This window comes from Papio anubis, chromosome 2 (assembly GCF_008728515.1).
Source record: "Papio anubis isolate 15944 chromosome 2, Panubis1.0, whole genome shotgun sequence".
Classification (NCBI taxonomy): Eukaryota; Metazoa; Chordata; class Mammalia; order Primates; family Cercopithecidae; genus Papio; species Papio anubis.
In genome coordinates, this window is record NC_044977.1 from 170,126,074 (window position 1) to 170,702,789 (window position 576,716).

The 576,716-nt window shown below is 39.0% G+C and overlaps 2 protein-coding genes, 1 long non-coding RNA gene and 1 pseudogene across 18 annotated transcripts; 2 read left to right on the forward strand and 2 right to left on the reverse strand.

The window, feature by feature from the left end:
* Positions 1-103,573: 103,573 nt before the first annotated feature.
* LOC103882414 lies at positions 103,574-106,218 on the reverse strand. Its single transcript, XM_009201803.2, has one exon. The coding sequence runs from the start codon at positions 105,285-105,287 to the stop codon at positions 104,835-104,837; it is 453 nt and encodes a 150-aa protein (XP_009200067.1). The 5' UTR covers positions 105,288-106,218; the 3' UTR covers positions 103,574-104,834.
* On the reverse strand, positions 103,574-469,182 carry THRB (thyroid hormone receptor beta). 14 transcript variants are annotated; one of them, XM_017955954.3, is made up of 12 exons: positions 468,163-468,328; positions 310,264-310,335; positions 295,472-295,609; positions 293,066-293,194; positions 208,483-208,546; positions 176,561-176,821; positions 137,670-137,770; positions 131,967-132,114; positions 128,782-128,987; positions 118,603-118,749; positions 112,801-113,059; positions 103,574-108,482 (listed from the first exon to the last, which is right to left on the reverse strand). In XM_017955954.3, the coding sequence occupies exons 5-12, from the start codon at positions 208,502-208,504 to the stop codon at positions 108,241-108,243; spliced, it is 1,386 nt and encodes a 461-aa protein (XP_017811443.1). In that variant the 5' UTR covers positions 208,505-208,546; positions 293,066-293,194; positions 295,472-295,609; positions 310,264-310,335; positions 468,163-468,328; the 3' UTR covers positions 103,574-108,240. The 14 variants fall into 14 exon arrangements, with proteins under 14 accessions (XP_017811443.1, XP_017811445.1, XP_017811447.1 ...); XM_017955956.3 differs by lacking the exons at positions 295,472-295,609; positions 468,163-468,328 and adding an exon at positions 468,609-468,724; XM_017955958.2 differs by lacking the exon at positions 295,472-295,609 and having other exon boundaries at positions 468,271-468,505.
* On the forward strand, positions 113,057-176,623 carry LOC116273842. 3 transcript variants are annotated; one of them, XR_004182310.1, is made up of 8 exons: positions 113,057-117,078; positions 118,953-119,077; positions 159,961-160,083; positions 164,124-164,186; positions 169,180-169,263; positions 170,655-170,781; positions 174,658-174,762; positions 176,063-176,623. It is a non-coding gene; the product is annotated as an uncharacterized LOC116273842 (long non-coding RNA). The 3 variants fall into 3 exon arrangements; XR_004182309.1 differs by lacking the exon at positions 113,057-117,078 and adding an exon at positions 163,230-163,423 and having other exon boundaries at positions 118,744-119,077; XR_004182308.1 differs by lacking the exon at positions 113,057-117,078 and having other exon boundaries at positions 118,744-119,077; positions 176,063-176,622.
* A 61,929-nt stretch (positions 469,183-531,111) lies between the features above and the next one.
* On the forward strand, positions 531,112-532,898 carry LOC110742480 (annotated as a pseudogene).
* Positions 532,899-576,716: the final 43,818 nt, after the last annotated feature.

Genomic DNA, 576,716 nt, shown 5'->3' on the forward strand with positions numbered 1-576,716 from the left:
CTCCTGCCTCAGCCTCCTGTGTAGCTGGGATTACAGGCATGCGCCACCACACCCAGCTAATATTTGTATTTTTTGTGGAGACGAGGTTTCACCACGTTACTCAGGCTGGTCTGGAACTCCTGGTCTTAAGCGATCAGCTCGCCTCGACCTCCCAAAGTGCTAGGATTACAGGTGTGAGAGCCACCAGGCCTGATAGGCATTGTTTTTAATTGGCATTTCTCTGATTACTGCTGAGGTTGTGTCCCAATATGTTCACTGGGCATTTGTGTTTTGTCTTTGAAATTCCTATTTGTGTTTGTTGCCCTATTTTTGTCTTTGAAATTCCTATTTGTGTTTGTTTGATTCTTTTTTTTTTTTGAGACAGAGTCTCGCTCTGTCTCCCAGGCTGGAGTGCAGTGGTGTGATGTCGGCTCACTGCAACCTCTGCCTCTCGGGTTCAAGGGATTCTCCTGCCTCAGCCTCTGCGGTAACTGGGACTACAGGTCCACACCACCATGCCTGGCTAATTTTTGTATTTTTAGCAGAGACAGGGTTTCACCATGTTGGCGAAGCTGGTCTCGAACTCCTGAGCTCAAGTGATCCACCTGCCTCGGCCTCCCAAAGTGCTGGGATTACTGGTGTGAGCCCCTGCGCCTGGCCTTTTATTGATTCCTAGATATTCTTTATATATTCTGGATATCAATCCGCTGTCAGTAATATTAAATATCTGCTTTGTGCATTATCTTGTCATCCTTTTTTTCCATTAACATCTTAGTGTTTCGGATGGCAGTTTCCTGTTGCTGTAGTTTCGTTATAAATCTGATTCCTTCCTAACTTCCAGGAATTCTTTAAGATTTCTGTTAACGATGCTGTTGATTTTTGCCAAGATCGTTATAAATTTTATTATTTAAAAATACATTTTTTTCTGTCACTTTAAAGGTATTTGGGGTATGACAGAGAATAGCATTTGTGTTCACTTCGCCATCTTTATCCAGTTTTTAATATCTTTATTTAAATTAACAAGTAAAAATTATATATATTTATCAGGCACAACATGTTTGGAATATGTATATATTGTGGAATGGCTAAACCAAGCTAAACCAAGCTAATTAACATGTACATTACCTCACATATGTATCATTTTTTTTTGTGATGAGAACACTTCAAATCGATTCTTTTTGTGATAGTCAAGAATAGAATACATTGTTATTAACTATAGTCACTATGTTGTACAAGGGATCTGTTGAATTTATTTCTCCTGCCTATCTAAAATTTCTTACCCTTGGACCAACATCCTCCCAACCCCCCACAAACCCCACTGTTCTCCTCTCTACTTCTATGAATTCACCTTTTTCAGATTCCACATGTGAGTGAGATCATATGGTGTTTGTCTTTCTGTGTCTGTCTTATTTCACTTGTCCTCCAGGACATCCATGTTTTTGCAAAAACAGTCCCTCCAGGACTAATGTCCTCCAGGTTCATCCATGTTTTAGCAAATGACAGGATTTTCTTCTTTTTGAAAGGCTGCATAGTATTCCATTGTGCATACTATTTACATTATCTTTCTTCATTTGTCTGCTAATGGATAGTTAGTTGATTTCCCATCTTGCCTATTGCGAATAGTGCTATAATGAACAGGGGAATGTGATATTCCTTAAATATACTGATTTCATTTCCTTTGGGTATATACTCAGAATTAAGATTGCTGGATCATGTGGTAATTATTTTTAAAAATAATTTTTTCTCTTCCTTCCATAGAACATTTCTGTCTCTCTTTTTCCTCAGCATCCTTTTTCCAAGCATCTAGCTAATCATCTTTAACCTGAAGTATTTACTATTGTGGAAGTCCTATCTGATTTTGAGGTTACTGTCAGAGGTGAGGAATACATACTCCAGGAAGTTTTAAGCTGCCATGTGGGGAAACATCTTGTTGCTCCCTCAGGAATTTCCAATGTGCTTCACTTAAAAAAAATTACCATCAGACTTGCCTTCACACGTCAGTGAAGGGGTTTTGTAGTTAACTGAATTTCCTGGTATACTCCATGTTCAACCCAAACTGTTTTCATGCCAAAGTTTGCTGTTGAAAAGTCTTGCTGATATCCATCAGTTCATTTTCTTACCTTAGTGGGGCAAACTCATGAAAATATTTAAATCATAAAAAATACCCAAGGAGGGCTGGGTGTGGTGGCTCATGCCTGTAATTCCAGCACTTTGGGAGGCTGATGTGGGTGGATCCCTTGAGGTCAGGAGTTCAAGACCAGCCTGACCAACATGGTGAAACCTCGTCTCTACTAAAAATACAAAAATTAGCCAGATGTGGTGGCACACTCCTGTAGTCCCGGCTACTCGGGAGGCTGAGACGGGAGAATCACTTGAATCCAGGAGGAGGAGGTTGCAGTAAGCCAAGATTGCACTCCAGCCTGGGTGACAGAGTGAGACTGTGTCTCAAAAAGCAAAACAAAACAAAATCTGCAAGGGGTTTTGCAGCTTCCATAACCTCTCACCTGTCATTTCCGCTTTTTTTTTTTTTTTTTTTTTTTTTGAGGATCTAGGTTTGTCACCCATGCTGGATTGCAGTGGCATGATCTCAGCTCACTGCACCGTCGACCTCCTGGGCTCAAGTGATCCTTCCACCTTAGCCTCCCCAGTAGCTGGGACTACAAGCACGGGCCACCATGCTTGGCTAACTTTTGTATTTTTTGTAGAGACAAGGTTTCGCCATGTTGCCCAGGCTGGTCTGAAACTTGGGCTCAAGTGATCCACCTGCCTCGGCCTCCCAAAGTGCTGGGATTACACACACGAGCCACTGTGCCTGGTCCACTTCTGCATTTTTCTGCGACCCCCATCACAGAGATAGGCCTTCTTTCCATGCTCTGGGGGTGCCCCATGTATTAGCCGCAACATGCATTGTGACATACTGTGATGTGTTTATATTTGTTTTCCCCACTAGACCAACAGAACTCCGAGATATATCCCATTCATCTCTCATTCCCAGTGATTGGGGCAGAGTATGAGCCAAGTAAACAATGAATGAATTGATGAAAAACAATCAAGAATAATATTTCTTAAGTTGTTCAGATAATAACATCAGAAGTGTCAAAGAGTGGACAAACATTCACTGTCCTGGGTGAGTTCATCCTGGTTTGCCTGGGACTTTCCCGGTTTTGGCACTCAGTATCCCATGTCATGGGGAATCCCTGGGAGATTTATGACGGAAAGAAGTTCATGTGTTTGGGGACAGGGTCTCACTCTGCCACCCAGGATGAAGTGCAGAGGTGCGATCTCAGCTCACTGCAGCCTCGGCTTCCCAGGCTCAAGCGATCCTCCCACCTTCAGCCTCTCCAGCAGCTGGGACTACAGGCTCCCGCCACCATGCCCAGCTAGTTTTTGTATTTTTTTCTAGAGACAGCATTTTGCCATGTTGCCCAGGCTGGTCTAGATCTCCTGACCTTAAATGATCTGCCTGCCTCAGCCTCCCAAAGTGCTGGAATTACAGGTGTGAGCCACCGCACCCAGCATGACTGAGAGAGATTTCTCCATTGGCTCCTGGCCTTCATTAGTTGAAGCTTGCCTGGGGCTTGGTAACTCTCCCATGTGAGTGCTTGAAGAACCTCGGGGGTCTGGAGTGTTGGAAGAGTCCCCCAGCACATACTTGAGGTGAGGTACTATCAGTGTCCCCAGAAAACTGGGACACTGAGTCTCCCTAGCTCTTAAGTTGTATAATTTCTGAAAGCTTAGCCTGGAGACAAAGATATGATGCAGGTAGTTTATTTTGGAGGTTCTGCCAAATTGCAAAGATGAGGAGTCAGGGAGAGCAAGGGGAGAAGGAAAAGGCTACATTAATGAGGTCAACATTGAGAGCAACTGGGGCTTAATCCTGCCTGGAACATTCCAGCCAGAATACCTCTCAGAATGGTCTATCAGAAGACGGATTGGGAGAAGTATTTATTCATCTGCTTCTGGCCCCCATTCGTTGAGGTTTCCCTGGGGGTTGGTAACTCTCCCTCTCAGCCCTTAATGAAACCTGTGGGCTCTAGAGTACTGGAGAAGTCCCAGCTGTGCTTGAGGGGAAGCACTGTCAGTGGGGGGTGCATTGAAGTCCATGACGATTTGAGGTGAAATGGGGAGCTGAGAGATGTGAGTTGGGGTGTTAGAGGTGTCTACATGTGCTAGCCTTAGGATTTGTCCTGAGCCTGGCTGTTTGGAATTCCATCTCTACTATCTGCTCTTGTATGTGTATGTGTGTGTGATACACCCTGAGATTTCCTCTAAAAGTGGAGCACAGAAAAACAGTCAGCTGACGTGCTCATTGCAGCCTGTCAGCTTCCTATTAGTCGAAGGGTGAAGGGTCTTCACCTTGAGGCTTCTCCTGGGCAGATGAATTGCTTTCTCTCCTCTTGTTTGCAGGGTAGGAGTAAATTTCTATAAGTATATTGAGAACCAAAGAATAAATCTTTGTCCAGAGAAGGCAAACTAAGTAATTGTGAAAGATGAAATACACGACGTTCAAGTGCAATGGAGAGTGTCATTAATTAATTTGAGATTGAACCTGAAGGAATCATTTGAATACAACTGTGTGCCAACTCAGCTGTTAATTAATCTGAGGCTGGGCTTTCTTTAAAAGGGAAGGTGTTGATTTTTCAAGCCAGACTAGAAAAAGAACAGTTCATAATTGGATTGAATTGATGCTACTTGTAGGCTTTGTCAGATTGAATCAGGCCAGTGGTGCCTTTTTTTTTTCTTAATAAAGAGCTCCCCCTTTATTCTATTTATTATTAAAAGTTATTTTATTACCAAAATTAAAAAAGTGAAATAGGACACAAAGGCTTAAAATTTAAAAACCTGGCTGGGCGTGGTGGTCCATGCCTGTAATCCAAGCACTTTGGGATGCCAAGGCAGGGGCATCTCTTGAGCCCAGAAGTTCGAGCCTGGGTAACACAGGGAGACCCCATCTACAAAAAAAAAAAAAAAAAAAAAGTATAAAAAAAATTTAGCCAGGTGTGGTGGTCATGCCTATAATCTCAGCTACTGGAATTAGCTGAGGCAGGAGGATTGCCTGAGCCCACGAGTTGGAGGTTGCAGTGAGCCGTGATCACACCACTGTACTCCAGCCTGGGTAACAGAGGGAGACCCTCTCTCAAAAAAAAAAAAAACACAAAATAAAATAAAAAAAATAGTTTCCTACCCTACCCAAACCTTTAGTCTGGTTTCTGGGAGGGACCCACTTTCTATCCATGTAGCAGTTGCACCTGGAATTCCTTACGTGATTTGTTTATTTTAGACTGTTAAAAATTGATTTATTGACTTCCACTTGCAGTAGATGAGCATTTAGCTCTTTTACAGTGCTCCCACCCCACGCTGTCATTCAGCTGCTTTGCTCTTCTTGGTCTCCTGATACAGTCTAGTCAGTGTTTCTGGTTAGAGTAATATTCAGTGTTTATGTGATTATGCCTATGTAAATATTGTTTCCATGTGCATATTGCTTACCACTAACCAAGTGCTGCAGTAAGATTACAATTCCTTTTTTTTTGTGGGGGGGACGGAGTCTCACTCTGTCGCCCAGGCTGGAGTGCAGTGGTGAGATCTTGGCTCACCGCAACCTCTGCCTCCCAGGTTCAAGTGATTCTCCTGCCTCAGCCTCCCAAGTAGCTAGGGTTACAGCCATGCACCACCGTGCCCAGATAATTTTTGTATTTTTTAGTAGAGATGGGGTTTCACCATATTGGCCAGGCTGGTCTTGAATTCCTGACCTCAGGTAATCCACCTGCCTCAGCCTCCCAAAGTGTTGGAATTACAGGCGTGAGCCACTGTGCCTGGCCTCATATTATTTTTTCCCAAGTTGTTAATTGCATTAATATTTGCTTAGTTTTCTTTGTACCTATTGCTCATTTATCACATATAACTCACTAGTCTCACTCCCCTACTTCCCAGTCTCATTCCCCCACCTCCCAGAGCTCTCTCCTGGAGTCTTCCACCTTTCTGCTCAGATATGGACTCTGTACTCTCTGGGCCTGCTGTCCTCCGCCTGCCACCATGCCCGGCTAATTTTTGTATTTTTAGTAGAGACGGGGGTTTCACCATCTTGGCCAGGCTGGTCTTGAACTCCTGACCTTGTGATCTGCCTGCCTTGGCCTCCCAAAGTGCTGGGATTACAGGCGTGAGCCACTGTGCCCAGCTGGCTTCTTTTCATCCTAGAAGTTTTCCCTCTGATCTACTCTGTTGGGTCTCCTATTTCTTAAATCCTGTGCCTTCCCCTGCTTTGGCTATTTTTTTTCCATTTCTCTCTGAAGCTTTTATAATCTCTTTATTCCTGCTCTTCTGAAGTCCTGCAATGATTGTGGGGGTGTCTTTTGAAATTTACTGTGCTTGGTTCTAAATGGTCATTTTCTATCCAAAGATTCACTTGCTCCATTTCTGTAAGTGTTCTTATTTTTTATTTCTTCCTCCCAGTGTTTTTCAGTCTTCATTTCTAGAACTCCAATTATTTGGATAGTGAACCTTGTCAACTGAGCCTGTCATTCTTTCTCTTTTCTTTCTATTTCACTCATTTTATTTCCTTTCTATTTATAATTGGGGCAATCTCTTTGATTTCCTTTTCTAACCTTCCTAGTGATTTTTAATTGTGACTACCAGTTTTAGTTTCCAAGAGCTCTTGCTATTTCTCATTCTTCGTTGCGTTTTTAAAAAAATGGCAGCCTGCCTTTCATTCGTGGATGGGACAGTGTCTCTTGTGACTATGTCTATGATTTTAAGTTGTATCTTTTTAATAAGTTGCTTTTTTTGATGTCCTGTACAGCTCAGTTTCTTCCTATTCTGTTTGTTTGCTTTGCTCTCTGTATTGTATGTTCAAGGCTGTCTTTATTATTTTATTTTATTATTATTTTTTTGAGACTGAGTTTCACCCTTGTCATTCAGACTGGAGTGCAATGGCGCGATCTTGGCTCACTGCAACTTCTGTCTCCAGGGTTCAAGCGATTCTCCTGCCTTGGCATCCTGAGTAGCTGGGATTATAGGCACCCGCCATCATGCCCCGCTAATTTTTGTATTATTAGTAGAGATGGGGTTTCATCACGTTGGCCAGGCTGATCTCGAACTCCTGACCTCAGGTGATCTGCCCGCTTTAGCCTCACAAAGTGATGGGATTACAGGCATGAACCACTGCGCCTGGACTATTTTATTTTTTTTTGAGTCAGAGTCTGGCTCTGTCACCCAGGCTGGAGTGCAGTGGTGTGATCTCGGCTCATTGCAACCCCTGCCTCCTGGGCTCAAATGATTCTCCTGCTTCAGCCTCCTGAGTAGCTGGGACTACAGGCATGCATCCACCACACCCAGCTAATTTTTTGATTTTTAGTAGAGACAGGGTTTCACCATATTGGTCAGGCTGGTCTTGAACTCCTGATGCCAAGTGATCCATCCCCCTTGGCCTCCCAAAGTGCTGGGATTACAGGTGCGAGCCACTGTGCCGTGCCCAAGGCTGTCTTTAAATGTCAGGTAATCATGAGCCAGGGATCTGTCAGAGGGAAGACTCAGGCTCTGAGAAAATACTTGGGAACTCTGTGAGCGATGGTGGGGCTTGCTCATTGGTGGCCATCATTTCAGAATGATCTGGTAGGAAACTGACTTTTTCACTGGGAGATTCCAAGATTTTAGCACCTGGCCATCTTTTCTCTGGGCTTGCCCAGTTTCTCTTGACAAGGATCTTTCTATTCCACTTGGAGGTTCTCCAGCTTGGCTGTGGGATTTCTGGGAGATTGGCTGGGAAATGAAGTTAGAAGGGATTGTTATCATTCAGGAGGCTGACTTTCTCTCAATCCACTGCTTTCAATCCAGGACCTCACACCCAACTCTCCACTATACCTGAATTTCCAGAGTCTGGAGCTTCCCTTGTATATTTTCCCAGAGGTTAGAACATTCTTTCCCTGCAGGGGTCAGGGAGGGTATGAACCTGAGATCTAACTGTCCCTGATGTAGACTTTCAGTCAATACTCTCGTTTTTCAGTATGTGCTGTACACGGTGATGTGCCTCCCAAATTCCCCTTCAAGGAAGGACCTGCTGCTCCAGTTTCTGTTGGCAGACAGCCTTCAGCTGTCATTCCTTCATGGACTGTCTCAGATCAAGGTTGTGTCCTTTCCTGGTGGTCCACATCTAGTTCCTGATGGAGGAAGGGATATAAAGGCCTGGCCATGTTCTCTCTACCTGGCATAATTCAGATGCACCATTTGGCTCCAGAGCTCACCATGGGTTTAACTGAGGCTGCTGGACCTACATCAGAGGCTTGGGTTCCCTTCTGCCTGATCCCTTCCTCTCTCGCTTTCATAGGTGTGGATTCCAAGGGTGCTCTCTAAAGTACATGCTGTCCACTGAACTCCATCCAGACTCTGCTCCTCAGGGAGATAAACCCCATGACAACAGTCCAGGCTTAGTTTCCTGTATAACTTCCTATTTCTGTAGCCAAGGCAATCCCCACAGGGTCTGACAGCTGGAAGCACTTCCAGCAATTGGCCAAAAAGTCCTTCCTTGAAGGGGGATCTGGAAGACACATCACTGTGTCCATGTGGCTGGACATCTCTCCACCCAGATGAAATGCATTGGGCTGGGGCAACTTAACTAAGGGTACTCATTCTCAGGGGTGGAGGAGGAAGTAGACTATTATAGGAGAAGTGGGATAGGCTTTGGACTTCACTGGATTTGAGTAATCTTCAATGGGCCACTTGAAAACTGTGACTTTAGACAAGTTACTTCACCTTTCTGGATTTCATGTTCTTTTTTCTTTCTTTTTCTTTTTTAAAGAGATGCAGTTTTGCTAAAGAGCCGTGGCTATTCACAGGCCCATTATAGTGTACCATAAGTGAGAACTCCTGGCCTTGAGTGATCCTCCCACCTCAGGCTCCTGGGTAGCTGGGGCAACAGGTGTGCACCACAATGCCTGCCTCTGGATTTCATTTCACTATTTATAAAATATAAAAAATAATGCCCATCTCTTAGAGCTGTTGTGAGGGTTATGTCAATAATTTATGAAAAGTTCCCAGAGTAGCAGCTGGTACATAATGGTGCTCACCCAGATACTCTGTCTTCCAGAATCTTCCTGAATAAAGCATAAGGAGTAAGAGGATGTTGACATGTCTGGTTCAAACTAGGTATCATCATATGAAAAATGTTCATGGGCCAAACTATAGGACCGTTTCTGGCAGTGTGTCACAGAGCTCTACCCTTGTTCCTAAAATATTTTTCCTTATTTATTTTCTTAAAAAGTTTATTTTAATGACACAAGCACTGCAAAACTATATTCTCATTGTAATGTATTCAAGTAGATAATTCTGAAGTTGCTCTTGATCATCTCCCCAGAGTCATTACTGTTACCAGTTTAGTGTGTCTCTTTTAAGGCTCTTTTAAAATACATTTGCGTAATATATGGACAGAGAGGAAGCTTCAGTTTTGTTTTTACAAATATGGTAGTACACTTTATTCTCTTAAAATCGCTTTATTCTCTTAACTCAAATTTGTATATTTATGTATTTAACTATTTCCCCTATTGGTTCCATTACAGGAGGCAATAGGGAAATTTCTAGTGTTTTCTCTATCACAAACAGTGCTTTGATAATTACCTTTTCTCCTGCTGTCACAGGATCCTTTGGGTGTTGCTTCACCAGCCGGAAACCTCTGTGGCTGGCGGTGCCTCTGCTTGAGTTTTGCTCGCACCTGCTGGTCTTGTTCCACTCACTTGGCCCTGTAGACTGCTTGGCGATACCATCCTGGATCCCACGCCTGCCAAGGGTGAGCCAGGCGTGGAGCAGCGTGGGGTGTGTGAGCAAGTGAGCGCAGGGTCCTGCTACTGAGCACAGTTAGGCATGCCAGCTGCTGCGGTGGGGCAGGCAGCTGCAGGCGCTGGCACAGGCGCTGGCTTTGTGCGAAGCTGTGGCTGAAGCAGAGGTACCGCAAGCGGCTTTTGCTGCCAGCACCAGTGTCTGGACAAGTGGAACATTGTGGCGCCTGAAAGCTCAGAGATGCCAGGAATCACAGAGCCCCCAAAGAGGGTGTTATAGCATGTCACAGCCCTGGCACCGGGAGCCCTGAGGTCTGTCTGGGCTCCCAGAAGGGCTGCAGTTCTTCTCTCCTCGTTGCCCACAGCATGGTGAGCGGGGTTGGGTGGGGATGTTTGGTGGGGGCATGTTTCAGCCTGTTTGTGTTACAGCTTTTTCAGTCCCGCCGCTTCACTCTGGCTCCCGGGATGGCCCGGCCTCACCACTGCCTCCTGTTGCGTGGGGTGGTTGCCCGGTGCCAGCAGAGAGCCGGAGGGCTATAGTGTTACAGCACTGCATCGGGGAATCTCGAGGTCTGGGCCCTCGGAAGAGTTACCACTCTTCAGTCCTGCAGTCTGAGAGCTCAGAGAGCCAGCCAGGCACGTGCTATGGCTCCTTTCCCTCCTTCTGTTTGGCGGGTCCCGAGTTCTTGTTTTGCGTCCAGAAGAATGAGGTTATGCAGACAACTGGAGGGTGAGCAAGGCAGAGAAGTGCTTATTGGGTGACCAAACAGCTCTCAGCAGAGAGAGGAGACCGGAAGTGGGTAGCTCCTAACTGCAGGCAGGTAGTCCCAAGGAGTATCTGAGTCAGCCTGAGTCCAGGGATTTTATGGGTTGAGAATGGAAGAAGTGTGTGCTGATTGGTCCATGGGAGGGTTGTGAAAAGTACCACTTGATTGGCCAAAAGGCATCATGGAAGTTCTCATTCCAGGTGGCGGACTTCACTTGGAACTGGTCCCCAAACTTCAGGCTTTCCCTGGCTTGAAGGTGGGGTTTCACTGGGGACCCATCCCTTCCCGCCTAGGAACCTGTCTGCCTTCTGTTGCCATCAACACACCATCCACAGCTCCCAGGTTGTCCCCATCAACGGGTACCAGCAGGCCTGGGCCAGCTGCCCTCAGCCTCCTGGCCTCCCTCCCGTGCTTGTAAGCACCCGAAGTTTCAGCCTCAGAAGCAGTTTCCATAGGGGGCTGAGGCAGTGGGGGGCTGGTGTGTCAGCATTGCCCCAAGCCCGTGCACACCTGGTTGGGTTGTGACAGCACCCAGGCTTGGCTATGGGGACATGTCCACAACTTTGCTCAGCTGTGGAGTGGGCGCTAGGAGCGGGGAGACGCCAGGGAGTGGGAGTAGCCACTTCTGAGCCTGTGGGGATATGGGGCTTCCCGGCCCCAGAGAGCACAGGGATGCCGGGTCCAGAGCCACAGTTGGGCAGCTGCAACTGCTTCTGGGAGTGCGGGCTCTCACCCTGCCAACTTCGTAGGGCAGAGGGCTCCCACTGGGATCACTTGATCCTGGCCCCCACTGGCTCTACAGCGCGCACAGGCCCAGCCGCGCCTCCCCTGCTGCAGCTGGTGTTCTCGCAGTGGCCACTCCAGATGGGCCGCTGCCACCATCACTGCCTTTTTGTGGATGTGTCAGTGCTTCTCTAGTAGAGATAATTAATGGAAATCCTGGATCAAAAGCTAAACACATCTCAAATTTCTATACATTTTGCAAATTGCCCTTCCCAAAAGTCTATAATCTCACTAGAGTGATGAGAGTTCTTGCCCATCCTTGCCAACATTTGCTATCATAAAACTTTATACATTTTGCTAATCAAATGAGCCTCAACTGGTTTCTCATTGTTATTGAATTTCCATTTTACTGGCCACTAGTGAAATTGAATGCATTTTCTTATGTTTATTGTTAATTCGTTTTTCTACTTCTTCGAATTTTTCATTTGTCATTTTGTATTGGATCCATCCTATTTATTTATTTATCTATTTATTTGGGATGGAGTCTCACTCTGCCACCAGGCTGGGGTGCAGTGGCACCATTTTGGCTCACTGCAACCTCCGACTCCCTGGTTCAAGTGATTCTCCTGCCTCAACCTTCTGAGTAGCTGGGACTACATGTGCGCGCCACCACGCCCAGCTAATTTTTGTATTTTTAGTAGAGACGGAGTTTCACCATGCTGGCCAGGGTGGTCTCGATCTCCTGACCTCATGATCCGCCGGCCTCGGCCTCCCAAAGTGCTGGGATTACAGGCATGAGCCACCGTGCCTGGCCGGATTCATTTTATTTATCTGTAGAAGTACTTAATATATTCTGGATATTAATCTTTTGTTATAAACATTACAAACAGATTCCATAATCTGTCTCTTTTTAAACTCAATTATGGTGTTTTTGTTGTATAGAAATTTTAAATTCTGATGTTGTCAAATTTATTAATATTTTACTGTCCAGATTTTGTTTTATTATTTTTTTAGAGGCAGGGTCTTGTTATGTTGCCCAGTCTGGTCTCAAACTCCTGGGGCTCAAGCAAGCCTCCTGCCTCAGCTTCCCAAATGCTGGGGTTATAGGTGCAAGTCACCACATCCAGCCCAGATTTTATAATTTATCTAAAAAATCTCATTTTAAAGGGACTTAAAGTGGGATGGTGGCAATGGAATTGGAATCTACTAAGAAATGTGTAACAACTCACCTTCTGAAAAAAGAAAATAAAAAGGACTTAGGGCTTATAAACATATTCTAGATTTTCTTCTAACTTTTTCACGTTTTGTTTTAAACTTTCAATATTTAATGCACCTGGAATTTATTTTTGTGAATGGTAGGAAATCTAATTATTTTCTTCCAAATCGATAGTCAATTGTCAAAATCACTGATTTCATTCTTCATCTTTTTTCCAATGATTCAACATACCGCATTAAAAAGTTTATATACTAAATCCTTATTACACATATGGGTATGCTTAGAATTTTTATCTTTTTGTATCATTTATGTATTTGTTTGTTTCTGCTGTAATGCCACATTGTTTTAATTACTAAAAGCAAAATGTTCTATTCTTGGGCATTTTCATATTCAGATAAATGTTAGAATCAGTCTGTCCTATTCTATGAAAATCTTTGGGGATTTTAATTGGGATTTTTTTGAATTTGTAAATTGATTTAGGGTGGTATGTTGAGGACTGCTTTTATGCAGTAAGCACACTACATTTTTCCTAAGTTTCTTAATATAGGTATTATATATTTCTTGATGATTTATAATGATTAAGTAGTTATTGTTGTTATTGTAAATGAGGTACTTATTTTTTTCCCCAATTGGTTATTATTGGTTTATGGTAGAGCTGTGGGTTTATATATATTGATCTTATATTTAGTTACCTCATTGCAACTTTTTGTCAGTTGATTTTCTTGTTTTTCTTGTAACACAACTAACTATATAACCTATAAAGCTTTTCTCTTTTTTCTTTCTTATTGCATTGGCTACCATTGCTCCAATCATAAAAGTATATTCTTTTAATGGTTTTAATATTGGTATCATGCTAACCTCATAATATTATTAAAACACTTTTTACTTTTATCTGTGATCTGGGCTTGTTTATATAACATAGGAAGTATAACATCGAAGGCTTGGCAAAACTCACATGTAAAATCAAATGGACCTGATGCAATTTCAGGGGGAAGACTTTTGATTACTTTGGTATTTCTTTTGTGGTTAGCATTCTATTTAGGTTTAAAAGAGGGTTTCACGTCTTTATGTGAATAGATACTTTGGTATCTATTCACATAGATGTGAATAGATGTGAAACCCTCTTTGAAACCTACCATTTTTTGTTGTTGTGTGAATTTTTAATTGTGCTACTCTATGACCTGTATGATTTTTTCTTTTTGGAGTTTTGAGGTCTTGGCAGCGTGATACATAGTTTCTGTAATTGTGCCATGTATGTGTGAACACAAACTGGCTGCAAAATTATCTGTTTATATCTTTAGTTCAGGTATGATGTTTATGTTATTATGTTTTATCTACTTTATTTATAGATTTCTGAGTGAGGCATATAAAAGACTTTTGTTGAATTGATTATGGTTTCTTTGTCCCCTTTTTTGCTAATGTCTTGGTACTTCAGTTCTCCTGGTGGTTACCTTTACATGAAAAATAATTTATTTAATTTAAATTTTTTAGGAGATGTGGCCCAGATGGTCCAGAACTAACTTTAGAGCCAGGCTCCCTGACTCTATGTACTCTGAACGACTACAATGGGACTAATTTAATTTCACAAACTTTTAGTGAACACCTGTTTTGTGCTAAGCACTGAGCCAGTCACCGTTAATTTGGAAGATGAGTGAGATAGGTCTTACCCTCATGAGACTCATAGTCTAGTGGAGAGACTGCCAAGTAAATGAATCATAACACCACGGGATAAGTGGTAATAGAGGCACATACAGAGTGACGGGAGGGGACAGAGGGTAGTGTGTGTGGAGTCTGTCACATGACGATTTCGATGAATCACACCTTCCAGTCTTGTGTATTTCCCTCCCTTTGGATCTGGACTAGGCCTGTCCTCATTTCTTGCCAACAGAATGTGGAAGAAATATTTTGTGACTTTTCTTCTGTATTGTTAATTCCTTCGCTCTTTTGAATTCTGAAAAGAAGTTCTTGGGAATTTCTTGGCTTAGTAATTGCTCCCCAGCTGTATCCACTGTGCTATTTGTTTATTTTCATTCTCCCCTCCACGGTCTCTAATTGGTATTTTTCTTTCTTTTCTTTCTTTCTTTTTTTTTTTTTTTGAGACTGGGTCTCACTCTGTTGCCCAGGCTGGAGTGCAGTGGTGCATTCGTGGCTCACCGCAGCCTTGAACTCCCAGGCTCAAGCAATCCTCCCACCTCAGGCTCCCAAGTAGCTGGGACTACCGGCGTACACCATCATGCCTGGCTAATTTTTTGATGTTCTGTTGAGCTGGAATCTCACTATATGGCTCAGGCTTATCTCAAACTCCTGAGCTCAAGCTATCCTCCCACCTCAGCCTCCCAAAATGCTGGGATTACAACTGTGAGGCACCATGTCCGGCTGTTTCTTTTCTCTCTCTCTTCCTTCCTTCCTTCCTTCCTTCCTTCCTTCCTTCCTTCCTTCCTTCCTTCCTTCCTTCCTTCACTTCCTTCCTTCCTTCCTTCCTTCCTTCTTTCTTTCTTTTCTTTCTCTTCTTTCTCCCTTTCTCCCTTTATTCCTTTCTCTCTCCCTTTCTTTCTCTCCCTTTCTTTCTTTCTTTTCTTTTTCTTTCTTTCTTTCTCTTTCTTTCTTTCTTTCTTTCTTTCTTTCTTTCTTTCTTTCTTTCTTTCTTTCTTTCTTTCTTTCTTTCTGTCTTCTCTCTCTCTCTGTCTCTCTCTCTCTTTCTCTCTCTTTCTTTCTTTTCTTCAGACAGAGTCTCTCTCTGTTGCCCAGGCTGGAGTGTAGTGGTGTGATCTTGGCTCACTGCAATCTCCGCCTCCTGCGTTCAAGCAATTCTCTGCCTCAGCCTCCCGAATAGCTGGGATTACGGGTGCCCACCACCATGCCTGGCTAATTTTTGTATTTTTAGTAGAGATGGAGTTTCACCATCTTGGTGAGGCTGATCTTGAACTCTTGACCTCTTGATCCACCTGCCTCTGCCTCCCAAAGTACTGGGATTACAGACGTGAGCCACCACACCCAGCCTGGTTCTTTTCTCAGTGCTTCTTTTAATGTTTCTCTGTGTTTGTTCCATTAACTTTGTTTCCTTGGGTGTTTGTTCTGTTTGTTGAGTTTAGTATTTTTGTTTCCTGATGTTAGATTTCTGCAAATATTGGAATGTGACTGCTTCAGCACTGATCTGTATATCTGAAATTTCCTATTAGCCCATCTGTGAATGCTGCATTTGTTTATGTCATGATGTGTCTACTGGGGAGAGGTAAGATGTGATGCATGGGATGCTAGTACCACCCAGTTATCTGATGGTGAGGTCCTATGCTACTTCTGGGTCTCTTCAGCTGCCTCAGGTACTGTGTGGTCCATTTCACCCAAGCATCCACCCCTCTGCATCCCTCTATTTGGCTCAGGTGGTGTGGGGTGAACCACCTGTTTGCCCTTACCTGCTCTCCTCACAGGCATTTCATCCGTTGCTTCAGCCCCACCCCATTTCACTCTGCTTACTGGGTTTTTTTTGTTTTGTTTTGTTTTGTTTTTCTGCCACCTCTAAGCTTTGACCTCTCCTGGGGCCACTACCATCTTTACAGAAGCCCCTTTCCCATGCATAAATTGTTGGGTCTTCCTCCTTTGATCGGATTGCATTTGCTTTCTATCTTTGTTCCTGAGATGCTCACCTTTAGGAAAAATGACTTGGAATAAAAATATAACCTGGAATTGAAAGCTGGCGTGACAGGTAGGAAATAATTGTTCATTTCAGTCCAGAATTCAGACCTGTTAAGATCATTTTGAAATTTGAGTGCAATAGAAATAAACGTAGGGCCTGGAATTTAGTTTTAAAAGAACAATTATACCGGCATAAAATGGAGAAAACCCAGTTTGGTAGCAATTCATAAAAAAGATCTTGAGCATTTGGTTTATTACAGGCTTTAAAGAGTGTGATACAAGCCTGTTGATGATTACTAAAAAAGGCAATTCAATCTTATGTTCCATTGTTAAAGGTGAAACATCTTTTTTATATGTTTAATAACATCTATTTGTACGTCTTTTACTAAGACATGTTTGGTGATATCCTTTCCTTTTACTTTACTGGAATGTTGACGTTAATCTTTTTCATGTTGATTTATAAGAGCTTTATATGTAGGGCCCCTTTGATGTCACATATGTTGTATATGTTTTCCTGCTTGGTGATGTGAAATTTTGTTTACAGTAACTTTTGCCTTTTAGATGCTTAATGCTTTGACTTGTAGTCAAATCTGTAAATACATTGTGTCATATTTTAAAAAGATTTCTTCCCTCCAGGATTATAAAATAGGCTTCTATATTTTCTTCTAGTATTTTTTATAGTTTTGTGTTTAAATCTTTTATCCACCTGAAATATATTTTTACATATGTGTAAGATTCTCTCTTTATTGTTTTCTAGATGTATAACAAACTAGTGTTATTAGGATTTTTGTGCCTATGTATTATTATTATTATTATTATTTTTTAGAGATGGAGTCTTGCTATGTTGCCTAGGTTGGTCTCAAACTCCTGGCCTCAAGCTATCCTCCTGCCTTGGTCTCCCAAAGTGCTGGGATTACAGGCATGAGCCACTGTGCTGGCCTGTGCCTGTATTCATAATTGAGGTTCTTCTGTACCTTCCATTTGTATGCTACCTTTGTCAGGTATAGAAAGTATTATGCTTGCCTTGAAAAATGAATGGGGAGGATTTTTATGGAAAAACAGAAAGGAAAATATGCTGACATGATGTAAACCTCTCATCCCTCTCTTCTGCTTAAAATCCATCTGTGATATCCCCCTGCCCTCAGGATAAGCCAGAATTTTCTGGCTGGGTTTCAAGGCCCTTTCTTTTCTGGCCCCCTTTTCTCTGCAGCCTCATCTCTCTCTGTACCTTGCCTTGCCTCCTACCTTCCACTGGCGTAATAAGCATTGTGAGGGGCAGGATTTTTGTGGCGTTTTGTTCTCTGCTGTACCTCCAGCACCTAGAACCATAACGCACCTGGCACATTGTAGGTACTGGTAAATATTTGTTGTAGAAATAGCCTGCAATTCTTGGAAAAAAGCACCACTTTCTCCTCCAGACTTCCACATGAGCTCTTCTCTGTCTCTAGTACCTTCTCCCCGACTCTGTGCTTGGAAAAGCCTATTTGTCTTTTAGGATTCAATGTAGACATCGCTCACTCTGAGGAAACCCTCTCCAACCTTGGTTAGGTACCTGTAGAATATCACTATTGTGGTGCTAATCACATATTTTATTTATTTATTTTTTATTATCATACTTTAAGTTCTGAGATACATGTGCAGAATGTGCAGGTTTGTTACATAGGTATACATGTGCCATGGTGGTTTGATGTACCCATCAACCCGTCATCTACATTAGGTATTTCTGCTAATGCTGTCCCTCCCCTGGCCTCCCACCTCCCGACAGGCCCTGGTGTGCGATGTTCCCCACCCTGTGTCCATGTGTTCTCATTGCTCATCTCCCACTTATTAGTGAGAACGTGCGGCGTTTGGTTTTCTGTTCCTGTGTTAGTTTGCAGAGGATGATGGTTTCCAGCTTCATCCATGTCCCTGCAAAGGACATGAACTCATTGTTTTTTATGGCTGCATAGTATTCCATGGTGTATATGTGTTACATTTTCTTTATCCAGTCTATCATCAGTGGGCATTTGGGTTGGTTCCAAGTCTTTGCTATTATAAATAGTACTGCAGTAAACATATGTGCGCATAATCATGTATTTTAATAGGTTGTTTACTTGTGTCACAGGAAGCTAAGAGGGTCTTTCTGTGTAAAACTATCAAGAGCCAATGTGGGTTGAAAGTAATGCTGAGTCTCTCACTGTCTCCTTACACTAGGAAGGCTGCTAACAATTGGGCCTAATAGCCACTCCAGGGCTTACTGAGGGATAGCTTGCTTGGAAATGCTACTACCAAGAACTGTTTCAAGTTTTAAATAAAGTCTGGGGAGGACCGAAGGGGTTTATTTTTAGAATCACAGGTTGTCTGCCTGGTGGGGAGGGCTGTGGCTTTTCTTATCCTTCCCCGTGGTTGCTCTCCTTTCTCTCCAAGCCAAGTGAAGCTACAACTCCATAGACTATAATTCAAGGATTTGAAGCATCTGCAAGAATGGGGGGCTGGATCCCACTTCTCAGATGAAATATTGCGAAGACAATGGATTAGGATTTGTTATTGAGCCCTGGGCTTACCAGAGCAGGGCAAACAACTGGCAAGAGATGACTGTGTGAGCTCAAAGCAGCTTGCGGATACCCAAGGAGACAGGATTGCTTTCCAGGCAAAGGGACTTCGGCAAGAAGCTGCTGTGGAGACCCTGCCAAGGCAAGAGCTAAGAGGGCATCTGAAAGAGGTTGAGCTGGGGTGGGATCTTCCATGTCAGCAACGCTGCAGTGTAGAAAGCCCCCCAGGGCCTCTTAGAAGATGTACTCACTGTGTTCCATGAGGGGTCAAGCATCAGTTATATGAGATACATTTCTTTCTTCATCCTCTCCGCCCCAGCACACAAAAGGGAGAGAAAGAAGGTGCTCCAGAAGCAGACCATACCACCCTCTACTCTGCCACTCCTAGGTCCAGCCTGACCTGGGAGAAGAGAGAACATTTATATCTGAATTTAAAAATGGAATTTTAGACTGAGCGTAGTGGCTCACGCCTGTAATCCCAGCACTTTGGGAGGCTGAGGTGGGTGGATCACCTGAGGTCAGGAGTTCAAGACCAGCCTGGCCAACATGGTGAAACCCCGTCTTTACTAATAATACAAAAATTAGCTGGACGTGGTGGCGCACGCCTATAATTCCAGCTGCTCCGGAGGATGAGGCAGGAGAATCACTTGAACCTGGGAGGCTGAGGTTGCAGTGAGCCGAGATCCTGCCATTGCACTCCAGCCTGGGCAACAAGAGCGAAACTCCATCTCGGGAAAAAAAAAAAAAAAGGAATTTTAATAGCTGAAAATGACCAGAAAGCTACAGGATCTGCCCGAGATGTTGTTATGAGAAGAAGCAATGTAAGATAGGGTTATCAGAGAGTGTTTGGATAAAAATGAAACCATTTCATCTTTGTATGCTATGTGGCTCACACTATTCAATAAACTGGTTATACTTGTTCTAACACTTGTCTTTATCTTGCTTTGGATTGCAAACTCCTTGAGGGCAAGACTTTGTAGCTCCAGCTAGTACATAGTAGGTGTTCAATAAACATTTGTTGAATGAATGGGTAAATAAGTAAACAAATGCATGAATATAGCAACATGACCAAGAGAAGTGAGTTATCCCATATAGTGAATTATTTTAGATAATGATATACTAAGACTTATTACATTATTGAGAGATGAATTGGTTTAGATCTAATCAAGAGAGAGAAAGCATACAACAAATTGAAAAAGGAAAGTTTAATATAAAGGATTATTAAATATAACAGGGGATTATGTAACAAGTGACTGCTAATAAGAAGTAACTAGATCTCTAAGTTATAAAAGAAGAGCAGATGTGGCTGGGGGTGGTGGCTCACGCCTGTAATCCCAGCACTTTGGGAGGCTGAGGTGGGTGGATTGTTTGAGCTCAGGTTCAAGACCAGCCTGGGCAACATGTTAAAACCCATCTCTACAAAAAATATAAAAATTAGCTGGGCATGATAGTATATGCCTATAGTTCCAGCTACTTGGGAGCTGAGGTGAGAGGATGAGCCCAGGTTGCAGTGAGTTGAGATTGCCCCACTGCACTGCAGCCTTGGCAATAGAGCCAGACCTTATCTCAACCACCACCACCACCACCACCACAAAAACAAAACAAAACCAAGAAAAACCCAAAAAGCATGTATAAGGAGCAGAGCAGTCATCACCCTTAGGGCTGAGATCATGTGCCCAAAGAAGAGCCTATTCCTCCCAGGGTTGAGCTCCAAACCTTGTTGGAAAGGGCGTGATCATGGCTTGCTGAATGGTAGAGAGGCTGCTATGAGGCCTCACTGGTGGAACTTGCTGGAAATCACCCTCTAGTGTGCCAGGGAAAGCTGGTCATGGGAAGGTATGTCACCAGGGGTATGATGCTACAAGACCACCTAAGTTGGATGCTGGGTGTTGCAGGTTGTCATTCATTGTGGGAACTAGGTGCTGGGCAACTGTGTGTGCTGCAAGATTTAGATGTTGGAAAAGCTGCTCCTACTGCAAAAGCCAGATGCTAGATCCTTCCAAGAGAGCATAACAGAGCAAGGAAGCTGTCAAAGAACAAAGTATCAACAAATTGAGCTTAAAGATCAAATTGGCTTTTATTACTGATTCATGAACTGGGCAGTATCCCACCTACAAAATAGAAAGGGGCTCTGCTAGGCTGAGCAAAGTGGGAGGGATTTATGGGTAGAAAAAGCTGAAAAAAGTAGAGAAAAGGAAGAAAAAGCCGACTGGTCATTTCAAAGTTATTTTCTTCACAGAGTTGAAACAAAGGAGACTTTCTTATGCCAGCTCACATTGACCGGGCCTCTTTAGACTGGATGCTGCGAATCTGTAAATTGTCTGCTTTTTTAAAAAAACAAAAACAAAAACAGATCTGCTTTTAAGTTTGATTTGATCGTGTGGCACCTAGCACAGTGACTCCATTACGGTTTGGTCTGGTCTGTCGGGCCAGTGCAGGAGTTCCTAGTGTGGGAGCTCAGTCCAAAACAATGGTTTCCTTTATTTTTATTTATTTATTTTTTTTGAGGCAAGGTGTGGCTCTATCACCCAGGTTGGAGTATAGTGATGGGAACTTGGCTCACTGCAACCTCTGCCTCCTAGGCTCAAGCCATTCTCCCACCTCAGCCTCCTGAGTAGCTGGGCACATGCCACCATGCCCAGCTAATTTTTTTGTATTTTTAGTAGAGATGGAGTTTCACCGTGTTAACCAGGATGGTCTCGATCTCCTGACCTCGTGATCCGCCCACCTTGGCCTCCCAAAGTGCTGGGATTGCAGGCATGAGCCACCGCACCTGGCTCAGTCTGGTCTTGAACTCATGAGCCCAAGTCATCTGCCCACTTTAGTCTCACAAAATGCTAGGATTACAGGCATGAGCCGTGGCGTCCAGCTATAAACTTTGTTTAACAAGGCAAACCCTTTCCTCCTGCAATCTCTCCAGTGCTCTCTGTGAATAAAACTTAGTATCCTGGCAGGGCGAGGTGGCTCAAGCCTGTAATCCCAGCACTTTGGGAGGCCGAGGCAGGCGGATCACGAAGTCAGGGTATCGAGACCATCCTGGCTAACAGGGTGAAACCCCGTCTCTACTAAAAATACAAAAAGAAATTAGCAGGACGTGGTGGCGGGTGCTTGTAGTCCCGGCTACTCAGGAGGCTGAGGCAGGAGAATGGCGTGAACCCGGGAAGCCGAGCTTGCAGTGAGCCGAGATCGCGCCACTGCACTCCAGCCTGGGCAACAGAATGAGACTCCGTCTCAAAAAAAACAAAAAACAAAAAAAACCACTTAGCATCCTAACGACAGGCAAAGGAAAAATATTTAAAGGGCCCAGATTAATTTTCACAGAGTGGAGAGTGAATTTGTATCTGAGAGATAATAAGTTGATAAAAAGTACAAGGGGAATTAAAAATATATTTATCTTTTTATCTATTGATCTATCTATTTATAATTATGCTGGCTTGCCCTCTAAAGCAGAAGCTTATGATATAAACACGACTTTTGTCGATTATTTAGGACCATGGCTAGGAATATACATTTGGGCAGTAATAAGCTCTACAGTTATATTTTAAATTTTACGTCTTTACCTTAAGATCAGACTACCAGCCATCTCTTCTCCTGTCTTGAAAATCACTTGCCATTGTCTTCCTATGAACAGAGAAAACCAAGATAGTTCACTGGGCTCTTTTAAAACTTTATAATTTGCACAGGACTTCCATTTATGTTTTCTCATTTAATCCTCAAAACAGCCCTGTGATAGAGGCAAGAAGGCAATAATTCATTTGTCCATCCATCTGTCCACCCATTCAATAAATACGTGTTGAGCGCTGTGGATGTGCCAGTTCCTATGCTGTGTGTTGAGATTGTGGAAGTAGAAGGGACCTCCAGGGACAGGGAATCTGAACGGAAACTAGAGAGACAAATATGACATGGTAAATGCTGGCTATGTTCCAGAAGCCCACAGAACAAAGAGACTAACCTTGTTCCCATCTCCAATTACAGTGGACATTTGTATTTTAGTGCTGATATCTCAGTTTTCCCCATGGGTGTTTGTAGACACTTTTCAAGTAAACTTTCAGCAGTGTTCATAGAACTTGACTTAGGCAACGTTGAGCTTGGAGGAAATTGAGCTTTATTTGTAAAGCCTTTGACTTGGTTAAAAAAGGCAGGAGACCCATCCTCATGTAACTCTCACAATCACCCTGTGAGCTGGACACTGATCCCATTTTACAGTTGGATAAAGTGAGGCTCCAGAGAGATGACATTTGCTCATGGCACGTAACTAGGACTAACTGGAAAGGCCTGGACTAGAACTTGGACTGTTTCTATAGGCTTTGAAGACCTGTTCGATGATGCCACAGAATCTCTTAGATGCTGCAGATAATTTTTTTTTTTGAGAAGGAAACTTTGAAATTTAATTTATGCGAACAAGTAACTTTGGTTTTCAGATCTTAATTTTTGGTTTCACTTTGTTCCTTTTTCTTCTTTTTAAAAACCACTATTGAGGTATGAATGACATAAAAATGTACATATTTAATGTATACAGTGTTTAAAAATTACCTGCACTTGGCTTCTCATCTGTCTACACCAAGATGGTAGAGAAGAGATTATTCCATTCTTCACATTTGATTCAGCTTTCTATTCTAATGCCTAGGATCGTACCTACTGCAGAATCTAAAGAGGTATTAGAATAGAAAGCTGTTTAGTGGACGGGCATGGTGGCTCATGTCTGTAATCTCAGCACTCTGGGAGGCTGAGGCAGGAGGATTACTTGAGCCCAAAAGTTCGAGACCAGCCTCGGCAACATAGCAAGGTCCCACCTCTTTAAAAAAGAAAAGAAAAAGAAAGGTGTTTAGCAGCCTGCCAGGCCAGGCACCACAGTCTGACAAAGAATTCAACGGACTCCTCTCAACTGAATCAAATCTACCGTGAAGTGTATGTATATGGAAATGTATAAATGCATAGAGATACCTACCGTGAGTGTAAAAAAGAATAAAAGAATAAGATATTAATTAGTTTTTGCTGGATTGTGAGAATAGGAAAAAATCTGAGAACAGAATAAACTGTTGTTAATCTGCTGAAACAAAGAATGTAATTATGCTTTCTGGATGAGGCTTTCTCCTTGGTGTCAAGTAGATACAGAATGCATTCCTTTTCAAAAAAGGTTGCTAAGGAAAGAAAGGAACCCTCCCTTTTGCCCATTGCTGACTGAATATAAAGTCTGCGGAATGGAATTTTGCCTAATCAGCCTTGCTTTCTAAGCTTTCACACAATCAGCAGTGTTGGCTTCTTCTGAGGCCTCATTTTAATCTTCATAGATTTCTGGAAACTGAAGCTTTGCCCAGACTGAGACAAGCAACTCTACCCTTTCAAACGTTAGTTTATTTCTTATTTTGGGTTGACTATTTCCAAACATAAACCACTTTCCGTACTGCTTGTCCTCATATAAGAGTTTATAATTCTCTCATAGAGGGTTTTACATGAAAAATGTCCATATGCCATAGTTTTAGAAAACAATATTTTGAGCAGTGAGATGCGAATGGGTTGTGTCCAAGTCCTGTTACAGTTGGAAAATTCGACTGTTAAAGTATAACTGTTAGAGGCAGTGTGGCAGAGTGGCTAAAAGTGTGGACTCTGTCGTCAGGCAGACTGGAGTTTGAATCTCGTTTTTGTTAATTTATTTTTATTTTTTATTAATCTTTACTAAGTGATTTATCCTCTCTGAGACTGAGTTTCGTTACCTGGAAAACGGAGGTAACTGGTGTCTCCTGTTGATTCATGTTTTAACATGAGGTAAAACTTATTTTACAAATTAAATGGCTTTGAGTACCTTTCCTCCAATTTCTGTGAAAAGCATCCGTGGTTAGACTCTGCCTTTCTGAAGCAATGCTCCATTCTTCTCCTCCCTGCTCTGCCTTGTAGGCTAACCCCTAAGGCCTTTGAAGCCAATGGGAAGCATCAGTGGGATTTACAGGGTCACAGGGAGTGCAGTCAACAGGTGTTTCCCACCCTTCTCTGGATTCTGGTAACTACTCTCTTCCCTTGCCTGTTTATGGGTTCTAAGAGTAAATGACTCCTGCTAATCCAGGCTACGCAGACTTTCTTGATTTCCATTAAACCCACGTGACTCCTTATAAATAGTGCCTTTATTAAGCCCTCCTCAGTCTCTCCATCTGAGCTGCTCTCCGTTTCCTGCTGAGAGCCTGAGAGATGCAAGGCTCTCTTCCTGAAGTTCCTTCAGTTCCTACTTGCTTACCATGGCCAGGTAATGTGCTGTTACCATTCTTGTATCGTGTCAAAACCTAAGTGCTTTAGGTTCACCACTTTAGTCAAAGCAAGAATCTACTAAAATATCAGAATATGGGGAAAAGACCCCCCTTTTTCCAATTTTCCCAACATTTTTGGGTGATCTGCTCTCGCTACGGTCTTCCCATGGGCTTCTGTTTCCAGGAGCAGTGTAGTTGGGTCATATCTCTTTTTTGTTTCTCAATTCCAGCATACAAAACAACTCCCAACCTCCCTTTCCGCCCCGCCTTCGAAGACTCAAGTGCATTTCTGCCAGAAATCAAATGAGTAAAACACCTGCCAATAGTAATGGCTTTCCCAGTTAATCTTACTGTTATTCACTGGTGCCTGTTGTGTCCCAGGTGCTGCGCTTCTGAGAAGAAACCACTGGCCTATGTTTTGTTATTGCACTGTTTTATCCATCTGAATTAAGCTGCCACAGACTGTTCTATATTTCTGGCTTGTTATTGCGAGTCAGAATGGTGTTCTAAAAAGTTGATGAACTATATTCAGAAGAAAATCAGTAGATTAGAAGACAGGATAATTAATAAAATAAAGCAACAAAAGAGAGGAAAGGAAATTGATTTCAACTGGAGTTAGTCAAAGGATAGCAAAAACTCATTTGAGCCTTGAGTATGTTCATTTTTGTTTGGTTAGGATTTTTAGTGTTGTTTTCATAGTAATTGTTTTGTTGAGTTTTGTTTTCTAGAAGTTAAAGCGCATATTGGATGATGTGTTATCAAGAAACTGAAAACCGAGTGTCGTTTAGACAGTTGATACTTATGAAGCTGATTTTTGTTGTTTTAAACTTGTCTGAAGCACATTTTTACGATTGAATAAGATAGCTGTGGGGATTGATGGAAAACATTTGAAAAGTATTTTGTCCTTAGAGCAAAGCCTTTTTATTGGTGGAGGCATTAGTATTAATGCTCCTTAATGCAAGACTGGTTTGGACCCAGTATCTTAATTTTGGCCTAAGAATTCATTATGCTAGACTCTCCAGTAGCATTTACAGTAGGATTATTGGGTTTAATGAACTTTTAACAAACTAGACAGCATCCAGAGATGAGAAAGTACCTCTTGGCCCTTTGAAAATTTCTCCAGGAATCTTGGGCAGCACTGAACTCAGCCATTCTTTACCACTCGAAACATTTCCAGCCTGTAATGATATTTTTTAGTGCTTTACTTTGAGCTCCAAAGTACAGCGGCACACATGGACTTTGAAATTAACAAACTTGGGTTCAGATGCTGGTTCTGACTTTTACTAGCTGTGTGATCCTAGGAGGTAATACTTAACTTCCCTGAGCCTTGATTTACTCATTTGCAACATGGGGATCATGGTGCCTACATTGAAAGCTTGTTTTACGAATTAGAGTCAATGGCAGTCAAGTTCCTCATATGGTGCCTGGCACATTCAATACTACATATATGGCAGATGTTGTTGTGATTATCCTTTTACTCTATTTCTCTACATTTTTTTTTTTTAATGTTTGAATGCTGTATCTCTAAAGGGAGCACATGCTGTAAGGATCAGAATCTAGGTACACATTTGGGATAGAATGAATAATTGTTGAATTAAATCAGATGACTACCTTTCATTCTAATGTAATCTCCAATATCCCATCTAATATCATCCGTTAAAAGCAGTCTGTGAACTGCTTCTTATGGACAGGTGGAGTCAGCCTGGGTGCAGGAGTCTTAGGTGTGCAGTTGTGTTTATGGATGAAGATCTGTCTGCAGGTGTCTAGGTAAGAGGAGGTAGGACAGCCATGGGAAGGACAGGGTTGTCTTCCAGGAATGAGGTTCATCCTGGTCAATCTTCTCCCACCTGCCTCTGAGTATGACTACTTTAATCCATTTTGAAATGATTTTGTATGTGGTGAGAAGCAGGAGTCTAGCTTTATTCTTCTGCATGTGGATATTCAGTTTCCCCAGCACCATTCATTGAAGAGACTATCCTTTCTTCATTGCATGTTCTTGGCATCTCTCCTGAAAATCACTTGATCATAAAGGCATGGACTTATTTCTGGGCACTTTATTCTGTTCCATTGGTCTATGTGTCTGTTTTTATGCCAGTATCATGCTGGTTTGATTACTATAGCTTTGTAATATATTTCAAAGCCAAGCAATGTGATGCTTCTGGCTTTGTTCTTTGTGCTGATAATTTCTTTGGTTATTCTGGCTCTTTTTTTTGTTCCATATGCATTTTTAGGATTGTTTTTTCCTATTTCTGTGAAAAACACCATTGGAATTTTGATAGAGATTGCATTAAGTTTTAAGATCACATTGAGTAGTATGGCCATTTTAACAATATTAATTCTTCCAATCTATTAGCATGAGATAGCTTTCTTCTTTTTTTCCATGGTGTAACATAGTTAACATGAGACATCTTTCTATTTACTTGTGTCTTCTTCAATTATTTCATAAACATTTTATAGTTTTCAGTGTATAGGTCTTTCACCTCCTTGGTTAAATTTATTCTTAAGTACAGTTGACTCTTGAACAACATGGGGGGTTGGGGTGCTGACCCTCTGTACAGTTGAAAATCCCTGTATAATATTTGAATCCCCCAATACTTAACTACTAATAGCCTACTGTTGACCAGAGGCTTTACTGATAACATAAACAGCATATATTCAGTATGTTAAATGTATCACTTACTGTATTCTTACAATAAAGGAGGCTAGAGAAAAGAAAATGTTAAGAAAATCTTAAGAAAGAGAACACATATTTAATATTCATTAAGTGGAAGTAGAGCATCAAACGTCTTCATCCTCGTCATCTTCTTGTTGAGTAGGCTGAGGAGGAGGATGAGGAGGAGGAGAGGTTAGACTTGCTGTCTCAGAGGTGGCAGAGGCAGAAGAAAATCTACATATAAGTGGACTTACATGGTTGAAATCTGTTTTGTTCAAGGATCAACTGGATCGATTTTTTTTAGTAATTATTATAAATGGGATTGTTTCATTGACTTCTTTTTTAGATAGCTTGTTGTTAGTGTATATATTATATAAAACTCCTTTTTTTTGTATGTTGATTTTGTGTTCTCCAACTTTGCTGAATTTATTAGTTCTAATAGTTTTTTAATGGAGTCTTTAATGTATTTTGTATATACTATCTCATCTGAAAACAGGGATAATTTACCTTATTTTCCTCCCAGATTGGATTCCTTTAATTTTTTCTCTTGTCTAATTTCTCTGATTAGGACTTCCAGTACTATGTTGACTAGAAATGAGAGTGGACATGCTCATCTTGTTCCTGATCTTAGAGGAAAAGCTGTCAACTTTTCACCATTGAGTATAATAGCTATGGGCTTGTCATATACGGCCTTTATTGTATTGAGATATATTTATACCTAATTTATTGAGAACTTTTGATCATTAAAAGATACTGAACTCAGTCAAATGCTTTTTCTGCATCTGTTGAGATGATCATATGGTTTTTGTTCTTTATTCTGTTAATGTGGTATATCACCTTTAGAGATTTACATATGTTGAACCCTCCTCGCACCCCTGGGGTAAATCCCACTTGATCATGGTGAATTATCCCTTTAAAATGCTGTTGAGTTCAGTTTGTTAGTATTTTGTTGAAAATTTTGCATTTATGTTCACCAAAGATATTGGCCTGTACTTTTCTTTTCTTGTGGTGTCCTTTTCTTTTGGTTTTGGTATAAGTGTAATGCTTGCCTTGTAAAATGAATTTAGAAGTATTCTCTCCTCTACAATTTTTTTTGGGAAGAGTTTGAGAAGGATTCGTATTAGTTCTACTTCAAATGTTTGGTAGAATTCAGAAGTGAAGCCATCAGGTCCTGGGATTTTTTTTTTTGATGGATTGCTTTTTATTACTGATTCAATCTCCTTACTCACTATTGGTCTGTTCAGATTTTCTAGTTCTTTATGATTCAGTCTTGGTAGGGTATACGTGTCTAGGAATTTATGCATTTCTTCTAGGTTATTCAATTTGGAGTGTAAAATTGTTCATAGTAATCTCTTATAATCAAATTTCTGCAGTATCAATTGTAGTGTTCTGATTTTGAGTCATCTCCCCTTTATTCCTAGTCTAGCTAAAGTTTTGTCAATTTTTTAATTTTTTTCAAAAAGCCAATTCTTAGCTTCACTGATCTTTTCTGTAGTTTTTCTAGTCTCAATTTCTTTTATTTCTGCTTTGATCTTTATTTTTTCCTTCCTTCTACTAACTTTGGGCTTAATTTTTTCTTCTTTTTCTGGTTCCTTGAGGTGTCATGTTAGGTTGTTTATTTGAGATTTTTCTTCTTTTTTTATGTAGGTGTTTATTACTATAAACTTCCTTCTTAGAACAGCTTTTGCTGCATCTCATAAGTTTTGGTATGTTGTGTGTCTATTTTTGTCTTAAGATATTCTAAAAACTTTTCCTTTTAATTTCTTCTTTGACCCATTGGTTATTTGAGAGCATGTTTTTTAATTTCCATGTATATGTAAATTTTCCAAAATTCCTCCTGTTATTGATTTCTAGTTCTATACCATTGTGGTTGGAAAAGATGCTTGATATGATTTCAGCCCTCATACATTTGTTTGGGCTTGTTTTGTGGCCTAGCATATGATCTAGCCTAGAGAACGCTCTACGTACACTTGAGAAGAATGTGCATTCTGCTGCTATTGGATGAAAGGTTCTGTATATACCTGTTAGGTCAATTTGGCATTAAATATAATTTAAGTTTGATGTTTCCTTATTGATTTTATCTCTGGACGACTTCTTGTCTATTGGAAAGCCAAATATTTTTAACTCTTTGGTCTCGGTATTGCTCCTCTTTAGTCTCTTTTGATCTTGAACAGTTCCTCAGTCTTTCTTTGTCTTTTATAACTTTATTGCTTTGTTTCCTATTCTTTAGTCATTGATGACCTTGTCTGCTTTCTCCAGTAAACAGGGACTAGCTTTCTATCCTTAGAATTTGTATTAATATTTTAAATGGAATATTATACAGCAAATGAATAAACTAATATATGCATTAATATGATAAATCTCAAAAACATAACATTGAGCCCCTTTAAATTAGAAAGGTAAACAAGACAGTGATATATATTTATGTAAATATAAAAAACAATGAAATAACATTGCTTAGAAATACATAGATAGTAACAGTTATGAGGAAAAGCAGAGACATAAATAATATAAAATTCTGCATGGTAGACTCTAATTAGGGAGTGGAGGGAGGGAGGAAAGCAGAGAGGAGGGGAATTGAATTAGGATGGTATACATAAAAGTATGATTGTTTTGTTTTATAAATCTGGGTTTTGGGTAAAGAGGAGTTCCTTTTATTATTAACTTTTGTCCACACCAGGCTGTAGGGGGTTGAGAAATGAACTTGGAGACAGTGATCCTAAACCACTTTTTCAAGAGAAACAAATTAGCAACTTAGGGGCCCAAGGTTAAGGGAAGATTGTCTTATAATGAAGGGGTAATGTCTTAAGGCTGAAAAAAAGCTATTGGAAACAGAACCGAAAGAAGGTAAGAGTTGAAGAGAGAAACTGAGAAAATGGAATCTGGCATGCTGGAGAAGCCAGCCTTGGAACGTAGTAGTGACATTTCTAGTGTGTGCAGGCACTGTCCTTAGTGCTATAGGGGATTCAAAGAAAACACAAACAAATCCCAAGCACAGAAATTCCTAATTTTAATGTGGTCAAATTTATCATTTTTTCTACATAATTAACAGTTTTTGCATTTTATTTAAGAAATCTTTCCATTCCAGAGTCATATATTGATCTTTCTGTATTGTACTCTGTATGTTTTATAACTTTGCCTTTATCTTTTAAGTCTTCAGTTGAGCCATAATTAACTTTTGTGCGTGGCGTGGTGATCCAGTTTCATTTTTTCCATTCAAATTTATTTCTAGCAACATTTATGAAAATAATCCATCCTTTCTCCACTGACTTGCATGGGTCTCTTTCTAGTCTCCCTTATGTTCCATTGGTCTATGATTCAACCTGTTCCAGAAAAGATAAAGGTCATATACATTTGGTATTACATTGACTTTAGCTATTATATATTTACTATTGCAAACTCATTAATTTCAGTCATTTATCTATAGATGTGGATGAAAGTTGAACCTTATTGAGTGCTTTTGTATACACTTAATACATCTATGAGACAACCATGTAGCTTTTCTTTTAGATTTTAATATGGTAAATTATATTATTTTGATTTTCTAATATTAAATCAACTACGTACCCTGGGATACATCCAATTTGGTCATTGTAAATTATCTTGCTTTCACATTGCTGGATTTGAATTATTCATATTTCATGTAGAATTTTGGCATCTATTCTAGTAACTTTTTTTTTTTTTTTTTGAGACAGGGTCTCACTCTGTTACCCAGGCTGGAGTGCAACAATGGTGGTCTCACTGCAGCCTTGACCTCTTGGGCTCAAGTGATCCTCCCACCTCAACCTCCCAAGTAACTGAGACTATAGGCATATGCTACCACGCCCCACTAAGTTTTGTATTTTTTGTAGACATGGGGTTTCACCATGTTGCTCAGCCTGGTCTTGAACTCCTGGGCTCAAGCGATCTCCCTGCCTCAGTCCCCCAAAGTGCTGGGATTACAGGCGTGCACCACCACCTCCAGCCAATTCTGATAACAGTTTTTCTATCTTTTACTGTGCTTATCAGGTTGCTGTCTCATAGTACACCAGTCTTCAAAAATGGGTTGTGAAGAATTCGCTCTTCCTCTTTGTGGAAGAGTTTGTGGAAGACTTAAATGATCTGTTTCTTGCAATATAATAGAATTTGTCAAAGAATTTTTTTGGGCCTGATCTTTTCTTCACAGAAAGTTTTGCTTAGTTTCTTTTTTAAAATACAGGTTTATAGGGAAACATCTAGAGTTTCTAGTTCTTGTTGAGTTAGTCTTGGTTAGTTTTATTTTATTTTAGAAATGTATATTTCACCTCAATTTTAATATTTATTGGCATAAAATTGTTTGTAATATCCTCTTATCTGTTAAATCTTGGAAGCATCTGTAGTTATGTATTCTGTTCCATTCCTGACATTATTTTCTGGGGCTTCCTTTTTCTCGTCTAGGCTTGACAGACATTTGTCTATTTTAGTATCTTTTCTTTTTCTTTTTTCTTTCCTTTTTTTTTTTTTTTTGAGACAGAGTCTCACTCTGTCACCCAGGGTGGAATGCAGTGGCGTGATCTCGGCTCACTGCAATGTCTGCCTCCCGGGTTCAAGCAATTCTCATGCCTCAGCCTCCTGAGTAGCTGGGATTACAGGCACGTGCCATCATGCCCAGCTAATTTTTGTATTTTTAGCAGAGACGGGGTTTCGTCATGTAGGCCAGGTTGGTTTCAAACTCCTGGCTTCAAGTGATCCACCCGCCTCAGCCTCCCGAAGTGCTGGGATTACAGGCGAGAGCCACCATGCCTAGCCTATTTTAGTATCTTTTCTAATAACTATTTTTTTAAACTTTGCTAATTCTCTTGATTTTTACTCTTTTTTCCCTTATAAGTGTCTGCTCTTGTCTTTAATATGTCATTTACTTTATTTTGGGAGTTTATTCTGCAATTCCTACATACATTCAATTTTTGTTCCCTATTCATTCATTTAACAAGTAGTTACTCATTACATTCTATGTGTCAGGTTCCAGATCTAGATGTCAAAGATACAGTAGTTAGCAGAACAAAAGAAAACAAAAAAATTTCTGTGCTTATGAAGCTTACATGTTAGCAGAGTTTTGTGTTACATGGTGACCTGTGCTACAGAGAAAAATAAAGCAAGGTAGAGGAGAGGAAGTTTGCAGGGCCTCACTGAGAATGAACTGACAAAGGTGAGGGAGAGATGGTAAGGCTATGTATGTCCTGGGACAGGGGAACAACAACAAGGTCAGTGAGGCTGGACAGGAGAAATGCGGGTAGAAGAGGTCATGAGAACCAACTTGAGCATCGTAGTTTCATAGGACCACATAGAACTGGTGTCTACTCCAAGTGAGACAGGAAGCCAGTGGAGAGTTTGGGTGGAACGTGGAGAGTAAAGAGTCTAACCCTTTCAGGTAGGTGTGTCACTCCGTAACTTTTAGCCTTGGTTTTGAAAATAAGTGTTAAAATATATAAAATTCCCTCTAAGTACACTCTAGTAGCATCTCATATATTTTCCCATGTATAGTTTAGAAGAATGTTTAAAAAGATTTAAAACTTTTTTTTTCTAGTTATCTTTCTTCCTATTGATTTCTGACTTCATGATACCTTGGTCACAAAATGAGGATTGTATGTCGCCAAATCCTTTGACATTGGAGAATAGCTTTGTGGTCCAGCCTCTGATCTATTTTCATGAATATTCCATGTGTGCTTGAAAAGAATGCTCATTTTCTGTTTATCACATTTGATGTTCCTTTTTTTTTTTTTTTTTTTTTTTGGACAGGGTCTTACTCTATCACCAAGGCTGGGGTGTGGTGGCATGATCATAGCTCACTGCAGCCTCAACCTCCCGGGCTCAAGTGAGCCTCCTACCTCAGCCTCCTGAGTAGCTGGAACTACAGGTGTGCACCACCATGCCTGGCTAATTTTTAAAAAATGTTTTTTGTAGGCCAGATGTGGTGGCTCATACCTGTAATCCCAGCAGTTTGGGAGGCTGAGGCGGGTGGATCACTTGAGGTCAGGAGTTTGAGACCAGGCTGGACAATATGGTGAAACCTCGTCTCTACTAAAAATACAAAAATTAGCTGGGCATAGTGGTGGGCACCTGTAATCCCAGCTACTTGGGTGGCTGAGGCAGGAGCATCACTCGAACCTGTGAGGTGGAGGTTGTAGTGAGCTGAGATCGCACCATTGCACTCCAGCTTGGGTAACAAGAGTGAAACTCCGTCTCAAAAAAAAAAAAAAAAAAAAAAAAAGATAAAAAAATATTTTTTGTAGATACAGAGTTTTGCTATGTTGCCCAGGCTTGTCTCGAACTCCTGGGCTCAAGGGATCCACCCACCTCAGCCTTCTAAAGTGCTAGGATTACAGGCATGAGCCACTGTGCCTGGCCTCATGTTTGATGTGCTTTACATGTCCAAGAGATCAAGCTTGTTAATGATTCTCCTCAAATCTTCTATGGTTCTTTCTTTTTTGTTTTGATCAGCTTGATTTTTAAATTACTTAGAGAGGAGTATTTTCTTTTTTTATTCTACTGATGGGTTTGTCAACTTTTCATGTTTTTCAGGCAATGTTTTGTGTTATGAGGGTATGTTGTTAGAAGCATACAGGTATAGAGTTGTTTTATCTGCTTGATAAACTGAATCTTTTGTTATGAGGTAGTTGTATTAGTCTGTTTTCATGCTGCTATAAAGACATACCCGAGACTGGGTAATTTATAAAGAAAAGAGGGCTGGATGTGGTGGCTCACACCTGTAATCCCAGCACTTTGGGAGGCTGAGGTGGGAGGATTGCTTGAGGCCAGGAGTTCAAGACCAGTCTGGCCAACATGGCGAAACCCTGTCTCTACAAAAAATACAAAAATTAGCCAGGCGTGGTAGTGTGTACCTGTAATCCCAGCTACTTGGGAGGCTGAGGCAGGAGAATCGAACCTGAGAGATGGAGATTGCAGTGAGCTGAGATTGTGCCATTGTACTCCAGCCTGGGTGACAGAGTAAGACGCTATCTAAAAAAAAATTAATTAATTAAAAAAATTATAAAGAAAAGAGGTTTAATTGGCTCACAGTTCTGTGGGCTGTACAGGCTTCTGCTTCTAGGGAGGCTCAGGAAACTTACAGTCATGGCAGAAGGTGAAGGGAAGCCAGCACATCTTTCATGGCAGGAGCAGGAGAAAGAGAGAGACGGGAGGTGCCACACATTTTTAAAGAAGCAGATGTGAGAACTCTATCATAAGAACAGCAAGGGGGAAGTCCACCCCCATGATCCAATCACCTCCCACTAGGCCCCACCTCCAACATTGGGGATTACAATTCGACATGAGAATTGGGCGGGAACACAAATCCAAACCATATCAGTAGTGATCCTCTTTAGCAATGTTTTTGGCTTTGAAGTGTATATTGTATTATGTTAGTATGGATATATACCAGCTTTCTTCTGGTAAGCTGAATATTCTCTATTTGCACCTCCAGCTCCCTCTCTACTCCTTCCCTTCTCCTGGTCAAGAGGTTGACAGCTGCGGGCAGTGTAATCTTGGCTCCTTCATCCTTTGGCTTCTGGTTGGGGTTGGCCAATGAGGACCACCAGCAGGGGCACAGAACAAGGAGACGAGGGAAGGTGGCGTATTTATTCCTCTGGGTCCCTTCCTGCAGTTCTGTGAATTAGCAGTGGCTCTGCTATAGCTTCAAGCAATTTCCTGTTTCCAGTAATTGCTCCTTTCCTGTGCTCTTTTAGGCCCAGAGATAGTAACCCAGAGGTAACAGCTTCCTACTCTTACAGGTCTCTGGATACTTCATCATTCCCTACTGGAACCCTTACCCCTACACACCTTGGTCTTCAATTATTCTTTTGGGTGTGCTTTCTGTTTTCTTCTGGGACCCTGATTCGAATTCCAATCTTTTACTTTCACTTTCCGTGTCCTTATGTTTTAGGCGTGTTTGTTTTTAATGACATATTGCTGAATGTTTGTCAAAATCCAATTTGATAATCTTTATTTTTCAGTTAAAGACTTTAGCTACCTTTTTTTATTGTGACCATATATGTGTGTGTGTGTGTGTGTGTGTGTGTGTGTGTATAAACAAAAGTGGAACAAATTATATGTGTGTATATATAAATAATATATATATTCCACTTTTCCTCATTCCATTCCACCCGCCCCTCTGTTTAGAAGTCCTATGTTTTATGTCTATTATTTTGGTGGTTACCATTTATATTTTATTTCTTTTTTTTTTTTTTTTTTTGGTTTTAAGGGGCAGAGAGTTTATTAGACAAGAAAGAAGGAAGGAAGAAGAAAATAGCTCCCCCATACAGAGACAGAGGGAGGGGGACTCAAACAAAGAGAAACCCCCTATTTCATTTTTTTAATCCTACAGAGATGGAGCATACTATTTATATTTTAACAAGTCTATTTTAAAAAGTCTAAAGTTTATAAGTATTTTGCCTTCCTTCCTAACAATACATTTATGATAGAACATTATAATTCTAAACATCGTCTCTCATGTTACTATAATATTTTTTGTATTTTGGTTTTATCCTCTCTCCCATATTATACATATTATTGTTTTATAAGTCAATGTTTGTTTATATTTCCTTATATATTTCCTAATATCTTTGTTCACTACCTTTATTGAATCTCAGATCTTGCATCAGGGCCCATTTTTCCTTACGCTTGAGTCCTTGAGAGTTTTCTTTTATTAAAGATCTATTGGTAAACTCATTCAGTTTTTTGTTCTTTTTTTTTTCTTTGAGACAGATTCTTGCTCCATCACCCAGCAGGGCAGAGTGCAGTGGCATGATCTCAGCTCATTGCAGCCTCTGCCTCCCCGGTTCAAGCAATTCTCGTGCCTCAGCCTCCTGAGTAGCTGGGACTACAGGCACGTGCCATCACACCTGGGTAATTGTTGTATTTTTGGCAGAGACAGGGTTTTGCCATGTTGCCAGACTTATCTCAAACTCCTGGTCTCATGTGATCCCCCCGCCTCAGCCTCCCAAAGTGCTAGGATTACAGGCGTGAGCCACTGCATCCAGCCCCTTCCTTGTTCTTTTTTTTAGGCAAGCAAATCTAAGATGACAGTTATTTTCTTTCTATATACAATAACAATATTGTTTCACTGTGTATTGACTTTCATTTTTGCTTTTGTCAATTCAGCTGTAATTGTAGGAAATCTTTTATTTGTAGGAAATCTTTTTTTCTTTCTTTTTATAACTTTTTCTTTGTATTGTACCTTCTGAAGCTTCATTGATTTGTTTCAGTGACAATTTCTTTCTTTCTTTCTTTTTTTGTTTTGAATCAGAGTTTCACTCTTGTTTTCCAGGCTGGAGTGCAATGGCATGATCTCGGCTCACCACAACATCCGCCTCCTGGGTTCAAGAGATTCTCCTGCCTCAGCCTCCTGAGTAGCTGGGATTATAGGCATGCACCACCATGCTCGGCTAATTTTGTATTTTTAGTAGAGATGGGGTTTCTCCATTGTGGTCAGGCTGGTCTCGAACTCCTGACCTCGGGTGATCAGCCCACCTCCGCCTCCCGAAATTTTGGGATTACAGGTGTGAGCCACTGTGCTTATCCTTCAGTGAGAATTTCTAAAAAACAACACCACCTTGATGTAAGGGTTGCTATTTTTTGACAGTTCTGGAAAATTCTCAGCCATATTTTCCTTAAGTAGTACTTCCTCCCCCTTCTATTATTTCTTCCTGGAGCTCTAACTGGACACATGGTGGACCCTCTAGACCATCCTCTAAACTTTCAAACCACTATTTTATGTTTCTGTCTCTTTGTCTCTCTGAGATGCATTCTGGTTCATATTTTCAAAGTAGTCCTGTTTTTTCCATTCTGGCTCATATTTTATTTATTTATTTATTTATTTGTTTATTTATTATACTTTAAGTTCTAGGGTACATGTACACAACGTGCAGGTTTGTCACATATGTATACACGTGCCATGTTGGTGTGCTGCACCCATTAACTTGTCATTTACATTAGGTATATCTCCTAATGTTATCCCTCCCCACTTCCCCCACCCCACAACAGGCCCCGGTGTATGATGTTCCCCTTCCTGTGTCCAAGTGTTCTCATTGTTCAATTCCTACCTATGAGTGAGCACATGCGGTGTTTGGTTTTCTGTTCTTGTGACAGTTTGCTGAGAATGATGGTTTCCAGCTGCATCCATGTCCCTACAAAGGACATGAACTCATTCTTTTTTATGGCTGCATAGTATTCCATGGTATATATGTGCCACATTTTCTTAATCCAGTCTGTCATTAACGGACATTTGGGTTAGTTCCAAGTCTTTGCTATTATGAACAGTGCCACAATAAACATACATGTGCATGTGTCTTTATAGCAGCATGATTTATAATCCTTTGGGCATATACCCAGTAATGGGATGGCTGGGTCAAATGGTATTTTTAGATCCTTGAGGAATCGCCACACTGTCTTCCACAATGGTTGAACTAGTTTACAGTCCCACCAACAGTGTAAAAGTGTTCCTATTTCTCCACATCCTCTCCAGCACCTGTTGTTTCCTGACTTTTTAATGATCACTATTCTAAGTGGTATGAGATGGTATCTCATTGTGGTTTTAATTTGCATTTCTCTGATGGCGAGTGATGATGAGCATTTTTTCATATGTCTGTTGGCTGCATAAATTCTTGTCTTGAGAATTGTCTGTTCATATCCTTTGCCCACTTTTTGATGGGGTTGTTTGTTTTTTTCTTGTAAATTTGTTTGAGTTCTTTGTAGGTTCTGGATGTTAGCCCTTTGTCAGATGAGTAGATTGCAAAAATTTTCTCCCATTCTGTAGGTTGCCCGTTCACTCTGATGGTAGTTTCTTTTGCTGCGCGGAAGCTCTTTAGTTTAATTAGATCCCATTTATCTGTTTTGGCTTTTGTTGCCATTGCTTTTTGTGTTTTAGACATGAAGTCCTTGCCCATGCCTATGTCTTGAATGGTATAGCCTAGGTTTTCTTCTAGGGTTTTTATGGTTTTAGGTCTAACATTTAAGTTTCTAGTCCATCTTGAATTAATTTTTGTATAAGGTTTAAGGAAGGGATCCAGTTTCAGCTTTCTACATATGGGTAGCCTGTTTTCCTAGCACCATTTATTAAAAAGGGAATCCTTTCCCCATTTCTTGTTTTTGTCAGGTTTGTCAAAGATCAGATGGTTGTAGATGTGTGGTGTTATTTCTGAGGCCTCTGTTCTGTTCCATTGGTCTATATCTCTGCTTTGGTACCAGTACTATGCTGTTTTGGTTACTGTAGCCTTGTAGTATAGTTTGAAGTCAGGTAGCGTGCTGCCTTCAGATTTGTTCTTTTGGCTTAGGATTGTCTTGGCAATGCGGGCTCTTTTTTGGTTCCATATGAACTTTAAAGTAGTTTTTTCCAATTCTGTGAAGAAAGTCATTGGTAGCTTAATGGGGATGGCATTGAATCTATAAATAACCTTTGGCAGTATGGCGATTTTCACGATATTGATTCTTCCTATCCGTGAGCATGGAATGTTCTTCCATTTGTTTGTGTCCTCTTTTATTTCATTGAGCAGTGGTTTGTAGTTCTCCTTGAAGAGGTCCTTCACATCCCTTGTAAGTTGGATTCCTAGATATTTTATTCTCTTTGAAGCAATTGTAAATGCAAGTTCACTTATGATTTGGCTGTTTGTCTGTTATTGGTATATAATAATGCTTGTGATTTTTATGCATTGATTTTGTATCCCGAGACTTTGCTGAAGTTGCTCATCAGCTTAAGGAGATTTTGGGCTGAGAAGATGGGATTTTCTAAATATACAATCATGTCATCTGCAAACAGGGATGATTTGACTTCCTCTTTTCCTAATTGAATACCTTTTATTTCTTTCTCCTGCGTGATTGCCCTAGCCAGAACTTCCAACACTATGTTGAATAGGAGTGGTGAGAGAGGGGATCCCTGTCTTGTGCCAGTTTTCAAAGGGAATGCTTCCAGTTTTTGCCCATTCAGTATAATATTGGCTGTGGGTTTGTCATAAATATGTTTTGAGATATGTTCCATCAAAACCAAATTTATTGAGAGTTTTTAGCATGAAGGGCTGTTGAATTTTGTCAAAGGCCTTTTCTGCATCTATTGAGATAATCATGGGGTTTTTGTCTTTGGTTCTGTTTATATGCTGGATTATGTTTATTGATTTGCATATGTTTAACCAGCCTTGCATCTCAGGGATGAAGCCCACTTGATCATGGTGGATAAGTTTTTTGATGTGCTGCTGGATTTAGTTTGCCAGTATTTTACTGAGGATTTTTGCATCGATGTTCATCAGGGATATTGGTCTAAAATTCTCTTTTTTTTGTTGTGTCTCTGCCAGGCTTTGACATCAGGATAATGTTGACCTCATAAAATGAGTCAGGGAGGATTCTCTCTCTCTCTATTGATTGGAATAGTTTCAGAAGGACTGGTACCAGTTCCTCCTTGTAAATCTGGTAGAATTCAGCTGTGAATCCATCTGGTCCTGGACTTTTTGTTGGTTGGTAGGCTATTAATTATTGCCTCAGTTTCAGAGCTTGTTATTGGTCTATTCAGGGATTCAACTTCTTCCTGGTTTAGTCTTGGGAGAGTGTATGTGTCCTGGAATTTATTCATTTCTTCTAGATTTTCTAGTTTATTTGCATGTAGAGGTGTTTATAGTATTCTCTGATGGTAGTTTGTATTTCTGTGGGGTTGGTGGTGATATCCCCTTATCATTTTTTATTGCATCTCTTTGATTCTTCTCTCTTTTTTTCTTTATTAGTCTTACTAGCTGTCTATCAATTTTGTTGGTCTTTTCAAAAAACCAGCTCCTGAATTCATTGATTTTTTTGAAGGATTTTTTGTGTCTTTCTCTCCTTCCATTCTGCTCTGATCTTAGTTATTTCTTGCCTTCTGCTAGCTTTTGAATGTGTTTGCTCTTGCTTCTCTAGTTCTTTTAATTGTGATGTTACGGTGTCAATTTTAGATCTTTCCTGTTTTCTCTTGTGGACATTTAATTTCCCTCTACACACTGCTTTAAATGTGTCCCAGAGATTCTGGTATGTTGTATCTTCGTTCTCATTGGTTTCAAAGAACATCTTTATTTCTGCCTTCATTTTGTTATGTACCCAGTAGTCATTCAGGAGCAGGTTGTTCAGTTTCCATGTAGTTGAGCAGTTCTGAGTGAGTTTCTTAATCCTGAGTTCTAGTTTGATTGCACTGTGGTCTGAGAGACAGTTTGTTATAATTTCTGTTCTTGTACATTTGCTGAAGAGTGCTTTATTTCCAACTATGTGGTCAATTTTGGAATAAGTGCGGTGTGGTGCTGAGAAGAATGTATATTCTGTTGCTTTGGGGTGGAGAGTTCTGTAGATGTCTATTAGTTCCACTTGGTGCAGAGTTGAGTTCAATTCCTGGATATCCTTGTTAATTTTCTGTCTTGTTGATCTGTCTAATGTTGACAGTGGGGTGTTAAAGTCTCCCATTATTATTGTGTGGGAGTCTAAGTCTCTTTGTAAGTCCCTAAGGACTTGCTTTATGAATCTGGGTGCTCCTGTATTTGGTGCATATATATTTAGGATAGTTTGCCCTTCTTGTTGAATTGATCCCTTTACCATTATGTAATGGCCTTCTTTGTCTCTTTTGATCTTTGTTGGTTTAAAGTCTGTTTTATCAGAGACTAGGATTGCAACCCCTGCCTTTTTTTGTTTTCCATTTGCTTGGTAGATCTTCCTCCATCCCTTTATTTTGAGCCTATGTGTGTCTCTGCACATGAGATGGGTCTCCTGAATACAGCACACTGATGGGTCTTGACTCTTTATCCAGTTTGCCAGTCTGTGTCTTTTAATTGGAGCATTTAGCCCATTTACATTTAACGTTAATATTGTTATGTGTGAACTTGATCCTGTCATTATGATGTTAGGTGGTTATTTCGCTCGTTAGTTGATGCAGTTTCTTCCTAGCATCGATGGTCTTTACATTTTGGCATGTTTTTGCAGTGGCTGGTACTGGTTGTTCCTTTCCATGTTTAGTGCTTCCTTCATGAGCTCTTATAGGGCAGGCCTGGTGGTGACAAAATCTCTAAGCATTTGCTTGTCTGTAAAGGATTTTATTTCTCCTTCACTTATGAAACTTAGCTTGGCTGGATATGAAATTCTGGGTTGAAAATTCTTTTCTTTAAGAATGTTGAATATTGGCCCCCACTCTCTTCTGGCTTGTAGGGTTTCTGCGGAGAGATCCGCTGTTAGTCTGATGGGCTTCCCTTTGTGTGTAACCCGACCTTTCTCTCTGGCTGCCCTTAACATTTTTTCCTTCATTTCAACTCTGGTGAATCTGACAATTACGTGTCTTGGAGTTGCTCTTCTCGAGGAGAATCTTTGTGGTGTTCTCTGTATTTCCTGAATTTGAATCTTGGCCTGCCTTGCTAGGTTGGGGAAATTCTCCTGGATAATATCCTGCAGAGTGTTTTCCAACTTGGTTCCATTCTCCCCGTCACTTTCAGGTACACTAATCAGATGTAGATTTGGTCTTTTCACATAGTCCCATATTTCTTCGAGGCTTTGTTTGTTTCTTTTTACTCTTTTTTCTCTAAACTTCTCTTCTCACTTCATTTCATTCATTTGATTTTCAATCAGTGATACCCTTTCTTCCAGTTGATCAAATCAGTTACTGAAGCTTGTGCATTTGTCACATAGTTCTTGTGCCACGGTTTTCAGCTCTATCAGGTCATTTAAGGACTTCTCTACATTGGTTATTCTAGTTAGCCATTCATCTAATCTTTTTTCAAGGTTTTTAGCTTCTTTGCAATGGGTTAGAACTTCCTCCTTTAGCTTAGAGAAGTTTGATCGTCTGAAGCCTTCTTCTCTCAACTTGTCAAAGTCATTCTCAATCCTGCTTTGTTCCATTGCTGGCAAGGAGCTGCATTCCTTTGGAGGGGGAGAGATGCTCTGATTTTTAGAATTTTCAGCTTTCCTGCTCTGTTTTTTCCCCATCTTTGTGGTTTTATCTACCTTTGGTCTTTGATGATGGTGACGTACAGATGGGGTTTTGGTGTGGAGGTCCTTTCTGTTTGTTAGTTTTCCTTCTAACAGTCAGGACCCTCAGCTGCAGGTCTGTTGGAGTTTGCTGGAGGTCCACTCCAGACCCTGTTTGCCTGGGTATCAGCAGCGGAGACTGCAGAGGAGTGGATATTGCTGAACAGCAAATGTTGCTGCCTGATCATTCCTCTGGAAGCTTCGTCTCAGAGGGGTACCTGGCCATGTGAGGTGTCAGTCTGCCCCTACTGGGGGATGCCTCCCGGTTAGGCTATTTGGGGGTCAGGGACCCACTTGAGCAGGCAGTCTGTCCATTCTCAGATCTCAAACTCCATGCTGGGAGAACCACTACTCTCTTCAGAGCTGTCAGACAGGGATGTTTAAATCTGCAGAGGTTTCTGCTGCCTTTTGTTTGGCTATGCCCTGTCCCCAAAGGTGGAGTCTGTAGAGGTCGGCAGGCCTCCTTAAGCTGCGGTGGGCTCCACCCAGTTCGCTGGCTCATATTTTCAAAGTTGACTTATTTCCTTAACCACATAAAATATTGTTATTTTTTAGAAGTATCATATAGTTCCAGTATTGGCAGTCTTTATGGGGATGATTATATATTCCATTGTTTTTCCTGGCTCTCATTCACAATACGGTGTTTCTCTGTGTGTTGCATTTTATAGTGTGAGCTGTTCATTTTCCTTGGAATTTTATGAGAATTTTTTGAAGCCTGGGATGATGATGTTACTCCAGTGAGGATTTGTGTTTGCTTTCTCCATTTGCCTTGGCATACTGCTAACCCAGGAGTAACTTTAAATTAACTTCTATACTTGAGGGATGTGTGTGTGTGGTGTTGTGTTTACCACATAGTTAGTATGAATTTGGACCACAAGCCTATGTGAGAGCTAGTCTGTGATAGTGAATTATAAAAACAACAAAAAAATTTCCCTTCATGCTGTGTCAAGGATGAAAGAGGCAAATTTACTTTATTACCTCTGTTTCTCATTCACCCTTATAGAGAAGGGTTTAATTAGAGTCCTCAGCTTTGGTGGTCCTAGAGTTTTCTTCTCTCACCCACATTCCTATAACCTTGAGTACCAATGCTTCCTTTCCATTTAGGGCACTGCCTCATTCAAATATTTATTGCCCTTTTATAATACTACTATAACAGCGACTTTATTTGTTTCTTGGTCTCCAATCCATTCCCCCTCACCCCCACTTTGACATTACCATCCTGGTGATCTCTCTAAAAAATAAAATAGATAATATGATCATCAAATGGACAGAAGACATTTATTATTCAAGGAACTTCACAAACTGGAGACTGGAGCTTCATTCACAGTAAAATCTCCAGCCACTTCCTCTACCCCTTATATTCTATACTTAAGCTGTCCCAGATTATTCATTATTTTTGGAGCATTTCATGCACATTAGCATCTTTTTGCCTTTGCACATGCTGTGATCCCATCTAGGAACCAGTGAACCTCACAACTGGAACTAGGATGAGGCAGGTAAGGTGTCTAGGGTGCAGAATTTAAGGAGGCACTCATGCTAAGGTTAATGCAAATTAGATATTGCTTCTGCCTAAAGAGGTGCCTAATGCAATTGTCAAAGCCAAGCTTATATGTTGCCTGTTTATCTTCTGAAAACAGGGATGTAAACGGTGTTAAATACTATATCTCATGAGTACAGGAACTATGCTTGTTTACTACTGTATCTTGATTGTCTAGAATAGTATATAGCAGATGCTCAATAAACATTTGGTGAATGAATGAATGAATGGCTGAGTGAGTAGATTCTCAGTTTCTTGATGGCAGAGAATGTCGTATTCTTCTGTTCCCTGCCTTCTTATAATTCACTTATATTAGACTCCTAAAAGATGTTTGTTGTTTGAATCAATGGAAGGAGGGCCTGCGTAGCCCTGTTTTGGCACCTGGAAGAGTCTGGGTGAATGGTAGACCTTCCCCTAGTACCTACACGTTGCTTGCTGACAGCCCCTTCCTCCTGAGGTTTTCAGGCAGGGCATAGGTGCATTTGGGCTGAGACTACCAAAGCTGCCCAGCCCTCAAATCACCTGGAAGCATCTAATAGACATGAATTCTTGAGCCCCTCTCCCAGAGAGTCTGATTCCATTTTCCTGAGACAAAATCCAGGAATCTGCATTTGTATAAATTCTCTGAGTGGTTCCAGTAATCAGTAAAGTTTGGGGACCAATACATTAGGGCACTAAGAATCTAATTTTATTTTTCTAGATATTCACACCGCTATTTTAAAGTGATTGCTGTAATGATTTCGGGATCCTGAATGTTTTTAAAAATACTTACACATCTGCAAATGTTTCTTAAATATGTCACAAGACATCCGGAAAGTATGGATTAGGAGGAGAAGACACAACCACAAATATCGTATTTGTGAGGTTCAAATCTAATCTCTGTTTCTCTTCTGTCTTCTGTAAGCTTCAAGTGCCATCCCAGAGGAAACTGCCCTAAATAGATGGACTGGAGAGTGTTGACCAGTCAAGAAAGCAGACAGGAGGAGAAAAATAGAACTTAAAATAATTCTAGTCTCTATGGAAAATAACTTCCTCATTGGAGAATGAATTCTATAAATAATTGAGATAGCTGATGGAACAAATAGCTGAAAGAAAAACATACGCACTTAGCGTGAGCCTCAAGCTGTTCCTCAATCTTTTGGTGACGTTTAGATCTGAGAAGCACATCTTAGGCATTTTGAAATAATGGATGTCATGGAGGCGTTCTGTTCACAGACATTAAAAATAATCCACTCCCTTAGAAATAAACATCTAACCTAAGCCACGAGGAATTCTCCGTGAGAGACAGAAATAGCTTCCGTAGTCCCCATTGCTCTTTAATTTCTATTTCTACCATTTCATTATTCATCATTTCTATGCAGTTCACTTTGTCTGTTTATTTAAAATGTGATTCCAGACGACAGGCAACAGTCCCAGCGTTCTCAGTCTTGCACAGCCCTTTCCGCCTTGAGAAACAGAAATTATATAACTTGTTTTCAATTGTGCAGACTGGGGAGGATTCACATGTTCAGTTTGGTGAGCTTCCAGGAAATAATTTTAAAGTGTTTATCTGAAGTTTATCCAGACTTTCTTGATCTAGAAGTTAGACAGGAAACCTAGCAGAGAATGGAAAGAAATGAGGCTCTGAAGAGAGGTCACTATGAGTGTAGACTGATTCAGCCAGGACAGCTCTGAGCTGGGATGCCCCCGAGTATTCACATGCTGGAACGGGAAAGGCCGGATTCTAGGACTTATGGGATTTAGAAACTATGTTCATATTAGTGTATGCTACCATTTACTATTGTTCATTGCTCTGGTTACTATGGCTGTGTAACGAACTACCCAACATGTCATAGTATAAACCATTTTATTTTGCTCATGATTTTGTGGGCCAGGCCTCTAGAAAGGGTTGTGCTGAGTGGTTCTTGTTGGGGTTGCAGTCAGATGTTGAGCATCTGAAGGCTTTCCTGGGCTGGATGTAAAGCTGGCTTAGTCAGGTGGCTGGCAATTTACATTACCTGTCCGCTGGGAGCTCCATGGGGTTGTTGCCTGGAGCACCTGCACACGGTTGCTCCATCATGGTTATCTTAGGTTAGTCAGTCTGCTGGCATGGGAGTTGACTCCTCCCAGAGCAAGCATCCCAAGAGACCAGGCAGCTCCGAAAGGATTTTTTTTTTTTTTTTTTTTTTTTTGCCCCAGCCTTGGAGATCACTCCTATCATACTTTACTGGTTAAAGCAGTCATAAGCCCACCCAAAGTCAATAGGAGAAGAGATATATTTCACCTCCTAATGGTAGTGGTGTGAGGGATTTATGGCCATTAAAAAAAAACAACCATTGCACTCACATAATACCAAACATTAAATAAAATGTACATGTTACTTAATCTTCACAAAACCCTATAAGTAGGTATTATTTTATTCATGTTTTATACATGAGGAAATCTAGATTCACGGAGGTTAAGTCATTTTTCCTAACTCACATAGCTGAAATTGGTTGAGATGGTAGGTGAACATACAGCTGTCTCCAAATGTCTACTCTCTCTGTTAAGCTGTACGATGTTTTAAAGAGTCAAACTTTGTCTCAAATCTTAGTCATTGCAGCTGTTCTAGGCAATTGGAAAATTCCACCCCATGTAGAATGTAGGCACATGAAATGCCAATTGGAGCCTCCTGTCAGTCCCTTCAAAATGAGGAACATTCGTTCATTGGAGGTTGTGGCAAAACTAGAATTAGAATCTCGTGTGTTATTGAGGGGGTCACAATGCTGAGGCTGAACAAATGAGAAACAGATGGTTGGAGGAGGGTCCTATAGCAAAGGTATACACTGTTCATTGGCTAGGCCAGTGTGAGCCAAATGCCCATGTAGACAGATGGAGCCACACACAGTGTTTTTGGGCCTGTGTAGCTGAGAGCAGAAGCTGTCCTCCAGGTCCCAGAGTCAGGGGGGGAGGAGAGTAGAGCAGAGCTGAATCCTCAGATGAGAGCAGTGGGCAGAAGCCAGGGGAGGGCCTCAGAGAGCTCTAGTTTAAGCACAGAGACTGGAGGGCAAAGAGGGGGGAAGTCATTCCTCTTTTCTTGCTTTACCCCTTCCTCTCTTCTCGCCACAGACATTTATGAAATGCTTCTAGAAAGGGTCGTAGGTCCTGGAGATAGAGTGGTGGACTAGCTGGATACCCCTGCCCTCTTGGAGCTTACAGTCTAGATGGGGAGGGGAGTCATTAATAATTACACACTAAGGATCTAATTACCATTATGATAGGCGGTGGCAGAGACTTCTAATTGCCCCCTCCCCATTTACCCTCTTCTTTTCAGTAACCCGGGACATCCTGGAGTAGGAGCAGGGCAGGCAGCTGGAGAGGACAGTGTAGTTCCCAGCCTCCGTTACAGCTAGGAGTGGCCATGCCAGTCAGCCCGGGCTCATAGAAGTGATGGGCACCACGTCCAGGTCCCAGCCTTACAATGTAAACTAACTCCCCTCTACTTTTTTTCTTCTCCTTTCTCACTGGCAGGCAAATGGTAACAATTTGAGCAGACACCTGACATAGAGATGTGACAAGGCCACTTTGGGTGTGGCCTTGCCAGCCTTGGCCCCACTCCACTGTTGTTATAACAGATTAGCTCTTACCCTAGATGAATACAGCAATATCCCTGTGAAAAAGTACAGTGTGCCGTCAGGACATATGACTAGGGAGGTTACCTGATCAAGGGCTGGTTAGAGTGACTAGATTCTGTCCTGTGTAACTGAGAGCAATAGAAAGAGTTGGCAATCCACTGAGTTTGTACGTAGAAAAAAAAAAGAGTTGGCAAAATAAGCAAAGCATAGATTGTAATTGTTTCTTTTACTACTTGCTTTCAAAATGTCTTTTGGCTAAAGCCCTTTTATTGCAGACAAAAAAGGACTAAATTAGAATTTCCAGATAAAATATAGGATGCCCAGTTAAATTTGAATTTCAGACAAACAACAAATTGTTTTTTTTTTCTTTCTTTCTTTCTTTCTTTTTTTTTTTTTTAGAATAAATGTTCCATGTAATACTTAGGACATAGTTACATTAAAATTTTTTCGTTGTTTATCTGAGTTCAAATTTAGCAAGGTATCCTGTATTTTTCTTTACTAAGTCTGGCAACTACAGCCAGCTAAACTCCTTCTTAAGATTTATTTATCTTTATATTGGCAATGCCTGGCATATAGTAGGAACTCCATAAAAATTAAGCCTCTGAGATAACAATGGTAAATCACTGAAGGATCATCTGAAATGTAAAAGCAATAAAGGCTGAGGGTTGTGCATTCTTTCAAAGGTTTTAATTTGCCATGATTAAAGATACTTTGAGTTTTGGTTTTTCTACAGATCATCCCAGTTCAGATAATCTTAAAAAAATTCCAATAATGCTCATATCTTCCAATATCATCTGGGGACTAAAGGATTCTACATTTATTCTACAGATAATGGATGCTTAATTGTTTTATTTTATCCTTTAAATTTGTATTTTTTGCCATGAACACTCTACCATTGGGGAGGCTTAGTTCTTTTAATGCTTCCAATTTACAAGTTGTATAGATTTTTTTAAAAATGGAAATCTTTAAAAAATATGACCCTTAATTTTCTGCTTCTTAAGTAGCATCAGACAGATTAGTAGATTTTATTTTTTATTATTTATTTTTAGAGACAGGGTCCCACTCTGTCACCCATCTGGAGCGCAGTGGTGCAGTCATTGTTCACTACAGCCTTGAACTCGTCTGCCTTTTTGCCTCGGCCTCCCAAAGTGTTGAAATTACAGGTGTGTGAGCACAGCCAAATTGGCTGACTTTAGATCAAAGTTTAGAATCTTTCTCCTTGCCTAATCTCCTGCCGTAATCTTTGGTGATTTTGATGTTCCTCCTGTTGGCTCTTCTTAGCACCTGAAGCCTCTGTTCTATGTCCCGTGTCCCTATGCCCTCCAGGGCATCAATCTCATCATCATTTGAAATGGAACCACCCCCAGGATCTAAAACTTGCAATTGTCCTCTTAACCATGGCCTATTTTCCCCTTCTGTCATGCCCTCACTTCTGCTGGTTCTTCTTTGCATTCACATTGTAACTTCTTGACTTTTGGCCCTTTCCTGTGTACTAGCTCATTACCTTTTTGCCACTGTGCCAAGTCAGCCATTCATTGGTGACACAATGCCCAGGCCTGGCTCTCTCACTTACGGCTTTGTTGGAGAAAGGCATGAGACTAGAGAGTGGTTGCACCACACAGGATTGCTTTTGATGCGTAGGGAGAATTTACTGGTGTCTAGTGGTCTTTCATTAGCACTTGATGCCATATTGAGTTATTCTCAGTGAATTTTCCAAACCTTTTCTAATTTCTGTAACCATCAATCAAAACTTTGTCCTGACCCTCCTTTCTCTACCTTCTCCCTCCAATACCTATTACTCCCCAGTATCAGCTACCACTTCTTTTTCACAGAGTCTCACTCTGTCGCCCAGGCTGGAGTGCAGTGGTGTGGTCTCGGCTCACTGCAAGCTCTGCCTCCCGGGTTCATGCCATTCTCCTGCCTCAGCCTCCCGAGTAGTCAGCTACCACTTCTAAGCAGATGACCCTTACATTTCTGTCACTGGCTTCAACCTCTCTACTAAGATGCAAACTCATTTCTACCATCTTTTTTTTTTTTTTTTTTAAATTCCTCAAGTCAGCTACTTCTCTTTACTTTACTTCCCAATTTCTATTAATGGAAGTGTTTAATGGGCAGCACTTTCATGGTATAAACCAAGAGTTATTTTTATTACTTATTGTTTCTTTTAACTTCTGAACAAGTAAGTGGTCCATCTTCTGCTGGGGGTAGAGGAGGCTGATAACTCCTCTATTCATTCTTAGATAATGGAAAGCTTGTCACGAGACATTGTCTTGATACAGAAATGAGAATGTCCAGTCTAGGACCTTAATGTATGAGTTTTCATTAAGCACTTCTTTGTCTGGTGAAGGCTAGCTGTGGGGGCAAGGGGAGCATTCCTTTAGGGGTAAGGGTATGATCAGCTTCTACTTTTCTTTCACCTCCTCCTAGACTCCCCAGCTGCTGCTCCTGAATCCACCAACGCTGAAGAGACTAAAAATAAGTAAGGAAAAGTACATTTTCACTTAATAGACATTACCATGAGATGGCTTCGTGCTTTCTGGGCTGGGCGGATGTTTACATTTGGCTCTTTTTCTTGCGGGCACTGCTGTGGGCTCTTTGCAAATCCCATTCTGGCTCCTCTATGACCCCTAGGAGGTGAATGATGCCTCTCCATCACTGGAGCTGCTGATACCCACGGATATGCTGACACCAAGGTATGAATACATTCTCCAGGCTGTTATTGCTGGGCTCCCCTGGCCTGGAAGGCCATTCTCTAGGGCAAGATCCCTTTTCTAGTATCCCCAGGCTCACATTCCTGCTGCAGGTTCCACATCTGATCCCCGGGATCCCATGTCTTTGATCTGAGGAAAGTTTAATTACTACCCAGCTATGGCTCTTTAGTCTGTAGCCAAAGAATGCTCTAGTTTTCTCAGGCAGGCTCTGAACCACATCAAAGTGTCTGAGCAATGCCCATGAAGGCCCTGTTACTGGGTTAGGGTGAAGGGAAAGTTTCTCTTATACCTTCCCTTAGATGGCTGGCTACTACTCACAGCAAGGCTTCTTCCAAATACATTCTCATAAATTTTTCTCAGATTTCAACTCTCTTGAGTCTTTTATGTCCTTGAACTGAATGAGGATCCCCAAGAGGTGTATAACTGATTCTCCAGCATTTCACTTGAAAATTTGCATTTCGTATCAGCTAAATTAATTTGTGTTTGTATTTAGCTGGTCTGTCTCTCACATCTCCGTTGGTATCTGGTATCTCTCATATCTTGGGGCCTCAGTCAAAACTTCTAATTTAACATCTGGTTTCACATGCCTTCCTCTGCCATGCTGGTTTGAAATCTGAATCATCTTTGAGTCATCCTTCCTTCTTAACTTCCACATCCAGTTAGTTAGTAAGTTCTACTGATTTTATGTCTCAAACCGTCCTTTTCTCTCTCACTGCCAGCACTCTACTTCAGACTTTCATTATCCCTTGTACATTGCCTTAGTGGCAAGGTGGTAGCATGACTAGGTGAGTAAGTGTTTGTGCTCTGGATCCAGTTTGGTTGGGTTTGAATCCAGCTATACCACGTGTGTGTGTGTGTGTGTGTGTGTGTGTGTGTGAGAGAGAGAGAGAGAGAGAGAGAGAGAGAGAGACAGAGAGAGAGAGAGAGAGAGAGAGAGACAGAGAGATGGAGTTTCGCTCTTGTTGCCCAGGTGGGAGTGCAATGGCGCAATCTCAGCTCACTGCAACCTCTGCCTCCCAGGTTCAAGTGATTCTTCTCCCGAATAGCTGGGATTACAGGCATGTGCCACCATGCCTGGCTAATTTTGTATTTTTAGTAGAGATGGGGTTTCTCCATGGTGGTCAGGCTGGTCTCAAACGCCTGACCTCAGGTGATCCGCCCACCTCGGCCTCCCAAACTGTTGGGATTACAGGTGTGAGCCACCGCACCTGGCCCACACCACTTATTAGCTTTGTAATCTTGGCTACAGTTATTGAATTTCTCTAAGCTTCAGTTTTGCCTGCAAAATGAGAATAATGATTATTTCATAGGAATGTGTAAGAGTTGCATGTGGTAATAAAAGTAGAATCCCTTGAACATCACAAAATAGTGTGGGAAATATGATCCCTATCATAATTATTTTTGAATTGTTTTCTCCATGTTTACTCTTATTTCTTCAATCCAACTCAGACACTACTATCTGTGGTGGAATGTTTGCAAAATCACCAGTGAAATTCCACTCCATGTCCCTAAGCCTTTGTAGTTCTCTCCCACACTGACTCTGTTCTTGGCTATTTAATTTGCTATGACCAATGAGACAATGGCAAATGTGCTACAAGCAGAGGCTTGAGATGGGTTTCCATGTAGGAACTTGCCTTCTTTTGCTGCTGGGACCCCTTCTGGTACCATGAGAAAAAACTTGGCTGGTCTATTGGAAGCACATAGTTCAGTGGACATTCACCACGTCTGACTGCCAGCACTAACTGCCGTACATGCCAGCTAAGCCTATCTAGACCAGTCAGCATCTGCAATCGACTGTAGCTGTATAAGCCTAGGCAAGGGCAGTAGAAGAATTGCCCAACTGAGTGTTGTCCAAATTGCCAACTCACTGAATTTAGAGTTAATAAATTAGTTTTGTTTTAAATCATTCTGCCTTTGGAGCAGTTTGTTATGCAGCAATGGCTAACTGATACACTACTGCATTAATTTTATTAAAGAACAGTTCTAATCACATTGTCCTCCTGCTCAGGTGACCATCCTCATTTGCATGGAATAGTCTTGGTTTACATCTGCTGTCCTAGATGGCAATTGAGAATGCCATCTTTGACTCTCAAAATTGCTAGTGTGGAGGGCAAAATCAATGGTCACCCTACTTCTGCTCAAAATCATTATTATTTCCTGTTGTTTTAAATAAACTCTTTGGCTTAGTGTTCAAGAACTTCCATGAGCTGGTTTAAACATACCTTTCAGAGTTCTTCTGTCCCATTCCAAGCTTCAAACAAACTGGGCTGTGGCTGAATCTCCAGAATAGAACCTTCACTTTCTGCTCCTGCATCTAGTCTCTTCCGTATGTTTCTTCCTATGTTTGTTGTTGTTTTCACCCATCTTAAACTCCTACTCCATCTTCGAAGCTCCTGGCCAAACACTGTTTCCATTACATCTGTCCATTTCCCTCAACTGGATGTTGGGCAGCTGATGGAACCTCCATCCCTAGTTCCCTCTCCCAAGCCATCTACAGTGGCGGTGACAATGAACCTCATCTTATAATACCTTAAGCAGTATCTCCTATCCTTAGGTAGTTTTCGTCACCTGAAGTAGAACAACAGCAGCCATAGACAATGTGTAATTTGCCAGATTCTTGAGGACAGGGATTGTATCTTGCCCATTTTGTAATTTCCTATAGTGCCTGGTGTAGTGCCGTGAGTCTAGGAGGTGATCCACAAGTGTTTATCGAGTTGTTTGAAGGCTTAAAGATTGAGGCAAATGCAAATTGCCATGTTCTTTATACACAGTCTTTGACTGGGTTCCTTGGAAACAGACACTGAAGTGGGTAGTTGCTTGCAGAATGATTGCTTTTGGGAGATACACCTGAAAGGAAATGAGGACGACAGGATTGGGCAGAGGGAGAAGCTGACCTGAACATGGTTGTAACTAGGGCTTCAGTCAGTCCTTTGGGAGCTCTGAAGCAGGGTTGGCCCTTCAGAGTTGTTTGCCATTGAGGCAAGGGGGTTTCCAAAGCCCACTTATTTGACAGTTCAATCATAGGGACTCCTTTTAGAGCTCTTAATTCTTCTTCCACAATATCAGACCAACAGTGACCACTGCCTATTAAGGTCAGCATGCCCAGTTTAAGGATCTCTTTCCCCTACCACCTTTTTCTGCTTCCAATCTACTGTGTGAAAAATCTAATTTCTTGTTTTCTTAAAATTTAGTCTAAAATTTTAATTTAAACTTTTTATATAAAGGCCAAATAGTAAATCTTTAAGGCTCTCCAGGCCATATAGTTTCTCTCTTGACTACCCAACTTTGCTGTTGTAGTGGAACAGCAATCATAGACAATATGGAAATAAATGAGCCACTGTCTTTCAATAAAACCTTATTTACAAAAACAGGTTGCAGGCTGGGTTTGTCTACAGGCCCTTGTTTGCTGATGCCTGGTCTAAATGAAGACTAAATTCATTCAAAGTGGAAATTTAAAGTGTTTTCTTATAAAGGGCTGTGGGTTAAATACATGGAGTTTTGGATTAAATTTCTGATTTTGCAGAGGGATTGAGGGTGTATCTTCTGTGGTTCTGTCTTTGTTTTGAATAGTGAAGATTCCTGATTAACTCACTTACCTCTAAGGAAGGAACATAATTCTCTAATGTGTTTGATATTTCATGTTTCTGCTTTTGTTTGATAAGAATGTTTCATAAAATAGTTTTTTCCCCAAACAACATTTATTTTAAACTATCTACATAGTAGCATTAGAGTATATTTGCAACCTGAATATGAGAAAAAACAATTGTAATAGTTTGTATTCAAGGTTGGCTCTCAACTTTTCTATTTTTTAATCCTTTTATGACAACTCCAATTTCTTTATTTGTAAAAATAAACTTCATAGTTGGAATAATACTTAGGGAAATACAATCAATTGATTAAATAATTCCATGTCTTAAATCAGGTTACTAAAATAAAAGTTGTACCTGCTGTAATGGGAACAAATGGTCATTTCCCAGTGGGCTTCAGTGATGTCTTGGAAGGAAGAGTGTGGAGTGTAAGCAAGCAAATGATCACAGTTGACTGTAGGTAAAGAGAATCCTCATAGAAAAGTAAATTCATGATTCTTTCCATTATGTGGAAAATAATACTAGTTAAAAAAAACAGTAGCTTATATATACTGTGTGTGTGGCCACCCTGAAAGGCCACATAAGCAGAATTTTGATATCCTTGGCATTACTTTCCAAAGTGACTTTGCATTTCACAGCTTTGAAACATTCTGAGACTTCACTTCTGCACAGCTTTGAAAAATAATTTCCAGGTCTTTTTTGAGCTGTGCATCTTATCAAGTGATTGTGTTATCCCCAACCATCTCCCTTCTTGTGTTATGTTGTGAAATTTAACATGAGTTAAAACATTTGTTAAGACGACTCTGGTGTGTCACTGGACCAAGATATTGTGGTTTACCTCTTGATATGCTACAGGAAGTGATCCATTGGGTTGTATATCTCAAAAGAGGTTACCTAGAGCAGCGATTCTGAAGCTTTTGGGTCTCAAGAACTCTTTGTAATCTTAAAAATTGTTGAGAATTCCAAATAATTTTTGTTTATGTGAGTTGTAGCTATTAATATATACCGTACTTCAAATCAACATTGAGAAAAATAGAAAATATTTCTGCATTAATGAAAAAATAACATTAATAAACCCATTATATATTAGCATATTTTTTTTTGAAAAAAAATTATAGCATGAAGGGCTGTTGAATTTTGTCGAAGGCCTTTTCTGCATCTTTTTCAAAACAAACAGAATGTAGTGAGGAAGAAGGCATTGTTTTACATTCTTGCAAATCTGTTCAATGGTTTAATAGGACACTGCTGGATTCTCACAGCTGCTTCTTGCATTCAGTTTGTTGTGATATTGCATGTTATATATTCTGGAAAACTCCACTTATATTCATGAGAGAATGAAGGTAAAAAAGGTAAGTAATGTTTTAATATTATTATGAAAATAGTTGTGACTTTATGAACCCCCTAAAAGAGTTTCAGGGAGCCTCAGGGGCCCCTGGGCTCTACTTTAAGAACCACTGGTCTGGAGGGATAGTACCAGATCCAGTGGAGCATGTCCTTTGTTACAGGGCTGCCTTCCAGGTCCTCACAAGAAGCCACGTATACTTATTTTATATACAACCTCAGCATCCCTGGTTATTTTTTTTTTCTGAGTCCCTAGTAGATTAGAAGCCAGAAGATTTGAAGTCTGACATCCCAAGTTGAGAAGTGGTCAGTGACAGTAAGGGAGAAGACACAAATACTACAGAAACAGGTACAAATCCCAAAGGCATAACATACTCCAAATAAGAAGGCAACAACAACAAAAAAATTATGTCATTTTAGAAAGACTGTGGAGAACCAATATTTCTTCCTGAATAAGCCCACATACCCCCAGCAGGTTTTCTGGCATTATGCTCTCTGGATCTGGGGCTCCCTCTCCTCCTAGTAGAAGGTGCTGGATGTGAGCACAGCTTCCCACAAGGCCTCCAGAGCTGGGCATCTGGTGATCCTGGCGTTCCTTTGCAAAGGTGGCACCTAAACTCAGACAGTGTGTCCTGATTATGAGACAGTTCTATTCTTCCTCTAAAAAAGGGAAAGTAGTATAGGTCTGAAGCTACCTCCTGTAGCACAGATGCAAGTTGTGTCCAGCTGTGCTTGGCCCACTGGGGCCTCGCCATGAGCTGTTGAGTGAACAAGAAATGTGTGCATTTCTTGCCTGTTGCCTGTGAGTTTCAGCCTGCACCTACTGATACCCTGGTGTTTACTAGAATCCTCTGCTCCAAGGAAATTCATCCAAATGGATTAAAACTTGAGTGTGTGTGTGTGTGTGTGTGTGTGTGATCTAAAGCAGCATCCCATGGGATTTTTAACTTCTGTGGGGTCCTTCGTTCTTCAAGGATTCTGGATAAATGAAGCATAAAAACATATTCTCTTGCTTCAGAGTGGAAAGTCTTAAAAGCTAATTACTTTAAAGCCATTTAAACACATTGAAAGAATATGAAGAGTTCTTTCTCCAATACCCTCCAAGTAAATTAGAAGTTAGAAAATGAGGTGAAAGCAATAAAAGGTTCTAACACTTATATTTAGTGGTTAAGAAAATTTCCTTTAGTGCTTTTGAAACATTTTCAAAGTAGAAGTGCTTTTGGCTTCTACATAGCTTTGTAAAGTACTGTGTCCCAGCGTGAAGTGGCTGTGTTTAGTAACACTGCTGAGCCCCTGCATGAAAAATTTGCCCCAACCACGTTCGCCTTGGTCAGTCAGACTGAGTTGAATGGATTTCCAACAGCTCTCTCCCTCCAGGCTGTCTTGAGTGTGGGCTGTAACTTTTGATAAATGACTCTAATCTCAGTGCTGCAGTAGCTTAAAAATAGTGTCTAATATTCCAATTCAGTAGAAAAATTAATATTTCCCTTAAAAAGTTCTTAGATTTTCTCTCAATTAAAAAGAAATGAGAAGAGTTTTGAAGGATTGGACAATATTCACCTGTGTTTGTGACAGAATTTCCTCAGCTGTTGATATATGGTGGTAGTTTTCCCTTGTAATGTCTATCATTGAACCACACACTGGAAGTTTAAATGAAACTATTTTTGTTTTTGTGGCTCTATAAACAATAAAAAGCAATATAGTGCTGCTCAGTTTAAAGAGAGCAGAGTAAAATGTCCCAGCTCCATCTTCTCTCTCCAATCACATCAAAGAAACAGACAGAATAAGAAATGGACATAAAAACTCAATTTTGTTAGAAACTAGGAGAAGCAAGTTGATTTGTCCTACAGGTAAACAAGTTAAAGTTCATTACAGGAGATCCAGAAATTGATGATAAAAATTTGATAAGAGTTTCAATGGGAAGAAACTTATCAAAGAAATAATTCAAGACAATTTCTCAGAACTGAAGGACTTATGTCTCCATATAAATTTAAAAATATTCTTTCCTGAGGCACATCATTACAAAGTTTCAGATATAGAGAGAAGATTCTAGAAGCTTTCAGATAGTAAAAAATAGGTCACACATAAAGAGTTTGGAATAAGATTTCTGATATTTCAACCAACACAAGGGAAACTAGAAGACAATAGGGAGGGAATTTTCCCTCTAAATTCTGAGGGAAGTAATATTCTAATGAGAATTCTATGCACAGAACAACCACTCAATCAAGTGTGAGAGGTGAATAATGTCATCTTCAGACATGTGGCATCCCAAGCATTTTATTTCAAATTTCAAATGTATACTTTCTTAAGAAGGCACATCAAAACAAAGGAGCAAAGCAAGACATGGGAGCCAGGAAAGGTGGGGTTCAACATAGCATATTAATAAAGGAACTCCTAGTTTTACAAATAATGAGGTCCCAAGATGATAGCTGTGCAGTAGTGTTAGAGAGGAGTCAGTCCACTTTGGAGCAGGAGGATATGGAAGACTTTAGGAGGGATGTTTCTAGAGAAAATAAAATGGAACTTATAGTTAACCATATATATTTCTGACCATGTGGAAAACAGTATTGATAGAGGCTTTATAAATTCATTGGAGAGAGTGAATTAACCATATATTGGCTGTAACTATATTGTATGGAGGGAAGGAAAGAAGTGAGGATATATAAGAGAGATTTGCAAGGCAGGAAAGTTGTGAGAGGACTAAGATATTATTAACCATAATAGGAAGTTAATAGATAATGTCTAAAATGGATGAATCCAGAGATATCAGCATAATCATATCATTTGAAATATGCTGAAATGATATATGTGACATATGCTCAACTATGCTGGAGGTAAACACCAGAAGAAAGAGCTGGAAGTGTTTATTGTATTTCTTGGAGATGCAGGATTAAAGGATGGTTAGAGTGGGACAGAGATCTCTGGCTATTTTAATTTATTTATTTATTTATTTATTTATTTATTTAAAGACGGCGTCTAGCTCTGTCACCCAGGCTGGAGTGCAGTGGCACAATCTCAGCTCACTGTAACCTCCGCCTCACAGGTTCAAGCAATTCTCATGCCTCAGCCTCCCGAGTAGCTGGGATTACAGTCATACGCCACTAAGCCCAGCCAATTTGTTTTGTATATTTAGTAGAGCTGGGGTTTTCACCATGTTGGCCAGGCTGGTCTCAAACTCCTGACCTCAGGTGATCTACCTACCTCAGCCTCCCAAAGTGCTAGGATTACAGGTGTGAGCCACTGCGCTGGCCTATTTTTATAATTTTAAAGCCCATACCTAATAACTCTGATCTCTGGGTCATCTATTGTTCTGTTTCTATTGTCTGCTTTTTTCTCTTGAACCTGTCTCTTGGCATACAAGGACTTTTTTTATTAAATGCAAGACGTTGTGTTGAAAAATAATAGCTGCTTGGGTGATATTATCTTAGTCAAAAGAAGATTTCTTTAGTTTCTGTCAGGCAGTTAAAGTAGGAGCACATTGCTTTAATTCAGTCACTGAGCTGATTTGAAATTGGATTTTAGTTTTTGGAAGGCCTGGTCTTTTTAGACTCGACCTTCCTCTTAGGATGTAATCCTTCAGCGGTCCTAATTAAATCTGGGGATGTTTATCAGAGCCCCTTGACCTTAATGGTTGTGAACTCTGATTTATATTGCCTCAGTTCGTGAGACTGCTGATAGCTTGTTTTCCACTTCCTTACAGGTTTCTCCTGGGAGAATTTCCTTAATAAATAACTTGCACCTGAATTCTTGGCTTAGCTTCTGTTTCTGGGAGAACCTGACCTAGGACAACATTGATCAATAAAGCAAAATTAGATGGGCAGACAAAAGTAAAACTTAGGGATAAACAAATCCATCTCTCAATGATACTCAGGCCAACACAGCCTACAAATTTCTGTGTTCCATCTTGAGGACTGTAAAAAAAAAACTAACCTTATTTTATTTTATTTTTAGGATTTATTTTATAGTTGCTCATTTATTTCTGCCTAAGCAGAAGTTGAAAGGAATAGAAGAAGAAATGCAGACTTAGATACGCTGTCAGATACTTTGGTTTCTTTTTGGCTCAGCCTAACTCTGGTATGAAAACGCCACAGCTAGAGCCTGCCATCTAGGTGTTTTTCTAAAGAGATTGACTCCAAAACATTTGAACTTCTTACTCCCAATTTCTCAACCTGCTGTGCACATCTGGAATTTGCTTTCACCTCCCAGGGATTTTTTCTTCCTCATTTGGACCCACGCTCATCTTCTAGTGGGCTTCCTGCAGGGTGTGGGACTGGCTGAGCATGACTTTGAAGCAATACTGGGATCTTGTAAGTTCTGGAATATTTTCTGTGTTATCTTCAGAAGCAAAAGAACGTTAGTGGCAGTTTTCCCTTGACTTCCATTTTGATCTCAGGAAAAGCAAAATAGCTTTCCTGAAGATCCTCAAATCTACATTCAATAGAAGAGAATTCACATAGAATATAAATAAGAGATTTAAAATAGATTTTTTTACAGAAAAATATAAACTGGTTTATTGTACCAAATCTTAAATTTAGATGGTGTATTAGTCTTCTCAGGCTGCCTTAACAAAGTGCCATAGCTGGGTGCCTTAAACAACAGAAATTTATTTTCTCCCACTTATGGAGCCTGGAAGTCCAAGATCAGGGTGCCAACATGGTTGTGCTCTAATGAGGGCTTTTTCCTGGCTTGCCGATAGTTGTCTTCTTTCTGTGTCCTCACATGATGGAGAGAGAACATAGAGAAACAGGAGTGGAGACTGTGCATTTGGCCCCCCCGCTTTTTTTTTTTAGATGGAGTTTCTGTCACCCAGGTTTGAGTGCAGTGGTATGATCTTGGCTCACTGTAACCTCCATTTCCCAGGTGCAAGTGATTCTCCTGCCTCAGCCTCCTGGGTAGCTGGGATTACAAGCGTCCACTGCCATACCTAGCTAATTTTTGAATTTTTAGTAGAGATAGGGTTTCACCACGTGAAGCCAGGCTGGTCTCGAACTCCTGACCTCAAGTGATCTGCCTGGCTTGGCCTCCCAAAATGCTGGGATTACAGGTGTGAGCCACCACGCTCGGCCTTGGCACACTTCTTCATGTAACGTTCTCATACCTTCAGGGCCTGCTTGAGCTTGATCACACATACATTACTTCCATTTGATGATGGAGTACTGCTGTGCACACCCAACTTTATGGTGTGGTGAGTCAGATAACACCCATTTTCTGATGGGCAGCTCAATTTACATGGTAATTTGGTGGCCCATGGATAAATGTTCAGTCTCTACTGGGGCCCAGTAGCAGGCCAAGAGCCATTTCTCAAAAGGAGAGTAGTTAACCACAGAGTGTGGCGGGGCTTTGTTTCAAAATCCAAAGGACTGGTGCTGAAATTCACCTACCGGTGCCTGCCAAAGACTCCAAATAGCACCCACATCTCCACTGACAGTTCCAGTATCATTGTACTGGGTCATATGGCCCAAGTGGTACAGCAGCTTGTACAGTAGACTGGATCTGTTGCAGAGCCTTCTCTTGTTCTGGGCTCCAATCAAAATAAGTAGCTTTTGGGGCCACTTGGTAAATGGATTAGAGTAACACACCCACTGTGAAATACCTTGCCTCCAAAATCAAAAGAGACTTACTAGGCATTTTATTTTACTTTTTGGTTATAGGAGGAGTCAGAGGCAGCAATTTGTCATTCACCTTAGGAGGAATTTATCAACATGCCCCACAACACTGAACCCAGAAAAATTTCACAAAGGTAGAGGGCCCCTGAGTTTTTGTCAGACTTATTTCTCATCCTCTCACATGCAAATGTCTTACCAATGGGTCTAGAGTAGTTGCTACTTCTTGCTCACTAGGTCAAATTAGCATAATGTCATCAATGTAATGGGGCCAGTGTAATATCTTGTGGAAGGGAAAGGTGATCAAAATCTCTGCAAACCAAATTGTGACATAGGGCTGGAGAGCTGATATACCTCTGAGATAGGACAGTGAAAGTGTATTGCCAGCCTTGCCACCTGAAACAAACTGGTACAGCAGCTGTCATTAAAGTCGCCACCTGGTTAAGCCTACAATAATCCACGGCATTCTCCAAGATCTGTGTGTCTTATGCACAGGTCACATGGGAGAGTTGAATGGGGATGTAATGGGAATCACCATGACCTCATCTTTCAAGTCCTTGATGATGGCACTAATTTCTGCAATACTAGTCTGTATTGCTTCTGATTCACTAGTTTTGTAGGTACAGGGAGTTCTAGTGGCTTCCCTTTGGCCTTTCCCACCATAAAAGCCCTCATCCACTGGTCAGGGAATCAATGAGGTGTTACTGCTAGCTGTTGAGTAAGTCTATTCTAATGATGCATTCCAGAACTGGGGAAATAACAAGATGGGTTCAGGGATCCACTGGACCCACTCTGAGACAGACTTGAGCCAAAACTTGATTTATCATCTGACCTCCATAAACTCCTACTCTGACAGGTGGACCACAGTGATGTTTTGGATTCCTTAGAACTAGAGTCAGTTCAGAGCCGCTGTCTAGTAGTCCCTAAAAGGTCTGATTATTTCCTTTCCTCCAGCACAATGTTGTCCTGGTAGAAGGCTGTATGTTCCTTTGGGGGAAGGCCGATCGAAGACCAACAGTTTAAATTTTTGGCTGTACACTGGGATCCTTTCTCAAGGAGACCTGGCCTACTCATCATTCAAGGTACTCTGGGTTTGTAAACTAGCTTAAGTCTGTAAACTGTAAATTGAGTAACTGTGACTCTCTATGATTATGATTCAGATTAGACTTTTGTTCACTTGACCTGGAACTTTTCTGCTCTATAGATCAAATAAGCATTTAATAGGCTTCCTATTTTACTTCTAAGGACACTGCAATCAACTGGTCAATGCTATAGGTCTGTGTGAGTTAGACTATCCTGATTGCTGCTCTGACTCTCTGACTCTGATGTCCATTATGGTATCCATACCCATCTTGCCTTTGGCAGTTGAGTCCTGCCATCTGGCCCCTGCTACCCTAGGACCCAACTACTCCCATTGCATTTAGGTTTTCCAATCCAGTGACTGTAGTTCTTGCATTAGGGTCTGGCCTATGGGAAGAGGAATCACAGGGCTCTTCAAGGATGCTGAAGTTCCTCTTACACATTTATTTTTCATAGTCATGGTGGATGAGTAGGTCTTAAATGACAAATCCACTCTAATATTTCAGTCTCCCTCAGCCTTTGAATCACTTCCTCTGTAGTAAACCAAGGCAGGTCCAGCATTTCCAACTTGCGCACTGTGGTCTTAGGTCCATGTTTTAGCCAGTCAACCAAACTATTAGACTCCTTAATCTCTGAGCTGCAACATTAAATGCAGAATCTCTGCATAGTGAGACCATATCAAAAAATTTGGCTTGATCCAACTTTATGTTCCTTCTACCATCATTTCACATTCTTAATATCTGTTTCCACACATATTCCTTAGATTTCTGTGTACATTAGAAAACTCCAGTTATTCTTTTGGAGTGTAGCACGCTTCCTTATGGGTTACCTTTTGTACTTTACCTATAGGGACCTACTAGGACGTGAGTCTAATTATAGGTTTAGAAGCAAAGAGAGTTGATGATGTTAGGTTCTGAGGAGACTCAGCATTGTCTTCCATGGCAACTGCCTCATGGGAGAGCACTGGAGTTTTTTAGGCAATTCAGGGTTAATCTCCTTAGATAAGGGTACAGAGGCTTATACCACAAGGGATGGGGAGATGACTCCCTTTCTGGAGTAGGGAGAAATCTTCCACTGGCAAAGAAGACTCATCAGAATTTAGGTGCTCAATGACCCCAAATTCATCAAGATCTTCCTGCATGTTCCCATTACAATTTTTCAGAAGCCCATTTCTTCCCAACCAATGCCTTCACCTTTACCATAGACACCCTGCAAGGCTGGGAGTTCAACTTTGTATTGTAATTCAGCCAGTCATAGGGTGAGGTTCTGCCTTTTAATTTTCAGCAATCTCAGCTCTGCAGCTATAGGAGATAAGGATATCTTTTAGGGCAAATGTAGAAGTTTTCCAGTCATTTATACAATGCTTGGGCTGGCAACTCAAACCCCTGAGCTCATCCTTATCTTTCTCCACCTTGTCCAGCAATAGTAGAAACAACCAGCCAATCTCATTACATTTGTTAGCTTGCCCAAAAATGTTTGAAAGTACATACACGGTTACCAAGCTCTTTGATTCTTATAAGTAGTTGACTAGGAGTATTCAATGGTGATATTTTGTGTATTTTTATTGCCAAATCACACTGTGGACTTTCAATGCTCTCTTTACTACTGGAAATAGAATCATTAGTGTCTTTAATCAGATTAGAGATCTGATTCCAAATACCTCAAAACCAATTCAGAAAACTCATTCTTAAAATTATGTTCCTCTAGGACCACTCTTGGTAGCAAAATCTGTATTAGTCAGGGTTCTCCAGAGAAACAGAACCAATAGAATATATGTGTGTGTGTGTTTGTTGATTATGAGGAATTGGCTCACATGATTATGGAGGTACAGTGCAGTTGAACAACTTGAAACTCAGTAGAATCTGTGGTGTAGTTCTAGTTCTTGAGAACCAGGAGGGCTGATAATGTAAGTTCCAGTCTAAAAGCTAGCAGGCTTGAGACCCAAGAAAGGCCAAGGTTTCCGTTCAAGTCTAAAGACAGGAAAAGTCTGATGTCTTATCTTACAGCAGTCAGGCAGCAAGAGTTCCCTCTTACCTAGTGTTTTTGTTCTACTCAGGACTACAGTTGACTGGATGAGGCCTACCCATATTACGGGGGGCAATGCCCTTTACTCAATCTACTGATTCAGATGTTATTCTCATTGAGAAACACTCTCACAGATAAATGCAGAATAGTGCTTGAGTATATGCCTGGGCACCCTGTGGCCCAGTCTAGTTGACATATAAAATTAACCAGTATCGGTGGGCTTTTACAGAATCAATGCTTTACAGTTTATATTGACTGTTTATTCATAGCTCTGAGACAACTTATTTTTGTAACAATTTTGTAGGTGAGGAAACTAGGTCCAGAGGGATTCCCAAGGAACTTGTCTGTGAATGAGCCAAGTCCAGAGCCTAAGGATTACTGACATTAAATTCAGCCTGTTCTACCACTTTATAATATAGATGTAGAGGTGGTATTTTGGATATAGTGGCTTGGAAACTGGGCTTTGAAATTATTCTGCATGGATTTGAATGTCACCTCATCTACTTATTAATCATGGGGCCTTGGGAAAGTTACTTAGATTTTTTTAAACATTTGTTTCCAAACCTTTACATTGGAATTTATCTAAAATTCGTATGGAAGATAAAGAGTAAAGATGAGGGAAGACTATCTCAAAGATGTCAGCAATAGGGAGGGATTAATTCTGCCTGATATTAAGACTACTTATGAAATTATCGCATTAAAATGATACAGTGTCAGCCTAGAGACAGCCCAATAAAAGCAGACTAAGAAAGCAGAATGCAGAGCCTAGAAACAGCCCTAGAACATGTGGGTATGTGCAGTAAGTCAAAGGTAGCATTAAAATCAGTGGAGAACACATATATGGATTAATCAATAAAGGGGGCTCAGATAATTGATCATATTGAATAAGATAAAATTAGGTAACTACCATATGTAAAGATACATTCAGATGTACTAAAACCTGAATGTAGAAAGGAAATTATTTTCCTGGAAAGGAAAATATAGAAAAAGATGATAATTGGGTAGGACAAGATTTCTTATATAAAGCAAAAAAAGGACACACACATACATACACAGAAAAAGGAAGGATTAATGTATCCATGGACATTAAAAATAAAGCAAAAACCAAACAAAACTTCTGTTCAACAAATGATACTGTGAGCAAAGACAAACTCACACTAAGATATTTGTAATGCATATAATCAACAGAAAAATGCAATCTATTAATAGAATATATATAAAAGTCACAAATTAGTAAGAAAAAGGCAAACAACTCAATAGAAAGTAGGTAAATGTTATAAACTGGCAATTTAGGGATGAGAAGCCTGAATAGTCAAAGCCCATATGAAAAATATTCAAACACATTTGTAATTGGGCTTATGAAAATTGAAACATTCATAAGAAACTATTTCACAACCATCAGATTGCCCCCAAATTGAGAAATTAGATAACACCAAGTGTTGGCAAGAATGTGGAGAAACAGTCACTTGTATACTTTGCTGATGGAAGTGTAAACAGGTATAACTCATTTGGAGAAAGAAAATAGAAATATATAACAAAGCTGAAGATGAACATACTCTATTTTCATACTCTACACCAGGGGTCAGCAAACTATGGCCTTCAGGCCAAATCTGGCCCATGACCTGTTTTTGTAAATCTGCTCTTATAAAAACCCAGCTGTGTGCATGCTTTTTCATTTACACAATGTTGATGACTATTTTCCTGCTACATGACAGAGTAATGGCAACAGAGACCATATGGCCCACAAAGCCTGAACTATTTGCTACCTGGTTCTTTATAGAAAAAGGTTTCTGATTCCTGCCCTTGATTTTAGAGAAACTCTCATATGCATACACACTGAAAAATGCACAAGGATATTCTTTGCTACTGTTTTTGATAAAAAAAGGACATATCCTTTTTTTCACCAATAGAAGAAGGGATAAATGAAATGTGTTATTTTTCTATGCAGTAGAGTACTATATAGTAATTAAAATAACTAGACATGTATGAAATGACTAGTATAGATATCAACATGGATACATTTCAACATATCGGTAAGTGGAAAAAATATACCCAGTATTACAACTACCTTGTTCTTCTCCTCCTTGGTCTCATGAAATAATTGTTTTACACAATGGTTGTCAGTGGATTAGAATCATTATTTATATGTAGATGGGGAATGATCACTATCGTGAATGTCACTATAAATGGAACAACAATATATTGGGTAACTCCTGATGTAATGCATTTATAAAATATACTTTGTCTATGAAATGTTTTTGAAAAAAAATGAAACTAAATCTAACCAAGCTTCTAGAGTTAATTACACTACAGAGGAGCAAAGGGACACATTTGGGATGTGGGGCGTTATGCAGGAATATTATGGGGATTTTGTAAATCACAGGGAAATGCTAAAGGGAAAAAAGTGTGTGTGCTTGTGTGTGTGTGTGTGCGCTTCTGTGTGTGTACGTGTGTGCTCCTTTAGGTTAAAAGAGACTCAGACCTAAACAAATGTAGTGTATTACAATGTTTATACCTTGATTCAAACAATTCAACTGTGAAAGAAATTTTTAAGACAGTTAGGGAAATTGGTTTGTAGTATGGGTTGATATCAAAGAGTTATTGATAATTTTCTTAGGTGTGATTGTGATTGTATTTATGTTCAGATTTTCAGAGAAATGCATACTGCATACAATATGTAGCAGTGAAATTATACAACGTAATTTTTTTGAAGAAGAGATTTTATTTATTATTTTTCTTCCAACTTTTATTTTAGATGCAGGGGATATATGTGCAGGTTTGACAAGGATAAATTGTGTGTCACTAGGGTTTGGTGTACAAATGATTTTATTACCCAGGTAGTGAGCATAGTACCCAATAGATAGTTTTCTATCCTCCCCCTCCTCCTACCCTCTACCCTCAAGTAAGCCCTGATGTCTGTTGTTCCCCTTTTTATGTCCCTGTGTGCTCAATGTTTAGCTCCAACTTACAAGTGAGAACATGCAGTATTTGGTTTTTTGTTCCTGCATTAATTTTCTTAGGATAATGGCCTCCAGCTGCATCTGTTTTGCTGCAAGGGACATGATTTTATTCTTTTTTATTGCTTTGTAGTATTCCATGGTGTATATGTACCACGTTTTCTTTATCCAGTCCGCCATTGACAGGCATGTAGGTTGATTCTATGTCTTTGCTATTGTGAAAAGTGCTGTGATGAACAGACAAGTGCATGTATCTTTATGATGGAATGATTTATATTCCTTTGGGCATATACCCAATAATGAGATTGCTGGGTCAAATGTATGTAATTTATTTTAAAATACTTCAGTCAAAAAAAACAAAAAACAAAACAAAACAAAAAAACAACCCATGAAAAACAAGAGCTGGTTAAGCAAATGTGGCAAAGTTTTGATAATTATTGAATTTGGGTGATGAATTTACAGAAGTTTGCTGTGTTACTCTCTCTACTTTTTTAATACTTGAAAATTTTCATAATAAAAAAGGATCTTTTCAGATTTTGACCATTTTCTCACTCCTTACACTATTACTATCCTGGTTCAAGCCATCACCTTTTTTTTTTTTTTAAGGATTTAAGTTTTATTCAGGTTTTACTTTATATTATATTTTAGTGTTGTTTGAGTTATTTACTCAAAAATGTCTGATACTATTTTTTCTTTTCTTATTGATATTTGCATATATTTTCATGAATTTTTATGTAACTTCAAAGCAACCATTTTCAAGACTTAATTTTTTTTAAGAATAGTTTTAGGTTCACAGCATAATTGAGAATAACGTACTGAGGTTTTCCATATATCTCCTTGCCCCACCACTGCACAGTCTCCCCAACTATCAACATCCCCCACTAGAGCAGGTACATTTGTTACAATTGATAAACATGTATTAATACATCAGTATCACCAAAAGTCCATAGTTTATATTAGGATTCACTCTTGATGTTGCACATTTTACGGGTTTTGACAAATGTATAATGACATGTATTCACCATTATAATATCATACAGAGTATTTTTACTGCCCAAAAAATCCTTTGTGCTTAAACAATCTCTGGCGACCACTGGTCTTCTCACTGGCTCCATAGTTTTGCCTTTTCTAGGATATCATAAATTTGGAATCACATAGTATGGAGTCTTTTCAGATTGGCTTTCTTCACTTATTAATATATATCTAAGATTTTTTAAATTATAATTTATATTCTAGGGTACATGTGCACAACCTGCAGGTTTGTTACATATGTATACATGTGCCATGTTGGTGTGCTGCACCCATTAACTCGTCATTTACATTAGGTATATCTCCTAATGCTATCCCTCCCCTCCTCCCCCAACCTCACGACAGTCCCCGGTGTATGATGTTCCCCTTCCTGTGTCCAAGTGTTCTCATTGTTCAATTCCCACTTATGAGTGAGAACATGCGGTGTTTGGTTTTCTGTGCTTGCGACAGTTTGCTTAGAATCAAGCCATCACCATCTTTCTACTGCAGTCATCTTCTAACATGTTTCCCTGCTTCCACCCTTACCTTCATAAAGGCTAATCCCAACATAGCAACCAGAGTGATTATTTTAAAATGTAAGTCAGACCATGGCACTCTGTGCAAAACCCTCTTTCAGTCTTTTTGATGTAGGCATTAAGGCTATGGACTTTCCTCTTAGCACTGCCTGTGCTGTATCCCAGAGGTTTTGATAGGTTGTGTCATTATTGTCATTCAGTTTGAAGAACTTTTTTTTTTTTTGGAGACGGAGTCTTGCTCTGTTGCCCAGGCTGGAGTACAGTGGTGCGATCTCGGCTCACTGCAGGCTCCACCTCCCAGGTTCATGCCATTCTCCTGCCTCAGCCTCCCAAGTAGCTGGGACTACAGGCGCCTGCCACCATGCCTGGCTAATTTTTTGTATTTTTAGTAGAGATGGGGTTTCACCATGTTAGCCAGTATGGTCTCAATCTCCTGACCTCATGATCCATGCACCTCTGCCTCCCAAAGTGCTAGGATTACAGGCGTGAGCCATCGTGCCCAGCCCAGTTTGAAGAATTTTTAAATTTCCATCTTCATTTTGTTTTTGACCCAATGCTCATTCAGGAGCAGGTTATTTAATTTCCATGTAATTGCATAGTTTTGAAGGTTCCTTTTGGAGTTGATTTCCAGTTTTATTCCACTGTGGTCTGAGAAAGTGCTTGATATAATTTCAATTTTCTTAAATTTACTGAGGCTCATTTTATGGCCTATCATATGGTCTATCTTGGAGAAAGTTCCCTACACTGTTGAATAGAATGTGTATTCTGCGGTTGTTGGATAAAATATTCTGTATATATCTGGTAAGTCCATTTGTTCCATGGTGTAGTTTAAATCCATTGTTTCTTTGTGAACTTTCTGTCTTGATGACCTGTCTAGTGCTGTCATTGGAGTATTGAAGTCCTCCACTATTATTGTGTTGCTGTCTATCTCATTTCTTAGGTCTATTAGTAATTGTTTTATAAATTTGGGAACTCCAGTGTTAGGTGCATATATGTTTAGGACTGTGATATTTTGCTGTTGGACAGAGCCTTTTACCATTATATAATGTCCCTCTTTGTCTCTTTTAACTGCTGTTGCTTTAAAATTTGTTTTTTTCTGATATACGAATAGCTACCCCTGCTCGCTTTTGGTGTCCGTTTGCATGAAATGACTTTTTCTACCCCTTTTAAGTTTATGTGAGTCCTTATGTGTTAGATGAGTTTCCTGACAGCAGATAGTTGGTTGGTGAGTTCTTATCCATTCTGCAGTTCTGTGTCTTTTAAGTGGAGCATTTAGGCCATTTACATTCAATGTTAGTGTTGAGATGTGTGGTATCATTGCATTCATCATGCTATTTGTTGCCTGTGTACTTTGGTTCTTTTGTTTTTTGTTTCTGCTTTTTAACTTGAATTTTGGTTTTATAGGTCCTGTATGATTTATGCTTTAAAGAGGTTCTGTTGTGATGTGTTTCCAGGACTTGTTTCCAGATTTAGAGCTCCTTTTAGCAGTTCTTGTAGCGGTGGCTTGGTAGTGGTGAATTCTCTCAGCATTTGTTTGTCTGAAAAAGGCTGTATGTTTCCTTCATATATGATGCTTAGCTTCACTGGATACACAATTCTTGGCCAATAATTGTTTTGTTTGAGGAGTTTGGAGATAGGGCCCCAATCCCTTCTAGCTTGTAGGTTTTCTGCTGAGAAATCTGCAGGAAACTGCTCCTGCAAACAGACCTTCACTTTCTCCGGGAGAGGTGTGTGTTTGGGAGAGGAGGATCCCTTTCCCACTTCTGCAGTTGGGGCACTCACAGTGTTTGGGTGTCTCCTGGGTCCTGCAGGAGCAGTGTGCTTCCTTCAGAGGGTCTGTGGACCCTCTCAGGATTGCTGGTTTGTTCTTGTAGTCAATCTGGAGCTACAATCCACAATGTGAGCCTCCACACGCTGCTCTGTCTGTCCAAGTCAGAGCGGCAGTCTAGTCCTGCCTCCCGTCTGCCATGATGATCCTGCACCACATACTATATATTTCACTTATTTATTCTTCCATTGACTGCCTTCACTCTCAATAATAAGAAGAGAGATTGTTGTCTATTTTGTTCTTTGCTTTAGACTTAGTGCCTAGAACAGAACCTGGCACCTATGAGATAGTCAATAATTAAAAAAATCTTGTTGATTGAATCTCATTTATTTCTCATCATTAATGAAAGATAGTATTGCAGAAGACAAGAAAAGGGGTCTTAACTCACAGAGTCTTCGTTTGAATTTCAGATCTGCCATTTGCTAGCTATCTATGAGGCACTGGGTGAGCCATTCATGCTCTCTCAACCTCAGTTTGTTCACCTCTGAAGTGGAGAGAACATTTATCCCTTGTGCTGTACATGATTTTGCTATTAGGATCAAAATGAAAATTACTATTCAAATGTGAAGAATTATTATTAACAGTTAATGGTAATACTTACCATTTACTGAACACATAATATGCCCCAGGCACTGTGTTGATAGTTTAATATATAAAGTATATGTATAAAATGTCATTTAACCATCACAATAACCATACGAGCTAACTTAACATTTAATTTTACCGATGAAGACACTGAGGCTCAAGGGTGTTAAAATGGCTTGTCCAAGGTCACTAACACAGTAAGCGGCAGGTCAGATATCTTACTTCAGGCCTCTCTAAATCTTCCGTGTTGTAGAGCCAGGTTTTTATGGCTTTGAAAGTCATACATTTCTTCTTTAGCTAGTATGCTGCTGCTGTTTAACTCTAATTTTACTCAAAACAATTTAAGAGTCTTAGACATTATTAAAATGACAATGCCATTTTCTTAGTGCCACAGAACTAGCTCTTGAGTATGAACATTTGAAGAAAAGAAGGGGGGCAAAGACGAAATAGTGACAAATCTTCTTTTGGATAATTCTTTTTAGACTATATTTAAATATGCCCTAATGGCAAGGACAGAAGAAAATTCAGGGCCAGAACTGCTGCTTTAAAAAGAAATATTCTCTTCTTGGAAATGCCATGATGGTCCTCAGTTTGTAAGAACCAGAGTTCAGTTTTAAGGGTGCAAGTAGATTGTGAAGTTTGGGAAGTATCAGTGTCTTAGATCTTACCGTAGCTGAACACTGTTGTTTATAGAAACCTGGTTCCCACCCCAGCTTTACCTCTGCCTATCATGTGGCTAAAGCTATTGCAGATGATCAGAAATTTGAAACAGAGACTGCCATACCCAGGGAGGTCTCACGTTTTCCTTGTCAAAATACTCTCTATTGGAGTATACATGTGGTTATCTTGTTCAATAAAGAAAACAGATCAAAATCAACCTTCTGCCAAGAGCAATCATTATGCTTCCTGCCAGGTGGGTGGGAAAGGAGAAAAAGACAGTGTCAAGAGAAGAACCATGGATGGAATGGGCCAGTGTCTGCAGACATGGGATTACAGGCCACCTTTACCCAATTCAAATTACTTTGGCAAAAGGAGGAATACATTAGAAGGTACATGTGTGCAGAAGAGGAGTGGGACTGAAGCCATGGCTCAGAAACCAGAACTAGGACCTTCAATACCATCAGGACATGCATTTCTGCATCTCTCAGATTGACTTCTTCCACGTAGCTGGAGGTGTGGCCCCTGGCAGTGTCATGCCACACTACGTCTCACAACTGCAGGACCAATGAGGAATGCATTTCTTTCCCATGGCCCAGTTTGAAAAATCCAAGGGAAAAGTCCTTATAGGCCTTGTGGAAGTAATATGTCTACCCTTGCACCAGTCGTTGTGTGCTATAATTGATAACCACACTAGTACCACATGGTTGGGTTGGGAGAGGAGCAACTTCCTAACAGAAAGGGAGAGTCATACTCAAACAAGAAAAGGATATTTGGACATCTGTACTGTGTGCTTTACAGATCATATAGTGTAGCCATGTGTATGGTTAGTTGATGCAATAACATATTACTATCTTGGGGGTTATCAGTTCCTTGCATTTATAAAGCAGTTCATGATTTCCAGAGACTTTTCTCAACTATCTCATTTAAACCTGTATCATTCTATGAATTAGGTCAGGCATCCAGATATTTGGGTTCAGGGGAGGTGTAGTGATTTGTCCAAGACCATCTGTTGAAATACTTAGTTTGGGTCATTCTTGCTACCTTTGATCTATTCACTCAGAGAAAATAAGCATCAATCCACCAATGCCATTCTAGGAATCTATGCTGAATTAATATTCACATATGTGCAGCATTGTTCCCTGTAGCAAAAAATTAGTCACCTTCAGGGTTCATCAATAGAAAAGTGGCTACATAACTTATAGTACATCCATTTGATGAAACACTATGCATATGTACTAATGTGGAAAGACTGCCAATATATTTTTAAATGAAAAAGAAAGTTGCAAAAACAATGAATAAAACATAATCTCATTTATGTAAAAGAAAAAACAAACTCTGCATATGTGAAGAAGATATATATTCAAAAGGACTGGAAGAATAGACTTTATAAGTAGAGGCCAATGTTGGGAAGGGAAGTAAAAAACAGATGGAAACTTGGAGGTCCTTTATATTTTACTCTGTGTAGTTATGTAGTGCCTGAATTTTTACAAGGATGTGTCCACATACTACTTACATAATAAAAAGCAAACAGAACAAAACCCAAAGCATCCCCCAGGGGACCCACTGGGCTGGGATGAAATTTCTCTAGGTCTCTGACTGTGTCATTTAAAACCTTGTGCATCCCTTATGGGCTGGGTCTGACCCCATTCAGTTTAGAGCAAAGTTCTTATAAAACATCCAGGGATCCATCCCTTCTAAGTATCTACTACATACATAAATATATGTGGCAAATGACATACCAAAAAAGTGTAAGTAAAGGTCTCTGTTCTCAAAGAGTATATAATTGGAAAGGCAAATACGTAAGTTAAATCTTAATAAACTCTGTGGAGTTCTTAGTACTGGAACTTTACCAGCCTTAGTTTTGCACTGTGTAAAATGTGGACTAGATGGTCTCTAAGGGGTCTTAGTTTGAGTATTTTGAAATTCTGTGATTATGTTGTAGGCTGTTCAAGAAATTTTTTTTTAGAATCACAAGGAAACATGGCTAGTATTAGACTCCAAATCACAGGGAAAAAGAGATGTTAGAAGTCAGCCAGGATGGAATTCAATGTCACTTTGGGTCACTTAGAAAATACTTCTGTAAACATAGAAGACACATACATTCTCTTTAAATATAAGACTAAGAAAGGTGACTGGATAATTACATTGCTGTATCATCCTCTGCCTAAGAGCTGCAAGTACCAGTGGAGAAAGAAAAGGAACAGAAAGCTAATCGGTGAACTCTGGAAAGCTTGCACACAACCGAGGCAAATGGTTTCTCTCCTCAAAATGGGACTCTCAATCCTTGGCTAAACAGTCAAACAAACACTCAAGAGAAACTCAAAACCAGTTGCAAGGTAAAAGGTGGAAAAGGCTTTTTGCCCACTCAACTGGGCTTAAAGCCTTTGGAGAAGAGCTTCAGGGCTTACAGATGAGACAAAGGTAACAGAGGGAGCTGTATTGGAGAGAATTAAAAGCAAAGGCGTAGAGTAAACAGGTTTCAACAAGACAGTCTTTATTGTTGAAAAGCCACTCTGAGCAAAATCCTGCTTTTTACTTCAGCGGGAAGCTCCAGGAAATGAACAGGACTAACAAATGTTAATGTTGAATACCCTCCACACACATCACCTTCCCATTCCCTTCTTTTAATCTGCAAGAAATATGTTAAAACACCAAAATAATGTCCTCCTTCCCCATTATAAAGTAGCACAAACAAGAAGAGCTATCTTTGGAAGACAGACAGGATAGCAAAGGAGATAAAATTTAAAATCAGGCAAGCCCGGTGTGTTGCCTTGAGCACATTAACTTAACCTCTCTGAGTCTCAGTTTTCCCATCTATAAAATGGAGATAAGGGTACCTACCTTACGGGGTTGTCGTAACGATTAAATAGGATGATTGACAAGTGTTTAGTACAAGACCTGAGACACTGTAAATAAACACTTAGTAAACACTAGATATTATTGTCATTATTATTATTAGTTTTATTTTAAAATCTGCTTTGGTGCAAAAATACAAGATAACTTTGCTTTAGTTATTATAGACAGTAATTTTTGATTCCTTTACTCTGTGATTCGGGGAATCTCTACATATAGCTACAAAGTCACCCAGGGAAGGACAAGTTCATGGAGGGCTCTTTCCTGCCCATTGGCCTCATTTAAGTGCAGCCATCCTTCAGGCCTTTGGTTAAGCCTCTGAGGACCCTTCGGGCCAAGGTAGGTTACCCCTTTTGCATTCTGAATTGCTTACCACAATTGTAATTAGGTGGTTATTTATGTAATTATTTGTCTATTTTATCAACTGCTTAATTTTCAAAAAGTTAAAAACGATTTTCATCCAAATGTGTAGTGAGTGCATGCCAAAGATTGATCTAACCCAGGAAACTAGAAGCATAATTAGGCTGGTTCAAAGAGCATTTGCAAGTTGTGGAAGGTATGTTGAAGCAAGTTTGCTACATTATAGACAAAAATCCTACTCCTGTTTCCTGAAATGTTCTAGAGGCAAAAAAATTATAACCTTTGGAGTTGTCTTTTGTATTTCACTAGACGAAAGTCTACAAAGTAATGTGTAACTTCACAGAGGCTCCACTTTAATCAATGGTAAATAGTGAATCAAATAAACATACATTCTGCTAGATAATGAAATAAGCACTGGAGTAGGGGCAGGGACTATTAGGTGAAGTTTTGGTATGACTTTGAAAAGACATGCAGTCCTCTTTTGATCTTATTTCCAAGACTTGAATAATTTTTCTTAATAAATGTCTACTTCCTCCTGTAGAATGTAAGCTCCACGATGCTGGGGTCTATGTGGTCTTATAGTTCCAAGCCCTGCACAGTGCCTGGCATGATTGTCTAAACCAGGGGTGTCCAATCTTTTGGCTTCCCTGTGCCACATTGATAGAAGGAGAATTATCTTTGGCCACACACAAAATACACGAACACTAATGATAGCTGATGAGATTAAAAAAAAATCGCAGAAAAAACTCATAATGTTTTAAGAAAGTTTATGAATTTGTGTTGGGCCACATTCAAAGCCGTCCTGGGCTGCAGGTTGGATAAGCTTGGAGCTTGGTAAACCAAGCCTTCTGGGTCTGGGGTAAGGTCTGTGATGTTTTTATTGCAATGTCTTGTACTCTGCGTCCTCCAGGGTGCTCCTTGTTCTCTCTTGGAGCCGGTCCCTGCTGCAGAATTTGTTCTGTAAACTTAGACCTTGTATCCTAGATTTTATTTTCAATTTTTAAAGTTCACAAGTGAATTGAGCTATCATTTAAAATTTTTGTTGGTGTCTCTAGGTTTTGTGATCAAAACCACATTTACCCCATAAAAATCAATTGAGTTACATGCTGTTCTATTTTGGAATAGTTTTGGTAATCACAAAGGAGTAAATTGTTTTTAGAAAATTTAAGAAAATACTTCAGTGACTTCATTAGTACCATTTTGAAGGGGGGGGTATAAACTTTTTATAACTGTTTCTACTTCTGTGATTAGTTTATTTGTGCATTTGTATTCTCTGTTTTGCTATGACTCATTTTAGTATTTAATACTTTAGCAGCTATCCATAGAGTATTGATAATGATACTTATTCATACATAGTTTAGAATATTATCATCCCTACTTAAAATAGTTGTTTCTTTCCATTGCTGATATCTTATTTCTCTCCCTGCATTTTATTATTTTTGATAAATTTGCCAATTCTCCCTTTTTTGTTAATTTATCTCCCCATATTTTACTATTTTTAATAAATTTGCCAATTCTCTTTTTTTTGTTAATTGGAACATGTCCCCAACTTTTTAAAAAAGCCAACTATTAATTTGATTTACCAACTCAACTTTTTTTTTTTTTCCTTCTTTTTTTTTTTCGAGACAGAGTCTCTTGCTCTGTTGCCCAGGCTGGAGTGCAGTGAAGTGATCTCGGCTCACTGCAACCTCTGGCTCCCAGGTTCTAGCGATTCTCCTGCCTCAGCTTCCTGAGTAGCTGGGACTACAGGCATGCACCTCCATGCCTGGCCAATTTTTGTATTTTTAGTGGAGACACGGTTTCACCATGTTGGGCAAGCTGGTCTTGAACTCCTGGCCTCAAGTGATCTGCCTGCCTCTGCCTCCCAAAGTGCTGGGATTATAGGCATGAGTCATTGCGCCCGGCCTCAACTCAACTTTATAAGCATTTCGTTCATTTATGTTGTTAGTTTTATTATTTTCATTTTACTATTTTCTTTTGACTTTTCACTTTAGCCTCTTAACAGATAAAGGCTTTGCTTTTATAGTGTTTTTTTTTTCTTCCTTAATTTGGAAAAATGAGTGTTCTTCTAAGTACTGCTATGGGAGTACTCCATCAATTTTAATACAGAAATATCATTTCAAAATATTCTGTAGTATAGGGATTTTTTTTTCTTTTTTCTTTTCTTTTTTGATTCATTCAAATATTTATTGAGCAGCCAAGGAGACCCAAAGGTGATTAAAACATGGTCAGAGAGGTGAGGCAAATGCGCAAGTAACAGAAAGCAAGGGGCTAGGTTCACAGAATCACAGCTGTCAAAAGAAAGTGCTTTAGGATATCAAGAGTGAGTTTGTTTCCAGCCTGGAAGGAGCATGGCTGGCATATCAGGAAAGGGGATTCAGATTAAAACAGAAGGCTTCAGTCTGGATGGCTGATGATACTCAGCATGGACTGTATTTGTCTCTTTCCTCTGTCCCCATCTTTGGACTTAATTTTGCAGTATTGTCCAGCACTGTTCAGTGTGCTTTTTCTATACTTGCTTGCATTTTAGCTTTAATGTCTTCTGTAGAACTAGGTCCTTTTTGGATTTTTAGGAGTTTTTTCCTGTTTTTTGAAGTATTCATGACCTTTTGATCTTTGTCTTGATAGTTTTGAGTCTTTTCCATTTCGGTTTGATTTTGGTGCATTTTTGGCTGGAGTGTCTTATATAGATTTCTTCACTGGAGCTTTTTCTTCAATTTTCTCATCATCAAAATTATCATCATCATCATCAGCAGCAGCAGCAAGTTTTACATTTTTCTGTGGAAACTTGCCTCTATCTCCAGGGGAGGATTACCTTCCAGACACATTAAATACCTGAGTTTCACATCCCCCTCCTCTTCGTCTTCTCACTCTGCCTCTTCCTCCACAGCTGCTAAGTGCTGCCCGCTAATATGCACTGGCCTTGATCCACACTCCAACTGTAATCCCATGGCTGATGGGATTTCAAAGCCCCCAAGGGAAACCGTTGGCTGTACTGACATTTTCAAAGTTGCCAGTGTTACTTCAGTAGGACTGCCTTCATAATTCATTGCCTCGGCTTCAACAATGTGCAATTCATCTTTTACACAGCCCCTAAACTGACCGTTCTTAAAGATAACTGGAGCTCATTTTCATCGTTATCCACCCTAAACCAGTCATCTTTGTCGGCCTTTAGTTCACAACCAAATGATGGTTCTGGAGCCACAGGGGACTTGTCTCCATGTCCATTGAATCTTCCATGGGGTGGTGACGTACACTTCCGTGAGAGAGAAGGCAGACGGAGATAAACAACTACTGCTCCAGAGAACAGCTGCGCAGGACGGAGTCACACCAGGCACAGAATTATTTTCTTGATGTAGGAAGTATTCAGGCACTTAACATTTTTTTACATGATGTGGAGATTTTATATTCTGCATGCATTGAAAAACTCTAGTTCACTGAGATATGATTTATATACAATAAAAATTTACCTCTTCTAACCAAAGAGTTTAATGTGGTTTTTACAAATGTGTAAAATTGTGTGGCAACCGGCTGGGCGTGGTGGTTCACGTCTGTAATCCCAGCACTTAGGGAGGCCGAGGTGGGCGAATCACAAGGTTGGGAGATCAACACCATCCTAGCCAACATGGTGAAACCCTGTCTCTACTAAAAAGACAAAAATTAGCCAGGCGTGGTGGTGTGCCCCTGTAATCCCAGCTACTCAGGAGACTGAGGCATGAGAATCGCTTGAACCTGGAAGGCAGAGGTTGTGAGCACAGAGATGATGCCACTGTACTCCAGCTTAGGTGACAGAGCAAGACTATCTCAAAGAAAAAAAAAAAAGACAAAAATTAGCCGGGCGTGGCAGCACACACCTGTAGTCCCAGCTACTCGGGAGGCTGAGGCAGGAGGGGTAGCAGACAGAAGTAGGGCTGCAGTGGGCCCCAGGAACCACGCCACTGCATTCCTAGTCTGGGTGACAGAGTGAGACTCCGTCTCAAAAAAAAAAAAAAAAAAATTTGTGGCAACCACCACCATCAAGATATAGAACGTTTACATCTCATGTAGAGTTCACTCACGCCCGGCGTTCGACTCTCCTACACCTGGTTCCTGGCATCACTGGTCTGATTTCTGTCCCTATAGTTTTTACCATTTATGGAATGTCATATAAATGCAATCGTACAGCATGTAGTCATTTGCATCTGGCTTCTTTTACTGAAAATCAGATTTTTTAGATCCATCCATGTGTTGCATGTATCACACAATGCTCTTTTTTTTTTTTAATTGTTGCATAGTATGCCATCGTGTGGACACACCACAGTTGCTTATCCATTCAATTAGTGAACATTTGGGTTGTTTTCAGTTTTTGGCTATTATAAATAAAGCTGACATAAATCTGATTGAAATTTTAGTTTTTAATTTTATTGTTTTAATATTGTGAAATATTAGACTTTCTGACTTCTTTTTGTCTACCTTCATAATATGGTAAATTTGTATACATCCTTATATTCTTAAAAATGAAGTATATTCTATTCTACCTTTTGCCTCTCTCCATTGTCTAACTGATTGATTCTCTTGATCAACTCTGCAATGTCTTCTATTATTTTATTATTTATTGATTATTAACTTTCTGATTATTTCATATTGAGAGGCAACTGTGGTTATGAGAATGCGCTGTGGAGTTAGACAGACTTGAGTCTCAGTCGTAGCTTCACCTATTACTAGCTGAGTTTTCTTGGCAAAGTCACTTAACTTTTTAAGGTCTTAGTTTCCTATCTGTGAAATGGGGAGAATGATAATAACAGTACCTACCACATGGAGTTGTGAGGATTAAATGAGACGATGTATGTAAAGTGCTCAGAGTGGTACCAGGCAGATGGAAAAATCTCAAAAACTGGTACATTTGGCTATTTTTATATTGGAATAGTTAGGTCTATAATTTCAATCTATTTCTTCCTGTTTTTCTTGAATTTCAGATATTCATTTAATTGTATATGTTATGTTCATCTGTTATTTGGGGCATATAATTTAGAATTGTTGAATTTTTTTTCTTTAATTTACAGTTTACTATGCTTATTTAATGATGATTTCATCTGTCAATGCTTCTTTCCCTCCCTCCCTCCCTCCCTCCCTCCCTCCCTTCCTTCCTTCCTTCCTTCCTTCCTTCCTTCCTTCCTTCCTTCCTTCCTTCCTTCCTTCCTTCCTTCCTTCTTCTTTCTTTTTTTTTTTGAGATGGAGTCTCGCTCTGTTGCCAGGCTGGGTGCAATGATGTCATCTCAGCTTACTGCAAGCTCCGCCTCCCAAGTTCATGCCAGTCTCCTGCCTCAGCCTCCCAAGTAGCTGGGACCACAGGCGCCCACCACCACACCCAACTAATGTTTTGTATTTTTAGTAGAGACGGGGTTTCACCGTGTTAGTCAGGATGGTCTCGATCTCCTGACCTCGTGATCCACCCTCCTCGGCCTCCCAAAGTGCTGGGATTACAGGCATGAGCCACTGTGCCCGGCCTTTTTTTTTTTTCAGACAGTGTCTCTTTCTGTTGCCCAGGCTGGAGTGCAGTGGCACAATCATGGCTCACTGCAGCCTCCAGCTCCTGGGCTCAAGCAAACCTCCTGCCTCAGCCCCCCAAGTAGCTGGGATTATAGGCATATACTACCACATCTGGGTAATTAATTTTTTTTTTTTGTAGAGATGGGATCTCCCTATGTTGCCCAGACTGGTCTTGAACTTCTGGGCTCAAGTGATCCTTTCACCTCAGCTTCCCAAAGTGCAGGGATCACAGGCATGAGCCACCGGTCCCGGCATCTCAATGCTTTCTACTATGATACTGATGTTAACCATTAGGTACTTTTTAGGATTATGATTATTATTTTTATGGTTGTTACCAGTATGCCTTTATAACTCTACTTTTATAATGTTCTTACAGTTTTGGGGCCTCCTAAGTCAAATGCCCACGTGGGCCACGCAGACAGTACATATGTGAGCAGTAGGCTGAGGAAAAGGTAGTCAATGAATGGCTGATGGGCCCAGTTCCCAGTGCAGCTCTGGACTCACTGCATTGCCTTGTAAAGCATCATGACTGTTGTCCACAGGCTGGCTGCATTTGCCACGACATGCCAATCTCTGCACCTGCCATAGATTTCCCCCTAATTTTTTGTCTGTAAATTAAAAAAAAAAAAAAATTGTACTTTGGTTGTGTCTGTTTTCACCAGCCAATTGTTGAGTTTATTATATCATACAGCCCACATTTTATGTGGGAATATGATTGCTTATTGTTATAATTAACCAGTTTGTACTATCTACCAACTGTCACTAAATTTAGCTTAACTGTTGTTAGTGTTTAGTTTTACTTCTACCTTATGTGTTTTCTGTAGTGTATTTTCTTTAAAATTATCAATATACCCTTTAACATTTTTAAATTGCACTAATAATATGAGAATGTGTTATGATTGTAAGAGATTCAGTACAGAAACTGTGCAGAGCCAAGAGCATGAATCATGAAAGCACCTCTCTTATTTCCTGTCCTCCACCCATTCTCACTTCCTTCCAAAGGGAAAAAAATCACTGTCAACAACCTCGAGTATATTTCTGCTTCTCTCTTCTATACATTCCAAGTACATTTATATATGTAAAACTGTATCTACATGTATAGATATCTTTAACAAATAAATGATATATTCTATGTACTGTTCTATGATACACTTTTTAAAAATGCCTAAAATTTTGTCTTATGTTGTATACAACTCATCCTCTATAGAAGATGTGCAGTATTTCACAATATAAATGTTCCAAAATTTATTTTGCTTGTATGGGAATTTACGTGGTCCCCAATTTTCTGGTATTACAAATGATGCAATAGCCAGTCTTGTGCATGCCTCTTTATATAGGAGGAACAGGTACCCGTAAGTGGAAATGTTTAGTCACGTGGCGTGCATACTTAAGCCCACTGATAAATACTGCCAGATTGCTCTTCAAGAAGGCTGAGTCCTTTGGGGTAGCCACCAACAGCATGTGAGAGTATGTATTTCTCATGCACTCCTAAAACATTAATCTTTTTGATCTTTATGATTTTGCCAATATCATATGGGTAAAAAATGGTAAACTAAATGATTTAGTTTGCCTTAGTCTTCCCCTAAATATTAGTAGTTTGATCATTTTGCATGTTTAACGGTTTTCCTGGGGCTTACATTATATAGTTTTTCTTTAAACATTTTCAAGTATAATTTACAATAGGACAGAGCGTTGATCTTAAGTGTCTACCTTAGTACATTTTTACAACTGAACACACCCCTGTAACCATCACCCAGATGAAGAAACTAAATATTAGTAGCGTCCGGCTTGTGCACCCTCCCAGCCATCATCCCTTTCAAGCATTGCTTTTTTTGTATTTTATATAAATAAAATTATATAATATGGCTTCTTTTTTTTAACATTTTCTTAACATTATGTTTGAGATATTCCTCCATGTCATTTCATGTAGTTGTAGGCAATTTCTGCTCATTGCCGTCTAGTATTCTACGTGTAAATATATCATAATTTCCTTATCTATTGTTTTTCTCTTTTGTAGAAGGGGGGGGTTTCACTATGTTGCCCAGGCTGGCCTTGAACTACTGGCCTCAAGTGATCCTCCCACCCTGGCCTCCCAAAGCACTGGGATTACAGGCATGAACCACTGCACCCAGCCATTTCCTTATCTATTCTAGTGTTGATGGACATTTATGTTGTGTCTAGGTTTTGGCTATTATGACTACTGTTGCTATGAACCACAAGGTATAGGTTTTTGGGTAAAGTAAATTTTTGTTTCTTATGGGTACTTTGGAGTGAAATTACTAGGTCATTTGTTAAGTGTGCATTTAACTTTATAAGAAACTGTCAAACTGTTTTCCAAAGTATCTTTACCATTTTTTCACTCCCTTCTTCACTGAATGGGTTCCAGTTGCACTACATCTACTCAACATCTGGTGTTGTATTTTGTCTTTTGTTCCTCTAATCAAGTGTGCAGTGGCATCTTCCTGTGATTTTAATGTGCATTTCTCTAATGTTTAATGATGTGGAACATTTTTTCATGTGCCTATTTGCCATCTGCATACTCTCTTTGGTGAAGTATTTGTTAAGTAATTTGGTCATTAAAAAATAGGGTTGTTTTATTTCTTACTATTGTTTTTAAGAGTTCTTTATGTATTCTGGATACAAATTGTCAGATATGTGATTTGCAAATATTTTTTCCAAGTCTGAAGCTTATCTCTTCCTTGCCAAATTAACATTGTTAGAAGTTTTGTTGCCCCGTAAGAGTTTTAAATTCTTACATACACAAATTTGTCAGTCTGGTTTTTTTTTATGGCTTCCGTTGTTAGTGTATTGCTTCAGGAAGGTTTCCTAAGGTTATATACGCCTACCTTTCTATTTACTACTGTGTAAAAAAACCAGTAAAACCTGCTAACACACACATTAAATTATACATTTCTCTGATTGAATATCTGTTTCTGTCTCTCAAACAATTAAAAAAACCCCTGCCATGTGCCTTTCTTTACTTTCTTTCCTCTGATGCTTTCCTCATTACTCCTCATGTGGTGAGGGATTCCGGATTGCTATTATTCTGCATCATCTTTTAGGTTCATTTTTTGTTCCTGTTTTGTTTTCCTCTAGGCATGCTGTCTATACATTTGTTGCAGAAAGGGCTCATGAATCACAGACTTTCTTAGTCTTTGAATATTGGAAAATATTTATTTTTCTCTCATTCTTGAAAGATCAATTAATAATTATAAGTTTTAAATAATTTCAAGATATTGTTTTCTTGTCTTTCTGCTCCTAATATTACTAGTGAGAAATGCAATACCATCTGATTGACATGTGTTTATTTATTTGCTTATCTATCTATATGTTTGTTTATTTTCTTTGGAAGTTTTAGGATTTTGTTTTTATCTTTGGTTTTCTGAAATGTCCCCTCAGCATTCTAGATGTTGGTCTTCTTTTTTTTTTTTTTTTTCGTCTTTCTTGATACTTCACCTGCTCTTTCAATTTGAAAACGTGTATTTTGAAAAACTTTTTCTGTTTATTTATTGGCATTATTCCTCATTCTAATTCGATCTTTTTTCCTATCTGCAACTCCTATTAGATAGATATAAATTATGTTGCTTCTGAAATTCCCAGTTGTTTAATTTTTGCATATAAAAATAAAAATAGGTTTGTTTTTATTTTGTAATTGACAAATACAAATTGTTTACATTTATGGTATACAACATGATGTTTTGATACATATATACATTGTGAAATGATTAAATCAAGCTAATTAACATTTTCATCACCTCATATACTTACTTTTTGTGGTGAGAACATTTAAAATCTACTGTCTTAGCAGTTTTTGAGTATGTAATACAGGATTAACTATAGTCACTACGTTGTGCAATAGAACTCCAGAACGTATTCCTCTTGTCTGATTAAAACTTCTAACCATTTGACCAACATCTCCCCATCCTGTCCCCACTGTCCCTACCTACTAGCCTCTGGTAATCTCCATTTTACTTTCTACCTCTGTGAGTTCAACCTTTTTAGATGGAATCTATGTTTCCTACGTTCATAAAATCTGTAGGTACGAAGGCTATAGGAGATTATCATGGATATCCTAACAAATGAGCTAGGCCAATGGAATAAATAAAAGGAAAGTTTTTTTTCTTTTTTTTTGGTAATTATTTGGCCAGTGTAGACAGCATTAAGGTAATTGTACAATCTTATGGCTTTAACATTCGTTAATTCATATAACTGCTTAAATTATTTTCTTCAGTAAATTTAATTTTTATTGAAAATGGCTCTGAAAGCCTTTTTTTGGAAGATGAAGTAGAATTGATGTGGAAGTCTAACCAGGTTCTGTTGCAAGTCTCAATGTTATATTTCTAATTTTTTACTCAGTTATACAATTTTATGAACAATTGGAATTTCTGAAAGTCTTTCCATGAATTTAGTCTCTTCTGATTCCATGATCAGCATCATCAAAATGCAGTCCCTCAGCTATTTTCCATTATTCAAATAGTAAGGAATTGATTGAGTTCAGGCACTGAATACTAGTATAGCTTAAGTGAAGAATTTACTGTGTTTACTATGTCTTGACAAATTGTCTTTAGTATTACCCTGGTCCATGTAATCCCCCTCCATGAACATGCTGAGAATCCTAGTTTCCTGGAAAGGACAATAATAATAGACAAAGTTTATTGAGTATTTATAGTATGTCCAATACAGTATTAATAACCTTATATATTATTTTCTCAATAATCTTTTTTTTTTTTTTTTTGAGACCGAGTCTCGCTGTCACCCAGGCTGGAGTGCAGTGGTGCGGTCTTGGCTCACTGCAATCTACGCCTCCTAGGTTCAAGTGATTCTCCTGTCTCAGTCTTCTGAGTAACTGGGATTACAAGTACCTGCCTGTAATCCATGCCCAGCTAACTTTTGTATTTTTAGTAGAGATGGAGTTTTGCCATGTTGGCCAGGCTGATCTCGAACTCCTGACCTTAGGTGATTCACCCGCCTCAATGGCCAGGCTGATCTTGAACTCCTGACCTCAGGTGATTCACCCACCTCAACCTCCCAAAGTGCTGGAATTACAGGAGTGAGCCCCCATGCCCGACCTCAGGATGTAGATGTTACTATTATTATTATTCCCATTTTATAGATGAGAAGAGTGAGGACCTTGCATAGGGTCTCATGTCAATTAGTAGCAATCAGGACTCAAACCCAGATAGTGTTAAACATTATATTATTCTGACAGGCATTGATAATACAACAGGAACCAAACACTCTTTGAAATGAATATATGCCCTCAACATTTGCATAAATACATGGAGCTCCATTTATAATTCCTTGGGCTGCTGCAGTTCATTCTATATAGACTTTGGAAGCCCTTTAAAGTAATGACTTTTTTTCTTTTTCTTTTTTTTTGAGAAAGGGTCTCACTCTGTTGTCCAGGCTGAAGTGCAGTGGTGCTACAACAGCTCACTGCAGCATTGACCTGCCTGGGTCAAGTGACCCTCCTGCCACAGCCTGATGGTTGCTCTGGCTGAACTTGAACTCCTGGGCTCATGGGCTCATGTGTTCTTCCTGCCTTGGCCTTCCAAAGTGTTGGGATCACAGGTGTGAGCCACCCTAATAATGACTTTATAATTTGGCTTTATCCCACACATATTCCCACTGCTCCCTGAAATGCTCCCTTACTGTTTTGCTGGGAATCTTGTTCTGATCTTCAACATATAAACGCTCTTGGCTCTAGTGAATAATCATTACAGATGATATGACAACCTGGGTGACTTTTAAGCCATATATGGATGCATTTTGAATTAGATGCTCTCTCAAGGGGATTCCTCTTCCAGAATCCACAGTCTTGACTCTGCCTTCATGCACTCGTAGCCCAGAATCCCTGCAGGGGCTGGTGTGCATTTCCCATGCCTGCTGATCCTGCATATATACTTTGTAGAAAACACTTACAATTGCTCCTTTAGCTTCTGTGACTTAAAGTAGTTTTCCATTCTGGTGCTTCCTCCTAGATGATGACGTATATTGAATTTAGCTCAGTAAAGGGCTCATTGGAAGAGTTTTTGTTGGGACTCTAATTTGTTTACTCAAGATGGAATGGAATGGAAGGCCTCTTGGCACATGTCCCACGAAGCTGACTGGCTGGCAGTAGCTGTATTGAGCAAACAGCCCATTCAGGTTCTGGAGTGGAGACTGGATCCAATTGCTTATCGGGAGCTCTGGGAAGGCATGGGGCCCAATCTATTATTGTCACCAGAAAAGAAGCACACGAACTGCTTACTTTTGACTGTTCCTTAGGAATATTCAACGCGAGACCTTTATTAATATAAAGCTTCCCTGTGTTTCCTCCTCTCTGGTCACTGAATCTGCAGATGATGAAATGACAGGATGCCGACATTCAAAAACTGATTAACTCTGGGCGGAAGTACGCTCTAGAATGAGAGACAGAGTGAGTATGCTGCTAAATAGGCATGTATTGATCACAGGTAGAAAGGGCTGCCCATGGAACAGCAAGCCAGAGCCGCCGGTAATGAGTCATGGGTCTCCTTTTCTCATCTCTTCCTCTGAAGGGCTCACATCTTGCTCACCCAGGTGATTGTGCTGGCCTCCAGCTGGGTCCCCAGCTTCCAGGCTGTCCCCCTTGGATCCATCCTCTCTGTTCAGAGTCTCTTATCTCTGTGCTGATACCTACTACCTTGTCTACTCCCCATTTTGTGTTGCTCCCCACTTCCAAGCTCTTTAGTCTTCTTCTATAAATGAGTGAGGGCTCTTTGATGCTGAGGACTAGGTAGTTGCTCTGTGAAATGTGTTGAAGAAATGAATAAATGAGTGAGAAGAGAAGGGGATGATTTTTCTGGGCAACACCCTCCATCAGTGGTTCTTGGTCTACGGCCACATCTGAGCTACCTGTGGATGTCTTCAATAATATCCCAGTCAGGACTCTACCACAGTGAGGCGAGGACAGCTGTGTGTTTGAAGCACTCCAGCTGATTCGAATGTGCACCTCTGTGTGGAACAGCTGCCGTAGATTGGTGGGTCTCAAACTTCATTGCACATTGGAATCATGTGGAAAGTGTGTTAAAAGAGTTTTTTTTGCCCCACCCCAGAGTTTCTGATTCAGTAGGCCTGGGGCAGGGCCCAGGAATTTACATTTCTGACCAGTTTCCCCGCGATTACTGATGTTGTGGGTCTGGGACCCACATTTTTAGAACCAACACCCAAGATATTTCAACAGCTGTAATGCTTTGTGTTAACAGTACTCAGTCTTTAGCTGCGTATTAAAATCATAATGGAAGCTTTCACAACATACTGTTGCCAGAGTCTCACTGTAGCTAATTATAACCAAAATATGTGGGAGGAGCCTTGGGCGTCTTTCGTTTGTGAAATTTCCCCATGTGATTCTCAAGCACAATGAGGTATAAGAAATGCTGCTCTCGATCTTTGCTACCGAAAGCATGGTCCTGTGACTGGCAGCACTGGCACTATCATTGTTTGGGAGCTTGTTAAAGATGTAGAATCTCAGGTCTTACCCTGGACGTACTGAATCTGCATTTTAACAAGACATGTAGGCAACAAAGTTTGAGAAGCACAGATCTAGAGAGCTCTGTTCATCTTCGATGCTCAAAGAATGCTTTGTTTCTTATCTTCAATATTAGAGTGCAAAGTCCCTCAGGAGAGGCTTCTTGATTAATTCATCCTCAAGTCCAGAGCACCTAACACAGTGCCTTTTTTCATACAGAAGTGCTCAATAAATAGTGTTGAATGAACAGATTTTCCTGTGAGCGTTATCTCCAAGGTACATACGCACGTTTCTTCTTCCCACCATCTGCTGTGCCTCCCGCTACCTTCCAGGTAACATAGACCTCACATTGTCATATCACTTTCATCACCTCCTGGTAGACTTTGAATCTTTTCACCCTCTGAATCTTATGTTGGAATGTGATCCCCAGAATTGGAGGGCCTAGTGGTGGCTGTTTGGGTCATGAGGGAGGATCCCTCGTGAATGGCCTGGTGCCTTCCTCATGGGAATGAGTGAGTTCTTGCTGTTAGTTTAGAATGTAAGGGAGCCTAGCACCTCCTTCCCTCTCTCTCGCTCCCCGCTCTTGCCATGTGACATGCCTGCTCCCTCCTTGCCTTCTACAATGAGTAAAAGCTTCATGAAGCCTCACTAGAAGCCAACTATGCCAGCGCCAGGCAGAAATGTGAGCCAAATAAACCTCTTTTCTTTACCAATTCCTCAGCCTCAGGTATTCATTTATAGCAATGCAAAACAATCTAACACACCCCCAAACCTAACACCATTAAAAAAAAATCTCATGGGTAGTAATCATTTCAGACTTGCTTGCTATTTCAAGAAAAAACAATCTGGACTCTTCAGGCTCCATTTTTCTAGAACATGTTGCTACCCAAAGGTTTGCTGTGTGGGCCAAGGCTTTGGTTTCATCTGCTCTCACATAATGGAAGTTAACATTCTTCTCAGAATTTCCATCACCATGGTTACTGGCACTGAGTGGCTTCCCTTAGAATCTGAAAAACATTCCTGTAATTATTTTTTTTCTGGTAATGTGTAGAAATTAAAACAAAAATTAAAGATGCCCTATCACTGGGCACTGTTCGTTTGCCTCACCATGGTAGAAATGTTTTACCTTTAGAACCATTTTAATGCTCTTGAGAAATGGTCAAGTTGAACATCTTTGGGAATGACTCAATCTCAGTAGGCTTCTAGAAGCCAAGTGTGGTTGGCAGAAGAATGCCCCTCCAAGTCCCAATTAGTCCTAATTATTCTACATCTTAATCATCCCCCTTCCCCAACATGTGAATATGTTACCTTATCTAGCAAAAGGGTCTTTGCAGATGTGATTAAGGTTAAGGACATTGAGATTGGGAGCTTATCCTAGATTATCCCAGTGGGCCCAGTGTCATCAAAGGAGTCCTTAAAAGCTGAGAATCTTTTCTGGCTATGGCAAACCGGAGAGACGGTAGTGTGAGAAGAGCTTGACCTGCCAGGAATGGGGAAAAGGGACCAGGAGCTAAGAAATGAGCACAGTCTCTAGAAGCTAGAAAAGGCAAGGAGACAGATTCTGTCCTAGGGCTTCCACAGAGGCACCAGCCCTGCTGACACTTTGATTTTAGCCTAGTGAGACCTGTGTTGGACTTTTGATCTACAGAACTGTCAGACAACAAATTTGTGTTGTTGAGCCACCAAGTTTGTGGTGATTTGTTATAGCAGAAATAGAAAACTAATGCAGAGAGCAAGGCAGCTTTTTGTTTCTACGTATGTTTGGACGTAAAGACCAGGTTACAAGCATCTGGTGAAGAGTCTGTTTTGGTACGTTCTTTTGCATCACATAGATCTTCTCAGTTATCAGAAAATGATTTTGTATTTTGGCATAAACTCTGTTTCTAAAATTTCCTTCCTTCCCCTTCCCTGATGCGAAGTAAACTTCAGAGGATCCAGTGTTGGGATGGAAGGGTAATGAATATGGCAAGTTGTGTTGGAGTTTGAGGAGTATAGATGCGGTCTCCTGCCCCCAAATATACTCTCACCCAGTGTTTGAAATTTCATTATTAGAGACCCATGGCTTGCATCTTCTTCAGTTTTCCCCTATCACAGACACTTATACCTCCAGAGAGGTATCTGCTATAAGCCCTTGTGGAGAATTCGGTTACTTTGCCACTCCCTGTGGGACAGATCTGAGACATTATATGGGAAAGGTAAAGGAAAGAACAACCTTCCTGCCATCATAATTTTTTTTGTTTTGTTTTTTGAGACAGAGTCTTGCTCTGTCACCCAGGCTGGAGTGCAGTGGTGCGATCTTGGCTCACTGCAACCTCCGCCTTCTGGGTTCAAGCGATTCTCCTGCTTCAGCCTCCTGAGTAGCCGGGACTACAGGTGCACACCACCATGCCAGGCTAATTTTTGTAGTTTTAGTAGAGATGGGGTTTCACCATATTGGTCAGGCTGGTCTCAAACTCCTGACCTCAGGTGATCCGCCCACCTCTGACTCCCAAAGTACTGGGATTACAGGCGTGAACCACTGTGCCTGGCCGCCATTATGATTTTGTCAAGAACTATTTATCTAAGATAGTTAAGGAAATTTAAATGAGATGCTAAAGGAAAATTTTGTGTGTGTGTGTGTGTGTGTTTATTTAGTGCCTATTCAGTGCCAGATATTTTATTTAGGCTACTGCATCTAGCCTTTCAACAGCTCTGTAAAATGTCAGGTGAGGGGTTTTCTTTTACCCTACTTACAAGCTAATAAATTAACCTATTAATGTTTAAAATGTATTTTCCAGCGATTATTAGTTTCTTGTTTCTGATGCTAGCCAAAGACCTGGGACTCCTAGGTCAGAGACAAAGAACTTTATTACTCACCATCACAGCAAACAGCATCAGCATCAGCTCCCTTTGCTACTAAGATTCAAAGGGCAGGCTGATACAGGTCCAGAGGTGCCCTATACCCACAGTGGGTTTGTGTCCTAGCCAAGGAACATTGAACTTGGAGAATCTACTACTTTTATAGCAAGTAGTAAGTAGTTGTGTTCTTTGTTCCAGGGCGGAGACATTACTTTGTCCCCCAAGTTGCTCACTGCAAGCACAACCCTGACAAATAGCCTGGGTCAAGAGTACACAGGGCCTTGCATTCTTGGCATACCCTACGCACTGCATATGGGCTTGAGAGATCCATGGAGAGAACTGTCTCTCCCAACACAAAATAGGTACTATTATTCCTATTTCACAAACAGGAAACAGTTGAGGTAAAAGAAAGTTAAACAGCTAATGTAAGGAAACAAGGGGTAGTGAGACCAGGATTCAAATCCATATCTATACTCTGAAGCCCATGATCTTTTTACCGTATGTTGCTGTCCACTGGGAGGGCTCTTGGAAAAATAATTACATCACATCGGTCTTTTATTATGATTCACAAGATAACAAATGCAAACTTAATATTAAAAAACTTCCAGAAGGTGCTGAGATTTCTGATGGGTATGCAAAGATATGTATTCATCTATTCATTTACATACATTACTGAAAACCATCTATGAATCTGCCTCTGTGGTAGGAATGGATGGAGAACACAGAGAGAAAGGAGTAGAAAAGTTAAGAATATGTTCATATGTGGGATCTCTCAGTGCCGCTTAACACAACAGTGTTCTAAATTTCCAAATTCAAAACTTGAGAGTCTGTAGAACTTTGACATTCAGAAAGGTTGCCTTTTTTGAACTCCTAATCACTTTAAATTGAAAGTCACTTCAATCTCTTTTCTGCAGCTTCTCTGGATCTTTGGTTTCATTGAAGTATAATCTGGGCAGCGTCAGTGGGAATTTATCACTGTATTAAGGAAGAAGATACATTTTGATTCTGGAAAACTCAATCTCTTTTTTAAAGGTGCAAATGTAAAAAGACACTTGGAATAAATGTTAATGTGATTCATTGGAAAAATTCTTTCAATCTGAACTCTCTGCTCATACAAAAGGATAAACTCACTAAGTTCTCAAACGTCTCCAAGGAAGATGGTGATAATGGAGGGTTCAATTGTGGCACTTCTGTGTTTCTGATAAAAGCTGAGAATGAAAAAAAATGTGACCCCTTTGACATTACTTAACGCATTACTTACAAAAAGCAATTATGGTTGTGGGCTTTGGAGCAGGGAAATTCTCAGCTTCCAGAAAGCCTACGGAAAATATTTAAGTGTAACCCCTTTCACTCGCCCCATTCCTGTCTCTTCTATTGATCTAATTTTGAGATTTTATATTTCTTATGGATGAACTCCTAGAGATCTTTGTCTGGAACCAGGTCTACTTTGAAAGTTGAAACACGGATTAATATGCCTGTGTATTATTCATATAAAAATGTCGGGAGGGATGTCTATCCACTCACATGTCGCCATGGCTATCCTGGGGCCATGGACTTACAGGCGGTTCTCTTGCATTCTCACCTGAAGGTGGGTTACTTCAGATGGAGCAAGAATTCTCTTCTTGTCCCTGGCTTTCCAATTTGCAGTTCACTTCACCCTGGGTTGTTGCCTCCTTTCTTTCTTGCAAACAGCACATGAGTAGTTCTTCCTTAGTGCAGGTGGGTGGGTGTTTGGTGGTGAAAGAGAAAGGGGAAGGTGGGCATGCAGAAACCATTGGGGCTGCCACGCTGGTCAGGCTGTTTTCCCTCAGGCCTCTGTGGGTGTTGGTAGGCATAGGGTTGTTGGTACCTTGGGCCTGCTGGACCTTTCTTTCTGTTCGTTCATTTCACAGTTATTTACTGAGTGAGGGTATGTGCCAGATACTTCCAGGGGATATAGCAGTAAACAAAGCAAATTTCCTCTTTCATGGAGTTTACATTCTAGCAGACAAAAGATAAAAACAACTAAAATATGAAATCTATCAGGCCATGATAAGTGATGGGAAGAATAACAGACCTGGGTAGAGCAGATGGAGAGTGAAGGAAGATGAAGGTGAAGGGAGCTATTTTTTGCAGGTGAAGAGGAAAATCCTTCCTGATAAGGTGCTATTTGAGTGGAGGCCTGATGGAAAGGGTGGAAGGGGCTCAGGGGCTGCTATTTCAGGCAGAGGGAACAGTACACATAATTCTGAAGTGTGAACGCCCTTGGGCTTTTCAAGGAACAGAAGACAGTTCAGTGTAGCCAGGGCAGAGTGAGTGAGCTGGGAGCATAGGGAAAGAGGACAGGGGGTTAGCTGTGCCCCAGGCCCTGTACAGCCTTGCAGGCCACAGCTCGAGGGCCTGAAGATCTTAGTTAGGTAAGCAGGAAGCAACAGGGGAATATTGAGCGGATAAGTGGCTTGCTAGAATGTATTTTAGAAGCATTGTTATCTTGTCTATAATTTATTTAAAATATTTTATACTGGACAGTGGGTTTTAACACTTAATGACCTTTTTTCATTAAATGTTGAAGAAATACATCACTCTGTTATTGGGTGTATTTAATAATCACATTCAGTGTTGTAGTGAAATAGAGAAGTGATGCTTTCCAGAAGAGAAAATAATCAAATAGAGATTTACAAAGCCATTTGCTCATATCTCCAGAATGGACACAAACCTTAGTCCCCATGCACAGGTGTATGAGAAATGTAAATCTTTATCTTCCCATCAATATACTCCCAGTATCAGCTCCATTATTCTTGGATTTCCTTCTTCTATCTGAGTTTCATGTAAGTCAGGGGGTTAGGATGCAACAGAACAGCGATTCTCCAAGTGTGGTTCCCAGAGCTGCAACATCAGCATCACCTGAGAACTTCTTAGAAATGCAGATTCTCACTCTCCACCCCAGGCCTGCTGAATCAGGAACTGTGTGGCTGGGGCCCAGGAATCTGTGATAACAAGCTTTCTAGATAGTTTTGATGGGAATAATTTCCTTATGGTGTCAAGTCATGGGTGAGGACAGGTAGTCTGTAATGTCGTCAGTACACAGTCCACATTGGCATCAGCTGAGACGTTGTCTTCCCCTGTTGATCCACGCAGGGTCCAGCTTTGTTCCTCGTTCCTGACTGCAAGCTCTTTCATGTCAAGTTTTCTCTTTCTCTCAGCTAATTTTTGGGCCATTCTTATGGCCCTGTGCATATGATGATTCTATTATTTCTCTATCAAATTGAGCTATGGGAAATTTTATGGTTGTTATCTAAACTCAGACTACTTTGGGCCTCAACATCATGAAATTATCCTGCCATGTCCTTGTTACTCTGAGGCTTGGAGAACTCATACATCACACGTCCATTTCTTTTATGGGGTCTTGCTGTCTTCATAGCCTCAGCCCCAGAATGGGAGTCCAAGTCCTCTTCACTCTCAAATTGCCTCATACTGAACTGAAGTTTCTTTCACTTTCCTTCTCCCCTCAGTAGTCAAGAGAATGTTTTCCTTCTCCCCAAAATAGTCAAGATAATGTTTTCTAGTCTCAGGCAAGAAAATTTGCCTTGTTCTAGAAGATTCTCACCTACAGCACAAGCTATCCATCATCGAGGTAGATAAAGACACCTGGGGAAAGATCTCAAACAATAGCTTCTCTCATTGACAAAACAATTATGCTGTTTTAATTTATAAATTGAAAAACATTATTGTAAGTGTAATATATCTCGTTTTAAAAATGTGCTTGTATATGTGCCAAATGCCTCTCAGGTGGTTGTTAGATGCCTCAAATTTGGGAAGTCCTGAACAGTATCCTCAGTTGTGATAACTGAAGCTGCCCACCTCTTTTCTCTTATTGATTACTAACCTTTCATGGACCCAGTGAGCCAGATTCTGTGGGTTTGGGTGTGAACTGTATCATTTATATATTGTCTGCTTTTCTTTTGTCCTCACCAGCTTGCAACAATTAAAGGCAGGTACTTATTATTATTTTAGGCACTGTAAACCTGAATACAAATGAATGATTGAAATTTTATTTGGTTTTGAGTTGATCTAGATGATTAAAAATATATGTAAGTTTTAAAAAATTATACTTTAAGTGCTGGGATACATGTACAGAACGTGCAGGTTTGTTACATACGCATACACATGCCACGGTGGTTTGCTGCACCCATCAACCCGTCATCTACATTAGGTATTTCTCCTAATGCTATCCCTCTCCTACCTCCCCACCCCCTGAGAGGTCCCGGTGTGTGATGTTCCCCTCCCTGTGTCCATGCGTTCTCATTGTTCAACTCCAACTTGTGAGTGAGAAGTTGCGGTGTTTGCTTTTCTGTTTCTGTCTTAGTTTGCTGAGAATGATGGTTTCCAGTTTCATCCCTGTCTCATCATCACTGGTCATTAGAGAAATGCAAATCAAAACCACAATGAGATATCATTTCACGCCAGCTAGAATGGCGATCATTAAAAAGTTAGGAGACAACAGATGCTGGAGAGGATGTGAAATAGGAATGCTTTTACACAATTGGCGGGAGTGTAAATTAGTTCAACCCTTGTGGAAGACAGTGTGGCAATTCCTCAAGGATCTAGAACCAGAAATACCATTTGACCCAGCCATCCCATTACTGGGTATAGACCCAAAGGATTATAAATCATTCTACTATAAAGACACATGCACACGTATGTTTATTGCAGCACTGTTCACAATAGCAAAAATATATGTAAGTTTAAAAAATTACTTTGGAATGAAACTGGAGATTAAAAAATTTTTAATAAACATTTTGTTAACATCTGGGAATAAGTTCTCAGAAACCCAGGGATACTTGGGTTCAAGTTAAAGATATACTGACTTTGAATCTCTGGAGTCAGTGGTTTTATTTTTGTATGCCACGGACACCATGCCTTCTGGAATCATGGCACTTCCTTCGCCTTACCACTCTTGCCCCAATATCCCTGTCTGTATCAGATGTATTTGTGCATTTTGTTTTTTCAGGGAGAAATATGGTCTTATTTTTGGAGAGAAAGAAGCTGCACTTGGATGTGGAATGAAAGGATTCCTGGAGATGATGAAACTGATTGCATTTGCAATGTTTTTATGACAAGCTGGATGTCATTAATCCTTGTAAATATGTGACTCGTAATCACTATTTTGGAGGAAGAAGTTGCACCAGCAGATTTTTAGTTTTGCTTCTAATCCACAGTAATTTAAAGTGGTCAGAATCTAATTATGCCCATCTCTGATAGACATTCAAAATAAGCCAGTTTCTTAGCTCTAAAGCTTCACGAGGCGCCCACGCAGGAGTAGCCGAGATCTTATAACAAGAACAGCAAAATACAACCCCCTTACCCTGACTATTTTGAGGCAGCACTCTGTCAACGTGCACTTTTCATTCCCCAGATACCTTTCCATGGTGAATGACCATGGCACTGAATGAAAGTGCTCTGAAATGTGGAAGAAGAATTAACTCCTTGCAGAACACGTTTTAAAAGTTCTATTTGTTTCTGATCTATGAATTGTCAGCGAAGCCTCTCAAACTGCCCACTGGCTGTGCTTTTGGGCTATATCATTAGTCAGCCAAGCTGATTAAGACTAATTTTGGTCAAAATAAATTCGTGCCTGAGCAAACAACCCATGTGCAGATTCTCAACCAGAGGCAATTAAATTGAGATTCATTTTATGATGGAGACTCAATAACTACTGTGGTTTTTGACATCATTCTAATGAACCAATGGCAAAGAAATGTCCCCAGTGTATCAGACTATCCTAGGATTTATTTTCTATATTTTTTCTCACTTTAGAGTTGCTCTTTGACTCTGGCACATCATTCTCTCTGATAATGGTTTCAAATCAGCTTGGCTGATTCATGGCTGCACAGAGAAGGTTGTCTCAGGAGCTAGTGGAATGGTTATTAAAAAAAACATGGAGAGGCAGATGGGAGACTATTTTACGGGCTCATCTGCTTTTGCAGGGAATGATTATGCATTCAAAGTAAGTGGCACCAGAAGTCAAATCTAACTGAGGTTAATCTCACAAGTTTCCTTGTAGAGAACCTAAAATACAGCAGCAGGGACAGCCTAAAAGCTGATCCCTGAGGACACAGTCATGGTCATGCTACAACCTGCAGCTGAAGCAGATCTGAGAGGTCATTTATTTGAGGCTCCAGCCTTCTTACAACCTCATTGTCATGATATTTCAGTCTTTGCTTGAACACCTTGAGTGATGGGGGAACTCATTATGTCCATTTGTAGGCAGTTAAGTGTGATATAATTCTTCCTTCTTTTGAGCTGATATTGACTTCTGAGTAGTATCCATTTATTCATTCATTAATCCTGGCTATACTCTTTGGAAGCAGCACGGAACAAATTGATTTTCTGTTCCACCTGGCAGCTAGCTTGGGTGTGAGCTAGAATGCCATTTCAAGTCTTCTACAGACGAACTATTCCCAATTCCTTGGGTCATTCCCCATATGAAATGGGTTGGGTACTGGTTCATAAGCCTCTGAACTGGGGGAAACTGGGAAGAGATAGAGATAGTTTAGTTTAAACTTGCTTAACCCACATACATGACACAAACAAATTGAACATTCAATACCAGGCCTGTAAAAATGAAATACATTTGTCAATTTGATTTCAGAGGATAAAGTAGGAGTAGTGGCAGCAAAGACTGTCTCTCAGGTTTCCCCATCCTTGTCCCAGGCAGCATAGCGTTAGGGCCAGTGTCTCTGTAGACTGGTGATGATGCAAAGGAGATTTAGTGGCTCTACTCTGGCCCTTTAAATAAAGTTGACTCACACACTCAGCACCTAGACTTGGCTTAAACATATGAGAATTCCTAGATCAGAGGTTTCCAGAAGTCTACTGGAGATTTAGGGATCCCTAAAGACAGCTTTACTTTGGGGACTTTGGTGTGGCTGAATAGCCTTTTCTCTCTTGCATATTGGAGTTTCACATTCAATATTGTTGATTGGAAAAATAGATTCTGCTGCTAGAAGACCATCTATCAACCAGGACTGTCTACTGCTTTCTATTTTTTTTTCTCTCTTTTCTTCCCATGTCATCTTCAGGCCATTTTTAATGTCATCTTCCTGGCTCCAAGCCCATAGATTGTGCTTCTCACCCAGGATTCTGTTATTCAATCATTTAATGTCCACTTTCTTGCAGTAACTGCTACAACATGGGTGACTCAGGGAAGAGATAGTAAAGAGATGGTTAAAACCTGGCATTTTTGTGGGGGAATGGCCTTAGGTGTGGGGATTTGAGATAATCATACTCTGTATTTTATGATAGCTACAATTTATTTCATTTTTTCCCCTTCATCTCTTCTATACAGGCACCCAGTGTAATGTGCCTGATGTATGTCCTTGGTTATATATGATTCTATGCAAAATGTATGGTATTCCTTTGTGTCTGCAGTTTATATAAATAGTATTGTTATAGATCTTTTTGTTTTGTTCTTTTTACAAGTTCCCATATGCAGGTCTATTTCAATGCTTTCTATGCTGCAGTGATTTCCATGGTAGGTATCCCTCCACCCAGTATTTGTCTCCTCTTGCCTCCTCTGAACTCAGCTCCCTAATATTGCAAAGTATGTGATGCTAGGATTCCTATACCTATAGGTCTCTGTAAGAGCTTGGAGTATTTTCCCAGAATGGGAATCCTGGAGCTAGGAAAAATGGGCTGAACCAACTTACACTCTCACTAGAAGAAGATGGGGTTCTTATCTTTTTACATTCCTGTTAATGCTTGATATTTTCTGTCTACCTAATCTGTGGGTATAGAGTGATGTCAGTTTTCATATTTCTGATTACTCGTGAGGTGGGGGATCTCTTCATATACTTGTTAGCCATTTGGGCCTCTCCTTCTGTGAATATTCTATTTTACTATGGCATTTTATGTAATTTTTCTTGTTGATTTGCAAAATCTACCTGCATATTCCTGATGTTAACTCTGTGACATTTCAGATATTGTAAATATCTTATCATAAAAAAAGTTCTCTTTCTAATGTATCTGAGTTTGGTTTGCTATATTTTGTTTAAAACTTGTTGTTTTCCTCTAATTGCAGTTGTGCGGGAAAGTTGGGCTTTTATTATTGCTTTCCTGTGGAAAATTCCACAAGAACCTTCAATTTACTAATTTATTCCCACATCTAAGTACAGTCTTAAGTAAACATATCTACCAGATGTCAGTGAGAGTCCTCTCTTCAGAGCTACACGAAACTGCTTTGAAAAGCTCTTATCTCAATTCTTTAAAACTTCATTAATACGAAGTAACGCCCAGAATCCTATGCATTCTGGGATAATTATATTATTAAGATCCCCTTTGTTTTGGTGCTCACCAGTTCTATATAAATACGATACCTGAATGCCTCTTTTCATTTGTTTCCACAAGAAATTCATCTGCATCATGCATTTGCCAATAAGTTGATTATCTAAAGTTGAGAGAGCTACAGCATGGTGTCACATCTTGAAACATAAGTGTTTCTGTCATCTTGTTTGCTTGCCGTCCCCACCTCCAACCTCCATTACTGTAAATTCTTTTTCAATTATGCAGAGCAATTTGGCTCTCCAAAAACTTGATGACTCAGACCCTCAAATGCTTAGCAAACTAAATGTCCTCTTGTCAGACTGACATATCTAGAATCCAGCTGGGTTATACATAGGTCCTACAAAGAGAAATTACATTTTATGTTGCAACACCAATGAGTAGTTTTGCAATGGACACAATCTAATGAGAGGTCAGGTAACCTTCCTTTATAATGTATACTTTTTTTTTTTGACATTAGAGTAGGTGAACCTTTCAGGAAGGGAAATGACAAACATTTCCAGAGCAGACTTGCTTTTTTGTTTTTTTAAGGGGCTAAGGCTTTACCCTGGTCTCAGTGCAGGTTGTAAAAAGAACATGGATCTTGGAACCCCACAATCTCTGACAATTGCCAATGGTGTCATCTTAGATAAGTTGCTTATTCACACCGAGTCCCATGTCCCTATTGTCAAATGAGAATACTAACACCTGCTTCCATATTCGTTTGGAGGATTAGAGGTAACATAAAGGGTCTAGTATGATTCCTGATATAGAGTAGGTGTTCATTACATGGTGGGCAATTATTACATGCTCCAACATGATAGTGAAGAACTCTGGGAGGCAGCACCAACACCTCGCACATCCTTTGGGGTGGTTGCTGGGACTCTTGAGTGGAAAGTAACAATGAATGGAATGTTTGTCAAAGTGCTGGGGAAAATGGAGGTGAATTTTCTGAAATGTTCAACTGGATTCTCATGAATGAAAAATCTTTGGTGATCTCACATCTTATTTTGTTATTTATTTTTCATTTGTTAAGAGACAGAGTCTCATTCTGTCACACAGGCTGGAGTGCAGTGGTATGATCACAGCTCCCTGAAGCCCTGAACTGGGTACAAAGGATTCTCTTGACTCAACCTCCTAAGTAGCTAACTACAGATGCATGCTACCATGACTGTTGAATTTTTTTCTTATAATTTTTTGTAGAGACAGGGGTCTTACTACGTTGCCCAGGCTGGTCTCAAATTCCTGGTCTCAAGCGATGTTCCCATCTCAGCCTCCCAAAGTGTTGGGGTTACATGAGCCATTGCACCTGGCAGGTTATTCATCTTTTGATGTAACTTATTACACAGAGTCTACTTGGCCTTGACTTTACGTAGTGGAAAGATATTCTAAAAGATCCCTTTAGAGCTAAAAACTCCCATTGGAGAAATCATAAAATCCTTGGAATGCAAACCCACCTGAATATCTGCAACAAATAAGACTACAGCCTCTTTCTAGGACTTAGGGTAAAACTAAGGAGTGTTTTTCGTATCTCTGTATCCATTGGGATTTGTGGGCATAAGAATTTTCTGATTTGTAAATTGAAGATATCTTACTCTATACGCATCTTCCTCATTGCTGTTGGTGTCATGTACAAGAAACTTAAAACAAAATATACAGGACATTATCAGTCTGTCCTGAAAGAAAAGGAGTGTTTATTTCAACTTCCTCTGACTTTACTCTTTATACGCATTGTTTCCAAAAATGTCTATACCAAGTGAAGTTATATATGGAAAAATAAAAAAATTTTATTGGCTTCTATAAAACTTTCAGATAGATATTTATATAGAAAAAATTGCCCTTGAAATGAAACAGCTACAAGAAAAACTAAGGTAGTGTAATTAAAAGATTAGTTTACATGTATTTAATTTTTTACTGCAAGAAAATGTAACTTAGAGGACAATTAATTTACATGACCAGTTTATATTACATTAAAAGCCCCTATACAGGCAGGTCCATGGTACAGTGAAATTTAAGTGTGATTGTCTATTCAGCTTCATGATTCTCTTTGGAACTTGACGGCCCATGTCCAGACAATTGGAAGAACTTGTTGGCTGAAGGAGCCCTTGTATCAGAAAATTGCAGAGCCTCCAAGTTCCACTTATCTCCTCAGGGCCCAGGGCAACTTGCTTCACCCCACCTGCCACCTGATCTGCCAACCAGTGTAGGTGGGGTATGCCCATCTGTGGAAGCAGAGACCAAGTTTCCCCACATGAGGATTGCTTTCTCTCCTGAAGCATGAAGCACCACGGGACCTGCTCTGTGGCCAGGTATATACAACCTAGACGTGGAGGAAGTTAGCCCTATTTTTGATAATGGGAGAGCCAGTAGATAAATTCTTTCATTTTTTTTTTTTTTTGAGATGGAGTCTTGCTCTGTGGCCCAGGCTGGAGTGTAGTGGTGTGATCTCGGCTCACTGCAACCTCCACCTCCTGGGTTCAAGCGATTCTCCTGCCACAGCCTCCTGAGTAGCTGGGATTACAGGTGCGCACCACCATGCCTGGCTGATTTGTTTTTTGTATTTTTAGTTTCACTATATTGGTCAGGCTGGTCTCAAACTCCTGACCTCGTGATCCACCTGCCTTCGCCTCCCAAAGTGCTGGGATTACAGGCGTGAGCCACTGTGCCAGATCAGCATAGTTCGTATGGCCTCTTAGAAGATGGTCTTACACAATTGAATACTCAGTTGTGTAGGGTACTAAGTGTGGCCAACTTAGCAATGCACTTTATATTTATTCTCTTTTCTTCTATGCCTCATTCACTTTTGCCTCCACTCCTTCTTCCTCGGGTGCTATAATGCCTAATAAAATTGCAGCATGAGCTTTGCTTTCTGGGGAACCTGGGCTAAGGCAATTCTCTTCTCATTTTAATATAGCCTCCAGGCAATATTGCTATACAGATATAGACTTCATTTATCATTTCATCAGTGTATGGTGTAGGTAGATTGTCTTTAAAGAGTATAACATGGCACTTTTCATCAAGTAGTCAGTGAATTCTCTTGAGATACATGCTCAAATGGTATCTGTAACATTCTGCATTTCAGTAGTTCTACTAAGTTTTGCTTTGGTTTAAACAACATTTAATGTGTCAGAATTTGTGTACACAAACCTACTTCCACTTACTTACAAAGCTACAGTGCCCTGAGTGTCTAAATATAAAACCAGAGTGAGCTGTCATTTTGAGGGTAGAGAAGCAAACCACCTTTGTCTTCTTGCTTCTCTTAATAGATTATTAGACTTTTCCAGGTTTGTGACATGACAACAGCTCCTGGCTTTGCCTGTGTAAAGGGGTTAAAAATTGTACCTAGCTGGAATATATATGTTCCAGCTCTCCACAATCAATGAATCCAGTAATTTCTCAGAGGAGGGAAATATGTTCATTAGGATACAGTTGGGAGGTACATAATGTAGAAAAGAGATAAATATATAAAGGTTATACTTAGTCATTTGAATAAAGAGTGGAAAAACTCAGAAAATAGTACTATGAACTGATCTGGCCTAGGGAAATAATGATGCTTGCCCCATCTTACCTGGACTGGTGTTTTCATGAACCAGGAAGAATGCGATCAAACACTTTTTTTTGGAAAGTGTTTATTTGGTTCATGTCCTGGCCAAATAAACACTTTGAGCTGAGCTTCCTCTGTGTGAAGGAGACGTGCTTGCTGTACTGAAATGGGATGTGGTTTCAGATTTACCTTTGGTGTGGGCATTGGTTGCTTTTACTTGCCCACAATTCTCCTCCACTTATAGCAGCAAGACTTAGAATTTTCTTTGAGGAATCATCTTGCCTCAACTCTCAGTCCATAGTTGAGATGAGGCTGACTGTTCCTCTTTCCCCTCACCCAGTTCCAGGATTCCTGAGGATAAGGTTGATTATGCATCTGTCTTCCTCACCACAGTGATTGGCTCAGGAATGGGCACATGACTCAAACTGGGCCAATGAGAATTAGGCCAGAATTTTCATTAGCATTGTTGGAGAAAAGAAATTCTCTTTTCACTATATTTGGAGCTGTAAAGCTAATCCTGGAACTATTGGAGGCCACCATAAGGTGAAAGACCTTGTGAATGTTAAGTCTACATGAGTGACAAGATACAGAAAGGAGCTTCCTGAGAATACTGAGTAAATGCACCCAGATCCAGCCATGTCTGAAGCTTTTGTCTGCAAATACCCTTGATTTCCCAGATATTAAAGTCAATAATTAGCTTTATGCTTAAGCCAGTTTGAGTTAGCTTTTTGTTACTTGTCATAGAAAGAATCTCAATTAACATGTGTTCAGGGCAACTGAGATTGACAGTTGGCAGCTGATGTTAATATAATTCCATGAGTAATATTCCTGAATAATTTGAGATGAGAAGATGAATGTTGTCCTTGAGCTGCCAAACTTTACTTCTCTCCTTCCCTCATCTTTGTGGCCCCTTCCAAAGAGGTAACCACCCCCCATCAGCATTTTATTTAGTTTCTTCTCTCCCTTCATACTTTCTTCTCAAGTAAATTTGCTTATTCTAATAGATGTCTGTTTATGAAATGAATGTCCTTACATCCTTGTTTCCCTCTTTTGGCAGCAGCTGAAGTGAGAAGTGAAGGCAACTCTTTGCCTATGTAGAAAATAATAATATTTAAAGAAAGAGACAGGAAAGTATATCTGTTATAAGCTTTTTCTTTTTTAGAATTTAAGCTTATGAGTTTATCTACGCCCACTATATTCATAATTACAGTTTTATATCTGCATACAAAAGCTATGTAAAAATCCATTTTTCCCAAATATACAAATTTTTTTTGGATAGTTTAAAACATTTTGATCACAGATTTCAACAGAGTTTTAGGCTGAAAAAAATATCACCATCTAGCAATATCACTTAACACTGTTTGCAAAACACAAATCTTCCAATGACTAAATCTTTTTCTATTCTGTAGTATTTTTCTGATTCTCAGGGCATGAAAACATTATGGGGAAAAAAAAAAAAAAGGATTTTCTATGAGGAAAGCATGGAGAACCAATTTGGCTCTATGGTCAAATGAAAAATGCCAAGTTAATAAGGGAGAACCAAAAGAAAGAAGTGGCATAATGTCACATCAGCTCATTCATGCCCTGATAATTTCTGTATCAACAAAACATATGTAAAGTGTCTTCTTTTGTCTTACATTGTGCTCCATAATTTACATGAGTATTATCTGCATCCTGAGGAGGACAGATTTATATTTGATTGTCTTGTGCATAGGGCGGGTCAGCTTTAACTGTGCAACAGAAAGCCACAAACAGCGTTTTACCTGCACAATATTGCTCTTGAAGGCGGCATTAATTAATGTGGAAACATACTATAAATGCACACTTTTCGCATTTGCAAACATTTATACAGCACAGTAAAAATTCTGTGATAAGGCCAAACCTTTTTTCCCCCAGTCTGTTTTTCTTTTTTTTTTTTTTTTTGAGTGTGTTTTTAATGCATTTTTTTTTTTTTTAAAGATTAAAGTAAAATGTCTCAATTGTAAAAAATACACACCGGGCAAATCCTTACCTGGATAATAAATATCTACATCACAGTACAATAAAATTTCTTCTCTATAAAATTTAAATATGGATTATAGTCTATCACTATCAAAAGAAACACTATGCTAATATTTCCATATTATTAAAATAACAGGAAAAATTACGAGCTTATTTTAGAACCTGATGCCATAGCCGTTGGAAAGGGCACAGAGATTCAAACGTCGATCATCACTCTCCATTTGAAGAGGAACTGTGGCTTGGGTATTCACTTAAATTCAGTTCATGAAAAAGGTTTAGCCTTACAAATGCTGGCTACATTTCAAAAACCGTAAGACTGATTTCATAATTTATGACTCATGCAGCAAAAGGTCAATATGACACGAATAGGTTAGAGTTCCATAGAATAAAAAGGGATCACCGACAATGACATGCTTCGAGGGTGCTCAGCGGTTCCTTGGAGGCTGAGTCTGTGGGGGGCTTAGTGTCGAGGAGGGGCCAGGGCTTGTACCCCTGTTCAGGGAGGAGCAACAAGAACGGCGTTGCTGGTACAGAGCGAAGGCCTGGCAGTCCACCCCAGGCCTGCACTGCACACTGAAGAGCTGTCGCCCGGGGCACAGGTGAGGGGGCTTCGCTGGGCTGAGGCATCAACACGTCAAGCGCGTCATTGAGGACCGAGGCTCTAGAAAAAGCTCTGAGGCGGCACGTGGTGTTTTGAGCAGAATCATAAAGAAGAAAACATCTTACTTTTTTCATTGTTTCTGGAAATACTGCACGTCTAAATTGAACAGCAAAGTACACTTGAGGGTCACACACGCACACGCACGCGCACACGCTCACACGCACGCACACACACCCCACACCGCTCATCCCTAAAAGGGAAGTGATTTATAAATACGAATCCCAGCATAATGGGTGTGTTCTCCTCTACTGAGACGTCTCCCTGCCGAGGGGGTGGGAGTGCAGGTGTGAAGGGTGTCTCCGTCAGGTCCACACTGGATTTGCAAGTCTGGACAATAGATGAAAAAATGTTTAGAAAAATCTAGAGCAAATTCCTCACAAATGAGTTTTATGAGATGGAGTCTTGAGATGCACTAAGTACCTCTGTCAGCTTCAGAAGGAAGGAGTTTAGTTTCAGAGTCATTATCTTTTGAGTCCTATGGCCTTTCCTTTCAACCTGAAGTGGGCTAAGGCTTGTCCTACTCCACATGAAGTATTCAGCCTTCAACAAGATTTCCAGACCAGCACTTTGCCTATTGAAGGCAATCATTTAAGGTGCCAAGGATCAAGTGTTCCTTTACTTGGGCTGGCTGGATGGCTGTTATATGCTATACCATTTGGCCAATTCTCGATCATGGTTAGTCCCCAAAGCATTCTGATTCAGCTTGAGATCAGGTTCTGAACTTATATTCAAATCTGGGTGTCCGATGTACTGAGGACCCTGTCAAACAAAATGAGGAACCCTTCCCCAGAAGGCCTGATGCTGCAGGACCCTGCCTGCTTGCCTTCCTCTCATTCCCTTTGGAAAGAAAGCTTGCCCCAGACAGCAGAGCTTCTCAGGGTTACCCTGGAGCACAGAGGTGGCTAAGTGTTTGTCTTCCAAAGCGTGGCTCCTCAAGGAGTCAAGAGAGGAAGCTGAAATATTAGCAGAGCAAGCACTTAAGGAGCCTGGCCAGAGACTGCCTAGACAAAACCAAACCCCAAAACGATCTGTCTGTAGATAAAGCAGGTAATCTGCCAATGACCTTCGTGCTTATAATTGTCAATCTTTTCACTTACTTCCTTTCTTTGGGTAACAAGTTCCATAGCAATGTTCTTGTTTCCTTTTTCCCAGAAGCCAGTACAATTGCTTTCATGCATTGAACATTTAATTCCCCGCTCCCAGATAATTTCCAATCACACTTGGAATTTTCAGTGCTGTTCCTCTTCTTTTTCCAAGGACTCTAAATGATTGACTAGTATTGTGTCAAATTATTATTTCGAGTCAATACCAAATTTATGTTCCTTAACTGTTAAGTGGGCCATACTTCTTGTCTAATAAAGTTAGGAATTTAAGTGTTTAAAAAAAAATCAAAGGAACCAGATTTTTTCCCCTTGAAATGCATACAATATTAAGGGCAGGAAGGGTTTTAGAGATCATGACTTATTCACCAGGTGAGAAAACCAAGACCTAGAATTACAAATCTACCAGCTGACAGAGCATGCCCTAGAACTCAGGCACCCAGACTTCCGGGCCAGTTATGCTCCACCAAACTTAAAGCATCTACTTGGTTTTCACAGTGACTTTCCTTCCTTTGTTTTTAGGTAAATCTCACTGATATGGCTTGTTTTCCCCAATATTTCCAGGATAAGGCAGTAAAAGGTAGGCAAAGAAATACTTTATATCTACTATGCCAGTGGAGAATGAGATACATTCAATTGCATGGGTACATTCTATGCCCATTTTCTGACACTGAAGAGATGAAGTGTCACTGTTTGTTTTCTGGGCACAAGCTATTCTAGCATGGGCCATTGGGAAGGCAGGTTGGGCAGGAAAGGTAAGTGTGCACATGGTCTGCAGGTGTTTTCTATTGAGTATCTGTCAGGGTGTGCTATAAGAGGGACAGGAGGGTCAGTAGCAGGGCCAGTCTCTGTTTAGAGATAGTCAAGCTATGCAGTGCCTCAGAGTCAGAGGGAAAAAGGGGACTAGGAGACATTTGTCGATGAGGGAAGGAGCTTGAGGATCTGACCAGAAGGAAGCATCCTCCAGCCATCAGGACATGAAGGGGCCCTCAGAACACTGCATTTCCTTCCACTCAGAATGTAGCTGCACTAATCTCTCCTCAGAATTTCTCTGGAAGAAGACTGAAATTTCAGCGTATCTTTCCTTGATTAGAATATTTGATCCATAGAGAAATCTGTTGTCAGCTCAGCAAAGATACAACCTGGATAAAGAAGTTCGGGAGCTTGGGAGATGACAGATCAGATGCCACAGAAAAGGGGTGCCACCCTGTGAATAGGTTTGATTTCTGTAAGTGTTCTCTGAGCCTAAATGGGAAAGAAGCCTTCCTACTGTGAGGTAATACTATGAATTTTTGGAAACCATGGAATCACTGACTATGGTGAAGATTTCTAATTTCTCTGGGCTCACTGAAAAAAATTATTTTCCTTGTTGACCTCAATCAGTCAATATCTGTACATCCTTGAGTCACACCCTTGTATAACTTGAATTAAATCTAATAAGGGTATAAAAATGATATTGGAAGGACAACTGATGTTTTAGGACACAAATATTCCTGTGCATTCCAAGTTATGCTCCTAGGAGACGATAAAGAGTGCTGGAAACAGCATGCTCTTGAACAGATGCAAATTTGTTCAAGTCTTTCCCTAAAAGGCTGAAAGCCACATCTAACTAAACGTGGTCTGTACTCTGCTAACTTCAGCCCTGCACACATCAGGATTGGGTGGAGGTGGTCATATTATCTTGGTTTTAAGGCTTCTTTAGTGTCCTGCAGCGCCATTTTGCTGACTCAAGTCTCGGACTGGGGATGGGTGGGAGCTGGTGATGCTTGGTGCTGGTGAGTTAATGATTGTCCCCCACCCCACCTCCACAACCGTAAAACCTTCAGAGCATTCACATCAAAGGACCGGAGAACGAAATGCAATAGTTTCAAGTACCCGCATTCAAGGGGCAATTTCATCCATGTCTATGCCAAGGACTACTTCCCTTTTCCCTCCCAAATAATCCCTCCTGACACAAAGAAACAAACAAAAAAGAGCTAGGCGATGGAATGAAATGACACCCAGTAGTGCTGTAGGAATTATGAGAATGAATCCAGTCAGTCTAATCCTCGAACACTTCCAAGAACAAAGGGGGGAAGAGTTCCGTGGGGCATTCCACCTTCATGTGCAGGAAGCGGCTGGCATGGCAGGCTCCTATCATCCGCAGGTCTGTCACCTTCATCAGGAGTTTTGGCCAAAAGTGTGTCACGTGGTGTTTTCGGTAATTGATATAGTGTTCAAAGGCCAGCAGGAAACTATCTTGGTACTTTTCTATTCTCTCAACACAGGCGAGCCCCGGGCGATCTGCGGGGAAGAGACAAGATGGACATTGATTCAGAGATGGAAGAGGGAAGGCTTGCTTTGTCCAATTCCAGGCCTTTAGTGGGAGGCGGGCAGATCTAGGGTCTTCCCTCTTAGCCATTAGCATGGATGCAGCGTGAACTCTGGTGCTCCAGGGACCAGGTACCAGGGGAGTGGCATCATTTCTATGAAGAGAGGCAGTACTTTGTTCATATAAATATCTCTGTTTAGACAGATCACCTTCTTGGGTGTGAAAGGTGATGCCTCCCTCCTAGGGTACAGGAGGAGAAGGCTGACAGCTGAAATATTCTGCAAGATGAGGGGAACAATTTTGAATTTTCACTAGCTGCCTGGGAGAGGGGAGAGGACTAGCATGGACATGCATAGAAAGGGGAGATATATGAAGGAACTGGGGACATTGCAGCAGGCCTGAGGCCAAAGGAAGAATGCGGAATAGTAAGACATTTCCTTGAGGACCAAGAAACACCATGTTTAACTTTGTGTTGTCTTCCTGGCTGCAATGAACTGGCCTTTCCCTTTCCTTATGCCTTCAGTAAAATTGCTACCATAGCAGCCTTGTTTTACACATGATTTTGGAATTGAAATGAAAAGAAAAGGGGAGGGGAGCTGTGCCAGAGTCACCCCATGCAGAGAAGAGAACAGCTACAGTGGGAGCTGGAGTGAGAGGACACCGGGACCCTGGAAAGCCCAGGAAATCTTCCCAGGTCCTGCATAGACTACTGGGCTTCCCACAGTATGTGGCAGAGGCTCAAGTCACTTTCCAAAAGTGATAAAGGGGTGACACAAGGAGGCTGGACGACTGGGAAATAGCTGGGCTGCAGACACTTGGGTGACAAAAATAATCTATAAACCTGGATGAATTCCTCAAATAGCTCTAGGAGGCCCAACACGCCCCTGCTCAGTTCTCTTCAATTCAAATGAATTCACACTTCAAAGGTCCAATTCTGGAGGTGTTTGGATTGGTAGGAATCTAAACAGGGTTCTGCTTCATTGGAAAGGAAGAATCAGGGCTAATGTCTCAATTCACCCTTCTGAGTCTAAACAAACTAACAAACCATACGGGCTTTTGGAATCCCCTATTTAGCTCAAATGGAAATTTGTACATTTTTATCTTGTGTTTTCCTTCATATTTGATGAAGCTGCTCTGTGGATTTGCTGGTTCTCCCTCTCTCCCTCTCCCCTATCTTCTCTCTTTCTTTGAGTGTGCAAGAATTTTCCACAGGATCCTTTAATTTTTAATCCAGATAGAAGATCAACATATTATTGCTTCGGATGTATTGTTTCAAAGGGAAAATACAATGTGGGTTTTGTGGCTAATGCCACAAAAGAGATAAAGATGAGATGGTCACATAAATGACACAGCGAGTACGAATTGACATTTTGATGATGCTTGAATCGCACTGAACAGGTTTATGAAGAGAGAAACATTTTAAAGACTGAAGACCATTTTAACTCCTTAAGACAAAAGTTCTCAAAGGAATGTCTTTCAGATCATTTTCATTTTTTCTTTTTGCACTGCAGGACCAAGGAACTTAGAAGTAGTGGCTCTTGGAAAAGTCTTTGAAGAAAAAGTCTAAGATATTGTGTAACTGAAATGGCACAAAGAACAGGGGGCTTAGAACATCAGGCTGCAGAGGAATTGGAGACTTGGGGCTCCGACAGGCAGCTATCATTTGCCAAATGCACGGTGTCTTGTAATATTTTCCTGGTCCTGGCAGTATTAATGAAGAGGGTCCACATCACTAGGGAGGGTGGGTTGTGAAAAGTTATTAAGTTGTCCTGTAGCTGTCAGGCAGTGTCAGCCTCACAACGTGAGAGAACTGGGAAGAATCATTCACTTTGGTGTTTGATAGCGTCTGGCATCACATTCAGTTTTTGCCATCTCCACCTACTTCTCCCTTTATCTACCTTACTAAGATGATTTGCTTAATAATCTGTGAAACTGACCCACTAAAGAGGAAACATCTTATTATTCAGTAATAAAAATCCATTTGACGTACATAAGAAGATAACCACAAAAATGGATGCATGGCAAAAGCCTTTGTTACTATGGAGCTGAAGGTTCGGGCTGCACATTGCTCCTGAGATCCACTCTCTCTTTGTTAAAAAGGAAGGTTAGTAAGCGTTAGAGAGGTGTTAAAGGCAGACTAGCACCACACTGAGTCTCTCTCCTTGCCTTATTTGGAAGGAGATATAACCAGGAAGAGAAAACTGTCAAAGAAATAGCTTTCTCATGGTGTAATTCAACATTATTTAAAACTGTCTTTGTACCTCTAAAATCTCAGCTAAAAAAATTACCATGAGTCCCTCCAGAAATATAATTCCCGTGTATATAGCTTAATTTCTTCATTTTAAAGGTCACTGAAGCCCAGAGAAGCTAGGGGTCACTCAAAGTCACACAAGGAGCGTGTGACGAGAACCTCGGATAAGCTATACATTTTATTTCTCCGAGAATAATTCTCCTGAACGACTGTGGGCCCCATCTCTTGCTGGTTGTCGCTGGAGACCACCCTCAGCCCTAGAGGCTGTCTACAGCTCCTTTCATGGGAACTTTCCCCACGTGGTGGTTTACCTCACGAAGCTGGCACCGAGAGTCCCTAGAGCAAGTCTGCCAGCAAGAGGGAATCTTAGATTATGTAATGTAATCACATGGGGGTGACGTCAAATTTGCCATATTCTCTTGGTTAGAATCAAGGCACGGGTCCTGCACACACTGAAGGACAGGAGATTATCCAGGGTGTGAACACTAGGAGGTGGGGAGTATGGGGGGTTGGTCTGGAGTCTGTGTGCCACAGTGTACACGGGAGTTCATGATGCTCTTCTATCTACTTACCCTTGAAATTTTCATGAAAAGTCTGCCATATCTAAATTTCCTATAGTAAATACATTTCTAGATCAGCTTTAAAAAAAGAATTCTAGGCCAGGCGTGGTGGCTCATGCCTATAATCCCAGCACTTTGAGAGGCTGAGGTGAGAAGATCATTTGAGCCCAGGAGTTCAAGACCAGCCTGGGCAACATAGTGAGACCCGTCTCTCTCTACAAAACAATAAACAATTAGCCAGGGGTGGTGGTGTGTGCCTGGAGAGGCTGAGGCAGGAGAATCTCTTGAGCCCAGCAGGTCAAGTCTGCGATTAGCTGTGTTTACACCACTGCACTCCAGCCTGGGCAATAGAGCAAGACCCTGTCTCAGGTTTAAAAAAAAAAAAAAAATCCTACTGAGTTAACCAGGAAGCAGCGACTCTACAAAGGATTCTCGATGTATATTTTACCCACATATTCAGCCATTTATCCAATAAGCATTTCTTGAATTCTACTGAACATTGGCCTAGGTGCTGGATATACAATTAGACACATTTATGTCCTCAAAAAAAAAAAAAAAGTCCATAGGGACTTACGTGGACAAGTGAAGCAGGTAGTTACAGCGCAGAGTGACAAGTGCCAAAGTACAGCAACACTTGGGTGCCCTGAAAATGCAGAGGACTCTGAAACCACTTCTATTTAAAACTATCTTCTCTGAAAGGGTTTGATGTGTAGTGGCTTACACATGGCTGCCCATTCTGTGCTCTCCTCCCATCTACAGGGGGACTGTTGAGTCCTGGCTGGCACTCAGACTTGTTTTGGCCAATCCAATGTGGATGAAGTGATGCTGTGTGATTTGAGACTGGGCCTCGTGGGATCTGCAGCTTCTGCTTTCATGTGCTTGGGACTCTTTCTCTTGGAAATCAACAGCTAAGTAAGAAGTCTACCCTGCAGGAGGAAAGGCTTCATAGAGGGAGGCCTGAACCAGTGTTTGATGTCCCAGCTTAACTCCAGCCATCCTGGATGTTTAAGCCACTAAATTTTGGGTTGGTGTGCTATTTAGCAGTAGATAACTGAAACTTCAGTTGTAGCTAAGCCATGAACAAATTCTAGCTTGCATCCATGGTTTCCACACACAGAACTTAACACACAATCGTGTGGTCACTCACATCCATATCTGGCATACCCCAAACCAGAAGGAGGCAGGTTTGGCCAAAGACTACGAAGAGGGCTGCAGAGTATCCACCAAAGGTGGATCACTTCACAGAGTCTTTAAGATGGCTCCTTTGGCTTCTTTCTATCCTGGGACACTGCAAAAAGTATCAGACATCTGACATCCCCCTTTAAGTTCCCAGTCCAGTGGCAAGCCTGCAATTGCTCACTGAAGAAGAGTGAGCTATGTTCTGAAGCTAAAGGGGGACTGAAAACTCAAGTGATTGGAATTAGCACTAGACAAGCAAAAGCTCTTTGGATGCCCACGAACGAGTCTAGGCATACTCACCTGAAGACATCAGCAGGACGGCCTGAAGGAGGGCTACTTCAGTGTCATCCAGGTTGAAAGAAGACAGAGACATGCCCAGGTCAAAGATGGCGTCTGACACCACCCCAAGACCCCCATTTTTCAGCTGGCCCCGTGTCACTGCCATTTCCCCATTCAAGGTTAAAGTCTCACTTTCTGGGTCATAGCGCACAGCAGCGCGAAGGGACATGATCTCCATGCAGCAGCCTTTGAGGAGGATGATCTGGTCTTCACATGGCAGCTGAAAAGAACCAGCTCATGTCAGCAAAGAACAAATGGAAAAATGCCAGTCAGGAACAACATACAGTATCTCAAAAGCAATAGGAATAACCTTGTGACGAACATTTGTCCTGCCTTGTTTGAGCCCATGGTTTTCCCTTCCCTACTTGGCTGCAGGCTTTCAACAACCATTTTTCATACTCAAAGTTGGCTGTAATCTGCACCAACTTTAACGTCAGGAGTTTGCATTGCTTTTATGACAGATCCAGTTCTCCAAACGCTATTACAGTCGTGTGGGAAACTGTGCTGATAGCCCCTCAGTTTGGGGGTTTGTATTATAACTTCAACTGATGACTGCTTGAGAGCAGGGTTTATGTGAAACTCTCCATTTTTGTTTGTTTGTTTTTTTGTCTTGTAGCTTGAATAGGTAACAGCTTACCCTACTGTTTAGCTGGCAACTGGGCTTCCTTTTGGTTTTTGAAGCACATTTGCTCTTGGAGCCTCTTGGCACAAAACTAGAGGGTTGTTGGCAGAGATACATGTTGCCCATGAGGCCCTGAGATATAAGCTTCATCTAAAGTCACCCAGGGACTTAAAGGCAGAGGGGAGAGCAGAATTCAGTCCTCCTGGCTCCCAAGGTTGTGTTCTTCTCAGCACCTTAGACACAGGATTGCTCAACACACTGGGTCTTTCTGCCAGTGTTGCAATCTGCTTTTAAGCTCATTTGGTTACCCTGTTAATTAGGATTTGTGAGAATGTGGCAACATTAATAATAAAAAATATCTTTGCTCATAGGCAACATAATAAAAACCAGAATCTTATTTTCTGGAAGGGGAGACTGTTTAATTAAATGCCATTATCAAAGTAGTTGGAAGGCTATTAGTAAATGGGTGTGTTTGATGAACTGGGCATCATGCCCAGCTTTCCATGCATCACCTCATTTAATCTTCACAGCAGTACAATGAGGTAAATATTCGAATTCCATATTACTTACAGATGTGGAAATCTAGGCACTGAGAGGGTAACACGCTGGGTGTGGGGGTGGGTGGTCACATGAATGTTTCATGGGTGAGGCTAGGATTTGAAACTGGAACTGTCAGAATCCAATGCCAAGAGAAGAAGGAAACATAACTCTTTTTACCATGGATATGACTGAGTTTCCATAAACAACAAAGATGTGAGTAACACCTAATATCTATCTCTTCATTAGAGCAGTTACAGATTCCTTTTGGGAAATGCTCTTGGCAATACTCGACCAGTCCAATTTAGGTTATTATATAAAAGTAATACAACTGAATTATATCTAAAATACTGGGCATTTTATATTTTTCACTAGCTCAGCCTAGTCACTTTACCAGTTAATTTCAAACTCCTTGGCTTTTTCTTCAGAATAAGTCATTACATATTTGATCTGGAATCCATACATATGAATTCTCTCCTTCCACTTGTTTTTTATAAAGCACTGTGATTTGCTTTTGTCTAGGTGCTGTTTGTTAAACACAGATTGCTGGCCCCAACCCCTGAGTTTCTGCATTTCCCCCAAGTTCCCAGGTAATGCTTATGTTGCTGGTTCACAGATCCCACTCTTGAGAACGACTAGCATAGAACAGCAACAAGAAGTTACTAATCAGATCAAACCATTAATTTTTAAAATGTGTCACAAAGTATGCAAACTTGGGCAGGCCCCACCTTTGAAACCAATTCTGATTATAGATGAAGTAGAAATTTTCCTTTGCAAATTTCTAGTTTAAATACCAACTGTTGAAGATTAGTTCAAATTTAAATAAAAGCTGAATAAGTATTTGCAAAGGATCACCAATGGTTTAAAAACTGGGCCAGATGCCTTTTCCTTTAAGAGGGATTTGTAGGATCCTGGTGAGATTTGTTTCAACACGTGGGCAAATAATCTCTTAGACACCTGCCAAAATGCTTTCATTGTGAGAACACTCAACAAGGGCCTGACAGGCAGAGATGCAGGGATACTCCCACAGGTTCTTCCTGCCTCCTTAGGAGAGCATCACTCAGGTTGACTGGCAAAGACGACAGGGCCCTGCACTCTAGGAGTGATTTTGCATGTTGTTTTGGCAGCTCTGCCAGCGATGATTTTAGATCTTGTGAAGCCCCTGGTGTCATGCCAGTCTTGTTTGGTGGGTTGGCATGGATCTTAGAAGAACAATTATCATGAACACAGTTTGAATAGCAGATGTGATAAACTGCCTCTGGCAAGAGACCCCTGGCTCTCAAGACCACCTGAGATCTCCAGCCCACTCCACGGGTAGCTCACGAACCTATACAGTTAATTCCTCTCTTTTGGGTTTCCAAGAGAGTATCAAAGGCTAAAGGTCATCAGGAGGCCTCAAAGACAGAGGGCGCATGCATCTCTGCTGTAAAGGTGCTCCCACCATCCCACCGCCATCGTCTTTTGTAATCGGCAGACCACACGATATCAGGGTAGAAGGAGAGATGGAATCAAAAATGCAACAGGCTTGGACTTTTAGGGAAACTTGGATAGATCAGCTTGCCACAACCTGTGCTTGAAAAGTTCCGTGTTGACCCCTCACCCTTGCACAGACGAAAGCGCGCAGTGTGTTTGCTCCTGGTGGTGGAGACGGCTGCTGCTTCTGTTTTCTTCCTTCAACTGAAATATATCTTCAGTGGTTTACATGAGCTTTACATTAAAAAAAAAGAAAAATCTCTGGGAGGGGCATTCAAAGGGCACCATGTGACTGGCAGGCTGGCTGGAGCTGTAGAGGTGACAGACTCAGTAGAGTTCCTCCTCAGACCCAAAAACTGGGGGCAAAGGGACACAGCCAGATAGAGGACCAAGAGAGGTCCAGGAAAACACAACCATCCCCACAAACAAAACAGAAAGATGACAGCCAGAACTGGCAGGAGTGAGGGGAAACAAGCCCGTCGGTGCGGATGTGAGAGTGCACGTACTTTCTCTTTCGAGGACAATTTGGCAGCACATATCAAAAGCCTGTGTATCTTGGTCCTTAAATTCCATGTCCAGGCTTTACCCTTCAAACGTAGTCAGTGATGTGAGCAGGATATAGTTGCCAGAAAATTCACATCAGAATAATTTTTATTAGTGAAAAATTGGAAATGAACTATAGATCCAGTAAAAACAGATAACACAATTTATGGCAGATGTATTCTTTGGAATACTATGTGGTCATTGAAAATCATTTTGTGAAAACATATGTAAATGCTATGTCCTCCCATTGAGGGTAAAAAGTTAGTTCAGTGACAGGTGCTGGTAACGATCTGTTTCTTTATCTTGGTGCCGATCATGTGGGTGGGTTCAGTTTGTAAAAATTTATTGAGCTGCACTCTTATGACATATATACATTCCTTAATAAGAAGTTAAAAATAATTTCATACACAGTACATTGTGGTATACATTAAATATATTTTATACTTCATATATATGTATGTATGTGTATGTCTGTATGTACACACATAAATATTTGAAGAAAGACTAAAATAGGTGCCAAAATCTTGTAGTGTTACCATAAATCATTACCTTTATTATGTTGTATAAATAAACCTTCAATGAATATGTATAATTTTTGTAATATCCTCTAAAATGTTAATAGATGTCTACCTTTAAAAAGTGTCAAAGGCATGGGCAGCTCCATGGCCAACACAGAGATATAAGTCAAAGTCCCTTCCTCAGTACCTACTGACTTCTTTAGGTGTGGGGTCTGAGTCATTGCTACTGCAAGGTTGTGGGTACTAGCATATCGGGTACCCTGGTGCTATAGCTGAATGTCTGTATCCCTTCAAAATCCATATATTGCAACCTAATCCCCATTGTGATGGTATTGAAGGCAGGGTCTTTGGGAGGTGATGAGGTCATGAGAGTGAGGCCTTCATGAATGGGATTTGTGCCTTGTAAAAGAGATCCCAAATAGCTCCTTTGTCCTGTCCATCATGAAGGGGACACAATGAGAAGACAGCTGTCTATGAATCAGGAAGCAGGCCCTCACCAGACAATCTGCTGGTACCTTGATCTTGAACATCCCAGCCTCCAGAACTGTAAGACATACATTTCTATTGTTTTTAAGCCACCCAGTCTATGGTATTCTGTTGTAGTGGCCTGAACTAAGATACCTGGACCCCAACACAGTGAAGCTGGGGCTAAGAGGGTGGCAAACGTGCTCTCTCAGCTAGGTCTACGGGCAAGATATCTGTTTCCCGAAGCCCACTTCCCTGTCCTTCTGGGTATGGCTTCTGTGGAGGCTCAGAAATCGGCAGTGAGAAGTGTCCCCATAATGTCTGAGGTCTCTGTGTCCCTCTGATTCTAGCTGGGCTCCCATTATTGCAGACTCAAAGACACAAGAGAGCTGGAAGCCAAGGCAGCAGGGAGTCATTCCAGGTGTGGAAACTTAGCTTCTTTTTAGGTGAGACCAGGATCACTTATCACTCAGCTCGCTTACCTAAGGGGCCCACAGCTGCCCGTGCCCCTCTCTATGTGGTATCTTTCTGGTCCCCTTTGAAGGTATACAGAGCAATAGACAAGCACCTTATGAAATTTGTTTTTAAAGTTCTCCAGAAAACATAACCCCATTTGATTAAAAAACAAAACAAAACAAAACAAAAGGAAGGTTAGAGGCAGGATGGAAATGTAACAGATAAAATAAAAGCAGTATTAGCAGCTAAACTTTATGGAATACTCATTATAACCCAGGCACTGTCTAATCTCTTTACAAATATATTATCCCACTTAAAAACCCTTTCAACAGCTCTAAGAGGTAGACACTATTGTAATCCCCATTTTAAAGATGAGATAAGTGAAGTTTGAAGATATTGGATAACTTGTTTAGGATTCTTGCCCATGTAGCTGACTGTAGAGACTGTGGCATCTGCCACCACACGGCAGGCCTGATAAAGTTCAGGTGTCCCAAAGGGAAAGTCGATGAACTCTGGTGGGACAGCTCTACAGGGTGCCCGGAAGATGGGACAAGCAAGAGTAAGCTTATAGGAAAAGAGGAACGATTTGTGGGGATATTAAGAGCCTGGTTCTGTGAGGGCTATTTAACTTATTCTTGAGGATTAAGAAATGACCACGCAGTCATCTCACTGGGATATGCACTGGGAAGAATACAGACCTAGATTCCAACCATGAGGTCACATTTGGATAACTTAATCTCTTTGATCTTGATTGCCCCCTCCGAAAATGGGGTTAATACAAGCGACCCTGCAAATCTGTTAGAAGGATTAGATTTAATGTAGGCAAACCCGAGTACCTGACTGTGGTAACTAGGACATCGTAGGTGCTGAATAAATGGAGTCTATTGCTATCATTATTTCTCAATGCCTGGAATCAGGGGGATGAATAGGATCTTGATGGGCCTTACATGGACAAGCTAATGAATGATGACTAAATACAGAAAGTGGGGAATACAATGAAAGAGAATGCATTTTCATTTTGTACTGACGTTGCTTTCATATGATTAAGTCCCTACTAATTAACATTAAATTGTAAATAATACCCTGTATTCCTGGAAACTGGTGAAACTATAATTAAAAATAATGCAGAAGGAAAAACAACATCCTCACCTCACAAAACATAGGCAACTTTTTGGCAAAATCCACCACTCTGGTAATTGCTGGTGTGATGATTTTTGTAAAATGGCTGAAGGCTTCCAAGTCAACCTTTCCACCTTCTGGGGCATTGACTATTGGTGCTTGTCCAATGTCTTCTGGCTAAGGAGGAGAAAAAAGAAAGATTTAAATGAAGAAGTTGAAGGGAGCTTTGTTTATCATAGTTCTTATGTGGCAGAAAATCTCTTCTGAACTGATATCCTGTACAGTTTCCAGTTTTCATATCATTTATTAACAAACTGTACAGTTTACACATCACTTATTTCTTTGAGTAAAGATACATGTCTTGGCCATTGCTTTAATAGGCCCCCAGTGACAATGTTTACAGGACCGTTGCTGCAAAGAGTGAGCGAGCAAGAGAGAGAGAGAGAGAAGAGAAAGGACAGGAATTTGGGTCCTGCTTCTGAATGCACAAAGGGTGTATACTTAGGTAAGGTGACAGAAATTCCAGGGGCTCTGGGATGGCACATTCAGAGTACTGTACATGCTGGTGTGTGTGTTGGGGGGAGGTGGGCACACTGTGGGCAGTGATAGAGCAGAGCGATGGGTGGGCCCTAGCAAACAGTGAAATGTGGATTCTTGCTTCTGACCCACCTGGGGCTTGAAGTTCCCCTCTGCCCTACGCACTCCAGTTTGAGGTGGTCTCAGCTGAGGGTTGAGGGGGAAGATTGCTAGGCTGTCTACAGGCAACTTGGCAAACCTTAGGGCAGAGTGGCGAATTTACTAGTATTTAATGTCCCTAGGGCAGTTCTCTGCTGTTTATTTGCTCAAGAACAATCCACGGCCTTGCTGCTCAAAGTGTAGTGCGGCAGCCTGGGTGTCACCGGGGGGCTTCTTCTCAGGCCCCTCCCCAGACCAGGTGGTACAGAATCAGCATTTTAGCAAGACCTCCAGGTGACTTATGCGCTTCCCAATGTCCACGGTAGCCATCTAACTCGTAAGTTTCTCATTCAGTGACCTCCCTGATGTGATCTGTGTCCATGTGTCTCCTGCTGTCACCCAGTGCTTCCTTCGGGAAGCGTCTGCTCCACTTCTCCTCCTTGTCTTTGTGATGATCATAACCACCATTTATTTGTGGCCTACAAGTGAGCCAGCCGCTTCGCACACTACCCTGTCTCAAGTAGTCCTCATTCAAATCCTGATTTGCAGGTGAGCAAACCAGGGATCAGAAAGGTTAAGAGCAAGCTGCTGAGGCCAGGCCTGCGATCTGGGTGACCCCGACTCCACACAGCAGTCTCCCCAGAGCTCCACACTTCCTCACCCCTACTGCAAGGCTTTTATTCCCTGTGGACTTTTTGACACTAATGAACAGAATCTCTACTCCTCTGAACACCCTCCTTGCCAGCCTCTCCAGCTTCTCCCAGGAAGATGTGAATGTGATCAAGGAGATCACAGACTCAAGCCCTACCCAGTGGTGGCCACCTTTGCCTAGAGCCACAGTGAATAGATAGGAACAAGGCCAGTTCTCTTTTCTGCACCCAGGGGCTTGGAGATGGGGGTGGGGAAGGGAGATGGGAATAAGGAACTGACACTGTGAGTGAGCTGAGCAAAATCGAATTCCTCACTTGCAGAGCAGTGAGGACACTGCCAGTGGTGAGACTAGCCTAACATAATGGCCCCCAAACTTCACTGTGCATCAGTCTCATTTGATTTCTGGGCTCCAACCCCAGTGTATCTGATTCAGCAGGTCAGGGATGGAGCCTGGGAATCTGCATTTCTAACAAGTTCCCAGGACGTGCTGATGAAGCTTCTCTGGGCCCACTCTTTGAGAACCACTGAGTTAGCAGTAACCAAGTTCAGCTTAGAGTAATCCAGGTCCCTTGCTTCCTCCCACATATCTCCCATTACTGTTCACATCACATTTTTAGCAGAAGGAAAAGCAAAAGATGATTCTTTTACTCTTTTACTCTTCTTGCTGCCAGAGCACCAGGGTCAACAGGAGCAGCCCAGGAGTCATGGTTACAGCCTCAGGGGAAGGTTTTAAAAACGTATTATTAATACAGAACAAATGCTGGCAGCATTTAACTTTTTATTGATCATCCAGCAGTGTCTTCTGTTTATTTTTTACTTTATTTTATTTTTGTGTGTGTGTTGCTGGCAGTGAGTGGATGAAACCTGGTTTCTGTCATGTTTCATAATGATTGACACTGTTTTGGGGCAACTGTTCGCATAGCAAGCCCATGGAAGGCTACTGTTCAGCTGGCTCTCTGGGTGCCGACAGAATTGATGAAATAATCACATGTACAGCCTCCTTCTCCTTCCCTCTTTCTCACCTAGATTGAGCTAAAGGAAAAGGTATCTCTGTTCCTCCTTTGGGTAACGCTGCTCCCCGCAGCCTTCAGACATCCCTGCTCTTCTTTATAATTTCTTCTCATTCCTGAAACTGAGGCTCTACTTGACAAGTCTTTTATGAAGATCAACTGATAAAAGGAATGTGGGCACACATTCAAAAATGTAGAGTTTTATATACATATATATATATAAATGGTATATAAATATATATTAATTACATATATCATATAGTTATATATATGTAGGATGAACTTTTTAAAATAAAAATAAAATTAAAAAGTATAATAACGTCATTTTGGCCTGGTTGAATCTAAACATTGCTCAGTGAATACTGATAGAGCTAACCTGATGTATTCAAATGGCACTCAGTGTCCTTTGAAATGCTGGTGGGTTAATATTGATGTTAATTTTTTCATTCAATTTGTGGGTGTGTAGGTTATTTGAATTCCACTTGTGACATGTGTAAAGATTTGAAAAAAAGGAGAGAAAGTATGCAAGGAAATATGGCAATTTTAAGTAAAACTAAACCCCCAAATGTAACAAGCTCACAAGTTTTCTGATGAAAATACATATCAAGGTAGAATAAAAAATTTACTTCTAAGCCTCTGGCTATTTAATGGACTATAAAATTGCTAGAAGTAAAACTATGAACAAAGTAAAACCCTTCAAATTTTATCATTAAGATTTTTTTCCATAATGGATCTTAGATACCAGAAGAACAAACAAGAATCTATCTATCTGTCTGTATATATCCATGAATTGACCCAAGTTAACATCAGGTTAATCAAGGTTGATCAGTGAAACCCTGTTTGTTACTTCCCTGAAGATTTTTCACCTATAATAAAGATACATAATTTTCTAAAATATTTGGAAGATGTTAAAAATAGAGTATAAATATTTGACATTAGTTGAACCTATTAGATATCTTATTACAGCTAATAGCCTTGTAAACTACTATATGAAATACATTTGCTCATATACACATATGTATTTATGTGCTCAAGATCAAGCTCCAGTACTGATAAGTCTCTAGCTTGCTTGTAGATTCACCACTGCAGACCTGTGGGGAAAGCCTGCTTTTTGCCTCTGTGGATCCAACTGCCTTAGCTAGCTCATGGTGGTATTTTCAACTGTCATTCTGATATCCTCTCTTTGCCCTAAATGGACCTCCTGAGCTAGCCCAGCTGTCTTCTCTATGTCTCCCCTACAACTTGCCTTACATTTTCCCATTTCACTGCTGCCTTCTCTCCAGACTTTTGCTTTCTCCAAAGCCCCTACTTCTGTCTCTCATCTTTGTCTTTTCCAAATCCTATTTTCTCTTCAAGACCCAACTCAAGTTCTAGCTTCCCCTAGATGTCTTCCCAGGTGACCTCAGCTTGAAATGATGTTTACCTCATTTGAACACACATGGTGGCCCATGGCTATGAGTCATATGGTATTTAGGCATTTATTACTATCACTTTTTATTATAGTTATATAAATCTATCACACCAAAGATATGAACTTAAGGGGGTAGAGAATAAATCTTACTTGTCTTTGCCTACTGTGTACAAGGCATTAGGCCAAGTTGTGGAGGATAGAATGCTTATTGGTTGAGTGAGTGAATGAATATACCAGTATTTATTGAGCAGGTACTATGGGCCAGGCCTAGTTTTAGATGCTGAGGTTACAGCAATGAACAGTGTATCCTCAAGGAACTTGTATTGTGATGAGGGGAGATAGACAATAAATAAGAAACATGTATTCATGGAAGAATTTGTGATAAGTCTGGAGGTAACATGATAATACATGGGGAGGCAGGAGAAAGGAAGGTCAGCCAAGGCACCTCTGAGAAGCAATGTGTGGACTTTGACTTGAGGAATGTCAAGAAGGTAGCCTTCCTTAGGGCCAGAGGAAGAACACTTAAGGCAGAGAGGAAAGCCAGTGCAAAGTCCCAAAGCCAGAAAGGAGGCCCATGTGGTTAGAGCCCAGTGATGGCATGAAATGAGGAAGCGGAGGTAGGCAGGGGGACCCGTGATGCTAGGCATTGTAGAACATAGAAAGGAGATGGGCTTATTCTAAATGCAATGGGGCATCTACTGAAGGGCTGTAAACACGGCATAGACATGACACAATGGTTACTGCATGGAGAAGATACGTGAGGAGCCAAAGGAAAAAACAGGCAGGCAACAGCTGTGGTTTGCGCAGGCTGAAGTGCACTATGGGGATGGTAGTAGAGATGGAGAGGCCTAGAGAATTCCAGTTGTATATTGGCAGCTGAAAACAGGGGCCAAAAGTGGACTGGCCGTGGGGTAAGGAATCCAGAATGACTTCTTGGGGTAGTGATGGTGGAGGGTGTAAAAGGAGAGATTCGGGTGTGTGTTCAGGGGTGACCTCAGCCCTTGCTCAGCATGGGTGAGGCTGGTATTATACAGATCATGACCAACTGGCTTTCTGCTTTGACTATTTCATTGGTATTGTTCAAGGTGAGTAGGAAATGCTGCCAGCTGACCTCTTTGCTGAGTCCTTGGCTCTGAGCCAGGGACTTCTTGGCTTGAAAAGGTAACTCTCTGGCACATGCAGAATGGACTGGGGCCAGATGGGACTCTCACTTCTGCACTTGTTCATAGGGTGTCTTCTTGTGCCTTTGCCAGGCTAGGCAGGAAGACCTGGGCAGATAATAATTCAAGGTCCTTGGGCCATGGGATATGACTACAGCCTCACCCTTTTCCTGGGATGAGCAGGAATAAGATGGTGGCAGTGCGGAGTGTGGTGGTGGTAAGGATGGTGCATGTAGTAACTACTTATGTAGTTGCTAACAATATGCCAGGCAGTGTTAAGCCACTTGTATCTATTGCTTTATGCCATTCAGCAAGGGCGTAAGGCATCTGAGCCTTAGAGAGGTGAAATAACTTGCCCAAAGTCAAACTTAAAAAAGCAACAGAGGCAAGTACGGAACTTGGGCTGTCTGGTTCTAATCCCCATTCATGTAACTACTAGATTATCTTGCCTTCTTCTGATGTTATTCTAATAACTTGGAGTGATAGATGCCTTCCTGACATGATCGCACGTGTCCTATGAGCTATACACACAGACCACATATGGTCTCATCACTCACCCTATCTGACCCTTCTGCTTATGCCCCTTGTCTGAAGCTACCCCCATTGAGTGTGTGAAATCAGACAGTATCTCTGCCAGGGAAAAAGTAGGAAAGGTCTCCTCTGATCCTAAAGGTCACATTTTATACTTGGGTAGACATTCACCCAAAGCTACAACTTCGCATGAAAATTAAGGGAGCAGAATAATGATACGATGTCAGAAGACAATAACAAATGATGTCAGTAGACAAGATTATTGCTGTCAGGGGCTGCTACTGGAGGTCTAGAAGCGAGCTACCCTTGGTGGAGCGACCTGCTTTCCCTTGTTTGGCATCAGATGCTGCTTGTTCTCTTCTCAGCCCGCTTCTGCTTTTCATCCTCACTGTCATCACACATGAATTGTTGGTGGTGAAATTAGGCATTTCTGTAGCCTCAGAGATTTGAGTAGATTGGAGAAAACTAGAAAATTATATGATTTAAATGCTTTTGGGAGAAGCTTTAAAGATTGGCTTTAGATTTATTATGAAAATCTTAATGGCTTTTGCAAAAGTTCCTCATTTGCCAAAGACCCTAATTTTCTCAGACCCAAATATAGATTTAAAATCCAGATCAAATCACTGTCTCTGTTTCTTTTTCTTTTTTCTTTTTTTTTTTTGAGACAGGGTTTTACTCTGTTGTCCAGTCTGGAGTGGAGATTTTTGGCATAATCATAGCTCACTGTAGCCTTGACCTCCTGGGCTTAAGTGATCCATCTACCTTAGCCTCCTGAGCAGTGGGGAACCACAGGTGAGCATCACCAAGTCTGGCTAAATTTGTTTACTTTTTGTAGAGATGGGGTCTTGCTATGTTTCCCAGGCTGGTCTCACACTCCTGGGCTCAAGCAATCCACCCACCTTGGCCTCCCAAAATGCTGGGACTGCAGGCATGAGCCACTGCGCCCAGCCCTGTCTCTATTTCTGACTTGAGTGCTGGTCTTAGAGTGAAAATGAGTCCTGGTCTTAGACAAAAAACTATGTCAGTAGTTCCTCTGAGGGAAGAAGGTACGTACCCATTCCAGATAAATGAATACTTTCAGCTTTAATGACGACATGTAATCCCATATGACATATTTTTATACTATCGTTAACATGATAGGCCTCCTCAAATATTTTTGGAACAAAATGGGACATCAACACATAAAAAATAAATAACATGTGGCAGTGTTGCAAGCACAGGAAAAGGGGTATTAGCATACAGAAGAGGCAAATCCTAATGTGCAAAAGCCTGTTTGCCACACGATGCCTTCCAGTACATGAATACCATTTAGCAAAGCTGCCTTTAGGTAAAGATTCTTAATGTCTTTGCAGGACTAATTCACTACTCAAAAGAGTGAAGTTTTCGTCCTGAGCATAAATACTCAGTTGGAGTCATTTTTCTGCAAGGAGTATGTGTAAATATGTAAACTGGCTAAGACACAGGGCTTAACTGTACTATCTCCAAGGATGAGTGACTGGAACTGTATGTTCAGTTCAGCAAATATTTATTGAGTTCTGTTCTGGTTATTTATTGCTGTATAACAAACTACCCCCAAACTTTGTGGTTTAAAACAACAATTTTTAATTTTCTTTCAGAGTTCTGGGGATTGATGGGCACAGCTAGGGGGCCCTCATACGGCTGCCGTCAAATGGCAGTGGAGGCTGGTGTCATGTGAAGGCTCCTTTACTCACATTTCTGGTTCCTGGGCTGCTTGGGAGTCTCTCCTTCTGTGTGGCCTTTTCACATGGCTAGCTTGGGATTCCTCACTGCCTGCTGGTCTCAGAGTAGTTGGACATTTATTATTTTTTTATTATTATTCTTATTATTTTTAAATATATAGCCAACTGCTATGAGAGACCAGGTGGTTTCCCTCCCCCAGGATACCCAAGTGGAAGCTGCAAGGCTTCTTATCACCCAACCTTAGAAGTAACGTATCACTTCTGCCGAAATGCACTGTTTAAAGGCATCACATAGCAGCCTAGATTCAAGAGGAGAGGGGAACAGACTCTACCTCTCTCGGGGACAGAATGGGCTGTGTATACAGGGGGAAGAAAGAATTTGATGGCAGCCATCTTGGAGAAAAGCTACCACAAGTTTCCATCACACACAGCATAGATACTCAGGTGTGGAGGCTGAATGGAACACTGTCCTCCTGTGAGGAGATGCAGGGGTTATCCCAGGCACAGAGCGGGATAGGGTGACAGAAATGAAGTTCGTTGTGGAGACAGACAGGACAGTGGAGGAGTTCTGATCTCTCCCAATAACCCTCTAGAGAAAAATGGCTTGGAGAAGCAGTTATTTACATTTGAATCAAGAGGGACAATTTCTTGAGCAGATGAAAGATCCGCAAAAGATACATTTCATGTCAGCCCTACAAGGAGAAGAAAACTCTCTTGCGCGTGGGTAATCTCATGGTTCCGACAGAAACCTAATGGCAAATCATTCTGTGCCATAGATTCTTTCCATAGATGGTCAGGCTGGTGAACTGTTAGGGGCCTTTAAGTGAACAGTGCAGACCTCAAGACTGGTTCTAATAACTAGGTATTGTGCTGTCTTTGCTGAAGATACCACACAGCATGAAGATATTTGATTATATTTTGCTTTATAGAGGTGGTTTCTCTGCTTCCAGACATAGCACGTCACCTCCTCAGAGATGCTTCTTCTGACCACCATGTTCAGAGAAATTAAGTCTCTCCCCACTTCCAGTTCACAAACTCTTTGTCCCATCACACTGTTTATTGCCCTCATTGCACTTACCACTACCTGCATTTATTTTGTTTACCTCTTATTGTCTGTCTTCCACTAGAGGAATGTGGCTGACTTGTTTAATTCCTGGCACACAGTATCCACTCAATAAACATTTCTTAAATAAAAGAACAAACCTTTAAAGTTTGGAAAGAAACACCTTATGACTACTTAAACAAGTTTAGTTGGACTAGTGTCCATTCTCTGTGGGGAGTAAAGACAATAAAAGTATAAAATTCCCAGGAGAAGTCCAGGAAGAACTTCAAATCTTCTACCTTACTTGGAATTCAGCTTGGTCACTACTTGAAATCAGGAGACAGTGCCAGGCCTGGAAGTAGTTTCTACAATGTCCATTTATGGGTGACACATTTGGGGAAAGGATAGATTTAAGTTTGCAATGAGGTAGGACTCTGTCTTGCTATGCCCCAAGTGTATTGTGTTAGAATTGGTCTATCAATCCAGAATTAGTGCTTTTGAACCTTCTGGTAGATATATCAGGGTGGGGGTGACGATGCAAGATCAAGGCACTGAGAAGCTGCTCCTCCAAAATGCTGGCATCTTTCAGAGGTTTTTTGGGTTTGTTCAGGTGTCAAGAGTGCATAGGGTAGTGGGTAGAGGCATAGATCCTGGAGTTGGCTGCATCCATCACCACTATTCACTAGTTGTGGGAGCTCAGGCAAGCTTCCTCAACTTCTCTGCCTTAGTTCTCTCTTCTGTAAAATGGAGATATTAACCACATCTACCTACAGGATTGGCATAGGAAGTTAATGAATGTAAAGCACTTAGAATAGTACCTGGCATATGGTAAAGGCCATCTAGGTATTTGCTAACATTGCTGTTAATGAAAGCCATCAACAAAGTGCTGGCACTGTTGTTTCATTACCATGAAAATAATTGTGTCAGTACAGGTAAATTATGCATAAGCTTTTTCTTTCCAAAACTTCCTTTAAGGTTGTTGTTATGTTGTTTTAAGAAAAAGATCCACTATCTCATTGTAATGTTAATGTTGAAGTACAAGAATAATTATACCACTGTATCTTCTTGTTCAGATGGGGAAGTACTCTAACGTGCCCTAGGGATACATATGAAACCACAGAATATCTGTTGTCAGGCAGGTACTTAAAAAGGGTTTTACATCATAAGCTAAGAGCAAAGTCAGTCTCAGATGGTCCAGCACTAGTGAGGCAGGTACTCTTTCTAATGAGGTGGGTGGAGAGCCTGGACTTGGAACCAGAAGACCGAGTTGGCTTTGGTGCCTGGCTTTTAGCAGTGTGATCTTGGGCAAGTGGCTTAAGGCCTTGGGCTTGGTTTGCACGTCTGTAAAATGGGGATAGTAATTCCAGCTTACTTCAAAGCACTGTGAAGTCCAAATGAGAAATGAATGGGAAGAACTTTCACAACAGGTAATTTTTATAAGAATATTAAACACCAATATTGCAAGGGTCTGGAAGGTCTTTTATCTCTACACACTCATGCCCACCAACCCCTATCCCTACTCCCTCATTCCCATTGCCCTTCTTGACTCAAGCTCATTTAATTTAAGCTAAAAAATTTTGACTTCTGTTGACATAAAAATATACTAGCGGTCTAGAGGCTATTCTAAAGGGAATATTTGGGATTGAGTTTAGGGACTAAATATGCATATACTGGGTATCTGAGGAAAGAAATGGGTGTACAAAGTAAAAGATGGCAGACAAAACATTTTACTAATTAGTTGGTCCAGGAGTGGTCTTTCTAACAGTAAAAGGAAACTGATATAATGTGGCCTAAGAAACTGTTTTAGAATTCAGCAAATCACAGAGTAGATGGTAGGAGTGGCCTTTATACTCACACAGACATAGACTCAAATCCTAGCTTTCCAAGTTACTCAACCTCTCAGAGCTACAGTTTTCCTATCAGTAAAATGAAGCAATAACACCAGTATCCCAAGGTGATGAGGACCGAACAAATTAAGGTAGAAAACGCTGGCGTATAACTGAAACTGATCTGTGCAAGGAAGCCTTACCAGGAATTTCCGTTTTTGCTTCCAGTGGCTGCCTTGGGCGTTGGTCGCCACGTGGGCTTCGGTGACAGTTTTGATGAGCTCCCATTCCTCGTCTGTGGGCTCTGGCTTGTGCCCGATGGATTTCTGCAGCTCTTCCCGCCGTCTCTTCTCCCGGTTCTCCTCTATCAGCTTCCTCTTGGCCAGCCTCTTGCTGTCATCCAGCACCACTGGGAGCGGGAGAAAGATGAGACAAGGCACACAGATGGTCCCAAGACACACAGCAAGCTGCACTTCCTGGAGCCTCAGGGGTGGGACCACTGATGCACAGATGGCTCAGTGGGTCCTTCGGGGTGGGTCACACTGGGACATTTTCTCTCCTCACTAGCAAACTGCCATTGACTAGTCTTGTCCAACATGGTCTCTAGAGCCAAACTCCCCATGACCGGCCAGCTTTTCAAAACAAAGTCCCCAGAGAACCTAGACACTACGCACTCCAACTCCACAGAAGGTGCTTCTAAAACAGAGTGAAGCAGAGAGAGGTAAAATCCATACTACCCACAAGATCACAGAGAAATCTCTCTAGCCAGTCATCTGAATTCACTGTCTGGGTTTCTGTCCTCCCTGCTTCCCCTAAAATGGTTCTTAGTAAGGAGAACTTCAGGTTAAAGAAAAGTTATGGGAAGAAAAAAAGAAACGTTATGGAGCAGTAAGTGGGAGGCTCATGATCCCCCGCGCTTTTTTTTTTAGAGGAAAAAGGACCCTAACTCTTCATGGCTCCCTTAAGGGCTAATTGGAATGTGGCTGGGCCTCACCTGGGCCTCAGGGCACTCACTGTGCATTATTCTCTATCTGGTCCACCCTCAAAGGTGGCTAAAGAGCCCAGGCTTTGGAATCTAGAAAGACTTGGATTTGAATTCTGATATGATCACATTCTAGCTGTGTGACCTCTGGCAAGTTCCTAAGGTTCTCTGAGCTTTCGTTTCTTCCTATACAAAATGGGCTCAATAATGCCCACTTCACAGAGTATTCAATGTGATAATGCATTACAAGTGCTCAGTAAATGCAGTCCTGACTTCTATCATTTGGGTGAAAGGAAAATCAGAAGGGCAGGTAACAAGAAACCTATATTTCTGTGGTTAATTTCCAAAAACAAAACCGTTTCACTAGATTTGGTAACTATCAATGGAATGGAAAGACTCAGGTTTTACATTGCAGAGTCACAGTATTTTAGAACTGGAAGGGAGCTTAGAGGTCATCTAGTCCTACTCTCTCTTTTCAAAGAAAGAAGAAGAAATTGATCCAGAGAGGTCGTGACTTGCCTAAAGTCACAGAGCAAGTTAATGGCAGAGCCAAGGCAAGACCCAGGACTCCTGACTCCAGTTCTACGACATCACTGTCCTAGGGCCATTTCTTGATGAAGGTGTGACCTGGTAGGAAAAGAAAAAAAGCAAACATAGCAAGAGAAGGAGAACCAAGGTGCCTAGCTAGTCCACCATTTAAATATTCTAATTTAAAGAGAATATTAAATTACAGGTCATTTAGATTTGATTGGATTGTCAAAGTCATGTGAGAGCTTACAAATGAGGACAATATGAATGAGCCCTGTTAAGTCATTTTGGTTCAGTTACTAAAGGGAAAGGAGGAATGGTAATAATACCCTCAGTCCCTTCCCAAATGCTTCAGGTGTGCCAGGACTGTTGCATTTGATGAACATTATCTAATTTAATCTTGAAAACAGCTCTACAAGGTAGGCAATGGTTTCACAGAAGGAAAATCTCGGCTTAATTCCAAAGGTCACACAGCTAGTAAGTGACAGATCTGGGACTCGAACAGAAGTTTTTCTGATTAGAAAGCCTGAGCTCTTAGAATCCCTCACAGGCAAGTAAGGGGCACTCAAAATTTATTTCCATACAGTCTAGATTAACCCTGAGTTTTTAAACCTCATAGACACTCATATCTTAAACTTCTCAATAAAGCACTGAAGTGGATATTCAATAATAAGTTTGTCATAGTAGCATATCTAAGTATTTGGCTCTAAGTCAATCATATTCACATATCCTTATCAGGCATATTGTTGGCAAGGGCTAAAGGCCTTTAAGAGATAAAGATAAAGAACATACTCAGCCAGAGGTGGGGATTAACCCAGGATTTCCAGCCTAACACCCTAACATAACCCTCTTCCTTTTTAAAGATTCTCCATTCCTTCTTCTTTAATGGGCAAACCAGAACATTTCACAGATTTTTTTTTTCTCAGTGAAAGAACTCTATTTCTCACATAAATGTGAGCCATGATTATTTCTTTCATCAGGAAAAATCCTCACTGTATTTTCTTTTTTCTCTCTTAATTTTTTATCTTTCTTTTTATTTTTAGTTTTTAACCAATAGTTGGAATCTCTCACTGATGTGCAAAAAATTTATGCCGGTAGAAATCATTAATACTGATGCCTGGCAAAAGGGAGGCCACACATTCTGAATGACATGATTCTTATTTTTATGATTAGATTAATTAAAGTGACTGGTGTAAATCCCTCGCCCAGTGTGGGGAGAAGAGACCCCAAGGGCTAATCTCGCCACCATATGCTGTAGCACTTTGAAAACTGGGTAGGACGACTTCAGCTCGGAATGTCTTTATTGCTAAAAATATAACAAACAACCAACTGCAGGATGACTCATGCAATAGCACTCAACTTTGCATTCTTCAGAAATTTCTGAACACGATGTTTTCTGCCAGTGCCCCATCTCCAAAAATGTCCATTAAATAAACTCCTTGTCTCTGCTCCTGAAAAAATATTAGGACTAGTCCCTGAGGCTCTACCCCACGTGAACACTGTGTATAGAATGATACCTTATGAAGGTAAATGGACCAGACTTCCCATTTGTAATCTCTGTCTCAAACAGAGTGTTGCCAACAGCTAGGCCTGCAAATGCGATAGGGATAATCTAACAGCATTTTCTCTTCCATCATCCATACTTTGAGAGTTAGGAGGTGATATGACAGGGTAGGACGGAACCCACCCAGCAATGGCTTCCACCTCCCTTTCAGGGCAAGCCTGGTTGTGGGGAGTGAAGGGTATATGCGAAAGTAAGGTATTCCCTTCTCTGTCCCCATGGGTTCCTGCTTTCTTTTCTGCCCAGTCGATCCCCTTGAACCAAACTCTTTCCTAATCAACGTTCCTTGAATATGAAGCAAATGAAGATCTACTTACAATCTGTTGCCATGCCAACATAGATGCATTTCTTAAAGCGACATTCCTGGCACTGATTTCGCGTGACTTTGTCTATGACACATTTTCCTTCATATTTACAGGAATAGGATGGATGGAGATTTTTCTGAATGGTTCTTCTAAAGAAACCCTATTTGAAAAACAAAGACCCAAGACAACAGTTTCATATTTTCTAGAAATCAATGATTCTGGAATTTTGTGTCCATATAACTATGAGATGAATTGTTTCGGACCTTAACCTGTTTCTGGCCTCTAGCTCCACATATTCAAATATAAGACAGTTGGCCCAGAAGGATCTAGTACTGAGTTCTAAATCTGAGCTGATGATGCCATAGGACTACAGAGTCAACACCTTTTTTGGGTATTTATTCAAGGAAAAGAGGCTAGTAGGAACATCTAGTGCTTGTTTTTATTTTTTCTAAATATTGAATGTATAAGTAAATTATATTGTTCTGTCTCATAGAGTGACATAATTGTGTTGCTAAAGGAAGCTATGAGGAGTTTTGCTACTTTATGCTGGGTAATAAGAAAGCTCAAGACCAAGAAGAAAGTGAAAAAATGAAAAGAGATGGATACTTGCAATACTTTGTTAATTAAAAATCTAATAATAGTAATTAAACAGTTGTACTAGCTGGCTTCACGGACTTAGTTTAATACTTGTTTTTGACTCTTGAGACAGCCACGATCAGCTCATTTGGCCTTTCAAACAATAGGACTCAGGGAGTAGAACATTCCAGGTTTTCTACCAAGTTTTTCCCCATAGCTTATTGCATTGAGGTTTTCCTTTTATAACACTCTTTCTTTGGTATCTGTAGATATACACCTACAGGTTCAATGATTCTTCCTTTCTTAAGGCATGAGAGAGCACCTCTGTAGCATCTGGGGACACTAGGTGTGGGTGACTTAGGTAATATGCTCAAGAATGTGCAATACTAGAATTTTTCTGGACATGATCCTCAGGTTGAGGCAACTGTCATCTGTATTGCAGGAATTAATAACAGTAGTGAGCACTTACTTTGAGGGCACATTGCAAAGTGCTGTAGAAACATTTGATATCCTTCTATCTTCCCTACAACCATGTAAGGGAGGTGCTCTAAATATTTCCATGGTAGGGATTAAAAAAGTAAACCTCAGACAGGTTAAGCCATTTGACCAAATCACATGGTAAGTACATGCAGGAACTTGGGTGGGATGGAAACCATCCAGCAATGGTCCCCACCTCCCTTGCAACCCAGGAGTGGCACTCCACATCTTAATTGCTTAACTGCTTCTATTATGTATAATGAAGTAAATTTTACTGTATTACTTAAATGTTTTAGATGAACAGATTATAAATAGTCCTGTCCCACCCACTTAAAAAGTTCATTTTATCTGTTGGTAGAATAACAAGGCAAAATGAGTTTTTTAAAATGTCAAAAAATTAAAAAAAAATGTTTTTTTGAGACAGAGTCTCACTCTGTCACCCAGGCTGGAGTGCAGTGGTGCGATCTTGGCTTATTACAACCTCCACCTCCAGGGTGCAAGTGGTTCTCATATCTTAGCATCCAGAGTAGCCGGGATTATAGGCATGAGCCACCACACCTGGCTAATTTTTGTATTTTTAGTAGAGATGGGGTTTTGCCATGTTGGCCACGCTGGTCTTGAACTCCTGGCCTTAAGTGTTCTGTCCTCCTTGGCCTCCCAAAGTGCTGGGATTACAGGCATGAGCCACCATGCCCAGCTAATTTTTATATTTTTAGTAGAGATGCATTTTTGCCATATTGGCCAGGCTGGTCTCGAACACCCGGTCTCAAGTGATCTGCTTGCCTCTGCCTCCCTCCCAAAGTGCTGGGATTATAGGCATGAGCCACTGCGCCTGGTGGCAAAACAAGTTTTGATGGATGTTTTCTGCTAAGGCCTAAAGGGGGCCTCTAACTTTGTTAGATAAATGGTGGGAAATACCAGTTGACCTAGATTCAACCCACATTTTTATTATCCTGGTTAATGTTCTTTGGCTTTGATTATATACATATACCCTATTGCATATTCCTCCCTCAGGCACAAAAGCTTTTTCTTATTATGAAAATGTCCAAGGTAGGATGTTATATTGGGCAAAGCAGAATAAAATGGGAAAACATCAGGAATAACTGAAATGAACAGACTTGATTTTGGGGCATATATGCAAATCCCTTATCATTTCCATTGTTCAAGTTCTAACAGAAAACTGTCATATTATATTTGGGTTTTGTGTTCATAAGCACTTGAGTCCATTAATCTGAGTGATGCTGATACACTGTTATGAGATTCACTCAGTCACACACAGGGCAGCTGTTGGAGATGTTAGCAATGTTTTCCTGGGTGTGCAGGGTGGGCAAATCTTGCCAAAGCGTGAATGTCAGAGCATGCCATGAGAGTGAAAAACAGTTTCCCTGCAAACCTCGCTTTTCTTTCTGTTACCCTCTGACCAAGGAGGGCAAAGGAGAACTAAAGAAACCCAGAGATTGCTGGCAAGATGTATGTAACAGACAGGGAGGAGAAGGGTAGGGTAGCACGCCTCCTTCTGGAGGAAACAACAATTTCCTAGAGGTAGAAATACCAAGGTCCAAGACATCCAGTAAGAATGCTGACTGCTTACCAGGATAGGAAGATTGTTAGTCTATCTGAAGTTGGGGAGACCCTTGTCTCCCTCATACTCTGATGCTGACTCATGTTCAGGGGTGGGGTTAGGGCAAGGAGTACATTGACCAGTAAGACCACGCTAAGCAGAGAATGAGGTGTGACACACCAGACCCCAGGGTTTTCCAAAAAGTTACTCTGTTCACTTTTTATTGGAATGAATGAAATAATTTATACTTTGCTTATTTCCACAAAAGAGTTGAGATAGCTAGCTCTGTTATACACTATACCATCTTTTCTTTGGCCTATCTCTGATGACTTTTCTTGGGCACTTCATGGACCAAATCCTTTTAAAGATGTTGGCCTTTCTTTTCTTTTTTTTTTTCTTGAAATGTTGGCCTTTCTTAAGCTGTAATTAAAGTACATTTTGACGTATGATAAGGAACCACTTCATTTTAAAAAGTAACAGATAGTACCTCTTGGAAGTGGACTTGAAGACATTTAAACAGTCTACTTATTAAAAAAAAAATCCTTTTAGAGATGAGCTGACAAAAGAGATGCCCTGGGCAATAAATAAAGACATATATTTCATTGATGATTTGTTGGTAAGAAGAGGTCTTGCTGTTATAGATCAGTATCAGACATGTTTCTTTGCATTCTGAGAAGAACTGTATCCATTTTTTAGTACTTTGAGATGATGCACTGATCAATGTGAAAAGGAGATAACTCACTCTTCTAGTTCACTATTCTGGCAGCTGTTAAAAAACTTTGGTTCTTCCTCTAACAATAGTTTGCTGTGGGACAGTATCAACATCCTTTCTACAAAAGATGCGTAAAAACTTGGATATCACAACAGACATGACATTTCCAAAAGATTTCACTCTTCTCAGGGTGAAAATTGGCAAAAAGGATTCTCTCCATACACATTGCAAGTATGGGGTAGAAATATTTTTAAATTACAGGTTTGAATAAACAGTATAGGAAACAACCCTTTCATCTTTCACCACTCTCAAACACCGTGTGTCTCATTTGGAAAACTCATTTGTCTTTTTCCAAGATGCTTTGTCATTACATGATGGGATCTGCACAAGTGCCCTGGGAAGGCTCTTTTCTGATTTTACGATGAAGGCAAACCTAGATACAGGATTCTGACCTGAAACAAAGGCACAGAGCCTGAAATCTAGATTTTGCTACACTATTTCTTCTTTTAAGAAAACCTCAGCTGATCCAGGCTCCAGACATCCTGTGATCTAGGGAGAACAGGCTAGCTGATTTCTTGATCATCCTGAAGACATATGTGAGGCAGGGATATGGGTTAATAGGCTCAATTCTCTCTTTGTTTAAGTCAATCACTAATAATGTATTGTCCTCTGTAAGGCACATTCACTCTTTAGAGTCATTTTGGGGAATTAAGTATTAAATGGAAAGTATTAAATGGAATTTCATATTAAATGGAATTAGGATCTCTCTCCCAGAATTCTAAATTTCCCATTATGCACTGATTTAGAACCTTGCTGCATCTAAGGTAGGGAAAGCCTTATGAATTGGGACTAATTTAGAGAAAAGTCTAGTTTGAATTGTCGAACTTTTGGAATGAGAGTAGGTACCTAAAGTTATGAAGATTTATTACTTTCAAATCAAGCCAATAAAACTACTTTCATGAGACTGTCTGCAAGTCTCTAATTAATAAATAGCCAGGACTTACTTGTAATTAGATTCCTTAAATTCCCTAAGATATTATTTCCATAGATGTAATGGCCACCTTTAGCCCAGTCTTTGTTAAAGGACTACAAATTCCAGATCAAAGGGGTCTGGATAAATGAGAACATGTTAGATCACATTTCAAAAAACAGTCTTGCAACCTTAGAAATTGCCCCTTTCCAATGGATGTATTATCTCAAACTTTTTTGCAGCCTTCTCCTAAATGTTTCCTAATTTCATGTATAAAACATAGGGAATTTGCAAGGAAAATCTTCCATTAGGGAAAAAGAAAACTCCTTAATTTGAAACTGAGCTAACATGTCAATTTGGGGGCTTTACGAGCAAGGGTAGGAACAAAGGGGGGCAGTTGGAGAAGGGGAAGAAGAGGAGAAGAGGTAAGGTGGATGAGAGAGGAGGGAAGGTGAAATGTTTTATACATTTAATACAATTTTTGCTTTAGGGTTTACATCTTCTGATAATTTAGTTTTAAATATAAGAGGTAAAAAAGAGAAGGTATTTAACAAGTAAACAATTTAAAAAGTCCTTCCCTGACTTTAAATACTTCTTTACTTATGAAACATTAGCTGAACAAACACTAAATACAGCATTGGGTCAAGCTTTTCCCTTTATGGTGGATTTCATTTTCAAGGCTAGATCGTTGGACCAAAAGATATTTTCCAGAAACCTTATCTCGATTTTGTTGATGAAGTCTTGTAAGTAGGCCAATTTAGGCTGAGTTTCAGGAAGTGAATGGACTGTTGATCACTGGCATATTCTTGTCAAGTATTTCCTGCAGATAGGACTGTACAGCACAAAATTAGCTGATGGATGACCAGAATCTACTTAGTCACTGCAGGCTGTGCGAAAAGCCAATTTGGATAATTTCAGAACATAACTGAATCTAAGTAGCCTCAAAGATATTCCCTACTGGAACCCTTGAAAATGAGCATATTCATTCAGACTAACAGCAGAAAACAGCCTGTGGTAGAGTAAACTCTGTCTCCTCCAACACTGTTGATAAAACAAGAGGAGAAACAGTCATTTCTCAGGATGACAACATGTTAAAAAGGACCTATGCTTTATAAACCCAAAGTAAGAGTTTTATTAATTTCTTTTTATTTTATGGATTCTCTTCCTGTTTTAAGAACACTTGCAGAAGTAAAGAAACCAGACGTCACACTCATTTAGTTATTTATGATTTGGGAAAAAAATTCAGTTCTTGAACATGTCAAAAATGAAGAGCACAACCAGACACCTAGATGATCACAGGCCATGGATGTTAGGATTTGGTTTTAATTTGAACTTAAACTTAATGTTGCATTCTGGAGGAGCACTGGGAGGGGACGGGAGCTGGGCTAAGCTCCATGCTCATGGACCCAGGGCAATTACCTTGCAGCCTTCACACGTGATACAGCGGTAGTGATACCCAGTGGCTTTGTCACCACACACTACACAGAGCTCGTCCTTGTCTAAGTAACTGGGGATGTACCCTGTGAAGGAAATAAAAGAAGGAATATTAAAAAACAATATATTAACGTCAAAGAGACACTGTAGCTGAGATTGCTAGACCGGAGACAAAATTGACTTGCCAGAAAGAGATAACAACAGTAAAGACTTAGTGAAACCAAACAGTAAGAATTTTATACTCATAGTGTAAACATAGGCCCAGGATTTCAGAATGCCTTAGAAATAACTCACACCTATAATCCCAGCACTTTGGGAGGCCGAGGCAGGCGGATCACCTGGGGTCAGGAGTTCAAGACCAGCTTGGCCAAAGTGGCAAAACCCTGTCTCTACTAAAAATGCACATAATTAGCCGGGCATGGTGGCAGGCACCTGTAATTCCAGCTACTCAGGAGGCTGAGGCAAGAGAATCACTTGAACCCAGGAAGTAGAGGTTGCAGTGAGCTGAGATTGCACCATTGCACTCCAGCCTGGGGAGTAAGAGCAAAATTCTGCCTTAAAAAAAGAGAAAAGAAATAGCTGTGATCACTTGCTGTGCAGGTAGGAATAGCAGGAAGGCTGCAGAGCCAGTGACTCAAGCAGAGGGGCCAGGATTTGAGCACTGTGAGTTCTAGATAACACAATCTCTTTAACAAGGCTTATTTCAAAACCTGTTTTCAAAAGATTTGATCCACTTTGGAATCACAGTACCATGCAATAAATTCAGGAAACTTTATAGCTGGAAGAGTCCCAGGAGATGACGAAGTCCTTGAAAGGTGAAGAAACAGGCCTGCAGAAGTTTGGCCTTCCTCAGGGTCACACTGGAAATTACCAGCAGGATTAAAACCCAGGTCTCTTAATTTCTAGCCCTCCAGTATAATATGCTGGTCTTTTTCTAAAAATAGAGAGTTAACTTTAAGTAGAATGAATTTTGCCCCCTAAAAAGATTAGGTAAACTTGTGATATTATAAGTAATCCAACAACACTGGATAGTGTGAAATAACAGAGGTTTTGTTTATTAAGAAAAAAGGAAAATCTAAACATGATAACTCTCTTTTTTAGTGGACAATGAGTTTATTAGTTTAAATTCCTTGACCCAGGAAGCTAAAAAGCACAAAAGCAGAAGCTTCCTGTTTCGCTCTTGTCTTTGCTCTTTTCCCCTCCTGTGGAGAGGATGCCGAGACACAAGATGCTGATTCAGGAGGGCAGGTTCATTCTCCCCTGTATCAATGGTTTGCCATCGATAAATTGTGTGATACATAGAATCACACAGCTTAACATAAGACCAAACAATCAAAATGAGGCAGGATTGGTTGGGATGTGAAGAAGCAAGAGGCTGAGAAACAATCCTTTCTCCTGATCATGGCCCTTACAAAGTTTTTTGACTCAGTAAACTCTTCATTCCAATAAAGATTAGCTAGGTTGAAATGACTGATGCCTTACTGTGTATTTTACCATGACATTTCATAGACCTTTTATTAAATTAGGTCAGTTGCCGAAGTCTTGCTTTTCAGAAAAAAAGCCATTAAGGAAACAATGAAATAAATCCTTTTCATAATTTCTTAGAAATTATTTTGCTCAAACTTTACTTTAGAAAAATGTTCCTTCTTGGGAGGCAGATAATTGACTTGAAAGTGAGGTTTAGTAATGTACAGGATTGTATTTTTAAATATCACAGCTTTTCTTAGTTTACTTTTGCATCATGCAAACCATGATGCATCTGTTGAGTTCACTGCAAGGGTTTCAAAACTCTCGTCAGTCATTTTTGAAATGAGAATCCTGGGAAGCATCTGGGCAGAGAAAAAAATGGAACTAGAATGCTTTGTGTGTTCATTCAGTCATTTATCTATGAACTGCATTTATTTAGCATCTACATGTGCTTAGCATTGTTCTAGGTGCTGAAAATATAAAAATGAGTAAGACATGGTTTCTTCTTTTGGAAATTCATAAGCTGAGTTCTGTTTCTGTAGCCTTGGTCATTCCTCAGTGAGAAAAAGAGAGGTGAAAATGAAGAGAAGAACATTAAAAGATGCTCAACATCAATGCAGGGAAATGCTAATCAAAACCACAATGAGATACCACTTTATACTCACTAGTACGGTTTTAACAAAAATGACAGTCACAAGTGTTGGTAAGGATGTGTGCTCATGTGCTTTTGTGTGCATATAAAGACCTACTTATAAAACACAAAGTAACTTTTAAACCACAAAGTAAGTCAATTAGGAAAACAGGCCCCTTCCTGGTAAAGGCAGATGGACTATACAGACCCATACTGTCAAAAAAGCTACATCTTGACCTCTTATACCTCGAGGTTATATGCAACTAATCCAACAGAATGAAGACTTTCAAGTTCTTGGTATCAAGTACAGAATGCAGAGATAAGGGAAAAAGCACAAGTCATTTCTGTCTAATCTCAGGTATAAGAATCAATTGTAATGTAGTTGAACACTGTTGTACTTGTGGGACATGACTTGGTAGGGGTCAAAACAAAGTGTCCAAGAACATTAACCAGAGTTGGGAAGATGCAGGTAGTTCCCCCTCACCTCATATTTCCCCACCCTGTCTCATGAGACCTGCTGACTTTATCTTTTGGCTTTGGCAGCCGGACACTGAAGATTTATTCCTACCTATAGTTCGAAAATTTATGTAGATGGTGTTTAAGGTTCTTGTGGAATCCAACAATAATTAAATCAGTGACTGGAATGGACTCCTTTCATTTACTGACTGCTAGGCTGAGAGGTGGTGTGCTTGACTCTCTTATTTCTCCTAGACTATCTTCTTCATGGGTGGAGGTGATTAAATGTCATTAGTTAAATCATCAAGCCTTCTACAGAAACATCTACTTAAGTTGGTTGCAGTTGCTTACATGATCATACTAGTGCACCCCACACCTTGCTTTCTTTTCTTTAAAATATTAACTTTAAACCATCTTATTTATCTAAAACAGTCACCACAGGCAATGATACATCAATCATTAGGCTTAAGTCCATTATTCTTCATTAAATAACTTCCATCAGGAAATAACGTCCCACACATAGTGACTAGGTAGGTGAGGATTCTCTTAAAGTTACTGAACACAATTGACAACGTTACATACTAACCAATTCTCCTAGAGAACTTAACCATCTTTTGCTGTTGTATTTAAGTGTCTCCATCATTTTCCTTTGTCATACTCACCAAATGAGTTACACAATGGTCAATATGCCAAACCAAGGAAAATTCACATGTATCATTAGTTTTGTTGCCAAGAGTGGACACTAATGAGGGTCATAATGTCAGTGCTGGGTTCTGCCTAGAAACAAATACCACAGACACAATCCTGGAAGCTACAACTGTTCATCTGAGGAACTGCATCTGCTAGTTGTCCTGGGTGACTGCTAAAGAAGCCTGGTCAATAACCCTCCAGAAAAAAATTAAGGTCCATGACAATATATGATAGTTCAAAAATGATATATGTCCCCCAGCTCTTGTCTGCTCAGATGTATTATTTTTCAGATTAATACATTATGCTGCCACTTTATTAAGCATATTTTTATAAAAGCAAACTCCATCTGTTTGTTCAACAAAGGACTTGAGATTTTTTCAGTTGACATTTGGCAATGTCTGGTTAATTGCTAAGTATTATCTTGCATATCTTGCAGTTAATGCTATTTAAAAAATATTCTCTGAGGGACTTGTCATGTAGAAGGGGAAAGTTTTGTACATTTGCACTACAAAGCATGCAACAGGTAGTAAGCTTAGCTTCTTGGTTGAAAACAGATTCAATACTTTCTTCCCTATGGACAAGATCAGAAGACTGGCTAGTTTAATTCTTTTGAGTGAATTATAACAGAATCTCAGGTCCTAGGAGGAGAAACACTGGTTCCTCTTGTCACCTTAGCAGATACATGGCCCTTAGGGAATAAAATATAAAGCAGATTAATCTTGAAGGTAGATCTAAAATATAAGGTGCTGCGTAGGACAGCAGATGTAGCAGCAAGGGAGAAGAGCTGAGTTCAGAGATCTTTTCCAAACTGGCAAATCTTACCATCTGTATAAGACCACTTGCCTAGCAGAACCAGTCCTGGCATCTTAAGGGAGGGGCTGTGATTTGTGGTAATGGGAAATACTTTGGGTAGCTCAGAGAAGTGAAGAAGTTCCATGTTGCTGGTTCATCTTGTGAAACTATCAACTCAGAGCCAGTAAGGACCCTAAGTATCTTGGGACGGGATAGAGGATGAGACTATATTTTGTCACCCCTCAGGAAGCTAAGTCATTAACATGCTGAGTCACTCTTCTGATTTTATACTGAACCTCCTCAGTTCATCCTGCAGCTCAGACCTTCTGATTTAAGCTTTTTTTTCCCCCACCAGCACCTTCCCTACGTCATTTCTTTGCATACTTAAAAACCTTGAAAGGTTTATCCTTTAGCCTTTCCCCAACATACGAATCCTGATTCCTTTTATCTTTAATTCTTGGCAGTAGGTACCAAGCTGTACATCATGTTAATCTTTAACCCTGTGATAGACACTGTATTAAATTAAACCATCCGTTCATCCATTTGTTTATTTAACGGCATGTACGGGCGTACTGTGTGGAAGACACTTGGTACAAACTTGAAACAGCATTAACTTTGGAGGCCTTCATCCAATGCTGTCTGCAAATTCTCAGCAGAGCTGCCCCAGGGGCTCCCATTTCACACGATCTTTCCTCAGAACATGCACTGTTTTCCTGCCCTCCCTACCCCTGCTTGGGATCTTGGAGTCTCTTTCTTTACTCTTTGCCCTCTGGCTGGCTGGGCCATGGTGTTGGGGGACAGCAGACAATGGCTCCCCAGGCTTTGAACTCTGAAGCACGGGTGGGCGGAGGAGGGGTGAGCAGAAGGAGGACCAAGTAGAGGTGTCACTCTAGAAAAGGGGATGAGGATATGATGCCAAAGGACCCTGGATTCTCATTGGAGGCTTTAGTGCAGAAAAAGGGACAACATGACGTTTGGATCATTTCTTCTGACTCAAGAACTCCTGAAACTAAAACATATTTTCAAAATTTCAATCTTTTTTAACTTTTATTTTTTGAGACAGGGACTCACTCTGTCACCCAGACTGGAGTGCAGTGGCATGACCATGGCCCACTGGAGCCTTGAACTCCTGGGCTCAAGCAGTCCTCCCACCTCACCTGCCTGAGTAGCTGGGACTACAGGTGCACGGCCACCACGCCTGGCTAATTTTTAAGTTGTTTTGCAGAGATGGGGTCTTGCTATGTTTCCCAGGCTGGTCTTGAGCTCCTGGGTTCAAATCATCCTCCCATCTTGGCCTCCCAGAGTGTTGGGACTACAGGCGTAAGCCGCAGTGCCCAGCCTATTTTTTAATTTTTAGGGCCAGGTTTGGGCATAGTATAATGTATAAGCAGTACCTAGTGAAATGTTCCTTTCGCCATCCCTGTACATTCAAATCCTTAATAGCTGACATAACCTTTCAATCTACAATTAGAGGGAAAATATTTGAAGATGCAAATCACTCAAAAAGGAAATAGGTTGATATAATGCGTTTGAGTCAGAATATCAATCAAAAGGGCACACATTCTGGCAGCATACAACATTTGGCTTGCAGAGTGTTTTTTAAAATCTTAGCCAATTTTTAAAACCAGGAGATTTCATAAAACATACAGAATTCTTGCTTCATGTGAAAAACGGGAGGAAATGGCAATACTGAACCCAAATTCTCACAGTGTAACGATCAGCTGAACTGGGAAGGTAGCCCTGCCTCCCAAGAAACAGACGTCCTTTTTAGCTCTCCAGTCAGAACCTCTCCCAATTGTGTGCATCGGTTGCTATTTATTTTTGTTCTTGCATTATGCCTTTTCATAAATAAAGAAATATTTCACAGAATTCTTTATCTTTATCAAAAGTGGAAACACAAAAGTAGTTTGAGAAAAATGAGAACTTTTTTTTTTGAGGCGGGGAGGGGGAGAAGGATGAGTTTCACTCTTGTTGCCCAGGCTGGAGTGCAATGGCGTGATCTCGGCTCACTGCAACCTCCACCTCCTGGGTTCAAGTGATTCTCCTGCCTCAGCCTCCAGAGTTGCTGGGATTACAGGTGCCTGCCACCACACCCGGCGCCCAGCTATTTTTTGTTATTTTTAATAGAGACGGGGTTTCATCATGTTGGTCACGCTGGTCTTGAAATCCTGACCTCCGGCAGTCTACCCGCTTCAGCCTCCCACAGTGCTGGGATTACAGGCGTGAGCCACTGCTCCCAGCTCGAGAACATATTTCTTCATGGAAGTGAGAAATATTCTTATACTGTGTAAGCATTATGTGTCTTTGTTGAAAAATTTAAATTAATACAAAGGAAAATGCCATCTACAGATTAAATAGAAATAACACATCAATATAAATAAGTAAGGGGGTTCAGGAAAACCACATTTCCAATTATATACCTTTCCTTCCTATGATATGAAATGCAGGTACCCTTTAAAGTGCACATATTTAAGCATTTTTTCACGTCAACCAGGGCAGTGATTTACTGTCCCATGCATAGCAAGTGGTCAATACATAATTGCAAATGCCATTCAACTTAGGTAGTTTCACAATCCCTCCATTGCCAAGGAGTAAAGCAAAAAGGACTCTTAGCCTCCATTCAAAATGTACCTTAAAATTGCCATTACATTGAATATAATTAGAATTACAATTAAATGTTATATCATTTTTGGAAGAAAATTATTTCTCCATCAAATTTTACAATGGTCTTTGGCATAGCACAGCAAAATTGGAGCTTAGAATAAAATCTCAGTTAAATGAAAAGCTCAGATTCACAATTTTCATACTTCGGATTTCCCTATGTATATTTCTCTGGTGACCTTCTAATGACAAAGCCTGAGATGATAGGCAATTAAATTTATATCCCAAGGCACACTATAAATTTGTCAGGCCCAAAATTAATACACTGTGAAGTTAATAAAATCAGCTCCTGATACCAGGGAGTAGATAAAGAAGAGGTAGCAGTTCAGTCCTTGGTCCTTCCGTGGACTTTGGCTTAACAATGCTCAGCTCTGCATGAGGGTGAAGTACCAAGAAAGGCCCTCTATGCTCCCTAATATCAGGCATTTAATCACCCCAAATTATTTTGGTATCAGTATCCACAAGCAGAATATGGCCCCATTTCTAGTTATAAAGTTCGCAAATTCACACGCACGTATCCTCTCCTTGGTAAGCCAGGTAAGGCACAGGCACTGATGACAATGATAAATAGCTAATGTATGTGGGACTTAACACCTAGGTTATGGGTTGACAGGTGCAGCAAACCACCATGGTGAATGTTTACTCATGTAATAAACCTGCATGTCCTGCACATGTATCCTGGAACTTAAAATAAAATTGAATTGAATTAAATTAAATTAAATTAAAAGAAAAGAATTAAATTAAGCAGCCATTGTAAGACAGCTTTCTCTCTTTCTCTCTCTCTCTCTCTCTCTCTCTCTCTCTCTCTCGCATACTTGGAGGCATTGGAGTTGTAGAACCCTGGTATTGATGAGATCATTTCCTGTTTTAAAAGAGGGCATGAATTAGAAAGCAGGAAGGCAAAGTCGTTAGAAGAGTGGGGAGGGAGCAGAAAGTCACTAGAGATAGGTGATAGTTGCCTCTGATTTTGCTGTTAGAAGCAATTTATAGCTTTGGGCTCATGCAGAAGCACCCACAGTTATGTCATGCCCTGAATCCTAGAGAAACACAAGTGTCATTTCTTTACCTGAAAATCCATTCAGAATGGGATTCAAGGTTATAGCTCTAAAAATGTGGGCTATCAGCCCTTCAGCCTTATGTTACACAAAAGAGAAGGAGCTGTTGCATTTGTCATCAGAACACCATCACTGTCGTTATGAGCTGTGCTGCTCTCCCTGCAGGTGTATCCTGCAGTCACGTGGATGTGTGCTTTAGGGAGTGCAAAATAAAAGAGGTTGATGCTTTTGTGGTGCTTATGATCTAGATAGATTTGACATAAATAAGCAAACATGATGAGGAGAACCCAAATCCCAACAATGGAAATGAGTTATGACATGTATGTAACTATTATGTTGCATGTATATATAGTTATGTAGGTTAAGGTGTACTCCACTTTGACAGAAGTCAATATATGAACATTTAAATATGATATTTGGAAATGGAGGAGGGATTTTAATATTATAAAAAATCCTTTATGAAAGATCCTTTACTTCAGATATTCTCCAAGTAGTAAGTTCTTCACCATTAATGCAGTGGTCCTCAAGTGGAGGTGATTTTGCCTCCCAGGGGACATTTGGCAAAGTCTGGAGACATTTTTAGTTGCCACAATTTCTGTGTGTGTGTGTGTGTGTGTGTGTGTGTGTATGTGTGTTTGCTACTGGTGTTCAGTGGGAAGAGGGGCCAGGAATGATGCTAAACATAATACAATGCACAGGACAACCATCACAACAAAGAATCATGTGGTCCCAATGTCAATAGTGCCAAGGTTAAGAAACCCTAGTCTAATATACTTTATATATAATAAACTATTTTTCACAGGTGATTTACACAAATGATTCAGAGCTATTTTATAAAACAAAGGATATCTGCTTTTGAAGGCAGGGCTGCCTGGGAGCAGGGGTGATGAGAGCATGTGTTGCTGGGTAATAGAAGAGGCTGGTGGGCTGTGAACTGAGTTGGTGACATAAAGTGATGCAGGCTGACAGTAGCAAGGTGGCCCACCAGGGTGTGGTTGGCAGTGGGTGACAGCTGGAGGAAAGCATACTGGTTCAGGGATGGAGACTGGGGTGACAGAGAGAGGAACCCCTGGGGAGACTGGCCAAGGTTTCTGAAACAGAGGGTGTGGGTAAAAGCACAAAGCCATAATCCAAATTGAACTCTTGAGGGCAGGGAAGAGTTGGTGAAATCTGTGGTAATAGAAAAGGGCCCAAAACCTTGAGAAGGAGCCCTGTGGTGGTGCAGAGTATGGGGAAGAACTGCCCCTGAGTGGCTGGAAGCAGAAGGCTTTAAGCAAGAGAGGGTGAACCTGGAGGGAAGAAAGGCAGGAAAACATGGCGGGAGGTATCTGCAGATAAGGAAAGCAGTTGTGTGCGGTGACTGCTCGAAAGCACATTCTAGGAGTCTCCGAGAGAGCTGAGGAAATTCTTTACAACAGCTGGTACCAAGGGAGCGGATGAGAGGGAAGTACCAAGGACAGCGCACGGGAAACTCAGTATTCCCAAGGCTCTGGAAACAGGAAGAATACAGATAATCAAGTGGGCACTGGTGAAGCCAAGGACCCATAAGATGATGGGATCATAAAAGCTGGACCAGAGTGGGTGGCAGGGTGGGAAGCAGCTTGATTTCAGACTGAAAGCTGAGAAAAAAGTGTGCTTGACTATGAAGAAGTATTCATGGAGGCATGTGAGGTGGTGGATATGAACTCCATATGCAGAAGGCCAGCAGGGCCACCATTCCTCTGCAAGCCTGCCAGGCGTCTGACTCCATTTGCTCATAATTCTTTGGACTCCTACTGTTAGCTTTCATTGTGAGTAGGGGCAATGCATGCTCTGGATGAGGTGAGGGCATTCAGTGAAATCTCTGAAGGACATGTCTTTGACAAGAGAGTTAATTCTCAGGAAAGAAAAGGAAAGAAAAGAATCAGCTCATGCTTTTGTCTGCACTTGGACTTGGTTTGGAAATGATTATTGCTCCTTACTTTGCTTTCATTTCTGGGTGCCAAGAGGCACTTTCATTTAACCTTTTGTACAGTGAATGTGTTCTGTATTTTTAAAAGTCGTGGTAATGTTTTCTGGAGTGGTATTTTCTCCGAACAGTAAATGGGTGGCAGTACCTAATTTAAAATCCTAACTTTCCATCACATCCTTCAATTACATACACATTGTTGAAAAATCGATGATTGCATTAACCACTTAACTATTACATTTAAAAGAGATTATTTATTTAGTACTCAACAGCTCACTGGGTGGACTGATCACATCTGTGTTTAAATTAAAAAATTCAAGTAGAGGGGAAGAGTAAGGATGAGAGAGAGAGGGAGAGAAACAGAAGATAGAAGAGGAAAGAGATGGAGGGAAAGTAGGAGAGAGGGACAGAGGGAGAGGAAGAAGGAAAGGAAAGGAAAGCTTGAGAAAGAAACATTCCCCAATTTGCCACTTAATTTTTATTTCAAATGCCTATGTAATTGTTCACCTGGAGTCAACAGAGCTACAGAACACACACACACATACAAAAAGACAGAATTCTGTGTCCAAGTCAGAGGGGCAATGAAACCAGATTCAGAAAGCACAGTCCTGTGTGGAGTTTCTGCTTTGGTTATTAATTTTTCTTTCTGCACAACTAAAAATGTGGTTGTAGAGCAACAACATACACAATCAGAACCAAAACTGAATAGGACAACCCTCCCCCACCCCCACCCCCAGCCCCATCTCCTTGGTCCTGGCCTAAAAACAGGAAATTCTTATTCTCTTGGACATGATAACAAACTCAGGCAACTTTTCGAACATGCAGTTCCTATCAAGTAAGACGGCATGTAGAAGGTCAAGCAAAGAATCCCGTGGAGGAGAGTTGCCCAGGGAAAACTCCTAGGAGGGATTCTGTTTCAACAGACCCAACCGGCCCACACTAAATCGAGAGGTTGACCTGCAAAGCTGCCTTCAGAGCAACCAGATGAAGATGCAGGCTGTTTGGGAACTTCAGAATGTAATTAGAATCTGTGATGGAAACAGCCAGCACTTCTACCCACAAAAGGATTTTTTTTTTTTTTTTAAAAAGAAAGAAAAGAAGGAGAAAAAAAGTCAACTTTTTACTTTGCTGAAACCTCAGCCACAGAGGAGAAAGCACAACAGACAACCTAGTTGCCAATTCTCCTCCATCTGATTCTAGACTTATTCCCTCCTTCCCCTGAATTTGTGGGGGCCAGAAGTGTGCAGCCAGCACTGGCCCTGTGAGGACTTAGCATACCTTTGCACAGCTATGTCACTAGAATTACAGTAAATATCATATCTTCTGAGTGAATGATAGGGTTCTTGAAAATTACAAATTTGTTTTTTATAATCCATAAGAAAAATAAGACAGACATTACATTCTGCATTTCAGCCCTCCTCAATGTGAAAATTACATTGGTTTTCCCCTCCTCAATTCTTGAAGCTTTATTTTAAATGTGATTCAATGAACTGACATCTGACTCTTCCTTAGTTCATGTTCTTAATGCTTCCAGAACTTGATAACTTATTCTTTTGGCTATGAATGCAAAAAACCTTTGTAGAAAAACAATCCAAAGAAAACTTAAAGTTATTCTAAAGTCCACCAATTAAGATAACCATTCTTAACATTGGGTAGGGTAGCCTTCCTTTATTTCACCGGTTTGTACCTATAATTTTTTTATAAGATTGTAATTTTTCTATAAGATTCTCTGTATACTAGAAAATAAAGGCTAGGAAATAAGCCATCCTTAAAAAAAATAAAGAAAAAGTTAAGACAGCTGCATTATTGGAGTTTATAAAGCTGTAATGACAGAAGTGAACACAGATGAAGCAATTATGAATTTTTATCTATTGTGAATAGATAAAAATCCAATTGGAAAATGAGGCCTACCCCACTGAACACCTGTTTATAGTCTTAATTTTGCCTTAATGAGACACTACTGATGTCCTTCAACACAACAAAAATCAATAGTGGATCAATATGGATAAACATGTTGGGTACAACCTTTTGTCCTAAGAGACAGTTAACAGCTGGGTTTAGTTTTACTGGGATTTACTTGAAGACTTGTAAAAGTAAATAATGGTGCATTTAAGAATATTTGCCTGCTTTGATTTAGTGACTTTGGCAGGTGGCGGTGGCCTTTCAATGACATATGGCTTTGAAATTACATCAATATATGCATACAATGTGTCTTTTCCTCTAGTTCAGGCATCAAATTAATTAGTAAAAAATCCCTGGTTTAACATTTTATAAGCAAATATTCCCCAGTGTTGGTTGAAGAAAATACAGTGAAAAGAGAAAAGAACCTGAAAAGTTCTGCAGGAATTTTTAAGAATAGCAGAATGACCACATAGATTGACAGGCACCAATATTTTCTTATAACACTACAAAAGGCATATCCAAGTATGTTTAATGAGGCAATGTTAATTTCTTCTTTTCAAAGTTAAATTACTTACACTATTAAGTGAAATAGCACATGTTCAATCTATCTCAAGTGTTTCCATTAGGGGACTTACCCTGTGTGTCTCTTGTAAGAAATGAGATTCTGACGACCTTCAAAAGGATGCAAAACTCCATGTTTATAAATAAAAATCAAGATGAGCAACTCTAAATATATTTTATGCTGTAATCTCCTTAATATTTCATACTTGGAAGTTATAGAATAACACTATATGTAGTAAAAATTACAGATTCTAGTTTTTGTTTTTATAAAATTTTGTTCATTTGTTTTCATAACAGACTACTTTCAATTATAGAGTCACACTAAGAAAAGCAAATGATAAATTTTATAGAAACCACAACTAAATAAACCACATTATGTTTTAAGATTAATTTAACAGAGAAATTTACCTTTGAGGATCAAAGGGCATCATGTTTTTGTAAATTACAGAAACTTGTAAATTTGGTTCTCTATGCAATATCCTATAGATTATATACAGAAAACATGAGATTCTGGCATATCTGCACTAGAATTTACACTATTTTCAAAAGCATTCCTATCTGGCAGTTGCTACTAAATGTCCTGAGTTCTACCTGTTTGCCTCCCTTATTTTATTTTTCAGTATCTTATTTTTCAGTAATACAAGACACGTTCTATTGACAGAAATTTAAACAGCATTATAAAGCCACGGTGTCTATTAAGATATATGGATATTTTACTGGTTTTAATATTGGCTATTTTGAAGGGTGTTTCACTTCCTTTCATAAAGAGAATTCACTTGATATGATTGCAGACATGTTCAACTTTAGGGACAAAATAGCAAGGTAAAGTTTCTCAGTTTTTGTTTGAGTTTTACATTCTTACAGTTTGACATGGTTACAAATAGACTCTTTACTGTTTACATGGATAAGTAAATACATTAAAATGAACATTTACAGATCCTAGCAAATCAACATTATTATAGCACTGTCAAAGAAATCACTAACATATTTTACTAGTTAACGAAAATAAACTTTCAAAATGAAGTGCCAAGAAAAAGTCAAATGAGTTTTTAATCTGAACCTGAACTGGGGAGAATTATCCCACTTCAGACACCACAACACCTACCCACCAACTGGAAACCTTTCGCATATTTTCTTTCGCCAAGAAGCCAACAATAGTCACTTTGGGCAATATATACACACACATAGCAAAATACAGCCTAGAAAGTCAACTCACACCAGCTTTCACAGATGAAGAAAAAAAGTGCTTGGAAATCTTGATGTTCACAGAGTCCTTCAATCACCTAGCAACCCCTCTTACTGCCGTTTTTAATTTCAAATAGCGTTCACATTCAAAGATTTGACGAAGCTGATGTAAACTGTAACTTTAAAACGAAACGAAAACAAACAGTGAAACTTTGAACACATTTAAGCAAAATGGTCCCTACCTTTTTTTTGAGAATACGATGGCGACTGCACTTGAGAAAAAGTAGGCTTTTCTTCAGTGAAATATTCAGGTTGGCTGTATTGATTCAGGGCCATGTCCAAGTCAGAGTCCTTGCTTTTAAACATGTTTCCAGGGTAACTACAGGTATAAGGCTGATTCACTGCCCAGGCCTGTTCCATATATATGTTGTTACTGGGCACAGCCTGAGCATCGCAACCACTGTAACCCGGACTATCTTCAAAATACGCGTAATAATCAGTGGACTGCATGTAGCAATTGCTGCCGGCAGCTGGGTGCACTTCATATATTTCTTGCATACAGTAGTTCATTTTGTTTCCCTGGTTCAGTTTCTACTTTACATATACACACACTCTACGCATGCATTCTCCAGCCCCATACACCCTGAGAGCTGGGCATATACGCAGAGAAGCATACATACATACACATGAAACGCGAAGGGAAGATGAATAAACACCACCACCAACACAGCAACCCAGCCTGCTTTACTTTGTAATAGCACCTGATGTGCTAAAATCCTATTTAGACCGAGGTGTCTTTTGAGCTCTTCTGCCATCCAAACATATTGGAAAGCAGATTTATGACTATCAAAGGTCTTAAGCTGTGCATGCAGCTAGTTAATTCCTGGGGAAGATGGCAGGCAGGTAGGAATGACCTCCACCCAGATAGGGAAGTGGCAGCGAGAATGTTTCTCTGAAGCTGCTAAGATTCATTTTATATGCTGTTTTTAACCCCTTTCAATGTGATTATAAAACGATTACTCATTGTTATGTCATTTTGCTGGACAGCTTAAGCATGAAACATTATAAAGACATCTTAGAGAATATCCTTGGATACAAAGAAAATCCTAAAATCAATAATCTAGTTTATTAGCATGAACCAGAGAAAATCCAGTAGTAATGAGCCTGATGACTGACTGACTCCAAAACATTAATCTAGCTGTGCAAATGTTACTGGTTGAATCTGTTGTTGAATGTTACTGACTGGCTTTTAATACTAGGATCCAACCATCTTCCCATGACACATAGGTCCCACTGGTTTTTAAAACATGCCAAAGAAGTACACAGTTGAAAATGCTGCTGATGTCTGCGAGTGAGTTTTATTCTGTTCCTTGCACATGATTATTTTCTACCTCATAAGCACTAATCTACACGAGACCTAAAGCTTACGTTAACTGTTCAATTCTGTATTTTATGTTTTCTTTATAAAGGCATGAGAGAGAGAGTATGCCAATGCCCCTATATGAGGAATACCCCTATTATATAGCAGCTTTCCTTTTCTGTTGGTGCTTAATAGTACTCTGATGAGTAGTGCGTGGAAAACTGTAAACACTTATCACTTTATTCCCATTCAAAACTGCTTTTGAGATTATTTTCAAGATTTAATGTGATTTAAGTGGTATTCACGTAGTTACTTAAAGATAGTGATCAAAAAGGGAACAGCATTTTCTGTAAGAATCATCATATCTTTTAACTAAGAAGTTAACAAATACCAAATTAGATTGTAAATGCTTGCTAAGATGATTACTAATGGTATTTTCTCCCTGTGGATGGTGACCAGTGTGTGCATGTCACGTATATGCATAGTTGTAGATCATGACATCAGGAAGGGCAGATGCTGCTCTTCTACACTGGCGAGTCCTTCTGTTTCTTAGGCAGCCTGTTTTCAGGGCTGGGCCTCAGGTGGTGACGTTTACCTTTGGCTTCCTGCTGGTCCATGAGCATGTGACCGTGTTGGTATTTCTCTCTAAAGGACCATCGACAACGTAATATTGTAATTTTCAACAGTGAGACCTTTGCTTTGGACATGTAGCTCCAGTCATCAATTGCAACATGGAATTCTGGGGCAGGGACATATGGCAGAAGTAAGGAGGGTATTACAGTCATTCAACAAATTATGGGGTGTCTGTTAAGTACAAAGCAAGGAGTTGATGGCTACAGAGATGGCTGTTCAGAAAAAAATCACTGTCTCTGCCAAAAGGTAGCTTAATTAAATATACAGTCAAGTGGACCATCATTGTGCTGTCTTTAAGTGCTGACTTTTCATAAATGTAGTAAAGGAGCCATGGACTCAACGGAAAAAGGTGAGGAATTATCGAATGAGCAAAAGATGCGACAAAATTAGAAAAGAGACCCAGGAAGATCTATGTGGAGGATAGTAATAAGACTCCTTTAAAAACTACAACTGATATAAAACAAGCAAAAGCATGTTCTTCAGTTGGTATATATTTGAATCTGTAAAATGAATCACAGTATCCTAGAAAGCATGAAAAGTTACCATAAGGAATAAAGAAGACAGCTAACGTTTTAATAGTGTTTTTACTTTCTTATTACTCTTAAAACAAATAAAAGATTTATTCAGTGTTATTAAGAACACATACACAATATTACAATTAACATTTTCTCCCTACTGGAAATGTCAAAACATTTCACTGGAAGCAATAACTATTTTCTGAAAACCCCAGGAAAAAGAATCCAGGCCTTATGGTTTTTTTTGTCTGATCTCATTTATTTATCTCAAATTTCCCAAGCCTAATATGAAAATTAACCTTTCAATAAAGCAGTTTTCTTTTTTGGCAAATGCACATGTTTCAAAGTCTCTTTTTCTGGTTAAGAGCTGCATGTTGAATCCATTCGATTTTGCAGTTTTGCCCAGTGCATTTCCTGGCTCCCTCTCTTTTTCATTAAAGGCAGAAATCCAAGCAATTTCTTGCTTCTCATCAGTAACAATATCAACTAAAATCAGAGACTCAACTTTTATTCCAAAGGAACACTTAAAAATAATTTTCAGAAATCTCTAAATATGCTTGAAAAATTGGACAGTTATTCTCCCCTGAAACTGGATATAAACACTGCAATGAAAAAGGAAAGAATAGCTGCTGAAACACTTTCTCTCACTTTTTACTAAACATCTGAAAGGTCAACAGCATTTTTATTGAATTAAAAAAATCCTGAATCCCCTCAGAAATCTTTACATTAAAAAAATTTTCAAAACATATTTAAGAGAGCTCACTTCCTCCCTAATGTTTACTGTTTGGAGAAAACAGAACAAAACATTCTGAAACACACTCCACACCAAATGGGAATACTCTTTACTTGTAATGAATGCACAAAACTCTCATTACTAGTAGTTGAAAATGGAGCTCAACACTCACATTGAATTTGAAATATGGCCCCTCACATCCTGATAGAAGCAATCACATCTGTCACCTGTGATCAGTCTTGCATGCTTCTTTGTAAAGTCAATAAAGCAATCTAAACATATTATGTGTCACAAATGGGGGTAAGCTTCAGTGAGGTTGTTGTCTTATTTTCTTGATTGCCTGCTCTAATTATTTAAAGAGCAGCTTAAGAGTTATTTCACTTATTATGCATCCAACTGCCTTAAATAAACTCAGGAGGACCTTAATAATTCTGATCAGAAGTGTTTCTATATATATATGCCTAGGTGTGACTCATAGAAAGTCCGCTTTAATAATTATGGGATGAAACTTTAGCATCAAGATTGTTAAAAGAAGTTCTGAGGTTATTTGTATAAGTAGCAACATTTGAGAGCCACTTGTTCCACTAAGTGTCTGACCCCAGTCCCTTCACCAAGGAGCAGGGAATCCTGTGGACTAGCTCCTTTTTCTTCATTTGCAGCTTCACTACATATTTCCCTTAGTTCTTAGCAATTTACCCTCCACACTTCAACCAGGCTTCACCCGCCTTTGAGTTACCCAGTCAAGCAGAGGACGCAGCACAAAAGGAGGCACGCCAGGAAAGAACGAAATCCAAGGAGAAGTGTAATAAACTCAGGATGGGGCACAGGAGTAATCTGCCTAGGGTGCCAGGGATGGCTTCACAGAAGAGGTGACCAGTGAGCTGGAAGAGTATGTAGGACATCATCAGTGGAGGCCTAAGATACCAAATGGCTGAGCAGAAATGTCTTAGGAAGGGTGCTATCAACTAACTGTACTTGCAAAAAGGCACATAAAGAAAGATAACTGATACGCCTTAAAGCAACTGGTCAGAGCCTTTTAACTTCTACTCTAATGACTGTTCTTACTTTCTGTTTTAGTAATTGAACCTCTAAATTTTAGTTGGGCTCATGGCCCCTGAGAAAAATTCCGTTTCCCATTTGTCAATATGTGTCTGTGTGACTAACTTCTGACCAATGAGACATAATAGAAGTGTTGCAAGGCAATTTCCAGGAAACTTAAAAGACACAGTAAAAGACAACTGGTGCATTCCATTTGCCTCTCGTTTGTTTCGACTTTCTGCTCCCTGCAATGGCCACCATGTTGGTCCATGAGAGTGAGGGCTATACTCTAGGGATTGTGGAAGAATGATTTGGAAAATTCTAGGTTGCTGAAATACACAGAATTGCCATACTAGCTCTGGACTGCCAACTTATGGACTTCTTTTTTTCTCAAGAGACAGAAATAAACTTATTTAGGTCACAGTTTTCTTTTTTGTAAAACAGAGATAACAGTACTCACTTCATTGGTTATTGTGAAGATTAAGTGAGTTTATATAAGTAATGCACTTGGAATGATGACTGGCCTAGTAAGTGACAATTGCACATACATAATAATTATATACATATATATATACTCTATATATTTCTTAGGTCTTGTCTTGGGCTACTTCTCTACACTCTAGGTCAGAGGTCAGCAATCTTCAGCCTGTGGGCCAAACATGACCCACCACTTGTTTTGTAAATAAAGTTTACTGGAATACAGCTTTTATTTGTTACATATTTTCTGTGGCTGCTTTTGTGCTATCATGGCAGAGGTGAGTAGTTGCAAGAGAGACCTTATAGCCTGCTCAAAATATTTACCACCTGGTATTTTGGAGAAAAAGTTTGCCAAGCCCTGCTCTAGGCGATCTCATCCTGTCTCATAGTTTTAAATACTAATTATGTGCAACATCCATGTGGATATCTCCATCCCAGATGTCTCCTCTGAAACTGGGATCCTATATCCAACCATCAACTTGACATCTCCATTTGCCCAACCAACGGGCATCTCCAACTTAATTTCTAAAATCTGTTCCTCTCACAGTAGTCCCATCTTGGCACCACCATCCACCTGGGAGCTTAAGCAAATAACCTTCAAGCCAACTCTTTTCTTCCCTTCACTACCTAAATCCAATCCATTAGTAAGTTCATTGGTTCTTCCTCCAAAATGTATGTTTAATACAACTACTTCCTTCTCTCCGTTGCCATCATCACAGTCCAAACCATCATCATCTCCTAACTGGACTCCTTTCTGGCTTCCTCATTAGCTTTGGGCCACTTTAATATTTTCTTGACAGAGCCACCAAAGAGTGATGTTTTACAGGCTGCAAATCAGATAATGTTTCTTCCTTGTTTAAAACCTTCAGTGGCTTTGTACTGTATTTAGAACAAAATCCAAACCTCTACCAAAAGGTGGTCCTTCCCCACTTCTCATCAATCCTCCTGCTTCCTTGACATAAACCAAAACAGCATCCTCACTGTTCCTTGAGCACGCCAAGTTTTTGCCTGCCTCAATTCAAGGACGCTGCACATGTTCTTCCCTCTGATACATTCCTCCCTTCAGCTCTTCACAGGACAGAGCCCTTCTCATTCATTTGGATGGAGCCTAAATGACACTTTGTGTGTCAGGAACCTCTTGATTCCATTGGAGACCTGAAAGCCCTGACACTCTTCACATACATAACAACACTTGCTCGCTCAGAAAAAAGATGGAGGACTCTCTGTGCAGCAAAATCCATGTGCATTAAAAAAAAAAAAGATAAAATGTTACATATTGCAATAAGTGGATTATCTTAGGCTTGAAAGTTCCTGGGAGATATCTGTCTGTCTAAAATTGATCCAGTTTGTTCTTTTATATCTTCGTTACAAGAGAACAGAGATAGAGCTGTTTATTAAACCCACCTCAGTTGAGGTTATGGAATTACAGATAAAGATCATCAGTGCCAATCACCTCTGCCCCAGAAAAGATTATGAAAAGGATTGAGACATTTCCTGCCCCTGGAAGTAACTACTCAAATTCAGGAAAGTTCCCTTTAAAAATGTAAAGAAGCATGAGTCTCGATCTTACCACTGAAGTGCTGAAAGCACATCTACTACATTTTGACAGAAACTAAAGAGGTGCACAAAAACTTTTCGACCATGTTTTCTTGGATTGTTGAGGTCTGGAATCTTTGGACTCATTGCTTTTGAAAAGGACGTCAAATTAGTTCAAGTCCAGAGATGGGAGCAGGGCAAGCTCCTGGAAGTTCCGGACCACTCAACTTGAAAGCAACCCTCCCTCCAAACCCTAACACATATGGAACATTTATGGAGGCTGAGACCTGTTTTAGGTTGTCTTAGGATCCTAGGATATTACAGCAGGAGCTTCTGAGCTATGCATTCCACATGTATTTTATCTGATTATGAGAAAACGGAATCCCAAAGAGATAAAGTGACTTGTCACATTGTAGGTGGTAGCTTTTGGGGCCATGACCCACTCCTGCGTTGACTGTATCATTTCTCATGTTGTAGGTGGGGCCTTTATTTTCCCAACTGGGCCTAGTGTTGTAGGGTTAAACAGGTGCTGTGGAGGAAAGGGAGTAAAGGAGCTTGTCTCAGGCCTGGGGATTGACTCTCCCTCCTCAGGATTTCTGCCAAATTATATAAAGCCTTGAGTCACTAGATCATGCAACACTCGAATCATTTTAGAAACTTTGACTTCCTCAATCCTGGGAGTGTTAATTAGCATGACTCCTCCTCCCCTACCAGTAGTGTAATGGTGTAATTCTTGTTAAATGAACACCATGGCTACTGGGTTAGTATTCAGATGGTGTTCCCTAAGTGGTCCCATAATACAGTCCCAAGGGATGATCTAAAGAGAAAACAATAAAAAGAGATTTTATGATCAAATGAGTTTGGGAAATGACAAATGATATGCTCCTCTCTTGGAGATTCACACACACACAACTTTGAATGACTTTGTGTAACAGCATTTCCTAAACATTCCTGATCATAGAACCCTGTGTGTATCGTGTAACATTTGTTACAAGTGTTCCATGAAACATACTTTGAAAAACCTAGTCATCTGCTCTGTTGGATATATATGCTGGAAGTTAAGGCACAGATACGTAACAGTGTATTTCTCAGATTACACACCAAGAACAGAGAGAAGAAATCTGCTGAAGGGGAGTGTCCTTTTTCGGGTCTTAACCAAGGAGGAAAGCTGCCGGCCAGGAGGTGGGCTGGACACATGGAAATGCAAATCCCCAGGTGGGCACAGGACAAGCCCAGGGCCTCTTGGGCTCTTGAATTACGTCTGCTTTGGTAAGAATAGAAACTCAAAGCTCTTCTCTTTTAAAATATATTGTACACTGAATTTGTTTCTAATTTTTTCCTTTGGCATTTCATAAAAGCTTTTGATAGTTCTAGCCTGTTGCAGCTCTACAAAAGGGGAACAAGGGGAGACTTTTGTTCACCATAATCTATCACCAAGCGGAATATGCTTTTACAAACATGTGCTTGAAAAAATAACAGTGTTTTACTATAAAGGGAATGGATTCTGATCTGGTGCAGTGGGAAAAAAATGGCCCTGATTAGAACATGGAAGCAGGAACAAGACACTCTTAGGACCAAGCTGACGGAAGCAGGCCCAATAATTGAACTGAGAGATTTCCAAAGGGCAAGAGACTCTCATCAAGGCAGTCCTGGTGGCTTCCTCAACCTGGACACCCTCTTTGTGGGTCTAAATTTTGGAGCTGCATGTTTTATTTCACAAAGGTGGAATAATTGCCTCAGCACATTCGTGCAAAAGATACCACAAACTTAGTGACAGCAGCCTTTTACTGGATGAAATATGTCCATTTCTAGGATGAGCAAGTTAAAGAGAACAGTCCTTTGTGGTTCCACAAAGATTAAGAGTCCAAAATCCTTAGGTCAGTGATTCTCAAATGGTGGTTTCTGAACAAGCAGCATTAGCATATCCTGGAACTTCTTAGAAATGCAAAATCTATAGCCTACCCCAGACCAACTGGATCAGAAACTCTGAGGGGTGGGGACAGCAAGCCCTTCAGGGGATTCTGACACTAGCTGAAGTTTGAGAACCACTGTCTTAGTAAAGGCTGAAGTTGCTCTAGCTGGTCTGTGCCAACTTTTCCAGCATCACTGGCTGTTCCCTTGAGCCCTGGATTCTCAAAACCTCTTTCTGTCTTCTTCTGTTTCTGTTTTCTCCTGGTCCTGGCAGGTGTATTGGCTTTGTCCTTGATCTAAAACGTTTTAGGCCTAATTAGGCTAGGAAGAATGGCGTGCTCCATGTGGCCAATGCAGCTCAATTTTCCTGGCCTCCACTTTGAGTTTTGGTGATCATGCACTACCAGTACCATAATACTTAACAAACTTTATCATTGTCACTCCAGACTCTCAACAGGAGCAGTGATATCTGACATTTTTGGGTCTTTGGACATAATACTATCACAACAGCACAAGCCCTCTGCTTCCACCTCACTCCACAGCCAAACCTATTGATGGTATACCAGAAACCTCCATGTCATATAGCCTTTTCCCACATGTCTCCTCTATCTCTGGACAGTTCTTTTCAGTCATCTTCAAGGGATGATCTCCTCGTCTGTCTTTTACAATTGGCCATGCCTTTGGTTCTATTCTCAGCTCTCTTCTAACCATACATATTCTTCCAGGTGAAGTCATCAATGTCTACAGCTTCATCTATTGCCCCTGTGTGCAGATGGTGCTTACTCTCCCTTGTGCCTTCCAGACCTGCATTCCAGCCACCTACCAAACCCCTTTCCTTGGATGCCAAGGTACCTCACATACCGATTCTAAACTCAGTGTGTCAGATTCTGTGTCAGGTGTTTATATGCTTCATCTTATTTAAACATCACAATAGTCCTACAGCAGCTATGGCTGACCACATTTTTAAAAAAAAATTTTTATTTTACTTCAATTTCCGGGATACATGTGCAGAACGTGCAGGTTTGTTACATAGGTATACATGTGCCATGGTGGTTTGCTGCTCCTATCAGCGTGTCATCTAGGTTTTAAGTCAGGCATGCATTAGGTATTTGTCCTAATGTAGTCACATTTCTTTTTTTAATAGATGAAAAAAAATTTATCTGTCTGAAGTGGCACAATGGTAATTTGAAGAGTGAGGATTCAAATCCAGATCTGTTTAAGTAGAAATTACATACTTGGACTTTTCATTACAGCTTATTTATCTCTTTGTAGCTTTGCCACAGCCTCTAGTCACAAAGGGCCAACTATTCTATGCTGTTACTGTTTTAATTAAACTAATCATTTCATTTTTAAGAGAAAACTTGGCTAACCCAAGAGGTTTCTATGCCTCTGATCTTACTCTGATCTTTCCATTCATCCTCCACATTGCAGCTAAGGGAATTGATTTTAAAGGAGAATCTGAAGCATGTCACCTATTGCCCCTCCCACAACCCCAATCCTAGCTTGCAATAATCTTTAGTTTTTAAGATAAAGCTTAAAGACTTAGAAGTCTTTTGTAATGTAGCTCCTGACTACTTTCTACTCTTATCTCTTGCCACTTTCTCATGTGACCTGAATGCTGGCCATTTGCAGTTTTGTTGAATAGCATTTCTCTGGCGTGGTCACACACTGTTTCCTGGATACAATGGCCCATGCACTGTGCTAACTACTTTCCTATAGATTATATCATTTAAGCCTCACAACAATCCTGTTCGTAGATATGACCGTTCTTGTTTTAGAGATAAGGAAACTGAGACTCGGAGAGGTTCTACAACTTGCCCGCAGTCATACGACTGATATGTGGGCTGATATTCTCGATGCATGCAAATACCATATTTATGTCCAAAATGGTATGTCTCTGTTTTGCTGCCTGTATGCCATTTAGCAGCTTACACTGGAGTCTGGGAAACTGTAGGGCTATAGTGACGGACATGCAGTGATTTTTCGTGGTTTGTCATCTGTCCTCTTTGATGGGTCCAGAAACTTAATCATATCAGACGTGATTTACACATGTCAGAAAATTACTAAACAATCTTTGCTGGATGTTAAGTCCATGCAATCCTTTTTTTCATATTGAGAAATAACATATAGTTTGATTTTAGCCTAAATTCAAGATTTGTTTCATTTAAGTTTTCAAGTAATGGGTTGTGGGTCCAAAATTCCCAGACACGTTTGTACTATTTCAATGCCTTTCTTGCATAGTATTTCCAGTGGATGAAACAGTGCTGATTAAAGACTGGAGTCCTAGCATAGTGTCTTTCACATAAGAACTCTGGGATAAAGCTCAAGGGTTTTATTCTGACTGATATTTCCTAAGACCAAAGGCAAATCATAAAGTCTCCTTGTGCTTTGAGAGAATGAGATACCACTCAAAAGAGCTCAGGATCCAAACCAAAAGAAAAATGCACATATACAAAAGTGAACAGAATAGTATTCTTAAGGCTGGAGATTGAAAGAAAAATGAAAAATTTGAAATATACTTCAGACCACTGTTATCATCATTGAAGTCTTCTATTTTCTAAGCCAACAGTGGAATGTCTGCTCTTTTTTATAAATGAACATTTGATTCAAAAGCAAACCTTAATGAATCTAATATAGTCTGATGTGGCTTGAACATCATGGTGTAGAAAAAAATGCAAAAATATTTCAGTTTTGGTGTACCTTTAATTAGACAATTGGCTATATAATAATGATGAGGTCTATTGCATGGTGTCTTTATAAACAATAAGATCGGTTGGGAAGGTATTTCCATTCATTTTGCACAGTGGAAAACTGAGGGGTGCTTTTCTTACTGTACGTAACTACTAAGGGAAAAGGTTAGTATTGAAATTTAGGCCCTCGAGTTACTATTCTAGAAATCACTTTTCCCACTTCCACGCTATGCTTTTCTAAGTGGAAAATTATTTTATTGTTTTGAAATTTCTGGGTGACTAACAATGTGTTTCGACACAAATTCTAAGATCACTTCAATGATTTATCTGTGTTTCCAAAGATGTACTTAATTTAATGTCACATTGTATATTTATTATAGTCAATATGTTTCCCTGTATCTCTAGAAAAAAAACGCTCTTCAATATTTTATGTGTTTTATAAATATCATTTATGTTTTACTTGAATATCACATAGCAGCTCATTTAGTGTATTTTTAAATTTAATCACCTAGAGAAAGTAGATATGTTTCCCCTTTATGTGTTAAGATAATTATTTCATTGTAATTCACAATGATCGACTTGATGTGAAAAGTTGACTGGTTGTTTAAGTGGAATAATTTTGACATTTAACAGCTACAGTATACTTTCTTTATCCCAGAATAACATGTCAGAGATTAATTTTAAAACAAATTTCCCTAATAATAGGAATAATGAATGAACAATTGAATCATCTGCATTTACTTTGCTTTTTCACCCTTAAGAACAACTAGTGCAAAATTTAGACTATGCCACAACTGATGTAGTTTCAAAAGATTTATTCTTTGTCAATAAAGGCTCCAGTTCTACAGTATACTTGAAAATGTTATAAAAAAAGGTAAAAAGTTCAAACTACTGATACATGCTACCTTGGGGTGAATCTCAAAAATAGTATACTAAGAGAAAGATGCCAGTCATATAAGACCACATACTACAGCATTCCACTTTTGTTAAGTTTCAGAAAAGGCAAATCTAAAGGGACTGAAAGAAAGTCATTGCCAGAGGCTGGGCACAGGAATGGGGAGTAACTGTCAATGAGTCAAAGTTTCTTTAGGGATGATGGAAATGTTCTAAAATAAGATCATGATGATGGTTGCACGCCTCTGTAAATATACTAACAATCATCGAACTATACACTTAAAACAGGGGAATTTGATGGTATGTAAATTATATCTCAGTGAAGCTTTATAAAAATAGACGCAGGGCTACAAATAGCTTGAGTTAACTAAGACTGATTCTCAAAATAAAATAAAGTTTACATCATTTAGGTATCAATACCATGTATGTTATTCTCCCACATCGAATGGAGATACACCATAGGAGGAAGACATGGCCCTGACTCTGAAATTTGCAACCAAACTAAAAATACATATCAGCAAGCAGAAAACAGTATCCCATACACTGAATACTTCAAGCATTAAGTGAACATGGAGTAAAATGGAATTATTATTTTTGAAACAACGTAAGTTACATTCTTCATTATTCTTTCCTAAGACAAATGCTAGCCAGCCAATAGAATTTTCATCATCGCTTGGTTGTCAACAGAGTTACTGCTCATTGCAAGCCTAGACTCGAAATTCTGCCAACATTTTCTGTTTGAAATCCTATGAAAAAAAGGGGTGTGCATATAATTTTTTATTCTCAGCATATAGTAAGGTATTGGACACATAGAACACACTCAATTTAAAACATTGTCAGTACAAATCAAGATGAATTCACAATCTCCAGTGAATCAAACAGGCATGTTCAGAAGCCACAATTAAATAAGGCAGAAGACAGTGAGTACTTGGACAAAATTTTATCACAGCATTAAAAACAAAAACCCAAATTCATTCTGATGGTGCATGGGGATGCACAGAGGAAGTGATGTTTGAATTGGGCCTTGAAGGATGAGTAGAGTAAAAGGATTTGTAAAAGTTTTCAAAAATAGGATCTACTTCATGTTGGTACCCTTGAGATCCAAATCTAGAAATGGCAGATTGAAATTCTTCATTTTATTTCAAATGTCAAAATGCTCCAGAAAGATACATAATAAATATCAAGGTTAACCTAAGATCTTAGTTGTTTTGTAATTTAATATGATTGGATTGTGGAAAGAAAAGAATGTTTAGTTAAAATATGAGAAGAGAATAAAGTGGCCATATCTATTTTTTTATCTTCAGAAAAGTCTTCAGACCGTGGACAATGTACTCTTTGCCTGTATTACGGAGAAAGGCGTTCCCTAGGTAAGTATCATTCTGTCTTTCAAAACCTTAAAAATATCAGAGGGGGCAGAGAAACAACTTTTTCTTCTGACATTCACCTTTAAAGCATTGAATAGATGCTTATTAGAGAACTTTTAGAAAATATACTTTCTTCTAACTCAGTGAGATAATGAGCTCACCAGTAAAGATCTAGGCCTGCTCACACTAAGATATAAGTGGTTTGGAAGATTGAAAACTATTTCTGCATCATATAATTAACTCTAAAATTATATAGGAACAAACGCCATGCCATACAATTTTTTAATATCTCTGTCCAAAATGTATAATTTGATTCTAATCATGAGGAAAGGCTAGGTGTGGTGGCTCATGCCTGTAACCCAGAGCAAAGGAGGCCAAAGTGGGTGAATTGCTTTAGGCCAGGAGTTTAGGGCTGCAGTGAGCTATGAGGTCACCACTGCACTCCAGCCTGGGCAACAGAGTGAGACCTTGTCTAAAAAAAATCATGAGGAAACATCAGTCAAACTTAAATTAAGGGACATTCCAAAATAATAATCAGCCTGTATTTCTTCTTTTTCTTTCTGGTTATCTTCCCTTCTTTCCTCTTTTCCACAATTTTGTTTTTTTTAAATTATACTTTAAGTTCTAGGGTACATGTGCACATCATGCAGGTTTGTTACATCTGTATACATGTGCCATGTTGGTGTGCTGCACCCATTAACTCGTCATTTACATTAGGTATATCTCCTAATGCTATGCCTACCCCAGCCACCCACCCCACAACAGGCCCCGATGTGTGATGTTCTCCTTCCTGTGTCCAAGTGTTCTCATTGTTCAGTTCCCACCTATGAGTGAGAACATGTGGTGTTTGATTTTCTGTTCTTGTGACAGTTTGCTGAGAATGATGGTTTCCAGCTTCATCCATGTCCCTGAAAAGGACATGAACTCATCCTTTTTTATGGCTGCATAGTATTCCATGGTGTATATGTGCCACATTTTCTTAATCCAGTCTATCATTGATGGGCACTTGGGGTGGTTCCAAGTCTTTGCTATTGTGAATAGTGCCACAATAAACATACGTGTGCATGTGTCTTTATAGCAGCATGATTTACAATCCTTTGGGTATATCCCCAGTAATGGGATGGCTGGGTCAAATGCTATTTCCAATTCTAGATCCTTGAGGAATCACCACACTGTCTTCCACAATAATCAGCCTATGTTTCTTCAAGAAATATTTCTTCAATGGCATGAATGACAAAGAAAAACTGTGAAATGGTTCCAGACTAACATAAACCTGGAGGACATTATGCTAAGTGAAACAGGCCAGGCACAGAAAGAAAAACACTGGATGATCTCACCTGTATGTGGAATGGACAAAGCTGAAATCGAAGCAGTGTACAGTAGAATGGTGATAACTAAGGTCTGCAGTGGGGAGGGTAGGTAGAATGGGTAGATGTTTGTCAAAGGGTACATGATTTCAGTTAGACAGGACGTCTAAGTTCTGAAGATCTATTGCATAGCATGGTGACTATATTTAATAACTCACTGTATACTTTAATATTGCTAAAATGTTCTCACCACAAAAAGTGAAAAGGATATAGGTGATAGATATGTTAATTAGCTTGATTTAATCATTTATAGATGTATAATGTGTCAAAACATAATTATGTACATGATAAATACATACAATTTTTATTTGTCCATTATACTCTAGTAAAGTTGGACAGGTGGTGGGAAGAAGAAGCAGACTAAAGAGAGAAAAAGTAAATAAATAAAATGAATGATCCTGGCCTGGATCCCAGACCAGAAAATAAGATTGGTACAAAGGACAATTGGTGGTGGCCTCTCCCAGCCCTGTCTAGTGGAACGAAGCCTGTGAAAACCTCTTAGAGACAAGTTCTCTCTCCAGCCCTGGTCCTCACCTCAACTCCTCCTCCAAGGGAGTGGCAGGAAGGATAATTGGTAAAATGTAAAGAAAGTCTGAGGATTAGAAAACAGTATGCATCAATGTTAAACTTCCCAATTCTGATAATTGTGCTATGGTTTCCTAGGATAATTTCCTTAGTTTTAGAAGGTATTTAGAGTTTAAAGGGCATGATGTTTATAACTTACTCTCAAATGGTTTGCAAATGGCATAATAATATGTATATAAGCAAACACACACATACAGAGAATGAGAAAAGAAATATGGTAAAATGTTAACAATTGGTGAATCCAGGTGAAGGGTATGGGAATTATTTGCACTATGACAACTTTTTGGTAAACCTGAGATTAAAACAAAATATAAAAAGAAATTTATAGGTCTGCCTTAGGAGCTCTTCCAAGAAAACATACAATTTACTTAACCTTGAAGACTTAGTGGTCCTTTGCCACCAATTTTATTTTTCCACTTCAACTCTTAGAAACAGAATCCAACTCAGAAAGTAAGCAGATTTTCAATAAAACAAGTAATAACAAATAGCTTTTGATTCATTAAAAAAGGGAGTCAGATTGATTTGCATACTTTTATTTTTTAGTAGTGATCACCAGGCTTATATTCCTGATATCGAAGGTTCTTAAAAAATCATAGAATGGGCATTCATTTCTTTTTTTGGGAGAACAAATAAGACTCAAGCATAGAATGATCGCTTCAAAGGAAATTTAAGAATGAGCATGTCGTGTGTAACCAGGAAAAGATAGCATGAAAGAAATTCCCTATGTCTTGTCATAAATATTAAGTGGGATGAACCCATTGCAGATACCCGTTTCCCTGGAAACCCATTCAATTGAAATTGCTGCAAAAATTAACATGTATTATTTTTCCCTTAAAGGGCAGTAACTTCTTTTACTTACACAGTTTTGACCTTTAGTTTTATATCTTAGTCTTATTATAAGAAGTTGTTTCCAGAACTAGGCAAACAAAGAGTTGAATATGTATCTTTTCATTAGTCCTGAGGCTTAACCAAAATAGTATGGCCTTTATAGCTGTACTAGATGTCTGAGGCAACTACGGGTTGTTGGGGTACAATCTGCCAGTCATAGAATATTCCAATCTAGACTAATAAACCATCAACCCACACATGATATTCTTACTCAAATGCCAAGTGACTTTATCATATAGACAATTGAGTTAAACAGTCACATATGCAGCACAGCTCAGTATTTTAAGAGGCAGTGCAGTTTAATAAAGCCAAGTCCCTTGTATAAGCCCATACTGACAAATGTCATGGGGATAGAGGTTCACAATATACAATAATCCTATGTCAGGTCAGTGCCATGGAGAATAGCTCTGGACCATGGAGGATTTCTGACTCTAATCTTACTTGAAAAGCTCAGCTGGTTCTGCATTTCTGGGACCCTGGCAGTGTGGATAGAGGCTCATATTTGTTCCAGTTCAATCAAGAAGGCTGAACTGGCCAAGACCTGAAAGACCAATCTGTAAATACAGCTCAAATAACTGGAGAGAGAAACCAGCCCTGTGCCAGGTCATAAGCACAGGTGATATGGTTCCCCCATGTATGTGCCTCCTAGTCTGCAATGCCACTATCAGAGGCTACCTTTGGCATGAGATTGCAGCATCTCCGGGGGTACATCCTCCAGGAGAGGTAAGGATGTAAGTCAGTACTGGTCACCAACAGTACTTCAGGGGAATAAGTTTTTTTATGGAAAATGAGAATTTTTCAGAAACTGAAAAGGAAAAAGCCTAGACTTAGTAGAGAACTGAAAATGGGTTTGGATAGCCTGAAGACTCCTATGTGCCTGGGAAAAAGATGTCCTCAAGGGAAGTAAGGACACTGAAAGAGATGGTTTAAGGCAACTGATTTCCCAACTTACCCTGGGACTGATACTATGTTTTCATGATGATCATATCTTGTTTTAGGGGGCTGGTAATGATTTAATATATTTTTCCTTGCCTCCCCCACAAGCGGAAATACGATTATCATATTGGAGGACCACTTTAAAAACGGAGTACAGATTCATCTCTTTGATTTCTTTGTGGTCAGTTAATCTCTGACTATGTTCTTTGTTGGAGAGAATTATTGATTTAGCCAAGGTTATATAGCTGGTAAGTGTCAAAGCCAAGAACCAGTGGTCATCTGTCCTAAACATTCTCCTATGTGTTTACTAAGTGCTGGGCAACATCCCTAAGATACCATGCAGCAGGCCAGCTGTGTAAGGTGAGGCCTTTGGGGATGTCTTGATAGCCTATGATCATTACGCCATTCACACATTTGTCTAGATTTGGCTGGAAACTCTTTGTAGTTTAAACCTATGCTCAGGGTCAGCCCTTGACAAACAATGAGATAGGTGACGTTTGTCTTTAGAGCCTTGACAATGAAGTGAGTGCTGCTCACACCCTGACAAGCTGCACAGTGTTACTTGTTACTTGGCAGTCCTGTTCCTTATTATTATTATTTTCTTTCTCTCTTATCCTTTGCTATCCTTACCCTGTTCATGGCCTCCTTCTAGTTCCATTCTTTCCATTGTCTTTATTGGACCCTGGCAAAAGTAAAAGGTATCTTATCCAATTCACCCATTTGGAGAAGGTAATGACTTGATAAGATATTCAGCCAGTAAGTCTGCATTTTGAAAGACAACAATAGGAGGGCACTGATAGAATTATAAGCGTTCAGGGCAACTTGTAGAAGATGTCCTGGGGAAGGGAAAGACTTTGAATTCCAGTGATCACCTACGATGTCTTTGTAAGGCTGACCCTCCCAACAATACCTTTCCACCTTCTATGCTAGGTACATCAGCCATCCACTTGTATCTGATTTTGTCTGAAAACTACTTGTTGGAAGAGTCACGGGATTTGGCTATTGCATCTCTTCTGTCTGCGTCCATAATATTCCTGGCTTTAGAAACTTCAATCCTGTCCGTCACAATTTAGTGGTTATTCTTACATGGGCATGCTACATTCCTAATGTCCAACGTGGTTCTCATAGTCTTTCTGGCTCACTGTAAGAAAAAGAACTCCCATGTAGTGAGCACCCACTGTGTCCCATGAGATCATCGAAGAGCTTGTTTCTTTCCACAGTTCTATGAGGCAGGGTCCACATTTGACAGATGAGAAAACTGAGGCTCAAACAAACTAAGCGACTTGCCCAAGTTTCAACGGCTGGTAAGTGGCAGCACCAGAATATGACCTCGGACTGTATAAGTAGATACATGCTGACCCCTACTGCTCCCATCATGGCAGGTCTGACCGCCCTGCAATCTTTACCTGACAGTAGAGCAGTATTTCCTCTACAGTTTCAAATTCTTTCCTTTAGGTCTGGAATGTTCTTACCCTTTAGAGTTACAGGGGATTATAACCGTAGAGAGCTCTGACCCTGGGGCCAGATTGCCTGAGTTAGAATTCCAGTTCAGCTACTGCGTTTTCCCCTTGATTTCTTATTTAAAGTTTTAAATTTTAAAAGAGTCTGAAAAAAAAAATACTTTAGTTGTTGCTATGGACTTTTTTTTTCCCAACTGTTTATGCCTCTACTAGAGCTGTGCACAGGATGTTTTGTTTCGCTTCCCTTCATTTATATAGTTCAATGTATTTCAAGGTCAGAAAGGGTGGCAAAAACTGAAGGAGGTGGGCACAAGGCTAAGAGGTGTGTTTATATTCTAAGAAGAGTTATCATTGTTTAGTCTCTCCTAAGTGCCAGACACTATGTTGGGTGCTTTATACATATTATCTTTCATCTTTTTTTCTTTTCTTTATTTTTTTTTGAGACAGAGTCTTGCTCTGTTACACAGGCTGGAGTGCAATGGCGCTATCTCAGCTCACTGCAACCTCTGCCTCCTGGGTTCAAGCGCTCCTCCTGCCTCAGTCTCCTGAGTAGCTGGGATTACAGGCACATGCCACCATCCCCAGCTAATTTTGTTTTGTATTTTTAATAGAGACAGGGTTTCATCATGTTGGCCAGGCTGGTCTTGAACTCCTGACCTCCAGTGATCTACCTGCCTCGGCCTCCCAAAGTGTTGGGATTACAGGTGTGAGCCACCACACCTGGCCTTTTTTTTTATTTAAAAAAATTAAATCCTTCATTGAAATATCTTCCATCTTTACAACAAATCTGAAAGCTCGATATTATTCCCGTTTAAAACTAAATGGACTGAGGGTTACAGAGGTTAAAAAATTTTCCCTGAGCTGATGATTTAAAGAGCAAGAAATCAACTTACGCCTAACTGTGAAGCGTATGATCATAACATTAAACAAATTATGCACATCATTATTCATTAATACATTCATTAATATTTGTTAATACATTCTTGTAAAGATTTTTGAATGCAGTTGCATATGGAGTTAATCCTTCTTATTCCACCCTTTTCTTTTTTAAGGTATCTACTGAAACAAGTTTGATGTATATCTGGGAACTTTTTTCTGTGCACATTTGTAAATACACAATTATATAGACTTTTAATGCTATAAGTGGGATTACACTATTCTTAATGCATGCTTACTTTCATTAAGCATTCCTGAAATCATTTCTTTTAAAAAAAGTCTGTTTTTTATTTTTCTAGTGAATGCTTTGGATATACCACAATTTATTGGAACATTCCCCAGTGGACAGACACATATATTGCTTCCAGTTTATCAGTAACAAAAACAAAGATGCAAAGAACACTTTTGAACAGACTTGTGCCCTGTGTGAGTATTTCCCTGGGACAGAGTATGATGAGAGGTATGGTTGGGTACATCTGCATCTTTCGGCATGACAGACACTGTTCAGTTGGCCTTGGAAAGCGTGGGGTGGTCTATCCCCTGCTCCATGCTGCATCTCTGAAAACTGAAGTTAGATGAACCAGGGCCTTGGATTTCTGAGAGCTACTTCCCTTTGACATTGCTGTTTCCAGTTTTTTGTTTTTAATTCCCTCCCATCTCGCAGGTAGCTTTTTTTCCCCTTGATCTTCTATTTCTGTCTGCCCCAGTATACTTATGGGGTACTCGTCCCTGCCTTTGAAGTATCAAATCACACAGCTATCTGACATATGCCAAAAGTGGAGAGACAGCCATTGTTCTCATGTTGATTGCTAAGGTTCCCAGAGTGCCCTTGAGGTATATGAATCACTGGCACTCTCAGTTGGGACTGCAGATCCTGATGTATGATGAGTGGGGCAGAGTGGAGAGCAGAGATGGATGTAGCAGATGATAGTACTGGCGGAAGGGCGCAAGCTTTTCAATCCTCCACCTTCTAAAATACTTATTCACCTGGAGATGTCCTTGTATTTTACTTAAGGACAAAGATAGCAATCATCTGCTGAAAATGTGAATGTCTAACATGAAAGATTATAATGCACACAATGACTTGCATTTATGTCTCCAACTTTTAAGACACTTTGTTATTTTGGTAAATGAGAATGGTATATCATTTGAAATTGTCATCACTGATTTGATTCATTTTTTTTCTTTATGAAGAGCACGAGTTAATAGTTTTCCCCTTTGCTGACATAAGATATTGTTTAAAAAATTACTTTAACTTGTCTAAATCTTGAGGTCTGGTTTCATAAATTATGATACATCTATAAGCAAGAACAATCTATAGCCAATGAAAGTCAGGACTCAGAATATTTAATGACATGGGAAAATGTTCATGATATATTGTTAGGCATTAAAAGCTGGTTAAAATGGTATGCCTAGTCTGATCCCAGGTTTATAAAAAATACACATGCACAGAGAAAACACTGAAATATAATAACAATGTACAGTGCCTACCCTTGGGGGATAGAACTTCAACTGATTTGAAACCATTTGCAATTTAAAAAATTTGTAGACTTTTTTTTTTCTACCATGAACATATAGGCTTTTATAATGGGAGGAAATAACTTGTTCTTAAAATGATTTTAACTCATTCCCTCTTGCCTTCCTGGGTATTCCAGAATCAGTTTTGAAAATGTTAAGCACAGAGACATTTCCGTGAGATCACTGATTACTGCTCTCCTTTATTCTGAGTCCACCAGGGAGGTGGGTGAGTCCTGCCTTGTTTCTCCCCTTGGGTTTCACGGTTTCAGGAAGGTCCGTGATTGACATAAAAGTATAGAGGCCTGACTGCCTGGGTTCAGCAGGGCTGGTTAGGTCCAGCTCCAGGGATCCACGCATCTGTCTATAACCCATCCTGTGGGAGGTGGGACCCTGTGGTTCCCAGTGAGAAGTACAGTAGGGCATGAGAGGGTAGAGGGGAGAAGCCTTGTAAGAATTCAGGGGAGGATCAAGGCCTCAGTCAAACAGCGTGGGGTTCTCAGAAGGGCTCAAGTCCCAGGGTGATATGTTCTTAGGCAGTGACTAAGCAGACCTTCCAGTTGGCGACTGAGATAAGCCAGGCCCAAAGAAAGGCCCAACCAAGAATGGAGGGACTCAAGTGGCTCCCCACGTGCACTCAAGGAAGGCGAAAAAAAAATGCACATTTCCTAAGTGCCCACCAGGTGGCAGACCCTTTCCTGTGCTACGAGTTTAAGAGTATGCTCAAGCACATCATGATACCCAGGTATTAAGAACCTGCACTGGGTTGGCAAGAAAATAGAAGGCTGGGCCCCTCTCTAGAGATTCAGTAATCTGGGTGGGGCCTGAGATTCTTATTTCTACAAAGCTCCAGGTTCTCCTAGTGCCACTGGTTGGTACTCCTACACTTTCAGTAGCACTGGATATATCATCTCAGACCGGGAAGGGAGGAGGAGGACAAGGAGTAGGATGTGGTCCTTATGGCTGAGCAATCAGTTCAAATTGTGATTAAAGTGCCAAGGAAGTGTGGCATGGAACGAGCGGGTGTGGGTGGGTGGGGTGAGTTGCAGAAGGGAATGGGTCACTTGCTCCTGGTTAAAATAGCCTCTGATACTCCAGCAGATTCAACTTGTGGGCTCTGCAACAGAATGTAAGGGCTTCAGAGCTCTCATTCTAATTAAATGTGGTACCAATTAATTCACTTAGGATGCCTATAGCAGACAGAAGCATAGGTATATGCAGGTTAAAATAAAAGCAGTAAGGCTGGGCACAGTGGCTCAAGCCTGTAATCCCACCACTTTGGGAGGCCGAGGTGGGTGGATCAGCTGAGGTCAGGAGTTTGAGACCTGCCTGGCCAACATGGCGAAATCCTGTCTCTACTAAAAATACCAAAATTAGCTGGGCATGGTGGTACATGCTTGTAATCTCAGCTACTCAGGAGGCTGAGGCAGGAGAATTGCTTGAACCTGGGAGGTAGAGGTTGCAGTGAGCCAAGATTGCGCCACTGCACTCCATCCTGGGCAACAGAGCAAGACTCCGTCTCAAAAAAAAAAAAAAAAAAAGCAGTATTCAGAACAAAATGACAAACAAAATCTTAGATAGCTACCAAAAACCCCTAAAGAAACAATATTTAAGAGTACTACAAACATAAATCAGTGATTCCCAAACTATTTGAAGTGAAAGCCTATTTTAAAAATCTGGTCCATTGTGGAGCAATATATGGTTCTACTGCACAAGACTTTTACGTAGTTCAAGCCACACGTGACTGACCAGGCAAGTTTGACAACATCCAATTGTCTATATCCTGTTCAGTGAGACGAATTCACTGATCATGCATTTGGATGCATTTGGATGCCAGTGGCAACGTCAAACTGCTATAAAAGTTCCTAAAGCTTACTCTCAGTTTCTGTATTTGCATCAATAGAAATGGTAATAACCACTTCACAGAAAGGTCCCAGTCCCCAAACCACGCTTAGAAGTGCACTGCTCTAGCCTGGCTAGGTGACTGATCTGGCAGATGGGCTCACTGCATAGCTTCAAGGAGTCAATTTGTTCTTTGGATCCTGTTGTGCAGAATTAACTTTTGTATCCTCAGGACTATTTTGTTCGTATCATTTCTACATGGGGTCCTTGGAATAGGGCTAGTTGGATGTTCTTTTGGCCCTGCTGCCATTTTCTTATGCTTGGACATCAAGGACAATATCCTGTATACAGGCACTCAATAAACACAGATGAGTGAATGCATGGATTACTAGCCCAAGACTGAGATGTCAAGTGTGGGATAGACAGCCATCTAGGAAATAAATGCTCAACATGGATGAACATCAAAATAGAACTCTCTTCATAGTAACTATACAGAGCTGACAAGCAGAGCAGATGGAGAACCAGCTCTATAAGGAAAGACTGTATAATCTTGTTGCTGTCCTGGACTCACTGCTGCCTCACTCAATACATGTGCCCATTCTGAATGAATGATATTTAGTTTATAAGTTTCTTGGACCATGATAACATAGGTTTCCTGGTGGCATTTTCATGCTGAACCAAGGCATTGCCTCATGACTATGTCAAGATGAAGCCTGGTGGTTACTCTGGAAAACATGGGAGACTTATTTTAGTTGTTTTCCTGTTAATATTAGAATCTTGAGGAAGGACTTTAATAATTTAATTATATTCTCTTATTACATCTCTGACTTTCAGTGAAAAAGAGTTGAATGAATGCAAAATGAATTATCCACTCTAACCTCCCTGAAACCTCATGCCCCACCCCACATCCATCTGAAAGTCTCCTCTTGCTTCATTCCTTACCAGGCTCACAGCATGATTGAAGGTATTTTTATGACTTAATGATGCATAGCTAATAATAATGATGACAACAATAATGACAGCTGCTATTTAGAGAGCACTATAAGTCAGGTACGTTGCTAAATGCTTAAATACATCATCTTATTTAATTGTATTAATCTTATAAGTTTGGTCAAGGACAGAAAGTAGAAAGGCTAGGATTCTAGCTCAAATAGATCAGTCTCAAATATTTGTGGTCTTAACCACTCTACTAAGCATCTTGTATCCAAACAGAGACTGTTTCCTTTTGCTTTTAAGATGGCCAACAAACTGAAATGTGTGGTGTTGGAAACTAGATATGTAAGGCCAAGGTTTATTTTAAATGATAGAGACATAGATGGACTCTATGAATAAATAAGTGAATGAATATGGGTATCAATTGTGAGTGAATTAAATTGGGTTTATGACATTATTAGATCACAAGGATGCTAGAGTTATCTGTTGGCATTTCACTGTAAACTGACATGGTTTTAGTGCCAGCCCATATAATTTGGAGATACAATCTGGTCACATATGCTAAGACTAAATCTCAATTGTATTGCAAACAAATGTATTTTGTGCATGCACACACGTGCACGCGCGCACACACACACACGTCCTACATCCTGACTCCTTTGAAAAACTTTATTTTGCTTTTTTTCTAAATAGCCCTTTCAATTTCTCAGATCTCCTCGATTATATATATAAGAGAGTCCAAATAGAAACCTTTCCAAAGGGACATGTATAGTTTTGACTGCCCTCAAATCAGAGTTCATAACACTATTTCACTATTACTTTTGATTAACTCTATTTCCAACTGAAACACTCAATTTCCCAGGTAAACTGGTAGTTCCTAGGAGCTTTCAAAGTATTTTCAGAAAACCTAAAAGACCAGTTCTTTTGTATGAAGGATAAATATAATCATGTGTATATGTTCAAAGTAGAACAGCTGTGTAAGTCCTTCAGGGCTTGTAAATGGGAGTCTTTGCAAACTTTCATTATTATATGTTGGTATATGATTACGAGATTTTCAAAACACAATTTTAAACTTTACCACAAGTCACAATCCATAAAGAAAAACTAAATAGACCCTCCTTTAAAAAAAAAAAAAAAGCCCACTAAGCTGAAAAAGAATGGGAAATTAAATGAACTTAGGCATTTAAAGATACAAACTGATCTCTTGGACATTGAAAGATACAAATTGATTTAAGAAGCAAAGATTTTGGGGAGCCCTAAGACAATAAAGCGATCAGGACGAAGACATCTGTCAGGGCGGAGGCGACCTGAGGTAAAGAACAGTTAAATCTAATGCAATCAGGAACTTAGGCCAGTTTAATGTTTTTTTTTGCCTTATGAGGTGACAACCTCCTAACACCATAATCTCTCCTTTCAGGATGATGACACAAGGATTTAATGAGTAGAAGACAACAACTTAAAACCTCTCATTTGAGCATGACTTGTCTAGGTTAAAGGTGGGCATTGAGATCCCATTAGCTACTGGCACAATTGCGAAAAGAAATGTACATATGCACAGACACACTTTAAAGCAAGACGTCATAAAAATACAGCGATGCCTGTTTCAACTCAGACCCAAAAATGGAATTAAAGCCAAAACTAACCCCTCTACTAATTAGAGAAGTAAAAATGTCGTCACCCCAAGTGTCCCAGCACAACGTGAATCCAAAACAAGCTGCTTTCTTTGGATTCCACTTATTTATTTACTTTAAAAAGAATATTTGAAGAAAATGACGCCCAGTAAAAGAACAGTTGGAGAAAACATGGGACGCCATACATTGGAAGAGAAATGGAGACGGAGTACACAATTACAACACGGTTTTTTTTTTTTTTCTTGTTGAAACACATGATAATGGGCTAATAAAAATCTGGTTACCTTTACATTTCTTCTCCTCCGTTTGGAAGGTCTGGGCACTCGAGACACTCTGGTCGTTCACATCATCATGGTCCAGATGGAATATTGAGCTAGTCCAAGTGGCCTGGATGAGATGTGGCGACGACTGTTCATTTTTCAATGTGCTGCGCCTCTCTGAATGGCTCTTCCTATGTAGACAGGCTTCAGACATTCCTACTAGCTTCCAGTCGTGTTCTCGGTCTGGACAGTGCTTCGGTTTGTCCCAGGCTGTAAGGCCATTTTCTAAAGGGTTGAAAAACACGAGATGACGAGCTGTTGGCATTGTCAAGATTTTGCTGAGATGCAGAGTTTTGGAAGGCAAGTTGTGTCTCAATTCTTTTGGGGCTTACAGGATTCACACGCCACTTGACGGTAGTGATAAGATGCAGAATTTGTCAGCCTTGGGCATTTAGCCACTGCAGTTGGATTGCCTGTCGGAGTAATCAACACATTCCCCCTTATTTTAAATGCCTAGAAAGACATTAGTTCTCGCATGGCAAGGCTGTACTTTCGCCAGTCCCACTTCCACAGCAATGGCCCAGGAGCAAGTTTACACACCAATTTATGTTACTGCTTAGATGACCATTTGAGGTCTTGAGGGTCAGGGCTGGCCGTGAACACTTTTCAGATCCTTAGGACATAAAACACCCAGGATTCAGCCTTGTTTGACTTGGGTTTTATCACAAGCTGACCTGAGGGACACCCTGTTACTTAAATGGGACGTGCTCACGTGGCCACACCGAGAGTGGCAACTCTGTTTTTACCACCTTCTACCTCTGATGGCCTACAAAAAGAAAAAAAAAAAAAAAAAAAAAAAAAGAAGGGGATCTTACAAATAGAAGTTTTGTAAAGGGCTTCAATATAGTCCCAAGTTGGCAATAAGAACCGATGAAGGAAAGCAGATAGTGCTTTAGCTGTGGGACAAATTAAGAGCCCTAATGATAGAATGATGAACTTAAAGTCTTTGGTTGGAGTGCAGCTGGTTAATTATTTATGTATATTATATATATTTTTTCTATTCAATTTATAGGGACTTGAGGGTTTGGCCTATAGAAAATGGGAAAAAATGTAATGATGAAAAATTTCTGACACTAACCTTCCCCGGTGGCAAATTTTACTTCCTTAAATATCTTTACTGTACATGGATATAGAGAGCAAAAATGAGCAAGCTAATATATATTTACACACACACACACACACACACATATTTGTATGCATGTTGTACACATTAAAAAAACATAATCCATCTGGTCATCCATATTTTCAGAAATTCTTAAGTTACTGTTTGTCAAAATTAGAAAAAATATAACATAAATATGTCAGTCCTCCTTTTCAGAGTTTATATGGTCTCTTTAAAGTGATCATAATTCACAAATTTATATGTGAATTTTTTTAACACTGAAATTACCAGAAGACCATGGATACCCATATCCCTGGGGCTTAGAGAGACATGTCTATCCTGACCTGTGCATAGCACAGTGAATTTTAAGCTGACTTTCAAATATTTAAAGTGAATTTTAAATTATTTAACATGAGGGTTAAAAATGCTTTAGGTTTTCATAAGCACCCTCTCGAAAGCTACCAGATGTCTTCAGCTAATGTTGGTTAGGATGGTTTCTCTAAAAGTGTAAATTACTCAGTCACCTTGGAAAGTTGCATTTACCCTTCTGGGTTTTCATGTTACTACGAGAAAATTCCAATGCCCATGCACACTGTATTCCTACTCCAGGAGAAAACCATAAACAATAGTAACAAAGTAATCATCAACACATGATTCCTTTGTCATAGTAAATGGAAATGCTGTGGCTTGAAATAGCTTAATTTGGCCAATAAGCAATAAGTCTCCTTTTAAAAATTATACACTCTGCTAACTTTTGGGTGTAACATTTGATCTTATTCAGAGAAGAGCTCTGAAAATTCATTCTATGCAAAGGGCTGTGCTAAGCATTGTATGGGGTACATTATATAAACATAGATTCTTCCTTTTCAGAGTTTACATGGCATTATTCATTGCATGGTAAATCAAAAAGCTGTGGACTTCTACCACTTTCGACTGTGCTAGCTACTGGTGCAATTACAGGCACTTATTCTCACTATCCATTAAAAGGCAACAACAGATTGAGATCTTGAAAGATTGTATTGCATTTCGAGCTAAACATATCCATGTGTAACTCATTCAAGTACCATTATCCATAAGGGCTTGAGGTTTTCATGTGCTAAATATAAAGTTACTGAGGGCAGGGGTTAATTCTGGGCCCAACGAGATTGATATTATTTCCACAGACATGAAAAGACTTCTCACCATGCATGTTTTTATGGTGCCTGCTTTATTTTCTGAGACTCTAAATCCTCAGCAAATTGCATCTCGCAAAGCTTAATGTAAATAATGTTAAAGTTCTCAAACTATTTTGAAAAGGCTTTAAGATTTGATTTTTCCACAGAAATTCCTAAAATTTGGTATTAATTCTCTTGACCCCACAGAAATTAAGAAATACAGCCAAACTGGGTAGTCATTACTCCCTAGGGAAACAAGGCTTGGCTGAGAGATGCTGAAAGGGGCTCCACTCCAAGAGGACATCTCCCCTTAAAGCACAGCCTATTAAAGCTTGCTTAGCATGTCCCTTGGGTCAGCAAGAAGGGGGTTTCTTGTAAGCAAGGAAGGCTACACTTGGGGTGAGGCAAGGGATAGGATTGCTTTCCATTTTCCAAAGAAAAGCAGCCGAGATGGTTTGGGAAAAGGGCTTCATTCATGGGAGGCATTTACAAGCTCATAATTACTGTCTGTAATTACATTCGCAATAATGATATTCAGTTGCTTAATTGGCAGGTTTATTGGTTGGGGCATTGCTGGGAAACCTGGAGACTGAGAAGTCCCGATTGGGTCATGAGAAAGCTCAAGAGGAATTTATTTAAGGAGGATTCTTGATTCTTATCCTTGCAAGAACAGGGGGGCAACATGTAATTCCTATTCCATTCCCAAGGAGGGATGAGACACCCACGACACTGGGGTCCTGAAATTCTACCTACTGGATATACTGTTGTTGGTGAGACCTACAAGTTACCTCCACATACCTGTGGTTGGCAATGATGGTCTTTAGTAATTTCCTATGTCTAACGCCCATCTCCTTTTGTTCCTTCAAAACTCACACAAATGGGATATTTCTTTTTAGGAAGATTAACATCCCAAAAGGTTAAGTCAGTGATTCTCAAACTTTGATGTGTATCAGAATCATCTGAGGTGCTACTAAACAACACTGAAGACCAGACTTTTTGAAGTTGGATAGGGTGTGGGCATGCATAGAGCTATCAAGTTCTCCAGGTGATTGCGATAGCCAACAGAGTTTGAGATCCACAGGGTTAAGATAAATTTAAGGTAAGAAAATAAATTAGTGACAGGTTTTGAATAAGTCTGTGGTTTCCTCAGACTCCAGTGTTTTACACAACCTCAGAGTAAATTTTCATTATCATTCAAAAATTCATCCATTGTTTTGAGGTCTACTGAGTGAAGCCTTAAAAGTCAGGTGTTAATTAGATATTATCTTGTAGATTGCAGGTATGGATGTAAATAAGTAATTACTCAAAAAGCCTGTTGTCACTATGGAAAACAGTGTGGAGATTCCTTAATGAACTAAAAGTAGGTCTACCGTTTGATCCACCAATCCCACTGCTAGGTATCTACCCAGAGAAAAAGAAGTCATTATATGAAAAAGACATTTGCACACACATTTACAACAGCACAAATTGCAATTGCAAAAATACAGAACCAGCCCAAAAAATGCCCATCAATCAACTCATGGATAAAGAGAATGTGATATATATATATATATATATTTATATATATATATATATGGAATACTACTCAGACATAAAAAAGAATGAAATAATGACATTCATAGCAACCTGGATGGAAGTGGAGACTATTATTCTAAGTGAAGTAACTCAGGAATGGAAAACCAAACATCATATGTGTTCACTCACATATGGGTACTAAGCTATGAGGATGCAAAGACATAAGAATGATACATTGGACTTTGGGGACTTCAGAAAGGGTCAGGGTGGTAAGAGATAAAAGACTACACACTGGGTACAGTGTACACTGCTCGGGCGATGGGTGCACCAAAATCTCAGAAATCACCACAGAAGAACTTATTCATGAAACCAAACACCACATGTTCCCAAAAAACCTATTGAAATAAATAAAAAATTAAAAATAAAAGCCTGTTGTTCTGAGCATTATCTGGGACACAATGCACACAGTAGTAGAAGTAATTTTTTTTAAAAAAGGGAGCATTCTAGAAATGATCATATTTTGTTATTCACATAAATCATGAACCGTTTACTCTTAATGAATCCCAGTTAACATATGACTTTCAATACTTCCCATTCTAGACATCAACACAATTAACCAATGTAATTAGTTATGATGAATTAAAAATAAGTAGAACAAAAGAAAATAATAACTAGATAGGGACGTGTGAACTCCTTTGGTTTGTGTGTCTCAAGGGAGTTTAGACTTGAATGATTAGGTTTGCATTCGATGACCATCATTCTGATGGCTTTGATTGACACAACACTGATCCAAAGGGTTCTTTTGCAAAAGAGAAACAAACATAAATTTCATTAACATAACTACTTACATCCTATCTCTGGAAATTTCATTAAAGATGATAGAAAATAAATCTGTCCATCAAAAAAAGAGAATTAGATTAAAATATTCAAGTATTTCAGGACACAAGAGCGAGCTGATACCTTAGAAAAGAGCTAAAGCAAAGGAAATAGGATTATGACAAAGTGGTCAGAAAGGGTAAGCTGCGTAGGCTGGGATTTCATGGCACTCATTGCAAGAGTTTAGCTTGCATTAAAAGGCCATTCATATTAGGTACTGAGACTGACGGCAAACCATATTCTGCATTAGGGGTGTGTGTGTAAAACGTGCTTTGTAAACCCAGAGAGTGTGTAGAATTATCATTGTGTAGCATCAGACTATTAGGTAGGAAGCCTCTAATTTCCATTTTAGTTTTTTTACTTCCACCCATAAGGTTTAGCCTTGCTGAATTCTCACAGTATAGACGCCTCAACTGATGTTTTTTAGAATCATGCAGGACAGGAGAGTAATGTTTGGTTGAGCATTTACTATGATCCAGGAACTGAGCTAGACACTTTATCTTCACAAACATCCAGGGAACATATACTTCTTGATTGACAAGGAACCTAAAATTAAGAGAAGCACTTCACCTGCTCTTCTTTGCCTTTTATGCTATTAACTGATATGTTCTCCTTATTGCCCTTAGTTTGATGCGTAGTAAATGACCTATTAATAGCTATTGTTTTATGTGTGCTTTGAAAGTTCTTTAGAAATTGTACTTACTACCTCATTTAATTTTCCCATTACTTATTTATATTCATAACAAGTCTCCTTGCTTTTGCTCTCAGCCACTTACAATCCACTTTCCACAGAGCAGCCAGAGTGAGCATTTAAAAGTATAAATAAGAGTGTATTTCTCTGGTGCTTGAAATAATCTGATGACTTCCCATCCATATTAGAATAAAATCTTCAGGCCTTACAGTGGCCTCAAGGCCCCACTGAGCCTCCCTCTGGCTGAGCTCCTCACCCATGGCTCTGCCCCCTTCTCTCTATCCTCCAGCCACATGGGCTGCCTCTAACATGGGAAGCCCATTCCCACCGCAGCATCTTGCAGAAGCTCTTTCCTATGCCTGGAGTGCCCCTGTCCAAATCCTTATATCACCAGCTCCCTGTCATTGAGGTTTGAGAGAGAGCTTTCCTGACCAGCTCCCCAACCATTTTCTCTCTATCATTTTACTTTAGGTTCTTCATCATACTTGTCACCAACGGGAACTATTTTGTCTGTCCTCACTGGAAATGTAAGCACGACAGAAACAGGGATGAGCACTGTTGTGGTCATTACTGTGTCTCTAGCACTTGCAAAAGAGCCTTATGAATAATAGGTGTTTGGCAAATTTGTATGGGGGTGGGGATATGGATAGAATTATCATCCCTATTTTACATGTGTGGAGTTTAGAAAGTGACATGGATGTACATGATGGACCTGGACTCAAACCCAGGTCTTCTGACTCTAAAACCTGACCTGACCTTCTATAGTTCAGTTAAAGTTGCTTCTGGTTGCCAAGGACTGTAAACTTTGACCTAGTCCAGAAGCTATTTGAAGGAATGGCTCATCCCTTATATTTCTTGGTAGCCTCATGAGAGGTGGTCATTAGAGAGGCAAAAAATAATAATAATAATAAAAAATAAGTTGCTTCTGGAACTTTAGAGATGTGGGTTTTCTGTAAAATGGGAATATACTATTGTTTTGATGACCAAATAGGTTTATATATTAAAAGTTCTTGGTACATTGTCCTGCACATTGTAAGCACGCACTAAGTTTAAGTTCTTCACTTATGTATCCACATGACTTTTTCTTCCCTTGCCTTACTCTCCAAACTCTTCTCCTCTAAACATGATATTTAAAGAGCACCCCCCTCAAAAAAGAGTTTGATAAATGACTCCATACCACTATATTAATGGCTAAGAACCTGGGATGAGTCACCTCATAGCAGAAGTTGTGTTTTAAAGAGGATGTCTGGAAAGCACTGGGCCATGGCCCAAGGAATGTATCTCTAAAATTGGATTCCTAGATTCTGTGCAAGGCAAATGGGAGAGGAATTTTGGTGAAGTGAGCATTTCCTGTTAGGTTTGCCTGACCATCATTATATCTGGCTTGATTAGCTTGGTAGCTCAAATAACATAATAATGAAGACACCAATTTGATCGTTACTCAACCTTCAAGGTCTAGTTCATCATTTAAGCTTTCTTGAAGCAATCCATCCACCCTCCAAACTTCCATCCCACTTCCCATGTATCTCCCTCCTCCACGTGCTACCTTTTACCTTGTGATATATCCATTTACATACATGTATATAATTTTCTTAACACTCATGGTGGCCAGCACAATATCCAAAGTAATATTTATTGTCCTCTCATAACTTTGCAAAGAGAAAACTGTTTCCTAGGCACATAATCCAGTAACTTTGCAAAGACAAAACTATTTCCCACGCACATAATTCATGCCCACTTTCTTATCCAAAAGCCACTGGTCTGCTAGGAGGACTCATCATTACAAGCAGTTCAACATGGACAACCAATAGGATTGTTCTCCCAGAACTGCTGGTGAAAATGAAACCTATTTTGCTTTTCAGAGGCAGGAAAAGATAGTGGGTAAGAATATGGGCTCTGCTTGCCAAGGTTCAAATTCTGACTATGACATGTATTAGCCGTGGTTTGGGGCAAATTGCTCTACCTCTTTGAATCTCTCTCCTGAATTATCCATATTTGTCTATGTCTCTTCTATAAGGCAAGAACTTACCATGTCCTCCTTGCATGTGAATGGTACATGCACCCTTTTCCCTCTTATTGGACTCTAATCAATGTGTCCATCTCTTAATCTCCACAGCTCTAAGCACAATGCTATAACATGATGGGACCTCAAGAAATATTATTTGGAAATAATTGAACATAATAAGAACAGATCAAAATACCCCTGAAACTGAACAGAGCACATACAGTTTTTTATTTATTTAGGAATTTCTATTTACTGAGCCATAATGTGCTCTATGCAAGGCAGAGTCAGTCATAACTGGTTAGTATCAAAGTTCTGCAACAAAACGCAGCTCAGCCATCAGCAGATACTGTAGCATAGCCTTAGACAAGCTCTGCGAACAGGGAAGACAGAAAGGGCAGCTAGATGGCTTTATTCTTCCTCGTCCTCAGGCTGTGTAAACCAACCGTGTTTTTACTTTGGCATTTGTATCGGATGCCGGAGCTGGTATCTCAAGGCCATCTTTCCAAGACCTCTGAAACACTGACTTAATCTGTTAGTCCACTAACATCTGGAATGGGGTGAGCTGGTCACCAGAGGGCAGGCTCCTGGCTTGTGTTTCCCAGTGCCTCTGAATCTACCCGGGTGGCTTTGTCCGGCCTGGGAACCTTTAACAGTAGCCTGAAGCTGCAGAGCCTGCTTGCTTCCATTTATGTAGGTCTCTGCAGGAACTCTGCCCCAGTTGATGCCATGAGACTTGTACATTTGGAATATTTGGACAAGGAAGGAGAGATGTCTCCAAAATAGTGAAAAGTTAAATTGCTGGCTGTTTCTAAAGGAAATTTGCTGTTACTACATTCAAGAATTGCTATGGAAGGGTTATAGGTTCCAGGACCTCACAGCATTGGTGTCAAGCCCTCACAGTGTTGATGTGAAGAATACATGAGCCAACACATGGACAAAGTCTAGCCTTGTGCAGAAATACAGTAAGTGTTCAAAGTGTTTCCCCCGACCTCCCCTGCCTTTTTTTTTTACTACTAGTAATTACAGAGACCAAATCCACAATTCTCAACTGGTGGGAAGGAGCCTGTAGGATCTATTCTCATGCTTCCCCTTTCTCTCAATTTACACGAACATTCTGGACTCTCCCAGCTCAGTTTCAGTCCTATCCACACAGCTTTCCCTTACTATTCCAGTCTGTGGTGAGTTCTTTTTCCTTTAAAATACATTTCTTATTTATTCTAAGCTCATGCAATCATGATCATTTCTGAGCTCTTGTTGGTGTATGTTAGTGTTCCCCAAATGAAGACTTAGATAGCTCTTGAGAGTGTGAACAGATCCTATTTTGGTATTCTCAACAATTTAAGTCTGCAAAATGGAGTGAAATATTCTGGTCATTGTTAGACTCATGGAGGCATGGGCCATAGCTGGGGAGGGTGTGTCTTCCTGGCGACTGGCTCCTAAGGGAATTGAGGATAGAGAGGATGAGATAGGGAGGGAACCATATTCATTATTGTGTACAAGGTAGCTGAAGGGCATAATCATAATACTGTTAGTGATAGCTCAAATTTATTGAGCATTTATTTAAGTCAGGCTACATAGACCGGGCTCCATAAATTAAAATTACTATCAATTGAACACCAACTACATGCCAGATAGCATCCAAAAGTACTTTTCATACATTATTTTATCTAACTCAGATCACGTGTTTTGATATCCCTAATCAGGGTGTACTCATCTCAAGAAGAACTCTGCTGCTTCATTCCTGAGACTTTATCAATAAGGTCTGCTGAGGCCCATGTTCAACCTTTGTCCAGTTACATAAACTATGCCTTCAGAATATCTTCTTTTAGGCAAAGTCTTGCAAAATTAGCCGCTTTGTTCAAGTAGGCTGCCTTTCATTGCTAAATGGTTTTGCCTTTCTTTTACTGAGCACCTGCCTATTAATTTTCTATCTTGTTGAGACTGGACTTTTCTGTCCCCGTATGCAGGTGAATTTAAGTTTGCTATCACAGAGGCCTTCTCTTATTTCATTGGCAGGGATTATCAGTCCATTAAGTGGGTGAGATTTGGGAGCTGCTAGGAGATAAACAAACCTTTTCCTTATCTGGCTGCTCCCACTTCTCTGGTTTTCCTGTATATTCCATTAGGCAATCACTATCCTAATGCAAAACAATCATCACGACTGCAGAAACCTCAACTAATTACTCTGAAACTAGAAACTACAGTGATTGATAATCTTTTGATAAGTGAAAACCATTAAAACAATTTTAAAGTTTGTGTTTATAACATTTATAGGGGATGCTTATTCATCTGAAGTGTAACCTGAAACAAAACTAAAAAGCAAAACAAAATAACACGTGTTCAAAGACCACGCTGTAAGTTCCATTTGGCTGCACGAAAGCATGGCAGTGACCAGGTTCATAGGCAACATCTTAAAATTATTTAACCACATCGGAACAAGCTGACTGCTGAGCACTGACCAGAGGCCCTGAGCACTGGGAAAATACTTTCCGGAGGACACAATGGAATCCTCCCCCAGGAATGGTCATTTGATTTTCCATAATTCATACCGGATTTAATCAGAGAGTCCTTAGGTTGGATGACTCAAACTTTGAGGTAATTACTCTAAAGGCCACAGAGATTCCATTTAGGATATTAGAAAAGCTACAGTGGTTGCAGAAACATTCATATTAACGAGCCACAAATGCACATAAAAGGGAACAGATGTTTACTGCTAGGATTAGATTTCTCCTGAGCAAAAGTTCAGAGCATAATGTTTATTCTTGATGCCAGTCTGAACCCACATTTTTCAAAAAAACCCAAGATATCTTTATGAGACTCGCCCCATTTTATGTTCCCAAACATGAAATAACCCTTTTCAAGGTAGAAAATACAAGTGAATCTTTTCTGACTTTGGAAACTAGGACTAGGGTATGACTTGTGGACAAAAATCAAAACTTGAGATTTATAATTTCTCAAATAAAAGACAAAATATGACTTGGGTAATTAGATCAATGTTATACACCACCCTGTGAAAGTCTCAGTACTTGGCAGCAAAACACCCATATTCTTCCAACAGATTACACTCGGGGATTCACAAAATCCACACAAATAAATGCTAGTGTTAGCAGAGTAACATATAGGTCCTCCTCTGGGTTTTCATAGAATTGCACTACAATTTCCCACTTTTTTTGGTACCCAGGTGAGACTAATTTTCAATTTTTATATGTAAAAAAATAAATAGGATCAAGATCATGACAGAGAGTCATTTAGGGAAGAGACATTTCAATCTGGAAAAGTTTGGTTTTTTTCTTTGGTTCGGGAATAGAAGCACTGCCACAGCATGCACAGCTATCTTGTTCTTGGTTATAATAGCAGGTGAGATTTTTACACAGGTGAGAACTGCTTGAGAGCAGGTGCTTTTGGGATATTTTCGGGTCCTCAGAATACTTTTAAATACACCAAAAACATATTTTGTGAAATGGGCCTTAGTGGTATGACGTAAGTACATGCAGGGTATGTAATGCTCCCCTAGGAGGGTCTGTTTTAGCACCTGTACCTCAATGATACAGTCCCAACAGCAGAGAAGGGAGAATTAAATTGTCTTCTACCTGCCTGTCTTGTGGAAGATAATTTAGAACTGCAGATGGGTCAAATTGCTTGGTGTAATCTATTCTATGATTTTTTTTTTTTTTTTAACAGTTTAGGAAAATGAAGAGAAGCAGGTAGGGTTTTGACTGTCTTTTCCATGCCTTCCTGTTATTTTCCCCTTGAACATTTCAATTTCTTAAATTAGAGTTGGCGAGGCTGGGGCTGGAGAGGGGCTCTGGCAGTCAGTTCCTGCAGGCCTGCCTCTCTCCAACCTGCTTGATCCCTACTTGGGCCAGGTGTGCCCCCTGCCTCCTCCATGCTCAAACGGCTTGTGAATATCTACAGCCCTGTTACTCAAAGTGCAGTCCAAGGACCTGCAGCATCAGCATCTCCTGGGAGTTTGTTAGAAATGTGGGATTTCTGCCTCCGGAACTGGTGAATCACAATCTGCATGTTAACAAGATTCCCATGTGACTCACATGCACATTCATGTTTGAGATATTCTGTTCCAGGGGCACAGTCTCCATATGAAGTAGACAGAATTTGTTAAACATGTGGTTACCCAAGTGAAATGTTGGTGGGATTTAACTTACACCATATAGTGATAAGAGCCATGATTTTCCTATTCAGAAATCAGAGGGGAAAGTAGTAGTTGATGAATTGTAGGTTAGGGAAATTATACGTGTAGAAATTAAAAGACAGTGTATTTGATGTCTTTATTTCCTAAGTGGTTAGTTTGGTAAATTTGGTTCATCAAATGTAAAAATCCAAACACCAAGATTTCAGATTATACTTTCTTTTTTTGTCAGTTTCTCCTCTAAAGACAGCCAATAAAATACTAAAAGCAATAGCTAACATTTTATGTATGCTTACTATATGTTAGGCACTCATTTTGATCACTTCTCATTTAATTTTCATGATAACTCTATGAAGTAGAATGTTATTCTCATTTTTTTGCAGAGGAAACTGGAGCACAGAAAGGTTAAACAACTTGCTCAAGATCACACAGTGGATAAATGACAAAATCAGAATCCAGGCCCAAGTAGAGATTAGCTGAGCATGCGACACCCTTTATGGGAAGTCAACACTGGACGGCTTAGATGATCATCTCAGGCAAACAAAAACAAAAACAAAAACAAAAAGAAAACAACAAACTAGATTCCATGGGCTGAAATACGGCTCAGAGAGGTCACATTCTTGCTCAAAGTGACTGAGATGGAGGAAGAGCTGGGATGGGTCTTGTGATTCTTCGTCCCATAATCTTTTAATTGAAAACATACGTTTTTGGTATACAACAAAAATTTATTGCTCAATCTCAATGCTGTTTCAAATTCTGATATTTGCACCCTATACCTCAAACACTAAGAGCTGTTTTTCTAATTAAGACTCCTTTTTTAATCTAGTAAATTAACCAAACAAGAGACAGCTGTGCAAGGAAGAATTCTGTTTCCCATATTGGTTGCTGAAGATGATTTTTAAAAAGGTTAGTATTTATGATGGGCTCTGCTTCCAAATGGCCAAACTTAAAAAGAAGGCAAAAACAAAGCAACTGAGGTCATAAAGAATCAATCTGTTTCTTCGCTGCCATCTAGAAGGTTAAAAAGGTTGCCAAATCATTTAGAACTGACAAAGGGATAATTCTGAGTTTATGACATTGAGTGACAATGCTTCTAGAGGGCCTACTATGTGCCATTTCATTTATTGTTTCATTTACTCACTACAACAACATTGTGAAGGAGACGCTGTGATTAGCCCCATTTTACAGATGAGAAAACCTCGGCTGAGAGAGCAAAAGATGTTACCCAAAGTTACAGATAGTAAATAGGTAGCTACTTTCATAACACCTTTGCTATCTTCTACAGGTGAGGCAATTGCAGCCCAGAGAGGTAAAGCATTTGTCACAGTCACAAAGGTAGTTTAAGGGAAGTGCTGCGCTTGGAATCTTCCTCAGGATGGGTCGACCAGCCTGATGGCAAATGGGAACTCTTGTAATTACTATGGGCGATTTCAGCAGGACTATTGCTTTGAGAGAGGTTCATCTATTTCCTCAGCAAAAACCATTTCAAGAAGCATAATCTCTCTTTGAAAATGAATGGGGGAAAGGGCATTTTTCTTTAGAAGCCCAGCTGGGCGCAGTGGCTCATGCCTGGAATCCCAGCACTTTGGGAGGCTGAAGTGGGTGGATTGCTTGAGCTCAGGAGTCCAAGACCAGCCTGGGCAACATGGCAAAACCCCATCTCTACCAAAAATACAAAAAATTAGCTGGGTGTGGTGGCACACACCTGTGGTCTCAGCTACTTAGGAGGCTGAGGTGGGAGGATTGCTTGAGCCTGGGAGGTGGAGGTTGCAGTGGGTCACTGCACTCCAGCCTGGGTGACACAGTGGGACCTTGTCTCCAAAATTTGAAAAAGCATGTTAAGGACATTATGTCTACATGAATAGGGTTGTCTCATTTCGCCCATGGAGCAATGGTGTCTGAACATTGATGCTTGGGAAATTGAAAGGCATAATTTTTGGAAAAAAGATCACAGCTTAAGATATAAACATTTCTAATTATGAAAGTCTGTCTGAGATATTTTCTGACCAAACAGTAACCAAAATAAGAAAAAATACTGTGCTGTTAACAATTATTCTGTTTGTTCTGGTACGTGTCTACAGATGACAGCTTCTGCGGAGAGAACAGAATTAACAAAATGGAGATGTCAAAATGCTCTCCAACCTAAATGTGGCATGTTCCTCTTGTGTATTTTCATTGTTATATTCACTTAGGACAATGTGGCAAGTTCAGGGGAAGGTGCTGCAAAATGGTCCATGCTTGCTACACCAAGGAGAATTGGCAGTTTGCTTCCCGCGAGGCCCTATCTACAACTGCCTCAATTCTCAGGATACATTTGCCTAGAAATATGAAAACATGGGGAGGGTGGGAGGAAACTGCCAAAGTGAGGGAGCTGCTCTGGAAGAAAAGTTCCATTCCTGCATATTCCCTTCATATGAGAATTATTTGGTGGATCCAAATAATTGGATACCTGGCTGGGGAGATCCCCGGCTGATGGATCTCACGCAGGTTGGTTTATTTGTCTTTTTTTTTTTTTTTGCTTCTGTGGGGGATAGTTGGTGATATCTGGAGACATTTTTTGGTGGTCACAACCTGGAGTGTGTGTGCTACTAGCATCTAGTGGGTATAGGCCAGGGATGTTGCTCAACATCTTAGACTGCACAGGCCAGCCCCCACAACAAAGAATTATCTGTCCCCAAATGTCAACAGTGCTGAGACTGAGAAACTGTGAGGTGAGAAACTGCACTCCAGCCTGGGTGACAGAGCAAGACTCCATATTGCTTGAACCTGGGAGGCAGAGGTTGCAGTGAGCCGAGATCATGCCACTGCACTCCAGCCTGGGTGACAGAGCAAGACTTCAACTCAAAACAAAAAAAAACAAACAAACAAAAAAAAAAGGATGGGATTTATAAAGCACTGCTCACTTTTAAAAGTCAAAATATACATAAGTACATTTGTGGTGTGGTGCTTGTGAAATATAATCATGAATGCTTTTTTCTTACAAGCAATGTGATTTGCACCTGGTATTGATCACAATTGCTTTCCAGCAAGGGGAGAAACAGTACAGGAAACTTCCTGTTCCCTCAACAAACCTTACTTTCATTTCCCTTCATTGCTAATATTGACTGGTAGGCTTTGATATGATACAGCCCATTTGTTAGGTATTCAAAATGTCCTGTCACCATAAACCTCAGGCTGTCTTCTCTCTGGACTGCCGTGGACCTATATTTGGATGGTACACTGTGTAGGCTTTTATCTTAAGCAAGTGAAGCAGACACAGCTTGAAAAAATAATGAGCAGTGGGGATGCACTGCAGAGATGTCTTCTAAAATGAGGAGGCTTAGAAACTGAAGACTGTATTATTTTGCCAGCTTATGATGGTGCCAAACCAAAGTGATCCTACCTTGGCTAAGCCACACTGGAGTGACTTCATGAAGCTTTTATCTTGTTCTTCAGACTCTTTGTTTTTCCGACCCTCAGTTAGGGACATGTATGCTAAGATGATGTGCACCGATATTCCATGCCCAGTTTCAGAGGCAAATTAACCAGATCAATTGGTCCTAGTTCAATGGGCTCTGAGTAGTAAAATTCAGAGAATGGTTGCAGGCTAAACAGGACCTTATTACTACGCCAGTTCAACTTTATAGAAAAGGGAATTGAGGCCGGGCGCGGTGGCTCATGCCTGTAATCCCAGCACTTTGGGAGGCCGAGGCAGGCAGATCACCTGAGGTCAGGAGTTAGAGACCAGCCTGGCCAACACAGTGAAACCCTGTCTCTACTAAAAATACAAAAATTGGCCAGGCGCAGTGGCTCACGCCTGTAATCCCAGCACTTTGGGAGGCTGAGACGGGTGGATCACGAAGTCAGGAGTTTGAGACCAGCCTGGCCAACATAATGAAACCCCATCTCTACTAAAAATACAAAAAATTAGCTAGGCTTGGTGGCGGGTGCCTGTAATCCCAGCTACTTTGGAAACCGAGGCAGGAGAATCGCTTGAACCCAGGAGGCGGAGGTTGTGGTGAGCTGAGATTGCTCCATTGTACTCCAGCCTGTGTGACAGAGCTAGACTCTGTCTCAACAAAACAAAACAAAACAAAAAACAAAACAAAAATTAGCCAGGCATGGTGGCAGGTGCCTGTAATCCCAGCTACTCGGGAGGCTGAGGAAAATCGCTTGCTTGAACTTGGGAGGTGGAGGTTGCAGTGAGCTGAGATCGCACCATTGTACTCCAGCCTGGGTGATAGAGAAATACTCTGTCTTAAAAAAAAAAAAAAAAAAAAGAAAAAAAGAAAAAGAAAAGAGAATTGAGATCCATGAAGGTGATATGGTTTGATCCAGGCCACCTGGAGAGTTACAGGCAACACCAAGCCTTGATCCCCTGCTATTATGCTGACACACAACACAGCCTTCCACCAGCAGCTTTCCACATAGTACAGGGAGTGCTGAGACAGCCTGGGAGAAAGCTGGGTGAAGGTAAATAGCCCTCATCTAGATGAAGCGACCTCCTCATTTCAGTCACTAGATTCCTCTGTCTTCTGAACCTAATTTGTCCTCAAGATTAAGGCAGCAGCTGACTATTTAGGATTAAATAACACTGAGCCAAAACATTCAGATGATTCCTTCTGCCAAGATAACTGGCAGATGTTCTAAACCAGTGTGCCCCTGGGGAGTGGCAAACAATGCCATTCTTTAAGCAGAGTGAGCAACTCTGGCAATATGGTATGACATGAACAATGGGCGTGGAGAACAGTAGCAAAAAACTGTAAGGGTGCCAAGTAGACCAGACCCTCAAATGGCAAGAGTTTCTGAGAGAGAGAAGAGAAGAACAGAGAAAACTGATTAGGAAGTGTGTTTGGTGAAATTATCACTGGACTGGGCCAAGCTGTCCCAGGTCCAGGAGCCTCATACTGTAGCCAATTTAGGCTTTGTCCTCTTGGCCAGTGCATGTGGAGATCAAGAGCCTTTATTTAGTTGATTTGTGGCACATGGAAAATTCTTGAGAAGGGTTGGGGCTTGACAGGGTCAGGAAGCAAAGCACATTCTTAATCTTGGAAAGTTGGAATCTTACCCAGGACTCTATTCATTAAACATGCTAAGGACTGTGTACTTTGGAAGGAGAGGAAACTTATCATGGATAGAACTGTCCCTGCCTGAAACAGAGAGAAGGCTAATCCCAGCCCTGGTCAATATTTCCAGTTCTCCTTAGAGAATAGGGTAGAGAAGAACCACATACAGAAGGATCTTTAGAAAAATCCTTATCTGGAAAGGAGAAGACAATATAATCAGATGCATTGTGGAGGGAGGCCCTAGCAAAGGATCTGGGAGCTTTAGTCTTAGACTTTCAGTGGTGGCTTCTGCACAAATATTCTAAAGGGATTTAAAAAATTAATGGGTAATTCTCAAGAATCAGGCCTGGAAAGTGTGACCAGAAGATTCATTTCTGAGCCAAACCTGTGACTCTTTAGTTTTTAGCTGTGGAATGGGTTGTTCAGGAAAACTGGATGGCATTTGGTTACTGGGGAATATAAAATGTATCCTCTGAGTTTGAAGCAAGATAACAAGACAGCTGCATTTGTTCCCATCACAGCTTTTCTGGCAAGGTTGGTGCATTTGGCCTGCAGATATGGTCACTGTGGGGGATCATGATGATGGCACCTGTCACTTATTATTAGAGGCTCACTACCTACATTCTAGCCATGATGCTATGCACATTCCGTTTTTTCTTTTGACCTTCCCATGAATACGGACATAAGTAATGATCATCTCCGTTTCACAGGTGAAGAAACTGAGTATTAAGAAAGGGAAAGCAACTTGCCCAAGGTCACAGCTGAAGAGGTAGAGCCACAATGGACTTGAGGTGGATGTGACAAAGCCTGTGCCTGTAGCTCTTCTGTGGCATTAGGGGTCAGCAATGCAACTGTGGTTTAGGGCATATAAAATGGCTGATGCAGGGCTAGCTGGAGTCAAGATGGTATGTACTTTGGTTTGAAGACCCGTTGTCCTCATTATGTGCCTCTTTTCTCCCCCAGACTATTCTGCATTTAAGGTGAAAAGATAAAAGAGAAGTAAAGTGAAATAAAACAGAGCTTCCTGGAAAGTATGATGCAAGAGAGTAAAAAATAGGCTATCAAACAAAACAATATGAAGGTCCTCTGCTGTATTTGGAAATCATAGAAAACAATAAAACAAAAGCTGAGAGACAAGAAGGAGTCAAGGAGCACTGAAGGTGACGGTTTCTCATGCAAAAACCCTCACCAGCCTCTGAATCCCAAAGACCGAGGCTGCAGCAGTGTCTGAGATGCCGACACAGTGTTATCCTCCTTCTCTCGGGGATCTTGCATGTCCCTTCTGATCTGTCAGTGAGTAGGAGGGGCTGCTGCAAATTCACTGCCCTTCTGGTCCTCAGGAAGACACTCACCATCTCTGAAGACCCTCCTCCTCTCATTTGTAAAGGAGGCTTGGCAATGGAAAGGCCACCAGTCTTGAAGAGGGCTCTCCACTTTGATGTTTCTCTGTTTACTCTTGTTGGGACTAAACAAGTATTTGTTTGCAGCTCAAATTATTATGTTTCACGCCCTTGCAAATTAAACATGCTTCATAGACATAAATCAACATTCTCACCCCACCAATTCAATTTCAAACAACAGGAACAATGGAAACATTTGAAACGTTTTCCACTTGACCTATCCATCTTACAGATCCATCATTCACTAGTTTATTCTATCTAGAATTTCTAGGGATGAACCTATCTTCACAGCTTAGCTATAGAGGGCCAAAAAAGCAAGAGTACTAACATGTATTGAGTGTGCTTTCTCATGACAATAACTGTATATACATCATTTATTAATCTAGGCTCTGTGCCTTTAAAAAAATAATCTCTGCTATTTCCCCAGAGTGTACCATAGGACTTGACATGTAGTAAGCTCTCAATAAGTGTTTACTAAATGATTTAATTAAGTCACACCGCAACTCTAGGATGCTATCTGTCCCCATTTTACAAGGAGAAAATGGAGGCTTACGCAACTTGCCCCAAGTCACAACGTTACTTAGTGGAAAACTGGGGATTTGAACACAAGGACACATGACTCCAAAGTCTGTTTTCTTTTCACTACTCCATGCCAACTCCAACAGCAACCAGGAAAGGTGGGTAAAACAGACCATCCTAGCCCTGTCTAGAAATGTTGATAATACCTGGAAGAGGGTCAGAGGACTGAAACAGACACTTTTTAAACAAAAAGGTGACTTCACTATAAAGATCAAGTCCTTTCTGAACTGAGCTCCATAATGTTATTATGCATTTGTATAGCCCTTTGTGACACAGACTCATCATCAAAACCTGTGCACTCCTTACTTCCTGGGCACACAGCTAGACTGCATTTTCCAGCTCCCTTGCAGTGAGACATGGCCATGTGACTGAGGTCTAGCCAATAGAATGAATGAAGGCATTGGGCACTATTTCCAGGCCTTGCCTGTGAAACACCTCTTACATGTTTTGTTTCATTGTCTTTCTCTCTCTTCTGTTTAGTGGAGAAAATTCTGAAGTCCTAGAGGTAGATGGAGATGTAAGAAGGAAAGAACCTGGGTCCATAAATGACCCTGACAAGTGTCACCTGCCAACCAAGAACATGTGGTACTAGACTTAACATGAGTTAGAAATAAAATTCTGTTGTACGAAGTCACTGAGATTTGGGATTCATTTATTGCAGCGGAGAGCATTATTTTGCTAATAGATGCTCTACAATTCTAAATGATACTTTTGTATCATTCAGTATTTAAAAAATCCAATCAGAGTCAATGGAAGCTTAAGGTGTGAGAAGTGTGAAGGCAAACAACCGAACTGTCTGTGTGATGCACTACTGCAGGGCCACACATTTATTACTTTAAGTTAATAGGCTTCGTTTCTCCACCTGTAATTTCATGGCATTGAACTAGATGGTCTCTAAGATTCCTTCCAATGCTAAACTTCCATGAGTCTTGTCAGATGTTAAAAATATGAATTGCTGTGTTTACAAACTGTGATCTCTTGACTATGAGCTTCTCAAAGGCAAGAACTATTGCTCAGTCATGTTTATATGCTTAGTATGTAATATCTGAGATGCCCAAAAAACGTTAAATTGTATTAGAATTTTCTGTTGAGAAACTTAAAGAATTTACGAATGTTCTGATTTATCCCAATAATTTCTTAATCTAATGTAGAGCATGGTGTTAAAAGATTAAAATTCTCATGAATATTTTCATTATGCATTACTGAGTTTGATAGGCTATTTTATGTTCATTTATATAGACATCTTTGAAGAACGATTTTATAATAATACTGAAAGACTTTTTTGATTAAAGGTAATGCCAGCAATAATTGGTATTCTGATGGCTTCTTTTATGGTTCTATAGTCCTTGTACCCCAATTTTCTCAACCCTAAGTAGGAATTACACACTTATAATATTAAAATAATAAATATAATAATTATAAGACATTAATATAATATTTAAACAATATAAGAATGTAATTCCTACTTAGAGGTGAGAAAATTGGGGTACAAGAATATTCAGAATTTTCTTATTCAAATGTCTCTAACCTGAGGTCTATAAAAGCAGTGTCAGAGGAAACTATGAGCCATTTAAAAAGTCTGAAAAGGCCCAAGGGAAGTTGTAAAAAATATGAGGCAGTCTATGACACTTCCATGAAAAATGCCTTCAGATTTTTGAAAAAGATATAGAAATTTTTCTATACATATATATAGCGTAGGAACATTGATTATTTCATCCTGCTCATTGAAAACATCAGATTAGTAACCAAATACATCTTTGGTGATTAAAAACCGGTCAGTGAATGCCATTACTTCATAAAAGCGGTTTGGCAGGTAAAATGTTTGAAAGCACAGGGTTCAAGGGAGGTGTGTGTTGCAATAAAATAACAAGAGGATCTTGGCAAAAAAAAAAAAAAAAAATGTTGAAAATCACAATTTGACACTGTGCAAGTAAAACGAAATTGAATTATGGGAAGCCAGTGCTTTTACACACTTTTTTATTGGCAGTAGTGGGAAGGTATGTTTCCCCTCCCATTTTCTGCTGTGACTTCCTACATGATGTGATTGCATCATGTTAAGTCCTACATCCTGCAGGATGCTGGGCATTCAGGAAAATACTGTGTGGTGTGGTCCCTTGCCTTGGCTGGCCTAGGAACTGATGCCTGTTAAAAAATTAAGCAACAATAATAATCATAGCAACAAATGTTTAAAGATGCTTATTTTATCAGGGATTGCAGAAAGGAAGAGATTGTATGAAAAACTATCTACTTCCTTTTGCCTGAATTGTTTGCTTCAAATCTTATGTTTAGATTACAGCTTCATTAAAAATATCTTTTCTGGCCGGACACGGTGGCTCATGCCTGCAGTCCCAGCACGCTGGGAGGTCGAGGTGGGCGGATCACGAGTTCAGGAGATCGAGACCATCCTGGCTAACATGGAGAAACCCCATCTCTACTAAAAAATACAAAAAAATTAGCCGGGCATGTTGGCAGGTACCTGTAATCCCAGCTACTCGGGAGGCTGAAGCAGGAGAATGGCGTGAACCCAGGAGGCAGAGCTTGCAGTGAGCCGAGATTACGCCACCGCACTCCAGCCTGGGCGACAGAGCAAGACTCCGTCTCAAAAAAAAAAAAAAAAAAAAAAAAGTCTTTCTGTAAAGTAATAAAGAATAACAAAGAAATTTTTTGTCTCTCTCTTATTTTTTTATAAAAAGAAAAGTCCTTAGCTGTACGGAAAATTGGAAAATTCTAGCAAGGGTGCTGAATTTGAGTGTGACACTGGTGAGAAGACATGAATTATGGGAATGGGCTAAGCAAAGTTATAGACATTTAAGCTTAGCTGCAAAACAAACTTCTTAAAAAAGTACAAACACTCATTTACATCTGTTTTTTTTTTCCATTGTAGGATCATAATTCTGTTGGCTGTTTTGTCCACAATAAATTAAGTTAGTGAGTATCTACTATGTGCCAGGTACCCCCTCATAATGGCTGTTGTATGTTGTGTCCCAGTGCTCCAGACTCTATGTTCAGTGATTTCTATAAATCTTACATCCTCACCACAATCCTTTGAGAAAAGTTCAGCATTTTCAGCATTGGGATTTTTAAGATTTCCCCATGTGACTTAAACATGTAGATCAGGCTGAGAACAATAACCCTATGGGGACTGCTCACCAGAGTGCTATATTCTCTTCAGATCCCAAAATGGAAGTCCTTTCATTTATTTAAAAAATTAAAAATAATAAGTAAATAAATACCTCCTCCCATAACCAAAGGCACCACACATCTAAAAACAATACATTAAAGCAGCATAGAATAGCATTCTAAGCTCAGGCATGGTGGCTCATGCCTGTAATTCCAGTACTTTGAGAGGCCAAGGTGGGCAGATTGCTTGAGCCCAGGAGTTTAAGACCATCGTGGTCAACATGGTGAGACCCTGTCTCTGCAAAAAATAATAAAAAAAAATTTAGCTGAGTGTGGTGGTGTGTGCCAGTGGTTCCAGCTACTCACAAGGCTAAGGTGGGAGGATTAACTGAGCTTGGGAGGTCTCCTTGGGAGGAGGAGGCTCACTATCTCCATGGCAGTGAGCCGTGATCACACCACTGCACTCAAGCCTGGGTGACAGAGTATGAGACCCTGTCTCAAAAAAAACAAAAACAAAAACAAAAACAAAAAAAATAGGATACTAAGCTCGATGCCTATAAAATCATTTGTGGGACAGAGAAACAAGTTTCCTCATGACTGTTCCATTTCTTGAATGACAAATGCTGGCCTTGGAGTGCAGGCCCGAAGGACTTTGTGATCATTTGAGCTGGAGAGTTTGCTGTTCCGATGAGTCATTTGGATAAGTGAAGATGCTGATGTTCACTGGTCAAATGCATGGTTACAGGAACCATGAGTCTGTCATTTGTGGGCAAAAGTAACAATAGACACCTACACCGTCATCGGGAGTAGAGCATCACTAATTACAATTCAATTTGCCCACCCTAGGTCAGGTTAGGCCTAGATTAAAGGGTAATATTTTAGATTTCTTTTCTAGGTACTCAGATGGCCAAACTAACATTTTCTGGGGAGGGGGGGAACCCTCTGCATCAGTGATTCTCAAACTTCTGTGTGCATCAGAATCACCTGGAGAGTTGAGTAGGCACAAGAAAAGCCAAGGCACTTGTCACTAGGTAAGATGGTTGGCTAGAACTTTTTTTCCTTTTAAACTAAATTTCCCAGTGATTCTGATCCCACCACCAAGTTTGAGAACAACAGCTCATTTCTTAACACTGGATGCATAGTAGAATCACTTGAGTTAAAAAAACAAAGCTACCAGAGGTTTCACCTTAGACCGATTTATTGGAATCTCTAGGGGTGGAGCACAGACACTGGTATTTTTTAACAGATCCCCTCAGTTGACCTGTAATAGGCAACAGAGTTGAGAACCACTGTGTCCCACTGGGTTGTACTTTAGAATTACCTGGACAGTTTTAAAAGAATGCTGAGTCTTGGGCCCTCACCTGGGGATTACTATTAAACTGGTCTAGGATGGCATGGACATCAGGACTTTAAAAAGCTCTCAGAGTGGCCAGGTGTGGTGGCTCATGCCTGTAATCCCAGCACTTTGGGAGGCTGAGGGGGATGGATCAGTTGAGCCCAGGAGTTCGAGACAATCCTGGGCAACATGGCAAGACCCCATCTCTACAAAAAATATAAAAATTAGCTGGGTGTAGTGGTGAGTTCCTCTAATCCCAGCTACTCTGGAGGCTGAGATGGGAGAATCACATGAGCCTGGAAGGTGGAGGTTGCAGTGAGCCGAAATCATGCCACCACACTTCAGCCTGGGCCACAGAGTGAGACCCTGTCTCAAAAAGAAAGCTCCCAGAGGGATTCTAACACGCAGCCAAGTTTGAGCAGGACAAAGTTAGGTCCTCTTCCAAAGAGAGGGATCAAATATCTGGTCACCTGGCTGTCATTTTGGAAACTGAAGTTCTAGAAGCAATTGTCTGAATCTCTAGGAGTTTTGAGGGAGGTTTTTGCTAATCTGACTAAATTTGCTGAGATTTTATTAATTTGGTCTCAGCTTACTAAAAAGGAGAAGAAGGAATGCTTAATACATCTTCCTTGCAAACGCACCACGATAAAGACAAATAACTTCAGTCAAGGTTAAAAAAAAAAAAAAAAAAAAAAAAAGAAAAGAAACATAATCACCGTTTGAAGTCATTTAACCCACAGTTCCCCAGTCTTTGGGAACTGATGGTCCAAATACTCAACAGTTTGCTGTGGTGGCCCTGGGCAAGACACTTCACCACATTGGCTTCAGCCTGCTAATGTGTGAACTATGGCTTAGAGAAAATGACTCAGTTCAGTTATAGTACCAAGACAAGAAAGCATCTGCACTCTGCAGGCTTGGGGAACTGGCGTTCCACACTAGTTTCTTTTTACAACACAGCCAAATTCCAGAGCGAGAATGTCATCATAGCTAAGACTTGAAAGAAAAGCAAAGATGGATAAAACAAGCGCCTGGGACTTTTCAGATGGCAATGGTGGCAGGTTGTGGTGCCATATAAAAATGACTCTTGGCTCACTGCAAACAAAATAACACCATACAGTCATTAGAAACCAAATTCTTGTTGGGAAAATTGTTTTCTTTTTAAGGGATTTGCACCTAAATACGTGCAACTGCTGTGGACTTTAGTGGCATTTAGGAGAAGAGAGAGGAAGATACATCCCCACATAATAGAACCCTGTTAAGTTACAGTTGTTATTTGTGACTGCTAGGGAAAAAAAAATCAGGGAGAGATGTGCTGGGCAGCACTTGGTTACAGCAGGGCCTGCAGGAGACTGAGATGAGTTTATCAGAATGGTGATGGTGGGGATAATGGGGATGATGATGTGGGGGGCAATAATCGTAGTGGAGGTTGGTGTGATGGTGATTGTGGTGGTGGTGGGAGTGGAGGTGGAATGGGGTTGGGTGTGGCTTGGGTTTGGAGTACTAGAAGAAGCCAGCTTTGTAAAGGGTGCCTTCTAGGAAGAATACAGGAGTTGCTGAGAAAGAATTTTTTTTTTCACTCTTCTGCTTCCATCTTCTCCTCTCTGCAAAGTCTTGTCCTTTTGACATTTCAACTTCCTGATTACCTAGCTGCAGCTCAAATTTGGAAACTGAAGTTGTTCTAGAAGTAATTGTTTAAGAGTTGCTGGGAGATTTGAGGGAAGGTTTTCGCCAGTCTGACTGGATTTGGTGAGATTTTGTTAATCTGGTCTCTTTCAGAAGCTCCCTACTTTTCTGTAGTAAGTTTCTCTTCCAAGAGAAGTTCAGGAAGTTAAAGAGGAAGGATGAGGACAGAGACAGTCAGAACACAGGAGGACCAGTCCTTCTTCAGGTAGCCTACAGGGCATCTTTTACCCAGTCACACCGCATGAAGAGTTACCGTTCCTTCTGTTTCATGAGGAAAAAAGGAGCATTTGCTCTTCTTTTAAAGAAAAAGGTGATGTGTTAGCAGTACAGAAGTTCTTCCTGGTGGTCTTTTGATTTGCCCCTTATTATGGTAGAAACGGGAGAAACTCGTGAACTGAGGTGCTGGTCTCCTCTCTTCCCTAGTCTGGATGGATGCCGAGGAGTGATTTTCTCCTCTACCAATTTATGTGTGACAGAAGTAAGATGACAAATATTTATGGTTTTCCCTTCCTTTGCTTTCCGAGGTAAGCGGGGTCCCAAGGAAGATCTGTTTATTTTGCTGAGTGGGGTTTTAAAAGGAAATACGTATCGAGGAAGTGGAGAGAAGAGGCTCACAATCTCGAAGGTGGAGGCAGTAGTGGGGAGAAGAGGGAGGGGAGAGGAGGGCCCAGATTTCTGACTGCAGTGGGGAGGGGAGGCAGTGTGTACGGCAGACTCATCAGGGTTTTAGCCTCTGGAGAGAGAGGGAGAAGAGGATGTGACGTTTCAGCAGTTCCTGTGAGGCATGGATCTGTGGGAGGGACGTCTGAGCATGAATTTAAAGACTTTCAGTGTGATGTGTGTAATGGCCTCCCTTCTGCCCTCAAGGAATTTGGGGGAAGACGGATGCTTCCTTTCTAGCCTACTGACAGTGAGATTTTTATTTATTTTAGAAGTGACAGCATGCAGAGCGAGGAGCAAAAAGGCCCTCATCACATTGTGTGGTTAAATACCCAAGAAATAAAATCAAAGCTTAGCCAACAGTAGAGCTAGCTATTTGGGCTATTTTTCTTTCTGCCAAACTATTCATGGCAACATCCGTAATGTGTATAGATGGTTGTATGGAATCCAAGGCCACGTTTTATTTTTGATCACATCTGGGGAGACAGGAATTCAGGAGAAAGTGCAATAAACCTCCAGATTTCCCTTCAGAATGGCTATGCCAGGAGTGTGCCCATCCATCTAAAGCCTCCCAGCTCTATAGCACTGTGGGAAGGGGAGCCGAGGGTCGTGGTGGCACTCTGCATTGCTGCTCTCCTTTGGCTTCTGTTATTACTTCCTCTACACCTGTAACCAGCCCAAAGGCCTGGCGATTGGCTGTTCTGACTTTGGGAGAAGGGACAGAAGGACCTCCACCAATCAGGTTTGCCCCTCCCTTGCCTCAGAGGCTCACCACTTTGTGTGAGTATTTGGTGCACAAAGGTAAGAATGCAAGAGTTAAAGGTAAGTATGAGAGAGAAAAATCTTCAGCCTTCAGCAAGTCATTCCTGCATCTAATGAAAAAGAACTACATGTTGAAATAAAAGTGCTAACACATTCCAAAGAGCCCATTGAGGTCTGTCCCTCAGTACTCAACAGAAGATATTACTAAGCTTGACAACAAAGAAATAAATCACAAATAGTACCTCAGTAGAACTCACTATATATAAACTAAAAACTTTCGTATGTCCAAAAATGCTATGGAACCATATTTACAGTTTATTTGTAAATGGTTTGAAATAAAAATTAGATAGAGATAGAGAAAGAAGATTAAAACAAATGTGATAAAATGTTAACATTTTAAGACTTAGGGTAAAAGATGGCTTGGAATTCTTTGTATTAATTTTGCAACTTTCCTGTAAGTATAAAATTATTTCAAAGGAAGAAAAATTTAAAAAGGTTAAATATTGCCATAAACAAAAAGAAGAGATATGTATTAAATTGAGAAAAATATATACACTGTTTATGATAGAAAATGAATTAATTCCCTAATATCTAAATCGTTAAGAAAAAGACAAATACCACAACAGAAAAGTTAAACAAACAGGTTACATTATAAAAGGTGAAGTTTGAGTCACCAATCAATGTGTGTGTGTGTGTGTGTGTGTGTGTGTGTGTGTGGTATACAGTCAAATTTATAATCAAGAAGAAAAATATAAAGTTTTGAAAGGCTTGATACAATTTTGCCTAATAAATTCCCTCCTCAAAAACAAATAGGCTAACTGTACCGAAAATTTCTACATTTGGAGGGTATATGCTTAAACGGAGGCTGAACTGCTGTTGGATGTCTCAATTGGTCCAATAATCTGGCTAAAATTTGAAAACAGAAAAAGTTTTTAAAGCCGTTCAGTCCCTTTGACCTATCATTTCTTTTAATATAGTAGAGTTTATCCTGAGGAAATTATCAGAAAGATGCAAAATTATGTACAAGGCAGTTCATTATATATTCATCATGTCAATATATATGTAATAAATATGTATTCATCATATATTATTTATAACAATATTATGTTAATAGCCTAACAATCAGGGACTATATCACCATATGATGAATTACTAAGTGGCCATGAACAAAATCCTTTTGAGGAAGCGTGTTTATTGACAACAGAAAATGTTAACAATATGCACACTGTTAACATTAGTTATTTTTGAATGGTTTCATTATTTTCCAGTCAGTAACCTTTTGAAACCATGGAGAGCCATTCTATGTAGGTTGTAGGACATATGCACCACTGTGACTCTATTTCTGAAGGAAGAAATGGCCATTAAGAAGCAGTTGAAAAAACCTAAGGGACACCTGAAGGTCTACCTTTGAAAAATGGCATGGGCTTCACAATTTCACCTTTGAGAAATGATATGGGCTTCACAATAAAATGCTGAGTTTTCCCAACTTAAATGTTTTGTCTGACTCTGAAAAACTTGTTCAGTAGGACAGTCTCAAAACACAAAATGCATTGCCTCAGTATTCACTTTTTCTTTATACTCAACCATCAGTGTATGTATGCCTTACTTTATGAACATGTGATTTATAAATATTCAAATTTTAGAAGTGGAAGGGGAACTAGGGATGAACTGCTTTCACTTTCTCATTTAATAGGTAAGGGATTCAAGATCTAGGGAGATGAAGTGACTTGCTTAGTTAACTTAGCAGAAGAAGACTCTAACTTTGATATTTAACATTTAGCATATTCACATCTTAGCATAAATTCCCCTATGCTGTTGATCGTGGTTTAATCCAAAATAGAGCTCATATATCCATAACACATAAACAGGTTCTACAATTAATGAGAAAAAGACAAAAACTACAGTGGGCAAATGGACAATAACTATGAACAAGCAAGTTACAGATGCAGAAATGCGAGTGGCAAATAAATGTGTAAAAATTGCCCAACCTCAGTAGTAATAAGGGAAATTTTAAAAAACCCATGTTGTTCTCAATTTTGCTTAACTAATGAGCCCCATCCAAAGCAAGCTCACAAGAAACAGTACAAAGATCACGTGGCGGAAAATATTGGGGTAACATCTGAAAGCTCCCATCTATCTTGGCACATATCCCTTCCCTGCTACTGAGGGATACTCAAGAATAATGCCTTGACAAAGAAAATACCTTCCCACAGGAGGGAAGTTAAACAAACAAGCAAGTCACAAAGAAGTCCAAGTTAAAAAACTGAATGGGTAATATATTATTCACATGAAAGGCGTCATAATAGAGTGACTTTAAATTACTGGAGGCCCAGTTTCAATGAAAACATCAAATACTTTGCCAGCTTTATGCCATATCCCAATTTCATACAGCCAGGTTCAGCGCAAACATAATAGGTCCTTGTTTCTGCCTCTTCCAGCACAGTTTGAATTCTTGGTTTCCTGTTCTGTCAAGGCCAAAAGCCTCTAACTTTGGTATTTAACATTTTAGCTACTCATATCTTAGAACAAATTTCCCTATGCTGTGGATCATGGTTTTATTCAGAATAGAGCTCATTATATTGTCATCAATGTCAGCAGAATTTCCCTCATATTATCTAGGAAGTGATGCTTAATTCCAGACTGATAAAATACTCTATTAAGGTACTTTCTTACTTCCTTCTTTAAGAATTGTTTTTTTTTTTTCTTGTTTCTGCTGAGGTTGGAAGGAATTGTATTTTTCGATGAATGATTTCATATAGTCCTAATTTCAAATTAGGTGGCGTAAAACAGTGAGAAAATTTTGGCAAAATCTGACTCTACTGTAGCTGATATTAAGTAACCTCAAAAAATAAACAATTATTCATTCGAGTTAGTGCAAAGTACATAAATTTAATAAGCACTGTGGTTGAAAGAGCCTACAAAAATATGCCTTCTTCATCTGAAAATGCTGACCTGTTCTGTTTTAGGAAAATAGATTCAATATTAACTACTGATCTTTTAAAAAATGGTTTTCTTTTCATAAGGGTTTAATTGATTTCCTGTGTTGAATAGCAGTAATATTACCTACTATGCTTTTCAAAGGAAAAAATATACATATGTGGCCTTTGAAGTATGCTCCTAGATCAAGCACTTAGTTCTGACAGCTTATAACTTCATTATGGTCTCCCTTTGGGTTTCTTAAAACATGTACCCTAAGCCTACTGCAATGGGAAGAGGGAAAAGAACATTGTTTTATCTCAAACACAAACAAGGGCATTTAAAGTAATGATTTTCTCATCTGAGCCCACTAACATAAACTGTACATATATATATATATACACACACACACATATACTTCAGACACATGTATGTGTGTCTGGAGTATGTATCTTTTGAAATAGAGCTACAATTAGTTTCTCCACTATGAAGCAAATGCTGGAAGTGAAAACTCCCTCCTCCACTAGGAGGCAGCTGGGGTTCTGGCTCAGTCTGCGAGGAAAGCATCCCGGCTTCCAGAAGACGGGCTGAAAAGCTGGCTTACCCTAGAGCTGTCTGCAAGTGGGCCTAGATTCCTAGCTCAGCTCTCAAGCTCACTCAGCCTTGGGGGTTCTGCTCAGTAATGAGATGGTTTGCAGCTAGAAGGGAACTGCCTGGACCACCCTGGACTCTAGAACAAGGGTCCACAAACTATGGGCCAAAGCTGACCTGCTGCCTGTTTTATACATTTCTAGTAAACCACAGCCAAGCCTATTTATTTATATATAGTCTATGGCTTTTCATGCTACAATGGCAGAATTGAGTAATTATGACAGACACTGTATGGGCTGCAAAGCCAGAAATATTTATTCACTGGCCCTTTACAACAACAACAAAAATTGCCAGAGGGGCTGATCCAGAGGGGCTGGAATGAATGGTCACTCAGCCTAGATGAACTGCGCTGTACCTAGAACTAATCCCCACAGCAGGCGAAGACCATTTTATTACCTACTTTTATACCATGTTTTGCCATTTCATATGTCTTGGGGTATGTTCTTTGAGTCTAAACCTTTGGACACTTTTTCAGGTGGGCAAATTATCATGGAGTAGAGAGCCATCCTTATAGCACCTGCTCTCACACTGTCCTTTATCAGAAAGGAATACTGTCCCTCCAGTTTGCAGTGTGGCTATCTGCTGTCTGGTATCTGTGTGCTCACACCTGTGTGTGCTTGCGAAGACTTAGGCCATCACTCCTTCTGACTGCGATTCCCATTCATCCCAACAGAAACATTGAGGCTGTAGCTAAGGTTGAATGTGTTTGTTTATGACATAAGGAGTGCGATTTTAGTGGCGGAGAATTTGATCTACCTGGCTGTGGAATGGATGTCGGAGTGGGTGCATTTTGGTGCCTGTTGATGTGAAATAAGATATGTGATTCCGATGCCCTCACCTCCTACAGGCATGAATCATTGTGGTTTGCCCAGGCACCCCATCTTTTTGCTGTATCAGGAGCTCCAGTATGGGTGGGTAGAGAGGCTGGGCAAAGATGCTGGGAGAGATAAAGTTTATGGTCTTTGGGAGGCTTCAAAACTTTCAGAAGGCTGAGTGGCAACTTCCAGTTGCTTCAGTTTCTCAGGTCTACTGGATAGTAAGTTCTTGGAGCAATCCATCCTGCATGTTTAGTTCATCACTGGGTGATGACATGAATAGATCACCAAAGGTCAGGCTACATCCTCGACACACAGAGGTCTATGGGGACCTGCCCTGCTGCCATGGTAACAAAAAGGACAGTGGTGGGCTTGCTGCTAGGCTGGAAGGTATGTAGCTGAGGTCATAAACTGACAGCTCATGGCTTGATTCTAGTTAGCAGACATATTTCGGCTGAGCCATACGTCTATAAGATTTTTATAAGTTATTTGCTAACATCTAACATTTAGGTTATTTCATTTAAAATCTGAATTTCCAACTTCTCTTGCAAATTTGAAATCTGTGGACACATGGGGCTCCATTCCTTCTTGTCAGTGATTGCTTAGAGTGGGAGATGGCTTCCTTCTAGAAAGAACTAGAGCTCTCCAGCTTGGTTTTTCCTTTTACCCAACCTTTGCCATCACTGGTGTTATCGGCCTGTTCCCTCACACCTTTGAGTGTACAACCATCGCTCTATAAATTGCACAAAGAATTTGCACTATTGCAACCTTGTATTCCTCCAAGATCATTCTGTCTCTCCTTTGACCCTTGCTAAGAGTTTTGTAACTGACTTATACCTTACATGACCTAATCATATTCCATTCTGACTCTACTGCTGAATGGAATAAACAGCCAACTTTTGAAAATATACACTTTCTGTGGTCACAAAGTATGTAGAGCCATTTATTATATGAATTGGAATGACTGTAAGAAGTAAACATACACTGTGTGCAGTGGCTCACTGTAAATCCAAGCACTTTGGGAGGCTGAAGTGGGAGGATCACTTGAGCCCTGGGAGGCTGGGGCTGCAGTAAGCCATGAGTGCACCACTGCACTCCAGCCTGGGTGTCAGAGCAAGACCCTGTCTCAGAAAAAAAAAAAAAAAAAAAGAAAAGACAATAGCAAACAGTGTTCAATGGCTAAAGGATGGCTAAAAATGAATAGTCATTTCCTCTCCATCACCTTTCTGGGGAGGATGCATCTTATAACGTCAGAAGAACATGGAAGTACGTTTGTAGGGATGTATTCACAGGATTTAATAACACTTATTGGTTTGGAAATAATGGTTGCTGAAACTCGCAAGTTAATCTTTAAGAACCTATAATTTCACTTTAGGTGGAACAAAAATGAAGACAACAAAGAAAATGTTAAAAAAAAAAAAAAAGATACCTGTCATACTGTTGGGAGTCATAGGTTAGTAATCATTCTGGATCCCTTTTTTCACTGACATCTCCTACAAAGAAAAAATACAAAAAAAAATCACAGATTACAATCTGCATTTTCCATAATGGTTTTGTTCCAAACAGTATCATATGCATTAATTACTTTGAAGCAATATTTGTTACTCTCAACTCAGAACTGGGGACATTGAAGCATAGGTGGGCTATATGATATGTGTAAATTTGTAAGACCTCTTAATTTTCATCTCAGGGTTCCTTCTATAAACATGTTTTAAAAATAAATTTTTTTTTTAAGGTCAAATTTTTCCATCTCGGCTTTTTAAGAAAGCTACCAGCCCACTGATTTGCTGTTTATCCCAAGAGTGGCTAAGATGTATTAGCATCTTTAATCTAGATCTTGCTTCTCCAGGTGTGGTCTGTGGGCCAGCAGTCTCGGGATTGCCTGAGAGCTTGTGAGAAATAGAAAATTTAGGCACCCTCTTGGTCAGAATCTGCATTTGGACAAGACCCCCAGGTGATTCATGTGCACTTTAAAGTCATAGACACACTGCCCGAGAGAACTGAATCCATATTCTCATCTGCCCATTTATGACTTCTCCTCATCAGAACTGAACTCCGCCGCTCACCACTACCTTAATGAGATCCAAGAGCAACAGAGAGACTTGGCCCTCAGGCTGGGGATGGAGGCCTGGTGCGCGTCAGTGACCAGAGGTGCCCTGACCCAGGGAAGAATGCCGAGGAAGGCTGCACACAGACGGATGACACAGATGGACACTGGCCGGTGATGAACCTGGGTCACAGCCCTTCAGCATATTGCTGGAGACAGATTAGGATTAGGTTTCTTTTTCTGGAGTGTGTTCTCTGGCCAGTGGTAGATGGTGGTAGCACGTTGGCTTAGGAATAGCACTGAAGCCTGAGGTATGGGCTTGAGGTCCAACATTGTAATATACTACAAGCTGTGGGATCAGAAGTAATTTCAAAGCACTGGAAACACGATTTCTCCAGTATAAGATGAGGAACTGATACTTGTTCTGCTTATTTCACAAGGCTGGTATTTCTGAGGTTTGAAGATGATGTGAGTGGAAGTGCTGGGTAATCTACAGTGCACTGTGCACATGAAAGGGAGGAACAATCTTGTTAAATAACTGGTTGGAGAAGAAGAAGGAGGAGGCAGAGGAAGTGTGTGGATTATGTTTTCAACACAGATTTATACATAGCCATTCATGCTCTGTCTCCACATCTAATGCTGCAGCAATGACTTCAAACCTCGATCATACTTCTTGTCCCATTCTGTGGAAATTACATGTTTACATGGCTGCCTTTCCCACCAACTGTAATCTCTTTATGGCAGAGACTGCCTTTCTCATGTTTATATCTTCTACACTGAGCAGAATGTCAGATACATAACAGGTACTCAACAATATATGTTGAACAACTAAATAAAATAAGATGAATGAAGTTGACATAGCAAAGTGTAAGCTGCCAAATTGGCATCTGATGCAGGGGATGAGTATTCACTGCTAGGAAAATGCATTCTTGCCTCAGATTAGCTCGTCAAGGATCTCTACCACAAGCCCTTTGTCCCATCCTTATTCACCTGTCCAGCAGCGTTTTGAGTGAGAGGCACCAGGTTCTGAGATGCCTTAGGTGACAGCACAGGTCGTATCTACAGCATTGCGGGTCCTGACCCTGTTGCTCCTCTTAGAAACTGCGCTGCCATTAACCTACCCCTCCCAACCCACAGAAGCTGCCTACCACTCCTGAATATTCTAAAGAGGTGCAGGAACTTGGCTTGGACTGTGCCCCACCATAGTGCCCCACCTCTGGCCAAAGTGGCTCAAGACTTGAAGTGGACTAATAAGATGATTTTTCAGGATGAAAGAAAGGGAGGGAGTGAGGGAGAGACAGAGAGATTTTATCTAGTTCCTCTCTAGGGACAGAATTTATCAGAAGTTAAAACTCTAAAACTGAGACCATATCTCTCAGCCACCTGGAAAAAGTCCATTTGAAGGTGACAGAGAGGATCCATCTGACATTCACAGAGAGCCTGAAGTGGAAGGAGAAAGCTGTGGTGCCTCTCAGCTCCTCCTGAGGCCCAGCCGTGTCCTCTTCTGCCCCTCCAGGGATTTGGCTACTCAGTCCTTCCTTGGATGCTCTCAGTAAAATATTACCCTTTTTACAATAAGCTGGTTTGACTTAGGTTTCTGTCACTTGCAACCAAAAGAATCCTGACTGATAATATTAAGATACAACATTAATACAAACATGTCAGCATAGTTTTGTATGCTTTTTATTGTCTAGAAGGCAAAGCTATAAAATCCCAGTTATGTCTTTATGATATCATCAGTTAAAAATATCTTCATTTTCAAAATTCCAATTGAAAAGGCATATGAACTACAGGCAATTATTGTGTGTGGGGCAGAAAGCATCTAGGAACAGGGAAAAAAATCTTAATTCTTATTGAGACTTTAAAAAGTGTTATCACCACAACATTTGGTATTAATGTTTTCTTTTTAGTACTATTTTCCTTTAGCCATAGTATAATTTAGTACTTTAGTATTTTAGTGTTACTATTACTATATAACAGAAATAGTATTACTAATAATATTAATAGTATACTAGTGTTACTTTTACTGTAGTACTTTGGTATTATTTAGTATTTAGTAGTATTTAGTACCATTTTCCTTCAGTGAGCTCTAGAGTTTTCAATGTAATTCCAGTAAAGCTTCTAACAATCCCTCAGAGAAGGCAGGTGTCCCTGGGCCTCCCTTCCTGGTCTCCTATCCTATGTGGTGAGTGTTGGTAAAGTGCTCTGTACTGAGGAGGGGAATCCCAAGATGGTGCTTTTCACAGCCATAGCAGAGGCCCGGAGCTCACCAGCAAATCATGGGATCAAAGGAGAAAACAAAGTCCAAAAGAACTTAAAAGTAAAACAAGCTGAGTTTCTTTACTTGCCAGGAAGGAAACAAGCACAGCGAAGGGCTTTGTAGGTCAGGGAGGAGGAAGGGTCAAGGACTTGATGGGTTAGAACGGGGTGGCTATGCTAATGAAGGATTGATACCTAGCACTTGTGTGTCATTCATTAAAGCATGCCCTATTTCTCTCTGGTCAGGGAAGTGTTTTCAATTACATCCAGTGTGGGTCGGTGTACCACGGCCCTTCAAAGTCGATGGTCCTTTAACCACTTCAACAGTTCAGCACCAGGGGAAGGGAAACGCCATTCCATTTAGTCTTCTAGGCAAGTGCTACCCAAGTGGAGAATATTCCTTTGACATGGGTCATTCATTTGTTTGGTTATCGCGAGGCCTTGGTTGAGGCTACTCTGTTCAGGCAATGGCCTAGGTTTTATTCAAAGACAACACTGTGGCCTGTCCACAAGCAGCTTCTAAACTAACAGAGGGAGAGAATTGCACCAAATAAGTGCAAACATGTATACAGGTTTCACCCTACATGTCTCTTCAGAGTGGACTGGGGCCATGAGAGAAGGTAAGGTTATTTCTACTTGGGCTTATTTGGGGAGGATTTTGAGTGGAGGTGACCCCAGGCCTTTCGGCCCTTCTTTTAAATAGACTTCTCCCCAGGTTATGATTTAACTCTTTGTTCTCATCCTTGTGCTCCTAAGGCCCATGGACTACTCTGAAAGGAATGAGCTTCATACAGAAAAACTGGGTGGTGCCTTTACATTACGAAGGTTTTAAGCAGGGGTGTGATGTGACCCAATGTGTGTTTTTAAAGCTTTCCAGCAGCTCATGGGTGGAGGGCAGACTGGTCAGGCCACGGAAGGTCCAGAAGAGAGAAAAAGGTGCTGGAGTTTGAGTGGAGGTGGTGGAGATGGTGAGAGGGCTAGGTGTTTAAGTGACATTTAGGAGGTAGAAACAAGACTTGTGAAGAATGTGATAGGAGCATTTAACACTGGGATAAACACCGCGGATGCAGACAGGTTAAGATTGGAGGCTCTCTGCCCTCAAGGAATTTACAATCCATTTTATAAGCTGGTTGGGAAGGAACAGCTAAAAATAAAAGTCACAGATGCCATGTGCCAAGGGGTGGTGCTGAGAATCATACAGGTGGAGCCTTCCTCTGCCAGTTCTACCCGTTCTCAGCCCAGTGCTGTGTCCCTTAAATAAAGCTCATTCCACTCATTGGAAGAGTAGAAAAGCAGGCGTTCATCTCTCAAACACATAAAATGTGTTTGTATTTTAAAAATACAAATGATGGTAAAGTTATTATTGAATCCTCTGAAACTGAAAAGTAAATGGAATTATTATCAACACTTAGTAAATAGGTCCAGGGACTTTGGAAGGCCTTGGGCTCCATGCCACACTGTGAACTGTGGCTGCTGCTAATTACTCTAACAGCATCTTGGGCGGCATGGACAGAAATATAGCCTGTAGCTGGGCACTGTGGCATGCACTTGATACTCTTAGCTACTTGGGAGGCCAAGGTGGGAAGACTGCTTGAGCCCAGGAGTTTGACACCAGCCTGGGCAACATAGTGAGACCTTGTCTCAAAAAAAAAGGAAAGAAAGAAAGAAAAGATAAAAAGAAGGAAGAAAGAAAGAAAGAGAAAGAAAAAGAAAGAAAGAAGAAAGAAAGAAAGAGAAAAAGAAAGAAAGAAGAAAGAAAGAAAGAAGAAAGAAAGAAAGAAAGAAAGAGAGAAAGAAAGAAAAAGCGAGCCTGTAGGACATTGGTCAGACCACACGTGGGCTGCTACATTTTAAGAGGGATGTCTCATGTACAATATCCTGGCCGATGGAAAACATATCTTACGGAAACATTGAAGGAAACCTAGAAAAGGGAAGAGTCACATGAGGGGTAGACAGTGGTCTTCAAATATCTGAGAAGCTGTCACGTGGAAGAGAGTGCAGGCATGTTCAGTGGACAGAGGACGGTGGAGAGATGCTTGGAGACTACTGAGGGGCCTTTCCCTGCCCTACCTGACATCTAAGAAGATACATGTCTCATAGGCTGGGGCGGCCACACAGAAGAACACAGTCTCCTTACCTTGCATTGCTTTTTGCTCTCAGGGCATGTTAAGCCTCTCTTGAGAAGACCTGGGTCTTTAAGCTGCAATAAAGTAGGCGCCGTGTATATGAAATGGCTCCAGGGACAAGCTAAAATCCTGCTCCATGTCCCTCACTCCCTTCAAATTCTCCTTTAAAGCTTCATTCTTTAGCTGAGTGATCTCAGCTATTAGGGAGTGTGCTCTCCTCAAGAAATGTAATGAAAAATTTCATTTCCATTTAATTATATCACTTGCCCCTCCCCTTGAAATGGGCAAGTGATTTGGTATATATTTTCAGAGAGTTCACAGATACTTCACAGGTGCAAAATCCACTCACGGCTGCCATATTAAGCTTTGGCTATGGACTTGATCAATCTTAAAATGCAGATCGCTAATGGAAAAGATGTAAGTTGATGTAAATGTGATCTAGTGAATAGAATGAAAAGGAGACACAAGAGCTATTTTTGGTTGGGAGCAAAGAGAAGAGAACCTACAAGCAGTAGATTCCTTTGTGGGTGGAAGACGAGTTTCTAAAAACAAGCCTGGAGGCTGAAGAGGAATCCATCAACCCAAGGATCTGGTATAGGGCTGTCCCATTAACCCCATCATGGGACACCAACTCAGGCTTTAGATCATTCAAGATGAATTACTCATGGAGCCCACTCCTGCAAGGCTTAGGTGAAGAACCAACCTGTAACTCAGGGACAGAAGAGCTGAACAAGAGGGATAAAAGATGTATTTGAAGGCACTGAAGAGACTGTGATTAATTACACCTGTATGAGGGAACCCAATGGTGATACTTGAGTTTGGCTTTGGAAAAATGAGCTGGGATTTTTTTCCAGGCAGGGGATGAAAAGCATGGCTCAGAAGCACCAAAAGAGCAAACGGTATGTGATTGTAGGAGCGGGGCAGGAAGTGACTATGAATGACACTGCAAATGCAGTTTCAGGCCAGATGGTGAATGGTCTTGAAATAATTGCTGTGGAACTTGGGCTTTATCCCATGAAAAATGGGGAGCCCTGGAAAGTCTTCAGGCAGTGATCTGGTGTGAGAAAGGCAGCCCTGCTGCAGTGTGGAGAAGGCCTGCTTGGGAGGCTCACCCTTTGGTGGCACCTCTTTGAGTGGGATCATTGCTATTAGGTTGATGCAAAAGCAATTGCTGTTTTTGCCATTACTTCTAATTGCTTTTGTTTTTGCACCTACCCAACACTTTCCTGTCTCAGTATTCAAGGTCACAAGGCTAGACCAGTGCCAGAGAGAACACCTGAACTCCTTCTTGTAGAACTCCAGCGCGCTTGCCCTGACCACACACCTTTGTCCCCTTGCGTTTCCTTTCTCTGTATCGAAACTACAGCACTGAAGGGGCGTCTGTAAAAATTACTCCATGAAAAATCTTTCCACATAGACCTGGGGAGTCATTGTTTATCCAACCTGTGCACTGAATCAAAACATGCTTCCCCTCACAGCTCATCATCAACCTTTTCAGAGGAGAGGGGTCTGTGGCCTTTTCAAACTGTCTTCCTTAGTTTTTCTTCTCTGTGGCTGTCTCAGGAGGACGGGTAGCAGAGTGTCATGCAGACTGATGTATCAGATGATGAGATGTAACAGGGCTCATCTGTTAATACTTCGGCAGGTGCTTCATGGGCAGCCCAAGGAAGCCATGACTAACTGGGTTGGGGGCTGTGGGTTGGGGAACCTTCATTAGAAATTCTCTTGGTTCATTTTAAAAGGTCAGACCCCTGAGTGTTACGTTATTACATACCCTAGCCTGAGACCATTAAAACTGGGAAGACCTTCAGAGAAGGACACATCCATCTTCTCACCTGGCATTGAGCAAACGTGACTAGATGCAGAATCAGTGGATGCGCCAGATTTCCTAAGAAGTTGCCATGTAAGAGGGGGGCATAGCTTGGGGATGTGTCTTGAAGTTGTGTTAAGGTAGCAAGCAATTATTTTTATGAAGTTTATTTGGTATTGTGGGGTGCTGGGTATGACTGGAGTTCATGGGATGGGGCTGAGCCCCTCGCCCCACCCTGTCCCCACTTGAGCCTTCTCACAGCTCCGTCTGTGGCATCTGGAAGCACAGCTGAATCAATGCAAATGGCTGTCCCCCCAGGTGGTCTGCACCCCATGCTAGGAGGGCAGTGAGGTTGTGGATCTCTTAGGGGTAAAAGTGGAGTTTCCCCTTCTTTTCCTCTTCCCCCTCACAGGAGGAGAGGAAGAGCTATACATCAAACCTTTGACCCTGTCATTTGGGAAATATTTTAAAGAACAAGTCCAATCCCAGGTATGGGGGAAAGGCTCCTGGTCTGGGCATCATTCCAGATGGCTTTGGGTCTCAGTGTAGTAGTTTGGGGATCATGGACAAGTTCCTTTAACTCTCCAGGCCTCATTTGTAAAGATAAATCACAATTCCTGCCCTCTCAGGGTTATGTTGAGGACAAAAGGAATTGGAAAATGCCTGTAAATTTAAAAGGAGGACACAAATGTAATGTATTGGGAGACTTCTTTATTGTTATAGGCATCATTATTATGATCTCCTCATCTCCTGGCCAGCCTCAATCATCCCACAGGCATGGGGAACTGAAGCTCTTGCCTGGTCTAACTTCAAGGCTCCCTGAGGTCATTTAAAGACTCAAGAACAATACAGAGTCCATCTCCCCAGATGCCGTCATCACCAAGATTAAAAGGAGGTGAAATTGCTTCTCCTTCACCTGCCATTCTCCTCTTGCAAGGCTGAATTTTACCTTTTGTGAAAAAATTTTTTCCCTTTCAAGGTTACTTTGCATGTTCATTTAACCTTGTTATGGGGAGTAAGAAAGTTTGGACACAGAAATAAATTTGTTCCCAAGTCTATAGCATCCTAAGTGCAACCCCAGCTGTCCTTCCCTGAGGCCTTTGCATTTTAATATTAAATCTAGGACCCAATGAAGTGAATAAATAATGGTTGAATTTCTCATGATAGGAATCAGTTAAGAACTCAAATAGGAGAACAGAGGCAAGGTGTTTTCAAATCATACCATGCTGTGATCCACCTTTTGTATTCAGTAAAACTAACCCTATTTGGGAATGTAGTATCAAAAAATCAGTAAGAGAAAAAATATGAAAAGCTAGTGTAGTTAGACTGGGCATGAGGCTAGAGAGGAACATAAGACTCTGAGTTAGTAAAAGTGTGGAAAACTAGTGAAAGCTCTGTCAGTCCCGTAGCCCAGGTATTAATCTGAGTGGGTCACCTCTTGGAGGGGAAGGCAGTCAGAGTCTCTCCATTGGGTGTGGCAGGAGACTCACGCCCCACATAACAGACTTTAGCAAATGACTGTTGAATGGCAAAGCTATACTTTTCATTTTCATATTTTCAGGCAGTCTCTGTAAGTGTTTTGCCTTCAGGAAGGGAGATAATTCAACCAGGGTCTGTGATTGAAACTGAGCTTCATTTGCTCTTGCTGATATTTCTTTCTGTTCTTAGTAAAATAATTCACTTTTACTTCCACTCCACCCACTCTCTCAATTCAAGTTCAACAATCTCACTCTAGAGTTCACTCTACTCTTTATGTTAGTCAACATCCAGGCCAAATCATCGTCCTCTTCTCTCTCTTCCCCTTTGCCTCTCCTTTTCCACCTCTCTCCCAGGCAAAGTCACCATGGCATGTTGCAAAGAGCATTGGCCTCGCCACTTAACTATGGGATACTGAGTCAGGAGTAACCATTCCCAAAATGGGAATAAGGCCGTACATCTCAAAGGGGACATTGGGTTAAGTGAGACGTGCGCACTTAATCGATGGTAGTATTCTACACCCTTCCCTGCTGGGTTCTGGGGCTACAAGCAGAGTAAAATCTGATTCCTGTGTTGAGGACTAGGGCAGCAGTGGTAGAGGTGGAGTGGGCCTTAAACAAACATAGCCCCCTGCAAATCTAAAAGCATCAACTACATCTAATTTATTGTCACATTGAGTGAAACATGGAACACTTTTAAGCCAAATAAGGTAGTGATATAAAAGTAAAGAAGAAAACAGCCAGTAAAAGTTTTATGAGACCAACCTGAAAGGACCAGCTTGGCCACCTGCTGTTTATAGTGCAGTTTCCTTATGGCTGTCTTTCTCTACAGGTGGCCTATCATCTCTGAACACTCCTGAGAAATGGAAGATGGTCTCTTAAGAGGGCAGCCCAGAGGTAGTTTGAGGAAACGTCTGACAGCAGGAAAACACTTCCACAGATGCCCCTTTGGCCAAAGAATGCTGTTAAAACTGACTCTAGTGACACCTGGTGGATAGTAGGGTAACTTCTCTCTGCTAAAGAAAGGCTGTGTGTGTGTGTGTGTGTGTGTGTGTGTGTGTGTGAGATGAACGGACTGGAAACACATTCATCATGTCAGGGAAATTAATTCCTAAGGAATGAGGGTACCATGCAAAACCACCAGATGCCAGAATATATAATTGTGGTTAGGTGACTCACTGAGACACATGCATGAAAAACAACAAACAAGAATGTGAAAATAAAACATTAAGACTGCAGCAAAGGATTTATTATTGATTTTTTAAAAGAGTTTGATAACGAGTAAGATAGTAACAAGCAATCCACTCCCTCCCGCAACCCTGGATGGCATCATAAGAAAAGACTCTAGTACTTGATCACTTGATAGTATCATCTGAAATTTAAAAGAAAATTCAATCTTGTCACAGGGAGACAGTGTCTCTCAGTCTGAGTCAGTGCTCTGCTGCCTCTGGAATCTGCAGTGAGCTCCTTCAGATTTTTATCCCTGGGATAAAAATAATAATCTTCCTAAATGGGGTGTTACAAGACTGCTGTGCTCCTAAAATTCCCTTGAAGATGAAGATAAAATTATCCTAATAAATATAGTTATAACTGTTCACTACTTCTTCAATGTCAAATGGGGGTCAGGGGACATGGCGCTACATTGCAAAGCTCTTGCAGAAATTGACTTCAGAAACTTTGTCTCCATTCTCACGCATTAGGTTCTTTTTTTCTTTTGTTTTCTTTTCTTTTCTTTTTTTTTTTTTTGAGACAGAGTCTCACTCTGTCACCCAGGCTAGAGTGCAGTGGCGTGATCTCACCTCACAGCAACCTCTTTCTCCTGGGTTCAAGCAATTCTCCTATCTCAGTCCCCTGAGTAGTTGAAATTATAGGCACAAGCCACCATGCCTGGCTATGTTTTGTATTTTTAGTAGAGTCACGGTTTCACCATGTTGGCCAGGCTGGTCTTGAACTCTTGGCCTCAAGTGATCTGCCCATCTCGGCCTCCGAAAGTGCTGGGATTACAGGCGTGAGCCACTGCATTCAGTCACACATTAGGTTTTTGTCTGATTCTGCTTGGTAAAGTTTCTATTGGCTCTTTATCAGAAATTCCAGTGTTTTTCTGCAAGGTGTCAGGTGCATGGTATAGCACACACAGCCTGAATTTGTCTTTCAACAGTGTGTATCAAAGGTGATTTTCAGGAATGCACCAGAGCAATTATTAGTTCAAATCTACAAGAGTTAATCCAACCTATTTGGAACACTAAATGAGAATTTAGGTCATCATTATTATTATTTGATGGAGTCTTGCTATGTTGCCCAGGCTGGTCTCAAACTCCTAGCCTCAAGCAATTCTCCTGTCTCAGCCTCTATCATTATTATTATTTTGAAAAATCACAGGAGCCTTGGTTAAGGGTTGTGTCAGGGAGCTGGGATGGGTAGATCTGGGTAGGAAGGTTATAAAGGAAAGAAGCCCCTCAAAGATGCTAATCGTTCTAATTTTCTTTTAGCTTCTCCCCTGCTAATATTTAACCTCAGAATGTGTATTTCCTGCAATGCGATGGCTTGAATGCATGATCCTGCCATGCAGTTGTGTACAGTTGTGTGCACATGCAGAACGTGTGCAGTTAAACTATACTTGGGGGCAGTCATGCTGTAACAGAAATTCCCAACTTTCTCAATGTATGCCACTCTTAGTGTTTCAGTAATATTTTTTACAGTGACCCTTGGTCAAAAGAAATACTTAAATGCCCTGTTTATGAAGTTATGAGATCCAAACAGCTTGATAGTTGGATTTGCATGGTGTCTGACAGTTGTTTCTGGGTTTCTCTCAAAAATTAAAAACATCCCACTGTATTTCTGTGGGGTTGCTGTGGTACCCAAGGTGCTCCGGTACAGATTTTGGGAACCATGGCTGTAAAAGCTTTGAAAATCAGTGAAAAGTCTAAAAGTGTGATTTGCATTATCTCCTTTCACCCCTCACTCTTTGTGAGACCATGGCCACAATATTTCACCTAAAGGTGCCATTTAAAAGTTTCATACAGCCAAGTGAGTCGGCCTGGCTTACCACTGTGGCATGGAGAATATGAGAAAGAGACACAGAGTGAAGTCTTAGCAGGATTTAAGGCAGCCCTGGGAATAAATCAGGCTTAGTTATTATTCAGTAGTTTACTGAGCCCACATCATATGTGGAGGCTACGACAAGGAACCTAAAAAGTAAAAGAACACAGCCCTTATATCATCTGAGAAGAGGATGCAATAGGTCAGATTATCACTGGGAATTACACGGATGCCAACCATAGATGAGAAGCTGGCTACATACTGAACACTTCACATTCTTAGGTAAAAATCACACAAATAAGCACAAGATGTTCAACATGTCAGAAGAGTTGTATGAATACCTCAATAGATGAATACATGACCGGTTGCCTGCATTCCAATTCTGTTCTGCTTCTGACTTACAGGTAGCAAGGAGCTACCTATAGCGTAAGCCAAACTAGTGTCTTTCAAACTTTGGTGAGCATGTGAAGGGCTTGTTAAAACCAACTGCTGGGCTCCATTCCCAGAGTTTCTGATTCAGTTAGTTTGGGGGTGGCCTGAGAGTCTGCATTTCTAACAAGTTCCTAGGTGATCTGGACATACTTTCCAGGGCCCACATGTTGAGAACCACCAGCCTGATCCATTTAAGAACATGTTGGAGGAACTAAGGAGCCATCCTGGTAGGCTATACTCACTCAACACATGGCAGGCACCCCCACCTCTCCATCCTGACCTGCACATGGTTAGCCTTCTCTAGAACATTGCCAGCGAACGGCAGCTTACTCTGGCCAACACATCCAGTTCTGTTGGTGGACTGTGCCCACGGAGGGCCACTTGCATTTTAAATGGGCACAGCTGAATTTGGGACACTCAAGTCCTGTGGCACCAAAATGGCAATGTGACACAATGGGAAGGGGACTGTACCAATTGGGCGCTTTTATTTTGTATTTTCCAAAAGATTGGCTTTGCACTCTGCTTACTTGTAAGTATGGGCTCAACCACAAAGGATGCAGAAAGGTGTTCTCAGTTCTCAAGGAGGGTTTTCACGGCAGAATCATCTGAGGAGCTTTGCTCACTATCTCCAGGCCTGGGCCCAATAATGTGTACTTAGAAAAGGCCACTCAGGTGATTCCGTTGAGACCTTCTGCTCACGGGAGAAGTGCTTGAGTTTGAGCGTGGAGACAGGTCACCCTACTGTCACCTCTTAACCCTACAGCCATTTGCTCTGCCACTGCGAGCCCACATGTGTATGTCTCACTGTATTATGTCCGGCTCAACATCCTCAGGCCTACAGAGAAATCTATTCTTGTGCCTCTTGTTACCCTTCCTTGGATGGTGGCAGTCATGGCCAGTGTGGCTTATCCAAAGCACATGGCCAATTAAAACTCATTAGCTAGGTGCTAGAGAACAGATCCAAAAAGGGGTACCTGCTATTGCACCAACAAACCAAGTGTACCTTTCTAGTGGACTTCTATACTGAACCCTCCTCGCCTGCCCCTTGTCTTTATTTTCTTAGAGCAGGGTTCTCAAAGTGTGCAGACAGCAGAATCAGATCACTGGGGAACAAGAGAGCAATGCAGATGCTTGGCCTGTATCCCAGACCTCATGGGTTATAAACTCTGAAGGTGGGGTTTGGGGCCTGTGTTTCCAATGCATGCTTGAGTTTGAGAACTACCGCTTTATAGTTTTGGTGCATTCCCCTGCCCATCGCCACAAATTAGAAGGTCTTCAAAAGGTAGGGACCACCCTCCTTCCGCCCCCAACAAGTTAGCACAGTGATGGGTGCATAGTAGGAACTCAAAAAACATTAGTTATTTCTTGAAGCTAGGGCAGCTGTACTGCCTGTGCACAAGAGTGAATAAACACCCCCTTGGCGTGCCACCTCTGAGAGGTTGCCAACACTGGGTCTCAATTCTCTCCCATTTCTTATGGGTTGTATTTTCCATATTTACAAATCAGCTTTCCCTAAATCCTCTCCAAGATTTTTACATTCTTTTCAGCTCAGGAAGCCAAAAACAAGATGGCATGTTTTAGCCAATGTCTGTTTCCTGCTGGGGGGGAAGGGCATTTTTGCATGATTCTTAAATTCCATACTCCCAGCATGGTGATTATTTTCCGAACAATAGAACCAGATTGCTGATTCATGTTCGGCTCACGGCTCCAAGCATTTTTTTTTTTTTCCTGCTGTACTTGTGCCGATGCAACACAATAATGTTCTATTCATCCCTCTGAATTAGAAATGCCAGCAGCTCAGATATGCAACTGAAGAATCCCCCCTCCCCTGTGGCTTATTTAAAGCCTTCCCACAAATAACACATTTTGAAATATTAGACGGTGCTCACTTTGAGCCATTTGGCTTGGGCAAGGACAGTTAAACCTTATTTTTTTTTCTCAGCTGCTCCTTGCACAATGCCTGGCACACTGTCACTATTATTCTTAAACACTGTTTGTTGAGTGAATCACATACCCTCTTCTAGAGGTTCAAGCCTTATCCTCCTCTTCTGCCCTGATACATTACAATAAGCCCTTTCTTAGGTGCAGGGAGAAAGCCCTGCTCTCACATTCAGAGGCTCGTGTTTGCATCCAGCCAAAGAATGAGATTGACCTCAAGGTCTGATGATCCAGGTGGGTTCCAGCCAGCCCCATCCCAGTTTGCACACTGTCTGCAGCACCAGTCCTGCCACTGCTATAGCAGCAAGATCTTTGGCTGCCTCTCAGCACAGCTTTGCCAGTGAGCAAGTGGGGTCATCTGTGGGGTTTTGTTTCCTAGCCGCAAAGTCAAACCAGGGGGACTACTTAGTGCTCTGAAAGCTCTATGGTCAACCTGGCTTGCACATCAAAATCACCTGCGCATCTTTCGGGGGAAAAAAAAAAAAATCCCAGTGCCCAGGTGCAGTCCAGGCCAATTAGGGTTTGCAGCTCAGGCCTCAGTGTGTAAAGCGGCCTGGGTGATTCTGACGCGCAGCCAAGGTTGAGAGCCACTTAGGTTTAGAGGCCCTAAAGTAGCCTCTAAAGTAGTATCCAGGGGTCTCCTGCAACTGCCCTTGCCCCTCCTCATCTCTGCTTAAAATGGCATTCCAACAGTTAGAATACGATTCCGCTGCTGCCACCCCTCTGCTCACAATCCCACTGGCTCCCCCAAGGATCTGCGACATCTGCCTCTCTGTGTCTCCTCTCCCAGTTTCAGCTTCACCAACTCCTTCCTATTCCTCAAACATGTCATATGTGGCCCCTGCAAGAGGGCCTTTTGTGTCAGGATTTTTCCTTGTCTGAAATGCTCATGCCTGCAACACCTGATTGGGTCCCTCCCTCACCTCCATGAAGGGTTGAACACCCGAACTTCTCAGGGATGCCTATTTGAACATCCCAGTGCTGTCACCTGCCCCTTCCCTGGGCACTGCACTTCCCAATACCCCTCATCTTCCTCTCCGGTCTCTCTTTGCCGTAGTACTTAGCGTCTTTTAACATGCTGTACATTTTACTTCCGTGCTTTGCTGCTGCTGTTTTGACTGTTTTGTCTCCCTCTGCTAGGAAGTCGGCTCTATGGGGACAGGGATCTTTTTCGTTCTGTTTACTGATGACCCCAAGTGCTAACACAGTGTGTAGCTCATAGCAGGCCCTTAGTAAATACTTGTTAAATGGAGACCACCCTTGTTGGGGGTGCTAGGGATACGTACTGAATGGAGGAAGGGAGGTTCAGTGACACAAAAGGAGATAAATTTCCTCCAAAATGACAGATTTTGAGGAAACACTTATTAAATTCTAATTATGAGGAGTTGCCAGGCAATGTCTAGGTTAAAAAAAAAAAAAAAAAGGCACACTCTAGAGACAGGAAGCGGATGAGTGCTCAGCTAGGGCAGGCTGGTGGGAGTGGGGGATTGGTTTAAGGATGGGGAGTGACTGCTCATGGATACAAGGGCTCCTTTTGGGGTGGATGAAGGTATCCTAAAAGGAGATTGTGGTGACGGCAGTACATAAATGGCTGTAAATACACCAAAATCCACTGAACTATGTATTTTCAATAGATAAACTTTGTTATCTAAATTATGTCTCAATAAAACTGTTAAAAATACACACCTAACTGAAGCATCACACAGGGTGTTAAAGACAGCTGAAAAAGAGGTAGGCTATGATTATTTCTGGTCAGGCATATGGATTTTCTCTGGCTTGAGTTTTGAATTAGGCGTGAGAGAGAAGCTTCCATATCTCTCATTTGCTACCAGAGAAATCTATTTATTGGTAGAGAAATGTAACTGAAACTTCTTGATCAAGGCCTACCTCAAGAGCAATTTATTTGGATTAAACGGTTTTCCTTAATAATTTCCACATCTATCAAAATTCTGCAGTCTTTTCTAGGCCTCCAGGGCAGTTTTGGAAAACAAACAGCTACTTTGTATGAAACTGAACTTTGACACTTTTGAACTTATAATGAACTTTAACACTTTTGAACATCAGTGCCTACTGATGGGCGATTGCCCCGCACAAACAGAGCTCAAAGTGTCTGTGGCAGTGAACTGAGATGTTGCTTAGCTAGCAGCCCTGTGAATCTTCCTCCTGAGAACTCACTGATGTTATGGTTATCTAATAATATATATGGAACAATAACAGCACATTGCAATGAAAATGATGCATGGTTACAACTCAATGAAGACCATTCTCCCTCTTCTGGGAGCTTGACAGCATACCTTGTTAAGCTGTGAAGGGGGAAACTTTCTTTCTGCTCTTCTGCCTGTTTCTCTGCTCAAAATCTTGACACACGCCCACCAGTGCACAAAGGGTCTATTTGAACAAAGGTCAGGAGGCTATCCAGAGTCCTGGCTTCAACCTTCTCTCTCGGGAATCCCTAAGATGTGAGCAACGTGGTGATATGAGAAGACTCTTGGGGACTGCTGCTGTGCGTCTGGAGAACTGAGGAGGACACAGTCACTATGCCATCAATAATCAGAATGTTTGAAGGAATGGATAAGTTTTCTGCTCATTGATGAAACAGAGGGCCAGAGGACTGAGAAACTTGTCCCTTGTCACCCAGCTGGCAAGGGGAAGAGTTAGACTGCCAACCCACAACAAGTGCTTTTAACTGCTGAGCCATTCTGCTTCCCACCTGCAAGGTGCACATCACTCAGCTGGGTGCCATGATGGGCGCGGAGATGACTAAGCCCCACCCCTTTCCTTCTGACAGATATTGACTGGCAGAGGAGACAGGATGTGCACAAACAATTCTAATTAGGGGAGGCTGTATTTGTACTCTGTCAGAAGTGCAGAGGGCCATGAGTGTGTGTGGAAGAGAAAGAATAACAAAAAACCCAACTTTACAAAACAGGGACGCTCCACAGGTTACCATGCCTCCCTGCACAGGGACCATGCCAGTTTTTCTCTGTCAAGATCCAGCTATAAACTGAGGGCCTGGTCAGGTGTGGTGGCTCATACTTATAATCCCAGCACTTTGGGAGGCCGAGGCGGGCAGATCACTTGAGGTCGGGAGTTTGAGACCAGCCTGGCCAATATGGTGAAACCCCATCTCTACTAAAAATACAAAAATTAGCTGCGTGTGGTGGCGCATGCCTGTAATCCCAGCGACTTGGGAGGCTGAGGCAGGAGAATCACTTGAACCTGGGAGGCAGAGGTTGCAGTGAGCTGAGATAGTGGCACTGCACTCCAGGCTGAGCAACAGAGCGAGACTCTGTCACAAAACAAAACAAAATAAAACAAAACAGAGGGTCTTTCATAATGTGGGTTATGTAAAGTATAGTTTATTGGGTTGGTATCATTCTGATCATGCAATCTGGATGCTCGGACAGAAGAGCTACATCAGATTGTTTTAATTTCATTTGTACATGTGTCCCCAAAGATAGCATGTCCCTTACAGAGATGTTGTGGGAATTAAAAGAGTTCAGGCAAGAAAAGGGCTTAGGATAGTACCTTGCACATAGTAGGTGCTCAGGAAATGTGAGTTGTTATTGTTATGCATAGTTAATCCAAGGTTCTGGAGAACTGAGTATCGGGTACTAGAGACCTAATTCCATAGGGTCCTGGTCATTTTGTTACACACCAAGAGAAGAGCTGGCATGTGAAGTGTGTTCCTTTCATGGGGGTGTCAAGAAAGAAGGCAGTGGAACACTCACTGAGTGCCACTGCTGCCTACTGAGAACTTGATTTACTTCATGCACTGGTTGTAGGGTTGCAGTTTTTGAAAAGGGCACGGTATTGATATTTGTCGGTGTGAAATGACTTCTTATATAATAGCTGGTAACATTAGGAAAGGGTGGGATTTCTATTCTCTAGCATGATACTGTGTAGAAGAGATTTAATGAGAGGATAACCCAGTCCTCTGGGGGCAGCAGCATTTGTATAACTGACTCTTTTCAGCAATTCTGCAACAATTAATAGGAACCATTTGACGTCTCTGTTGGGACTTCAACTAATGCTTTCCCAGTGAGAGAATATTTAAAAGAATATTTTCACAACTTTACTTTCCCTCAAAAATATAGTTTTGATCCCAAAATGATAGTTTTTACAGGTGTCATTTGGGATGCGTCAGTTGTACCATCTCTAGAGTCAAGAAAATGTTTATCATAAACAAGGCCCACTTAATGACTAATTTTTGTATATGAAAAGGAAAGACAGTGGATCTTGGTCATCAATTTGTATTGTTGATTTTACTTACTATAAACAAACATGAACCATTTCATTTTTCAGAAAAAAAATTCATGTAATCTGAAAACAAAGATTACCAGAGAAACAGGAATTAACCTGTTTCAAAAATGCTAAAGAAATATTGAGGATCCCACATGAAATGCTTGAATGTGTTTCTGGAGTCACTTCTCAGCTCCATGGCAAAGGCCAGCTAGACAAAACGTGGATCTTGGCTTTAGAGTAGAATTCTACAACAAATGTAAAGAGTTTCTATTTGTTGTGTTCCATGAAATTCAGTACAGAAAAAAGAAAATAACAATACTTCTTTATGATGAGTAAATATCTTAATCACCATACATCTTACAAATGTGTGCACAGTTTCCTAAAAAGTAAGGATAGTAATGATGATAACAATAAAGGCAATAATAGCAATAGCAGCTAACATTTGTTGAGTGCTTGCTATGTTCTAAAGGGTTCTGGTAAGTTCTAGGGAAACTGCCAGGGATTCTGCTGCCTCCTTTATTACTCTCATTACTCGTATTACCAACATATGATGTAGGTGGTACCATCCACATTTTACAGTTGGGGAACTAAAGTTAAGAGATGTGACGCCCTTGCCCAAAACTGCAAAAATTTTAAAGTGGGAGAGACAGGAAGCAAATCGTTTATGCTCTAAATCACTACACTTGACTGCATCTTGCAAGAATAATAATGATTACATGCATTTATATTGCCTTTTTACACAGTATTTTTTCATTTGATGCTTACAACCTCATTTTATTATCTCTTTTACAGATGAGGAAGCTGAGGCTCAGATGTTAAATGTCTAAAGATAAACACTGGTATATGGGGAAGTCAGGACCCAAAATGATGCCTCCTGACCCCGAATCCCAGCTTCTTTGTGAAGAATTAGAGCTTCAATCTTTTCTGAATGAAAGGCCCTAAGAATTTTCTACAATTTTTCTACGAACAAAAATCACATCTATGGGATATATATACTTCAAAAATAAAGTTTATAGCTTAGAATATCAGGCAACTAAAATTTTAATATATAAAGCACAGGATTTGGCCAGGCTGAAACCAATTATTTGAAAAGTTTACTCTTGATGAGTCTGGAGTACTCACATGGCCAACTGTGTATCAGTTAGACACGTTATTTAAGTGGCAGGAAAACATTTCTTGTTGGATATGAGACATTTCTGAGTTCAGTAAAGGTTATGTGGTTTCTCAGAAAATTAGAACTTCTATTAATAATCAGTGCTCCATTTGATTGAGGATATTATTCCTATTACTTTGAGGTCAAATTCATAAGAATGAACCCTAACAGTATACGAATTGGGTAGGAGTGTGTACAAATGAACTGCCCTTAAACCCCAACCCCAGGCATTGAGCTATCAGGCTCAATCCTGTATTGATGCTGCTGGAGACATTTCTAAAGGGATTACAAAGGAATACTCCTCTAATAAAGAAAATATCCTTTTCTCGAAAAGCCAAGAGATATCTGGAAATTTAGGACATCCGTAGTTGTTTAAAGGAAAGGTTTGGAATAGTACAATGAATAAAGCTGGCTAGCTGCCATTTATAAAACTACTGAGTTTTTGACCCAAAAGCTGGGTGCTAGTTTGTTACCTGTTGTCCCTCAGCTCCAGATCCACCCTTCTTTGCTCTGTTCTGTGATGCTGGGGCTGGGATGTGGCTATTTCCCAGAGTCCCTTGCCAGAGGGTTTTCTACTCACTGGAAGAGGACTGGAAGGTGAGGAGAAGGAACTTCCTTCCCTTCCTTTTTCATGCCCCAGGAGCATCCTCCAGTAGTCACTGTTGACTGGAGTATGGGTCTCTTTCTACATTTCCCTCAGAGGTTCTAGCAGCAGCTGGTTGGCTTCCTTTCTTAGTGGTCCAGGCACCAGCTCCACAGGACTGCTCCCCTAAGTTCTTAGATCCTACTAATGTCATCTCCCCTTTTTGTTTCCCAACTCATGGTGACAGCTACTTCTTGCAACTGGGTTACCTCAGTGTTCCTTTTTGCTCTTTTAGTGCTCCAATTCCTATATAACAACCAATTCCCTGAACTAAATCCTTCTGTTTGAATTACCTAGTGTGATTTTGTTTCCTCTCTGGATCCTGACTGTTGCATGTCAGTGATATACTTGCAAAAGTGCAGTACCAGAAACAACACCATTGACGTAATTCAAATCTGTTTCTGCTAAGCGTGAGAAATTATTTCCAGCAAAGAGCTGTGTGAGAAATGATAAGATCTAATCCAAAGGATAGTAGGGTAGAAGGCTTCAAAGGATCAAACTTTTAAAAATTATTATTATTTTTGCATAAGAATGATTCCTGATCACCTTGGAAATGTTTGAAAACAGAAAGTATAAAGGAGAAAAGAATTAAAACCCATCCTAGAGTTAACTACTGATACTTTGGCATATTCTTTCTGATCTTTTCACCCTTATACTTCCAATGATTTAAGATAATAATTATTTTAAACCCATCCTTGTTCTCTAGTATTTTCACATGGCATTATGAAGAATTAAACTCTTAGAGCGATATAACCTTGCTACATCGCAAGACACTTGTTCCTTCTACTTTGGGACTGGATCACTCTGGCAAGGGCTGCCTATCTCTGACCCAGAAATTAAACAATCAATGGCTAAGGCCACAGGCTCCCATCTCTGGTATATCTGTTATACCTTCTTAGTTGGGTTCATAAAGTAAACAAGAAATCTGTACACATTCAGGAGGAATACTTAGTACATTGTGAGCTGGCTCCAGGAGTGAGTCTACAAAAAATTTTGAAAGAATATAGAACTCAACAGTCTGCCCTATAAGGAGTGGCATGTTTGCACGGAGAGGTGGGACAAATGTCTGTGCTAATTACCCTGGTCTGCAACACATATTTCATATTTTGCTACTTCACTCATTCATTTATTCACGACTGCTATTAGGCTGGGGCAAAAGTAATTGCTGTTTTTGCTAGTATTTTCACATGGCAGCATGAAGAATTAAACTCTTAGAGTGATATAATCTTCGCCATTACTTTTGCACCAACCTAGTACCAGAGTATCTACCAAAGGTGACGGCAAAGCACTGTGTTAGTTGCTGGGCACACAAATAAGACATGACTGTTGTTTTTTTTACACAAAATTCATAGCTAGAAGAAACAAAATCCAGAAAGAAGAAATTAAAAGATCAAGTACATATATCCTCAGATCACTTTTCCTAATTAACAAAACATCCTAGTATTAGATGCATTTGTTCTTGGCTAACTCGCAGGTATACCTGTCACCAACTCCCTGGACCCCTTGAGAAGTCTCCAACTTTGAGATCTTCTCATAACTCGGAGGTAGTATTGACTGCCTGTTGGTGCAATGTTTCAGTCTCCGTCTGCCTTAAGATTATTTATCAGGTAGAAAATAGATATAACCATACATTATGCTCCAAGTAACATAGCATTGAAATGTACGAAGTGCCGGGCATGGTAACTCATGCCTGTAATCCCAGCACTTTGGGAGGCAGAGGCAGGAGGATTGCTTGAGGCCAAAAGTTCAAGAGTAGCCTGGGCAACACAGTGAGACCTCATCTCTACAACATTTTTAAAATCAAATTAGCTGGGCACAGTGGTGTACGCCTATAGTCTCAGCTACAGGAGAGACTAAGGTGAGAGGATCCCTTGAGCCTAGGCATTTGAGGCTACAGTGAGCTATGGGTGCATCACTGTACTCCAGCCTGGGCAACAGAGTGAGATCCTGTCTCTTAAAAAGAAAAAGAGAAATATATGAAGTCAAACACTGTAGAAAATTCAAGGAAAAATACATGGAAACACAATAATGGTGGTTTAACATACCTTATATTCCTTGAAAGATTAAATAGATATAAAATAAGAAAGAATATCAGAATAACATTACTAATGTTAATCTAATCAGATACCAAATTTCACATCTGAAAAACAGAATACTGCAAAAAAAGAATAATTATAGCATGTGACCAAAGGTGATAAAGAAACTTTCCAAGAGTAGAAATAGGTAGAAATGTGACAAAACAATGTCCCCAAAATGTACTTAACTTAGAAACTAAATAGAAAAAAAAAAAAAAAGAAAATCAGACACATACAAAAAGAAAAACTGCAATTACCTGGAAGCCAAGAAAATTATCTCCTAACCAACTTTTTGTCAAAGAGTAAACAGAAGCCTTATTGCTAGATATGTAAAGAGTAATTATGATCTAAATACCAAATGTGCAAACCTATGTGAGACCCTCAATGCCATACTTAATAAAGGAAAGGTCTTAAATTAAATGTCATAGTTTTATACATTTTTATGACTTAAAAATAAATGAGTTAAGCATTTGCAGAAAAAGGACCACAGAGAAAAGAAAGCTGAAAGAGAAATTAATAAAAGTCAGAAAGCTTATAGGACTAGAAAACATTTTAACAGGCCTCATGTGTAAAGATATCCCAAAGCTGATTCTTTCGAAAGACCAAGAACAAAACAACAAATAGATGAACTAGCAGTTAACCTAGTGGAGAAAAAAGGGGAGAAATAACAAATTCACAAAATTAGGGAAAAGAAAGGGAATTAGTTACGTATACTGAGGATTAGAAAACTTTAAGAGATGACTTTCAGTAACTGTGCAAATAAATTTAAAATCTTGATGAATTGTTTGATTTTCTTAAAAAACATAAAGTAGGAGAAAAGGCAAATTTGCATAGACTGAAAATCATGGCAAAAAAATTAAACACTGTCAAGGAACCCCTCCTCTCCCTTCCCTGAAAATGCCAAATCCAGATGGTTTTGTGTGTAATTATTTCATAGATAAAAAATTATTTAAACTGTTTGAAAGCACAGGGAAAAAATAAACTTCCCCAATTACTTTTGTAAATCAGCATAATCCTGATACCAAAAATTTGGAAAAGACAGCATAAAAAAGAAATTTGCCCAGATGACTTATTTTAATTGAGACAAAAAATCTTAAATAAAATATCAGCAAATGACTCTTGGAAAAATTAGAAGAACAATACACCAGAAAAAATGGAATATTTCCAGGAAAGCAAGGATGAGTCAGTATTAGGAATGCTGAAGCTGCTAATCAGAGTAATAAGTCCACTGGATAAAAAAGTATTTGATCTCCTTGAAAGACGCTGAAATGGTATGTGATAATATTCACTGCTTATTCTTGATGACTTAAAAACCCACAGGGAAGTAAGACTATATGAATGTTATCCTGAAAGAATATTAAATATATGAAACATTTTGAACAAAAAGTAACAGGGAGAATTGAGCCCATCAGATATGAAAGCATAGTATAATGCCTTAGTAATTAAAACAGTGCAGTATTGGTGCATAAAAAGTTAGCAGATCAATGGAGCAGGACAGAAGTTCAGAAACAGACTTCAATATCTATGGAAATTTACAATATGATAAAAGCTGGCTTATTTAACTCCTAAAGATGAGATTAAACAGTAATCATCTAGAAAAAAATCAAAGTTGAATCTGTAACTCGTACCTTATGCCTGGTTAAATACCAAGTATATGAAAAAATTTAAATGTAACAAATAAAAGCCCTAGAAGAAACCACAAGAAAATCTTTTCACAGCTTTAAAATGGAGAAGACTTTCTAACTATGGCACAGATCTAGAAACCACCCACAATCTCACTTCTTAAACACCTGTAACAACCATATCTTGAATGCCTATAAAAGGAGATATGTAAAACGCAAATGTCCATCAACAGGAACTAGTTAAATAAACCATCTGGGAATAAATCACCAACTGGAATGCTGTATACATGTAAAAAAAGAATAAGAGAACGTTTATGGAATAATATGAAATAATCTTTAAGAAACATGGTTAAGCGAGAAAAGCAAAGTGTATAGCAGTGTACATGGTATGTGACATCCATATATACAAAGAGAAAGAAGAACATGAAAGAGTATCCAAAGAGTATCTGTGGATAGACACAAAGAAACTAACACCACTGCCTATGAGGAGGGGACCTGGATGGTTAAGGGATGAGGTTTATTGCAGACCTTTCAATACATTTTAGATTCTGAACCATGTATAGAATTTGGTATCTATTCAAAAAGAATAAATGAATACAATACAATACAATACAATACAGTGAATACAAATAAAGGTTGAAAAAAAACAAAGGTAGAAAAATTTGAGGGAACACTCAGAGATAATGCACACTTTACAAAATTGCTGTGGAGATGAAATGCAATAACATAATAGAGGCATAAAATATATACGGTATAGACTGTTGTATGTCTATAAAAAGGTAACCATTTAGTCTTCTTTTCTACAAAGTGCAACTCTAGGGCAAAGGTTGCAAACTCTACTGCTTACAGGGGCTAAACATTCATTCATTCAACAGATAGGGATCAAGTACCAGCCATGCCCCAGACAATGGAGATACAGCATTGAACAAACACAGGAAAAAAAATCTATGCCCTCACTGAGCTTTTGATCTAGGGGGAGATGACACAGGCAATTAAACAAATAAATGTCACACAGAATACTAAGCAGCAAAGTGCGTTGGGAGTACAGTATTTAAATAGTGAGGTCAGGACAGACAATGATAGCAGTGAGAGCTGCTGGCCTAGTTGTCTCTTTCATACAGGAGGCAGCAGATACTCTGCTCCAGGAGGGAATTGTCACACAGGGCTGTGGAAAGAGTTTTGCCAGATCTTCAGATTTTCCAGGAGATAAGAAATTCAAATTTATACTGGAAATCTCCTGATTTTTCAATCCTGACTCAATTTTTAAAGAAAACCACTACATTGGCCAAATAAAACACATCTTGCTAGCCAAGGCTGGCCAGGTAGATGGCCAATTCATATCTCTAAAGAAACGAGATTGGGTTTTAAAACAAACACACCAGACCTTGTAAGCCCTGTCATCTTATGAAGCTATGCATGTTTTCCATTTCTTCAAACATTTCTCGAACTCCTCACCGAGAGAGAACCAATTGTCCCTCAGAACTTTTTTTTTTTGCTTACCACACAAGGAAAGCTGTTATCATTTTGAACTGAAATCTTGTTTGGACCCTGAGTTTATTCACTAGATTTGATTATTCATAACATTTGGGGTTTTCTAAAAATCAGATTTACTGGCCGGACGCAGTGGCTCACGCCTGTAATCCCAGCACTTTGGGAGGCCAAGACAGGCGGATCACGAGGTCAGGAAATGGAGACCATCCTGGCTAACACAGTGAAACCCCGTCTCTACTAAAAATAACAAAAATAAAAAAATAAAAATTAGCCGGGCATGGTGGTGGACGCCTGTAGTCCCAGCTACTTGGGAGGCTGAGGCAGAAGAATGGTGTGAACCTGGGAGGGGAAGCTTGCAGTGAGCCCAGATTACAGCACTGCACTCCAGCCTGGGTGACAGAGAGTGACTCTGTCTTTAAAAAAAAAAAAAAAAATCACATTTACCTTCCAAAGGTGCAGGGTGTGTTCAATAATACATATACTATTGGCCTTAAAGGTAGTCCCAACAGAGTGGCTGCAAATATTTAGAGTAAGAACAGTGTCACTAAAATAAATATGCATCTTCCAAGGTAATCATTGAAGAGGATTGCACTTAAATGTGTAGCAGTCAACACAAGTCTCCCAGCCTTACAGGCATTTAATAAACCACTTAATACTTTGGATTCTGTTGATTGCTATCAGGGTTTTTCCTCTTCTTCTTCTGCTTCTTAAGCTAAGCTCAGTTCTTTGGACCCGATTGAATGCTATAAGGCAGTTCATTCTAGGGATCCTTGGAATGCATATCCACCCAAACAAAGGCCTTGTGCCAAACACAACCAGCACATACACCATTTTTATTTTCCTATGACCAATGACTTAGTTTCTGTGGTCAGTTAATGACATTAGTCACGTAGAATCACATTAAGGGAGAATGCAAAGCTTTCTATGAGCCCCTGACAGCTTCAGTTTTCCTCTCCAATAACATGTATGAATCAGAAGCCACTAGTTTGCATTTCAGAAATATTTGTGGTAGTTAGGAAACACACTGCACTTATTGTATTCCCACAGAAATACAGTGTCCTTGGGAAGAAAGGAAAAATGGCACCAAGATGTCCACCAAGATACAGGCTTTATCAATTCCATTGTTGTCCGATGCTTATGCCTCCTTTGCTCTTGATTACTGGAAAGTCTGTACAACATTCATCCCATCAGTCTAGTGTTTTTGCTAAAGCACAGATCTTAGATCAAATATGCCATAACTGTTTGTCTATCCATGTATCTACTCTTCCCTCCCTCCATGCATCCTTTTGTGAAATATTCTTTGAGTGCCTCTTATTGATCAACCCTTGTGCTAAGTGCTAGGCACACAGTGTAAAACAAAAATAACATTTATATCACATATATAATACAATATATAGATATACAATACAACACATGTATAATAATAACATCTGCCTTTAGGGAGCTTGCTGTCCTTTGGAGAGAATAGATATTAATGAAGTTAATTATGCAAGCCAATATAAAATTACAGCTACGTGTCATTTTCCTTTATGGCCAAAATGTGGGCTGTGACTTAGGTAAGGCTTTCTAGACAAAGTGATGAGTGGGATGAGACTCCCAGAAGTGCCGAGTAGAATGAAGTCAAAGGATGAGTAGGAGTTGCCCAGGTGGAAGGCGGGGGAAGGGCAATCCCATGTGTGGGCTCCATGCAGAAGGGAGGGAGCCGTACTTATGTACAGGGTGATAGATGGCTGGTGTAGGTGGGGTGGTGAGGACAGGGAACAGGAGAGAGATGAGGCTGGAGAGACAGATAGGAGCCTGACTGAGCAGGGCCTTTTAGGCCATAGACAAGATTTTATATTTATGCTAAGACAGAAAAGGTTGAAGGGTCTTAAGTGAAGGAAGTAGCAAAGATTAGATTTACATTTCAAAAACCACTGTATCCACTGTGTTGAAGGGGTGAGGGGAGGCCTTCACTGTCATATAGATAAATGGTAACCGAAAGTGTCAACATGGATGCTATTGCTTTAGAACTGCAGTTACAGCAAGAAGAGGAGCACCCACTATTTGAAGAACTCTAATATTGAAAAGTCAGGAAGAAACAGTGAGCTAGTGAGAGAGTCTGAGGATCAAGTGAGCTGGCAAGAGTCTGTGAGGTACAAAGACATCCCAGAGAGTTTTGTGTCGTGGAACTAAAGGAAGAGACAGGAAGGACAGAGTAATCAGTGGTACTGAACACTGCCGGGAGGTCAAGGGAGATGAGGTCTAGAAAATGGTCACTGGATTTAGCAGTATGAGGGTCATCAACGGCCTTGATGAGTACTACTTGGTTCGTGGAAGAGGGCCTGAAGCCAGACAGATGGAGTTGAAGAGTAAATGGGAGATAAAGACACAGAAATGGTGCACATTTATTCTCCTCTTCCCAGCCAAAGACTGGCAAGCCAAACCTTGAGAAGTTTGGCTGGGAAGAGGAGAACAAATAATTGTGAGTTTGTTGCAGGGAATAAGTGGTGATAGGCTTAAAAAAAATTTAATGGAAGATGTGGACATGTTTAAAAGGATGATATATATAATAATAATAATGATAGTAATATTTTTTTTTGAGAGAGGGAAAAAGATAACTCATACTGAAAGATCCTGGGAGGGAGTCCCATCTGGAGGGAGATAGATATTTGCCTCAAGTATGTACAAGAAGGGTGGACACCTCCATTGTACTTGGGAGAAAGTGAGGATGGACACAGATGTAGATGGGCTCATGTGCCTGGTGTCAGGACAATTAGAGAGTTACAGAGAGACAGGTTTCATTTTCTCTGAAGGAGAAGGTGAGATTATTTGATGAGAGCAAGGGAGGACAAAGGGATATTAGAGGTTTCTGGAAGATGAAGTCTGAAACAGCATTACAGAAGGTGGAAGAGTATGTTGAACAGAGATATTTAGTATGATTCAGGGAAATGTTGATGGCCCATTTGAAGTTGGTCATCTGAATTCACAGCAGCAGCAATCGGCTCTGTTCTGCGACCTTTTTTGTTGTTGCAAGACTGGCAAAAGCCCTTGGCAAAAAGATAGGAGCCCTGGGTTCTCGGTTGTGATAGCTGTAACTTGTCATGTGACCTTAAGCACATCCGTCTTTGGTTCTTGGTTTCTTCAATTTTCCAAATGGTGAGATCAGTTGAGATGATACCTGAAGTCTTGTTCCAGCTCTAAACATTCACGATGTCCTCAATATTCATGGAGAGGCCCTTTAAGCTTACCAAGGTTTTTCTATTGATGCCTTTAGTTGCTATTTTAAAATGAAATAAATTTTTTGATATATTTTTTGGTATATCAAAAAGTATTTTTTGATACCTTTTCATTAAATAATTCTACTCTGGGAACCAAAAAGTCCAGATGTTTATTATATTATCCAAGTAGCAAAACAAAACCAAAGCAAAACTCTGAGAAGAAACTAAATGTCTTAATTTTAGGTTATAGAATATGAAATAGATCTTTCTAAGATTATAGGAAAATACATGCTTCATAGTATAAAAAGAAATTTAGATAATTTAAATGGCTATTCTCCATAGGCCTATCATATCTGATGTCTTCATTTAAATTAAGAGTCGGCAAATTTTATCTGAACAGAGCTGGATAATAAATATTTTAGGATTTTTGGGCCAAATAGTATTTTTGCAATTACTCAACCATGCCATGTAGTGTGAAAGCAGCCACAGACAATGTTAAGTGAATGAGCACAGGGCAATAAAACTTTATTTACAAAAATAGGCAGCGGGCACGTTCTATAGTTTATTCCACAATGAATTATATGACCCATGCAACACACAAACAAAACAAGTGAATGCACACTGTTAGACACAAGTGGGACAGCCTCCTGCAGTCACCGTGAGGCCTTGAGCATTCTAGCAGAGGCTAATATTCCACAGCCTTTCATTCAGCTTCAGCTTGGAGAACTCTGCAATTAGAAGCTCAGTTATGTGGCTTGGCACCTCACACTTGGAACAACACTTCCAAAATAGTGAGTGCATGAACAAGAAATGGACTGCATGGAGAATCAGGGTCTGTAGTTTTTTGAAATCAAATTGGTGACATAAATCAAAACACTCTCTTTGTATGAATGTATTCACCGCAGGGCTGGAGATGTGTGGCTTTGTTGAACAGAGAAGAGAGGGAGGAGAATAAGGTGAAAGGAAGCATGCCAGGAGGCAGGATTAGGCAGAGGCTGGGGCCTCGGACTCATCTGGGGGAAGACGGAAAAGTTAAAAAGGGCACCCAGCAATGCAAGCGACGCCTATGAACCAACAGGGTGGGAGGCCCTGTCCGTCTGAGGCAGAGAGACAGGAAGAGGCCGAAGGGTCTGCTGCTTGCTTCACTCCCCTGGGCAGGCCTGATTTCAAAACCAAAATAAACTTAGGAGAGCCAGAGGGGAGGAAGGAAAGAAACAAACAAACAAGTGGAGCTTCAGCTTATGTTTTCTCCCAACCCACAGTCCAGTCCTGCGCCAAGCTGCCTGCCACTCCAGTTCTCATGTGGCATCGAACCTTCCCCTGAAGGACGGCTGCTCTGTACTTAGTACCGTGCGGGGGTAATCATCTCACCTATGATAGCTTTGCTCCCCTGCTAGACTAAGAGCGTGTGGGTGGGGCCATCTCTTCTGCTTTCGTGTTGAGTACAGATGTACACATTACTGAATACGCTGCAGTGCAGACTCAGTGTGGCTCTGTGTGGGCACATCATTACTGTGAATACCAACAGCCTTGATTCTAGCACGAGCCCTGTGATCAGTAACTTACAGCTCTACCTAGGCAGCAGGTATGATTATTTCCTTTTTCAACAGGAAGTCATTGATACACACAGAGGCCAGAGAACTGGAATGAGGTTACTAGCAAGTAGCAAAACCAGAATTCAAACCAGGTCACTCTGACTGGAGGCCCCAGCTCTCAACCTCTCAGAAGTACACTGCCTTTTCTAGAGTGTAGAGTTGGAAGGAACTCCAGCGATCGCTTGATTCAGTCTTTATTTTTAGATGTGGAAATGGAAAATTAAATGGCTTGCCCAAGGTCACAGAGCCACGGGCTGAGAAGCTAACTGGGCCTCCTGATGCTTCCTTTGTGCCCCCACTGCAGTCCCATGCCTGCTCCATAAGCATCCAGTAACTTTTCCATAAAGATTTATCAAAAATTCGAGGATGGAGGATCAGTCTCGACAGAATTTATTTTCAGGTGCTGCAAGGCAAGACTCTACATGGGCTTGGGACTGTTTCTACACGAAGACAAGCTGGCCAAGTTGAATGATTCAGGAGTTGCTTTAAATCACCAGATACACGAAGCAAGTAGGTGGCGGCATTTTTCTAAACAGGGACAAGTTACACATTTCAACTACGGCATGGAAAAGAGCGTCCTTCCCTAAGCTTACAGCAAAAAAGTTAATGCAAAAGTGAAACCATGGACACTATTAGGGCTCAGACACAAAGCTGACAGAAGCAGAAATGAACATGTTCTTAACAGTGTATGTGTATGCTGCTTTGACGAGAGAGGAACACACCGTCTTAAGACTCCTGGGAGCATTTGTTTTGAAGGGTCAGAAAGAATCCAGCTTTGAAAAGGAGAATTAACAGCCACTTTGGTCCAAGTTTTTCACAACAAAGCACTACAGAGTGGGAATTAGCTCTGCTTCTTACCTTTATTTATTTATTTTTTTAAGGAAAAAAGCTTAACTCCTAAAAGTTATTTCCCATATCAGAGACTAGAAGTTTGTTTGTTTTTAATATATTGGAAAGCCCTCAGCATTTAAAGGAAGTTCTATTTATTTAAAAGCCCTCAGCATTTAAAGGAAGTTCTATTTATTTAAAGATAGGTACAAAGAAATTCAGTTATCGATGTAAGTGATTCAGTTTATTTCCATTAACAAGTCGTTGTTTTCATCTATACAAATAGATTAATTAAATGTGTGTGTGTGTAAGTTTTAAAAACCAGCTTTATTGAGATATGATTCGCATATCATACAATTTACCCACAGAAAGTATGCAGTTTAATGGTTCATGGTACATTCACAGAGTTGTGTGGTCATCACCATGGTCAATTTCAGAACAATCTCATCATCTTAAAAAGAAACCCGTACCTTTCAGCTGTCACTCCCCTACTGCCCCAACCCTAAGCAACCACTAGTCTACTTTCTGTCTCTATAGATTTGCCTATTTCATGTAAATAGAATTATATAATATTGTGGTCTTTTGTGTCTGGCAAGCTCTTATCTATATAATAATTTTGTCCAAATAGGAAAATATAGTTGTCAGGAGAGAAAATGAAGAAATGCTTTTTTTCTGGGCACTCCGTGAGTCACGCTTTAGCTCTAGCTGGACTGGTTTGTGTCTTACTAGCCAGGCAGCCTTTGCCATATCCAGCACTCTGGACTCATGAGCTGTGTGGCAGCGGCAAGATTGTAGACATGACTCTCACCAGGAGGCAAGCAGGCTGGGGTTGCAGGGTGGATTTTGGACTGCAAGAATAAGAGGTAAGGTGGTCTTCAGGAAATAGTACAATTTCCATGCTGGAAAGCAATGTTGGCCCGTAAAGCTCCTGTTTATGAGATATTAGTCATTTTATTCATTTATTCTTTCTCTGGCTTTCTCTTTACCATCATGTCAATTCCAGCTTCACATCACTGGAGAAAAAGACACAATCACACTGATGGGCTCTGGGCAGACATGTGGCCATGAACTCAGGTGGGCATGAAATGCTCTCAGGCACTCACACTTCTTCCCCAGGTCGCTCACTCTTCCATTCTGCTAGACAACTGTATCAAACTTCTGTCTCCCCAGATCTCCAACAACGTCCCTCCAATCTTCACTCTCAGCTATGTCCTGTCTTCCTATTTAACTGAGAACACAGAAGCAACTGGAAGATAATTCCCTACATTCTTAGGACCATATCTACTCTCAGACCAGGATCTATACCTACATATTCTGTTACCATAGATCAGACTTTACTCTACATCAAAATCACCTGGAGGGTTTGTTAAAACAGATTGCTGGTCCCAACCCCAGAGTTTCTGAATCAGTAGGCCTGGAAGGGCCTGAAAATTAGCATTTCTAATAATTACCAAGTGTGCTGATGCTGCTGGTCTGGGCCCACACTTTGTCCTATCTAAGCTCAATCTCTCTTCTTGTGCATGCGACCCTAAGCCCTCCTACTTAGGGACATGCTCCAGAAATTCTCTCCTTTACCTCTTGCCCTATTACCTGGCCATTCTTTCATTACTTCCCTCATTACTTGGCCCTTCTCTCCCTTACCTCTTCCCACATTACTTGACCCTTCTTTACTGGGCCATCCTATCAACTAACAAATATGTTATTTCCTGGATCTTCAAAAATACATCTCTCGGCCGGGCGCAGTGGCTCACGCCTGTAATCTCAACACTTTGGGAGGCCAAGGCAGGCGGATCACGAGGTCAAGACATCGAGACCATCCTGGCCAACATGGTGAAACTCCGTCTACTAAAAATACAAAAACTAGCTGGGCGTGGTGGCAGGCACCTGTAATCCCAAATACTCAGGAGGCTGAGGCAGGAGAATCACTTGAACCCGGGGGGTGGAGGTTGCGGTGAGTGGAGATCGTGCCACTACACTCCAGGCTGACAACAGAGTGAGATTCCATCTAAAAAAAAAAATCTCTCTGGACCCCATTATACTCTTCAGCTTCTACTCCATTTCTCTGCTCCCCTGTGAAGCAAAGGAGTTGCTCTTACTCCCTGATTCCAATTTCTTTCCTGCCTTTTTCTCTTAAAGTCTTTCCAATCAGACTTCGTTCTCCCTCCACTCTTCAAAACTGTCCTAGTTAAGCCAATCCATAATGCTCATATTGCCAAATCCTATGGCAATTCTTGGAACTCATTTTATTAGACCTATCAGCAGCACTTGGTACAGCTAGCTGCTCACTACCTCTTCAAACTTCCTCCATTTACCCTCCAGGATGAGACATTTTGCTTATTATTCTCACTGAACAATCCTTTCCAGACTTTTCTGGTCCTTTTCCATCCACCCCTTGAGATGCTACAAGACTTACGCCTTGGATACCTTTTATTCTTCAATTCTCTATCTGTACTTACTCTCTTGGTGATCTCATTCTGTCTCATGGCTTTAAGTATTATTCATAAGGTCACATTTCCCAAAGTGTGCCTCTACCCCAGACCTCTCCTTGAACTCTAGACTTGTATATCTAATTGTCTACTTTAATAAACTCGATATGTCCAAACTAGATAACAGAGCTTCCCCAGGCCTCCCTTAAAAGTCAAACAAACAAACTTGTTCCATCCTCTGTCTTCCTTAATCACTATAAATGATGATTCTAAATAATTCAGAATCAAAACATTCTTTCTACCTCCATCATTACTATCATCTCTCACCTGTATTTTTATAATAACCTGGTCTTTCTGCTTTCATCTTTGTCTCCCAACATTTTATTCTCAACACAGCAGCCAGAGGTGCTCTTTTTAAAACATAAATTATGTCCCATGACTCCACTGGGCAAATTCTATGTCAGTTCATTTGATCCCTGGGTGCCAAATCCTGTAATGGTTTTCCTGTCACACTCGGGGTAAAAACCAAGTTCCCCATTCCCTGTGATTGCATCTTCGGCTGTTGTTCCTCACTCACTCCATTCCAGTCTCGCTAACCACCTTCTGTTCCTCAAACATATCAAGTGCTGTTCTCACCTCAGGACCTTTGAATGTGAGCTCTCTGCAAAGCTTCTCTCCCAGATATTGTCAGAGATCTTACCAATGCCTTCTTTAAGTCTTTGCCCAAATGTTACCTTTCAATAAGATTTTGCCTAATCACCCATGTAAATTACACCTCTCTTCCTAATCACTTTTCTACTTTCTCTCCAGAGAGCTTTTCACCTTTTAATATACTTCTAATAAACTGCCTATTTCCCTCTACCCCCTACTAGATGGTAAATACCATGAGGATGGGATTCTTTTTTTTTTTTTTTCTATTTTGTTAATTACTCTATCTCTAGTAACTACAATGGTGCTGGGCACACAGCAGATACTCAGTACATTTACATGTAGAATTTGATGCTTGTAAATATTCTTTCATCCAGTTTAGGTGGCTGGCTAAAACTGAACATGTCTTCTACAGTATCTGGGCCCAGCATTGAAAGACAATAAATATTAGTATGACATACAGGGGTAAACCATTCCATTTTTGGTTTTAAACATAATAGAAGAGGACATTACTCTTGAGCTTTTTTATGCCTTTCAGTCATTTATGTGCAACATTAAAACATTTTGCTACTTTTGGCATTCTTCCAATCCCAGCTTGCCTGCTGGACTGCTTCCAATTTTCTTTTCTCTCCTTTCCTGTTCTTTTTCACCCAACAGCTGCCATGTACTGAATGTGTATGCCAGACTCTTTATACACATTATCTTATTTAATCCTTACAAAACCACTGTGAATTAGGGAGCATTATCTCTGTTTACCAAGTGAGGAGACAGTTGCACAGAGAGGTAAAGTGGCTTGCTCAAGATCACACAGTTAACAAGAGGTTGAAACAGAATGTGTCAGATCCTAAAGTCCATGCTTTTAAAATTATATTATGATGCCACCAAGATGCATAATATATCTCATATGTCCAATTTCCCAGCATTTAAATTTTGGCTTTTCACCCTCCGTTATTTTTGGAGATTATACTGGAAATGACTTAATAACACACTAGATAGTAAACTTCATGTGGATTGGGGTTACAGGCCTTTTTTTTTCTTTCTTTCTTTCTCTTTTTTTTTTTTTTTTTTTGCTGGCATTCCTTCCACACCAGCACTATGGCCTAGACAGAGTAGGCACTCAATAAACATTTATAGAATAGATACTTGCTGACTTAAATATAGACATAGATAATTATACTAGTACATAGCTTATATTTAGAACATATCTATATCTTTCATTCATAAATTAAAGATGACCTCTGGAAGCTTTAAAGAAGTAACTTGCTTGAAAAACAAAGGTTTTAAAAGTATTAATGGACAGTTGATACTACACATAGTAAGTACACAAGTCCTATGTCATCATGCAAAGTGATGTCTTAGTTCTTAAGAGTTTTGGAAGCACTATACCGGGGAAAGATGAAAAAATGATGTTTTTGCTTCTGCTTGGCATTGACAGAACACATTTATGTCTCACTGACATTAATGTCCATTGGCCAAATTACATGTCAGTTCATTTAATGCCTGAGCACCAAACCCTGCAATGCTTTCCTATCACACTCAGGGTAAAAACCAAGTTCCCCATTCCCCCTGATTGCATCTCTGGCTGTTCTTCCTCACTCACTCCATTCTAGTCTCACAGACCTCCTTCTTTTCCTCAAATATATCAGTGTTTCTTGTGCCTCAGGACCTTTGAACATGAGCTCTCTGCAAAGTTTCATTCTACATTTGAGGAAACTAGGGTCTTGAGAAGACAAATTTCTAAATGACACACAATAGCTAGGGTCAGGGTTGAGTAGAGAACCCAGGCCCCTCTGGTGCTTAAAAAAAAACTGTGTTTATTGTACCTTTTAATTTTTTTTTTTTTTTTTTTCTGAAAAGTTGCAGTCAAAGTTTGGACATAGGGAATCAGCTTTACCGTGACACTTGGAAAAGCTTTCTTTATATGTCTCAAATTATCTCCTTGTTTTCCCAGCTGACAATGCGTAAGCTAAATGAGATAATATATGAAAAATCACTTAGGACAGTGGTTGATACTGAGAAAACATTCATTAAACAGAACTATCATTATTACCAAGGTCATTTCACATTTCAAATTATTCTTGTTCCAGGTAGATTAAAAACTTCAATTAATCAAAAAAAGAATAAACCTGAAGATCAATAAGTTTCAAATATTTGACACTTAGAGAACCCCCTAAAACAGCAATCCTGTTGCAAAAAAATAAAACTAGACTTTGTGCTTTTAGTAGCAATATCCTAGAAGTCCACAAGAGGGCAGTCCTCCTTACAGCAGAGGGCACCAGAACTGTAGGTGGGTGGAAGGGAATTGTGGGTGATGAGGTAAGCTAATAATACCATCAGTGGGAGCCATTATTAAGATACTTTTGAGTGATAAGGCATACTATGAAGAAAATAAGGCTGAATAATTGGATAGAGAATGCCTTGAGGGGAAAGTTAATGGGAACATTAACTGAGCAGAGAACTGACCCTTGGATAAAAAAGAGTTAGCCATCAGTAGACTGGGGGGAAGAGTATTACATTGGAAAAAATAGGAGGGGCCAAATTGGACGTGATCTTGGTCTACTTGGGGGACAGAAAGAAGGGCAGTGAAACACAGTGAAAGAAAGTGAAGAAAGAGGTGAGGAGGGAACATTAGATCATGCAAGTAACGATGAACTCCCAGGCCTTTCTGACCCTGGAGTTTGTTCACTGAATCACTATGCTACTTTGAACTCTGAAGAAAAAGCCAAAGGGCACTGATCAAGACAGTAAAAGTGGTACTTTTTGGAAATAATGGAAATAATTTAGGAAATGTCTCAGTGCTTCTCAGTAAAGAATTTATCAGAAATCACACGATTTTAGACCTTGAAATTATGAGGAAAAATTAGTAAGGGACATATATTTAAATTTATTCAAAATTTTTTGTTCTAAGTCTAATCAGGTGCAGGATTTCTCTTTACTTATATGGTACTGTATAATAATCAAGGTTTATAATGATGTCCATTAAATTATTTTGCTAAGGCAAAGAATACTTATCTTAGAAATGTCTTCACTAAAAAGTATTACTAACATATTTTAAAGGAAATACATCCTAAGATTTATATAGAAGGATGTTAATCCCGACATTAATGTTAATAAAAATTAAAAATAGCATAAATGTCCAATCATAGGTTATTTGAATATATTAATTTGCTTCAAAATTATTAAAATCTCATTTCAAAGAATATGTAAGGCTATGGTACATACTCATAGTGCACTGTTAGAGGAAAGACAAGCAACAAAATAAAAATGATATATGAAGTTTGAACCCAATTTTTAAGAACTATGCACAGATAAGCAAATTAGTAAAAGAATATCAAAAATAATATGAGAATGAATGTCTGTATTTTCTTTACAATTCTTTTTTGTATTAAATTTTCTGCAAAGAATACATCTATTTCACAGCCATAATGATGAAATTAAATATTTGGCATTGAAATTTTAATCTTCCCTAAACTTTCTTTTTTTTTTTTTTGAGATGGAGTCTTGCTCTGTCGCCCAGGCCGGAGTGCAGTGGTGTGATCTCGGCTCACTGCAAGCTCCGCCTCCCGGGTTCATGCCATTCTCCTGCCTCAGCCTCCCGAGTAGCTGGGACTACAGGTGCCCGCCACCACACCCGGCTAATTTTTTGTATTTTCAGTAGAGATGGGGTTTCACCATCTTAGCCAGGATAGTCTCGATCTCCTGACCTCGTGATACGCCCGCCTTGGCCTCCCAAAGTGCTGGGATTACAGGTGCAGGCCACAGCGTCCGGTCCCCTTAACTTTCAAAATCTGTTTAGTGCTGTATTTTGTATAGAAATTGATATGGTTCTTGAGATGACAGGGAGAAAAGATAATTTTGTAGAATGAAGTCAGATCACAGAGTCTCTGCCCTCTTTTAACACTTAATAATGAACAAAAATATTTATTAAAATAAAACAAGTCAAAACAAAGTGTTGTCAGGAGCCATGAAACCAAGATAGGAGTATAACGCCATATCCTCATCTTAAAATGCTTTGGCTAAAGAGTAGGAATAGCTGGGCTGTGGCAGTGTGGCTCCAATTCCTCCACCTCTGAGATAATACTGAGGAAAGAAAGGGAGTGGGCCGAATCCAGAGAATCTCTAATGATGACTTTAGACATGGGAAGAAATGATCTGGGGGTAGTGAAGAGGCAGACTTGGAAAAAGTCAAGAAAAACACCTTAGAAAACAGGAGCTCTTGTGTACAGTCATGAAACCTTGGCAGAGGCAGGGCTCTGACCCAAACTGGTGAAAGAGCAGAAGCGCACAGCCATGGGATCCACTGCCGCTGATGGAAGGGACGCGGGTTTGGCACATCTAATGGGATTTAAAGAGGGAGTCAGCCAAGCCCAGGTTAACAGCAAAGGCAACATACTGATGTTGGAAGCTAATACCCAGTCCACGAAATGTAGAAGGATTTTGAGATGACATGGAGAAAACGCCAAGAAAAATTCACCTATACTCTAGTAGACTGAAAAAATCTGGACAGACATTCCGTATTGAACATAAATAAGGTGAAAAGATATAGCATGCACCTATGGAGGGAGGAAAGAGAGGAAGACAGAAAAGTAGGACAGGAGGAGGAAGGAAGAGAGGGAGGAAAGAGGTGGAGAGAGAGAGAGAAAGAGAAAGAGAGAGAGAAGAAATAGAATAGCTCCATCTATAAAGAAAACATAACCCAAGAAAAATAAGAAAGTTTCCCCTGAATACTTAATTAAATAAAATAAGATTTAACGAAGATTATAAAAGAATAGAATAAGATGAAAAGGGATGAAAAGGGGGGGCAGAATGAGAGAAACAAGCTGAGAATCAAAATGCCATAGTTACAGATATAAAACTATTTACAGATATAAAACAGTTACAGATATAAAACCATTTACAGATATAAAACAGTGAAGAATATAAAGCTAACATAATGACAAGAAGAAAATTTCATAGAATAGTCAGTGAAGAGGAAAATGACAGAATTCATAGCAGTTAGATAAGTGGGTAGAGGTGGAGAACCAAGATAATAGAACATGAGGATTAGTGTTTCTAGAGATGAGAAATATAATAGAAAAAGTATGTAAAGGTATAATGTTAGAAACTTTTCCTGAAAAAAAAAAAAAAAAAAAAAAGACTTGAATCCGCAGATCAAAAAAACTCACAGTGTTCCAGGATAAAGAGTGATAAAGAATGACTGGTCACTGACAAAAATTCTCTGCTAGACCAGAATTTAGTCAGGCTCCTGAACCCTCTCCTGGGCTCATCTCTGCACTTCCTTGTAAAATCCAAGAGCCCTGCTAAGTCAGTTTAACCAGACCCCCTTATCCTTAATATCTGATCACCGTTGACATTTGATCAGGTTCCTCATCCTCCACCAACCCTCAGGTCACGTCTAACACTCTAGCCTGTCTTCAAAAGAATCCTGTCTTGGTAGGTTGGTTTAGCCAGAATCTCCTGTACACTTGATGTTTCCTCTTAGTAATTTTCATCCATTGACAACACTCTGCCCCTTGACTATAAATTTCCACTTGCCCATGCTGCATTTGGGGTTGAGCCCAATCTCTCTCCCTGACTGCAACACCCCATGCTGTGGTCCTTGTGCCTATCCCAGTGGTCCTGAAGAAAGTCTTCCTTATCATGCATTAACAAATATCATTGAGCAACATTTCTTCAACACCATTAGCCCTATCCCAGATAAGTTAGGAATTTCAGGGTCAAGAAAATAATTCTTTAGTCAATTAGGCACACAAAGAAAGTTCTCTATAAAGGCAATAATTTTGTTCAGCCTATGATTTTTTCATGACATTCAACCCGAAAGATGATGAGACAAATATCTACAAAATTCTGAAATAAAGTGAATGGACACAGTCAACATCATTGAGATTATAAAAGACATGCATTCTGAAAAATGGAGGAACTTAAGAAATTAAGGCACCCCTCAGTGATTCTTGAAAAAACAATGAAACAAACAAAAACACTTGACAATGAAATCCAGTAGTGAGCATCACCTATTTACCTATAGAATATGAATAAACAGTCGGTGAAATTAGAATGCAAATGTTGTAAACCTTGACAAAATAAAAATAATGCAATATAACAAAAGCTGGAAGATAGTGCAGTGAGGTGGGAAGAAATGAGATCCTTTAAAAATTGCTCTAGTTAATTAATATTGTTTCAAGTTGAAACTGTAGACTAAAAAACAACCTCATTTAGAAAAATCTTTTAATTTCATGGGTATCTTTTGAAACTTAACGTCCCTTGGGTGAAGAAACATTTAACTGAAATTCAGCAATTTCTTCAATTTCCCTTTAGTTTTTCTCCTGATAAATTCAAATAAAATTAAACACATTTTAAAATGGCATTTATAATGTGATCCTATATTTATAAAACTATTTCTATTTACCCATTCTTCCTTTCTCCTTGTTTTCTCCTATTTTGTACATATGCATGGATAAACAATCTAGAAAGAATGCTCTTCAAATGTTTGTGCCTGTTATTTCTGGGTGTTAAAGCTTTGAGTTATTTTCTGCTTTGTTTCTTATGTTTTATGCTATATCAAAATTTTAATAGCAAGTGCTACATTCTATTACATAAACAATTAAGCAATATACATTATTATAATTATAAAAGTGACATCCTAAAAATAAAAAGAAAATATAAATTTCTTACATACTTTTAGCACTGGCATTATTATGTAAATTCCCCTTCTGGGTAGGTACCATCAGCCATCCAGGCAACACGGCCCATGTCCACAGGGTATTATATAGTTTGTCACAGTGACCTAGTCCCATAGAAGGACATGGAATTATGGCAATACCAACATATTGCTTCATGACCATCCTATTGCTTCAGTCATTTTTCCACAAGTATAAAATGCTGCCTTCTTTCTAAGAAATGTCAATTTGATTAAAGTCACAGAAACATAAAACAAATGGGAGAAGGATTAAGGTTTTAAATGATTTCCTAATGTTATCTCAGGAAATAAGGGCAGACGTTCCCATAGGCTTATTAAAATGGATACACACACACACACAGACACACACATGTTATCTTTGCTCTGTTGTCCAGGCTGGAGTGCAGTGACACCACCATAGCTCATCATAGCTCAGACACACACACACATTTAAGTTATCTTCGCTGTGTTGTCCAGGCTGGAGTACAGTGACACCAATCATAACTTACTACGGCCTCAACCTCCTGGGCTCAAGTGATGCTCCTGCTTCAGCCTCCCAAGTAGCTGGGACTACAGGTGTGTGCCACTACACCTGGATAATTTTTTAATTTTTTTAATTTTTTATTTTTTTGTAGAGACGGACTCTCACCATGTTGCCCCAGCTGGTCTCAAACTCCTGGACTCAAGCAATCCTCCCACCTCAGCCTCCTAAAGTGCTGGGATTACAGGCATGAGCCACAGTACCCAGCCTTAAGTTATTTCTGATTAAGGGTAATGGCATCAGCTTCTGTATTCCATCACTATTTTATTCACTTTGACAAGTATTTTGAGCAATGAGATGCCCACTTTATCAAAAAGCAATTCAGTGTAATTTTTACATTTTTGACATGTACCTTTATAATTTATGCAAGAAGAATTTTGGTCCTTCCTTCTTTGGCTTTTTCTGAATTGTTTTCTCACAAAACTCTTAGCTTTTTTTTTGCACTATCTAATGTATTTGAGCATCAAAAATTAAACTATGCTATTTAACGTTTTAGAAATAGGTAGTGTTTACTCAGATTAGGAAAAAAAAATTTTTTTAAAATGTGGTCATACTGATCAGGATTTTATATTTTGAAAACATAAAGGCTAAAAGATAGTTCTATGAAAAATAAATTTTAAAAACTGCAACTCTAAGGCAGCACTGCATCTTTCTTTTTAATAATTGGTCTTGCTTCACATCTTTGAAAAGCAAACAGGCCATTAAAGGCATGCATGATGTGTTAGACACTTAACTAGGTTTACTACTGGACAGGGTGCAATTTTATTAATCTTTAAACACATTTTAATGAGCTATGGGTATAGTTTGTACTACTAAACTACCACGAATTGCTCACTCCCTGACTCACTTTAAAAATGAAAAACAGGTGTCAGGTCAGAGATGAGCTGGAAATCCCATTTAATTATCAAAATAACAAGAACGAAAAGAGATCCATGCTGCCATTTAATCAAGTGAGCCTGCAGGCTTAGGTGCTAACATTATGAGCACCTATCTATAATGCCATTACTCAGACTGGCTAGAAATCAGATACGTCGCAGCCCTTCCAGCTGGAGCTTAAGAGAAGCATTGTTGGCATCCATGCAATTCTTGCAAGGGTCTTGAAAAGACAGCTAACGAGGGTCAGTTCATCAGGTCATGGAGATTTAAATCAGACAGTGTCTCGGAAATGTACAGGCCTGGGACTGGGCAGAGTGAATTCCAGCCTAACTTCTGTTCCCAATCAGCCAGGGGCTCTTGGGAAAATCCTTTTGCCCTTTGGATCTTTTTGTAAAGTGGAGTGGCTTGACTAGTTTATTTCTAAAGCTCTTTCCTTCTGTAACATTTCTTGTTAATTACAAAGAATTGAGTTTTCATCTAATCTCACACAGAAATGTTTAGGATTCTATCTATTTAGTGACCCCTGACAAGGTTCATTACAATGATTCAAGGGTGTGAGAAAGGTTACCCCCATTTCCAAAATACCTTCTCCCTTGGATGCTCTGGTCTAACACATTTTTCCTTTAGAGATAACATCCCAACTACAGCCCTCCCTAGGCATGTGAGGATAACCTTTTCACTATTTTCTCACACAAAAATTTTTATTGGATACTTTCGTTGAGGATAGAGAGGCAGTAAAAAAGTTCTGTATACCAAGAGGATATTTAGTGCTGGAACCAAAGTGTCATTCCTTCTTTTCTTATTCTTACAAAATCAAACAGCTATTTTTTTTTTAAACCAGATCATTTTATTCCTGAAACTGTATGCATGCAGCTTATGAAAATACTAAACAATCAGAACTTGCTTTTTTCTCTCTCTCTCTCTCTCTATTCTATCTCTTAGGATCAGCAGCTCAAAAAAGCAGGGGAAAGAGAGTAATGAAGATAAGACTTAGACCTTTCTAGAATGTCCGTTCCCGAGTGTGGCTAAACTTGTAAAGCAAATGGCTGTGGGAACCAATGCTGTGGTGTGAGGTTACTACAGGGCTTTTGCAGGGCAAAGAGAGGGCTTCTCTGATATCCTTTAAAACGAAGCACTCTGAACTTGATCAGGGATGAACAGAGTATTTCTATTATTTTTTTTCTTTCCTGTTAGAGGTTCTCATTAGAAGAAAATACACCCACCTGGGCCCTCTTTGAATTCCTAGAAGCTCCTATTCTTACCAGAATTAGAATGTAAAAACATTTTAGCTTAAAGGCTTGTCCTGGCCATTCCTCACAGCCTAATTTCTTAATCAAGTATATACTGTATGTCTCAGTATATACTATATGTACTATTACAATAGTACTTTTTTTCCTTGAGAAAATGTACTTTAACTTAATAATTAATGTAATAGTCAGAGAACAAGTATGTAAGCTCTAGGGAACTTTGTTTCCCAATAGTAAAGGTAGAAGGGAAAATGTTTATCACATAGTAAATGACGTAGAAAAAAGGATACAGGTCCTAAGTTAATATTTGATTATTAGCTATTATGATTATGATGGTCTTATGTTATTACGTTTAGAAGATAATGGCTACTTTTTAATAATTTAGCTCCGTAATCTTTGGATGGATAGGATTGCAGACAATTTAAAATTTTCCTATAGTCTGGGCACAGGGCTCATGCCTATAATTCCAACAGTTTGGGACGCCACAGCAGGAGGATGGCTTGAGACCAGGAGTTCAAGACCAGCCTGGGCAACAGAACGAGATCTCTTCTCTACAAATAATAATTTAAAAAATTAGCCAGATGTGGTGGCCTGCACCTGTGGTCCCAGCTGCTCTCAAGGCTGAGGTGGGAGTATCGCTTGATTCCGGGAGGTTGAGGCAACAGTGAGTAGTGATGACACCACTGCACTCTAGTCTGGGTGACAGAGTAAGACCCTCTCTCAAAACAACAACAACAACAAACAAAAACAGACAAACAAAAAACCAACCAAAAACCCTCTCAAAGCCGCCAGGAAACCAAATAAAATTTCTCTGTATACCATGTTTGTTAAGTGCCTGCAGGATTTTGTCTTAGTTCTGAAAAAGATTGCCAATAATTTGTAATGCACTCACATGTTCCCCTCACTTAAAGGATAATGATATTACCTTACCCTTATTTGGGGGTACATTTTTTCCCTGGCAAGGAGTTTTTGCTCATTTACTCACACTTTTGTCAAAACCATAGCATGTAAGTCAAGACAAGAGGACAAAACTAATTCATTTCTGGAAGGATTAGGTCACAATTACACTAGCTTCTTTTTTGACATCTTATTTCACCTAGCTGTAGTCAGATTTTGTTGTGACCATGTAAATCATTTCAGATCCTTAGCACTAAGCAATTTCCTTTTCAAATTTCAAATATTCATTCACAGGATTATTTCACTGTGCCTATGATCTTTCCCCCCATTGAAGTTCATTGACCCTTTACCTATTTTTAGACCCTCTGGATCCAAAATAGCAAAGAAAATTAAATATTCTGTTTTTTTAAAAAACAAATAACAATAGTAAATACTTGTTTGTTTTGACTCAGAGCTTCAGATGCCTCAGTATATGACATCATCATCTGGAGCCCTCTTACCCAAATTCTGTTTACAATGGAAGAACTCGAGTGAAGCATTCAAATGGACACTTGGCTTTTTCCAATAGAAAGAATATAACAGGTTGCTCTGAATTAAACACATATGTGTTACATTCTTTCTATTAGAAAAAGCCAAGTGCCCCACACACACCACACCTCAACTCTCTCTATCCATGACCTGCCAACAATAATTTTAGTATTTGCAGGAGGTTGTTAACTTGCAAATCTTTCATTTATTTAACAAATACTGAGTAGCTACAATGTGTCAGGCACTCTGGCACACCTTTAAGTGCTTGGGGTAATTCAGTGGACAACATAGATTTCCCTGATTCATGGAGCTTACATTCTAACAGGTGTCCATTTGGAAATCTCTCCAATAAGATTCAAGTGGAATATGACATTACTTAATATCTCTTATCCACTACAGGGTTATGGTTATAATTGAATAATTAGAATAAATTGTGCCTGTCAGAAAGAGTGGTCCCTGCTGCACCACACAACGAGAAGAAAAAGGGCAATGACATATATGTACATAATTCCTTAGCTGTAATCTCAAAATCCTAAGGCTTCTGAAGACAGAAAGTTTTTTCATAACTTAGTTGGTGGCAGAAGCTGACCTGATTTCATATGAGTATTTCATAGTCTTTATTGATCCAACTTAGTGTAAATATTTGTATGCTTCACTGCAGAAATATTAATGTGTTTGCAGTGGGGCGTTCCCCCAGATGTCGCTGGAGTAGAGTTCTGCCCACTGCGGTAGAGCACAATACTATCTTCCCAAACCCCCCTACCCCTCAAAAACCCAAGCAAACATAACTGAATTAGAAAACTTGTCTGGCAAGGATTTTGGATAAGGAACTATGGGCCTATATGTACATATCTTTTTGAATCTACCAACCACATTTTCTCAGACAGGCCTATCCTTTATTTTTCTTGCTTTGGGGGTAGGAAAATATTATTTCTTTATGTCATGAGAGCATAAAGTAAATATTGGTTTGTTCTGTTTTCAGATATCTTTATTTGGCAAAATAGAAAGGTTGGCAATCCTCTCTCTCTTTTTTTTTTTTTAACATTATGCTCACCTGTGAAATGTGAAACTCAGGCAACACTGACCTGATCTAACAAACTTGTTGCCTAGACATTCATATGCTAGACATCTGCCCCATTATTTATTATACTTCTTTATTTTGTTCCACTTACAAACTGAACTATTATATCACTACCATAAATAGAAAGCCTGTATCACTCGCCATGAATAAATCACTGAAAAATGAATATGTAAAATGAATATGGTAGAAACAAAACGATACCTCTTGATCCACCTAAAACCATCTGAAGTATCTAGCACATACCTTTACCCTTGAAATGGGTCAGATATAAAGCATTTTAGTTTTCTTCTCTTTAAAACATTGGACCGTTAACATTCATCTCTCCCAAGACAATTTAATTTCCTTTTGTTCTGACTTGTCCTCCTTCCAATCCTCCGTTGATTTCATGATAATCAATGATCATCAAATCACATTTTGGTTTTTTGATGCAATCATCACTCACTACAACCTTGAACTCCTAGCTGAAGCAATCCTCCCACCTTAGTTTCCCAAGTAGGTGGGACTGCAGGTGTGTGCCACCATACCTATGTTTTTAAAAATTATTTTTAGTAAAGACAAAGTCTTGCTATGTTGCCCAGGCTGGTCTCAAACTCCTGGGCACAAGTGATCCTCCAGTGGTGCAACTGGTTGGCACACAGTACTTACATGTCATTATACTTTGATGTCAACTTACATAGAGTAGCCTTGGATTTCTTTCCCCTTACAAGAGTACAACCCAATGGGTCTCAGACTTTAACATGTGCATGTATCCCCTGAGGATGTTGTTAAAATGCAGATTTTTATACAGTAGTTCTGTCGTAAAGTCTGAGATTCTACATTTCTTACAACTTCCCAGCTGGTCCAAGGACCACACTTTTAGTAGCAACCAGTCTTTGGGCAGTCAGTCTCAGGACTGCCCTTAGGGGTGGAATGAACCAGATTATCTTTGGAGGTTTCCTCTAGCCTTTTTTTGCCCTGTAATTTCAGAGTGTGTTCCTAAGAATGACCGGGAGAGCACAGCCTAAAGTTAAGTTTATTTCCATTCTATACAGCTGATGGCACTTACACAGGCCTAATAATGGTACATGCTATATTTAAATACTGTTTACATGGACTTAAATTATAGAACGTTCAGAACAAAAAACAAAGGTATAAGCAATTAGGGTTAACTAGGGATGCAAAATAGTGCTACTTTGAAGATCCTATAGATTCATTTATGTTCTCTTTCTTTGTGGGTTATATGCATGCATGGTATTATCAAACATTAAAAAACTATCTCAAGAAGTCAGGAATGAGTATGTGTCTAAATACTTTTCATAGCCTTTGTAATGAACAATTTTGGTGACTCTCACTCTTCTCCATTTTCTTTTCCTTCTTTCCCTTCTCTCTTTCTTACTTTTTAAAAATTATCATAATCAAAAGCATTTATACCTTATATGTGACATACAAAGCAGCTCAATTTCACAGGTGTCTGCCTAGAAAAAGTGAAAGATAGATTCATCTTATTTGGTTTACTACCTCAATACGGCATTGTGCTTTCCCAGTTGGTGGTTATTGGTTCATTAAATTTTAAGAAACACTGAGTCTAATAGAAAACTTTACTGCCAGCAAAGATTTCACTTACATATCATATATATTATTTGCCTTTCTATTTATTTTCTAGAGAGAGAGAGCTTTTTATGTTGTGTTTTATGAGCTTTGTGTACTTATAAAATGTACAATATCTAAACTCGAAATTATGTGTATGTATGAGAATTTGGACATCTACCTATTTTTCCTTATCTATCCATCTACTCATCAATTGAAGAGAAAATAAGAAAGAGCAACCAAGCAAGTAAGCTTAGTTTTCGATTCACACGGCAGCTTGTTGAAACAGGAACTTTGCATCTTGAGTTTTAAGAAAAACATAAATATTTGTTTGGAAAAAGAATATAGAAAACAATATATAGCAGTCATTTTAAATTCACACAAGGATAAATAAAATGTCTTATTTTCTTTGTGCAAAAGAGATTTATAGTCTTGGAAAACTAAAAATTAAATGAAAGTTCTTTTTAAATGCTTTGTGCATTTTCCCAAAGCATTAATAACCACTTCTAAGTTTATGAAATGTTAAAATTGGCCACACCAACTGGTCCCACCTTCTTCATCTAGTAAATGAAGTTGAAATGAATACTCTCTCAGGACCCTCTGAAGTTTCTTAAAAATTCTCTGCTTTGAGGGGCCAGCCTACAGTTAGGCACCTTTGTGGCTAGTGTATCTGCTGTTTGAAAACTTTGACAGTTTTCTTCTAAGGGGAAGAGGTCAGGGAGAAAAAGCTGATGTTTGAGGCGATGGTTTGGAGAGTCATGTTTTGCCACCATCATCATGTCACTGCTTTGGGGGGCCATATTTTTGTTTCTTTTTAGGCTCCAACATGAGCAAGATGAAAATGTGTATTTTTGTTTGGGTTTTTGAGAGCCATTCAACTCTGGTTTTTGCTGGCTTCTTTTCTGTCCCCTTCTTTGGACTTTATGAACTGACTGACAGGAGACGGTGAAATGCAGTGGCTCTCAGCTCTTGGTGTACAGCTGAATCACTTGGGGATCTTAAAACACTACACGAAAGACTGGCCCATGCCCTTTGAGATTCTGATTCTACAGTTCAGCTTCACCTGCCCATAACCCTCTACATTTCAAATATGCCCTCTCCAGGTAATTCTGATATACTCCAGAGGCTGAATAACTACCGGATTTTGACACACCACAGGCTTTACTCATTTCCCAGATACTGAAATGTCCAGGGACTGCAAGAGAAGAAAGGAGTATGGGAAATCTCCCTGTAGTCTTCTACTAATTGTTTTACTAACCTCCTTTCCATGCTCTTGTAGACAGCCTTCTGAGTTAAGCCACTATCATATTGGAGACTCAAGGACAAGTTTATACGTCTATTGTATATGACTATGCTAAGTAGTATTGTTTTTAGCCATTGCTAAATCATTTCCCCAAAATATTGCCAGTTAGTGTATAATAATTGGTATTCACATTGTACAATTGGTTGATGAATGAACTTTTAGGTAACTCATCTGAAAGCATTCACCATTAGCTCTTAATAGTCATTATTCATTCATTTATTAACTTAATCTTTAGTAACATGTGAATGCATTCACCAAACATTTATTAAGCACTTTTCAATAGTGCAGTGATTAGCAGTCTGAGCTCAGGGATCAAAATTCCAGGGTTCAAATCCAGGCTCCATCCTTTCTCAACATTTTGACCTTGAACAGAGTACCTAATTTTACAACTCTCTCCCACATTTCCCTTAAGTATTCCTGTTAGCAATGGACAGAGCCTGCCTCATTGGTAGCGTGAAAATGAACTTGAAAACTTCTAGCCTATGCCTAGACATGGGTGACTATACAGCAAGAGCAAAGCAGGCCACTACACAATGTGTGCGTAGGGACTAGGTCCTGAGGATGCAGTGATGGATACCATTACATGACTTAAGACTGTAGAAGGGAGGAGGCAACACCAACGCTATAATAAAGACATGGAGTAAGTGTGCAGAAAACACCTGGTGGACCCAGTGTCTGATATGAGTGGGTAGGGGAAGGAAAGTCATGTGTGCTCAGTGAAGCCTGATTGATATGATATTGGAGCAAAGTTCTGAGGAAAGATTCATAATCAACTACACTTTATAAAACATGTTTACTCTTGTTTTTTATATGATTAAAGGCATACCATTTATAAAAGTTATATGCAAACTTTAAAATAAAAAAAACTTAAATATTTAAGTTTCCTGTCAATGTTGCCATAGAAGAGATTCCTCTGTCACGGTTGGAGGTTAGTCTGGAACAGTGGTTCTCAACAGGGAGCACACATTAAAATCTCCATCCTACCCCTGTGGCTCATTTTGGACAATGTCTGGAGATATTTTTTATTGTCATGATTCGAGGAGTGATGCCACCAAGTACCCAGGGTAGAGGCTAGGATGCTGCCAACATCTCAATACACAAGACACTCTCCCACAACGGAGAATCATCTGGTTCAAAATGTCAATAGTGCCAATCTAAATCAGTAAGATTCAAAATATAGTGTACATCAGAATCACTTGGAGAACTTGTAGAAACCCACATTTCCTGAGTCCTCCCACCCCAGAATTTTCCTTATCCCAAATGCCCTATGTTCCAAGAATAGGCATCTCTAACAAGTTCCCCGGTGATGCTGATGTTGCCGGTTGGGATCCCATTTTGAGAATGACTGGTCTCTATAACCTATCTATTCCCTCTCAAATCTAAAATCTATGATTTATGTTTTGAGAATGACTGGTCTCTATAACCTATCCATTCCCTCTCAAATCTAAAATCTATGATTTATGTGAGTTTTTTCATCTATACAAAAATTTGGGTGAAAAGTTACCAAAGTTATATATATGTCATTTACCCACAAAGGTTATTCAGTTAGGTCTAGAAATATGTAGAATTCGCTTAGTTATAAAGTTAGCTCCCTAAATTCCCTTAGCTAAGGCTCTCTTGGACGCTTTCCCTCAAAGAAGGTTTTCCTGGACAAAAGTACTGCTATACATAAGTGATGGTATAAAGAATTACTGGCAGTCTCTAAGATTCAAGCTTGTTACAATAAATCAGCCCTTTGACGTTTACCAAATAATTCATATTCTCAATTAAGGGGTGACATCATGAATAATGCATTCACCTGCCAATAATTATTGTATGATATTTGCCCCATGCATGGACACAGTTTCATTATGCCTGGTTTTCCCTCCAAATAGGCAGAAGTCTAGTTCTATTCTTTCTAATCTGATGAGGTGCTGGGAGATTTAAAGATGGGTTAAAGAAATCCATAATGATGTTGGAACACAGAAGATATAAAGAAAAATTAAAGAGAACTGAATTACAGATTACACAATAGAAAGATTTGTAATGCCTTGCAAGTACATTTGTTCACTCTCTAACTAATTCATTATTATTTATTTGATAAAATATATGAGGTATATAAAAGCCATAATGATGTCTGGCTAATTTCCATTTTCACAACTGACAGAAGCATAAAGTATGCTATAAAGAAACTGGAAAAGAAATGAGAAATAATTTGAACATTGTTAAAATTGGTAAGACTTGCTAAGAAGTTATGTAACACATTAAACATCAGGCAGATTTTATTCTATTTGTATGGTCTGCAAATGCTTGGCCCAAAAGCAGGGGTATAGAATATTTGGCCTCTAGAGCTCTGCTCAGCATCTCCAGGAAAAACTTATTTTTGCTTCTGAATAGAAAGCATAATGTTATCATTTTACGTGAATTTTATTTATTTCGGTGATTTTTCTAAATTTCTACAAGGAACCCAGGATTATAGAAAAGAAAGACCTATCACAACTCTCTATTTAAATTACAACATTTGAGACAACAAGTTAAAAAAGTTACGCATCACACGGTATTGAAATTATCTTTCTACTTCTCTGTAACTGTTTCCAGACTTTTAACTTCTTGTGGGCAAGAGCCTTGTCTCAAAATGCCTATAATTCCAGTAACTAGCACAGCACCCAATGTGGCAGCTGTTCAGAACTGCTCACTGATGAATATGCACCATTCATTCCTTATATTTATATTACACTTATTTATTTATTATTTATTTTTAGATACAGGGTCTCACTCCGGGTCCAGGCTGAAGTGCAGTGGCGCTATGTTAGCTCACTGCAGCCTTGAACTCCTGGGCTCAAGCGATCCTTCCCCCTCAGCCTCCCAAGTAGTTAGGACTACCGGTGCATACCACCATGTCCAGCTAGGTTTTAAATTTTTCATAGAGATGGGGCCTCCCTATATTGCCTAGGTTGGTCTTGAACTCCTGGCTTCAGGTAATCCTCTTGTTTTGGCGTCCCAAAGTGCTAGAATTACAGGTATGAGCCTCTCTGTCTGGCTTACATTTTAATTTTCAACTTTCAAAGAAATAATTTGATTGGTACTTTGAGTCCATAAATGGAGAACTGAAACTATTTACAATAGAAAAGTGAACATGTTCCCTTGCCCAAGAGAAAAATAAAAACATCTAATAGGGGTGAAAAACACATGGAAAGTTCATGAGACAGAAGCAAATCAGTGAAAGAGGCTATAGTTTTTGCAGTCATTCTCAGGCGCTCTCTCCTCAAGCATTGCAATGAGTTCTTGTGCTACTTTTAGATCACTTCAAAACTTTGTATTTCATTCTCACATTGCCTTGTAAGACAGTAATTATAACACTGAAAAATTCATTTTTTAACCTTATTACTCTCCCTTACTTATCTTCTGGTAGGCTTCAAGTATGAGGAGTTCTTAATCTGTGGTCCATGGACCATGGTCCCCAAAAGTCTAGGGATAAAGCTCTGCCTCAGTAGAATTAGTTTCCTTTGTTATATATTTAATCTCACACATTTAAGATAATTATTCTGAGTAGGGGTCCATAGACTTGACCAGATAGTTACTGGGGTCCGGGACACAAAAATGGTTACAAACACCTGGCTGCCTTAGTTCAATGATAATTATTTATTACCTTTCCCTCATAAGCTATAGAACCAATTTCTGAAGTCACATTAATCTTATTTTCTTCCAGGAAGACTGACCATTTAACCCTAACTACCTGGTGACTTCCTATGTCTCAAATTTAACTAAAATGCCCAAGAAAACAGTGCTTCTGCTACCATATAAACAATTGCTAAATTATTACCTATTCTTAACCTAGAGTAAAAGTGATTTTGCATTACACTGATTATTAAGGTTAGAGTCTTTTTAGTGCTTTATAATGTTCATTTGGAGGGTTATGCCTTGTTATAGACTAAATGTTTGTGTCTCCCTCTGCCCAAATCCACATGTTGAAGCACTAACCTCCAGTGTGATGGTATTTGGAGGTAGGGCCTCTGGGCGGTAGTTGGGTTTAGATTAGGTCTGAGGGTGGGACCTTCATGATGGGATTAGTGCCCTTACATGAAGATGAAGATGGAGAGATTTCTCTCTTCATACATATGCACCAAGGAAAGACCACGTGATGGCATAAGGAGAAGACAACCATCTGCAAACCATGAAGTGGGCCCTTAACAGACAGTGAATCTGCTGATACCTTGATCTTGGATACCCAAGCCTCAAGAACTGTGAGAAACAAATGTTTGGTGTGTAAGCAACCTAATCTATGATATTTTGTTACAGCAGCCTGAACTACGACATACCTCTTTCCATTTGTAACCCTTTATTGGCAAAACAGCATCCAACAATACCAACATGCTTTCATAAAACAATAACTTTCTAAGGAAAGCATTATATTTTTTGTACTCTTTTTAGCTTGGTTCAAAAAGATATCTATAGTTGTGAAGAAAGAAAGAAATCCCAGATATGCTCCATTTCTTCACCGCTCAACCCTGTCACCATCGTTGGCTAAGAGGCAAGGAAGGAATTTTGTACACAACAGACTTAATGCATATGGTTTAAGATTTCAGCCTCAACTGTTAGGTCCTTCTCCAAACATCTCAAAAATCTGCATTTGGACAAACAGCTAGATGGCTTGTAGATATAGCTGAAGAATGTTGATCCACTCTTAGGCTGAGGACACTCAGCTCAAGCTCAACACATTTCACTAGCAGCTTTGTTTATTCATGTTGAAACTCAGTTTCAAAGCCCAATAACCATGGTATTACTAGATGAAATAGAAATTTTATATCAAAGTTTTCTCATTGCAACATCTCTTTCTATGAAAACACCATTTTTTATACCTTTCTTTACGTTTTGAGGAGCAAGCATGCAGCAATAAGAAGGACATGTGCTACATTTTCTCACCATTAGTCTGAGTGGGATGGGGTTCCAAGAGGAATACGAGAGTGGGCCTTAAAATGACCCTTCTCACTTTTAAGTTAGATGTGCTCATATAAAGCAAGAAGTTGAAGATCAAGTTAGACAGAAGTTGAAGTTGGGTAAATTCCAAGGAATGAAATTTAACATTCACAAATAGGTACTCAAGCAACTTTCTAAAGGCTCCATAGCTTGTGGATATTAAGGCTTTTGGAGAGTTTCAGAATATCCACCACAACTTGCAGACCCAATGCAGTGGGTTCTACACAGGTATCTTATACTATACACTTCTTTTTCATATTCTTTCCTTTGCCACTGAATAACTCTGTTCCTCCCCTACCCAGTGCCTTCAGGTTTACCCACTCTCCTTTAAGCAGATCTAAGACCTGCACATTTACCTTAAAAATCAGATTCATAGGGCTATAAGGACTTAAAAGACTTCAGTTTAGGTCTGGATTGATCAAAAACAGAATAAGAACCCACAGTTGGACTGTATGTTTCTCACATTATTTTTATGCGCATTAGCTTATTTAAGCTTTCATTCATTTTATGAGCAATGTAAGCCAAGAGTGACTTTCCCAGCCTAGAGAAGAAGAAAATCAGTTCTAGTGAAGGAAACTTGTATGAGGCCACTGTCCTTTAGTTTGTAAGTGAGATGAGAGCTGTTCTGGGATTCTGATACCTGAAAAATGCTCTTCCAGCTCTTCCTGGCCAACTTGAAAGAGAGAGAAGAAAACTAACTCTTCAATGAGAGCCAAACCCAAAGCTTCTCGCAATTCTAGAGAGAATGTGTTCTGCTAAGAATCTTTATTACTAGAGCATTCTTTTTTTTTTGAGACCCGGAGTCTTGCTCTGCCCAGGCTGGAGTGCAGGCCAGATCTCAGCTCACTGCAAGCTCCGGCCCCGGTTCACCATTCTCCTGCCTCAGCCTCCCCGAAAGTAGCTGGGACTACAGGCTCACCACCTCGGGCCCGCTAGTTTTTTTGTATTTTTAGTAGAGACGGGTTTCACCGTAGCCAGGATGGTCTCGATCTCCCACCTCGCGGATCCGGGCCTGCCTCGGCCTCCCAAAGTGCCGGGATTACAGGCTTGAGCCACCAAAGGGCCCCGCCCAGAGCATCTTTTGATGGCCTTTAAAATGTTTTTGGGATCATGTGTAGCGGCGGTTCTGCAGAACCTGATGTTGCATTGTAGGAAAACAATTCAAATGTAGTCTCCTGGACTGATTAGATCCAGTTCACCTTCAGTTGTCAAATGATAAATTCCCACCCTACTTTGGCATGAACTTTAAAAGGAAGCGCCAGTAGCCAAAGGTCAAGAGGAGAAAGGAACAACATTTACTCATATAAATAGTGAAAACTGCCAAGCACAGAATTAACTGTGCACTTGTCTTGGATTTTTTCTACATTATAGCTTCACAAAAGCTGTGGTTCCAAAGTTGCACGAATAGGATTCTGATGTGGTACATTAACACATCATGGTACCAGTAGCACCTGATACGTGACTTCCTCTAGGTTTTAAGAGCATCTTTTATTCTGTCCCAAATCTCGAAGGCAAGTTTTCTACCAAGTGGCCACAGCAGGACAAATTGTGACCCAAGGTAGTAAAAGGAAGGCTGGGTGAAGGCCAAGATGTGGACGAAGACAGCCAGTGGCTGGAAGCCCAGAGAAGTCTCAGTTCCTGGCCTTAACAAGAAATGAAGTAGGATGGGCAGCCGCAGAGTCAGACTTTCTAAACCAACACTGTGAGTTTTCCACCGTCTACGTCTGAACTATTTACATATTCCATACTACCTAGAAAATAGGCTAACCTGTTGTTCTCAGCTGAGAGTTGCGCTTGGATGCAAAGTTCTAGAACCAGGTTCTGCAGGATTCTGTCTACTTTCTGTGAATATGTGACTGCTTTTTTTTTTTTTTTTTTTAACCCCTTGTTATTTTTTGGCTGAGGCTGTCCTCCATTAATAGATTTAATACCTGTTTATTTCCACTGCTATTAAAAAAATTTCTGAAAGCTGCCAGAGGATGTTTTTACCATGTTCCCAGCAATGAATAGTCCTGCCTTTTTCTGCCGATATAAGCAAGCCTGTGACTGACTGCCAAGACTTAAAATTCCCGGGTTGAATCAAGTACACTAAAGCAGTGTTTTTCACAACTATGGGTCCCAACACATAGGTGGCTTGTGAAATCAATTTAGTGGGTGGCAAGCAGTACCTTTTAAAAAAATGAAATAAAGTAGACTGGAAAGCATCAGTTCACTGCATTTGTTAAGAGTTAGGATTGTTTTGTGAAACTTTTGTTTGATTTACAAACACACACCATTTGTATGCTTGGTCGTTATGTAAAATGTATTTCTTACTGTGGGCTGTGGTCATCAATTGGAAAGCCACTGCACCAAAGCAATGCCAGAAACACTGAAAGAAGTGACTTGCTTAAGGAAATAAAGCCCTTCTGATTTCTGACTGTTGTCCAGAGTGCTGGCTAAGAAGAGGGAGGGGATGAGGAGCCTCATGAAAAATGGACAAGAGCCCAGTGTGGGGTTTCAAGCCAGAGCTTGCTGGCCAAATGGGAAGGCTGGCAAGTGGACAGATGAGGGCTTTATTACTGTTGCCTATTAGCTGCATGAATACTAAGGAATTTTTAAAGAAATGAAACACATAGGATTTAAAGCACCAACAAGATCTTCAGGTAGGCAACTTCACTATGAGAAAGATGTTTCATAAACTGCATCACAAATTTCTAAATGTTTAGTAAAGACAAACACAAGTTCAAGTGTGCTTGGATGCATATTCTTTTAGGTTAAAACATAAAAAATTGCCAACATTCAGTCATTTTAACCTACAAAAATGACAATTTTATATAGTTTTACCTTCAAAGAGATTTCATTCCATTTTTTTTTTTTCCTTCAGGTAAACAGCAAGTGCATGAGTGTCTACTCATCCACCTACACATCTACCTATCCAACAACCCTCTATCAGTCTTTTCTTTTTTTGGAGTTGAGGAGGGAGGGACCAAGAATTAAAATACAAGTTGCCTTTCAGAAATGACGTGAAAATTAAAATACCACTTGGCTTTTTATTATAGCAGCTACTCAAAGAAAACCTAATTATTTTGAGGAGTTCGTTTCTTGCTTAGTGGGTATTAATTGCAGCCTAGGCTAAAATATCTGAAAGGCTGTCACGGTGGTTTTTCTTTCATGAAATCTCTCTAACGTATTTTTAAATATCCTGAGACTGAAGTCGATCTCCCTACTTACTGACATGACTAAAAATTCATTATATCAATATCTACGTCTATATCTCAGAGTGTTGGGATGTTCCCTATCATGGCGACAAACCTAAAATCTTTTCAACTTTACTTATAGATTCCCCCATCCCCAGCAAAGGCCTCCAGTGTCTTTCATTAAAAACTTCCTTACTTTTAAAGTCAGTGCTTAGCTTCCCTCTTCTGATTTTTAACTGTGGCGGACAACATTGACTCTTCCGGACATTATTTCCTATAGAAAATCAATGAATTAGGTTGTGCTTTCCCTGTTTCCTCAGCCACCCAGAGACATGTCTGCAAGGCAGTAAAGTTTTCCATCGTGCCTGAGCTGCAAAAAAAATGAGCCAAGAAAAACCTCAAAACACTAGCAGAAAGAAAAATATTTGGTGCTTAGTTACGTTTCTTTTGAGATATGAAGGGGTGGGGTTGGGGGGATAAATATTTCAGGAAGTTTACTGAGTTGCTTTAATTAAATGCAAGGACTGTGTCTCTCTTGGGCCATACATTTGGAGAGTCTGCCTGCCATGTTCTGCAAACAACTGAGAGGCACCAGGCTGAGACCCTCTCTGGGCCCATCTGAAACGTCTGAATTGACACGGGAGATATCTTGTAAACAAAATGTTCTCTCAAGTCAGCATCATATCCTGGGCATGTTCACTGTAAACTTCAAAAATTATACTCAGCATTTTGAAACAAAATGATTATGAATCCAACTTCCTCCTTAGTTACATTCAAAGGACTTTAGTCATTAAAGTTTTGATTTTCTGACAACTCAATTCAGTTTCTCCTCCAAGAGACATGATGGACAGTCAAGTGGTTAAAATACCTTAATTAATTAGATATTAGGGGAAGAAACATATTTTTCTGACAAGAAGCCTGATTTTTCTAGCAATTGTTGATCCTGGGATGGCATTAAAATCAGTCACAGCAGCAGAATTGCATAGTAATGACTAACCTTGAAACCTTTTTCTTGGAGACCCCAAAGCAGTTGTCTAGTCCTAGAAGCTACTATTTTTCTATGCTCTGCCAGGCATGAAATCAAATACCTTAAAATAATTCTTGGAATTTTCTTGACTAACTTGACTGAAGGGAGGCGGCATCTGTTACTCAAGTAAGATGTCCTGTTCTCATGAATTTCCATACCAAACAGGAGTGGTTCAGGCAGATCAACAGAGCTCAGGCTTTGGGACTACGCAGGACTGTGCTTAATTAAGCAAAAGACACTAATTGATCCCCTCCAACTCCCCTCCCATTTTCCTTAATGTACCTTTCCACACCTTACCACCCGAGAGCCTTACCCAAAAGAGAGATCCACAAAACAGGTTCCTGTTACAGCCTTCCTCTCACAATAGGACATTAGAAGCCGAGTTGTACATGAACTCAAAGTTCAAGCAAGAGTTTACTTGAACTTTGTAATTTGGATTTAGTAAACTAAATTCTTATGATGCAGCAGTTTAAAGACTTTAGAAGAAAGACGCAGAAAATGGGAGGCCTTTTGAATACTGAGTTCTGCCACTTCCTTTTATTAGCAAATGACACAGGGCTCTGCCTAGACATATTTAAATATAAAGTGCAAACTCCTCTTTGCTTTCAAAGCTTCATCAGTGTTTCTGTGTGCACGTGAGTTATTGTCTATTGTCCCTTGGCATCTGTGGAGGATTGGTTCTAGGACCTCCCTTGGACACCAGAAATGCTCAAATCCCTTATACAAAAGGGTGTAATATTTGCATAAAACCTACATTCTCTCATATGCTTTAAATAATCTCTAGATTATTTATGATACATAATGCAATGTAAATGCTATGTAAAGAGTTGTTATACTGTATTCTTTAGCAAATAACAATAAGAAAATAAGTTTATACATGTTTAGTATGGATGCATTTTTTTCCCAAATATTTTCAATCCATACTTGATTGAATCCATGGATGCAGAATCCATGGATATGGAGGGCTGACTATATTTCTTGCAAAAGAAAACTGGGGCTCTTTTGCACATTGTCAACAAGACTGCAAATTAGTCCAACGTTTTGGCAATATCTGACAAAATTCCAAATGTACATGCCTTTTGACACTGTGATTCTACATCTTGGAATTTATCCTGCAGACATCGTCATTTAGTGTGTGTGTGTGTATATATATATATATATATATATCTTCATTGTAGGTTTTTTGAAATTGCAACATTCTGGAAATAACTTAAATGTCCATTAGCAGAAGACTCAGTAAATAAATTTTGGTACATCTAATCATTCAATGGACTAATATGTGGCTGTTGAGAGAAAAGAGAGAGTAACATACAGTGAAAGTTATATAGAGAGGCATGAAAAGGTGCCAAATTTTATTATTTAAGGAAAAAGATTTAATCTGTGTTAAACACAATGTGTGTGCATATATACATATATATGCACATATATATATGCACACACATATATACACACACTATATCTACAATATTTCTGGTAAGGCATACAAGAAAATGAAAAAATGCAACTAGTGGTCACCTATAGGGAGTAGGGCTGGAAGTTTGGGAGGGGGCCTTCTACATTTCATTTTATATCCTTCTGAACTGCTCAATGTTATTACTATTTTTACCATAAACATGGATTGCTTTTACTAAAATGCTTTTTTAAGTGCTTCAGGGCCATAGTAGCTATAAAAATTAAGTCTTTCAGTCCCCAGAAGCATCAGGGACACATCCAATTCTAATATTTTTATTTTTAGATGGCCACGAGGCTCTGAACTGAGATGTAGATGCAGACCCCAAAGTGTGTTGTGCTGGTGCCCTCCTCTAAGCTCCCTGTGCTCTCCACTGTGTGCATCACCTTGTTTCAAGCCGTTCTTCCTGGCTGGATGTTAAGCTTCCTGCTGGGGGTCAGGAACCATCTTGTCCTCATTCATGACTCCCTGGTTCTCAGCACTGTGCCTGGCAAATAGTCGACTCTCAATAAATCTTGTAGAGTAAAGAAGTCAGTGGTCTCATTTCAACTATAGTTCTAACAGGATAATTAAATGTTAGAGTTAAAAATTCAGTAACAATACCAGAATGCTATAACCAAGGGATTTTAGCTGCCTGTTTGGACCAGATCCCTCGGCTCCTGGGCCCTCTAACTGATCTATGGCAAGGGAATCTTGGACTATATAAAACACTGGGGTCTCATAAACTACATTGAGCCTTTTCAATGAAAAAACAGAGTTTTGGCTAAAGTTAAAAAAGTTTAATTTATTTAAAATTTAGTCAATTTTATCAATTTTCTAAAAATAGCATTTGCTAGAATTTCTCAGCTGCAAAGTTTTTGTTTGTTTGTTGCTCATAATTTTTTGCACCTGCTACCACTCACTGGTCTGTCCCAGAATCAAGTATAAAATATGAGCTGGTTTTACCCAAAATTAGGCATGTTACGTTTAAAAGTTCCTGGCATCATCATTTTGGGGTGGTTTGAAAGGGTGTCATGACTTCTACAAACTCTGATACCTGAATGGATTTGAGAATGTTGAGGCATGTTGATCATTAAGCTATTGAGTTTTCCCTAGAGTGTGGAGTCACCCATCCCAGTATCATTCAGTCATACTGCAGAGTTCTCCCTTCCTAGGCTGTGCCCCTAGAAAGAGAAAGACATGAAAATCATGGAGAAAGGAATGAAAATCAACTAGAAATGCCCTTCCCCTTCTTACTAAGAAAACTCTAGCTCATTATGGTAATCTATCATTTTATTTAAAATTATATACTATGTCAAACATGCAAAAAAGAATAGAGGACAATATTGCAAAATCCAAGAATATGCTACCTCAATTAATCAAATTGTACCATTTTGCCATAATGCTGAATTTAGTGTTTATCTGTCCCGTGAACATTTTTATTCTGTTACAAAGGTACAGTAATCTGTTCTTTTACCAACTAAAACTTTCAATAAAATGAGGCCAGATGAATTCAGTTCACTCAAATGGAATTTGGGTATAGGGTATAATTTCCTGAGCATGGCCTGATTACATTCCCAAAAGCCATCTAGGGTAGGGAGGCTTGACTAAAATAGGCTGTGTCCAGGTTGTGATCAGTGCAGCAAAGCAGATGCCACTGTGGCGGCTGCAGCATCAAGTTTAGTTTAGACTCACTGTTAATTACCACCCCTACTCAAACTCTTTCTTACCATCCACCTTCTCTTCCTCCAGAGTCCGAAAATGCCTGGTATTTGGATTTCCAGTATGGTAGATTGTTTCCACAAATGGCTGCAATAATCCCTGCCGTCCTGCATGTCTCTGGCAATGTGACTTTGTCATTCCTTTCATCAAGAGAAGTGGACTCCTTCTGAATTGAGCTGACCCTGCGGCTTGCTTTGATCAACAGAGTGCATAGGTGACACTGTGTGGCTTCTGAGACTATGTTTTAAGAGGTTTTTTAGTTTCTACTTTTATACTTTTCTGGAAACCAGCTACCATGTAAGCAGTCAGACTATCCTGAGGCAGCCATGCTGTGAGGAAGCCCAAGCTAACTACATGGAGAGACCATGTGAAGAAAGATAGACACCTGGCCAACCCCCAGGTCATCTTGGATGTTGTAGCTCCAGCAGATGCCATGTGAAGCAGAAATACCACATTGCTGAGCCCAGTCCAGAATGCAGAATCATGAGAGGTAAAAAACAGTTGTCTAAAGCTGCTAAGTTTTAGAGTGATTTGTTATACATCGTTGAGTAACTGACTCACCCAACCTCCCTTAATGCTAAGGTATGAGCACATGACCCAATTCTGGGCAATTAGATGTAAGAGGCAGTTTGCCAGAGGTAGTATGAGGAGGGTTTCTGGAAGATATTTTTTCCTTCCTGTAATGAAGACACATGTGACGAAAAACTGCTTCTCTTTTGATCTTTGGATGTGGCTGTGTGAACATATGCTGCCTAGAGATGTGACTCTGAGGGGACAGCCTGGGAACAAAAGGCAACACAGAGGCAATGGTAGGGCAACAAGATGGAGGGCACCTTGATGACCTGTCATGCCACCCAATTAACTAAATTAAACCAACTACCTCTGGAGTTCCTGCTATGTGAAAGAACTCCATTAAGTCATTTTGGGTCTGGAACTCTGTATTTCACAGTCAAATGACACAAATGCTATTTATTTGACTCTAGGGACTAGCAAGGAAACGTTCCCTTAATGCTAGCAGCATGATGTTTTCTAATAATACACTGGCTCTCAGCACAATCATCCAAGGTGCTAAAACAAACAGGATAGAGATGTCTTCACTGAAATGTAAGAAATCACCTGTGAATTCAATAAAATCCATGTTAGCTTTCCGAAATACTATGTCCAAAAATGTCCCTGTAACTATGACACCAACTCAAATTCCTCACATACTTATATTTTAAATGCTATCCTAGATCGGAAAACTCACCACCTGGAAACCCGATCTAAATGTATAAGGGGAGCTGATATTCTTTATAGGAGGTCAGACATAGGCACAGCATTGTATTATTGAAACTAGCTCAAGAGAGAAATATGAAAAAGAAATCTTGAATATATATATATTAAAAATTTGGAAAAGCCAAGTAATTAATATCTAAAGATGGTAAGTGATAGCCCTAACTGCATGCATGTATACTCAGAAGATGCAAGAAGGTACATTTTTCTTTGGGGACTATTTTACTACACAATAATACAGTATACAATTACTAGGGCAGGCATTTAAATAGGCACAAGTGTGTTTATCTGAGGTTATTGATTAGTATGCAACTTCTTCACCTGACATTAAATTGAGTGATTGAATGGTACTTTTTACTGTGACATAGCTTAGTGTTTTGACATAAGTACAAAGACAAGTTTTTGTTCAGAAGTTAAGTGTTCCACTTAAGACAATTATTGTGCCAGGAGTTTCTTTTGCTTGCAAATTTTATTTCAGTTAAGTTTGTCTAGTATAACACTACTTAGTGGCTACTTTGCACTTTTGAATTGAATTGAAACTTGCTAGCCCTCTTCATTTTCTTTGGCTTAGGAAAACCCTATATCACAGAGTGCTATGAGGTCAGCTTGGGGTTCCTGAGGTTTGGGTCTCAGGTCTAGGCCAACTAAGAATCCTTGGGCCAGTCAGTGAACCTCTCCAGTTGTCAGGTTCCCTATCTGTAAAGGGATGGAATTTATCAAGCACTGTCCAGTGAAACTTTCCGTGATAATGTCAATGCTTTATATCTGCACTTTCCAGTATGGTAGCCATTAGCCCTGTGTGGCTACCAACCATTTAATTTTGTTTCATTTTATTAATTTACATTTGAATAAAATAGCCACCTTTGGCTAATGGCTGCAGTAATGGACAGCACAGATAGGTGATCTAGGTCCTTCTGATCTAAAGGTTATTTGCTCCTCCTACCCCAAATTTCCACTTAGTTTTCTCTTTCCTACATTTGCCTCTATAACAACTCTCCAGTCTTTTTATTTCACTTAGAATTAAAGGTCAGATATGCCTTTACTGCCATTCCAGCCTAGAGTCAAGAGCTTAAAATTAACTATAAGCATTAACCCACTTCTTGAAATGGAGAAAAGGACCAGCTCTTAGAGTTTCTTTGATCTTCCATTAGAGCTCAGTTGGAGAGTCAGGAGTTATTTGGATGGAATAAGATCTGACATTTATTGAGTCAAAAGGCAGCGTTGATGTGGCTTCCTATTTTAGGATAATGTCAGCTTCAGTTAGAAGCTTTACTTTCCAAAGCTCCTGCTAATAAATATGGCCAAATTGTTAGGATGGGCAATTCTTTTGCAAACACCATCTACTGCAATTACGTGGTGTGACCCCTACTATGTGCCAAGGCACAGGACTGAGTTCAGAGACCGAGAATATGAGTAAGTTTCCCTCCACTAATAAAAGCCTAGGTCTAACAGAAGAGCCTGACCAGAAGATAAATATTTATAACACACTGTGACACATCCTATGACCAATACATGAACAAAAGTGCCGTAAGAGTACAGAGAACAGAGCAAGCCCTTGTCTTCCTTTCTGGGGAGCCGGGAGAGCATAAAGGAGGTATCCTGTGGAGGGTGATCAGGAGTTAACTCCAGTACCAAGGAGGGGGAGGATGTTCCTGGCAAAGGAGCATGGCTTCTTAAGGGATGTCAGTTAAACAGGGCTATCCACACACTTTAGGTTTGAGTTTCAGGGAACTCAGCAAGAACTGAGTGCTGATTTTGCCACTTCCTGCTGAAGAGCCCTTTAGCAAGATGATTTCTCAAATAGGTCAAATGATTCAAACTTTGGGTTCTGAATCTTTGTGAATTTCAAGGAGCAACTTTCACTTCCTTGATAAATGACGAGCGGCCCTAGTACTTCTAACCCCATATAACTCTCCCCGTATAGTATGAGAAATCACAAGGCATATCTGAGGGAAGACATCTTTCGAAGGCACTGAAAGCAAGGTAGAATCCATGGGTTAGAAAGGAGGTAATGAATTAATAAGAAGTATAAGTGGTGAGTGAGTAATAGGAAACATAAATTTTTTCCATCAAAACAACCATTTCTTATCACCACAGTGACTGAATTTTGGAATACCTACATTACTTCCAACAGTCTAATGCTAACCTCTGTGAATAAGAGGCATGCAGTCTTCAAGACGTTTGTTTTTCTGCATTTCCTCTTCCTACAGTGAAGTCACTGGGGGCAGATGAAATATAAAATGCTGGAGTTTGCCTCTCTGGCGAGCTGCAGAGAGGAATTTCTGCATTACTGTGATCATCTATTTAATTGTAGCACTTAGTTGCTCATACAAAGCAGTTCTCCTGTTCTTGCCCCTGCCATTTAGAAATTTACAGGCTAAAAAGAGGACGATGACCCAGACAAGCTATGAAGGCCCTATAAACAAATGCATACTCATTATAGAAACATTTAATAAACATTTGACTTACGTGGAATGCACGGGCCAGGTAAATGGTGGGATGCTGGTGGATTTGTCTTGAAGCACTTAAATGATGTGAAGTTCCCTCACTGTTCTCACCTGCTGTTGATAAGTAGCTGTAACAGACTTCCAAGCTCCTTCCCTCCATTTCGGAGAGCTGTGCCACAAATGATGCTGCGCATTATCATCACCTGGGAGCTTTAAACAATCCGGATGCTCAGGTCACATCCCAGACCAATTAAATCAGAAGCTGTGGGTTTAGGACCCCGCCCATAATGTATTTTAAATTCCTCAGGTGATTCCAACTTGTAGCACGTGTAAGAGCCTGTGTTTTAGACTTTAGAGCAGTGGTTCCTAACTTTTGAATTTAAAAAATACACATTTCTGGGCCCCACCCCAGACCTACTCAATCACTATCTCTGGGGGCAGATTTTCGTGTTACTTTCTAATAAACTCTTAGGTCAGTTTGATTCCAGCCCTTAGTTGAAAACCTTGTTCTAAAGCATCGAGTTTCTATTTCTTCTCTGATGTTGTGCATATGAAATGTGAGAAAACAGGTCTTGCACAGGTCCGTTCAAGACTACATAGAGGATATTTACTTATTTTGGTTTCAACTTTTTATTAAAGTGTCACACACTTAAAAATAGACACATGCAGAGATTGAAAGTGTGCCTTGATGAAGGATCACAAATTGTGTCACTGGTACCCAGATCAAAAACCTGAAGCTTACCAATCCCCTACAATCCTTCCCTTGTAGGTACTACCTATGCCCCATGGGAACCACAAACCTGATTCTAACATTTCTCCCACCTGAAGTTTTATTTGTTCCAATTCAGTACAATTGCAGTAAAGTTGACTTAATTTCATGCAAATAATTACTCAGGTCTCATTAACAGGCCATAGTATTTTGAGGACAAATGGCCTAACACATCTTGTATTGCATTTGTTTATGATTATTTTAAACAAGGAAGAAGAAAATGAGGCCAGGAAAAAATACTGTCTCTCATTTTCATAGATTGTTAGTTACCGGGTACAATTTTCAAATACTTTTTACCCTAAGCCTTGTAACACCTCTGTACAGATAAGAATTATCGTCATCTCTACTTAACAGATGGAAAAATAGAGCCTTAGGGAGGAAGTGAATTGCCAAGATTTGGCCTCATGATCCTCTTACGTGGAAGGCCTTTCCCTCCATTGCTGCATGCACACTGTCTCTCACTTTTGTAACCAATTGAGACTTTAACCTCCTGTAAAAATCAGCATGGAAAAAGGTCTCTCGACATGATTGTGGATTGTGACTAATTTGATTGTTTTTAAAAAATTCATTCCAAAATACTTTATGAACTAAAATTCTCAAATCATATAGATAAGTTTTTAAAGTTAATTCTTTTTCTTGCTTAGAAAAGTAATTTACGTACACTGTAGAATAAAATAAAAATGTAGAGGAAATGAAGAGTCATGCATTATAACTAAGGGTTCTTTAAAAATAAGAAAGACCTCCAAGACCCTGGACTGGGTAGTTCTCCAGCCTTGCTTGGGGGAAGGAGAATGAGTAACTTGATCTTTGGATGCTTTTCAAGAAATTTAATGTGAATAACTTATTTCTAAGTGTCCTGGAGTTGGTACAGACCCGATGCTGTATCCTATACAATATGCAAAAAAATCTGAAAAGATCAAGAACTCTATCTGATCTCTGTTTTTCACAGATTACCAAGTGTAACTGCATTTCCCCCACAATTTTTTAAAACAGTTCCTGTGATCATAGAAACTTTCTTTTTTTCCTATTTGTTAATAGAATTGGCTGAAATTGTGGTATTTAGAAATTTATCATCAGTACATCTGAATTCTTAACAGAAATTCCAGGAAGCCTTGAGGTTTCTGGGCAAGTATGCTTTTTTTTTTTTTTTTTTTTTTCCTCAAACATAGCAGAGTTTATACCTTTAAATGCATGTGGTTTTCTCTGGAGGAGGAAGCAGTGTACCTTTTCAGTGTGTTCCTATTGCTGAAAATACTCCAGGGGAATTACAGGAAACAGGAGCAGGACAGCTTTGAGCTGCACATCCCAACACTGACTCTCAATTCTTAGACTAAATGGCATAAAATTTTTCTCACTTACTCAGCAATGACTCTTCAAAAGCCACTGATTACATCTCTAGATCTGTCCAGTCAACACAAAACAATATTCTCCCTATGCCTGAGGGAGGGCAGAACACTTTGCTACTCCTGGAATGTAGCATATACTCACAGGCAGCGCCACCTCCTCACCTGAGGCTGAGAAACCAGAGACCCAGGGTGGCTGGTTACACGTGACTTTGCTCAGTTACACCAGGAATTAAGGACAAAGTTGACACACTATTCCAGGTGTTGTGACTCAAAAGAAAGGAATCTTTTTCACTGAAACACTCAAACATGGATTCTCGCATGGTCTACCAATCACTCTGGCCATGATAAAACCTAACACTTATCCATGCATATAGTTCTCAAATCTGTATGGATACAGGATGCAATATCCATGATACAGATGCACCACATTTATTTCCCAACTATTCCCCAATTTCTGGGCATTCGCTTGGTTTCCAGATTCTTCTTTCCCTCCCCACAACAATGATGCAATAAAATTCCTGTACACAGAATTTTGCATATCAATGCTTTTATTTTTATGGGCTAGCTTCCAAAAGCTGGGTCATATATGATATCTCTCTGTGTTTTTTATTAATAGAGTTTGCTAGATTGCTTTTCAAAAGTTCAAAGACCACAGGAATGTATTAGACTGCCCCCATCTCTTCATCTAACTGCACTGGTGGATATCACCACTCCCTTGAAATTTTTACTAATTATTTTTTAAATTTGCAATACATATACTGGGTAGATTTGTATTTGGAATATATTACAAGCTTGAATATGTCAATGAAAAAAGTTAAAATTTTACTAATTTGACGGGAGGGCTATCTCATTGTAGTGACTGAATGGTAGACCCCCAAAAGATAGGTCCATGTGTTAATCCCCCAAAACTACGAATATGACCTATTTTGGAAAAGGAGTCTTTGTGGATATAACTAAGGATCTCTACATGAAATCATCCTGGCTTATCTGGCAGGCCCTAAATTGAATGACAAGTGTCCTTATGAGAGATACACAGAGGGGAGACACAGGGAGAAGAGGTGAGGGCCATGTAAAGATGGAGGCAGAGATTGGAATTACACATTCATAAATCAAGGAACACCTGGAGCCACCAGACTCTGGAAGAAATAGGGAGGGATTCACTCCTAGAATCTTCAGAGGGAGCGTGGCCCTCTCAACACCTTGATTTCAAACTTCCTCTCCCCAGAACTGTGAGCGTATATTCCTGTTGTTTTAAAACACCAAGCTCATGTAATTTGTTACTGCAGCCCTAGGAAACTAAATATACTCATTGTTACCATAAACTTTCGTGTTTTTCTGAAAACTTCTGAGGTTGAGCGTATTTTCATGTGGTTTTAATGATCATTTGAATGTACTTTTCTGTGAGTTAACTAGTCATAGCTTTTCCCCATTTTCCCTACTAATTCTTATGAATGCTGTGACAAGGCAGACATTAACACTTTGACACATGTTGTAATCACCTATCTAGCCTGTATTTTTGAGTTTGTTCATGATATGTTTGGTCATGCAATTTAAAAAATTACATAGTACACTATGCTTATCTTTTTATCCATTCCTTATTCATTAGCTCCATATTGATTATAAACATTCCCCTGACACTTGGGTTATAAAATTATTCTCCCAAATTTTCTCTAAAATGTTTGTGGTGGGCACAAAGATGGTTCCCCAAGAAGTCCATGACTTTATTGCCACATCCTGTGAAAATGCAATCTAAAATGGCAAAAGGGACTTTGCAGATGTAATTAAGGGTACAGATTTTGAGATGGGGATATTATTCTGCATTATCCAGGTAGGCCCAATTGACTCACCCGAGTCCTTGAGTGGCAGATGTTACTATGGAAGACGGGTTGGAGAGATGCAACATTGTTGACTTTGAAGATGGAGGGAGGAAGCCAAGGAGTATGGCTGACCTCTGAGAATGGCAAGAAAGTTGATTCTCCCTCAGAGGCTGCAGGCTGAAATCTAAGCCCTGTGAACCTGTATCAGCCTTCTTGCTTACAGACTGTAAGGCCATAACTTGGTGTTGGCTAAGCTGCTAGGTTGGTGATAATTCGTTATGGCAGCAATAGCAAATCAATACATCTTTGCTGCTTAATTTAAATTAATGTGTACCCTTATCCACCTATCATTCACTTTTGAACGTATTAGCAAGTATTAGCATCTACAACGTTAGTTCTAGATGTACCCTCCAATCTGCTGTACTGATCAATTTGTTTACTCCTTTGCCAATATCCAGTTGTTTTGATTTAGTCACTTCTATATGTTCAAGTACCTGATAAAAGACAAGTTAGCCTCCTCTGTTCTTGTTTTGTTTTTTAAATAGTTTCCTTAGGTTTTTACAGATTTTGTTTTATGTCCTTTAAATCATTATTTTTTGTTGTATCTTAAGTCTTTTACAATTTATGTTGTTATGGTGAAAATTCTATCTCCATTGGTAATTGACAATTCTTGCAAATAAAGCATACCACATACAACGGTGTCTCAAGGCCTTTGAACTTGCGGTTCACTCTGCCTGAACTGGAAAGTGCTTGTCACAGTTGTCTGCATAGCAGAATTCCTCACGAACCTCAAGTTTCTGCTCAAATGCTAACTTATTGTAAGTGAAGCCCTCCCTAACCACCTCATAGAAAACAACACACCACTGCCTGCCAGCCATTCCGTTGGCTAAGCATTTACTATACTTCTTCTCTGGCTTTATATTTTTCCCCATAGTCCTTGCCACCATCTGGCTTACCTAGTCATTTATTTTCCATTACCCCCAACTAATATATATAAGCCCTATGCAGAAAAGGACTTTTTTTCTTTTGTTCACTACTGTAGCTCTAGGGACCAGATGAATGCTTAGTATTCAGTGAGTGTTTAATAAATATGTATTGAATGAATGGCTATAAAGAAGACTTACTGATTTTTCTACATTTATTTTTTAGTCTAACTGCCTTGTCAAATATTCTTACTGATGGTTGCAGTCCAGTTTTTTACTGGAGTCCTCCCACTCTTACAGGTATACAATCACGTCATCAACAAAAGAGGTAATATTTCTCATTTGGTTGTATTCATTATGCCAATTACCTCTTGGCCCACTAAATTCACAGGGACCCCTGAAACAAAGATGAATAATGTTGGTGGAAGCACAGATCCTTATTTGTTTTTCACTTGATAAAACAAACACAAAGAAAAGTTACAGAGACTCCTCCCTGTATCCAGGCCCTGTGCCATTAATCTTTGCTGTGAATCTTTGCAGTGCCCTCATATTTTGAGTCTAGGCTTAGTGAGGTGAGTGCTTGGGCCAAAGGGTGGTCAGCAAACACGATGCCTGAACAGTGCTTCTCACACTAGGCTTGCTCTTGGCTTCTCAGCCGCTACCTGGGCTAGCCTGCTGCAGGAAGAGAATATGTTGTGGAGTTTTTCCGATGTTTTAGTAGAGGCCATCCTCAATCAGCCCACAGCTAGCCAGCCCCAGACATCAGACACGTGCGCATGCCTGATTATCATCTCAGAGCTGCTGAGATGATCTATAGCTGACCACAGACGTGCAAGCAGGCCCAGTCCAGATCCCCTGATCCCCTCTGTGAGTTACACATGTTAATTGTCACTTGTCATTGAGGTTTGATAGTTATGCAACATTACTGGGACAAGAGATAATTGATACATTCTCTTATGCCTAATTTTACTGCAAGGAGCCTGAGAGTTTTGCCATTAGAATTCTGTTACTTGTTAGTTTTTGGTGGATCGTCTTTATCATGTTTAAGTGAAACAGAAAAATACGCCAACTAAGTTTTTAAAAAATGACTGCTGCATTTTACAGATCCATTTTCTACATGTACTTTTACCATCTTTTTCCTCCTTTAATGTATTGATTAGACAAATATTTCGATAGATTTCCTAACTTTTAACCATGTTTAATTCCAGGAATAAATTTTTCTTGATCATACAGCATTTTTTTTTTTTGAGATGGCTTTGGAATTTACTTGGTAATATTTTATTCCAAAGTTTGCCCTTATGTGTATATGTGAAATTAGCTCTTTTTTTTTTTTAGTGTGTATTTGCTTGGTCAGAGTTTTGAATAAAGATTGTATTAGCTTTGGGAAATGATTTTGAAACTTTCATAATTGATCAAGGAGTCCAAATACAAGAAAGGACATAAATATTTGAATAACATATTCTATACACTCGATCTAATAGATTTGTACACAGAACTCATGTCATATGAGTTAATAAAACAGATTTCTGATTGTCCATGGAATATAAATCACAAGGTTAAAACGAACACCTTCACTTATTTTTTTAAAAGTAGATATTTTGATAGGATATAATCTTAGATCATAAGCAAATAAAATTGATTTTAAATAAAGCAATAGCTAGTAAATTTTATCTACCTGAAAAATAAGAAATATCCTTTATAATAGCTGTAGGATTCATGAGAAAAGCAAAATTAAAATCATAAGCTATCTAGTATCAATAAAAAAGAGAATATGTCCCATCCAAAGTTATGAAACACAGCTAAAGCTATACTCAGAGGAAAAATGTGTGGCTTATAGCTATAATACCTTCATTACTGAAAAACTAAGACATTAACATAGTACTAACCTTAATAAGTTTCATGAAGAACAAAAATATAAACCTAAATAAAGTATGAAGAAGGAATTAATAAAGATAAATGCTGAAATATAGTAGAAAACAAAAATAATAGAAAGAACAAATACAATCAAAAGCTGGTTCTTTTATAAAATATATAACCATCTTATGAATATGATTAAAGGAAGAAGAGGGGGAAATACTAGGATTGAGCAAATAGAGAGAAACAGGTGCACAAAGATGAAAATGATTATTAAGAAAGTACTAGAACTAACCCCATTGTAATAGATGTGAAACCTAGAAAAACTGGATGATTTCTTAGCAAAACAGAAATTAACTGACCCAAGAGGAAGTACTAAAATGTAATAAGAAGAGACGGAAATGGTGATTAAAAGTCTATCATTTAAATGGCGGAGGAAGTATCAGGATTAAATAATTTCACAGCTGGGTTCCATTTAACTTTTAAAGAACAGATAATTCCAATGCTACTTAAACTAGTCTAGCCCATTGAAAAATATGAAAACCTCCTGAGTTTATTTTATGAATTATATAGATCAGTGGTTCTGATAGTGTGTTTCCTGGATCAGCAGTCTCAGCATCAGCATCATATGGGACCTTGTTAAAAAGTCACATTATCTGTCATCCCCCCAGACCTACTGAATCAGAAACTCTGGGGTTGGGCATCCAGGAATCCAAGATGATTCAAGTGCATGCTAAAGTGTGAAAACCACTGCTGTAGAGGTAGCTGGTCTACATCTTATATACAAAAGGCTACAGGTTGGGTAGGGGCGGTGGATGTAGCATCAGTACCCTAGGGTTGGGAGTTCTGCTAGCAATAGAAGTTGTATGTGTAGGGTAAGGTCAAGGGGGATTACAATTACTGGTATTAGTATTAGTAGCTGCTTATATAATGGTAGAAATCATAAGTGGTAATTGATCCAAAACTAATTTAGACATGGCCATTTGCATACTGCATTCTCATTACCAAATGAGAAAAAGTATATTTTCATTGTAAAAGCAAACTGGTTACAGTGGGTTGGAAGCATTTTAATACATTTTAATAATGAGGTAAAGAGGCATGTGAATTTCACACCACAGACTTCAGGCATTTCACACCCATTCTTCTCTCATTTCCCTCTGTATCTACCAAAAAAAGTATTATTATTACTTCAATGTTTTAGATGAGGACAAAAAGGTTCAGAAAATTTCAGGAACTTTCCCGAGAATACCGAGTTCTATGCAGCATTCAAAATCAGGTTTACCTTCCTCTAATCGTGCCTTGGCATCTCCTACTAAATTCTTAGAACTTTTTTTCCAAGACTGGGCTGACTCCCAAGAAATCTGAGTCTATCTCCTCCCCAATGGGCTTCTAAAAGTGTTTCTTCCAACAGATAACAAACATACTTCCTCCTCTTGTTAATTTAGACATGTTTCAAAGTAAAAGTCCTTCAATTTTGTTGTTGTTGTTGCTTTACCTCAGAAACTAACAAATCTTTACCCAGGCTATATAATAGAAACAATTTCAATATTAATAGCCCAGTCAGTCATTTGAGGATTAAGGGCCTGGGGTTTGCTTTGGCACGCAGAAGGAATATTGGTTACCTGCAATTCTGGTTTTCGGAAGGTTCATAACTGTAATAGATAGCGGCTCCCCGAATCTAAATTTCCTGGCACATGCCAGGCCTGCACTGGAAAGCTCAGATTTCCCTGCTTCAGACCACCCACGGGGAGGAGGCAGGAATCTGTCAACAGTGTGGTCTCCTCTATAAAGCTGCCTTCCACAGAGGGCTCTGGTTCCTCACACTGAGATGCAGTGCACAGGCCAAGATGATTGGGTTGTCATAAATATAGACTCCCTGAAAGCAGGATTTATAAAAGGACTGGGGAACAAGGGAAAAATTCTCCCAAAGAAAAATAGCATACATTTTCTTTGTATTTGCCTGCATGTATCTGGCTCATTTGAACTACAGGAATGGTGGTGGCTGCATCACAAAATTTGCAAGGTGATCAGAACAACTGGTCTCAGTTTTTTCTAAGGCATAGCATATTTTGGCTACTGGGTCAAGAAACAAACTGTTAGGTTTACACCCTCTGCCTCCTGCCCATTGCTCAAAGTCCTTGAATTGGCACATTACTGTGCAGAATGTGATATACAACCCTGTAACCATGTAGAGTTGGAGTCTGATGAAACTTCTCAAGAGAGCTAAAATCTATCTGGATGTAAACAGTTTTCTCTTTACTTTCCCACAATTAACTGAGAGTTTAGTAATCACTTAGGGAGGCACACTATTTATTAGGAGCCAATTAATTAGTCTATCATATCTGGTTCTAAAAAAAGTCATACTTTAAAAGCAAACCACAATTACAGGTCATTCCTTTTTTCTCAAAATAAAAAAATGAATCCTCATATGAGAGCTCTTGGCTGTTTTTATAAATATAATAATAAATCATAATAAAATATTAATGTTACTTTCTTACTTGGCAATAATTTTTAATTAGACTAAACAAGTATATACTCATTGATGTTGGCAAGCAAATTTTGATATCCTACACAGTGCCATGTGTATGCTGAACACTATCTGAAACCATGAATTATTTTTAAATTTACTGAAGAGAAATAACATGGTAAAGTCTGAGCTAAAGTTTATTTTTTGTTTAGAACATAAAAGGAACACATGCTCATTGGAGAAAAAATTTAAAACTACAGAAAAGCATTAACAAATCACTAGTAATGCAACTATCCAGATCTCTCAATTCTTATTTCCTTTTGTTTTTTATGCATCTGTTGTTTTATATAGTTGAAATTCTAAATAAATTCCCTTTTTATTCTTTTCCACCTAACATTATAACTGAACCATTTTCCCATGCTATAACCTCTTAATAAACAGCACTTTCAACGACTTTATATGGTTCACCATGTAGATATAACATTATGTATTTAACATTCTCCTATGGAAGGATATTTGGCTGATTTCCAAATACAAATAATGCCACAAATAACTTTCTGTGCCAAAATGTATTTCTGAATTATGGATGATTTTTTTAAGGAAATATTTTCAGAAGCATTCCAGAAGATCCCAAAATTACTGCTGGAAAGAATACGAATATTTAGTAAACTATTGATATGACTGCAAATTGCTGTCCCAAACCATTTGCTTAAAGGGTCCTTCAAGAATTTCCCTGTGACTTCACTCTCTCCATACTCAAAGATTTCTGCCAGGTTCCAGTTGCCTTGAGCTGAAGTATAAAAGGTTGCCCCCAGGGGTTTCAGGCCATTAGCTAATGGCCTGTTTCCACAGTTCATTGTGGTCAAGTTAAGACTATGAGTATATACGGGCAACCACTGAAATAGCTTTTGTCCCATTACTGCAGACTGTGAATTTTGCCCACCCAGCAAAGAAAGTGAGAGGTTGAGTTTTGAAGAAGAGCAGGCTGTAAGTTGTCAGAAAGGTAGGGGAAGGGATGTTAGGTAGGACTGTAAAATAAGAGCCACCATGGCACATGTTTACCTATGTAACAAACCTGCACTTCCCACACATGTACCCTGGAACTTAAAATAAAAGTTGGAGGAAAAGAAAAAAAATAAAAAAATAAAAATTAAAACAAAAGAAGTTCTAGACAGTTGAACTTACTAAGGGAGATAGCAAGGAGTTAGAATGTACTAAAATAATGATATTATGAATAACAATAATGGTTAGTTTGTTAGAAACATAGGCATAACTACTACCAAAATGCAGGCTTTAAAATTTGGAATTTTATGAAAGAATTCATAAAGGTTAGGGTGTTATGAAAGTTTTAAGTGTCTTTGCCAAGCCTTGTTTGAGGTCCTACTATGTAAAATCACTGGTGGATACAGAACATCCCTCTTTTTTGAAATATAAAGTACAGTAGGTAGCTAAATAGGCACAATTCTGGAGTGAATGAAATCTTTGTTATAAAGACAAATAGACAAAAGTAAATTTGAGGCATGTGAAAAACTGCCTTGTTAAACAGGAGAATGGAAAATTGTTTTATAAATAGGTAGATTGTAATCTTTGGTCTTTTGTGTAGATGTGTACTTAGAACTCTATACTTACATTCTAAAATGTGTGTTCATCTTTAAATATACCATAATTAATGCTTTGCCCATGGTATAAACTCAATGAATATTTGCTCAATTTTAATTGAATATGTTTTCTTTCTATAATTATTTGAATTGGAAATTTTCTATGCCTTTGAAGTGAAACTCTTCTTCATTTATGGAATAGGTTTATGTTCCCCTTTTGTTTTTGTGCCTCTATCAACCAAAAGTTCTAGAATCTTCCTTCCTGGGAAGGAAAGAAATAAACTGTTTATCTTCTTTGCCATTTAAACTGCCATACTCAAGCAACTCAGGCTCCAAACAGAACCTTTGCCCTTGCTGCTCCCTTTGTCTGGAAAGCTCTTCCTTCTGGCTCCCGCTTTTTGGCCAGGTCTAGCTGGAATACTGCTTCATCAGAGAGGCCATCTCTGACCACACAGCAAAAGTGGGTTCTACCTCCTTGTACTTCACATTTTTGTTATTTTCTACCTTACTTCCTTGGCCTTTTTGTATATGTATTACAATTTAAAATGATTCATTTATTTGAGTATTTAAAAATTCCAGTATTTTTCAAATTTTATAAGCTCATAATGAGAAATGTTTTACATTGATTCATGCACACACACACACATACACACACACATAACTACAACAATAGTTTGAAAACAACCCACTTAAGAAGTGCTAGCGGAATAAAGTTTTGTTTCTTTACTCTATTTGAGTTTGCTAATTAAAGGAGCAATCACAAAAGCTGTTTGTATCCCACTAACTGGATCTCATAACCCACTAACAGGGTGCAATCCAAAATTTGAACTATTGAGTTGTTTTCTGTCTATTCTCTCCGCCCCTTCCCTTTAGCCTACAGAAAAAATGTAAGCTCCACGAGGTAATAAAATATCGACTGTATTTGTCTTATTTCTGGTACACAGTTGATATTCAGTAAATATCTTTTGAATAAATCAATACATAAAAATGAATAAATTAATAATGTCTTGCTAAGTTCATTTTCCTTATTTTGTTATGCTTTTAACTAAAAATAATTATTTAAGTTGGAGCATCATTTCCTTTTCTGATAGAAGTATTTTTGGAATCTAATTTAATATTCAGGGATCCATTAAGCATTTCAAGGAAGATACTGACATTACTAAATTGTTCAGCAATGCACAGATTTTGAAAATACACTTGAAAAATAGAACTTTGATATGAACTTGTAAAATATGTAAGATGTATTATAAAACCACTGATTAAATAAATTAAAAAACTCCATTCCCCTATTCAGTGCTGTGTTGGGTAGAAAAGGGGTAAGTAAACAAACAAGTGGAAAAGTTAAGGAAGAACATAGAGAAAAGGATTGCTTTGCACAGACATCTGGCTTTGCTTCCCCAAAGCTATTGAGTACTGGGGCAGGCAAGTGGGCTTGCTACCCTAAATGGGAGCCATGTATCACCTTGGAAGCTCCGTGTCACAATTCTATTCTACTTACAAAATGCTCCTCTATGTGCTTATTTAAAAATCTCTCTTTGTCAATGTGATTATTCAATCATGCTACTACTTACTGTTTAATCTTTGTGAACGTGGGAAAAAGGAATTCTGTTCAGAGTAACAAACTTTTCATGTGACTTTAAAATTATTTTCTATCTATAAGAATTTTCCATGATAGGAAACGATTTACCAAAAACCTTTGCTTTTTAAAAAGAAAATGATGTACTTTGATTTCATTTCTTAAAAGAGAAAGGAAAACAGAAGAGAGAAGACTTTCCTTTATTCCAAACCTGTCCTTACATAAACAACTACTTCTTCCAGAACTTCAGTGACCACTCATTTGCTCTAAAGCAGTGACTCTCAAACTTCAGTGTGCATCAGAATCATCTGGAGGGCTCCTTAAACATAGATTGCTGGGACCTACCCCTAGAGCTTCTTTCTCAGTAGGTCTGGTTTGGGGTCATAGAATTTGCAGTTCTAACAAATTTTTAGGTGATGCTGATGCTCCTGGTCTGAGCACCACATTTTGGGAATCACTGCTCTAAAGCAATGATTCTCAACGACGGGCAATTTTATCTCTCAGTGGACATTTGGCAATGTCTGGAGACATAGTGATTGTCACCATTGGGTATGGGGGGTTCTCTATTGGCATCTAGTGGGTAGAGGCCAGAGATGCTGTTAAATACCCTACAATGCACAGGACATTCCCCACCACAAATAATTATCTGGTCCAAAATGTCAATAGTGCTGCTGTTCAAACATCCTGCTCAAAAAGGAACTCTCTTTCTCATGGAAGGACATTGTTTAATGAGAGTTTAAATAATAGGCAAAACAAGAGCTACTCATTTCAGAAGCCTTCAACTAAAGTGGGATGATGTCACAGACATTAATTGGGTGGTGTCTCAAGCATATATCTATGGTCATCTTTCTCTGTGTTTGTCTCTCCCACATTCACAAGTCTATTAAGCTTATAAAACACCACACAGCCTAGACATTTACTCATCCAAAATGTAAATGAGGATCTGTGTATGGCTGAAGAGGGATGGGAAGCCAGCTGGAATGAGGAAACACTTTTATTCTTCAAGGGGCCACAATCACTTTGTCCAAAGTAGATAGAATTCTGATCGAGGAAAATGTAAATCCCAGGCAGGGCAGAAAAATGGAGTTGGAAAGGCTTTGCGGTTAACTAGAAGATGCAATATTTCTTTTAAATACTGTGTATTAATGAAAGAAGAACTTGCTTGACATCTTGGCCAGGGCTTAAGCAAAAGTAGGAGGATTTCGACGGTTCTCTATGATGCCCTCTCATCTCTCCTCTCCATCTTTCATAGACTCTTCCATCCATCTATTTTCAGAATTTCCAGAGCCCATTCTCTTTTAAGAAATGAAATCTGATCTTACACTAGAAAAAAGAAAGGCATTTCACTAGCAGATGTGACATCTCCCTGTCTTCCCCTAAGCCTCTTTTTTACACCTGAGTCTGTATCTTAGCAAATGGTCCCCTGGGAGGTGGAAACTTAGGAATCATTCTTATTGTTCTTTTCATCTCCACCCCTATGTCATCCAGTTAATCTCCAAGTGTTGTGAATTCCCCTTTTTAAATCTCTCTTCTGGACTCTTCATCCTTGCTCCTTCAATGTTGGTTCATACCAACATTATTTCTCACCTGGATTATAGAACAGCCTTGCAAATGGCCTGCCAGCCTCAGCCCCTCTTCATACTCTATCCAGACTGAGCTGTCTACAACACTTACGTAATCTCACTGCTTAAAACCTCTCATTTACTACTAATAGGTCCAAAGACCTTGCAATGGCTTATGAGGCTTAGTACACACAGGCCACCAATTACTTCTCATGCCTTGCTCCTCTTCTCTCCAATTCCTCCATCTTGCTATTGTGTTGCAACCATCCTGAACCTTTCTGGGTTCCATGAAAGTGTCATGTTTTCTCCTTAACACTGTCTTTTTGCATGTACTGTTTCCCCTGCCAAGAAAACTTGAATGCTTGCCCTTGCCTTCTGCCCTACTTCCCACTACTTCAATTCTCAGTTAAACGTGCTTCCCTTGGGAAGCTTTCCCTGACCTCTCAAGTCAGAGTTAGGTGCCCCACCCATGTGTTCTCATGGCACCTTGTAAAACTCCTCGTTGTAATTATCTTCTGTGGTAATTGTCTGGGTCCCCAGTAGCCTGAAAAGCAGCAAGAAAGTAGAGTCCTCATATCTATTTTCTTTTTATTTTTTTCATCATCATAGCTCTTGTACCTAGCACTGTACCTGACACAGAGTAAATACTGACCATACTTCCTCATAGGTGGGAATTTAATGAAGTATATTATCCTGGCAAATAATGTAATGAAGCTGGTGAAAGAGATAAGTTTTGAGATACAAAAGGATCCTTCCCAGAGGTCCTTGAAATCCAACCATGCTTCCTACTTATATGCCCACATTTGTGTGGCAGAATCATTACAGAAAACTGAGCTCTCCTGCTAATTTTGTGAACTGATCTTCTTCCATAGCCTTCAATAATTTTCACGTTCTTTTTTTCTTCATTGGTACATCTACCTAGATCAAAGAATCATAGGAAGCCAGTGTGGCTCAGCCATGGTGAGTGCGGGGGAGAAGAAGAGGGGGTGAGGTCTGTGAGTCTGGGCCACATCACACAGGGCCTGGTAGGCCATGTGGAGGAGCGAAGATTTTATTTTTAGTCTAATGGAAAACCTTTAAAGAGTTTAAATCACAGTGGTGACTTCATCACTCTGGCTTCTTTGTGGAAAATGGGTTGGAGGATGATCCAAAAGTCCAAAGAGAAAGACCAGTTAATAGACCATTGAAACATTTCAAAGGGAGGATGGTGGCTTGACCCAGGCGGACAGAAATGGAGATGGTGGGAGTGTGCAGACTTAGGATCTATTTTGGAGGCAGAATAGGTAGGAGTTGCTGAGAGTTTGGATTTGGGGGTGAGAGAAACAGGAAGCAAGTATGATTTCTAGGTTTCTGGATTAAATACCTGGGTGAATGGTGCTGCCATTTACTGAGATGGGAAGACAGCAACTCCTGATTTTCAAGGCTCAGCTCAGTCCTCACTTCCTCCATGAAACCTGCCATCAGCTCCAATCTCCAGCCTTCTCTCTTTCCTCTCAACCACGTGGGACATCATTGCCTGCACCACTCATCTTTTCAGGAGTATGTGCTGAACTCCTCAACCTGGCTCGCATTCCTTGAAGGTGAGGGACCCGTTTCACATCCAGCAATGCCTTGAATGTAGTGCTCCATCAAATTTGCTGCTTGGGGAATTAAAGACAATTCCCATGCAGCAAACATCCTTGAAGCTGCTAAGAATATCCTGCCACCCACGGGACTAAATGTTCACATCCTCCAGTTCATATCTCAATTGAACATTTTAAAAAGCCCATTACCAAAAGCCATTGAAAAATATGTTTCTCTCTAGTTCTTAAAGAAAGGCATTTAATGTCTATTATACGCTCTATTATTATTTAATATTATCCCTTTTCACTTGATATATAGTTACTTTTCTTTCCCATTATTAAGTATTACCTTAAAATGCAACCTAATTTCCTCTTGTATTAAATCGAAATTGAGGATAAGTTTCTCCTCACTGAAAACACTTTGAAATATTTCAAGTACATTTCCTTTTCTACACTGTTCATTCACAGTTTGGTTCAAAAGCTTTAAAAAAAAAAAAAACTTGAAGATACCATAATATCACCTTTCAGTTCATTTTTAAAGTTTTTCAGAAATATAAATCTGATGCAAATTTGGAGTTAGACATTTATTGTAGCTTCCCACACAAAGCTAGAATGCTGTCTCTAATATTCTTCACAGTAAAAAGGGAACATAATCATGAAGAACTTACGCAGAGACAGGAATTAGGCTTTTTCTTGCTCTTCTTTTCAATTCACGACCTTTGAGAAGGACTTACAAAGTATATTTTTGTTCATAATCTACTCTAGTACTGAGATAGGCGTTTTATACACCTGCTGTCATTTAACTAGCCCCATCACCTAATGACAGATTTTTATCTTCATTTCACGGATATCTGGCAGGATTTAATGATTTGTTCGAGGACACACAGCTAGAAGAAGCACGTCTGCATCCAAATCCAAGTCTTGGTGCATCTAAAGCTCAAGGTATCCCTCTTTCCCAAAGGATAAAACTCTTTTCTTGAGGGAAATACAGGACAAGTATCTTCCTTGCTCTGTGCTTCAGTCCTTCTCATGCTTAAAAATAGCTGTAATCACTCCTGCAGTCTTTCTTCTCTAGATCACACACTCCCAATTCTTTCAGCCTTTCTTTATAGCATGGAACACCCCAAACCCTCAGCCTCTACAGAGCCATTCGTTCCAACATATTCCAGTTGTCCTCTCAAGTGTGGCACTCGAGGAAACCAAATGTCTCTCAAAGCATGGTACTAGGAATGGATTACATTGTTTTCTCAATTCATATATTCCTGCAGGGTCTTATTTCAGAATAGGAAGCTAATTTATCTTCCTTTAACAAGTCTCCTTAACATTTTTAAAGTTTAAAAAACACAGCATTATAATCCATATCGCTGTATTACCCTCCTTCCTCTCCCTGCCCCCAGTAGAAAAGCTTGAAATTTAGGAATTATATTTTCTTTGTCTTTTAACTCCAATTCAGGACACATGAGAATTACTGGACAAGTACGCTTATGTAATCCCACCCTTAGGAAGGATACATCAGAATTTTAAGAGAAGTTGACCATTGGAAGCCCATGCCCTGATGGACATGTCTTGACCCACACATTAATTGCAACACAGTCTCCTTCCGTGTTCATACAGAGAGCATCACCGGGGTGGTTTCACACTTACCCTGCTGTCCTCTGGGCTTTCAGGACCTGTGGACATCGCTACATCCTCAGCATGAGCTTCTCATTCTCTACTTCCAAGTCAGATAGAATGAAGGCATTCTAAACAAATCAACTGCCTGGGACCCAAAGCCACGTCCCACACTTACGCGGCTAAGCTATCCCAATTATATGTTCTTGAAATGCACCTTAGAGGCCCGTGGTGACTGACGCTTGGCTGGCGTCATGGCTGTGTGGATTTTGCCACAGAACGCACCCAGACAAACAGCTCACTACTCCAGGCTGCCCTCTCTGGCTCAGGATTCTACACCGTGCCTCGCGGCCCGCTATAGGAGCCAGCATTGCAGCCGGAAGATGAGCAAAGCTTGTGGTAACCTAAACCCCTAGTGAAATGAGACTCCTATAGCACCGGGAGGCTGCCTGGACAGCTAACACCTGACATGCTACCTTATCCACATCTACAGACCCTGTTACGATTAGAACTTTACTCCCCTCTCAACTCCAATATACTTACACCAGCCTGATAATAATAATTGCAGGGAGAAGTAGTTCACTCCACTAATTATGCTGCTTTTAACTGGCACAGAGAGCAGTGATAATTTGGCTTAAAGTAAGGTTTTATGATCCTCATATGTTTAAAGTGTCCTTGGGTTTGAAGCCATTATGATTCAGACTTGAAAATTGTGAGGATGAATTTCAAATATCTCTGTTGCTTCTGTTTTTTTTTTTTTTTTTTTAGGAAAGCATTATTCTGAAAGTGCTCCATGTGGCAGCTCTTGTTTGCTCCTGAGGTGCCCAGCTATGAATTTAAAATGCTTTATTGCACTCTTCAGAGAACATGTTTCTGCTGGTGGGTAAGGCCTGGAAGCTGCCTGCATGCCAAGGCAATGCCCCCTAAATGAAGTCTTACATAAACCTGACAAAGTATCTTTAGACAGAAGTAATCTCAATGGGCTACTACAGAGTCATGAAAATAGCTGCCGGTCAACCACCAAAACAAAATTTGGCTGAGCACATACTTCTAAAAGCCTGAACCACAGGACAATTATACCAATAACATTTCATCATCATAATATATTTTTAAACATACTGGCATATTCTTTTTTGTCCTCTTTCCATCCTTTCCTTCCTTTCTTCTCCCTCTTTTCCCTTCTCCCTTGGTTCCATCCTTCCTTTTTTCCTTTCAGAAGACATTGTGCTCACACTCCCCCCCTTTCTTCTTCCTTCTCTCTCTCTTGCTCACCATTGTTCTCCCCCACCACATGCTACAGTTTAGACTCTACATTTAATTGTCAACTCACCGGATGCTCCTAGATTCTAAATAACCTACACTGCAAATTAACATCCTCTCTTGAATTATGGCAATGTTATCCAAACCGGATCTCCCCAGAAGGTGGTTTATCAACTCTCTCTTCTACTTAATAACCCTCAATGACTTCCCACCAGGTACAAGCTAAAGTCCTACTCTTCAGCCGCACATACAAGACTCCCACACCCAGCCCCAAGTACCACCTTCCACCAGTCCTATTCCTAACTTCAGTCTCCACAGCACACCTTAAAGCATCTCCCACCCCTTGGCACACTTGACACCTCCCACACAAGCTCTGCCTTATCACGACTCAGAACTGCCCTGTCTGTTCACTCCTTTTCATGAAGGCTGAGCCTGTATTTCATGCAGAAGCCCTTCCCTAACTTCCTCAGTCAAAGTTAGTGAATTTCCTCCTCAGGTTAACATTGCATTACAAACATTTATTACTATCTGTCTCCCCAAATAGGTTAAGAGTTTCTGGGGCAAAGGTGTCACTGACTCACCCACCAGGCAGTTGCTCAACAAAGGTTCACTGAATGAACTTTGTTCCTTTGAGTTTATCCTGTATATTTTATAAGTAAAAGGAAGCAACATAGTATGGTGTCTACAAATATGAGTGTGTGAGTTCAAATTCCACCTGTGGCTTGAGCAGGTTATTTAATATCTTGGTGCCTCAGTTTCCCCATATGTGGAAACTTTCCAACTCTAGGGTGCTTGTGAGAAGTAAACAAGTTGCTACGTAGCTGGAATACTGCAAGGAAAATCAAAAGAGGTGCATGCTACCTGAGTGTTTGTTAAATATAATGGAGGTAATTATGATAACCCATGGCTGCCTCTGTTGTGCTCAGGGCAGAAGGTTCCCGACACCATCAGGACTGGTTTAATTTCAACGAGCAGATCTTTTATTAGAAATGTAAGTGTCTGCCTTACTCCTCCAATCAAAAGAGAGATGCTAACACCAAGAACATTACTCAATTCCATAAGAAGACTAAAAGTGGGCTTATGCCACACTCAGAGCCATTGCACTGGCTAGGGTGTTGGGTCTGGAAGGCATACAAAACACAACACAACAAAACAAAACAAAAACCTAGTTAAGAAACTATAATTCAATTCTTAGACTATCATATATGGGAAAATTCACATTGGTTCTAAACTACTAAATAGAAAATATGTCTGTATTCACAAAAAGAGATAGAAGTCTAACTTCAGCCAGGTACAGTGGCTCATGCCTGTAATCCTAGCATTTTGAGAGGCCAAGGTGGGCAGACTGCTTAAACCCAGTAGTTCAAGAACAGCCTGGGAAACATGGCAAAAATCTCATCTCTACTAAAAATGCAAAAAGTTAGCCAGGTATGGTGGTGTGTGCCTGGAGTCCCAGCTACCTGGGAGACTGAGGGGGGAGAATCACCCGACCCTCAGGAAGTCAGGGATGCAGTGAGCTATGATGGTACTCTACCTTGTCTCAAAAAAGAATGAACGAACGAACGAACGAGAAGGAAGGAAGGAGGGAAGGAAGGGGCCTAACTTCAAACAATTTAGCTTCAAAAAGTGAGTAGAAGCCAAAATTCAGTGTTCAGAGACAGTCAAAAGGAAGTATTGATTCTTTTTGTTTGCAGGTAAACCAAAAGGGAGATTCTCTGGGTTGAAATTCTGCAAAATATATTTTCACTTAAGTACACCCTTCATGATGAGCCCTGTATGCATCCTGGTTATATCTTTTGCAAGTGCCTCCTGCGTGTGCCTTATGCTCCAGCTGTGCCAACAACCTTTGAGAAACCTGTGCAGAAGCTCACCTTCACACCTTTGCTTGGTAGCTGCCTTGCCTGGGATGCCCCCCTTCTCGTTGTAACACTCACTCAGGTGACCACTTTTCCTGGGAAGACTTTTTCTTGCTCTCTTCAAGGACCTTTGCTCCAAGCCCCCTGAAAATACATGCACATTTTGCAAAGCATTTATCACACCGCATGACAACTGTATGTTCACTTTCCCACCCCCTCATTAGACAGTGAGTCTTTCAAAAGAGACATGGACTGTGTCTATCTCCCTGTTGCTTTCTCAATGCCCAGCACAGTGCCTGGAACAAAGTATGTGCTCAATAAATGCTCACTGGATATTACTGGACAGGATTCCCTGTGTATGTAGAAGCAAATTCATTGCCAAATACCTATGGTAGCAATGTTGGGTCCTCCTCTGTGCATTGTTTACCAAGGCCATGCCATGGGGATACCACACTAGGGATGTGGCTGAGGAATTTTCACATCTGACTAAGCTGAGATGATTGTACAATTATACATCACTTCTCTCTGGAAAGAGAAATAGGTAGGATTCCTTAAAAGGGTTAGTAATTCCTTAAAAACCATTGCACATGCAGTAGCCTGAACCAATAATTTAAAAGCTTCTACATGACATTCAATGTTTATGACTCACTTATATTAGGTGAAAATGCAAAGGAGTATGCATCTTAAAGCCACAATGAGAGACTATTACATACCCACTATAATGACTAAAATTTAAAAAGACCAGCATTATCAAGTATTGTAGAAGATATAGAGCAACTGAACTCTCTTACACTGTTGGGGGCACTGTAAATTTCTATAACCACTTCGGAAAGCTGATTGAAAGTTTTTAATAAAATTAAACATATATCTACCCTATAGCCTAGCAAATCTTTCCCGAGATTTATATACAAGAGAAATGCATATGTCCACCAAAAGACAGTCCCAAACTGGAAACAACCCAGTTTTCTGTAACACAAGAAAATGAATAAACATACTGTGGTATATCCATGTACTCAATACTACTCTGCAATGAAAAAAAATACTGACATATGTAACAACAAGTATGAATCTTACAAATGTTATATTGAGCAAAAAATGTCAAATACAAAGAATGTGTATTATGTAATATGTAAAAGAAGCTCAATAACAGATAAAAACATTTATCAATGGTGATGAAATTCAGAAAAGTGGTAACCCTGGTATGGGGCAGGCAGTGACAGACAGGGGCACGGGCAACCTTCAGGGTTGCTGGAAATGTTTTGTATGTTCTTCTAAGTGGTAGTTACTTGGGTATACAACTACATAAAAAAGTGGAGCCTTATATGCTTTAGCACATGCAAGTTATAGCATACTAAACAGTTTTCATAAACTCGATGGACAGATCCCCTAGACGAGCAGAAGGGACAAAACACCCCATCACTCATACAAAATTCAGAGAATGGGTCATATACCCCCTTGTTTGTTCAGGGAAAAAGATCATCACTGAGAAAAAGCTGACACGTGTTCCAATCGAGCTGGCATGGTTGTGCAGTACAGCATTATAGCAAACTCAGTGTATTCAAACAACTGAGGGCAAGGACATCCACTGCTCTGGATGTCACACCTGTAGCATAACTCCCTTTTGGGGGTGAGTGGACATCTCAGCTGTACTCTCTATTATGGGAGTCTAGCAACAGAGGCCCTTCTCAGTCATATACTTTCAGTCAAGTCATTGCTTTGGGTGCCACTTTTTTGAAAGTCATTTTGTAAAAGAATAATGCTAAAACCCTCCGAAGAGTGTAAGTATACTAAAACCAGAAGCGAGAAAATAAAAAAAAGAAAAAAATTTGCAGAAATGTGAGGTGACTAAAAGATGATCAGAAATCTCAAATACTTGAAGTCTGCTGTGTCTGCCAGGCCTGTCCAATAGAAAGGAAAGAGATGCTCCAGAAAAATGTATTGTCTTCTCTTTACCAAACAGGGCTTTGGCTCCTAATGAGAGTTGAACCGGCTTATCACATGAGGACCTGCAGACCTTCTTTTACTCTTTCAGTGTTTCTCAAGAAGGACATTAAGGCATTTGGGGCAGGACAAATGTTTGGGTGCAGGACTGTCCTTGTTCTGAATGTCCTAAAGGCCAGCAGCATCCCAGCCCTTCCATCACTGTGATACCAACAAAATGTATGAACATGTTTCTGAGTTGAGAACTAGCACTGATGTTTTTGGCAGAAGACTTAATTGGTATCCTGATGGCCTAATCCACCCTGAATTAGAATCCACAGTCTTCTGGTTGGTGTTTCCAGTATTAAATATCAAGAATAAATATCTAATGTTAAATATAATATTAATAACAAATTAGTCAACATTTGACAAAAAAAGAGGGAGGACTTTGCTCAAAGGTCCAAATTTCCAGTTCTTTAAGAAGTGATGCATTGAACTTACCCACCCAACCTTTGCTGGCATTTGCGTTTGCAATCTTGGACTTGAAGCCTATGTGGCAGGAAGGTCAAACAGCCAGGCACTTATTTCCCTTCTCCTCTGTCCATTGGGTCTCACCAATTAGATTGTGAAAGGAGGAAGCTAGCAGAAAAGATGATAGAAGGAGCCATCTCTTTAAGGCCTGGAGCAGAGCTCATTTAAGCCACCACCCCGGTCTCTTTCTCTTACCAACCCTTTCCCCCAGGAGGACAGAGTTTCAGGTGTATCTTCTGGCAAACAGAGCCAGGGAAGAAAAATCAGCAGAAGAAAAGAAATAATTCTGAAGTCCATGAACCTTATCAAAGTGAATGACTTTGCCCAGTTTTACACCCCCAGTCTCCATCTCACTGTGCAGGCTTAAATAACACAACCAGCTGTGTTACTATAATGACCTAATAGAACATCTCTGAAGATTCCACTTCATTCCTGTATCCATTCAGAGGAGGCCCAAGAGCAGGGCCTCTTCATCTGGTTTGCAGATCCCTAGGCAGTGTATCCCGAAGAGTGATATGAAAGATAAGTTTAGGGGGTAGGTTTTGAAAGAATAATACTAATTTTTTACAGTTATCTTTTGCTTTTAATAAATGACACATTTTTCATTTATATAAATAATATAGCTTCCTTTTAAAATAATTTATGTAAATCCAAAAGGTCAACTATAAAAAAATGTGAGACTGGGGATGAAATTATGGCAGTTTGGGATGATTTTACCTCAGAAGGGTCTAAGATGGGCTTCTAAGATTTCATAAATTCCTTGAAAATTTATGGGGGATTGTATGCTAATATAATTTTCTTTTCTGGGAGGAAGGTCCACAGCTTTCATAAGGTTCCCCTAAAGAACCTTGAGTCCAAAATGTTAGGAATGATTGTCCTAGAATCAATGCTGTGCTGTTCAATACTGTAGCCACTAGTCACTAGCCACGCATAGCTACTAGACACTTCATACTTGCCTAGTTCAAATGAGATGTGCTGTAAGTGTAAAATACACTCTAGATTATGAAGACTTAGCATGAAAAAGAGAATGCAGAATGTCTCATTAATAATTTTTCTACTGGTTACTTGTTGGAATACTATTTTATATATTGAGTTAGAAAATGTAGTATTAAAATAAATTTCACCTGTTTTTTTTTTTAAATGTGGTTATTAAAATAAATTTCATGTGTTTTTTTAAAATGTGGTTACTAGGAAATTTAAAATTACATATGTGAGTTAGATTTGTGGCTCACTTTATATATTTAGTGGACAGTACTGGGTTATAGTATAAGGCCAAGAAAAATAAGATAATCTCAGAAGTCCAGTACAAATTAGAATTATGAATATATTTTAAGGCAAATTTATAATGAAAGAAACTAGAGATAAATTTTGAGAAAAAATGAACTTTTATAAAATGGATTTGGAGAGAAACAATTATACAGGTATACATTTCACTTTGTCCCCTTTGTCACTTAGCCAGGAAAATAAACCAGTAGTAGAAGCTTAAACTGTTCTATTCTTTCAAATTAAAACTATAGTTTCCAAAGATTCGAATGAAGGTAGAAAACAGTAATGGTTTTAAAGTTCCTGGGAAAAGTAAGTAAATGATTTAAGTATCTTTTTTTTGTTGTTGTTTAATATAATCTATATCCACCAAATAACAAAGAGTTTATTGTATTTGCTTTGGGCCAGGACCACCACCCATCTCTGTTTTATGGCCCCTCACTAGGGTAATTAAAGTGTCTAAGTCTTTTAGAGGAACTCCTGAAACTCCTTTCTTTGCCTGGACGGCAGCTTTCATCTCTGGGTCTGTACATCTTGGGGCATTACGATCTCTCTTCAGCATTTCCTTTCTGAACTGAAAGCTGATTCCTTCAATGTATAGTTGCTCAGGTGCAAAGGAATACTATTGTGAATTGTTTTCTTTTCCATTGTTATTATCAAGGCAATGGCTCATCTAGATCCTTCTACTCAAAGTCATTTCTTGTTATAGAAGCTTGTATTTTCTATGGCTGAGCAATATGTGGGAATAGTCTCACAATCACTTTATTGCACAGTCCTGCATCTAATCTTTCACAGAAAACCGCATACACATCAACTTTTTACCTTCAACTTCTATTCTCTTTGAATTTTAATGGAGAAAACAGCTACTTTTCATTAACAACATATTAAATAAAAACATAAGTCACTTAGTAACGTGGCCGTAATTGTAGTCCACACATCCAAGATGTAAATGAACCAAGGCCAAGCTTAAATGAGAACACTAAAGGTCCATGTAATCTGCTGGTTGCTAAATGGGATATGCTCAAATCTTTGTTTCTTATTCCTGATTGCCAGAAAATTAAGTAGTAAATGCTCTTACAATGAGCAGATTCAGTGCTGTATCTTTGCTGAAAAATATGTATTATACTATTTAGGATTAAATGAGAATTGTAAAATATGTATGATAGGATTTGGGATTAAATGGGAACATCAAAATGAAACCAATAAAATCGACAATTTCAGCAGGCTCCTAGGTAGTCAGGGTCTCTCTCTTCAGACTGTGTACTAAATTCCTGCTTCTTGCATTTGGCTCTCTGTCTTTTAGCATTTTACAGACAATAAGCAGCAGCAGCAGAAGAGAAAGAAGTCAAATACATAGTCTATCAGATGAAATTATTATTTGTTAATCACTCTCATGAAAGATTTGCTGGGGGAAAAAGGTTAAGCTTATTACTACATGGTGGTCCCTAGATTAAGTGAGATAGGTAGTTCATCACTGCTGCCTCAGACCCTGTTAACACTGATAACTAATGGCTGGCATGATGCCTGTCATATTAAATGCTTCCTCTCAAAGGAAGAAAAACAGCACTGAAAGAAAGTAATTGGTTCACTCTCTATTAATTGCAAATGGTTTTAAAAGAGCAAGGAGAGGCCGGTTGCAGTGGCTTATGCCTGTAGTCCAGGCACTTTGGGAGGCTGAGGCGGATGGATCACCTAAGGTCAGAAGTTCGAGATCAGCCTGGCCAACAGGGCAAAACCCCATCTCTATTAAAAATACAAAAATTAGCTGGGTGTGGTGGTGCCTGCCTATAATCTCAGCTACTCAGGAGACTGAGGCAGGAGAACCGCTTGAACCCAGGAGGCAGAGATTGCAGTGAATTGAGATGATGCCACTGCACTCCAACCTGGGTGACAGAGTGAGAGACTCTGTCTAAAAAAAGCAAGGAGAACACTTGCTATTGTCTTTGATGATCAGTCTAAATATAGCAATCCCTGTCTGTTTTTCCTCATTGATTAACATCAATTTCAAAGGTATGTTAGTGTGCCAAATGTTTGAGGTAGAAATAAAAAATTTTCCAACATGTAATAAATCATAATACAGGAACAGTCCAGAAATGATACCACCCATTGCCTTCAATAATGAAAACAATAATATGAGAACAAAACCTGCTAAGTGTTGAAAATGGGTTTCAGGACTGATAGCCTTCCCTCTCTGCCTCTCCCTTTCTCCTCTTTAATGAAAGTCAAATTCCTCTTATTCTTCTAGGTTTGATACAAATTCTAATGCCCTCAGTAAAGGATTCACAGATCACTGCAATCCACCATCTTTTCCTCTTCTTAATCTCTTGAATCTGCGATATCTGCCCCATTCATTTGCAGTTGCCAAAATACAAATAATAATGAATAACAAGAATGATTGTTCACCTTTTTGTGAATATGTATCCTGATCTCCCCCCACCTCCATCACCACAGTTAGTTACAATTTTCTTTTTATTTTTTGAGATGAAGTCTCACTCTGTGGCCGAGGCTGGAGTGCAATGGCGCAATCTCAGCTCACTGCAACCTCTGCCTCCCAGGTTCAAGTGATTCTCCTGCCTCAGTCTTCCAAGTAGCTGGGATTATAGGTGCCCACCACCAGTCCTGGCTAATTTTCATATTTTTAGTAGAGAAGGGGTTTCACCATGTTGGCCAGGCTGGTCTCAAACTTCTGACCTCAGGTGATACAGCTGCCTCAGCCTCCCAAAATGCTGGGATTACAGGTGTGAGTCAACGCTCCTGGCCAGTTACAACTTTCTTAAGGGAATTGGCTGTACTTTTCATACCTCCCACTGGCATAGCATGGTATTTTGCATAGAGAAAAGCTTAGTAAATATTTATTTGACAACGTGTTTTCCCAAAGGGAGCTAGTAAATACTTGTTCCCTCTGTTATTAAGTAAACTCCCAAACCAGAAATTGTTTGGCCTTGGTATGGTTTCTTCACTAGAAGCTGTCCAGTCTTTTTTTCTTTTTTTTTTTTGAGACAGAGTCTCGCTCTGCTGCCCAGGCTGGAGTGCAGTGGCGCAATCTCGGGCCACTTCAACCTCTACCTCCCAGGTTCAAGTGATTCTTCTGCCTCAGCCTCCTGCATAGCTGGGACTACAGATGCATGCCACCACGCCCAGCTAATTTTTTAATTTTTAGTAGAGGCAGGGTTTCACCATATTGGCCAGGCTGGTCTCGAACTCCTGACCTCATGATCTGCCCGCCTCAGCCTCCCAAAGTGATGGGATTACAGGCGTGAGCCACTGCTCCCTGCCAAAGCTATCCATTGTTTAGAGTGGACTTCTCATATGGTTGCCATTGAGAGTGTTCATAAAATAAGTCAACATAACATAGGAATGAACAACTACAAAAACTTGTGTTTAGAATAAAGTAGGTAATTAGACGATTTTGTGAAAGAGACGAACATTTTTTGATGAACTATTTTGTTCACCCAAGTAAATGCTCAGGGACCTCCTGGCCCTGCCACCCCCATTCTCCCACTTCTAATGGATATATTTAGGAATTAAGAAATTTGAATTTTGTTTCTAATTCAATCAAAGAGTTGCTGTAAGAGTATTGGAAAATCCTAATGGTAAGGGTTTAAATCATTCATCAGTAGACAATGGAATAAACCAGACATTTGAATCAGATCCTAAAGGATACATTTACATGGGTTAAAATTTGAAACCCTAGGACAAAAAATGACCACACAAAAGCAATTAATATTCACTTAACTGATAGATACTAAGCACCTACCATGTGCCAGGCACCATTCTAGGTACTTGGGATATAACTGTAAATAAACAGACAAAGGCTCCTGTGTCCTTATTCTCAAGGAGCTTACATTTTAGTGGATAGAAAGTAACAACAAAATAAATAAACTATATTTTATGTGAAAAGGTGAAAGATGCTATGGGATCAGAACTGTCAAGAGCTGTCCTTGTTGGGGATCTGAAGTGACCAATAGAGTGGACTTCAATGAGAGGATAAAATTCAAATTAAGACTTGCAACAGGTGAGGGAGTGAGCCCGACAGGCATATTGGTGGGACATCTGAGAGTGTTCCAGGCAGAGGGAACAGCTATCTACTGCTAGAGCAAAGATAAATGAGAAATTAGAACAACACATTTGCAATGCATGAGATGGACAAAGAGATAATATCCTTAATAAAGAAAAAAAGAGTTCTTAAAAATCATTTTAAAAAATCAATATCCTATAGAAAATGGGTGCATGACATCAACAAATAATCCTTTAATCAAGGACAACAAAAAGTGAAACATGTCCAGCTTTACAAATAATCAGTAAAGCATACATTAAAGCAACCTCACTATTGGGGTTTCCAGTTTGTGAAGATTAAATAATGTTGGTGAGGTTGTAGGAAGGCAGACATTCTTCTGCAATGCTAATGGAAGCATAAAATGACACAACGTCTTATAACATAATTTTACTATGTTTATCAATCGCCTTTATTTTAGAAACACTTCTTATGGAAATAATCAGAAGTTAAGACAAAATGTATATATAAGTATATTTACCGCAGCAATATTTATACTAATATACAAAGACAAGTGATTAATACCTAGATATCATCCACACTGAAGTCTGCAGCCCAGGAAATATCCGTGAGCATCTGATGCCTCCACATGAATATTCCACAAATACCTCAAACTCCAAATGTCCAAACCCAAACTCACCTTCTCCAGTCCCTATTCCAGCCCTTAGATCTCTTTCTCTTGTCTTCCTAGTTCAGTGAATGTCACCTACTTACACTCACTGCTTGAGACACAAACCCAGGACTCGTCCTTGATAGCTTCTCTCTTGCTTCCCACATTCTGTCAATCCCCATGCTTTGTCAATTCTACTTCTGTAATATTTCTTGAATACATCCATGTTCTCCATTCACACTGGAACTGCCCTGGTGCAGCCCTCACCATTTTAAACTTAGGCTAATGAATAGCTGCTTACCTAGTCTGGTCCACTGTGGCCAATCTCACCTCCAACCTGACTGTCTTCCTTGCCCTATAGGACTCTTTCTTCTTTTCTTTTTTTTTCAATTAATTACTTAAGTTATTTTTTATACTTTAAGTTCTAGGGCACATGTGCACAACGTGCAGGTTTGTTACATATGTATACATGTGCCATGTTGGTATGCTGCACCCATTAACTCGTCATTTACATTAGGTATATCTCCTAATGCAATCCCTCTCCTAGCCCCCCACCCCACGACAGGCCCTGGTGTGTGATGTGACTCTTTCTAAAATATAAAACTGGATCAAACCATTACTTTGTTTAAAATTTTAAAATGGTTCCCCACTGCTATCAGATTAATATCCAAACACCTTAGACTTTCATGATCTGACTCCTGATGGTCAACTCTCTTGTCCTGCCGGCATGAATCTTTCTTCTTTTTTTTTTCTTTTTGAGACAGGGTCTCCCTCTGTCACCCAGGCTGGAGTGCAGTGGCAGGATCATGGTTCACTGCAGCCTACAACTCCTGGGCTCAAGGTATCCTTCCACCTCAGCCTCCCATGTAGCTGGGACTACAGGCATGCACCACCATGCCCCCCTAATTTTTTGATTTTCTAGAGATGGAAAATCACCTATGTTGCCTAGGGTGGTCTCAAACTCCTGGCCTCAAGAGAGCCTCCCACCTTGGCCTCCCAAAGTTCTGAGATTACAGGCATAAGCCACTGCACCTGGTCCAGTCTGAGATCTTAAACTCCATCTACTACCATCTTTTTACAAATTACATTTGATGTCTTTGCATATTCTACTTCCCCTGCCTGTCCTCCCATACCTTTACTATTGGCCAGATAACTTCTCTTCACCTGTGTAGACTCAACTGAGGCATTCTATCTTCCAGGCAGCCTTGCCTGACTCCATGCCCCCAATTCATTTTTGGGTTTCACTGTTCTATTGATCTCTCAAAGAACATCATGCATATTTATATCATAGCATGTATTATACTGTTGTGCACACGTTGCTTTGTTTCTTTGGTAATTCTTTTGACTGCCACATCTAGCTAAGCTGTAGTACTCCAGTAGGCACAATTTACACAGTGTCCAACCTGCACAACCGTATTGAACAGTCATGTATCCTTTCCACCATAGACAGATCATCTTTATACATCCATGCACAATAAGTGGCCCAGTTCAAGTGCTAGAATAGAGACGTTTATATAACAGACATTTGTTTAATGAAGGAAAAAGTGAGCAATCAACAAAACTCTAGTTGTCTTGATGAAAAATTCTTTCAGACCAGTGATTCTCAAAGTGTAGTCTCTGGATAAGCAACATGCATCACTGGGGAACTTGTTAAAATGCAGATTCTCAGGCCCCACTACAGACCTACTGAATCCGAGACTCTGGCAATGGAACCCAAGACACTGTTTCAACAAACCCTCTAGATGATTCTAACACATGCTTTACTTTGAGAAACACTATCTTAGACTGCTCAAAACTGAAAGTAAAGATTTCTTTCAAGGGCTCAAATCACTTTGCCTATAAGAAGGTCACTTACTTAATTTTTAAAGAAGTTTAAAGTATAAGGCATTTCACACATTCAAGGTATATAAAACAATATTACAGACACCCATGTACCCACCATTCAGATCTGTGGGTATTTGATCCATCACCCTAAAAGAAATAAAACAGCAAAACACTACCAACCCATCTCTCTTTCTCCCCTCTCTCTCATCTCTCACCAAGCTAACTACTCTTTTACAGTTGGTGTGTGTTTTTCCCATGCATGCTTTTATACTTTTACTACGTAAGTGTGTAGGCATCTACTTATTAATGAGAGACTTTGTCCAGGACGTCAGAGCAGAAATCACAACACTTGCCCCAGCAAGCTGCATGGGAAGACACCTGGAGTAGCCAGCAGGCAGTGCCAACCAAACCTGCCCCTCTCTAGCATTTGGTGGGAAAAAATAGGGCTCACATGAGCTTTACAAAATGCAATCAGAGGGGGTTAAAATAAGAAAACCAAGTTATACTTATTTAACTGTTGCTGACTGTAAAAGCTAAAATAAAAAGTAGGTTTTGCCTTGAAGCTAAGGGTGCCAAACACACAGTACCAAGAAAGTTGTACTGAAAAACTTGGTCATTTTTGTGTGAATTACACACACAAGGGATGTGTGTACCTGCCAGTGTATCATGCACCATGGATATAAAGAGTTCCAAAAGAGCTATGCTCTTTTTTTGGATATAAGGAGTTCTGAAAGAGCTGGCTTCAACTGTCAACACCATAGATGAGTCTTGATTTTGTCATCTGTAAAATGGCATTACCTGCTGTCTTATGGCTTAACAAAAGGGAGTGATGATGACTTGAGTGTTAATTTCTTTCTTATTTGGGAGCCTATAAGTTTATGAAAATACGATTACCAAACTCATAAGTCTACTCCCCCTAAAATTAAAAAATTAAAGACAAAAAGAAAGAAGAAAAGAAGGGGAGAGAGCAGGGAAGGAGGGAATAAGAGAGGGAAAAAGGGAGAGCAAAACTTAACTACTATTTCCTCCCCATCCTGACTTTCCTACTTTCTCCATCTTGGCTTCTTATGATGACTTCCTACTCATCTTTACAATCGGCTTCTTACGATGACTTCCTAGTCATCTTTACAATTTGTCTTTCTCACATTCTCTTTCGAAATCTGTAATTTAGCCTCTTTATCCAGGTGATTCTTAGGGATACTAAAGTTTGAAATCATTGCTATTGGTGTTATAGAGCCCTAGAAAAAGTTTTACATTGTTGTTTTTGTTTTATGTATGCATGTGTGTATGAATATACATACAAATATAAACTGTGTTTATATACATACACACACCTCTGTGTGGTGTGTGTGTGTGTTTAAACACAGTTCACAGTTTTGGATGGCAGCTAATGAATAAACACATTCTCCTTGGTCAATTTACTCTACAAATTTGATCATATGCATCTATTTTCTACAAATTTGATCATATGCATCTATTTTCTCCTATCCCTGATACCATCTCACTAATATCGAGCTTATCACCACAAACCACAGTACTCAAAACCACCTTTCATCATTCCCCTTTTTATCCATCATACACTTGGCTACAAGATCAGTCCCTTGAAGTCCCACCTTGACCATTCCTCTCCATACTTCCTCCAGTAGCTGACTAATTGTGACCAAGTCTGCCAGGTGTCTCCACAATGTTCCCTCACAACCAAATCCCACTTTCATTCTGGGTGGCAAGGTACCAAGCCACATTTTCCCACTTTTTTTGCAACTACGAGTGGGTAGATGAGATTGTAGATAGAAGTTGTTTGACGGGCATTCTGGTAAGACCTTCTAAAGAAGAAAACCACAGCTAGTAATGGGTGCCTTTTTCTACCCCTCCCCCATGATGCTGTTGTCTAGAATTTATAGGTGAAGGCTAGCACCCCAGCAGTTATCTTGAATCAAGAGGAAATCTTGAGGATAAAGCCATATGGTAAGAACAGCAATGCAGAATGATAGAAGGTACCTGAGTCCCTACTGACCATAGAACCACGCCCCCTACTTTAGAGAAAAAAACCTTTGTCTGTTTAAGTCACTGTTTTTTTTGGTTTTCACTATGGGCAGGCCCCAAATAATACTTTGATCTCTTCACAAATTTAGCTATTTCTCCAACTTAGCCAATGTATTATGTTGGTATACTTTGATCTATTGCTTCTCTTCCAAAGAATAGGGGCTTGCGGATAGAACCATCTGAGTTAAAGCTCAGCCTGGCCACTGTGACAGTGAAGTCTTTAGGCATTGCTCCTAACCATTTTAACCCAAGCTTCTTTGTCTACAAACAGGGAATAAAAATAATATACACATTGGGGTGTTTGTTATTTTTCTTTCAACCTGCTTTTAAATTGTTAATAGCTCAATAGCACCACTAGGGAAAACATTTGGGGAAAGGAAAAGGAGATAAAACTCAAACCCGGGCCAGGCGTGGTGGCTCACACCTGTAATCCCAGCACTTTGGGAGGCCGAGGCAGGCGGATCACGAGGTCAGGAGATTGAGAGCATCCTGGCTAACACGGTGAAACCCTATCTCTACTAAAAATACAAAAAATTAGCTGGCCTTGGTGGCGGGTGCCTGTAGTCCCAGCTACTCAGGAGGCTGAGGCAGGAGAATGGTGTGAACCTGGGAGGCAGAGCTTGCAGTGAGCGGAGATCGCGCCACTACACTCCAGCCTGGGGGACGGAGCGGCACTCCATCTCAAAACAAAAACAAAAACAAAAAAACAAAAAAACCCTCAAACCTGGATATAATTTCTAACTTGTGAACGGCTCTTACAAGCAGTTTGGTAGATGAAAATGCATATTGTTTAAAACAAAGTGGAAAAATGTCAATAAATTGGGCTTTAACGATCGACATGTTACCCTCCCATTCTCATGAATAACTGGTATCTGACTACACACATGTTACATTAGCCACTTGACCAAGGAAGGAAACAAGAGATAGAAAATAAATAAATAAATTTCAAGAACTTTGGCTCTAGGAGGATCAGTTGCCCAAAGTCCCTGGAATGGAGAAGACATATGATTTATATCTTGATATTTTCCATTTGGTTAAATTGGCTCTTAATGACTTGAAATAGGTCCTTTCAAATGGAATTGCAAAAAAGGAAATTCTGCTCAAACTCTTATATTGTGTAATTTCATTTCTGCTCTCATGCACATTAAACTAAACTGGTTGGAGAAAAATCTCTTGCTAAATTAAATTTGGTTTGATCAGGAAATTTGTGTGCATGTGCAGGCAAAGCACAGTATGTGTGGGTTACAAAAATGTCCTGGTTATTTAAAGTGTTCTTTTTCATGGATGATTCAGTTTTACCATAGCTTCATTAGTGAACTAAATTTGTGTTAATGTGGATTTGTGTTGTGAGTGAAATAGGCTTTGGCCCTTTGTTGGGAAATCACTCAAGTAGTAGACATTTTGTCCTTTCTGAACAAAAATAATACAGCCTCAAAGGCTGGAACATTTGAGCATCTTCAAATCATTCCTTCTCCAGCTCCACATGACTCTTTCTTGCCATTTCCTAACGCCATCATCATTTCCTTTTCAAAAACCTTTTCCTTGCTCATTCCAGGCCCATTTCACTCATCAGGCTCTAAAATGCAGAATTGGCCCCTGGGTCCCATCTGCCCTGGCTTATGTCCTTAGCTGTATTTCTGCCACAATAATTACCTTCCACTTTACTACCTGACTTCTTCTTCTTCTTCTTTTTTTTTAGATGGAGTCTTGCTCTGTCGCCCAGGCTGGAGTGCAGGGGCACCATCTTGGCTCACTGCAAGCTCCGCCTCCCAGGTTCATGCCATTCTCCTGCCTCAGTCTCCCGAGTAGCTGGGACTACAGGTGCCCGCCACCACGCCTGGCTAATTTTTTGCATTTTTAGTATAGATGGGGTTTCACCGTGTTAGCCAGGATGGTCTCGATCTCCTGACCTTGTGATCTGCCTGCCTCAGCCTCCCAAAGTGCTGGGATTGCAGGAGTGAGCCACCACACCCAGCCCCTACCTGACTTCTAAAACTCACAATAGCAAAATTTAAATGAAGTTTTTCAAAGTATTTCAGGGCAAGGAAAGTGCTTTTTAGAGGGTCAAAATGCCCTACTGCAATAACACAGGTACAGAGCCCATTATTTGATAGTTCTTGATGCCCGCTGAAAGCAAAAAGACTGAATTTGCAAGTAGCCTGTTTGACAGGTACCACTGAAGGCCTGTCTTTCAACCTCAATCACCAAAAGTTCCACTCTGCTAAGATATATGAGAAGCCTGCATTTTATAGGGCATTTAAAAAGCAGTCAGACGAGTCAGAGCAGAGGATTAAAAAAATTATGAAGAATTTGTATTTGATGAGTACTGTTAATAGCGCATGTTAAAGTAATGCATGACAAAAATGAGGTTTATATCAGTGAAGTACAGATTACTGAACAACATACAATCCCAAATTAAAGAAAGGCATCTTTGGGACCCCCGCAGGATGGGGCCTCACTATGGCATCTCATTTCCCTAGGCAATGAGCAATATGGTCTTGGATGGAGAGCCAATGACAACCACTTACATGCTCAGCGCCTCCAGAGGGCCCCAAGCTTATTTTATTCTTTCCTCTCTTCCACAGTCTTCCTAATTGCGTTGAAATTCTGGAAAGGGGCTCAGGAGGGATATTTCTTTTGGGGGAGTGGCTGAAGCTAAGACTATCCAAAACTCTTAGCCTAAGTTCAGATCAGTGTGACCCTGCAGAACCATCCTGAATGTGCCAGACCTGGACCATGTCTTTCTATACAATCTTAGGAGGCAAAATCCAGCATAGTTAAAAGCGTAGAATTCCATGTCATCTGGCTCATTAAGGAAAGAATATACACCAGAATGGGTATACAACATGTGTAACATTTGTCACATGTTTCTCACTTACAGAATTCTTTATATACATGGAAACGGATAGAGAAGCCCAATACCCAAACAGATAAAAGTCCAGCTGCATGTAGAAACCCAGATGGTTTCTACCCACCAGCACTCCTCCCAGCAGAGACTTTTAAGGGGTTTCTCAGAGCCTTAGAAGCTCAGAGGACCCCCATTTGGAATATGGTGCCACTCTACACCTCCTGGGAGCTACAAACTGGGAGGGCAATGATTCTTGGCCTCTGTGGTCAGTGGAATCAAATATTGTCCTCTGAATCTCTAGTCCCAGAACTCCCAGGTCTCACATCTCAGCCACATTACAGGTTTCATTGTTAGGAATTCCTTGAGAGTTTTTTTTTTTTTCTGGATTTGGTGATTATTGAACAAAAAATATTAGAACAGCATGATTTTCAATCTTCAGAAACTCTGTGTAATGACTTTAGACCGGATCCAATAAACAGCCCACATAGTTTTAAGGAAATTGATCAAACTCAAATATTTGGCTACAGTACTTTCATTCACTAAATGCCTAATTTATTTTTTCTTTATTTTCCTTTTTGTTTCTATTTTTAATGGAAGTACAACTTATATAAAGTAAAATGCACAGGTGAGTTTTAACAGATGCCAGGTAGCCCATGGTTCTATAAACATTTCCATCACTCCAGAAAATTCCCTCAGGCCCCTTGCCAGCCAATCCTCTCTTCTCCCCAAGGTAATCACTATTTTGATTCTTATCACCACAGATTAGTTATTCCTTTTCTAGAACTACATAAAATGAATTAATACAGTGTTCATTCTTTTGTGTCTAGTGCCTCAGGTTTTCAGTATTTATAGAAATCTCTTCTTAGTTTCCTTATCTGTAAATCTGTAAATCTGAGGAGAATGCCTTGTAAAAAAATGTGCAAGTATTGGGAGGTGCCCCCGGTTTCCTGGTGGGAATGGAAGACCTTTGAGGTCACCTTGATTGAGGTGGGATGAAGAAGAGGCTGAGGACTGGGGTTGCAGGAGCCTTCTCATCTTTAAACAGAACAGCTGTCCTTTTCCATGCTTTACAAATTGAGGTCCACTGAAAGATTTCAACTGGGAAAAGGAGAAGGCTATTTGTAAAGATGAAAAAATACTTAGAGAACCATAGGTCTTGAAGATTCTTAGTGATCTCTTTTTCTTGAACATTCTATAAATTACAAATAGTGTTTTCTGATATGAGAACTATGGCTGGTCCTCTCTAGGGAGGGCTGGGAGACAGAGGCAGCCAGACAGGGGGCCCAAGGGAGGGCCTGGGCACTGAGCGCTGTAATACTAGTACTGGTTACAATCAGATAGCACCACCCCAACCCAGGCGCCTAGACAATAGGCCAGAGGCCATGGGCAAGAGGAGGCACAAAGACAGCATTCAAAAGGCCGGGCTCCCGCAGCCAGTGAGCATTTCTATAGACTCTGCCAGACCTTGGCCAAGCCTGAATGTCTCCTTATCACCAGAAAGCCATTTTTCCATGGTTAGTTTTTAAACTGCTAAAAATAATAAACACAGAAAGGAAAGTTCCGACACAACCTTATATGCAGAGATAAACTGAAATTGTGTTGTTATAATAATGTAAACAAACTGGATCCTAAATTATAACCCAGTGATCTGAATGGTTGCTTGATGTGACCACATAACTCAGGACTGAAAGGCGAATTCAGAAGACTTGCTAGTCAAGTGGATCTTTACTGCTCAGGTGATTGTACCTTATCTGACTTGCTGGAACCAATGGGTTATGTAATTCTCATGCTTTTTTTTTTGCACTCAAGGAAAAGACACATGGGAAAGGATTGTTGGCTCTTCGCTGAGCACAATAATTTTCTGGCATAACAAGTGAAAATGGGCTCTTTTCTCTCACTGCCCTATTACTCTTCTTGAGTGAATTAGTAGCATTGCTTTTCTGTTATGTTTTTAGTTCATTTAATGCTTTATATTTCTTCTGAATACCTACATAGTTCAAAACTACATTAAATAACAACAGCAGCAACACTACACATTAGGAGATAATTCCAGTAATGCTAAAAAGGGACAGTTAATAGCAAAGATCGCAAGTTTGCAAATAGTCATGCTGACATCTGACCTTCTTATTCATTAAATCATGTGTGGAACTTGGCACCCACGCAGGACAGCCAACCAGAAGGAAATCGCAGATCTGGAAAAAAGGAAACACAGAAGATAAATATAATTTGTTGTTTTAAAGTTTCCCAACATTTGATTAATCTACAACTGTTCTTATTTCTATATTTAAACAGGGTCTGGTTTCAGAGCTGTCTCTGATTTTGAATAAATGCAAATAGATTTAGATAAAATCTTATTCTAAAGGGGAGATGGTTTCAGGGAAAGGGACTGTAAGAACACATTACAGGCATGGGACAACTTTTGTCAATCTCAGAGATCTACATTTCTGTGGAGTTTTAGGGACAAGACTCAAGAGCTTTGCACTGGCAGTCTGGGAAGATGAATAAAAGGCAAATGTGAACCTCAAACTGTTTAGTCACTCTGTGTTAAAGAGATCCTGCTTTATCTCAGTGGATAGTTCCTGGAATAGGTCTCAACATATAAAAGCTGCAACTGAGCCGCTGGGGTGGGACACTGCCATATGAAACCTGTGGGGAAGCGACGGGTTCTCCATCAGGGTATGCATCTGAGCATGAAGCCATGGAGCTGTCTAGATTGTGCTAAATGCAATCATATGGTGAACACTTCTCCCAGGTACAAACAAGATGAGAAAGGCAGCCAAACAGACCACGACACCTGCTATGCCACAGAGGATGTCGCTGAGTGGCTGTCTGCATGGCAAGCGAGAAGCCGCTTTCTAACTAACTGCAGTCCTACAATTTTTGTTGTTGCTGTTGTGAATAACACAGAAACTTTAGAAAAACAGAAATTAGCAGGGAAATATGTCTGGGTTCCCACTACCCAAAATATAAACCATTGCTAACATTTTGTCATGTATGCTGTATTTTTTTAAATTTAAAAAAGGGTGTATTTTAAAATAACATGAAGAATGCCTTTTTGTAAATTAGAAAAATTAGAGCATAGGTATAATCTCCTTCATAACCTCACACCAAGCCTAGATTGTGAGTTGGTTTGTATCTTTCAAGACCACTATTTTTCTTTTTTAACATTCACATACATAAATGCATATCCACGGCAATGAACAATGCTTGTGTATTTTTAATTTACCTATATGATATGAATCCCTGTTTGTGTATCTTTTGTTCTACATTTTTGACTCAATATGATGGATGTGGTCTTGAACCATGCTAATCTATACCAGCTCATTTCCTTTAACTGCCACACAACTGAGTAAATATATATTCAGTTGTTGGCTTTTCACCCAATATCCAACGTTTATGGCTACATAAAAGCCCTTCTTATATCATTAAAGCGATTGTTGGTTATGTGTGGGTGTGCATACGTATGTGAGCATAAGCAAATTTCCTCTGCTCTTGACTCTGGGTTTCTGAAGAAGCTGCCCTGTCTTGTCTCTGCAGTGGTTCTTCCACCCTACGACTCCATGCAGTGGACACTCAGTATGTTAAAAGGAAAAATATATTTATTAAAATGGACTTGCTTATTACTAATTTTCTTCCCTTTTAAAACAACATTAGGGAAGACTTTGGAGTTACATGTATTTATTTTCTTCAAAATTTCTCTGCACTGCCCGTTTCATAAACCTTCAAGTCCACAAACCTTTAACTTCACCTGACCGTTTGGCTGACAGTCAGGAACTCTGATAGTGCACGGCTGAAGACCAAGGCAATTAAGAAGCTTATTCAAAAAGGATTCTCAAAGACCACATTCACAAAGCCAGGAAGGCTTGTGTTTGTAGCAGTTGTTACGACTTTATGGCAATTATGTGTACATATACACCATTGCCCCGACATTAATATATAAATGCAAAATTGTATTTATATATATATTTTGGATGCAAAAATTGGACTTCAATATATTTTTTTTGAGAGTGTAATTTTGATTTAGGCTTTGAACAATATATCTGAACTTGACTCTGTAAAAAACCCAAAAATTCTCATATAATTAATAAGCATTTGTATACACAACATTTATTCATCACACAATATGAACTGGGTTGTTCTAATTATTTTGTCTAATTTCACATAAAGTAATCCTCACAATGACCGTATGAGGAAAGTATTATAAAAAGCCCCATTTTCCAGATGAAGAAAGGAGAGGAGAACAGTTAAGGATTTTGCCCAAAGTCAAACAGTGCAGAAAAGGCCAGCCAAGAATCGCACCCAGGCAGTCTGATGTCATGGACCTCGTTCTAAATTATTGAGAACAGATTCAGGTTTTAAAGATAAAACTGCGAAGAGGAAAATGAAACACTGTCACCGAGGTGGCTTCCAAATTTTGCTATAATACAAACATGCGGCGTCTTTTTCATGGTATGCCTCAAACTGAGAACAAACCAAATTAGAGTTCTGCAAGTAGACAAATTGAAAGTGATTTCTCTGTGATGAAAGAAATTTAAAGCAGCAAGTTCAAGCCCCAAACCCTTCCAACGTAAACATACCCATTCTCAGTTCTTCTCTTTAGAAAACTCAGGGGCTGTGAATTTGTTCATGGCTCAAAGGAGACTGCCCAGTTTTGTTTACACAAGATTCAAAGCAAAAATGAGAATCACTCCCTGGGACAGCTTTAGCTCAGAACGTGTGTTCCTTGCACATTTTTAATAGCGGCACAAATATATTAACAGTGTGGTCATTTTGTAGTTTCAAAGGAATCTGTTTTGTAACTGATTCATATTTATATTTGGAATATAGTTATTTCTGGGTATGAAACAGTTCATTTTGTTAAGCCATCTGACCTGAGGTGAGGTTGGCACTATTTCCCATGACTGCTCCCAATTAGTGCAAATTGAAGGTTAAAGGATAAATAAAGTCCCTTTAACTTGGTTTACTAATACGTTATTTATAAATGGCTCTTGACCTATTTTTTGACAGTAACTTTGTATGAATGAAATTGCACAGAACAAACTAGCAAATACATAATGCATATTTTATTGCAAAGCATTTAAAGGGTTAAATTTAAATGAATTCAATTTTAAAGGGGTTAATATTAGAGCAAAATTAATGCCTTCTCCTCCTCCTCCTCCTTCTTCCTCTCTCTCTCTCTCTTATCTCTGGTTTCTCACTAAATCATATGAGGCCTGAGGGCTAGACTGATTGCATTGTATTAGTGGCCTTTTAATTTTTTTGTAAAGTGCTTATTCATTCTTTTAAAGTTTTATTTTGACAGTTAAATAGTATCCCATAATATCACACTTATTGAAGGCCAGTGAAATCTTTTCTTTTGCTATTCCAAATAGGACTACAAAGCATAGCATCGTACAAGTGCCAGTTCTCACACATACAAGTTAAAATATAGAACAGATCTTAATAGAACTGGCCATTCAATGGGAATGCACATTTTACATTGTGATTGTATTTCCAAATTAGATTCTATAGAGGTTGTTTCAATTTATGTCTATGTCTGAAGGTCCTGTTTCTCCATGTCTTTACTAATATGTTATTAAACATTATATTTATCTGCTTGATAGCAGATAAATGGAATCCTAGTTAGAGTTCACATATATCTTGGGTAAGTAAAGTTGTGAATCTTCTGATATCTTTAAACATTACTTGTATTTCTTATTGTGTGAATTTTCCTCCCTCTGTTTCCTTTCTTCTTTTTATCCTTCCTTCCTTCCTGTCTTCCTTTCAATGGTTTGCCCAAGGTTTTCTGCTGCGTTGGTGGACATTTTCTTACTGATAAGCCATTACATGATATCTTCTAGAGAAACAAATTCTTGTTCTTTTGGCTTTGCTTTTGGGAGTTTTGTCAATATCCTTTTTTTCCCTATTTTTTTCCCTCCTTTCCTCCCTCCCTTCCTTATTTCCTTTCCTCCCCTCTCCTCTCCCCTCCTCTCCTTCTTTTCCTTTCCTCTCTTTCTGTGGTACAATTAACATGAAATCTACCCTGTTAACAATTTTTTTTTTTGAGACAGGGTCTCACTTTGTCACCCAGGCTGGAGTGCAGTGGTACAATCTTGGCTCACTGACACTTCCATCTCCTGGGCTCAAGCGATCCTCTTGCTTCAGCATCCTGAGTAGGTGGGATGACAGGCGTGTACCACCACACTCAGCTAATTTTTATATTTTTGTAGAGGTGGGGTTTTGACACGCATGTTGCCGAGGCTGGTCTCAAACTCCTGAGCTCAAGCGATATGCCTGCCTCAGCCTCCCAAAGTGCTGGGATTATAGGCATGAGCCACCATGCCCAGCTCATAACAAATTTGCTCTCCTGTGATTGCCATGAGAATATGCCTTAGAAAGTTTGTTATGGATGAGAAACACATAGAGGAGTTGACTCACGTCAGTTGTCTCCACCAAGGCCACCCCAGGTCAGCCTAGACCAGCCAAGTCCCATCCATATAAGACAGCCCAGCAAAGATGAGCAGAGTCATCTAGCTGACATACAGCTGACCACAAATGCATGAGTGAGCTCACCCAAGATGGGCAGAATCAGCCAGTCACTTCTCAGACTCATGAGCTACTGAATGCTAATCATTTCAAACTATGTTTTGTGGTATTTTGTTACTATCCCTGGTAATTCCAAATAATGTCATTATGCACTAGATAACTGATAGAGAGCTTATCCTTGTTGCGCTCAAAAAAAAAAAGAGAGAGAGAGAGAGATAACCACATAAAAAATGATTTAAAATTAGGTAATAAAATTCAGCAAATATCCATCAAATGCCAGCTGTATGAATCAGGGTTATCCAGGAAAACATAAACCGGCTGAAGTATTTAAACAGAAAGATTATAATGCAGGGGATTGATTACGTAAGTGAAGGAAAAGAAGTGAAGTCGAACAGGGGAGAAGGAGGCATCCAGCAGGAAACCCCTAAGCTATAGAGACAAGAATGGAGGTGTTGATTTTGGAGGCCTGGGTTGGGGTCATTCAACAGAAACTGAAAGCTTTAATTGGCGATTCCAGTAGGAACTGAAGCCACAGAGAAGACACAACTGTTGTCAGAGATGTTGTCTGAGGCAGAGAGAGTGGAGAAGAAATACCCTGACTTCTCCCTTCCTTCAGTCCTCCGATCTTCCTCCAAGGCCTTCCAATGGCTGAACCCGGAGGAGGCACATACCTCAGGAGGCAGCCCCTCAGTGATACAGAGGCAGGGCATGGAGAGGACCTGTGGGCAAGCAGGTGAATACACAGTCATGCTGTGCAAGGTACTCTACAAGGTGTTGCTCAGTGCTTTGTGTGACATCCTTAAAAATAACAGAATCAGAAAAGACACTGGGCTTGACGGTTAGAAAGGGCCCAACTGGGTGGAAGTGAGGGAAAGGATGCTCAGGCTGCACAACCGTAGGAGCGAAATGCAGGAAATACCGAGGGAATAGCAAGTATTCTGGTTTGGCTAAGAAGGTTGTGTGTCTGGGAGAGGGAAACAGAGGTAGAGAATGGGTGATGAGGCTGAAAGGCAGAAAGAGTGCTAGAGCTTGAAAGATTCAGTTCTAATCCAAGTAGATTGGACTTTTGTTCTAAAGGCAATGGGAAATTTAGTGGTTCTGAGCAAAGGATAATATAATACCAGTTGTCATTAGGAATATTAGCCTGATAGAAATTTGAAGGATCAATTAGAGAACGACAAACTAGACTAGGGGTTATTAATTTAAGTGTAGACCTCAGGGAATTTACAACCCTCCTTAAGTAATTTGTAGAAGTTTGTTCGAGCATTCAATTTCCTGAGAGATGGTGCATAGCTGTTGCATGGTTTTCAGCGGAGTCTATGACTCCTGACCCCATAAAAACTGTTTAAGCACCAGAAAGCAAGGAAATCATCTAGAAAGCTTCTATCATAATTTCTTTAATGAGAATCAAAAACATAACAGTGGTAATGGAAATAAAAAGGAGGAAATGGAAACATTTATGAGGCATGGACTAAACACATAATCTAGCTGAACCTGAACAGAAACGAAACAAGCCCAAGAGTACTGAGAGGCTTAACTATGGGTAACATCCATCTGTTATTCTTTTTCTTCCTTCTATAAAATGGAGAAATCAACTCCTGTTTCCAAGATACCATAACGATTTACTAAATTAGAAAGTTCTAAGATAAACATAAAGCATATATATATATCATCACTGCCCTTCTCCCATGTTCACCACACAACTAATCAATTGCAGTCTTTCTTTACTGCTGACTCCAACCACAATCTCTAAATCCTTCTCAAATAGCACCCAGACAGGCATTGCCAACCAGTTTAAGAAGAAACTTAAATGTCATCGCTGCTGTAAGACATTTTCTAGCGCTAGCATTTTTATTAATATTTATTGTATTGACTGTTCTTTCGTTTCATAAAGATCTAGTACCAGTGAATGGGTATATTTGGCAGAATGTATTACATACTGATATATATATTTCCCACATGTGGGAAATTTAATCACATACAGTTGGCTTACTAACTAAGTCTTATGCAAGTTCATGAATCTATTTAATGTTAATTCAAAGCAATTGACACAGATTTTAACTAAGCTGAACTAGGAGGGAAAACTGTGTTTACGTGAAAAATTACTCTATTATCCAATTATCATAGTAAAGTTTTAAAACCAGCACATGTCATCACAATCAACTATGAGTGACTTCATTGTTTGGTAAATTCTGAACTCCAATCATTGGCAAGTAGGTATATAGTATTGCCAAAAGCCACCTGTGTTTTAAAAGATGGTGACTTTTGGGTTGGCATTCGAATGTCACTAGGGTGATTTTATTTCCTTGGGATGTTTCTATCTGACATTTGAAAAGACATGTAATTTCAACACAGAACCACAATATAGATAGATTCGGATACGTCATGTTTGTTTTCTACTTGTAGTTGATCAACAAGAAAATTATTACTCTCTACTTCAGCATGAAGACTTCGCCTGCTCCCCTCTACATCAAATTCTGAAGTATGACCCGTTCAAACAGAAACAAACAACATTTGGAAAAAATATACTCACAAAATTGGAAAAAAATCCTCTAATGTACTAAATTCCCAGCAGTAATTATTTGACCATGATCCACAATAAAAAATAATGTTTTAATCTGTCACACATACATACACAAATATGTAGGGATATATATCTATATATATATATATATATATGTCTGAAACAAAAGTTCCACAAAATAATATTCTTACTCCTGTGATACACTTGGATACCTTCTATTCCATTGAACTCTACCCTATTTTGTTCTATTTTATGTACTATTTCATTTTTTTAAAAGTAATAACATGCTAAATTGATTTCATTACTCACTAATATAGCCCAACCACGGTTTGAAAAACACTACTGAAGCAAAATGACTAAAGTACTCTGACTTTATTCACCAATGTAAACATATCCACAAAAGACCAATCCTGAGCAACTTAGCAGGGGAAAAAAAAATCTCTTGGCTTGCTCCCTAGTATCCTGGATGAAGCCAAGGTTTGCTGAGCCAATTTTTGTAGTTTGTGGTTGACAATGACTGAAAACTGAAAGGCAGAGATCAAATCCTCACTTTCCCTCTCAACACATCTCTTCCGCTGGGTAATTTATACAGTGCAAGTATCAAGCTATTCAATTTTGCTGTCATTTACTGTTCTTTTTCCAACAGCAATGGAAACACAGCATCAGTTTACTGTCTTCTCTCTTAGGTAGAATTAGATTATTGTCCCTCCTACCCCTTTAAACAAGGATGGCATTCACCACTTCAGAGTCACTCTTAGAGGATCGCCAAACAAAGCATGGCAGGGAAACTACTATCCATGAAGGAGCAATAGCAGAATCTGGGGATTGAGGTTGTCAGTCCAGGTTATATACAAGAACACGCTTTATAATGGTTCTTTTGATTGAGTGGACACAATTAGAACTGAATCAACATAATTAATAGTAAAAACAAATAGACACTTTAGGCACGCAGAGTGCAGCGAACTACTCTATGCCTCAAGTTCTGTAATAGGACAATAACAATGCTTAATTTATACAGATCAGGGTTAAATTAGTAAGTTCAATATTAAAAATGTATAAAGTGCTTGGAAGAGTGCCTGACCCAAGAAAGCATGCTATAAGTGTTGTTTTTATTATTATGCTGGCCCTGGGAATTGGCAGATATTGGTCTAGTTCTATGCTGAATCCAGTGCAAAAATCCAGGAAGAGAAGGGATGGTTCTAAGTGCCCCTAGAGTTATGCGCCTCATTGAAAGTGTCAAACTGGGACACTTTTGAGGGCTGTTGGATTGGTTCACTGTATTGATTGTGGGGATGCTTTAACAGCATATACATATGTCATAATTTATCAAATTGTATATTTTAAATACAATTTATTTTATGTCAATGAGACTTTAATAAAGCTAATAAAGTTAGCTTTATTTAATTAAAATTAAATAAAGTTAATAAAGCAGACCAAAACTGAAAGAATATTGAAAGGAGTATACTTCCAGTAGAAGGAGAAAGATCCCAGATGGGAGCTTGGACACACAGGAAGGAAGGATGAACACCAGAAATGGTAAATATGCGGTAAATATAAATGCGGTAAATATAAATGAATATATAAATGAATATTAACTATTTAAAACAATATAAAAATTGTTATATCTTGTGGAATTTAAAACATGTAGAATCGAAATGTGAGACAATAATACAAAAGGGAGGAGTGGTAAATAAAATTAAGTCCTTTGCATTTTCTGGAAAGTAATCAAAGTCACAATTTATATTATACATTAATAAATTAATGATTCACTTTGTAATTCCTAGGGTAACCACTAAAAGAAGAGTAAAAGAATAAATCACTAACAAGCCAGTAGAGGTGAAATAGTTCATTAATTCAAAATATGGTAACAAAGGAGAGGAAAAGGAACACTAAATAGCTGGGGCAAATAAAATGTCAAAGAGTAATATGATGGATTATAACCTGAATATATCAGTAATTGCATAAAATGCAGATAAACAGTTCACATAATATACATATTCTAAATTATTTTTTAAATCCCAGTTAAACGCTGCTTAACTGAGACACACTTTTTATATTAGGACACACAATTTGAAAGAAAAAAAGGATTGAAAAATTACATGTAAATTATATTAATGTCAGATACTGTAAACTTAATGACAAGGGATATTACTAGAGATAAAAAAGACATTTTACAATAGTAAAAAAATCCAATAGAAAGATATGAGTGATAAATCTGAATGCACCTAGTTACTAAGCCTCAAAATATATAAAGCCAACATTGCTAGAACTAGAAAACAAATAAGAAAATCCACAATTAATGTGTGAGGGTTTAATACACCTCTCTCAGTAACTAGTAGAACAGGCTGTTAAAAATGAGTAAGAACATAGATAAGGATAAGGTGATGAATACATTTGACCTAATAGATCTATTTATAACATTACAGCCAACAATTACAGAATACACATTGAACATTTACCAACATCTATGATGTGTTGATAATAAACGAGTCTGAATAAATTTCAAAGATCAAAAATCAAACAGAAGATATTTTCTGACCACATCATAATTAAATAGAAATCAATAATAAAATAATAACTAAAAATTACACAAATATTTGGAAATTAAGCAATACCCTTCTAATTAACCCATGGGTCAAAGATTAAGCAGAGTGGAAATTCGACAATATTATTAACTGAAATAGAAGAAAACATGCCATCTCAAGTGTGTGAGATGCAGCTAAAGGTGTGACTGGAGGGAAATTTCTATACTTAAATGCATGTATTAAAAAAAAAAAAAAGACAGCCAATGATCTAAGAAGACAATCACTGATTTAAGTATCCATCTCAAGAAACCCTAAAAATCATACCGTATTAGGGTCAACCAAAGTGGAAAGGAGAAAATAACAATTAGTAATACATAGAACAGAGGTGTAACAGAGAAAATCAATCAAGTCAAAAACTGATTCTTTGAAAATACTAATAAAATCATAAACCTATAGCCAGATTTATTAAGATAAAAGAAGAGAAAGGAAAAATTACATGTATTGAATAAAAAAGAAATCACTACAAATCCTACAGACAATAAAAAGATAAGGGGATATATGAACACTTTATGGCAATATTTGAAAATATCAATGAAATGGACAAATTACTTAAAAAAAACCTTACTCAAACAGGAAAAAATAATAAAAATGTGAATGTTACCATACTCATTAAAGAAACTGAATTTGTATATACAAATCTACTCACACAGTACTCTCTAGGCCTAAACTGCTGGAGAGTGAGTTCTACCAAATACTTAAAGGAAAAATCACACCAATTTTACATAGCTCATCCAGGTTATAGAAGAAGTGGGATCGTGTCTCAACTCATTTGATGAGACTCATTTTATGAGGCCAGCATAGTCTTGATCCCATAACAGTATAAGGGTATTATAAGAAAAGAAAATTATAACTAGCATTTTTTATGAATTTAGAAGAATAATTAAACAAAGTATTAGCAGACCAAATCCTGAGATAATGTTAAAAGGATAACACATTAATGCAAGAGGGTTTACTTTTAAAAATACAAGGTTGGTTTAATATTAGCAATCAATGTGAAGCACTCTATTAATAGAAAAACGAAAAGCATCTGGTCCTTTAAATGGGTACATTGATCTATTCATGATAAAACACTCAGCAAACTAGGTGTTTGGTAAATTTTGAAAACTTTACATTTTCCTAATGCCTCAACAGCCCTACAATAGACTGAACACACCCTGCCCTGATGTCCAGGTTGTACTAGTGTAATAGGGCTGGTCCCTGCCACAAGTCCCCCTTCTTTCCTTCCCCTGAATGTCATCTAGTGACATTCAAACACATCAATGAAATCCCTCATGCCTTTTTCTTGTATACACCTTCCTGACCCCCTAAAGAGGCACCAGTCTGTAGGTCCTCATTCTCTTGGCTCCCCACTTACTTAGTGAGCCCGCTCACCTGGCCCTTCTCCCATGGGGCCTTCTGCACGATGCGCTGTGCTTTCCTTTCTAGGACCTGCAAGCATATTAGATCATTTAATTGCATATGCCTCTCGTATGCATATGCCTGTGCCTCTCATATGCCTTTCTATGGCCTTACGGAAATGATCCTTAAAGACCTCACAAGGAGGATTTACTCTCCAATTTACAACACACTAGGATTGGAAGAAAACGCTCTCAATTTGATAAAACCCTATAGCAAACATGCTAATGATGAATATTGAAAGTTTCCCCTGAGACTAAGAATAATTCAAGGATATTTTCTATAACCACCTCTGTAAAACATTATACGAGAAATCGCAGGTCTTGCAATTAGGAAAAAAAAGACTGAAAAAAGAAGAGATAAAACTGTGGTTATTCTTTGAAATCATAATTGTGTATGAGGAAAACCAAAACATCCTCCAGATAAATTATTAAAACTAGTAAGTTAATAAAGCCACACCACTGGATATAAGATCAACATATAAAACTCAATTGGAATTCTATATACCAACAACAAACATTTAGAAAATAAAATTCAGTCACTTACACCATTTATATTGGCATAAACATATCAAATACTTTAAAATGCATTTTTAAAAGATATCCAAGACTTCTAAATGGGAAACTACAAAACTTTACTGAGAAAAAGCAAAAGAGATCAATATATGATCATAGATTGGGGGCCTCAATATTGTAAAGATGTCAATTCTCCCTAAATTAGTATATAGATTCAATATACAGTAATCCCTATCAAAATCTCACAAGTCTTAGGTTTTTGTTTTTGTTTTTTTTTCTGGTGGAAATTAGTAAACTAATTCTAAGATGTATGTGAAATAGCAATGAGCCAAGAATAATCAAGGCAAAATTAAAAGAGAAGAATATTAGAGGACTTAATACTACTAGCTACAGTATTACAAATCTACATTAATTGAAACAGTGTGCTATTGATGCAGGATAGACAAATAGATCAGAAGACCTCCAAAGAGAGTACAGAAACAGAAACACATATACCATCATTAATCATTAAAAGTGACATTGCATTGTAGTGAGAAAGGGCATTGTCCTGAATAAATGGTGGTAGGTTAACTGGATACCCATACTGTAAAAAATATTTTTGTACCTTACTTCACATGATACAGGAAAATCGATCCCAGGTGGGTTGCTGGTAAAATGTAAAAGGTGAAACATGAAATCCTCAGAAAGATAACATATGGGAACATATTCATGATTTGGGGGTAAACAAAGTTTTCTTAAACAGGACACAAATAGCATTAACAATAGAGGAAAAAAGAAATAAATGAACAATAAATGTTAAAAGGAGACAATAAAGGAAAAGGTAAGAAATTAGATTATATTAAAATTAGGAACTTCTGTTCACCAAAAGACACCATTATGAGAGTGAAAAGTGGGAAACAATAACTGTATTACATACGACTGACAAAGAAATCATATTCAGGACATATATTGAACTCCTATAAATCATTAAGAAAAAGGTAACCCAATATAAAACGGCCAAAAGACTTGGATATTCTCACACAAGAAGATACTCAAATGCAAATAAACATATAAAAAGTGCTCAACCTCATTATCAGGAGAGTGTGAATTTAAAACACAATGAGATATCTATACACACCCACCAGAATGGCTAAAATTAAAAATACTGCCAATACCTAGTATTAGAGAAGATGTGAAGAAACTGGAATTCTCATACACTGTTGGTGAAGTATAATCATTTTGACAGTTCTACAATATCCCCTAAAGCTGAATACACATGTATTATTAATCAGCAACTTCACTCCCAAACCTAACAGAAATGTTTACACATGGTCACCAAAAGACCTGTACAAAAATGTCCATAGCTGTTCTTTGCATAATAATCAAAAGCTGAAAACAATTCAAATGTTCATCAATAGTAGAACAGATTAAAACTTGTAATACAGTCCAATTCAAGTCAGAAATGATAGATAGTCTTCCAAACACAATATTGAGCAAAATATGCCAGACACAAGAAAGTATGTTCTATATTAGGCCATTATATACAGTTCTAAACAAAGCAAAATTGACCTCTGGTTTTAGAACTCCAGGGAGTTCAGTCTCTCCTTTGGGGAGAGGCTGAAAGTGGGTGTGAAGAGAATTTTTGCTTCTTGTCAATATTGTATTTCATGATCTAAATAGTGATTGTGTAGGTGGATTTGTTTTGTGAAAATTTATTAAGTTGTATGCTGATGATTTGTGTACATCTCTGTGTGTACGTTTCATTTTAATAAAAATGTTTATTTAAGGTAATTTCTTTAAGAAATATCAATACTTTTTTTGTACTTAGCATTCATAAGAATACAAACATGTGGCAGGGAACAGTGACGGGACCTACAGCATACATCAGGGTAAATTTCAGACATCTTATCTATTGTAACATGGTGCTGTCACCCTGTGTGTAGTATCTATATGAAATGGTATAAAAGATGAGGCTAAAAGAAACAGCATTAAGTTTTCAGGATTTTCTGTAAATATGCTGCTTAGTATGTTATTCATTTTTTTTTTCTTGGTGAAGAATAGCAGAATTTTTTCCTGTGTATAGTTGTAGATCAGCACCCCAAATCATGCAACAAATCAGTTTCTTCTCTTCCCATTGGCTTCTAAAAAATCCAGCCCTAAATTTGTGTATACCCTTAGATCAGTAGTTTTCAAACTTTCTTTACCATGGCCACAGACAGAAATTTTATATCATGACCTAATGCACAAACACGCCCATCAATCTGAAACTTACATAAAGATATAATACCCTTACTTTGTGCAATGGCCTCTGATATTCTGTTCTCACCTTCATATCTTAATCCGTTAAAAATGATGGGTGCTCACTAAGATGGTTTCAAAGGCCATTAATGTGTTGCAACGAAGTTTGAAAAACATTGTCTTCTAGACAATGGTACATATTAGGCATTCAATAAAACGTTATTGAATGAACAGTGGTATGCATTTTGTTAATTTGGCCTAAACTCCAGTTTGCTGTTAGCCTTGTTTTCCTTTGCCTTCTCACCTTTTGTTCTTATTTATGTCAACTTCTTATAGTGTATGTATCCTTAGAAATTGTCATACTCTTTTCCAGAACAAGTCCTTAAAAAACACTCTCAAAGTCACATAGTAAATCAGTCGGAGCAGAGACAGGAGAGAAAAGGTCATCCCAAGGCACCCAAGGTGCTGGGAACAAGAAGCTTAACACCTGTAGGACAGACACTTCTTGTCCCACCTCTGTAACAATGTCTGCAGCACTAGGACACATGAGAGCAGATGGTGACTGGGACTAAGTGCCTGGAACTCACCTCTAACCTTACAGGGAACCCTATATACTCTTGCTTTCCATGAAGTTCTCTTGCATTTCCGACAGATGGGAGAGAGTGAGCCAGCTCATTCTGAGAAACACAAAGACACTTTTTGAAAGAGGAACAAAGGGTTCTGCAACTGACAATGAAGAATGGTGTGAGCATCTATGTGCATCACTGTGATAAAGAAGCTCATGGTCTTCAGTTTCCTTTATCTCTCTTTTCAGGGTGTAAAATCTTTCTCAGGCCATTGACATTTTGTGTCAACAGAAGAGCTAGCAAACATGTTGGAAGGAACTAGTTCAGGCATGTGAGAATAAACCTTATCTTTCTAACACAGGAACAAATTTAACCTTAATAAAACTTTTATTTGAAAACATTTCTGTTGGTACTATTAAACAAAACTTTCATACAAAAAGTTCTTGGATCACTTTTGGGCAAGTTGCCATTCTGGCTTATCTTCAACACCCAAAGAAAGGAAAACATGTTTTAGGCCAAGCCCCATGGTCCAGTTCAGTAACGCTGTCCCTGTGAGGATAGGGCTGTGGGCTAGAGAAGAGAGGTGAATGCGACTGGTCATTGCTTTAGCTAGAAAGGGTCAAAAATGACAAGGAATGTAACAGGGCTTAATGGACCAGAAGTCAAAAATGCAGTCTAATATTTGCCTTCACACATGTCTACAGGAACATTTGTTTTAGCAGTATGAAATCAGAAGCAGCCTGCAAATTTTAAACCAGGGTGGTTGGTTTTAAAAGGTCTTTGTGCAGCCATTCAAACTCAAACTTGCAAACTCACAAGAATTCATCACAACAAAATATTAAATGTAAACACCAGGATGAAAAACTATATACACAAAATATGAATTTCAACCATATTTTAAGCATACACATATACTACATATGCATAGAAAAAGACTTGGAAGAAACACTCCAAAATATTAAGAGGAGCTATAAACACTGGTTAGTGAAATTCAGAATGAATATTCAATTTCTTCTTTATGCTTTTCTTTATTTTTCAAATTCCCACTATAGGCAGAGATTGCTTTGATAGCTCAATAAACAAAGCTATTTTAAAAATGTAATAATGTATTTCTTTATAAACTCTAGTTTTTTTCATTCATTGACAAATATCTGGATAACATTTTGTCCATTTTCTCTTTAACGACATCTTCAGGGGTTAAATTGCAACTCAACAAGGAGAGCAGGCTGACTGAAATGCAAGAGTGAATCACATGCAAAGTAAAAGTGAAACATGGATTCTTACCCCCAAGTATATTTGCATGAAGAAAAACCAACTTAAAAAAAAAAAACCTCTTGTCAGAAACACTCTTTGTCTTGTATATTTTTTTCATGTGGGATGTGTAGAATAATTTAAAACTGTAGTCCATAAGTAACACTAAAGGTTTAGATAGCCTAGCCTACACACAGTCAGTGTAAATGTCACACAGCCATGAATTCCTTGGTGCAGAGTTCCACAGTTCCACAGCAACTCATGTCATCCAGCTGGCTATAAGCAAAACTGAGCAACAGACAAATCTCTGCAGACATTTGACAAGGAAATGAAGGCTGCACAAAGAAATGAGGCTGTCTATTCAAGCTAGGACCACAGAAAATTCACTGTGAATTAGCAAGCACACCAGCATACATGTCAAATAAAGTATCTTCATTTTTCACGCGGTTTCTAGTTACTTTGTCACTTTCCTGAACTGTACAGGTCAGTGTGGATACCACCAAAGGCTCAGTGTTGTACTGCCAGGTGCAGGAAGGAAAAAGGCAGGTTAATCTGTTTTATCACTTACTTCTCTGACTTTATATATTAGGCGATTCCATATGATAAAAAACAAAACAAAGCAAACAAATAAAACTCCTATAAAACTTTGTATTAATAAGCCCCTTAATTTTAAAAAATAGGTTAGTTTTTTCTCTTAATCTAAATAATGCAACATTTAATAAAGCAGGTATGCATAGCAAATTTTAAATACTAAGATGTGGGCAAGTCATCTCAATCCCTTGCTAAGCATTGCTAAAATTAAAAAAAAAATTCTTAGTAAGGAGGATGGACCTTACTAAGTACATCATTCACAATATGGTAGTCTTGTGCCCTGATTTCAATTAAATGTTTCTATAAAGAATTTTAAAGGTTGCATAGTGTTCCATGGGATATATGTACCACATTTTCATCATCCAGTCTATCACTGATGGGCATTTAGGTCGGTTCCATGTCTTTGCTATTGTGAACAGTGAGGCCAGTATCCTTAGCAAACTAACACAGGAACAGAAAGCCAAACACTGCATGTTCTCACTAATAAGTAGGAGCTAAATGATGAAAATACATGGACACATACAGAGGAGCAACACACACTAGGGCCTTTTGGGTGGAGGATAGGAGGAGGGAGAGGCTCAGTAAAAATAACTAATGAGTACTAGGCTTAATACCTGGGTGATGAAATAATCTATACAACAAATCCCCATGACACAAGTTTACCTATGTAACAAAACTGAACTTGTACCCTTGAACTTAAGATAAAAGTTAAAAAAAAGTTAAAGGAACTTCAAATGCTATCGCAAATAGGACAGAAATATGTTTACTTTGGAAAAACACACAAGACATAATGAGTGACTAAGAGCTAACCATTGGGTTTTCTTGTCTATGTTGGGAAAGCAAACTTTTTCGACATGTTAGAATGTCTGCCAATCTTAGGCCAAGACATTGGCTACTGAATTTGGAACTGACACTTGGGCTACTGAGAGTACACACTGAAGGAAAGAGAAGGAAATCCGAATGGAAGGGGAGAAGGGGATGAGTTTCGGCTCCGTCTGGATTTCCACTCTCAAAGAAAGGATTACCATGTCAACTCATGAGTAAAAGTGAAGAAGAGCAAATTTCTAAGTTAATTAAAAGAACTTGGTTTGTAAACAAGATTTTGAATCCCTCATGGCTGTGAAGACTTTCCTTTGCATCCACCCTCCAGTGAGGAGCTCACAGAAGACTCAAGATAAAAAAAAGTGGATTTCTTCATAAGCCCACATTGATATAGATAAATACATGAGTAAACACACAAATAAATAGAGGAAAAGGGAAAACTCTTCCTCAAGGTAGAATGGATGTTAAAACTAGAGGGTGAAAATTTAAGGAGGAAAAGACATTTGTATGGTCTCAAGGTATTTAATCTCACATAACATACATTAATTACAAAGAAGACAATAGGAATTTTCCAATGAGAAAACCTGACAGACAGCACCTTAACCAAGTGATTAAAACTAACGTCCTCAATAATGGAGTAAAGTGGCATCATGTGACTCCTGATATGACGCACTGAGAAGGGCACAAGATCATTAATGTGGTATTCCTTCCAAAGGCACATCACCTGAACATAACCTTGAGGAAATATCAGAAATACACACTGGAGATGTTCTACAAAATAATTGGCTTGTATCCTCCAAACATACCAAGGTCAAGAAACACAAAGAAAGGCTGAGGAACTGTTTCTGAATAAAGGAGCCTAATGAGACATGACAACCAAATGCAGCATGATATCCTGGAATGGATCCTAATTGGGAAAAAGAATTGTTACCAAAGACATGATTGGTCAGTGGACAAAATTTGAACAGATGATGTCAATTAGATAATAGTATGTATCAATGTTGAATTTCCTGGGTTTGATAACTGGGCTGTGGTTATGTAAGAGGCTGTCCTTGTTCTTAGGAAATACACAATGAAACACTTAGGAATGAGGACATAAAAGACAGTAAGGCGGGTGACAGAGACTTAGTAGCATAAAAAAAGCATTTTTGCTACACTGGAATTCCTTCCTGGCTCTACCAGAGAGAGGCCAGTGAGGTCAGGCCAAATGGGCAGTGAGGCTCAGTGCATTCACCTGAAGGGAGAAAGGGTGTACACAAGGTATACTTATATTAGTAAAAACACACGGTAGAGTCATCTGTGGGTCTGGAGGAGTTTCTATAATCTTAGTACTTGTATATCTGAGTCTAGCTTATCATGGAAACTCCTAAACATTAGCTATCTGAAAAATACATTCATTCTATTCCAATGGTTCCCCAAGTCTTAACTCATTTTCAACTCTAAAGTCCAGAGTCTCATCTAAATATCATCTAAATCAGATATGAGTGAGACTTGAGGTATGATTCATCCTGAGGCAGAATTCTTCTCCAGCTGTGAACCTGTGAAACCAGACAAATTATGTGCTTCTAAAATTCAATGGTGAGAAAGACACAGCATAGACATTCCCATTCCAAACAGGAGAAACAGGAAAAAAGGAGAGGATGAAGGATCTCGAGGAAGTCGAAATCTAGCAAGACACATTTAATCATACTTTAGGATTGAGAATAATCCTCTTTGGTTTGATGCTCTGCCCTTCAGGTCCACTAGAGTGGTGGAGGTACAGATCCCAAAGCTCCAGGTGGTCCTGAACAGCCTCAAAAGCTTCCACAGGACAGTCCTAGACCCAAGACTTTGGTGAAAGGCTGTCTGGCCTGTTGAAACTGAGATGGTGGCCCTGATGATCTCTGAACTGTCTTTGCAGGCTCTTCTCCCCTTTTCTTAAGATTAGTACATGCTTACAGCCAAATAGTTCTATGGTCCAGGCCAGTCAAGTCTAAGAAATCCAACAGACTTCTTTCATTCTGTCCTGCTTTGTCTGTCTCCCTTAGTTCCAACTGGCAATGTCTTTGCTGATATGATCCCACTCTATCCTGGCTTTGCTAAGACCCCACTAGAACTGCCCTTAAAGTCTCTAATTCTAGCACACACCTCAAAACTCTTCCAGCCTCCACTCCTTGCTCAGTTCCAAAGCCACTTCCATGTTTTCAGGTATTTGTTACAGCAGCACCTCAATTCTTGGTACTAAAAAAGTTACTAGTAGTGCCAAGTCAGACATGATGGTGAAAACCATTTTCTCTACACTGGGATTCCTCCCTGGCCATACAAGAGAGAGGCCAGTTGAACACGCAAAAAAGAAGGAACAAACACAAAGGAACCGAGGCTTTCCTTCTCCCACCCTCCTGTCAGACCCCCTTACACCAAAGATGGTCTCTGATTGCCAGTCATGAAAACTTTCTTCAAGGGAGATGGGTTATAGGAAGGTAAAGACATAGAATAAATTGCTCTTTGGCAATATATAGAGACGTATACTTAAAAATTTTTAGCACCTAGCCATGATTCTTGGTGACCTATTGCCAATAATTTAACTAAAGATGTAAAGGTTCTTATTTATAGTGAGGCACCTGACCTGAAGATTGAAATAAAATGAGGTAGTATCCTTGACTCAATTTTGTTGGTTTTATGGGGGTTTTTTTGTCCCCCAAAATGAACACCAATATTTTAGGCTGAAAATCTCAGAGCTTCAAGGGATGTCTAGAGATAATCTCATTCAAATTCCTCTTTTCACAATTGGGAAAAGCAAGGAGTTGAGCAGAAATGTAAAGTGACTTTCTCAGTCTTAATCTTGTGCCAGGACTGGAATCTTTGTCTCTTCAAAAAAAATACCAAACAAACTATTATTATTTGACTAGAAATAAAACATTATGTGGTTAAAAAAATTCAAAACGTTCAAAAGAGCATATCATGAAAAATGAGTCTCCCTAGAGTTTGTGACCCTCATTAAAACCTTATATATCTTCCCAGAAATGTTCCTGGCATACACATACATGTATACCTGTGTATCCTTTTTTTCATAGAAGATTGTTCATATTATAACTCTATCTTTCTCATTTTGTTTGGCCTGTAATTTGAACTCTTTTCATATCAATATATTCGAATTTACTGTCCACTTCTGAGGGGGTTACACAGTATTCCATTGTTCTTATTCCATTTATAATTTATTAAAGCATTTCCCTAGTGACAGACTTTTAGATTGTATGATGTTCTTTGGGATTATAAACTACGGGGTACTGGTGGAAGGTATGTATTTTAACAATGTGCGTCTTTTCATACAGTTCCGTCATTTTGTTTTTCTGAAAATTTTGTCTTTAGCAACCACTCCCCTGTCATTCTGTATTCCCTTGCCTTGCATTAGTTTCCCTTGTATGTTTATCACTGCCTGAAATAGTATGTACTTGATTGTTTATTTTTTATTATTTATGTCTGTTGACTAGAATGGAAGCTCCATGGAAGTAGGAAATTCATTTTATTCACTGCTATATCCTTAGCCCAGAAAACAGTGACTGGTTCCTGGTAGATGTTTAATAAATATTTGATGAATAAATTAATAAATGCTTTGCACACTTTACTATTAGATATTGTTTTTCTTACTAATTCATAAGAGTGCTGTATATAGTAATTAAATGAGCCTTTGTCATTTGTGTTACCAATATACTTTCCAGCATATTTATTTGACCTGGTTGATGGCATCATTTTTTTGCCATAAAGAAATGTTATATAGCCAAACATAACCTATCTTTCGTTTATTTTATAGCTTTTGGGTTTTGTGTCTTGCTTAGAAAGGCCTTATGCACTCCAGAGTTATTTTTAAAAACTTGTCTGGTACTTTAATGGTTTGTTTTTATGTTGGAGTCTTTGATTCATTTGGAATTTATTTTGGCGTAAGTAGTAGCTGTGTATTCAGCTTTGTTATTTTTCCCAAATAGCCCATTGACCCAACATTAATTAAAGAATAATGCATCCTTTTCTCATTATTCTGAATGTCATCTTTATCATATACCAAATTCTCATAAATATTTACATCTGAATTTTCCAGTACCTATTATCTTTTGTTCATTTGTCTGCCTATTTTTGTGTTGGTATGAATTTGTGGTAGTTCCCCTTGATTTAATGTATTTTAACATTTGTGTAAGACTGGGCTCTCCTCTTTGTCTCCTTTCCACTGTAATTTTCCTGTCAATTCTCACATGGTTATTTTTCCATAAGAACATCAGAAACCACTGAACCAGTCAATCCACTGTCAAAATATTCCCTTAATACTTTACTGAGGTCAGATTATCATACAGATTAATTTAGGAATAAATGACATCAATAAAAGAACTTAGCTCTCTTGAGTCCTGAATGTTCTTTATGCTCTCCCAACTTCCTTGATACACACAAATAAAATTTAATTTTCCTCAACGGGAAGAATGAATGTGACTCTTATACCAAAACTAAAACGAAACCTTCTGTTCCAGGTATCTTTTGCTGTGAAGCAGCACCATGTCACCCCAAAATTTAGTGGCTTAAAACAGCAACCACTTTTATTACATCTGATAATTTTGTGGGCCCAGAATTCAAGCAGGGCTTCGCTAGGTGGTTCTTCTGCCTTCACATGGTATTAATTGAGGATACCCAGTGAAGTTCAGCTGGTGGCAGCGCTGGTCTGGAAGTACAAAGTGGCTTCATCCACTTGCATGACTCCTTGGCAAGGATGACAGGAAGGCTGAGCTGAGAGCTGAGCTGGGATTATCTCCCAGAGTTCCTAGATGTGGCCTCTCCAGCATGGCAGCTTCAGGGTAGTTGGAATTTTTAGATGGTGACTCAGGCTCCAAAAGCAGGTGTTCCAGAGACAGGGAGGAGGCTGCATGGCCTTTAATGGTCTAGCCACAGAAGTCGCTTAGTGTCTCTTCTGCTGTATTCTCTTGGTCAGTGAGGTCACAAGCCTGCCCAAATTCAAGGGAAGGGGATATAGACCTTTATCTCTTGATGGGAGAATGCCAAAGAATTTGTGACCATGTTTAAAAACCACCATTCCTTCGAATAGTAGAAAACTAGACAATTTTCTCATTAGTTTAATAACTCAAGACTTTTCTACAATCTTTTATTCTACTTTCCTCACTTCTGTCACTGGAAATATTGCCATGATTCAAAACTATAAGTATTTTATTTTTAAAAACACATTTTCAGTTGAGTTGTATTCTTTGCCTATGTGAATGGGAACAGCCATGGTCCTCAGCATGACTTTGGCTCTATCTGTCCATTGTTTCTGCTACCCACTTCTGGCCACTTTATAGCTTGCTGGTGCCTCTACCAGAGAGTGGCAGGAGCAGAGAAAGTATACTTAAAATTTTTCCATTAAAAAAAACTTGTTATTTGGCAGCAGTTTTGCATAAAGGCAGAAAGCAAATTAAAACTAAAAGTACATATTTTGAGGATTAACTGTGAAACTCAACCACTCATTACAAAGAACACCAGAGCTGGCCATTCTTTCTACTAATCCAAGGCCTTATTTCAAAGACCCCTAAAGACATGCTCCGGTAATCCCCTTTATGCCTTCGTAGATTATGCCTTTCTTTTCTAAATTCCAGTGATAATAGTAACATTTATTGATTATCTGCTGTGCCAGGTGCTTTACACATGTTTATTATTGCATTTAACCCTAACAGCACTCCAAGGGTGGGAATTGTTACACTGATTTTTAAGCCAAGAACACTACGGCCCATTGAAATTAGCTACTAAGCTTCACAGAGCTAAAATGTAGCAAAGTCTATTTGCTACACCCTTGTCTCCAGGTGTGTTCAGTAGACCAGCAGCATCAGCATCACCTGGGAGCTTGTTAGAAATGCAGAACCTCAGGTCCATTCCCAGACCTTCTGTAAAAAGCTGCATTTTAAGAAGATCTCCAGGAGATGCATATTCACATTAAAGTTTTTGAAGCCCTGCTCTCTATCCAGCTTCTCAAACATTCCTGCACACTGGAATCCCATGGATAACTGCTTTTTACCGATACATTATTGTTCATGAAGAACTTTTTAAAAATGCTAATGGCTGAGCACCTTTTTTCCTCTCAATTCCAATTTAACTGATCTGGGTGCAACCTGGGCATCAAAAGTTTTCAAAGCTCCCCAGGTAGTTCTATTATGCAGCAAAATTTAAGAACCACTGTTTTATATAGTTCACTTGGTACTAAGCATATTCTATATCTGGTATAGTTGCTTATCATTTTCATACACATCATATGTCCCCAACATGAATATGTTTTATATATCAGCTCTCTTTACAGAGTGGCAGTTTCTTGCACAAAATATGCACTCACTAAACATTTGCTGCTATTGCTGTTGTTGAAAATGGTGCTTAATTGTCTGTGGTGGGGCTCGAACATCAGTATTTTTGAAACACCACCTCACGTGATTCTATTGTGCAGCCAAGGCTGAAAACCACTGGGTTGGCTCCTATAGCTCCAGCTGATGGTTGCTATGGAGAAATTTGGGCAGACGAATGCCAAGTGTCCTGATTTTTGAAGAAGATCCTTAAAACCCAGATTTTTATAATAACTGTTGACAACAAATTCAGGTTTTTGAAAAAACTGTGTGAACAAAATAAACCACATCTGCTGGTCATGTGTGCCTGCACATGCATGAGCATATGCTTGTAAAGGGATATGGGATACTCAATATATTTATGGTTATGCACTTGGAAATTCATAACTCTAAGTCTGATTATTATAAATGCCATCACTACTGCTGCTTTGGAAAAACACACCATCATCATTGCATAACCATCTAGCTTAAAAAAGAGTCACCATATTGTTTCTGTCGATATACATAATACACAGCCCAAAATAGAGATTGTGAAGTCTTGGAGAATAAATAATCTGTGCCTCATTTTGTTCTATGCAATGCCTAAATATGCCAACAGAACAAGAGGATGTGTCCCAAAAAGAGGGGGCAGGAGGCATTTTGAAATTCTGGGAAGATAGATAGTCTATAAGAGCAGGGTACTATTGTCATGAATTCTACCCACTGCCTGAGCACCATGCTGTGATTAAGGAAAGCCAAAGAAAGGAGATCCAAGAAGAAAAACTAGAACAAGAAATAAAGGTATGAAAGAAAAATATGGCCAGAAGAAAATTTCCCATCTGGTTTCTTCACCACCAGTGGCTCCTTATGTATGGATTTGTTTGCCAGAGCTAATAAACAGTGAGGGTCTCTAATGATGTTAAGCTGGGTGGTAAAGTCACTGGGGGCTTATATCATACAGCCAATGATGTGTTGAGTGAAATACACCACATGTTGAATTTGCTGGCATCAGCACCTTCTGCCGATTTAACTTATGGGCAGATGATAGCAGGCCCACCACCCAATACCACTTGCCCATATCCTTGCTTTCATTTCATAAAGCAAGAATAAAAGAGAGTCAGTATCAACATCAAAATAAATACTAATAGTAACATTGATGATGTTACTTTTACCACCAATAATAATAGCAATTATCAATTACTGAATGCTTACGATGGGCCAAGCACTGTGATAAACACCTTACATATTATATCTCATTTATTCTCAATACAATAGCCACACTGAGTCTTTTAAAACAGACGTCAGATCTTGCTTTCACCTCCTCAAAACCCCTCAGTGGCTCCCATTTTACTCAGTGCAATAGGCGAAGTCCCTTTCACAGTCTGCAAAGCTGTATGTCTACCAACTATCCACCCCCTTCCCTACTCATTATCTCTCTGACTCCACCTCCTACTCCTCTTCCCCTCTCTTAATCCATTCCATCTAGCCTAATGAACCTTCTATTCCTCCAACATGAAGCCTCTGCACAAGCTGCCCCCCTTCATAAGAAATGTTCTTCCCCTAGATATGCATAAGCATCATTCCTGTCACCTTCTCAGTGAGGGTTTCTCATACCAAGCTGTTTAAACTTGCATTTCCCCATTCCTACATTCCCTTTCTTCTTTTTTCTCTCCATAGAACTTATCACCTTCTAATATCCAACACTGTACTTATTGATGTTTTAAACGGACTCTCATCCACTGGACTGTAAGCTTCATGAAGGCAGAGATTTTCTTCTGTTTTGTTCATTATAGTGTCTCCAGTGCCTAAAGCAAGGCCAGACACTTATCTGGCACTTGATGAACATTTTTAGAATGAACAAATTAATGAATTTAATCCTCACAACAACCATAAGAGATAGATGCTATCATTATCCTGCTTTAACAAATATTGGGTATGAAGTTTGGAGACATTATATTCGCCCAAGATCACAAACGAGAAATTGTTAGACGGATGTAAACCAAGGACATCAAGACATGTATAATAACATTTGTGACCCATCTTGTTGTTAACACTTTGGGCCTTACTTAGAAAATGATACATGTGACAATTGGAATCTAGAAGTGGATCAATATTGGGTGCAGCTGGGACTAGGACAATTACCGGGAGCTGATGGGAAAATGAAGGGAAAACTCCAAAGTTGACTATTTTTGTTTCCTGTGGTTAGGGTAATTCTTAATTTTTAGAGCAGTTGTTACCATTTTTTTGGATGATCATTTGTAGAGGAGATGGATCTTCTGAAGTATTATGGTCATGGGAAACAAATCAAGGCTTAGCAAATCATATTTCCTTGGGGGTAAATAAGTCAAGGGTCAATTTAGATCTTAAGTTGCCTAAGAAATTTCATCCAATGAGAGCCAACTGCAGGAATTTAAGAGTCCAAAGACACTGCAGGAAATTACCACTGCAAACATGTCCCCAGGACTCTTAAAGGCTTCTGCAGAAAGCTCATTAACTGTTTTTAATGTTTCAAATACTCCCTCATCCAAGAATAAATCAGATAGAATTCAACTCATGCCAAACACAGGGTGCCTGAGCTAGCTAATTGTGCCTAAAGCCTCAGGGGAACTTGGTAAATATTAAGCAATCTACTCGAGCCTGAGCTTTCAGTGGGTCAAAGTGCTTAGTCCATAACATTCATTTGTATGGTGTTTGGCTAAATCAAAAAGCGAAGTTCAAGGAATAGATGATTAAAACATTTTCTCTAGATAAAAACAAAATTTTTCAAACACTTTTTGAAGATTGTCTGAAGAAAAGATATATAAGCAGGAAACATCTTTTGGCAACTCTGTGATAAGTTTGACAGACAAGTTTCTTATGTCCTTCATACAATTTAAAGACAAGAAATATATTAGTGACTTGACATTTTAAGTTCACTAATTTCAAGTAATACACTTTATAATTTCCAAAATGAATCATGCCTGTGTATGTGGCTCGTGGCAAAGTCTAAAATTCTATGCTTGGAAGAAAGAAATTAGAAAAATGTGGCAATATTCTTTCTTCTAATATATATAAACACACTTAAACAATTTGTGATTATTTTCCATTTCTTACATGAGTCCCAAATTATGCGCTTAATTACTAAGGATGGATATAGTCCGAGAAGTAATACAAGGTTCAATCCATGTATCCAAAATGACTGTCTTGAACTGCAAACATTGGGATTCTACCCAAGTCTTAATGAAACAAAGTACATACTGGGTTCAGTTATAAAGGCTTTGCCACTCTTAATATAAATGTTTATTCATTTAAGGCTACATGGCAAACCAATATTGAAAAGCATATGGTGGTTAAAAATTAACCAGGAGATAGGGGGTAGCTTTGGAAATGGCATCAGAGGAGCATAAGCAAAATGTAAACATAGATCAGTTATAATGAAGAGTTCTTATCAGTATCCTCAAGCATTTGATATATTAATGGAATGATAACTCCATTATGCCAACCTGAGTGAAGTAATGCAGTGGTTCAAGTATGGAAGAAAATCACATTTTCTAAAAGTCTACTATATGTCAGGCACTTGATATTTTTAGTAATAATAGCTAATAGTAAGGATCTATGATATAAAATAACTTTCCACAAATTAATTCTAATTGTTACAGTAAACCTGTGAAATAGGTGTTGTCATCCCCATTTTACAGATGAGAAAACTGAGATCTGAAAAGATTAAATAACTTGTTCTGTGTCATGTAGGTAGTAAACAAATCAGAATTCAAACGTAGTTCTAATTCCAAAGCCCAAAATCTTTCTGCTTCACCATCCATGTATAAACAAGACATAATAATTTGGTGTGATTTACACTGTTCTCTAGGGAAAGGCTCCTGGGAGTGCTCATGTGAAAAATTACTAAGGATAAAAATAAACAAATAAAAGAAAGCAGCCTCTACAGGTAACATTTTTTGGACAAACAACTGAGAACAATAGGTTTTGAAAACTTCTCCTAATGAGGATATTTTAAATATTAGAAAGCTTTAGTTTTGCTTTAGAGAAAGGCAAAAACACTATATAATTTTTCAATAAGATGTTAGCTGATAGACATGTATATATCCATGTGTAAATATCTAGATTTTTTCATATCAGAAAGCCCATTTTCAAAAATCTTATGCACTTACATGTTACTTCCAAATATACACGGAATATGCCAGAAGTGGATTATGTATACCTTGCATATTAGAGGTAAACTGCTTAATTCAAAACCATACTTCTAAACCCTGCATTTATAACAAAAATCATTTACCTGCCACATGTATTAGCCTGGTCATTTCTTATCCAGGAACATAATTTCCCGCCTTGTTCACCAACAGTTACTTGCAAGAGTACACTAATCCAGCAGAGAGCCACTGCAGCAAGTTTACCCCCCTACCAACTTGCAAAAGCTCGGGAGTGTGCAGGAACAGGCAGAGGGTAGAACAGGCACTCCCTCTGCCCGTGTTTGCAAGCTGACAGACTGCAGGGAGGAAATGATTCATGCCACAGAGTCTCCAGCCAACTTTGTGTCACTGGACTTTATAAAAACAAATAAACTAAAGCTTTTCAACAGACTAGAACTGCTTAGACAACTTTAGTAACATGGCTGCTTTATAAGGTCCCCGGGCAGTTCAATCTTTAGAAACTTGGGCCATAGATAAGATGCTTTGTAAAGAGCAAATCCATTACCAGGTCATTATTGTAAACTGGATTGTCACTTGGGGAATCACAAAGAAATAGAACTATAAACAGCAGCAGTCAGTTGCCGTATGGATAATCTTTATCAGCTAGAAAAAAATTAATTTGATTTTCTTAGAAACCTTAATTTTATTTTTAAGAGTTTAAACTTTAAAAGTTTAAAAACTGCATGGTACAATTACTTTATGGAAGTCTCATCAAATAGTATACCTTATAATTCTTATGCCTTATATCTCCTTCCTTATTGACTACTTATTTTATAATGGCTTCTAGAAGCTCATGAGAAATACTAATTCATTTAGAGTTTATATTTCTCCCATCAATAATCTCAAACTATTGGCAAAGCAATGTAAAAGAAAATTCAAGTAACTTCTGTCACATTTGGAAAACTTAAGAGGAGGAAATAAAATATTCTAATCGGGTGTATTTTGACTTCAACTAAATTTATTGGCTAAAATTCTGTGCATTTGAAGGTCAGAATTGTTTACTTGGCTATGTCCAATATTAATCAGTTAGGTTAGGTACATACTATTTGCATATTGAAATGCATTATTGCCTTTTTCAAATTAAAAAGCAAATTATGTCTGACAATACTACCCTACCCAGTTCCAGTTTCTGGCAGTAGAGTATACACATATGTCTATGGTACTTATACCTATCAACCATCGTTAAATCAGAGCTGACACTATTTCTATATAACGAGCATTCTCTACTTATCCTAATTGTAGCCATTATCTTGCCTTCTGGGGACATGGAGAGAAGTGCCAATCCTAGACTAGAAAGGGGTGAATCCTAGCCAGAAGTCCTCTTCTACTTCATCGTTACCCCCATGCTTGGGGTCAGTCATGACCAGGTGGTAATGATGGCGGAAGTGAGGGGCCAAGTCCTAACCACTGCTGATTGCTCTCTCCACTCATGTCTTTGCCCATCAACATATCAGTCTCTCTACTTCCTGGAAGCACATGTACTCTGATCATTTTAAGGATCCAGAAGTCAAGTTATTTGAACTGTTATTCATCAGGTTTTCTGATTTCAAATCCATTTTTTTCTGTAACTATACCACAGCCCACAGACTCTCACTTTTTTTTTTTTTTTTTTTTTTTTTGAGACGGAGTCTCTCTCTGTTAAAGGCTAGAGTACAGTGGCACCATCTTGGCTCACTGCAGCCTCAGCCTCCTGGGTTCAAGCAATTCTCCTGCCTCAGCCTCCCGAGAAGCTGGGATTACAGGCATGTGCCGCCATACCAGGCTAACTTTCATATTTTTAGTAGAGATGAAGTTTCACCATGTTGGCCAGGAGGGTCTTGATCTCCCGACCTCATGATCCACCCACCCACCTCGGCCTCCCAAAGTGCTGAGATTATAGGTGTGAGCCACCATGCCCTTCCTAGAAGTCAAGTTATTTGTACTGCTGTTTATTAGGTTTTCTGATTTCAGATCAATTTTTTTTTCTGTGACTATACCACAGCCTCTCACTTTTAAATAATGCTAATCAACATTTGAAAAACTAATGACACATTCATAATTCCTTCAACAAATGTGTACTAAACACTAGTTGTATGGCAGGGACTGATCTGGTACACAAATGGTCAGAGTTACTACCTTCAAAGAACTTTCGGCATAGGCTGGAAGTAGGATATGGAGATGTTTCACAGCAATTAGAAGTAGGGACAGAGCTCAATGAATACACTGAAGACGGATTGTGCATTTGTATATGGCAAGAGATCGGGGAAGCCTTCAAAGTCAGAGTGGTGGTTAAACATTCAGTCAATTTAGAGTAAGGGATGGTAAAAACGCTTTTATGTATCAAAGATTAACTTCTCTATGGTTTGGAAATTACAGCCAGGGTAGCAAACCCTATGGTCTTTATCAACCACACTGGGATTAGCAGGGACATGAAATAACAATTCCTTAGGCTTATTTCCTCAAAGGATACATCCCAACATTCAGACTTGATATATTGGGTTACTGTGCAGTCTAGTAAGCTAGCTTTTGGGTTCTGGGCTGTTTGACCAGATTCAAGTCCTTCTATACCATCTAGAGGTGACAGACAGTAGAAAAGTTGTTTGAGTTCCTGTTTTCAAAAATGAAAATTTTCAAAGCATGTTACATGCACTGTTGTAACATGCTTTGTTGTTACATGCACTGTTGTAACATGCTTTGAAAATTTCCGTTTTTGTCAGTTAGCCTGGATACTCTAAAGCACTTCTCACAGCAATACAAGTAAATTACAACAAGAAATGTTTACAGTACTGATGGGCTTGCAGGACACCTCTAAAGGGTACAATGAAATAAAACACAAAGAGTGAGTGGTGAGAAACGGGTAAACTGTGATTGCCATGGGGCCAAATGTTGAAATAACATTGTGATGAGAAGCCTAAGCCTGGGGCTCAATTCAAGGAGGGAGAGATAAACACAAGATTTACTTTAAGCCCAAATCCTTAAAGGGACTAGAATAGCTCCTAGGTTAGCACAATAACAGGGGCAGAGCCAGAGTTGATCTATGGGTCATAGTTTACTAATCCCAGATACAAGATAACAATACTACTTAACATATGTAACTATTTTATGATTTATAAAATCTTTCCCCTTATCTTATCCAATTTAATCCTTATACAACTCCTGTAAGGTAACTAAAAGAATTACATTCTGCCCTTGGTATGCCACTGCCCTGAAACCTTTATTTTGAAAAAAATATATGGATGACTTTTCTTTCTGGAATACTCAGCACCCCTGGGGTCCTCTTTGTGCCCCTGGCTTTACTGCAGTATTGTGTCAAGATGACCATGGCAGGACGTGTGTGCAGTATGCACAAGAGTGTGCACCAAGGAACAGGAGGAGAAGATTCTTCTTTATCTAATACAGTGTACCATTAATAAGACATTAGTGTACCACTAATAAGACATGAGGTACTAGAAAATTAATGTTAGATACAAACCAAAGAAGACTAGGCAAGATGCTAAAACTTCATAGAAAGAGGAGATGGAAAGGCTGAAGAAATGTTGAAAATCCTCTTTTGGGTGCGACAACTAGCATCAGTTGAACTAACTGCAGAATAAAATGGTCTGTTTTAGCCTAATTATGTTGCATTTTCTTTCCTCTAAGTATGTGTGTCCTTTACCACAGAAGCCAATGAAGGCCATGAATCAACACACTGCTGATGCTTACCTTGATGATTCTATTGTCCTGGCAATGGCCAGGAAGAATAGGAAATTTATGTACAACAAAACTTACAATGTCCAAGAACTTCCTCTTCCCACTTTGAATATGTTATAATGATGTCATTCATCTAGGCAAGATTTACTCAGCATTGTAGACCAGGACCATAGCTCAGAAATTTTCTCATTAAACCCTTGCATTTAAGTGGAGTCTATAAAGATTCAGAGGGGAGAGATCAGGTTATAAACAGTGATCATATATTTGTTGTTGCAAAGATGCGTTGTAAATATGTGGAAGTTACTTTCAATTCATTGTAATTCTTTTAAAATTATTTATTATTTAATTTTTTTGAGATGCGGTCTCACTATGTTGCCCAGGCTGGACTCAAACTCCTGGCCTCAAGCAATCCTCCCTCGTCAGCCCCCTGAGAACTCATCATAATTCTATAAAGACATCTTATTTGTTTGCATTGGAAGACATAAATAAATGCCAATGCAGGAAAGAGAAGTAAAAAGGTGGAGACAGAGGGGAAAATAACATCATATCTACTATGTGAAACATACGGAACATACTTTTCATGCTACATTGAATTTAGTTATCACAAGTCTGCCAAGAGGTTTGACTCTCATTTTGCAAAACAGGAAATTAAGATTTAACAACACATCCCAGGCCCTCAGCTTGTGAGTTGCAGAGCTGATGTTTGAACTCATGTCTATATTGGCTGCAAAGCGCGTATCATTGTACACATTGCCTTCACAACAAGGAATTCTACATTTTGGGAATGACTATAGAAAGAAAACATGAGTAGAAAATAATATAAACAACTTCAATTGTAAGATGGCATATGATAGAAGTCTATTCATTGGTCTAAATATCACGCTGCAGCACTATTTTTCCCCTATACTGGGCTATTTTTTTTTTAACACTCCTCTCCTCCCTTGAAGAAAACTTTTTCAACAACAATCACAAAGAAAAACATTTCACCACCAGTAAACACTGTTTCACTGTTGTAAATTTAAAACACAAATGAATATTCTGGGTTGTCACACAGTGTGACAAAACTGAATGAACTGAAGATGTATTTCTTTGACTGCACAATCATTGGCTATAATCATTTATTTGGAAACTATTTAAATGCCCAATATGTAGTAGCCCAAGGGTTAAAGACACAACCTGTACCAAAAGTACTGAACATCATTGCAAAGTTTTAGGAACTAATTCTGGAAATTAATGTGTGGAGCCAAATCCCATGTGTTAGGGCTGACTACGTAACTAGGAGTCCTCCAAACTGACTTTCATGTAAATTTATGTTTATTGAAAGGTGCTCGTTTGGAGATGAAATATATGTTACTAAAATTCGACAGTAACTGCAGCAGTTGTTTAGAACTTAAATCAACACAACACATTTTTTTTTAGGGGGATATTTTACGACTGAGACTGCTTAGAATGAGGCATGATAATAATAAAAAGTCAGCTGACATTTTTGTCCATTTTATCATTGTAAAGTCATTTTCAGATAACTTGTCCCCTTCATTGTCTGCAGTGCCTTGGACAGACCATTCTCATCATCCTGCCATGGTATGTCACTGCCCTGAAATCTTTATTTTGAAAAAAATAGATGGGTGGCTTTTCTTTCTGGCATACTCCCTTACTTCACAGCACCGTGAGGTCCTCTTAGTGCCCCTCTGTCACTGGCTTTACTGTGGTATTGTGTCAAGATGATCATGGCAGGGTGTGTATGAGGTGTGCACATGAGTGTGCACAAAGGAGCAGGAGGAGAATGTTCTTCAGTATCAAATATAGCACTCCACAGAGCTAATCATCTACGGGGTGACTTCCTGGGAGGATCAATGCTCCACTATTCCAGAACATTTTCTAGTAGTGACCCTCACTAGTCTGGGGAGAGTATTCTAAACCAAAATGGATAATGATAGGGAATGCTGGGGGATCACACCAGGCACAATGCCACACTTCAGGCAGTATATCACTACTCACTTATCAATGCTGGCTTTACTTCTGACAAATTCAGATGGGCACAAGGGCTCCCCAAGCTAGGAGACTGTTTGATTTTAGCTTTGGCTACTCTGGCTCCAGCTTCACTACAGTGGCATTGCTGGTCAAGATCCCAACTGAAGTCGTCATTTGAATTTAGGCCAAATCACCCTTTGACTCATTCTTTAAAGAGGTTAATAGCCTAACATTAATTAAGCTCTGTTTGCATGCAATTTTCAAAAGAGCTGTAGAAAAGGGAAACTACCATTTGCCCCATTTTATGGATGAAGAAACAGAGGTTTGAGAAGAATAAGAAACTTGCACCAAGTCAGGAAACCAGTAGGCAACAGAGCTGGATCTCCAAGACAGTTCTGATTCCTAAATACATTCTCTTAACTTGTATAGTGTATTTCTGAGCAATAGAGCGGTTAGAACACCTACCTACATTAGGCAGACATCCAAACTGACAAACTTAGCTTAAGATTAAAGCCCTCCTCCCAGAAAGGTATAGGTTTGTCCTTTGCAACACTCATGAAGATATTTTTACCCAAGAACCCTAGAACCTAGGTAACCTCATCCAGAGCATAGGTCCACATAAAAGAGAAAGGTTATAATTGAAAATACAACTATTAAACATAACATTATGTTTCAGACATGATTCTTACCATGTCTTCAGGTAAAGAATATCACATTCCTTGAAGTATACTTGATGAAGATTTTACATATTTATCTTATTAATAATAATCGTTTACCTGTAAACCACATTATTTAGGAAGTTTCCTTTAGATTTCATCTAAACGCCTTTGTAGAAATGCCGGCAGTGTTAGAATTAATCATGGTTACCATTCCACCCAGATTCTAGTGTGGGTGAGTGTTGGCCATAATGTCAAAGATGGTCTAGCTTCTAGCCCCTTCATGAATGAGAAATGCAGTTCCAGCTCCTCATGCGTGTTGTCATAGAATATCAGCAGAAGCATCTCCAGGGCTGGAAGCAGGACACTTTGGAAACTGGTGCTTGATGGATTCCTATATATTCAGTGGTCCCAACCCTTGGAGGCGTTGAAGGCATTTTCTTATATTAGTCTATGGTTTCATTTTAAAGAATGGCTCTAAATACATTTCAAGGTAGTTCAACCTACATTTGATATTTATGATTCTTTAAAAGTATATACAATTCTGTGTTTATAAGATCTGAGTGGCACTTATTCTGTTTCTTGAGGGAAAATAGGGTCAGTTCATGCTTGATCCTCTTGTTCTTTCTCTATGCCCCCAATAACACTGGAAATTATAATGCTGCCACTTCCAGTGGCATCTGTTTAGCTTTGGTTCCTTCACACATATTTGAACTTCCATGACAAATCTGTGAGACAGACGGAGCAGGTATTGTCTTCCATATTTAATACATGAGAACATTGAGGTTTAAAATATTTAGGAGTAGGCGTACTGGGTGTATAATTCAAATCCTTCTACAATGGTGTGCTTCTCCTCCCAAAGCCCCAATTTATAGTATTTGCTGATTTTCAGGTGATAGTAATTCTACTACAGCGAATTTCAAGCTACCAACATGATGTGACCACATGCAGCATTAGGATGAGATGTACAAAACTGGCTCTCTTAAGCCAGTACATCTAGCTCCAGTACAACACAGGATCCTTTGACCCCTACCCCAGTGTTCTTTATAGGCCATCAAATTAAGTATCTATGATGTTAATTGAAACATATATCTATCACCATGTCCTGGAGAGGATGCCTTACGTGTATAGGCGTGCACAATATGGAGTTCCCTTATGAGAAAATCAGTCAGAGACATTTCTTCTGCACACTTTGACATGCTCAAGTTTTAATCATTCTACTCTGGTTACCATCAAGTGGACTAGAGAAGGTGGCCCTGAAGTAATCCAGGGCTGTTCCTTTATATAGGGATGAGTCAGAGATCAACAGCTTGTTTCAGTCAATCCCATTCACATAGATCTTCTAGTCAAAGATCTCCAGATGCTTTCCATGCTTGTCTAACCATACCCATTTTATAGACAGGAAAGTCCAACGTCCAGGAAATTAAATGGCATGCTCAATGTCACACAGTACATAGAGCTGGAGTCAAGACTGGAATGCTTCCCTACTGCACCAGGATGCTTAGTCTATCGCCATAAAAAACAAAGATTTCTGAAAAATGTGGCAGAGTTCAGAATACCTATCAGAGGCAATATAGAATATCAAAAGAGAGAACGTTGTGGGCCAACAGACATTCCACAAAGCCTGTTTTTGTCATGGTTTTTAGACTATGCTCCATGGAGCCTCAAGGGGCTGAGGGGCCTAGGAACATAGAAAGAGATCGGCCTAAGGGGGCAAGACTGGAATCCCCCAGCGAATGTGAATTAAAACCCTCTGCATTCCTCTGTTTTACATATTGGGAGTCAGATTAAGATTTCATCTGCAAAGAGGGTTCTGTGACATAAAAAAATAGTTAGAAAACCCCAACCAAGACCAAAGTCTAGATTGTTAATTTTCAAACAAAGCTCTTTGGTGAGAGTTACTCGCTCTCATAAACTGAAGGAGCCTCTGGCTGCTCTTTTCTCACGATCTGGAGAGATAATGTATGTGCAAACACACTGAAAATAAAGAAGGTGTATGCAACCTGAAGTCAACACAGGCCCTTTAACCCCGGTCTGATCCTTTCTGAAAGGCAGTGGACATTTCAGTGCCATGTAGATTTTTCTATTATATGACTTCCCAAACATGCAGATACTCCAGGTCCTCAGCTGACATCTTGGAGGCCAGCCATGACTTCTGGCTGCCTGAACAAGTTCACAAAGGTAACTACTCTTCCCACACTTGCTGGGGTGACACTATCATAGGCCACACAGACCTCGACGAGTCCTCTGTGAAAACAGATGCAGCAGCTGGGAATAACAATAAACATCAGGTTTTCAGACCTACAAATATGCAGTCACTTCATACTGCATGTCAGATGAAAAACCGAAAAAACTGTGAAAGCAAACTAAATATGGCCTGAGAAGGATTCCATACTGCTATACTGGAGTCCTTGTGGATGAACTGTAACCTAGCTTAATAGTCAGATTGAAAACCTAACTTAGGAGTATGAGCCTGTAATAATCGCTAAGTCTTGGCCAATCCCAGTGGCCATACTGCAACCATTCATACACTGCTAAGTGTTCAAACTGTGTTCAAATAAGGCAAATGCCAAGCTATAACCAATCCAGCCATTCTGTACCTCAGTTCCAATTTCATCTTCTTTCACTACGTGGCTGCGCTGGAGTCTCTGTGAATCTGGTGTGATTCTGGGGGCTGCTCGATTCACGAATCATTCATTGCTGAATTAAACGCCATTAAATTTAATTTGGCTGAAATTTTTCTTTTATCAAAACAAAGAAAAATGTCTTAAGTAGCCAAAATAATTCAATTGTTTTAAGTAGGAAAGAGACATACAGGGAATGTACTGAGTCGAATGGTGTAGATTTAGTTTGTATTATACTATATTAACGTAGGCTCCACTCAGAACCAATATTAAGTGCTAAATATTGTCAGAGACAACATTATAAGCATATAAAGACAGACTTATACTCAAGAACATATTTTTAGACAAATATTCATCCTGAAGCTACAATGCAAAAATACATAGGAAGAGAATACATATATATTGCCCATTACTATTATGGTTTAAAGTATTTAAATGTTCGTATTTATGTATAAAACATTTAACTATATGTTTGTTCATGTAAGTGTATTTATAACGTTCTTTTAAAGACTACTAAAATGTTATATAATTTCTTGTTAGAATAAAAAGACTTTAGGGCTGATATTATTATTTAAAATGCAATTAAATAACTTAAAATATTCAAACCATATAAAATGACTATGAATTAAAGCATTTGTGGAATCAAGGTTGGAATACTAATATCTATTAGGATAAGGATTATTAAGTATTTTGTATTTTTCTAGATTTTGATAAGTATATAAAGTGAGGCTAAAATTTAGTTTTAGCTTATCAAGGCCTCCCCATTTCACTGTCTTTTAAGATGATGTGCACTGAGAGAAAATGCTTGAATCATGTTGGTTGCTAATAAATGTAACACATTGAAAATAGCTGTTAGTATCTTACTAAAAAATCCTTACTAAAAAATGCAGGCAGAGATGGAAAATATTCCTCTCTATTACTCTCAAAGCTTAAATTTCACCATACTTACCAGGCATGTAAAAAGTTAATCTTTAGCAAAGCAAATGTGCTTAAAATAGTTAGTCTATTGTTCTCAACAAGTTATAAACCTGGATTATAAAACTGTTAAACACTAGAGATACAAAACTCAAATACACGAATTCTTTGGCACACTTTTTTTTCCTTCTATGTTACTTTCCTTTTATAAAAGCTCAGGTTTTATGACTGAGGATTTAAAAAAAGAGAGAGAGAAAAGGAATGCAAACTTCTATACAGAAAGCCAAGTGCTAAGAGCCGTATTTTAAAGTAGCATACACTATAGTTTAAATCACAGTTTTGGATTTGGCTGCTTTGTTGTAACAAAACATTTCATGTTCAAACATTTTATTAATATGATATTAAGAAATATAATATTAATATATGATATTTAGACATATAATATTAATAAATATTACTAATTATATTGATACACAGAATAAAAGAAAAACTAACTCAAAGAATATGCTAAAATGTCCTCTAAAGCTAAATTTTCTTAGACGCCCCCGCAGGCTACTACTGACAGAAAATAACAAGAGTGGAAGATATTCTCAACATTATCACAACCCTGAAAAGTTGCCATTTTTACCTCACTTTATAGACAGGCAACCTCAAGCCCAGGCACACTGAGGTCTGCTGGAATTTGATTTTCTTTTCTTTTTTGAACCCAGATCTTCTGATACCAAGTCATTTTCTTTTCCTATTTATACAAAATTGTTTCAACAGATGACCATATCCCAATTTAAAAGAAAATAAGGAGATAATTTACAGAAATATAGACAAATTAGGAGAGGATTGAATTATTCATTTCTCACAAAGGATTCACCCCCAGATTAAGTTACCAGCTCCTATAACTCCTCTAGAGGCCAAAACTTGTCCTCAGTATTTGAGCAAACTTTCTGTAAATACGAAGTAGCTTTGTAGATAGAGCCAAGCTTGGCGAGTGATCAAATTTATGTGTGCTTCAGTTGCAGTATCAAAAAAGAAAAAAAAAAAAAGGGTCTTAAGTGTGTCTATAATGGAGAAAGGGACGTAAACAACCATAAACATGGACACAAACATTTGAAGCCACAATTTTAGGCACTGGACAACAGTCCATGGCTGTGATCCTTGAGAGGAGGAAGACACAGGAGATAAGCTTTATGTTTATCTTGGCTTTTTGCCTTGGGGCACTTTTCAAATTGCAACTAGGGCAAGTGGAACCCAGAGAGCAGCTGAGTGAAGAAAACTGAGACCTGATTTTTGGGTGGCAGATATGGCAGGAATTTGTGGAGCAGGGTATTAGAGAGGAAGCTGCACAAGAAAAGAAACACTCTAGAAACATGTATAGGGGGTTTCTTGAGCCTTTAGACAAATATTAAGAAAATCGTATGCGAGACCTACCCCAAGCAGCTATTCTGTGAGCAGAAAAGGGTGTTTGAGGGCTACTAAATGTCAGATGTTAGAGTTCCAACCAGCCAAGGCAAAGAGACGTTGCTGAACACTCTCAAGATTCAGCTGAGACTCCAAAAAAGGCAATGCCTTAGAAGGACTACTCTAATCCTAACACAAGGATCACTCTAGGTTTGCCCTAACAGAATCTAAACCCAGGCCTCCATTAGTTCCAGCTGATCTGCCAGAAAATTAAATGCCTGCCAGAACAAAACTCATTACTCTTTAAAGGAAGACAATCTAAAGTTTTTAAAGAAAAACATCTAAAGTTTTAACATTGTCACATCGACAGAGTCCACCAAAAAATAAAAAATTACTACATATGTGATCTGGCTGACATCTAAAGTGAATAGTTGTTGTTTCTGCCTGCCCAAAATATCTGTCTCATACTTAGGCTACAGTGCAGTGCAGTGGCATGATGGCAGCTCGCTGCAGCCTTGGCCTCCTGGACTCAAGCAATCCTCTCCCCTCAGCCTCCCAGGTAGCTGGGACCATAGGTGTACACCACCATACTTTGCTAATTTATTTTTTATTTTTATTTTTTTTTGTAGAGATGGATCTCCCTTTGCTGCCTGGGCTAGTTTTGATCTTCTGGGCTCAAGTGATCCTCCGGCCTTGGCCTCCCAGTCTCCTACTTTTAAGAACACAAATTCATAGCAAGAGAATCTTTCTTTCCCCCAGGGAGCACATTCCATTTGGTTCAGCCAGGGCCCATTCTTACTAGTGGCCAAGTGACCAAAGGAAATAGGATGTCCTATTTCTTGGACACAGGGAGGGGCACATGACCCAAGTTGGGCCAATGACTGTCCTCTTTGGCATATGTCTATAAAAGTGTTGTCATTCAAGCTAAGTAGTGTAAGGGTGAGGGGGCTGATGGCATTATGTGTGCTACAGGAAGCAAGTCTGTTCTAGAGATGGGGAAATAGCGATGTGGCTGTGATGATTTCATTTGTGCCCTTGGATTTAGCCCTGTCAAAAGGATTTTGCAAACCTGGTATGGTAAAATTCAGAAGTGTTTTAGTTCTGGATTATTAACAATGACAGTTCTGATAGAGTCTTAGATGCTCAAGTTAGCACACATGCTACACTGTGACCCAGAATGTAACTTTCTAGTGAGAGAATCAACATTTGATAGCTGAAAATTGATAGTCCTGGCTCCTTGTTAAAAGCTGTGTTATCTTGGGCCAATCTCTTACCTTCTCTCCTCCTCTCTGTACACTGAGAACAGAGACCTTCTAGGGCTCTTTCTAGCTGCAAAATTCCATGAGTCTATGAAATAAGGGACTTTCCACAGTCAGCTAGATAACAGGTTTAATGGTAATTTACAAAAGTGACTTCTTCAAGCCAACAAAGAAAGGGTGTAAAATGAGAGATACAGGAATCCAGTGGCAAAGCTTAAAGCAAAAGCTCATATAGCCTCTCAATGACCCAATTTGCTGATTCTTTGATCAATTCTCCTCCTTTTGTTTGCAAGGTTGAATTAGACCAATTCTATCATCCAGTAATTTGGGCTCCCGAGAAACTCATTGTGAGTGAGGCAGAAACTGAAACAGGCAGGCGCATTATTGTTTTCTCTCAGCAGCTGTCTCTTAAAGCTTTTGAAAAAAAAATCACATTTTTCCAGTTCCCACTTTCTAATATGTAAAATTACTCATGATTATTTAAGACTGATATTACAAATAAAAATAAGAAAAGATTGTGCAAGTATTTGGATAAATGTAGTAAAATTATATTTGCTCATCATCTCTGCATTTGTTAGGATCACCAGAAAGACTAATAGTGAACAAGCACTTGCTTTAAATCTATGGTATTTACTGATTGGTTTTAATGAAAACAGGCTCAGTGGGAAATTCCTACTGTATTTGCAAAGAGACTATGTTACCTATCTCTTAGCCTTGTGATCATGGTGATCATGGAAAGGCTAGTTCTTAGAAGTGAGATATGAATAAAGATAAATCCTAGTGACCTATACAAACACTGGTTATCTGTTTCCTGCCACAACGGTGCTCAAGGTTGGCTGTATATAGGCCATTGAGCCTTTCCTCTTTAGAAGGACAGCAGTTGAGAAAGGGCTTCAGGGAGACAATGGGAGGTGCCATAGACAGGAAATATATGAACTGAGAGTTTCCAACTAAAAAGCTCATTAATAAACATGTATGAATTCTCTTCTATTCATAAATATTATTCTAGGCAACTAACTGTATTAATAAAAATTTTACTATATCAATTTTATTCTCGTGTGTCTTTTGATAAAGAATGTTAGGAAAAAAATCTAGAAATATAAGCAAAAAGAAAACAAAATTTTCCAAAATCCAGCAACTCAAACATTAACTGTGTCTTCACAATTAGGTATACACTTTTCCAGTTTTTAAAAAAAATGCCAGCACCATTTGAAAGCATTTTATAATCATCATCTCATTTAACCCTTACAGCAACTCAATGAGGCAGTTATTCATATTATTCCCACTTTACAGATGAGAGTCACACAGCCCTGCCTAATTTCAAAGCCTGTGCATTTAAGCACTAAACTGCCTTCAATGCATAGATGTAAATATATAAATTGTATATACATATACATATTCATAGATGCATTTATGCACTCATTTCTACATTCATATAAGCACCAATTTGTATGACTGTACCCTAAATGTTATAACTATATATAGTAATTTGTAATTTATATTTCTCACAACATATCAAGCAAAGCTTTCCAATTAGGTCACAGGAAGCCACAGACTGAGAGACAGGAAAGGTCAACCGCTATTTGTTAGCTGTTGAGCTCCAGAAGGGAGAATCAAGGGTACAAAATCTTGAGAAGAATATTATCTGACATGATCAAGGGTACAAAATCTTGAGAAGAATATTATCTGACATGGAAAAGGACCTGTGTCTCAAGCCAAGAGAAACTCCTGAGTCTGCGCAAAGTAGAAAAGTTTTTGAGCTATGATAGAATGTGTCCGGGTGTTTCTTCATTACTCATGTTGTCTGAGCCACTTTCCCCCTCTAGGAGTGGAAGGGACTATAAGGGAAGTCCCTATTCAGCATGAGGATTGTGTAACAAGTCTCTATAATTCAGAAAGGTGACTAAGCAAGTAGACTTGAGGTCCGTACTCAGCCTCATAGAGCTGAGCATAGTCAATGAATGTTTTATAAAAGTGATGCGTGACTCCCAAGCTTCATCTACAATTCTATAAGTGACAAATCAACTTAGATCCTCGCTGCTACAACTCAGCAGTTCACAGCAAACTAATTCTTGTTCTCTTTAAACCCTGTTACTTCCAGGTCCCCCCTTATCCCCTTTCAAAAATGATTGTTACCACCACTATTGCAATTTTTCTGGCAGAAAAATTTGGACCCACCTCTTACTCTCCCTTCTTCATTCCTCCCTCCTCTCCTCATGTAGTAACCTTATACATTCTTCTTTTCTGATATTCTGGCATTGGTTTCTTCCTTTATATGCCCATTGCCTTGGCCCTGGTCAGTGTTCTTATGATGTTCTTATAAATACTGCCATCATTTTACTATGAGCAGCATTAAGAAGGAAATAGACCACTATTAATAATTGTTCTGGAACAACAGGTTTAAACTTGATTGTCCTGGCACACTAGATGTATGTTTACCCACTTATGCAACCCCATCATCCTCTTTCTCCCTGTCTTCATTTTTCCTGCATACCACTGCCACATCCTTAAACATAAAGTATAAGCTTCCTGCTAAGGTTTTTGTTAAAATCAAATCCAGGCTTTATACTGCATTCAGAATAACTTCCAGATTTCTCAGTCAGGCCTTTATAATTTGGTGCCTCCTTAACCCTCTCAGTTTTTCTTCTGTGACTCTTTTCCATGACCCTGCCATTTCAATTAATTGTGATACTCAGTGTTCTTTAAACATACCAGGTATACTCCATCCACTACATCTTTGATTGTACCCCTCCCCCTCCTCTCAACCAGATAATTCCTATCCCTTTCAAGTCCATTCACTTTTCACAACAGCCCTAAATGCTTAACCATACTGTCCTATGAACATATATTCTACCATTTTAGTTCTCAGAATATATCATTCTATTCTTTACTTTTGTCTCTGTGTATCTCATCTAGACAAACAATAGTAAGAACAACTTATACCTAGAAAGAACTGTACAGTACACAAAGCACTTTCTAATACATTATCTGACTTGATCCTGAAAAACAGAAAGTAGCGATTACTTCTTCCAGTTTTGCAGATAAGAAAACTGAATCCAAAAGGCTAAAAGATATTGCCAAGTTTACACGGCCAAAATTCCCTTTTCTGGCTGGGCGTGGTGGCTCACGCCTGTAATCCCAACACTTTGGAAAGCCGAGGCAGGTGGATCATGAGGTCGAGAGATCAAGACCATCCTGGACAATATGGTGAAACCCTGTTTCTACTAAAAATACAAAAATTAGCTGGGTATGGTGATACATGCCTGTAGTCCCAGCTACTCTGGAGGCTGAGGCAGGAGAATCACTTGAACCCAGGAGGTAGAGGTTGCAGTGGGCTGAGATCACGTCACTGCATTGCAGCCTGGTGACAGTGTGAGACTCTGTCTCAAAAAAAAAAATAAATAAATAAATAATTACCATTTCTAAATTTAGTAAAATGAATAAAAATATCAAACCTTAGACAAAATATACCAACGACATTCAAACAAAGGAAGAGATACACTCTCTGGTAAAGCCATATTTGAAAAATTGTGGCCAAGGAAAGGGAGATATGACAATACAAAGACCCAAAGACCAACACTAACTTCTAGCTCCAAAGCAGTTCCAGGAGAGAAAAGCACTTCTAGAGAGTTGAACAAATTTGGGGACAAACTTCCAAATGCCCTACAATCCAGAGGGCAGGACTCTGAGGGGTCAGTAGGCAGTTAGAGAATAAGCTTTTTAGAGTAGAAGTCCTGGCTCACTACTACCACGTTGACCCACCTAAGGTGAGAATGACTCCTTGGAAGGTGAAGCTATAGCAGGAGAAGTAAGTACATAGGACTAACTGTCTTTATCAAAAGCAAATGTTTCAAAACTCTCTCCAACTTATAGAATAATTTGAATCCAAGGGTTCCCACTTGTAAGACTGAAATATGACCTTGTCTTTAAAAAAAAAAATAGATCCCAGTATAAAATGTTAAATAAAATTGCAGAACAAAGAATAGAGCCCAAAGTAACCAACTATAACTAGCCATAATCTCAGTTGAGTCCTCTTCCCTACTCTCAAGCAAAAGAAAAATCCTAGTGCTACCCAACCAATGAAGTTCATTTCTCAAAGAAAACAAAAAGGTCTCGGGGAAGAAGCAGTACAACTCAAATATGATTTACAGATACAATCTTTAGAAAAATAGATGGTCTAGCTAGCACTTTCCACGTTAAATATGAGAAAGAAAAAAAATGACAGCAACTATGCAAATATTTTTCAAAGCATAGAGGAAAGAAGAAAGAATGCAAGGAAAGGAGAAAAGTATCAAGCAAACACTGATGAAAAAAATACCTTCTAGAAAATAACACTGGAGAAACAGAAAAATATCCACTTTGAATCATAAAAGACATTACAAAGAATGAGTTTGATGAAAGAATAAAGCCAAAGATAAGACAAACAGATAATAGAATGAACAGAAAAGAGTGAGTTTGAACCTTCGAATACAAAATTAAGACCAAAACACCACTTCTGGAGAACTGATAAATTCGAAATACAAAGCGTCATTAGGAAAAAAAAAAAATAAGGTTGGTAAATTTTGTCAAATGCCTTTTTGGTATCTAATGCATCTATGCAGGTGACTGTATATTTTTGCTTCTTTTGCTAGTCAAAGGATTAATATCTTTAATAAATAAATATTTTATAAATAATGAAAAATATCATTAAATGAATAGATAAAGTTTATGAACAAGACTGGTAAACATTAACAACTATGTTAAAGTTATTGATGGAACAGGAAACCAAGCAATCTCAAATTTGGTTAAAAGGATTATAGCACATTTGTACCATGAAATGCAAGGAGCTCATTAAAAAGGCATTATTGAAATGGAGAGGGAATCTTCAAAATATACTATTAAGAGGAGAAATGCAAGGTCAGAAAAAGTGTAGAAAAATTCCACATATATTAAGAAACAGAAAAACAGAGAGAAGCCATCTATATCCTTACCATCTCTTTCCAATCATTACTAAATCATGTGCACTTCATTTTCCAAAAGACTGAAGTGCACTCATTTTTCTCCAACCACATGCTAGTCCAAGCTACTTTCAGGCTAGCCCAAACTGCCTTCATTTTTCCCCTTTCACTTCTGCAACAGCCTCCCAACTGAATTCCAACACAGTACTTATCCCCTTCTACCCAGTCTACACTCTAGCCATTCCAGGCACCCTCAGTTCCTTGAATGAGCTATGGTCCTGCTGGTACAGGGTCTTCTGCATACTTTCTTGCCTCTATCTAGAACATTCCCCTTTAGTCTAACTCAATCTTCCAGTCTTCCTTCAGATTTCAGCACAAACATCCCTTCCTCAGAGAAACTCACGTACTCTTTTATGCTGTATTTAATTTATAATTATACATTTACTTGTTTGCGATTAATATCTATTTCCTTTTGCCAGACTATAAGCTCTAGGAAAGTTGGTAACATGTGTGTTTGCTTAACATTGAATCTTCAACAAAGTACCCAGCTTAGCAGACAAACAGACAAACAAACCAACACAAACATTTCAATGTCTCTTTCCCCATTTATCTACCTATTTACCCGTTTGTCTATCCCTCATCCATTCATCCATCCATATACCCATCCTTTCTTTAGCTGTATTAAAAATATCTGGAAGAAAACATTAGCCATTATTAATATCTAGGGATTGGGATTGAGGGAAGAAATGGGGGTAGGTAGAGACTTGCTCTTTATTTTAAATATGTGTATTTGTTTGCACATTTATTAATAGTAGGTACACTGAAAAGTTAAAAAATAATTCCTATAACAAAACTACTACTTTCTTGTTGATGACACGAAATCAAGTATATCTTAAAAATGTCTTCAGTCTACAAAGGTAATTAGTAGTATCTTCATATCCTGTCACTAGGACTATAATCATGTCTCTGAGGGACCTGCATACTAACACAATTCTCTTTTCTTGCCAACTCAGTTCAGTTCTATTTCAAGTATAAATAGATCTTCTAATAAGCATTCTTCTGCATGTTTGTATACTCATGCGAAGACATCTTTTTTCTCATTAAAGGTGTTAGAAAATTCCCCGAGGAAATTCAGTCATGTTGTCATAGTCTTTTCACAGAAAGGAACAATGTGTAGGAAACAGATTCTCTTGATTTTGATTAATGAACAAAGGAAACTCCAACCTAATTTGCCTTAAAGCACCTTTTCTTGATGCAACTACTAGCTCCTACCAACAATACAAGATGGTAAATTCTCAACAATTAGGAAAGAATTCTTCAAATTAGTAACTTAAGGGATCTTTCTTGGTCTTGATTTCTACTTAACCTTCAGGCTAGTATATTTTGGTCACCTTTTTAGTTTGGAGAATTAACACAGCAGCAATAGGGGCCATGCCAGGTCTTTCCACCTTTATACATGACTACTGTATATCCTTTTACTCATCAGATTTGGTTGAAGAAATGGGCCTCAGACTTCTAATTTTGGTTTCTACACAGGGCAAGTCTGGATTTAGAATACAACCATAGAATACCTCTGTGGAATGAGCCCTGTACATTAAAAGGAAAACTAGGCCTTTTAGTGTGTTTTCAGGTTTTCTAAATTGTTATAGAAGGGAGATGATCTTGTCTAACCATTTATCAAGTTCTGCATTCTTAGGTGTAGGATACTGTTACGACTTTAAGAACGTCTGGAGATGAAGATGAGCCATGAAGTATTATAAGAAATCATTCACAGCAAAGAAATCTTATTCAGATAACATCTAGCAGAACACTTGGGGGTGGAGCAATGGTGAAAGGAGGAGAAAATTTAGTAGGGATTTGATTCTGTGAAAATCTATGACCACCTTTAGAGGACAGAAATCCAAAATCATTCACCCTCAGCATAATTTCCACCCTTAGTATAATTCACCATTAGTTTAATTAGAATGTGCCACTTCTGATTGCAAAAGTCCAAGGATTAGTCACTTGAATAGGAAGAGTTCTTCTTATACAAGTGACCTCTGCAAAAAGTCAGGATTACTTCCCAGTACTCTAGCACACTCCAATAAATACATTTCAGAATTTATTGATATGAAAACATTGTACTTAAAATCCATGCACCCTTGACCTATGTCATAGCAGTCAGAATAGGGGTTATCTTTGGAAAGGTATATTGACTGTGAAGAGGCATAAAGGAGGTAGCCTCCTGGGTTTTGGAAATATTGTAAATTTTATCTGGCTTATGGCTCCACAGGTACACACCCATGGGAAAAGTCATTGAGCCACACATTGAGCCACACACACACTTGTGCACTGCATGAATATAATACTTCAAATAAAACAAAATTTAATTAAAAGTATAATGGTTTTCTGAGAAAGAAGATTAGGGAACTCTGCATTGAAGAAAGTATTTTTAATAAGAAAAACAATGTAATCTGATTGTCATTTCTAAGATCTAATAAAATGTTATGATATAATAAGAATTCCATTACAAATAATGTTTTACAGATGTCCTAAAGATGGGGCCCCATTAATAGCAGCAGGAGAATGAGAAAGTCATTTGAAATGCTCAATTTTTATTAACGATCAGATACAGACAATTGGCCATCAGCCTGCTACTTGGGAGAATAAACTACTTTGAAAATTTTTATAACAGAAATTTCTTTCCAACCTCCACTAATATTTAAAGGAGAACCAAAATTATGACAGCATTGCCAGAGAAAATCAACTACACTACAATTCACACACACACACACACACACACACACACACACACACACGGGGCATTTGTGCATGCTGAAGAAGCAAGGAGCAGCTGGATATGTTGTCACACTCTCTAGCTGTTGGGGAATTGCTCCCTCCTTTTCCACCCAGCATAATCTGCCTTTAAATCCTTGAGAGTGTGGACTACATATTGTAAACATGGATCCTACAATTACATTATCATTAGAATATAGGTGATAATGCACACTTACTCTAGCAACTAAGAACTAAATAATATGAGATGATGGTTTAACCAAAAAAGCATAAATCCAGAAGCCAACAAATGACTGAGACAATTGGAACTACCCGAGTTCATTACCATCAATGGGAAGGCAAGTCTGTGTTCTCAAATGGAACTGGCCTATAGAGCTTCTAGAAAATTTCCAGACAAATCATCATGCATGAATCCTGCCCTTTTCCTGGAACATTTTGCCCAGTCCTAAATATCAACTCCTACTCTAAACTGAAAGTTCACATATTTCATTTCACAGACCATAGCCACAGTGGCAGGTTACTTCATGTGAAATGACAGGATGTACAATATGACTTTAAAAAAAAATACTTTCTTTTATCCCCTATTTAAGTGTGTACTTTCATACTTGTCAGCCTACACAAGGTTTCTTCAATAAGTTCAACTCAAATCCAGCCAAATCCAGCATCCCCCTAAACTCCCAAGGGGGAGGTTCCAGGGTCTCTTATAGACAGAGCCTCCTGAGGCCCACGTCTCCATTTCCACAGTCTGAATCTGAGCTCCTGCTCTCTCTACACGCTGTCTTTACCTTCATCCTGCATTCTCAATATCACAGACAAAAACCTGAGCTCAGGCAACAACTAAATTGTCTTCTGTTTCTTTCTACTTGCCCTGTTCTTACCCTGCTTGCAAAGTGCCTCCCCAATATTTAGGGGCCTGCTCCTCTCTGCCTAACCACCTCCAGTCTCTCTATTCACCTGTCTACTTTTCACAGCCGGAGTTACTGTTTCAAAATACAGATATTACCACATGTTTGCTTACAGCCTTCTATGACTCCCCATTTCACAAGGAACAAAAACCCCAACCCCTTAGCTTGGTATTTAAGACCATCTAAAAGGAAACTACAATCTAACCTTAAAAGTTAACCTTCACACCATGCTCTCACCTCTCTACCCTATGTTTTGGTCGTATCTCCCATATTTCCTCTCAAACTCAAAACATCATCATATCTTTGCAAAAACAGTTCCCTTCAGTTTGGATGCACTCCTCTCCCATGCATATTTCAATATCAATTTCAAGTGAGAAACAGTATAATTTTGTGATAAGACACCAGATTTTGGCTTCAGGCAACCTGGTTTAAATCCAAGGGCTGCCACTTTCTTGTCATCAAATCTTAAGCAAGGTGCCTAACCCTGAAGAGAAAGCCTCAGCTTCTTCATATCTATACAAAGAGGATGATAACAGCCTCTATATTGCAGGGTTGTGGAGAGAACTAAATGAGTTAAAGCAGAGAAAGCCCTTAACACAGTCCTTTGTATTTATTAGGCATTCATATTAGCTATTATTGTTATGGAACTTAATGTCATCATCATTATTATCCACCTCAAGATTTTCCTGCCACATAAATTGGAATTCATACCTTTCTTCTCTTATCCCCTCTCCAGCATGCTCTCCATGGCTTTACATAAAATAATTGTCAAAATGTGACACATATGATAGTTATTTATGACTGCCTTACTTCCCAGGAAAGAATATATTTCATAAACAGTTCTTAGCACACAACCACATCTTAATCATCGGTAGTGATGGTTGTCTACCCAGTACTTTGCATTTTTTTCCCTCAGTTATGCCATCATTCATTCATGTCTTCCAAATCTACAATCATTTAGGCCAGCAACCTGGACAGTAGGTGAAAGTCCTCACTTCCCCATTTATGTACACTAATATTCACTAAACCTTGCAGAGTCTACTCCCTTAACACAGTATAACCTGACCCTCTCCAGCCTGGTTGGCATTACTTTGCTGAATTGTTGTTCACAAAGAGTATTATAATTGTTTCTAACTACAGATTTTTAATCAAAGTAACCTCCCAAAACAACACTTCTGATCACTCCTATGAGAACACCTACCACCTTGAAATTGTCTGCTTATTCATCTGCACTACCAATTAAATACCAAACTTCTTGCATGGAGGAAACATCTTTTGTTCAAAATGAGTAGCTCGGTGCCTGGCATGCAGTAGGCTATCAAAAAGCACATGTTGCAAAAATGAGCGCATCATTACATTCCATTACAACTCTGTCTGCTTAGGTTGAAACTGTATCCTTAGAAATGCTCCAAATATGGATTGTAGGCCACACCAATATAGCTCTGAGGTCGGGTCAAGGGGTTAGAATTCCTCAGCGGGTTTAGGAATCCTGTTCCACTAGCTTCTGTGGGAGACTTACAGGCCAGCAAAAGTAGGGAAAGAGACAGGCCCAGAGACAGGATGGGACCAGGAGAAACAATTAATGTGAGATCATCTCTCTTCTCTAGGGCATGATTGTCAGGTCAGTTCAATGTTTATTGCAACCTCATCCTTGTGTTCAGGGGCAACACAGTCCATGTAGAAAAACCTACCTACAACTATGAAGGGTATTGTCATGCACCACCCAGATCCCCTTCAGTAAGATACGACTGATTTCCCAGCTACTGAGAGTGTGGCTGACTCTGATGCACATTCCTTTGGCTGAAGAGAGCCTCCTTACCCAAAGTCATGCCCCTTCCCAAGCAACCCACATCCAGTGATTGGTTCATGCCAAGGTATAAAGGCCCAGCCCTATCACCCAACTTGGAACAACTCTGAAGGGCTACCCAAGTTTCACTACTCCTTAAATGTTGGCAGAGACATCTACTGAGACTCCATCACAGTCCAACTTCTCCCTGTATCCACACTCCACACCTGCTTCCTTCCCTTTCCTTCACAGACTGTGATCTGAGTAAACCTCCTGCTGACTACACTGTCTCCGAATCTGCTTTCCAGAGCGCCTAACCTGTAACAGCCGGAGATAAAGCATATAGAATGGAATTTAAAGACAGCACACATCATAACCCAAAGTTTGGTCCCTAGAACTGTTTTGCATGGACTTCATAGGGGTAAAACACTGTGAACTAGTTGCCAACATTAAAAAATAATTTTTTAAAAGCCAAAGGTCTGGCAAGAATGGGCCAGTATTTGCTCATGGCACTGACAGCTGGAGTTGAGGGATAGTGTTCCATCTCGATGGCTCTCACTGGCTCCACTGTGTGACAGTCCCTACTGGCACCCTTCATTTATTTCCTTACCTGCCCAGCCCTGAGGGCATTTGAGCTGATGGGTCACAACTGATGCCAGGATTCCCATCCCTAACCTCAAGGCAGGCTACTTCCTTGATCAGCCTACTGCTTCCCTCAATAATTTACATCTCTCATCTGACTTTTCCCACAAAATGTACTCTCTGTGGGCTGGTTCTATGTAGTAGTAATCTTGGTAGCTCTCCCCTAGTGGATGCTCTAGGTTGGTGGACGTAGCAGCTGTTCTAAGCATGCTTGCTAAGTGAATAAAATTTTAATAGAAAACTCCCATCTCTACTTTGTGATAACTGAGTAGTATCTATTTTTCTGCAATATTCTGAAGGAGACTGTGTGACTATTTGGATGTTTGAAGATGTTTTCTTGACACACAGAAAGAAGCTGATCTCTCCTTCGCAGAAAGCATAGCCAGCAGTGTGTTTTCAAGGCGTAGGGATGAACACAGAATTTTGGAGTGGTTGAAACCCCAGGGGTAGTAAGTAGCCCATATCATAGAATTCTTTTACTGACTGAAGTCCCCAAGAGCAAATCCCTGGAGAACTTAGCAATGCAGAGCAGGTCTAGGCTGTGCTGCCCGTGTGTAGGTAAATGGCTTAAGTAATTGCTGTCCTTGGGCATTCAGTCAAAACGCAAGAGTTGAGACTATAAAAGGGCAAGTGCTCCCACAGAGTAAAAATTATAAAGTATTGTTAGACAGAATAATATGTGACTGCTGACATTTCACCTTTTATTATTATAGCAACGCTTTAAGAAAGAAATGTAGTTAAGGTTGTCAGAATTTCATTTTAACCCCCTCCTTCGAGGCTGTTAAAAATTCACTCATGCTGAAACTTGCCTTTCAGGTTCTCAGCGAGATTTGTGCTTTGTTTTTAATCCGTTGTTCTCTAATGGAATGCAAAATGTAATTTGGGGGAAAGGGTTTTTCCAAGGATCTTTCTACAAACTGCTTCCTATCTCAATTCCTCCCCCCCTTTTTTTGTCTGCCCCATTCTCTGCCAAAAGGTTAGCTGTAACAACAAAAACAACCCCAAAGATACACTCAACTGACAGAGGATTAAAGGCTTTTGGCAGTGCTTATAAAAATAGCTTCAGCAATAAGCAATACTCAACAAGTAGGAATCTGTTCAGTGGCAGTCACTAAAGGCAATCACAGCCTTGAAGTGCCATAAATGTCCATAATAGATGCAGTTAAATCAACAGGTATTTGTGGAGCACTCACTGAATAAAAGGTAACCAATGACAGTATAAAAATTTCTTCGTAGGTGTGACAGAGGTGACAATCTGCTAGGAAGGAGGAACCAGAGATGTCTCAAGGCTATATTTGTATAACAAACTGCTTTAGATCATGTGCTCTTGGTACTCAAAGCTCCCCATACCCTTACCCATAAGCCATCTCCCACTGATGACAACATGCTAGAGGAAGGGGGGATGAGGCAACGATTCATTGATCAGCTACTAGGTGCGAGGCAGAATGCTAGGCACTTTATAATTATAAGGTACTGTGAAGATATAAAGAGGCATGAGCCCTCTCCCAATCCCCACTCTCCAGCTGAAACACACTTTAGGTATATCCACCTGAGCATAAATGGTTTTCAAACACTCCTATGCTTGCTTTGCTTATCTTAAACTAAAGCAGCTGTCCAGCAAGACTTATTATGTTGATCAGCATATGACACATCACCATATATAATATTTACTTTTGTAGACATCCTGCCAACTCTTTGATAAATGTGTTAGGTCTTGCATGTGCCATCATTCCCATTATAGTAATCCCACAACTTGGGGAAATGCTATAATTAGCGTTTTATTATTATAAGCATTTCTGTAACACTTTCCATTTAAAGATGGCTTAACAACCAACTCCACTCTGTATGTCTCACAAGAAACCAGATAAGTCAACACTTGGTAGCTTTGCTTTATGGCCTTGAATCCTTAGGTCCAGGGTTGAAAGAAATCAAGAGTTATTGCAGTCAGCTCAGACCTAAGACCAACACAGCTGTTCTCTTTTTAGCCAGCCTCTCAGCCTGATGCCCAGCTGCTTCCCAATCTTTACTCTGAAAAAAAGTGTATATATATATATAAAAAAATATTATTTTTAAATTCTTGGAATTAAAAACTCATAGTTAGAATATTGGCCCCGATTCTCCATTTTTAGTATGAAGAACTCACATCTTGGGCTTTTGCCAGGTATTGCTGGGAGGATTTTGGCAGATCTGAGGCAGCCCTGAAGACAATTTCCCTCAGCTGGTGAAAAAGCAAAGCTGAATCTTTTCAGGGTCCATTTCTCCCAGCCTGCGTTACAGGCGGAGTGCAGGTGCACTGTCCAGTCTGGCAGAAGGAGCAGTGGTGCCCGTGGGACAGGTTAGTGGGGGAAGCAGGTTGGTCTTAGGAAACTTCTTTGGAGAGCAATATGGCTGCTCAGGGATGTGCATCATGGCCACAAGAAGGTAAGACCCAGGTGGTTCTGGTTTCTCGGTATGGAATATTTAGCCATTGTTTTAGAACATGGGTGGCAAAATATAGTCAAAAGCATAAAAGAATAATTATAGTTCAGCTTCTGAAAGGGTCTTGTGGAGCGATGTCTCTTTCTCCTTAGAGTCAGCCTGTTTCTCCTGTTTTATCTACCAGTCTTGAATCATGCTGTTATCCCACATTTGTGGCAATGAAAATGTTTACTCTCCCACATCATCTCATTATCTTTATGATACTTGCTATTAAATCTGGAGACAGTTATTCCTTGTTAAACTTAGTTTTTAAACTAGAATCTTCATGGCTCCATAGTATATGTGTAATGGTTGCTCAAAATATTTTATTTTTAAACGATGGTAAATGTTGCTAATAATATTTCTGCCAGTACCAAGAAAGACACTTATCTCAATTTGGAATATATGTATGAACAGGGCATTCATTTCCATTTTAATTCCAAACCTAATTAATTTCTGTTATGCTGTTTACTCCTCTTTAAGCTGATTGGGTCAGCTGGTCCATCCCTCATTTTCAAAATCAAATACTTCCTCTGTCCTCTCCTTTTCCCCCAAATACAACTGCACCATCATCATCATAATCATCACCATGATTGCTTGAGCACTTTCCACGTGCCAGAAACTGTCCTGAGAATTCTACCTGTGGTAACTGACATACTCTTCGTAGCGGTAATGGGAATTATTAGGTCCCCATCTTAGAGATGTGGATCCTGGCACACACAGAGGCTGCATATTTCGCACAGGGCAGCCATGCTGAAATTGATATGCTCACAGTTTGGCTCCGAAGCAACGCTCCTTTCTGTTGCACTCTACTGCCCTCATGGTGGCAACCCTGCTGAGAATTTTGCCATTTCCAAAGCACTTTTATGTGCATCTTTTCATTTGAATCTTACAACTACACATAAGGTTTTGTTTAAACTGGAAACCACCATTATATTACTTCCAAGTCTGGGGAAAATATTTAACATTTTATTATGGTTTAATTTACTGAGGGTTTGGCTAAATTCTAGGTTTTATTGAGAATTCTTTATTTTTCTATTGATATTGATACATATTTTTGGGGTATATGTGATATTCTGATACATGTAGACAATGTGTAATAATCAAGTTGGGGTAATTGAGATATCCATCACCTCAAAGGTTTATCTGTTCTTTGTGTTGGGTACATTACAATTCTTCTCTTCTATATATTTAAAAATATACAGTAAGTTACTGTTAACTATAATTTCTCTACTATTCTATCAAACACTAGAACTTATTCCTTCTATATAACTGTATTTTTGCACCCCTTAACCAACTTAAGTAAAACTACGGACTTCACCTAAAAAATTTTAAGTTATAGTCAACTGTAAGTCATCCTCAAATTACTCTTCACGGATTCTTTTCTCCCATTATAAAGCCAAGTCCTTTATTTCTCGAGGGGATGTGCTGACCTCAGCAGAAATGGAGAGTGTATTTAAATGTCTTAAGTTATAACTGACTGCATTTCAAAAGCAAGTATTTTAGTCTTTACATAGTTATAGGTATATGAGTAACATTTGTACTTATATGTTCAGATTTATATATACCAGGCCAAATTCCAGAAAGAATTTTCATAGATTCAGAACATATACTACTTGGAATTTGTATGTACCTCTATTCTCCTCTTTTGATATGGGGAATAAGTACTTTATTCTACTTTTTATTATCTCTATACCCAGAAAGTTTTTTTTAAAAGGACATATGTAATAATGTGGCCTAATAAAAATAAATGCTATTGAACTAATGTCCCTTTTTCATGCTTACTTGTTTGTAGTTTTCAAACTTGTTGTTCCCAGTTTTTGACACATCATCAAGCAGACTTCTGAGTTTTTTTGTAGAAAACAACTGGACTTAGTTCCATAGGCATACAAATAATACAGATGTCACTAATTAAATCTATACATTGTCCTTGGAAGGAAGTCCTTCCCTGCCCTGCTTGTTATTTTACATCATAATCTGCGGAACATTTCAGGGAGGCCCATGAAAGAGAAGATCAGTTATTTTTATGTCATGGCAATGGAAGTCCTTAAGACGATTGCATACCCGCTATCACTCAAAGAACCATGCCAGATCCCATCACTCCTTACAGTAACTTCTTCTGAACAGAGTTTTACACACTTGTCTTGCTCAAAGGCTTTTTCCAGTCACATAAATACTCATGCTGAACAATTCACCTTTCACAAAAAGTAGCTGAGGGGAGTTTGGGCTTAGGTTCAGCTTCTTGGCCCATAAATATCTGCATAAACAAGCTCTAGGGGTACCTGGGAGAGGTCAGTGCACAGATCAAGGTCACAATACATTCCATTGCTTAACCTAACCAAATGACGTAGACGAAGAAAGCATTTCCAAAAAAAGGCAGCTATATTTCATCCTTGCATATTCAGAGTAAAGAAAATAAATACCTGCTGTTTTAAACAGCTGGGTACTTCACTGAAACGCTGACATATCAGCAAAGTCATGGACAGTAGCAATGTTTTGCTTAGGGTGGTAGGAAGACCCCAAAAGGGGAGGTCCTATCCTCTGCCAAAGAATGAAGACTTTACAACCACGTAAGGAACACAATAATGTAGGAGATGGATCTGATGTGTCCAGTGGTAAATCCAATGTCCATTTTTGCTAATGGTCTTTTAAAATCTTTGAATTCAACACTAAAAAAATGAGGTTTGAAACTGGGGGTCTACCATATCTTTGGTATTGAAAGGGAGAGAGGAATAAAATATATTGAGCTCCCAACTTGGCCCAGGAATTTTACAGTTGTTTTCTCAGTTAATCCCACAATGAACTTCAAAAGATATTTTTATATTTCTATAGCATAGAAAGGGAAAATAAGGCTCAAAGAAGTTAAATAATTAACTGAAAATAATCCAGGTTGTGCAGTGGGGCCAGGATTTGAACTCAGATCTATAAAATTCTGTGCCTATTTTCCTTGCTTGTTTCTTGAGATAAAACAGTATTTGCCCAGAGGCTTTATGGGATGTGAGAGAAGTTTCAATATGGTCTCTTAGAGTGTATATTAATGTGCCCCTTTTAAGCCAGGAGTGCAGAAGGACATTAGAGAAGTACAGAGGCCATTTGTGAAAGACAAATCTACCTGAGTGAGAGCCAGTACTTTTAGAGCTAAAGAGAGGAAAGAACTTGACTTATTCCTTGACTTGGGCTCTCCGTCTGGTGGCCTGGCTGATGAGAGTTTCCCTACTTCCTGGGGAACTGTTTCTAATCCTACCTGCCACTTCCCTACAGCAGCACAGAACATTGGGTATGGCTCATACATCTCTACTTTGGACCTTTTGGAGGGATGGTTCATCTGCTTTTAAGCAGTTTCAGAGAAGAAAATGTCATAACCTTCCCAGAAGTAACTTCTGACTCAAAATTTTCAGGAAGGGTCTTTCCTCACTCAAACAGGTAAGAGCACAAAGCAATGAAACATCATCAAATAGCACCACCGCATTCAGCAAGGCACTTCCTGACTCACAGGTCACACACTCTAGTTTAAATGTATTTGCGTGGATTCGTGCAATAAAGGAAGCTCAATTCCTTTGAAAACCTTTAATGCCTGATATCACACTTCACTTAATTCCTAAGTGTCCCCTGCAAGTAGAGAAACCTCCGCTCACTAAACAGAGACTATCTAAATGTGTTTGTTGGTAGCTCCAAGTGTGTGTTTAGACTTTATACCAGTGTATAGGCACTCTGGCAGAAAGCACAAGGTGGAACTCTCTGGAAATTTATTATTGGCATAGATGCCTCATGTGCCATGCCCCATGAAGTTTGTCACACAGCTGGCTTTCAGTAAGACATTCACTAACCATTGGTGAGGAGGCTATTTTAAAAACTCACTCTAGAATATCCACATGCAGAAGAATGAAGCTGGAACCCTTGCTCATATCATATGGAAAAATTAACTCAAAATGGATTATAAACCTAAATGTAAGGGCTAAAACTATAAAACTCCTAAAATAAAATATAGGAGAAAAATTTCATGACCTTGGGTTCTGCAAAGCCTTTTTTAGATATGACAACGAAAGCACAAGCAACAAAGAAAATATAAAATTTGACTTCTTCAAAATTAAAACTTTTGTGCTTCAGTGGAGGCCTTCAAGAAAGTGAAAAGACAACCTACAGAAGAGAAGACTATATTTGCAAATCATATATCTTATATATGAATGGCAGCATTCAGCGAAGAGATTATCATTTAAATTGTACACAATAGTAAAGGACTATTATAACTCAATAATGATAAGATAAATAATCCATAGGCAAAGGATCTAAATAGACGTTTCTCTAAAGATGATAAACAAGTGGGCCAAACACACATAAAAAGATGTTCAATATCATTAGCCATGCAGGACATGCAAATCAAAACCACAGTGATATACCATTTCATACCCACTAGAATGGCTATCATCAAAACGAGATAAAAACAAGTGTTGGCAAGGATGTAGAGAAATTGGAACACTTATATGCTGGTGAAGGGAATGTAAATGGCGCAACCACTTTGGAAAACAGTCTGGCAGTTTCTCCAATAGTTAAACATAAAGCTACCATATGATCCAGCAATTATACTCCTAGATATATATCCAAGAGAAATGAAAACATATGCCCACAAAAAAACTTGCACACGAATGTTTATAGCAGCATTATTCATAATAGCCAAAAAGTAGACCAACTCAAATATCCACCAACTGGTGAATGGGTAAACAAAATGTAGAATTGTATGGTTCCGTTTATGTGAAATATCCAGAATGGGCAACTCTATACAGACAGAAAGTAGATAAGTAGTTGCCTAGGGGTAGAGTGGGAGAAATGGGGACTGACTGCTAGTGGATTTCTTTTTGAGGTGATGGAAACGTAAAATTGATTGTGGTGATGGTGGCACAACTCTGTGAATATACTGAAAACCATTGAATGTACACTTTTAATGAGTGAATAGTATGGTATGTGAATTGTGTCTCCACAAGGCGCATATATATATATATATATATATATACACCTCACTATAGACCTTAGTTCTCACCTAGGGCTGCCCCTTAAAATCATCTGGGGCACTTCTCAAATCCCAATGCCTGGGTCACACCCTAGACCAATGACATCAGAATTTCTGTGGGTAGGACCCAGACATTTTTTCTTTGCCCAGGTGATTACAACGTTTGGCCAAGGGTGAAAACACTGAGCTTCCTTTCAAGGGGTAAAATGCCACAGTATTCACTTCACTCTATGGGTGTTTCTGCCTAGTGTTTTGACAGATGACATCTTTGAAGTGAGGTGTTGTCTCTGACTCTTGCCAGTTTTCATTGTGATGCTAACTGGCACCTGTGGGGTCACTCTATAGTAGAGACCAACACTTGTGAGAAGACACTGCACCTCCTTTTCTGGAAAGAAAGTATGCACCACTGGGTGGGCACTCTAAACTTGGGCCTCTGATTCCCTCTATTTTCACAGGTAACCTGTGTGTTTAGGCTTCCATGGCTCTTTCTTTGGAATGTTGTAAAGCAGTGTTCAAAAAGGTGTTCTGAAATAAAATGTACAGAGCCAAAGCATTTATCTAATTACTTGAGAAGTTTCACTTTGGTTCTTTTCACTTAAAATCCCAAAGTTTCACAACTATAAATGTAATGCTGGGAAAATGCAATGCATTGGATACAAGGAAAGTGGAAGCTGTGTCTAGTGCTTTGCTGGCTATCAACACTGGATATAAAATGTTGTCGAATGACTAACTGCATTCTTTTTTAAAATTTACCAGTTCTTTTTTGCTATTCTTAAGCACAACTGGAAATTCAAACACCAGTTTATGTGACTTAAGAAATGAAAACAACAGGTTCCCCGGTCTAAAAGTCAGGACCCAGGGCAGCATTCAGCAAAGAGATGATCATTTAAATTCAGTTTAGTGAAATAACAAGACAAAATATTTTAAAACCTTCAGATGTTGTTAATATAATTAAAAGTCAGCTATGATCAATTTTGAAACAAGCGAAATAAAACATTATGAACTGAGGGCAAAAAGACAGCATCTTGGAAGATTACAAACACTGGGTTTGCAAAAGAAAAAGTTTGAAGATTAGTTTGAAATAGACACTCCAGAGGGGCCCACCAAAACAAATGATTGCCATTGATGTGATATGTAACTTGGCCATATAGTTGCGTAGAGATTTGCTCCAAGTTTCTGAAACCAGACTCATAACATAAAAACCCCATCAACCATCAGCAGATACCTAAAAGTGTTTTTTTCTGTCTTTTGCTCTTTCATTCTTTAGCATACAATATTGTGTCAGCCAAGAAGCCATATGTTCCTTGCAGTCACAGAGTAATTTTTATCAGCATTAACACAGACAATCAAGCCAGCCCCTGCATGAATGCACATCTTAGCACCTTTAGCAAGTTTTTTTTTTTTTTTTTTTTTTGAGACAGAGTCTCTCACTGTCGCCCAGGCTGCAGTGCAGTGGTGCTATCTGCAACTTCTGCCTCCCGGGTTCAAGCGATTCTCCTGCCTCAGCCTCCTGAGTAGTTGAGATTACAGGTACCTGCCACCACAGCTGGCTAATTTTTTTGTATTTTTAGTAAAGATGGGGTTTCACTATGTTGGTCAGGCTGGTCTCGAACTGGTGATCCGCCCACCTCGGCCTCCCAAAATGCTGGGATTATAGGCATGAGCCACTGAGCCCAGCCTTAGCAAGTCTCTCTTTATATGAATTTCCCTCTCACAGTAGTGGGTGACCATTCTATTCTCAAAGAGGGAAGAGGAGCTTATCTGGTCAGAACAAACTAGCTGCTGAGGGAAACCGCCCATAGAACACAGAAAGAGAAATCCCTCTACTGGTGGCGTCACACCAAAGAATTCTCTCTAGTTGCCAAGCTATTGTAATCGTAGCCTCTGCAGGCAAACAAAAATATACAACAAAACAGTCATTCAAAGCCGAAAGTATCTTCTATCTTATACTATAACTGCTTATGTATCAATGGACAGAATGATGTTGGTACTGTTATTTACTGGGTAAATACCAGTAATGAACTCTCATTTTTTAAAAAATGGATTAAGGTGGGGCAAAGTAGCATAGAAGAGGGAAAACGTGGGCAGTCAGACACTTAGGTCATTGAAAATGACCCCAAAAGTCCACATATATAATTGTGTCAATATTATGTCTTCCTCAGTCTACCTGAAGGACACAATGGTGACAAAAGTGACAAATTTGAGGTTATAATTCCTTTTTTCTTTTCAACTAGCAGATGCACTGAGAAAAAAATTCATTACCAAAAGGCAGCACTAGCTATATGATTTATCTGGCCCAGAGCAAAATGAAAATGCAGGGCCCTGTTTAGGAATAATGAGAATTGTAAGATGGTGACAGCACAACATTAAACCAAGTACAGAGCCCCTCTGAGCTTAAGGCCCTGTGTGACTGTGCAGGTTGCAGCCCATGAAGCTGGCCCTGTCAAATGGTAATGAATAAGGAAGGCACGGGTCTGTGTAACCCTCACACAATCTTCTAGCTAGTTTAGCTTCTCTTGGAAAAATTTACATATTTATAGACTCTTCTGGCTGAAAAACAGCTTAAGAATGACCTACGTCACTTTCTCATTTATAGAAACCAACACCCAGAGAAATTAAATGACTTGTCTAAGGTCATGCATTGAATACAGAGCCAGAACCATATCCCAGGTGTGCTGACTGATTCCACACTCACATTCTTTTCCTCATACCACATTCTTAGTCTCCAGTTGAATGTAAATAATCAGAAAATATTAACTACCAAAAAAGGAGGGGAAGAAAGTAGGGGAGGACATTACCTCACCAGAACTTTTTTCTCTCAACTCTTCTGCTCAAAGAATAAAATGCAATTATAAAAACTGTTTTCAAATTCCTTTTGTGAGTCAACACTTCCAGGTCCTAGGGTGAAGACATCAAATGACGGCTTCAAACACTGAAGCAAATTCTCTTTGCCAAGAGTTTGCTTGAGCCCTAGGAGTTAATGATCATAGGCCAAGGTGGTTATTAGTGCATAGGCAACACGTTAGTAAACTAATCTGTGTTCCTGTACAAATATTTAAAATAATTCCAAGATAATTTGAACTTCAACACTGAGCTAGCTAAATACATTTGTAATCTGAACCCAAGGTTCTAATGAGTTACTGCCTTTTGGATGTCCTTCAATGTGAGGGACATTTTTAGAAAGATTACCACTTTAGTGGAAACAAAGCCTGATATTTTAAATGTAAACACGAGACCTGGATTTTTTTTTTATGCAAAACAAAATGCATCTCCTTTCCCAACTCAGGTATGTGTACAAATTTAGTACATCAAAATATCTGTTGCAAGGACACAGTCATTGAAAGACACCACACAAATTAAACATAAGTGAAATGGCAAAAGCTTATGAAAAACACTCATAAAGAGTTCAAGGTAGATTGGCAATAGCATGATGCAATGAAAAAAACACCTTGTAGGAAGGCAAAAGACAGGTGTCCAACACCTTCGAACAAGGCACAGTGCTACTAGCTGTAGGGCCAGACAGATCTCCAGGTTGAATCCTAGGTCTATATGTATTTCATTGTTGCAAGCCATGGCTGATTCACCAGCAAAATGGGGTTGATACTAAAGCCAAATGGCTAGATCAGATGCTTTCTAAATGTCTCTGTAAACTCTGAAATCCGTGATTCATATACCTTTAATTTTACTTTATTGAGTTGCCCCTCAGAACTTTTACTGGGGGACTAAAATTAGCTTTGCAAGTCCAACACTTTCCACAACTTCATGCTCTGTAAGTAGTAATAAGAAAAAACAAAATATTCTCTGGCTCGGATAGATTTTTGGCATAATTACAGGTCTGGTGTTTGGAAAATGAGGGCCAGATGAAAATGGTGCAGAGACATGAATAACCTAAAGTGTCTGAGACTACAGTACTTACATCTCATTAACCACCAATTATCACATTCATAATTTAACACAAAGAGGAAAACACAAACGAGCTTTAAAAAAAAAGTCCATCCCTTTTATATAGACTTCGGTTTACACCTGGCCTCTAAAGGCACGATTAATGTACTAGGTTGAGAAAGGGAGTAGTTAGATTGAGCAATAAAAACACTTTTGATAACATGTGAGGCTATAAAAATGGCTGGGCTAAAGCTATTAGCCAAAGATAAATAATACCCTGCAGGAGGAAAAGAAACAGCTTTTTCTGGATCATAAGGTCTGGCATGTTTTTAAAGATCTTGCTTTCACTGAAAATGTAACATATCCATTTAAACAGACTTTTTTGCATTCAAAAGATTATCTCATGTTGAAGAGCTTTGTCAAAACATGGGAGGAAAAATAATCCCTAGTTATTTATTTTATTTCATTATTAATTTTACTATTATCACTAGGTCTTTTATTATTATTGCTTTCGAAGGATTACCACTACTACTAGTAATGCTGTTACTGCTACTGCTTCCACCGCTAACAATAACTCTGCCCAGCCTCCTAATGAGGATATAGTTTTAAGTTTAGTGTTCTTACTGCATTTCTAAATTCCAGTGAATAACATTTTATGACTCAGCCCCTTGTGTCCCAGGCTAGCTCTCCACGGTGAGTCTGATTTGCTCTACTTCAGTGTGGTCCCTGGACCAGCAGTTTCCCTATCACTTGGGAGCTTATTTTAGATGCAGATTTCTGGCCCCTTGTCAGACATATAGGGTAGGGGGATAAATATATGTTTTAAAAAGCTCACCCAAAGATTCCGATGCACAAATTTGAGAAGCTCTGCTCAACAGAGGAAGTGACCCAGGTGTTAGAGAAGAGAGCGAGCTGGGAGAGAAATGAGGATGAACACCTGAGCTACCACCTGCAGGCTTCACCTTGTCTGCTACAGGGCAGGCTGCCAAAGCCAAGGAAAAGAAAGCAAAGTCTGAGGCAGATTAAGCCAAGGAGAAGAAAGTAAAGTCTGGGACAGGTTTCTAGAAAACAGAGCTCTGCCTGCAACCCCACCATCAGGATGTTACAGAGGCTGCTGCCTTCAGCTTTGGCCGACACAGGAGAGGCACCACTAGAACTTTTCCCCAGACACTGACTCATTTGCCTGCAGAATATTGAAAACTATAAGACTCCTTATGTTTCATCAATGTGGGCGTATCAGATCAAATTAGTTTCAAAATTAGTATTTCTCTTTTTTTTTTTTTTTTTTGAGACGGAGTCTTGCTCTGTCGCCCAGGCTGGAGTGCAGTGGCCAGATCTCAGCTCACTGCAAGCTCTGCCTCCTGGGTTTATGCCATTCTCCTGCCTCAGCCTCCCAAGTAGCTGGGATTACAGGCACCCGCCACCTCGCCCGGCTAGTTTTTTGTATTTTTTAGTAGAGACGGGGTTTCACCGGGTTAGCCAGGATGGTCTCGATCTCCTGACCTCATGATCCTCCCATCTCAGCCTCCCAAAGTGAGTATTTCTTAATATGTGAGGTTTATGCATTTCAGGGTGTTGTTGATCTCCAATCTGACCAAATCAAAACCTTGAGGGGTTGTCACAAGCTCTCTAATGCCTCCGTGCACTTTCAAATTTGGGAACTGCTGTTCTACTTTTTTGGTCTGATCTGACGCTTAATTTGGGATGAGGTTTCAAAATATCCACCAACCCTTCTTTCTTCCTTTTTTAATGGTAACAACATATTTCCTCAATAACAAAAGTAGAAAATAAAAAACACAAGAAAATTAAAATTTCCTATCATTCATTTTGATAAAATATAAAATGTATCAATTAAATAAAATTAGGATATAAATGACGACATTATCATCAACTAAAAGATACCACCATTTATTTAATTAATTACCTATCATGAAACATCTAGAAGCTGTTATCCAGGTTCTCAGTTTTATAAATGATGATGGCCAAATGACCATGATGGTCAACTCTTATACATTTTGATCCAGAAATGTCAACTCTGCCTTTTTTTTGAAGTATTTGATGCACATTGCCAAATTATCTCCAGAAGGAAAGTACCAGGTTAGAGCCACACCAGGCTGTGAATTGGTAAAGCCATGTTGGAGACAACTTGACAATATAGATAGAACAACTGATAACCTAGAGTGACCTTATTTAAAGAAACATTTAAAATAGTAAAACTTTGGAGACAATCTGAATATCCATTAATCCAGGAATTCATATATTCGTTACACAGCAATAAATTCATACATTTGTCATGCAGCAATACAAATATATGAACTAGATCTATACGTAACAACATAGATCTTTGAAAGACAGAATGTCATAACATTGAGTAAAAAATCTTGGTAAAAGCATACATACAGAATGGAATCATTTATGTAAAAGTTTTTCAAAACAAAATAAAAATACACTGTTGTGGATCTTTATATACATAGGGGAAGTACAAAATCATGTACAGAAAGAATACTCTTACTTCAGCATGATGGTTAATCTCTGCAAAAGGAGACTGGGGAAGAGATGTAGGAGTTTTAGCTGGATCCATATTATTAATTTTATTAACAAACAATTTTGAAGAAAATAAGATAAAATGTTAACATTTCTCAAATCTAGGACACAGTTCTCAATGTGTCCAAGAAATTCTGGGGGACTCTAGGCCTCTTGTAGGATGTCTGTGAGGTCAAAATAATTTTCATAATACTACTAAGGCATTACTTTTTAACTGTGTTGACATTTGCACTGTTGGTAAAAGCAGTAAGGAGTAAACCTGTGGCACGAATCAAGGTAGTGGCACCTGAACAAGTAGTCATTATATGTTTCACACCATACAATTGCAGAAAAACAAAATAAGCCAGTTTCACTTAAAAATGTCCTTGATCAAACAGTAAAAATTATTTTAATTAAATCTCAACTATTAAGCACTATTTACAAATTTTCCAAGTGACAAAAGGGCAAGTATACATATGGCACTGCTGTTGCAGATAGAAGTTTGAGGGTTGTCTTGAGGAAAAACACTTGTGTGATTGATTAACTGTAAGCTGAATTACCTGCTTTCTTCATAGAACATAATTTAGTTTTTCTTGAAAGAGTCACTGAGAAACAGACTTTGATTTTCAGACTTGGGCGTTTCACTTTTTCTCAAAAGTGAATAAAGAGTCTGTCACTTCAATAAAAACAACTGACAGTATTTGTTGCCAACAATGAAATTCAAGCTTTCAAATGAAAATTAGAATTTTGGAAAATTTATATATACCATTGTGGGCTTGATAGATTCCCATAGTTAAAGACTTTTCTCGGATATGTGGAGATGTAATAAATAGAATCCTGAATATTATACTTTATAATAAAATGTGTCTACATCTGGAAGATCTGCATAACTCAGTGAACCAGTATTTTTCAATCAATGCATGATATTACAAAATCATGCATGAGTAAAAGATCCATTGAAAGTGCAAGATAAACAAATGGATTTTAGTGTAACAGAGCACAAAAAGTTCAGTGATAGGGTTTCAAACTCCATATTGCAAATGTCCTTGAAGAGTCTACAACTTGTTGAGTTTTGGTGTAGTATCAAAGTAGAATTTTCCACACTTATCATAAAAGGCTAATAAAATTCTCTTCCTGTTTACAATGCCATACTGTTTGCAGATTAATTTTCTTCACATACTTCAACAAAAAAGCATACAGTAGATTGAATGCAAAATGAGAAGAGATATGAGAATTCAGCTGACTTCTATTAGGCCAGACTTGCAAAACTGTAAAACAGTGCTGCTCTTTTCAATCATTTTTTGTTTTTGTTGTTTTTCCTTTGCAAAAATTTAACTATTGTAATGAAAAATGTTATTTATGGTAACATATAAAGAATTTATTATTACTACTTTAAATGAATTAACAAATATTTTAAATGTTTCTATTGTAATTTCTAATGTGGTAAATATTAGAAATATTAGAAACGTTAATAAACACAATTCCTTTGGAGTTCTCAACAATTTTTAAGAGTAAGATCAAATAATTTGAGAACTGCCAATCCAGGGCTAGACAGATCTCCTTATATTATTTTCTAATAAATTAATTTCTTATTTATGTATATAACTAAAATAAAAGAGTAAAAAAGCCTACCAGCAGCATATGAGACTATGCATTAGTCTATATCCTTACCAAACCCAAGAATGATCATTAAAGAAAAAACAAGCAAACCTTGTGAATCCAAGAGTAACCAAATGTTATATCATGATTTTAATTTGCCTCTTTCACTGTGTGAGTTTGAACAATTTTATATGTTTACTGGTGACTTTAGTTTCCGTTTTTGTGGGTTGTTTTCTTTTTAGTCATTTATTCACTTGCTCATTCAACATATATTTGTCGAGCATCCTGTTTCTCAACAAGCCTCATGTTGAGCATGCTCGCTTTTAAGTGTATCTGGAACATAGGTAGTGAACATGTCACAGGTCTATTGCAGGCGTTGGCATGCTATATGCTGTGGGCCAAATTTGGACCACTTCCTATTTTCGTAAATAAAGTTTTACTGTAACACAGTCATGACTGTTTGTTTACACACTGCCTACGGCTGCTTTTGAATTACAAGGACAGAGTTTAGTAGTAGCAAAACAGACTGTGGCACCTGCAAAATCAAAAGTATTAACTATTTGTCCTTTACAGAAAAAGTTTGTGGGCCTTTGGTCTACTGGATTCTATAGGAACCCAGTCTCTTTGCTACATATTTGTAATGCTACTTTATATATTTAAAAATATGTCTTGTAGATGTTTTCCCATTGCATTTGTAGCCGTTTAATTTTGTTTGCAGGTTTTTTTTCATTGTATAAGGCTCTATATTTTATGTAGCAACTTGATCAAATATTTTCTTTTCATATAATTATTTCTAACCTTTTGGGAATATTGATTACTTTAATAATTCATTTACTATTTTTTTTCTTGCACATGAATTTTTAAAGTATTTTGTCACATTACTGAAAGAATCCCTCAGTAATTTTGATTTCAGTTGCATTAAATTGTTGGATTACTTTGGGGAGAATTTATATTTCTAAAATATTGATTATTTCTGTCAATTAGCATAGAATATTTTCTTATTAAATGTCATCTTCCAAATTATTTTATATATATTTTTAAAGTGGTCTTATACATTTCTCTTTATATTTAGTCCTAGTTATTTTCTATTTTAGAGTTGCTATTGTGATATGTGTTTTTTTCTGTTTATTTTCTAATTGATTATGACTAACAAGTACACATTGATTTTTAAGTAGATACTATATTAAACTCTTGAAAGTTTTAATAGCTTTTTTCAGTTGATTCTTTTAAATTTTCAGTACAGACAAATAAAGATTTGTTTCACTTCCCTAATCACATAACCTAATTCTTTTTCCTTGTCATTATATTTGCTAGACTTTTGAGAAAAATTATCATTAATTTATATTCCTTATTTCTCACTTTGAAATATATATAGAATTTTATAATTAAGTGGATATCTAATCTTTTAAAACAGACTCTTTTTAAACTAATTGACCTATGTTTGTTGCATTAAGAGTTTTTATCAGCAATGTATATTATTAAATCAAGTACTTTGGTCACCTATAAAAATGATAGAAATCTTCTCATTTAACCTATTGATAACACCTATTGTAACAGTAGATTTCTCTAGTAGTAAAAATTTCTTGCATTTTTAAGAATCCACTCTTGTGGTCATGGTTTGTTATTGTTTATAATGTCTGCAAGACTGAATTTGCCAGAATTTTACTTGGAATTTTTTTAACTTGTGAGTTTGATTTATAGGGGTTTGGTATCATCTTTGTTAGGTTTGTCTTGTACTCTTAAAAAAAAAAAAAAAGAAAGAAAGAAAGAAATTGAGATGGTCACATGTTTTTCTATCCCTAGAATAGTTTAGAGCTGTTAAGATTATATACTTAAGCAAATTATAAATAACAAAGTGGGATACATAAAATAAGGTTAAAAGTGAGATTTGGTATAAGAGTACTCCACTAAATAATAGAGAGAGACATCACAATCATGCAGTTGAAAACAGCAACAAAACAATTGGAATCAGATTTAGATTTTAATTTCTTGGTAAGTGGGGCAACAGTGAAGTGCCCCTCAACCACCTAAATAACAAGTGAGTATGTAAAAGAATAAGAATCTCCTGCAATTGAGCTATTAAGTTAACACTTCTAGGTCTATGGGAATAGCCACTGGACTAAGACCAACTATGGAGCTTAATCCATGATATTAGCACATTCAAAGAAAGAAAAGGCCAACTTCTGGGGCATGGTCACTTTAGATAACTGAGCTGAGAAAACAAACTTTGGCAGTGGGTGTTGGGCACCGTCCACAAGAAGAAAACACAGAGCTCACGAGCTAGAAGCCTCCGGTTATGAAAAATGTGTCCTCTAGCGATGGCATAGGCATTTCTAGGCCCCACCATGCCCTGGAGAAATGTCCCTCAGGAATACGAGCCTTTGCTGATTCCATGTACATGTCAACTTTCTGTTTATGAATTCAGCAATATCTGCTGATCCTGGGAAAGGCCGTGGGAGGTGCCTAAATCCACAGATTACAAACTTTTTTTTTCCGGTAAGAAATATCACCCATATATTTTCATGTGCGATTCATTCCCAAGCATATTTCCAGGGGATGTGTATAGAATACCAGACCTACCAGCTGATGTTGCACTTCTTTATGATTTGAAATTCTGTTGAGTTACTGTGACATTTTTAAAAAGATAATTTCAAATCCATTTTAATTTATAAAAGAATGAAATAATTAGCTAATTTCAGTACTTTGAACACTAGAAACAACTTGCATACAAGAGACCTTGCTGCTCATGGCAACCTATTCATGTGAATCTAGACCCTTTTACTGGGTCACTGAGAACTATTGAGCTGGATTATCCCAAAGGCATTTTCATTCTATGAATCGATGTGCCATTTTGTCTTGTTGTAACTTTCTAGCATGGTATAGGAGGATTTCTTAGAGGAGTTATCACCATTTGCTTTTCTTGTTACTCTTGTCTATTAGCCAAGGTACCAAAGGATACAGAAATAATTGTAAAAAAAAAAGGATACAAAAATTCTCATCTTTGGTGAAATTTGCTAGTGCTGATCAACTGCTCTATCTTGAGCATTCATGAGGGAATTCATGGATAAAATATATTGAAAATATTTGACTCATGAACAAGTTATTTGTATGAGTGAGGTCCATCTTTAAAGTTATGTCTTTTCGTATGATTAAAAAGTATGCCATCTAAAAAAAAGTATGCCATCTTTTAAAAAGTACAGCTAGAAATACATACTAAAAGGAGAAAATGAATACAATAAATATTCTGCCAGATTGAACAACTGAATTTGCTGATACTATTTTTTTGATGAATGATAGATATATTTTGATCTATAGGGCAGAAACTATTAAATATCAGTAGTTTTATCTAACATGTCTCAACCATTAGAGGTTTGTCAGCTTATTTTCTCTTAGAGGTGAATAGAAATATATCCATCAATTTACCAATGACAAGAAAGTCAGACTGAAACAAATTGGTCTTATTTTTCACTCAATTATTCAGACATAACACTCTGAGAAGGGAGTAACATTTGTTTTATGATTTACTGTCATTTGGCTTCTCTTCCTGCATCAGACTGACTGAAACAATATTGTACCATTCTGCTGTTGTGATCACACCCAATTTCGACATATGTTTAGTCTTTGGCTCTAAGTGCCACTGTGTCACCAGGTTCACACTTGGATCCATACTTGAGTGCAAGTGTGAGCACGTGCATGAGCATGTGTGTGAGTTGGTATGCAATCACATTTGGACATTTGTTTCCTGCTAACAGAAACCCAAGCATATGTTTGAGACCAAGCTTTCCTTTTTGACACATTTTCTGTGATTAGATGCATTAAGAAACATAATCAGCATTAAAAATTAAAGGAGGTGTATATTTGTAAACATCAACTGTGATTGTGGCAAAGACCTTTACATCAACTAAAATGTGTCTGCTGGAGTCACAATCCAATCAACAAGATACATTTTCATTTACTTTATAACACAGTTCAAACCATTACAGAAGAAAAAAAAAACCTTTCCATAAAAAAAATAAAAATGGTGAAATAACACAGGGCTTATTTGAACATTAAACTATCCTCTATAAAAATGTCAGCCTAACTGGATTACTTCCATCAATGCTGCAAAAATGGAATCAGCAAATGAGATTTTGATGGTGGCAGTTGAAAAAATGTTTTTTGGTATTTCATTCTTGTGGTTTGCGAGGTTAGTAAAACCCTCAATGTAATTACAGTTTGACACTTTCTATCATTTTTTATTTATGGTCTTCTAAAGGAAGTGGTGGAAATTCCATTCTTCAAAACATCATTGAACATGTTTTAAGTACCCGAAATGTCATAGGGAGTGAAATACGATGACTCAAAACATGAACAAATCCCTGGCTACAGATTTAAACCCAGGAAAACTAAAGATAAAGGCCTCACTGTAAGTTAAATTTGCACAGACAGGCTCCACTCTATAGGAGTCCTGGTTTGGTTGATATGAAAGATACTTGGGTATCATTTTTATTTGTTTTTAATTAAGTGTGATGAAGAAATAAAATGATGTTATTCTTGGAAATAAAAAATAACACAAGCCCTTTGTGATAATGACTTCTGAGAGGCAATATAGCATAGCAGTTAAGAATATGGGCTCTGGATTCATACAGAACTAAATCACGTTCTGGCTCTGTCATGTGTTAGTATCAGCAGTATTATCCTGGGCCTCTGACTAACTTCTACCCCTCAGTTTCCTTAGCTATACAAGGAGAATTACAGTAGCTAGTGTATGCCATAGGGTCACTGTAAAATTAAATTAATTAAATGAACTAATCCATAAAAGTGCTTAGCACAGTACCTGACACACAGAAACACTTGAAAAATATTAGGATTTTTAAAACGAGGAGAACGTCATTCAGTTTGAAACACGAGATTCTGAACACAATGCTAACAAAGAAGCAGTTGAGAAAATGTGGTACCCATGCAGCTACAACTGTAGAAGATAATTAAAAAACAAACAAACAAACCTGAAAGCCAGGATTCCACATGTTCCTGAATTCACTGGGTAAGAAGCAGTCCACGGAAACATCTGGAGACATTCTTGCATTCAAGGCTCAATCTGTCTGGTTTACCTATTGATATTCACTCAGATTATTTCAATGTGTTAAGCAGATCTTTGATGAGGTTAGGTAAACACCAATTTCTAAAAGCTATTTTCTCCATAGGTTACTAAAGTTGATTGCATTTTGATGAATACATTTTGAATAGAAGAGCCTGAAACTGAATATCTATTTATCACCAGAACATACTACCAACACTGTTGGTAAAATTCCTATGCATTTCTTGATAAGCCAGAGGAAAAGTTTAGAAAGCAATGAGAAAGGAAAATCATTAGATAAATAATATTAAGCTCCAGAAGCTCCCTACTGGGAAAATGTGGCTTGTGATTGAATGAGTATGATCAAAATTCAAAGACCAGAGGTAAATAGAAGCAAATGTGTCTTAATTCTGAAATTGAGACTGTAAACCAAATTGGCCTAGTTCCATGGGTATCCATTGAATCCTATGCAGGTAGGTCAGCAGGAACAATGCAAATATTCCAAAAGCAGAACTGAGTACAATCTTTGGAATAAAAAATAGATGCAGAGAGCCATGTTTCCAAGGTCGCTACATTTTGTATAACACATAAATTAATATTAGGAAAATTTGTCCCAGGGATCCCTGTAAATACCCCTTTGACAATAAAAAACAAATATTAAATGCAAGTAAATTTCAATCTCCATTTCAACACTTACACAAGTCTTCCCATTTCAGTGAAGAAAATTACCTGATGAGCCATTATATTTACATAATGGCAGGCAAATTTATGCTCATTTGACCCATTCCTTTACGTGAACTGTTAGGAAATAATTTCAAGAGTGGACAAAATGTACTTACTTCAAAGGTATGGTTAATACTGCAAATTCAAAAACAAAGTAAAAGTTATTTAAATACCTTCTAAAACTGCAGCTATCCTATTTGTTAATTCATAAAAAAATTCAGAAAAAAAAGTCTTTGCCTCAATGATCTATGTTGGCTATAAAAGGAGCTCTGATTTAGAGAGTACTCTTCATTTTGTGTTTCTGCAGTGAATTGGTGTAGGAATATAATGCGGATGGTTTATCATCATCAAAGAGATATGACCTTTACTTGTCCAGGCTAAATGGTCCTGGGAGTGCTGAGTCGGCAACATTCTCTGTTCTCATCTTTCTTTTGGCCATTGGCTGAGCGTGGTGGCTGGGGTTAGCAGTTCAGTCTGCTGCTGTGAAGCCGGGTTTTTCTTCTGTGAAGCTAATTGAAACTGCAACATTGGCCTCATTATCATCTTGTAAAACCCTTCTGAGCTAACTGGCTCAGACAGCCATGGTTATACGCTAAAGTCAAAGGCAAGATGATTGAAAGAATGATGGTCTTAGAATTTGGGCCATTTTCTCAATATCAAAAAACATTAGATTAAAATTCAGGGCATAATTCATTTGCATGTACCAATATGGTTATCAAATTGACAACTTTCCAAATTTATCATCAGTATAGGTTAAGTAGGGATAGGTGAGCCAGAAGAGATCTCTGAGATGTTTTACTTTGAGCAATCATAATGTCACTGTTCTTACTATGGTCATATTTAAATCACATGGCAAAGCAGAATGCCCTGGGGTTAATTTTTTTTTGAGCCCAGTGATAGTGGATCATGGTGCAATTACTTGGAAGGCTCTAGATCTACCCTGATTGTATTACTAAGATTATAAATAATAATAATAAATGAATAAAAGTTAAATTTATTATGCTACATGCTGCCTGACTACTTTTATCGGAATCAATAATTCTCAGCAGGGGCAGTTTTGTCCTACAAGAGACATTTGGCAATATCTGGGAACATTTTTTGGTTGTCACACTAGGGGTGGGGAGGGAGTGGGGAAAGAGGATGGTGCTACTGGAAACTAGTGGGGGATATTACTAAACATCCTACAACGTGTAGGATAAAACAGAGAATTATTTAACCCCATATATCAACAGTGCCAAGGTTGAGAAACCCTGATCGAAATTACCAAATCAGAATGCAGGAATCTGATCAGTTGAGCAGCATCAGGTCATTACTGTGGCTGAGGGAGAAAAGAAATCAGCACCCTCAAAGAGTTTTTGTCAAATCAAGTTTTCAGGATATTTCTAAATACAGTGTATTATTTAGCAATGAATTTGGAGACAGGATAGGTGCAGGAGAGCGAAAGATACAAATATGACATGTATAGAGTACTCCTTTATGAGTTATTAAAAAATATTAGTGCTAATTTATAGCAATAAAGACTGATATTAATTATTAGCAAGATAATCCATATGCTAGCTAATTTGCTTTTATAACATGGATGACAGCATTTTATTTAAACAAAAGTCTTATCTGATTTAGAGACAAATGAAAACTTCATGACCTGATTTGCTTATATATTAAAACATATCTTAAAATTTCAATAATTTTAGTCTCTCATATTGACCGAAAATAGATAAATTCAATAAAATATATGTCCTCCAAATAAAACCCAGTTTACATGAGAAGCTTTAAAAAATTATAAAGAAACCATCACAAATCAACAGTAAAGAGATGGATTATTCAATAACGATGATTTTGAGATAATTGCTTAGGAGGCTGGGAAAAGTTTGGAAAAAGTTATCTCACTTCTCTTCATATATCAAAATAAAAGTACAGATGGATTAAAGAGTTACCAAACAAAGTTAGGAGAAAATTAAATGGACTTGCTCTCCAAGTATAGGAGAATTTTCTCATATTCTTCTACTCTGGCAGTGGGAGAAATACAAAGGAAAACCTCAATAAAGCATCCAACAGACACATGAAAAAATGCTCATCATCACTCACCATCAGAGAAATGCAAATCAAAACCACAATGAGATACTATCTCACACCAGTTAGAATGGCAATCATTAAAAAATCAGGAAACAACAGGTGCTGGAGAGGATGTGGAGAAATAGGAACACTTTTATACTGTTGGTGGGACTGTAAACTAGTTCAACCATTGTGGAAAACAGTGTGGCGATTCCTCAAGGATCTAGAACTAGAAATACCATTTGACCCAGTCATCCCATTACTGGGGATATACCCAAAGGATTATAAATCATGCTGCTATAAAGACACATGCACACGTATGTTTATTGCAGCACTATTCACAATAGCAAAGACTTGGAATCAACCCAAATGTTCATCAGTGACAGACTGGATTAAGAAAATGTGGCACATATACACCATGGAATACTATGCAGCCATAAAAAATGATGAGTTTGTGTCCTTTGTAGGGACATGGATGCAGCTGGAAACCATCATTCTCAGCAAACTATTGCAAGGACAGAAAACCAAACACCGCATGTTCTCACTCATAGGTAGGAATTGAAAAATGAGATCACTTGGACACAGGAAGGGGAACATCACACACCAGGGCCTATTGTGGGGAGGGGGTGGGAGTAGGGATAGCATTAGGAGATATACCTAATGTAAATGATGAGTTAATGGGTGTAGCACACCAACATGGCACATGTATACATATGTAATAAACCTGCACGTTGTGCACATGTACCCTAGAACTCAAAGTATAATAATAAAAAAAATAAATAAATAAAAATAAAGCATCCCAACATAAATGAATAGGGATATTTACATTTGTCAAAACCCCAAATTATCAAATTATCACAAATTATCAAATTCGAGAGCAAACCACCGACTCAGAAAAACATTCACAGCATAAATTTAAAAATGTCACTATTTTTACAATCTAAAGTTCATACGAGATTAAGATATTTTTAAAAAGCATTAGCCAATAGATTAATTGGTCAGAGGATACAGAAAATTTTAAAAATGAATAATACTCCATTTAAAATATATGAGAAAAAATCTAATTTTATTAATGCTCTTAGAAATACAAATTAAAGTAATATACCATTTTTCCACTTATCGATTTACCAAAAAAACTTTAAATACAAAGGATCTGTTAAGCAGGCTTTCTTACATTACAGGTGGATTGTAAGTTGGTACAACCCTCTGGCCCACTGAACTCACTTCTAAAAATTCAGGGGGAAACAATCTCAAAATATGGAAGAACAGCTTTATACACAAAAATGTTTATTGCAATATTATTTTAAATAGACAATTTCTTATGTTCAACACTAGTTGAAGTGATCATTGTGATGCATCCATTAATGTGGCAAATATTAAGGACAATTTGAAAATATATTTGCAAATAATTTTAATAAAATGAAAACATTCTTCTGTTACAATATGAAGTTAAAAAGTTGCTCAGGATCGGTGTAGTGGGCTGAAGGGTGGCCTCCCAAAAATATGTCCACGTTCTAATTCTCTTCAAAGAATTTTATGTGGTAAACTCTTTGGGGATTCAAAAAAGGGAGAATATGTTTATATTTAAGTATTGGCAGCAGCATTTGCCACATATATTTAGTAAAATAAAGAAATCCAAATGCCAATCGATAACAGTCTTAATACTCACAACTGAAATTAAAAATATTGACCTATTAATTCTTTTTTTCATCTCTGATTTTTTGTATTACACTTTAAGTTCTAGGGTACATGTGCGCAATGTGCAGGTTTGTTACATATGTATACATGTGCCATATTGGTGTGCTGCACCCATTAACTCGTCATTTACATTAGGTATCTCTCCTAATGCTAGCCCTCCCCCCTCCCTCTCCCTCACCCCACAACAGGCCCCGGTGTGTGATGTTCCCCACCTTGTGTCCAAGCATTCTCATTGTTCAATTCCCACCTACGAGTGACAACATACACCATGGAATACTATACAGCCATAAAAAAGGATGAGTTCATGTCTTTTGTAGGGACATAAATGAAACTGGGAACCATCATTCTGAGCAAACTATCACAAGCACAGAAAGCCAATGACCTATTAATTCTACAAAACAAGAAAGATAAAAATCACATGAGTTTGTTACTGTTAATTGAGCCTGACTCCATAGTTAAAAAATTGGACCCCCATAGTATATTGGCATTTTCAGTTATGTTTCAAATGGATATATAGAGAGTAACAATTCACTTGTGTAAGCAGATGGAAACAGTGCATTCCATCAATTTCACCCTGATAGCAATGGCACTGGTGCAAAGAGGGAATTCAGGAAAGACACTGCATAACGGAAACATAATATACGGCCACAAAAACACATCTTTTAAAAGAGAAAATCTGTTTCCAAGAACAAAATCTGACTGTGAATTCTTTATCTTGATTCAGAAGACGGTAAATAATCACTCCCAGTGTTAAGCATGTCAAATTTACTTGACAAAGTCAATTCGGCAGAAGTCCAAAGTTAATGGTAAGAACATATTTATTTGTTCTCCTTCTTGAGTCCTTCCAGGCATGTTAAACAAACAGAACATATCTATGTCTTAAAAGCTCTACAATACAATCAAGGGAAAATATGCTTAAACACTTGTGTGATAATTCAGATGAAAAAAAAAGTTAAATAAAATCTTTTGCTTAGCCATCCAGACATAGCCAAATTACAAGATATTTTTAAAAATATACAAACAAAAATATTGCTGCTTCAGGATATGCTTCAATGTTCCCAGAGAATTCAGTTTTGAATTTTGTCTTTTAGAATACCTAAATCTGCAGCAGCCACGTAATTCCTATACTAAAAGATCACTTAAAGGGGTAAAATATAAAACATCTCTTCAGCTGTATTCTGGAGAGAGGTGCATTATATTAAGAGGAAAATAAAGAAAAATATTTTCATGAATATTGTATTATTAGTAATCTTAATAAATGGTGCCCATTCTGGTAGAAAAAGTGATTTCCTAGAAAACTGTTAGCCAATAAAAATGTCTAAAATGAAACGGCATTAGCTGAAACTCATCTCTAAAAGGCTCAAGTTAATGTGTTCGAAAACACAGTATTTTCCATGGCATTTTTGGTGGGCAAGTTTCTACCGGTCTTTCAAGTTTCTGCACATCTTGTGAATAGAGGTTCTGACTGCCTTGTTCCAGAGCAGTTTTCCAAAAATGTGTAGTGAAGAAACTTGAAGGATAGAGACAGTCTCTTGCTGCATCAAAGGTAAGGCCTACTTAAACATCCCATTATAAAAGATTCGGGTTTGGTAAGCTCAGTAATGCAACTTGCTGCATGTACAGGGGTTCCCTGGATCTCTGTGCATTACCTTGTGGGAATTGGGACTCGGGGAACAGGCATAGGGAAATGCTGATACTCCAGCTACTGCTATTGCTGTGACTAACAAACTCTCTTTCATATCTGATCCAAGAATATCATATATTCTTTCTGCCATCATTGATGAAATGAGACAAGCTAATTTGTTAGCTTGCAAACAGGGTAAAAATCTTATCAGGCAAGAGTCCCTAAGGAATCTCTCCCCTTTTGATTTCGTAGGATTGACTCTACAATAAATTTAGTGCTCCCTAATCAAGTTAACTGTTATTGCCTAGTTTTGGATAAATACTTGTTTTTATTTCAAAGGAAAAGGCCTGGTTCTCAACACCACAGAAGCTACTTTTGTTACTGGACTGTTACCGAACAATTTTTAATGAAATCAATGGCACATGTAGTTGAGAAAAAAAAAAAATTATTTCAAGAAATCCAAACTATAAGGTATTAAAGGACTGCCATTCTCACAGAACCATAAAAATAAATATTTATTTCAAATTAAGGGATTCCAGCAGTCTGGAACAACGGTAGTAGAATTATACAGTTCAAACATTTTTCAAGTATTTTGTGCCTTTTTGCTGTGGAAATACTGAATGGATAGTAGCCTAACTTAATAAGTGAACGTACTGAGTTGATGCAGATCCAGATAGACTCAGTTGATACTTGCTTAATAAGTGAACTCTACTGGATTTTGTATGACAGACCCAGTTAATACTTAATGACTTTAGTTTCTGAACCACTAATCTAGACTCATGATCCAACAAGTATGAATAGGTATTCATGGTGCTCATGGAATGGAAATTTGAAATCCAAACTGTTTCAGAAGAGTTGTTACATAATATAATTATGTTGTATATTCAAGCGTGCAATTGTGAAATTTCACGTCAATGACCTTGAGGAAAATAAAAAAGTATGTTAATAATACTGCCTTATGTAAACATACTTTCAAATTTTTCCCCCTGAGTGCTTTCATATGGAGTCAAGGACCTGTAACGAGTAGATACAATAAAAGACACAGGGATATAAGTTTAGAAGAAGAGATACTTGAATACAGAGTAGCTAGTATCCGCTATCAGGAAGTCACACAGAATAGAATACAGTAGCCAGTAGAAGCCTTCTCCAGGGCAATATGTGTAAATGGCTCCCTGATGGGATGAAGATATCTTAAAGGGCTCCAAGTGACCCTAAACGTCACTGGGAGCTGCTTTTCAGGAACTGCACTTGCAGGATGAAGTACTAATGAACAGTAAAAGGGATTAAAAAGGAGGAACAAGGGCAAGAATCCTTGGAGTCTGTCCAATGTATAAAGTGCTCTGTTTATAAAAGACTAATCCAGTTGTTTAACAGGTGCTGCTTTTGGTGTCATATAGGATTCCCTTCAGAAAAGTCTATTCCTCTGCTCTAATTCTGTATTAATCAAGCAACCTATTAACCTTGTTCTATCCCTGAATGAACCATTCAGGCTAGAAGGGATAAAATGCAGCTTCTGAAATTCTGATACTTAGACCACTTGGATCAGAGTCACTTTGGGTTGTTAAAAATGCAGATTTCTAGGCCCTGCTCCAGACCCACAGAATCAATCTCCTAAGGTGAGCCTAGGAATCTGCATTCTAAAAAGCTCCCCAGTCAGATAATGGGCTGAATTTTGAGACTCAATAGACTAGATAGAGTTTATTTCTAACTGCTTTGCTTTAGAAGTTAATGTTTGTGAACATGGACTCAATTTGCCCAATAATTTTTTAATGTAAGAAAGCAGATATTTCTTTTGTGTCAGAAAGAAAAGTAGTTTTTACAGGCTCAAAAGGCAGCTCTTAAATATATTTTCATTTATGCATATTTATCCTCCATTGACTCATGAAATTTTAAACCAACACACACACACAGACACATACACGCAATATGTTATGACTGCTTTATCTGATTGGATGCCCCCCTATTAATAAAGCACATTTTCTACAGCTGTTTAAGAGTAAATTCATTAAATACATAAAATTGTGTATTTATGCAAGTATGCTTGAGAGAACAGAATAATGATGTAAAATAAATAAGGAAGTCCAGGCTGTCAGTGCCACAATGCATTGTTCCTGCCTGGGCTTCTGATTCCAGAACTCCCACAAACAGTACTTAAGTCTTTGACTTCTTGATTTTAAAATATCATTGAAGATAAGAAACTTATGAAACGGTTTCCAACTACTGCGTTTGCAAGATACGTCACTAGGGATTTAGCTATTTCTGTATCAAAGACCTTTTAGGACGATTGATGTATAATGACCTTGGAATGTGCCTTCTCTAATGATATCTCATCATCACTGATATAATGTTAGTGTATTAGTAAGTTTAGGGTTAAGTAGGCATTCCTCAGGTATAAGCAACTGAGCCTTGGTGAACTTTGCACATGCTCTCACAAGAAAATGATTCCACGTTGCAATAACTATATTGATTAGCTATACTTCAAAAGGGAAACTCATTCTAGCTTTGACTTCTCTCCCACAAATGTCATTGATTGAGAACTTATCGCATGCCGGCACTTTCTGTTTGTCTTCCTTCTTAACTCTCATAGTCACTTGTGCCACTGGTTGAGTTAGTTCTATCCTTATTCAGATTCACAAATGAGGAAATGGGGATCTAGAGGAATTAAGTAATTCAATCATTATCTGTAATCAATCAGAGGACTAGTCAAGTGGCAGAGTCACATTCAAACCCAGGTTGCCTGGCCCAAAGTCTATGTGCTTTCAACAATACTGTCCTGCTCTCATGTGACAATTTGTTTGAGTTGGAATACCTCCTCTAAGGCCTTCTAAATATTTGTCTGAATCTTTTTCCTTCCTTCCTCCTCCCATATCAACTTAGTGTTGTTTAATTATCTCCCAGAAGATGATCCTTGCTTAAAGTAGATTCTACCTTTCAGCTATTTTTATAGTAGTCTGCAACCCTGTTCCCCTTTCGTGGTTTGCACATTTATGTGCACACTCACATGTCAAGGGTATATGCATTAAAAAAAACAAAAAACAAAAAAAAAACCTGTTTTTCTGTAACCTCGCCTAGTGTTCCTTGGTTGAATAAGCTATGACCATAAGACTTTTAAAATACTTTTTTTGCCTTAAGCTTTGTTTATCTAGGTCTCAAGTTTTGTTTATGTAGACCCCCACCCCTACTTAACACTGAAGAATTTATTTAATCAAACTATTGGTATTTTATGAACCGCTACTGGAATTCACTTTTCAAACGGTGCTCATTCCTCGTTTAGATTATAATATGGTAAATGAAAATATGGCCGATTTAAAAAATGTAATTTTTCTTACCCAGTCTTACAAAGCAATGGTTCTCCCACTTCACCTCACATGCACACCCCCATCCCTAATTACTAAGGACATTTGTGAAAATACAGATTCCTAGGCCTTACCCTCCAAAGATATTGTAAATAAGTAGGGTGCGGCCCAGGAATCTGTACTTTAACCAAGCTTATTATGTAATTCTAATACAAATATTCTGTGATCCACATGCTGAGAAATCAACAGAAATATAAATGTTTTTCACTTATATAGGGCAATGCCCTAAATTAGCTGGAAACTTCTTAGCCAACTTTTGGGACCACATTTTTTTTCTCATAGGTACAACACATTTACCACTGACAGTAATGGCTGTTCAGTCATCCAACAAATATTTCTGGAAAGTCTAACTTAATCTAGGAATGGTGAATATCTAATAGACGAGATACGAGGCACATCTATCACCCTCCCCCATACCTGCAGTGCCCAGGACAGACGTCACTTATAAATCATGGGCATTCTTGTCAGCTGAGCCTGGACTCATGACTGTGAAACCACTCCGAATCAATCTTAGAGCAATAGCTAGGACACGGCTACCGGGTCTTTGCCCATAGGGCATCGAAATAAAAAGAAAACAAAAGAGTTAATTCATGTTTGAGAAATATTGGGAATATTGGCTAAATTTAGAGCTTTCTCCCTTCTTCCCTTTTCACTGAGTACCCTGTACTATCTCTGCAGCTTGGTGGCAGGCTCACTGCTATCCCAGGTCAGCAACTGTAGCTACTGGAGGCAGACAGCTAAAGGCCCATGGACAGGTGAGAAAACTGGCCCAGCAAAGACCTTTCAGGGCACTGAGATAAAAGATCCCTCCTCTATTCTTATTCCTTTCCTTCCTCTTACTTAAGGACCTCTCTACAGATGGGAAGCCAAACCAGGCTTCCTGCCCTGGGCATAAAAAAAATTCTATTTAGGGTTCAGTTATGATAAAAACCTTTTTACTATGGCTTTGGATCTTCCCCTTTCGATTCCTATTTGAGACTCAGAGAAGCCAAATGACTTAGCCAAGGTTACTTAAAGTTAAAAATAGAATTCAGTTCTCTGGACTCCTAGTTCATTGCTCTGCAGAGATTTAAGAACCTTGATGCAATTAGCTTATAAAAATAACATTGCATAGTCCTTTGTCCAGTAATTCTGAAATAACTTGGTCATATTTATATATCACGGCTTCTATCTTTGAGAATCTTTCATTAGGTCAGTCTCAACCGGGAATAAGTTTTGCAGACAGCAACTCTACATTGTTGTAAACTATATACCTTTAATAATATTTAATGTATTTCTGCAGAGGTGGAAAATTGCCTCATTATAATACCCCCAGGAAGAGTAGGTATTCATTATCTCAACCATGGCACAGCCTGGAGGGATTAAAAGAATAAGAGCACTGACGGCCCTGAATCTCAGCTCCACCTCTTCCTAGCTGTGTAACCAATACAAGTTACTTGGCCTCTCTGAGAACCTGTTTCTCTATAAAGCAATGAAATTATTTATCTGCTAGAGTTTTTCTAGAAGTGAATTCAGTCAATGGGTATAAAAATGCATAAATTCATGCCTGGCATGTCATAGTACTTAGCAAATGTTAGTTCCGCCTTTCTTTTTCTCTTACACATGCTACCTCAGTGTCTCCCAGGACCAGCAATATCTGTGAGGTCCAGTGAAAAATAAAAATATGGGGCCATTTGCTCAGAAGCAATTAAGGACTTCAAGATGGAAGCAGTAGAGCAGCCAACTGAGTGTGGGGCCCTTTTGAAGAACTACCCAGGACACACATCCACGTAGTCCAGCCCTGGCTGCGGGATTATCTCTGGAATGAATGCTCTCTCATCTTCTGTGTGGCTTTGTTTAGTCAGTGCTGAAGTTCATGGTGAGCACCTGAAGTACCAGCACAGGGTCAGAAGTCTGTTGGATTCAACCTCAGCTGTTCTACTTTCTATGAAACTTCCACAAGTCAGGAACCTCTTTAAGAAGTAAGCAAAGGACATGAACAGACAGTTTTCAAAAGGAGACATACATATGGCCAACAAGCATATGATAAAAAAGCTCAACATCACTGATCATTAGAGAAATTCAAATCAAAACCACAATGAGACACCATCTCACACCTGTCAGAATGACTGTTACTAAAAAGTCAAAAAATAACAGATGCTCACAAGATTGCAGAGTAAAAGGAACACATGCACTCTCGGTGGGAATGTAAATTACTTCAACCATTGTGGAAGAAAGTGTGATGATCTCTCAAAGACCTAAAAACAGAAATACCACTCAACCCAGCAATTCTATCACTGGGTATATACCAGAAGGAATATAAATCGTTCTATCATAAAGACACATGCACCTGTATGTTCACTGCAGCACTATTCACAATAGCAAAGACATAAAATCAACCTAAATGCCCATCAACTGTAGACTGGAAAAAGAAAACGTGGTACATATACACCATGGAATACCATGCAGCCATAAAAAAGAATGAGGTCATGTCCTTTGCAGGAACATGGATGGAGCTGGAGGCTATTATCGTTAGCAAACTAAGGCAGGAATGGAAAGTCAAATACTTCATGTTCTCACTTATAAGTGGGAGCTAAATGATAAGAGCATGTGGACATATAGAGGGAAACAACAGACATTGGGCCTATTGGAGGGTGTAGGGTGGGAGGAGGGAGAGGATCAGGAAAAATAACTAATGTGCACTAGGCTTAGTACCTGGGTGATGAAATAATCTTTACAACAAACCCCCATGGAAGAAGTTTACCTACATAATAAACCTGTACGTGTACCCCTGAATCTGAAATAAAAGTTAAATGAAAAAAAACCCCTCCTTAAGGCTTGTTTCTTCTCCTGTAAAGGAGTCTAATAATAATGCTTTGTTCACAGGGCTCTGGTGCAGGTGAAAAGAGACTAAAGCAGGAAAAAGTACTAATCCAGGGCCCTAGCACTGAGGACTCATGTGTTGGCTGACATTATAATGTCTTTCCTTCCCTTATACATCTCCCAAGTCTTCAGGCTTTACTAATCCAATAGGTTGTATTTATGAGTTTCCACAGGAAGTGCCATCCAGGACCCTGCCAAGGCACCCATGTCCAGAGAGAAAAGCTTGCAAAATGGACAGAATCTCCATCATTGATTATTTTAATGCATGGACACTTCAGAACTAAGCATAGTGAATTGCCTTGATTACAACATAAAATGATGATGTGCTATTAATGAAATTAATGGAGATAAAATATCTGTAGCTTGTAGTGGAAATTTGTTTTCTAATATATTTGCATTATCATCTCATTTAATGAACCCTATCCCTAAAGCACCCTGTCCACCGATTACATTATCATCTCCATTTTACAGGTGAAGAGATGAAGTTTCCAAGACATTTAGTGATTTGCTCCAAGGTGCATGCTAATCTGATTCCTAGTCTAGTGTTCCTTTTTCCCCATCAACAAGAATGTGGTTAAAGCAGCATTTATGTGTCTGTCTCATCTATTCCTGTGCATAATTGCTTTACTACTTCAACCAACGACTATACAAATAATTTCATGTAGTTTTCAAAAACAAAGGGAAATTGGACAAAGTAGTAAATAACTCATTTTACATTTAAATACGCTTGAGGAGCTTCAGAAAAATGTAAAAGTTTGAAATTCTATCTAATTGTTCACAAAGCCTGTGCTATGCTATCACAGTTTTCATTAAAAGTGGTCATTTAGGAAATTTAGTATCCTGGATGGATAATTTCCCAGAGTAAAAGACCCACTAACAGGGAATTGTGGTCATCTGGACTTGGGGCATGTGTTTTATTGGTGCAATAATTATGGGAGAGTTGTCATTTTCCAACCCTGTTTTGGAGGTGGAGGTGAGTGGAAAAAGCCGTATCAGCCCTGCACTGCCTGCCTCTGAACTTTACATGAGAAAAATAAACTCCCTTTTACTTCCCTTTATTTTGGGTTTCTGATATTCCCAGCTAAATCTAATCCCAATACAGCCACTCTCCTGAATTTCCTCCCCAGATGAAAGCTTAGATTTCCATTTCTGGCAAAATGGAGCTAAAAGACAGACGTGCGTGGTGAATGTGCATTCACCATTCTTTCAGCTTCTGCTGAAGATTTTTCACCTCCCCGGCCTCTGCTGAACTTACTTGTTGGGACATGACCATATTGGTGGTTCTACTCTGGAGAGTTCCGGCCTTACGTCAACCTCCTCCAGAATGCAACAATGAAGGGGTGACATAGAAAATAATCTCCAAAGATGGCCACCATCAATTTTTTCCTTCCCTATATGCACATGCCACCCCCTCTTGAAAAGGGGGTCTATTTCTCCTCCCTTTTAAATCTAGGGTAGCCACGTAACTTTGACCAACAGAATGTGGAGGAAGTGATGTTCTGGATGATGGGACTTCTTATCCCCAGGCTTGAGAGAGGACTGGAAGTTTCCTTTTTGAAGCCAGCTTCTGTGTAAAAGGCTGACTACCCTAAAACCGCCAAGCTGTGAGAAAGCCAAAACTAGCTACGCAGTGAGGCCACAGGAGAAGCACCAGCTCATCCTATAACTAAGTCAGTCCTTCTTGGGGCTTCTATCACAGCCCAGCCACTAGCTGAATAAGGCTGAGTCGGTGACCCCTAATCAATGACCAAGGAAGCAAAAACTGCCTGGCCAATGCTACCTGAAGTCCTGACCCATAGAATTTAAGAAATAATAAATCATCATTATCTGAAGCCACTAAGTTTTAGGATGGTTTGTTAGAGAACAATAGATAACCGAAATAGCTGGGGAAGGATGAGAGAACACTTCTGAGGTAAAGACAGGGAGAACTGGTGAGAAAACCCTACTCTGCTGTCAGTTTCTCCCTGGCTCCCAGTCTCCCAGGACTGAGATGTTTTTTAAAAAGTGGGAAGCACAACTATTATTTCCATAGACAAGTAAACTCTGCATTCCCAAGAATTAACCTACAATGCAAATTTGGAACACAACTTGTTCAGAAGTTGGCAACTTATTCAATGCCCTTCAGCACTCATTCTTGACATACAAGTGATATTGAGCACCACTGTTCATTTATGTGTCAGACTAATGCCTTGTATGTGAAGCAGACATGAATACCAGGTTAGTCCTGAGCAATTCCAAGGACAGTAATAGTACTATACAATTGTCTGTGTACTATATCTGGTGTAACATGATTACGGGTAATTATGTTAATCAGTACTTTTTATGGCCATCTATTTATTGAATTTGGTTTTCTAAAAGAAAAAATGAATACCAAGGTATATATGATCTACTGAAAACCTTTACTTATTTCACCACAAAAGTTTCTCAGAGGAAAATTCTCTACGCCAACCCAGCAGAAGACAAGATATTTAAATAGAGAAATTTTTATAAACATGCTTTCCAGGGACACACTAAGCATGTCAATGGAGAATCATTTTACTAAAACTATCTGCTTGGTTACTAAGAATCATCAAAGTATTTATAGTTCAGTTAATTTAAGAAGAGGGCTTCAGAGTTTTTAATTTCTGAAATTAGTACAGCTTTTTAATTTCTGAAATGAATATTAAAATGGTGGCTTGAAAGTGTTTTGGTGGACAATATTTTTCAACTATGATTGGCTGCTAGAAGCATTTGGAATCCTTCCATTCCTGCCTGTCTACCCCCTCCCCCACCAGAGGTTTCAGTTAATTGTTCTGGGGTGGACATCAGGCAACAGGATTTTTAAAAAAATACTCCATAGGATTCTAATACCCAGCTAAGACTGAAAACATCATTGAAAGAGTGTGGGCTTTGAAATAATCCCTAGGATTGAATTCCAAGCATCAGTAGTTTTATAACTGAGGCAAATGGCAAAACCATTGTAAGGTTCTATCTATGGCAGTGGTTCTCAAAGTGGGATCCCTTAGTAAGCAGCATTGGCAATACCTGGAGAACTTATTGGAAATGAAAATTCTTTGGTTCCACCCAAACCTACTGAATCAGAAAGTCTAGGGAAGGGGGTGGGGCTCGGCCTCCAGGTGGTCCTGCCACAGGCTACAGTTTGAGAAGTACTGTGCCACATGATAAGAATTACAAGGGCTGACTCTATGTACCTTCGTCATTCCTCAATAGCGACATAAATTTTCACAGTCTAGAACTCTTCTCTCTCTCCTTGTCAAGGTATCTTGCTTTTTAAAAAATTGTAAAAGTCTAGTAGCAAAAACTTCAAGAAAGTAAATGCATTGTTTTATTTCTGATTCTTCACTTTTATCGTGTTATAATTAGAAAAGCAGAAAGAATTAAAAAACTCCTACTTTGTAATGTTATTAACATTTGATATAAATTTGGCTTTTACAAGAAATATCAAATTTTGCATATTGTTAAAAAACTTCTTAATCTGCTTTTTCACACACCACATCTTTTACATGCTACTATTTAATACAATATTTGTGCATATTTTTGGTGTAGACTTATATTCCATTATATAAATATACCATAATTTATTGAATCCATCCTTTATCAGTTGTTTATAATTTTTGCTTTTATAAATACTGTTCCCATTAATTATTTAAAAATTGTTTACATCCACGATGCCATTCTTGGGATCAGTTTTCAAGGTGTGGTATTGCTGGATGAAAGCATGCAGTGGCTATTAACGCACGTTGACAAATTGTCCTTAAAAAAACTGCACCCTTAGCAAGGGATGAGAATGCCAACTCTTTCATACCACAGTTCTTGCTATATATTACTAGTTTGTTTAATCTTTGTCAATTTAATACAAGGATGAGTTCATAGTGTTTTTCTTTAATGAAGTTAAATCTTTTTGTCATTTTGTTTTTGTTTACTGCCTATTTGTATTTCTTTATTCTCATTATTTGTCCATTTTTTTAAAAATGTGAGTATTCACCTTTTCTTTCCTATTGAATTGTAAATGCTCCTTATATATTAAGGATTACTTTTACCGACAATTGAAGGTAAGAAAGATATCATAAAAACTCAATTGAGTAATATCAGAATGAGTTAATTTCAATTTATTGTTAATAAGAACTATAAATAATTTGGTTGGATTAGACTATTGCAAATCTGGCAACAATCAGCATCTATTTCCCTTTCCTAGGCCTGAGCTATGCTGAACAAAATTTAGTCCTTCTCTGATGATTGGAGATCTTGTGGTGCCTATGGGGGATTATTCTAAATTTTCCATTGTGCAAAGAGAATGAGACACAGAAAACCCAAGTCCTGGCTCCACAGGCTACCAGTTGGACAACCTAGACTGGGCAAGTAATTTAACTTCTCAGTGCTTTGGTTTCCTCATCTTTCAAACAGAAATAACAAAAATAACCTCTACTCATATGATGACTATGAGAAACAATATGTGTAAGAGTTAAGCACATAGATTTCAGAGCCTTTCTGGATTTGAATTCCCACTCTACCATTTAATAGCTATTGAGTTGGGAAAGTTCTTAATCCCTCTGGTCCTTAGTTTCCTTACCTGTATAATGAGGAAAATAATATAATTTACCTATTAGGGTGGTTGTAAGGATTAAATAAGTAAAACCTAGGTACCTACCTATCTATGTATCTATCTATCCATGATACCTGTTTACCTATCATCCATATAGCTACCTATCGATAGTCTATCTGGCATTTAGAACAGTAGCTGGCAGGTAATAAGCACAATAATCATTATAATTAAATAAAATAACTTTATATTATGTCCTTTCTTAACCACAGTCCCTCACAAATGTCACTGGTAGGGACTATAACTGCTATAGGGGCCACCGCAATATTGGTAGTTGTATAAAATTGGGTCGAATCTCTACCAAACCCAGGACATACTCTGGAAATGAGTCTCTGAATAAGGCTCTAGCACGAACTTGCTTTTTTGGTGATTCACCTCATTCTGTTCAATGTGAAGGGCAGGAAAACCAATCTGGCTTTTGTTAGCTGAATAGACTGCAAAGCTAACCATGTGAATCGATTTTTTTGCTTCCATCCTAGAAACCCACCTTCAGCAGACAAGCCATAAAAATAGTGTACCCAAGGTGCTCTAAGACAGGGTTACGTCGTTTCCTCTCACAAAGCAGAACACTAAATTGATTTTTAGATTAATTGTCTATAGTTGGGTTAACTAAATTCTGTGTTCTCTGATTCATGCTCTGTACTAGTTCACAAGAAAATTTTTGGTCTTAATACTTAATATGAATCATAATTAATGCAAAAGATAATTAAAAGAATCTCTCAGCATTTTGGTCATTTTATCAGATGAAACTCCCACTTTTATCCCCATGATTTACACTGTATAAAAGAAAATATACCCATATGGAATACGCTAGTGAATCAAAAACAAAGCCAGTGCCCAAAATACAAATCAAAAACACTGTCTAGAACAACAGGCTTCAACTAATGAATTAAAATGATTGCTGGTTTCTTTAAAATATTAAGCTCATCGATGCTTGCCAAAAACCCCTTGGCTAGCTGAGGGATTCAAACTGCATTGTTCAGCTAGAGTTTGAAATCCTTCCATTCATCATTGACATGTGAGAGACAAGACAAGGTTTTTGACAAAAAGGGGATGAGGCGCCAGATGGTTTCCATCTGTATCTCCATTGATTGTACAATGAAAACCCACCTTCCCTAATCAGAAGGCTGTGCCATACATGGAAAATGAATACCCAGTGTTTTTAAAGAAGCACAATCACCCCTTCCCAACCATAGATGTATAAATATTAATGAACACAATCTGGTTCTAAGCAAATTTAGCATGAACTTTTAGCAACCCTCCCTTGACAACTTCCTCTCTTTTTAACTGAATTAAGCTTCTAAGTTCTGTGATTAAAAATAGCAAACCCTGCACTGAAGTTGGATCTGTGACTGAGGTAAACCTCTCCCTTCCAGCTAGTAACCAGTTAACGTAGCTCATATGATTGTGTGCTTTTTATAACCAAAAAAGGGTCTTAATTTGAATGGATGTTTAGCACATATGAATAGTGAGATATAGAATCCATACAAATAAGCAGAAAATTGATAAATTAACCTATCATTTATGCCATGACTATTTCCAAAAGTACTTGAGCAAATTTAGAGATTATTACACACAATACTGAGATACTTGTTAAATAACTTTATTTCTGTAAAACCCATACTATATCATATATTGATGCATATTTTAACTTTCCTGTAAGCTAATAGAGAGTGTTAAGACAGTTTTAATAACTAATGTTAAAAATAAAATAGTAGATTCCTTCCTTGGCTTTTGAACTTGAATCATAGTATCACAGTATCTCTAACCAAGAAGATTTCGTTAGTCTTATTCCTTCTTGATTTACTTCCTGAGGCTTTCCTCTAAATATCAAAAGAGACTTAGATTTGAAAATTTCCATTAATTCCTTCCTTTGTTTCTTTTCTTTTTAGTTCAAACTAGGAAGGTTTGCATTCGTGCTCCAGCTTACATGTCTTTAATCTGTTGAAGCAATGCATTTTCCAAGAAGCATATTCCATGTTTTCACCACTAATGGTTCCCTGTGGATCAAAGTGGTAAGTCTTTTAAAGTAAAATATATCAAATCAGTCCAAAGATAATACGAAAAATTAAATCCACATAGTAAGCTTTAGTCTTCATGTGACTGGAAGGAATTAATCTTTTTCCTCTCCTGCAACATGCATTGTCCTCCTGCTGTCAATAAACAAAATATTACTGAGTACCTACTATGTGCCTGGCATTAGGCTAAGCACTGAAGATCGACCCATTGGACAGTGTTGCTATTCTCAGGCACAGATGCTATTTCAGAGCCATCCTTCAGAGATTGGCTAAAGAATGTTCTTTGCTGTATGATAGCAACATTGTGCACAGAGCTCACAAGTATTTCCATTGCAAGTGATCAAGCCTATCTCTTAGCCCCCAGTTGCCTTTTGGGAATAAGTTCTCAGTGGAACTTGCCAGTGTTACCAGCAGTGTTGCTGTTTGTTTAAGGTTCAGTTTCACCAGGTCATGGCAAGTTTTTAAAACTCTTCCTAGCCCAATTTGTTTGTCAGCAGCATGATCAGATATCAGAATAACATCAATAAAGCTGGAGCAAAATATGAGCTAAAGCTGCAGAGAAAATGCTGAGCTTATCAAAATGCGTTTTGGGTTATGTTCGGGGCAAGAAGAACAGGAAAGGCTAGACCCACAGCTTGAGCCAGATGGTGCAATGTTAGCATTAGACAAAGAGGAAGAGAAATAATTTCTCTCCTCGTTTCTTTTGTAATTTTCATCAAGAACAATACTATCCAAACTGCAAAGAAGATACTTTAAATGGTTCATTTTAGTAGTAAACTGAAAAAATAAGAAGATTGAAAGTAAGTTAAAAAAAAAAAAAGAAAAAAAAAGTAAGCACATATATGTGTTTAAGTCTCTAGGCTCAGATGCACTGGATCTTCAGAAATAATGGGAAAAAACAAACAAGCAATAAATAATTTTTTGACATATGAGAAAATTAAAATTTTTCTTGATTATCAAAAGAGGGAGCTGGGGCAGTGAGGGGAGAAATGTAGATGTGGAAAACAATATTCCATAAAATAGTCATAAAAACCATAATTCTATAAGTTACATTTAAATATATGGTTTATGAGTACTATTAAAAGAAAATTATGAGGTATTCAAGAAGAGGTAGCACAGAGTTGGGGAGGAGACATAAATATGTCATATATGATATGTGATATTTGACATATATACTATATGTTACATTACATATACATATATATCAATATATGTAAATATAGTCACCTTGATATATATGTATATGTAATATAACATATATGTAAGTTATATGCATATAGGCAAGGTTGCATCACATCCCTATTTCAGCAAGGTATTTGACAAAGTCTCACAAGATATCCTCAGGGTAAGACTGTAGAATATGGTATGAATGACAAAGAATGAATGAATGAATTGGACAACTGTTAATTAATTAATCAATGTCACTTGAGGAAATGGTATGTAGAAATATCCCATTGAGCTCTTTCCTGTCAAAAAATTTATTGATTTGGGTGAAGACGAGAGAATTATCATCACAATTGAATGGTTGTAGATAACTGACATAATCATGTTTCAAAATGAATCTGAACAAATGGGTAAAAGAAATCAGATGGAAATTTTTTTTATGTAATTATTTTTGTAGAGACAGGGCCTTACTATGTTGCCCAGGCTGATCTTAAACTCCTGGCCTCAAAATGATCCTCCTGCCTCGGCCTTCCAAATGCTGTGCTGGGATTACAGGCATGAGCCACTGTGCCCAGTCTCAGATGAAATTTACAGAAGAAACTATAAAGTACTGCACTGAATATCCAAAACTTGGTTAGAAATTACAGGATGTAGGGTTTGGGGAGACTGGATGACAGCAGTTTAAAATTAAAAAATTTAAGTTGACACAGTAGTATGGTGGCAAATTTGAAAAAAAAAATTGTCAGTAGGATCTTAGAGAAAGAGTAACAGAACATATTTGTCCTCTTCACTCCCATTATTCGTTGTCATCCTGGTGGTGATGAGGACTTTATCACATACTAGCAAGTGCTATAAGGAGAAATTACCATGAGCAAGAAGTGGCCCTGTTTGTTTTGTTATTGATCCACTGTGGAGTTTATCAGATTGATCCTCAGGAACTGGCTGACCTGGGACATAAGTAAAGTATGAAATGAAAGATCCAGGATCCTTAGAGGAAGTCTAAAGAATAGAAAACAAAAGAGAGAAAGTGAAGCAAGCATGAGGTATGGATATGGAAATAGACACAGCGTTCCATGACATAGACCAAAAGCAGCTTCATATGTGAAAGTTTCATTTATGAGAGAGCCTTTGCATTGAAGATCAAAGGGGAACTCATAGACTGCTAAATAAGTTATGCTAGTACAATTGTTTTTCATATGAGAAAAATGGAATCAGATCTCTACCCCATGCCATATAACACAAGAATCCATTCCAGATGAAATATATGCTTAAATGTAAAGATAACATTTTTAAAGAATATAAATTTATTACCACTGAACTCTATACCTAAAATGGTAAAGACAGTAAGTTATATGTGTATATATTTACCTCAGTGAAACCTTTAAAAAAGACATTTAAGTCCTAAAAGAAAGAAAATATAGAATAGAAAGAAGAGAATTTCTTAAGAAAAGTTTAAAAATTACTAACCATAAAAGAAGAAATTGACAAATTTGACTACATTAAAATTAAGTCCTAGAAGAATGACTCCCACAAACAATAATGGTGAGAAGAAGAGCTATTCTGCCTTCAACAAGGTGGTGACCCAAGAATACATCATCAACATTCACAAGATCATCCAGGGAATGGGCTTTAAGAAGTGGGCTTGAGCACTCAAAGAAATTTGCCATAAAGGAGATGGTATTCCAGATGTGTGCATTGATGCCAGGCTCAACAAAACTGTCTGAGCCAAAGGAATAAAGAATGTTCCATACTGTATCCAAGTGCAGTTGTCCAGAAAATGTAGTCAGAATGAAGATTCACCAAACAAACTCATGCACTGGTTACCGGTGTACTTGTCATCACCTTAAAACATCTACAGACAGTCAATGTGGGTGAGATCTAACAACTGGTTGTCAAATAAAGTTTATAAGACTGCTAATAAAAATAGCATATGTTCATTAAAAAAATTCCATAAAGTGAAATAGTAAGCCAAAAATTGGGAGAATTTTGCAACACCTAAAAATGACAAAGGATTACTCTCTCTCTCTCTACACACACACACACACACACACAAGTTTATAATTTCTATAAATCAAAAGAGAAATGAGTGAAGACATGAACAGTATTTAACCAAAAAAAGGAAGCATCAATGGTAAAGACAGGAAAAGATGTCGAACCTCATTAGAAATCAAAACATGCTTTTTCAGATCACAATAAGGTACATTTTAGATGGACAAAATTTAACAGCCTGACATTACCAAATGTTAGCAAGGATGTGGAGCAAAAAAGAAGCCTAATGCACTGCTGCTTGGAGGGAGTGTTGACTAGTTCAATCATTCTGAAAAACACATTTGAGTTACCTAATAAAGAATATATTTACCCTCTGATCCAGCAATTCTACTCCTAGAAAAACTTACTCAACATGAACCAAAGACACATGCAAGAAAATTCACAGTAGCTTTATTTGTAATAGCATATCACTGGCAATAAACTCTCCAAAGAAGAAATAACCCAAAAATCTACACAGACTACACAGAACAAAGTGATATATTTGCGTAGCAGAACATTATACAGCAGTGGAAAATGGATAAATTCCAGCTTTATATACTGGATGAATACATCTTAGAAATACAAATATGAATGAGAAAAGCAAGTTGTAGGAACATATATATGACATGCTACCATTTTTATAAAACCCACAGACTAGCCAAATTTTAGAATATATTGTTTAGGAAGATAAACACACATATGTAGTACAGCTAAAACTCATCCAAATGATAAACACAAAATTGATAATAGGGAGGCAGGAGATAGGATCAGGGAGGAATACTACATATTTAATATCAATATTATTGGTAATATCCTACTTCCTCAAATGAGTGTTGGCTTCATGGGGGACTTAATCCATTACCAAGCTTCATAGACTACATATACGTCATAACATGTAAATTTATTTGTACATAAAACAAATTAAAGAAAGAAAAGAAAAAGAGAGAGACCAAGGAAGGCAGGCCTCTTTAACCCCACCAAAGTTATGTAGGCACTGCCTGGCAACCCAAGGTGTAAAGAAACATTTTGCTTCTTTCTCTGTATTTCAAATGGGTTATGAGTCAACATACAGCTTAACATTGGATTCTTTCTGGAAATGGGCTAGTCTGTCTAATTTTTCATTAATTCTATGTCAGTAGGGCAAGGTTACCAAGGTACGTACACCTTCTAGTTAAGAGAGGGGAACCTCTCACCATATTCAGCACTAAAGCTATATCTGTAGTATATACAACATGAACCAAATACTTCTCATAAAATATAGTTCCAAGAATTGAACTATATTTTATGAGAAGTACTCGAAAAAATAAAGAGCTTCCCGGGAAAGTTAATGTAGACACTGGGGTGTTGAAAATCCATTTCACACGAATGGCTAAGTGAACTTGAATTTGAGATATTCAACTGAGAGAAGAGATTAGGAGAACTGTGATAGCTAACTTCAGAAATTAAAAAGAAATGCTGTGAAATTTTTAAAAAATTTTTGCTTTATGCTGCATATAGAGTGGCTCCCCGCTGCCAATGGATAGAAATGTACTGAGGCTGATTTAAGGTTTGAAAATTAAAATATCAGCCCACAACAGCTAGTTGGATGACTGACTCTAGATGGTGGCCTATTAGAGTCCAACAATTTCCTAGAGCTATCAGAGAATGTTATCCTTTAAAAATGTTTGGAACTCCCATTTTTCCTATAATGGATTATATTTTATAATTCAGACCACAGCTTAGTATATTTTTGGTTTAAAAATAATAATATTATATAATGTTTGTCTTGAATTCAGTTATATGATTTATTTTTCATTTCTACTAACTTAGTTCCAGAGATAAAGAATGAATGACTCTGCTTCTCACTAACTACCTAACTCTGTGTAATTCACTTAATCTCTCAAAGCCTCAGTTTCTTCAGCTGTAAAATGGGAATAATAACAAGACCTATCTGTAGTGGGTTAAATAGTGACCCCCCAAATCTGTCCAAGTTCTAATCCCTGGAGCCTGTGAATATGTTATCTTGCAAAGGGACTTTGCAAATGTAGTTAAGGATTTTCTGATGAGGAGATTATGCTGGATTATCTGGTGGCCCAGTATGGTCATAAAATTCCTTATAAAAAGGATGCAGGAGAGGTCAGAGGCAAAGGAGATTATGTGATGATGGAAGCATAGATTAGAGTGATGCACTTTCTAAAATGGAGGGAGAAGCCAAAAAATCAAGGAGACATGTGGCCACTAGAAGCTGAAAAAGGCAAGGAAATGGATCCTTCGCTTAGAACCTCCACGAGGAATTAGTTCTGCAGACCCTTTGACTTCAGCTCTGAGAAACTCATTTCTGCCATCTGACCTCCAGAACCGTAAAATAATACATTTGTGTTGTTTTAAGCAACTAAGCTAGTGGTAATTTGTTACAGCAGCAACAGGAAACGAATTCACCATCTCATAGGGCTTTTGTGGGGATCACATGAAATAAACCAGTAAAAAGTTCTTGGCTTCTATTACTATTATCATTGACCTTATTTTCTCAAAATGAAGATTCAGTGTCACAATTCAGTAACTGCCCTCAGTTATTTCCCTCATAAGGCGTTTTCATACTCCTTGTACGTTAATGACACGGGGAAAAGACCCTGGATGGGAGTAAGGAATTCACAGCCATAATGCTGAGGGTCCTGACAGCTGCTCGACTTCTCTAGGCCTCCATCCCTTAGCTATAATTAGAGGCTTGATTGTTCTAGCTCTAAAATGCAAAGATTATGTGCTTACTTAGGTAGTCCAATAAATGGTTTCTAAGTCCACCCTCTTGCTCCTCTCTGATGGTTTATCTTGCAGCTAGTGTCTGAATTCTCTAGTGCCAACTGCCCCTGGGTTATCTTTACTTTGGGCACTGATTAACCAGGCAGTCCTAATTCCATGCTTTAAAAAAAGGAAGATGAAAAGAGGACTAGCGGTTCTTAGCTTAAATTTATGTTTAAAAAATATATTCGGTGTTTTACAAATTATGTTCTTAGCAAAAAATCCTAGCTTTAAGGGTCCATGTAGATTTGCCCTGGAGCCTTCTGTTTTTAATTCAAGGCAGTTGCTTTCAAGAACAGGGTTGACTGGCCATCCTCACCAAGTGTTCTGCCAAGGCTCTTATCCTCCTAAGTGGCAGGACGTTTGACACACTTTCCTTGTTGCTAAAGGTTTAGATAATAGTACATAGGAATCAAACATGACCAAAATAGAACAGACACCAAAGTAATGTTGAGCACAAGCTCTTTCATATCTCCACTTTCTCCAACTCACCATGGAGAGAAGGACTGTGAAAAAGCTTTGCCATCCATAAAATATTCTTTAAATGCAAAACATTCCTCTTGATTTGAACTCAGCATAGGGTTGGATGTTGTGATAGAGATTCAGACGGCACTCAGTTGACACAGAGAAAGTGCTACTTTGATATGAGGCAACCCTCAAAACTTCCTTCACAAGGTGGTCTTGAGAGAAGAGTAGATCTTTACTAGCTGGAGAAAACAACAGGGACATTTTGTGGAAAAGGAATGATGTGTGCAAATGCAGAGAGGCTTCCTCTAAAAGAAGAAGTTACTGTGTTTGGCATGTCATGGGGAGGGAACAGACACTAACAGGAGATGATGCTAAGGTTAGCTGCTACCGGTCTGTGCTTGCCATACTGGTCATCTGAATTTTACTTTGTAGCATTCAGCAATTAAAGAGACAACTGTCATCAGGGATGGGGCATGTTCAGATTGGTTTTTTTTTTTCAGAAAATAGGTAAAAACTGGTAGAAGTATCCAGTATGTGACAATAATTGAGGTCTGGGAGGGGGCTGTCAGAGTGAAAAGAGGGAGGTGTTCAACTGGAGCTGCCTTCATTGAAAACCAAGTGGATGTTGGAGAGACAAGGTCTACAAGGACCTGGAGGCTTCCAGCTTGGCTGATTAGGTGTATGGCAGCATCACTGGTCACACTATAAAAACAAGGATGGAGGAAGACAGAAAATAGGTTGGGACCACAGACACTAAACTGAGTGGGTAGATGGAAGGTAAAGAGAAAATGAGAACCCTAGAGAAAAGAACCACTTGGGCAAAGTAAGGCACGGAAGCAGACAGGAAATGCGTAGGCAGAGGGACACAGGAGATTTAAAAAGGATGATGTCAGAGAAACCAGATGCAGAAAGATGGACATGGAGGAGCAGATCAGCTGCTGTGCCAAATGTGGCAATATGGTCTGGTAAGTAAAGGACAGAAATGGGCACCACAGAGCCACATCCAAATCCCCAGGACCCTGAGCATCCCCGTGTGGAGGTGAACTCTTCCCCTCTCCCTAACTTGGTGAGATACTTCTCACGACATTTGACATATGCCTTGTGCAAAGTATGGGTATATCTGCTACATGAAGCCAAGGGGAATGGAAGCTTTCCCATATTCCCATAATGCCAGAAGGCAGAGCCTGGGTCTAGCCACCCCCACTCAACAACTTAAAACCAAATCAGTCCCCAAAGTATTGAAAAGGCAAGATAGGAAACAATGAGTAATGTGGGCCCAGGAATGAAACCAAAGCATGCAGCAATATGCACACATGCAGATGCAACGCTGGCCTCCTCCTCCGCGGCCCTTCCAAACTGTTCAGAAAGAATAGACGATTAGGCCTCAGTATAATTCATTCTCTTTCACAGAAGTAGAAATTAATTGCCGCTGAAGTGACTAGAGAAAGCAAAAAACTACATAAATGCTTATACACACAATAATCATTAAATGTGCCCTTCAGAGCAGTCGTGGGAGAAAGTGGGGATTGGGAGAGAATTAAAAATGACACTTATGTACTGAGACCTCAGGGTGAGTCAGAAAACAATAAAATTCCTGTTAAAGGAAAAAGAGAGGAAAGAAATAACACTGGTATAACAATGTATAGTGTATATCTGGGGGCAAGTGCAGGGAGCTGTGCTTTTTGCATGGTAGGGAATGCTAGATCCTAAGAGAGATCCTAAGGGAGATCCTAAGACATACTGCCTTTCTAAGTTGGGGGGAAAAGAACAGAAGAAGGAATACTGGCAGGAGACTGAGTCACACAGAGGAAAGCCCAGCGCTGCGAGGGAACACAAGAACTGTACGCACCACTCCAAGTTTCTCATAGCCTCAGAAAAGGATGGCCCAGTGTGTAAACGCACAGCAGTAAACAAGACATGCCTCAATGCACGACTTGATCATGAAAGACGGAGTCAGAACGCAAAGTTCAGGTTTCTTAAAATATATAGATAGTACACACACACACACACACACACAAATGCACACACACTTCTCTTTCTCGAGTTTAAAAAATTGTATCTGTCTGCTTGAGTAAATTGGAAGTTTAACAACAGCAATGGGTGCTTTTTAGCTTTCCTCTGAGCCTGACCGTTGAAAATAACTCAAGTTACCAGAATGCATTCTACATTTCACATTCTTGCACTGCCCTTAAATACAGACTCTGAGGACGCATTTCTATGCTTAGAGCACACATTATTCCCTGGTGGGGTGGCCTGGAAGATCACATACATCTAACCACCTGGGCCAGGCTTCTTTGAGTTGCTGTGAATTGCTCATTTACCAGGAAAGATTCTCTTCTTCTGCGTGATGTATAACTATGTGAATCTCTTCACATGATGATCAGAGAATCAGCTAATTAATACTAAAATCAGGTACAGATAGAAACATTCCAGTTCTCAGGTCTGGCCAATGTAGTAAAATCCACTTTAGAAAATGGGAACCCTTAAGTCTCATTGCAGAGAGTTGATGCAAAAGAGATCATCCAGTCCCTATATCAATCAAATGTGTGTGGACCTAGTGCTTTTCTCCATGATCATAAAAATGTGTATATATATATAATGAAATATTATTCAGCCAATAAGGCATGACATCCTGTCATTTGCACCAATATGAAATGGAATTGGAGGTCATTGCATTAAGTGAAATAAGCCATCCACAGAAAGACAAATATCGCATGTTCTCACTCATATGTGGGAGTTACAAAAGTGGATCTCATGGAGGAAGAGAGCAGACTGGTGCTTCCCAGAAGCTGAGAAGAGTAGGGGCAAGATGAAGAGAAGTTGGTTAATGGGTACAAAAATACAGTTAGATGGAAGGAATAAGGTCTAGCACTCAAAAGTACAGCAAGGAGACTATAGTTAACTATTGACTGTACATTTCAAAATAGCTAGAAGAACTGGAATGTTTCCAACACAAAAAAATGTCTGTAGCAATGGATATACTAATTACCCTGATTTAATAATTACACGTTGTACACATGTATCAAAAGATCACATGTACACAAATATGCACAACTATTATATATTAACAAAAAAGTTTGCTGGAAAAAAGGCAGGTAACAGATCTTTGTTACTTTTCTGGATTTATTCAAGGATCCTCCTGTCTATGTACGCCAAGCCAGAAAGCAGATACAGGGAAGAAAATGAACATACTTTTGGGCTCAAAAACCAAATTTACCCAGCAGGAAATGGGTTTTCCCTTCTCTGAACTCCTATACAACTCTATACCTCCCTGATGACACAGATCATCTCCCGCCTTAAATAATTTTTATTTGTGCTTATGTCTCAGCTCTCCTGCGATTTTGCAAGCTCTTCCCAAGCAGGACTGCATCTTAATATCTTAGCTAATTACTTAGCTGAGTAATCTCCCATGTTTTTCAAGGGCTTTATACTTTCCTAATATGCCTTCAGATGCACTGTCTCATTTGGTCTCCATGAGACTGTCAGTTAGGCAGGGCAGGCACAATTATTATTGTTTTCATTTTATTATTATTTCACTTTATACATACAATTGAGATTAAGAAAGGTGAAATGAATGGAAGGTTACATGGCTACCCGGCTTAATTCCAGAGTCCAGAATGAAGCACACTGAACTAGGCTCCCAAACCAGGCCTCCATCCTCCACACCAAGCTTTTCCTCCTGCCTTCCCACATGCCACCTTATATGGCTGGTTGTCAGCCAGGTGCCCATTACAAGAAAGACATCTAGAGAGAAGAACAAAGAAGCAGAAACATAGAGCAGCTAAAAAGAGAAAAAGAGATGGACACCAACTGATCTTCATGTTTTTCTAACCTGAAAAGCCCCTGGAACACTGTTGCTAGATATGAGATGACGCCTATCTTTTTATCTCCATAAGACAGTCATGTAGTAATGCCATTGTCAGAGGGAAAAAAAAGGTGGTGTGTGTGTGTGTGTGTGTGTGTGTGAACATGCATTCTTTCTTTAAAGAAAAAAGTGGCATTATGAGGTCCATGGGATCACTGATGTTGGAGTGGGGAGGGCCCTCAGGGGGCATCTGTTACAGTGTTGCTGGAGACATCCTCAGACAGAAAAGAAAACTGGAGCCTGCTGGGGGATGCTCCTGGCAAAATGACTTCTTAGTTATAAAGGAGTGGTATCTTGGCCCCTCTACTCTCTTATCCAGTTACTGGCCCTCGGTAAAAGAGTAGATGAGAAGGTAGAAGCCCCTGTCAGGTAGGACAGAAGTGCAGAGGTAGAAGGACAAAGATCAGAAGTCCCCCTAAACAAGGAAAAGGCAGTGTCTTAGGTAAGGATCTCCACAAGCAAAGCATGAGAGAACAATTCCTAGGCAAATCAGGCTCTTAATGGAAACACATGAGGGAGTAAGGGAAGCAAGGGAGGGCAGGGGAAAAGACAAAGAAAGATGTGGTGTTAGAAGTCTAGTCTGATCCCACAGGGAGCTCTGGGGTGCAAATTACTCAGAAGTCATTCCGCACAGAGGCAGGGGGCCTGAGCTGTTGTACCTCAGCATCAGGCGGTAACTGGCCAAGGGCTGTCCCGTGGCATGGAGGGTGTAACCTCCCAGGCATGAGGTAGATGAGGTAGATGTCATTGTCTGGATGAGGTAGGTGTCATTGTCAAGGGCAGTCCTCCAGAGGATGGTGCAGATAGGAGGATCTGACAGCCAACAGCCACAGCAGCTGGAGGACAGGGGGACTAGCCCTGTTAAGGGGGCCTGGGTGGGGCACTAACAGCATCTACTATAGGCTTCTTCTCACACCTATAGGAGCTGAACTCCAGGTAGGTAGTCTAATTCAGAGCCGGATGCCCTCTCATGGGAACTATGGCATGGGATCCTCTGCCTGGGATCTGTTGTATTACCCCCTACTTTACAAAACCATATCCATATGTTTTTATATTCTTGACACTTAATGAAACTTTAGAGTCTCTATATTTGTTGGTGCCTTTCAGTCAATCACTACCTCCTTGTGACAACACATGCAAAAAACTTCTTCACAATTCTGTTTTCCTCCAACCAAATTTCTTTTCTCTTTTTTTTTTTTTTTTTTTTTTTTTTTTGAGACGGAGTCTTGCTATGTCACCCGGGCTGGAGTACAGTGGCACAATCTCGGCTCACTGCAAGCTCCGCCTCCCGGGTTCACGCCATTTTCCTGCCTCAGCCTCTGGAGTAGCTGGGACTACAGGCACCCGCCACCACGCCCGGCTAATTTTTTTGTATTTTTAGTAGAGATGGGGTTTCACCATGTTGGCCAGGATGGTCTCGATTTCTTGACCTCGTGATCCACCCACCTCGGCCTGGGATTACAGGCGTGAGCCACCACGCCCGACCCTCCTCCACCCAAATTTCTATTTGCACATCTCAAGAAGAATGGGATCAATAACTCTCAAAGGCAACCCACCCTATTTTGCTATTAACTACATGTTGGTAACTTTAATAACGTAAAAATCTATTTCTTTATCATTTCCATTCACCAAAGTGATGAAAAATAGGTGTAATTTTTAGATATTAAATACTTCCTCTTCTACAGGTGAAAGAGCCACAGTTCAGATTGTTCCACCATGTAGAACATGATTGCATATCTGTTTGCTCATCTGGTCCCTACCCAATGAAGAAATTCCAGTTTGTCCATGACCCCATTTAAGGAGGTGCCCAGAACTACCCAGGAGTCATGTGACCCACATAGATCAAAGGAAGATTATCCTTTTTGTTTGGAACACAGCAGTTCAATTGATGCCGTCTAAAATTAACTTCATGATTTAAATAAACTCTACTATATGATCTATTATACCACTGATTTAAACTGAGTCGTAAATAACAAATCTACATATATTTGCATGTGCTGTCTGTCTCACCCCAACTTTAGTTTCTAGATTGATTTTTTTAAACGTAAGTATAGGCTTTTATACCTATTCAATTAAAACTTAATCTTGTTCCATCATTTCAATCTAAAGTCATCTCTCCAGGTACTAATTCTGTTACTCAAAGTATGTGCCATGCTTCCAGGTTTCAAGTCAATCATAACGTTGACACATATATTATCTATACCCTCATCAAAATCATTGATAGAAAACAGTACTTTGATGGGGCTAAGAGCGGATCCTCATAGCCCACCATTAGAGACCAGCCCCACACAGGAGCCATTCTAGCACACACACAGTTTGATTCATGCCTTTTTCAAGACTCAGCCTCAATGTTATGATCAATACATGTCTTCAGATATGTATTTTGATATTCTGAGTCGTGAAGAATACAAAATAGTTTATGAAATATTTGTAGTTACATGCATTTATTAGAATATAAAAACAGAATATAAATCCAGTAGTAGTTTTACAAATAAAAATAATCCAAGGAGACAAAGGCCAGAATAACTCAGAGGTCATTCTACGTATATTCTAGGTATATAGAATATAATTTCAGAATAAAAAGATCATTTTTTTTTCCATGTAGAAGAAGTTGACAAGTATGAGGGAGTGAAAGGGATGATGACTAAGCTCCGGATAGGGACACATGGAATACAAATTGTACTAAGGGAAACAGGTGATCAGAGACAAGAGAATACAAGAGACTAAATGACTAAATTAGTTATCTATTGCTGCAAGACAAATTCCTACCAAATTAACAGCTTAAAAGACCAAAAGTTATTTCACAGTTTCCATAGGTCAGGAGTCCGAGCTCAAGTGAGTTCAGCCCTTTGTTCAGGATCTCACCAGGCTGAAATCAAGATGTTAGCTGAAGCTGCAAACCCAGCTATGGCTTGGGGTCTCCTAATCTCACTGGTTGTTGGTGGAATTCAGTTCTTTGCAATTGCAGGACAGAGATCCCTACTTTTGCTGGCTGCAAGCTGAGGGCTGTTCTCAGTTCCTAAAGGCCACCTACCATTCTATGCCATGTGGCTTTCTCCACTGTATGGCAATTTGCTCCTCAAGGCCAGTAGGGGAAACACTCTTCATTCTGCTAAAATGGAGTCCTATACTAAGTAAAGTAGTCAAGGGAATGATTATCATATTCACAGGTCCAGGCCAAGCAAAGAGAGGAAATTAGAGACCGTGTGTACACCATTGGATAGGAATCTCTGAAGCCATCCTAGAATTCCACCTGTCACAATGACTTAACATGGCTGAGGCATAGTGAGGAACTGTGGTAGAGGAGGGACCTGGAGAGGTCTTTTGTGCCCTGCTATGGAGTTTGAATATTACACTGAAAGCAATGGAGGCACATTAACAGATGCCTCTCCCTGTGGGGAGGTACAAGAAAATGTTATACGTAATAGTGGTTAAGAAAGTATTCTAGGAAGCATGGTGCTTGGAGAGAGTATTATTGAATGAACTGAGGCAATAAATGTAAAACATAGCATAATCCATATATACACTTGATTCTGTTTATAGTTTACCCATCCTGTTTGCCTACATGACTGCTGTGAGAAAGTAAAACTACACCTTGCCCTGTTGCCCTTGTAATTAAGTGTGTCCTTCACATACCAACAACAGATGAAACAAAAATATTTTTGCATCTTTAGAGACTCCTTCCAAAACAGAAACACCCTATCTCACTCTAGTCTCCCCATTCAAAAACATCTTTAAAAGACTTCAGCCCCTTTCCTGTAAGTTGTTGGCTCCCTCAAGAAAAAAAATCTTTATCTCTGACTTTGGAATATAGGTATCTGCAGATATGTGAGGATCCAGACAGGTAGGATAAGCATGTGAGAACTGCCACTTTTTCACCAATGAGGATTTTGAACAGATTAACTGTAACTTTGTGGGCTAATTTTTTTTTCTTTAAATACCTGTAGTATCCTTTTTTCAGGGACTCCTGTGCTTCTAAAGGCTGGACAGCCCTCCAAACGTTACAAGTAAAAAGCACTTCAATGTTCAATTTGTCTTTGAGTTTTCCATTCACAACTGTGTCTATACCCTGTATCCTCAAGAGCAACCACAGTGTTTATTTTTAAATATAATAATAATACTATATATAAGCTACTTATTATATGCCATGCAAGGCACTGATCTCAGAGCTTCATATCCTCACAATCAGATAAGGAAACCATGGCATAGAAAAATCAAGTAACTTGTTGGAGTTTACACAGGTTGTTAGTGGTGGAGCTGGGATATGAACCCAGGTAGAATATTCTGCAACAGTTCGCAGTCTTGGAAAAAAATAAGTACTTACTACTCTTGTAAGGGTAACCCTTGAGGCACTGAATACATGATTGCTGATTAACAATTACTACTTTTGAGGTGGCAGAGTCAAAAATATTTTAAAACTAAGGTCTAGCCAGGTGTAGTGGCTCATACCTTAGCACTTTGGAAGGCCAAGGCAGGCAGATTACCTGAGGTCGGGAGTTCAAGACCAGCCTGACCAACATGGAGAAACCCTTCTCTACTAAAAAGTACAAAATTAGCTGGGCGTAGTGGCGCATGCCTGTAATCCCAGTTACTCGGGAGGCTGAGGCAGGAGAATTGCTTGAACCTGGGAGGCAGAGGTTGCGGTGAGCTGAGATCACACCATTGCACGCCAGCATGGGCAACAAGAGTGAAACTCCATCTCAAACAAAAACAAAAACAAAAAACTAAGGTCTAATCACTACAAGATTATGTCACAGAAGTAAGGTGCTGGGCACAGTGGCTCACTTCTACAATCCCAGGACTTTGGGAGGCTGAGGCGGGTGGATCACTAGGTCAGGAGGTCGAGACCATCCTGGCCAACAATGGTGAAACTCTGTCTCTACTGAAAATACAAAAATTAGCTGGGTGTGGTGGCATGTGCCTATAATCCCAGTTACTTGGGGGGCTGACGCAGGAGAACTGCTTGAACCTGGGAGGCGGAGATTGCAGTGACCAAGATCACGCCAGCATTCCAGCCAGGCAACAGAGTGAGAGTCCGTCTCAAAGAAACAAACAAAAAATATGACAGAAGGACAATTTTTAGGTATAATATGAATTACCAAAATTGCCACAAATAGAAGTAGAAACACTGAATAGATGAATTGATTAGAGAAAACAATCTGACACCAACAAATAGAAACAATAACAACAAAAATCTTTAAAAGGTATAAAAGTATTATCTGGTTCAAAAAGTAATCCTGATACAGAGAATTTCAGAGAAAAAAAATTGCCCATGAAAATATAATTTCCATAAGTGTGGAACACAGAAAATGATAAAATCTTTCTAGTCATTACATAAAGTACATAATTTTGATATCAAAGCTAATAAGATAGCATAACAATTCAACTAAGGACCAAATCATTATGAAAATTGAGGCAATAATCTCAAACAAATATGGAATACAGCAGTAAGTTAAGAAAACACTTCATCAGGGCCAAGTAGGCTTTAGTCCAAGAATAAAAAGATGATTAAATATTAGGAAATCTGTAATTATAGTGCACCATTTTAATAGATCAAAGGCAAAACTTATGAAATAATTTAAAAGAAACTATGATACTCCGTATCAAGTCTGGTGTTAAACACATTATAAATAATTCTTACTGGATACTCATAATATCCTCACAAGATATTTACATGATTATCTTCATATTACATTGAAAGAGATTGAAATTGGAAGGGAATAAATAAATTGCTAAATGTTACACGCTTCTAAGAGGGGGAGGTATAATTTAACTCCAGCTCTGTCTGCTCATAAATCCCATACTCTGGTTTCCATGTTATGTTCTCCTCATGGATGATAATTTACCAAAATCATCCAAAAGGCATTTTACAGCATTCCAAAACCGACTTTTTATTTAAAAAATCTCAGCATATTAGGAATGCAACAAAATTTCTTTAACATGGTTAGAAAAAAATCTGTCATCAAATAAATAGCTATTAAAATCAGAAACAAGATAAGAGTAGAATGCCAGTGAGTATTTTGAACACTGCTGTGGAAATTCTGGCTAATGTTATAGGATATAATCAACAAAGAAGAGATACATTATTTGGAAAGATGATAGAATAATTATTTGATTATAATGTAATTGTTTATAAATAAAAGGAGAACTAAGTGAAAAATAATTATCATTAACAAATAAATAGAATCAAAAGACAAAATATTAAAAGCAATAGCTTTCATATAACAGTAACCACCAATTAGAAAACAATATTTTAAATAATCTCAAAAATAATTAAATAAAAATATCTAATACCTAGGAATAACCTAAAAAAATTGCAGGACCTCTACAAAGAAATGATTTTTTTGTCACATCACGTAAGACTTGAAGAAACAAAGAGATATTTTGAAATGATTGAAAATTGTGAAGATGCAAACTTTTCAAAAATAATTCATAATTTGCACATAATTCTATACAAAGTACAACAAGTTTTGTTTTGTTTTTTGAGATGGAGTTTCACTCTTGATGCCCAGGCTGGAGTACAGTGGTGTGATCTCAGCTCACTGCAACCTCCTGCCTTCCGGGTTCAAGCCTCTCAAGTAGCTGGGACTAAAGGTGTGTGCCACCATGCCTGCCTAATTTTGTATTTTTGGTAGAGATGGGGTTTTACAATGTTGGTCAGGCTGTCTTGAACTCCTGACCTCAAGTGATCCACCTGCCTCAGCCTCCCAATGCTGGAATTATAGGTATGAGCCACTGTGACCAGCCCAAGATTTTTTAAATTTGAAAATTAATTCCAATACTCACCTTAAAGAATGCTGAGACAATAACTGCTAAAATAAATTTAAAATACAGAGAAATGAAAGAGTTAGGGGCCACCATGTCAGAAACAGACTACAATACAAATTATAATGCGACATATAAACTATGATATGGTTCTGCTACAATAATTAATAGATGGTTACAGAAATAACCCAGATACAGAAATGTATGTACCAATTAAAAGATGGATTTAATAAAAAATCAGTGAAAAAAAGAGCACTCATTTTATAAATGGCATTGAATTAACTATTCAAATAATTTAAAATGTATATTGCTAACTCATACTACATGTTAAAATAAATACACATAAACGGTATGTTAAATTTTAAAATAAAATCATAAAGGATTATGTAAAATACAGGTGGTTATTTATCAGCTATTGAGCCTAGCAAATAATTTCTAAACATAAAGGTAGTGAAATGTATCAGAGAGTAATAGTAGATTTGACTGCAGTGGCAAAGGTGAAACACATTTATGTATCAGAGAGTATAACACTCAAAAGGCAAACACGAAACTGGAAAAAGAATTTCCAGAGACATAACACACAAAGATAGTTCATAAGCAAAATATTAACATCTCAATGGATAAATGGGCAAAGAACATAGATCAACAAGTTATCAAACATCCTTATAATTATCCAATAAGCATTTGAAATTTTAGAATTTTTTTTTTTTTTAAAAACTGATGCTTAATGCTGTTGAATGTGAGAAGAAATAGTCACGACACTGACAGTAGCTGTGTAAATTAATAGCTTTGGCCACATCTATGAAGAATCATAAAAACGTCCATGCCCTTTGATTGCCTCTCCTAGGAACTGTCCAATAGAAACAATTAAGAAGGTGAAAAAAGAAGTAATGCAAAGCTATTCAAGGCCATATCATTCATTCCAGGCAGAAGCACAAACATTCAACCATAGAGGTACATCCAAAAGTACAATATTATACCGTCATTGAAAAATCGTGTTTTGAAAAATATTTAATGTCATGAGAAAATTTTCCCAGTCAAGTGAACGTAAGATATAAAACTTTGTCTAGACCATAATTGTGATTCTGTGATGTAACCATATATGCAGAGAAAAAAAACTGGAAGGAAATATGCCAAAATGTTACAGCAGCTATCTCTGAATACTAAACTAGGTGATTTTTATTTTATACACTGAATATCCGAATAAAATTTATGAAAGAATAAAAACAATATTGTCATGAGAAATCAGAAGCTGGATACACTGGTCATGACCTTCTAAGGACGTAAGGAAGCCTTTGCCTTTTATGTTCCTCTAATTTTACTGCATGATCTCAGAGGGAAATGAGTGGAGTGAGTGTCCCATCAGCCACCTTGGCCTCTGGAAAGAATTGTCCCAGAAGCCATCTCTCTATCAAATCTGGCTAATTCCTTCTCTGCTTCTTCAGCTCTGGCCTCTTCCTGCTCACCTCTGCCAACCTCCTTTCCTTCCACTCAAAGTCTGGCCACAACAAAAAAGAAAGCAGGTTTGGAGAGAGGTCAGTATGCTGGGTTATTGTCAAAGGAATTATGGTGTTTGTGTGTTTCTGCAAAAGTGCATTCTGCTGCTGCTAAATTATCATTCCATAACACTATCAACACTGGAAAGATCTTTCTCAAAAAAAAAAAGAAGTATACTCTTGAAAATGCCTGCAATGCCTACTGTGATGGTGACATCAGACGTCTATTTCTCCTTCACAAGTATAGTTCATGGAGAGTTATTGAAACCGTATCATTTAATCACTCAACAATATTAAGCAAATCTTTGTGGGGTGCTTTCTATGGTTCTGGGAAATATAATGTGAGCGTGGGTGGCTGAATCACGGTCTTCAGAGATGTCCATATCTTTATCCTGAAACTTGTGAATAAGTTACCTCCTATGGCAATACTTATACATGTGATTGAGGTAAGGATCTTGAGACAGGGAGCTTATCCTGTATTATTTGGGTGGGCCCAAATAATCACAGAGATCTTTACAAGGAAATAGGCAGAAGATCAAGATAGTTGTTGTCCTTGAAAAGTATTTTTTGCAACTTTCCAGACTCCCATGATTACAGGGGACACAGTTATGCAAATATGGCCTCCATTTTTATAAGAAATGAAGGAATTAAAAAATAGAAGTAGATGAAAACTCTTTGGCAACATATGTTTTAATTATAAAATTAGCAGGCACAGACTCCCCTTCCCAATTAGTTTTTAAGTCAAATCAATCAAATTTCAAAGAGCAGCTATGCATTTATTTTTAAAATTTAATTAGGAAGAAATCTGAAGCAATTAATGAATGTTATCAATTATAATGCATTACCATGAGAAAACCCCAACAACCCTTAAGTATGATTGAATATTTTGTACTCTATAACAATGAACTAGGTTTAGCCATTTAAAAAAATTAACTCCTGAGCTTAAAATAATCTCAACAAGTCAAACAGGTCTAAGTGAACCTGCAGTGAACCTAGGAGAGAACTTTCTCATGCTACACCCTTCTTTGCAGTAAGGGGAGGGTTTGATCACAGAGGGAATACCTTTGTTTCATCTTGTCCTGTTAATATATTAATAAGTTCAACTGCCAGCTGTTCGTTTTCATGATGACAGAGGGATATCTTTATTTCAATTTATCCTGTTTATAATCGGGACACCATGACCCTCTTCTTTGAGATGAATGATTTCAAGCTTAATGGAAATTTAAAGTCCTATATAGCAAAACTCTATGATCTGAGTCCTGGAGGGGAAGGGGAGAGTAGGCATTAGATAATAAATCACCAATGAAAGCCAAGAACACTCGAGAGAGCCTGATCATTTTGGTCCATAGAATGTGTCAGGGGTTAGTGCTCTGCAAATCGGAGGAGATGGGGAAGGAAGGTTTCATAATTTAGTGATCACCCAAATGGTACTGGAGGAGTTTGGACTATAAAGAGAAAAGTAGTTGCTTCTTGCTGACCATCAAGATTGCTACAGGTTTCAAGGAAAGAGAGCACTAGTCATCACGACGACTTCATCTGGTAATTATTTATGAAGTACCTTCCTGCCCTTGATGACGAATTCTTTCTTTCTTTGAAACCTGTAGCAATCTTGTTGGTCAGCAAGAAGCAAGTACTTCTTTAGAGTTCAAACTCTTATGATACCAGTTGGGTGACCACTGAATTATGAATCCTTCTTTCCACATGTCCCATTTGCAGAGCACTGACCCCTGACACATTCCGAGTACAGAAATGGTCAGACTCTCTTGAGTTCTCTTGGTTTTCATTGGCGATTTATCATCAAAACTGTAAGTATAACTTAACTTTAAAAAAGACTCACATATATGAAATAATCAGCATAATCAGATAGAAACACAATCCAGGGATCAAAATGCTATTTTAAAAAAATCTTCTAAAAGTCTCCATTGCAAAAACGATCACTGCTCAACTCTGAGAAAAGTAATGATCCCAAAAGAGGTTAACCAGAATGAAATGTACAATGTTGGTCATTAATGATTAGATAACTATATAAACAAGTTTTCAGAGGCACTTGCTATCAATTAGGAAAGCTAAAATACACAGATAAGCAGGCCTTGTCCCGGTTTGTTCATCGGCGAGAGAAGCAGCCTTTAGTTAGGGGTCTTTATTAAAATAGACTTGTATACCTCCCACCTTGACAACCTAAAAGTTCATTCCCTGAACATAAACACAACCCATTAAAGCACCTGTCATGAGGTTATTACAAAACATCTAAAAATATAAAACTTGATCTTTGAATATTTATAACAGATTCAGGTTGTTTGGCTAAATGTATATTAAATGTTCAAGAGTCAGCAAGTTCTGGGTATGAAAACTAAAATTTAAACATAGAAATGCCCTTTCAGAAAAAGAAAACCCCTGCCACTTGCTTTGGAGAGGAAGAGCACAAGCCAACGGATGACAGGGAAGGACTCTATGCCACTAGTTAAAAATAAATGACAAAGAAGCCCATGCAGAAGCAGGCCAGAAAGGTGTGAATTCAGAGAATGGCAAACTAAACAGCTAAAATAAGGTCAAGGACAGATGTCAGACAGAAGGAAATCAAAGCAAGAATGGCTTGAGTTTGAAGGCAAAGGCAGAATTCTGAATTTGACAGAGGGAGTGATGGGCAGCCATGTGGCTAGAGGGTGATTGTAAATTTGGCGGATGAAAGACAAAGTATGAAAGGGAAAATCAGTTCTTTAGAAATGATTATTAAAAATTCTTGAAGGCAAGCTACTTACAGGCATACTTCAGTACAAGCATGGTGAACACTGTATAGCAATATAAGGAATGTTCCTTATTTTAAATCTGTTCTCAACTATTTTCATGGATTTCACATATATATGACCCATTTCTGACATCAGGGAAGGTCATTTTCATATTAAAATTCAGTATGTCATGCCACTGTCATATTAACTATCCTCAGGAGGGTCTGATGGCTGGTTGACAGAAATGGGCATTTTGGGAGGAAATTCCCAGGACGAAGTAACCCAGCTGGAGAATACTGCTGGAGGAAAGACAGCCGTACTATATATTAACTCAGCAGGGAAAACAGCGAAATTGTTCTTCCTGCTTATTAATAGACCAACATTTAGTCCAACAGCTCTAATTTTCTGTGGAATTTTTGACTTTCTCTCTTGAAAACTGAAAGTCATGTTAATGGTTTTCTGCATAATGCTTGTCTACGAATTCTGTGACTATTTGCATATGGTTTAGGGATGTGATGGAAGATTTTTTCAAAATAGGGAAGCCGGTCCAAAGAATATGAGCCCTGTCTTTTCCCTAAATACTATATATGTGAGACTATCTTAATTCAAAGGAGGCAATATAGTGATATGCTTTTCTGTGCTCGTTTTAGTAATAACTTGTAATAATGGGAAAAAAAGATTAAGTTTGAATGAATAATAGGCTAAAAAAGAAGATACTAATTTGGTTCTTAAGTTTTTAGTGGGACTTACTGCTTTGATTCATAAGTAATAATCAAAAGGGCAGAAATGAGACATTCTAACATCTAAGCATTCAAATGAACATTTTAAGAATGAATGAGGAAGGAAAGGAGGGAAGAAGGAGGAAGGGGAGAAGGAAGACAAGAGGGGAGTTACCTGGGAAGGAAACAGAGGGAGGAAGGGAGAGAGAAGGAAGGAAACTAGACACCCTTAAAGAAAGCATCATAACTTAATATTTAAGATTCATATTTTATACAACTGAAAATCTCGTTTAAATATTTAAGAAAGAAAACTTCCATGGGTATAATGCACAACTGTAGCTTAGAGACCATGTGGTATGTATTCATAGTCTGAAAAGTCTTTGTATTTATTCTTGGGAAATAAGGACTAAATACTCAAAAAGAAATTCCTGCAGAGAGGCAGGTAAATGGGCAGTACGATGTACAGCAGATCCCACATTTACACATTGGCAACCCTTACAAAAGCTGATTTGCCCTAACATTTGTTTCCTCTGAACATTTACTTATGAGTGTCAAAGTCTGAAAGAAACCTCATTACAAAAAGTGACATTTTATCTCCATTTGTGCATTTATGAACATAGTCTACATTTTTCTGAAGTGTTATTTACTCTTTATTTTAAAAATGTACCACCCGATTTACCTATGAGGTCTTTCAGTCTCCATTCATGACAACCTTTGTACTTACTGTTCCTAAAAACTCAAAGACGAGTTTCTGAGCTTTGTAATGAACTTAATCCTTCTGTACAAATTAAACCAGGTGTTATAAAGTGTAGGTAAATGAAAAACTGAGGTTAAAAAAAGAAAGACCAATCTATAGTAGGCTCAGTTTTTTTTTTGTTTTTTTTTTTTGAGAGAGAGAGATTAAGGTGCATACAGTCAACTGGTGTGAAGGTCACCAAACAAAATGTTGCAATCTTAAAGTGCCATTGACATGCAGTCAGTGTGCTGCAGCAGCTCAGTACTAATCCGTGCAGCTCTTTCTCTTTCCTTGTTATTGTTTCAGAATCACTCATAAATGTGCATTATGAAGTCTGTTGTATTTGCAGGAAAATTTTCTAAAGATTAGACAAGTTTTTCTTTAAATTGAAATAAAAATACTTAAATAATATAACTTTTAAAAATTTGGTTTCCCACACCCAGCTTTTGTTATAGGAAAAGTGACCCACCAGCTCAAAACTCCATAAATATTTCCTTGTGATATATATGAGCTATGACAAGTCTGTCCTTAATTATTTATTATCCACTTACTAATGATGTCTAAATTACCAAATTATTTCAGTTGAAGATTTTCTGATTTTCCTGGGAAAGAGCTGAAAGCCACAAGCCACTACAAGTACTTTTTTTTTTTTTTTTGAGACAGAGTCTCGCTGTGTTGCCCAGGCTGGAGTGCAGTGGTGCGATCTCGGCTCACTGCAACCTCCGCCTCCCCGGTTCAAGTGATTCTCCTGCCTCAGCTTCCCAAGTAGCTGGGACTACAGGTGCCTGCCACCATACCTGGCTAATTTTTTTTTTTTTTTTTTTTTGTATTTTTAGTAGAGACAGGGTTTCACTATGTTTCACCAAGCTGGTCTTGAACTCCTGACCTCGTGATCCACCTGCCTCAGCCTCCCAAAGTGCTGGGATTACAGGCATGAGCCACCACGCCCGGCTTACATGTACCTTTAGCTTTCAAAAGTCAGAGTCAAAATCAGAAGGAAGCATTTCTGGTTCGGGGACCTCTGTTCTCTTTCACCTGCTCCTGACCTGTTTTCCTGTTGGTGATGACAGCTCCTCGTAAAGCAAATAGCTCCCCACTCTGAATGGAAAGGCTCATCTCCTCAGTCCATGTTGCAAGCACAAATCTCCCTGATAGTCATTTAGGGAGTGAATCAGACTTGCAGCCAATAAGCACAAAGCTGACCTTTAAACCTCAGCCTTTAATAGAGCATTGGGTTATTTTACTTTGTGTTTGCTCAACATTTCCAGGGGTCAAAGGGCCTGGTTTACTGACGTGGGGTGAACCGGGGAATCTTGCTTCAATTTCCATGTTGCAACTGATAGAAAATCAGGGGTCGGGGGCTGGGCTGGGCTGGTAGGGGCCTAGCCCCAACTCAAGTATGCCCAGTATCACAGGTGTTAGAACACATTCTGAAGTCTTTAGCATTTAGAGATGACTAGATTGCACAAGGCTGAGGACTAGCCCTTAGCTAACAACTATGGAAGAAATCAGAAAGAGTCTTAGGGGCTGGGGAGTAAGCTTTCACCTTTTCCCAGTACTGCACCAAATGAGAGATCTTGAGGTAAAAGGAGAAATCAGTAATACTGATTCTGTCTTTATTTAAACATCAATATTTAATTTATCATGGGTATTTGTGCATTAGTTTTGATTTTTAAAAGTAGTGCATTAAAATAATATTTGTTGTGACTGCTTGGATTTTTGGCACTCCCTTCCGTTTGGTGCCCAAGGTGCGTGCCTCACTTCCTTCACCCTAGTCCTAGCCCTGGCCTGTCACCTCATGGTTCCCATCCAACATTTTCATCTAAAATGGGAGTAGATCTAGGCAGGCTGGTGGAGATGCTTACAGCAGGGCTGAGAAGGGGAAAAGTGTCCAAGTCATCCAAGAAAATCATTACTGAGCTTGTAATATGTGCCAGATGTACATTCCTTTGGTCCTCACCTATGAGGAAGGCGTACTAATCTTCTGCTGAGAAAGATGAGGCTCTGAGAAACATGCTTCCTTCTACTTTTCTCCATCCCAGGAACTGGCTCTATAAACCACCTGGTGCTCAAGCAGACACCTGGGGGCTGTCCATGACCCCTCCTCTCTAACCCACTTGTAACTATTTATGATCACTCAAATAGTAAATGGAGGGGTAAAGTTCAAAAGATGGCCTGTTTGATGACAATGCCCACACTTTTTTTGCTATATCTGCAACCTCTCCCAAGAAAATTGGGCTTGTTAAATTGTTCTGGCATCCTATTGGCTGGTCCAGGACAAGGCTAAATTACTTTTAAGTGCTGTTTTGCAGATTTCTCCAGTATATTTCAGTTTGAATTTGAATACCAGCTCTCTCTCTGGCCCAGGATGCTACTTTGAGTCCAACATCTCCACTCAGATATCTCACATCCATCCAAACAAACAACTCCAAAATAAGATTCTTGAACTTCCTCTCAAATCCTGATTCTCCCCAATTTCCTCCATCTCAGGCACTGTCACCGCCAAGTGCCTTGTACACAAGCTGGATACCTGTCAGTTGTCTTTGAAACTTCCTTCCTCTTCTCCATCCAAACCATCACCAACTCTTGTCTATTTCAGTAGTCAAAACAATTAATAGCAGCAACAGTTATTAAATCATTCACTATGTGCCAAGTACTCTTGTGATGCATATACAGCATTATTAACACATTCGATTTTCATAACAACTTCACATCATGGCTCCTATTATTATTTTCATTTAATGGTGGCATAGGAAAATTAATTCGCCCAAGGTCATACAGCTAGTAAGAGAGGAAATTAGTATTATAACCCAGTCATTCTGGCTTCAGAACACACACTTTTAACCATGACATTCTATGTCCAAGATAATCCCCAGTCCATTCACCTTAATTCGTTTTCCACTGTCTCATTTTAGTTCAAGCTCACTCATTTTAGTCATTGTTCACTCTAGCAACAGCAAAGGTCTCCCAAGTGGTTATCTTGGTTCTATTTCTACCTCATTTCCACACATCAATCTTCATAAAGCAGCCAGCAGGATCATCTTAAAGTTTACTTTGGATCACGCCATTTCTGCTGCTAAAATCCACAAAACCACTCAACTACTTTCTGAATGAAATTCAAACTCCTTAATGTGGCCTCTAAGGTATATGTAAACCGGCCGCTTTCCTCTTCCCAGACTTTGTCTCCTACCCCTCTCTACCTTACCGTCTTTCTATTCCACTGGCCTTCTTGTCCATCTTTAAACCCAGCAAATTCATTCCTGTCTCATGGCCTTTGCACATGCTGTTCCCTCTGCCTGCAGTGCTCTCCTCACCCTCAAGACAGCTCCATCAAATCCTCAATGTGTCTCAGGGTACTTTCTTGACTCCTTTCCCTAAACTAAAATAACCTCTGTATTATTTTATCTTAGCACCCTCTCTCTACTTTCATGGCAATAAAAAAAATGCATTCCAGAAGGAAATATAAAATGAAATAAAAAATTTTTAAATCATGTCTCTAATAAGAAACTTGTATCTTGACTATATAAACAACTCAATAGTAAAAAGACAAAATAATTTAAAAACAGGCAAAGGATCTGAAATATTATTAAGCAATATAAAGAAATGAATTTTATTGACACATGGTATGACATGGATAACCTTTGAAAACATTATGCTTAGTGAAAGAAATCAGTCACAAAAAGTCAAACATATTATATTATTCCATATATATGAGATGTCCAGAATAGAAAAATTCATAATTCATACACACAGAAAGTAGATTAGTTGTTGCCCAGAGATGGAGAGGGGAATGAGGAGCAAGTGTTAATGAGTGTGAGGTTTTTGAGGGGAGTGATAAAAATGATCTAAAATTAATAGTGGTGATAGTTGCAAACTGAGAATACACTAAAAATCACTCAATTGTATACACTTTAAGTGGGTAAATTGCATAGTATGTGGATTCTCAATAAAGCTGTTTAAAAATAAAATGGAATATAGTTTTTACTACACTTTAAAATGGACCTGTTTGGCATTTACAAGGCAGGTGTGGCTTACCTGAAGAGTATCTACAACTTGCTTTTTGATAGAAGATAAGTTTTAGATGAAGCTTCCTCATATAGAATTTATAATCTCTCTCTCATAATTCCTAGTCTCTTTTGTCTTTTTCTAGAGATATTGTTGAAATCTTAGAATGAGATGTATAGAATTTTAGCATGGGACAAGATATAAGCGATAATGTAATTTCTGATTTTAGAGAAAAGAAAACATAGAAAGAATAAACATCTTTTTCAAGATCACAAAGACAATGAGAATGAGAATCAGAGCTTTCCAGATCAAAGCTTTATTTTTTATTTTTCAACAGCACCATAGAAAATGTAGAGTAGTGAATGGTATTTTCCAAAATATCTTTTCACCAACAATTGACAAGGATGAAGTCTACACAGTGATTGCTTTTTATTGATGTCATTCCCTCAGTAGCCCTTGACCGAATGCTTGGTTTGTATTAGTCACTTTGGGAATAAAGACTTACTGTTTTTTTTTTTTTTTTTAAGGACGGTATTGAGTAGGAAGTTTAGATTGGAGTCTCTCCCTCATGAGTTAGGTCTTCATAGGTACTGAACACTTAACACCAATCACCTCCATTACTCAGTTCCTAAGCAGAGATGGAAGCCTCCTAAGTGGAATGTTGAATTTGATTTTGAATTCTCTCTTCAACATTTTCAGCATAAAGAATTCTTTTCCACTCCTAGATAATATGCCTTTTCTATCTTCTCTTCTATGTCAAACACTTGATTTTGAGATCCTGAGAGGTCTTACTTAGTTGTGGGACTTTGATTATCTCAGGTTTTCTTTTGTCAGCATCAGTGGGAAATAAGAATTGAAAAAGTGATTTCATTTCTTAGTGTTTCTGTGAGTTAATAATGGAAGAATAACTTTGGTTAAATCATTACTTTTGATTCAAATTAAAATACTGGTATCAACATAATACTTTTAAAAATAATCAAACTAGCCAATCTGTTCAGATAAGCATTTGACCTCAAAAGTATTTTTTACTTCTATATTCCTTGGCTATCTCCCCTTTCCAACTTTCCTCTATTTCAGAAAGTTTAAATTGCCTAAAAGAATTCCAGCTTCATTCAGTGGGGTCTTTTATTAATAGGCAGAGAAAAGAGAACTGTATTACAAGACTCAATGACATATAGGATGGATTTTTGCTACTTCATTTCATCTGGCTGATGACAAGAAGTGAATGTGTCCATGCTCAGTGTTGGTTTAGGTAGGCTGGAGAAGGTGGGGCTACTATTTTGACATCACTATTATTGTTCAACTGAAATATATTTTTAAAGCACATTATCAGCTGCTTCACTGAATTTCTCTGCAAACTATTATCTCCTCACATAATCCAGTAAAAAAGAAAGCACATAGTCCATTTAGATTCCCAGAGCAAAGAATTTAAAAATAAGTTCGACCAGGCATGATGGCTCATGCCTATTATCCCAGCACTTTGGGAGGCCAAGGCAGAAGTATTGCTTGAGGTCAAGAGTTTGAGGCCAGCTTGGGCAACATAGTGAGGCCTAATCTCTAAGAAAAGAAAATTTTAAAAAAATTAACAGGGTATGCTGTCACACACCTGTAATCCCAGCTACTAGGGAGGCTGAGGCAGGAGGATTGCTTGACCCCAGGAGGTAGAGGCTGCAAAGAGCCATGATAGCAACACTGTAATCCAGTCTGGATGACAGTGTGAGATCTTGTCCAAAAAAAAAAAAAGTTGAAAATGTTTACAAAGCTTATAGAAATGCATTCATTCAATCTGTTCTGGTTGTCACCCGATAGAAATTCTTGAAAAGTCAACCAGGGGCCGGGCGCGGTGGCTCAAGCCTGTAATCCCAGCACTTTGGGAGGCCGAGACGGGCGGATCACGAGGTCAGGAGATCGAGACCATCCTGGCTAACACGGTGAAACCCCGTCTCTACTAAGAAATACAAAAAACTAGCCGGGCGAGGTGGCGGGCGCCTGTAGTCCCAGCTCCTCTGGAGGCTGAGGCCGGAGAATGGCTTGAACCCGGGAGGCGGAGCTTGCAGTGAGCTGAGATCCGGCCACTGCACTCCAGCCTGGGCTACAGAGCGAGACTCCGTCTCAAAAAAAAAAAAAAAAGAAAAGTCAACCAGGTTCCTCTCTATTACATGGGACTATGAAATAGAGTTTTGTACATGATAGTGAATGATAGTAATAAATATGGTTAACTATCTTCCTATCATTCAGTAACTAGTTTGTATACTATCTTATACAAGTATTATCTTGTATTAAATATTAAAATATTAATTAAAAATATTAAATTAAAATTTAAAATATTAGTTTAATTAAAAATATTAAATTAAAATATAAAGATAAGTATTAATTATCTTGTATAAGATAGTATACAAACTAGTTACTGAATGATAAGTATTATCTTATGCTTATCTGATAATATTGTATAAGATAGTATACAATATCTTATACGCTATCTTATTATATAAGATAAACTTACTAATAATTCTCTTTCAGAGTTTCATTTTATCATTAGTTAGCATCTAACTTAGGTAGAGAGTAAAGAGGCAAAGGTGGTGAACTGTGATTCTATCTAATTTCTGATTTTTGCATTCTAGAAAAAGTTTAAGGGAAAAGAGAATAAAATTAGTGTAAATTGTAAGGTTTAGGGCTTTTTGGTGTCATCAATTGGCAAACCTCTCCTAATTGTATTACTAGTTAAGCTTTATTGGACTACACAATATTTAGAAGGGAAGAAAAAAGAGAGGGAGAAAGAAATTATTAATTCACTGAAACTTCATTTAATTGCCAACAGTTAAAAACCTTAAGATTTCACACAAAAATGAAGATTTCTATTTTTTCTTCTTAAAACACAAAGATATAATCACCTTAACTAAGCCTGTATTACCACAGGACAATACTAAGGGGTAGCTGTCCTGTTTAGGCAAGCTATACTCACCCTTCACCTTTTCCTGGCCAGCCTCGCTAAATTCTTTTACCCTCTTGATCCCTAAAGGCATTTTGTCCATGAGACCCTTCTGATCTAAGCCATCCTTCTTATCATTCTGACCATTAAAATGAACACTTGGCATTTGATTAGCAGGTATAGATGCATAAAAGACGAATGAGAGAATACATGTCTTCTAATCCGACTCTGACCTCAGAATCTAATGTCTTCCTAAAAAATAAAATACAGCACAGATACCCACTTTTTAAACTATTTTCATCAGCTGACCAAAAAGCTGGACTTTTCTGACATTGTCTTAAAAGGCAACAAACTAGTGATATGCGAACAGAAACCATAGGTTTAAAGAACATTTCTGAAAATATTATATCTTTGGTATCTGTGCAAGAGTTTTCTCAGAGTGTTTTCACCTTTCCTGTTTTTATTTTTCCTAAAAATAGAGCTGTTTTAATATCAATATGTCATGAAATAATCCATTTAAGCAGCAGATTACCAGGGAAACCCAAGAAACATCAATAGATAGGCGTATAAAACACTGCGTTGCCCTGTACTTCTCTGAAACAGCAGATCAGATTTCCCAGTGAGGACACTTGCCTTTAGAGTTGAGTTAGACGCATTTGAAGGCTGTAGGAACTCTTCAGAGTCATGATGGTAGCAATTACTCAGTAATTGCTTTAGTGTTTTAAAGCAGAGCTTCTCAAACATGAATGAATCACCTGGGCATCTTGTTAAATGAAGATTCTGGTCCAACAGGTCTGGGGTGGGGCCTAAAATTGTGCATTTCTGACAATTCCACAGGGGAAGTCTACGGGGCTAGCCTAGGGTCCACACTCGGAATAGGAAGGTTCTAAAGAAACACAGCATTGTAAAAGGAAAAATAAACATTTTGAGGCTAAATGACAGTAGTCACTGTGGGCTGATAATACCTGCCAGACAAATTATCTCAGCATCATTTCTTGTTCCTAAGAGTTGAAGCAGCCACATTTCGTTGGCTATGTGCAAGCTCTCTTTAGAGATCCTGAGCAGGCTGAAGACCCTGTTGTACTGGGTAGTTCTGAAGCACACAAGGCTACAGAAGAGTTTTTTAATCAAAGAATATTTGAGGTAATCTCTGAAATGCTTACAGAAGACTGCAATTTGGTCGTAGTTTACATTCAGAATAATTGCCTTTGAAGATTCAAAAAAAGAAGGAGCTTTGAAGAATGTCCCATTTGCAACAATTGCCTCTCAACCAGTTAAACATTTTTGATTCTTTCAGTCCACTCAATAGGGTCCTAGTTAATGCACTGGTTACTAACAATTTAGCTATTAGTTTCAATTTCCTCCAGCAAACTTTTTGTAAATGGTAAAATTGACTAAGTCAGATACCCACTCCTTCCCCTACAGTGCAGCAAATGTATCAGCAACCTGAAGGAAAGAATGTTCCTCCATGAACACCCAACTTAACCGAGGAGTGATTTAAGTACTGAGAAAATTAATCTCACACAATTCGAAAAGAAGAACCAAACTGCAAACCAATAGTCACATTACAGAAAAGATAATACTTAGATAAAGCTTCAGATGTCCATGTAGGATGGCCTTCACCTTCAAATATGTTAAATATTATAAATATTCTAAAAGAAAAAAAAATTCAAGGTTCAGTTTTTTCCTTTTATTTTTGGATATTTATGTATTTATTAATTATTTTTTATTATGCTCTGAGTTCTGGGGTACATGTGCAGAATGTGCAGTTTTGTTACATAGGTATACACATGCCATAGTTGTTTGCTGCACCCATCAACCCATCACCTACATTAGGTATTTCTCCTAATGCTATCCCTTCCTTAGGCCCCCACCCCTCAACAGGCCCCAGTGTGTGATGTTCCCTTCTCTGCATCCATGAGTTCTCCTTGTTCAACTCCCACTTATGAGTGAGAACATTTGGTGTTTGGTTTTCTGTTCCTGGATAGTTTGTGATAGTTTGCTGAGAATGATGGTTTCCAGCTTCATCCATGTCCCTGCAAAGGAGATGAACTCATCCTTTTTATGACTGCATAGTATTCCATGGTGTATATGTGCCACATTTTCTTTATCCACTCTATCAGTGATGGACATTTGAGTTGGTTCCAAGTCTTTGCTATTGCGAGTAGTGCTGCAATAAACATGTGTGCATGTGTCTTTAGGAGAGAATGATTTATAACCCTTTGGGTATACACCCAGTAATGGGATTGCTGGGTCAAATGGTATTTCTAGTTCTAGATCCTTGAGGAATCACCACCACACCGTCTTCCACAATGGTTGAACTAATTTACACTCCCACCAACAGTGTAAAAGCGTTCCTATTTCTCCACATCCTCTCTAGCATCTGTTGTTTCCTGACTTTTTAATGATCGTCATTCTAGCTGGCATGAGATGGTATCTCATTGTGGCTTGGATTTGCATTTCTCTAATGACCAGTGATGATGAGCTTTTTTTCATATGTTTGTTGGCTGCATAAATGTCTTCTTTTGAGAAGTGTCTGTTCAGATCCTTTGCCCACTTTTTGATGGGGTTGTTGTTTTTTATTGTAAATTTGTTCAAGTTCTAATATCCAGAATCTACAAAGGTTTAGTTTTTATATAGGTATTTATAAATATTTTTATTTGAAAATGTATTTGTTTGTATTTTGGGGGCATAATATCACGTTCTTATTAATATTTTCACAAGACATTTTGGTAAATAGAGCAGTTAAATTTTAGCCATTCAATTCTAAGAAATCACTTCAAACCATATAGGTTAGGGAGTGCCTAATGTTTTACCTGCTGTCCCCATTTCTTTGCTTCCACTTCCTCTAAAAGATTATTATTCTATGCTCGTTAAGGACATTTTATTTAGCACATTTTCTAAATGGCTTTTGAGAATGTACTATCTGGTGAACTCTGTCATTTAAACAGCAAAATGGAAAGGTTAAAGTGACAGGCTTATCTATCCGAGATGTATCTTTCTAAAAATACAAGAAGATTATTATTTTTTTTCTTGTTTCATACCACACTGGGAAAATGAATCTATGGGTTTAAATTATAAAGCAAACATCTTCAGGAACATCATAGAGTTCAGAGATGATCAGACAAATTGCACTGAAAAACAGTTTACTCTCAATTATTTTTATCAGCAGTGGGAAAGGTGACAGAATATATTCAAAGCACTGTGTTGGGTTTGTTATATTCATGTTTTATTATTATTTTTGAACCAGATTTCTTTGTATTTCCTTAACATGTTGTACAGACTAATATTTAAACAATTTTCTTTCATTCCTTTAATCTACTGTAATTGAAGGGAAGAGAACACAAAAGCTTAACTTTATAATTCACTACGTAATGATTGGCTATCTCACAGAATTATTTGTCTGTGAGATCGTAGCTCTAGAGTTATACTGCAGTTATGACTGAATGTCAGTTACTAAAATTTTTAGAGGTTTCATCCAGAACTGCCTGGTCATAGAAAAGATGGGGAAAAGGTAAAATTTGTACGAAATGCTTCCAGGAATCTTAGTTTCTATTTACTAAGCTTCTGCTCCAGACAAAATGTCACAATTTTAGTTGATAAGCATGTCATGCGTTCTCTTATAGGGTTATGTAACTTCATGTAACTCTTATAGGGTTATTTGCATTTTAGCAGAAGATTCCAAAAGCTTGGAAAGTTGTAAAGCCCCCAAAAGTATAAGAGCCTCACTGGTCAATTGTAGGGGTTTGCAGGCCAAAGGCTATGTATCTCTAAAATTTAATTCAAAATTTTACATATGTTTTTATGCACACCAGTCTAGGCAACAGTACAGACTCTTAAATGGTTCTGCAATCCCTAAAAGGTCAAGAACCACTACTAATAAAGGAATATGAGTCATTAAGAAAAAAGAATTCATCAGCATCACTTTGGAGAGGTTGGCTACAGACTTGGGTTTTGAAGTGAGGCAGGCCTGGGGTCAAGTCTGTAGTTTGCCATTTACTCACTGTGCCACCTCAAGCAAGTTACTTAAATTCTCTGAGCTAGGTTTTTTCCCTTTATAAAGTGAAGATAAAAGTAGCACTTACTTCAGTGGGGTGTTGTGAGAATTAAGTGTAATGTTTATCAAGATATTGGTACATAGCTGGTATACTGTATACTCTCAATAAACAGTAGCTGCTACTCTTAGTATTACTTGTTTTATTAGCATTATAAAATACGTTGTTAAGGCAGAGGACTTATCTGCCAAGTTAAGTCAGATTATTCTAACTCTTCTTGCAGCTGGCTAATAAAATAGAGATGTGGCTAATTAACTTAATGATTAATCCATCATTGACCAAGTCAAAGCTTAACAGATTTGTTCCTTAAAAGTGATCTGATTTTGTTTGCATTAACTATAAGCCAACTAATCTAGTGAAATGAAATAATTTAGGGTTTTAAATATTCTCTGGTCTTCCAAGAATTTCCTAAATTATAGAATGACTATGATGTCTATACTAAGGGGTCATGTCATACAGCATACAAAAAAAAGCATGAATTTATTGTCAGCTACGTTCAAGACAACATCTTAGTGTTAAAAAAACTGTTTTCCCAAATGGTCAGCAATGAGACTTATTAGGTATCATGGCACATCTATAGCACAGATTGCCATGCAACTATTAAAAATCATTTTACAGAATAATATTCAATGACATGGAATAATGTTCATGATACATTTAGTGAAAAAGGATGTCCACAAAATTATGTAAAGCCTGATCCTGTTTTTGTACAATGATGAGCACAGAAAACTGCCTAGAAGGAAATACACAAACATTTCAACGGTGGGTGACAAGACAATAGGTGAGTTTCTAAAATAAGCATTCACTACTTTCATCACCAGAATAATAATAAAAAGCATTAGAACATAATGGTTAAAGAAAAAAAAGAACTTTTCAGCAGCATGTTATCCCAAAAAGGACCCCAGATGGCAAAGACTTGGGCTTGAGCCCAAGACACAGGCACCTTTAAGTGATAGCCTTAGACAAGTTACCACCTTTCTTTTGGGCCAGATATTGTTCCTTAGAATTAAGAAGGTTTGGCTAAATGATCTCTATGTATCTCTCCAGTCTTACATTCTAGAATTGCATTTCTCTTGCTATGAGAAAAAGATGAGTTTTTAAGAAAATTCAGACAAGTAGTCCTTCAAATTAAGTTGGTTCTATTACTCACCGCATTTCAGGAGTAACACATTGCTGAGGTCATAGCCCTGTTGTAAACTATTACATATTAGAAAAATATCTATGTGATTAAATTTGTTCTGTGGTAATATATAGTAAAGAAATCAGTTTACTTGGAGCTCCAAATCAAAACAGAACAAAGCATGTTTTAAACTGCTACCTTTTGGTTCTCTGTTTAAAATGAATGCGTAAAACCCTACTTTCCATTGTCCTTGCAACATACAGAGGGGAGAAAATCCTTCCTTTGCTCCGCCCAGATTCTTCCCCTTGGAGCCAGTAGGCTCTTCAGATGCTAGTGAGGAGTTTCCTTGAGGTGCTTTTCAAATGGCATTGAAAGATGGCAGCAGTGACCCAGAAGCCTGGGAAAAATACTTAGTCTCTCAGGCTACCAAACTCACCCTCTTCTGGGCAAGGCACCCAGCTGCGTGGAGCTAGTACCCAAAGGCTGATCTGCTTCTATACATGAGCAAGAGCAATTTTCCACCCACTCCATGTAACCCCACTCCTGTCACTGCTGTAGGGTCACACAACTTGGCTTCCCTCCTGGACAGAGGGGAAACTCATTCGACAGTATCTATTTGGGCTCTGCTATTGACAAAGAGATTGATTTGGCCTGATTAGTAAGACAGTATTGTTTCCTGTAGCCAGGGCTGGTTAAGGAAGAAGGAAGAAATATCTGAAACCTTAACAGAATGTTAAGGGATTAAGATTTCTATGTAACTTTGTTACTAGAAAAAGTGTTGAAAGGAGCGGGGAACGGCTTTTCTCTTCACACCATTTCATTTCTAAATTTGATAATAATCTTTTTATTTTGAGACAGAGTCTCATCCTATAGCCCAGGCTGGAATGCAGTGGTGTGATCATAGCTCACTACAGCCTCGACCTCCTAGGCTCAAGCCATCCTTCCACCTCAGCCTGCCAAGTAGCTGGGACTACAGGCACATGCCACCGCGTCTGGCTAATTTCTTTATTGTTATGATTGCTATTATTTTGTAGAGACAGGGTCTCCCTATGTTGCCCAGGCTGCTCTTGAACTCTCGGGCTCACCTCAGCCTCCACAAAGTGCTGGGATTACAGGCGTGAGCCACCCCATCCAGCCTAAATTTGATAATAATCTTTCAAAGACCCCCTGGATACTGTATTTTTCAGAGGCACAGGTAATTATGTTACTGCTACATGAAGCAAGTTTAAAAATAAAATATGCTGCTTGGGGAATTTTCACTGTGATTAGAAATTGCTTCAAAGTATACTTGATTTGGACTTAGAGTCTCATGGTAGACAAACTATTTCCCAGGAATTAGAAAGATAGACTTGAAAGCAGTCTATCAGCAAGCATTGCCAACTATTCTGTAAGTATTAATGAACACCCATGAGTGCAGAACTATTCATTTATATCACAGTGCCACCACTGATGACACTGATGCAGTAATCTGTTAAATGCTATCCCCTTTGTAAGAGTTATCGACACTTTGAAAATGCAGCAAGAACACCCTTAAGAAATGGTTGCATTAGCTTGGTTAATATGGCACATTACAACACAAATGCACAGATGAAAATAAGTCTATGTCATTAAACTTTAGCCTAAATAATCAATGGTGATGACAGTCTTTCTAAGATCTTGACTTAATATTTTATTTTGTCTAATAAGAATGTTGCCATTTTAGCTCTATTTTAATTAGTATTTATCCAACGCAGCTATTTCTATCTAATTACTTTCAAACTTTTTGAGTTACTATTTTTAGGTCTGATGCTTGTAGACAGTATATACCTGGATTATGGGTTTTATGAAATCTAGATGTCTTTCTTGTTAAGCTGAAGAATTTAGTTCATTTACTTTTAATGTGATTAAATATATATTTGGACTCATTTCAGTTGTCTTATTTGTTGTTATTGTTTTCTGTTGATCACACATTTTTGTATTTGTTTCTTTCCTGATCTCTATTGAATTGATTATTGAATTTATTCTCCTCTACAGGTTTGGAGGTCAAACATTTTATTTCTGTAGAGATTATTTCTAAATTTGTAAACCAACCAAAATCTAAAGAAAATCATCATTTTTATCATTCTTTAAAATAATAGAGACTGTGGAAATTATTACTTACAGTTCTCTCTTACTCCATGCTGTTATAGTAGTTAAGTTCTGTATTTTTTTAAATAAATATCCACGAAAAATAGTTACTATTAATGTTACTGTTGTTATTTTACAAACAGCACTTATTTAGATTTCCCATTATGTTTATAAAATTCTTCACTCACTATTTTTGTTCCTGCAACCTACATCTTCTTTCTTGGTTTAATTCTCTTCTCATTCAAATAAATTCTTTAGTAGTTATTTCAGCAAGGGTCTGTGAGTGATTAGTTAGCTCAGTCTTATTTATCTGAATCAATTTTTAATTCATCCTTAGTTTTGAATTATATTTTAGCCAGTATGGGATTTTGGGTTGATGATTTTTCTCAGGATTCTGAAAAACACATTCTGCTGGTATCTAGCATCTATTATTGCTAATGAGAAGTTAGCTGGCTATTTAATTGTGATTTCTTTGCAAGTAATGCTATCTCTACTTCAACCCCATTACATTTGATTGGTTTTATTCTCATCAGGATGCATTGAAGTGGGAATGTGCTTGGGGTTTAGAATTATTTTTTGAGACTGAGTCTCCCTCTGTCGCCTAGGTTGGAGTGCTGTGGCACTATCTCGGCTCACTGCAACTTCCAGCTCCTGGGTTCAAGTGATTCTCCCTCCTCAGTCTCCCAAGTATCTGGAATTACAGACGTGCACCACCATGACCGGCTTAATTTTTGTATTTTTAGTAGAGATGGGGTTTCACCATGTTGGCCAGGCTGGTCTCAAACCCCTGACCTCAAGTGATCCGCCCACCTTGGCTTCCCATAATGCTGGGATTACAGACATGAGCTAGTGCGCCCGGCCTGTAATTTTCCTTTAATGTGAACCTCTATGTCCTGACTGTATGCTAGGTGATTTCATCAGCACTATCTTCAAGTTCAAGAAGTTTTTTTCCACATTTACATCTAGTCTGCTCTTTAAACAGACTAAAAATTGGCTTTGGTCCTTATTTTTATTAAATTTATACTTTCACATAATTTAAAATGTCAAATAATTTTATAAATTTGTTATGAAGAACTACTCTCCCATCTCCCCTTTCCATTTCTTCCTTCCTAGAGATAACCACTCTAAGCTCTTTATTTATGAGAAGGGAGTCTTTACCTCCATGTCCCTAATAGCATGACTAAATTATGTGATATTTTAGCTTTAGGCATTATCTATTTACTCCCCACTATGGAGAATAAGCTTTCAGCTGGTTTTCCTCTGTGCCCAACATACACATGCAGCCTTCCGAATTAGTCTGTAAATGACTTTCTTCTTTCTATTTTTTTTTTTCTGTTCTCCCTTCCTGATATTTCTCTTATTAAGATGTAGGGCTGCCAAAACTAGTCATTTGATTATCTTGGGTTTTATTGTTTGTTTTCCTCTTATTTACCATCTCCATTTTTTTTCCTTCTTTCTGGGAGATTTTCTCAGTTTTATCTTTTACCTGTAGATTGATATGGTTGGGCAGAATTGAGGGCACCCTCAACTCATCATCCTTAGTTTTTATCACTTGGGCTATTCAAATTTCCCTTGGAAGACTTATTTTCAAACTACCGCCTGGAGAGTGAAGGCTTGGATAGTAGGGTTCTGGAAACCCAGTGGGGAAGAAGTTCTGATGACTTCCGTGTTCAGTATGCACACATTTACCTAATTCTTGTTTAGAGTACCCTCCAATCTCAACTACAGGCACACTTCGGAGATACTGCAGGTATGATTTTAGACCACTGCAGTAGCAGATATTGCAATAAAGTGAGTCACATGAATTTTGCTTCCCAGGGCATATAAAACTTGTGTTTATACTGTAGTGTATCTATGAAGTGTGCAATAGCATTATGGCTAAAAAACAATGCATATATGTTAATTTAAAATTTTTTATTGTGAAAAAATGCTAATGATTATCTGAACCTTTAGTGAGTCATCATCTTTTTGCAGGTGAAGCGTCTTGTCTTGATGTTGATGGCTGTTAACTGATCAGGGTGATGGCTGCTGAAGGGTGGGGTGGCTGTGGCAATTTCTTAAAATGAGACAATAATGAAGTTTGCTGCATCAATGAACTCTTTCTTTCATGAAATATTTCTCTGTAGCGTATGATGCTGTTTGATAGAATTTTGCCCACAGTGGAACTCCTTTCAGAATTGGAGTCAGTTCTCTTAAACTTTGCCACCGCTTTATCACCTAAGTTTATGGAATAATCTAAATCCTTTGTTGTCACTTCAACAATATTCACAGCATCTTCACCAGGAGTAGATTACATTTCAAGTGACACCGCTTTCTTTGCTCATCCATAAGAAGCAACTCCTTAACCATAAAAGTTTCATTATGAGATTGCAGAAATTCAGTCACATATTCAGGCTCCACTTCTAATTCTTGTTCTCTTACTACTTCCATAGCATTTGCAGTTACTTCTTCCTCTAAAGTCAAACTTCAGAAGAAGTCATTTGTGAGGGTTAGAATCAACTTCTTCCAAACTCCTGTTAATGTTGATATTTTTACCTCCTCCCAGGAATCACAAATATCCTTATTGGCATGTAGAATGGTAAACCATTTCCAGAGGGTTTTCAATTTACTTTACACAGATCAATCAGAGGAATCACTATCTATGTAGCTATAGCCTTAAGCAATGTATTTCTTAGATAATAAGACAAAAAGAGTAAAAATTACTCTTTGATCCATAGGCTTCAGAATGAATGTTGTGTTAGCAGATATGAAACAAAATTAATCTCTTTGTGCATCTTCATCACAGTTCTTAGGTGACTAGATGCATTGTCAGTGAGCAGTAATATTTTGAAAGGAATGTGTTTTTTCTGAGTAGTAGGTCTCTAGAGAGAGTTTAAAATATTCAGCAAACTAGGCTGTAAGCAGATGTGCTATATCATCCAGGCTTTGTTGCTCCATTCATATAGCCTAGGCAGAGTAGATTTAGCACAGTTCTTAAGGGCCCTCAGGTATTCACAATGGCAATGAGCATTGACTTCAACATAGTCATCTGCCGCATTAACCTCTAACAAAAGAGCCAGTCTGTCCTTTGAAGATTTGAAACCAGACATTGACTTCTCCTCTCCAGCTATGAAAGTCCTATATTGGCCTCTTCTTCCAACAGAAGGCTGTTTTGTCTACATTGCAAATCTGTTGTTTAGTGTAGCCATTTTCATCAATTATCTTAGCTACATCTTCTGGATAATTTGCTGCAGTTTCCACATTGGCACTGGTGCTTCATCTTGTACTTTTATGTTATGGAGACAGCATCTTTCCTAAAACCTCATGAACCAACCTCTGTAAACTTCACATTTTTCTTCTGCAACTTTCTTACCTCTCTCAGCCTTCATGGAATTAAGAAAGTTAGGGCTTTGCTGTAGATTAGGCTTTGGCTTAAGGGAATGTTGTGGCTGGTTTGATCTTCTACCCAGAATATTAAAACTTTTTCCACATTAGAAATGAGGCTGTTTCACTTTCTTATCATTCATGTGGTCATTAGAGTACCAGTTTTAATTTTCTTCAAGAACTCTTCCCTTGCCTGTACAATTTGGCTGTTTGGCACAAGAGGCCTAGCTTTTGACCTCTTTCACCTTTTGACATGCCTTCCTCACTAAGTGTAATCATTTCTAGCTTTTGATTTAAAGTTTAAAAAATGGGCAACACTTATTTTCACTTGAACACTTAGAGGCTATTGTAGGGTTACTAACTGGCCTAATTTCTGCATTGCTGTTTCTCAGAGAATAAGGAGGTTTGAGAAGAGGGAGAGAGATGGAGGAACAGTGAGTCAGTGCAGCAGCTAGACACACACACTTATTGATTAGGTGGGCCATCTTATATGGGTGTCGTTTGTACTGCCCCAGAACAATAACAATAGTAACATCAAAGATCACTGATCACAGATCACCATAACAGACACAATAAGAACTTAAATATTTTGAATGTTGTGAGAATTACCAAAATATGACACAGATAAGTGAGCATATGCTATTAGAAAAATGGCACCAATAAATCCGCTTGACACATAGTTGCCACAAACTTTCAGTTTGTAAAAAAAAAAATAAAATTAATATCTGTGAGGCACAGTAAAGCGGGGTCCAATAAAATGAGGTATGCCTATACATCTGAGGTCCACACTCCAGTGACACACCCACAGACACACAGACACATCCCCATGCCTTTGCCCAGCTGACTACTACTACTAATTCTTCAAAACAGATTGAGTATCACCTCCACTGCAATGTTTTCCCTGATCTCCTCAGTAGATACCCCGATTTAGATGTGTCATAGAAGACAGGGTTTCCCTCTATCAAAGCAGGTATTCCCTGCCTCTTTAATTGCCTATGAAAACATCTATTTCACTCCAGAACCAGCTGGATCCATCTTGGATTTCTGGGCTCATAGCACAATTTCTAGCATATAATATACTCCATAGGTTCATGAGTTATTAATTAATTCCTAAGGTAGCCCCATTAAGGGAGTTGCTCATATGCACAGGAGCCACCCAGGAGCTGGGAAAACACCTCAGTAAACTCCACTGATGCCTTTAGCATCAACATTAGCCCTATCCTTGACTGTAAGACTCCCCAACAAGCCAGGGAACCCTAGACAAGCTTTTCCCCTCAGATGTCTTCCTATATCTCAGAAGTTTTCATTACTTGAAATTCGTAAATCAGGGGAAGCATTCAACCTACTTCTGAAGAGTATAATGAAATATCTATGAAAACGATTACTATTGCTTTAAAATACAATGGTGTCAGATACATGCAAAAATCAAGCTACACTACAATGAGGTGTAAGAAAACCAGGTAAGAAATAGCTACTGGATATAAGAATACATTTTATTAACTTATTTCGAGAAAAGTGTTCAAGAGCAACAAACTATGAGCAGGTGTCTGTGCTGGTGAAGAGTGAGGTATGAGTAAAGAATGGAAAACAGTTTGGGTAACTTATTTTTATACCTGCTTTAACCGTAACAGACATAATCTTTTAGAACCTACATAAAGCTTCAAGTGAGCAAAAGTAAACAATGGAACAATCTGATGAAGACTGACACTCCAAATGAATGAAGTCGATGTTTTCCATAGTGTAGAATTTTAAAGTCAGAAGGTTAGTTAGTCCAGTTTCCTTCTCTAGGTGCCATCCGTGACTGTCCTTCTAGAGGGTCATTTGGAATCTAAGAAATATTCCCAAAGCTGAACACCTGGCACCTAGCTGGATCCTGTCACTGATTGATTTTGTTACCCTTGAGTCATGTGACTCACATTAACTTTACCCACTGCTCCTAGCTTTGCTTGAATATCACAGAACTCTAAACACTAGACACTAGGTAGGTACATGACAAATACTCTCTGACTATTCTGAACAATTTATGAGAAACAAATTGTCACTAGTTTGAAGATGAAGGGACTGAGTCACAGAAACATTAAGGATGTTATTAAGGACTCAAAGTCAACAACTGGCGAGGAGCCAGTAGTGGACAGGTAGTGTGATGGAGTATTTAAGAACTTATACTCCACGTGACTGCCTGGATTCCAATCCCAGTTCCACCATGTACTAGCTATGTGACCTTAGGAAAGTTGCTCAACCTCTCTAAATCTACTTTTGAAGGCTGTTATGAGGATTAAATAGGTTAACATATGTAAAGTACTTGGAACAGTTCCTGGTACTTAATAAGCCCCATAGAAATGTTTGTTGGAGATATAAAAGGATGGCAGAACTGTGAATCGAAGCCAGGTTTATCTGGCTCCAGTGTAGAGATATATATTTTTTTTGAGACAGAGTGTCACTTCTTCACCCAGGCTGGAGTGCAATGGTGCGATCTCAACTCACTGCAACCTCTGCCTCTCAGGTTCAAGCAATTATCCTGCCTCAGCTCCCCCCGCCCCGGTAGCTGGGATTACAGGCATGTGCCACCACGTCTGGCTAATTTTTCTATTTTTAGTAGAGATGGGGTTTCACCATGTTGGCCAGGTTGGTCTTGAACTCCTGACCTCAAGTGATCACCCTGCCTTGGCCTCCCAAAGTGCTGGGATTACAGGTGTGAGCCACCACACCTGGCCAAGACTTTTAACTAAGACACTTCAACATGTCAATCTATCAAGTGTTTGAAGGCTGCTACACATCTCTTAAGTTTTTCTCTTCTCCATGTATTCCTCTTTCCTCAATGGTCCTTAATATTAACTGGTTGCCTGAATTTTCTACATCTTCTGGATTTTGTTCTGACTGAAATAATGGGACCCAAAATTGCTACAATACTTCAGCAGATTACAATAAACGTATTACCTCCCAGATTGGAGTAGAACTGTTCTTCTAATGCAGTGGTTTGTAGAAAGTAGAAGTTTCCAGGAGCATCAGCATCGCCTGGGAAATTGTGTGACATGTAAATTCACCAGTTCCACCCTAGACTGACTGAGTCAGAAACTCTGGGGATGTGATGCAGCAATCTGTATGTTAACGAGCTCTCCAGGTGATTATAATGCAGCTCAAGTTTGAGAACCATTATTTTAATGGAGCTTAAAGCTACAGTAGGGGTTAAGGTATCTACATGCTTATCAGTGCATCCTAAATTGATAATTGACAGTCTTTCAGAATTTAGGCCTCCAACATGTTGTATCTAATGCAATGTTGTGGTTTTAAATCCTCTTTCAGGCCTTCTTGATTTGGACTCACCATTCCAGTCCCTCAAGATCTCTCTAAATCCACAGTCTGTAGTGGAGCATTTTGGCTCTCCTTCCCAGCTTTGTGACCCCTGAACATTTGGTAAGCATGTCATCCATATCTTCATGGTGTCCCTTACAACATCCACAGAAAGGACTGAGGCAGAGAGCCAGAGGGCCTTGGCAGATCAACCCTCTCTAGTCTGCTGTTAATCCACAAAAGCATCTCATGCATATGGTTGTTCAACTTGTGAAATTTCCTAACTACCATCAGCCTGCATATCTCCACTTTATCCAAGATTTACAAAATGAAAGACTTATTTTGTTCTAAAAATAAAAGCCTAGAAACAATCCTTATGATTAGAGAAGCCATGGATATTCTTCTGAGGCCTCCCTTTGTTCCTCCCTTCTTCTGCTCTTTCCTGTCCCTACAACCAGAAGAATATGGCCTGGAAGCCAGGCAGACCCTCAAAACCTTCAGACCAAAGACATGCCTCTGCTAAGAACAGTTTCTTTTCTCTTTCAGGTATTCTTAGTCTTCATAGTCCTACAGGGTAGGAAATTTTCCTTAAAAACATTTCTACAGAATTAGAAATTGAATCTCAGAAAAATTAAGCAATTTTTTTCCCAGATCTTATCACTTAACTAGTGGGGACACCCATATTTATACTCCAGTCTATCCACCAAGGTTCATACTTTGCCTGCTATGTTATATCAATACTACTGTGTCTATACATGCCAGGACAAATAAAAATGTTGAGGATCTTTGAGACCCTCTTAGTCTACTCGTCATTCCAGAGAGTACTAAACTCAATTACTGACGGACAAAACAACATATATCCCAGCTACCTGAATGGCAACATCTTGAAACATCTATAGGAATCTAGCATTCAGTAACTTCTACAAGAATCCCCTAAAGACTCATCTGGCCACAATTCCTTTTGTCCTGGAGACTACTGACCCCTAAAAAGGAATGTCAACTCTGCAAGGGGCTTTTACACAAAGCCAATTATCTCCTCCTACTCTCTCTGCCAATCTTGGAAAAGTCAAGTCCTGGACTTGTTGAAGAAGGTGATTCATCTCTGTATGGAAAGAATGCCAACACCAACTGTACAAAAGATCTCTTTCTTCACATCCCTAACTCCTGAGGACCTGATAGTCACTTACTGCAATGTAAGTAATTATGAGCTTCCATGTTTGGCAGACAGTTGAGTAATAATGGAAGGGAACACTATTCAGACCTTCTGTCACAGACAGGTTTCAAGGGAGTCCAATCAAATTGACTGACAGAAGATTCAATTCTTCTTGTTGAAATAAGAAACACAGGCTCTGGAGAACTTCAAGCAGCAAATCTGCACTCTTGGCCATTTTATTTATAAATTATAAATTTCTATAAATTCTTAATATTTATAAATTTATAAATTCTTCTATCTTCCTATCTTAGGAGACTCAAGATGAGCTTATCTGTGACTCACCATCTGCCCTATGCTCTTATATACAATCTACTTCCTTCCCGTTCTTCATGTAAATGGGCTGGCCAAAGCTTTCTGAGAAGATGGGTATTGTAATTAAGAAACAGAGTAGACAATAAGGCAAATGATAAATTTCACAAATAAACATGTAATAGAAACTTTAGCATTTAACATGTAATAGAAAATATTGTTTATAATTTTATTCTGAAAACCTAGCATGTTTTTCTAAAAGTTTCAACCATTTTGACATATCAATTTTTACATTACGATTAGTGATGTATATATTCATAGTCTCAGGACTCAGAAAACCAAAAGAGACAATTAAAAAGTTCATTGTATTTCTCTAATGATCAGTGATAATGAGCTTTTTTTCATATGTTTTTGGCCACATAAATGAGATACCATCTCACACCAGCTAGAATGGTGATCATTAAAAAGTCAGGAAACAACAGATGCTGGAGAGGATGTCGAGAAATAGGAATGCTTTACACTGTTGGTGGGAGTGTAAATTAGTTCAACCATTGTGGAAGACAGTGTGGTGATTCCTCAACGATCTAGGACCAGAAATACCATTTGACCCAGCAATCCCATTACTGGGTATATACCCAAAGGATTATAAATCATTCTACTGTAAAGACACATGCACACGTATGTTTACTGTAGCACTATTTGCAAGAGCAAAGACTTGGAACCAACCCAAATGCCCATCAATGACAGATTGGATAAAGAAAATGGGGCACATATACACCACATATACTATGCAGCCATAAAAAAGAATGAGTTCACGTCCTTTGCAGGGACATGGATGAAGCTGGAAACCATCATTCTCATCTAACTAACACAGGAACAGAAAACCAAACACCACATGTTCTCACTCATAAGTTGGAGTGGGAACTCATAAGTGGGAACAACGAGAACACATGGGCACAGGGAGGGGAACATCATACACTGGGGCCTGTCGGGTGGTAAAGGTTTAGGGGAGGGATAGCATTAGGAGAAAAACCTAATGTAGATGACGGGTTGATGGGTGCAGCAAACCACCATGCCATGTGTATACCTATGTAACAAACCTGCACGTTCTGCACATGTATCCCATAACTTAAAGTATAATAAAAAAAGAAGTTCATTGTATGCTTTGTTTTATGTGGTATTACACTAAACCTGCCAATCAAGAAACACTCTTTTGTAGTCTCTTTGATTTACAAATAAATTTCCTGGTTAACTGTTAAAAATAACATTAACATATCTTCAGAGCAAGTACAGTACTCCTTCAAAAACAGGAAGCATAAAGCCAAAGGCAATTCAATGGGATACTATCCTCAAAATTTAGTCTTCCTTTGGTATGGGCACAGAGTGAAAAAATGCATGACATTTGGCCCATCATACTCTTATACTTCCTCCATAGCAGACATTACTAATCAATCACAATTTTTTTACTGCTAACCTCAGAGATCTGGCCTTGTAATACTTCCAAACACATCAGCCCTAACAGTCACCAAAATCTACTGGAGTTGGCATAAAACTATTTGCCATCCTAGGCTTTGTGATACGTCTACCAGAATTTGTAGAATCAATGGCTACTGTTCTGGTTCAGGTTTCCTATGTAAGGAAAACCAAATTAAACAAAATACAGCTACAGCAATTCAAATACACAATCCTTCCAGCAAGGATTCTTTGATAGTTCATTTAAAAGCAAATCCTTAATTTTTCAATGGTTCAGAAGACTGCTGCAGACCATGTGTGCTACACGTAGGTAATGATGGAACTGGAAGTACAGCGAAAAGTTCAAGCCTCAAACATCATTTACCGATGGGCAGAGCTGATTCAACAGTGAGGACCTGTATCAGATTGGTGACTGCTGAAATATTTGCTGTTCTTACTAATTGAAAAGTATATATGAAATTTGTCCAATACACTCTAGGTAGGAGAATGACTTAATACAATGAACTGCACTTTTTAATTGAAAGAACATTACATCTATGATAAATCACAAAGGAAAACTACCACACTAATATGTGGCATTCTATACCTAATGTTCTAAAGACAAAATGTTCTATTTGGCATGGGCCTCAAAATTCATCATGTTCTAATTAGTCTGGAAGCCAACAGTGCTACTTTCTACAACTGTAACCATCACACAACAAAAAGTGAGAGTCTGAAATATGAAGTAAGGATTTTTTTCAAGTGAGCAAAAATTGCTAAAAATATATTATAACAAACATGAATAGCTATAATTTGATACTATTCAGGTTAATATTTTATTTTGTAGAATAAAAATAATTTATGAAAATCCCAATGATCAAACACAATATTGAAGAACTATAATTTACTTATTTAGAAATAAATGTAAGTTGTTACAAGTGCTACCATCTGTAATATCTTCAATATACTTTCTTGTACTAATTTTCAAATTTCACATACTTAATATATATACAATGTTAGAATTGTTTTTCTATATATTTATATAATTTGTGTATGTGTGTATATATGTATGTAATTTGAAAATTATATATATGTTAACACACGTACATATATATAATCTGAAAGGCCATGCACTAGCAAGAAGATGACACTAGTGACTAGTTTTGGAACAATTAAACATGATAGTTTTTTAAAAATGAGCAAAACCACACACTTTAACACTTATACCTAGGTGAGAACACCAGGTATCTCATCTTCACTATCAAGCAAATTATTTTAAAATTTCCCCCCAAACACATCATCCTTAAAGAATATGGACACCATCGATTTTTTTTTAAATGTCTAATAAAGTAAAGATTCTATATAGCAGACATCCTGATTACAAAAGCTAATAAAGAAAACGTGTTCACAGTTCCTTAAAAGCACATGTAAAATGTTTAATAAAAGACTGCTTTAAAGAACTCACTCAGGTCTTTCTAAGGAATCTCTCAAGTAAACAATCATTTCAGGAAAATCTGAGGCCCTGAAGACAGGAAAGGGCCTGAGGGCACAGTTGGGAAGCTCAGAAGGAGCTGCTAGGTCCACCCAGCTGCTGCTCTTCGGGGGCAAAGGCACTTTCAGAGACAACTCATTGTCCGGCACAGGTTCTGCCTGCAAGAGCGAAAGCACTTCCCTGGAACTGTGTCTCAGCCTGGCATTAGCACCCTGCTGCACAAAGCACCTTGGTTTCACCCCATGGACTAACTCTTTCCCACAGTGGTGAAATCCGACTCTCCAAGGGTTCTCTGAGGCTTGGCTTCACCCAGATCATACTTGAAGAGCAACCTGGTTTCCTTCCCCTCTACAGGGTGTTCATAGCTTCAGAAGGATTACTGTTACAAATGTACAAATTAACACAAAAGTTTTACTCTCTAAATTTAGGTACTCATTTAGGTTTGTTAATTTTGTATAATCTTTTTGAATTTTAAGGTATTGTTTCAATGGTCGCCATCTTCCAGAGGAACTGAAACGAAAAACTTAAAATGAAAAATTAACTTTTTAAATCCGCAAAGCTAAATGAATGTTGAAGAAATGTAAATGATTAAAATTCCAAAAAATTAGTTGCAAATTTGTATCATTTACGCTTCTAAAGACGTTAAAACTTAAAACCACACTACCAGTTTGGGAACATCCTGTATCTCCCATAACTTCGTGACTTTCTTTTGGATTCAAAGTTATTATTCCCTTCAAGTTAATGAATGTCCTTTGGGCAGCCTACATTTGTTGTTTTTCTCTTGATATAAGATGAGTATTTCATTAAAGCTATGGTTTTTGGGATTTTGAGAAATTCTCTGATAGAGCATTGTTTTCTAAAATTAAGAAAAAAATAAAATTCTTATTGTTTATTGCCTTGCATTTGAGACATTTTTAACGTTCCTATTTGGTATTTGGACATCTCATTCAGGAATCTCGACTGAAGAAAATGATCTCATTATCTCAATCATGTGGACAAACATCATCAAATGTGTGCATCTGAACACTGAACAATATATATAAAGAGACATCGGTATTTATGGTAGTGGTTTTCAAGATTTTTTTTTTTTTTTGAGACGGAGTCTCGCGCTGTGTCACCCAGGCTGGAGTGCAGTGGCGCGATCTCGGCTCACTGCAAGCTCCGCCTCCCAGGTTCACGCCATTCTCCTGCCTCAGCCTCCGAGTAGCTGGGACTACAGGCGCCCGCCACCACGCCCGGCTAGTTTTTTGTATTTTTAGTAGAGACGGGGTTTCACCATGTTAGCCAGGATGGTCTCGATCTCCTGACCTCATGATCCACCCGCCTCGGCCTCCCAAAGTGCTGGGATTACAGGCTTGAGCCACCGCGCCCGGCCGATTTTTTTTTTTTTTTTTTTTTTTTTTTACCGTAACCTCAGTCAGAATTCCATTTTGCAATCATGATCCAGGACATACATATAAAGGGGCGTGTGTGTGTGCTTTCACATTTTTTGAATGAAACAAATGTTTCAAATACATTTGATATACTCTAAAACTCTTCTATTTTAGTCCGTTTTACTTAAAACTTTTGTTGATTGTGACTTATTATGTTAATTCAAGGCCCACTAATGTGTTGGCAGGTAAGTTTGTAAAACAATAAACTAAGTGTAATGGGTTAGTCAACACACAACAGGGTTACCACATTAATCTTTTTATAGTTTCTTTTCTGCATTTTTAAAACTTTTTTTTTTTTTTGAGATGGAGTCTCCTCTGTCGCCCAGGCTGGAGTGCAGTGACCAGATCTCAGCTCACTGCAAGCTCCGCCTCCCGGGTTCACGCCATTCTCCTGCCTCAGCCTCCCAAGTAGCTGGGACTACAGGCGCCCGCCACCTCGCCCGGCTAGTTTTTTGTATTTTTAGTAGAGACGGGGTTTCACCGTATTAACCAGGATGGTCTCGATCTCCTGACCTCGTGATCCGCCCGTCTCGGCCTCCCAAAGTGCTGGGATTACAGGCTTGAGCCACCGCGCCCGGCCGCATTTTTAAAACTTAATTAGAAGCAGAAAAGTAGGAGGAGAACAAAAGTGCTTCTCAAACTCCAAAGTGAATCCAAACTCCAGTGCGTATGAATCCCCTGGGGACCTTGTTTAAAGGCAGATCCAGGGTTCAGCAGGTCTGGGCTGGGGCTCCAGATTCTATATTTCTAATCAGCTCTTGGCGATGTGTATCCTGCAGGTCTGGGGGCAGCACACTCTTGAGAAATGAGGATATGGAAGTCACTCTGAGGAGATCGAGAGGAACAGACCTAACAGAAATACAGAAATAACTGCATGGGACATTCTACTACTTTGTAGCGAATGCTGCCAAAACAAGGGTCCTAACACGGGATATGTACAGCACACAGAAGGCAGCAAAAGAAGGCAACATCCGGTCAGTAGATCTCTCAGTCACATCGGCACCATCATAATCTTCTTCTCTGTGATCTTTATCCAATTGCCTTTCTCCATAACCTACACCCATGCAAAAAAGTACAAGCGATGCAATCCTGTTTCTGATTGCTTGGAAGCTACTTAGGAGTGGATTATCTGAATACGTGGACAGCTACTAGATCAGGCAAAGCAGAAACGGGTTACAGAAAACCAGCAAAAGAGGATCCACACCAAGAATGTGGAATATGTATTAACATTTTATTTAAGGAACTTAAACTGTGAAATTCACTTGTCAAAATGGTCTGTGTTCCTAAAAATATACCTTAATGTGAAGAAGTAAATCCTATCATTCAAAGCATCATTTCATAATTCTAAACGATATAGTTAGAATTACCAAACTAGGAAATGTTGAGCCAGTCATTGTAACTGTTTCTGGTATAATACTGGGTTTTTGTACTTTCAGTCTCCAGATTTTGGAGTATGCATATATTGATTAAATAAAAATATTTTTAGTTTTGAGGAAGCTTTCTTTTATGTCATCATTTTTTGTATGTATCTGGAGGGACAGGGAATATATTGTCCACTACTGCACCCAAGCATGCATCTGGCACATATTTGGTGCTGAATAAATATTTGATAACAAAAGAATGAATGGATGAACATAATTTTAAAAATAACATGTTACATCTTACTATATACTTTATTAGCTAATTTGCCCTAACAATATTCGCTTTATTGTACTGAGCAGAAACCTTTAAAAAGGAGGCAGAGGTGAAAAGTGGAATTCTCCAAATTAGAGTTGTTTACAGTGCAGATGGGGAAAATAGTCAGGAAAAGAAAAAAGAGAGGAGAGAGAGGAAAAGCGGGGAGAAGGACAGGAAGAGGCAGTGAGAGAGAGAGTGCAAGTGTAGGTCAATGATTCCTGATTTCTGGGTGGAGAATATTGGCCCACGGAGCAGGAGGTGTGTCAGAATCAACTGGAGAAAATGTTCCAATTTTCCGGATTTGGAAATCTCTCCCCCAACACCATGAGGACGAAGAGCATCAGGACGAAAGAGCAGCTATAACTGATGAAAAGCTTAGCGGGTGGGGAGAGATTAAGCCTTAGAACTAAAGTCTAAACAGTGGTTTCCAACAGGGATAATTTTGCCCCCAAGAGGACACTAGGCAATGTCTAGAGAAATTTTTGATTGTCCTAACTGTGGCAGGGGATGGGGGGAGCAGTGCTAATGAGAGCCAGTAAGAAGCCAGAATTGCTGCTAAATATCCTATAATCCGGCCGGGCGCGGTGGCTCACACCTGTAATCCCAGCACTTTGGGAGGCCGAGGTGGGTGGATCATGAGGTCAGGAGATCGAGACCATCCTGGCTAACACGGTGAAACCCCATCTCTACTAAAAATACAAAAAAAAATTAGCCAGGCGTGGTGGCAGGCATCTGTAGTCCCAGCTACTCAGGAGGCTGAGGCAGGAGAATGGCGTGAACCCGGGAGGCGGAGCTTGCAGTGAGCGGAGATCGCGCCACTGCACTCTAGCCTGGGTGACAGAGCAAGACTCCGTCTCAAAAAAAGAAAAAGGAAAAAAATCCTAAAATATCCTATAATGCACATGGCAGCCCCCCCGTCCCCAACAAATTATGTGCTCTAAAATGTCAACAGTTCTGAGGCTGAGAAACTTTGCTCCAGGAGAACAAGGGGCATGGTAAAGATAAGAACAGAAGCTATTAGGAGAGAGAGCATGCACTCACCATGACCAGTAAGCTGTCTCAGGTGGAAAGTAAGGTCTTAGAGAATGAAGACAGTATGGGAGGAAGATGATGGGGCTGAGGAAGGCAGTGGGAGATCTGGCTGTGACACCTGTTTCAAGGGATCCCTCTTTAGTAGATCCCAAATCAACTGCTGGGGTGGTCGGCTTAGTGTTCCAGCTAAAAGCAGTCTGCCCCTCATGAGAACCATGCAAAAGTCTAAATGAGGCCAACAATCCTCAGGTTGAAGTGGGGGTTACAGGCTGCCCTGCTGGTAGATGCTGCTGGTGCCTTGACTACAATCCCATGGCACCACTTCGGTGTCCACGACCTTGTCTTCTGACTGCCAACACCCGCATTCCTTTGCCTGGAGGATTGCTCTTGGCTGCCCAAGTGATAGTCCTGAAATGACAGGGAATCATTTGCCTCTGGAGGCAGTCCCCAACAAATGCCTGACAGATTTCGGTGAATAAATACCTACTCCCTTGCCTCTAGGATGGGTCAACCATGAGACAAGCATCCCATGCGGTATTAAGAGTCCCCCAGTGTGACTAAGCTCCAGGTGCCCACAGTGCTTAACTGATTTGATAACGCCCATTTTACTGGCTGCTGTCCCTTCCTGGCTCTTGCTCAATTTCCTACTGGTACTTTGTTTATCTCTCCCCAAAAATCACTTGCACGTGAATTTTCATCTCAGAGTTTGCTTTTGGGGAGCCCAAACTGATGGCCAGTCTTTTGAAATTGGACTGGAAAGCATGTGATCCTCGGGTTCCTCTGATGTAAGAGCTCTCTGGGTCAACAGTATCCCTTCCCTTAGGAGGGGCCTCAGGATTACTAGAGATTGGCCAATTTTTCCATCCCCAAAGTCCTGGGCACAGAATCCTCAGAGGACCCACTTCTTTCAGACCATTAGAAATACAACTTTGGGAACATTTCATTCTCTCCCACTGTCAGAAGAAGCAAAACCACATATTTCGCTCAAGGATGGCAGGGATCAAATGACTCCGGAGCACAAACATACTCCTTATTAGGGCCAATGCCACTAAAGTCAAACTTGTACAAGAACTCTAATGAGTAACAACACTTGACTCCAAGAAGAGACTCTTACTGTAATTCTCAGAAGAGGCAAAGACGAAGAGTGACAACTGCCATGGGTCAAATGAAACTTGAACCAATTGCTGGTGGGGATTTAAAATCACAAAAGAGCCAAAATGAAACAGTTATTTCAAAACACTGTTAGACAATGAAGAGAAATGAATTGTGTAATAAAATCCCTTCTGGGCAACATCCAATCACTCATCTTCCATGTAACGGAATTCTGAGATACTAAAAATCTTAAGAAATAAAAGGCCACAAGAAAGCTAGGCACTGTGAAAGCTGCCACAGGAGCTCTGTGTCCAAGGGGTTCCTTCTATTAGTGAAAAGAAAATTTAAAAAGTGATGGAGCGTGACACTTTCTGAACAGTCTCACAATATCATCCCTGCAGAAATTTGAACCTGTCACCTAACGAAGTTATTGCTGTCACACAAGTTGAAGAATCAGGCCGCCAAGCTCCGGGTCTTTCTGCCATAAGCCATTCTTAAGCAAGTTTCCTTACAAATCATCAGATTGTGGATTTTTGCTAAGTCTCATTTTTGCAGAGAACATCCACTTTGGGACCATGAATTCTTCCCAACTTAGTTGAAGAATTGAGAAGATCTTCTATCTCAGTTCTTATGTGTGTGGATGGGTTTCTTTTTTCTTTTTGTTTACAGAATAAAAACAACAACAACAGTAGAGCTTTTCTGCAGGACAACCTATTCCCTTATTTATAATGCAGGACAGCAGGACCTTGTAAGTGTATATTCTGGTTCATCTGAGGACACGCGGTTGCTCATTTTAAAATTAGATTCATCCTAATTATATGAAAAGAGCTTACATGTGATTGGTCAAAACATCAGGAAAGTATTACTCAGCACCTACCTGCTGGGCTTGCCTTCTAACCTGCACTGAACTTGTTTAACACACAGTCCTTGCCCTCTTAGAACTTAAAATCTAGCAAAGAAATATCTCATTGAAAAATAAGGGGTGTAGACACTGAACAGTGAAGAAATATAGATATATAGCAAGTGACTAAACATGTAATATTATCTGTGGACAAAGGGTTGAGGGAAGCTGTCATTGGAATGGCATGTTTCAGTGGGGCAGAACCAGAGAGAATTTTAATCTCAATTCTAATTAATCAGGGCAGGATTTCAGGAGCTCCTTGAATAAAGGATATTGGGAAGTCAGACTGAAACATAAGTGGGGGAAAATATGCATTGGACTCCAAGGAACAAAAGTTTGAATATGGACCGTTAAAAAAAAAATCAAGAACAAGGGAATCCTGAGCAGGCTGGAATCCTGAGCAGGCAACTAAGTGCCTATTATTTTTACCTTTTGCAAACCCTGAGGGATCATTAACTTGGACAACTGACCACAGAACACACATCTTTGAAGCTGAAAAATACTAGGTCATCTATAAAACAGAGATTGTTATCAATAAACAGATAATTTAAAACGAAATAAAGAATAACTCATGCAAAATGATCGAGTGAATTTGGAGTCTGACTTCTGGGTCTTTCTCTTTGATTTCCTGCCTTTTGGACAATCATGCTCCATAACTCCAAGGTACAGATTTACTCAACAAAATCAATTTTACTACTTCCATAATAATGAAATAGTAACAAAATTGTTTTCCATGTACCGAGCACTCACCAGGTACTATGTCCTGGCTAAACAGTTCATAGCCATTATCTCATGTAATTTCTTCCACAGTGCTGTGAAGTAAATACCAACATTATTTCCGTTGCACAGATAGAGTGATTGAAGTTCAAAGAGATTAAACTTGCCAGAGACCACAGCTGGAAGGTGGCAAAACCAGGTATCCAACTCAGTCTGCCTTTCGATGCAGGTGTAGATGCCTACCCTTCCCTTCAACACCACTTCCTGATCTCTCTCTCTCTCTCGCTCGCTCGCTCTCTCTCTCCAATGTCCTTGCTCCCAACCAATCCAGGACCCAGGACCCGCAGCTTCCACCCTCTCATAATACACTCAGCCAATAAGAGAAGGGGGTTTCTCTTCCCTGCTCTGTGACAGGGCACTGAAATAGGACATAATTGGAGCCCACTGCTGTGGGATATGCTGAGTCCTAGAGACCTTAATCACAGACCACAAATACACTTGGGATTGAGAGCATTATTTCTCACCTATTATGGGAGATCAATAGTTGGCTAGATTCTGTACCTCAGCGACATTATCAGAGTTAACTTCTTAATACTGCAAGTTTTACTTATAAAAAATATTTAAAATCAGAAATAGGCGTGTGAAGTAGAAGACAGCCTTATCCAGTCAAATAGAAAGACACATACTACTTATTTTTCTTTTATATGTTCTTAGCATGATACTTCTTATCATTGGTTAGTGTTATTTCTTCATAATCTAAAATGCATGTGTCCTTTGTGTCTTACTTCTTAAAATATTTTAATAATAATAAAATAATAATGTTTTCAAAAAGGTAAAATATGCATAGTTAGAAGAAAAGATTTTCTTTGTTCTTTTGACTTACCTCACTTTTATTATTCATGTCCCTCATATTTCTTTCATTTCTATAGACCTGGCTGAGTATTTCATAAAACACACTTATAATTTGGAAAGAAAATAAGCAAACATTCTTTTGGATTAGAAAAGTGTGTGTCCCATTATAGTAAGAAATTATAGAGTAAATACTAGGTTAAATATTAGGAAAATTGGTATTTTCAAGTCAAGGTATTATGTAGAGTCATTTATTTAAATAATCTAAAACTCTTATAAAATTTTCCATGAAAAATGGCTTCAGTACCTCTGTCAACATACCAAGAATCAGGTCTGGCCTTTGCTTTCTGACATCTCTATTTTAAATTTTAGCTCTCTTTAAAAAACACAAAAGCATGTTAATAATGTGCTGATAATGATATTAGGATTCATAGGCAAGTTCCCAACACTCTTTGCATAGTATGAACCACATAGATTTATCAAGGAAATAAAAATGATGGTCAAAGACAAAAAGGTAAAACCAGGTCTAGCAAGGTTAAAGATGACCCCATAAGGGTGAGAAGGAAGTAAGGAAACAGAATTAGGTCAGATAAGAGGGTGGTATGGCACAACAAGTAGAACTTAGTTACCTCATTGAATTAAAAAATAGTAGCATAATGTGGCAATGACAACTCACTGCTCACCAAATTATTGCTCCCCTCTCCACAGTACAGAGACATCGCTGAAAAGCAGCTTCCCGGTAGGAACTCTATTTCCCGTCCCATCCCACTTCATTTAGGTAGGGGACGTGTGATTTGTTCTCACCAAGGGAATGTCAGCAAAGTGATTATGTGTTTCCTCCAAGCCAAGGTGGTTAAGAAGCCAGCGTACTCTTTACTTCCTGGTTCCCCTTTCAGTGGTCTGATGCAATGAGCCCATGATCTTGGAGCCATGTCCTGAAGATGGAGGAGCCCAAGACCAGAGGAACCCCTGAGTCACTGTGGAGCAGAGCCATCAATCAATCAGGAACCGCAATTTTCAACTCACATGAGCGAAAAATAAACTTCCATTTGTTTAAGCTACTGTGCATTTTTTATTTTATTTTTGCGTGTAGATGGTGTTTTACTAACCAATATATCTGACAAGAAAAAGAAAACGTCTCAATCACTTGAGTTAATGATACAGTTTACTTTTTCATGGAATTTGATAGAATCCCAGAGTTTTAACTCTAGAGTACTGTCATCAAATTACAGTAGCTACTAGCCATAAATGGCTATTAAGATGTGCTACAAGTGTAAAATACACACCAGATATCAAAAGCTTCTTAAAAGGTAAAATATATTCTTAATATTTTTAAATTGATTACATGTTAATAATAATCTAAATATATTAGGTAAAATAAAATATAGTATTGAACTTATACTATATTTTATTATATTATATATAGTATTATTATTTACTATATTATATAAATATAGTGATATACTATATAAATATAGTATAAAATATAGTATAAATAAATATAATATATACTATATAAATATAGTATAAAATATAGTATAAATAAAATATAATATAAATATAGTATAAAAATTATTTACTATATTATATAAATATAGTATTAACCTTAGTGGTTGCTTTTTACTTATCTATAATGTGGCTACTAGAGGAATTTTAAACTACATATATGGCTCATGTTCTATTTCTATTAGACAGTGTTGGGCTACCAGGGGTTAATAAATTAGAGCTCATCGCCTGTTTTGTAAATAAAATTTTATTGGTAGACAGTCACACCATTTGTTCACATATTGTCTATGTCTGTTTTTATACTACAATGGCAGACTTGAGAGTTTCAACATAGACTGTGTGTCCTGAAAAGCTTAAAATCTTTATGATATAGCCTGTTATAGACAATGTTTGCCAACCCCTAGGCTAAAGATAACTTTGGGATTATCTAATATACCTACAAGCGTCATTTTATGACTAAAAATTAAAGCTCAGATAAGCCAAGAGACTTGTCCAAAATATTTTTATTCTTAATTAGGTGATATTTCCATAATGCCACCCATTCCTGCATTCCTGCATTCATTCATTCATTGTCTTCACCCATTTCTAATATTGATCATTAAAGAAATAAAATCCTCATCAGTTAGAAAATCACTTAACATTAAATACTGAAACACTTCACACTAAATAATGAATCTCAACACGACAACATCAACGACATTTCAATGTAGTCATATAGAAATACGTTTCTGTCAGAGGAGCTATAGGCATGTACATACAATGGCAGAGAAACCCTTGAAGTAATATTCAACTATGAGTAGGCTGTGAGATGGTCTTTAAATTAAGCTTCACTTGAAAACATTTTAAAGAGAATCTATCATGTAATCTGCTTTCAAATTAAACTTGAAATTCCCCCAAATGTAGAGCTAGCTTGCTAAAAATATTCATTATTGGAATTAAATTAGAAAAATTTTGCCACATCTCGGAGAAAGTGAAATCTGTTCCCAAAGACATCACAGCAATATATAACTGCCTCGGCTCCAGCAGGCACCATCTCTCACTGGACTATTCTAAGAGTCTCTAACTGGGCTCATCACCTCCAGTCTCTCTCCCACTCAAGACCTATCCCAAAAATCTCTTTTAAAATAAAAATCTGATCTGCTGAACACTCTTCAGTCTCTTCAAGCTACCAAGACAAAGTCAGTCTTCCTTATTGTGTCCAGGAAAGTCCTCGCCATCTGGCTCCTGCCTGCTCCCATGGCCTCATTTATAGTCCTTTGCACGTGAGTCAGGCTGGGCTCCTTACAATTTTCCAAATGCTTCATACTTTTACTTTCACTTCATATACATATCGTATTTATTTCTGCCTAGAGTCATCCCGCCCCATGGGTTCCCACAATGTACATTATACTTAACTATGTCATTGGACTTATGAATATTTTAATTGCCTACTAAAGTATTAATGCTACCACTACTATAGATACCTAATATTTAGAAATACTTGACTATGAGTCAAGCACTACATTATTTCATTTAATCTCCACATATTATAGATGAGGAAACTGAACACATGCAATGAAGCCAGGTGAAACCAGCATACAAATCCCCACATTTACCACTCCACGGCCCCAGTTCTGAACCTCTACACCAGTTGCTCTCAACAGGGGCAGTTTTGCCTCCCAGTAGATGTCTGACAATATCTGGAGACATTTTTGACGGTCACAACTGGAGGGTTGGGGGAGCTATTGGCATCTAGTGGGTAGAAGCCAGCAATGCTGCTCAACATCCTGTATTACATAGGACAGCCCTCCACAGCAAAGGATTATCTGGCCCCAAATACCAAGAGGGCAGAGGAATTACCAGGTTCAAAATGTAAATAGTACCTCTGCTGAGGAACACTAGTCTACACTAAATCTCCTCCTGTAGATTGCCCCAGAAGACTCTGAGCATCTCATCCATATAACAAGGATTTTTAAATGCTCTCCCATTGTGTCTGGCACCTGGCAGATGTCCCATGCATTTGTGACCAGTGGACAGACTCCAGAAGAAAAAAATTACTTATTCTAAGGCTTGATTTTTGTGTCAACTTCAATAAAGACAAATCAAAACACATATTCTTAATCAATAATACATGAATGCATGTGCAGCACATTCTAGAGCATACCTTCACTTTAGCAATACCTTATGTTTATTAACCCATAGAATGTGAGATAGTTTAATATGCCAGAGGCCTAGGATTTTTTTTTCACAAGGCCTCAAGGAGGATGAGATGCTTTTCAAATCCCTTATAACTGATACATTACAGGACAAATTTATAGGTTTCATCTACATAGTCATAACTTAACTTGTTTCCAAAAATATTTTCTGTGTAAGGTTTCCTTGTTTTTTTTTTTTTTAAAAAGAAAAATAACACAAGACTAAACAACCTTATTCTATTCCCTGTTGTAGCTACAATTCAGATATAAATACTTTATTCTAGATCTCCAGATGTTGGAAGTATAGCAGAAGTGACAGTGAAGCCTAGGTAAAATTTTAAAAGTAAACAGGAATACAGCAGAAATAAACCATTCTCCAGCTTATATAAATTAATACACTTAAACAGCAGAAAGAAAGTCAAGGAAAGATTATGATTATAATGTTTTCAAAGGTACAGAAATTTAGCAGGACTTTCACATTCTTGCAAAACACTTCAACAATAGGCAGTTTTAACCAGTGTTGTATACAAGTTGCTAGGGGTTTGTGTGTGTGTGTGTGTGTGTGTGTGTGTGTGTGTGAGAAAAAGCAAAAATGTTCCGCTGTGGTGTTAGATACTGCTCATTTATCACTTTTTATGAAATGCATTAAAAGGTTAAAACATATGAGCCTGATTTTTAAAAAGTGTGACATGGTGAACTGTTTCTCACAACCTATTGTGCTGAACTTTTGCCATTAAAGGTTTTAGACACACACATACACGCGCGCGCACACACACACACAAAGGAAATAGTGATCAAATGAATTTTGCTACCTGCTCTCCCCTTTCTTGGACATTTATCATGCATGCTAGCATGAATACTAGGCTCTGGAAAATAGGCTCTGGAAACTTTTACAACTTTTCAAACTCAAGATTTCCCAAACATAATTGAGCCTAGAGTAAAATAAACAAATACAGTAGTAAAAGAAGTAAAAAGTAATATAAGACCAGGATCTGCCAACATATTCAGAAGCAAGTAGAAGGGACTGAAAACAAGGACAGGGTTTGTGGCTTGGGACATCAGGGTGACTGTAGCATTTCTCACTGTGATTTAGAAGCTGAGCACGGGAATCACAGCAGAAGCCAGAGACAAGCAGTGCCTTTTCCACTGTATGTGAGAACATGACACACACTTGTCACAGAGACAGATTCTGCACGTATGGACATGCCAGTCGTTAAGACATTTATGCCTGTAAGACAGAAATGTGAAAAAAGATGACCAAGCCCAAGAAACGTTATGATTGTTATCATCAATCATTCTTTTCTGAGCACCTGCTTTGTGTAGACATTGATGAAATCAGAAAAAACAGAGTACCAAGAGAAACAAATGGTAAAGGGAAAAAGCATATCTGAACCATCTTGAGAACCAACGAACAACATGTCACAAGAGTTAGAATACTCAACAGGTTCCTGAATGTCAGGATCATACATTATGCTGCTAACACCATGACTATCTTCTCAACCTTCCTCATCACAAACATTCCTGAGCCTCCAGAGGAGTCAAGTAAGTATATTCCCAAATAAAGAAGACGTGTCTGTTTTCAGTCTACATTCCTTTGTCCACACTTTTGTGTTGATAAACTTGTCACTCATGACTTTCTTATAAATGCCTAAATTCTTGATCACAGAAGAGAAGCCATGACTCCCTGAAGACCCTCTTTTGGAAGTAGGAAGTTGATTGAGCAACTCAGTCCAGACCAGTCCTTTCCTGATTATATGTGCCTCGTCTGCAGTCCACTCTTAGAACACAGACACACGTAGGTATTTAGGTGTTTGTGCATGTGTGCATATGATAAGGAATAAACTATAGACAGTATTTGTTAAAATAGGATTAGGAAAAATAAAAATTGGATAAAACATGCAGACCAGCAAGACAAACGTGAGCTGAGATATATAAACCACAAGCGTCTTCATTGTTACAAGCTAGACCATGAATTTGTCTTCTGTTTTTTTTTCTTTTATCTCTAAATCACGATTGTCCCAGAAGATGTGAAACAGATGTCAATGATTTGCACATTGTCCATTGTTCAGTAATTTTCAAATAACTAGAATAAAATAAGCTATTCAATACAATTCAATATTTCTCAACTGCTGAAAAAATACTTCAAGATCTTTCACTGTCTTACATGAAGGAGTAGAAACTGCAAAAATAGCTTTAATAGACAGCAGGCACTGTCTGACAAATAGCAAATAACTGTTTGCTTTTAGCACATAAACTGGTAAGATGATATCACAAAGGGTTTTCGTTAAGTTCCTTTAAATTATTTTGCCATAAAAGATTTTTTAAATAAAAATATCGATCTTAGAATAATTTTAAACATATTGATGGATGTTGGTCAATCAATAAAATCAACTGAATGATTTTAGTGGTGGCTCATGCCTGCAATCCCAGCACTTTGGGAGGCTGAGGTGGGCAGATCGCGAGGTCAGGAGATTGAGACTATCCTGGCCAACACGGTGAAACCCTGTCCCTACTAAAGTTACAAAAATTAGCTGGGTGTGGTGGCATGTGCCTGTAATCCCGGCTACTCAGGAGGCTAAGGCACAAGAATCCCTTGAACCTAGGAGGTGGAGGTTGCAGCGAGCCTAGGTTGCGCCACTGTACTCCAACCTGGAGACAGAGCAAGACTCTCTCGCAAAAAAAAATAAGAAAAAAAAAAAGATTTAAACCACTATACCAATATCATTTAATTGCTGGTAATCACTGACCAGCAGACAGTACAAGATTATCACAGATTATCTTCTTGCAAAAGCCTCAAATGCAGGTATTCTGGGTTGCTACAGGTAGATCTGCCTTCTGTGCAAATTTAACGTGTCTGAGGCAAGGGAGATGAGCCCTATTATCAAGCACATCTACATCTATCAGAAACACCCTCCAGGGAGTATATCACTTTGTTAGGACTGACTGTCATGATGGAAAAGCTACAATACGGTTCTCAGGACAGTCAAGGTTCCTAGGTCCTAATTCCAGACTCCCCTGATTTGCTATTTGGAAAAGATCCTCAAGTTCACAGCAGAACTCAGTTTCTCAACTCAATAAAAAATAGCGCTGCACAAGAAGAGCTGCCAGTACATAAAGACTTCAAAGCCCTTTGAAATTAGGACAGTAGGGACCAAACAACATTAGCATTGGGCATAGATCACTATTCTAGCTGTCAGTTGGCCAGGTTCCTGAGAGGAAGATATGGAAATATATGACTTGTGACTCAGTGATTTGGATACTCCTCCCACTTGTTTAAATGCCAAAATTGACTAACAAGTTTGGGAACTTAAATTGGAGAGTGAACATTTTAAATCAGAAACTCACCGGTCTAAATATATTCAACTTCCCTACTACTTGGATACAAGAGATTCTTGAGTGAATCTCACTGAAATTTACATTAATATACATGGGCTACAGAAATCACAATCTTCTTCTCAGATACAAAATAACCATTTTTAGGGGCCATATGAGAGACTCCAATAGGTATATCCATCTCATCACAATGGAGACAATTTCAGAATCCTTTTGTATGAATATGTTGTCTCATAGGTCACTGGGCTGCATGTTGAACTGAAAAATGGCTAGCAGGGCCAGGTACACAGTAGATACATAAATATTTGTAGACTGAATGAGGAATCAAATCAAAGAATCAAAATGACTTTAAATAAAGCAAGGAGTTAACTTGCCATCCATTGCTCAACCCGCTTTGACACTAGAACAAGCCCTCCAAGCAAAACAGACAGCTGTGATCTGGACATATGATGCAATGCAGGCAGCAAACGTTCACTCTGGACAAATCCATGTCCAAATATGACACTTAATACTAACCCAGAAGGGAAACAGAAGCACTGCCCTTTCTAACCTTCCATTCATTCTTCCAACAGTGTTTCACCTGTGCCCACGTACCAAGCTGTTTGCTAGGCTATGGGGAGTCAAAGATGAATAAACCCATGCATCGTGCCTCATCACAACTTAGAGGTGGGAACAGAAAAGAACACAAACAGCCCTGCAGGTGATAAGAGCTATATAGACTAAAGCCCAAAGCATCAGGGGCGACAAGTTCAGGGGTGTTTATGGCCATAGGGTCATTTTCAAGTACCACGTTGTCCTGTCCTCTCAAATTGCTCTAATCAAAAGTTGGCTGAGACACTGGATATTTGGGAAAATTAGCTTACAGAGTGTGGTAACCACTCATTCCTCTAGGTTTCCTGAGCTTTATTTCTGCATTGGGATTCGTCACCAGAATCTCCACTGACAGGCCATAGTAGCTCAGGCCCCCAACAACAAACGTTCTGGGTTACTTTTCATCATTATGTCTTCTGCATTTTTTTTCCATTCCAGAGTTGGTAAAAGACAGGACCATATAAAGAACCTGACTTTATTTTATGTAGAATTGAATTTCAAGTATTATCCATGATATAATTCGATATTTCATGAGTATATACTAGTTGGCAAGCACCATGGCAAGCACTCTACATGTGTCATCCTTACAAGTTTAATGCATGCCACCTCCAGACCCCCTTTTCTCTGTTAACTTGGCTACTACTAAGAAGCTCAGAGCCAAATTAAATACTCTAAAGCAGTAAGCACTTAGGATTGTAGTTTAATTATCTTCCCTCCTCTACAAGATTATGATCTTTCTTCCCCTCCCATTCTTAACAGTCTTATTTTGTGAAATTGTTACTATGCATTTACTCAGACACACTTATGAACGTTGATACTTTAGACACAAAAACAAATCACCATAATCTTCAATTATAATTTCCTTTTGCTTTCAATTGGCAAGAGCTTCCGTGAATAACTAATTTGAAGATAACTCCTTTGATATTATGCTCTGGTCACTTGAAAACTCAGATAACGCAGTATTTCCCACGATCATTTGGTTCAGAATACTTTTATGAAGCGACAAAAGAGGCCAAAAAGAGGCTGACTTAACTAATAACATATGATAACTATCAGGTTATTTTCAAATCTATCACCAAGGCCTATTTATTTCTATCTTGTGTTGGATCCTGACTATTGCATTTTGCCCCCTCACCAACCACCATTTTTGCAGCCCAAATTGTACCAGCATGCACTGGTTGGTCCACTTAGGGCTGCCATTGTCAGAGGCACTGCCAGGACCTGCTGAATGAGAGGACACTGCTATCACCCAGTGAAGTCTAGTCCCTGGAATTTCACTCTCAGCACTGGCAATGCTTCTGGAACTCATAAAGATTCTGCCGAAATTCAGGGAGTTGAAGGTCAATGTCTTCCGGGGATCAAGGTAACATGTCAGAAAAATTCTGCTGCTGAGGATTTCCATGTATTCAAGGCAAATGTCCTTAGGAGGAACTCACAGAAATAACTCTTTGCATTGTCACTACACAGAATGGAAGGCCAGCTTTTATTTCAAAAAGAAAGAGAGAGAGAAAAAAATAAAGAGTGAACCATAAAAGCATGGCATGGGTGCAACACACACATACACACACACACAAAATAGATCTTGGCATGCCCAACTGGCACCCACTTAGGATGCGTAGTCAGGCGTTTTTGAGAGCATAATATTTGGGCACAATCATTAATTTATTCACCAAAGATTTATCCAGCACCTACTGTGTGCCAAGTATTGTTCTAGATGCTGGAAAATAAGAGTGAGTGAGGCAGTCAAGAGTTCTGTGCTCATGGATTCTATATTCTAGGCAAGGAGACAGGTGATCAGCAAGCATCAATTGAAATGAACAACTGAAACTGCAAATGCAATCAAGGAAAGAAAAAGAAAAACAAAACAAACAAACAGAAAAACCAGTGTGATGGGTCTGAAAAGGAATGAGGGACCGCCTTTGCTCAAGTGGTCAGGGAAGGGCTTTCTAAGAAGGTGACACATAATCTTACACTAGAATGAGAAGACCGACTGAAGAAACCAATCACCTTTACTCTGATTTCCATCAAAAAGATGGGCTTACTAAAAAAAGAAACATGCAATACTATTTGTGGCTCCGCACAACTCATACTTTAAACAACAGCAAAAAAAAAAAAAAAAAAAAAAAAAAGGAAAGGAAGGGAATCCACAACTTTCTGTGCTCTTAAGGCAATTTTAAGAAATCACCTTTCCCAAAGATAATGGATTAAAAAGAAGTTGTCTTAATTCATCTCTAATTATGGCAGAATTTACTATGAAGAAACTGAAATGAGAGACATGGAATATTCACTCCTCTTCATAATGTCAGTTGCTTTATGTAACAATATTCCAATGTCAATAAAAGTATACCTTTGCATTACAATGCCAACAGGAATTATTCCACTTTAAGAAAACAGTTCTGTAGCTATACTCAGTATTATTTACATTCACCAGCTATAAAATAAACCCAAATTGTATTTACTAGCAGATGGTCTCATTTCCAATATTTAATAAACCTCTGAGATTAGGTAAAAATAGATTCTATATTTCTTTAACATGCACAAATAATAAATGAACGTTCGCCAATGTCTTTGTATAAAATACTCCAAACAAATCACTTGGTACTGAATTTCTGCTTGTCTCAATTAAAACACTTAGCCACCTGGCATGAAACATCCTAAAAACATCAACTGCTTAAAATACTTTGCACTGAAACACGTTTTTCATTGTTTCCTAGCCTCTGACTGATTTCAGAATTAGAAAGAATTAAGCAGAAGTGAACTGGGGAGCAGGTCAGTCACTGAATACTCAGAATGAATCATGAACGCGTATACTAAAATGCAATTCTTATTTCTTTGCAGTGCAGTGCATGCTATACATTCTTACAATTTAAATAAGCATGCTAAACTAAGGCCAAATAATGTGATGATTGCCCAACAGGTCTACATTACCTAATACATTTATCATTATGTAAACTGCTGTGCTTGATATTAATACACTGTGCAAGGAATGCTTAATTTCTTGAACTTCCAAACAGGTCTTTAAACCTGAATCTCACTAGTACCCAAGACCAATAACGTGCTGAGGAAGAACGTATTTCAAGTATATTTACTGATTACACAGTGTTTGAATCTTCAAAAATTCTAAATTTATTTGGAGAAAGGAGAACGGAGAATCTGAACTTGGCTGTTCAGGCAAACTCTTTCCTTTCTTTGCTTCACTTTATGAATTGTTATGCTTCTAGATCCTTCTTTTAAAATTTTCCATTTGGGGAAACTTGTACATTTAACCTTAAAAAAAACAAAACAAAACAAAAAAACCTCATCTCATTTCCTCCCTCCCCCTCCTTAAAATAAATAAGAAGGCTTAAGAATTAGCACTAATAATAATCCCACAATGGTCATTGGGAAATCCTCCCCCAAAGTGACAACTGCCGCTAAGAACGGCAAAATCCACTAAGAATGAAAATTCCCGCAAATAAGTCCTTCTCTGAGGGGGTGGAGGTCACACAGCTGGCACAGCTGGTATCACAACCAACTCGAAGCGACCCAGAGGAAGATGCTGCGCCAAGAGAAGCAAAGCGAAGGAGCGCGACCCAGGAGGCTAGCGAAATCCCCGCCGAGTCCCCAGGAGGCGGAGAGAAGCCCAGTCGCCAGGCACCGGCCACAGCGCACGCCAACATTCAGGATAATTCTCCTTTCCAAGCCCCGGAGTTCCGGGGCAGGCGAAAAAGGGGGGATGGGAGACCCACAGTCCCTTTAACCCTCCCCCCCGGTCTGCCAACCTTTTCCGAACCCCCATGTCACACAACTTCCTCATCATGGAAACTTCCACTGGGTTCGGCGCTGAGGATGCCAAACTCCATTTCACAAGGAACATGTCAACAGCTGGGCTTGGGGTTTGAGGAACAGAGCCGCTGCGATTGGAACAGAGCCCGGCCACCCTGTTCCACCACTGTCCACGCCGTAGCTCCCAGCCTGCTGCCGCGCGGTGCCCGAACACGAGAGGGCACCTCCTCCCAGATCCGGGGCTCAGAAGCCCCGCGGAGGCAGGTAATCAGGCTGATGACACCCCCACCACCCACGCCCGCCCGCCCGCGCGCGCTCGGCTTAGCCGCCCGCACCCCTCCGGGTTCTTGCGACACTCCGTCACCATCCCGCCCACCCTGTGGACAGTTGGAACTGTCGCCCCCTCCTCCCCTCACCCCGCTGCCTCCGCGCGGTCCTCTAGCCAAATTACCAGTGCCCTGGAGCCGGTTGGGTTGAGCGCCCCTGCCCGGGGAAGGTAGCCTGCGGGCTCTTGCCCCGAGCCCGCGGAGCAGGAGGTCTCTTTTCCAAGCGCACTCACATTATTCATGCAAAGTTAATCCCCGCCGCGTCACGGCCGCCCGCCCGAGGATGTGCGCCTTCCTTGGCCAAGCCCCGCAGTCTCCACCCTCCTCCGCCCCCTCCTCCCGGCGGCGGGGTCCCGGGGAGCGCCGGCGACTGGGCGTCGCGCGAGTCCTGCAAAATGTCAACTCCTTGGGCGAAGAGAGGCGGCCGCAGCCAGGGCCGCGCCGCACCTCCCGGGTCCCTCCACTTTTATAGGCGTAGGAAGCGAGTGTGTCTGGGGCACCAGAGTCCCCGCCTCTCCGGGTCCCCCGCGTGCCCGGCCCGCCCCGGCCCGCTCCCCGGACGCTGTCTTACTCCGGGCCCGGGGCGCCTGCTCCGCGCCGCGTCTGCGAACCGGTGACCTGGTTTCCCCTGAAGTCCTCACGGCTGTCCGACTCGCGCGGCTGTGGCGGCGGCGGCCAAGAGCAGGCAAACCCGGCTCCGCCAGGGGCGCAGCGAGGAAATGGCCTCCTGGCCGCACACCCCGCCGCCGCCGCCGCCGCCGCCGCCGCCGCCACCGCCCCGGGCTGCCCAGCCGGTACTGACTGCCCCTGCCAGGCTCCGGGCCGGCGCTCCGACGCGCTCACAGCGCCGGGCTTGCCGACCCCGACCCCGGGCCCTACGCACTCGCTGTCCCCGGGCCGGCCGCCTCCGCACCTGCCTCCCCAGGTGTGGGCGCTCCCCCTCGTCCTAATCCCGGCCGTGCCCTCCCAGGGGTGGTGACCGTGCTGTGGGTTTGGTGGCTGCGCGTCCACCCAGCCGATTGCCTGCGCGCATAGGTGCGGGTTTGGGCGTCATTACTCTAGTTGGAGAAGAGGAAAGAATGGGGAACGAGTGACACCGGGACCGGAGGGCGAGTCTTCCAGGAGCACGCCCTGGCCTTCTTTGCCCGGCCCGACCGGCACGACCCGTGCCGCCGCGCTCCTCCCTCCGCTCCCAAACCACTTGTGGCGCGTGTCGGGAGGACAGGGCGATCTGGCTCCTCCTGGGGCCTCCGCTGGTCCGGCCATCTGGCGGCTCTCTTACCACCACCGCCACCCCAAGAATGGAAGTTTGGGACATGCGTGGCTTGCCCTTAAGGAGGACACCCCCGCCCCCACCGCTATTATGCATATCATGGGAGAGGTGCGTACAGGGCTCAGACACTCCGCAGGTCCCAGAAGGGCTGCCGTATTAATTTGTCTTTGCCCTGGAAATGTGCAGATAAAACCAAGAAGACAAAGATAATGTATACTCTTCAAGAGATCTTTCCCGGGCAAATATAGGTCTCTCAAATGCCCCAACCTTAAGTCCTGGCGACCAGGAAAAGACTTGCTTTCTGAGCTAGAAGGATACTTGGGAAATACCGAGTCCTCAGACAGCTAAAATGTAGTCAATAAGGAACTATAGTTGCAACAAAACTACTTTGACAACAGAGTACCATTAATTTCTTAGAGAAAATATTAAAATAATTCCGACATCATAATTTAATATTCACATCTATTCGTGTAACACGCAGTGTTATAGAGTTATGACGATATGGATCCTCAGCGGCCTGACAATGTATAGGTTATTTATTGGAGGGTTCTCTAGATTTTCAGCCAGTGACATGTATGTTTTATTCTCGCTTCTGAGCGTGCCAGGGAAAGGGGGGAGAGGCCCCGGACCCCTGCCAACAGCATTATCAACCACCCCCCTGGATGAGCAGAGTTTCGCTGACGCACTTTTAAGAAAGTTGAGGCCCCAGAGACGCCATTTCCCTTTGGTCCTCGGTGAGAAATCCGTGCTTTCTTCTCTACTCTTAATAAGGCTGCACCATAGGACTTGCAGGCTTCTGTAGTTGGAGAGCTGTTCTCCTTTGCAGGGAAGTTCCTGGGCTTTGCTCCAAAGCTGCCCCGGAATGTTTTGGTTGGTTTGGAGAAAAGCTGTGGCGTCTACACCACTTGTTCCAAGCAGGCGGCCCCCTGGTGGCTAACTGTGGGGGAAAAAGCTGGCCACTGAGGAAGAAGTCTGGCGCAGGTAGGCCCCAACAGTTGACAGCCTAGTGTTCCGGTCTTCTTCACAGCGTGTGAACAACTTAGTATTACCGCGGGGTGAGGTGAAGCAAATCTTCCTTCAACACGGTGGATCATAGGCCTCGCGGCCTACTGGAACTTTTGATTTTTTTCTCTTCCCGAGTATAACTTGGAGCTAAATTCTTCAAGAAGGAGACATACAGAAGACAAAATGTAACAAAAACTGTTGCTTCTCTTTGTTCGAGGACTTTGTCTTTCTGATCTCATTTTGCCTAGAAATTTCGGAAATAAAGAGCCAATTAAAGCATGAAATAAATAAAGGGTGTGGCATTATTCAAACAATTCATGAGACTATGGTGGTAACAATGTTATATAACAATGGGGGAGGGCAGTTTTACTGCAACCTAGTTGTATCATTAACATTCAACTACTAGTGTTCCATTTTGAACAGGACCTCCAGGAGCTGTCCTACAGGCTGCATGATGATGGTAAAGAAGGGTTACCAAGAGATCGTGGCATTTATTTTTCTGGTTTTATACAAGGTAGGACAATGGAGGAGAATGTCATGATGACTTGATTGAAGGAAGAACATTTATTCAAACTTGAGATTATGTGGTCATGTGTTCCAGCTGACCTGAGAGGGCACACCGAGGCTGTTTCCAGGACCCTTTCCCATATTTCACCATAGACATCCTCATTACCAGGATCTATACCTTTAAGCTGATGACTCAGTTCAAGAAAGCAATTCATTCATATATTTATTTATTTAGCAATAAATAAATAATTTTCTTACTGGGGTAAGAAAATGAATGAAACAGAACCTCACAGGGCTCGGATTGGGCAGAAGTGAGTGAGGCCAGTGGTACAAGTGCAGGATCTGAGCCTGTCTTTATTTAAAATTTTGATGTATTGTTCATCATGAATAATTGTTGCATTAATTTTGATTTTTAAAATAGTGCATTAAAATATTTCTCCTGATTTACTGAGACTTTTTTTTTCTTTTTGGCATCCCCTTAAATTTCACACCAGGGATGAGTGCCTCACTTTGCCTAAACCTAGTCCCTGCCCCGCAATGCCCTCAGTGTTACCAGAGTCTTTTCAGAGAAGCAAAGTTCAAGTCAGAATGTCCTAGATGTTAAAGATAATTAATATATAGTAAAGGACTTGGGATCAGAGAGTTAGAGATGTGGGCATGAGGGGAGGGAAAAATCAGGGAAGATTTCATGGGAAGTGGTGGTACTTGAACCAATTCATCAAAGATGGACCACATTTTGCCAGGGAGTATTGGGACTGGAACCCCTGGTATTGTTTTACTTATTTAGCTACTTCTCAAGCTGGCTGTGCAGCCACCTGACCTAGCCCTGGATATTCTGATTCTGTCTGTTCATTGTTAGTTCCTGGAACTTATTTTTGCTATAAGGGCCCCAGTGATTCTGGTCCATAGCAGCTGGGTAAGAACTCCAACCCTTCAGGAAAGACAGTTTCTGGGGGAAGATGATAGGGTCAAAATTATCCAATTCAAGTACACTCTAATTCACAGCACAAAACTAACTTTTTATTTCATATCTTGGTACGTGCCCATTTTTATCTACACTCTGCCTTTGGCTTACTGATGAATAAGGGAGACCGGAAAGGAAAAGGAACTATAGGTTGCCCTATGTTTCTCTTTCCTTCTATGTCATCATTTTCAAACTAAGTGGTTACAGAGAAGTATTAAATAACATAAGAAAAGACAGAGAAAGTTTCCTTGGTTGTTGCCTTCTTTTTGCGTTCAAATCAGGCTCTGGTTGGAATGGAAAGCATGGCAAACCCCATTTTGGGGCTGTCAGTGTCCTCACTTAGTCATGGATGTGACATGCTTACCTCATACTCAATTTGAGTTTTGCAGAACTCCCACACATTGTGTGCCCACAGGGATTCTGTGCTCCTGGGGCATCAAGAATGCTATGTGTGAGTTGAAAAGTAAAGAATGGCAGCAGCTATGCGTGTTATCTGTATTTCCTCTGTTCATGCACATGCTCCATTGTCCCATCAACCTTCACTTACAAAAGTTCAAAGATAAAATTATTAGGAATTTCAATATAGTGACAACAAAGCATTAAACGAAGTGCCAGGCCCCAAGCACCAAGCCCTTTCCAGCATAGGTTGTATGCAACTGCACAGACCACATGCCCATGAAGCTGGCCATGGGGAAAGAACTTGATCCTTTATTGTGGTAGAATCCTAGGGCATGTTGGAGGTGCAGTAGACATTCTGGCATGGTTGGTTATAGCAAGGAGTACATAACATAGCTAACATGTATTAAACATGTATTATGTTTCAGGTACCGTCCTAAATATTTCATATATCTTTTAAAGTTTGTCAGAGGACCCTGTGAAACAGTATTAGTATGTACTTCATTTTCCAGATGAGAAAACTTAGGAAGGATAAAACTTAGGAAGATCAAATAATCTGCTCAAGCTCAGGCCTGGGTACTGGGTGATAGAGGATATACTCTTAATCAGCTCATCATGCTACCTGTATGCGACACAAGGAGTTATAGAACAGGCACATGAGGCTGGAAAAGGTGAGCATGTTCTGGCAGTCATGAGATGTCTCTCTAGCCCTTCCCTTAAGGAACTACTGTGCACTGGGACAATCAGAAGAGCCCTAAAGAAAACATGTATGTCACTGGCTACAAAACTCCTTAATCACATTCTCTTACCTTGTTTTCTAACTAGAGGTAGAAGATTCTGAGGCCCTGGGTGGGAACTGGTAAGCCACAAGCTGGAAGAGTCTTTTATCACCATGTGGAGGGGAACTAGAGCACACAGGTTGAACTATTACTGAGATTAAGTGATCAGCTTCCTTTGTGTTAAGTCACTGAAAGACAAGTGTTAATTAGTTGCATAATTGGTGCTCCCTTAACACACCTGTCAGCCAGGCCAAACTCTATCACAGCATAAATAATCTTTTCCTCAAATAAATACAGGTAAAAGAATAAAATACACCTAAGTGCATTAATATGAATATAGGTTCAAAGCAAAATGTTGGGCTAAAAAATGTTCAGAATGGTAATTTTTTAAGTTGATATGTAATTTATGTACAGTAAAATAGATAAAACCTAAATGTTCAGTTCAGTGAATTTTTACATGTTCATACCCCTGTATAATCACCTCCCAGAACAAGATAGAAAATACTTCATATAAATGGAATCATACAGTGTGTTTTCTCTTATGTCTGATTTCTTTCACTCAATGTTTTTGAGGTAAATCCACATTATTGTGTGGATTAGAAAGTTGTTCCTTTAAAATTTCTGTTTGATATTACATTATATGAATACGCCACAACTCATTTATTCATTCTCCAATTGATGGACTTTTGGGTTATTTCCAATTTGGGACTATTATGAATGAATCAACTATCAACATTCTTGAACAATTATTTTTGTGGTACATGCACTCATACCTCCTGGGCATATGCATAGGAGTGAAATTGATTGTCATATATTTATCTGAGTTATTCTATTAAAGCTCTCTGAGGTACTAGCACAATTATGAACAACTAGAAAATGGTCAGTTACCACTTGCTGACTTCTGTTCATTCTTATAGTTTTCACAAATAAAATATTCAAACTTATGTGCAGTCTAACTTGATTGAGTAAATATTCTTCAGTATCACAAATAGAAAATCCTCAAAATGATCAATATTCAAAACTACTGTTGCCTTGTGTAGCAATTACAAGCTCTGCTTGCAGCTGCAAATCATTTTTATGAACTAAGCTATGTATTAAAGCCTATGTAAAAAAGAAGATGCTGATAAATTAAAGTATACCAAGAAAAAGGTGAATGGTGGAAAGGAAGGTAAGAATACCAAAACATTTCTAAATTAAATCTTACTTTTCAGCTGTTTGAAAGATAGGTTTAAGACATGCTGAGTAATTGCTAATTGGACTGTAATAACCTATGTTCACTGTGAGCACACAAAAGTACAGTACATTGTTAAATTCTTTGTCAATCACAGAATAAATCTAGTGGTTCAAGACACAGCTTCCCAAAACATGCCAATTAAGTGTCCTTCCTTTTTGAGTTATGCTTATATGCATAAAAAATGGAAATGTAATTGTTAAAACTTTGGGGAAAATATCCTTTTTTAAAGGAAAGGAATGAGGTAAATCTTACTCATTTTCATGGAATAAACTTTAATATATCTAGATATAACAACACATACAATAAAATGCTATGATTATGGGCTATTTTCAGATCCTTAAAATCCCTGAATGAGTCATATCTGAAGTGGCAGTCATAACTTCAGATTTGCTTGCCGTTGTCAGTTATTTTAAATGAAATTCTCAATTTGAGGGCAAGATGGGTCTTACTGACATCTCCTATTTTCATATATTATAGCTCTCTTTCACAAATAAACTTGCCTTATCCTGTTTACAAAGTATTGCATAAAATGCTAGTCATAGCTCCTACAAACACAACGGTAGAACATATTTTGAACTTCTATAAATGATACATTTGAGGCAAACAAATCTACAGCTAGTACAAGAAAGGACTGAGTTTTCATTATGCAGATTTAGAACAAAACCCTGCACTGTAGTTATCATACCAGATAATGAATAACAATAATTTGAGTTCCAAGTTTGTGTCCTTTCTAATCATGTGATTTGAGCATGTTACTTAGCTTCTGTAAGCCTCGGTTTCCACAACTGTAGAAATGAAGAAAACCATCATACCTACCTGATAGGGATGGCATGAGGAATCTGTGGGAATAGATGGATAATGCTATGCATGGTGCCTGGCACATAGTAGGTGGCTCATTAATGTGATCCATCATTATTATTTTGGAAAAATATAATTTATGGTATTTGAAAACACAAAAATGGCAAAGGCAAAATTTTTATCTTGAAAGATACTTTTTTCCGAAATCAATTATTCAATAAATATTTACAAATATTTGTAACAATACAACTGCCTCCTACCTGGGCAGACAATTCTAGGCTGTAGAGAGAGAAGAGGGGGAGAGAAAATCAAAATCTTTCACGTTGTGGTGCTTGTCATTGAACACGATGTAAATTCTTTGAAAGAGAAGGAGCACTCCTATCTTTGGCAAGGATTGGGCACAAACTCAAACACATGTCTGAATTCAGACTTGCAGAAATAATGTCTCTGGAGACAGACTCTTTTGCCCGTCTATGAGTTCAAGCCCTTAACAGTGTTTCTTTGGAGGAAATGACTCAGTTCCTAGAGAGACCTTTTAGTGAATATTTTCCCTGTAGCATTTCCTAACTGCTACTAATCTCTTAAGTTGGAATGCCCTTCTCTCACATCCAGCTTTGAGAATGCCAGGAATATTTTTTTTCCAATGCAGGAGAAACTATTCTAGAGTCATCTAGAGATTTCCAAGTGTTGGATTTGGAGCCAGTCTGATTTGAGCCGTGCTCATAATTACTTGTGTGCCCTTACCTTTGTCATTTCTTCCCTGGTTCTCCTGTACACATGCATCAATGGAAGGACTAAGTAATGCTTAAGATCCATCTCAGCTCTTCATTCTAAAAGTGAGTGCAATTCTACCTCCATTCAATGATCAGATAAAGATCTGTATTTTCTGGAGTGCTCCTTATTCCTTCTTAACAGTATTTTTGTGTTCATTATTAGCTAAATGAAGAAACTTGGGAATGCATGGATTTAAGTTCCATTCCTAAAGGCAGCTTCTTTTGGGAAGGCAGAAAAGCAGCTTCTTTGTTTTTCTGATGATTTTAATGCATTTTTTTATTGGCAGGTAAGTCAAATGACAGGATGATTTTATTCATTAGTTTGGATAAACCACAGATTGAATTTACCATCACTTTTGCTTTAATTAATTTAAAGCAAAATTAATTAATTTAATTTAAAGCAAAAGATCTACCACCACTTTTGCTTTAATTAATGACCAGAGGATCTGTAAATTCAGGTCATAAAATGTTCTTTGCTGGTATTTCTTTCAGTGATTCCTACTCATTCTTACACCCATTCATGAGATTTAAAATATCATAATAAAGTATAATCCTTCATATGAGGACATTTGAGATTTCTGAAGGTGATGATGGACATTTTCTCTCGCTTACTTTTCCTTAACCCCTTTACCTATGACCATGAAAAAATGATATTGATTCAGACTGTTGGATTGATTGACATGAATGTGTCCCTGCCAGGAAGTGTCTCACTCTTATCATTTATATGCCTCCTCCTAGATTCTTCCTTTGGGCCTCAATGTGGTATCTGAAAAAAGGCTCTGTGGCTGCTGAGGTTAGAGGAAACACAGGCAGTGAAAATTGATGTTGAGTCAGTCACGTTATTACCCTAAGATCCATTAGCTAACTTCCTTGTGCCCCAGCTTTTTTTTTTTTTAACCAATAAAATGAAGAGATTCCCCCTCGCTAAGGAGATTAACTAAAAATCATACTTTTAAAATGTTGAGCAAATTGCCTGGATCTTGCGTGATCAGTAAAAATTAGTTTTCCTTTTCTTCTCACAAAGCTCCTTTTCCTTCACTTCTTTCTGAGTAAAGCCATGCAGTTTTATGATTGATAGCAGAAATAAAGTGCACCTAAGAGATAGGCAGAGACCTGAGACCAAAATTTTCTCAAGAGAGACAGTGGTGGGAAGTTTATGAGCTTATCTCCAATCCCCTGCTCCATGATTTACTATGTACTTGTAAGGGCTTGGAAAATCAGGTTGCCTATCCACGTGAAGAGAAGCAAAAAGAAATGTCTGCTGAGTGTTCATTTCTCTGAGTCTGTTTTCTCATCTGTAGCATGGGTAGATAGTTTCTGTCTTTTCTGCATCAGGAAATTAAATTATGAGGATCTAATGAGGTAAGGAATGTGAAAAACATCTCCCAAATGTAGAACATTCTAAAAAACATAATCCATTTTTATCTGGGAAAACCCACAAATACAAAATGAACCACACTGAAATAATGTGTCTTGACCTGAACAACCACAGATCCTCCTACAAACCAGAAGCAAGACTGTGAATTTAAGTTACACCAGTTCTGGTGTCAGAACTGAAACCAGTAGACCTCAACAGGTGAAATGTGACAGATGAGCAGTTTCCTCTTATGACTTTTAGCCACTAACTTAACCCAAACTCCTTAATTCTCAAAGTTCCCTTTTAAGAAAAAAGAAAAAAAAAAAGGTTATTTCTAAATGTGAGTCAGGAAAATAATTCAGCTGAAGGCTGGACCCTGGACCCTAGTAGGTGCTATAAGCCATAACTTATGAAAGATAGTCACTCATAATTCATGCTGTAATGGGTGACAAGGACTATGGCTTGCTAACATAGCAATGGGTATTAGGAGAACCAGTCCTTGCTATTCCTCCAGCACAAGTTCAATTCTGCCTCAGGGTCTTTGCACACACTGTGCTCTCTACTGAAGCTCTCTTCCCAGATTCTCACATGGCTTCTCCTTCACTTCAGTGAGGTCTCTGATGGTCAGAGAGGCCTTACCTTACCATTTTATCCAATAGAACAACCTCTTATCATTCTTTAGCCCACTGGTTATCCAAACATTGTCCTCCCTCTAGCGGTATGAGTATCACCTGGGAATTTGTTTGAAATGAAAATTCTGATCCCCTACTTAAGAATGCTGAATCAGAAACCTTGGAGGATGGGGCCTAGAAATCTGGATTTTAACAAATCTTCCGTGTGATTCTGATGCAAGTTGAAGTTTAAGAACCACTACTTTAGCCCTTTATTCTGTTGTACTACACAGTCCTTATTACCAGCTGACATTATATTAACTGTTTGTTTCTTCTCAGATTTATTGTCCAGCTCCGCTGCTGGAATACAAGCTCTGTATTGGAGCTTAATTATGAGAAGGTATGTACAGTTGCTATATTAAAGACTATATTAGAGGAGAAAGACTTGTTCACTAAGGTATCCCTAACACTCTTCAAAATAGTACCTGGCCTAATGGTGGCCCTCAAAAAGGACTTTGAGATGAAATAATGATTCGCCACTACAGCATTGGCACAGCCCATCAGAAACAGAATATAATGCAGAACACGAATATTGATGCAGCATCTAAATTTCTATCCAGGTGACAGGAACAGATGACCTAGAAGGCTTTCGGGGCCTTCTTCAGGAATTATGTCTTTCATTTTATCAAATTTTACCAAGTTAGATTTGTTAAAGGTCCTGTAGTTTGCAAATGCTACACTTGGGGCCAGGACCCAATTCTCAAAGTTCTTGTACAGACCATTTACCATTACATTCAGAGTAGGGTTTCAGCAATGACTATAATGTTAATAGCATGGTGCCAAGAGATCATAAAAGTTTGGGAAAGATGGGGCTTTAACATATTTTCAGCAGTTTTGTGTGTGTGTGTGTGTGTGTGTTTATTTACTTTGTGGATTCTTATTATCTTTAATTTGCTAATTTGTTTTGCAATCTCTACGTTGAAAATGCTTTAGAATGCAGTAATTCCCACGTTTTGGATCAGAAAGTCCCTTTTTATACCTTGAACAACCTTGGGAAACTAGTGAGTTCCACAAACACTGCTGAACTCACACAATTTTATAGACATTTGACTTTCCTCCTTGAGAAAACAGACAGTAATATGCTATCTGTGACTGTTATCAGTTAGCTTTTACTGCATAACAAAACCTCTCCAAAAATTAGTAGCTTAAAATGGAAATCACCTTTTTTTCATGAATCTGTAAGTTAGCTCGACAGTTCATTAATTTGAGGTTGGAAAATCTATGGTCATCTCACTGACATGTCTGGTGATTGGCAGACCGGTCAGCCTTGGGGGCCCTCAGCTGGAATAGATCAGCCTTTTTCCTCATCGTCTTTTATCTTCCAGCAGCGTAGTCAGGGATTCTTACACAGTGGTCTCAGGGCCCAAATATCAGCAAGAGAGTGAACTCTAAAGAAAATGCACTATTCAAGTCTCTGCTTATGTCACATTTACTAAAGTTCTATTGGCCGAAGCAAGTCACATGTAGAATGTCCAGCTTTAAGAGAAGGAAAAATAGGCTCCACCTCTTCAGGGAAAGATCTGCAACGTCACGTTGCTAGGATATGTTTAGAGGCAGAAGCCAAACATTTGGCTTGAGAAGTTTAAATGTGAGCAACCATAGGCCCCTTTTATTCCTCTCTTGGAATTGAGTAACATCTTCAAAGGGGTTCTCGACTGTTGCTGGTTCTTTGCTCAGCTTAAGGGATTCATCACTATACCAGGAATTTTTCTGTCTCAAGCTTAGCCATAGTGCTTCAGAGATTGGTACAAAAAGCTAAGAGCAAAGGCCTTTGTGTATGTGCAGTTGTGAGCTGGTCTCGGAAAAATGATGTCACATACTGACAGGTCGGGGCTTACCTTCATTTTATGTCACAAACATAGGAAAAAATAGACTGCGGCCAAATTATACAATGTATGTGTGCGTAGAACAATTGTGCAGGGTGTAGTCACCTTATCACAGAAAAGGGAAGGACACGTGCTTTGATAATCTCAGTACAGTTGACAGTCAGTACACCTTGAGTGGGTAGCTTTTATCTCACCCATGCAACGTTTATTGAGGGCAAAGTGTCAGAGGCCAGGGTCTGAAAATGTCATGGTAGAGAAAGCAAAATTATCTCTTCCTTTGTGGGCCTTTGAGTCAAATGAGATAGAAATACATCTAAACGTATATCAAGACAGCCTGGGCGACAGACTGAGAATCTGTCTCAAAAAAAAAAGTATATCAAGAGAGATATAAAGAGACATATGTACATATATTTTTTATATATATATATGGAGGAAAAAATGTGATAGATAAGAGAAGGCAATGGATGAAGGTATTTAATTTACATGAAATAGTCATAGAAGGCCTCTCTGAGAAAGTAACATTTCAGTTAGGAGTCAAGGTATGAGCAGAATATTATATATTGTCTATATATGTGATATATAAATGATTACTATATCATTATTTTGTGTATATATACATTATATATGATGTGTATATATACAAACATGTATACATATACATTACACTTATGCACATATATAAATACACAAACACACACACATACACACACGTATATAAATGAAATAGAAACTGGAAGTAAATCAGAAAGGACAGACTAAAGCAACAGGTAACACATAATTAAATGATGAGAGAATACACCAGAATGTGGCCTGAAAAAGAAGAGAACTAACATTCAAATCATTGTGAAAAATATGAAACTCTTTATCCTGAAGCCCCATCAGTGTTTCCCCATTTTTCCTCTTTTATCATATTGCTGGATTTGAGTGAAACATAGTTTAGAAGAACATCTGCTTTCAACTATCATCCTGCTCTACAGGCTGTGATCTCTAAGCAGAATAAAAAGCAGAAGGATTGCATAGACTCTGTCAAGTTAAAGATCACATTTAACCATTAGTTGATGCACTATTGGAAAAGGGGAGAACACATTTCAAGGTGTTTGGTGATGCCACATTCAGATTTTACAGTATATTAAAGTTAGGAATAACAAATACCACAATGTTTAGAATGAACACGTGGTCATGATTCACTGTGATGTAATAGTCCATGCATGTGTACTTCCTAATGACATGTGGAACACAAAGGAACAAAATGTTTCTTCTCTTCTTGTATCCTAGGTTGAGTTCCTCCTTTAGGGTTTCTTTATTTCCACCTTTGAAAAGGACCTTGATCCAGTGTGTAAAGTTCAGACTGCCTCACTCCTTTTCATTTGTATTTGTATTGCAAACAGAGTTGTAGGTCCAGGTTTCTCAGTCTTAGCACTATTGACATTCTGGGCTGCGTAATTCCTTATTGTGAGCGCTGTGTTTTGCACTGCAGGAAGTTGAGCAGCACCCCTGATCTCGACCCACTAGATACCAGTAGAACACACTTCACCTGACCCCCTCAGGTTGAGGCAACTAAAAATTTCTCCACAAATGTCCCCAGGAGCCAGAATCATCCCCAAATGAGAACTTCCTGTTCTACCTTCTGTTGTCAGAAAATTTGAATTTTGCTGCTGCTGCTTAAATAATTTTCTAGATTAAGAATCTGATGTCTGGAATGTTTTAGCACCTTATAGAGAATAGAGAAAAACATGGAGCTTATTAATAACATATATCATTTAATACATTTCTATCCCAAAACAATTCAAATCAGAACCTTAATGTTTTCCTCAAAATAGATGAAAAGAAAACAATTCTGAAGTATGACATTTCAAGTAATATATTTGTCACAAAATGCCCAATAGACAGAAATAAATGTACCAAAAATAAGGTTATTTTTACAAATATTGCTGCAAAGAAAAACAAAGTGCATTTACTAATTATGAATCATCTACAATTCTTATGTTGGCAGTTAGTCCCCAGAAATGTAGCAAAGGAAACTGATAATCTAGGAAATGCACAGTACCCCTAGAATACATCTGAATATTTTATAGTATCACCTTGCTCCCTTATATGGAAGTCTCTGAATACAGAGCCAGTGTATTTAAATTTGTAACTCTATACTTCTTCCTCCCTCACCCACATGATACTCTATTACTCAGTGGAAACATTGCAACATAAAACAATTCATCTTTTCAGAATACATCAGCACTTAAAATAGTGTGATCAGATTGAAAGGACTGTAAAAAGGTTCATTTTCTCAGGTTAGGGATGAGACCAAGTAATGCATACTTACTACTACTGCCAACATCATAAAATCATGAGAGCAAAATGGACCTAATTTACCTGCTGGAGGTTAGCTACACAATGATGATAAATTAGCAGGGAGTTTTTAATGTGCCTACATGACCCGTGACTAGTTAGCAAAATGTTTACCTCCGAAATAAAAGCCCAAGTCAGTGGAACGTTTACAGGTCATTAGAAAAGATAAATGAAAAACCTGTCTGACCCTAACCTAGACTTGACTACACACACTCATTGCCTATGGGAAATAAGCACAAATCAGACAGCCTATCAAACAAAACTCATGTATTGTTAAGAGGGTCCTCACTAATATGTTGCCATTCAGGGAAAGAAGATGTAGAATAATGAAGTAAAGTGAGATTTATTTTAGTTTCCTCCAAATTCCTTTCTATTTAAAACATTTTCTCATCTGTCATTAAGAGTTATCACCTTGGCAATAGCAAATGAGAAAGCAAGACTTACAGGGTATGTGTACATACATGAATACAAGGCAGTTGGCTTAACATTGTGCTTGCAACCATATTTAATTGAACAATGAATATATTCGAGTAGAATATACAGCATTATGTATTTCGCCTTCTATTCATTTGTAGCAACCTTTTGGTAAGTCATCATTCAATAAAATAAATACAATTTTCTCTGAAATGTGAATGATAATTGAATAGATAGTTGAGTCTCTTATACCAATATATGAAAGCTCAGGAGGCCAAAGATTGAATCGTTTCATTCCTTTGGAACATAAATGTAAGAAAAAACACTCTCTGAGACTCTAGAGCCAAACTCCAAACAAATGGTCTCTTATGTTCTCCATTGGTCTGCTTACTCTTGTTTCATTTATATTTCTTGTCAAGTCTAGTTATCTGGTTTCATGGACGCTTGTGGAGCTGAAACAGCAATCTAAGAGCAGGTTGAAAGAAGACATACGAGAAAGGATAAAATTTGGTTGAGCAGCAAGAGATGTGTTCTTGAAAATTAAGGTTAATCTGCTGTCATCCTGGCAGCAAAGACCAGAAGCTGTAAGGCAGTCACATACCTATTTTGGCTATTATACTACAGTATCATAACAGGTAATCAAGTGATCATAACTATCAGAGAATCAGAGTTCTGGATTGTTTGGGCCCTCAAAGTCTACTCTGGCTCTCCTTCACACCCTTTCTTTATTATCTGTCAAGTGGTCTTCTTATCTATGTTTTCATACCCCTGAAGAATGGGAATGGGCTATGTTCTGCCTCATCCAAATAACTGAGAAAGAATTAGACAAAGCCAAGGACAGAACCCTCTGGCACTCTACAAGCAATATCTACCCAGAATGGCACCCATCCATTAATCAACTCAACACATTTTGGTATTGCCTGGTAAGCCTGGCTAGTCCAATATCTATGCCTATACCATTTCTCCAATTTACCAATCTAGTAGTCATAACAATAAAGGAAATAGTTAGCTTTACCTACTCTCAGAGAACTCGTGCTGACTTGTAAGTGTCACTACTATCTCTTCTCGGGATCTATGACTGTCCCTTCAGGAACACAGCCCGGAAATATTGTTCAGGTTAATAAGTTCATAAGTCAAAAGGCCATGCTTATTTATCCCTTCTGAAATCAAGAGGAATTATCTGATAACTGCAACCAAAAGAAAAGCTAAGTGGTATTTAAAAGCCCCTTGTTCACATATATAAGAATAAGAATGATATATTTTAGAAAAGTTTTCATCAAAAAGGGATTAAAATGAAAGTGTCGCATCTGAGGTAACTTTCACTTGGGTGGAAAATTTACTTACCAAAGGTTCATCATCACTTAATAATCATGCCAGTTATAGGAAGTAATTCTGTAGATTGTTGGTTCCCAAAATGTGGTCCCCAGACCAGGAGCGTCATATCACCTGAGAGTCTGTTAAAAATGCAGACGCTTAGACCCCACCGAAGAACTGCTTACAGAATCAGTATCTCTGAGGATGAGGCCCAGCAATCTGTGTTAATAAGCCATCCAGTTGATTCTAGGGCACACTGGAGTTTGAGAACCACTGTCATTGAAACTAAAATAGAATTAAGATTATAATGGTTAGCCTTCAAGCATTCCTAATATAAGGCTAATGGTAATGACGATGATGATAATTTTAATAGACAACATTTTCTGCATTTTCTGGCCACTTACCTGTGCATATAAGCCTTGTGCTAAGTACTTTAGGCCCTATATCAATTAATTGTCAGTAGAGTCCAACAAAGTACTGCTATTCCTATTTTACAGATGAGATAATGAAATTGACAAAAATTAAGAAATTTGCCCAAGGTCAGCCATTACATTGCAGAGTTGAGATAACCATCCAGGTGTAGCTGATTACATACACACACCCCTCCACCCCTCACACACACACCCTCATTCTTCACTATGATGCCATGCTGCCTTCCAGAATCAAGGAAAAAAAAAAAAAAAACCTTCCCAACTTAAAATGCCTCTGTCCTGAGGACCTCATCAGGAAACATCCCCCTTTGTCCACCTTCTCAGCAGCCAATTATCTGACCCTTCCGATGAATCCTGACCTTCTCTTCCAATCTCTTGGAGCTCTAGAGACAAAATTCCCATGTTAATATGAGATTAATTTTTCTCAAAAGTGAACCTGAATTTTTCATTCTTTCTTTATATACAAAAATGGGCCAGTGTCTTAATTATAAACTGGATTGAAGCTGAAAAAGACACTCACTGGATACCATCTGGATCTTTACTACTCAACGTGTAGTACCCAGACCATCAGTACCAATCTCATTCTGGAACATGTTAGCAGTGCAGAATCTCAGGTCCCACCCCCGACCTGCTGAATTAGAATCTTCATTTTAACAAGATCCTCAGGTGATTGCACACACATTGACACTCGAGAAACATTGGCTTATCTAGATATATCCTGAGGAAGATGAGATCCCAGGAAATTGAATGATCCATTCAGGGTCACAAATCTAGTTAAGTTGGAACTTACCCTCCCACTGAATATGTTTTTTTCTATATCCCTGCAGCTTTCAACAATGTTGCATAAAAATAATGTTACTGCTGCTGCTGTTGGCTAATGTTATTGAGCACTTCCTATGTTCTGGACATTGTGCTAATGACTTCATATGGATTATCTCATTTACTCTGTTACCACATTCTATGAATTCAGTACAGTTCTATTATTATCTCTTTTTTTTCTGATAGGGAAACCAAGGCCCAGACAGATTTAAATACTTGCTGTAAGTCATGCAACTTCCAAGTGGTAAATCAGGGTTTAGAACCCATGTAATTTGACTTTGAAATCAGCCTGTACATACTGGCCTGCATGTGTATCTTTAATTTTTCTCACCACTTTCAAAACTCCTATCATACATCTCAATCAATCAATCAATCATATATCTATCTAATTGTTTCGAGAGCAAAAAGTTTGTAAGATGGAGCCAGGCCAGGTGCAGTGGTTCACGCCTGTAATCCCAGTACTTTGGGAGGCTGAGGTGGGCAGATCACCTGAGGTCAGGAGTTTGAGATCAGCCTGGCCAACATGGTGAAACCCCATCTCTACCAAAAAGTACAAAAATTAGCTGGGTGGCGCATGCCTGTAGTCCCAGCTACTCAGGAGGCTGAGGTGGGAGAATCACTTGAACCCAGGAGACGGAGGTTGCAGTGAGCCCAGATCATGTCTCTGCACTCCAGCCTGGGCAACACACCCTGTCTAGAGAAACAAAAAAGATGGAGTCATACTGCTTGATGTTTATTTTCCTTTTATCAATCTCAGTAATGGCAGTTCTTTTCTATAACTGCTTAGAAAAGAAAGCAAAAGGTCCCTTACCTTCCATCCCATCATCTCATCCCTTATAGCTCAGTTGTCCTACCCTTCAGCTATCCTTCCCAACCCCTCTCTCATCACCTCAGGAGCCCTGGTTTAGCAATCATTGTGACTTTGAGGTTGTGAAGTCCTTGCCTACTGAGTTGAAAAGACAAGAGAGTTGTTGATTCCCTACTTCAGGAGTGCTCAAAAGTTAGAGGGAAAAAAACATAGTTAGGAACAGTTATGACAGAGCCATATCTTAGATTAATGAATTGCTTTTGTGTGCTTTCTTGAAAACTTAACATGTAAGAGGTTATTTCCAGTAGCAACTTTTGCATACCAATCAACTTAACATCTGAAATGCAACCCACGAGTAAATTAGAAGGAGTCTATGTTATGTTCCAAAATGATTATAAAAATTCCATTTCTCTACAGCACCTTTAAAAAGTGTTGAATGTTCTAGAGTAAAATGATTTTCCTTATAAGATGCTGGTACATCCCCCTCACACTGTAGACACACACATTCAATAAGTAAAAATAATATGAGAAAAGCCCAGATCTATAAAAAAACACCTGAATTAGAATATGACTTTAAAATTTGAATTTGAGTTAACTATTAAGCATCATGAAAACAGTCTTCCATTTGCACAAAAGCCAATTTCTACATAACTTTTCAGAGTCTGGCTAGTATATGTAACAAGATGAACTACAGATACTTTTGCTAGGGTCACTGTGGATCTAGACAATAGACAAATACTTTAAAAATCTTTGCTATGTGAATCATAAATAATATGACTGCACAGATTTGTAACATTCCCAAAGAAAAGTATAGGAGAATTTTATTCATATCTGAAAACAAACTCAGTTCATTTATTGGTGTTCTCCATAAAGCGCGCGCGCACACACACACACACACACACACACTCTCATGCACACAAATAGACACATGGTGCTTGATTCGAAATATCTTCTTTTAGGCTTCAGTATCCTCAAAGTAAAGGCCTTTCCTTATTCATGTTTTAATTTATTTTACTATGGCTACTTGTTTTCTTGTCTTACTAAATGTTTGCTGAACTGAATAACACACCTTAACTACATATATCTGGAGTTTCTGTTGTGAACTTTATTTAATGGCAAATGGAAACGATTTGTGGGTTTTGTGGGGCTATCATTTTCAATCTCCTGATTTTTGTGATTTTGAGGGGCTGGCCATAATGCTATAGAGTTCTCTGATTTTATTTCTTTGGTACAAAAAAAGCAAAATGAATGAATTGTGATTGAGCCATGGAACCCAGTTGCTTGCATATGTAATAGGGATTCTAAATTACCACATAAACACAGCTGCAGTTTTTCAGTCCGAAGGCCTCGAGAAGCATGCCGACTGGGGAGTGGGGGTATTTGGAGCTCTAAATTTAAGTGCATTATTATGAGCTGTGATAGACAATCATCTCTTCTTATTTAAATCTCTGGGCAACTATAAAACTAGACTGAGTCAAGTTTCTTATCTATGCCCAAATCTGAGCAAGCAAGCTTAGCTCATATCTTAAAAGTTGACAGTTGTACTTTATGGTATGTTACCAGCTGCTACATTTATGAAGCTACCAGAAGGTTAATAGTTTAGGAACAGTTTATACTTTAATTAGCTCATAAAAGATATTTCAAGTCATCCAAATTGATATACATCATGCTTTCTTGCAGGGCAATAACTTCACACAGGAAAACAGATGTTTATTTACATATACAGACACATATATGCACATTAAAACATTTGTGCATGAATTTTAGCTTGAAAACAATAAGGAAAGGTAAATTTTAAAATACATTTTCTTGCTAGTTTTTGAATCACTCATATTGGAGGAGAAAATACCTCTACATAAACTTGTTCACTAAATTTGTTATTTAAATTAATTTAACAAGAAATATGTTTCATGATTTAAGCAGTGCTTTCATAAAGTTTATAATTCAATGCCTTCTTTTAATATGCTTAATAATATTTAAGATATTTTGAACAAAATTAATACATCATTTATGGAAAATAGAATCCTATGGCTATAATCCCTTAAAGTATTCAATTGAAGCAAATCAAATCAGGAAAGTTTTGCATACAAAATGAAATGAGAACTATCACCGTGCCTTAATACTAATTAAATTAATTCAATAAAAAATTGGAATCAGAGTCAAAATGGCCACATTATAACATTGACTCTGATTCCAATTTTTTATTGGATACACAAGATGGAAACCATTGACCTCAGACTGCTGTAAGCCCTCAAAAATGGAACACCTGTGTCTAATTCTGTATTTGTGAAAACTATGTTGTCCCTCATTATATTTTTCCTCTTATTCCTTGGTAGTAAAACTTCTAGCTGTACATATGGCTCCCGAGAATGAAGACTGTGCTCCCTAGCATCCCTTCAGCATCTTTGGGGCTACTGGATAAATTCTGAGCAATGGACATAAACAAAGTGTTGTGTGGTTGCATCTGGGAAGTTCCTTTATGCTTTGCCCCTTATTTTTCACTCTCCTCTTCCTGATGGCTGGATATTTGTACAATGGCCAGACCTGGAGAAACCATCTTGGGGGCCCTTGGGAATGGAGGTCCAGCCTTGGGGAGCAACAAAGTCAGAGGATCCTAAATTTCAAGAAGTAGGATCCTGGAACTTGGGCTTATAGACTTTTAAATGAGAGACGATAAAAACAGAAAGGCCTATTTCATTTAAGAAATGAATAGTTTTTATTTTTCTATTACTTCTAGTCAAACCTAATCCCAATTCCTATTTGGCTGTGACATCAGATCCTTGTGCAGTGACTGACACATAGGGGGTGTTCAATAGATGTTTGAAGCAATCTGGGAGGTATTCCTGATACCTTCTCCTTCCCCATATCCAACTCAGCATTGACTTCTATCAGTTTTACCTTCTGACATCTCTCAAATCTATGCACTTGTCTTAATCCCCCTCTACTCATGTGAGCTGAAGCTTGCCTAGACCTTGTCTTGCCTAGGCTACTCAAAAGCCTTCTGAACAGTGTCATCATATCACACCCTTTTCCGGTAAAAAACTTGGTTTTTGTTTTTTTTAGGAGCCAAATCCTTGACATAGGCTATAGGTCTTATTTCACATCACTTTTAGTCTTGCCATCTGAGTGCCCCATTTCCTTCCCACCTTTTCTGAATTCACTTCTAGGAATCCTCAGGACTCCCCTTAGCACGTCCCAGAAAAGACTTCCTTCTGCAGAAAATCTCTCATTATCTTTTTAAGGAACCACACATTTCTGTATGTGACATAGCCTGTCTCTCCCAGTAAAATGTAAGCCCCAAAGAGGTAGCCACTGTGGATGTTTTATATACTTTTATATCCTCAGTGTCTAGTATGGTGCCTGGTACATATTAGATGCTTAATATACTTTGCTGAATGAATAAATGGTATTGCAAATGCCATTGTTGGGATTTGGCAAATCAGTGGGCTGGCAGTTACTGGGATTTAAAAGACAGAAAGAGAGGAGGAAAGAGAGAAGGGGAGAGAGGGAGAGGGAGAGACAGAGAGAGAGAGAGAGAGCAGTGGCGAGGGGGAACTTTTATGTTTACCTTATAAAATAGCCATTTAGCTCCCTAGCTTAGTCAAATTCTAAATAATCTTAACTCCTAAGATTGGATGGACTAAAGTTTGAAGCCTACTGTCTTCCTATCACTGTCTTGAGCCTGACATCTAATAATTAGATTAGCAGTCATCAAAGTGATTCCAAGACCCCTGGTGGTCCTCAAGACCATTTCTGGGGGGTCCATGAGATCCTGCCTTTCCAAGCTGGATACGGTCATATTTTCTTCACATACTTCAACTCAAACAACATACTGCAGCAGATTGAATGCAGAAGCAGTTATGGGACTCCAGCTATACTATTAAACTAAATGCTATGGTTTGAATGCTCACTCGAAAAATCATGTTGAAATTTCATTGGATAAATTAATTGGGACATGGGACCTTTAGGTGGTAGATTAATACCCTTATTGCAGGAGTTGGGTATTTATCTCAGGAGTGGGCTCCTGATAAAAGGATGAAGTATGGCTTCTGTTTTTCTCTCTGCCTTATATGCTTCCTTGTCCTTCTGTCATGTTATGATGTAGCAAGAAGGTCCGACAGATACAGCCCCTTGATCTTGGACTTCCCAGCCTCTAGAACTATGAGCCAAATACATTTATTTTCTTTTAAAATTACCCGGTCTGTGATGTTCTGTTATATTAGCAAGAAACGACATTTAAACATTTTGCAAAAATGTAAAATAATGCCTTTTGTTCACTAAATAGTTTCTTGTTTTGGAAAATATAGTTGTTTTTAAGAAAACATGTTCTTTACATTAATACATAAGGATTTATCATTGTTAATTTTAAATGATTAGTAAAAATATTTTAAACATTACTCATTTTCCATTCTAACACTATTGATGCTATTTATAATACCCTATTTATTGATGCTATTTATATGTCCTATTTATAACCCTCAGAACCAAAGCTCTTTGGGGTCCTCAATACTTTTTGAGAGTATGAAAGAGTCTTGAGACCGAAGCATTTGTGAACTGCTGCAGTCAAAAAATCATTTCTTTGGTTTAAGACTTAGTCTCCTTAATCTCTCAAACTACAAGTAAGTAGGAACGCAGCAGTAGAAAGAACCTAGATTTTTGGCATTAGTCAATGTGGCTTGGAAAGCTGGTGTAGCCTTTAACTGGTTGTGTGACCTTGAGGAAGTCAAGTAACTTCTGAGAGTCTCATTTTTCTCTTCTTAGGATAAAAACACCTCTGTAGGTTATTGTGAAAATAAACGAAAAACATGAGAAAGCACTCAGCATAGTGCTGGCACATAATAGGTATGTGTTTGGCACACAGAAGTATTAAATTTTATTGTCGACTATACATTGGTGTGTGTTTGTTAATCTTTTTTCAAATAGCTTTTAACGGTCTGGTGATGCAGCGGTATGTGGTAAAAGTTCAGTAACTAGGTCTCTGGAAATAAAGATTCCTGTTTTTTAGAATTTGCTGATTCCCATGCTGTAAATATTCCTACCTTGGCTGATTTAAATGTTTGTTTGGAGGAGATGGACTCAAATCACTTGTGAACAGGTATGAGGCAGTTTCAGCATAAAATGTTCTGGGCCCATGAGTGGAATCTAGAAAGAGGAGACACATAAGGTAGAATAAGAGTCTCAGGACCTGATGGCAAAATTTCAGCTAATTTAATATTTTGCCTCAAGCCTTTCCTTTAACGCTTAGAGTTCCCAGTTTTCTTTTTGGTTGGATTGAATCATTGGTATCACCAACAGGGTGCCATGAAGACTTTCGTATTCAAGTTATCTGCCACTGACTCTCATATTTCCACCAGAAGAGTTACTATTTGGGGAGACATATTGTCCAGATAACTTAGTTAAAATAAGGGATCATTGGCAGATTAGTCTAGCTTAGATGTCACAGGTGTAATGCCCTAAAATGATGCTGCAGAACAGTGGATCTCAAAGAGTGCACCCCAGACAAGCAGCAAGGTATCACCTGGTTGTTGGAATTGAAAATTATCAGATCCCACTCAGCCCTATTACATTGTAAATTCTGGGGGTGGGGCCCAGCAATCTGAGTTTTAACAAGCCCTTCCTAAAGAACCCCTGGTGTAGGAGGGGTGGGAAGACTGCAGTGTTTGGAGCAGGGAGTGATCTGGGCATCCTCAGTACCCCAAGGGAGCCTGGGGCAAAGACAAGCTGAGACTGCGCACAGTGGGTGCTGTTGGTTCCCAGCTGGAGCCCCTTCATTGATCTGGTACTTCCCTCCCCTTCTGTGGTGTGTTGATTGCTAAGGGCCCAAAGATGTTCCCTTCTCTGGAGTACTGCCAGGGCTGCATGACAATAGCTACAAAAGCCTCCCCCTTTGCTTCAAAGTGAGACTAACCCTGTGATGTAGTTCATGTTCCTAGTGGGATAGACTAAAGTCAGTTTCCAGTTGAGATGAGAGTCTTGCTCACCTTCTCCCCTGCCCAATTCTGCTCCCCCCACTCTTCTCCTAACAGCACTCCTGACGATAATTGCCTCAGCATGAATCTTGGTCACAGGTTCTGCTTCTAGGAAACCTGATCTGAGACGGGGTTTCAAAGTTAGACAATTCTGGGTTTGTGTCTGGACTTCCCGGCTTGTTAACTATGTGACTTCAGGTTTGTTGGGTAATCTCCCTTGTCTTAGTTTCCTTAGTGTTAAATGGAGATAATGATGCCCACTTTGGGGGTTTGCTGTGGTAATGAAAGGGACACTGTATAGAAGTCCTCAGCACAGTGCCTAGAGGGTGGTATGGACTGTCCAGAGCCTCCTTTGATCTTTCACTGACTCGCCTTTTGGCCTTGGGCATGTTAATGTTTTCATGTTGTCTGTTTCCTTTGTGGGGACTCACGATGTGTCTAACACCAGGCTACCTCATTAATAACTAGAAGTGAGAAATATTGTTTCAAGTGGTAAAGTACTTGGCAAAATGTGGAGTGTGGGCACAAAGCATAACGAGCACTAACTATACAACAGAAGGTGGAAATACTGGGAAAGAAGTGTCTGGGAGTTCAGAGGCTGGGAGAGGTGGGTGCTCTGGCCAGAGGCTTCCTGGGATTTTCCTCCCCCACCCCCTCCCAAGTAGCAGCAGCACAGTGAACTTGAAGACCTTGGAAACTGCAACTTGGTTCTGCCCAAGTCTGAGGAGTCTTATAAACCCCGAGGCAAAAAAAGGCAGGAGAGATTGGGATGACTTCCCGCCTATGCCCTGTCTTTATCCAGAGTTCCTTCTTGTCTTTGAGGTCTAGACTCAGTTGTCTCTTCACAGAAGCCTTCTCCAACCAGCCCATTTTACATGCCCTTCTCCATCTCATGGCCCAGTTTTACTATTTTCCCAGCACTTACCTCCACTAGGCAGTAGTTTGTTCGGGTGTTTGCTGAGGTGTGTATAGTCTGTCTCCTGTTGGAACTCCTGAGGGTAGGGGCTCAGTGTGTCCTGCGCCCTGCTCTTTCCCAGCTACACAGTAGGTCCTCAATCAATACTTGGTCTTGGAGCCACTGGATTCTAAGATATTGTTGGTAAGTGGTAAGCGGGTGCAGCCCTTTGGAAACCTCTTGGCCATGTCTACCAAAGCTGAGCAAATGCCTTTGTAAGATCCAGCAATTCCATTCCTAGTTATTTATCCACAGAAAAGGAAAAGTGGTCATCAAAAGGCATCTACCAGAATGTTCACAATAGTATTTTTTATAACAACCACAAAACTGGAAGCTACCTATATTTCATTAAAATAGAATGAATAAACGAATTGTAATATATACAAAGGAATACTGTGTACAGCAATGAGAAACAACCATCTTCAACCATAGGCAAAAACATGGATGAATCTCACTAGCATGCTATTGAGTGAAAAGAAACCAGACACAAAAGAGCACATTCCCTATGATTCTATCTACATAATGTACAAAAACAGGCAAAACTAGTCCTGGTGTTGGAAGACAGGGTAGGGATTGCCCCGATTGGTGGAAGAGCTGAGGGGGCATTGAGGGTGCAGGTCATGTTCTGTTGCTTGGTGTGACTGCTAGTTAAACAGGTGTGTGAAGTTCGTGAACAAGCATCTAGCTGTGCATCAGGCACCTTTGATACTGCAATGAAATATACATTACAACAATTGCATGGGGTTTTGCCCAGGACAGTGTAGCCGGCCTCAATAAAATTTCCATTAAAAAAGACCTGCTGGGAGCTTGGAGTCCCAGAGTTAGGAGCTCACTCCTGCAAGATCCGCGCGGCCCCACCCTCCCTGTTCTTCCGACGCGCTGCCAGGCCAGCGAGGGCTCACCAAGCTGCCTAACGCACAGCGGAGGAGACTCGAGTCCCGGGACCCGGGAGGGGTCGCCCAGCGCTCTCAGCCGGCTCGCAGAGCCAGGGCCGGGCTCAGGGAGCTTCACAGCAAGAAACACTCAAGGTGTAAAGCTCCAGCGAGCAGTCGATTCTCAGTCCTGCAGCCTAAGGCAGCCCCTCCAAGCCGTGGGCGCCTGCCGTCCATCTCCTCACCGCGGCGCCCTTTACTCGGTCACCCTGGGCACGGCCAGGGGCTTCGCCGAGCTTCGGTCCGCCGTGGTCGCGGCCGCCGGTCGCCGGGAGCCCGGAGCCGGGACACGGGGGTTGGGGGTGGGTTCCAGTGTCGCACGGGAGTTCAAAGCCCGGCACTGGCACTAGGTTCCGCCGCCGCAGCCGCTGGAGCCTTGGGCTCCCGCCGCGGGGAGAGCGGGGGGAGGGCGCCTGTCCCGGAGTGACCCGGCGGCGGAGGAAGGGCGGGCCGCAGGCGGCGGGCCCGGGGGACCGTGAGCGGGCGGGCGAGGAGCGGGTGGAGGTCGACAGAGTGGGGGCCACGAGGCCGGCGCCTGGTCGGGAAGAGAGTGGGAGATTCCCCCGCGAGTTCAGACCCGGGACTGAGGGAAGAGACACTTGGAGTCCTGCGTCTCCAAGTTTTGCTCCAACGCCCTTGGCATTGAATGCATGTGTGGCGTCTATCCTGGCTCAGGCGATTTGATGTTTTCAGTAGGCCTAACCTCACCAGTGGTGTGCCCGGCCCGGCTGGCTGGTGGCTCCTGTCCCCAAGCCCCCCGCCTTGCACCCACCATTTACGCAGTCACCAGGCCTTTGCACTGCCCAGCGCTGGAGGGGGCGACAAGAGCCTTAAAGGCTCCACGGAGGGCGGGCTCTTACCTCCTGATTTATTCCTCCTTGCGCTGCAGGGGGTACTGAGGTCAGGGGTCCGGTGGGAGGCTGGACTGTGTGTGTGTGATGGGCGGAGGAGTGGGGGGAAAGGAAGTGGGCGGTAGGTTGAGAGTCTGTAACAGCAGCACATCCCAGGTTCCACCCCCACCCACAGAGCTGGTCAATCCTCCCCTCTCCTGGGGTCTGTGTGAGAGGAGAGTACAAAGGTCAGATTGTCCAAAGGATAGTGGGTTCTGCTCTGAGATTTAATCGTGAAGGCATCACGAAATGGCCATTGAATTTCTCGATCATCACAGAAGAAAACGTACTACTTTGAGTTTCCTGAAGTGATTTTAATTTTCATCTGGGCAGGTGGTGATAACTTCTGGAAACACCAAGGACTAAAAAGAAAGGAAACTGCAGAAAGTGGAGGGCCACAGAAGCAGCAGCTCACAGGCTTTTTCTCAGGCGCTTGTCTCAGCTAGTGCTCCAGGACTAGCAACCCATAAACATTGCTTGCCCTGGGGAGGGGGGAGATTTCAACAATACTACATCTCTTCAATTTTTACCTATTTCCTTTACTTGGTCCTATTTTTACCTGGTCAAAGAAACACCTGTATCGTATACTCAGATTTTCCCCTTAATTATAAGTTCCAAAAAAAAAAAGTCAATAAAAGACAAAATGGGAAGTGTTGAAGCACTGTCCAGAAACTGTAGTAATAGCAATATAAAAAGAAGGGTAGTGAACTGACCTTAGCAAATTTGCACTGCCACTAATTTGCTAGTCAAGTGACTCTAGTTTCCTGACTCTGTTTCTTTAGTAAAATGTGGGCGTTATCATAGGTGACCCCAAATCCTGAAGTTCCTTTGTGTGTGTGTGTGTGGAGGCGTGAGATTTAAAAATTTGATTCAAATAAATTTCCATTCGCTGTATAGTTCAATATTTAATTCCCTGCCTGTTTTAAGCTGAGGAATAGATGTCTGAACATACATTTCCTCATCCTAAATCCCTTTGATCCTCTCATAATGCTCAAAGTGCAGTGTTGATGTCTGGCAGGCTTTGTGTTCAGTTTGTACCATTTGCAAATGTAGTGAGGATTACAGTGGAATGGAGGAAAGAATGGCTGCAGGATTTCTTGGACCAGAGAAACTCACACTTCTCTTTCCATTTTCACTCTCATTAGCACACAACTTTTAAAAGTTGGCCTGGGCACAGCAACACTTTCACACATCCATACTAAAATCCATGCTAATCTTTCCCATGGGATGTAATTCAATTGAATTGACATTCTAATAAAATACTGGCGAAGACACAATCACAGTTTCCCTGCAATGCGTAATTAAAATAGCACTATGCAGTTGCTTACACTTCAGATAATGGCTTCCTACATGATGTTGGTTGTAAAATTTCAGGGTTTTCATTTCTGTATGTTAATAGAACATTTAAAAACTATCCTTTTTAGCAAAGTGGGTTGTAATCTTAGTTTGTCGTTGCTAGGAATGTGCTAAAGCCTAAGTCTGCTTTCAGATTGGTCTTGGGCAGTAATTTAATGTATCAAAAATTGCCTTCAAATCTGTGCTTTCTGTTGGTAGCTTACTGAGCCCCCTCTCCTACCTTGAAATCATTGGCACAGATATACATGTGCTTAGGAGTGGTTTGAATCTACCATATATACATTTGGGAAGTCTTAACTATCTTCTAAAAGACTAAAGAGTAAGGGATGATTCACCTTGGATAATGAAACTCAGATTTTGCTGTTGTTTCTGTTCCAAAGTGTTTTATACTGATAAAGCAACCCCAGTTTAGCATTGCCATTGAGAACACCGTGCCGAAATACTATGCACTTTGGGTTCCTTCACTTCACTTAAAATCTATGGTTGCTAAATTGTTGATACTCTAGGTTATGAATTAACCGATAGTCAACTGAACAATTCCCCATTGACAGTTTTTGTTTAATGGCCAAGAACACCTGAAATTTGGATAAAGGAGCTGGAAAGGAAGAATGGGCCCCTTTGTGGATTCCTACATGTTTTAGGTAAAGCTTGATTAGTTGTTCCTCACCTGTATTCTGGGGCTATTTTTAGCAGTGCCCTTAGCTAGATGTATTTACTCATGGGGCATAACCTTACTGATACTGTACATTTGTAATATTAACAATCTCTGACTTAGGAATGTGGTCTGAGTCATAGAACACCTCAGAAAGTGGGTAAAGCTTATTATCGAAGCTGGAAATGGCCACATCATTTATTGAGGCTCAAGGCATTTAAACACTAATGACTTGCACATGAACTCTAAACTAGGTTTACCCTCCAAAGTGGAGATAGGTCATGGCTGCCCAGACCAGTGAGGAGGGGGAGGATTGAACTGTGAAGTGTATTGAAGTATATTCCCTACAAGTATTTCTCTTTGAGCAGAGCTGTATATTTAGGTAGACTGCTCTCAGGCAGAATGAAACAAGATGGCGCCCACCACTCACAACCAGGAACCAAACAGCAAATAATCCAAATTCTGTGTTTACAGGGCTTTCATGCTCAGTAAAATGCATAAGTACTTTTATCACGGTTCTTAAAATTAGAAAACCATACTCCTATTTTGCTTTCATTTTCCTTTGGGATTTAAATAAAGCACTCCTACCCCCCTGCCTCCCGACCCCAGATCACATCCTCTTTTGGCTGTGCTAACAAAAATTAGGTCCAGGAGACAGAAGGGGGTGCACATATATGTGGGAACTGTGCAGAGTGAACAGTATTGGTAAAAGAAAATTAAGCTCAAGACAGAAACTAAATAGAGATGTGAAAGAGAAAGGCTAAGCTAGACTTTCAAGCAATTGAACATTTCTCATTTGTTTTACAGTGAGAATCGCTGCCCCACCAGACCAACAGTATTTTAAATGTGAATTCTGTCTCCTTACCAGCTGTTTCAATTAGGCAAGGTAGCTGTGTAACAAATAGACCCCAAGATAAATAATGGCACAAAGAATAGTCAATGATAGTTTTTCTTGGTTGGGGTGTAGTGGTGGCTATTCTCCTTCATGTTGTTACTCTAAGACCCTGACTTTTCTTATCTGTGTCTCCACTATCCCTTTGATGTAATCTTTTGCATCTAGGTAGAAGGGGCAAAGTAGGGTCAAGGGAGCATCTGCTTGAAAGCTTTGAGCTAAAAGTGGCACACATAATTTTTGTTCACCTTCTCTTGGCTGGAACTCAGCCTTGTGGCCCGACCTCCCGTGAGAAAGCCTGGGGTATACAGCCCAGCTGTATGACAAGGAAGAGAAGGGAACGGAGCCTCTGCACAGCCAGCAGCCTGAGCCACATCATCTTATCCCAAATGCTGTAGTCATAATAGCAAATATTTATTAGTGCTTATTATGTGCTAAAGGCTTCATATACATTTTTTTCCCACTTAATCCTCACAACAACCCTATGAGGTAAGAAATATCACTCCCATTTTACAGATGGTAAAACTGAAGTTTGGCAAGGTTAAAAAAAACTTGCACAAAGCCGAACGGCAAATGGAGAGTCAGAACTCATACTTAAGATGCTCTTTGTCTGAGGGGTCAGAATTCTTTTCTAAGCTAGAGAATGGGCCTGGACAGGGAAGCAGAGACAATAGCTCACCAGTATCTTTCCCTCTTTTGCAAAGAACTAAAGAATTGTTATTTCTTCCTCCTTTGCCAAACGTCCCTTTGGAGATGCTGAGAGGAGAGAGGCTGGTGGAAGAATTGGAGGAGGGAGGTGATTAAATCACCTTGTATCTGTTTTAAAAATCTCCATTTTCAAAAGCTTTCTGTATTTAACAATGCTTGACTGTGAGAGACACTAGCCCCTTTTTGGGGCCAGCAGAGTAACAGAACGCAACTTCTAACAGACTGGCTGGCGTGCTAAGGTAGCAATTGTATTTAAATTTCAGTATCAGTAACTCTAGCTGGAAACACCTAAAGCAAAAGGAAGGAAGGGGTATCAGGGCACATTTTCACTCCTTCAATTGCTCCGGGGGCTACAGATGGAAAGTTTTATGTGACAGAGTTTATTTTTGCAACTTGCAATTTTCCTCTCCTTTGAAAATTAAGGTGGCCTAAAAAAGTCTTATATGTGGGCCAATACAGCAATAAATTTATGAAGTGAAAAAGTAAAGGTTTTGTGGTGTCATAAGCTCACCCACACTATACATACATTTATTACTTAAAATGCTCCAGATTTAAGTTTCATTATGGAGTGAGTGTGTTATAAGCAAACTAACTTAGGATTTCAGAGTTTTTGAAATTAAATAGCAGCTCATGGTGCTCATGTAATTTGTTTATTTTTATAGCAATGTTATGTCCTGAAAATAAACAAACAAACAAAAATCAGAGTCTGAAAAGCTTCAAGGTTTGTATGTACCTGAGCACAGAAAGTTAGAAAACATTCACTTCTAATGAAGCCAACATTTTAAAATTTAGAAATTCTTTTAAAGAAAGTCAAAATTTGGATGATCGTTTTTAATGCTTAATTATACATATACATATATATGTATATCCATAAGCTATGAAAGTCAGTTAACAAAGGCGTAGAAATAGGATGAAAAGTGTTCTTTAAAGGCGATTTGCTAAACTTCCCCACTGAGTTCTGTTTATCCTGACCTGGCAAGGCTGCTGTATTTCAATTCAGGGCTTCTTTTGCATACAGAAGTACAGACTTGCTGAGCTGAGCCAAATCTGTCTATCCAATTACTGGGTAAGAGAGCTGACTGTAGCTTTAGGCAAAACCTGTAATCTGTAAAACTCTATAGTATCAGTGACAGCCTAATCACAGGGGAGAACCAATAGAGTGTGTATGTTACTTGAGTGTTACACAGATGCATAGTTCTCTCTACAAATAACCCACTTCAAATCTAACACCAAAGAGCGATGAAATATACAGAGCCTTGAAAAGAAATATCATTTGCTATCTCTACAGTAATTTTTGGATAGAAGGGTTTTCAAAGGGAAATAAATTCTCAGCAGTGTATTGCAAATCACTTAGCTGAGTACTAGTTTGAATGCTTTTATTACGTTCAATAAAAATCTGGTTTAGCAACTGTTGCTCTCAACATCTAGCTATTTTAGTGACTTTATAACATTTGGTAAAATTCTATTTTGCTAGAATTTACATTGTTTATAAGGAGAATGAATTCAAGGGTAATGTTTGATTACATTTTATCACATAAAATCCAATAATGATTTAAATTTAAGATGAAAAGTTAATCTCTATAAAAACATAATGTTGAGTGAAAGCAGCAAGATATAAAACATGTACATACTGTACATGACATATAAAATTAAAAGGCAGGCAAAAATTTATTTATCTAGCATGTTAGAGGTCGGGAGCAGGAATATCTGTAGGGAGGAAGGCAGGCAGAGTGGTTGGGGGAGGTAAAGAAGTGAACTTTAAAGGTGATGATAATGTTCGATTTCTTAACCTAGGTCCTAGTTATACTCCGTGTGTTCATTTGTGATAATTCATTGAGCTGTAAACTTAAGATTTGTGTATTTTTCCATATGTGTGTAATAAGCTAATTTAAAAAGTTAAAAAATTCATCTCTACAATGTAATGTTAATGTTTTAAGAAAGAAAGGATTACAATTATGAGCATAGATTGGGTATTTTTGAACCAACTATTAGCTTTGTAGTCACAAAAGTGCTAGTCAATGTTTTTTTCTTTTAATTCAGATTACTTCCCACTTTAGTTTATAAAAATAATTCAATTTCTATGGAAAAAGTGAAATAGATTTAATCTGTATGGATTACAATGGGAAAGTGAATTCTTTTTTCTCATGCATGGAAATATGGGCAAGAATAAAATCAGGGCAGGGTATACTTAAGAAGATACTTTAATTCATGTTATCAGTATATCTTATAAGAAACTGAAAACCCCTGTAAGTGAGATTTTGCTAGGCCCAGCGTTTTTAGTGGTAATGAAGTTTCATGGCCATTATCACAATCATCTGGTAATCAACACCTGGGATATCTACTCCAGTAGAAATAAAAACCCTGGCAAAATGTTTCCATTTATAGTTTTTTAAAATACAGGAGGGAGCAGATAATAGATAACTTAGTAAATGTATGTTAACATGGTTAAGCAGCCATACAATTTTTTAATAAATTATGGCTTAATTTTGATTTAATTTTGATTTGTTTTAATTTTCTTTTAAAATAACAGCAAGAAATTTCATGTGAATTTAACTTCATTTATAATGGCAAGCCAAGTAACTTAATGCTTTTATCCATTCCCCCAACATTTAGTGAGGGTCTTCTATTTGCCAAGCCACTGAGAAACAATGGTGCAGGAAACACATCCTTCACGAGCTGACAGTTTAAGAGGAAGAGTTCATCTGTCTCCCTCTCTCTCTTTGTCTCTCTGTCTGTCTGTCTCTCTCTCTCTCTCTCTGTACATATACACACACACACACACACATATCTATGTATACACACACATATGTATACACACATATATACACACACACATATATACACACATATATATACACACACACACATATATATACACACACATATATATACACACACACACATATATATACACACATATATATACACACACACACACATAAAAGCATTTACTATGTGCCAATCTCTGTTCTAGGTTCTGAGGAACTTTAGAAAGAGAGGAGAACATTAAAAAATTCTCATCCTTTTAGGAGTTACATTCTACTAAGAGAGGACGAACAATGAACACGCTCTTTGAAGAATTCTTCAAATATATATTTATAATTTTTACATAAATATAAATATATAAATATAGTTACAGGTATTTAAAGTGTGCTTCTGGTAAATAGGATGTAGCTGGATCTTGCTTTTTTGCCTGGTCTGACAACTTCTGCCTTTTAATTGGAGTATTTAGTCCCATCGTGTTTTCTGGTGCACCTGTCTCACAAACCAGGACACTCCCCTACATACTCACAATACCACCATTGAAATCGGGATCTTAACATTAATTTATTACTGCTACCCAATCTTCAAACCTCAGTCAAATGTTGTCAGTTGTCTCAATAATCTCCTTTATATAAAGAAAAGGGTCCATCTTAGTATCCCTTTCTGTCTTTACTTGATTTCCACAACCTTGACTCTTTTGAAGATTAAAAGTAGTAATTTCATAGAATTGTCCAATTTTTTCCTAACTTGTTTTCTGAACTTGTATGGTTCAGATTACACATCTTTGGCAAGGATATCCCAGAGGTGATGTTGTGTCCTTCTTGTTGTAGACATCAGGCGGCACACAATTTCAATTTGACCTATTATTGATGATGTTCCCATTGGCCACTTGATTAAGGGGGTGTCTGTCAGGTTTCTCAACTGTAAAGTTACTTTTTTGTCCTTCACAATTAGTAAGTGTTTTATAGGGATATACTTTGGAAGTAAGCAAATATTCAGTTCTTCATTAACCTTGAATTTATTCATTTATTTATATCAATTTGGACTCATGGTTTCCAGTTTTAGACAATAGGTTATTATCAATGACATTATTCTTCATTTTGTTGCTTGAATTTATGCTGCTGGCCCTCCAGCTGGCTTCTGAGTTTTTTCACATGTCCTCATCTTTCTTTGGGTACCCTTGTTCTCTGGTACAATAAAAGTTCCAGGTTTGTCTATTATTTTATCTGGCCCAGTCCTAGAATCTGTCATTTCTCTCTTTTCTTGAGTGAATGTCTTCCTCACTCGTCTTAGGCTCTGATTTCATATGGTAGGCCCTCGCCTTGTAGGGACCCCTCCTCACCCTGCTTTTACAGTTATTCACACATTTCCCATTTCCAGTGCTCTTCATTCCCTTATGTAGATTTAAGTTTCCACCCATATCATTTTCTTAAAGCCTGACGATACTCTTTTAACATTTCTTGTAGAGAAAATCTGATGGTGGTGGTAAATTCTCTAGGCATCTGCTCATCTTGAAATATTTTTAGTTTGCCTTCATTTTTAAAGGATATTTTTACTAGATATATAATTCCCTGGTGACAGCTTTTTCCTTTCGGCACATTATAGATACCATAGCATTGCCTTCTGACTTGCACTGTTTCAGGTGAAAAGTCGGTGGTAATTCTCACCGCTGCTGCCCTGTATGTATTAATATGTAATGTGTCTATTTTTTTTCTGGCTTCTGTAAAATTTTTCTCTTTGCCACGGTTTTAAAATTAGATTATGAAGTATCTATATGTAATCTTTCTTTTTTTTCTTATTTTAAAAATGCTGCTTATAGTTAATTGAGCTTTTTGGTTGGTAGTGTTGTTTTTTCCCTCAAAATTGGAAAAATTTCAGCTACTATTTCTTCAAAAAAAATTTTTTCTGTCCCCTCCTTCTGAAACCCTATCTGCCTGTGTAATAGTCTGCTTGCTATTTTCCCACAAGGCACCGGCTTGTCAGAACCCCAGTGACTCCTGGCCTTGAGCCTCTCTAGAATCTTTCTTCAGCTTGTCATTCTCTGGCACTTGTTTTCTTCCAGGCTTTGTGGAGTCTTGTCCTCACATGCATGCCTTAGTATTCAGCTAATGACTAACGAGAATCCCTGGGAACTTTTGGGGAGCTTCTTCTTTTGCAGCGTTTTCTGCTCTGGGGCTCTGGAACTCTGTCAGTCACTTCAGCACCCCTGAAGTCTAATCTCTCTTTCCTCAGTTTGGCAAGACGACCATGCTCTGCTTGGGCTCTGCCTACCTGTGGTTTAGAAAGAAACTCCAGGCAGAAAGCCAGGACTACTGTGGGGCTTATCTAGACATTTCCCTTCTTTCAGCGACCATAACTCTGTGACCTATTGTCCAATATCTGAAAATACTTGTTTCATATATGTTTTCAGTTTTATAGGTATATATGTGAGTAGCATTAACTTGATACCAGTAATGGTAATTTGATACCAGGGTTAATTTGATACCAGATATCACAACCAGGAATGAACACTGAGTAAATTCTATAGTATATTAGAAAGTGATAAATGCTCTGAGAAAACAGAGCATTTATAGAATTGTAGAATACAGTGAGGAGGTTGGGTAATGCTGAGTGAGGGAGGTACAATTTTAAATTCCATATCAGGAAACATGTATTATAATTCAGCATAAGTATAAGGGGAGGGTACTTTAGGCACATCAGCAAAAGAAGGGACACCTAAATGATCTAGGGGTATCTGGGAAGATTGAGAGAGGAAGTCATAGCTAGTCTAAGACCTGAAGGATTATGAGTTAATTGGGCAATGGAATAGGGTGTGAGAGTGTTGGCATGTTTTCTAAGATACTGGAAATAACTTTAAAAACATTTTTTTGAGACAAGGTCTCACTCCAGTTGCCCAGGCTAGAGTGGAGTGGTGTGATCTCTGCTCACTTCAACCTTGACTTTCTGAGCTGCAATGATCCTCCCACCTCAGCTTCCTGGAGTATCTAGGACTACAGGCACACGCCACCACACCCAGCTTTTTCTTTTTTTTTTCTTTACGTAGGCATGAGCCACCATGCCTGGCCCCTGGAAACAATATTTTTAAAGACTCAATGAGAAACATTAAGAGCACATGGTGAGATTGTAAAATATAAGTAGTTGCCTATGGATGAAACAATTGTGCTGTAAAGCAGAGGCCAAGTCATAAAGGGCCTTGCAAGCCCTATTGCCAGGTTTGCATTTGTCATGGGTCTTGGAAAATCATTAAAGGGTTTTATGCAAGTGTGAAACTTGATCATAACCTCTACATTTCCACATCTCTGTCTATAGAATGAGTCTATTGAAAATAATGGCATCTGTTGTTTATTTTAGAAATGATTCTAATTTTTAAATTGAGGGTTCAAGTTTTGTATCCATATGAAAAGCCAGTGTCCACTGCCTAATATAAGACCTTGAAAAGATACTGTTTTTCTGTCAGGCACAGTGGCTTACACCTGTAATCCCAGCACTTTGAGAGGCTGAGGCAGGAGGATCAATTGAGCCCAGGCGTTGGAGATCAGCCTGGGCAACATGGCAAAACCCTGTCTCTACAAAAAAATACAAAAATTAGCTGGGCATGGTGGTGCATGCCAGTAGTCCCAGCTGCTCAGGAGGCTGGTGTGGGAGGATCACTTGAGCCCAGGGGGTCCAGGTTGCAGTGAGCCAAGATTGTGCCAGTGCACCCCAGCCTGGGTGGAGCAAGATCTTATCTTAAAGAAAAAAAAAGATATTGTTTTTCAAACAAACTTGTGGACTACATATTTTCTGAAAGATAAAGTGATCTCAACATAAAAAGGAAATTGATGGTGAAACTAAAAACTTAATATCACTATTAAAAGAGGTAAAAGACTGAATTATAATAGAGAGTAGTCAATTGAATTATGATATTTGTGAGTATATACAAAACTAGACACAGTGAATAAAATGTTTATACTGAAGGTTTGGTAGAACCACAAGAGAGAGAAGAGGAAGAGAATAAAAAGGAAGTCGGCGAACAAGATATCAGTCTTTTTATTTCCATGCCAGATGGGCCAGATAGACAAAAAAATATTGCTTTTTCTATATTTTTTTGTATTTTTTTTTCAACTCAATTCAAAAAACATTTATTGGCTTTCATGCTAGGTACTAAGGGAATGAGAAAAAAAAAAGATGACTAAGACTGTTTTCACACCAAAGTCATTTATAAACTTGGGGAAGCAGATGCTTCTAATTATTTGTTACAAATGGCAGAATAAAATGAATGGGTTCCACCTTGAGCTAGGAGAAAAAATCATGTGAACATTTAATTCTACGAGAAAGCACACAAAAATAAATGCTACAAGAGAGGTACAAACAAACAAGCTCCCATGGGAAACCCAGGGTTAATAAATTCTGACTTGAGGAGAGTGAGAACTTTCACAGAAGACAAAGGTTTGGACTGTATCAAAGGTTGAGTGGTTCTTGCATAGTTGGACAGAGTAGAAAGGTTATTCCAGGAAAGGCATGAAATAATGGATGGACTGAGCATATCTGGAAAATATCATGTATTCTTGAATCATATGGTTTGTCTCTGTGTCCCCACCCAAATCCCATTTCAAATTGTAATCCCCACGTATCAAGGGAGGGACCTGGTGGGAGGTGATTGGATCATGGCGGCAGTTTTCCTCTTGGTGTTCTTGTGGTAGTGAGTTCTCTGGAGATCTGATAGCTTAAAAGTGGCACTTCCCCTTTCCTTCTCCCCTGCTGCCTTGTGAAGAAAGTGCTTGCTTCTCCTTCACCTTCCACCACAATTGTAAGTTTCCCGAGGCCTCCCCAGCCATGCAAAACTGTGAGTCAACTAAACCTCTTTTGTTTATAAATTACCTAGTCTCAGGAGGTTCTTTATAGCAGTGTGAAAATGGACTAATAAATTGAACGACTGGAGTTGGGGGAAACAAAGTGAGATATATTTGGAGATGGTAGGAAATATTGCTGCCCTGCTCAGATCCACTTTAGTAGGTCATGTGCATCTCCCCCAGCTGCAATGACTGTTGGCTGCTAATAAGATCACAGCTGTATCTTGTTTTTGTTTTTTTTTTTCAGAGAGCTCCCCTCAGCTGAATGAGAGCCATCTCAACAGAAAGCTTAATTTCCCCCCATCCTTAGCCCATGGTCCACGACAGACTGTTGTGGGGTTATAAACGAACAGCTCCCTTTGCCTAAAAGTGGAATTAACTCTGCTTTGCAATTCATGCTCCGGTGCCCTCTGTGGAATTAGGCTGAAGCTGGACTTCAACCAAGACCTCATCCTTGCTTAGCTCCTTCTCTTGCGTTATTCTGCTTTCCTGGATTGCCTTCTCCCGAGAGCACTTACTCCCCCAGTAAATCACAAAGTAACTCCGTCTTTACTTACAGGCGATTGGAGCTAAGATGGATTGAACTGGAAAGGTAGGTAGAACACAGGCTGGGGAGAGTCTCAAATACCATGCTAAGTTTAGATTTTATCGTCAAGGCAGTAGGGAACTGACTATGGAGGTTTTTTGAATGGGAGGAGGACTTGCTCTTTGAAAGGATAGCTCTGACAGATGAAACATTGCAGAAGTAGGATTTTTAGGACTTGATAGCTGGATATGAGATAGGAAGGAAAAAGAGAAGAAAAGATCATCTTGAAAGTTCTAGTGAGAGTTGTTGAATTTGAGATGCCAGAGGAAAACCAATGTGAAAATGTCCATCAAGCAGTTGGAAATTCAACCTGTAGTTCATGGACAGGACTGGAATGTAGATTCAGGAATTATCACCCATAAATTTAATAAATGTTTATTTAACATCGCTGTGTTTTACAAATACAAGGACAGATTAGACATTGTGGAAGACAGAGATGTTATAAATATTTCAACGAGAAGTGTTAATTGTGTAAGACACTGAATATAAGATGGTGGTAGGATACTTTATTAGAACGAGTAAGCAGTCCACTAAAGAGGCATAAACTAAATATCCAAAATCAATGGCTTCCTTCTGTATCTGTATCAAATACTTAGAAAGTGAAGTGAAACATTCCATTCACATTGACCACAAAAGTATCAAATATCTAAGAACAAGTTTAACTAGAAAGGTGCAAGAGATTCTTTGAAAAAAAAAAAAATAAAACATTATAGAGAGATGTAAAAAAAATTGAGTAAATGTACAAGCAAACCATACTCTTAGGAAAGTCATATTGGAACAATATCTGTTCCAAGCTAATATCTTAAATTCAATAAGATTCTAATGGGAACTCCATTGGAATTTGGGAAAATCTTGTCAAACTGATTCAAATATTTTTGTTTATTTTTTAAAAAGCCTGTAAGAAAATAGACATTATTTTGAAAAAGAAGAATGAATATTGCACTTCCACTCCTGGATAGTATAGAAAACAAGTTATGGCTGGGCATGGGGGCTCATGCCTGTAATCCCAGCACTTTGGGAGGCCGAGGTGGACAGATCATTTGAGGTCAGGAGTTCAAGACCAGCCTGGCCAACATAACAAAACCCTGTCTCTACTAAAAGATACAAAATTAGGCAGGCATGGTGACAAATGCCTGTAGTCCCAGCTACTCAGAAGGTTCAGGCAGGAGAATTGCATGAACCTGGGAGGCAGAGGTTGCAGTAAGCAGAGATCATATCACTGCACTCCAGCCTGGGTGACAGAGCAAGACTCCATCTCAGAAAAAAAAAAAAAAGAAGAAGTTATAGAGTTTATGGCTGGCATGAAAGCAGGTAATTTCAGGCAGCAGTATAACAAGTTCTACACAGATCAAAGAATGTGTAGCAATCTAATATATAAAAAATTTGCCTCAAATAGGTGAGGAGAGGACAGATTATTCAATAATTTGTGTAAGAATATTTGGCTCTTTGGAAAGAAAATAAATTTAGGTCCCCATCTATAAGACATATAAGTATATTGCACATGTATTATGTGTTGTTGTAATATTACTCTTGTATTATTAACTTGGATGGGAAAATGCCTTCTTGCAAGGTATGAAATTTTGAGTCCATGAAGAGATATAACTACATAAAATTTAAATTTCTGTTATATTATGAACCGGTACAGAAAGACAAGCAACAAATTGGAAAAATAGGTGTAACACATTTAGCAGACCAATGGTTCATGTAGTTAAGATTCAAAGTGCTTCTGCACAGAAAGAAAAATATACAATATAAAAATGGGCAGATTATAAAAACAGGCCAAAAATGTAGATGGCCAAAAACACATGGAAAGAAACTTAACTTCATTCATAATTGCAGAACTAAAAATTAAAATGATGATTCCATTTTTTTTCTGTTAAATTGGCAGTTTGTCAAAATGTACATTTAAAATTAGTAATTTGCCAAATGTATTCTATTTATACACACAAACACACTTTTAGCTTTTCATTGTTATTTGACTTTGTTTACTGTATATTTGCCTGTAAAAATGATAAAGTTTTATTATTTTATCAAATAGTTCAAACTTTGCTTGTTTGACTTCTGGGTTTTCATTTGTTTTCTTCTAGTTATTTTGAAGTTTCATTTTAACAAATTTACATCTTCTATTGGTCTGGGATTAATTTTGTTATAAGAAACTTAGTAGTAATCCTGCTAAATTTTCCAACTATTAGTCTATTTTTAAGTACCTTTAATTACATAATCCACCTTTTCGCCATTGGCTAAAAATGCCATCTTTATTATAGACTAAATCCCTTTATGTATTTGGACCTGTTTCTGGATTCAGTTCCATTGTTATGTCTGTTCACTCTCCTACCAGTATAAAACCATTTTAAGTATTGTGACTTTAAACTTTTTAAAATGCTGATAGTGCTTGTCTTCTCTCTTTACTTCCCTCTTTTCAAGTTTCTCTTAGCTATTTTTCACATACTCATTTTTTCCAAAGGAATTTCAGAGTTACCCAGCTTTTTTTCAAGCTTTCTCCTCTCATTTGCAAACTTTTCAGTGTTTTGATTGGGCTTTCATTAAATTTAGAAATTGGGTTTTTGAGATTGCATTTTTGGCATTTTCTATCCAATGTCAAGATATACCTTTCATTATTCATAACTTTTATTGCCCTCATAAGAAGCTTAAAGTTCTATGTGTAGAACTTAGAACTTTAGAAACATATTCACAGACTCTTGCTATTATAGATAATACCTTTAAATCATTATATTGTCTACCAGGTTATCATTTGTATTAAAAAAAGAAGCTACTGATGTTTGTATAAGTATTTTGTAACTATTGAGTTCCTGCCAGGATCTTTTCAGCTCAAGGTTTTTGCTTTTTTGTTGTTGGTGGTTTTTTAACATGCAAATTTCTCAACCTTTAAAGATCAGATAATTTCAGTCCAAATAGACTGAATGGTTTAAAAAAAAGAAGAAGAAGAAGAAACAATATCCAAACTCCATTTGCAAGGCCAGCAAACACTATTCCATAGATAGGCCCTCCAATGGAAAGCATAGTTCAGTATTGTTTGTGAAAATTATGCCAGATGACTGGAAAAAATCTTATTGTTTCTAGGTTTCTCTCTTCCGTTAATGATCTTAAATTTTTCATGCATACTAGTATATCCTCTACAAATGACTACAAGTTGTACTTTGTCGAAATGCACTGCTTGGTATTTTGTGAGCAATAGGAAACTGGAATTTCTTTTCTTGTTCCCTACATCAAGGGAAAGTGTCCTCATTTTTCTCTATCAAACATGATGATGCTGGGATGACTATTAGTGTGTCAAAAAAGTATCATCCACTTCTATTTTGCTTAGATTCCAATTTTATTCTACGTCTTATTTGACATCACTTGAAGTACTCATTAGAATTTGTCTCATTAATATGCTATTTTATTTATTTATTTATTTTTTTAGAGACTGAATCTTACTCTCTTGCCCAGGCTATAGTGCACTGTTGTCATCATAGCTCACTGTGGCCATGAACTAGCCTCAAGTGATCTTTCTACCTCAGTTTCCTGAGTAGCTGGAATTATAGGCATGAACCACTGTGCCTGGCTTAATGTGCTGTTTTAAATGAACAAACAAAATTCTTAATATTGAATCATTCTTGTACTTTTTTCCCCACTTTTTTTTAATTATATTTGTTCAAACTTTATTTAGTATTTTTGCATAATTTCTGCAAGGGACATTGACCTAATTTTTTTTTTTTTTGGTGAAATATCTATGTCAGATTTCTTATCAATATTTTGTGAGCTTAAAAAAAGGTAACTGAAAGGTTTCTTTTATGTTTTGGAACAGTTTAAGTAGACTGGATTTATCTGACCTTTGAAGGCTAAAAAAGTTCACTTCTTAAAAAACCTATGCCTGAAAAAATTCTGGCAGAAAGCCCACTAAAGGTAAAATGGCTGACTTTGTGTATGAGCTTACATGTGATTTTTCTCTTCTCCCTGGTTTTCTAAATTTGAGCAATTTTTGAAACAAACATTTTATAGTAAATAAGAGAGACATAAAGCAAGAGAAAGAAAGAGAATGAGTGAAATGGAGGATGGTTTTTACAGGATGAATGGTAGTTATTAATAGTAAAACTGGCAGCAGGAAGATGACTTAGGGAAATATTATAAAAGTCCAGGAAAAAAATGGTAAGAATATATATTAAGGAATGGCCAAATAAAGGAGGGAGTGAGCAGAGTTGATAAATAAAGCCTCGAGGCTGGATAAATAACACAAGGAGCACTTGTAGAGATAAGAGAGAAAGTGGAGCTGAAGTTAGAACCCAAGGACGGAGCCAAGCACATAAATCCCACTCAATACATGTGGTATGTGTGAGTAAATACACCTAAGAAAGATGTGACTAGGAGCCCAAGTCCCAGCAAAGACACCGAAGGGAAATGATCAGGAATGCTGGGAGAAAAGTGAGATGACACACTGACTTGAGCCAAGAAAGAAGAGGACTTCCAGAAAGAGGAGATTGTCCTTAGGATGAAATGCTGCATGGATATCTTCTAGGGTTACCAGATCATTGGCATCTTTCGAGAGAGCAGTTTTAAAAGAACAGTGTGGAACCAAACCATGAGTCAGTGAGTGAGTTGGTGGGAGTGGGGGAGAGGTTTTCTTTTTTTTTTTTTTTTTTTCTCGATAGAAAAAAAAAAACACATTTGAATTGTTTATAGAGCTTAGTTTTCTAAATATAAAACAAAACAAAAACAAATTTGCATTTCTATACATCAAAACAAAAAGAGTGAGAAAATCATTTACATTAGTATCGAAAAGGTTAGTTCTGAATGGGAAGGCTTGGAATTGTTCAGGGAGTGACACATAGCATGCTTCTACGATACAGTAACCTTCTAATTTTCAACTGTATATTTAGTTAAAATATACAATTGAATTTATCTATGAATGATACTTTTCCCAAACTGTGCTATCCCCAAGACTCCCATATTTTATCAGATATTTACTTCTTCCCTCTTTCTTTCCTAATGCCAGGGGAACATTTTTTTTTTTTTTTTAATTTATTTATTATTATTATACTTTAAGTTGTAGGGTACATGTGCATAACATGCAGGTTTGTTACATATGTATACTTGTGCCATGTTGGTCTGCTGCACCCATCAACTCGTCATTTACATCAGGTATAACTCCCAATGCAATCCCTCCCCCCTCCCCCCTCCCCATGATAGGCCCCGGTGTGTGATGTTCCCCTTCCTGAGTCCAAGTGTTCTCATTGTTCAGTTCCCACCTATGAGTGAGAACATGCGGTGTTTGGTTTTCTGTTCTTGTGATAGTTTGCTAAGAATGATGGTTTCCAGCTGCATCCATGTCCCTACAAAGGACGCAAACTCATCCTTTTTTATGGCTGCATAGTATTCCATGGTGTATATGTGCCACATTTTCTTAATCCAATCTGTCACTGATGGACATTTGGGTTGATTCCAAGTCTTTGCTATTGTGAATAGTGCTGCAATAAACATACGTGTGCATGTGTCTTTATAGCAGCATAATTTATAATCCTTTGGGTATATCCCCAGTAATGGGATGGCTGGGTCATATGGTACATCTAGTTCTAGATCCTTGAGGAATCGCCATACTGTTTTCCATAATGGTTGAACTAGTTTACAATCCCACCAACAGTGTAAAAGTGTTCCTATTTCTCCACATCCTCTCCAGCACCTGTTGTTTCCTGACTTTTTAATGATCGCCATTCTAACTGGTGTGAGATGGTATCTCATTGTGGTTTTGATTTGCATTTCTCTGATGGCCAGTGATGATGAGCATTTTTTCATATGTCTGTTGGCTGTATGAATGTCCTCTTTTGAGAAATGTCTGTTCATATCCTTTGCCCACTTTTTGATGGGGTTGTTTGTTTTTTTCTTGTAAATTTGTTGGAGTTCTTTGTAGGTTCTGGATATTAGCCCTTTGTCAGATGAGTAGATTGCAAAAATTTTCTCCCATTCTGTAGGTTGTCTGTTCACTCTGATGGTAGTTTCTTTTGCTGTGCAGAAGCTCTTTAGTTTAATGAGATCCCATTTGTCAATTTTGGCTTTTGCTGCCGTTGCTTTTGGTGTTTTAGACATGAAGTCTTTGCCCATGCCTATGTCCTGAATGGTACTACCTAGGTTTTCCTCTAGGATTTTTATGGTATTAGGTCTAACATTTAAGTCTCTAATCCATCTTGAATTAATTTTCGTATAAGGCGTAAGGAAAGGATCCAGTTTCAGCTTTCTACTGATGGCTAGCCAATTTTCCCAGCACCATTTATTAAATAGGGAATCCTTTCCCCATTTCTTGTTTTTCTCAGGTTTGTCAAAGATCAGATGGCTGTAGATGTGTGGTATTATTTCTGAGGACTCGGTTCTGTTCCATTGGTCTATATCTCTGTTTTGGTACCAGTACCATGCTGTTTTGGTTACTGTAGCCTTGTAGTATAGTTTGAAGTCAGGTAGCGTGATGCCTCCAGCTTTTTTCTTTTGACTTAGGATTGTCTTGGAGATGCAGGCTCTTTTTTGGTTCCATATGAACTTTAAAGCAGTTTTTTCCAATTCTGTGAAGAAACTCATTGGTAGCTTGATGGGGATGGCATTGAATCTATAAATTACCTTGGGCAGTATGGCCATTTTCACGATATTGATTCTTCCTATCCATGAGCATGGTATGTTCTTCCATTTGTTTGTGTCCTCCTTTATTTCACTGAGCAGTGGTTTGTAGTTCTCCTTGAAGAGGTCCTTTACATCCCTTGTAAGTTGGATTCCTAGGTATTTGATTCTCTTTGAAGCAATTGTGAATGGAAGTTTATTCATGATTTGGCTCTGTGTTTGTCTGTTATTGGTGTATAAGAATGCTTGTGATTTTTGCACATTAATTTTGTATCCTGAGACTTTGCTGAAGTTGCTTATCAGCTTAAGGAGATTTTGGGCTGAGACAATGGGGTTTTCTAAATATACAATCATGTCATCTGCAAACAGGGACAATTTGACTTCTTCTTTTCCTAACTGAATACCCCTGATTTCTTTCTCTTGCCTAATTGCCCTAGCCAGAACTTCCAACACTATGTTGAATAGGAGTGGTGAGAGAGGGCATCCCTGTCTTGTGCCAGTTTTCAAAGGGAATTTTTCCAGTTTTTGCCCATTCAGTATGATATTGGCTGTGGGTTTGTCATAAATAGCTCTTATTATTTTGAGGTACGTTCCATCAATACCGAATTTATTGAGCGTTTTTAGCATGAAGGGCTGTTGAATTTTATCAAAAGTCTTTTCTGCATCTATTGAGATAATCATGTGGTTCTTGTCTTTGGTTCTGTTTATATGCTGGATTATGTTTATTGATTTGCGAATGTTGAACCAGCCTTGCATCCCAGGGATGAAGCCCACTTGATCATGGTGGATAAGCTTTTTGATGTGTTGTTGAATCCGGTTTGCCAGTATTTTATTGAGGATTTTTGCATCGATGTTCATCAGGGATATTGGTCTAAAATTCTCTTTTTTTGTTGTGTCTCTGCCAGGCTTTGGTATCAGGATGATGTTGGCCTCATAAAATGAGTTAGGGAGGATTCCCTCTTTTTCTATTGATTGGAATAGTTTCAGAAGGAATGGTACCAACTCCTCCTTATACCTCTGGTAGAATTCAGCTGTGAATCCATCTGGTCCTGGACTTTTTTTGGTTGGTAGGCTATTAATTATTGCCTCAATTTCAGAGTCTACTATTGGTCTATTCAGGGATTCAACTTCTTCCTGGTTTAGTCTTGGAAGAGTGTAAGTGTCCAGGAAATTATCCATTTCTTCTAGGTTTTCCAGTTTATTTGCGTAGAGGTGTTTATAGTATTCTCTGATGGTAGTTTGGGGGGAGAGGTTTTCAAAATAAGTGAAGGGAAAAAGAGATGTAAGTTAAGCAGCATTAGGTGGAGGGAGGGTTTTTTATAAAGGGGAAAATTGTAGAGCAAGGGGAAGGCCCTACGTTCTTGCCTAAAGTAGACTGGCTTTCTTTTGCTTTGGATTTTTTTGGTGACCCCAAATGCCAATTAGAAAGTAATTTATTTCATTTTTACACTGGATCCAGCTGAATCAGTAAGATGACAAGAATAACTCAGGCACACATTCTTTTTTTCAAGATCTAAAAAGGTCCCCATATTGGTCCAAAAATATCAGGGAAACAGTTATTTCTGGGCTTTGTAGAATTCTGATTATAAGCAATCTATTTACTGGTGCACCCTTTATTTCTGTTATCCTGTATCTTCTAAGCAGTACCATGGAAAGGTTACATTAACTCTTCCAAAATAAATGGAACATTATCTCCATAACTTGAAGTTGAGTTTTTACTGTCCTTATTGAGAAAGGAAAACAAAATGAGGCACAACCGTTTTGTTCTTGGAGATCCAAGTTCTCCAGCAACTGTGCCAAGGTTCACCAGCCAGTTCCTTGTAAAGTGGTAGGTTTTATCTTGGCCTCTCATGCTGAAAGTGCCCTGCCTTTGGAAATTGTCATGAATGTCACTCTGGGAAGTGCCGCCTTGGTCACTGACCTTGCTTAGGGCCTGGGAAGTCCTTGGTTTGATTTGACAATTGGGAAAAGGCCAATCCTGCCCTACAGTATTTTCAGAACTTCACAAACACCAACAGAAATTTTCTGAAGGATACTACTTATGTTTTGTAGGCTGACCTTGTAGGTGAAACTTGTAAGTTTTTGATGCTATTTTTCCAAAAAGATAAAGGTATTCTATAGCCCTGTATAATTACTGTGAACACATTATGCTTGTACTACTATCTTATTTCTAGGAAACCAGGGACATGAAGCATATAGGATACTTGTAACACTTTTATATTTCAGTGTAATGGAATCACATTCACTGGAAAACATTGAAAAAATTATATGTGTATCAAAATATTAAGTATTTTCAATGATGATGTTTAGCAATCTCGTACTAATCTCTTTGCAAACATGAATAGTAAACTCTGTTTTAGGCTTATATGCTTCCCTGTGAAAGTTTTTTATTTTTTAAAATCATATACTTTTTTATCACTAAGACCTAAATGAAGACCTTGTAAAGATTTAGGTACTTTTTAAGACATTTGATTAATAGAATATAGATAAGCTTCATTTGAGGTACAAACATTGATAATAAGCAATTTGTCAAAATTTTGAGAAAAGCCAGGCTTCTCAACGAAACCTCAACAATGTACAGATCTCAACTAATATTTTTACTACAAAGACAGTTTTGTAAATTGATGTGTTCTGGCGTCACACTTTACTGTCGGAAACATGCTTTGAGTGGTAAAAGTAATAAAGAGGCCCAAGAGATAGATTCCAGGAGCTCTTGTGTCACTGAGCCCTCTTCCCTCCTTTTCTTCAGAGTGTTGTGATCTGTGGCCTTTTTTTTTTTTTTTTTTTTTTTTTGTCAGAAGAGTACACTTGTTTCTGGATTGCTGGTGTTCAACAGGCATCTAATGCATGGCTATACATGGAGGCATTGCCCTGACTCCCAGGTAATGGGGCTACCCAAGTTTTGGAAGCATGACCTGCTTGTTTGGGAAGGGAGTAGGTGATACAACATATATGGTGGTCCCCGGCTATCCGAGAGTGGTCTGGATCTGAGATAAGTCCCCTGACTTTTCCTCCTACTCAGCCATTGTTTTTACTACCAATAAAAAAGAAGACTGGAATTTCTCCTAACTCACTCTTCTCCAGGAGGGCCATGTTCAAAAATTTCTTTCAAAAGTTTTGTTTTTGAAGATACTTCTGTACTTATCAGCCAAGCAGAATTGAACAATCAATCCTGTTAGTGTACATCAACAACTGAGGCCTGGTCCTGTAGAAGAAGGGGAACATTGGTTCTTTTATTCTGCATTTCTGAACAAGTGCCTACTATGAGCAAGGACAAGTTAAAGTTGCAGAGAGGCGCAATGATGAACTGTAAGAGGCATTCAGAGGAAGAGATGCAGTTACTGAACATACTAAGTGCCAGGAATTTTATGTTAATATAATTAACGTATTTAATATCCTCATTATATTTAATCCTCTTTGTAACAATAAGCAAATATCATTATCCCTCTTTCTTATCCCTCTTTTCTACAGGAGAGAAATTGGGGGTCAGAGAAGTTAAGGTTTGAACAGAGTAACTATTTTTCATACCTGTGAGAGATACCATTCAATTGAGTACTCAATAGCCCTTTATGAGCCTCTTCTCTAAGGGCTAGAAGTCTGGCACTTACTTTTCCAGACACCTTTGCATCTGGGGCTGGCGACACGACCTGAGCTCGTAATCAAAATGTAAGCAGAAATCTGGTGTTGGGGCCTCTGGAAAAGCTTTTGCAAATGCTTTCTGTAAAGATTCAGATAGTAAATATATTTGGCTTTGTGGGCCATGTGATCTCTGTAACAACTACTCAGTCCTGCCTTTGCAGAATGAAAGTAGCTGCAGACATTTCAATAAATAAGCATGGCTGGTTTCCAATAAAGCTTTATTTATAAAGAACAGGCAATGGGCCAGGTTTGGTCTGCTGGTTATATGTTTGTCCCTCAGTATTCTCAGGGGATTGGTTCTAGGACCCCTATCTATACCCAAATCTGAGCATACTCAAGTTCCACTTCAGTGTTGTAGAACCTGTGGATACAAAATTCAACCCTCCATATATATGGGTTTCAGATCCAAATACTGTATTTTTTATCCTCATGTGGTTGAAAAAAAATCTGCATATAAGTGGACTCAGGCAGTTCAAACCCATGTTGTTCAAGGGTCAACCGTAGTTTGCTGACCTCTGGTTTAATGGAATAGCACGATATTGTTGAATAAAATAATTTGATTTTTAAATATCTGTCCATTCCATATTACTGCAACACTGAGCAGTTTGAACAGTTAGTAAAACATGATCCACGTAAAAACTAAAGTGATCTTTTGAAAGTACAAATTACATCATTTCATTCTCCTGACTAAAACATTTCTGTGCTAAGGCCCATATTCATATTCAAGGGCTGAATTCCAGTATATTTATCTTCCTAAGAAGTCTTTTCTATTATTCAAGAGAAGTTTTGCCCCAACCTCACTATTATCTCTCAAAGCACCATGATATTTTTGCTGCTTATCACTTACCGTAATAAGTAGTTATATTTTCATTTATGTGTTTGTTTATTGAACATTTGTTTTACCCATTAGGTCTGGGACTATGGTTTTTGATATCCATGTATTGCACAGCCCATAGAGGATATGCAATAAATATTTGTAAAATAAGTGAATAATGTCATAGAAGCATCCTTTCAGCTTCTAGATATGAAATTTTAAAACACTTAAGCAAATTACACAAGTAATGCATATTGATTGTTGATAAATTAGAAAACCAAGACTTTGTGAAGGAATAGAATTAAGATAAAAAGAGGAAAACTGCAAAGCTACTATGAGGCGAGCAAGGAGCAGAGGACCTAGGACTGACTGACTTAGACTTGTGTCAAACTTGGCTGCCTCAGCACAAGCAGTAAGAAGGGCAAGGGAACTACGATCATGATACTACAATGAAATAATCATGATACTACAATGAAATAACCACATGCAAATGAAGTGAGTAGGAGAAGAGGAGCCTCATGTGGTCTTGTCAACTCCACCTTGGAGGACGGTCTGAAGGAGAACCCTGGAGGTGTTCAAGCCATACAGAGAAACAGAGGACAGAGGGAAAGAAGTTGAGCTATGTAAAAGGTGTAGAGTGAGTTCATGAACCTGGAGATGGAGCAGACTTGTCTCTTGGCTGACACAGCCACGTTGTCTTACCTGTGGCGGCAGATTACTGAGAAGCTAATGATTTATGGAGGGGCTTTAGGGGGTGACAGAACTGGGTTTTCTTGTTTACTTCTGGCTGACATTCATACATCAGCTTGAAGCCAGAGCAATCAGGGCATCCAGATCCTTAGATTGTATCCCTTCTTTCAGAGGAAAGTAAAGAAAGTGGGAAGGGAGGGACACAGGGAGAAAGGGGAAGAAAATGATCCATTATTCCTACACCAGTGATAACCAGTGTTAACATTTCTAAATATATACTTCCACATTTATTTCCCACTCACAGATATGTTAGATGTATTTGTTGGAGATGAAAATGAGATTTGAGGTTGGGTAATGTTTAATGAATAGTGTCAATCTTTTTTTAAATCAAAGAGCCACTTAACCTTTCTATATTGTAGATGATCTACAAAATGTAGTTTGTGGACTAGAGAGTAAGAGAATGAATAATAAAGAGTTTTCACATTTTTTTATAGACAAGGCTCAGAGACAGTAAGGGACTTGCTTGATATCACATAGGTAGCAAGTTGGAGAACAGAGGTGAACTCAGTATGTGGGTCTCCAAATTTCATGCCTTTATTGACCTGGAAAGTATCATGGAATTCAGTGGTTTTTAAGCTTGACTGCATATTGAAATCAATTGGAAAGTTTAAAAAAGTCCTGATGTTTGGGCTCTACCCCTAGAGATAATTATTTAGTTGATCTAGAGGATGGCCTGAGATTCAGGATTTTTTAAACCTGTAACCAAAGTTAAGACCCACTGTTCTAGCTCTAAAATGTTATTACATGACTAGAAAATGATATTCAGCTTTAGATTTGTAAAGAATTTCTGTTATTGATTGGTGAGTATATAGAATATATACAGTCCATAAGCTCTACAATCTCACTTAAAGAGATTTATCTTTTTCTAAAGACCGTTGAAGATACTAAGTGTGCCTCTCCAACAATCATTTCAGGATGCCTATTAATAGCGATGCCTCCACAATTAGTTCATGCCAAATCAATCCATGCATTATATTGTCCTCTCTGAACACTTACCTTTTAAGATTCCAGAAAGTTTGCCACAAAAACGAATTGTAATAATTTTACTAATGATCTCAATCTTCAGAATAAATATAGTGTTGCTTGTCAACCTGAATAGCAGAGAGAGGCTCTCTATAAGAAAAGATATTTATTTGGGAATATAGCATGCAATGGGAATATGCAGGGTATAGTAAACTATGTGCATATTCTGGGAGGTAAGAAAAAGACAAAAGATTTTTAAAGGAAAAACATGAGGAGGGTTACATATTTTTAAAAATAGTAATTAGGCTTGGCTACAAAGATCAATATCAAGGGTGATGCCAGTCTGAACAGGCAGTTACTGGGCAGATGTTCTTGTAGAAGTCTTTTTTGTGTTAGGTTGCAATGGCCTTTGTGCAAGGTTGTAGTCTTTGCAGTCTTTATGGTAGTTTTTGTTATCAGGCATACAAGCATAAGGACCTTCTCTTTGTGGCCTTCACTGGCTCTATTTGTCAGAGTTTTCTTAACATTTGTGATTCTGTTTTGATTCAGACAACTTTCACACACTCTTCCTTTCCTCTCACACACTCTTCCTTACCCTTCACAGTGCCCTGTGTTGTTTTAGGACCCTTGAAGACATATTGTGAAGTGTTGATGGAAGAAGAATTGAGTAGAAGGGGTGATGGTATTCAGTGTCTACTGTTTTTTTTTAGAAAGAGGATTGAAGGGAATGTATGTGCAAGACCCCCCTGCTGATGCTCTTTGACACCGTGGCTTCTCAGACTGTTTCTACATTGAAGAGACATATGACTTATTTTTACATTTAGAATATTCCACTGCCTGTCAAGAGTACACTGGGGTTTCTGAATCTCAATAACTAGTTGTTAAATGTTGATGATGGTGAAGGATGAGATACAAATTGTACGTTTTCCTGTATGGAGGCTCTCTTTGTTTTGGGGACGTGGAATCCCCTTTGCAGACTTTGAGGAATAGAAAGCTATCTATTCCATCACAAACTCCTGTCAGAGATAGGAATCTGTGGGGAAATTTGTTGTCTCTGGGAAGAAGGAACATTGATTAGAGGACATAAAACTCAATTGATGATTGCTATAAAACATTTTTATTCTTTTACATATAAAGGGGATAGTAGCTGCATTTTATGTCTGTGGGAGAATTGGGATTTTAAAAACAATATGAACAACAGAATTCATTTTCTTACAGAAATTACAGATTGGAGAGCTAAGACAAACAAAATACTTATTTATTTTTGGAAATATGCATTTTGAAAATGTGGAGCATTTTATTTTCTTGTCCCATGAAAACTGAGAATTTTAGCATATCTATAAATAATGGTTCAGGACATATGTACAGGTTTAGATAGTTTCCCCTAAATTTCATGTGCTTTCTGAAAGCTTAGAATGCGAACTTATCTGGAAATTAGGTTGTTGTATATGTAATTAGTTAAATTGGAGTCATACTAGAGTCAGGTGGGACTTTAACACATCATGATTGGTGTTCTTATAAAAAGTAAAGAGACATGGGGGATGATGGCCATATGAGATGGAGACTGGGGTGATGCTGTCAAAAACCAAGGAATGTGTGAGGCTACAGATGCTGGAAGAGGCAAGGGAGGATTCTCCCCCATAGGATTCAGAGGGAGCATGGCCCTGCCAACACTTGGTTTTATACTTCTCCAAAAACTGAGAGAGAATACATTTTTGTTATTTTAAGCCATCCTAGTTTGTGATACTTCTTTATGGCACCTTAGGAAGCTAATACAGTGTCTAATCATAATGTATGTATTTTAAAAGTCAGGACAAATGTCTAAATGTTGGGAAGTGACTTAGTTAATTGTGTTCTATCAATAAAATATTTCATGGCCTATAAATCTGACAAATATGTGTACTATAGAGACACATGGAAAACTCTTTGCTAAGTAATAAATAGCAATTACCTGGCATATGCACAATGATTACAATCATATAAGAACCATATATTTATAACAGTGGAAGTTTAGAATAAGACCTTGGCTTTGCCAGTCAGTAAAATATGGTAAATATTTCTTGTTATTATTTTTTAAATAAAAATAATACGTATTTGATATAAAAACTTTAGAAAAATTAGTGGCAAAAATAATTTAACGTAAAAGTCACTTTTTAAAACTGACAAGTTATTATTTGAACCAAATTTTGTTCATGCATGTGACTTAATATATTTTTCTCTTTTGTTATTGATTTTAAGCCTGAACTAGTAGCATATTTTATAAGACGAGACAACTAGCCCTTTAAAGAGTTAGGGCTTGTGGGAGATCTATAGGTTATTTCAACTTCCTAAAATGTTGAACTTCCTGCTAACTAAACAACAATGGAGTAAATAACAATAACAAAACAGAACTATGGCCAAGCAATTTAGGAACCAACAGACATAGAAGCTTACAGCTCATTCTACTCGTTTTTGTAGAATCTAAACAATAATTAATACTTCAAACCCACAAAAGGAGTAAGATTGGAGGGCTTGGCTTCTGGAGAAATACTTGTAGTGAAAGTTAAGAAGTTGATGAAACAGCTTATTAAACTAGACCATCCCATATAAATACCATAGTCCGAGTAGTGATGAAATCTTGTTGGAAGCCTCCAAGTGAGATTTCAGAGCCCGGGTCAGTTTTCATTATACAACTGAAGCTGGCTCTTTTTCAGGCCAGCTGACCTCTTTTTGCAAGAGTGTGGCCCTTCTTGCTTCTCTAAAAATAAATATTTGCTCCTCTCTCTACAAGGACATTTTTGGAAATCGATTTGTCATTTTGGTGAGTCACAGTGGTATCAATGAATGGCAAATGTGGAGGAATTAGAATGCAATTTAACGTAATAAGGAACCTGCATTATTGATCATACCCACATGAAATTCAGTTGCCATTTATTTGTAGAGCAAAACAGGAAATAATTATCTAAGCGAACCACTTATTAAGAATCAGTTTACATAACTATTACATCTACTTTACGAAACCACCAGTATTTAAAGCAACAAATGCTTTCTGAGTTTTCAAAGGTTTTTCTTCCTGGCAACTGGAAGAATGTGGGTATTCGGGAGCCACAGTGTGAACAGTCAGGTCAGCTGCTTAACAGTTTTCCAGGAAAAATGCCATCAGTGAGAGAAGCAATCAAGGCAAAGGGTACTGTTCTCATTGTAAATTTGGTCTTCTTTCTCTACTTGGGAGGGAATCTGTATGGCAGGGTTTTGTGATCATCAGTGCAGTCATCTTATGGATTAATCTCGGTAAAATCTCTTTCGGAGATTGTCTTGGAAAATGAAAGTACAGAAAAAATAAATAAAGCACCATAGGAGCAGAAGAGAGTAAAAGATTCATATACTTTTGCACACATTCAGCCTAATTTTCCAATATATAGTAAAAAGAGTGGTCTCTGAACTTTTCCAGTTTGAAAGTCTCAATAGGATACTAGTTCTTTGGGTGATTTCGACTCTGAACAATTCATGGTTGGCATATATATATATTCTGGGAGCCCTGGCTGAAACTGTTTGGCCCACAGAAATCTGACAGAGGTGCATTAATAGGATTATTGAATCTAAAGGTTGACAATCTCCCTCTATCCAAAGAGGAATCTCAGCATCATTCAAGAGACATCTAGGTAGAAATGGAATCTTGAAACTAAGGTTCTTGGTGTGAGAATGTATTTTTCACTTGAATAGCCCTAAAAAGAAATAGTTTCAGGCCCTTTACCTAATGTTAAAATGATTATTATATTTCTGGTGTTACTTTCTTCTTTTTCTAACTAGGCTAGATGCTCTCAAGAATACAAAGATAAAGAGGACTGCCTGCACTTGCCCAGATGCCTGGTGTGCAACCTTATCAATTACTTTTTCCCATTTATTGTTTAAGTGGTGCTACCTTCTGCAAATGACACTAACTGAAACTTTATGTCTTTTTATGAGGGGTGGTTTTATTTGATTGTCAGTATTGACTATTTGGAACAGACAAGTTCTAGGTTTTACATATTCTTCCAGGCTCATAGGACATGAAAAGGGCCATTTCCTGTGAGTATTTTGTAGACTCAAGAATTACAATATTTTATTTTATTGCCAATTTTCAGAAAAGATGATTCTGGAACACATCTCAGTGCTACTAATTTTTGGTCCGAAAATTCCAGATGAAGCTTATTGAAAGCTAAGGAACATAATTTTTAGGCTCTTTCTGAGGGTTATGGAACTTTTTTGATGTTCACCTTATCCAACAGCCTCCATGCAGTAACACAAGGCAATACATATTCTTTTGACAAAGAAGATTTTAAGTGAGATCATATTACTGATGGAACTTGGTCCTAACTCAGAGGATGTCATTCTCATTTCCAATAATCAAAGAGATAAAAATACCCAGGGAAGGGCATTTTGTCATTTAAGTCAAACTTAAGAATTTTCCCATTTTCTTACTGTAAATAATTCTTGAATAGTTATTTTCACATTTTTGACTGGCCTACAAAGCAAAACATTGTAAGTGATGAATGTAGATTGACCAAATGATATGTCCAAAAACTACATTCTTTAGTACTAATGAACACTATCGATATTCTATAAAAATAGATACATATATGAAAATAAATAACTATAAAATCTCAAGTAGCTATTCTAAGTGAACGTTTTGAGATTAGGGAATATAGAACTATCCCAGGTTAACTAACAATCTCATGTTGTATGTGGGAAATTTCAAGTTCACCATTAGCTAGTCCTAACCTGAAACATAATGATGATGATAATGAAAATGCCAATTAACATCTGTTAAAGGTATGGACCAAACAATGCGTCTTTCCGGCATTCTTTCAATCTTCCCTCTAGCCTTGAGAAAACAGAGCAATGTCTTCAGCAGAAGTAGAGAATTGTACATTTAATTGTTATTTGTTTTATTCTAAAGTATAGATGTCACTGAATTAGAGAATACTGAAAATGAAACTAGATTAAAGCTTAAGAAAATATATAATGAGTGATCTCATAGAGCCACTCTTCTAGTCTGTTCTATGATTTGCTGCACAGATGCTGCTGAGTGTCCAGGGTTGTGTGACACATTTGAACTTGTGCCAAATACCAAGGAAATATGAGCAAGAAGCTTCCAAGCTAATTTTGGTAAATGAGGGCACATTTTAGAAATGAATAATCACTTCATTAAAATAACTTTATTTTACACACTTTCCCCTCATTCTACTTTTCTCCATGGACTAATGTATTGTCTGCTTTTTAAATTTGGATGGTAATTCACTAGTTATATTGCTTATTTAATTTAATGCTGCCAAAGGCATTAGTCCTACTTGACTCAAAATAACAAGTAACAATCAACAGGAGTTTAAACTAGAGTGACGACTACACATTATTAATTCATCATGCCACCACTCTCCCAACTACTTTATGAGTATTATTCCCATTGATTACTCACAGCAACCCCATGAGGTGGATACTATCACTATTGCTGTTTTGTAGCTAGGGAAACACAGTCTAAAGAACTTTAGTAACTAGCTCAAGGTCACAAAGTCAGTAAAATGTGGAGATCCAGTACTTGAAATCAATTCTTCTTAACATCTGAGTCTAAAACCTAACCTCTACATGGTATCACATCTTTGAAAGCAATACATGCAGTTCTTGATGTCTCTGGATGGTCTTTGCTATGGCATCTTGTTCTTTTTTTCATGAGGTCATTATCTTCTCTTATGTCTCTGATGATATCAGCAGTAACTTCTTTAGAGCTGTCATTTCCTTGCACAGTCTCTGTGTTTTGTTTTTTGTTTTTTTGTTTTTAGTTTACTCTTTTCTGATTGTTTTTGGTTTTTTCTCTAGCTTCCATGTTACAGGGAAGGTTTTTTTCTTTTCTTTTTTTTTTTTTTTTTTGAGATGGAGTCTGGCTCTGTCACCCAGGCTGGAGTGCAGTGGTGCAATCTCGGCTCACTGCAAGCTCCACCTCCCGGGTTCACACCATTCTCCTGCCTCAGCCTCCTGAGTCGCTGGGACTACAGACACCCGCCACCACGCCCGGCTAATTTTTGTATTTTTAGTAGAGACGGGGTTTCACCGTGTTAGCCAGGATGGTCTTGATCTCCTGACCTCGTGATCCGCCTGCCTCGGCCTCCCAAAGTGCTGAGATTACAGGCGTGAGCCTCTGCGCCCGGCCCAGGGAAGGTTTTTAACACTAGGCATGATCAAAATCACCTAGGGAGCTTTAAAAATATACTGATGTGTAGGCCACAACAGGCAAGCAAACCCAGACCTCTGCTATTGGGACATATTTCTTCATGGCTTACCAGTTGATTCTAATGTTAAGACTGGGTCAATCCTTGGATGTCTGTATGTCTGTATTTAAGAGTGGAAGACTAAAAAGCTAATTGGGAAACAGGCCCACATGGCTTAATTGGTGAATTCTATTTAGCATTTAAAAAAGAAATAATACCAATTTTACACAAAATCTTTCAGAAAGTAGAGGATGACAGCCCTGTTCAACTCATTTCATGAAATCAATAACACCCTAATACCAAGGCCAGACAGAAGCATTAAAAATATACACTTAAAAAAAAGATGTAAATGTATATATACATACATACACATCAATGCTCATGAACATAGACCCAAAGATTCTTAATTAAATGTTCGCAAATAAGTTCTAGAAAAGCAAAGCTGATGTAACATTCAAGAATCAATCAACTAATTCACCATATTAACAAAGGAGAAACAATTATCATTTCAATAGATGTAAAAAGAGTTTGAAAAAATTCAATATCCATTTATGATAAAACATTTCATCAAATTAGAAACAAAAGGAATTTCCTTAATCTGGAAAGGGCCGTATATGAAAAATGTATAGCTAACATCACATTTAATGTTGAAAGATACAATACATATTCTCTAAGGTCAGGAACATGTTGAAAGATACAATACGTATTCTCTAAGGTCAGGAACAAAACAAGGATACTGACTCTCACCACTTATGTTAAATGTAGCTTTGAAGAACCTAGCCTTTGCAATTAGGCAAGAAAGAAAATAAATAAAATCTAGTCGCAGATGACATGATTAATTATGTGGAATATTCTAACATCTAGTCACAGATGACATGATTGATTATGTAGAATATTCTAACAAATCTACAAACACTATTCACAATTGTTAAGCTAACTTAGGAAGGTCACAGACTATAAAGTAAATATACAAAAATCAATTGCTTGCTTATACGCTAAAAGCTAACTATAAACTCTTGGTATGAGAGTGGGGCCAGTTGACATTTAGCTTCAGTTTAGGATAGTCAGCTAGGTTGCGTGTAGTTCAACCCAATGTCAGTATTTTATATGTTTACTCATGGGCCGGTGAGATTCCTCTGAGAAGCGTTTTCCAGTCGTCTGCCTGCAGGGTGAAGGTCTGACTGCCAGTGTCCTGAAGATTGGGAATTTCAGCATCCAGTAAGCTTATGTTCAGTCCATGCCCATTTTTGGTTCAAAAATTATATTCTCAACTGTGCCTGTACTTCCCTGTACAAAGTCCTTCCATTTGCCCTCTCTAGAAAATAAACTTACAGTCTTTTGCTAGGGTGAAGGAAGAACTTTTACATAGTGGCATGGGATAGTGAAGAGGTTTTGAGAAAACAACTGCTTCTTAAAGTGCTTTTAGCCAATCATTTTTCTTTTAAGTCCCTATTCCTTCACCCTCTTCCAAAAGCGCCTGTTGCTGCTCGTCTCTGAGTCCTTCGAGAGTTCTGTGGCATGGAACAGGTTTGGTTTTCAGTGTTTGCTGTTGCTGACTCAGGATTCAGGCCTGCTGAATTGGTATTTGCTCATCTGCCCACTTTCTAGCTTACAGTATGTTTATTGCTAGTCTCTCTTCCTCTGTTTTCCCATCCTTGTACGTCTTTTTTAAAAGCCTCCTTTCCATCTTTTTCATGAAATACCAAATGGATATTTCATGAGAAATTGAAATATCAAGGTCACTGGCTGATTTAAAGGAATGACATGTTATAAAAAATTAAGTTATAGGTTTTCTTATCGTAATACATTATACTTATATAAGGAAAAATAATTGAGCATCTTATTTGTAGAACTGAGAGTAATAGTGTTTTAGATGGAAAAATTCCATTTCGGACTAGACAATTTTATTATCTCTATTTAAAACAATTCCAGTAAGAAAACCAAAATATTAACTGGTTTGCTCAATATCAGTGAGGTACTTTTCACTTAATTCTGCCTGTTATATACCACGTATGTATACCTTACATTTTCATGGTTGTTTGAAAGAATTTTGGTCTAATTATAGCCATGGCCCCGAGGAAGTAAAAAGCTACATTTTACATGCAGTTCTAATTAATTCAACAAATCTTAATTAAGTACTTACCATAAGGTAGGCACTGTTCCTGCTGCTGGAATTGGAGAAGTAAACAAAATAGACCCAAATCCCTGTCCCTCTGAGGATTCTATTCTAGTCAGTAGACTTCTGGTATTAAAATGAGCATAAAGGGCACCACAAAAGCTTGTTCAGTGATTCCCATGCAACAGGGTCCCTGTGCTTATACATATGGGTATTTCTTATTATGGTATTGCTGTCTGTGTTCTTGACTTCTGTAGTAGATACGAGTGGTAAATTGGATAATGATTTAACTATGTTGCTTTGTTATTGCTATTGTTTGTTCATTATACATCTCTTTCTAAAGATGATTTAAAACAGATTTTCAAGATATGTAATGTGTCACAACAAGTCAAAGTCAGTCTGAGAACTGAAGCAGAGTGAGAATATGAGTAGGAAAATAGAATAAAGCTGAGTGACCACAGTGTACAACATGCATGTCCTGAAGCCCTATTCCTTGCCAAGATGACACATTTTTCTCCATGTTTTTCACAGACATCTTAAAGATGAAAACATAATCAGTTTCCGTAAATTAAAAAAATCGCCAGAGATTTAGTGATATAAAAATACAGAAAGGTCTCCTGTGGATCTTCATGAGGAGATCTTTGTTGAGAAATGTAGCAAACAATATTGTTACAAAAAATACAACCACCAGTTCCACTTGACTATCTCTTCCACATCCTTCCCCTAGTCCAAGTACATTAGCACAAAGCATAATTTAGTAAGAGTTATTATGCTAGATATCTAAATTAGGAAAATTTGAAGCCAGGCACAGTGGCTCACGCTTATTATCCCAGCACTTTGGGAGGCCGAGGTAAGAGGACTGCTTGAACCCAGGAGTTCAAGACCAGCCTGGGCAAAATAGGGAGTCCTCATCTCTACAAAATGAAAATTAAAAAATTTAGCCAGGCATGGTGGCACGTGCCTGTGGTCCTAGCTACTTGCCAGGCTGAGGTGAGAGGATCGCTTGAGCCCAGAGTTTCAAGGCTGCTGTGAACCATGATCGTACCACCGCACTCCAGCCTGGATGGCAGAGTGAGACCCTGTCTTAAAGAAAAAAAAAAAAGAAAATCCCAAATATATTCACTTGAAAAATAAGTGAATTTTGCATTCTCCATGTAGTTATAATAAATATACTAACATTTGCAACTTATCAAACACATTCATATGCATTTTCTTCCGAGACAACTTTAAGGCAGCTATCGTATCATCATGATGTTGTATGTTTCATTAGTTGGTTCTTTTTTTTTTAAAGCAGCTTTATTGACACCTATTTCAGATACCATAAAATTCACACATTTAAAGTACACAGTTCAGCAATTTCTAGTATATTCAGTTGTGCAATTATCACCAAAATATAATTTTTAAACCCCCACATAAATCTCAAATTGTCAAATTAGCAGTGGCTCCTCATTCCTGCCTCTATGCCCCCCGACCTTCAAATCTGCTCTAGCTCCAGGTAACCACTAACCTACTTTCTGTCTCTATATGGACTTGCGTGTTCTGGATATTTCACATAAATTGAATCATAATATGTGGTCCTTTGTGACTGGCTTCTTTCACTTAGCATAATGCTTTGAAGGTTTATCCTTTTTGTAGCATGCATTGGTATTTCATTCTTTTCTATTGCTGAATAATACTCCATTTTATGAACATATCATGTTTTATGTATACATTCATCAGTTGGTGGACATTTGAGTCGTTTCTACTTTTTGGCTATTATAAATTATGTTGCTATACACATTCTTGTAGAAACTTTTGTGTGGAAATATGTTCTAATTTTGTTGCCTGTATAGCTAGGAGTGCAACCGATGGGTCATTATCTATATTTAACATTTTTAGGAACTGTCAAACTGTTTTCTACAGTGATTTCACCATTGTACCTTCACAGTAGCAATTTACAAGAGCTTCAACTTCTCCAAATCCTCACCAGTACTAGCTATTGTCCATCTTATTTGGCTATAGCCATGCTATTGGGTATGAAGTGATATGATAGCTCATTGGATTTTGATTTATTGTTCCCTAATGACTAATGATGTTGAGCATTCTTCCATGTGTTTATTATTGCCTATTCGTACAGCTTCTTTGAAGAAATGTTAATTTAAATCTTTACCAAGGTCACAAATATTTACTCTGATATTTTCTTCTAGGAGTTTTATAGTTTTAGGTACTAGATTTATGTATATGATTTGTTTTGAGTTAGCTTTGGTATAAGAGGTGAAGTAGAGGTCCACATTTTCTTTTGCATGTAGATAACAAAATTTACAGACAACAATCACTGGAAAGATAATTTTTTTCTCATTGAATTATCATGGCACCCTTATTGAAAATCAATTGACCGTAAAATGTGAAGGTTTATCTCTGACCTTTCAATTCTATTCCATTGCTTTTTATATCTTTTTTTTTTTATGCCAGTACAACACTGTCTTGATTACTATAGCTTTGTAGTAGGTTTTGAAATCAGGAAATGCACGTTCTTCAACTTTGTTCTTTTTTGAGATAGTTTTAGCTAGTCTGGGTCTCTTATTTCCATATGAATGATAACATCAAACTATCAATGTTTTCAAAAAAGGGCAGCTAGAACTTTAATAGGGTTTGCATTGAATCTGCAGATCAATTTTGGGAGTATTTACTTCTTAACAATGTTAAGTCTTCTAATCTGTGAATGTGGGCTGTCTTTCCACTTATTTGGGTGGTATTTCATTTCCTTTAACAATGTTTTATCGTTTTCACTATATATGCCTTGCATTTCCTTTGCTAAATTTATACCTTGGTATTTTGTTTTATTCCCTTTGCTGTTATTTCAAATGGGATTGTTTTCTTAATTTCATTTTTGGATTGTTCATTGCTATTATTTGAAAGTACTATTGATTTTTAAAAGCATTTATCTTGTATCCAGTCACATTATTAAATTTGTTTATAATTAGTTCTTTTTATTTCAGCACAATATTCCATTATCTTTTTTCCTATTAAGGAATATTTAGATTCTTCCCAGTTTTTGGACATGCTGAATAATGCTGATATGAACAGCTTTGAACATGGATGTTTGTGGACATAGATACTCATTTATCATGAATATATACCTTTAAGTGAAATTTCTGCATTATAAACATTTGTTTAGCTTTAGTAAACGTTGTAAGTCAGTTAAGATGATTTGCTTTTGTTTCTGTACTTTGGCTATATCAATAGTTTGAATGAACTCACAATGACTTCTAAGTCATTAGTGATTGATTGGTATTTATAAAAACTGAGAAAATAGAAAATACTCCAAAAGACTGGATTAGCGTGGCGAGTCTTAAGGTGTGATATTGATAGAAGGGTAAAACGAAGAATCAGAATAAGGAGAGGAGAATGTGTAGCTTAAAAAATCATATTCAGGCCGGGCGCGGTGGCTCAAGCCTGTAATCCCAGCACTTTGGGAGGCCGAGGCGGGTGGATCACGAGGTCAGGAGATCGAGACTATCCTGGCTAACATGGTGAAACCCCGTCTCTACTAAAAATACAAAAACTAGTCGGGCGTGGTGGCGGGCGCCTGTAGTCTCAGCTACTTGGGAGGCTGAGGTGGGAGAATGGCGTGAACCCGGGAGGCGGAGCTTGCAGTGAGCCGAGATCACGCCACTGCACTCCAGCCTGGGAGCACAGCGAGACTCCGTCTCAAAAAAAAAAAAAAAAAAAAAAAAAATCATATTCAATAGATTTTGTTTTTCTAGCATAAACTATAGAAAGTAAAAATTGAAAATTATTGATCAGGGTGAGAAATCCTGATTTAGTGGTCACTTAGGGAAATGCTTAAAACAAAAATAACATACCAGCTCCTTCCTACCCGCCTAGTTTTAGAGGTCTGCCCTTTCCTCTACTATATAGCTATGTCTTACCTGAATTTGTCTTAAAATGCTGTATGAGAAGCAGTTAAAAGACAAAGTAATTTAACTTAAATGTAAATAAATCAGTTTATAAAAGTAATTTAAATGCTATTTTCCCCATACTGTACCTTCTTTATGATAAAAGGAATCAGAAATATGTAAAAAATTAATTCTTCCATTAACCAAAGAATGGCAGTGAGGTTAACTTTTTCTTATTTGAACAAAATTCTAACCTGTTTGGGAGAACCTTGAATAGGTTGCCCAAGATCTTTTTACATGGGAACATAAAGAAAAAAATCATGAAAATGTATTTAAACTTTAATTTAACTAAAAATAGGTAAAACTATACATTTCAACATTGGCAGGATTTCGGCTCCTAATGAGAAATGAAAAGGAAGCCAAATTTGAAGAAAAATTGTTAAGCATATTTAAAGTTTGAGTAGTTTATTTTGTGGGCACTTTATAGAACATTTTGATTTAGTATTTTTGGATACAGATGATGGATTATGAAGTTCTTTCTTTTAAAAGTCAACATAGTTAACACTGTAAAAGTTTAAAAGTTTTTTTTTTTAAGTTTAAGAGTCTTATTTTTATTAACATCATTTGTATTTTTCTATACATCTTTCCTTAACATTTTCTTTGGTTATTTTAGAATATGTGTTTATGACTTTTTCAATATGTTAAATCTACAATTTTGTCACCCTCCTCACTTTCCAACAACCTCTCTAGACTCTTTATTGCACCTGGTAAGTGAAGACGCCTGGGTTTGAAACTCTGCTCTTGAACCACTACTTCCATTCTTCTCTCCTATTGTCACTCTTACAGAACCTGTTCTCTCTCATTAAAAAACTTCCCTGTTCCAGCCCTGGCTGTAGAAGGTGACCATAGTCGTAGTGATGTTTTAGCAGATGAGAGTGAATGTGGGCAAGTTGCTTAACAATATCCACAGGTATAATTCTGAGAACCTGGCCACCCTGGGGAGATATGTGGAGATGCAGGTCAAGGAGAATGCCTATCTAGAAGCCAACTTCATTGTCCTGAAGTTGTACTAGTTTAACCCAGCCTTCTTTCAGACCACGGTCACCACCCAGATCCCACTGAAGGCTCTCACCAACCCATGCCTCACCAACTTCACCCTGTGTAAGCCCATGTTCATCCAAGCACATCAAGAAAAGTAGCCGATCCAACAGATTTTGTACCTGGAGGATCTGCTGGAGACTTGACACTTCCAGGCCTTCTGGCAAACCCTGGATGAAAACATGACTCTTTTGGAAGGTATAACTGGCTTTGAAGGCTGTTAGAAAATTTGTCTGCCATGTCATGGATATCATTCAACTGGCACACTTACTGCTGGCTGCTGGCTGAGATGCTCGGGGATTTGACAGCCAGCCAGCTGAAGATATGGATGAGAAAATATGGCTGAAGCACCGATGAGTCAGGGCACATCTTCATCTGTAGCCAAGAAGAAAGCATGAAGCCCAAGAATATTGTGGAGAAGATCGACTTTGAAAGTGCATCCTGACTGGGCATGGTGGTTCATGCCTGTGACCCTAGCACTTTGGGAGGCCAAGGTGGGTGGATCACGAGGTCAAAAGATCGAGACCATCCTGGCCAACATGGTGAAACCCTGTATCCACTAAAAAATACAAAAATTAGCTGGGTGTGGTGGCACACGCCTGTAATTCCAGCTACTTGGGAGGCTGAGGCAGGAGAATCACTTGAACCCGGAAGGCGGAAGGCGGAGGTTGCAGTGAGCTGAGATCAGGCCACTGCACTCCAGCCTGGTGACAGAGCAAGACTCCTTCTCAAACAAAAAAAAAAAAAAAAGAAAGCGCATCCAGCACCATGGCCTCCTCCTAGTAACTGCGGGTGTTAATAAAGATTTGTTGACTTAGGAAAACAAACAAACCAAAAATCCCTTCCCTCTCTTATTTCCCAATCCTCTAGTATCTACCAGAGCCTTGCTACTTTTATTGTAAATCATTATAATTAATGTTCTTGATAGCATCACAGAAATAATTTCTCCTTTGATTTTCTAGCTTGTGGGCTTTGCTGATTCCCAACTTTTGGTGAACACCAAAATCTGTTCCTTCAGCTGTCACTTCTGGAGATGAATTCTCCTGGAGGAAGTCACATAATAATTTTGATGGGCTGAGTATCCCAGAAGGAAGCCATATGACCTTTCTGATTGAATTCTTCTGTACATAGATCCTCAGTTCTCATAAAGCCACGATTCATTTGACACTTTGTTCACTTCCCTCTTATAGCATGGGCTATTGACATTTTCCAATTTCAACTCCTAATTTCCACCTGGGTCCCCTCTGTACTTTTCTGAAATAAGGCAATTTGTCAACCTGCCTCTTGTCTTTCTCAAAATCTCTTCACCTCTGCTCCCATTCTTTCCCTTCTATAATTGTCCCTTTTTCCTTCCAAAATAAGTTCCCACATAGGTGCCTTTGATCCCATCTGCATGTTTGCAATCCTGCCCCATCATTGACCTTTCTTCCAAGGTCAATTTCTTGAACTAACTTATTTCTTTAAGGAAATATTTCTTTCTGTAAGCCAGTAGTTCTCAAATAGAGGTGACTTTACCTCTTAGGCAATATTTGGCAATGTCTACAGACATTTTGGTTGTCACAGCTGGTATGGGGAGGTGCTACTGTCCTCTGTTAGGTGGGGGCCAGGGATGCTTTTCAACATCTGCATGGGGAAGATCCTCCTAACAAAGAATTATCCAGCTCAAATGTTAGTAGTTCCATGGTAGAAGAACCCTGCTGTAAACCTTAATCAAGCCTAAATTTTGCTTCTCCAAGAAATTTGAATAATATGTTTTTATGACTATGTTTACTTCTTTGAGTTCTTCATTTATCTCCCACTTTTACACTAGCAAATTTCTAGAGTGGAAGTCACTATTTCTGGCTTAATTTCCTTGCTATACACTCCTATCACTGAAAAAGACATGATAATGATAAAAATTGCTACCCACCAGAAATCATTAAGGTCCTTAACAGACTCAACTTTTTCTCCTAGGCACCTCACAATGACCTAGGGAGTGAAGAAAACAGATGGGAACACATCCCAATTTGTGTTCTTAGCAACAGGAGCCTATGACCTTGAACTTATATACCTATTTATGTATTTATTTTTATTATTTTGAGATAGTCTCACCCTGTCGCCCAGGTTGGAGTATAGTGGCATGATCTTGGCTCACTGCAACCTCTGCCTCCCATGTACAAGTGATTTTCCTGCCTCAGCCTCCTGAGTAGCTGGGATTGCCCAGCTTATTTATGTATTTATTTGTATTTTTGGTAGAGACAGGTTTTTGTCATGTGGGCCAGGCTGGTTTCAAACTCCTGACCTCAGGCCATCCACCACCACCCCCCAGCCTCCTGAAGTGCTGGGATGGCAGGCATGAGCCACTGCACCCAGCCTAGATAATTATTTAAACATTTGTTAAAGTGGAGAAAAAATTATTCTTACTCATTTTTTTGTGCTGAGAAATCCTCAACAGTGGCTTCTTGAAACCCAATATTCTTGAAGACACATTTAAAATCCAATTGTGGAAAATAATTTTCTAAAATATGTGAGTGTTTTTCAGGAATAATAAAGTTGATTAAAAAATAGACAGGCTGCTTGTACAGATAGCGCTACATTTGAAAGGCTGTGTTGTGGGCGTGGTTCCTCACACTGAGGGCATCGTGCTTCTTGAAAATGTCAACAAATGCTGCACTCTTCATGAAGACACCTTGTTCAAACATTTCCTTCCCAGTTTTCAGTGTTTAATAGGATACTTGAATACGTGAAAAAACAAAAAACTCAAATTTGTAGTAACATGGGAAATAACCCTAAATTCTCTCTCTCCCCTGTTAATAGTCGGTGGGAGGAGTTGCTCAGAATACTCTGCACTCAGGAATGAATTCTTATTTCCCTCCTTAGAGGAAAAATGATGAAGCATCATAGGGCAAAACCGAGAATAGAAGCCTTCATCCTAATGAGAAAGAGTAGCTTGCAAGGTTGGATTTTTCTTTCACAGATTTTATTTTTTTATTTTCAGCTCTATCTAGAAACTATTCTCAATTCAAATCAAACTCTGCAGTGAAAATGAAATTTGTGATGAAAAGAGGGGCTCTGAGGTTTGATGCACTAGTTCTTACAAAAATTAATCATCAATTTACTTGTTTTCACTAACAAAGGCCCTTGAGAGTATTCCCTTAAGGAAATAAGGAGACTTACTAGAGACTCAGGGACCTTTTCTGTCCATTTCATAACTCAAGTGGCATGGACTCTTACCAAGAAGAGACAGTGAAACTTTTATGAAAAGTGACCTGAATGTAAACGATCAAACTGTATTACATTCCGTTTTTTAAAAACAGGCAGTCAGGCAGTCAGTATAATAGCATTTTATTTATTCACCAATGATATAGGTAGGGAAAACTTTGTGGATGAGGGACCCAACTAAGTTGGTGGAAGACTCTTGAGAGTAGAGGTTATGAGCTTGGACTTACATCAAGATAGGAGTCAAACCTTAATTCTCAAAGTGACACATGCCATTAGTATTGGTAGGTTTGTATAATTTTCCCACATATAGAAATGATTTAATTCACAATCTCATCTTCTAGAAAATTGGCACGTAACTCTTTGTACCGTTTTCAAGGAATTTGTTCAGAAAGTGAGAACATGTATTATGAATGCCTTCAAGTCATTTACCATAGCTATTCAAAGAAGGAATGATAAAATTTATAGATGACAATTTCAGTTCTCTCTAAATTATTCATTTTTAAAAATTCAAAATCAAGATAAAGAGGAAAATAGCTAAAGAAATCCAACAGAATTCTTGTTTGACAGTAATTGGAAACCAGTGATTGGAAGCAGTTGGTGCAATATGTTCTACAAAGGACTTTTTTAATTTTATTTTTTTTGGTTGCTTTCAGAGCTCTTCACCCTTTCCATGCTGCTTAAAGAAATGCAAGTGCCAAAAATGGTGCTGAAGAACTTTCCTAGCTGGACAGAAAAGTTTTGAAAAGAGAGTTGCATTTTTAATAGACTAAATTATATTTTATTCAAATTTTAGGAAAGAATCCTCTCATTGTGAGTTTCTTTTTTTTTTTTTCTGACAATAAGAAATGATTCTAGAAGAAAATACAATCTGTGAGCATGATTCAAGGATTTTCTTGCCACCCATGCCTGGTTCTTTGTAGGGCTAAACTGATAGACACATGATAAAAGGTAACCTCCCCCACCCCCATAATGAGCAGCCAAGCTCTTACTCTTATGGCTCTTTGTTTCTGGGGACTAGAGGCAAAGGGTACCACTTTCAGGCTAGCACAACTTTCTTCCATCCTGAACACCTCCCTACTCCACATCCTACTATGTTCTGGCAGATATAGTTTCAACACGATTGTAAAGTTGCTAGGCATCCCTTTGGAATCCCGGAAAAGCAGCATTCTGCAGGAGAATGTCACTCGTTTTGGTTATTGCCCCAGATCTGTGGGGGGAAAATGGAAAAAGGATGAAGTCTCCTACTCTATTTTTTTCCATTCTTTTAAAGAAGGGATTCTGTCTTATTTAAGGGCAAAGCATCATTGGGCCATCTGGTTTTTCTTCGACTAGTTCCATTAGCCTTATAGTTAGAAACACATTCCTAATGCTGGCCTTAGATAAGTTGTATTAATTTTCAGCATTGTTATAAGATCTCTGGAACTTCAAAGATATTTGAGTTGGAAAGCAAAGAGGCTAACTCAACACGCTTTTAAATGAAAAAAACCTAACTTTACCAGTTTTTACATTAAAGAATTTATGTCTTTTGGCCACAAACACACAAGTCCACCAAATATTGAGTGTTGAAATTGGAATTTTCATGAGCATTTAAATCAGATCCATATTTTCAATCATGACTATTTTTCCCTTTTTCGTGGGCATGTCATCAATACTGTGAAAATCCTAAAGGAGAAATAAATGGAGAAGCATGCCAGAATCACACATGATGTTGAAATGGGTTCGAATGCTTTTCAAGATTTTACTGTTCCTTTTTCTCATATTTATCCCAAGGGTATAAAAGTTCAGTGAAATGCTTTCCTGGGGATAAATTGTTTTGTGTTTTTGACCTATAGCAATTCTTTGTAATTTTGTATAATAAAGTATATGATAATCTAACACAAATTAATATTTCCATAGTTTTCCAGTGTTGATAATAAACAACACAAATATGTTCTACCTTTTATATTCTGAAGTTTGAGACAGACTTTTTTTTCTTTTTTTTTGAGATGGAGACTCACTGTCGCCAGGCTGGAGTGCAGTGGCGTGATCTCGGCTCACTGCAACCTCTGCCTCCCGGGTTCAAGTGATTGAGACAGAGTTTTAAACCAAAAAAGTTACCTTCTTAGTGGCCAATGATTATGTTTATAAATTCTTACAGTCAGGTCTTGCCTTGTTATAATCACCAGTAATCTAATGTTTTAAGATCACAGACTTAGGAGCTAGGTACTGTTACTTAACCATGAGTGAATATTTAAGATTTCTAAGCCTTAGCTTTCTAATATGATTAGTTGTAAAATGTAAATGGTAATAATATCTACCTTATGGGTTTCGTGTGAAATTTATAAGACTTATCTACCGTAGTGTTTACCATAAATGAATATTCCTTTAAAGTTGGTTATTGTTAAGTGTTATTGTCCTTAGGAATTATACCAAAGACTAAATGAAGTTTTCTTCTGATTGTATGTCTTCTAGAATATACATATTTTCAAATCAAATCATACTACATACTAATAAGTTACTTATACACTGAATCCCATAAGTGAAAAAAGCTAAACCTGGCTCATTTTGTTGGGGATGGTCTTGGAGGAGACTTAGAGAATCATAAAATAATGCCTATACTTGGAATCTTAGATAATGATGACCAAATTACAATGTGAGTGTTATTTGTCCTATATTGAGAATGGATGTACATATAGCTTTTAGAAATATGGCAATCAATAGCTACGGAAAAATATTTTTCCATTCTAAGACAATTAGGACCATAGAGTATAGGTTATTAAAACACGAAGTTGGGATTGTGTCTTTCCAGGAATTTTAAAAATCTAGTGTCCCCTGGGGCTCATACCTATAGTCTCAGTGACTCTTGAGGCTGAGACTGAGGCAGGAGGCTGGCTTGAGCCCAGGAGTTTTAGGCTGCAGTGAGCTATGATCACACCACTGCACACCAGCAGCCCTGGGTGACAGATTGAGACTCTATCGATCTCAAAAAAAAAAAAAAAAAAAAAGTTAAAAAACCCCAAATCTAGAGTCTGCCTCAAACATCTAGTTTCTACCTCAAACACAATTCCAACAAAGATATCTGTTCCCTATACATTAATAATGTTAATACAGTACTCAACGAACAACATACTGACATACGATTTCTTTTTCTTCTGAATGAGTCTCCTGGGAAAGAGAAACGGTGACCAGCATCCCAGGTTAGACCCACACCCTGTGCTATGGGAGAAAGACTGAGGAAGGTCACTGGTGGTGATGCTTCCTCTCCTCCGCTGCCCTAAGAAATTAAAAAGTCTGGTTCCACATGCATCCTCTACCGTTATATAACTGCAGCTAGCCTTTCATTAGAAGTTGGTTTAATGATGCTCAGTGATTATGTCTATGATCGGGCCTTATAGGAGTCTTATCTCTAAGTGGTTTGTTAAATTATTCCTACCAAACACATACACTATTTTTCTTTTTATAATGGCTATTGTTGCATAATGAACTGCCCCAAAACTTAGTGGCTGAAAGTAAAAATCTTTTATTTTTTCGTGATTCTGTTGTCCAGAATTTAGGGAGAACTTGGCAGGACGATTTTTGACTAGTCACTCAGGGGTATTCAGCTAGTAACTCATCTGGTCTAGGGCATTCAAGATATGCCTGCTGCCTTGCAGAATGACTGCAAGGCCAGGCTCCTCCGGGCCTTCTCTTTCTCCATACAGCTTCAGAGCCCCTCCACGTGGTTTCTATAGCAGTGTAGTGGGCTTTTTACACAGCCAATGGCTTTTTCTGAGTGAATGTTCTTAGAAAAAAAGTGGAAGCTGTAAGGCTCCTTCTGACCTAACCTCTGAAGCCATGCAGGGTCACCTCCACCTCATTCTATTGGTGAGAAATGAGTCACATGTACAGTCCAGAGTCAAGGAGAGAGCAGACAAATACATGTGAGTATGAACACCTCGAGCGTTGTTCGTCAGCTGCCGACATTGTTCATTGGAGAGCTATCTTCAGGGACTAGTCTCTCTGGGAGGAGTCTAGTTAAAAACAATTATTTCAATTTGATATAATTCCAGTGACATTTTCATAACCCTTATAAATTGGCACCTTGGAAACTGCCTAGTTAGCTCAGTTCTTAATCAGTTTCTGTCCATGCCAATGACCTATACTAGTTGTTCTGTGAGATATGTCTACAGTCTTCCTTGTGGGACTTTGGTTGACTTGAGTTTATTTCAAGAGCCTGTCACGTGTGAATTGACAAAAGACCCTCTAAATTTGCAAAACTGAGGATCAGGTTATCAACTGCACCCCCACCACCTGAAGATCTAACTGGAATATTTAGCTTGTCTCATTTTATTACTACATAGCTTAGTCTGACCCATGCTTAATATATACCATCCCTTCAGCTTTATAAGTCACTGTATTTCAGATCTTACATAATTATTGTGCAGGGCATGCTGATTCTACTGTTTGATGCAGTTTATCATTGAAACAACCTTCTTCCTATTCTCTGTATTCAGTCCTTTCTCCCTAAAGTCTAATCTATTGTAAATATAGTGATCCATTAAAATCATGGCACTTCTCTGCTCAGACCACTTTAATGGCTATGTTTTTCTTAAATAATTTTTATTGTGTATAAGTAAGGCATACAACATGATGTTATGGGATGCATATACATGGCAGAAAGGTTACTATGATGAAGCAAATTAACATAATCATCATCTCACATAGTTACCCTTCTGTTTGTCTTCGTGGCAAGAGCAGGTAAAATCTACTCATTTAGCCTGAGCCTCACCTACAGGACAATTTTATTACTTATAGTTCTCATGTCATACATTAGATCTGAACTTTTAATCATACATATTTGCCACTTTGTATTCTCTGACGGCCATCTCCCCATTTCCTGCCGTCCCCCAATCCCTGGTAACCATTGTTTTGTTCTCTATCTCTGTATATTTGATATTTTTTAAAAGATTCTACATATAGGTGAGTTATTCATGCAATATTTTCATTTCTGTGTCTGACTTATTTCACTTAGCATAATGTCCTCTAGGTTCATTTGCGCTGTGGCAATGACAAGATCTTGTTCTTTTTAGAGCTGATTAATATTCCACTGTAAATAGGTACTACAGTTTATTTATCCTTATGTCCATCTATGGATAGTTAGGTTGTTCTCATATTTTAGCTTTGTGAATAATGTCATAATGAACATGTGAGTGCAGGCATCTTTATCAAGTGGTGATTTCATTTCCTTTGAATATAATCTCAGAAGAGAGATTGCTGAGTCATATGGTATTTCTATTTCAAATTTCTTTCTGTAGCATTCTCGTTCACAAATAATGACCTAATTGAAAAATAAATCAAGAAAATCTCACAATAGCAGCAAAAAATGCCTAGGAATAAATTTAAGCAAAGAAGTGAAAAATCTATATAGATGCTCCTTGACTTATGATAAAATTACCTTCTAATAAGCCCATCAATATTTGAAAATGTAAAGTATTTAATAAACCTAACCTAATGAGCATCATTACTTAGTCTAGACTACCATAAATGTACTCAGAACACTTATATTAGCTTACAGTTAGGCAAAATCATTTAAAACAAAGTTTATTTTATAATAAAGTGTTGAATAGCTCATGTAACTCATTGAATGCTATACATTATGTTGAAATTTTGATGGTTTTGCACCATTGTAAAGTTGAAAAATTATAAGTCAGACCATTATAAGCTGCTGACCATGTATACACTGAAAACTATAAAACATTGATGAAAGAAATTAGAAAAAAAAAAAAAACACAAATGAAAGATATCCCTGAGTTCGTGGGTTGGAAGAATTAATATTTTTTAAATGTTCACATTACCCAAAGCAATATACAGACTCAGTGCAATCCATCTCAAAATCCTAATGGCATTCTTCACAGAAATAAAAATAAACAACCCTAAAATTGTATTGGCCCATGAAAGACCCCTAATAGTCAAAACAATTCTGAGGGAAAAAAAAAAAAGTTGGAGGCATCATACGTTCTGATTTAAAATTATATTACAAAGCTATAGTTAAAACAGCATGGTACTGGCATAAAAACAGACACATAGACCAGTAGAACAAAGAGTCCAGAAATAAATCCAAACATATAGAGTGCACTAATTTTTGAAAAGGGTACCAAGAGGACACAATGAGGAAAGAATAGTCTCTTCAATAAATGGTGCTGGAAACACTGTATTTCAACATGCAAAATAATGAAATTGGATCCTTAAATCATACCCAAACTTCAAATAAAATGAATAAAATATCTAAATATAAAACCAGAAACTATAAAACAAAGGGGAAAACGCTTGAACATTGGCTTTGGCAATTATTACTATTATTGTTTTATTTGCTATCACACCAAAAGCTCAGATCACAAAGGCAAAAACAAATAAATGGGACTGCATAAAATTAAAAAGTACGACAAAGGAAACAACAAAATAAAACAACAGCCTATGGATTAGGAAAAAACTATTTGCAAACCATACACTTTGTTAAGGATTAACATCCAAAATTTATAAAGAACTCATACAATTCAATAGGGGAAAAATAACCCAATTTAAAAATGGACAAAATACCTGAATAGACATTTTTCCAAGGAAGACATGAAAATAGACAATGGGTATATGAAATATGTGATATTGCTCAATATCATTAATCATCAGGGAAATGCAAATCAAAACTAGTATGAGCTATCACCTCACACCTGTTAGGACGGCTACTATCAAAAAGTCAAAACATAATAAATGTTGGCAAGAGTGTGGAGAAAAAGGAACTCTAGTACACTATTGTTGGGAAGGTAGATTGGTACAGCCATTAAAGGAAACAGTCTGGAGGTTTCTAAAGACATTAAAAACAGAACTACCACATGTCCCAGCAATCCTGGGCTACTCGTTTTACTCAGTAAAATCCAAAGTTCTTAGAGTGATTTCTGAGGCCCTATGTGATCTACATCCTATTCTTTCTCCCTGTCCTGATACATTCATTTAGTCAGCAAATATTTGTTTAGTGTTTACTATATATTGGACACTGTCTCTTGTGCTGAGGATACAGCAGTAAATAAAGCAGAAAAAATTACCTGCTCTTATGGAATACCCACTAGCTTACTCTCCTCCATCTTCATTGGCTTCCTTGCTATTCCTGGAAAATTCTAAGCATGCTCCCTTTATCAGGCCTTTGCAATTACTGTTCTCTCTACTTGGGAAATATCTTCCGCTGATATCTACGTGGCCTGTTCTCTCATTTCATTTAATTATTTATGCTCAAATGTCATCTCCCCAAAGTCTATTTCTTGATTACCCTATATAAAATAGTAACCATCCCCATACCATAGTTCCTTCCTCCTGTTGTCTTACTAATATTTGCCACCATATGACAAACTATATATTGAATGGTGTGCTTGTTTCTTATCTGGCTCTTTCCACTAGAATGGAGGCTCTATGAAGGTAGACTTGAGTATGGTATTCAGTATTACAGCCTAGTGTGAATCATAGTAGGCTTTGAGTAGGTGCTTGCTGAATGAGTTTTTAGATCCAATAATATAAATTCTGTTAAAAAACCAGATAGCTTGGATAGACGCACAAGTCGGGTGATTTCTGCATTTCCAACTGATGTACCTGGTTCATCTCATTGGGACTGGTCGGACAGTGGGTGCAGCCCATGGAGGAGGGTGAGCTGAAGCAGGGTGGGGCATTGCCTCACCTGGGAAGTACAAGTGGTTGAGGGATTTCCCTTTCCTAGTCAAGGGAAGCCGTGACACACTACCAGGAAAATCGGGACACTGCCACCGAAACACTGCGCTTTTGCAATGGCCTTAGCAAACAGCACCCCGGGAGATTATATCCTGTACCTGGCTCACTGGGTCCCACGCCCACGGAGCCTTGCTCACTACTAGTCCGAGATCAAACTGCGAGGCAGCAAGCCTGGCTGGGGAAGGGGTCTCCGCCATTGCTGAGGATTGAGTAGGTAAACAAAGTGGCTGGGAAGCTCGAACGGGGTGGAGCCCACCACAGCTCAAGGAGGCCCGCCTGCCTCTGTAGACTCCACCTCTGGGGGCAGGGCATCGCTGAACAAAAGGCAGCAGAAAATTCTGCAGACTTAAACGTCCCTGTCTGACAGCTCTGAAGAGAGCAGTGGTTCTCCCAGCATGGTGTTTGAGCTCTGAGAATGGACAGATCGCCTCAAGTGGGTCCCTGACCCCGTGTAGCCTAACTTGGAGACAACTGCCAGTAGGGATTGACTGACACCTCATACAGCCGGGTGCCCCTCTGAGATGAAGCTTGCAGAGGAAGGATCAGGAGCAATATTTGCTGTTCTGCAATATTTGCTGTTCTGCAGCCTCCGCTGGTGAAACCCAGGCAAACAGGGTCTGGAGTGGACCCCCAGCAAACTCCAACAGACCTCCAGCTGAGGGACCTGATTGTTAGAAGGAAAACTAACAAACAGAAAGGAATAGCATCAACATCAACACAAAGGACATCCACAACAAAACCCCATCTGTAGGTCACCATCATCAAAGACCAAAGGTAGATAAAACGACAAAGATAGGGAAAAACCATAGCAGAAAAGGTGAACATTCTAAAAACCAGAGCACCTCTTTGCCTCCAAAGGATGGCAGCTCCTCGCCAGCAATGGAACAAAGCAGGATGGAGAATGACTTTGACGAGTTGACAGAAGTAGGCTTCAGAAAGTCGGTAATAACAGAGTTCTCTGAGCTAAAGGAGGATATTGAAACCCATCACAAAGAAGCTAAAAACCTTGAAAAAAGATTAGAGAGATTAGATGAATGGCTAACTTGAATAAAAGATTAGACGAATGGCTAATTAGAATAAACAGTGTAGAGAAGACCTTAAATGACCTGATGGAGCTGAAAACCATGGCACGAGTGACACATGCACAAGCTTCAGTAGCCGATTTGATTAAGTGGAAGAAAGGGTATCAGTAATTGAAGATCAAATTAATGAAATGAAGAGAGAGGAGAAGTGTAGAGAAAAAAGAGTAAAAATAAACAAACAAAGCCTCCAAGAAATATGAGACTATGTGAAAAGACCAAATCTACGTTTGATTGGTGTACCTGAAAGTAACATGGAGAATGGAACCAAGCTGGAAAACACTCTTCAGGATACTATACAGGAGAACCTCCCCAACCTAGCAAGGCAGGCCGACAATGAAATTCAGGAAATACAGAGAACACCACAAAGATACTCCTCAAGAAAAGCAATCCCAAGACACATAATTGTCAGATTCACCAAGGTTGAAATGAAGGAAAAAATGTTAAGGACAGCCAGAGAGAAAGGTTGGGTTACCCACAAAGGGAAGCCCATCAGACTCACAGCAGATCTCCCAGCAGAAACCCTACAAGCCAGAAGAGAGGGGGGCCAATATTCAACATTCTTAAAGAAAAGAATTTTCAACCCAGAATTTCATATCCAGCCAAAATGAGCTTCATAAGTGAAGGAGAAATAAAATCTTTTACAGATAAGCAAATGCTGAGAGATTTTGTCACCTCCAGGCCTGCCTTACAATAGCTCCTGAAAGAAGCACTAAACATGGAAAGGAACAACCAGTACCAGCCACTACAAAAACATGCCAAATTGTAAAGACCATCGATGCTAGGAAGAAACTGCATCAACTAATGGGCAAAATAAACAGCTAACATCATAATGACAGGATCAAATTCACATATAACAATATTAACCTTAGGTCTAGGTGCAGTGGCTCGTGCCTGTAATCCCAGCACTTTGGGAGGCCAAGGCAGGTGGATCACCTGAGGTTGGGAGTTCAAGACCAGCCTGACCAACATGGAGAAACCCCATCTCTACTAAAAATACAAAATTAGTTGGGCATGGTGGCGCATGCCTGTAATCCTAGACACTCGGGAGGCTGAGGCAGGAGAATTGCTTGAACCCAGGAGGTGGAGGTTGCGTTGGGCCAAGATTGTGCCATTGCACTCTAGCCTGGGCAACAAGAGCAAAACTCCATCTCAAAAAAGAAAAAAACACAAAAAACAAAAACAAAAACAAACAAAAAACAATATTAACCTTAAATGTAAATGGAGTAAATGCCCCAATTAAAAGACACAGACTAGCAAATTGGATAAAGAGTCAAGAGCCATCAGTGTGCTGTATTCAGGAGACCCATCTCATGTGCAGAAACACACATAGGCTCAAAATAAAGGGATGGAGGAAGATCTACCAAGCAAATGGAAAGCAAAAAACAAACAAACAAACAAAAAAGCAGGGTTGCAATCCTAGTCCCTCATAAAACAGACTTTAAACTAATAGAGATCAAAAGAGACAAAGGAGGCCATTACATAATGGCAAAGAGATCAATTCAACAAGAAGAGCTAACTGTCTTAAGTATATATGCACCCAATAGAGAACCACCCAGATTCATAAAGCAAGTCCTGAGAGGCCTAAAAAGAGACTTAGACTCCCACATAATAATAATGGGAGACTTTAACACCCCACTGTCAATATTAGGCAGATCAACGAGACAGAAGGTTAACGAGGATATCCAGGACTTCAACTCAGCTCTGCACCAAGCAGACCTAATAGACATCTACAGAACTCTCCACTCCAAATAAACAGAATATACATTCTTCTCAGCACGACATCACACTTATTCCAAATTGACCACATAGTTGGAAGTAAAGCACTCCTCAGCAAATGTAAAAGAACAGAAATCACAACAAACTGTCTCTCAGACCACAGTGCAATCAAATTAGAACTCAGGAATTAAGAAACTCACTCAAAACTGCACAACTACATGAAAACTGAACAACCTGCTCCTGAATTCCTACTGGGTGAATAACGAAATGAAGGCAGAAATAAAGATTGTTTCATTGGTTTCAAAGACACAATGTATCAGAATATCCGGGACACATTTAAAGCAGTTTGTAGAGGGAAATTTATAGCAGTAAATGCCCACAAGAGAAAGCAGGAAAGATCTAAAATTGACACCCTAACATCACAATTAAAAGAACTAGAGAAGCAAGAGCAAACAAATTCAAATGCTAGCAGAAGGCAAGAAATAACTAAGATCAGAGCAGAACTGAAGGAGATAGAAACACAAAAAAGCCTTCAAAAAAATCAATGAATTCAGGAGCTGGTTTTTTGAAAAGATCAGCAAAATTGACAGACCATTAGCAAGACTAATAAAGAAGAAAAGAGAGAAGAATCAAACAAACACAATAAAAATTGATAAAGGGATATCACCACTGATCCCACAGAAATACAAACTACCATCACAGAATACTATAAACACTTCTATACAAACAAACTAGAAAATCTAGAAGAAATGAATAAATTCCTGGACACATACACCCTCCCAAGACTAAACCAGGAAGTAGTTGAATTGCTGAATAGACCAATAACGGGCTCTGAAATTGAGGCAATAATTAATAGCCTACCAACTAAAAAAAGCCCAGAAACAGACCACTTCACAGCTGAGTTCTACCAGAGGTATAAGAGGAGCTGGTACCATTCCTTCTGAAACGATTCCAATCAATAGAAAAAGAGCGAATCCTCCCTAACTAATTTTATGAGGTCAGCATCGTCCTGATACCAAAGCCTGGCAGAGACACAACAAAAAAAGAGAATTTTAGACCAATATCCCTGATGAATATCGATGCAAAAATCTTCAATAAAATACTGGCAAACCAAATCCAGCAGCACATCAAAAAGCTTATCCACCAAGATCAAGTCGGCTTCATCTCTGGGATGCAAGCCTGGTTCAACATATGCAAATCAATAAACGTAATCCATCACATAAACAGAACCAAAGACAAAAACCACATAATTATCTCAATAGCTGCAGAAAAGAGTTTTGACAAAATTCAACAGCCCTTCATGCTAAAAACTCTCAATAAACTAGGTATTGATGGAACGTATCTCAAAATAATAAGAGCTATTTATGACAAACCCACAGCCAGTGTCATACTGAATGGGCAAAAACTGGAAGCATTCCCTTTGAAAACTGGCACAAGACAGGGATGCCCTCTCTCACCACTCCTATTCAACATAGTGTTATAAGTTCTGGCCAGGGAAATCAGGCAAGAGAAAGAAATAAAGGGTATTCAATTAGGAAAAGAGGAAGTCAGATTGTCCCTGTTTGCAGATGACATGATTGTATATTTAGAAAATCCCATCATCTCAGCCCAAAATCTCCTTAAGCTGATAAGCAACTTCGGCAAAGTCTCAGGGTACAAAATCAATGTGCAAAAATCACAAGCATTCTTATACACCAATAACAGACAAACAGAGCCAAACCATCAGTGAACTCTCATTCACAGTTACTGCAAAGAGAAAAATATACCTACGAATCCAACTTACAAGGGATGTGAATATTGGGAGAACCTGCTCCTGATGTTTAACGTGGGTTCTTTTCTATTTCCTAAGTGTCTCGGCTGGGTTGAGAAATAAAGGGAAAGAGCATGAGAGAGAAATTTAAAGCTGGGTGTCCTGGGGGGACATCACATGTCGGCAGGATCCGTGATGTTCCAGGAGCCGTAAAACCGGCAAGCTTTTTTTAGCGATTTTCAAAAGGGGAGGGAGTGCACGAATAGGGTGTGGGTCACAGAGATCACATACCTCACAAGGTAATAAAATATCACAAAGCAAATGGAGGCAGGGCGGATAACAGGACACCGGATCAGGTGAAATTAAAATTGCTAATGAAGTTTCGGGCATGCATTGTCTTTGATAACAGCTTATCAGGAAACAGGGTTTGAAAGCAGATAACCTGTCTGACCAAAATTTATTAGGTGGGAATTTTTGTCCACCTGATAAGCCTGGGAGCGCTATAGGAGACCAGGGCTTATTTCATCCCATCGGCTTCGACCATAAAAGACGGGATGCCTTAAAAAGGGGCCGTCTATAGGCCTACCTTCAGGGCGCATTCTCTTTCTCAGGGATGTTCCTTGCTGAGAAAAAGAATTCAGCGATATTTCTCCTATTTGCTTATGAAAGAGGAGGAATATAGCTCTGCTTCCCTCTGGCTCACCAGCGGCTAGTTCAAAGTTACCTCTCTTGTTCCCTGAACATCGCTGTTATCCTGTTCTTTTTTTTAAAGATGCCCAGATTTCATATTCAAACACACATGCTCTACAAACAATTTGTGCAGTTGACACAATCACAGGGTCCTGAGGCGACATTCATCCTCCTCAGTTTACAAAGAAGATGACAGGATTAAGAGATTAAAGTAAAGATAGGCACAGGAAATCACAAGGATATTCACTGGGGAAGTGATAAGTGTCCATGAAATCTTCACAATTTATGTTCAGAGATTACAGTAAAGACAGATGTATGAAATTATAAAAGTATTAATTTGGGGAACTAATAAATGTCCTTGAAATCTTCACAATTTATATTCTTCTGCCACGGCTTCAGCCAGTCCCTCCATTCGGGGTCCTTGACTTCCTGCAATATGTGAAGGACCTCTTCAAGGAGAACTACAGATCACTGCTCAACAAAATAAAAGAGGACACAAACAAATGGAAGAACATTCCATGCTCATGGATAGGAAGAATCAATGTTGTGAAAATCGTCATACTGCCCAAGGTAATTTATACATTCAGTGCCATCCCCATCAAGCTATCAATGACTTTCTTCACAGAATTGGAAAAAATTACTTTAAAGTTCATATGGAACCAAAAAAGAGTCTGCATTGCCAAGACAATCCTAAGCAAAAAGAACAAAGCTGGAGGCATCATACTACCTGACTTCAAATTATACTACAAGGCTACAGTAATCAAAACAGCATGGTACTGGTACCAAAACAGAGATATAGACCAATGGAACAGAACAGAGGACTCAGAAATAACACCACACATCCACAGCCATTTGATCTTTGACAAACCTGACAAAAACAAGAAATGGGGAAAGGATTCCCTATTTAATAAATGGTGCTGGGAAAACTGGCTAGCCATATGTAGAAAGCTGAAATTGGATCCTTTCCTTACACCTTATACAAAAATTAATTCAAGATGGATTAAAGACTTAAATGTTAGACCTAAAACCATAAAACCCCTAAAAGAAAACCTAGGTAATATCATTAAGGCCATAGGCATGGGCAAGGACTTCATGACTAAAACACCAAAAGCAGTGGCAATGAAAGCCAAAATAGACAAATGGGATCTAATTAAATAAAGAGCTTCTGCACAGAAAAAGAAACTACCATCAGAGTGAACAGGCAACCTACAGAATGGGAGAAAATTTTTGTAATATACCCATCTGACAAAGGGCTAATATCCAGCATCTACAAAGAACCTAAACAAATTTACAAGAAAAAAGCAAACAACCCCATCAAAAATGAGGCAAAGGATATCAACAGACACTTCTCAAAAGAAGACATTTATGCAACCAACTGACACATGAAAAAATGCTCATCATCACTGGTCATCAGAGAAATGGCAAATCAAAACCACAATGAGATACTATCTCACACCAGTTAGAATGGCAATCATCAAAAAGTCAGGAAACAGCAGGTGCTGGAGAGAATGTGGAGAAATAGGAATGCTTTTACACTGTTGGTGGGAGTGTAAAGTAGTTCCACCATTGTGGAAGACAGTGTGGCGATTACTCAAGGATCTAGAACTAGAAATACCATTTGACCCAGCAATCCCATTACTGGATATATACCCAAAGGATTATAAATCATGCTGCTATAAAGACACATGCACACGTATGTTTATTGCGGCACTATTCACAATAGCAAAGACTTGGAACCAACCCAAATGTCTGTCAATGATAGACTGGATTAAGAAAATGTGGCACATATACACCATGGAATACTATGCAACCATAGAAAAAGGATGAGTTCATGTCCTTTGTAGCGACATGGACGAAGCTGGAAACCATCATTCTCAGCAAACTACTGCAAGGGCAGAAAACCAAACACTGTATGTTCTCACTCATAGGTGGGAATTGAACAATGAGAACACATGGGCACAGGGTGGGGAACATCACACATTGGGGTCTATCGAGGGTGGGGGGGGGGATGATGAAGGATAGCATTAGGAGAAATACCTAATGTAAGTGATGAGTTAATGGGTGCACCATTCAACAGGTCGCATGTATACATATGTAACAAACCTGCACGTTGTGCACATGTACCTTAGAACTTAAAGTGTAATAATAATAATAAAAAAATCCAGGTAACTTCCCACTGATTATAAGTCCCCTACATATATGTATTTTTTATTTATCTAAACTGTTCAGCTGTGTACACTAGATAGCACCTGGGGACTTGGCTTTTTCTTTCAAGGTTGAATACTTTCTAATTTATTTTAAACTGTAGTAGCATAATGAGAGAGGCAGCAGAAACCTTAATCTGTAGTTCTACAGAACAATTAAAAGCCTCCTTTCTACTTCACTAGGAGAAAAAATACATGGAAGAAGGACCCTGAGTCATCAACTTTAGATTATACAATTTTCATATTCATGCATTACTCTCACTCCTAATTTATTCTGTTAGGCAATGAAGCAGCAAATGTTGGTTTACTTTAATTAAAAAGCTACTCAAATTAAACCAACATCATTTAAAGTTACATTAAATGAACCATCATACATCATGTAGTAATTACAACTATACACATATAATAGAGAACCGGACAGAATTAAAAACAAATTGTCACTCATGATGCTCAAATTGATCAATTTAGGCACAAAACACCATTTATTTGTTACCCATAAATTTAGATAATGCCTTGATATGCCATGAGGCTTATGTAGACAGATTAATTTCATTTCTTCCACCTTTCACTTTTGAGTTACATCGGATTTTGAGCTCTTAAAACAATGTTAGTTCAAAAAAGAAAAAATATAATAATTGATGCTGAGCTCTTCCAGGAGATTTAAAACAATATAATATACATTGCAGTTGGCTTTTGAATAACATGAGTTTGAACTGCGGGATCTGTTTTTACGCAGCTTTTCTTCCACCTCTGCTTCCCCTGAGACAAGAAGACCAGTCCTACTTTTCCTCCTCCTCCTCCTCCTCAGCCTACTCAACAATGATGACCTTAATGATGATTCACTTCCACTTAATGAAAAATATATTTTCTTTTCCGTATGATTTTCTTAACAATTTTTTTCCTAGCTTACCTTATTGTAAGAATACAATATGTAATACATATAACATGCAAAATGCACGTTAATTGGCTGTTTATGTTATCACTAAGGCTTCTGGTCAATAGTAGACTATTCGTAGATACGTTTTTGGGAAGTCAAAAGTTAAACACAAATGTTCAACTGCATGGAGGGGCATCGCTCCTAAACTCTCACGTTGTTCAGGGTCAATTTTATAATCATTAACCGTGATGGAAATAGTAGTAAGATTAATGATTTAATAAAGGGCTTACCAAATTAAGGCCGTCATATTAATCTCTGTTGCTGCCCGTTTGTGTTCAGCCAGAGAGCCAAGTATAGTATTATATTTCTGAATGGCTGAAAAAATCAAATAAAGAAATATTTCTTTCTTTTTTTTTTGAGATGGAGTCTCGCCCTGTTGCCCAGGCTGGAGTGCAGTGGCGCAATCTCGACTCACCGCAACCTCCACCTCCCAAGTCCAAGCGATTCTCCTGTCTCAGCCTTCCAAGTAGCTGGGATTACAGGCATGCGCCACCATGCCCCGCTAATTTTTGTATTTTCAGTAGAGACGGGGTTTTACCATGTTAGCCAGATTGGTCTTGAATTCCTAACCTCAAGTGATCCGCCCACCTCAGCCTCCCAAAGTGCTGGGATTACAGGTGTGAGCCACTGAGCCCAGTCAAATAAAGAACTATTTCATGACATGTGAAAGTTATATGAAATTCAAATTCAGTGTCTGTAAGTCATTTGATTGGAACACAGCTACAACTGTTTGTTTACATATTGTCTATGGCTGCTTTCATACTAAAGCAAGGTTGAATAGTTGAAAGAGAGATCATATGGACCACAAAGTGTAAACAAATAAGCGATCCAGACCTTTTCAGAAAAAGAGTTTTCTGACTCTGACTTAATATATTGATTCCCAGAATTTTGTGTAGACTCTGCGCATCAGAAGGAAAAACTGAAGGAAAAAAATTAAAAGTGCAAATTCTTCATCTTTCTTTCAGACATTCTTATTCGGTGGCTCCAAAGCAGTTTAGGGCTCAGCCTCTGGGCTTACCAGAATCTGTAGAGAAGTACAGGGCATCAGTAGGTTTGGGAATCACGGACTCCCTGTGTGTAGAGTGCTGTCCTTCTAGTAAGTCAGTACTTCCTAGTTTGTCCTGCATCATTCATTTTGCATATAAATATAAATGATACTTTAAGAAAGCTGACTCTCATTAATAATGACAATACATTTTTCTCAGGATCCTTTTTGTTTATATCCTTAGAATATTTTTAGTTACACCTTTAGGTTAATATGCTAATTTAAATAGGCTAATCAATTATAAAGAGATAAAATCCATAAGGTGATACTACAGATTAAACTATTTGCCATCTAGAACAGGTTAAGTACTAATATTCATAAGCAAAACTATCACTAGTATCCCATTAATTTAAATTTGACATGAAAATGGGGCTCAATCATGAATTATGCCAGGAAAAGAAAAAGACTAAGACTACGACATGTAAAGCGGTCCAGGTACCATTACACAGACTGCAATGGATATTAATCCATGTGTTCTGCAGCTCTTGCTCTAGGTGCAGTCTAGGTAAGGATTTTGACCTAAATTCTCTAAAACAAGGTTAGAGATGCTCCTAGATACTTGTGAAACCCTTATTAAATCTCTCTTTCAATTTCTCTCTTTTTTTTAACATTGCTGTCACTGATTTATCAAATACAAATTTTTAGTTTATAATGTAATTGTGATTTTCTTCAGGGGTTATTTAAAAGCTTAATTGTAAAATAAAAATTTTCATGGGCCATATAGGCAGTAAATGTTAAATAACAAAATATAATTTGTATAACTTTTTTTTTTTTTTTTTTGAGACAGAGTCTTGCTCTGTCGCCTAGGCTGGAGTGCAGTGGTGCAATCTCGGCTCACTGCAACCTCCGCCTCACGGGTTCAGACCATTCTCCTGCCTCAGCCTCCTGAGTAGCTGGGACTACAGGCACCCATCACAACACTCGGCTAATTTTTTTGTATTTTTAGTAGAGACGGGGTTTCACTGTGTTCGCCAGGATAGTCTCAATCTCCTGACCTCATGATCCACCCGCCTGGGCCTCCCAAAGTGCTGGGATTACAGGCGTGAGCCACTGTGCCCGGCCTAATTTGTATAACTTTTTAAATAAAAGGGAAAAAGTGAATATTATGAATATAATGTAAAATAATTAAATCAAGCTAATTAACATATTCATCACCTCACATGTTTCCCAATTTTTCTGGTGAGAACATTTGAAATTTACTGTTAGTGATTTTTGAAATGTACATCATTATTTACTATATTCACCACACCGTGCAATACATCACAAAGTGAAAAAGAAAGTATTTTCCCTGTCTAATTGGGGCCTTTTACACTTTGACCATCATCTCCCCATGACCCCAAATCCCCAGCCTCTCATAGCCACCATTCTACTCTCTGCTTCTTTGAGTTAACTTGTTTTAAATTTCACATGTGAGTGAGAACATGCATGATTTGTGTTTCTGTGCATGGCTTATTTTGCTTAGCATAATGTTCTCCTATTCCATGCATGTTATTTCTATTTTCTTTTCTTTTCTTTTTTTTTTTTTTAAGATGGAGTCTCACTCTGTCACCCAGGCAGGAGTGCAATGGCACGATCTTGGCCCACTGCAACCTCCGCCTCCTGGGTTCAAGCGATTCTTGTGCCTCAGCCTCCCGAGTAGCTGGGATACAGGTGTATGCCACCATGCCTGTCTAATCTTTGTATTTTTAGTGGAGACAGGGTTTCGCCATGTTAGCCAGGCTGGTCTGGAACTCCTGACCTCAGGTGACCCACCCACCTTGGCCTCCCAAAGTGTTGGGGTTACAGGCATGAGCCACAGTGCCCAGCCTCCATCTCTGTTGTTTCAAATGACAACATTTCTTTCTTTTTAAAGGCTGGCTGGTATTCCATTGTGTGTAAACACATTTTCTTTACCCATTCATATGCTGAAGGACACTTAGGTGGATTCAATAACTTGGCTATTGTGAAGAATGCTGCAATGAACATGGGAGTGCAGATATCTTTTTGACATACTGATTTCAAAATTTTGGGGTAAATACCCAGAAGTGGAATTGCTGGATTATATGGTAATTTTAGTTTAGTTCTTTTAGCAACCTCCACAATGTTTTTCATAATGGCTGTGTTAATTTACATTCTCCTTAACAGCACGCAAGTGTTCCCTTTTCTCCACATTCTCTCCAATACTTGTCATCTTTTGCCTTTTTGATGGTAACCATTTTGACAAATGCGAGGTGATATCTCATTTTGGTTTTAATTTGCATTTTCCTAATGATGAGTAGTGTTGGGCATTTTTTCATGTATGTGTTGGTCATTTGCATTTCTTTTTCGAAGAAATGTCTGTTCGGGTCCCTTGTAATTGGTGTATTTAAATTCTTTACTTTTCAGGTAATTATTAATTTGTTACTGATTAAATCTGCCATAGTATGTATTTACTTTTTTGGTTTCCTTTGGTTCCCATTCCCATGTTCTGTTCTTTTGACTTCCTGTGGTTTACTTGAATACTTCTAGAGGTCCATTTTGGTTTATTTACACTGTTTTTCAGTGTATCTCTTTGTATAGTTTTCAGAGTGGTTGCCTGAGTATTACACTAAGTATTACATGTGACTTATCAGAGTTTATTGGTTTAAACATTTTACCACCTTAGTGGAATATGAAAACCTAAATTCCTTTTAGCTTCCTTTACCTTCCTCACTTCTAAATATTGTATTGAATATAAGATGGTTTATAGATTTCTTTCAATAATCAAATGTTGTTCATAAAAATCATGAGAAAAATGATAGTCTATTTTATGTACCTATATTTCTCTTCTTTATGTTTTTTCCTTCCTTCCTGATACTCCACGTTTCTTTATTTTACCATTTTATTTTTCCTTGAAGCACTTCCCTTATTCAGTCTTTAAGGATAGGTCTGTCAGCAACAATAACTTTTAAGATTTTTTCCCCTTGTCTCATTTTAATTTTCAGAGGTTTAATTATGATATGTCTAGGCGTGGATTTCTTTGAGTTTATCTTGCCTGGGATTGACTCAGCTTCTAGTACCTGTAGGTTTATGTGTTTTGCCAAATTTGGAAAAATTTAAGCTGTTATTTCTGTGAATATTTCTTTTTGTCTTACTCTCCTTCTCCTCTCCTTCTATAACTCTGATGATCTAATGTTGGAACCGAACTCTCGATTCCCTCCTGGGCAGGGGTCGCCGCGAAGGATCACCGACACGAGGTTCACAGCAGAGAGTTATTTATTACTAGCGCGCTAGGGTCCCAAGCTCTAAGTTGGCCCTGGGACCCTGACTGCTTGTTACAGGCTGTTTATATAGGCAAACACAAGTTCAAACACAGCTTATGGCGCGAAATTCAAACAAAGCTTAAGGCGCAAAATAATTGGGTCTAGCTATAGCCTGAGCAAGGGGTCTTGGTTCTAATTGGTTAGAGCAGGACCTTATGAGGTTCTTTCCTGGAGTTGTTGATTCTGGGAACTTCGAGGCAGGGTGGGACCCCCGGAATTGGCAGGGTGGGACCCCATGAGGTTGTTTCCCAGAATTGGCAGGGTGGGACCCTATCAGGGTGGGACCCTATCGAGGCAGGGTGGGACCCTATCTAGGGCCACCTGGTGCTAATTTTTTAAGTTTTATGAGGCCTAGTTTCACTAACTGTTGGATTTTTTCTTACTACCCCATAGATTCCTGAGGTTCTGTTCATTTTTTTTTCTCTATTTTTTCTCTGTTGTCAGATTATATACATTTTATTTTTCTGTCTTCAAATTCGCTGATTCTACTTTCTGTCATGTCCCACTCTATTAAGTCCATTGAGTGATTTCTTGATTTCTGTTATTGTTTTAGTTCTGTAATTTCCACTTGATACTTTTTAATAACTTCTCTTTCTTTCCTAGGGTTTTCTTTTCTTTCCATTCATTTTAAGGAAGTTTGTACTTGATTGTAAAAACGTTTTATAACAGCTGGTTTAAAATCCTTCTCAGATAATTCCAACATCCAATTTATCTCAGGATTAGCATCAGTTGATAGTCTTTTCTCATTCAAATTGTATTTTTTTTTTGGTTCTTGATATGACAGGTAATTTTTATGGTATCCTGGACATTTTGTGTATTTTGTGAAGAGATTCTAGGTCCTATTTAAATCTTTTAGTTTAGCATGCAAGTCACTCTGTTTAGTTTTATCCTGCAGATCCTGGCATACTATTGTGGGCTGTGGTTCCAATGACAGTTTAATTTTTAAAGTCTTTGTGGTGTTATTTTGGTCTGCTTGGGTTTATCTGGTGCCACTGGGACTTCTATTAATCCCTACTGGTGCTGCCTAAGGGCTGGGAGAGGTTTCTCCACCCTGGGGCACAGATGTCTCTTCATGGGGGAAGGGAGCCTCTGGCTCATGAGGACAAAGAGGCTTTCCTGCCCTCATAGTGCTGGGATCACGCCTGCCTGAGGGAGACGGAAAGCATTTCTCAGTCCAGGAGCTGGTTGTGGCAGGATCTCTCCTAATGGGCACTGCTGTTTTTCTGGCTGGTGGAGGGAAGTCTCAGGCCTGTGGAGGCAATGAAGCTTCGGCCAGGCTTGTTGTGATGAGATCCCTCTTGCTGATGCTGCTGGGCGCCTCAGTATCTTTTGGTAGGGGAGGGGAGTGTAAGCAGAGCAGAAAAGGGGAAGACTTCTCCGGCCGGTTTATTGTTAGTGGGACTCCGAACCAAACCCCTCTTACAATGGGACCGGAGGCTTACCTGGTGTTGTCAGAGGGTCTGTTCCAGCCATAGGAGGAATGACCTTACCTAGACTGCCTTCTGTTGCTTGCTTGGAGTCCTGGATGGACTCAGTTTCTAGGTCATGTTGGGTCTGAGTCACGTTTTTCAGTTGGGTGGGGGATGTAAGACACCCTGCTGTGTTTTTCCTCCATTTCTGGATCTCACATGAGTTTATCTTCTTCTTCATGCTTTTTGCAGTTTTTCTTTGGTTGTCTCTTGTGCTATTCCAGGGGTTCATAATTTTACTGGGCAGAGAGGAGCAGAGAGGAATGGACTTATGCCATCTCGTCTAAGACTTTTACCCAAAGTCTTAGATAAACATCTTATTCAAATGTAATGCATCTATAGAGAAGGAACATTCTATGCTGTTGTTGAATTGTGGCTCCCAAAGAGATATGTTCAAGTCCTGATCCCTTGTACCACAGAATGTGACTTTATTTGGAAACAGCGTTGCTGACATTATAATGAGTTAGATGAGGTCCTACTGCAGGACGGTGGGCCCTTAATCCAATATGACTGGTGTCCTCACAAGAAGAGGAGAGTAGAACACAGAGATGCAGACACAGAGAGGGGGACATCATGTGATCATGGAGGCAGAGACTGAAGTTTTGTAGCTGCAAGCTAAGGAATGCCAAGGATTGCCAGTAAACCAACAGAGGATAGGAAGAGGCAAGGAAGCATTCTCCCCAACACGTTTCAGGGAAAACGTAGCCCCGCTGACACCTTGATTTCAGAATTCTAGCCTCCAGAATTGTGAGAACAATATACGTCTATGGGTTTAAGCCATCTAGTTTGTGGTATTTTGTTACTTCAGTCCTGGGAAACTCATATACTCTATATTTTGAAAATCCCTCCCAGCCAGAGGAAATATGGCCTGATTATGATGTCAAACAACTGGTATGTCACAGAAGTGTCAAATATTTTCCTAGTCTATGAGTAAAGTAAGTGCCACTAGCCATTATGTGCATCCTAAGTATTCAACTATTTCTAAAGGAGGGAGACAGGACAGAGTGGTTCCTGCATGTTTCTTTTTATAACATATTCTATTTGAATACCTACTTACTGTGGTGCACAGAGACCAAGCCTTCACTGCTACTTGGCAAACCTTGTATTCATCTCTTGTTGACTCCCTGTCCATTTTTCTCAGTTATTTTTCTAAATTTCTAATTTTCTAAATTTCTCGCACACTCTAACTCTCTCCAGACGACCTACCCTCCTGCTCATTATATGAAATGGGGGATTCATAAATGAATCCTCTCACCTCTCCTCGCATCATCTCCCAAGTAGTGTTCAGATCAACATTGTATCTCCTCCTACGTATTTCCACAACATTCATCTTTGAAGATAAAATTCAGCTTCAGGTCAGCTAGGTCTGGGGAGAAACTGTCAGGAAAGTACAAGTGGAGGTATATCATTAGGTGTACTTCCTGGCATTTCTGGACCTTCAGTTTTTTCATCCATAAAAGGAGGATATGGGATTAGATTATCTTGAGATTTCCTTCCAACCCAAATTCAAGAGATCGCTTATTGTGATGGATAAATTTGAGAGACAGGCTGTTAGAAGAGAGCAGAAGATCTGTCCAAGAGAATGTGGCAAGACATAGACCATCCCCTTCTATTAGTTACACTTTACTTTCTGGTGGGAAGCAATGAGCAAAGAAAGGAATTAGGATGGAATGGGAAACCTTTGGAGAGTCAGTCCACATAATGTAGGGGAAGACGTGTCCAAAGTGAGATGCAAGAATCCTGGAGACTCAATAACAGTCAGTTTTGTAGTCATGCTCTATTCCAGCACTGTCACACAGAAATGTCATATGAGGCACAGAGGTGAGTCACATACATGAAAATCAACAGGTGAAATCCACATTAATAATACATCTGAGTTAACTCAATATACTCAAAATACCATCATTTAATCATATAATCAATATAAAAATTAATGAAATACTTCCCCTTATTTTTTCTAAGTGTTTGGACTCCTGTGTGTATTTTTCACTTACGTCACATCTCATTGTGACTTGTGACATTTTAAGTGCTCAGTAGGCATATGTGGCTAGTTGCTACCATGTTTAATAATGTAGGTTTATAGTACGTACTATCAGTGACTTCTGGTTGTGTATCTATTACTTTTTTTCAATCACCACTAAACTATTTGCAAATTATTCCTCTTCTTTTAGGTTTCGTCCTTCCTACCCTTCTTGCTAGGTTTTTCACCTTGATGTCTGCTGTTAGAACTCCAAATTAGGGTTCACAAGGATAATAATGATGCCTCTTAATCCTTCCTTACCTAACCAAAATGAGAATATAAAAGAAAACATACTGCAATGAAGCCTATAAGTTGTTTTTATTTTATCTTAGTTTTATTTTTGAGAAGAGTCTCCCTGTGTCACCAAGACTGGAGTGCAGCAGCATGATCATAGCTCACTTGTAACGTCAACCTCCCAGGCTCAATCACTCCTCCCACCTCAGCCTCCTGAGTAGCACTACTGGTGTGTGCCACCACATCCAGTTATTTTTTTGTATTTTTTTTATAGAGACAGAGTCTTGTGTTGCCAAAGCTGGTTTTCAACTCCTCACCTCAAGTGATCCACCTGCCTCAGCCTCCCAACATGCTGGAATTACAGGCGTGAGACATCACTTCCTATCAAAAACTTGTAAGTTGTTTAAAATGCTATTTAATGTATTTGTAGTGTTTGGTGATTTGCCATGTGTTTTTGCTACAGTGTCTTCTTTAGTTTTCACAGTCATGCTGTGAGGTTTTCCCACCAGTGCTTCCACCTGCTTTCTAGGCACACCTAAGATGTCATTATGTCAAAAGCTAAAATAATAGTTCTTTATTTCTATGCCTGTTTTTCTTTCTGTATTCTTGATCTTAAAAAGAGTTGTATCATCATTTGCCACATTGGCCTATCTGGCAAACAATCTAGACACCTACTGTACTTCTCCCCTCTCTCCTCTTTAAACCTGATATCCAATTAATATACCATCAAGTCCTGCTGATTCTATCTTTCAAATATATCTTAATTGTATATGCTACTTCAGCTTTTTAAAAAACATTCTCATTTTGATGTTGAGTCTGTAACATTTCATGCCTAAACAGCTGTCATATCCTTCTAACTGGTCTGTGGCTCAATGCCAGTCCCCTACTCAATCCTCTACAATCCCCTTTCCAAAACACAAATTTATCATGACACTTCCCACATGAAATTCTAATGACTCCCCATTGTCTAGACTCATGCCTCTCCAAGTTTAATATGAGCTCAAACAATCTGGGCATTTTGTTAAATTGCAGATTCTGACTCAATAGGTCTGGGCTCCAGATTCTGTATTTTGAACAAGCGATGACAACGCAGCTTGCCCACGGACCACACTTTGAGTAGTAGCGGCCTAGGGGATAAAGTTACAAACTCCTTGGAATTGCATTCGCTAAGCTCTAAGGACCTGGCCACTCTCTAGTTCTCAGCCTTAAAACCCGTTTTCCTTCATCTTCAATCAGCCTAAAGTATTTATGTACTCTCTAGGATCTCCAGTTTAGAGATAGTCCTTCATTTTTAGCATGTGAAAAAAAGTTCACTTGAGCTAAAACCCCCAAATTTAAAATTCCAGTAACTTTTTGTCTACCCTCACAACCCCATCACTGAAGGCAGCTGAGACAGGACAGGCAACAAGCCCCAACCTCAGCATTCATTCTGCCCTCTTGTGGCTTCTGCTTTCAAATAAATCCAAAGTAAATTTTTTGCTGAGCCTTCCCAATTCCATTTATTGCCGGTCCAATTCAGCATGTGGTGGGTTGGAGTTGGGGATTGGAGAAGAACTACTCCAGATCCCCGAGGCCGACACTGGTGGATCTTGTTGAAGCTGTGTGATGGCCTGGATCCTTTCGGGGCTATTCTGGACAGCTCTGTGATAGATGGTATCGCTCCTCTCTCCTTTCATGACCATGATCCTTTAATGTCAGGCCGACACTGTTGTCCTGTTGTCTGGAGTTTTCCTTAGTTTTGTTCGATGCATAAACCTTCCTTCTTTCTTACCAGTCAAGGTACCGGGGTCAAGTCCAATGTCCAGCTCTGTCTTCATCCACATGCCCAGAGTGTTGCTACTTTTATGTGTTCCTTAGTTCTCATTCTAGAAATCTTTGTGGAGCAACTGCTATGTGTCTGACTCTGTGCTAGGTACTGAGGATATAGTGATGAAGGAGATAGTCATGACTCCTACACTTAACACAGCTTGAAGGCTATGAGTGAGACAAACCACTTAAACAGGGAAACAGACAAATATGTTGAAAAGAAAAGAAAAGCAAACAAAAAAAAAAAAAGAAAAGAAAAGAAAGGAAATGAAAGGTAGGGTGTTTTGGGAACCTGTCGCTTGCCCTATTAGCCTGGAGTTCTGATAATTTAACTCACCCCAAGATATTGATATCTGATGATTACTTGCTGCTTCACAGCTACAGTAGCATTGCCATTTTAAAGTCATCTTTCTTTTTATTTTTATGATTGTTATTGTTAGTTATTATAATTCTTTGTGATCAGAGGTCAAATATTTTAACTACATTAGTATTAAATAAGTTAACACCATGTATTAATCAATTCCTCATTTGATTGCAAAAATCAGAACCCAGCCTGAACTACTGAAGCAAAGAGGAGGAAACCATGATAGTAGTTGAGGGCAAGGTTGAACAACCAACCCACGGGAAAGACAGAGGGGCAGGTGGATTCATAGACAATGGGAACTTGGTACTTGAACATCCTCCTCTCTTTCACTCTATGCTCCTCATCTATGTCTCTACGTACTTTTTACATTTCATAGCTTCTGCCTTTAAGTGGAAGTAGACTATTTTTCCTAGTTCCAATCTGATAAAATTCAGAGGAGAACTCAGCTTTTGCTATGGCTGTGTGGTGGGAGGGAGAGACATGGGTCCAGAAGAAGGGAGTGGTGTTGGGCAGACAATACTATAAATGTCTGTTTGCTATGCCTGGAAAGAAAATTGCTAGTATTTCCAAGTTCTGACACTTTTTTTTTTTTGAGACGGAGTCTCGCTTCTCTGTCGCCTGGCTGGAGTGCAGTGGCCAGATCTCAGCTCACTGTAAAGCCCGGCTTCCTCCGGTTTACGCGACTCTCCTGCCTCAGCCTCCCAAGTAACTGATTACAGGCTCTCGCCTATCTCGGGCCTCGCTAGTTTTTGTATTTAGTAGAGACGGGAGCCACCGTATTCGCCAGGATGGTCTCATCTCCTGACCTCATGATCCACCCGTCTCGGCCTCCCAAAGTGCTGGGATTACAGGCTTGAGCCACCGCGCCCGGCCCTGACACATTTTAATATTTGGAATTCAGAAAAAGAAATTGGAATTCTTGGGAATTTCCAAAATTATGTTATTCTTAAAATATGTCCAACAGTCTTCATATTCTTAAAATGCATGATTGTGGCTACCTAGAAAAATTTGATTAATAAATAAAAAATACTAAGTTTAGAAGAAAACTTACTAAGAACTGTAGCCTACAGTGAGTACTTAAATACTGGAAAATGGTAGTGAACATTGTTTGGTAATATTCAAATGATGTTACATTTACATCTTCTAGCAAATTAACAACACAATACTAAAGTACGTGTCTAAATTCCCCACTTAAGGACACATTTTGTTTCTCAAACTTGATCAATTGAATGCCTCTCACAGCATTTGTATGAAGGATACCATACATATAGGCTATGAATACACACGACATGGCAGCTGCAAGCGAAAGTGACTGATTAGACTGGTCGTTTCTCTCCTATGTAAACCTATTATGTTACTTGAAAACCTTGACTTTTACCTTCAATCTCTTGTGTCAGTTTTTACTTCTCTTGCTTCTGACTTGATATTTGTGAATTTCTTAGAACCAAAGAGGCATCTAGGTTGATTGGTGAGGTTTAATTCTTACAGGAGAATTATAATTCTTTTCCCTATTTTCCTGGTTTTTCAATTTTTCTTGGAATCTAGGATTTGGAAAATGGTTTCTCATGAAATTCTGGGAAGAAATTCCTACCTGAAAACACTGCTATTTATACATAATTTCTAGAGGGAAATGTGTTTCAAGTTGCAAATGACAAATTTACCATTGTGAGAATTCTTTAAAAAGCCCTTTTTGGGCAAAGAGGCTTTACAACACGGCCCGTGTGGTTATTCTTCTTTTCCCTAGAACAGAGATGGAATTACTGTGTTATGATCACTGTTCCTAAAGCGGACTTCTAAAATGCTCTGAATGTCTCTTCTCAAATTAATTATATCATAGTGCGGCAAAGTAAGGAAATCTGTCATGCTCTGTGAATTTCCTTGGTAAGCTTTGTCCAGACATTATACTTGCTCATAGGTTTAACATTGGTATTTTAAAAAATGGGGCAAAAAGAAGCCTTTTCCTCAGTTTCTTGAAAAAACTTTGAAAGTGTGATTCAATATCCCGCAGTACAGCCCCAATTTTTGCACCAGCAGAAGCTATAAAAGGGAAGAAAACATCGCCTTGCTTTGATGCATGCGTCACCAGGTTTGGCTGTGTCCAGTGGATAGGTTCTTCTGGGGCTGACCATTATCCCCGAGCATCCAAAATGCTGCGATATTTGAAAGAAGAAAATAATAATCCCACTAGCAAAGAACTGAAAGTGTGGGTGATATTTGTATTTGAGGAAATTTTTGTGAGAACTACAAATAAAAGAGACAGAAAGTGACAAGTCACGAACATCACAATGATGGTCCTAATAGCACACTTGTGTACCCGCCAAACACATGGGTTGAGTGATTCCTAAGGGATTAAACACTGTAATATGGGCAAATAGAAAAACAATTGAAGTCAGGTGCCTGGCACACAGATATTCTGGAGACATTTGCTATATTGAATTCAAGCGAGTGCCTTCCCTTTGAGTTGCTTTGCAATATAGCTGCACTGGTGAACCAAGTCAAAATTTAAAAACTCTTAAAATCACATCTAAAGAAATTTATCAGCAAGGGCAAATAAACATAGGGTAAACTTACTGCTGCTAAATGTCAACTCATCATAACCATACAAAACACAGCCCCTAATTACCCTAGAGTTTTAAAGAAAGAACAGAAACATTAGAAAACAAGCTGACCTTAGTGTCCATTGAGAATCTAATATTCTATCTGCCTTCTCTAATTGCAACAAAAATAGTACACAGTGAAAAATAATATGTTTGGAATGATCAATTTTAAATGTGAAAATGGCTCAGAGAATGAATAAAATTTGTCTGCTCTTTAGACTTTTTAGTGAGGTAAGAAGATTTAAGAAAATTTAAATAAGACTTGAAACAAAAGAAAGGTTTTGTAACCAGAAAAATTAAATGAAGCAGAATGACTAAGTCTCTACCCATTGTGGTTAATTGAAGCTGCTTTATATGTGGGTACCAGTGGGAACTTGGAGTAATCATATCATAGGAGCTTGTAAACCTTCTGGATTTGCAGGGAATTATGAGGATTCCCAAGATTTGACTTTAGTGATATGGTAAACCATCTCTCTAAAACCCAGCCTTCCCGCTGATACAGCCTTCTGCCAAGCTCCTGTGGGTTTGTGGGAATTTTCATTTGATCCAAGCAGTTAGTGGTAAATGGAGTGCATTGGGAAATTTCCACTTGGGGGGATCTGATATCTGATTTCTTCCCTCCAGTGCACCCTCTGGGGTACTCTCAAGTGTGGCTTAGGGTCATATGAGCAGTCTCCTTGGACTTATCTCCCCATTCTATCTGTCTCAGCCCCAAAGCTGCCTTGGCAGGTAGTTTGGTAACACAGGATTAGCGTTGCAGCAGCAAGGGAATAGCCCTTCTAGAGTCTAAACAAAATTCTGGACAGTCACCAAGAGAGAAGTGCAGAGTAGCCAACCTTTCTTTTCTCATGGTGCACGCGCATCAGCTGCAAACATGGAATATCACAGCAGTCCGGCAGCTCAGGTACGGTCAGCAAGGAGCCATGGGAAGGGCTGGGAGCCTGGAATAATTCTCATTCCAAACCCCTATTGAAACCAGAAACCCAGAGAAACTCAAGAGTGATTTCCAACTCCCTGACTCCTTTAACTTAAAAACAAATTGTAAAAAACTTTAAAAGCAAATATAAGCAAGCAAAATGAGGAAAGGAAAGGAGGAAAGGGAGGAAGAAAAATGGAAGGAAGAAAAGAAGGAAGAAAGAAAGGCAGAAATGAAGAAAAGAATGAAAGGGAGAAATGAAGGAAAAAAAGAGCTGAAATGTTTAATTCCCAGACAACAATTACCAAGCTAATTATGGAAGAAATAAAATATGACAATGATAACTAGGCAATCCTTATGGGAGGAATCAATACCTCTCCACCAGGAAACTACCCAGACGACATCCTTAGCTATATTTTAAAACTTGTTATTGAATAATAAGTTTATTGCTACCATCAACATAATTTTGAAAATGATGGTGGTAGTGTAGTGGGCAGACAACAGAAAAACATTGTTCCCATTTCCTACTAAGAAAACTATTAATGAATTATATGATAGGATGTGAAATGATGCCATATTACATTTAAATTATATAGCTTGCTACAGGGTTTTTTTTTTCGTTGAGGCAGATTGGCCACAGAAGATATATTTCTGAAGTAGGAAAAAAATGAAGTTGAACATTTATTTTTAACAAAAGAGATTATTTGATCTTTCACATGAAACTGAGCTACCCTGTCTGGTTACTGTAATCTTTGACTCACAGTTCATCCTGTGTCTTCCCTGGTAGCAGTTACTGTTGGTGTCCCACTCATATTCCCTCAGCTCCCCGTTTCTGGGCACCCCAATTGGTAAGCTCTTGTGACTTTTCCCCCCAGGGTTTTCTCTGGCCCCTGGGATTCACCTAGTCCATGTGTGGGCCAGACCACAAATGCCTAGGAGGTAACACCTGAAAGCCAGCTTTAACCAGGACTGAGAAAGGTGGAGAAGAATAACCCAGCTGCCTCCTGCCTTAGTTGGGATAATACTGAAGTATGTTCTACACAGTTAATCAGAGTTCCCCAAAGGCAATGGTCCTAAGTTCTCCACCTGCTGGTATTACCTGCTGAATAGCCTCTTGTAACACATCCATGTCTCAGGACATGTTTTGGGGAAACCCATGACAAGACATTCATCAAAGGCCCAATTTCAGCCACTTGATCATCCCTCTCCCTGAACTCTTACCCCCAGTCACCTATGGAGCAACAAGTCTCAGAAGAACTTGGCCTAAGACAGAAACGAAGCGCTCAACTGTCTTCTTCTCTCTTCTGGCTTGTACCCATTACAGACCCTCCTGTACCCCCATTTTCACCTGTAGACCCTCCCTCACCCCAACCCAACTCTTACACTCCTACCTGTAAGCTGCCACTCATGGAAATGGTAACCACTGCAAATTCTTGATCTAAAAAATGAAGCTTCATGGATAAAATAACAGATGGAAAAGGTAGGTACATATCAACTTCCTGCATGCAACTCTTCTCAATTCATTAAAACTGGAGTTTCTGAGGAACATCCGGAAATCCAGACATTTCCTATGATTGTTGCAGCTAAGATAAAAGCAAGCAGAGCAAGCCTGATTCTATGCCCACCACCCTCTCTTTCCCTACTCCAAGGTAATAAATTGTTTTAATAGTCTGAAAGTACCATTGCTTTAGCTCTTATGATATATTACTTCTGTTATTGCTTTCTATTTATATCTCTAGTCCAACAGTTCCTGGAACTGTTGATGTGTAAAGTTTAAACCAACTGCAGCAATTCTGAACAAAACTGACAGCTCTCTCTGCATTCTCTTATTAGGAAAGCCTTTAAGGCAAAGAACTGGGTAAGAAGAGTTTATTATACATTGCTGAGCAGGTATGTACTTTGTGATCTAAATTAGTAAGAGATATTTTTCCCCTGATTTGCCCTATAAGTTATTTTTATTCCATGATGATCATTCTTTAATCTCTTTCTTCAGTGGGCCATAGCTTTGCTCCGACTTGCATTTACTCTCTTTCTCAGTCATTTGATTTCCCAACTTGCAGACTTTTGGACAGACCAATGAGTTTAAAGAGTTTCCGGAATTAAGGTTCCAGGCCACCTGAATCAGCATGACATGGGGCAGTGATTAAAGAGGCAGATTCAGCAGGTCACTCTCAATTGACTTGATGCAGCTTTAAAGGAAAGGCAAAGTGATCCTTATGTACAGATACATTTGAAAACCACAGATGTGGGTGTGCAAATATGACAAGAAGGTTTAGACTATCTAATGCTTGGAACTAAGTTTTCCTTCTCTCTCCCAGGACTGAATTCATGGCATTGACCTCATTAGCTGGCTGTAGTGAATTAAGCTAATAAACTTTTACACCAATGCTTATTCCTAGGAGTGACAAAGATTCATGCCAATCTCTTCTGCTGGAAAGTGGAAAAAAGAAAACAAATGAAAACATTACTTAGAAAGAGTAAAAGGCACCCACACTTTCTAATGGAAAAAATATGACCATGTGTAAGCATAACACTTTAGGGGGCAGGAACAGGGCTCATGTTTTCACTATTTTGATGAACTTTTCCTCTGGGAGCTAATCTTTGAGCAAAGAAGTTCTAGTTTCCTGACTGAGATGATAGAAAAAAACCCAAAAAAACCAAAGAGATTAATTTGCATTTTTATTGGGAGAAAAATGTTCTTGTTTATATTTTTATTTTTTTTTCCTAAAATCAGTGATCATGTGTTTTTGTTGATATTTTTAGTTCAAATCTCGTGTGGTCTATGTAAATTCTCTCTCTTTTTTTCATCTGTCAAGATGTTATTAAGTAAATTCAGTCTCTTTAGAAATAATCATTGTTTCCTGGCCCTGAGTTTGGAAGGATTTCCAAAGAAGATGACAGAAGCTTGGATCAGAATCACACTTGGCATTGTTGGGACAGGATTCGTTATAGGCATGTAGAGTATAGCTCAGCTTCAGGAGGAGGGGGGCTTTACTTTAGAATCCCATAGTGAATGTGTTTGTGGATGTCAATAAACCATTGTGAGAAAACATACGTGACTGTTGAGTCAACAAATACATTCTTTCTGAGTAGAGAATGAGTGTGGGATCACTTCATCTACGTAAGAACAGAACAATACGAATGTCTTCTTAAGACTCTCAGTTTGCAGAGCAATGTGCAAAACACACCTCTTTGATAAAGAATGTCACATTTGCTACTGAGGAGAGATGGCAGCATGTGACATTTGCCCATGAAATGTTTGTATTGTTCTTTGGATATTGCAGCATGTCCCTATATCCATTTTTAATAGAAATATGACTGACTAAAGGATTGTGGACTCTTGCCCTCTGAATGGCTTTATAAACTCTACTGTTTTTCTAGCCTGATAAGTTACACATTCCCTATCCTGTAGCTCTCTAACTCTTTATGTCTCACCAATAATTTCCTAAGTCACAAGATCTGGAAATGCTTCTTTATCATTTCAACACCAGCAACATGAATGAATAATGTTCTGCACAGATTTTCTGTTTGTGAGTCATTGACCCAGGGAACATAAAGCAATGTTTCAGTTTCTATATATTTGAATCTTTGTTTCTCTCCTCATAATTAGTGTCCATTGTGTTTCAAAAACCTATTTTAATGTATTTATTAATAGAAAAGTATTAAATGAAACCATAGAAACCTCTGGAGGAGAAGCAGTTCTGTTTCTTTTTAAAAACAAGTAATTAGCTTAACTTATTTTCCAGTCAAATAGAAAGCTTTAACAGTTAAAAATGATAATTTAGTAACTAACTTTTTTCTGCATTTAATCTCTTTGAACTGCTACCTCTACATATAGTCAGCCAACTCTTTGAAAAGAATTATTCTTATTTATTAAAGTACTTTTTAAAAAGTTTACAAATTATATACATGTCTTAAGTTTTATGCTTTATTCAGTAGATGGATTTCTGAAATGTTATGTTAAAATCTCATTTTTAAAAAGTAGTCTTCATTTCTCCATCACTGATATAATTGAACTGGTTTATTAATTTTGTGTTGGCTTAAATTTTTTAAATGTTGACTTCTAGATTTTCTGCTTCAATTTCATTGTAAACCTAACACCCAAACTTCAGCTGAATTTGATATCTATAAACCGCTGCCACTCAACATATGGTCTATGGACCAGCAGCATCTGGGAACTTGTTAGAAATGCAGAATCTTAAGCCTCAACCCAGATCTGCTGAATCAGAAGCTCCATTTTAACAAGACTTTCTAGGTGACTCTTGACATTAAATTTGAGAAGCTCTAGTCAGCCTAATACTTCCTCTTTATAATGGCATTTCCAAATGAAAGGAACTCAGTATAAATTAAGGTATCTTAAAAATATACCATCAAAACCTGAAGACAGTGAATCTTCAAGGTAGAAGAACCTGGATGGTTTACTCTGCCACTGAACATCCTCCTGGCAGCTCAGCCTGGGCTGGAGGTTGTTAAGTGCTATGGCTTTTCCGTGGTGAACTCCTGGCACTGTACTGGAGACATGGTTAGAATGTGTGTGGTGAGGAAGCTCACAGTCAACAAGGAGAGACTCACAGGCAAATGTGTAAATATAATACACTTCACAGTAGAGATACAGAAGTAGGACAGAAGGAGTGAATAATCCTGTGGGCGGAAGGTGGGGCAGAGGACAGAATAGGAAGGCTTCCCAGAGAATATGACTCAGTTTTAAGCATTTCACCCCATGGGCAAGTTGGAGGATGTTCCAAGCAGACAGGCCTAAAGACAGCGAGGCAGATAAGTATCTCTGAGGAAATTCTCATGGTTTGGTTTTGCTGAACAAGAGGTATATATAGGTGAGGGGAGCAGCAGGTAGGAGTGGAGCCACGGAAGTGGGGGCAAATAAGGCTGAATAATAGACACAAATGGCCTATTGTGCGAATGCGGCATATGTCAAAGGGGGCCTGAAGAATCCTAAACAGAAGGGCATGGCCAGCGTTGTGTTTTGAAAGGTCATTTTGGATGTCATGTAGAAAATGGACTGGATTAGAGTCAGGAAGCTGAGTATGTAGGTGGCTACAGGAGTCCAGGTGACAGATAATGACTACCTGGCATGAAGTGGTGGCAGGAGGATGGACAGCTCAGAATAGAATCCAAAAATAAAGAAGAGGAATTCCTTTTCTGATCAGATATTGATCAAAGTTGACCCTTCTGCCGTCAGCCTCTCCTTCAAACCTTTGAGGACAATTGTTATTTGCTGAATCTTTGCTTATTCAGAGCAAATGTGTCCAGGTCTTTGAATTGCTGCTCGTGTGACATGATTTTATTTCCTCCTTCAAGTATTTCAGTGTATTTATATTCCTTATACATTGTAGTTCCAAGAGTTGAAGGGAAGGTAAGATTGGGTGGGGAAAGGGAACAAAAACTGACTGGGTTATACACAAGCCAAGTGCACCACAACCACTGGCTCATTTTGTTTCCAGAACCCTACAAAATGTATTATTACCTCATTTACAAATGAAAACAGTAAGGCTTTGGAGGTTAAGAGTCTCACTTTTGGATTACCAACTACTAGTAATAGAATCTGAATTTGTACCCCGAGATGTGTGTTCCGTATGTTAAACTATCTGCCCTGCAAGGATGCTTACAGCATCTTAAACTACCACTTCGCTATAGTTTGCTGTGACAATAACAATGACTTCTTTGGCTACCAAACTTGCCCATTTGATACATTCCCGAGAACTAGATTGTAAGAGGAGAAGACCCCTAAGCAGCCAAGTAGATGGAACAAAGTCCAAATTCTCTATGTATAAGAAGGGACAGCACCTTCAGAGCTTGTTTACTTTGTTTGTACACAGTTCTCCGAAGCTTGGCCATATGTTTTTGCAACCCACAGATGATTAGAAACAGCAAATTAAGACTGAGTAGGAAGCAAGTGAGATCTAATAGCTGATAAGATGACATCAAGGGAAGAAACATAAAAATGTAAAGAGCCATAGATATAAAAAGTCAGGAAGCTTTGGTAATAGTTTTGGTCACCAATATAGAGAAAGACAAACCCATCATCTCAAATAGTCCTTGAGGGCACAACTTTGCTCATAGCAAAAAATTATAGACCTTTAGGGTCAATATAAACCATATCTCTCACCTGAAGGAGAAAGTCTCAATATAGCATCCTGGGCCAGACGGGTATTTTTTTTTTTTTTCTCTACTTAGGTCTTAGTGGAGTAAGGAATGCATCGCTCTATATGACAATGCACTTCTCTTTTTTGATTAGAAGTCATTAGCAATCACAGAAGATTTTTACAGTCTGCCAACCCAAATCTCATAGTAATGTTTGGTAATGTCTGTCATTTGACCAGTGTTTGGTGCTTTTCTACATAATAGTCATCCAAATATGAGGAGACAAGAGTTACCCAGTGTGGAATGGTAATCAGAAGCTCCAGGATCACAGATAGTCTTCAAAAAGCATCTCCTCTTTCGTCTCCCACTTCCTTTTGAGTCTGCTCAGAGGTATTCAGCCCCCTGCGGTGCCATGCCCAAGCCATGTCTGCTCAAACTCAGGGAATGAGATATTCTACCATTACTTTAAGTTGTAAATACTAAAATAAAACAGTTATTTAAAGTGTCCCAATCAAATATATTAATTGATTTTTCATTTTCACTGGAAGTAAGTCATCTTCCGTACTCCTGCCTCCAGCCTTTAAGGATGAGAGCATGGCAGCCTTCTCTACGCTCTCCCTTGCTCATCTTCCAACTCTGTCACTGCTGCTCTCAAACACAGAGATCTCAGCAGGGGAGAGAGAAAAGTTAAGGGGGCACAGGAAAGTTCTTACTTGACTAATACCACCCCAAACCAGCTCCTAAGTCTTAAAGTTTAATGTGCCCATTAATCATGTGGAAATCTTATCACAATGAAGATTCTGAATTGGTACATATGGGATGATGTCTGAGATTTTGCATTTAGGATAAGCTCCCAGCTGCTGCAGATGGTGCTAGCCTATGGTCCATGCTCTGAGTAACAAGGATTTAGAGAGTTCCTTTTGGTCCACTCACTATAATTCTTTTAATACAGAAAACATTGGCCGGGCGCGGTGGCTCAAGCCTGTAATCCCAGCACTTTGGGAGGCCGAGGCGGGTGGATCACGAGGTCAGGAGATCGAGACCATCCTGGCTAACATGGTGAAACCCTGTCTCTACTAAAAATACAAAAAACTAGCCGGGCGTGGTGGTGGGCGCCTGTAGTCCCAGCTACTCGGAGGCTGAGGCAGGAGAATGGCGTGAACCCGGGAGGCGGAGCTTGCAGTGAGCCGAGATCAGGCCACTGCACTCCAGCCTGGGTGACACAACGCAAGACTCCGTCTCAAAAAAAAAAAAAAAAAAAAGAAAACATTGCTCCTTCAGTGAGTCGTCTTTCAACTCCAGCCCACAGTGTTACACATCATTGCCCCTTACTGCTGGGGACCCTAACCCTGGAAGGCCACCCGCTTGGTCAGAATACTTTTCAATATAACCTCAGAGTCAGTTTCCACAGATAACACCTCTGGCCCTTGGGTTTCACTAATTTTGATCTTCATTTTGACATGAGTACTGCTGCTTCCTAGACAGCCATGTTTTCTGAGCAGCCATAGAGCTCTGTAACTTTCCAAGAGTTGAATGAAACCCCAGTCCCTCTGGCCTTCAGGTGCAGGAAATGCACATCCATCTCTCCCACCACACTGAAGAACACACACTGGGCTTGGGCTTGGGAATGAGGGGATTGAAATGGAATGCACAACTGTCTCTGAAGAGGTTGCTTCACAATTTTTCTTTCCTTATACAAAAGCTAGCTCTTTTAAATTCTTAATCTAGATGAAGGGTCATGTATCCTGTGACCGGTTCTCAATATTTCATTTGAAAATTTGTTTTTTGGTGATTGCTCTCACAGCTAACTTTAGTGTCTCACAAAGTACAATATATGTCTGTTCTGTTCTATAACAACCATCCTGTTTCTGCTTAATACAAATTTTGAATATTCACTATTTTCTAGAAGCCTTTCCATTTGTCAATATACTCCATGAAATGAGGGTAGCTAGAATCAGACAGTACTCCACATAGAGACTGAGCAGCCCAAAGTTCACAGGGAGGTATGTTGCTGTCCTTTATCTTTTTCTATTAGGGCTCCTGGAAGTTGAGGGTATAAGGAAGAGAAAAAGGAAAAAAGGGAGGAGTCAGTAAATATAGACTCTTAAGCCTAAACGACCTGAAAAAAATGAGATACTGTTAATAGAAAACAAAAAATTCGATAAAGAGATTGAATACAGGGAGAGGAGTTCCATTTTAGATATATTGAATTTGACATGCCAGCAGGACCCCGTGTGGAAATATTCAGTAGATAGTAAGCAAACTGGAGACCGGAATATACTGGAGGTTAAACTTAAAGAGAGACAGAGATTTGGGGATTATCTTCATAACAATAATATCTGAAGTCTCAATAAGAGAGGATATATTCAGGTTGAGCTTGTGGGGCCTGAAGTTCAGGCCTGAAGATGATGAAGGTTCATCCAGATTTGAAGAGAAGGCAACATATTCTCCGGAACTCTATAGCTACTTATGTGAACTAAAAGTATTTCTACCCCTGGCCTATCATATTGTCTGAAGTTTCCATCCACTTCATTTATTAGGGTTCTCCCAAAGGCGAGGAATGCATTTTGCCACCTAAGAGGGGGTCACATATTAGTTGCCTGATATATCATAAGGAGCACATGTACCTGACTGATAACTCATTGCCACTCACTATAAAACCAAGCCAGAATCATAAGAGAATGGGACAAGGGTTTGGATTCCCAGGAGCAATTAGAATTGAGGTCTGGATCAGTGGGGGAGAAAACAGGCTTGAGCAGCCAGGGATTGAGTGAGTCACGATAGAGGAGTGTTTGCAAAACTTGACAAGGAGGGTTTGTTGCTTCAGGGAAATAGTGTATATTCAAAATGAGTTTAGAATTGTGTAGAGTAACCCTCACCTAGCCAATGATTTTATGAAAAAATAATTATGTCTTCTAGTTAAAATCACTTTAGATTTACTTTCTTCCTCCCTTTAGAAAATTGGATTCTATTATAGCATATGTTAGTCTATTACATATTTGTATATAATATAATGTGTGATAATGGCAGTTTTACAATAATGCATGAAGAAATGGTACACTGGAAGCTTGTTTTAAAGAATATCCATAGGCCGGGCGCGGTGGCTCAAGCCTGTAATCCCAGCACTTTGGGAGGCCGAGACGGGCGGATCATGAGGTCAGGAGATCGAGACCATCTTGGCTAACATAGTGAAACCCCGTCTCTACTAAAAAATACAAAAAACTAGCCGGGCGAGGTGACGGGCGCCTGTAGTCCCAGCTACTCGGGAGGCTGAGGCAGGAGAATGGCGCAAACCCGGGAGGCGGAGCTTGCAGTGAGCTGAGATCCGGCCACTGCACTCCAGCCCGGGCGACAGCGCGAGACTCCGTCTCAAAAAAAAAAAAAAAAAAAAGAATATCCATAAATCTTTTTGCATTTTTCTATTTTGAAAATGTACTTTTCTATTTGAAGCTGACATCAAATATCTAAACTTCAAAATATAAATATCCATTATAAGTTTTGATTATTGTTTTAATTTCCATAAACAAAATACATGAGATAACCAGTTTAATAATTGCATAGCTAAAGGGATATTCTAGTATTCTATTAATCTTTTGGTTGAAATGCTCATCAGCTGTCATCTTGACTCTACAAGCAACCTTGTGATATACGAATATCTTTGCAGTAGATATAATAATCAGTTCTGAAAAATCTTTGTTTAGACCTGTTATATCTTTTAAGAGAACATATTCAGTAGCATAATTCCTACTGGAAACCTTTTTTTAGCCTTATACAGACCTTCATAAATTGATAATGTCTGGTAACCTTTGACATTGCCTGAAAATGCAAAGATAGAAATCAGAATTCTGAGGATTCTTCAGGAAGGTGTGGGGCATGTACCAGGACTCATGATAATGTACCACACACATAGCTTTAAATAGCCAAGTTTTTAATTTTCTAAAGTTAGTCATTTCCAAATACCACAGTCAGGGTTAAAAACACGTGTAGAAAAGGCTGGGTTATTCAGCATAGTCAACTGAAACTGTTAGCCAGCTTGAAAAATTATAACACAATAAGTAATATTCACAATGATGATTCTCAGGATAAAAGTCTTAGCTATCATTTCTTTTATACCCACTATGTGGCAGAAACTTTAATATAGTTTCTAACGTAACATATTGTTTAAGTAACAGAATGTGTCTATGAAATAGGTCTTATTAGGTAGTGCTGTGTTCTCCTGAGTCCAAGGAACACTTATGTTCTAAAATTTATCATTTACTCATGCTTGGAAAACTGGTAACCCATATTTGATAAAATAGAGTACTTTACTTTCAATCGTGTTAGATAAGAATATTTATTTGTATTCATGTATATTGGGTGTTCCTTCTATGCAAATGTAATGACAGCATGGTCAATAGAATACATGTTGCAAGTTATTTTTTTCCACTGTTAATGATGGCTTTGGGTGCCATTGTCCATCCAGTGTCTAGATCTATCCATCAGTCCTCTAGTGACTAACAGACTTCCAAAGATGGAAGTCCTGAGCTGATATTGGAGCTGGTGGCCATAGCTTGGAGCAAAGTGAAATGATTACTTGCTTGACTCCATGATCTAACACATATATGCACACAGATGAATGGAAAGATTTAGAGTTTATATATAATATAGATTTGGAATATATTTAGGAAGTAAAATCAGTAGACTCAAACATTTGCTTCTAGTGATTCTATTTTCTAAATATATCCCAAATCCTTCTACTTCTATCTGTTTCCACAGCTGCTACCCCAGTCCAATTCATCATCATCTCCCTCCTGAACCAACAACATCCTAATTGGTCTCCTTCCTTTTAGTCTTGTCCCCACCTCTTCCAATCCATTCACCCCAGTGCAACTAGCGTGCTCTTAAAATGCAAATATTATCATGTAATTTCCCTGACTAAAATCCTTCACTGTCTGCCCACTCAGAGCCCACCAGCTTTGACCACTGCCTATCTCTCCAGTTCTCAAACTGAGCTTTCTTTACCTTGATTTCTTTATTTGGGCCACACTAACTTTCTTATGGTCTTTCTTATTTTCTAAGCTCCATCCAGCTTCAGGACCTTGGAGCATGCTATTGTCTTAGTGGGAACACTTCTCTTCCCTCTCTTTACCTAGCCAACAGGTATTGATTCTTGAGGACTCAGCCTAAATGTCAGTTTTATTAGAGCAACTTTCCATGATTCCCAGAGTGGGCCATGCACGACAATCATATACCCTT

Bases quoted from the DNA above. Each gene is read 5' to 3' on its own strand.
- LOC103882414 (XM_009201803.2), bottom strand. From the start codon at position 105,287: ATGAGCGGTGTGGGGTGTGTGTGCGTGCGTGTGAGCGTGTGCGCGTGC.
- THRB (XM_031663776.1), bottom strand. From the start codon at position 151,602: ATGAACTACTGTATGCAAGAAATATATGAAGTGCACCCAGCTGCCGGC. The intron at 113,060-118,602 runs GTGAGGATGTTG...GGTTCTTTTCAG, and splicing joins AGTTGCCTATGTTTTGTGAG to CTGCCATGTGAAGACCAGAT. The intron at 108,483-112,800 runs GTGAGTATGCCT...TCTTCCCCGCAG, and splicing joins CGTCCTGCTGATGTCTTCAG to ATCGCCCGGGGCTCGCCTGT.